We start from the raw sequence: 576,716 nt of genomic DNA, 5'->3' as shown, positions 1-576,716 counted from the left end.
AATGGGCTAATGGTGACGCACACTGTCGTAGCGATGCCGTAGCACCATGTCGAGCACGATCTCGTAGCACCCTGTCGTGGCGCTGCCGGTCGGACACAATGACTGTAATGAGAGGATGGTCCCTGCTTTGGCATCGCCTGTTTCGGGCACAATGACTGGAACGAGATCCCTGCTTTGGCATCGCCTGTTTCGGGCACAATGACTGGAATGCGAGGATGATCCCTAGGCGGTCGCATCGCCGCAGTCGCGCCTGGAAACACCTGGCGATGAGTGTTGCGGCGACGACGATCGGGCCAAAATGTCTGCCGCCCCGCCGCAGTCGCGCCGGCAAAACCACGTGTCGCAGGCGAAACGCAACAAGACGGAAATAATCAGAAGAATAAGAATGGGCTGGGGTGTGTTTGGCAGGCATTCTCAGATCATGAACAGCAGGTTGCCATTATCCCTCAAGAGAAAAGTATATAATAGCTGTCTCTTACCAGTACTCACCTACGGGGCAGAAACCTGGAGGCTTACGAAAAGGGTTCTACTCAAATTGAGGACGACGCAACGAGCTATGGAAAGAAGAATGGTAGGTGTAACGTTAAGGGATAAGAAAAGAGCAGATTGGGTGAGGGAACAAACGCGAGTTAATGACATCTTAGTTGAAATCAAGAAAAAGAAATGGGCATGGGCAGGACATGTAATGAGGAGGGAAGATAACCGATGGTCATTAAGGGTTACGGACTGGATCCCAAGGCAAGGGAAGCGTAGCAGGGGGCGGCAGAAAGTTAGGTGGGCGGATGAGATTAAGAAGTTTGCAGGCATGGCGTGGCCACAATTAATACATGACCGGGGTTGTTGGAGAAGTATGGGAGAGGCCTTTGCCCTGCAGTGGGTGTAACCATGATGATGATGATGATGATGATGATGATGATGATGACATTGCTAGAAGAGCATTCGCATAGACCTCTATTTCATGTCTACACTTCACTTATGTTATATAGATCACCGCTCCTCGATCGCGTTTCATCACTTGAATCAGGGGCAACACACACAAAAAACTAATAATAAAACACCTTCTCCACTTCCACCCTTCTCCACGTAATCGTTTCTGCGTTCCTTTCTCTCGTTTTTCCAGCGTCCCTTAAAGCGTACGCGCCAAGAATGACTTGGCTCTCACCGGCCGCAGTTGACTGCCGCCAGCTGCGTCAACGTTTGCTCTGCTGACACCTCTTTAATTTGGCTCCCGGCTGTGCTGCCCGGCCTCCCCGACGCCTCGCGCCCACCATCCTGGGGGCGCCGCGGGAACGAGGTGCAGAAGCGCGTTCCGTCCGAGCGAAACGCGGGGCCACGTACAGAGGCACACGCTCGAACGCGCACGCAGTGTACGCACGACGAAAGCACGACACGAACGCACAAAGACAGCAGTTCGCATGCGAAGGCCCTCGTACACGAGGGCGCAAGTGGGCACGCACGCGCCTTAGCCGAGTATCGGATAGGAAGAAAAGGAATAGACACGCACAGAGTGTGCACACGCTCATCATTCTCGTGTCCACACTGGGGAGCGATGGCATTGACCGCAGAGCCGGAGTCTCGTCAGAGCCAGCACCGGCGTTTGTCAACCTCCCTCGCAGCAGCGCCACCTCGGGCCGCCTTCCCGTGCTGGACCGTGGCCCAGCCATTCCTCCCCATCCCGGTCAGGTCTTGACGATGGGCGCAAAGAAAAGCCAACGGAGCGTGATCGGGAGGCGCATATCTCGCTGCGCTCCACCGCGCTCCTCCTCGTCGCAGGCTTTCGACGCCCTGCCGCAGGCTTCGTCTCGCAGCTCGCTCGCCGATTCGGAGGTGGCTCGCGCGACATCGTTCGCAGCTCGTCGGCCGTTTCGCGCGGGGCCTCCCTCCCCCGTGCAGCGCGTCCGCCTGTTAGCTCTGCGAACCCGGTGGGCGCGCGTGTCTTCGACAGCGAGGCGCCGACACGATGGCGTCTCGCGTCGGGTGGTGGGCCCCCTCCCCTCGTCGTACCGGGGAAAACAAGCAGACGAAAAGGGCAGCCTGCTCCTTCGACGTGCACTTCATCGCGACACTGTCGCTCATTGCTATGCGAAAAGTTACTTGCAGCCTCATACAAAAAAAAAATGAACGAAAAGAAAGGAAAATCTAGACGATTGCGTAGCTTTTTTCCATTGAATTAACGGTAAAAATAACTGCTAGAAACCAACAGAAAGCGTTCCGAAAGCAAGAAACTTTGTAAAAGGCGATTAGAGGATTGATGGCAGAAAAGTACGGAGACCGACAACAACGCGGGCGTGCAAACATAAAGTTCCAAATAATTGATTGTAAAGTGTCATGCTAGGAATTATTTGTCTGTCTAGAAGAAAAAAACAAGGTAAAACATGACGCAAAATAAGAAAAAAAAACTTGGTGGCGCAGCCCACCGCCCCGTTTCAAAGGGGATGCGCATAGCATCCATCCACTGCAATATCTGCGGCCATGAACTAATTTGATTTGATCTTGATTTGATTTGATATATTCATTTGATTCATTGATTTCCATTTTCACACACACATGTACAGAGGAGTGGTATGGTGGGCACCCGTATAAAAGAAGCGCCGCAGGAACTTCCCTTCTGTGGGCACGGCGGACCAGGAACTACCATGACATTGACAGGAGCCTTGTTCTTCATTGTGCAGGTTGGTTCCGATACAAGCTCCTTGCGTAACGATTATCGTGGTGTTATGATCCTGCCGGTGCGCACGGCGATGCCTTGCTATGGCTTATGAATGTCTCGTTGTGTGTAACTTGCTACTTTGCGGTGATGTTGAAGTAAATCCCGGCCCTACACAGACCGAGATGCTGAAACAGTTATCAGAGGGGCAGGATACTCTTCGTAACGATATACAAGAACTGCAAACGCATTTCTTGAAAACTGAGAAGCTGGTTTTGGAACTTTACAGCACGTTTAACAAAATGCAGACGCAAATCATTCAAACAATTGATACCCCAGTAACAAACGCCCATAGTTTACAGTCTATTGAGCACTTGATCAGCTTCCAGGCTAAAAAGCTAACAGACCTTGAGGATCGAAGCCGACCATCAAATCTGATCATTCATGGGATACCTGAAATTCCAAATGAGACATAAAATGCACTCAAAGATAAAGTTGTTAATGATGTACTTAAAGAAAAATTTAATGTACAGTGTGATTCTGTCGGTCGGATTCACAGATTAGGAAAGCAAGGTGACACGTGACCGGTAATTCTTTATCTTCAGAATTTTAATGAAAAGAAAGAAATAGTGCAAAATGCAAAAAACACTGAAGGGAACTGGTATTTTCATCCAGAACGACTACTCGCAATCTACCTTAAAGAAGCGCAAGCTTCTGTGGGAAAGTCCAAGAAACGATAAACTTCAAGGAAAGAAGGTGTCACTTATACACGGCAAGCTCAAAGTAGACAGGCGTGTTTTCTTTTGGAACGAATCGCAAACAAACGGGTACAGGTTGCAGATAGCCACTCTCGGCAAACGCAGTCGTGAAACAATCAACCTTCAAGGAATAAGCAACTACGATTATTAAATATTAATGCTAGAAGTATTGTAAATAAAGCAGATTCCTTAGAAATACTGTTGCTTCAACCCGACCCTCCCATTACTGTTATTACCGAAACTTGGCTTCGCGGAGATATTAACGACCAAGACATCCCTGCTATTCGCGCTTTCCAGATATGCTAGCGCCGCCGCGCGGATTTTTTCGGAAGCCGGGTGGCGGGTGATGGATTTTCCGCTCACGCGGTTTCTGCAGTTGTGTTGGCGTTTTGCTACTCTACGATATGGAAAAAAACAGCCAACGAGCGAAGAACAACCGCATGTGCAGTGTGCCACAATGCACAAATCGTGCGATATTGGCAACAGTAAGCCTTCACCACTTTCCAAAAGAATAAAAAAGAACGGAGGAAGCTGTGGGCGGTCAAACTGCGCATCGGGAAGAAAATGAGCGAATAAATCCTACGTAGGGAGCATTTGAACGAAGACGACTTCTTTTGGAGCCACCTTAGTGAGTGTAATTGACTGTTGCGCTGCTCTCAATGATTCCATTTGATTTTTGTTGCGAGCTGAATGTGAAACTTTGCCTTAAAGACGAGTTGAAGCACTTTCGAAAACGACTGAAGAGACCCGCCGTGCCTTCGCAAAAGATCACGCTGCGGTCCCAAAAAGCAACAGCAGCGGAGTTGGCCGAAGAAAGCCCTCCACATATTCCCATGTAAATTTAAGTACGGAAGTGTCACCGTCTATTAAATTTCCTGCCTGCACTCGCGCTGTTTCGGTAAATACTCTGCGACGGTGCCTGACGCTGCGTCGCGAGCATTGCAAACTAGGTAGCGTATTCCACAGCTGTTCTTAGTCGTTCTGCGTGGGAATGAGGCAGGCGGTCAATGCACAAAGCGTTCGCTTCTTTTCTTTTTTTTAGCCGTGGCGAAAGGTGTGTACCGATCGAAGGTCGTGCGCACGCGTTTGTGCTTTTTTATTTGTTCTGTTTGGTCTTAAAGCATCTCTTCTGTGACAATATTGCACGAAACAAGGGCCAGGACTGCGTGCCTGAAGCGGTCATTGATGAAGACTGCGCATGCGAGCTTCCCTACAGCACACGAAAGCGCTAATCGCGCTGGAAACGGGGCGCGCTGGCACACTCATTGTCTCGCTCATATATTGTATATCGACACTACTGAAATGTTTCCGTGTCATCTGGCATTTTTAACAAGCATTTCGCAACTAAGCTGGTGCACGGAGCCATGTATCTCGTCTTGAATGCACACATAGCGTTACATCCGTTTGTTTACATCAGAGCGCTACCGATTAAGTGCTTGGTGTCTATTCTCGTACATCGCGTATAGATAACAAAACGTAAGGAGAAATAGTGACCTTTGCGGTGCCGGTTACATCGCAGACTTTAACTTTTATACTATGCGGCGGGCCTCTTACGGCGAGCTTGTGTGCAGGCAGAGTCACTCGACCTGGACAGCCGCGCTTTTCGTATCTCGTATACCACGCCATATTATATGGCCAGCGTTAAACGTAGCCTCTCCTTCGACATCACATCTCTGCGTGTCCTCACCAAGGTCAAGGATCGCGCTTAGAAATACCAGAGGCCCTTAGGCCGCCTGCTTCTGCAGGTGCGCACGCTTTCGTATTGCCTCTATCACCTCTATCCCCGCCATATTGAAACGTTCTCCGCGCCACCTATAGGCGATGGAAAGTGCTAATAGTGTTTATCGCGTGGATAGGTCTTGTTACGTTTCGCCTACGACGCGCGGTTTAGCCGGCGCGACTGCAACAATGCGGCAGACATTTTGGCCCGTTCGGCGTCGCCGCTACGCTCCCCGCCAGGCGTTTCCAGGCGTTTCCAGGCGTTTCCAGGCGTTTCCAGGCATGTTCCGATGCCACGTGTCTTCATGTGCGTGTGTGAGTGTATGTGCCATTGTGCCCGACCGGCGGCGATGACGAGAGCCGAAGTCACCTTCTCCTTCCAGTCATTGTGCCCGACCAGAGGCGCTACGAGAGCAGAAGTTACCTTCTCCTCCCAGTCTTTGTGCCCGACCAGCGGCGCTACGACAGTATGCGTCACCTTAGCCCATTGTACAATCACGTGCTCGTCTATTGAGGGGTTCCTTCTTGCCCTCAACTGCGAGAGTATAAAAACAGCTGCCCCCGGACGCCAAAAGGAGGGCTCCGATTTCTTCTGTTGAGTAAAGTGCTCTCCCGTCTCTCTTCTTCGGTCAACCTGACCGCCAACTCTTTGCGATGTTAAAATAAACAAGTTGTTTTGTTGTTACCAGTCGACTCATGCTTTGCCGGGACCTTCGGATGCTTCCAGTTGTACCCCAGGCCGCCAGGCCAACGCTACCCTTGGGGCTTGCGACCCAGGTACAACCACGGGCGTCAGCGCCGAGTTCCCAACCGATCGCACCAGCGGTGCGACCACAACAACTCGCGCCATCGGTGCAATCCAAATAACTGTCTGCCAGCGGTGAGATCGCGACAACGGAGGCCAGCAGCGAAGAGATGCAGTTGACTGTATGCTGAGCAGCTCAACGACGATCCGGGAGCAGTGCAACGAGCCCTGTGTGATGACTGGTTGCCTGCAGCGGAACGACTGCGCTGAACTCTTGACTGCGAGGTTTGGTGAGTGCGGGACTTTCTTCTTCTGAGCTTTGCCAGGCTTTTGTTAGTGACAGAAACAGAGCTGGTAATTGTGGTTGTCGTTGCTGCCGGGTTAGTTTGCGGCAAGACAATAATAGGCAGTAGAGAAAGCAGCATTCAGAGCAGCCATGGATTTGAAGTCGTTGCGCAAACCGAAATTGTTGGAGCTTGCAAGAGAGTTGGGTCTGGATGTCTCGGACAAACTCAGAAAACCAGAACTGCTAAAGGCTATTCTTGAGTTAGAAGCTGAGGATGACGAGCTGTCGGAATGCCTTGAGACCATTGAGGAAAGGGAGACTGCAAAAAGACAGGAGCGCGAACTTAAAGAACAGAAAGAAAAAGAAGAGCGCGAACTTAAAGAACAAAAAGAAAAACAAGAGCGTGACCGTCAACACGCTTTGGAAATGAAGCGTCTTGAGGTAGAGATGGAACGCGCTCGTAATGGAAGTCAGGCACACGGTGCAGGAGAACGCGTATTGTTCAAAATGACTGACCTGATGCGGCCGTTTAAGCTTGGAGAGGACATTGGTTTGTTCCTGGTTAACTTTGAGCGAACGTGCGAGAAGCAGGGGTTCTCTCGGGAAACGTGGCCACAGCGCTTGCTCACTTTGTTACCCGGCGAGGCGGCCGACGTAGTCGCTCGCTTGGATAGAGAGGAGGCAGAGGATTTCGACACAGTGAAATCGAGTCTTCTAAAAAAGTACCGGCTGTCTGCGGAGGCGTTCCGTCGGAAGTTTCGGGAAAATGAGAAAGGCAAAAGTGAGTCATAAACAGAGTTTGCGTATAGGCTTATGTCAAACATGCAGGAGTGGCTCAAAGAAGAGAAAGCGTTTGGTGACCACGATAAAGTTCTGCAGTGCTTCGGGCTAGAACAGTTTTATAGTCGGTTACCGGAGAACGTGCGATACTGGGTCTTGGATAGGCCAGACGTTTGTACGGTGGCTAAAGCCGCTGAGCTAGCCGAGGAGTTTGTGACGCGTCGGGCTCGCGGAGCTAAGGACGGTCAAAAGGGTGAATTTGGCTCGAAGTTTGAGAGGCCGAAGTTCACACCCATGAGAGCAAAGGGGAACACACGTAGTGCGGATGCGAGTGAAAGCAGTCCGACCGAACCTAAGGAGACGGCGGCAGCCGAAGCCGAACGCAGAAAGCGGTTCGAGATGAGGCAAGCGCGCGTATGTTATACGTGCCAGAAGCCGGGTCACTTTTCGGCGCAGTGTCCGGACAGAAAGCGGTTCGAGATGAGGCAAGCGCGCGTTTGTTATACGTGCCAGAAGCCGGGTCACTTTTCGGCGCAGTGTCCGGAAACAACACCAAAAGTTGTGTTTTTTTCATTAGGCAGCACTGACGAGAACATGAAGCTTCTCGAGCCTTACATGCGAGACCTCCTCGTGAACGGGAAAGAGTGCCGAGTGCTTCGAGATTCCGCAGCTACGATGGATGTAGTTCACCCGTCTTATGTAGAACCCCATATGTTCACGGGCGAGTGCGCATGGATCAAGCAAGCCGTGGAAGCTCATAGCGTGTGTCTGCCAGTAGCAAAGGTGCTTATTGAAGGACCTTTCGGAGCGCTTGAGACGGAGGCGGCAGTGTCATCTATGCTGCCCCCCCAGTACCCGTACCTATTTTCAAACAGGTCCGATCACCTCCTGCGCGAGAAGGGGCTTTTGTTTGGTGAAGCTAGTGTTCAGGCCTTAACCAGGTCGAAGGTTCGGGAGCTCGCTGCAAAGGCGGTAGTTGCGGGGCCGACGTTATCAAACAACGAAAAAGGGTCAGAGGCGCAGCAAGCTGATATTCAGAGCACGCCCGAACTGAATAAAATTGAGTCTGTAGCGTTGAAGGCGCCAGATACTGGAGAGGAAATGCCCGATAAGGGAAAGTTAGAAGAGCTATCTACAGATTTGCTCATCGCGCCTACGTCAGACGGACTTGATAGGTTGCTAAAAGTCAGCCGGTCGGCTTTGATAGCCGAGCAAAAGAAGGATGGCAGCCTGGAAAACGTGCGCTGCAATGTCAAGGAAGGTATCGCCAGGAAAAATGCGCGTTTTGTTGAAAGAGGTGGAGTCCTGTACCGGAAGTATCTAGACCGCAGAGGAGTGGAGTTCGGTCAGCTGATCGTGCCTCAATGCTATCGTCAGGATCTGTTGCGCTTGACGCACGGGGGTTCGTGGTCCGGACACCTAGGAGTTAAGAAAACTAAGGACCGTCTCTTGCAAGAGTACTATTGGCCAGGGTGTTTTCGGGACGCAGACCATTTCGTGAGGTCATGTGACACCTGTCAGCGGGTGGGCAAACCAGGGGACAAATCGAGGGCGCCGTTGAAATTGGTACCTATCATTACGGAGCCTTTTAGACGGCTCGTTATTGATACTGTGGGACCTCTGCCGGTAACAGCCACGGGGTACAGACACATTTTGACTGTGATCTGCCCAGCGACAAAGTTCCCTGAAGCAGTGCCGCTTAAAGAACTCAGCTCAGTTGAGATAGTCAATGCACTACTGTCCATATTTGCGCGAGTTGGTTTTCCTGCGGAAATCCAATCAGATCAGGGCACAGTGTTTACTAGCGCTTTGACGACAACTTTTCTCGAAAGGTGTGGGGTAAAGCTGTTACACAGCTCAGTGTACCACCCACAGTCGAATTACGTTGAGAAGCTCCACTCCGTCATGAAGCGCGTGTTGAGAGCCTTGTGTTTTGAACATCAAACTGACTGGGAGCTGTGTCTGCCTGGGGTGATGTTTGCATTAAGGACCGCGCCGCATGCAGCTACGGGGTTTTCGCCAGCTGAGCTGGTGTACGGTCGCTCGCTTCGGTCTCCGCTTCGCATGCTTCGAGAATCATGGGAAGGCAGGGGCGACGACCCAGTCGTGGTGGAGTACGTGCTTAAGCTCCTCGAACGCTTAAGAAGGGCACAGGAGTTGTCAGGTGAAGCAATGGCAAAGGCCCAGCAGAGGGCCAAGGTTTATTATGAGAGGACCGCCAGGGCCCGTCGTTTTGAGGTGGGCGATGAGGTCATGATATTGCGCACATCGATAAACAACAAACTAGACGTGCAGTGGGAGGGCCCAGCACGAATTGTTCAGAAACTGTCGGACGTTAACTACGTGGTAAGTCTGCCAGGAAAGCGGAAAGCACAGCAAGTTTACCACTGTAATCTGCTCAAACCCTATAAACAACGCGAAGCAGTGGTGTGCATGATGGTAAACGTTCCTGAAGAGCTTCCGGTCGAGCTTCCGGGACTAGGCTCAGTGACGAACAGGGAAGACACCGGTCAAGTCATTAGTGACCTTATCAGTAAAGCACCGCTGTCGCCTGAGCAGAAAACCGAACTACACCAGCTCTTACAAGAGTTTCAAGGTCTGTTCTCTGAGAGGCCTGGTAGGACTTCTGTACTTACTCATGATATAGAACTTACCTCCCCAGAGCCAGTACGATCCAAGGCGTATCGGGTGTCACCCCGCCAGAGCGATATTATGGAGGCTGAGGTAAAGAAAATGCTACAGCTCGGTGTTATTGAGGCAGGTGAGAGTGATTATACCTCCCCTTTGATTTTAGTTGAGGTACCGGGCAAGGAACCTCGTCTTTGCGTCGACTACCGCAGGCTTAATTCCATCACTAAGGATCAAATTTATCCGATCCCTAACATCGAGGAGCGCCTTGAGAAAGTTAGTAGCGCTCAGTTTATTTCCACCCTAGATCTTGTCAGGGGTTATTGGCAGGTTCCACTCACAGAAGAGGCTAGTAGGTATGCGGCGTTCATTTCACCAATGGGAACATTCCGTCCTAAAGTGTTGAGTTTTGGTTTGAAGAACGCGCCATACTGTTTTTCAAGCCTCATGGATAAAGTGTTGCGGGGACAGCAAGAATTCGCTTTACCGTATCTAGACGACGTAGCGATATTCTCCGCATCCTGGTCTGAGCATATGGCACACTTGCGGGCAGTGCTAACCCGCCTGCGCGAAGCGGGCTTGACAGTAAAGGCTCCTAAGTGCCAGTTAGCACAGGCCGAGGTTGTCTACCTCGGTCACGTGATTGGTCAGGGTCGTCGCCGCCCCTCTGAAATAAAAGTGGCCGCTGTGCGAGACTTTCCGCAACCGCGCACAAAGACCGATATTCGGTCCTTCTTAGGTGTCGCCGGCTACTATCAGAGGTACATCCCCAGGTACTCTGATATCGCGGCTCCCCTGACGGATGCTCTAAGAAAGTCAGAGCCTCAAACAGTCGTCTGGGACGAGACAAAGGAAAGAGCTTTTAGCGCCCTAAAGAGTGCCCTAACAAGCCAGCCTGTGCTACGATCGCCAGACTATACAAAAGGGTTCGTTGTTCAGTGCGATGCTAGTGAGCGAGGCATGGGCGTTGTACTGTGCCAACGGGAAAATGGAGAAGTAGAACACCCCGTCCTGTATGCTAGTCGTAAGCTGACCAGTCGTGAGCAGGCGTATAGCGCCACCGAGAAAGAGTGTGCATGTCTCGTGTGGGCCGTTCAGAAATTGTCATGCTATCTAGCCGGCTCGAGGTTTATCATTGAGACGGATCACTGCCCTCTCCAATGGCTGCAGACCATCTCTCCCAAAAATGGCCGCCTCCTGCGCTGGAGCCTCGCTTTGCAACAATATTCTTTTGAGGTGCGTTACAAAAAGTGGAGTCTCAACGGTAACGCCGATGGCTTAAGTCGAAGCCCCTAACGTAGGAATCAGCCTCAAAATTGTTTGTTACTGATGTTTTTCTTCCTGAGGCAGGATTGTTTAACATATTGCTTTTGTTTAGTGTTTCAAAGTGATGATATGCTTTCTAGTGCAATTTTCCAATTTGTGGACGCGTTCTGAGTGATGCTAGACTACTGTAAGGAACTAGGCAGTGGTATAAAAAGGGGAAAGAGCCTGGCAGGGCTTAGTGAGGGTTGTGCCGTGCTTGCTGACTGAGCGGTTGAGTTTCAGCGTAGTTCTAACGCTTGCCGGGAACGAGAACAAGAATGTGAACTCTCCCGAAGTCACTTTGCAGTGTCCCGTGCGAACCTGAACGAGAGGACGAGGCCTTCTCTGTGCGCTGCGCTCAAGAAACGTCGAGGGACGCCCGACTTCGGTTATGAGCATCATCGAGCGACATCCCGCCGGACAGCGGATGCAGTCCCCTGTCCATCGGGATCTCCTTCCCCCGGCGGGGCGGTCTGTTACGTTTCGCCTACGACGCGCGGTTTAGCCGGCGCGACTGCAACAATGCGGCAGACATTTTGGCCCGTTCGGCGTCGCCGCTACGCTCCCCGCCAGGCGTTTCCAGGCGTTTCCAGGCGTTTCCAGGCGTTTCCAGGCATGTTCCGATGCCACGTGTCTTCATGTGCGTGTGTGAGTGTATGTGCCATTGTGCCCGACCGGCGGCGATGACGAGAGCCGAAGTCACCTTCTCCTTCCAGTCATTGTGCCCGACCAGAGGCGCTACGAGAGCAGAAGTTACCTTCTCCTCCCAGTCTTTGTGCCCGACCAGCGGCGCTACGACAGTATGCGTCACCTTAGCCCATTGTACAATCACGTGCTCGTCTATTGAGGGGTTCCTTCTTGCCCTCAACTGCGAGAGTATAAAAACAGCTGCCCCCGGACGCCAAAAGGAGGGCTCCGATTTCTTCTGTTGAGTAAAGTGCTCTCCCGTCTCTCTTCTTCGGTCAACCTGACCGCCAACTCTTTGCGATGTTAGAATAAACAAGTTGTTTTGTTGTTACCAGTCGACTCATGCTTTGCCGGAACCTTCGGATGCTTCCAGTTGTACCCCAGGCCGCCAGGCCAACGCTACCCTTGGGGCTTGCGACCCAGGTACAACCACGGGCGTCAGCGCCGAGTTCCCAACCGATCGCACCAGCGGTGCGACCACAACAACTCGCGCCATCGGTGCGATCCAAACAGTCTTCTAGGGGAGGAGGTGTGGCGGCCCTAATTAAATATCCGATAGAAGCTGTCGGTCTGGTCATAATACATACGTTGGAATGTTTATGCATTAAGGTATCTCTTTTAGAGTTATACCCTCGTTATATTCGCAATCTACAGACCTCCTGACTCCCCTCCTGAATTTTTGCACGAATTACGGTCTTGTATGAATAACTATTCACACAGTAAGGTTATCCTACTAGGTGGTCTTAATTTGCCCGGTGTAGACTGGATGCGCCTTCAGCCTGGGCCACATCACAGTCAGAATATCAATGTGCTCTTTGATATCATGTGAACACATGATCTCAGACAAGTTGTTCTTGAACCGACACGTGTGCAAGGTTCTTCATCTTCAGTTTTGGACCTTGTTTTCTTAGCTCGGAAATTCGCTGAATTCATGGTAGTGATCGAGCAGGGGCTATCCGACCACTGTCTTGTTTGTGTTTGCTTACAGCTTGTTTCCTATGCTAAAACTAAAAAATAATCTGTCCATTTTGTCAAAGATTATTCTCGCGCCAACGACGCATGCGCGATTGATTACTTGGAAAATTTTCTAACTGATTTTGACGAAAATAATGTTGACTTACTTTGGACCCGCTTTAAGGACATGTGTCATTTTTCCCTTGATAAATTCATACCAAATAAGAAAAAACAAGTTCACAAGCAAACACCATGGATCAATCGCAACATCATTCATATGAAACGTAAAATTAACAGAGTAAGAAAGGCCCATACGCAGCCAAACTTAATATCTGAACTACAAAACAAACTTGCACTTGCCGTGCGTAAATTTTGGAATTACACTGCCGAGAAGAAGAAACCAATATCCCAAATGACAATAAGTGGACAGATGGTTACGGAGAAGGTTGAACTTGCTCATCACTTTAATATGTTTTTTCACAATGTCTTCTCAAATCCCAGTAGTTATTCACGTAACTGCCCAGTGTACCAACCCTTTGATGTGAATTTTATATCATATGCTGGTGTACTGTCTGTGGTCTGAACCTAAAACCGATATGTTCAAGTGGGCCAGATAATATCCCTGATTTGTTTGCCCGTAGATATGCTGTAACCTTATCAAAGTTTCTTGTTATAATATTCCGTGCTTCATTATTGTCGTCTGAATTACCGAATGACTGGAGAACAGCCCGAATAGCACCAATTCATAAAAAGGGAGACCGTCTACTTGTAGATAATTACCGTCCTATTTCTTTAACGTCATCATGCTGCAAACTCATCGAACCTATCATAGCAAGAAGCATAACCACATATCTAGAAAAGCATTCAATTTTAAGTAACTTCCAGCACGGGTTCAGAAGAGGGTATTCGACTGTCACACAGCTGGTCACTGTAGTTCATTCCTTTGCATCAAGCCTTGACAAGAACGGACAAATAGACATAATTTTGCTGGACTTCCGTAAGGCATTAGATACGTTCCCTCATGATAAATTAATTCTAAAACTTGAAAATGCAGGAATCCATCAGATGCTTATCTCTTGGATTTCTGCTTATTTATCTAACCGGAAACAATTCGTTGAGATCAAATCAAATCAATCTTTATTTTCCAGTAAAAGAAACAGAAACTGAATGATCATTTTGGGCTAAAAGCTACGAGAGTAGCTTGACGGGGCCCAAAAGACATTACATGGCAACATCACCTTGGCACACGATCAAACACTGTAGAAGACATATACATATATGTGAGGCAATAAACATAATAGTAATGACTGCAATATAAAGAACTATGTCATAGTGCGCCATAGTAATGACAGCAAAATGAATATATGCAGCAGAAAAAAAGAGAAAAAGAAGACAATCCCTGAAACAACATATCATAACTGAACAAAATATTGTCTGAGTTGCTTCCTATTGTAACCTGCAATATCTACATATTTGTTGTGAATAAATTGTAAGTTGCAGGCTAGCGATTGGTGTTTGTAGCAGTATGTACGGAAATGTGGACTAATCCATTTGTCAGATTTCCTTGCGTTTATCTTAGGCTGACGGTGTTCTAAGCATGCTAGACGTTCACTGAAGTTCTTTACTACTCTCTCAGAAAATCGCATCACATATAATAAACGGTATGTGTAAAGGTGATCTACACAGGCAATATTAAACAATTTATATGCATCTCTAGTCGTAGACAAAGGTTATAGGTTTCCGATGTGACGCATAATTTTTTTCTGCAATATCAAAAGTCTGCTTATATTGGCTTTAGTTGTCGTGCACCAGACCAATGCACAGTAGTTTAGGAGTGAATTGAAAAGCGCATAATATATCTGTAGTTTGGCGGAGGCTGGCAGCATGCCGCGACAACGGCATAGTACTCCTGTCACAGAGAATAGTTTTTTACATAGATGACGTACATGTGTATCCCAAGTTAAAGTAGATGAAAAATGAACACCAAGAATTTTGTAACTGTCAACAATCCCTATTTCTCGATCCTCAAAGATAATGTTGTGGTTTAATGTTGCTTTTTTTGTTTTTCGTATGAAATATCATAATCTTCGTCTTTGTTGCATTAATCTTAAGTTGATTTTCCTTAGACCATATAGATAGCTTCTTTAGTAGATCGTTACATTGTGATAACTGGTTTATATCAGATCCTTTCATTAAAATGGCGCTGTCGTCTGCACATATAATAAATTTTGCCCTTCTGTCTAAATCTACGATATCATTAATATAGATGTTAAGCAAAAGTGATCCCAGCACACTCCCTTGCGGTACCCCAAATTTATTGTGTAAGAGGGTTGAGGTTTCGCCATTTATACATGTGCACTGTAGCCGTTTACTGAGATATGAATGTAATAAATTTAAAGAATTGCCACGTATACCATAAGACTGCAATTTTCCAAGTAGTGTAGAATGATCAAGGCAGTCAAACGCCTTGCTAAAATCCACAAATACAGTAAGCGTGTTCTTTTCTATGTTTTGTAGGATGTATTCCTTTAATGAAAGTAGAGCTGTCTCTGTTGACCTCCCCTTCCTGAAGCCGAACTGTGCATTTGTTAAAATACCATACTTGTCCAGAAATTTTGTCATGCGAGAGAATAACATTTTTTCAAGACCCTTAGAAAAAACAATACTGATATAGGCCTATAGTTACTCGGTACATTGTGATCACCACCTTTAAAGATTGCTGAAACCCTGGCACATTTCATACGTTCTGGGAAGCTTCCCGATTGCAACACTAGGTTGAATATACGTGCCAGTAAATTAGAAATGTAAGATAAACAGTATTTTATGTGCTTTACCTGTACATTTTCAATATCGACTGCTTTACTATTTTTTAAGCTAGCGAAGGTACTGTAAACTTCATATTCATCAATGGGCTGCATAAAAATGGTTTGCAGAACAGTGTTAAGTATACCTTTGGTGGTAGAGGGTGTATTTGTGGGATCGCCGCATGCGAGGGCGGTGTTTACAAAGTGCTCGTTGAAAAAATCCGCAAGTGATTTACCGCTGAGTACGGAACCATTGTGTATTATTGTATTCGGGACACTGGTTTTGTTCTTACGACCTAGTAAAGTATTGATTATTTTCCACGTTACATCCGGCTGCTGTCGACCGACATCCACAAAAATACTTTGATAATATGTATTTTTTGCTTGCTTGAGCTCAGCATTCAACCGATTGCTATAAATTTTAAATTCTTTTAATGCGATCTCAGAAACGTGTCCGTAAAAATTAATGGTATTTGCGATGCTTTTCTTAATTATCTTCAAATGTTGTTTAGTGATCCATGGTTTTCTAGCTTTTCTTGGAGACTTTATAACTTTATAAGGGAAATGCTTATGGTAAATTCTTGTAAAGCTATCGATGAAACCATTGTATGCGTCGTTCGCATCTTGGTTTTCTAACACAGATGACCAGTCGCAACTATCTATCTCCTTTTTAAAAGGCTCAAGCCTAGTTTGTGTGATAAGCTGTATCTTAAATGCAGTAGTCGAGTTTCTACACGTGTTGGATTCGTTAAAATACATCAGAAAATCTGGACAGTGATCACTAAAGTCCGATGCAATCGTACCAGCACTATAGATTGCAGTGTCTATATTTGTCACAATAAGGTCAAGGGAAGATAAGGAGGAACACGGGATACTTGTTGGCGTACCGATGTAATTTTCAAAACCCGATGATGATGGTACAGAAAAGAAGTCTTGCGAGCATTTATCATCTAAAACATTGATATTAAAGTCACCACCGATGTTTTGCCATAAATGGCGAAACATCGGGCTGCCCTCTGGTCACATCGGGTGTTCCCCAGGGCATTGTGCTCGGTCCTCTTCTTTTTGTTCTATATATTTATGATATTGTTAACACAGTTGAAGGTGGCGTACGGATTCGATTATTTGTCGATGATTGTGTGCTCTTTAAAGATATTGTTTCTCTCCATGATAAAACTAGTTTATGTTGTAGTTTAAATAATATTCTTGCGTGGTGCAGGTGCTGGGGAATGACACTAAACAATGATAAAAGCGTACTACTGCGAATGACACATAAGAAATCACCCCTGCTTTATACATATAAGTTAGGTCCATCACCTCTTCGTGAAGTCACTAGCTATAAATACCTAGGAGAGACCCTTAACAATACGCTATCATGGAATGATCACATAACTAACACTTGCGCTTCAGCCTTCAGAAAACTATGCCTGCTGAGACACAAACTTAAGAAAGCCCCATCTAACGTTAAAATGCTATGCTACATCTCCCTGATTAGACCTAAGCTGGAATATGCTTGCATAGTTTGGGATCCATACACAAAAGATAATATCAATAGTCTTGAGAGAATTCAGAGAAAAGCGGTCAGATTTATATTTAACAAATTTTCCGGATGGTGATTCCCCCACCGAACTTATGGAAATTAACAACCTCGAACCACTCGAACTTAGAAGAAAAAAACAGAGACTTGAATTCCTTAAACTACTTCACACCAACAATTATCCCTTGACCCATCTGAACATTCATCGCAGCTATCGACCAGAACTGCACGCCACCGCAGACATGATGCATTAACCCCTTACTTTGCAAGAACAAACACATATAAGTTTTATTTTTTTCCTCGAACTGTAACCGAATCGAATTGTATAAATTGAATCCCCTTCGTAATCTTGTTTTTCATTGTTCTGTTTGTTTTGTCAATCTGATTTCCTTTGTATGTACCATATGTCGCCCTCCCTGCTTGGACCACGTGTCCGCAGTATTCAATAAATAAATAAATAAATGAAATAAAATAAATGTATGTATGTATGTATGTATGTATGTATGTATGTATGTATGTATGTATGTATGTATGTACGTATGTACGTATGTACGTATGTACGTACGTACGTACGTACGTACGTACGTACGTACGTACGTACGTATGTTCGGCTCCCACCGGCGACAAGTTATCTTTTCGTTCACTTTCATTTCCATTTTCTTCATTATGTTCTACATTCGAATTTAAACCACAGTTAAGTTCCCCGATGTTTCACTTGGCTCCATTGTCTGTTGGCTTTATGTGGTCATGTTTAAGAAAATCGAGCCCTTCGATTCGCCTTCTTCTCTCTTCTATATATATATATATATATATATATATATATATATTATAACCAAGCTGTTAAGCGCTAATTCCCCAAGAATCGTGTCCGTGTGTAGATACGTGGGCCGATCCTGAAGACAGTTCAATGCCGGGCCGACCCACGGCGGACGTGAAGGAGGCGTTAAGAGGAAACTTTAGCTCGGGTGCTCCTATCTAAATACGCGTAAAAGGAGAATTCGTTTTTCTCGGCAACCACTGCACCAGATTTAATGAGGGTTGCTGAATTTAAAAGAAAAACTTAAAATCTAGTGACAGTTGGTAACAAAATTTTGATTTATTTCGTAAATTGTTTATTAAAAGCTAGCAAAAATCACAAATTTTAGAGAAAACGAAACCATCACGTTTCCGACTTTCTAACTCAGCAATGAAGAATGATATCACAATTATGTGAATTGCATCTAATATTACATCCAAAGTGGACAAAATTAATATGTTACACATGAATTTCCAAAAATCTTAGTAATACGGAAATATAGCTTTTGCAGAACCCTTGTGCACAACGTAACAAATTCACGTAAAATATAAATGAACATATCTAATTTGTCCCCTTTGAATTATCTAATGGGTGCCGTTTACAGAACCGCGATATCTTGATTTGGTGCAGAGATATTAATTTGTAAACTTCGTGCTTCTATTTTTTCGAACTTGCGACTTTTTGAAAATTATTTTTAACAATATTCAGGCAATAAAACGAAATTCCGCTTGCGAGAGTCACTAGAACTAAACTTTCTCTCTCAAATACGCCAAATTTCATTACAATAGGTCCAGGGGTTATCTTAGAAAAGCGTTTCTGCATTTTACATGCATTTCAATAGGCCGCGTCGGAGTTGGGTCCGAGCTAAAGCTTCCTCTTAAGCACTCCCCATACATGGGCCATAAGTACGTCTCCTTCCCACCGCCTGCGTTTTTGGGTATTTGTATATGGTACTAAAAGAGAAAGACCTGTTAGTGCTAGCCAGCGCCACATACGGCCCTGGCGTGAGTTAGCGTCACATTAACCACGATTCCTCTGACTGTGAGAGGGAAAGTACGCTCAATTTTGCAGCCCATATGGGAGCACGGCGCAGTGTACTGGGGATGGGGGCGGGGGATGGAAGATGAGGGGATATAGGGGGTAAGGGAGAGTAGATCTCAGGCAGCATACGTCAGCGTCATCCAGAGGTGATGGCCGGCGCGCGAGGCAGAGGCCATGGGAGGCCGAAGTCTATTGGCGATCTAGGAGCCCATTTCAGTACACATACTCAAGCAGGCTTGCCAGTGCTGGAAGGTGGTAGCGGGCCGGGAAGAGTAGGTGTGTTTCTGAGGTAGCCGGGAGTCCATACCGTCGGTAGGTGGCAGTGACTGGAGCGCGCTTCTGGGCTAATGCAGGACAGGTGCAGAGTAGGTGCTTTAGGGTCTCGGCGTCACCGCACCTTTCGCAGGCCGGCGAGGCGATGCGTCCCTTGGCATGAAGCCTAGCTGCGATCCACACGGAGCCCGTGCGCAGACGAAGGAGTGTGGAACGGTCCCGTCACGAGAGACCGTTCTCAGGAAGGAGTTTTGGGGCTCGGTTGGTAGCTACCCTGCTATCCGGATGGCTGGAAGTGAGCAGCTGTTTAAGTCGCTGCCTGGAGTAGTCCGATGCTGCGACTGCTCTGGTGAGCGGAACGGTTGGGTGGTGGGCGGCCTTAACAAGGACATCCGCCTCCTCGTTTCCAGCGATCTCTACGTGGGAAGGCAGCCAGTAGAAGGAGATGGCTATCCCCACTGCAGAGAGGGCCGAGATTTTTGCTCTCAGGAGGGTCTCAGTGACTCCGTGTCGATGGTGATCGGAGAGTGCATGGAGAGCCGGTCGCGAGTCACCTAGCACCGCCACTGGTTTTGTCGGGGGGTCCTCAGCCAGGAGGTCTGCAGCCAGGTGGAGTCCTGCCAGCTCAGCTGCTGTGGAGCTCGCGCGAAAAGGAAGTCGGCACTGCCTTCTCCTGCCCTCAGATGGGATGGTACAGGCCGCCGCTGCGGAGCCATTGCAGAGCACGGAGCCATCCGTATAGACGATCAGCCTGCCGTCCAGCTCTTCCAGGTGTTTGCCAGTAGCAGCCTGTTGTAGTGCTGTTGCTGGCGTCCGGCGCTTTGATGCTCCATTCAGGGATGGGTGCACCTCTGGAGGTTGCTCGTGTGGCGGAGATGTGACCATGGGCACTGGTCGCTGCACAATCAGCTCCTCGTAGAGCTGACAGAGGCCCCCCATGCGAGATAGCGGCTGGCTCCGCAGTCGGCAGACCAGAGCCCCACCATCTGGAGCACGGTGCAGACGGTCATTGTGCCCAAGGGCACGCTGGAGCATGTGCAGCGACAATGGCCATTCGCCAGCCTCAGCCAGTGTGGCAGCAATTCGGGAGTGCTTGGGGAGACCGAGGATGCTCCTTACTGCACTCCTGTGCAGTCTCTCGAGCTGTTGCTTCCTGGCTAGAGATAGTAGAACCAGCGGCAGGGCATATAGCAGGATGGATGTGGCCGCAGCTTGGTTCATCCGCAGCGCCCACTTGACGGTGCAGCCCCGACCACGCTGCTGCATCTCGCTCACTGCCCCCTGGACTCTTCGGTCTTTGGAGGTGACAGCCTTGGCAGCAGGAATCCAAGAGAGCCGATGATCAATCGTTAGGCCTAAATATGTGACCTCCCGCTTCCATGGAACGGTGGTGTTTGCAATGCGCAGCTGTTTCACGTAGTGGCGTGCGGAGGCCAGCGGGTGTACAAGTAGTGCATCTGTCTTTCTGTCTGTGCCGGGGACACAGAGAGGCCAATGCCACCGAGGAAGGAGATGACCGCTTCTAATGCCCTCTGTAGAGAGCCCTGGATGGCAGCGATGCTTCTCCTGGGTCCTCGTATCCACAGCGCCACGTCATCTGCGTAGATAGCGCAGCAGACTGGGTAGCGGCTGTCAGCCGGTAGTGCTGCTGCGAGTCCTGCCAGAGCCAGGTTGAAGAGGAAAGGGCTCAGCACTGATCCCTGCGGGACACCGGAGGTGATGCCTCTGGGATCGCTGAGCACCTTGTCTACCCGCACACGAAAACTCCGGCCCACCAGGAAGGCAGAGATTAAGCCCCGGAGACATCCCGTGACGCCTAAGCAGTCCAGTGCAGCCTCGATCACCTCGTGCGGCAGCCGGTCAAAGGCACTCTGGACGTCCAGGAGCAGCAGCATGGCGACGTCTCCACTGCCCCTGGCATCCTCCAGGGCGGCCACCACATCTACGATGGAGTCCGCCGTTGAGCGCTTTTGCCTGAAGTCAGATTGCTGTTCTACAAAGTACTTCACCTGGGCAGCTATCCATTCGAGCCGTGATAGGGGAGCCGTGATAGGGCCATCTTCTCCATCAGCTTGCATGCTGCAGAGGTAAGGGAGACTGGCCTGTAGGAGGAGAGCGAAGTCGCAGGCTTCCGTCGATTCAGCAAAGGCACCCCCACAGCCATCAGCCAGCTCTCAGGCAGGACCCCAGTGCTCCAGGAGGAGTTGAACTGCTCCAGGAGTCGTACCCGTTGTGGCTCTGCAAGGTTACGCAGCACCTGGCAGGTTATCCCGTCGGCTCCTGGAGCACTCCGTCGTCGTGTGAGAGCTAGCGCCGACTCGAGCTCGTGCATGCGGAGAGGCTCGCTGCACAGGGCGGAGATCTGTGCTGCCACCCACTCTGGATGGTGGCAGGGAGGGAGGCAGCGTCTTGTGGCGACCATCGAGAGCAGGAGCTGCGGTACTGGAGACCTCCCAGCAAACCGGTCGGCTAGGCGCTCGACGAGGGCCCGCTCGCTGATGCCCACAAGGACAGCCACGGTTAAGGACTGGCGTTGAACGCTTGGAGCATCCATCAGAGACCTCAGCAGGCGCCAAGCTCGAGCACCATCTGGATTGCGACTGATGGTGGAGCAGATGCTCTCCCAGCTTTGCCGTCTGCGTCGTCGGGCGTGGCGGCGGCAGACAGCATCCACGCGGCGGTAGGCTGTCCATTGCTCCGGAAGCATGGTGCGCAGGGCGCTGAGCTTCACACGGCGCCGAGCAGCTCGCAGTTCTAAATGGCGTATATCCGGAACTGGTTTGCCCTCTGGGACAGTACAGCGTATGGTAGCGGCATTGGTGCACTCCACGATCATCTGCAACAGATCTCCGTCATTGTCCGCCTGCCGGCAGAGCTCACGGAAGGCCTTCCAGTTGACTGTGAGGCACTCTCTGCTCCTGGGGGACTTGCCTCGAAAAGGAGAAAGGAGCAGAGGCAGATTGCCGGAACCCCAGGTGTTAGGAAGCGTCTCCCAGCTGTACCGGCAGTCCTCTGTGGTCAGGCTCAGGTCGATTGCCGTCTGTGTAGGACGAGCTCCACGCCGGATGAAAGTGGGGGCGCCAGTGTTTAGAATCTGCAGGCCGAGTTGGTCAGCAGCATCCCGTAGTGCCTTGCCACGAGGACAGCAGTACCGGCCACCCGAGGCTGTGTGGTAGGCATTGAAATCGCCACAGAGGACGAAGTACTTGCCCTGGTGGCTAGCCAAACGCAGCAGGCAGGAGGGGTCCCAAGGCTGGCAGGGTCGGACATACACACAGGCGATAGTAGTGTCCACGCCCCCGATGCGTACGCGCACTGCACAGCACTCAAACGGCCCGCCAGTCAGGTCAGCCACTTGTATCTACACCTGGCGTAGCTGTCGCCTCACGTACACTGCGCAGCGGGGAGCTCCTTGCTGATGTGCGTCATCGAGGCAGGGGGCTGCCTGGCATGACTTCTGTGAGCAGGAAGTGCGAGCACTGTAGCCCACGTAGCCGGGCAGTCGCAGCTTCTCTGCAGGAACGTATACCTCCTGCGGAGCAAGCACATCATATTCACTCTGCAGATGTAGCGAGATGTCCGCATGCCGCCGCCGCAGTGAGTTGACGTTCCACTGGAGAACACTTGGACGACGGCGGCCCTACCTTGTAGCAGAGGAATCAGCCATGTTGGGTGGTCTGGTTCTGGAGTGCCACTGCCTGCAGGCAGATGACGTGGAGAGGGTGGTGAGCAGGAAGCATGGTGCTGACTGCCTGCATAGTCACTAGCAAGTTTGCCACCAGCTGTTCCACGGTTGTCTGCACCAGGGGGGCGGTAGGGGGTGTGGTCAAAAGGACAGCAGTGGCCTGCGGCACCGGACGCTAGGAGCTGCGTGGGGCTGGTACGGGACGCCTTGAAGGATCAGCGATGCCCTTGACTGCGTTTGCATAGGAGCGCGGCGAGGGTGTGGTTGCCTGCGCCAACTGGCTCTCCTCACGGACCGCTGCCCGCACCGCACGCCTGGACAGTGCAGTGGTGGAGGACGCCATGATGGTGGCCACCTGTCGATCCTCCTGCCACTTGGGACAGGCCGGAGTGTCCACGGTGTGAGCGCCACCGCAGTTCACACAGCGGACTCTCTGGCAAGGGGAGCCTTCAGGGTGGCTCCTGCCACAGGAAATGCAGCCTGTCCGCCATTTGCACCTCTCCACCACGTGACCGAAACGGTCGCATTGCCGGCACTGTAGTGAACGAGGCCTTGCCGGCCTTACCCTGAACCAGAGCTTGAAGATGCTCACTTGTTCAGGGGGGACCGGCCCCGCAAACCGTATGGTCACCATGCTGCCGTCCTTTGTTGCTGTGAGGACTGGAACGGAAGACTCGATGGCCTCCAGCAGGTCCTTGTCAGTAGGCATCCCGTCCATCCCGTGTATGTAGCCGGTGCTCTTTCCACGCTCAGCCGGCAGGCAGGCCGTCACTGGTATGCCATGGAGCTCGGTGACTGCCAGCAGCTCCTCAAGGCATGCCCGAGTGGTCGTATCGGCGGCCACGATATTGCGCTTGTGGTTCGCACGAACTGCAGCAACACCTGGTTGCGCAGAGAGTGCCGCCGCGAGTGCGAGGCGCGGGGCACTCCGGAAGGCTCCACAAGGTGCAGATGGGCGGAAGAGCACCGTGCCGGTGACGGCAGGGTTGACTGGGAGTGCTGCATTCTCCAAATTCCTTGCACGGCGCCGATTTCCTTTGGACAGGACCAGCTGGAAGTCATCCGCAGGTGGCTCACGAGCTGAGAGGTCCTCACGCTCCACTGCCTTTGTAGTGGCTGCAGTCTCAGGAGCACGCTGCGAGGAGTTGGTCAACCGGGAAGTAGAAGCTTCTGAAGCGGTAGAAGTGTTTTTCTTCGCCTTCTTCTGCTGCTGCTTCTTCTCCTTCTTCTTCCGCAGGTTCTTCAGTGCGGGTATCTGGCGTGGCGGGCCCTTCAGGAACTTTGACGCGAGGGTCTTGTCCGGAAGCACCGACGATGCCAAAACCCTCGGATTCGGAGTGTGCGTTGCAGCAGTCGTGGTAGCAGGAAGCGTACCCCCAAAGCTAGCAGACGACGTGTCTGTGGCCGCAGTCGCGCCCTTGCTTCGAGGGAGTGCGAGGGAAGCGCGGCCGGCACCTTGTCGAGAGGCCGAGAGATGGCGTCCGTACTCTCCATCGGGAAGGGAGCCGCAGCAGACGACACTGTTTCGGTGGCCGGAGCGTCATCTTGTGCGTCAGGCAAGGGGGAGGTAGCGACCGTCTCTCCGGCGTGTCGGGAGATGTTGTCGCCGTTGTCCGCCCTTTCAGCTTCATCTTTGGGAGATTCGTCGTGAGAAACGCGCTTCTCCGAGTGGGGAGGAACGCACGGTGCCTGCTTGCGAGGGCCGGTCACCCCCTCGCCCTCGCTCTCGATTTCGCGGGCGCGTTTCCGCGAGCTTGATAGGTCCATCTCTTCTTCTTCGTCTAAAGAACTGCGCAGCGGGACTGCGACCCTTTCAGCAAGGGTACCGTCCTGCGTCAGAGACAGGGTGCTCGCCGGTGTCGGCTCCACAGCTACTGCAGGGGCCGCGGGGGTCCTGGTACTGTCGAGTGGGGCCCCAGGCTGGGCGGCAACCGCAGGATGAGAGGTAGCGGGTTGCCTTTTTAGCCACTTGTCAACAATGTCATCTGAGCGGCGCTGAAGCTCTTCTCTTGCTTTGAGCTCTTGCAGGGTTACAGGCACGAGAGTCACGAACTATGTGCCCGCGTGGCATCGGTGGCCCATGTGTGGCGGGCGCCCCCTCGGCACTCGGAAATCCATGTTGAAAACGAAAGAGAGAGAGAGAAGAATCCGAGAACAGCGCACAACACAGTCCAACACGTGGCGCGCGAGCCCACTGGTACGCACAACACGTGGAGCACAGGGTCACCGCACACTCCAACACGTGGCGCGCTAGCACACCAACGTGTGCAACGCGTGGCGCGCGTGGTCACCAATCGGCCACACTACACGGACGGTTGCCGCCGCTGGAAAGCTCGCACCCGCGTGCTGTTGCGATTGGGGTGTCCGAGCGGCCACTAAATTTCCGTGGCTGGTGATGTGCCAGGTGCCGGGCGATCGAGAAGTCCGGGGCGACGTCCAAAAGATGAGGAAAAATTGTTTATTTACAAAGTTACATGATGAGAGTTTACGTGTACGAGCACGAGCCCACGCACAAGCATGAACACACGTAGGAGCACTAGTACAAGTAGGAGCACACCTCCACAACACCTCAAGGTCCACTTTTTAAGCGCTTCTTTTTCCCCTTTCTCTCGTCGGGGAAACTCACTGTTCTTCTTCTCGGCCTACCACAATCGTTGAGCCGTTCTCAAAATCCCGCCCATGACGTCGCACCGTTCCGCCGGACTCCGCCTCCATTGTTGCGCGAACGCCTCCGATTGCGAGGCAACGACTTGGCAAACTGGGAACTTGATGTCGAAGTTGTTCCCTCGGAAATCCTCGACGTTGGCCCTTTTTATCAATAAGCGGGCCATCCGTGACGGTCCGCTTGTCAGGGTCGGGTTCCGGTAGAGTGGTATTCACAGTAGCAGCTGATTCCACGAAGGACGGCGGCTGTTGTCGCCTCGAGTTGAACTCCTTTCTTGTGCGTGTCACAGTCGATGTGGGGTCCAGTCTAGTCTATGGGCGGGCACTCGCCTCGCCCGTCAGCTTTGGTGACGCTGATTCAGTCACCAGTTACTTGGTCCTGAGAAGCTACGATGCAGCGTGAAGGGCCTTTCCCTGCTGCACGCTCGCCGGTGAAGCATTAGTTGTCGGGAAGGGACGTCGGGTACAACAATGCAGAAGGCCAATTGTAACAGCGCCTACGCAAGCGCAGAGGGCGCGGGACAGATCGCACGCGTCGAAGCGCGGCGCGAGCACATATATCTTCTCCAGACAAATATCGGTAATCGGGCTGCCTCACAAAATTACGAAACGATGTCTACCAAGGCAAAAACAGAGAGCCAAGTGGGCGCGCGTTGGCACGCGGCTTGTAGGTTCAAACCGTCATTCCTCGCAAGGCGCGGCGAGCGTACGTGTAGTTTGGCCTGAATAGTGTGCGCAGTGCCTTCCGTTTGTCTGAGGATGAGCGCATCGACATCTCAATGCACTGGAAGCACTGCCTTCGAGATTATGGAGCGATCTGCTGCATCGACAGCGTGCCGCCCCAATATCGGTCACGCCAAACTTGATTGTGTCAACCTTAGAGTTTAATATTACTATAACTAGGGGGAAATCTGGGGCTGCGATCGTTTAACTATCATGGAAATGATGGGAATTACAGGCTACGTGGATGGGTATTTTATTGATTGGCGAACTAGTCGACAGGTTTTTTTTCGGTTTTGGTTTCGCTCCAAGCGCAGCTTCTATATTTACAGAGGGGCAATACGGCACAAACCTCTCTGTCCGTGTTCTGTTGCTCGAAGTGGCGATAACGCGCTGGGCTAACGGCTGGGCCAATGTTTGTGTCGCGGTGTGGTGATAAAGCCCAGACGAGAGAGCCACAGCATGGTAAACGTTGAGAGAACGTGTTTTGACTGTTTTGATCTTGGTTTGTTAAGTGTATTAGGTTGGCGCCGTAGCGTTACCTGCTTTATCAAACTTCACAAGAGCAAGAAGAATGTATATACTAATACAAGTACGATGCTACGTACATATTCTATGCTTAGAACCTTTAACGCACACCCGCCGTGGTTGCTCAGTGGTTATGGTGTTGGGCTGCTGAGCACGAGGTCGCGGGATCGAATCCCGGCCACGGCGGCCGCATTTCGATGGGGGCGAAATGCGAAAACACCCGTGTGCTTAGATTTAGGTGCACGTTAAAGAACCCCAGGTGGTCAAAATTTCCGGAGTCCTCCACTACGGCGTGCCTCATAATCAGAAAGTGGTTTTGGCACGTAAAACCCCAAATATTATTATTATTAACCTTTAACGCACGTAGGAAACGTTGGGTGCCTACTGATAAGCTTAAGTGGGGCTTTGATTAAAACGCATCGCGATTCTGCATCTACTGATGCTTTCTGGTGGCATGATTGATCGGGCCGGCTTGCCGGTCCACCGGTCACGTGCCCTGCGCATTACATGGACTGCCCAGCTCGATTATTTTCTCTTAATGTCACATAGAATATCGGCTTTCCCGGTTTGCTCTATGATCCACGCATGCTCTGTTCCTGTCTCTTACCGTTGCACCTAACATCTTTCGTTCAGTCGCTCTTAGCGTGGTGAGTATAGGTAGAGGCAACTTACTGCTTTGCTACAGCTGTTTGGCTTCTTGCACGTGCTTATATTTGCTGTGCTAGCCTTCAGTCTGTGAAGTGTAGCTGCACACATGTGCTGGGTTTTTATTAACCTGCCAGTAACCTTGTTCTACTACTGATGCAGAGTGCAGTGGAAGGACGGCTGACTGCTTGCACAACGCATTTTGTTTACTACACATATAGACACTTGTACGTCTAGTGGCTTGACAATCAGATTGAGGGCTTCATTACGCATTGCTCGTGTGCGCATGCTCATTGAAATGTGTTTCAAGACATTTCAGAACAGAAACTTACTTGTCGTAGGAAAGGTTCGTGCTTTCTGGCTGTAGTCTGCTGTCTCAAAACGGGTAAGCGCGAAGCCACGCCATAACAGCTCCTGGCGCACGCTTATGAAGAAGCGGTACTTAACACAAATATAATGAAGCGCACTGGTAAGAGGCCACAAGCGTCCCAGCTAGCACTGCAGCAGATGTGCTTAAAAGTACTTGAAGACGTCCAGCAATTGTGACAGCCGACGCAGCCTTTCGAAAGAGGGAGGGAGTTCGCAAGCACGTGCCTGTCGTCTGCGAGAAAAGTGTCACGTTCGCAGCAAGCAGGAGTCGTAGGGGACGACACTTGTAGCGCTTCTCTCAGAAAGCGCAACATTTTCTCACAACACAAAATCTTTATTTCCATAAATATTTCATGAGTACTTTTGTATAAGCACATGCAGCGTTGTTATTACTGTTGTAAAATAAATAAATTATTATTCACTAACGCTAAATCGGGAACAAAATTGCAGACCGATGCATACCCTGGTGTGCCCTGGTGGTGAACCGTGCTTCGACCCCAAAGTCATACAAACTTTATGTAATGTATTGTGCATTATATGATATACTGCAGAAACAAAATTAGAGCTTACGCAAAGATATTTCAATATAGCTTCGTTTACTGCGCCGCAAGCAAACGGTGCTAGATTAAAGACCGAAGTCAATCCGAAGCCTGTATTTACCATCATTCCCATGTAGGTTGAGGCAACGCTCAGAGGAGCCCCCGTAGACACTAGCGCCACATGTCCCTCTAGGGTATTTATTTAGAAACTCTATGGCATCAACGCAGAGTTATTCCATCATTGATCACGTAACGTGAAAGTGCCTTTATACATAGGCAACATTTCATTTGACAATCGTGGACAGCCATTTTCACCCCTGCCATAACTCTCTATATAGATATCCGCGACTTGCCTACGGCACAGTTGGCTTAGATCTATTCGTTCTGCTTCTGTGTTGTCAGCTCCTCGTAATAGTATTACTTCGTGGAGAAAACAAACTAAATACGTATCTGCAGAATTTTCCGAGGCACTAAACAGCCTGTATGGCAGGTCGCCCAAGATAGCGACGACACGCTGATGAATATATTTTTCGTCCTTCATCGGCCCAATAAATAGCAGCCATATAAAAATACGCAAGAGCAAGGCCTAGCAGAATAGCAATCCGCTTGGCTACTCACGGTGGCGCAGCAAAATTTGGAGCCACTTTTCCGATAGTCTAACCTCAACGCAAAGTCTGCAATTTTTCGTCACACGTTTCCCTCGCCTATAGGCTGAGTAGTAGGAAGCATAGTAGAGAGAGAGAGAGGAAACAAACGAGTAGCCGTTAACGCTTATAACCCCGTTTAGATTGGCCGTCTCACCTTCTCCTCGCCATATTAGTGAGACCATATCACACCACCGAGGAGCGCGGAGGGACTCCTCATACTCCCACGCATTAGAAAGCAGTTAATCTTGCTCAGAGGTGGTCTCAGGCGTCCTGAGCCAACGAGAGAACCAAACAATATAGAAGGAAAAAAAGAACAGTCATAACAAGCTCCGCGAACTCGCAAGACAAACACAGGCATGCGCGCCGCTTGTAGATGATGCCCGAAAATGTCTGCACCGATAGCAGGTCCGAGCCGCCGAACTCCGGATCTCATTGGTTTGAGATAACGACTTCATAAATCCAGGCGGCCTTCTTTCATTACTCGAAGAGAGAACATAAAAAATAAAGGTGATGTGAACCGGAAAGAAGGGTGGCACTTTTTGTTATTTTTGGAGACGTAAACGATATGGCACGGCAGGTCGGCGGCAAGCACCAGCTGTATTCCGCACGCGAATTAACGGGCGGATATTAAACTCCTGCGGACACTCCGGGTCACGGTTCTGAGATTCCAGCCCCGTCCACCAAATACATTTCCACTCACCCCCCTTCCGTTTTAAGCCACACGGTGTGAAATTCTAGCTACCACCCGATACTCGGCCCTACCCCTCCCCACTATCTGCTCCCCTCGTTATTTCGTGCCTGCAAACTCCCACTCGCCATGCCCCCCTTTTTGGTGAAGAACTAGCTTCCTCCGCTCTCCCCAACCACTGGCCGGTGGCGCATTTTTAATTTCACGCAGCTTACCACTCCGCGCCCGGTACACTATAAATCTCTGCTCCACCTGCATAGCACCGCCCCCTGCCCTCGCTACATCTCCCTGGCGCTCGCTGTCTCTGCGTGCACTCTTTGATCCCCGCACGTCTCCCTCCAACTCCTTCGTCGTCTGTTTCCCAGGTGGTACTGCCCTGCGTTGGGTTCACTGCTTCCCGTTTTAATACCAGCATCCGAGCGCCGTTCTGGAAGCAACGACACGACTCTTCCCTACACCGCGTGTCTTCGCACTTTGAGCCTGTGATTTCAAACTCGTAATCAATGACGTGCGCACTCAGTATACGGCACCACGAGATCAAGCGGGTGCGCATTCTGCGCTTTGTGCGCGTGGGCAGAGCAGTGCGTTGACCTGTTCGCCGAGCCGATGGACAGTGACGCGCCTCTCCAATGGCCGTCTGCTTACGAACGTGGCGGGTGTTTGTCCTATGGTGAACAAGTCGTGGTCACAGAACTTTTCGCACATTCAGCGTACCTGTGGCATGGCCAGAAGGCTGCCTAATCAAAATTCGGCTGTGCCTTTGTTCAATGTCTTACAGAGAGAGAACTGCCCGTCTGCTCAGCACTCAGGAGTAGACGCAAGTAGCCAATTATTTAAATCAATCAACCAATCCACCCATATACCAAACAAACAAACAAATTTATTTTTCTTTTGCAGGAGGGGGGGAGGGACAGGGTTAAAGCCGTAAAGGTTTGGCTAAAGGTACCGACTCACCCTTTCATGGTGACACATAATGATGCAGGAAACCACCAGCCGAAACGTCAGTGAAATATACTGTGCAAGTTCAACGCACGTCGTACGCTCTTTTTCTTCATTGTACTATCGGGCCAGCGTGATTTCCTCGGCCACAACTATATATATATATATATATATATATATATATATATATATATATATATATATATATATATATATTGCGTGACTGCCTGCTTATCAACTAAGTGAAACGTTCGATGAGGCGCTTGGATATCTTGTTGAGGATAGCAGTCCCCCACCACGCCGGCACTCGCGCCTCTGAAAACATACATACACGACTAATAAGCTTATATATATATATATATATATATATATATATATATATATATATATATATATATATATATATATATATATATATATATATATATATATATATATATATATATATATACATATATATATATAGTTACCACCTTTGTAGAGATCTGATAGTTAGCGGCCCTTTCTTTTTCTTTTACGTAATTACGCAATGAAACAAGAAGCGCTAGCCAAACATTATCAACGAATTAAATAAACGCCTTCAAAGACGTCATTCCTTGAATAAAGCGAATAGTTTTTAGAAGCGTTCCACTATTCGCTTAAATTGACTATCCTCATCGATGGTATCTTAGCTTCATTTCAGGTTCTTTCATTATCCTCCAAGTTTCCGCCTCTTCTGCTTTTCTTTTGAAATGTATTAATAAAAAAAAATCAATCTTCAAGTACTCGAGAAGCACAGTAGCACCTTCGTCCCCTTCTGGTCAAACGATTGATCAGGCTGACACTTCAAAGAACCAGTTTCCGGTCCGCCCGTGGTCAAGAAGAGATGTCAGAACAGTCGCGAACGCCAGCGTCTTTAACAAACCTCAAAGTTGCGCAATGGCTGTCCGCTCAAGTACGCAAGGAGAATAAGCGCGCATCGAGAGCACATTCTCTATGGTGAAATAGTTCTACGATATTTGGAGGAGCCTGCCTCGCGAAACTAGCGCATGATCCGCAGAGACGTTCACAGCACATACGCCGCTCTGCTTCGGAACACTCCGAGCCCGGATTACGTACTCTTCTATAATGCGTGCACTGTCCCGAAGAAGGCGTTACTCTGCCATAGACCGTATCGTCCACATCTGAACAACAACCGGGGCAGCAGCTACACCAAAACTGCTTCTCGCTAACTTTGGCCACGCGGCTCAGCTCCCAGATTCCCAGCTGGAGACAACACAAGAGCCAAGATCAAGCGAAGAAAAAAAAACGCAACTTTGTGCGAACGCGAAAACAAACCACGCCCGCTTCTTTTCTGTAGTGACTCAAACTGAAATCAACTGGCAGTTCCCCCTTCCGTCTGCTTCCTTCTTTTTTTCTATCCTCGGATTCAATGTTCACGGTTCGAAGACCTTCACAGAGAGTTGAAGATAATAGTAGTAGCGAGAGGGAAACCCAGAACCCAAGAGACTTAACCCTTAACCAGGCTGCAGAGGAAAAAATAACAGAGAAGAAAAAAAGATTGATCGAGAACAATGCAGACACGCACACGAAACGTCCATCGCGACGCCGCCAACTCTCGTCGAAGAAGAAGAGTGGCAAAATGATCTGGTCCGCCGCGACGCCACTGACATCTGGGGAGCAGCTGTGCGTGATGGTTATTTAATGCCCTTACTCTCCTCACACGTTCTCTTCCTTTCCCCGCCGAAGCGGCCTCGAGCTCTCGTAAAGTCGGCCAGGGGCTATGTGCCGTCTACTCTGGTCGCCATCTCCCTCTTCGCTTCCCGTCAAATATACAGTTCTTCGCGTTTCCCTCGTTCTCTCTTTCTCTCCGATTTCCTCCGCCCTCTGTGGTTCCCTTCGTACTCTCTCCAGTTTCTTTTTTCTCTCGACCAATCAGGATTGGATTACGATGGGCTTCCTCGAGTTTGAAGCGACCTCAAATCCTCGACCCCAAGCCGAATCCAATACAGGGAAGAAACTTTGGGTGCTCTTCGCCGCTAGGTTGAACCGGCCCTTAGCGCGGGTAGGCGGAATTAAGCGGAACACCGTATATTTTCTGGGCCTTCCTTGTTCTCCTCGGCTGCATCCTTACTTCATCGACAGACAGAGAGAGATCAAGGGCCCCCTTCTCGATAGACTCGTTTAATTCGCTCGTAGGTTGTTCCAAGTCGCTTGAGGAGTGGAATACCACATATGGCGAATTCCTTCGCGGTATGTGGTATCTTGGAGCTCAAGCGTTACATTGTACAACAGCATGAGTCCATACAGTTAAAAATCAGACTAGCTGAACGGTAGGCTATAGATGTCCTCTTTGCAGCGATGGCACAAAGCACGGGCCCTTCAAAGTGCCACACAGCACATTTTAATTATACGCTGGAAGCGTGCCCTCTAAGGAGTGTTCTACTGCAATATTTTTTTCGAATTAGTTCCTTAATAACAGGTATAAAAATATTTGAAGTGCTGCGAACCCATGATCTCGGGAGGTGAGCGTCAGCGCCAACATATACACTCTCTCCACTTGCGCCCGTCTAGCCTCCGGAAGCGAAGTTACTTCGCTGTGTTCTCCCACACCGGAGCCGGGGGATCCCGAGACTGATATGTCACAGGACCCGCCTTCTTTTACTTCTTTTTTTTTCTCGCGTATTTACTGAGTGTCACACTTCTGGTCATGGTCCCGCGCGAGCTGTTGCGTTTGTCTCGTTTCGCGCAGCGCACGCTTTTGTGCGCTCTGCACGACAACACCCGACTAGCCGCATAAGTAAGTCCCCCACTCACGAGCACCCAGGCAGACGCAAGCAGATCAAAGAGCACGATCGCGCATTGGAGCCCAGTAGAAAATGGCCGACAGTTTCGTATTCCGCGCCTGCGACTGCACGACAAGGGAACAAGCCATGGAGTTAGTAGAAGAACTCTAGAGGAAAAGCTGGGCCGGAAAAGTGGGAACCTCTAGGGCGCCGCCCTCTTGCTACTGGTCAATGTGGCCAGCGCAATTACTACTGAAAGAGCTGAAAGCAAGTACAGGTCACCTTATGCTTTCTCATCTAAAAACGCATACCTGATGGCTTTATGAAGGTGGTACGTTTATATTAAGTTTACAGAAAGCGATCTCTAAGTCCGCGACTTATGTAAATCACGATGTACGCATTCTTGCAATAAAGGATGACGCGAATTTCGGTTTCGAATCTGTTTTTTGGATGCGTAGTAGTTTCGTACAGTTTAGGTTTGACATGCGATCGCGCGTCGACATCGGACGCTATGGCACACACACTCGTGCCTTGTGTGCCACCGAAGCTACGAAGTGCTCTGGCATATACTTTCACATGTAAGTAAACAAATGTATCTCCTTGTTGAGAATATCACGCGAGTAGGCAGCTCTTGTGGTGCATCACAATCGTTTGAGAAGCGTCACAGTAGAGCATTTTTCTGCATGCGGAGCGGTGTATTTATTTGCAGGTTTCCCTTCAGTAGGAAATTGCTGGACAGGCGGACCAGCCCACCGGAATTGTACTGGCGAAGCCGCAAGCAACTCAAAGAATCTGTTTAATTGTTGCGCTTTGAACAATCATGCTTCTACAAAGGCCACAGCACACAAACAGCCTGATGCCGAGTATTTCTGTGCCACGAAGTAATCAAGAGGCGAGTGCCTAATGCGGACGAAATCGAGTGCATCGAGACTTAGAACGGCAAAAAGCTCAGCTACTTGGTAAGGATTCATTATGCAAAACAGAGGTGAGGCGTGCAGACAGGACACAAGAGTAGAGAAGTGGGCGGCGCTCGTGTTGTTTGCTTGTAAATACTCTACTCTTGTGTCCTGTCTGCACGCCTCACCTCCGTTTTGCATAACGAGTGCATCAACCCACATATTAATAGCGTAGGCGTTTTATTAACTGTGCAATATTTTCAACACTTCCTCGCATGCCATTTCATGTGGAATATCTTTTCTGGTCACAAATTTGTGCAGCGAATCTATTTGCATGATTGACTCCAGGCCTGCGGGAACGTTCACTTGCACTTGATGCTGAGTCTTTTACATGTATCCATAAACTGAAGATATGCACATCAGATACCTGCGAGCATTTTCAAAATTCAATTATTTTAGACAACAGGCACATATGCAATACTGACATAATCCCGAGTACCACTAAGCAGCTGGGACACATTTTTGTTTATCATACTCGCAGGTAAAATAAGTAGATCATGTGGACAGCTCCAGCTCATTCTCCTTAAATCAGTGTGTACAAGGGGTATGCAAAGATAATTTTTTTCTCGCGCACCGATTATTTTGCTGTATAAGCAAGAGAACCCACCACGTTAGTGTAACGTATCTTGCACATCACACTAATATGTGCTTTAATTTACCAAGTGAGATGAGTTACTTTTATGGCTCATTCAGTCATATCACACTGCAAGCTGCATTCATCAATTTTCAATTGGATTTTGCAAATGTTTAATGAAACATGTTTCCCTTTTATGCAGATATGCAATGGCAAGCCCTTCCGTGTGTTCCAAAGGTAAAATTTAAGCTCTAAATTAAAAAAGACATTTTTAGTCAGAAACAAGCAAAAATGGTGAATGCAGAGTATCGAAGCCCAAGGTACAGAAATTATGAGAAGTGTCGAATGATTTTAAGGAAAGAGTCGTATTTGAAAATGCAAGACTCTTTAGTGGAGGTCAAGCAAGTCAATATAGGTAGAATACTCTGCAAAATTATGCGAGTGAGGGGATGTCAAACAATGGGTCAGGAAATGCGTTGTTTTTCTGCAAAACAAAAGTTGATTGTCATTACATAAGTCATTTTAGCATCATGAGACTGGTGCTTGATAAATTCAGAAATAAAGCAAAAAACAAGACAAGCAAAAATAAAAAAAAATTTAATGATGCTCTCTCCACACTGGGATAAATAAAAACAAACACATCACATCTAATGTGGACATATCAGACGCCTTGTGAAACACTAAAGGAAAAATTCAGTTTCGAGCTATGGAACTTGCCGCATAGATATGGGGGGCCTTGCACTAACAGTGATAGTTACCACTGCATTTAGAAATTGAAAGCATTCGTGCAGACAAGGATGATTCTTTATATCTTTGGCTACCACTTCAAATGCCTCCACCAAGTGTTACAATGCTGCACGCAGCCATACTAAGGATCTCGCAGCAACACCTGCAGGTAAAAAGCAGAAGCAGTCAAAGTCCTGGTGTGTACTGGACACTATGTTTGAAAATTTTTGGGCAAGAAGAGTGCAAGAAGCAGACATAACTGCATTGATTTCAATAATTTCCCATTTGAATGGCCTTTTCTTTTTGCTTAGACAATGCCTACGCCTAGTCACAGCAGCTCCCTCATACAGACTCCGCAAGCCAAGAGGCCGTGGAGGCAAATGCAGGTAAGAGGCAAGAAGCAATAGCACTGGTATCGACATTCATTTAATTTCTTTCTTTTTCTTTCGTTTAGGCAGCCAGCACACCTCGAACAGCCACCTTGACTGCGGGTGTGTCACCCTAGTCGCCAAGGAAACATTTGAGGGAAAGCGGCAGGCAATGTGAACAGCCACTTCTCCATGTAAACGATGCTCTTTCTCTCGGATGACTCCTACGCCTCGCCACGCCAGCACACTTGTGCACAAAGATGCCGCGGAGGCACGTGCAGGTCAGAGGCAAGAAGCAGTGGCACTGGTGTCGACATTCACCCAATTTCTTTTTCTTACACTGAGGCAGCCCGCACACCTCGAACAGCCACCTTGACTGCGGGTGTGTCAGTAGATTCCTGTTGTACATATGCTCATAATAAACTTTCAGTAAACTTGAACTTGATAATAAACTTGAGGGCAAATGGGACATTGATGCATTGTATTTTTGAACATTTATTGTACACATACAATATATGTTACACTTTGCAGTGCTACAGAGCGTATTTTGAAGCGTCCCCCTATATTTTGCACCTTTAATTACGTATTTGTTGTGTGGCCCTCAATGCAGTTCATGTTGTAGCAGCTGCTTTGTCTGTGTATCGCACATTGGCTTAAGCTCGTGATATCCACATACTTCTCTCACATATACAAAATAAAGTTCTATGTAGTCCTCAGTGTTACAACAAAAAATGAAAGTAAACAATCCGATCGTGGAATTGTGTTTAATACAGTGATTCCTATGACAGTTACTGACAGGTTGACAACTTGAACTGGTCAATTGGTCCATAGCCTCCTCTATTTTTCAAAAATAAAGGAGGCTATGGATCCGTCATGGCAAGGAATTGTATGTATACATAAAAAGAGGGGGTATGTGTGTGTGTGTTTGTAGTAGGGGTATAGAATTAGGGCGGTACGAAAAAATGTACCAACAGTGTCCTCTAGACCCATTGCGTTAAGGTACCGTAACAAAGCGTATTATGCATAAAGTTCACACAACCAACTCTGATATTACTGCACACGCCAGGCGACGCGAGCTACATTTGTCATGACGCATTCGGGACTGCACCGGATGCCCTCTATATTATTCTCTTTAATCGTGCACACTGCACCGAGGCAAAAGAAAGATCATGGGCGCAGGTGCCTTTAAGGTACCTCGACCTTGCGAGGCTCTGCTGCGCGTGCCAGGGGAGCTGTCCGTGCGAACACTCCCTGGCACACACCTGCCTCGGCGGCCCCAACCTACGTACCGTTCTGCTTCGAGCTTTGATCCCCCCACTGTCCCTTGGGTGCCCTGGAGTTCCTGCGCCGCCTGCTTTATTATAATCTCAGGTGCTCTCCTGAGACTTCCGTTTGTAGGTTACATGTGCCCTACCCCAACTGGATCAGTGCTTATAGTAATAAAAAAGCCCGATCTATCGTCGCGACGATAGATCGCGAAAGCGGCTTTTGCAACATACCGCGCCCGTGCGAAGAGATTACGGAACGCCAACGAGGAATCTGACTACAGCTTCAAGCTCGTAACCTCGTCGAGTGACACTCCTGCAACAGGCGTGACCGCTGAAAAACGCATACCACCGGAAACTTCAACAGGATCATCCCTCGGTTGCATAACTGCCACCTGTACGGCCAACATGGACCACACCCGCACCGTCCCGCAACATAGAATAAAGAACCAACTTATAAAGCCCAAACACACGGCTGCACGCACACATCACGACAGTACAAGCGAGACGCCATGCTGCTACGCTGCTACTGTTGCCGGATTAAAACTGACTACTGTCACCAAGTCTAGCAAGCGTCTCAGGAGCTGGCAACCTCGGCGCGTAGCAACATGGCGGCGCTCTTGCGGTTCCCGATTTCAATGCATGGCCCCTATGGGTAGATTGTCCTCTAGAGTCAGTATAGTAACTCTATGGAACAAGCTGATGAAACGGAAGTGCGTCTCTCTCGCTACTGCGCGGAGTAAAACGAAGACTCGCAGACATTCGGCTTGTAGGCTTTATTATTTCTCTAAACTTTAAATTGTCTATTGAAACAACAGGTTAAATAAACAACTGATGTTGCTTGGAATAACTTTTGAATTCACGTGTCACTGTAAGTGACGTCACAGCACTGCAATTTACGTAGGTGCACTTGTGCGATTGACGTCCATTCTGCGGCTGGAACCACGGTGTCCGCGATAAAGCGGTACGGCGTTTGGTTTGAACAAGAGTGTACTAAAATAAGCGGCGACTCAGCGGAAGAGCGCCGTCCAGACCACTCAACCTTATTATAGTACATTCTATTTCAAAATTTAGCTCAACAGGCCATGAAACCATTTCAGTGGTTTCATGGCCATTTCAATAGGCCATGAAACCACTGAAAGCATCACGGAAAGTAACTGCTGCGTTTAAATGAAGTGGAGAAGCAATAAGTGAACAAAAAGACAATTTGCCGCCGCTTGGAGCAACATTAACAACTTCCGCAATACGCGTGCAATGTGAATTAAGCTAACAGCTGCCGCCGTCCTCGCGTCCAATTTTTTGGGTATGTCCGTGTGTGTATACTAGATGCCACCCTGGGCTTAAGTGCGTCATAATTAATCGCAATTGTTGAGAGACATGAATCGCCCGTTGTCCACAAACGAGACAGTTCATCGCATCGTGACTCTGTCGCAGCGTATTCCTCTAAACGAAGGCAGTGCCCATCAAGAGACTGAGAGAGAAACAACATTTTTTATCCCATCTTAAAAAAAAATGCCAGTGGCTTAGCTCAGCTATGCCAGGATATACGTAGCGTAAAGGTACGGTTATGCTTGGTTAATCTCTTGCCTTGCTTGCTAACCTTAGCTTATCCGGCTATGGCCTTGTTTGGCCTTGTAATTCAAATGCCAGTCTTTCACACACGTCACAAATGTGTCCAAACGGATTGTTCACAAAGTCCGAGAGGAAGAGTGTAGACGCACTCGCACTCTCACGGCGTTTCACCGCATGTTCAGTGCACCGACGAGTCTTGGGATCGTCTGTTACACTCGATCCTGCCGCCGTTGTTGGGAGGCCATAGCGCGGCGTTGAGCTTCTGGGCGACGTCTTTTCGCCAGGCGTTCTTCGCGTTGCTCCGGTGTCTCGACCGCACGTTTTGCCTTGTCACGCTCGTTCTTTCGACGCTCGACGGCCAACTGACAAGCGACAACCTCGGGGTCTGAAGAATTCAGGTTTTCCAGTCTTTTGCGTCGACTGGCGGCGGCTCGACGCTCCTTAACCTCCGCGTCGAGCGCGCTGCATCAACCGTCTCTCCCGCGCACTTAGACGCACGGTACGCCCTCCTCGCTCATGCGCAGTGCCGCGCGGCGCCGCAATCGTAAATGCAGCAGCGGACGTACACGGCGCCGGCGCGTCTGCGGAGACTGCGACGTCACACCTCTGGAATGCGCCGCAGTCGGCGAGGGCGACGCATGCGCAGTATGGCAGGCGCACACGCACGCGAAGCTCGGCTCCAACCCGCGTAATGTAGGCTACAAAAGGCTGCGAGAGGAATGCGGGGGAGGTTATCTTACTCGGGGAAGGTCTCCTGTGCCGCCTCAGCCCCCAGCTCAGGATTGCCTTCTCAATTTCGGGTTTGCAGCAGCTGCGCATGGCAGCCTCCCACAGTTCCTGATTGTTTAAAACGCTACTAAGAGTAAGGGGAGGGGAATGGTTCTTACACGGCCACATGTTGTGGTTTAGGTCCGCACTGCTTGCAGTACAAAACTTGCAGGCTGAGGTAAGACAAATTGCCGGGTGAAATGTGTAACGTAAGGAAGGGGAGAGAAAAGCGCGGGTTTGTAGTTTACGCCATAGAACCTCGCGTCTGCGTGAGGACAGACGCATTCAAGGTGGGAGGGTTCGGCGACCTAAGCAGTAATGCGAGAGAGGGAGACTGTGGGCGTCTGAGCTAGCCCCTCGAGGACAGCTTCGTGTGCGTGACGGCGCTCATGTAGAGGCGGGCGAGCCGTGCATTCCACTGATAAAGTTAAATTACGGTGGTGGGCTCGCTGGTCAACGCGCTCGGGTCACACGTCTGCGCACGACGCCATCGCGCCAGCTGAAACGCCGATGCGGGAGGATTTCGGGCAGGATTTTCTCTTGGCGCCGGCCTCCTTATCGTCGGTAGACTCACTTTATCTGGGGCACGAGGCAGTAAGAATGAACGCCACAAATCCTATCACATTTAAACGTGACTCCTCTCTGCAAAATTCTATCTAGCTAGCTCTAACCGCGCAGTAATAACGTTCTACGACGACCCAGTCGAATATATAGCCTAAAGCAACTCCACAAAGTTATATTACAGCTTGGCCTTCACTTGGCTACTATACAGGCTTACGTTTTCTGCTCTCTTAGTTTAGTATTACGGTCGCCTATACCGTTCGGTAAACAAGTGCCAGGGATCTCAAACAAAGGAGATATTTGCCTGGTGACTTTCGCACAACAAAAACAGTTCTCATCGCCGGGTAAACATTACGGCAAGGGAAGAGACAGAATGCACGAGGTCCAAATGTGTTGCCAGGCGTATACTAACGCCGTTTGTCGCATCCACTGCGTAAGATAACGCTAGCCCGGTCAAAAACCTCAACATACACCCTAAGTGCGACTCGACACTCTTCGAATTTACGCCGCGTCCTTTTGGTTCAGCGTGCGCCGGCGATTGCAAGTATCACCGGTGCAGTACGCATGCTTATTTATTTCACCAAACCGCCTGCGGAGTCACGACGGTGCAAATACAGCGGCTTCTTTTGTTTCGGCTCTATCTTTTTCTGTTCCACTTGTGTCCTTTTCTTCGCGCCCTTTTTATTGGCATGGACTAGTGTTTATGGGACCTTTCACCTTGGCGACCCCTTGCCTGTCGTTTCCGATTTCGAAGCGTCTTCGTCGCCGGTGAATCTACGGCCTTGTAAAGACGCCGGCCCCGTCACGTCCTCGGGGGATTCTGCCTCTCTGTCTAACTGCCTGTCCGTGCGTGCGTGCGTGCGTGCGTGCGTGCGTGCGTGCGTGCGTGCGTGCGTGCGTGAGTGCGTGCGTGCGTGCGTGTGCGTGTGTGGGAAGCGAGAGGGGGGAGGGAAAAGCATGCGTGTCAGCAAGGCATAGGAGCCATACTTTTGCATGTGCACATATTCCTCCTGTTGTGAACTTGGTTAAATTGCCTTTTGAGCGATCAGGCACCACTCAAATGACATAGCAGAACAGATTGTTGTATATTGAAGTTTTCAGTCAGCTTCCATTAGGTGACGTCTACCACACGTATGAATGGGGAAGAAGGTGGACCAACTTTTACATGTTTCAGCTATTTCAGAAACTTATAATTATTAAGAAGCACTGCAACACAGCGAAATGCTAAATCCCGTTGCAGAATCGCGTATTGGCGGCGAGGAGTTACGGAGTCGCCATCTATCGGAAGCGCCTCGCTCGCGTAGTATGAGGGATCACGCGGCGCGCTCCTCATAGGTTTTGCTGTCAGCGCTCACTGAAAACACCACGCGCGAGCTCTCCCGGACATTTCTGTAAGTACTTTTGAAACGAGAGAAATTTTTACTGTCTAAATAATAATCCTTGGGCAAACTGAAAGCACAGAATCGTTTACAGACGCTATCTCTTTACCGAATACGTACAGTGAACGCCACTGCGCGCGGTCGCCGCGATGGAGTCTCCCGAACCGGCTTCTTGCGTGAAAGGTAGGTAAACGCTGAGAGCAAACTATGTGAAATATGTTCTTATAGTGTTTGCATAAATAAATGGTACCTAATAGAATGAAGCCTCGATGCAGCGATCGCACAGATTCGCAGCGACCGACTGTACGTCTGCATGCTTGTCCGCGCAGTTTCGCTTTCGCCGCGTGCGCGTTTTCGCACCGTGCCTAGAGCTTTAGGCCGCAGAATATGAGCATTTGACAGTATACAAGCAACCATTGTTGCGTGGGCGCTATCAGAGCTGTTCAAAAATAATTTCGTTGTAGAGACTTCGACGCCTGCGGGGACTGTGATGTGCCGTCGCGACAATTCAATCTTTCTTTTTTCATCTAAATTCTTGGACGTTTCCATATTATTTCTCGAGTTGCGTCGCACTGTATGTTTATCGGTGTTCTCAGCGTGCGATTGCCGCTGCTTCTTTTTTGTAATCCAGTGCATTAATTCATAACGCGTACAAACTTGACTATATGCCATGCCTTTTTTTTAATGTGCGTCTTACCGCTCCCTTTCCATTCCAGTGAACTTGCCAGTATCTATAGCATCGACAAGTTCATAGACCAAACCATCATGACATTAATCGGGCAGCGGACTCGGGCGAGCGTCTCGGTGCGCGTTTTCCGAACATCGCAGACCCGGCGCCGTAGCAGAAATCTTCCTCGCGTCTGTGCTTGCTGCATACCCGAGTTGTAGCCGATGACTGTTTGCCGGTTTTATGTTTCGCGAGTCAAGCTTCACGCAGCTTCTTGTCCTGCGGCTACGTGTGAATAAGGCTGACACCGGGCTCCGTTGCGTACGTCCGGCACTCCGGCACCGAGCAGTAGCCTACCATGTTGCGCGCCTTCAAAGGCAGCCACTACTTATTCTAGTGCTTTCAAAAGTTGTAAAGGAGATACTCGAAGCGGGAAAATCTCGCCACTAAATGAGGACCGCAGCGTACGAGGGAATTTAAACTCTCGTTTTCAGCTAGCTTCGGCGCTCCCGAGGCAGCCGACGCGGCCGCTATGTCCACGTGATCCCTAATAGCACGTCACGCCGACGGTGGCGCCAGCTTTTCCAGTGGTGGAGCTAGAGGCCAATACTGGCGCCGCCGGCTACCCCACTAACGGCTATGCACTCCTGTACAGTCTATAGCGCGATTTGAAGGTCTTCGCGCGAGCGCCGAGCAAGAACAGCGCCACGGCCCAGAATCCCTTTTCGAGCAGAGGGATGTATCGGGCCAGCTTCGCTCACTCTTTTTGCTGTTCCTTAGGCTGAGGTCACTCCCGTCTGAGAAAGACGGTTTCCTTTTCTTTTTTTTGCAGGGAACAGGCAGTGATGGTATTGCGCGCAACGTATTCTTCGATATTTTATATAGAGATAAACGGTGGCGAGTTCATCGCGGCAGCGACTGTTGCAGCATGGAACAGCCAACGAGGGAGAGAAGAATGCGAAATCTTCCTTTTCACTGCTCCGAAACGGGTCGCTAGGCCCCTGGGATGCTAGGCCGGTCGACGCTCGAGCGATAACCTTGAAATCGCGCTAGACTGTACCTTCCAAGCGAATGGCTTTTTTTACCGCACATGCCTCAGGGTGCATGCAACATGCTTTAAACGTCCTAATTTTCGTTGGTGCATGCGGTTCTGGCATACATAATTGGCATGTAGAATTGCAGAAGCAGCTCCTCGGGGTGTTGCACAAGCTTCAGAGTATTTGTCCAGTTGTATTTACGCGCACTTGATGTGCAATATGCGTGTGTCGCACTCACCAAGGTCGATTGAAATGGGTCGCGATGCTTCGGGCGAAAAGCTGTCCAGAACCAATCGTCACTGGCACCAGCAAGGGCGGTTATGGGAGCAGCGATTGAAGCGCGACTAGGTGAAGAGGGAACGAACATTGTTAAACAAAAAAAACTATTTTTATTAAAACTATACACAGCTCAATTTCATTCAACGAAAATAAAATTACGAATCAGTTTTCTATATATGTCGTGACTAAAAAAAATACAATTCTCTATCAAGTTATCATTAACAATAATTATCACTTTTTCAGTGCCCGCTTAAAAAGGGGGCATTCATGTCGTTCACACGGCTTCTTTTTTTTTTCAGCCTTTCCTTTTACGAGGCACTATTTTTGTTTAGTGCCATGCCATATTAAGTGTTTGTTATATTTAATATTTCTCAGCCTTCTTTTATTTTTCATCAATTGCATATTGTTGTCATGTTTCGTTTCTGAATCTTTAATTGCTTTTTCAATTGTAAACCCACTCCCGTCTTTAAAGCTTCGGCGATTTAGGGTAATTGTAATAAATAAATAAATTTAAATGCAATGTATTTTTTGCAGTGTGCAGGAAGGCACACTCGTAAAATTGAACTGCACCCATACGCCCCATAACGTGTTTCCTTGTTTGCTTGTCAACGTTTGTCTGAATTGTGTTGTTATTGTGCCTGCCACAGGAGTTTCGTCATCGGTCATAGCGTGCAGTCAAACGCAGCGCTGCCAGTTCGCGTTGCCGCCTTCGTTCGGCTGCGCTGGCCGGCTCACTTCGCGTCCAGCGATGGCACCCAAAGCCTTCTCACAGGTCGTGCGGGGAAACGATGTTCTGCGCGCGGGTGCAAGTGTGACGTCGACACGAATGACGTCTCGCTGCATCGCTTTCAGCGCTAGAAGCTCCGAGCCGCCATCGGGTCGAATTGCGGGGCATTTAAAGTCTGCTCTGAAATCAGGACACCAAAATAAATTTCGCGGCTCAGGCGCCAAAAATGGCGTCAGTTCTTCTTTTTTTTGATGGACATGACGTCACCATTTTTTGCTGCGCCGGAAGTGTTCCCTTGTCGCGCAGATGGCGCTAAGACCCGCGCACAACCCACGAACCGTCATGTTTTGAAGGTAGGGACTTCCGTGGAAGCTTCGCTGCCGCGTACATTTACCTTACGCGTGCTTTATCGTGCCCAGTGCAATCAAGTCCGCTTTTGACCGTCGTGTCTCGGTGCGTGTAACACGTGATCCGCCTATTTTCGCAATCTGCGCGCCGGTTCCGCCCATCGCGGTCTCGTCTGCGCGTATTCGGAAAATCAGTGTAGTTGGGCACTCAGCACAGCGGGGGGCGCAACGTGTCCCTGCCTTTGTTCTCTTTATGTCCAAGTGTTTGTAAGCCCGTACGCAGACTTTGTTTGCTGCATTTAGGCAACTCCGCTCTAGGCTTTCCGAACCCGGGGCTTTTCTTCTTATTGTACAATATTGTTCTTACCATTGTTGCTACGTCGAAGACAATATTCGCCACTACTATTTTCTCTTACTTTGATTTCAGTTAAGAAGAAGCACGGGAGTGACGAAACGAATCGACTTCACAAAGGGCCAGTGGCGCTGTGCTGTATAAACAGGCGTGCATTACGAGTAAAGTTTGGCAGCTACGTTTTCTTATGCCTACCCCTACAAAACGAAAGAAAACAAATACGAACCGAAAAGGAAACGCCAGACTAATTGTGTCTAATCTAATTCTTTACGGTCCATTGCCTCAAGTTTTGTTCTACTTTTTCTTCACCCCGGCTCTATACGCAAACAAAAACGAAAGCTAAAGTACACAACCTTACACAAAATTCGCACTGAGCCCATTTCAGCATGTACGGGAAAAAATAGTGCAAGAAAACCTAATACTTGACACAAAAATTCCCATACGTTGCTAGTGCTTGAGAAATTCCGGATTTCACGTGTTCGTCTCAGCGGGAAAATGAAAAAAGAAGCACGACATGCTCCCAGTCACTGTAGGATGTAATCTTAGAGAAAAATATTTAAAGAAATCATAATAGACCTAACATGCAAAATATGCAAACTATGAACCCAGATTTTCAAGACCTAGTAGAGAACGATATTTATTTCAATCCCTACGGATATGAATATCTTCATATTCCCCTTTATAACGGAGCTGCGCACTGATGGAAAGTGAGTATATTGCCTCTTGTATAAACAGCACACGCTGCTAGCGCCTGTACTGCTGAAACAAAAGTGAAAGAGTTAACGCAAGAAATTCTTTAAGAAACGCTGAGGTGATCTAGTTGACAGTATATAGATATTGTTTGGCCTCGTTTATGTGCGGTACTTTTATGTGCGCTATGAGTAGAGCCCAACAGTTTCTTTTTCCTCTTATCCTTTCTTTTTTCTTTCTTTATTACCTTTAGCTTCATTGACTCCCATTATCCGAACACATTGTAGCCAGCCTTTACATGCACCGGCTAACCTCCCTGTCCTTCCAGCTCTGTGATTTTGGTTCACCAAAAACGACGTGCCGGCAAGGTTGCACAGTAAAACCAGGTTGGAGAGCCTCGTCCTCTTTTTTCTCATAATGTCACGGCACGCAAATATACACCGAGAATCAGGGGCGTAGCCGGGGGGAGGGTAAATGGGCCTCCAGCCCCCCCCTCCTTCGAAATTTTTTCGTGCTGCCATACACCGCCGACCTAAACAACCACCGGCGCCGGAAATCATGCTGGATTTTGTCTAGAATGTCTTTTTCACGCTCGCAAAGACATGTCAGCGCGAACATTGCGAAATCTGGCTAGATTTCGCGGCAAAGCCCATGCACCGGGAGTCACGTAACGCAAGGAGCCCCATCCGAGCACAAAGTCTCAAGGGTGTTTCGATGGCGAGCGGGCTCGTCGCGGCATCTCGCGGAGCCGCGGAATCTACGGAGCGCATGGATTTCAGTTCCGTAACTTTATGGATACAAAGATTTCAAAAACTTTTGATGCGAAAGGTGCATTGACATTACTAAAGTCGCGCTCTAGATTTTCAATTCCGGAACTTTCTGAGTTTAATGTTGTCGTAAATATTTGGCGCCAAAGGTGCATAGATTTTTCTAAAGTCGTAATCGGACCATACAACGACACACTATCAACACAATCAACACACTATCAGACATGTTGACAGAGCGCGCAGCGAGGTCCGATAAGACGAAGTGTTGTGGTAGTTCATTGTGCCGTCATGTCACTTTTTTGTTTTTATTCGCGAGAACACATTAAGTCTCTTCGTGCGTGCGTGCGTGCGTGTGCGTGTGCGTGTGCGCGTGCGCGTGTGTGCGTGTGCGTGTGCGTGCGTGTGCGCGTGCGTGTGCGTGTGCGCGTGCGTGTGCGTGTGCGTGTGCGCGTGCGCGTGTGTGCGTGTGCGTGCGTGTGCGCGTGCGTGTGCGTGTGCGTGTGCGTGTGAGTGTGCGTGTGCGTGTGCGTGTGCGTGCGCGTGCGCGTGCGCGTGCGTGTGCGCGTGCGTGTGCGTGTGCGCGTGTGTGCGTGTGCGTGCGTGTGCCTGTGCGTGTGCATGCGTGTGCGTGTGCGTGCGTGTGCGCGTGCGCGCGTGTGCGTCTGCGCGTGCGCGTGCGCGTGTGTGCGTGTGCGTGTGCGTGTGTGTGTGTGTGTGTGTGTGTCGCGGGCAGCCGGAACCAGCTAGAGCACATGCGTTTGCCTCGTGTTGCCCCGACCACCCCACGGCCGAGTGGATTTTCGCCTAGCAAGGTTTTGGACGCTTTCTCGTTAGCAGACGAGAAAAGAAAACAATGCTCGCCGCCATCACTGCGGGGTCTCGACGGAAAGCAACGCGTTCGCTTGAGCGCAACCTCTCCGGAAAATTTTGTTTTGCCGGTGTATGATACCGAGCAGTATGCGTATATGGTTCTCTGTGGACCAAGCGTCTCACGTTTTCTTCGATACTCCGTTGATAGCCAGATTAGGAGCCCAAATTAGGCAATTCCAGACGCATTCCTGCCATCGCTGTCGCCCTCATGTTCCGTATAAAGTTCAAGGGCGATAACATCGTGACCCGTGCGCTGCATCCTGTACGTGCGAGTGAAAGCGTTGGGAGGGGGGAGGGGGAGGGGGGTGTATGGGTGAGCCGAGGATGGAGGCTCATTCTTGTGTGCGCAAGGGAGAAAAGCGGGGAGGAAGCGCGCCGCCTCCGGTCGCGTGCGATAAATCAGGGGGAGTGAATGGTGGGAGTGCTGTGATCTGTGAGTTTGTGCTTGCGCAACATGTTTATTTGCCTTGTTTGACGCATTATATACGGTGAATTTTTCTTAGATACGTAGTTCCTATTGAAGACTTTCACGTATATTTAAATATCTTGTTGCGAGGCTTTGTGTATACGTAAGGGAACTTTGTTTCCAGTGACAATATTGCCCTTTATCATGCTGTATGTTCGCATTTGTATATTCCATGATATCATCGCATTTCTAATGCACGAGGGCGAGTCAAATGAAAGCGAGCCAACCCACCCCGCACAATAATGGTCCTGTTCGTTATCTGCTAGGCATGCGCGTAGCACACAGGCATCTCTCGTTTACAAGAGTGACACGCTGGTGGGAGGATAAATGTTCTTTAATGCTCTCATGTACTGGGTTGAAAATGATTGCGTGACATAATGGACGCTCCGAAAGTTGAACAGCGTGGTGTTGTGAGGTTTTTTGACAGCTGAAGGTGTTTCCCAAAAAGAAATTAGTCATCGCATGGCTGCTGTATACATTTAACATTGCATTTCATTGGACACTGTGAAGCGTTGGAGCAAACGGTTCAAAGAAGGACGTGAAAGTTGCAAAGACGATCCAAGACCGGGCCAAAGCCACCGTACAATCAACCCCAACACAACTTCAAAGGTTAATGAGCTGATTAGACAAGAACGGATGATAAGCATCGATGAATTGGCAGGATGTATGAACATCAGTCACGGTTTAGGTCACACCATAATTGATAAATACCTCGGTTATCGGCTCTTGTGCGGGCAATGGCTGCCAAGATTTTGAACCACCGCAAGTAAACGGAGAGGTTCGGCGCTGCCTTGACTCATCTAATCCGGTATCACAATGAGGGTGACGGCTTCTTGTCTGCAATTGTGACCGAAGACGAATCATGGTGCCCCTACTACGAGCCTCAAACACGATGGCAAAGCTTACAGTGGAAACATTCGAATTCACCACCCCCAAAGAAAGCACAGGCTGTCATTTCTGCCGGAAAGGAGTTGTTGACTTCTTTTTCGACCATTAGGGGCCAATACTGATAGAATTCGCTAAACTTGGAGAGGCTATCAATCGCTTCCGATATTGTGAAATGCTGGATTGGCTGCGTTTCGCAATCAGAAACAAACGGCGTGGAAAATTCAGGAATGGGGTCATCTTGCCCCGTGACAATGCCCATCCACACGTAGCTGATGTGGTTAACACAAAACTGGCAAAGTTCAATTGGAGAACGCTGCAACATCCGCCATATAGCCCTCACTTGTCGCCTTGCGACTTCCACATTTTGGGGCAACTGGAGAAACAGCTCAAGAGAACCAGATTTGTGTAGGACGATGGCGTGAAAGAGTCAGCTATATAATTTTTGAAGCAGCAACCAAAGGAGTTTTATCAGACGGGAATCACGCAACATTTAGTCAGCGGGACAAATGTATAAATGCTCATGTAGACTAATTTGAAATAGAGTACCCCGTTTGTCATATATTCGCTTTGGCTCACTTTCATTTGACTCGCCCTCGTATATTTTGCAGAACTCCTGATTTTTATATGTGCTCTCTGTTGCGACTATAATTTCGGTGCAATTACTCACAATACACGACCGGTAACAGCTGCTCCTGCGCAATACATTGTAACAAAGGACAGCGTCATTGAGATTTTCCCTGGCCGTTGCATATGTACAAATATCTAAACAAAGTTGTTGAATGAGAAAGTTTCATTAAAATATTTGTCCTCAACTTCATCATTTCATGGCCTTTAAATTTTTCATGTCAGCGGCATGCACTGCTTTGCTGGTTTAAAACTGATATAGTTCTAAAGTTCGTGTGATATTTTCTTTACTTATTAAACAAACAGAAAACATGGAAGCATTGATATCAGTTACTTCGGGTACAATTTTTGAGACATACGAGTATATTCGCTTATTAAAAAAATACAATTTCACTTGTCTTGACAGTGCATAACGTTCAAGAAATCGTTTGCAGCATCTTTGGCAATGGCAATGAAGTTATGAAGTCGCGTGCGCGTCATTTCGATCTCTGGCCACTTCACTGCTGAAACGCTGCTACGCACCTGAAGAGTAGGCAACGTGTCCGAATAGCACAGAGCATAAACACGAAGGCTTTCAGCCGTTGTTTCCCGCCACCACGGGCAAGAAAGGTTTAACGACCGCGAGAGGCATCTTGAGCAAGTTTATAGGTGAACGGTGATTTGTCGTGGACGAAGGGGCTGCGACTTCATCCGCGGCATACCGTGTCGTGCCCTGCGTCAACAAATGCGTGCAACGTGCTCGCATCTGCTGCGGTTGTCATCAAGTAATCAGCGTCCACATTTCACGCTTCATGAATTCAATCAATTCGGCCGTACGTCTGCCAATCTCGAGTCCCTTACACACATCGCCAGACATGATGGCGTTTTATAACAATAGTTATTACTTTGACTTTTCGAGTTCAGTTCACGCTGTTGGTGTTCATTAGCACACGTTTGCCCAGAAACTCTCGGACGTCGTCATTCATTTAGACTACACCAAAGCCCACAGAAAGCCTATGGGCTCCTTGTGTTAACACATTTCTATTTCAATTGAAAGCATCTTTTTTTCTTTTACAAGAGGACGAAAATTCATACGCCGAGGGGCAATGTTGTGTCAACGCTGCAGATAATCCGCGTATACTTTTTTTTTTCTGAGTAAACGCTTTGGCAAAAATCGAAAACCCAATGTGCTTCGATATTTCAACCTGAGCGAGCGAGTGCGTGACCACCAATGCATTTGCAGCCTCCCCGTGTGTCTGTAGTGACAACCACCCCACTATTGGTGCGAGCGTACAGTGTGCCCTTCATCGTCGTCATCTGTGTGTGCTTATAACAATCATCATCCTTTTCTAGCCTGGTCCTACTTAGCGCGGCTCTGTATAGATGATGATGATGATGATGATCTGCCTACTAAGGGTAATCAGTTTGGGGAATCAGATGTCGACAGGGCCAGCTACCGAAGAATGCGTGGTTACACCAAGAGGAGAATTTCTTTCTTTCTTCCTTTCTTTCTTTCTTTCTTTCTTTCTTTCTTTCTTTCTTTCTTTCTTTCTTTCTTTGTTTCTTTCTTTCTTTATTTATTTATTTATTTATTTATTTATTTATTTATTTATTTATTTACACATACTGTAGCCCAATATAGGGTTATAATCGTAGTGGGGAGATTATACATAACTATGCATTACACATTAAAAACACACACATACACCAAAAGATGAATGATCAAAAAGAAGCGCTTTGCATGTTAGCCAAGTGCTTACCAGTGGTAGCTATAAAATCATTTAGTGATAGTAAACGAATGTTACCGGGTAAAGAAATCCAAAGCTCTATTGTGCGTGGAAAAAAACTGTATTTGAATGTGTTAGTACGAGCATAAGTAGGTGTTACTTTCAAGGCGCGGGAGCTACGGGTGCAACGTGCGTTAGTAAATGTGATACAGTTGCAATTAGAGAGACCAGAGGTGGAGTTAATAAGTGCATATAAGAGTTTTAAAATTTCAACGCGATAACGTGACAGTAATGGCTCAATGTTCAAAGATTGTTGAGTCTGTGTTGGTGAGAAAACGCGGCGGTGAGAAATTTTCGCAAATGAAACGGATAGATTTTCGTTGAACGTTACTGAACTAGTCTTATTTCACATTGTTTGTAGGGGAACCAAACGACAGATGCGTATTCTAGAACAGGGCGAATTAGCGTTTTATATAATAAAAGTTTAGTATCGCGGGGTGTCTTAGCTAAAGTGGGGCGCAAATAACCTAATCTTTTAGGGCTTTCCCGTTCACCTATTCCATGTGTTTAGACCAAGAAAGATGTTCCGTTAGAATGACTCCTAAGTATTTGTATTGAGACACTCTCTTAAGTTGGATGCCATCCAGAGAATTATCGAACGAGAGGGGGCTCTGTCTACTGGCAGATGACATCAAGACTGTTTAACTACAGTTGATGCCACGTTTTGCACCAAGAGCCGAAAGATATGGTGCATTGGGCAAGACTGTGGTTGTCGTCAATGGAGTTTATAGATTCGTATAAGACGCAGTCATCTGCATAAAGTCTGATTTTAGTTGACGGGCTACGAATAAAATCATTAATACATATTAGAAATAATAAAGGGCTTAATACGTATCCCTGACGAAAGCCTGATGTAACGTCGACAGGAGTTTATTCCACTGAGTTAAAAGAAGCAAATTGTGAGCGACAATGAACGAAACTGGCTATCCAAGAAACAAGACATTGAATATGACGTTTAATTTTAGCAGCAGTTTAGAATGAATCGTAGAGTCAAAAGCTTTAGAGAAGTCAATAAAGATGACATCCATTTGATTACCTGCTTCTAGGTTAGAAGCGATATCATGAACAAAATCGGCTAATTGCGTTACAGTGCTATGACGATGACGAAATCCACGCTGGTCAGGTGTCACTAGAGTTAAGGAATCCGATTATACGTGTGTGAATAGTGTGTTCTAACATCTTGCATGACTAGGGCGTGAGAGATATCGGCTTGTAGTTAGAGATAAGTTGTTTATCACCTGATTTATGCAAAGGCCGGACTTTGGATGTTTTCCATTTAGTTTGTCCTTCACCAGAGTGTATGGATTTCTGGAAGATTACAGTAAGGTACTGAGCTGGTCCCGATTTCGCAGCAGAGACAGAGGAAAAAGAGAAAGAGGAGGCAGGGATGTTAGCCAAAAACGCGTCCAGTTGGCTACCCTACGCTGCAAAGGCGTACGGGGCTAGCTAGGTGCTCCAAAATAATCACATCGCATCGGCCGACGTCTTATAATTGCTATAGGTGGCGAAGAGGTTTTTCGGAGCTGCGATCACTCTCTGAACATGAGAATGGCTTGTCCAATATTGTCCAAACACTTGTCAAAAGACTTGTCTAATGTTCGTTCTTGAGTCGTTACACGTTCGTGGCGTGTTATTTTGTCGCGTATACCGAGCGGTCGCCGTGGAGCGCCAGAGCAAGAGGACCAGCGCAGCAGGCTCCTATAGAACAGAACTGCGCATCGAGTACGCGCAGCCCGTCTTTGTCTCTTCTCATCTTTCGCCGCCGGCTGAGAGCAGCGACTCTGTAGCGTCCCCGTGTTGCGGCGTGGGTAGGCGGCACCATTTGCTGCGCTTTATTTCGTAAATTTCCAAGGCGACTCTATTTGCATAAACGTACGAAGACAACTACATATCTGTATACATAACCAACCATCGCAAATCGTTGCATACATAAAGCAATATTTTCCAGAGGATGACTAATCCGCCAAGTCTCAAAGTTGTTTGAAGTCAGAACTACGATGTTTCGACAAATCTACGTACAGTATGTACCATTAAATATAATTTAATAAGAAAAACAGTATGTACCAATTATTTCCATGCTGACGGAACATTCATGCTTACAGCGTCCGTATAGTGCCAGCTTTCCCTCTAGATGCTTCTTGAACCTGCATGATTCAATCACGCTTCTACAATGTTTTCTGAAGACATTGAAACATTTTGGCTTCAGTGCCACAGAGTGCATACACACTCCAGGTTTTTTCAACGATTCAAAGTGAATAAAAAATGATAAGTGTGTGGACTTTCGTAACCTCCTCGTATCACATAAGACCTTAAGCCTCGAAAACGCTACGATGTACGCCGCACAGACCAAGGCGAGGCTACAGACAGCAGACAAACTGGCGAAGAAAGCTTCCACATTTCCTTTACGTCATTCGGGTTTTCTTTTTTTTGTTTGTTTTGTTTTTTTTTTTTCTTCGATCAAGTGTAACCCTTACACGCACCACGTCTCACCGCTTACGTCCGCACACCCGGGGGCCATTCAGTCGAGAAGAGGGCAACGTGCGCTGTGCCATAAAGAAGTACCCGAGGGAACGGGCAAAAAAAATTTTATGAATCGAGAATGAAAATTGAACAAAGCAGACGCTGCATTTGGGACATAAATCTAAGCCCGCTTTTCACCGCTTCTCGCCGAATTTCAAGTTCTGGCGTGAAACGTCAGAAATGCGCGTCAAATGGCGGCAACCGTGCGCGTAGTGGCAGTGACCAACATATTTTTTAAAAAAAACGAACATGAATAGGGACTGCGGAGAAAAATAAAATGAAATGCTAAAGACAAGGTTTCAAAGAAGAAAGAAAAACTGAGGCAAGGAGAAATGTATACTGCGTAAACCTCTATAAGGCCACAAAAAGCGGAAACTCCAGCCATACGTGGGTCTGGAGAATTTTCATTTTTAACCAAGTTGTCACTCATGTGACACATTGAACATTTATACATGGACAAGCAGATATAAATTCGTACACAATGCGCATAGTGTAAACACCAAAGCATTTCGTCAAGACACTTACACCGGAGTAGAAAACAAAGAGAATGCCTGCGAGAGGAGCAAGCAAGATTTCCAGAAGAGATGGCAGATCCCAAAACTTTCCGTTTTTAACCAAGCTGTCACACGTGTGACATTCTGGATGTGCATGTTCGTATAAGCAAGATATAAGAAATAAATTGAAGACACCAGAAATATGCACAACGGCTCGACAGGAACAAACCGAGAATGGCTTCCCTTCTTTGCTGTAGGCGAGGGCTTAGAAAGCAAAAAAATATAAAAATATGATAATACTAATAAGAAAAAGAATGATCGCTTGGACGAAAAGAGAACAGAGCTTGGGTGGGCTTTCGGGCGGAAAGACAAATGCTCGTCGCCCCGCGCCCGGCGGTAGGAGGAGGGCGGCAAGGCTCCGGTAAGAACAAAGCGTGCGCGATGAAAAATGCTCGCACGTTTTCGGCGAGACCTTGCCGCCACCCCTCCGCATCCAGCACCCCGCGGCCATAAGGCCAGCCACGGGCCCGGACCCACCCGGGATGGCTCGCCTAAATGCCGGCACATAAAGGCAACGTGTTCCACGCAGCTTCGCGCGTAGCCCGCCGTCTGCACCGCGCACCGCAGCTGCGCGAGCGAGAAGGGCCGCATCTTCGAGCCGGGCCGTCGCGCCTCGCTGTATCTTCGTTCTTTATTCGGCCGAGGGGAAGGGGCGAAGTGGCAGTTGCTCTAAAGAAAAAGCTTTTGTGCGCGAAAAACTGCCGAGGAACGAGGCAGGGGGCGCAAAAGAAGCACGAACGGTCGTCTTGTGTACGCTGGAAAAGTTGTAAGCGCTGCCGTAATTCTCGAAAAGCAGCTCTCGCTGTAGTCGTAGGTCTAGCCATTGCGTAACATTGTGCCGTCTTGATTGCCCCTACTGACGACGAGCGTCGCAGTGGTAGCAGCGTTGCCGTGCGATAGCGTTGTCAAAAGGGAATACCGGACATTCATTAAAAGAAGTGGCCGTCGAGAGATGGCAACAAAAATAAATGAATAAAGTGACGAAACGAACCGGAGGGCGGGAGAGTAGAGTTATCTTTATTTTTTTCTTCTAATTTATCATTGCTAAACGAGGGAGAGCTGGAACTTGCGTGATCGAGGCAATGCGGCAGCAAGTTTCAGAGTGCTCTTACTATACATCCCAGCAGTGCAGCCTTTCAAAGGCACAGAGACGCTCTTCTTATCCAACCTATCCTAGACACGTGCCGAACAAATGCGTGGAATTACAGCGCACCATATCTCCTTGCAAGTGCTATACCCTTCTCGTGGGAAGTGCAATATCTCGAACGTAATAAAAACGAGCCAAGATATTTCTCAATAAGTATAAAGCTCACAACGACTATATTAGCTGCAATAATCAACAGCAAAGTGGGTAAAACTTTCTTCCCTCTAACAATGATTTAGTCAAGTGTATCGCTCGTGTTCATATACATTTTTTTTTTCGCAATGGGGCCCTGTCTCATAATTATCATTTGGTTTGAAAACTTAGATTACACTTACAGATAGGGAAAAGAAAAGTAAGAGCGGGAGCAGGCTGCCACTGGAAAGGCCTTGCTATATTTATACTCTTCAAGAAGGATGGACAGAAACACCGAAGTGGAAGACAGCAAGACTACATGGAAAGAAACAACCCACCTAGTATACCACAGCACAACCTGCCGTGGTTGCTTAGTGGCTGTGGTGTATGGCTGCTAAGCACCAGGTCGCGGGATCGAATGCAGGCCATGGCGGCCGCATTTCGATGAAGGCGAAATGCGAAAACACCCGTGTACTTAGATTTAGGTTCACGTTAAAGAACCCCAGGTGGTCCAAATTTCCGGACTCCCCCGTAACTGCGTGCCCCACAATCAGAGAGTGTTTTTGGCACGTCGAACCCCATCATTTGATTTAATTAACCACACTAAAAAGATAGAAAAAAAGCTACCATGTTCCTTTCACGATATTTCCAAGTGTCATGAAAGAAGTAATGTGTGCACCTCATACCAATGCTGGGACTCAACATAAAGGTAAAATGTTTATGCCAACTTCATCTAGCTGCGTCGTTTTCTTCTCGTCGTCACGGCCTATTACAGACTCGCTTCATCCGCTTCTCTTTAATATCTGTCGCACATGCCTATATTCACGACGCGCATCTGAGCGTATTGGCTCTAATAATTACATTCACGTCACGGTAAAGGCGCCAGCTTTGTTCACTGCTCGTTAGTGTGCCGTCGATACTTTTTGCGCATTATTATGCTCGGCGACTACTTCCAGTGACTCACTGCTTATTCGAACTTCTTTTCTCCGCCAGATTAGCCGACGAAAAAATGTGCAACTGCTCAAGGAAAGAAATGCCGCTTAAAACTATTTTTGTATGAGTCGGCTGTGGAAGCGGTCCGTGTCGACTATTCACTCTGAAAGCCGCAATCTCCCAACTGGGCCTTTCCACTCACGTGCAGTCATGATGACGAAATTGGCCCCGCAAGAACAGAGCAATGAAGACGAGGAGCTGCTCTTTGAGCACTTTGAACCAGCTAACCATTTTAATTACGCGACACGAAAATACATTTCATTTTGCACCAATTTCCGAGAGGGGCGCATGCTGTCATCGTGAAATGGTTGGCCTTTTAGTTTTCTCTCTTACATTATTACAGTCAAAGAAAGCTACATTCAAGTAAACGCCTCCAGGTTGTATTTTCTCTCTCGCAACAAAAAAAAAAGAAGAACCTTTGGCAAACTCCGGCGCTCTGCCAATACGTGAATCTTCCAACCAGGCACCAAGCTCATTCTCTCTCGTGCCTAATTCAATAGAAAACTAAAACATAACGCCAATGTGCTCCGAAATCGCACTACATCGCGCCTACCACCCTGTGTGTATACATCATCGACTCCCTTTGCAACGGGTTCACGGCACGCGCCGCCCCAAATCGAACTCCCAGTGCCGCTGAAGCACGAGAAAACAGCGTTAAGATAAAGAACTGTTGGGGGCGACCGGCCGTCTGTGGAGCCGTGCAAACGCGAAAATCATTCACGATACTACAGCTTCGATAATGCGGGAACTCGGCGGTGACTCACCACCACGCCAGGTGAACTACACAATCACTTCGTCGTAAGAACAAAGGAATGCGTTGCTTGGCCTATTCGTATTCTTAAGGTAACCTTGCTAACTTCCCTACATTTTTTTTTCAGTAGCGTTAACACCGTTTCGCTTGTGTTGCGTACTTTTCTGATATCCTCTTCGGGTGTCACGTGCACAATTACAAGCGCCAGGTTAACGTTTCAAGAACAGAATTGCCACAGCTGAATGTAACTTTAACGCGCGTCGCATTCATCTTGAAAAAAATTTGCGTGCGACTGTGCTACAAAACATAATAATATCCGCGAAGTGGGCTAGAGGAAAGGGTAGTAGCAAATGTCCAAATATTTGGCTCGCGGCGCCATTATGTGGTCATGGGTTTTATTCTTTCGATACTTTTGAAAGTCATCAAAGAACTACTCAAGTGTCTGGGCTCCAGAGGGTTTGTATATGCAATTCCCTTGCACCCTAGTGGGCAACTGTACATTGGACAAACCGAGCGTTGCGCGAATGACCGTTTAAGGGAACATGCGCAAAAATATAAAGGAGGGTAAGGGCGCACATATGGTAGCTTATGTTAGCGCGTGTGGGTATGACGCTCGATTTTCTGAGACTACCATTCTGGGCAGGGGCGGCAACGCCTCTTCTAGACTTGCACTTGAGGCCTTCTTTATCAAGAAGAATAGAGACAGGTGTATAAGTGGAGCCTTCTATCTCATTACTTGACGCTGAATTTGACTTCTTGCGCAACCGCATTTGACGCGCCTGTTCATTTTGCTTAGCATGCGCATGGAGTCAAAAGAGGATATATATGTACAATTCTATACTTCCATTAAACGGTTGTGGGTAGCGCATGTCTTTATCCACCTTTCTTGTCTCTGTGATTTTTATCGCGCTAAGTTACTAGTTCAATTATAGCACATAAAATAGTCATTTTTTTCGTGCACGAAGTATTTGTGAGAGCACAGGTGCGGAGCCCACACCAGTATACACGACAAATACCGCTGAAAAAATCCAAAGTCGTAATGCAGTTCAAAAGAACAGACTGGTGGGCTAGTTGGTACTGCACAACATGAGGTATAGCGCAAGAGAGAACATAGGACAACCGAAGGGAACGAAGACACAGCGCTACTAACAACTGAGTCTTTATTGCACATTGTGATCACATATATACCATAGTACGACAGGAAAAAAAAGGCCACGGGCTCAATTTCGGCAATATCATCCGCCACAGGGCGCTATCGCAATAGGAAAAAGAATTTTCTTTTTGACAGCCAAAACAGACGGGCAACTCACAGTGTTATTGTTTTTAATCATCGATAATCTCCCTAGTTACTTGATCTGGGTTTCTGTATATCACTTGTGATTTGTCAAGCAAGGGTTTACAGCCACAACGCAAAGCAGTGAGCGGCTAGATGACAAGTCAGTGTTCGGCAATTTTGCTGAAACGAAATCTATGTTGCGACGGTTGCCTTTTACAGCGATGCTGGCTATGGCTAGGATCCAGTATTTTATGGCATCCGCGTGGAAAAACTCTCCCCTAAAAAGTGAGAGTGACAGAACCAACAACAAAAGCAAGCACATGTCGTTGCTCGCGTGGAAGCTCGGTTTAACGGCCACCTTTGTCTAAAACGGCGACCTGTCGCAGCTGCGTCTCTGTGAGTGTATGAAGTAGTGCGTGACGTAGCGTTCGCCTGATAATGCGACCAAGGGGAATTTCCCGTATCATTTCGCTCCATCACTGCTGTGGGAAGGCTGATCCGTACGCCTGAAGAGCAGCGCATCTACGAGGAGCGACAGCAGCGGCGGGACAGAGACCGCCGACGTCGTGCCAGTTGTTAGGGTTGGCGTTACCACGGGCGATATGTCATCCCCCTACCCTCTACTTGGTCGGAGCCCACGGGCGACAGGTCATTCACCCTACCTACTACTAGGCCGGAGCCCACGGGCGACAGGTCGTTCCCCCTACCCTCTACTAGGCCGGAGCCCACGGGCGACAGGTCATTCAGCCGACCTTCTCTCGGATTCGTCGAAAAGAGGATCGACTTCTCCTGCCCGTGCTCGGTAATGCAGGAGGAGGGGCCCTCTCTCTGTGCCTGTCACGTGTCATCGACGGAAGCAAGATCCCGCCCACACTTGTAGAGAGCCTATTTAAGGGGCTCCGAAATGTACTTTTGATATGCTTCATACTTGATACTTGATACTTCATGCTTTTCTTATTTTCTTTCAACTACCTTTGAATAAACCGTGCAAGTTTCGCACTAGCAAATCGTCTCGCCCCTGCTTGGTCGCCATGATCTACCGGATGCCTGCAGCCCGCCGACAACGCCACGCTACCCAATAAGTAATGTCGGTCGAGCTTCGATAGGCAGGCGTCGCTACTTCTCGGCAGCAGTACGGTACGCTACCCTAGAGTACGCAACAAACTGGTTGCGAGCGATGGGATCGCCCCTGAAGTGCAACACAGTCCGGCGGCCCGAGAAGAAGAGCGTGTCCGCGATGTGGTACGTAGGCGACAAGCAACAGCCGACGACGCATACCGCGACGCCGAGAATGCCGTAAAGAGACGTCGACGCCACGAAGACATGCTGCCAGGTTTCGACGGTGCCTACGCCAGGTTCCAAAGAGAGTTTCTCGATCGCAACTTCGGCTCAAGATGCCAAGTATGTGCTCGCCTGTGGTTCGATAAGGACCTCTCGGAAATCAACGGCAGAAGGCGGTGGTTGTGTCGTCACGTTGCTCTCCCGGCAAGAACGTTGGGGAGTTTCGAGTGTGCGGCACCTGTTCAGTACAACGCGAGCACAGAGGCTCTGCTAAAGCGCGCGGTTCCACGTTTCTCGACAACGAACGGTTACGTGTACCCGCATGTTCCGGCGCATCTTCCGAAGCTCAACGCCGATCGGATGAGCTTCGCTTGTCATCTACATTCACAGAGTGGAATGGCTCGTGAAATTTTACCAAGACACTAAGTTGACAGCGCCTCTCGTCGTGCCAGCGTTGTGAGATGCCAGGTAGCTGCCAGTGACGGGGCCTTCTTTCTTGCGTTTTCCCGACCTCAGCGTGCATGTGTGAGTTGCGAGAGAGAAATCTCGAAACTTTTGCTTCTAGAAATCTGCCTTTATCGATTTCAGTAGAACCCTGCAGCCCTGTGAATGCTACAGGACATTTTAGTCAACAGGAAAGCCGAACGCCTTTCAAGATGTGTTCAACCGCGCCGCGCCGTCTGCTCAGCCAGCACCTGCATGGTTCGGCGTCCGCTGTGCCATCCTCCGCGATTGGTGGATTAACGCAACAAATGCTTTGGCGTTGTAGGCATAAACTGCGTTCACTTGAGTGTGGCAGCGGGGTGCGCTTCATCTGTACGCTTTCACAGCAGCTCCTTGCAACCTTCTTAGCCAGTAGTAATGGCGAGCGCCCTTACAGATGTTCACCCGCACCTCATCGTACGCTCGGCATCTATTTGGCGTTTGCTCATCACCGTCATCGCGAACTAGGCTAAAGCGGAATGGTAATTTAATGATGCAGTGCACAATTAGACCCTGATAGCGTTCCGCATCGCCAACGCATCACCAGGGCTAATGCTCTGGCGCCATCTGCTAACTGGAAATAAAAGCATTTTTATGGCTTGGCACCACCTTTGTAGTCCTAGCAGCTCCAAAACGAACATCATTAGGGTATCCTTCAAGAGTCCAGCTAGTGGACACCTACAGAATACCTCCCCTCATCTCTGTAACAACGACAATACGTGCCTGATGCCTTGCCCTCGGCGTGCGATGACACTGAGCGATTACTGACTTTACCATTTATTTCTTGCTATCATGGCAGAGGTGCAGTAACAAGCGCAAAGTCGGATCGAAGCGGATTCTCTGCGCTGTATTGGAGCCGCCATGTTGCGATGTCATCGTGGTTAAGGTGGCTATTGCGGTTGCCGGCGGTAAACGACACAGTTAACTCACCGTATAAGACTTGCATGCGCAAAAGGACTGGGCATGTTACGTATCGCTTGAATGTATCGTGTGTAGCAAACATAAAGCTATCTAACCTTACCAATAATCAGACTTATGCCGCAACTATGTTACGCTGTGCAGTGATATTGCCTGTGTGCACCTCGGGCTTTCGCCAGTGCTGTAAGTTACTTGTGAGATGGAGTATAGGTACTACGGAGGAAGACGCGCGTTGCACATCACTGCGAGAGCAACCGCTTGCACTTCCGTGCAGTCGAAATCACAGCGGCCAATACACGTATTGGACGCTGTGATTTGAAATGATTAAAAAAAATATACCCCTGCCACTTCTCCATTACGGACTCTGCAGAGTCCGTAATGGAGAAGTGGCAGGGTTTTTTTTTCTGTTCTTTTTTATCGTCAGTGGTTGGCCCGTGTAACTAGGTCGAACTTAATGTAAGACTTGCCGCTTCGCGGTGCTCCTTCGCCGCTCTCATTATTTTGCCAGCGTCGTCGACAACGGGTGCTAGCGCGTCCACCATCGACACCTAGGATTACGGCACCTTCCACCTAAATGGAGCAAATATAGGCGAAACTTTAATAGTCATCACTACTTCGCACAAAAGAAAAATGTATATTGAACCAAGGACCTCGCACTCACGAAGAGAATGTTTCTGCGCAGTTTCCCGAAACGAAGGCAAGTGTGTCTATTTAGAGAGCACAGATACGCTGTCGCGTACTCCGCATACTACTTCAGCTAGGGACAAACGGCGCAAAGGCTATCCTCCGTTGTACCTATGCAAAGACAAATTTCGGAAAGGTCCGCAGATGTTTATCTTGCAGCTCACGCATGTGCACAAGGGTCGGGCAAGCGCAAGAAAAAGATTCTCGTGCTGCCAGGGTGCCATTGGTGCCACCGTTTATAAAGCTTTTTTAGTCGGTCTTTTGTGGAGATGCACGTTTATTAGCGCAAAACAAATCTGACACAGGTTAAAGACGTTTTCTTTTTTTTCATCAATTGAAGCCATAGCGCCGGATTGACGCGGACAATAAAGGCGGCAGGACGTGCGCTACCTATCAGTTGAACTCCACGGAAACGCTAGAAGCGCCCGCTGGTTTCTAGAGACTTTATCTAAGCTCTACCTATGTTGAATGCGACGGCGTCGTCTATCTTCAGAAGGAAGGCGTTTGTATCGGGTCATGCTTGGCCCCTGCCTTGAGCGACCTGTTTTTCGTCCATCACGCCATACGCCTAAAATTACAAAATTGAGGCCTCCAGACAAATGAGCAACCACACACATTACAGAAAATTCGACTCTAACCCAACTTCAGACTACAGCAATACTGTGAAAAACACACTAGCGGTGCTCCTGTCCAGGGAACTAATCACGCAATCTGAATATCGCTTCATGGTGCCCAAGAACAATAAAGCAGGCCCCGCTTTTATCTTCTTCCTAAAATGCATAAAGTACCGGGCTAAAGTATTTGCAGCAGAAATCCCAGGTCGGCCTATTGTGTCTAATAACAGCACACCTACCGAGTCACTATCTAAATTCTTAAATCACCACCTGTCAAACATCCCCACCCCCCTCCCACCTTGTGTTCAAGACACGCCGCACTTCCTTCGAATTATCCACGGCATCAACGCCAACCAAATCCTTTCCGACCGCGCTATTCTAGTCACCTTGGATGTTTCTACCCTTTACACCAACATACCCATGAGTGAATGGATTGAAGCCATTTCTAAATCCCTCGCAATCAATCCCCAAGCGCACACTCCTGAAGTTTACCTGTCGCTCCTTAGGTTGGTTCTCACGCTCAACTATTTCGAATTCGATTCTATTCACTACCTGCAAACTTTCGGCACTAGCATGGGAATATCATTCGTTCCCACGTATGCGAACATTTTCATGGGACAGCTTGAAGCAGACCTGTTAAAATCCTACCCTTTAAAACCCCACACCTATCTTCGTTACATTGATGACATATTTATAATGTGGAAACACGGCACAAGCGCGTTAACCGGTGTAATTGGCCATTTCAATCGCTTTCACCCGAGTATTAAATTTACTGCTCACCACATCAAATCAACTTCCTCGACACCACGGTCTACATAGAAAACCAAAAAATGAGAACGACACTTTACCGGACGCCTATGGTAAGCCAGCAATATTTAGACTACAACAGTCATCCCTCGCGACACTGCAAGCAAGGAATTTTTGTCGGACAAAAGAAACGAATAACATAAATCTGCAGCGAAGACCACGATTATATCCACCACCTAAATGACCTTAAAACAAGGCTAGCAGAAAGAAACTATCCTCAAGTTGTCCTCGATAGAGCTTATGATGTGGCATCAAGATTGGAGAGACAGTCCGAATGAGCGAAGAAACAGCCTACACCAGAATCTGACAGACCGCCAGCCTTTATAACAAAATATTCTAATGCACTCCCAAACATAAACAACATCCTACGAAAATACCACCCAATATTATCAAGTAACGAGCGTCTGAGAAAAGCGCTCCCGGGTGTACCTAGCGTTACCTATCGCCGCAACAGGAACTTTAAAGACATGTTAGTGCACGCAAAAGTCAGCCAGCATCATTCTCCCGAAATAAGAGCATGTTGTCACCCGAAGCGCAAGACCTGCAGGCACCTTCAAAGTGACATTAAAATTCAAAGCGCCGCAAATAGTTATACACACGAAGTCAAATCTAGCTTCACTTGTACAAGTTAGGATGTTATTTATATGCTTGAATGCTCGTTCTGTAAGAAACAATATATCGGTGAAACGGGACAATCAATGAACGTCAGATTAAACGGACATCGCGCGGACACAGCTAAAAAACTTCCCAAAGCCGTCGCCGAACATTTCAAGCAACCAGGTCATAACTTTCATGAACTTAAACTCTCCATCTTACAGTCAAATTTCCGTTCACGAGAAAGAAAATACAGAGAACACCTTATCCATAAGTTCAAGGCATTGCAACCAATAGGCATAAACGTTTCAAAGGGAGCTTTAGAATCGATTCGCTATGCTAAATTTCGAGCTATAGGCAGCAACACTTAGTTTGGTTTCCTGCCGTTCTTTCTTCCTTCTTGTTTTTCTTGTTTTCTTTTCTTCTATTTATTTATTTATTTATATTTATTTATTTATTTATTCCATTTCAGTATTTTCTATTCTTTTATTAGTTTTTTTATTTTTCCCGAGCACCGTTTTCTGCCGCTCCTTCTATCATCTCAGCCCACGACCACCAGCGAAACACGTGCACGCCGTTGAGACGCCGGCTGACACACAGGCGTTGACAGGTGGTTGACAGGTGGCCGTGTCCCTGGCCTTGTGCACAGCACTCCTATATTCTGAATTCGACACCCTTGCCGCTAACGCACCTTCGCTCGTTTCCACACTCACACGCCTTGCACCCTCTTTCCTTTAGAAGAACCCCACCTATATATACTGTGGCGAGGAACGTTGGCTCCTGCTTTCACCTTGTTCTCGTTTCGCTCATCGTCTTGAATTTCCATCTCCCGTCTTCCCCGTGTTTTCCCTAAAGTGCACATAGGGCAGACAGGAAGGTGCATCAATGACAGGCTAAGGGAACGCAAGCAAACATTGAACTGTTATCCAGATGGACATGTCTCCGTGCATTGTGATGACTGCGGGTGTAAACCACTGTTTAAGGATTCTGTAGTCGTGTTTAGAAATACAGATAAAAATACGAAGGAGATTTTAGAAGCAAGCTTGATTGCAAAAGAAGGTGCAAACTGCGTAAGCGCTCTGTCGATTACTCCAAGCAGAAAGGAAGCTGCCTACCTGGAAAATATTGGGTTGCGCGTGCGTTTATTTGCGCTCGTTTGAGCGGGTATCACAAGTAGTACGCCTTTCTTAAATAAAATTCAGTTGATAGTTAGCGCATGACCTGTCTTCTTTCTTGTCCGTGTCAATCCAGCGCTATGACTTCAATTGATGCAACGGACCAACTAGCCCAAAAGTCTGCGCTCTGGATTTCTTTTTTTTTTTTAAGCCAGAAGGCTCTTTGCTGATTCAATATGCATCTTTTACAATCCCCCCCATACTAGGTGTGCACAATATTTAGGGCCAAACCCAACTAACCCAAACAGATGGCTTTCGATCATCAGCTGGGTGACGAACCCCAGCTCTCTCCAATGCCATCCTCGTCATGCCCTTTCCCCATTCTGCCACATTGCCTTCGCTGAGATGCTCTCGTCGTCGCCGGCAATGTCTGAGCGAGATTTCTTTAATAAACTCGTACGCAGGCAACAGAACAGTTGCATCTGCTGTTCTGCGCGTAACGCGAAGGAACAAACAAAAGGGGAAGAAAGCCGCCTTTCGGCACGTCGCGTGGCTTGCACCTGACGTGCCCCTTCCCGCCCTTCGTTTTCTCAACAGGTCGTCGACCCACTTCTCTGCCTGCGTCCCCGGGCGTTTTTCTCAGCATTGATTCTTTCTTTTCTTTTTCGTCGCCTAATGTGAAATTTCAGAGGCACATCGTAAACCTAACCATGGCGCATGGAGTACGATAACGGTGCGTCGAAAGCTGAAAGAAAAATAAAAGTGAAAGAGATTTCACGGCGCATTGCGAATGCTTGCGCGAAAGAAAAAAGCAAGCAAAGGAAACAAACTGGAGGTGCGCAAGAACGTTTCTTTTTATTTTTTTACGTAGAGCTGACGCTGAAGAACAGCCAGGATCGGCCTATTGTTTTCCTCTGGTTGTTTATTCTGAGTTTTTCGCCGGTTTGTTCGTGCTGCGGCATAAAAATATAAAAACAACGCGATGCCAGAACGGGATCGCCGAGCACGGCCTACACGAGCGCGAACTCTGCCGCGAGTGCCGAGGACTTGTTCATGAAACGGGGCCTGGGGAGCTGGCCCATCTTCTCGGCAACGCGAGGCAAAAATGCGTGGCGAATGAATTCAAAAGGGGTAAGAGTGGCCACGGAAAAGGAAAGCAAGGATAGCAAGAAGAATGTAAGAACCAACATAAAGGACGGGAGGGAAGAACGGGAAGTTGCAGCGTGATGACGGGTAAAGGCGCGAGCAGAGAAGAAAAACGACGCCCTCCTCTGCGCCACTGCGCCCAATCCGTTGCTCTCGCATCCTCTCCCTTAGAGATGTGCTTCACCTCTAACCCGCTGCTCCCAGAGCCGCTGCCGTTCCATATCTCTCCTATATTTTCCCTTTCCCGACTTGCCTCTGCAAGGAGTTCCCTTCGCTGCCAGACCCTCCAGCAGTCCAGTTTTATTTTGCCGCGTGTTCTATAGTTTCGCCGGGGTCCTAGTTCTTTTTAATATTTTGTCTGCAATTTTTCTTTGCCTCGTATGCTTCCACCATAGTCAATCTCTAAAGTTTAGCGTAATAAACATTCGCCCCAACCTATATGCAATATTTTTGTAAGTACTTTGTAAGATTTCTTGTAAGATTATGCTATTACTAAGATTTCTACATTCGTTCCACTGAAAATCAAGCTCCTGCGTTCTTCCCTTCCGAGTTCTTGTTGTCTTTCACTACGATGGTGGTAAATTATTATGTGATTTCTTACTTTTTATTTCATTGCCCATTTTTCAGGTAATTTATATATTTTGACGTATCGACATCTCCCTCGGCTTTCTATTCATTTCCCTTTTTTCATAGCTTTTTCTGCTATATCTCCTTTTTGGCTGTACCGTAGCGTTCCGGAGGCGTACCCGCATTACCCACGGCGCAGCTTTCGTTTTCGCGGCGTTCCTAATAAACGACGGAAACTGTTTTCAGTTTTACTTCCTCGGCTTTTGCGTTTCCCTCTGCTCTCCATCAATTCATCTGTTTCGAGACGGCCTCTATTCTTTACTCCGCAATTTATGCATCGCGTCATTTCTTCTTTCTATATCTATTTTACGCGTCTCTCGTTTTCTTTTCCTTCCCTTCTTTTTCTTTTCTTTCAACCTTTCTTTCTCACTCCAAATACCCCCACTCCTCACTTTCGGAACCATTTGCTGCCGTCTACTCTCTGGCTTACGCTGCTGTCTGCAGCTTCGGCGTTCTCTTCTCGATTTACTGTTTTTTTTTTTTTTTTTGTCCTGCTCCTTATTGGAACCTTCCTTTTCCCGATGCTCCCTTCTAAGCTTTCCCGAACAAAAAATACGGGCGGCTTTCCTTTCCAAAGCTGCTCCGAGCGTTCTCTAGTTTCGCAGCCCGTCGTTCTCTCCATCTTCTTTCGGTCCTCGAGACGGCGACCCCCTTTTTCGAGGCGCCCCGTTTCGCCACCGTCCGCTTGACCAGCGCGGCGCAGCGGCACCGCGGGCGGTCAGTCTGTTCCGCTTTCAGCTCGCACCGTAGACAGCGCGCGTCCGGTCTCGTCCGGCCCGTCTCTCTCTCTCCACTTCGTTGCCGCCCACTGCCCTTTTTCTTCGGGTCCCGTTTAATGGACGTCGTCCTTGATCACATACAGCTTCGCTCTGTCGTGCGTCGTTCGAGAAACCCTCATCATCGTGGTTCTCTTTTCACCGAGGCTTCCCGAAAAGAAGCGAGCCCGCCGCTGGCAACAGGCGCGCGCCGGCGAGGGAGAGGAGGGCGGACGACGGACACGACGCCGTCGGCTTCTTCTTCCCTCTCCCCCCCCCCTTTTTTTTTTTGTTCTCTAACTCCTTTCGATGAACCTGCCCTCGTGCTTCACCCCAATAATACACGTACGGACTCTGCTTGGATAAATCTGCGCAGTATTATGAAATCCCCGAGCTCGCGTGGACCAATCAAGATAGCACGGCTGTGTCATGGCATTGCGATTGCGCTATATCAGGGCATGCGCATACACATTGCAAAAAAAAAGAAAAGAAAGGTTTGTGTTTTCCATCTGCTCGTTGCAGACTGCATTTCAAATCAGGTCCCCATCGTTTCCTTCTCTGCGGCGCAAAGCAGACGCCGGCACGAGCGGGCATGTGGCCCTTTTCTTTGCAAAAACTGTCACATATCTTCCAGCAATCGCTGTCATTTGGAGTGGTGCCACGAGACTGGAAGTTTCGCAAAGTCATCCCAATACACAGGAAAGGTACGTTATTTTCACCTGCAAGCTACCGCCCAATATCACTAACATGCGTGTGTTGAAAACTAATGCAACACATAATATATTCTCAAACCGTCAATTTTCTTATTTCTGTACATATTTTCACCCCAGTCAGCAAGGATTTCATAAAGGCCTAGAACTGAGGTTAAACAGCGCGAAAAAGACAAGGACACAAGGAAACAAATAACGCAGACAAGCGCTCCAAAGTCCTTTCGTGTGACACACAACTACCGCTCTTTATTAACGACGTCAGCTCAAGTATTGATCACAATATTCCTGCAGACGCCCTTGTCCTAGATTTTGAAAAAGCCTTTGACTAAGTACCGCATAATCGTCTTTCTTTTTTTCAAACTTTCGCGCCGAAATCTTGACACTGCCGTTCTAAACTGGATAAAAATTTGTTGTATAACTGGGAACAGTTCGTTTATGCCAACCAGACTTCATCATCCCGACGTCCTGTCGTCTCAGGTGTACCTCAGGGTACGGTTCTCGGTCCCCTCCTATTTTTAATTTATATTAACGACCTGGCTAGTAATACATCGTCTAATATCCGTTTATTCGCTGATGACTGCGTAATTTATCGCCTTATTAATAACAGCCCTAATCACTCCCAGACCCTCCAAAATGGTGTAATAACTATTGAGACCTGGTGCATAAATTGGCTAATGACTCTGAACATTAGGAAACATCTATTGTTTCCTTCCATTGCAGAAAATACTGTCCTACTCCAACATATTTTATTTGCGGCTCCGAAATATCACCCGTGAATTCCTATAACTATTTAGGTATAACCAGAACACCCTTGGTCACCCTCACTTGGTCTCACTTGGTCGTCCCACATAACAAACATTTCTAACAAAGCAAATGAAGTTATTCGCTACCTCAGACGAAACATACGAATTGCTCCTCCTTTTGTGGAACTTTTAGCATATGTAACATTAGTTCACCGGAAACATGAATACGCTTGCGCCGTCTGGGACCAACACAAATCTAATCTGTCAAAAACGTTAGAATCTGTTGAGAATAGGGTAGCTAGGATTATATATTCCGATTACTCACGTCGTTCAAGAGTCACAAACCTAAAGAAGAAAGGCCATCTTGTAAACCTAGAATTGCGACGCAAAGTCGCTCGACTAATCCTCTTTCACAAATTCTTCCATTCTTTGACTGACGCATCTGTTATCATGCCCCCACATCGCACATCTACCCGTACTAACCACCAAAGCGCCGTTTATCCTGCGCATGCCCGCACAACTGCACGTCTTGCCTCATTTTTTGTTCAAACAGCCAAGGACTGCAATGACCTTCCGCCCCACGTCGTGCACCGCTCTAACCCCGCGTTGTTCAAAGCGCACATCGAACAAACCCTGTACGAATGCCCACCCCTCATGTAACACCCCTGCATTGGGGTATTTGAGGTATAGCAAATAAATAAAAACATGCATTTATCATACTGGCTGACTATCCCTGTCTTCACTTAGGCGTACCAGCCGAAGGCCTATAGTTTGTGCACCCTGAACGTTGGGAACTGCACGAGAGCGAACTGGTGCGACCGACGAGGCACCCGGGCGCTGCTTTCGAACAACTCGCTGTTCGGGGACAATGTTCTCAGACGTGTAGCGCACACGACCCCGAAGCATCCCACCGAGAGCATAGTATTGAACAAAGGGAAAGCCCAATCCGTTTAAAGCACGATTAACACAACAGTCATGCTCTGTAGACTCATTTTCAACTTCAATTCACCTCATTCCATTACCCTTAGGTTAGTGGAATTGTGAAACAAATATTCCCAAATTTCAGTACCCGAGATATTTTACGACAACGTTACAAGTAAAAACACATTAAAAAAGAGTAGTTAGGAACAGTTCTTGCCTGCTTTCTTGCACGCGCGCTGTCTTCTATTCCTGCTGCTCATAAATTCTAGTAGTTTGTCGGCCGGTTTTCTATTCACAATAGCGTGTTCATTATACGACGGGACAATAAGCTAATCGGTCGTTATTCAGGGCTCCTATTAATAATCTATTTTGCTTTCTCTACCGATCTTTCTAGTGTCTCACGTTTTCACGCTGAGTCAACCTGACTCAATAATTTATTACCATTATTACTTCATTTGAAAATATACTTAACACAGAGGGAAACAACGGAAGAAGCAGGCTGGACACTGGAAGAGTTAAAACGCTCGCCTACTCCTCAGGAAGCAGGAGACAAAAACAGAGAAACTGAAGAGGGAGGACAAGATGACAAATCTGAAAGACTAAAGTAAAAAAATAAAAGAATAGACAGTTGAACAGAGTGAGAGAACAAACATTTAATAATGCGAATCAGTGTGCAAGAGTTTTTTCTTCACCCAAGGCGGGTGGCCTCCTCAGCCCAGGCAGCAATTGGCCCTTGATGCTTCCCTGGCCTGGTTCGCCAGCTTTTGCTGGTGCTCCAAGGCCGGGGCCGCGAGCATGGCCGCCGGCGATTCTTGGTGGTCTGCTGTGTTTTGATGCGAAGCATATTACTAGAGCTCAACTCAGCTCCTCAGGCGCGGCGGTGTCGCCTTCAAGGCTGACCACGTGACACCGTGACGTCACGACAGAGGAGAAACGGGGCTCCAACTCGCACCGTCGCTCGCGGCGTCGCGGCGGTATATAAGCAGCTGCGCTTGTTTCTAGGTGGCTTTGGCTCAACTCTTGCAAGATGGACTGGGTGGGAATCGAACCAGGGTCTCCGGAGTGTGAGACGGAGACGCTACCACTGAGCCACGAGTACTTTTTTTTTCTTTATTTCCAGCTTGGCTACAAGCCTCAAAAGTGTTTGTGATCATAGATCACACTCGTTTTATATGTGTCAAAGTATCAAGCATTGACACCACAGCTTCATCACAGTCATTCATCTTGTACACGTCACGTACCTTCACAACCATTTCCACAAAATATTCATACACAGTTCGGCTTTTAACATCGCAATGTCTATATGCCAACAGACTACGCCATACTGCGTGCAGTCCAAGTAAAAAGATGACATCCATCTGTTCAAAATCGCGTTCAGGCAGTAAGAAACGAATGCCATGTGGATTGAGGGGTAGGTCTATCTTTAACGTTCTCTGTAATATATCCCAAAAGAATATAGCATTATTACAATCGATGAAAATATGTTCAATTGTTTCAGCTTTGTTGCACAGAAAGCATCTGCTTCCCCATGGCACATAAATCCCTCTTTCCTCTAGCCACGTTTTAACAGGCAAGGTTCCCGTGTGAAGCTTGAAAAAGAATGTTTTAACGTTCGCCGGTATACACATATTTTTTACCCTTTTAAGTACGTCTTGCCCAGGCCCTTGTTGAAAAATTAACCGATATAATGGAACAGGGAACACACTTTCACTGAGATCCTTCATAAGACGCTTTCTTTTTACATTGGAGAGGTACTCAAGGGAAAATCTCGCCCTAAGGAAACGATAGGACGTTACAACTTCACGCAAGAACCTTGAAATTGTGTAGTGAGGGCCAATGGCTGAAGAAACAAAAAAATCAGGCATAGAAACTGTTAACATGGTTTGAAAAAAACAACACAGAAACGGGTCTCTTTCGTCCATTATCAATATGAAACGTGATACAACTTGCTGAAGAAACAAGTGGCACACCGACACACCACCTTTCTTTACTCGACGAAACAAATTTGTCCTTGATGTTCGCTCCCACGTAGAACACCAGATAAACGTGGCAAATATTCGGTGAAATTTTTGAATATGCTTACGTGTACAATACAGTGCCTGCAGAAGATACATAATTTTCGCAACGAGAAAAACGTTACAAATAGTGGCACGTGCAAAAATCGATAACTCACGTCCACCCCATGCTTCGGCCATCGCACGCATTTCATCCGTTTTTTCGAGCCAAAGCGACTCGTTCTCACGATACCCATCCAAAGGTACCCCCAGGTAAGTGCTAGGTGTCGTGAGCCACCGAATATTTTCAAAAACACCGGGCGTGGCATTCCAATGGCCATGCCAGAGACCAATACTCTTTTGCTTATTGATTTCACTGCCGCTTTTCTCGCAAAACCTTTCAGTAATTCTTAATAATGAGCTAACACTCTCCCTATCTGCAGCAAATAGGGCAACGTCATCGGCATAAGCTAGAACACGTACTTCACAGGACTGTATCTTAAACCCCCTGATTTCTGTACTATTAACTATTTTTCTACAAAGCGGCTCCAAAAATAAAGCAAAAAGTAAAGGACTTAACGGACAACCCTGTCGAACGGAAGAGAGTAGTTGTATGCGTTGTGATAGTTCACCATTAACAATTAAATTGGTACATGAGCTTTGGTATGCCATTTTGATGCCTTTACACATGACGGAACCAAGCCCTACATAATTAATTAATAACAAGAGAACACTATGTGGTACCATATCAAAAGCCTTAGCTAGATCTATTTGCAGCATCGCTACCTTGAGGAGAGCGCTATCGCAATATTCTAAAATGCTTCTAGCTGTATGAATATTTGTAAATATTTTCCTACCTCTGATGCCGCATGTCTGATGCGGCCCAACTAACTTCTGTATAACTCCCTGCAGCCTTGCTGCAAGAACTTTCATGAAAACCTTGTAGTCAACATTAGTCAACGTAATTGGCCTGTATCCCGTTACTTTACGTAGCATATATTTTTCTTTGCCTTTTGGGATTAGTACTGTGTGCGCACGATTGAACGATGGTGGTAAAGTCCCCCGCTCGAGTGCCTCTAAAAATACTTCATGCAATGCTGTTGCCATGTCCGTCTTGAACGCCTTGTAAAATGCCGCGGTAATCCCATCCGGACCAGGAGATTTGCCCGAGCTCAGTTCCTCAATAGCCCTCTCAATCTCTTCCATACTAATATTCATTTCTAATAAATTCGTTTCCTCTTTGCCTAGCGTCGGCATTTCTGCCAGAAAGTCATCCTCGTAGCCCGGCGCCTTTGGCTCACGACAAGCAAACAAATCTCTATAGTAGCTTTCAAATGCCGTCATGATAATTTTCTGTTCTCTGAATATCCTACCATTATATTCTATTTCCAGTATTTCATTTCCTCGAGCGTACACCTTTTCATCTGACAAAGCTCGCTTTGTAGGTACTTCCCCCGCTAGATATTTTTCGGCTCGTGCTCGTATAATTGCACCTCTGTATTTATCCTCCTCTAAGCTTTCTAGTTTTCTTTTAATGACTTGCAGTTCTTGGGTCACCAAACCCGGATTAGCTGTTTCGATTCGCACCAAGTTTTCAAGCTCCTGCCGCAGCATCTGTTCATGTTTTTGAGCCTGATACTTCATATGCCCACCTCTTTCTATTGCGTTCAATTTTACCCTTTGTTTAAATAACTCCCATTTCTCTGCGGCACTGCGTAGTGTGTCATTAAAAAAATGATGTATTTCTTTTTTTGTTTCATCTATGAACACGTCATCCTTGATAAGCTTGGCATTCAATTTCCATCTTTCCCATTCAAGCTTCCTTTTTTGCTTTTGGCCGATCTCGAAGGTCACTAAACAATGATCACTGAAAGAAACAGCATCAACATCGTAGTTCTGACACAAAGGCGCAATCTCCGAACACACATACACTCGATCTAGTCGTGCATGGCTGGTGCCTTGAAAGTGTGTGAAATGCTGGCGACTTCCACCTCTTGCGAACTGTGCCACATCATTTAAAGAGAATTTGCTCACGCATTCTTTAAGATACGCAGCACTTTCTTCATTTACACAAGCAGTGGTTGAACGGTCTTCCTGATTAAGGACACAATTGTAGTCACCCAACACAATCAAACACCTCTCACTATCAAAATACATACTCAATTCGCGAAAGAACAAAAATCTTTCATGCGGCTTTGTAGGTGCATAGACACAAATAATTCTAAATTTCGTTTCCCCGTAAGAAAGATCGCACAAAACAAAGCGTCCTTGCAAGCAACTTGTAACCGTTTCAACGACAATGCCAATTGAATTTTTAACAAACAACATACAACCGGCTGATGTTCCCACCGCATGGCTCACGCATACATTGTACCTCAAAGAAAATTTTGCTACCAAGCCTTCGGTCGCCTCCTCTCTGCTAACCTTCGTCTCCTGGACCGCAAGCAAATCTAGGTCTCTTTCTTGCATTATGCGTTTAACTTGATATTGCTTGCGACTAGCCCCTAGACCCCGTACGTTGAGCGTACCGACGCGTAATGGTGCAGGTATACTAATCATGGTGATTGTAAGCGCGAACCACCAGTACAACGCTAACCGTGGCTCTACCCTGCAGTGGGAATACCAGGGTATTACTTATCGCGTCCCTGACCCCGAACCGGCGACGATGACGCCGACCGGACTTCAGGGACATATTTTTTACCCTTGGCGCCAGCAGCGCGGTGCCACTGACGCTCCAGGCGTTTAACCTTGCGTTCGGTGCTGTCCTCCGTCAACTTCGGAATGCCTGTTCTGGGACGCTTCCCGCGTCCCGCGGCCGCCCCTGTAGCGTCTGCTTCATATTCGGCCGTAGTGATCTCGGTGCTGTCGCTCAGTCTTCCTCTTCACTTGCTTGACTTAAGGGCAGTGACTCTTGCGTGCAGCCTATTTCGGCACGTTCCTCAGTTGCCTTCGTCAAGTCCCGACTGTCAGGTGTCGTCCTTCCAGTTTTCTCGGCGTCAGTCTCCCGGGCCTTGTCTTCGCATTCCTTGGTGTTGCTGTTCGGGGCAGACCTTTCGGCCTCCTCCGCGTCCATTATGTTCTCTTGTACTTCTTCTGTTGGGAGAACGGTTTTAGTTACTCTGGCGTAGCTCCTTGCACAGTCATTACTTTCGTGTCCAAACGCCCGGCACACACCCCAGCGTGGCGTCTGGCAGTCCCGTCGAATGTGTCCTTGCCTGCGGCACCTCAAACATAGCGGGGACCGGCCCGGGGTCACAAGAAGGACGGTGCCACTTCCAAACTTGAAAAGATGAGGCAGGTCATCAAGCTCAACACCTTCCTTAAGTCTCATTCGCACGACTCTCGTCGTGGATGTCGCATGTTCAAAACCGGCGACGGACCAGTTGTCGTTCGACACGTCAAGGACGTCACCAAAGCTGCTCAACGCTTGCCGAAAGCTCTCCCTTTGGACAGCAAAGTCGACCCAGCGCACTTTCACGGTGACGTCTTGATGGACGGGGTCAATGACAGCGCAGAAGCCGCCCTTGACCTGAAGTCCACCCGTTTTCACCAGAGCATCCTTGTCCGCCTTGCTGCGCAACTTGACTAGCCAGACGTGATTCATCTGGTAGGCTCCAATACCCGTGATGTTCTTGATGATACCAGCGTCCTCCAATGGCTCGCGAAAATCTTCCAGCCGATATGGTCTTCTTGCCAGGTCCCCGTGCAAAAAAACGCACTGCTGCATGCTCTCGCCTGACGGCAATGTTGGCAGCAACATCCTATAATCCGAGGGTGCAGAAGAAAACCTGTCACCGCGGCCAAAGGCGGCCGCCAAAGAACCTCGCACGGAGCGAGCCATCACGCGTCCTTCCTCCTCGAAAGCCGAACGCGGAGTGAGCCACGAGTACGATGCTTCAAAGCGGTACAAAAGCGCCTCTAGTGAATGCGGTGTTGCCTTAGAAACGAGCTGTTCCTAAGGCTCAGGCGTGCGTCGCTTGCTCAGGCGCACATTTCGTTGCCGCGCCGAACGCTGCGTTGCTCGACGCTCACCGCGTCCAATGCGGGGCGCGTAGTCGCTGCGCCGTAGCCCATTGTCTTACACCCCTTGGCGGGTCGACGGGAACGCTGTCGCGTTCCACTCTTGAAGGCGAAGCAGAGTAACGCAAGATTTGTTTCTTCGTCTAGCCGAACCAAATATAGCCAAGCAACAGCAGTTCACCAGGCTAAACAGTGGTTCAACAACTAAAATAAAGGCTAGTATGCTTCGCATCCTGGGCTTAACCTTAGCTAAGCCACAGCCATTTTTGTTTTCCGTTCTTGATTGAGCTTCTTGATCGTTGGGTTCAGCAAGATTAGGACACCCCATCACCATGTGAAAAAGGGTGAAAAAAGATAGGCAGACCTATGAGAATTGGGTCGGGTGCATTCTATGCATTATAATGCCGTGTACTACACAGAAGTTTGTTTGGAGACGCCGCAGAGCAACTGCCCCTTCTCTGGTTAGACTGGGGTGTGGTAAGGGGTACACCTGCCTTTAAAATTTGTAATGCTGTAGGATATCCGAATATATTTTGGTAATACCCTCGGACCTTGTCGCCTTTCGGAACGCCTCTGGCAGGAAAGCCCCGCTTGCATGATCTCGGGCTGCGGCATGTGTCGCTTCGTTACGCGCCAGTGAGTCGCCGCCAGGGGTCCAGACGACGTAGGTCTCGGGAACTTGCGTGCGTTTCGATATTTCTTGCCGGGTTATCAGAGCTTTGGTGGACATCATGCCTTTTCGGAAATTACGACAAGCGGATTGCGAGTCGCTCAGCATTACGGCGTTTTCGGTGCATGTGGAGATGGCCAGTGCTATTGCCACCTCTTTGGCTGCGTCCGAATTCCTTGAGAGCATCGTTGCAGCGACCTTCTATTCGCCTTTGGTATTAATTGCGGTTACTGCGAAAGAAGGTATCTTTGAATACTTAGCCGCATCCGTGAATCTTGTGTTATGGTCTGCAGATAATTCCTTGTGGAGTGTTCTTGCTCTTGCCCGTCTTCTTCGTGAAAGTTTGGATGCATAGTGCGGGTTAAAGGTGCCACTAAGATTGAGTCTCGTATGTGTGTTGTAAGTATTGATTTTTCGTCCGATTTCGCAGTTGCCTCCACATCGTAACGCAGACGAAGGACCACGCTTCTCGCGGTGGGAGCCAATTTGAGCCTTTCAATCTGGCTTCTTTCGTGCGCTTCTGCGAGTTGCTCCCACTTATTGTGCAGGCCGAGTTTCAGTAATCCTGCCGTAGACGCTTTTTCAAGAATTCCCAATACAGTCTTGGTAGCTTGTCTAACCACGATGTTTGGTTTTTCCACTTGTGCTTCCTCCGGGCCCAGATAGGGCGTGCCATACGCGATCCGGCTCGTGACGAGCGCCTGTACGATACGCAGCTTGTCTCGTTCTTCGAGGCCGTCTGTTTCGCTTGCAACTCTCCCGATGAGGTGCGACAATTGAGTGAGCGCTGTTCGAAGTTTGGGGAGAGTCGCCGCTCCCGACCCGTCTTTATGTATGACGAGGCCAAGTATCCGCAACGACTCCACCCGTGGTATTTTGATTCCGTTAAGCGTTATGCTTGGGTCGGGTTGCTCGTACGCTGGTGGTCTGCCTCGAGTTCACTATGTAATCCGCATCTGTTTAAGTTCCATGCAATTTACTGACTCCTGTAGTGCGTTATGCTGTTGGCCAGTGTACGGTACTTTGGTCCATAGTGTTATATTGTCTGCATAAAAGGCGTGCCTAAGCCCTTCTATTTCGTTTAGTTCTTTATAGGCAATTGCATCACTGTGATGTTGAATAGCAAAGGCGAGATTACCGACCCTCGAGGCGTTCCCTCGTTAGGCACCTCGGAGTTTTCGGTTCTTAGGTCGCCAGCCCCAATGGTGGCCGTCCTGTCTGACAGGAAGTTTTACACGTATCGAAACGGTCGCTCACCGCCCCCCCCCCCCTACCCTCGAGGTTGCGGAGTACCGCCTCGTGCTCCGCGCTGTCAAAGGCACCCTTGACGTCCATTGGCAGAGTGGAGTACTTGTGATGCTTTCCCAGGTAGCCCAGCAGGTCTTCTTTGAGTTGAAATAGCGCATCTTACGCCGAAGGATGTTGCCTGAAGCCGAACATTGTTTTGGGCAAGACGGCAGTTAGAACAGAAAACTAAATTACTGCAGCTCGCACTAACTTTTAAAAAAGATACTCATAAAATAAAAATAAAGAGAACGTTCGGTTTCGTCATTTGCAGACAGACACCCTACAAGCGCGAAGCAAAGTCCGTTTCTTCTTGGAAAGTAACTAATATTCTGTACAAAAGCAGGCAAGGCTGTAAAATACCAATATTTTGGCTGATTGAATTAAGTTTATTTTGCAACAGCAAGGTTGCGAGGATGATCAGGCAAAAAAGCTGCAAGTAGCAGCTTGAGGGGAACCTGGTCACCGCATACACAGGGCAGCTTCGTAGCGGTTAAACAAAAGAAGACATTATACGTGATACAAAAGAGAAATCAGCCACGATCAGAATTATAAACAAAGTTCTCGTGGAAACATTTGGCACACCTTTAAGGGAAAAAAGAAAAAGAACATGAACTTATCACGGCAGCAAACGCCATCACAAATATATAGCGTAGCTTTTTTAGAGACCGAATAGGTACATTGAGACCATTTTCTTTGTGCATTCGATTTAACAGTATCGACAAGCCCAGCTGTAGCATTTGGCTGCCGTAGTTATTTCTGCTCGTGTTAACATTGCAAGGTTCTAGCTGACGTAATTTATAAAAAGAATTATGCCGCTCTAAGGATGCCAGATTTGTTCATGCGTCGTCATTCTCAATTTTTCCAATTCTATATAAATGACAACGACTATATCTGTACAAGGGATTCAATTTTAACAGCTCTAAGCTTTGAAAACAAAGGAGCGATGTGGCAAAGATATCATGCCTGAGAAACAAAGCATATTGCTCTTCTTCTTCTTTTTTTTTTGCAATAGTGTCAGTTTATGCATGTTTTGAGTTCCGTACTGGACTAAATAAAAACACATTGCATTATATAAAAGCATAATAATGGATACGGGAAGATAATTATAATTGGCGACGAATAGTGCCTATTGCTGTAGACAATATACTAACTAAGGGACTTACTGGCCAATTCCACGACATTGTTTGGGAGAAATCTACGCCAAAAGATTTGAAAGATGGTACTAATTATATTTCGGTATTGTTTAAATTAATGGAGGGTAGTTGAAACTAAAGAAATGAAATTGATTTCATACTTTCTGCCGATCCCAGCATAGTGCAGGATGTAGAAGTGATAGGTAGGGTAAAGTGCAGTGATCATAGGTTAGTGAGGGCTAGAATTTACCTCAATATGAATAGAGAAAGAGTAAAATTGGCCAAGAAGAAACAGTTAAAGTTAGAGTCAGTAAGGGTAAAAGGAAACAAATTTAGCCTGGTACTTGCAAACAAATATGCAGCCTTAGTACAGAGAGACGATGATGACGACATAGAGGTAATGAATGAAACCGTAACGAGGCTGGCTTCAGCGGCAGCAGTTGAAGTGGGAGGCAAGGCACCAAGGCAACCAGTAGGCAAGCTATCCGAAGTAACAAAGTACCTAATAAAGAAACGACAAAGAATGAAAGTGTCCAACTCAATAGATAATATAGAATTCGCGGAACTGTCAAAACTGATCAACAAGGCGAAAATAACTGATATTCGAAATTATAACGTTAGAAAGACTGAACAAGCCGTAAAAAATGGACGCAGCCTGAAATCAATGAGAAGGAAACTTGCCATAGGACAAACCAAGATGCATGCACTGAAAGATAAGTAGGGTAATACCATTCGCAATTTCGAAGGTATAATAAATGTAGCGGAAGAATTCTATACTGACCTGTACAGAACCCAGAGAACTCAAGAGTACTCCATTCGAAAGAATACTGAGCAGGATACAGAAACTCCACCTATAACTAAAGATGAGGTCAGAAGGGCCTTGCAAGACATGAAACGGGGAAAAGCGGCAGCAGAAGATGGAATAACAGTCGATTTAATCAAAGATGGACGAGAAAAAATGCTAGAAAAACTGGCGGCACTCTATACGAAATGTCTGTCGACTGCAAGGGTTCGAGAAAACTGTAATAATGCAAGCATTATACTAACCCACGAAAAAGGAGACATTAAAGAACTGAAAAATTATAGGCCCATTAGCTTACTCCCAGTATTATATAAAATATTTACCAAAATAATCTCCTATAGAATAAGGGCAACACTGGACTTTAGTCAACCAAGGGAACAGGCTGGCTTCACAAAGGGATACTCTACAATGGATCACATCCACGTCATCAATCAGGTTATCGAGAAATCCGCAGAGTACAATAAACATCTCTATATGGCTTTCATAGATTACGAAAAAGCATTTGATTCAGTAGAGATACCAGCAGTCATAGAGGCATAGCGTAATCAAGGAGTATAGACCACTTACGTAAATACACTGGAAAATGTCTACAGAGACTCCACAGCCATTTTAATTCTACACAATAAAAGTAGGAAGACAGCTATAGAGAAAGGGGTCACACAAGGAGACACAATGTCTCCAATGCTATTCACTGCGGGCTTGGAAGAAGTAGTCAAGGTATTAAACTGAGAAGGTTTAGGGGTAAGGATCGACAGCGAATACTTCAGCTACCTTAGGTTTGCCGATGACATTGTTCAATTCAGCAATACTGCAGACGAGTTACAACAAATGATTGAGGACCTTAACAGAGAGAGTGTAAAAGTGGGGTTGAAGATTAATATGCAGAAGACAAAGATAATGACGAATAACCGGGCAAGAAAACAAGAGTTCAGGATCGCAAGTCAGCCTCTAGAGTCTGTGAAGGAGTACGTTTACCTTGGTCAACTAATCACAGGGAACCCTGACCATGAGAAGGAAATTCATAGAAGAATAAAGATGGGTTGGATGCATACGGCCGACATCGTGAGGTCCTGACTGGGAGCTTACCGGTATCATTGAAAAGGAAGGTATACAATCAGTGCATTTTACCGGTGCTGACATATGGAGCAAAGACTTGGAGACTGACAAAGAAGCTTGAGAACAAGTTAAGGATCGCGCAAAGAGCGATGGAACGAAGAATGCTAGGTATAACTTTAAGAGACAGAAAAAGAGCGGTTCGGATCAGAGAGTAAACGGATATACAGGATATTCTAATTGACATTAAGAGAAAGAAATGGCGCTGGGCAGGTCATGTGATGCGCAGATTAGATAACCGTTGAACCATAGGATGACAAGATGGGTACCAAGAGAAGGGAAACGCAGTAGAGGACGGCGGAAGACTAGGTGGTGCGACGAAATTGGGAAATTTGCGGGTGCCAGTTGGAATCGGTTGGCGCAGGACAGAGGTAATTGGAGATCGCAAGGAGAGGCCTTCGTCTTGCAGTGGACATAAAAGATGATGATGATGATGATGATGATGATGATGATGATGATGATGATGATGATGATGATGATGATGATGATGATGATGATGATGATGATGATGCGTTGAAACATTTATTTATTTTATTTATCAATACTGTAAGCCTTGAAAGGCTTATACAGGAGTGGACCTACAAACAGTACAGGCGTAGCGCTTTGTTATACAGGGGTTTGCAGCAAACTCAAACAAAAAGGCAATGGTTACAATCGACGCGCCATCTAAGCAAGAAGTGAATACAAGGAAAACAAAATAAACTATACAGTGCGTACGCCATTTAATGTGTTGAAGCAGTTAATACAGAAAAAAGTGCACATTGGGTGTGCCGTGTAATGTACGAACAGTATCAAGTCTAATCTATATTAACGTACTATCCAATGGGCAAACGTGCGCAAGAACCAATCGTAGAAAAGTACGAAAGAATGCACAGACACCGGCGAGTGTGGAAGAAGTTGGGGCGGGGCCACACGTCATCGATAAATGTTTGGGGAACGCTCAGCCAAAACGACCACAACGCAGTCATCATTGCGATAATGACTCGAGGTGCAATTCGAGTGCCGACACGAATGAATGCACAGATTGTGAGCAAACAATGTCACTTCGGAAGGAATTTCACAGATCTATTGTTGAAGGGAAAAAATGAGCATTTTAGCGTGCTGCAACGCGAAAAGAATGGTCCAATACATTTATCGTGGTTAGTTCGACTGCATTGACGTCCGGGGGCACCAAGTAGTCCAATTTCGTTAAGTTTATCAGGTCATGGTAAAGAAGGTAAAGGAACTTCAAACAGGCCAACTACGAGCCAAAACAGGCCGAACTGTTTGTTAAGTTGGTGAAACAACACTGCCTTTCTTTTTTATACGTTAACCACAAGAAAATTGTTTGTCGCCCACGTGTGTACATTTGCAAGCGTTTCATTGGCTAGATTTGACATATTAGAACCTGAGTCGCCATCAAAAAATCAGGCTGATGTCGTTTGCGTAAATTACACACTTTGCAGACGGATCAACATTGGCTATTTCATTTATATATAAAATGAAGAGAGATGGACCCAGTATGCTCCCCTACGGGATTCCCGTTTTTACAGGTTTGAACTCGGAATGGTCCCCGGCTATATCTACGAATGGAGACCTTTGTTGAAGGCAGGACGTAATAACAGAATAAGCTGTGCCTCAAATGCTGCAACGATCGAGTTTTTTAAGTAAAACGTAGTGATTTATAAGGCCGACGACTTTGGAAAAATGACGACTAATTCCAAGCACCATTTTCTTTTTCTCAAATCTTTGTAATGTATATATATATATATTCCTATTGGGTCAGCAGGGCTAATTCAGTAGACCTATTTTACAGAAACCAAACTGTGCAGGACTTATCATATTAACCTGATCAGTAAATGAAAAAGCCGGGTTAAGATCCCCTTGCCTAAGCCTCCTTGAAAAGAACATCCAGCACTGATAGGGGCCATAGTTTGAAATACCATTCTTACTGCCTTTTTATTTAGTATTACTTTGACCTTTGCCGTCTGCATCGTACGCGGGAATTAGCCTGAAGATAAACATGGACTAAAAATGCACTCTAAACAAGGTGGAATTGTGTCAATAACAAATTTTACCAACGCTATTAGAATGCGGAATACATCAGTAGCTCTGCAGTTACTTAAGAAAAAAAGGGGAAAAAAAGGACTTCCTGCTTTGTGAACGCAACACTGCTGTATCGGCTGTGGGTAGGAGTAGCATTTACCAATTCCTACAGCTATCATATTGGAATGGCGGATTCACCAATGTGCGCTACGTGCAAGTGTGAAGAGTTCATCAATCATCTTCTGTGCCACTGTTCTTGCTTCGATAATCAACGTGAGACTCTCCAGTGTGCCTTGAATAGACTGGATGACAGGCCATTTACGGAAGCGAAGATCTTGGGAGCCTGGCCTCACAGTTCATTAGCCCAGAAAGCAGTTCGAGCGCTTTTTCACTACCTGGAGGCAACAGACTTGAGTGCCCGACTATAGACATCCTACACCTAAGTTTTCTCTCTCTCTCTTTCACTCCCCATTCCCCTCCCCACGTGTAGGGTAGCAAACTGGACTCAGTCTGGTTAACCTCCCTGCCTTTCCTTCTTCCCTTCTCTCTCTTTCTAATAGGCGAGTTCATATGCGAGAGGTTGATATTAGTGAATACCCACCAAGGGACAGAAAGAATTCGTAAAAGCGTTAGCAAAATCAATCCATTTTAGTTGAATGCTGTCTTTTAGAAGTGCAGTCGTTTTTTTCTAGCGTGGCTCCAGTTACCGAAGCGAGTGTCCTCCAAATTTTATCGGAGTGTCCTGCCGATGAGTTGAAGAGATTAAAGTGATAATGTTTCTCAGAAACCCTTAATTGTTTTGTGAAGTAGTTTGTGTATCCCTTAAATGCTTTCAATGCTTCCGGCGATTTAGTTCGCATGAACGAACAGTACAACCAGTTTCTTTTATTTATGAGCTCAAGCAGGTGCTTATCTATCCGTGGCTTGCGAGATCTTTTGGTGGACTTGAACGTTTTCCCCGACAAATATGCATAGTATATTTTCATAAATGTTTGTATGAACTTGTCATAAGCCACATCTGCGTTTTTTTTTTCTTTAGACCCATCATCCCAAGAAATACAGGCAAGACAGTCAGTCTAGGAATACAGACAATGTGGTAGCATTTATGAGCCGTTAAGAAAGCGCTTGATGCGGTTGTTCTCGTTTTTCAACTGTATGGCAACGAATATGAACGCAGGTAAGTGATCACTAATTGTGCATACTAAAACACCAGGTTTTACAGAAGACATGTCAAAGTTAGTTGTGAACAAGTACAATGCAGTCTCACATGTTTCCGCAACTCGCGTAGGTGACGTAATAACGTTTTGACAGAGATGTATATTTAACAGAGATTCCAATTCTGATTTCATACTATTTTGAGCAATCACATACATATTTAAGTCACCTCCACGAACTACTTGATAATTGTTGACGTTAACGAATTCTAACAGTGAATCTAAATACGATAAGAGCAGCAAATAATTTCCTGATGGCGGCCGGTAGCAAACACAGAAAATCAGATTGCTGCATTTAACAACAACAGTTTCACAGTGCTCATTAGTGCCACATAATTCAGATAGAAGCTCAGAGTTAAATAAATTTGAAGGAAATATTGAGACACCTCCGCCACCTTGATCACGGTAGTTCTGTAAAAAGAAAATTGTAACCAGGACAATTATACACATCGTCTTCCAAAACAAACCCCGTTTCGGAAAACATGACAACACTAAACTAGCATTCATTTCGCAAAAAAAAAACTATGAAGTTTGTTACTCTTGTTTCTGCCAGATATAATGTTAAAATGTTTACAACTGCAGCAATTTGAACCATGGTTTCGGCCGATTGTATTTAAGTTCGATCAATTTACTCAGTCCATGAAAAACAACACAGATGAAGAGATAGGTTAGCTGCACACTTCAGCTGCTGCACAGTTTGTCGAGGTCAGTCGTGCAGTGGATGACGCCCCAACCACAGACTCGTACTCTATCTTTCGAAGACGAATTTTCCCGTTCGCATGCCACGCGAAGCGATTGTCACTTGCACTCGCCCATTCTCTCACGTGGCGCAGCAGCTGTCGGTTCTGTGCGGTCATGTTTTCACAGATTGAAATATTTAGCTCATGTTTCGTGAAACTTTGCGCTTTTCAATTCATCTGTCTCGCAGGGACACCCGTGAAAATCGCACGACGATTCCGAGTACTTTGCCTTGTCTCGAAGACAACCTATGTAATACCACGAGTCACTCGCGGTCAGCTCTGACACGCTCATCGATTTTGATGCTTCATTTACCTTTGTCAGGAGGTTTTCATTATCAGTTACCGGTATTCCATGCACCTCAACATTCAACTTCCTGCTGCGCCATTCAAGGTCATTTAACGAGGCTCTGAGTCGCTGAATGTCGCTTGGAATTGCATTGTCCTCGAGTTTAGAGACTTTGTTCTTCAAGCTGGTTATTTCCTTTTGCAGGGTAACTTGACGACTCAGTATTTCATTGTATTTGTGAGACATTAGCTGATATGAAGCTTTAACTTCTGCTACCTACTGCGGCAAGCTAGCAAGCATGTCGAGTTTGCGAGTTTGCCGAATGGATCCACCACCGGTCCATTTGCTGCGTTAGCCTTTGGCGCCCTCCACGCCAGAACATCGCCACCGCCTTACGCCCACTCTCGCCTTTGCTTTTTGCGCCTTGGTTCGCGGCAGCCGGAACGATCACCGGGACGGTAGCCGTACTCACATTCGTAGCCTTTTCATGAATCGCCCATCGGCGGGGAGCGAGTCGTTGCAGGAACGGCGCTGCCCCTTAATGGCCTGACTAGGTGTACCCAAGGTGCAAACAGTGCAACGTGCAATATCAAGACCATGTCATCGTGGAACATCGGCAAAATTACAGACAACCGCGCAGCATTGCTGCCAAAGCTGATAACCGCTTTCCTCCGCGCTATGATAGCCGTCCGATCACGGCCTCTAGATCTCCAAGTGCTGCGCAGTTCTGGTTTGGCAGCTCTGCTTACCTCATCTCGCAAAAGGGGGATGAAAAAAATATTTTGCATGTATTGTCCTTTCTTTTCATGCTGGACATGTGTCGAGAGACCGAACACGTACACAAACACAGAAACGAGCAACTAACCCTGCATAGCCATTCATCTTTATCTATCCAGCACACCCAACTTGTTTCAGAACTCCGAGTCCATTTTGTAATGTGAACCCGACGTACAGTCGCCAGCGATGTCTCCTTTGTGGAAATATCACCCGAAGCATTCTGTTCGATAACCTCGTGTGTGTCGTTCTCTCTTTAATTCTTTTGGTAAATAGAGCCACGAAAATGTTAAAGAAAGCTAGAGTTCAGAAGCTTTCCTATGTTGTGTACGTATGTCACTGTTGAAACAGACGTGTCGTGTCCTACGAGGCACGAATGAACGTGGACGACTTCTATTTCTTCTTCTCCGATCATAACGTCCTTCGACAGCGACAGACCGTATCCGTGACGGTGCGCGTAGTGCAGAGTCCTCATTGAATCTCGTTGAAAAGCGACAGGCATTGAAATGACGTTGATTTGCTACTGAACTTTGGCGATCCACTTGTCGAGACATGAAATCCGGCGTAACTAACGTCATTTAGAGTGGTCGCTACCAACATCTATATAATATAAAATGCGAAGAAATGTCTTAATCTATATTCAGTTTCCAGCTTAAATTTATAAAATGTTGAACATTCCAATGCTATTAGCACTAATACTGTCAATTACATCAGCCTCACCTGGCAAGTTACAAGAAAGAAAGAAAGAAAGAAAGAAAGAAAGAAAGTGTAAAAATAAAAATAAAGTGATTGTTAGGTGGTCACCACCGATAGCACAGCAGTTCGAATTCGTCTGTGGGACCATTGTACTTAAATCACTCCTGACCTCAACAAGCGAGAAACTTCTCGTTTCGCATTACAAATTCATTATAAACAGACAAAAATTGGTGTCCACCACATTCCGACAATACATATGTAATGATGATGAAAACGTTTTACTTAAAGAAAAAAAAGGGAGAGGGGAGTTAGGAGAAGGGTTGTCGGATTCCTATTCCGGAATTCCGTTGGTTAAGGCCGCCGCCCTAGCTCTTTCCACGAGGGCTCGCTGGTCCTTGAGGGTTGAGCTGGACAGGGCTGCCTCCCATCCTTCCCACGTTGGCTGTTTTATAGTTTCTAAGGCACTATTAGCCTGGCAGGCCCATACCATATGGTACAAATCTGCTTTCTGCCCGCAGAATTTACACTCGGCCGAAAAAGATTGTGGCTCAATAGCATGTAGCTTCACTGGGTTATTAAATGACAGGGTTTGAAACCTTCGTAAATGTCATTCTTCTGATTTGTCTAATCCCTTAACTGGGCCCGGGTATTTTCGTCGCGATAAGCGCAAGTGTTGTAATACGTCTGCATAAGTTATTAATGGCACTGGGAAGTCCGAGTCTTCGGGGAGGGAGGAGGAGGGACCCCGGGGAAGAAAAGCTCGGGCGGCAGCGTGTGCACGCTCGTTTCCCTCTACGCCCTCGTGACCTGGCACCCAAATCAGCTCTTTGCGCGAAGCGAAGACCCCAGATTGTTTGAGAATCCTGCAAGCTAGCGGTACAATTCGGCCCCGCGTGTAATTTCTATATGCAGTTTGCGAGTCTGTAATGATGTATTCTGAACTAGGATGCGAAGCCGCCATGGCGATCGCCGCCTCTTCCAATTCTGCAATTTCCCCGTGCCGAACAGAAAGTCCATTGACCGTCTGCCCTTGATGTACCACCGATATTGTGGAGACTCCTCCCACCGGACCTGCAGCATCCACGAAGAAGGCCCCCTCTAATTTAGAATAGATCTGGTCCATCTTCTTGGCAACTACTGAACGCAACTACTGAACGTGCACCTATGCGCGAAGAGGACTTTGTTCCGTTACGATCCCGCGGACAAAAAAAAACATCCTTGTCAACAGAGGCATCACAGAGCTCGGGTCACTGAATCGGTAGCAATCACAACGTGTGCTGAGCGCAAATAGCGTTCCTCCTTACGAGTCGACTAGACTGACGACGCCGGAGTCGTTGGTATGAGCACCAGCCCCACATTAATCTCTCCATAAAGCCCTTCATGCATACTGCAGGTATTTCGAACACAGAGAAATACGTTTAACGAGCATTCTAATCAGTCTACCGTCTTCTTTTCATTGACCAGTTTACTTTCTTATGCAGAGCAGGTCTTTCCATAAATGTTTCTCGCTCGGCATTCAGTGCGAGAAAAGGGCTTCAACTCGAACGGTCCACGTATCCGTGTGCAAAGTGCGTAGTAATGGAAAGACCTAGTTCTGAAATGGCACAACAATTTAAGCGTTTTAACGCAGCATTGCATTTTATTACTAGAGAGAGAGCAAATGATAAAGGAAAGGTAGGGAGGTTAACCAGGACTGAGCCCGGTTGGCTACCCTACACTGAGGAAAGGGAAAAGGGGACGGAAAGATTATAAGAGAAAGTCCACTGGCGATATCGTTCGGTCACTCAGTCCGGATCACAGACGGTGACACAATCAAGTAGCTTTCAAATATCGCAGCAGCGCTTTTGTGGCCTTTTGTAGCTGCGATATGCGAGGCCATAGTCCCAAGATCTTGTTCAAGGTGGAGGTTGTTCTATCTAGCTGATTGAGAACTGTGCGGAGGTCATGTCTTTCGTTTTCAAACGAAGGGCAGTAGCACAGTAGATGTTCTAGTTTCCTCGACACCGCAGGCATTGCAGTCGGTGCTATCGGCCATTCCAATCGAAAACGTATATGCATTGATGAATGCGACGCCCAAGCTTAAGCGGCAAAGCATTGTTTCCTCATTTCGAGGAAACCCTGGTAACAACCGCAGTTGCATAGAGGGGTCGAGGGAATGAAATCTATCTTGGGTGAATTCAGGTGTGTGCCACTTCTCTAATGTCATACGGTGTGCTAGCTTGCTTAAGTGTTGGGCTGCGTCGGTCCGCAATAAAGGTACATTTTATTACTAAATTTGAAAAACTCACGCAGAAATCACAGAAAAACCTCATGGCTGAAATCGTGTGAACGACAATTGTATCCATGTTACCACCGCTGAGGGAGACAGTTTCGTTGTTATCGCAATCTTCTCCGGCCAAACTTACGCCCCATTAAGGTCTTGCAGTTATCCCTAGCACATCGCTGCTGTCGACAGTGGTTAAAGGTTTGCCTCCAAGCCAGACTACGTTTGGTACCCGCGACACGAGACTGATCTTTGTGTGGGCGATGTCACGTACGAGGCTGCTTGACCCGTCGTCTCCCCTCTCGCAGTCATTTTATTTTGTGAACTATGAAAACGAACATCATTAGAAATGCACAGGTCTCTGCGGCATTTCATCACGTTCAAATTCATGGCCGTCCTCTTTCTGTCCACTCCCAATCCTTTTCGAAAATTCGGACCTATGTGCCAATGAATATTGTTTCTCAAAGTGTGGCACAACCTGCGCGAGCATTTCAGTTACTTTGGGGCTTCAGTGCATAAAATAGCGTTTAGTTAAGAAAGTCGCAGGAACAACAGTGAATTCTTAATGCGAGTTTGATGGCGCATATCTCCAAATTGGTGTCATTGTGGAAATTAATTGTAAATGAATACGCTTTGCAAGCTTACCGGCTACAATTCGTAAAGTGCAATATGTGCCGTAAGAAGCTAATTAGTGAACTTTTGTTAATTAGTAGAGTATGTGTTTCGCTTTCTCGTGCAAGTAATACCCGCCTGTCTGAACGAATCCAGCTCAAGGACTACGATTATGTTATCTGCAACAGGCAACCTTTTGAAAATTTCGCGAGACATAAAAATAATCGCCGTGTATATCACAAAGAACATTTAGCTTATCGATTCTCGCTTTTCACTGCACTCTTTCAAGCAAATTAAAGGAACAAGATAAAAATAACACGCCGATGAAATGTGACGCGTGCGCATGAGCACAGCAGCAGCGGCAGCCTTCGGCGGATTGGGAGCGCTGAAGGAACAGCTACTCTGAAGGAGTTCCACTGGCACATGAAGTGAGTAAATGGGTATCGTTGTAGGCCACTGATTATCAGAATGACGGTGACGACGAATAATTTTAAAACAAGACGCATACCACAAGAGCAATCCAACCAGATTCCTGAAAGGAAAAAGAGTGTAAGTGGGAGACTGAGCACGCGTAAGCATAGTCTCACCTTAAGCTCCTCCAGTTCATTTGAATAGAAGCCTCAGCACGCCCTAAACAACGAGTCGATCGTAAGTGTCCTTCGCCTCCGGTGTCTCGAAACTTGCGCAGAGACGGCCCAACGGCCGACATAGTTATGACTCTCAGAAGTGCACTTCTCAGAGCAGCGGATCGCCTGCTAGGCGCGACTCTAACGCTGACTAACTGCGACATAACTACATTAAAACGTGTTGCCACAGAACCCGCACGGCCGTTTTTCAGGCGAGCACAGCGGGTCATTGGTGATTCCGCGACGCTCTGGGTGTCTCCTTCGCGACCTCGTACATTACGCTCTTCTCCACTTTCTTTTCTTACGTGGCCGTCAGAGCGCGGCCTGGAGCGGGAAAGGGCGGAATGGAATCGGGAACCAGACGACGCCTCGCAGCCGGGACACCGCGCGAGTGCCTTCCCGTGTCGCGCTCCCCACAAAGGCTCTCGCAGTGTCCTCGGAGAACCATCCGAGCTTAACAGTCGCCCACCGGCGAAAACACAATATATAAACGAAAGAATAGAAATCGGGGAGCGTGTACGACGGTATTTCTCCTCCCGCTGTTTTGCTGCTGGCGCGCAGGTGTTTGTTCTTTCATTTCTTTTAAATCTTGGCGCGCATTTGAAGCAGAGTGTATGATGGTGATGACGATGATTTATTGCGTCCATCTTGAAATAGGGTGATGTCATCTAGCCTGCTTGAGTTAATCACGTCGCCATACATGCTTTCCATTGTGCAATTTTTGTGTACGTCGCCATATTCTTTTCTCCCTCTAAACTTCTCCGTCTGCCTTGTGTCGCTACCTATGCCGGCAATGGATCCAGTCGTGTCAAATTCTTTCCTGCTTTTTCTTCCACCAACATTCTAATCGTCTCTCGCTTACCTCGACTGCTGGCCGGTTGACGCATTCCGTCCGCTTTAAATCCAAAGCGCTTCTGGAAGGCGTACGTAATCTCCGGGTATCACTGGGTGAATCCCTTCGCATTGCATTGCGATGTGTGAGTGGTCTCTCCATGTTTGCTGCAGCATACGCATGCCTCATCGTGTTGCGCATATTTGCTCCATTTTATTTCATTTCATTTATTGATACTGTCAGTCCCAGAGGGACTATAACAGTAGTGGGAGAGGTCAAATTTTAACATAATACAATGTGCAAAAATGGACAGATATTGAACTGAAAATAAATGTACGTACGGACATTAGAAATTACGATATCTTGGTACAAAGCAAAACAACAGAACATCATGAAGGCTAAAAAACGGCAGTTCACACTGGCAATACAGTCGTACTCCTCGATCTCAGTAGCGAACACGATATTCTCAATATTATGAAGGTATTCGTTCAATGTGGAAGATAATAGCGGAGTCTGGGAGAGTGTCCCAATCTTCGCAAGTGCGGGGAAAATAACTGAACTTAAAGCAGTCTTTCTTAAAACCGGTAATGGAAAAAATGTACAGTAGCGATGTCTGGATGTATCGTTCGTTTTGATTTCGAAATACGTTGGTTTGTTTATCCTAATGTAGCTGTGGATAATAAGGTAAGGGAATTTCAATCTGTCATATCTGGTTCTTGCTTCAAGGGCTGGTAGCTGAGCTTGTTCGCACAGCTGGGTTGGGGAATAGATTAGGCGCACTTTCTAAGTTAGGCACTTTCATAGGAATACCGACTTCTTACACTACCATTGTTCGTACCATTGTCGCCAAAACTAGTATATTTTTTCGCAAAATAAGATAGAACCTAAAATATATAAAAAATATATGTTTCTTTTCATGCTTTTCCTTCTTCATTGGATTTCAAGAACAAGATACAAGATAGCGCTCAGCCATTTTAACCCATCCTGGCAAACTGGCTGGCTCATAGAATGGCAGGAAAAAGAAGGCTACTTGCAATAAAAATTACTGAACTTCATTTACCTGAGCTTCTGTGCTGTAGAGCAGCATGCGTGGGCAAATTTAGGACAACAAAATGTGCTTATTTTCATTAAACCACCTTCTCTCTACCTCATCATCTAAAGACAATTTTTTGCTGGAACATTTCGTATTAACATTTGTGACATCTGTCTTTTCCCCATGAAAAGCAAGAGTAAGCCCGCGAAAACTATTGACCATTTTAGCGGCGATCCCGTGGGCGCTGCCATGCTTGATCACATGGTGACGCGTCCATTGCTTGCCTCCACTGCCTCCGTTGCCTCTGTGTTTACAATGGGTGCGTATGACGCCGGTGAGGCTTAGCAAGCCTCTGCTTTGGGAGATATCGTAGACGGTGACTGGGTGGACGACACGAAGCTTTGGCCACAGCTTCAGAGAACATGCAAAAGCGCTTTCGGAGCTCATTAAGACATGTCCAAACGGTGCGAGCAACGCATACGGTGCTTGTTATAAAAGCGTGGCTAAATATGAATTCCAAGCTATCCGAACTTTCCGCTCATGAATTGAATCAGGATTAGTGTGCCCTGCTCTTCGTTCTTCAGTTCGCCCATATTTTGAAGCAGCGGCCTGTCCCGTTTCTGACTCAGTAAATTTCCTCGGTGCGGTCCCTATCTGACTGTTTCCGGCTTATCGCTCGCGGATGTGCTCAGTCGCGATAGATTTGTTCTTGCTTCGCGGAAGGCTTGAAACGTAGCCGTTATACACATCGTAATACCTTGCAGAAAAGGTGCATTATCGCTATAGTAACTCGCCTACCCTTGAGGACCGTCGCAAAACATTCAGAATCGACCATTCGCGCGCTATCGGTGTAGTCCGTCATTTATTGTGCGCATATAATGCACATATATCCAAGCGTGCGCCCATTCACTGATTTACACGTTGGCGATAGACCGGGCGTAAGTTTTGTGCCAGTTGGGGTAGATGTGCGTTGATACTGTGCGTGAAACTTACTATATATAAGTTAAGTTATCGGGTTTTACGTGCCAAAACCACTTTCTGATTATGAGGCACGCCGTAGTGGAGGGCTCCGGAAATTTCGACCACCTGGGGTTCTTTAACGTGCACCTAAATCTAAGCACACGGGTGTTTTCGCATTTCGCCCCCATCGAAATGCGGCCGCCGTGGCCGGGATTTGATCCCGCGACCTCGTGCTCAGCAGCCCAACACCATAGCCACTGAGCAACCACGGCGGGTGCTATATATAACAGGACGCGGCGCTACTTCCTTTGTCATTGTTTAACGAGTCGCACTCACTATTTCGGACGTTCCGGGGCTGAAGCACTTTCTTTGAAGGTTAGCAATACAACGCTGGCGGATCAGCAAACTTCTGTATCCTTGAGGAAAGCCGTACACCTCGAAGTGCCAGTAACACGTACGGACAGTTGCAGCAGCGGTCTGCGAACTTGGCCACACAGGTTCATTCCATTCCTTAGTATGCCAGTCACTATGTTTAGAACCAACTACTGCAGACGTCTTCAATCCACATGATTCAATCTGGCATGATCGGAGCATAGTGCATTAGCGAAAACGCGGTTGCATTTCCGACGGCTGATCACACAGAAGCAAGGTGCCGGAAGCGGTAGTGGTTTCGTATTCGTGCGCTGTCACTGATGCTACGTGCGGAGCACCACCGAAAGCGCCATCTCGTTTTTTCTAGAACACACTGCTCCGCGAAAAGGGTCAATAAATGAACAGTAATCAGACGTACTTTCGTGTAGTCAAAGCACATAAAATTTGTCGCGTGGTAGTGACGGTTGAGGATACAGAAACAAAACTGTGAATGGCGAAACTAACTTTATTGGGCGAACCTGTGCCCAGAAAGAACAGGCTGCACTCAATGCTCAACGAAAACGGCTAACACAGTCGGCGATCGTCGAAAGTCTGATCAGCGAGTCAAGCGCGTTAGCTTTTATACATCAGTCGTCGAATGTTCCAGAATAATCACTGGGACCCGCGTGTCTCCCACAAAGTGCTACACTATTCACGTCGCGCATACATGCAATCGGATTACACAAGGTTCGCTGACAGACATCGGATGGAACCATCGATAACATTCCAGAAACTTCCGATACATGCAGGCGCGTCCTGCGCTGTGCGATAACATTTGTTAGGCGGTAAAAGGTGGTCGCCCAATAAAGATAAACAAGTACACGTGTCAATATTCGCTTTCAGCGGTCACTGCGATGTTTGTCTTTCTCTCTTCAACAATTTCGCTCGCTTTAGGGCGAAGCGGCGCATAACAACTTCACCATTAAAAAATAAGAAAGTCATTGTGATCTGTCGAAACATGTAAAAATAGAGGATACAACAAAAAAGTTTTGCCCGCCCTTGCAAATTATAAAGCTGGGTTTGACAGCAATGAGCACTAACCAACTATTAGTAAGTACTATGGCACAGGCACACTCTCCTTATACCGTCGAATGCGTTTGATAAGTTTTCGAGTTTTGTGGGCACATTAAACATCTGCCATTCACAATCTGCCAGCAGGTTCCTCATAGATTTATAACCTTTCTCTTATTCGCAATTCACTGTGGATCACAAACAAGAAAAAATATGTGGCAAGACCATGAACAGCATTCGTAGAAAGCTTTCCTTTCGTGGCCACGGTTATTCTATTCTCTCTCTCTCTCTCTCTCTATCTCTCTCTCTCTCTATATATATATATATATATATATATATATATATATATATATATATATATATATATATATATATATATATACATATATATATATACATATGTCAGCCTCTTTGTTGCGAGCCCGACAAGCTGCATTGCGGAATCTGCAATCAGCTAGCTAGAGTTATTGTATAGGCTCTCGCCGCTATTCTCCAAACGTAATCACATGCACAAAAAGCGTCCTCCTTGCAGGAAAGCCAACTTCACGGCTGTGCCGCTAACGCTGAAGCTGGCCGCACCGCCAGTTCGAAGTCGAGAGGTATCGGTCGAGAGGTTCCAATTCTGGCAAGCATCGGGGACAGTCTACGTAGACAACCAAAGCGACAGCCAAGGAGACAGCTTCGAGGCCATCTAATGGAACGCCTTCGGAGCTGTTTGTAATACGTATGGAAGACGCTTCTGCGACGTGATGCCACCTCGCGGCGACAAGAAAAAGTTGAGAAAAGCATGCATTATTTCTATATTTTAGGCCTATGTGCCTGCGAACCTATGAAAAACACGATGTGGCTTAGATTAAGGGCGTAGGAAAGCATTTCTGCATTTTCTGGTGCGGAGACGACCTTCCTGTCGGCTTTCCAAGCGTCCTTCTCAGCCGCCATCTTGTTTGGACAGGAAAGTAGCCTGCATTGTTATTGACTTTGATGCTGACTTCCTGAAGCTGTCTGTTTTGACGTCTTCGTGAGAATTGGAACGAGACTTAAGACGGCCGCTGTGCACTTAGCCGTCTACTTTGCCGCCTACAGCAAGTATTGCAACACACCTAGAGTTTCTCACCATATTACCTAGAGCAAAATATTTCGTCACCGTCTATGGCAGATTCCTAGCGGTCGCTGTGCCTTCATGAGAATGACGGTATATGGGTGTGCGAAGCTTGTGTTGGCTGGTGCTGTGAAAGGCTTCTTTTAAAACGTGGATATAGCTGCACAAAATCCGTTCTTAAGATGAAATCTTCATAGAATGTTGTCATTCACCCACATTAAATCTTTCAATGAAGTTTACTCACCCGCATTGCAAACTCAAGCGAATAAAAGCAAGAACAGACGACACATTGTCGCAAAGCAAGCGCGAACCATGTCGTCTGTCCTTAACTTTGGCGCCCCACCTACACTTTTTACGTTTCATACATTTGTACATCCGATCACAAACCCTCATGATTGAATAACAGATGTTTTTTGTGTAATCAAAGAGTTAAAAGTCTTTTATTAGCTTTTTTACTAAGAAATGAAACATTGTGACAAAGGGAATGGTGCTAGCTATGGAGGAAGGAAGAAGATAGGAGGGAGCATACCGCAACGCGATTGCAGCCAAACCTCGAGGCCGAGCACGCGACCACACGTCAAAGTGCGCGGTTGGTTTTAGTGTTCCCGCTCCGCAGGCGGGAACACTAACAAGCGCGCGCCGAATAAAAACTACTGGCACAGCTACTGGGAACCAAATGTCTATTCCTGCTACGTGATCTCGACGCAAGAGGTCACGTGTTGGGCCACCACTGCCTCTTCACGTAGCTTTCGCTTGCCAATGCTGGCTGCGTGACGTAATGCTCCCTCCTGCATTTTTCCTTCCTCTGTGTTGCTAGCCACGCGCGTCTTCAAGTTGTCCTTGCTCTCCGAGAACGGTGGTAATGCGAAGTCACCATATGCCGGCATTCCCGTGCATACAACAGCGCTCCAGCGCCATATTTACCTCTAGGTAATAAAGCGAGAAACTCTATGGTATCGTGTGTCACGTGTGCCCGCGAGACTCTGAGACCATATTACCTTTAGGGAAATATGGCGCTGCTGCGCTCTTGTGTGCATGGGGATGCCGGTATATGGTGACTTCGCGTTACCATCGTTCTCGGAGAGCCAGGACAACTTGAAGACGCGCGTGGCTAGAAAAGTTCCGTCTGTTACAATGATTCATTTCCTACTAAAACTGGACGAAAAGAGATGTTTTAGCTTTATCATTACACAAAAACATGTTTTGTTTAATTATGAGTACTTGTGAGGGGGCTTACAATTATGTGAAACGCAAGAAGTATGAGCGGCCGGCCGCTTAAGTTGGAGGAGAGACAAGGTTCGAGCTCGCTTTAGAACAGTTTGTCGTCCGTTCTTGCTTTGCTTCGCTTGATTATGCATTGTAGGTGAGCAAGCTTCATTGAAAGATGTAAAATGGGTGAATGAAGACCTTTCGGGAAGATTTTATTTTTCGAACGCATTATCATTGTAGTCATATCCACGTTTTAGACGAAGCCTCGCACTCCCATATGTCACTATTCCCATGACTGCACTGTGTCGTCATTCCCATGACGGAACAGTTCGTTAGAAAACTCCCACAGACGGTGGGCGCCGAATTTCCTTCAAACTCTATGGCTGAGACTGGCGCAGTCTGGTCAGCAGGCAGTGAAGCGGCATCGTGCGTGCTTCCCTTCAACCTGCAGGGTCCTTTGGTACTGCTTCGCTGTTGAGACCTTCTTCAAGGCCGGTCGGTGCTTTACCAGCACCACAGAGTCGCGGATATGACTGGGTTTCATTGATTACCAGTGTTAGAGGACCGCTTTACAACGCGATCGTGACCGATCCGGATCGAAATTATCGACCACGATTGACTCCTTCCTCTAGCTTGCGCAAAGGCGCAAGTCCAGATCAAAAGTGCGCGTTGTGTGCGCCATGTAACTTCATGTGCCGAACTTGTGGCGCAACAACAAGTGCCAAAAACGCGGCGAGCATCGTCGGCGGCTGTCGAAATATGACCTACGGGTAGATTTCGTTGGCTTCGTACATTCCACTACGTTGAGAATGTGCACCACCACAGGCGTCGAGAACACAATTCGATTTGAATTGATTCGATGTAGAACCGTCAACAACATTCTGGACAGTTTCGACACATGTACGCACGCCTCGCGCCGAGCGATATCTTTGCAAGAGTCGGCCACCCGGCGGTGGCCGGCAGAGACAGATGCGCGTGTCAATACGCAAAGGCACTCCGAACAGGTCTAGCAGGGCAGCGTGGTACATTTTTAGTCAAAATGCGCAGTACAAAAGTTGGCAGCCTTTCCCGCATATATTGCACCCGATCTGCCTCGATCTAACCAAAATTAAATGATTTAATGAACTCTGCGGTTTCACAATTAAATGACAAAGGCATACTGGCTGATCAGCGCGGAGTCCGCGGAAAATATCCGCGGCCTCAACCACCACGTTTTCTTTATTTTTTATTTGAGAGAGAGAGAGAGAGAGAGAGATATCTTTATTTGAAAGCAAATACAGGCATTTGGGTGCACATTCAGAAGAAGGTCCCATAGCACATGGCTCAAAGGGGACCTAACCTTGAAGTTAAGAGGAGATAAATACAAGAATAGGCAATAAAATAGCCTTGTGTAATAAGTTGTAACAATGAAAACACAGCAAATATACAGGAGTAATATACACCATAAGAATATAAACATAGTGCATGCAAAAGCACACAGAAATTAAAAAGGAAGAAACGACAACACTATAGTAATGCACATTATTTACACAATGTTTAAGAGGGAAGAATAAACAAAACAAGCTCTTTCTTAAACGCTCATAATTTAGAGAACAATTACTCAGTACTTAATGGTGTGGTATTTCAAAACTGAACAGCCGAAAAAGTAGCAATATGTTCGCCATAGTTAGTGCGTACATATGGTATTCGGATTGTAAAACTTTATTTGTCCAACAGATGTAGAGAAGGCTTTAAGCCTTCCCACCTAGACGACGGCCAGGAGTCCTTGGACCCTAGCGGCGGTTTCGGCCAGTTGGACGGTCTTCAGTTGAATCTCCGGATCGGAGCTGAGTAATAAGGTCTCCCATTGTTCTAAAGACTTTATTCTTCCCTCAGAGGGAGCCTGTGGGCATTCCCACAGAATGTGATTAAGATTAGCCCTGGCTTTACATAGCTTACACTGGCTGGAGTACTGACCCGGGTAGTAGAGGCTGCACAACACCGGGCTTGGAAACAAGTTGGTTTGCAGGCGACGCCAAGTGGAGGCCTGGCTTTTGTTTAAGGATATATCAGCCGGAGGATATTTAACCCGCCCTAGTCTGTAGTGTTGTGTGATCTCTCTGTAACACACTAAGCGTTCCCGCCCCGTGAAGCCTTCGGCTAGCCCGCCAGCTCGGAATGTAAGTCCTCGAGTTAATTCGTGGGCCGCCTCGTTCCCAGCGAGGGAGGCGTGCGCAGGTGCCCAGATTATTTCAATTTTCCTGCTATCTCTGCAGGTCTGCAGGATTCTGTTCGCCTCGGGAGAAATTCTGCCTCTGGCAAAGTTCATCACCGCAACCTTAGAGTCGCTGACTATAATTTTTGCTGAAGTACTTGCAATTGCAAGTGCTATGGCAGATTCTTCTTAAATCTGAGAGCAATCTGTTCGAACTGTGCCACTGGCTATCAATCTAGTTTCAGCGCTCGCTACAGCTAGGGCCATGCGGCCGTTGCCATAGTCTGCAGCATCAACGTAGAGCACGTCCTTCGAGTTTTTGAAACGCTTCTCAAGAGCCTCGGCCCGTTTCTCTCTGCGTTCCTTGCGATGGATTGGGTGCATGTTTTGAGGTAGTGGTGGGATTATTAGTCGGTTCCGCACGCTTCGCGGCAGGTTGACTTTGATCCCTAGGTTGACTTTGCCCCTCATAGTTTATGCCTAGCCTAGCTAGGATTTTCCTGCCCGTAGGGCTTCCCACAAGTCTCTCATACTGCGAGATCCTCACTGCTTCAATAATCTCCTCAAGAGTGTTGTGGAGCCCTAGAGCTAAAAGCTTTTCATTTGCAGTGCGGATGGGAAGCCCCAGCGCCTGTTTTATACTTTTACGTACGATGCCCTCAATCTTCTTCTTCTCGAATGACCTAAAACTGAGGAAGGGAGCAACATAAGCTATTCTACCTATAACAAAGGCCTGGACTAGCCTAACTAGATTCGCTTCTCTCATCCCGGACCGCCTGTTGGCAATCTTGCGGATCAGCCGCATGGTCTGCAGTGCGCAGCCGTCTAGTTTCCTTACTGTTTCGCCATTAAAGCTGTTGGCCTGAATCAAAAGTCCCAGAACTCTGAATTTGTCCACTTTTGGAATGGGGATCCCCCCAGCTGTGAGGGAGATTTGCGGTTCCTCCTTACTGGCCCTGCCAGTAAGGAGGAGCAGTAAGCAGTTCCGATTTTTGCGGTGAACATTTAAGTCCCCTAGGTTCGACGAAACCTTCAACTGCCTGGATAGCCCTTTGGAGGGTTTCCTCTATTTGGGCATCGCTGCCCCTAGCTATTGACAACGTGATGTCATCAGCGTACATGCTGTGGCTTAGTCCTTCAATAGCCTCCAGTCTTTCAGGGAGTTTGATCATGGCCACATTGAAAAGAAAGAGCGAGAGCACAGAGCCCTGTGGGGTCCCTTTGCTGCCTAATTTAATGTCATCCGATTGGCATTCTCCAATCTGGATTTTTGCTTCTCGGTCTGACAAGAAATCCGTAATGTAATTGCAGGTTCGTACGCCTACTCCCAAGTCCTGAAGGTTCTCAAGAATGGCTTTATGTGTGACGCTATAAAAGGCCTTCGCTAGGTCAAGCCATAGGATTGCCTTTGCGTCCCCCGTTTCCGCATCGATGATTTGGTGTTTCAGTTGCAGCATCACGTCCTGGGTGGAGAGCCTGGGCCTAAAGCCCACCATAGAATGCGGATAGAGGTCATTATCCTCCATGTAGTTGTTGAGCCGCGTTTGAATAACGTGCTCCAAAACCTTGCCTGCACAAGAGGTTAGAGAGATAGGTCTTAAGTTCTCTATCTGGAGTTTCTTGCCTAGTTTTGGGATCATCACCACCTTAGCGGTGTTGTCTTCGCGCCGCTGGCACGAGTTGTTGGGAACTCGGCGCTGACGCCCGTTCTTGCACCTGGGTCGCAAGCCCCAAGGGTAGCGTTGGCCTGGCGGCCTGGGGTACAACTGGAAGCATCCGAAGGTCCCGGCAAAGCATGAGTCGACTGGTAACAACAAAACAACTTGTTTATTCTAACATCGCAAAGAGTTGGCGGTCAGGTTGACCGAAGTAGTGAGACGGGAGTGCACTTTACTCAACAGAAGAAATCGGAGCCCTTTTTTGGCGTCCGGGGGCAGCTGCTTTTATACCCTCGCAGTTGAGGGCAAGAAGGAACCCCTCTATAGACGAGCACGTGACTGTGCCGCTCGGACACAATGGGATAAGGTGACGCAGCCGTCGTGCCGGCGCCGTTCGGGCACAATGGGGAGGAGAAGGTGGCTCATACTGTCGTGTCGGCGCCGGTCGGGCACAATGGGGAGGAGAAGGTGGCTCACACTGTCGTGTCGGCGCCGGTCGGGCACAATGGGGAGGAGAAGGTGGCTCATACTGTCGTGTCGGCGCCTGTCAGACCCCCTCGCTTCACAGTTGTTGGGAGCTCCTCTCCCCGGCTGCCGCGCTTCGACAAGCGTGGGCACCAATATGCACATACACTCACACACGCACATGAAGACACGTGGCATCGGAACATGCCTGGACGCGCTTGGCGGGGAGGCGTAGCGGCGGCGCCGAACGGGCCAAAATGTCTGCCGCTTTGTTGCAGCCGCGCCGGCTAAACCGCGCGTCGTAGGCGAAACGTAACAGACCGCCCCGCCGGGGGAAGGAGATCCCGATGGTCAGGGGACTGCATCTGCTGTCCGGAGGGATGTCGCTCGATGATGCTCATAACCGAAGTCGGGCGTCCCTCGACGTTTCTTGAGCGCAGCGCACAGAGAAGGCCTCGTTCTCTCGTTCAGGTTCGCACAGGACACTGCAAAGTGACTTCGGGAGAGTTCACATTTTTGTTCTCGTTCCCCGCAAACGTTAGAACTACGCTGAAACTCAACCGCTCAGTCAGCAAGCACGGCACAACCCTCACTAAGCCCTGCCAGGCTCTTTCCCCTTCTATACCACTGCCTAGTTCCTTACAGTAGTCTAGCAGCACTTAGAACGCGTCCACAAATTGGAAAATTGCACTAGAAAGCATGTCATCACTTTGAAACACTAAACAAAAGCAATATGTTAAAAATCCTGCCTCAGGAAGAAAAACATCAGTAACAAACAATTTTGAGGCTGATTCCTACGTTAGGGGCTTCGACTTAAGCCATCGGCGTTACCGTTGAGACTCCCCTTTTTGTAACGCACCTCAAAGGAATATTGTTGCAAAGCGAGGCTCCAGCGCAGGAGGCGGCCATTTTTGGGAGAGATGGTCTGCAGCCATTGGAGAGGGCAGTGATCCGTCTCAATGATAAACCTCGAGCCGGCTAGATAGCATGACAATTTCTGAACGGCCCACACGAGACACGCACACTCTTTCTCGGTGGCGCTGTACGCCTGCTCACGACTGGTCAGCTTACGACTAGCATACAGGACGGGGTGTTCTACTTCTCCATTTTCCCGTTGGCACAGTACAACGCCCATGCCTCGCTCACTAGCATCGCACTGAACTACGAACCCTTTTGTGTAGTCTGGCGATCTTAGCACAGGCTGGCTTGTTAGGGCGCTCTTTAGGGCGCTAAAAGCTCTTTCCTTTGTCTCGTCCCAGACGACTGTTTGCGGCTCTGTCTTTCTTAGAGCATCCGTCAGGGGAGCCGCGATATCAGAGTACCTGGGGATGTACCTCTGATAGTAGCCGGCGACACCTAAGAACGACCGAATATCGGTCTTCGTGCGCGGTTGCGGGAAGTCTCGCACCGCGGCCACCTTTATTTCAGAGGGGCGGCGACGACCCTGACCAATCACGTGACCGAGGTAGACAACCTCGGCCTGTGCTAACTGGCACTTGGGAGCCTTGACTGTCAAGCCCGCTTCGCGCAGGCGGGTTAATACTGCCCGCAAGTGTGCCATATGCTCAGACCAGGATGCGGAGAATATAGCTACGTCGTCTAAATACGGTAAAGCGAATTCTTGCTGTCCCCGCAACACTTTATCCATGAGGCTTGAAAAACAGTATGGCGCGTTCTTCAAACCAAAACTCAACACTTTAGGACGGAATGTTCCCATTGGTGAAATGAACGCCGCATACCTACTAGCCTCTTCTGTAAGTGGAAACTGCCAATAACCCCTGACAAGATCTAGGGTGGAAATAAACTGAGCGCTACTAACTTTCTCAAGGCGCTCCTCGATGTTAGGGATCGGATAAATTTGATCCTTAGTGATGGAATTAAGCCTGCGATAGTCGACGCAATGACGAGGTTCCTTGCCCGGTACCTCAACTAAAATCAAAGGGGAGGTATAATCACTCTCACCTGCCTCAATAACACCGAGCTGTAGCATTTTCTTTACCTCAGCCTCCATAATATCGTTCTGGCGGGGTGACACCCGATACGCCTTGGATCGTACTGGCTCTGGGGAGGTAAGTTCTATATCATGAGTAAGTACAGAAGTCCTACCAGGCCTCTCAGAGAACAGACCTTGAAACTCTTGTAAGAGCTGGTGTAGTTCGGTTTTCTGCTCAGGCGACAGCGATGCTCCACTGACTAAGTCACTAATGACCTGATCGGTGTCTTTCCTGTTCGTCACTGAGTTTAGTCCCGGAAGCTCGACCGGAAGCTCTTCAGGAACGTTTACCATCATGCACACCACTGCTTCCCTTTGTCTATAAGGTTTGAGCAGATTACAGTGGTAAACTTGCTGTGCTTTCCTGGCAGACTCACCACGTAGTTAACGTCCGACAGTTTCTGAACAATTCGTGCTGGGCCCTCCCACTGCACGTCTAGTTTGTTGTTTAGCGATGTGCGCAATATCATGACCTCATCGCCCACCTCAAAACGACGGGCCCTGGCTGTCCGATCATAATAAACCTTGGCCCTCTGCTGGGCCTTTGCCATTGCTTCACCTGACAACTCCTGTGCCCTTCTTAAGCGTTCGAGGAGCTTAAGCACGTACTCCACCACGACTGGGTCGTCGCCCCTGCCTTCCCACGATTCTCGAAGCATGCGAAGCGGAGACCGAAGCGAGCGACCGTACACCAGCTCAGCTGGCGAAAACCCCGTAGCCGCATGCGGCGCGGTCCTTAATGCAAACATCACCCCAGGCAGACACAGCTCCCAGTCAGTTTGATGTTCAAAACACAATGCTCTCAACACGCGCTTCATGACGGAGTGGAGCTTCTCAACGGAATTCGACTGTGGCTGGTACACTGAGCTGTGTAACAGCTTTACCCCACACCTTTCGAGAAAAGTTGTCGTCAAAGCGCTAGTAAACACTGTGCCCTGATCTGATTGGATTTCCGCAGGAAAACCAACTCGCGCAAATATGGACAGTAGTGCAAATATGGACAGTAGTGCATTGACTATCTCAACTGAGCTGAGTTCTTTAAGCACCACTGCTTCAGGGAACTTTGTCGCTGGGCATATCACAGTCAAAATGTGTCTGTACCCCGTGGCTGTTACCGGCAGAGGTCGCACTGTATCAATAACGAGCCGTCTAAAAGGCTCCGTAATGATAGGTACCAATCTCAACGGCGCCCTCGATTTGTCCCCTGGTTTGCCCACCCGCTGACAGGTGTCACATGTCCTCACGAAATGGTCTGCGTCCCGAAAACACCCTGGCCAATAGTACTCTTGCAAGAGACGGTCCTTAGTTTTCTTAACTCCTAGGTGTCCGGACCACGAACCCCCGTGCGACAAGCGCAACAGATCCTGACGATAGCATTGAGGCACGATCAGCTGATCGAACTCCACTCCTCTGCGGTCTAGATACTTCCGGTACAGGACTCCACCTCTTTCCACAAAACGCGCATTTTTCTTGGCGATACCTTCCTTGACATTGCAGCGTATGTTTTCTAGGCTGCCATCCTTCTTTTGCTCGGCTATCAAAGCCGACCGGCTGACTTTTAGCAACCTATCAAGTCCGTCTGACGTAGGCGCGATGAGCAAATCTGTAGATAGCTCTTCTAACTTTCCCGTGTCGGGCATTTCCTCTCCAGTATCTGGCGCCTTCAACGCTACAGGCTCAATTTTATTCAGTTCGGGCGTGCTCTGAATATCAGCTTGCTGCGCCTCTGACCCTTTTTCATTGTTCGATAACGTCGGCCCCGCAACTACCGCCTTTGCAGCGAGCTCCCGAACCTTCGATCTGGTTAAGGCCTGAACGCTAGCCTCCCCAAACAAAAGCCCCTTCTCGCGCAGGAGGTGATCGGACCTGTTTGAAAATAGGTACGGATACTGGGGGGGCAGCATAGATGACACTGCCGCCTCCGTCTCAAGCGCTCCGAAAGGTCCTTCAATAAGCACTTTTTCTACGGGCAGACACACACTATGAGCTTCCACGGCTTGCTTGATCCATGCGCACTCGCCCGTGAACATATCGGGTTCTACGTAGGACGGGTGAACTACATCCATCGTAGCTGCGGAATCGCGAAGCACTCGGCACTCTTTCCCGTTCACGAGGAGGTCTCGCATGTAAGGCTCGAGAAGCTTCATGTTCTCGTCAGTGCTGCATATTGACAAAAACACAACTTTTGGTTTTGTTTCCGGACACTGCGCCGAAAAGTGACCCGGCTTCTGGCACGTATAACACAAGCGCGCTTGCCTCATCTCGAACCGTTTTCTGCGTTCGGCTTCGGCTGCCGCCGTCTCCCTACGTTCTGTCGGACTGCTTTCACTCGCATCCGCACTACGTGTGTCCCCTTTTGCTCTCATGGGCGTGAACCTTGGCCTCTCAAACTTCGAGCCAAATTCACCCTTTTGACCGTCCTTAGCTCCGCGAGCCCGACGCGTCACAAACTCCTCGGCTAGCTCAGCGGCTTTAGCCACCGTACAAACGTCTGGCCTATCCAAGACCCAGTACCGCACGTTCTCAGGTAACCGACTATAAAACTGTTCTAGCCCGAAACACTGCAGAACTTTCTTGTGGTCACCAAACGCTTTCTCTTCTTTGAGCCACTCCTGCATGTTTGACATAAGCCTGTACGCAAACTCTGTATATGACTCACTTTTGCCTTTCTCATTTTCCCGAAACTTCCGACGGAACGCCTCCGCTGACAGCCTGTACTTCTTTAGCAGACTCGATTTCACTTTGTCGAAATCCTCTGCCTCCTCTCTATCCAAGCGAGCGACTACGTCGGCCGCCTCGCCGGGTAACAAAGTGAGCAAGCGCTGTGGCCACGTTTCCCGAGAGAACCCCTGCTTCTCGCACAACTCAAGAATAGCCTTTAGCAGTTCTGGTTTTCTGAGTTTGTTCGAGACATCCAGACCCAACTCTCTTGCAAGCTCCAACAATTTCGGTTTGCGCAACGACTTCAAATCCATGGCTGCTCTGAATGCTGCTTTCTCTACTGCCTATTATTGTCTTGCCGCAAACTAACCCGGCAGCAACGACAACCACAATTACCAGCTCTGTTTCTGACACTAACAAAAGCCTGGCAAAGCTCAGAAGAAGAAAGTCCCGCACTCACCAAACCTCGCAGCCAAGAATTCAGCGCAGTCCTTCCGCTGCAGGCAACCAGTCATCACACAGGGCTCGTTGCACTGCTCCCGGATCGTCGATGAGCCGCTCAGCATACAGTCAACTGCATCTCTTCGCTGCTGGCCTCCGTTGTCGCGATCTCACCGCTGGCAGACAGTTGTTGTGGTCCCACCGATGGCACCGGTTGTTGGGAACTCGGCGCTGACGCCCGTTGTTGCACCTGGGTCGCAAGCCCCAAGGGTAGCGTTGGCCTGGCGGCCTGGGGTACAACTGGAAGCATCCGAAGGTCCCGGCAAAGCATGAGTCGACTGGTAACAACAAAACAACTTGTTTATTCTAACATCGCAAAGAGTTGGCGGTCAGGTTGACCGAAGTAGAGAGACGGGAGTGCACTTTACTCAACAGAAGAAATCGGAGCCCTTTTTTGGCTTCCGGGGGCAGCTGCTTTTATACCCTCGCAGTTGAGGGCAAGAAGGAACCCCTCTATAGACGAGCACGTGACTGTGCCGCTCGGGTACAATGGGATAAGGTGACGCAGCCGTCGTGCCGGCGCCGTTCGGGCACAATGGGGAGGAGAAGGTGGCTCACACTGTCGTGTCGGCGCCGGTCGGGCACAATGGGGAGGAGAAGGTGGCTCATACTGTCGTGTCGGCGCCTGTCAGACCCCTCGCTTCACAGTTGTTGGGAGCTCCTCTCCCCGGCTGCCGCGCTTCGACAAGCGTGGGCACCAATATGCACATACACTCACACACGCACATGAAGACACGTGGCATCGGAACATGCCTGGACGCGCTTGGCGGGGAGGCGTAGCGGCGGCGCCGAACGGGCCAAAATGTCTGCCGCTTTGTTGCAGCCGCGCCGGCTAAACCGCGCGTCGTAGGCGAAACGTAACAGCGGTTTTCCCCTGATTTGGTCGTTTACCCTCTTCCCAGCACTTCTACGTGAAGTTAGTTAATGCACTTATAGAGTTATCGTCTAGATTGCGAAGCATTTTATTGCTAACGCCATCCGGGCCTGAAGCTGATTTGGTTTTGAGCTTGGCAATCTCCGCCCGGACCTCCGCCTCGCTGATGGGTTCGTCTAGGCTGGAGTTGCCTACGCCTTCAGGTAGGGGTTCCTTGCTAGTGTCCCCTATGTATCTCTCCTGTATGTCCTTCATTAGATCTACCTCCGTACCTTCGTACAAGTGAAGAATTTTTTGAAGGTTCTGTCGCTGCGCTGTTTTGCAGCCCTGTGGATCCAGCAGGTAGCGGAGTAGATTCCATTTCCTAGCTAGGCCTATATTTCCGTCCATCCTATCGCAGGTGGGCTCCCAGTTCTGCCTGGTTAGTTTGAGCGCGTAATCTTCTATATTTTTATTGAGCCCAGCGATCCGTCTCCTGAGATTGCGGTTCCACCTTTGCCTCCTGAGCCGTTTTTCCATGCTGAGCTTAGCTTCCCAGATATGGAGGAGGTGGCTGTCCGCTATCTCCAGTGCAGAGTCCTCCGTTATCTCCTTGGTTGCGTTTTTAACGTGCTGGTCCAGTTTCTTAGCCCATTCATCAATATCCCTTATCTCACTCACTGCCGTCTCGCTTCTTATTTCGCGAAAGGCATCCCATTCAACAATTAGCTGGTTTCTGCCTTTTCTCCTGGCAGGGCCTGCGCTTGCCACTGTTTCGAGAATAAAGTGATCGCTACCTAGGTTTTCCTGCGTATTAACTCAGGTTGCATCTCCCAAGTTTCTGACGAATGTGAGGTCGGGTGAGGTGTCTACGCTGACACTGTTCCCCGTTCTAGTGGGGGTTTGGGGGTCAGTCATTAAGGTGAGCCCCTCTTGCTGTGCATCCAGCCAGAGTTCCCTTCCCTTAACTCCTTCTTTTCTGTACCCCCAGGCAGCGTGTTGGGCGTTAAAGTCTCCCACCACTACCAAAGCTTGCCTGTTCGCAATACGCAGAGTTTTTTGGAGAAGAGGTCCAAATCGGGCCTTCCTTTGTTTCGCGTTGCTATAGATATTGAGAACAAAGAGGCTGCCTTCTTTCTTTTTTGCTGGAATGAGTTCAACAAGGACGTGGTCTACGTTGATAACCTCCGTGTCGTGCTTAACGACTGCCAAGTTTCTCCTGACCAGGGTGGTTAACCCGGATCTTCCATTATCTGTACTAAATGATATGTAGCCCGATAATTTTTCCATCCCCGCAGTTTATTGTAAAGCGATTACGTCCGGATTGTCTTTGCCAAGAAGGAGCTGCTGTAGGACCGCCCTTTTGCGACGGTACCCACGGCAATTCCACGGCCAATATTGTGTGTTTATTGTGACTAGCCATGACTGAATTGTGGATTATCACCCAGTGGTATTAGAGTCGCAGCCGTCTGAGAACCACCATGTACCTTCTGCTCTGTTTCCCTCTGCCAGTTATTAATGCTCACCAACGCGGCCCTGTGTTTCTGGCTTTCTTCCGATAGCGCCTGGATGGCTTGGATGACTGATGCGAACTTCGCCTCCCAGCTCGCCTGGAAGTCGTCCATTTTCTTGCATAGATCTGCCATTATGGGCTCTTGCGGCGCGGTGGCGCCTGGTTTCCTTTTCAGAGGTGGGGAGCGGGTGTCATCTACCTGCATCGCCACAGTGCTTTCAACGGTTGGGTGGGTTCCAATCGTGTTAGCTGTTTTGACTGCGTTAGCTACTTTCTTCTCCCTTTTTAGCATAGAGTTTTCATTTTCGAGGCCATCTACTCTTTTAATGAGTTTCTCTACCGTGATTCTGATCTTGGTGAGTTCCTCGGACTCCGTATTTTTTGGGCAGACCTTATCTACCCAGCTCACCTCCTTTTGCTTGTTGGCTTCATTCCTCGGCCTTGACGACGATCTTGCCCTGTAGCCGGAGTGGACCCCGGAGCCGGAACGATCCCTGGAGCTGGAGCAGCCCCTGGAGCTCGAACGGCCCGGGTGATCGAGGCGAGGGAAGGAGTCGGAGCGGCTCCGGAAGCCCTCCCGGCTTCTTGAGCGGCTTTTCCGCTGAGACGGGGGTGTTTTCTTCGCCTCCTCTTCTTGGAGCTTCCGCTCCCACCGGTGTTTCCTGACGATGTACGGAGTTCGGTAGATCTCGCGACACTTCTTGTTGCCCAGTTCATGTCCCTTTCCACAAAGAGCACATTTGCGATCGCACACCTGTCTATCCGGTGGCTTCACCGTACCGCAGCCGCGGCACTTGACGTCGTCCGGGTCCGGACACACATCAGAGCGGTGCCCAAGATGTCCGCATGCGTTGCACACTTCAAACTTCTTTTTGTACAGGAAGCACTTGAGGAGTCCGCCTCCATAATAAATCTAAAACGGCACATTCTCATTGACGAAGAGTATAAGAACTGAGATCGATGTCTTACCCATTCTACTGACGCCTCTGATTTTGGGGTTCCTTGAACAATCCAGGTTGTCCAGAATCTGTAATTCCGTGTGTTCCACCGGGATCCCATGAATAACTCCTTTGCCGCTACCCTCGGGGGCTGACAAGTAGGCGTTTACTTCGTATTTTGCCTGATCAACCTGAAGTATTTTTATCTTCAGGTACCGATGCATTCTTTCTTCACTCATGGTGCCCACCAAAATGGTGTTTTGCTTGGTGTTAAGTTGAATAATGTCTTCCTTAGCCTCCTTCAAATTCACGCCCGCAGCGGCTCGAACAATCTCATATATCTTCACGTCTCCACCCAAAGATAGAGCTTTCAATCCTCCGCTTGGTCGGATTATCACCGTATGCAGGCCAGTAGGTAGTCGTGGTTGCTGTGACGCCACGGAGCAGAGCGCCAATTTCCTCCCCGCCATCTTGATTGATTTGGTGCCCACGTGGCCGTGGCCGCCATCTTGTCTCCTTCCTCGATCCGAGCCGACACCTTGGCTTCCTCCTTCGCGGCCGCAATCTTGGCTGCCGCGTTGCTGGTTTGTGTTGATCGTGAACCAACCAACCTTTTCGGAAAATTCTTCAGGAGAAATATCCTCCCCTTGCACAACCTCCATTTTCGCCGAAACTATCCAGCCGTGCTAAGCCCCAGGGGTCGGCGGCGAGGCGCACCGACGCTTGGCCGGCGGGCAGTGGTCGGAGTCGACGCTAGGTCGAACGCAACCGCCGGGACGACGCGTCAAAGTCGAAAAATAGCCGAAAATTGGGTCCACTTGCCGCAGTTTTGGTATCCAGGTGATCCTGGTGACTTCCGCTGATGATTCCAATCGAAGTTGCCTTGAGCACAAGCATAAATCCGCCAGGAACACCGAAAAACCCGGGAGCGCACGCAAGACACGTCCGCACGCCTCCTCATAAAAATTGTTGTTCGAGGCAAACCTAGTCGGGTTAGAGCTGAACAAACGTGATTTTTGCAACACATTAGCTCTTATGGTACCATTTAGAGACTTTAAAACAATAATCCCCAATTTATGTTTGAATAAATTGCACACTGATAATACGCTATAGAGCCGAAGTAACGAACATGCGCTGGCGAACGGTGGGCTGATATGAATGGATGGATACGAATGGCTTGGCTTTGAAGGCGTCGGAGTGGGAGTATGTGAGATGGATATGCATTTTCCCATGAAGCAATACGGCACGTAATATGACTGTGGATGAAGACGTAGTACATCTTAAATAAAGTAGTTAAATTAAAGAATGGTCATGCTTTAATTAATAATTTTATACCGTGAGCTACCCTCTATTTCATAAGTGAAATGTGATGGGATTACTTGAGATAGGCATCAAGAACAACTGCCAGAAATGTGCACTGAGGAGCATTAAGGAGGCGGTGGCCGTTGATACTAAACGACAAGGGTAGAAAAAAGACGTTTCTGACTCGAGTGGAAAGCAACGAACTGCGCTTTATTAGCGTTACTTACCAAACGATTAGCTTTGCACCAGTCGTAAATATTCCTGAGGTCAGTTGACAGCTTGCTAGTTAACGTATCGATGGACCTGTCACTTGCAACTATAGTTGTATCATCTGCATACAGAAAGGTAGACTGTATGTTAAGTTTGCAGTCAGGTCATTAATATAAATTCGGAATAAAAGGGGGTCGAGTATGAAACCTTGAAGGACCCCTTTGTCAGTGGATTTAAAGATGGAAAGAGTGTTGAAAACACAAAAGGCTTGCTGTCTGTTAGATAAATAGCTTCTAAAATTAGTTCATGCGCACTACCTACCAATCCGATTGAGTTAAGTTCTGCTAAGAGTATATTATGAACTACACAATCAAAGGCCTTGCAGAGGTGAATGAACAGGGCCCCGGCAAAACATCCTTAGACTATGACATGTTTAATATAGTCAGTAAAAGAGAGAAGTTCGAAATCGGTCGAAAAAGCTGTGCGAAAACCAAATTATTCAGTGGAAGAGACACCAAACTTAAATATTAAGTCGCATCTCGATTCATTTATCTATGATTTTGCTATACGGTCACATAATGACAATAGGCCGATAGTTATATATGGGAGCTCTATCCCTCTTTTCACATACTGAGATAACACTGGCCCTTTTAAGCTGGGAATGAAAGATGCTAATTTTAAACATAAAGTTAATTATACTATGAACGAGAGGAATCGAGATGAGGTGGGAGATGCACTTCAGGTGAACAGGCTGAGTGTTGTCAAGAACAGTACTCGTCCTTTTTAAGCCAGTAATAATTTCTGCTGTTTCATCTGAGCCTGCTGAAAAGAGCTAAAATGACTGAAGACTTTCTAGATGCGAGCTCGTAGTTATAAGACAAGAAAGGTGTTCTAGAAATCAAAAATTCACTTAAGGCACTTGCAACATCCTCTGGATTCTTATATACGTTGTCAGACTTTTGTAATTCAGTGATAGCAGGAGCAATCGTTCATCTTTTTAAAAATTAATTAATTATTTTCCAGAGTCCCTTGCTGCTATTTCCAGCGTTAAGCAACCTATCAGCATAATAATTAATTTTTGCTCCTTTGGGAGTTTATTAACAACATTGGGGTATTTTAGCGAGATTGAAGGGCGGGCATTGAGAGGAAGTTATTTTTTTTTACGTTCTTGTAGAAAGTATTTTTTTTAACAAGCTCTTCACTAAGCTAGCTGTAAGCCAAGGGTTATGTGGAGCTGAAAAGTGTTTGCGACATTTAACAATGGCAATAGAATCATATAACCACTTTTTTAAGACAGACGAATAAGTTAAAAGCAGCTTCTGGGTTACTGAGAAGTTTTACAAAAGACCAGTCTATGCCATCAACACGCTTGACAAAATTTGTTTTATCGAATGTAGCTTTCTGAAACTAGCTTTACACGCCGTGGTTGCTCAGTGGCTATGGTGTTAGGCTGCTGAGCACGAGGTCGCGGGATCGAATCCTGGCCACGGCGGCCGCATTTCGATGGGGGCGAAAACACCCGTGTACTTAGATTTAGGTGCACGTTAATGAACCCCAGGTGGTCAAAATTTCCGGAGTCCTCCACTACGGCGTGCCTCATAATCAGAAAGTCGTTTTGGCACGTAAAACCCCATATTTTTTTTTCGAGCTTAATTTATTTGGCATGGCACATTACAATCGGTAAAAAACAGCGTAGTGATCAGCGATGTTCGCTTCCAGTTGGAATAAAGTTGGGCAAAATGTGATTGACTAAAGAATATGAGGCACAAGGTTTACATCTAGTAGGAACTGATATTAAGGATTCGTAGCCAAATCCTAGAAAGCACTCTATGTAATCGGAGTAAGCCGAGCTATTGATATCGAGAATGTTGATGTTTAGGTCGCCAAGGATGATGGCATTCTTATTTTCAAATGACACTATGTTAAAGATGGAATTCAGAGAGGAACAGAACTCGGGAACTGAGAAACACTGTGAGCTACATATGCAGCCTATGATTGTCTTATTACCACTAACTGGCCAAGATGGATAAGCGATTCCAATTCATACGGACTTAGTATTTTCAACAGAAAGGTTAAGGTCATAGCTTCGTTGATGTGGAATCGTCGACATGGCTGCACCGCCATAACTGCCAGACGAACGGTGACGATACTCGAGAACGTATGTCGGAAAACAGAATATGTCGTCATCGTCAGGCGATAACCATGTTTAAGCGACGCAAATGAAAGAAAAGTTCGAGTCACATGTGATGTCAGAAAAGTGTGTATGCTGTCGTAATTGTTTCTAAGGCTACGTGTGTTGCAGTGAATGACAGGGAAATAAGTATCACAGCAAAGCTGTCGAACTTGGTCTGTGGTAAAGTACGTTGTGACCGTGAAAAACAAAATGAACGCTAGGCAAGTAATCTATAAGAAAGGTTCAACCGGTCTGCTGGAAAACACACAGGTCTTCCTCTGAAGAAATGAGAAAGACTCGGCTCTGGCTCGACTTCCTGGCTTTGATTTGACAATTGTCAGTCCAGAGATACTTACACTGCTTTTCTTTCTTGAGCGACAGAACCTTTGCAAAGAGCGGTTTGTTCCAGGGAATAAGATAATCATTGACAAACACAGCGTTATATTAAGAGCCAGAGAAGCCAAGGTCATGAGAACTAAACCGAGCCTTCCACGCATTGCTTACAAACTCTTGCTTTTCTGCATGTAAACAAAATATAGCGATAATATTTGATGTTGGCATCTGAGATCGGGCAGTCAGCTTTTATGGCAATCGTTTTGATAATGGCGGTGCAATCCTCGCCTTGAGAGCATGGAATGACCGGCAATTTTTGACCACATAACGTAATGGAATATTTAAGTTTCCCCCCCCCCCCCTGTCACGCGTCTGATAGTAGAAATCGAAACCTGACCAAGCAACCGAGCGAATCTATTCGTGTGACGTCACGAGTATGCCCAGCGGGGAAGCCGAGCAATGCATGCCGGTCTCGGCCGCCCGGTGAACGACACCAGCGAAGAACAGACGCTCGGCTGATCTGTGACCGCGCCGGCCCCTCGGGTGACGTCAGCTGCGCCAGCTCGTCGGGTCTGCCAAATATTGACAGTTGTGATTCTGACGAATTCAGTAGCCCCGAATCGCGGTTCGCACTCGACCCGCCACCACGAGAGTCAGCGCCCATGCGCTACATATCGTGCTGCAACATGAAGACCAAGGGTAGCCCTAACCACTGATTTTATACGTGCTGCTTGCAATTTTAGGCGTTTTACCCCTTCTCAGGGAAGCGCTTCGCACGCTCACAGCAAGATATGGAGCACGACTTCGACGTCGCTGACAGCACAAAGCACCGACCGGAACAGTTGTTTACACCGGCATGTACAGCGACCACTCGCCATTCGCTTGAGATATAATGCTAGCCGCTGATCGGTGACATCGAATCATGTCAGAATATATCAAAACAGGCCGATTTTGTGCATGTAAGCACTACTGAATCACTCTGAATCGCGCTGATATGAGCGACCACACACCTTCGAAAACAGCGAGCGGGAGACCGTAGTACGGGAGCGTTGTTATGCTGCCTACTTATCATTCTTCGTATTCTCGTCATACACATAATGTGCTCCGCAACGTAGACACAAATGAGGACTTTGCGCGTACGATTGTTCATTTAGAGAAAGCGTAGTTTTCTCGTGGAAACGCCGATGCCAGTATCGACACCGTTGGCAGCTAAACGAGGCGGTTGTTTACCTTTCTGTATCGAAGGGGCCTACGCTTGCTGCCCATTTAGGATACGAGGCAAGCAGTGCCCCTCGGAAGCTAAATAATGAGTCTGCATGACAACACGTAAACATACACCCATGTTCGTAGTTGCATTTAATGTAGGGAAGTGCCGGCGAGCACGGCTGGCAGTTTTCCATCGAAAATGGCAACGTACCGATGTCGATACTGCTCCGTGTCATCGCTTTAATCAAGAAGTGAACTGCAGAAGACTTTTTCTTCATCCTAATGGCCTAATTAGCTTCAGGTCAGTCGCTCAGGTCCGCCAGCACTAGACTCACGAACTCCGCGACTGTGACATATAGGCTTAACCTCGGTCGAACGCTATCGGCTGTTTGCGCGGATGGCGAGGACTGAACAGCCAACAACGCAACATCACTTGCACGTCTACAGGGAACGCAACTCCTCGCGACCGCAAGGTCTCACGCCATGCACTAACTCACGATCGTAGGTTCCTCGGCGCTCTCGTCGCTGTCTTCTGCATGATCCCGGCATGCTCTGCATGGAACACTCCTGACGTCATACGCAATGTGGCCTGTAACTGACGAGGAGGCAAGGTGGGCTGTTTGAGGCAATTAATCAAATTCATTTGTAAAAAAATCTGTGCAACTCTCAACCTTGCTTATTTGAGGACATGACGGAATTGTTCAGGGGAAAGTACCCAGTGAATTTCCTCGACATCTGTTGATATAAAAAAATCGCCAAAGTTGCCCTTTAATTTCTACATTGGTGGCCCTGGAATATTGTAGCATTTCCACAACCTTATTTGTCATGTTTTCATTTCACAGTTTCAGATCCTTGTTGGCAGTAACAAGGCTAGAATTTTCTGCTTCCACTGCCTGGATCACAGAATTCAGCAAGGTGACGCGAGAAATAAGGCTCTCAATCTCTGGTTTCAAAGCAATGACATCCGGTTCTGAAGCACGAAGCTTCAGTTGGAATTTTTCCAGTCGCCTTTCAGATACCTCATCTAACTTGCTCTCAGATAGAGTCTCAACGTTTCCTAGTCTTTTAGCCAACTCTGCACAAGTAGGCATCGTAAACAAGCAATGAAAGCACTGGCAGCAGCAGTTGCAAAAAAGCAAAAAGTGGTGAAGAAGCAGCCGATTGGCGCCAACTACAGACCGGGTATTACCCAGCTAAATTTGCTAAACGCCATGTATTCCACTCGCTATAGGGCCCTTGGTGCGGTGGTATACCCACCCTAATACATGTAACCTGGGAGTGCACTAAGCGCCCTCATAGGCCAAATAACAGTAACATAATGGAGCAATGGGAGGCACAGCTCGCCCGCTCTGACCTGGCAAGGCAAAGTCCTTCATTGGCCAGGTCAGGCAGGCGGCAGAGGCTAGTGGGGCCCTGTAGTAGGGGGCTCTGCCCATCCCTCCTTAATATCTTATCCAATCTAGTGAAGTTTCCATACAGAGCGTCCCAGCTAACTTCAGCTAGAGTTTAAAAATATCCCGATGCACTCTAAGACGACGCGACCAAATGCATGTTGCTGACTATGGTATGTAGTAAGTCACGCTATTTTTTGTATTCTTCTTAACTGCACAATTAGTCAAGCTTAATTAGACAACTTCTGAAGCGACGAAGTCAGCCAAAAAATTCCGATTAGAAAGCTGTAGAGCGGTTTGCAAAGCGTCTGATCAAAGTTTATAACTTTCTATATGTTATGTGTTAGTTTCTCTATTTTTTTTTTGCGCTTACTGAAGATACCCGCGAAATACAAAAGAAAATACCACGTGACATGCCCGCTTGCGCACAGTCATTGAAGTGCCCCCAAACGTTTTGCGTACAAACGAAAATAGCATTTAGACAATGGGCGCTGAAAAAAAGTGTTTATTGATAATGATAAAATAGAGCTGTCTTTTCTTTACTCGTCCCCCATATATAAAGTGTATTAGAAGTATTATTTTCGTTGAATGAACATAACTGAGGGGTGCCTCGCTTTAATTAAAAACACGCTTTTTTTTTCCCAAAGCTTGTTCCCTCCAAACTTATTCACGCTTCAATCACTGCTCCCATGACTGCTCCCATATCCACCCTTGCTGATGTCGGTGTGGCCATTTGTTCTGAACCGCTTTTTGCCCACAGCTTCGCGACCTATTTGGATCAACCTTGGTACGGATGCTTAAGCGCGCAAGATGGCGGACCTGCGCGCAACTCTGCTGCCTTTGGTAGCACGTGCAGCAACGTGCAGTCATTTTCAGCTACCGTACGCGCGTCGCCATCAAGCGGTAAGCGATGAAGTCAGTCTCGAACTCGCGCGCCCCTTCGACATATTACTGCACGCGCAAGCGCATGCGCAGCAGACGACGCTCTCAATTCTACTTCCGCTGACTTCCTCATCTAAGCATGAAAAACCTATGCTGCTCGCAAAAAGGACGGCTTCTCCCGTGCTTCCCCGCAGGGTAATGAAGTATCCATCCTTGCTGCGATCTTCACAGCATTGTCATGCTTTATATTTCAAACGCAAAGTCAGCTGGTTCCTTACTCTACGGCGAAGCCCCTTTCAAGGAACGTCCGTAGCCACAGAGCCAAGCCAACAGAACACTGGGCGGCAGAGTGTCGCCATCTGGTGACAAAGCTTACTTATAGACTCGATTTTTGCGCACATCTTGATGGAGCCGGTTGCAGAGATGGTCGAGCCGCCCACGGAATAAAAATAGCATCTTGCACCACGTTTTCTCCTCATTCATTTTTGTTAAACAGCCTCGCTAAACGCTAGCTGACACCCCATACAGTATGAAAACGACCCTCGTTCCAGGCAGTGAACCCGTATTTCTCTACTTTCTCTAATTTCTGCCGTCATTGTTTATCTAATTGTTCTCCTACTGTTTATCTCATTTATCTTATCGTCTATGTTATTGTTTGTCTAACTATTTTTTTATTTCTTAGCCCACTTCAAGATAGCACAATTACGTACATTATTAAACTAACCATATTATTTCACATCTCATTCACACCTCCTCCAAGCTTTTATTCCCGCGGAACCGCTACCGCTCCTGTGCGAGTTAGGTGTGCTACCTGTACTAGCGCTACCTATGGGAGCTGGCTCCGCGCCAGCTGTGCCGATGACGTCATACGCAGCGCCGCTCGCCTATTCTATCGGCCATTCATCATCCGCCGTGGCAGCTACGCCGCTGACCTTATTCTTGGCGCTGAGTCAACTTTTATCGCCGAGCTTCGTACATCTACATGGCGAATCTTCACAAAGGGGGCATATACGCTCACGCGTAACTATAGGGCTATGAGGCTCCACCATAGAGAAACATGCTCTCTACGTAAAGAGCGGCCACTGCACTCTTAGGCAAAGTTACACCCTTTGGCTTGCCCCTTCTGCCACACAACGATAATCGTTATCTGCCTTGATGCGTTTCCTTTCTTTAACGCTGCGAGCCCGGAACTTTCCAGCACCGAACGGCACGCGCGTTATCAGAAGGGGCACTCCAAAGGGTGTAAACTGTTCTATGCTGATAACGCGCGTGCAGTTCGTTACTGGAAAGTACCGGGCTCGGAGCGTTAAAGAAAGGAAACGCATCAAGGCAGATAACGATTATTGTTGTGTGGCAGAAGGGGCAAGCCAAAGGGTGTAACTTTGCCTAAGAGTGTGGAGTCGTTTCACGGTCGAAAAAGTAAAGGTCCGACCACCCGCCAGGTAGCGTAGTGACGGCGTAGTGATGTCCGCTCCCGCTTGACCTCAAAGGTAGACAGCTTATCATACCTCCACCGGGTTGCGTCCACGCGTCCCGTTTCCATAGAGACGTTGACGCTGCGCCAGTCATGTGCCGCTGGTTACGCCCACCCCACCGCGCTTTTTCACTCGTCGCCTCGCCTTTGCGCTACGTTGTTTCCTTTTGTCTGAAGAAATAATTTTGCTGCATCTTGCGTTAACAACATTCTTAGTAAGACGCTTGTTACGCTGGGCGAGCGTATTTTACAAATGTAGCACGGAACATGAGCCGTGGCGCCCGTTTACCGTGCCGCCACTGGTTCGTTCTTCCTTTCCGGAAGAGCATCTGCATCACTTACAACGCGTAATTTTCCAAAATTCACTCGCAACACCGTCGGTTTAAAGCACAGAATTTGTGTGGCTCAGCCGTATCATCAGAAAAACGTTTTCTTTGGCGCAGCTCGAGCAGTGTTGTGCGCATTTAGGATTGTTTCGAGAAGGCTGTTGTGCATGCATGGCGCATGCGCCTGGGCCGATTCGCAAGCGCCAGTTTTACTTGGCGCGTTGCTTGTCGTGGCTAAAACATTCTTGTTGTTGTCTGTGTGTTTGATCTCTCTGTGTGTGTCTTTATCAAGCGTATGATCCGGTATTTTCTCTGGGAAATTCCCAATACATGTAAACAATAAAAAATGTACTTTTTTATTTGGAACCGTTGCTTCCTATTGTGTGCAGATGAGAAAATCTGCTCAAGAACGGCAAATAAATAGCGATAGAAACAACTCTGATCACATTATTTTTCCTATCTCCATGAGTTAATTCAGCCTTGCTTAGCTTGCTGGAGAAGCTTGGCGGTTTTTCCAGTAAAAAGGTTGCGATCCTCGAGTTTATTTTTATTTATTTTATTCAATACTGTCCGCCGCCTTTTGGTAACCAAGGCAGGAGTGGGCACATGACGTTTACATGTTAATGGTCCATCAATAAAACAATAATAACAAGTACAACAAAGAACCACGTAGGCACATAGTAATGTTTCTGTGGAGTAAACCAGGAACAAATAAAATAAGGTACAAACGCGTTACATTCAAATCCGAAAATCAAAAGCATACCTGTGAAAACCCGAGCACACAAAACTTATTGGCTAGAACTGACTGCTGAAAAAAAAATGCATCGGGTGATAAGGTGGCCACATCGTAAGGTAACTTCTTGCAATCAGCTATCGTTCTTGGAAAGAAGGACAGCTTGTATGCATTGGTTCTGCACTGAGGCATTATAATTGTTTCATCTCGTTTGTGCCGAGCCTGTCGTGTTCTGTTGTACTGCAGATAAGTATGGAATTTAATTTAGTATGATTCTTAATTATTAGAACGATTCAAACGATGCATTTATTTTACGAGACTCGAAGAAGGGAAGACCGGAGCGGCTGAGAAGATCGAATATCGATAGCTGTCTTCCTTAGGCGTGGTGTACACCATACACCACACTTTTACAATACTTTTTACATCCGCTTTAATTATTGTGCGGATCAGAGACCAGGTCAGCATATTCCAGTAAGGGACGCACGGGTGAAGTATAAGCTACAAGTTTTGTTTTAGTGGTTGCGTGTTTTAACCAGTGTCGTATTAGCCGTAGTCTTTCGTATTCCACTGAAACTATGTTTTTAATGTATGAGCGTCAACTGAAGTTCACGCTGGTCGTTACACCAAGATGCTTAAATTGCTCTACTGGTTCGAGAGAAGCGCTATTAAGTTTGTAAGAATACTTCAGTGGATCTTTCCTTCGGGTCAAGGTCATTTGTTTGCATTTTGTGACGTCTAATGTCATCGTCCAGTTTTGGCACCAATTACTAACAGCACATAAGTAGTTATTTAGAATGAGCTGGCCACCTTCGGTAAGAATTGTGTGATAAATTACGCAGTCATCTGCAAAAAAAAGAAAACGGGCCCGCATAGGAGAGCCAAGCTTTAGGTCATTTAAATATATAAGAAAAAGAAGCGGCCCAAGACCTGAGCCCTGTGGCACTCCTGAAAATACTGGAGCGATGGGTGAGCTTGAACTGGATATCTGGACGTACTGTTGCCGGTGAGATAAGTATGAATCAAAGCATTGTAAAATTTGGTGATTCTGTAAGGTGGGGGGGGGGGAGGTGTCTAAAATTTAGTAAAAGTGTAATATGCAGTGCACCGTCCAAGGTTTTTTCAAAGTCCAGAAAAATGGCATCTATTTGTCCTGTTTTTGCAAGGCTTGTGCAGAAATCAGTGGTAGCGTGTATTAAGCGTCACATTAGATAACCCGCGACTAAATCCATGTTGAGCTTCAGAAAAGCAATATCTTCCAAGCATGAGGCGATGTGTTTAATAACAAAGTGTTCCATCACTTTACTTGCAGGAAACACCAAACTAATTGGCCTGTAATTAGCGACATGGAACTTATTGCCAGATTTGCGCAGAGGAATAACCTTAACCAGTTTCCAATCACTGGGGACGTCACCTTCATGTAGACTAGTAATTAAAATAATAAAGAGGAATTTCGCACACCATTCCGTGTTTCTGAAAAAAAAAACGTATTCGCAATATCATATGGTCCACACGATTTCTTTGTATTCAGGTGAAGAAGGGCGGAAAAAATGCCTTCTTCGGTTACACTAAAATCAGATACCGGAAAGCTGCTTGATCTGACATCAGTAGACCGAACATCACGCAGGAACACAGAACAAAAATAGACACTAAATGTTGCCGCAATTTGTTGACTATCACTAACGTCCACGTCATTTATTGTCAGTTTATGCATAGGATCCTTCACTCATTTGTGTTAGATGGGTCCAGAATTTTCGCGGGTAATTAATGAGGAAGTTGTGCAGTTTTACATTAATGAACTGGAATTTTGATTGTTTGCGTCAGTATGTACGACGCGCTTAAAGATGAAATATTAAAGTTATTGCGGTCCGCTATAAACGACGTAGTTGAAAATTTAAACAACCAAAGATAAACCAGAATCGAAAGCATCGCTATCGAAACGGAAACGAAAACAGAGCGATACCATGCGTCCCAAAAATTGGAGGACATTTAAGCTTCGCCTTCAAGAGTGGAAAGTGATAGCATTATCGCACCCCGTTCGCATCGCGCACTAATTCGCTCGGCATGCTCTTGAGTAACACAAAGACATAGTTTTCATATACAACACTTCTAAGTCCACAGCACAACTTGGAGCCCCCGCACGCACCGGTCCCCGCACGGCCCCAATGCGCTCAAACGAGACGAAGGGGAGAAGCGGGCGAGTGGCGCGCCACATGTCGGGGCAGCGCCGTACATTGCGATGGGGGGGGGGGTCTTCTGTGTTTGCCACAAGATGGCTCTGCGTGTGCGGCAAGCGCAGAAGAAATGTAGCGGAAACGTATTTCGCTACTCGTTTAACTGCGACTTCTGTAATTTATATCCTCATAATTACCGATATACACCGCAGTATAACTTTCTACGCCACGTTTCTAAGGCAACACCGCATTCACTAGAGGCGCTTTTGTCGCACTTTGAACCATCGAACTTATGGCTGAGTACAATAAAGAAAAAAACTCATGGCTGAGTGGTAGCGTCTCCGTCTCACACTCCGGAGACCTTGGTTCGACTCCCACCCAGCCCATCTTGCAAGTTGTTTTTATTTATGAATTGCCTTCCGTGATTTTTCGCTCACGGCCAACGCCGCCGACGTCAACGACTTTGGCTTTTCTGAGACACGAGCTCCCTAACGCTGTCGTGTTAAAATTGGGAGGACGCTTAAAGCGAAGTTTCTAGCTCGGGCCCAACTCCGACGCGGTTGATGCATACTCTGAACTGGGCCTAACAAGAATTTTATAAGCCGCCAGCTTAACTTGGAGCTGCGCGTTGTAAAGCTTGCGTCGGATGGCTCGTAGGGCTCGAAGTGCGGTACTATATATGTTATCTAGGTGTTCGTTCCAACTTAGCGTTCGCGTGATTGTTACTCTCAAGTACTTGGCTCCTGGTACTTCCCTCATTGGTGTGTTTTCTATGTAATAAGGGTGCGTCATGGAAGCAGTCTTGTTACAAATACGCAGTACACCGCATTTTATATTTAGAACCATCCCCCAGTCCTTACACCAATTAACAACACTAGTTAAATTGTCATTAAATCGAGTTTGGTCGGCAGGTGATCGAACCAATGTGTACAAGACGCAGTCATCTGCGAAGAGTTTGATTTTTATATGCTGGTCGACAACGTTCGCAATATCATTAACATAAATATGAACTAGGATAGGTGCCCAGAACGGAGCCCTGGGGCCCACCTGATGCGACTGGGAGAAGTTCTGTAATGCCGTTATCAACTTGGACATAATGAAAACGGTTGTCAAGATAAGCCTTCATAAATGGACAAGTTGGCTATTGATTCCAACGTTATTAAGTTTTTGATGAAATTTACTGTGCGGTACTTTATCGAACGCCTTGGCGAAATCCAGGAAGATAACGTCAACCTGGTCCCTATTGTGGACTGCAAGAAAAATAGCGTGGCAAGTCGTTATTAGCTCTGCGACTGCAGATAGCCTGGGCCGAAATCCATGCGGCGCATCTGATAAAAACTTGTTATCTTCTAAACACTGGCTGATATGTTTGCAGGTCAGGTGCGCTATAATGTAAAACTATTTCAAACTTTTCTATTCCAACTCTGCAATCAGCCCTCCCCGATTGGTCAAAAACTGTTTTGGACCACCCCAATTTCACCTGTCTGTCACGTGACATCACGAAAACCGCGATAGCTCCCCATCTGATATGACGTGTACACACTGATCATGCATTATTTGACCGAGCAAAAAAATTGTTATTTCTGATACGACGCCTTTTCGCCATTAGCCCTCGACTATTGGTCAAAAGTTTTCAGGCCTGCCTGTCACGCGACGTCACAAAACCGCAAAAACTCAGCGCGCTAAAGTGACGTGTACGCGTTAAAGATGCGTTAATATGCCGAACAAAACTGAATTTTCTTCTGAATAGCCACAGGCTGCCCCGTTCCAAAAGGAATAAAGGATGGCTGCCGCCGATCGCTCAGGCACTAGCTACTCGCACCTGCCAGAGAGCATGAGTTCATTTGCGTGTTATAAAACTTTTAGCGTGGCCGTGTAACGTTTTCGAGCACTTTCGGCCTGTTTACGACCTCACTCAGCCAACTTTTCTTTGCTGAGGATCCTTTTTAGCTTCATTCTGAAGCTTCCGTTGCATGCCGCCGTGATTTTCGACCAGCCACTGCAAGCTAAGTAAGGGAAAGCGGGCCAATCGCAGACGCCGGCACCACCCTCTGCATCCGGTTATCGATATTCAGTGCAGTGGCTCGGCCCCATCCAATCCCTTTCCAAATGAGTGTGTTCCTCGCCTGTTGTCAGCCAATTAGATAAGACAAACCGCTCAGTCTAGGCATTGTTGTTGGTTTATCAAGCAAACAAAAGTGACCACCAATGAACAAAGATAGCGTTTGATTGGTTTGTTCAGACAACCCCGTGGGTGACTGCCCGATGCTTGCGTCGGCGGTTACGCAAATTTGACGTCAGAAGACTGGAATAAAATCATATTGGAATAGTTTTACGTTATAGGGCCCTAGATGTTCTAGCAGTTTACATTTTGAAATGACGGGATATTGCACGGTAGTTTAGCGGATTTGAACGATCATATGACTTAAAAACAGGTCTAACGCGAGCGATTTTCCAGTCAGAAGGAAATGCACACTGGGATAGTGAGGCTTAAAAATCACACACAAGTACTGGGATACTCATTCCGCATAACGGTAAAGAAGCGCTGTGGGTATGTTATGAGGGCCGCTTTCTTTTTGGGGATCAAGGTCCAGTAATTAGTTTAATACTCCTTCCTGAGAAACATGAAGATTATTCATGACGTTGTCAGCCCTCTCTGGTTCATGGGCCAAATCGTAACCATTCTGCGCAACACCTGATTGAAAATACCTGTTACATTCATCGGCCACCTTTTCTACATGCGTAACATAGGAGCGATTAATAACCAGTGATATGCAATTAGACTGGCCTTGGAAATCTCCAATATTTACTAGGCGCTTTCTTTAAAAAATTCGTTATTGTAACAAAGAGAAAAAAGTCCTTGGCTTGCTTCATTTGTTTTTCAATTCGGAACGTAGGACAGGTACGCCCGAAACCGGTCGCTGGGGCATCCGCCTTAATCGCTTTAGTTTTCTTTTAACATGAGTGATGTCTCGAGTGATCCAAGAGTTATTCTTTTTCCTCTTAACCTTGTGCTTAACCTCGTGCTTAACCATCGCCACAGTCACCGAATGAGGCCAAGCAGACAAAAATATCCAGATCCAAGTCGGGATCGCGATCGAAGGAAAGACAACAGAGCGTCCCCCGGACAACGGCAACGGGCGTGGAACACGAAAACACCAAGCGCAAGGTAAGCTGGGCCAACGTCGTCAGAGGGCAGAATCACACGTCGAAGGAAAATAATGGCGTTCAAACCACAAGACACTCGAGGTACGAAGACACGATGATGATTCTCCAAAGACAGAACAATGAATTGAAGCGAGAGCTAGAACAGCAAAAGAAGAAGACACAAGAGAAGGAAGCCAGCACAGAAAAACGGTTCGAATACCTGATGCGAGATATAGAACAACTACGGAGAGAACAGACCCAGCAATCGCAAACACCCCTACCGTGGCCTTCATCCCCACCCCCACCACCATCATTAACACGACCAGAGCCATCAACACTGTCGAACCAAGCGGTGATAGCCCAGAACGACCTCAAGACACTTGAAGACCGCATCAACGCCAACGTGACCATCATGATGGAAACCACACTGTCCACAGTAACGCAGGTTATGCAAAACACGGTAACACAGATGATACAGACTGGCTTCCAATCTCTCAAGAACGAAATAGAGAACCAGATTCAGGCTCTACAGACCAAAATGATACAATCCGGAGAAAGTTTCAGTCAACGCATTCACATGCTAGAAGGAAGAGATAATGCTCGCAAGAAACCTAAGTACCCTGCGAGAGAAGCCAAGATAATGCAGACCCTAAGCGAACAAGATGGCGAGGCTAACTAAAGAGGAAGATGACTACAAGCAACACCCACGGCTCAAAATTTGGCAATGGAACTGTCATTCTATCCGAAGTAAGAGAAGCAACCTTGTACAATTCTGCAAGCAGTTTGAGCCAGATATTATAGCCTTGCAAGAAACCTAAGCAGAAGACTTCAAGGTCAGTGGTTACCTCATTAACGTCACTGACGGTAAAACGAAGACAGCAATCCTGACCAAGAAGGCCATCAACGCTCAACGACACGACATCCAACACCGCATCGAACACACCCTCGTCGAAATCGAACCCGAGAAAAAACAGCAGCAAAGCCTCTTTGTGTTAAACGTGTACAGCTCACCAAAGGACCACCTAAAGGATCTAGATAAGCTAATGAGAGAGGTGAAGAAGCTGAGCAAGGGTAACGGGCTGATAGTCGTTGGAGATTTTAATGCTCCCCATGTGGCCTGGGGTTATTGGCCTCAAAGAAAAAAGGAGAAGACGCGCACAACGTAGCCCAACAACACCTCCTCACGCTACTCAACGACCCGCAGACACCCACGCGCATCGGCAACAGTGTATCTAGAAACACCAGCCCCGACCTCACATTCGTACACGGACTCAAACAGTATGAGTGGAGCTGCATGGACGAGAATCTTGGTAGCGACCATTATATAGTGCAAACGATCATTCCGCACCACAAAGCAACGATGAAGATCGGAAAAGCCAAGATCACGGACTGGCAGGCCTTTCGCAAAGATGAGAGCGCCATTAATGCGACGATAGACGACATAAAAATATGGATCAGAGGAGTCGTGGAAAGAGCCGAGAAGCATACGAGGACAATCCAGCTGTCGCAAATCACCCCCGTGGTCGACCCGCACTTACTCCACCTGTGGGAGGCGCGGAGAGGTCTCGCCAAACGCTGGCAGCGTAACAAGTGCAACCGGAAACTCAAAATTCGAATCTCTAAGCTGATCAAGGAAACGCAAGAGTACTCTGACTAGACTTGACTTATGGTATAACCGGTCCTGCGCTAACATTCTTAAAAAATTATTTACTTGACCGGCGGAGGAAGTAGTGGGGCGCCGACTAGTGCGGACGCGACAACATCGGCTCCCGATATCTTCAATGATTTCACGAGGTTATTCACCCCAAATCGACGTGTATTGCGTACCAGCGAAAGCAGCAAATTACACGCATTCCGTGGATACCAGATTTATTTCGGTGGGTGGACTCTTTCACAACATTTTCTGCGTTCGAATTTTCAACCTCCGCGTGCAAAGGCGGGCAAGCCTAGGCCTCACACCGCAAGTCATTCATTACCGCCATGGAAGTCGTCACCGGTGAGACGATATCGCCGGAAGAAGCGAATGACCCGGGCTGGATCGCGGCATATAACCGCAAACCCCGCAAGGGCAAGGCCAGTCAACCTCAAGGACCAAGTTCGTCAAGTACACGTGGCAGACGAAGGGACGGCGATCGCACCGCCGGACCGAACAGCGCATACCAGCGCCTCGTCGCTACCTCGAGACTCCCTCAGCTACCGAGGGACACGTTCCGTATCATCGTGAGACCCCGAGACGGTCTCAACGTGGCCAAATCCACACCTGTGCAGGTTGAGCAAGCCCTCGCAATGGCGGCAGCCCTGGCTCCTCAAGACCTCACGGAAGACTGCATCTGCCCCAACGTAACTCAGAATATCTTCATCATCTGTACCCCCAGCGAACGTCGCTGGGGGTACAGATGGTACAACTGGCGGAGCGTCACCACGTTCCCGTCCCGACTTGGGCGTCGCCTACGGTTTCGGCCCGAGGAGCTCCCCGCATGGGATCTCTAACGGCTTAAAACTCCTCAGGACCTCACTGAAGTTCTTGACTGACTGACTGACTTGACCGGCCATACACAGTACATGCAGCAAATACTTTCTCAGTAACAAAATGTATTAACCAAGGTGTACCACAGGGATCAGTTCTGGGCCCTTTGCTTTTCCTTTTATATATTAATGATCTTTCGGATTCTCTTAACTCCACCAACTGCGTTCATTGCATTTTATACGCAGATGACACAACCATATCTTCATCTGACAAATCTGTTGCTACTCTTACTTCTAAGTTAAATATTGCATTAAGTAACATTATAAAATGGTGTAGCAACAATTACTTAGTTCTTAATCCTTTAAAAACTAAATTTATGTTATTCAAAAGTGCTCAAAGGGCCTTAACTTCTATTCCTGAAGTAAAGCTTGGAATTTATTCAATTCCCGTTAGCACCGATGTCACTTTTCTTGGCATACATCTTGACCCTAACTCTACATTTCGCTCTCACTTCCAACATCTCAAGCACAAGACTGCGTTTGGTATACGTGCATTAATTAAAGCTCGCCCTTTTTTTTCTCGTGAGGCTCTGCTAGCGTTGTATTATGCGTTCATTCATAGTCACATTAATTACGGCATTGTTTCATGGGGCAACACGTACGCTTGTCACTTATCATGAATTCAACATATCCAAAATCAGTCAATACGCATTATCACTTCTAGCTCCATGCAATCCAATGCCTCTTTGTTACTTCGCGCGTATAATATCTTGTCTATTAATAATTTGTTCCAGTTTAACATACTCGTCTTACTCCACAAGTTGCTTCATAATAACCTTACGTATCCGTTCATTGCAACTGACCTTTTGCAGAATAAAAATATGACCAGATTTGCGGCTAACAACAATTTCTTGTTACCCATGGTTCATACCAATTACGGCAAAAAAAACATCTTCCTTCGCTGCAATTTCTCTTTCGAATGAATTACCATCAACCATAAAATCCTGTACTTCTCTTGTAATTTTTAAAAATCACCTTAAGCATCATTCTGCGATAACTTAACTACGATCTGGCCGTGTACCTTTGACATTTATCTCACATGTCATTTCTTGTATTTCATCCATGCTTTTTTCCGAGTTTCTGTTATAACATGCTTTTTCGTGTTTGATTGTAAACGACATGTCTAATGATGTATTTGATCTGTAGATGTTGTTTATAATACGCTAATTTGCTGACTATTGATATCACCATCAATGTTCTTATTATTAACCGAGGGTCCCACTACAGTTCTTTCACTTTGGGTCCCTCGTCTGTATATTTGTCATGTAATTACTTCTTTTTTTTTTTTGAACGAATAAATCTGAATCTGAATCTGAAACTTGAAAGAAAGAACTGGCGTGAAACATGTAACAAGCTTCAAGGTACCTTAAGCAGCAAGCGCACTTGGGCGGTGCTCAAGACTCTCCTATCAAAGAAGGAGAACAAGAACGCCGCAAAACAGAAACTGCAGCGACTCATACACAAGCACCCGGGGAAAGAGGAAGACATTATCAAAGAAGTGAAGGAGAAGTTCCTCGGTACGGAGCGTAACATAACTGTAGATTTGCACTTCGACGAGTATCGAGGCAACCCAAATATAGAACTGGATCGGCCCTTCACAGAAGCAGAAATCGAGAGGGCCTTGAGCAAGCTCACCCGCAACACGGCGCCGGGGTACGACAGAATAAACACGACACTCCGAAACCTTGACGGACCCTCTGTAGACGCGCTCTTAAAATAAATCAACGAGTGCTGGCAACACGGTAAAGTACCACCGGAATGGAAACATGCCGAAGTAACCATGATACCTAAACCCAACAAGCCCATCAGCGTGCAAAATTTTCGACCTATATCCCTAACCTCGTGTGCTGGAAAACTCTACGAGCACATGGTGCACAACCGCATGATCGACTATCTCGAAGACAACGAACACGTCCCAAACACTATGTTCGGATTTAGAGCTCACCTGTCCGCGCAAGACGTGTTGCTGCAAATCAAGGAAAAAGCCATCGACAAGCTGGACACGCACAGCAAAAGAGTCATCCTCGCACTTGACGTGAAAGGGGCTTTCGACAACGTGTCACACGAAGCCATACTGCAGCACCTCAACGTATATAACTGGGGCGAAAAAGTATGCAATTACATCAAAGCTTTTCTGAAAGAACGGACAGCCACAGTGGGGATAGGCAACTTACGCTCTGAGAAATTCGACATACCGCGAAAGGGAACGCCACAAGGCTCCGTCATTTCGCCGATGCTATTCAATCTGGCGATGAGCTCACTACCCAAGCAACTGAAGCAAATAGAAGGGATTGGTCACGCAATATATGCTGACGACCTCACCATCTGGACTACGGGAGGGTCGACAAGTAAACAGCAAGACGCTCTGCAAGAAGCGGTTGACCCTACGGAAAAGTACCTGGAAGCATGTGGACTGACGTGCGCACCTGAAAAATCGGAGCTCTTGGTGCTAAGAAAGCGCACAAGAGGCCGACAACCGCAGCAGATACCACACCCGGTAGTAAAGGTGGGAGGCATCATGATTCCGCAGGTTACGACGCTCCGCATCCTCGGACTCCTGATTCAAAAGGACGGGGCCGGGGGAGCAGAGTTGGAAAAAATTCAGAGAACAGTGCAACAAATAACCCACCTTATCAAAAGAGTGACGAGCAAAAGCCACGGACTCAAGGTAGAAGACTGCACGAAAATGATACAAGCGCTGCTCACGAGCATCGTCACGTACGGGACCCCATACGTTGACATGAAGAACAGTCAACGAGACAAAGTAAACGCCCTCATCAGAAAATCATACAAAATTGCCTTGGGCCTGTCCCGCTCCACGTCCACAGCGAAATTACTCAAAATAGGAGTCCACAATACGTGGGAAGAGCTCGTGGAAGCGCACAACGTCAACCAACTGGAGAGACTAAAGCTGACAAATACGGGAAGAGCCCTGCTGCAAGATCTGGGCTACCAAGTCGAGCGTATCCCACACGAGATCAGAGACAAGCTACACATAAGTACCATTCCAAGAAACATGCATCCCGAGTACGACCAGGAAAGGAGACAGGCGAGAATACAGGCGCTCAAGCGCATACTCGAACGCACCAACAGCGAAGAAGAAAACGTTAGATATACGGATGCAGCTGCGTACAGTACCAACGACCGATTCGCAATCAGCGTGGTCGACGAGAAAGGCGAACAACTTACAGCCACATCCATACGTGCCAAGGACGCGAGCACAGCGGAAGAGGTGGGCATAGCCCTGGCCATCGCAACGTGCAAGAAGGCCATGGTTACCGTGGTGACGAACTCTCAAGAAGCATGCAGAAGGTATATGAACGGAAGGATTGGAAAGGCAGCACTTCAGGTCTTGAACAACACCAAGATAGAAGCAGCACAAATCCTCTGGACGCCGGGACACGAGTCTCTCACGGGGAACCAGGCGGCGCACGCCGCGGCTCGAGATCGTGCACGCCGAGCCATCTCCGACGCGCAGAGAACACGTACCAACGACTGTGACGAGGATGATGAACGGATATCCAAGAAGTGCTCGGATATCTTGGCGCACTACAGGAAGCAGAGGCGTCGCTACCCGCCCGCACATAAGACGATGAGTAGGGACCAAGCGGTAACCTGAAGAAGACTACAGGCTGGAACCTACCCACACGGAACACTGCTGCACGCCATGTACCCGGGCATCTACGGGCGAGAGTGCAAGTTCTGCCCGCCGGACACGCCCAACACCTTGCGCCATATGGTGCTTGGATGCAGGAATAATCGAGAAGCATCACCATCATCATCACCACCAGGCGATAACATGCAGAAAGAGGCGGATTCAGAAGAATAATTGGAAGACCAGTGGGAGGCTCTGCTGGTGACGCAAGACCCTGACAGCCAGCTGCGGTTGGTGAACAGGGCTCGGGCGGCGGCAGCGTGCCATGGCTACCTGGACTGAGGAGGCCACCCACCTTTGGGTTCAAGAAGCCTGGTCTCACAATAAAGTTTATTTCTCTCTCTCTCTCTTAACCTTGTGCGGCACAAAACGATCTAAACAGTGCAAACATGTAGACTTGAACGTGAACCACAATACATTTACATCATCATTAGCACCGAAATTGTCGAAATTAATTTCTAAATAGTCCAAGATACTCGTATCATCTGCTCGGTTGAAGTCTTTCACAGAAATAGGGTCCTTCTTTGCTTCCGCCATTTTTTTAATTGAATGGTCGCAAACACGAGTTCATGGTCAGAAATTCCGTTCAAAGAAGTGATGTCGGAGCACTCTATTTTAGAGTTTAAAAATAATAAGTCGAGAATGTGGCTTCGTGTGGCAGTAACTCTAGTAGTCGTATTAACAATTTATTAACTTATACAAACATTCTTAACGCCATCGCGTTAAAATCTCGGAAGACAAAATTAGCGGCCTGACCAGCCGCTCAGGACGCTGGCGGCACTGAACCAGGTCGGCCGCAGGGCTCTACGGGAGTGTCCGGCCTTTACCATTGGGGATGCGCAACTCTCACGCGTCCCCTGATGATGTTTTCCCCGCATGGCTCATGTAATCCGGCTTTGCCGCGTGGCTTTACGGCGGCGGTCGGTGTTGTTGCAGAGTAGTACGAAAGATGGCGCGAGTGTTGTGCTGCTAACGACACCTAAAGGCAGGCTTACTTGGGCGCAAAAGAGAGAACGCTGTTCCTCTTTGGCTCGGCAAGCGGCGCGGACGCTCCGCGAGCGCGCCGATCCATGCATCTGCGAGACCGTCTCGCGAGGCCTAGGAGCAGGACACCGGAATTGGACGAACACGATCGTTCGAACGCGCCACCGTTCGCATGCCCGCAAACGACCAAGCATTGGTGTCCAGCACGGAGCGAACATATCCGCTCGATATCCAGTCGCGGTGAGTTGGACTTCCTAGATTTGTCACGCCCCCATCGGCATGTTCTGTGGATAGCAGTTAGGCGAGCAAACACTGGTGTACGAAAGGTGCAATAAATGCCCTTGTAATTGTTTGCACTATTGTGATGTCGTTCTATTGCCCCAAGGGCGCGTGCGAGAGCCCCGCAACTTATATGTTTCTGTATGGCTCTACTGCTGAGCACAACGCAGTCTTGTTCTAGACACTAACAAAATGTACATCGCTTACGGATTGACACGTAAAAACGTGAATATATAGACGAGTATCCCAGTAAACGTTGAATTCAGGCCAGAGACAGACACAATAAAAAGTTTATTAGAAAAAGAAAAACAACCCCTGTGCTGCTTTCGGCGAGGATGCCTAAATCACGTTGATTATTTCGGTCCTGAACACGTGCAGCAGCAAGCAGTCGTATATGTCATTGTGATGAGCAGCAGCCCCAATCTAGAACAGTATTTTAGAAGAGTACAAGAACCTGGAAAGGCATTTTGTGACTTGTAAGATATAAGATTACGTTCGAGCCGAAGTTTAAAAAAAAGAATTCAGCAAAGATACATATACAACCACAAATCTTTAAGAGGAAACTTTAGCTTAGAAACCCAACTCTGATGCCGCCTATTCAAATATACATGTAAAACGCAGAAAGGCTTTTCTGAGATAACCAATGAACCGCGTTCAATGAAATTTCTTGCATTTAAGAGAGAAAGCTAATTTCTAGTGACTGTTGGCAGCGGAATATTGATTTAAGGCCTGAATGTTTGAAAGTGAACCTCGGCGAACCTCGCTGGGTTTCCTGACCGTGGCTGCTGCCTGGCTGTTCCTTTGCCTAATGGGCCGGCCCCTGACAGCGTAGTACGCGCGCCGCTGGATTCCTTGCAGCAACACCAGATGACGCTCGCCTCCACGCTTCCGCGGATGCGAGATAACCTAGAATAGGCGAGCGGCGGATGACGTCATGGGCACAGTGCCAACTCGCCCAGGTAGCGGTATAGGTACAACCAGGAGGCTTTATTTTTGCAAAGGGAAGTGCAGAATGGTTGCAGAAAGAAGGAGACCTCGACAGGATAGACGCTTTCTTCCGCAACGCTTCGGCGCTCCGCTTTGCAAAAATCATGTCAAACCACCTAGCCCAACAGTTCAATATTCTAAAGCAGGAGTCATCAGAAAGAAAGTGAGCAAAGCAGAGACAGCGAATTCAATGCAAAAAATAGAAACGACCATAGAGATTTACAAGAATGTGAAGAAAGAAATTAGAATGGAAACTCTGTACGATAACACAAAGAACAGTGCCTAGGCTATTTGAGGCTCTAGCTAGTTGCCTAAGGACAAAAACATACCAGAGCAAACATTCACAGCAAGATGAGGCATGTATATGCTGGAGCAAAACTCTGGAGACTACTCAGCAAATACTAATGTAACGCGCATGAATTAACCCAGCGAGACCCGGAGGTAACGTATACTTCCCAGGAGCGCTTGAATTTAAGGTGGACAGAAGCATTAGCCGGCAAGCAGTCAGATAAGCAAGAGACGCTTAGCATATTGGTAAAAAAAGCAGGAAAGAAATTGATACGACTGGCTACAATACACGCATAGGTAGCGATACAAGGCATATGGAGAAGATTAGGGGGAAAAAAGATTATAAAGACGTGTACAAAAAAGTCGCAATTTCGCCTGAAACGCGTAGCATCGATTACGATAGCAAATTAGTAGAAAGCTTTACGTAATACGAATATTAGTTTTATCGGCTGTATAAGCTTGTAAACAGGCATACTAACTACATTAACAAGCATGGTCTCACGCGCTCAAGCAAACATGAACCCATCTCACTCGATGACCGCGGAAACTCACTGTCAAAACGCTGGTGTGGGAAAGCGCGGCATCAGCAGCGAGCGAATTCACCTTTGCTGTGCCTGCCTCTAGCATCAACGCTAACTCAGCGACAACGGGTGAGCCGCGGTCGCCGGGTCACCCTCGCACGCCTCCACTCACATGTGCGGCATATGGCGCACGGCGACGATATTATCACCCTCGGACTTTATCGGGAGCCTCACGGCGAAGCCGACGGCAGAAATGAGCCTGGCTGTCCAAATAATTGCTATCGTAATAAAATGCTAGAATGAAGGACACGTATAGTATAGTTGATTGTGTCAAGCAGGCTAAGTAACTATTTGTCACAGCCCCGTTACAAAGGGGAGGCCAATAAATCATCATCCATGGCGGCGGCGGCGCCGACCGTGCGGAGAAAAGAAAATAGAAATAAAAATAGATAGAAAGCTCCGCTCATCGGCAGCTGCACGAGGAATAACGGATCTGAATTGCATTACGTACGTATGCGCATCTTGCCGCTGAAACTACGATGCGTTCAAGGCCTCCGTCGTACGCGCTAGCAGTCAGCAACTCCGCTTAGCAGAAAGTTCGGTATAATTTGTGTTTCTGCGTGCGTGCGTGCGTGCGTGCGTGCACTCGTGTTTGGACTCTTTATGCACTCACACAAAGTGCCACTGCATACAGATTCTAACTAGTTGGATATACGCTGCAGATATTAAAGGAGATTTTTCCAAAATGGGTAAGCTGGGAAAAAAACAGAAGCAAGAAGCTCACAAATTTGTAGCTCTGCACCAGGAACAGATATTGTAGTTCTGTAGACTGCATGCGTTAAAGCATCCAAAGCGCACATGTTTGATATGTTATTTTATATCTTACGTGAATTTCTTACATTGTTTACAAGAGTATTGCAAAAGTCCTACTCACATATTAGTGGTATACCTGAAAGCCACGTATAATACATCAATTTTGGCCGCTTTAGATGTAGTGTTAGACGAAATTCACAGAATTGCGATATCATTTTGCATTGCTGACTTGTAGAGTTGTAAGTTTAATAGCTTCGTTTCCTGAAATTTTGCGATTTTCAATAATTTTTACTAAGACATTGGTGACATAAACCGAGAATTCGCTATCAATCGTCACTAGATTTTAACTTTCTCTTTTAAGTGCAACAAATCTCGTTAGATTTGGTGCTGTGGCTGCCTCGAAAGACGATTTCTCCTTTCCCTTGTATTTATAGAGGGTGTCCCAACTATCATGCACCAAGATTTAAAATTATGCAAATACCACGTATCCGGGCAGAACCAAGGTAATGAATGTTGTTTGCCGTTTCTTGGAGATGCTCAGATTATTCTTGAATTTGCGTAATTAGTCTTAATTAATTTCTCAAATATTATGATTTGATGAAAAAGTGTCGATGCGGAAATTGTAGAGCGACATGAGAAACTCCCGATACAGCTTTCCGTTGCTCAGTACGTGCTACATAAACGTGTTTATGCGAGCGTGAAAGAAGCCCGCGAATAGACGCAAGGTGCCTGGAGCGGCCAGTCGTTCTCATAGCAATGTGAGCGTAAACGAGAATCTATAAGAAATGTAAGCTTGCTTACATTCGAGGACGTGCATATACGTTCTCGAGTGTAAGCGAGCACGAGCGATTGTTTTGGAACGTCTTGTAATAAATATCCCCGAGAAACGAAAGCATTAGTTTCATTAAAGAATTGTGATAGGGTTTCTTGTGCCGAGTTAGAGATGTACAATAGATGTTCGTTGATGTTGGTTTTTCTGCGAAACATAAGATAGGTCGCATATGCCCGTTAGTTGATAATTTGCTGAAGGATAAGCAAGTGAAGGGAAAATGCACTGTCAAACATGTGACCAGGTACATCACTTGTGCTAAGCAGGTTGTGTACGCCATTCCATTATTTTGTAGTAGAGAGTACGTGGGACAAACGAAGCGATGTGTGTACGTTCGACTTCGTGAGCATGAGCTATCTCTTCAAGGAGTTGCGCCCCTTCATCTCCCGGAGCATTGCAAGTCGTGCGGTTGTCGCCCCGATTTAAAAAAATTAGTGTCATTTTTAAACACGCAAGCCAATTGACAAGGGAAACCGCCCAGGCTCACAATATAAAGATTAGGGACAAAGCGTGTATCAGCGAACCGTCTATTACTCTTCATGAAAAGGAATTGCGTTACCCATGCCAATTTTGGTTGTGCGTCAGATTGTCACAGTTGCCTTGATGCATCTATGTGCCTCGTACATGTCATGGCTATAAACTGGCACCTATATATATGTTATACATATCTTCAATAAAATATCAGTTGAGAGTCAGCGCCGTGTCGTCGTTTTTAGATCTTTTTGTGTCCTTGTCTTGTATTGCGCTGTAACGAACCACTATGAATCCCAACCAACTGGCCCCACTTGCCGTTTTGATGCAGAGAGGTACACGCTTGATACTTCACGTTTTTTTTTTAGTTACCAATTTCCCACAATATTTTTAAACAAATTTATTGCGACCCCAATAAAATATCTGCTTTCAACATACCGCAGCATTTTCGTCTCTTCCATCCAGCGTGCTCCATCGAAACCGGTGCAGAGGATGCGGAGCTCGGCTGCTGCTCCGTTCCGATGCAGGGAGCTCCATGCCAAGGGGCTCCGATGTCTCGCGTATTTTGCATCGTAATGCACAGGCGTTGGTCGGAGCCCTAACATGATTTGCTGCACTGATTTTTGCCACACTACCGAGGGTAGAACCTAAACATACACTAGCGTATTCTTTCTTTATTAGGGAGGCGCAGAACCAGCGAGGACAGATTTCTTTTTTTCAGGAATCTAGCCTCGTTAAAAAATGTATTGTATAACGCACATTTCTCAGACATGTGTATGCGTACGGACCCTGTGTAATAATTATGAGTCGCAATCAATTAAGTCCACACATTGCTCAGTCTGCTCAACAAGTGCGAGGCATGATCAGTCCATCTTTCTCTGGTGTCTTTAAATAATCACTCATGTTTCGGTAACATAATTTTTAGCACGCGGTATACCTGGCGGTAATCGTGCGCGGCTTTATTGTTATTCTTTGATGTACCGCCAATAATTGCAGAGGGCGAAATCTTGCATGTTTGTGGTAGTTTACAGCTCGGGATATATAATCTACGGTACAGCGTTTCTTCGTATCTAATTACATCTTTTTTTTTATGTTGCGCCTGCTACAGCCGCTGTTTTACTTTCTAAATTTCCTCGTTCCCGCTCGCGCTGTCACTGCAGGGGTGGCTACCCCATCAAGCTGCTCGTGGAAGTGGCTTTTGTGGGCGGCTCTGTCCTCGTATTATTCCAAGGAAATAAATATTTATTTACTTATTTAATAAAGAAAGAAAAGTGTCTACAGATGCATACATTTCGAATGAGGCAGTTACGCAGCTAAAGAGTATTTTTGGTGAAGTCTACTTCTTCATTGATTCAGCTGTCTTCTAGCTGTGACGCAACTGCATAACATATTTCCACTAGGGCTGGCCGATCAATCGATTAACGTATGTAGTTGTAGCGCTCGGTGTGCGTCTCCGATCTTCGTTCCATCGTAAACCAACTACAGCCCAATGTTCCATTCTATCATTACGACGCCTCAATGGCAATGAACACGAGGGAAACGAGGCGAGCGTCGGCAGCCTCTTCCACAGCGAGGCAGGCAAGCTTGGCACGCCGACCAACACGGGCCTCGCACGGGCATCGCGGTACTTGTCACGCACGTCTCTCGGGAGCGCAGACAAAAAAGCCAGCGTTTCAAGCCAACGGGACAAGTTGTCAAGCCTCACTGGAGCTGGACTTATGATTTCATCGTAGTGAGTTCGACATCAAAAGGAACTGAAGTTTAGGCTAGTTGGTGCAGATTCATGGTGGATGACTTCAATATCGCTTCATACATGCGTCTGTACGGCACTCGTAAATTTGAAGGCGATCAAATGCGAAAATGCTCAAATAGATTACTTTGTTTCCAGTCTCACTTGTAATCTGCGTCTTAGTTGATCAGAACGTACATCTTGGACAATCTCCGTGCCGAGAAGTCGGCTACCGACTGTGTACACATCACACTTCCGCGTAATCAAGCGTATAAAGGCGTTCGTTGCTGTCTATGGGCACTGCACATCCATGCAGGGTGTCGTCAAAGCGATATTAAAGTCAACTGCCAGACCAAATAGTGGAACTCGTTTATGCCTCGGCGCTTATGTACAAAAATTAGCAGTAGTGATTTCTAGCTCGTGTACGCATAACCACAGATCCAATTGCACAATTAGTTATACGAATAAAAGGTTCCGATTAATCTAGGTAAAATTTTTAATCGATGCCCGGCCACAATTTCGACACGTATACGGAGCGAGATCTAGACCGAAAACGAGTTTGTGTAGAAAACTAAACACAACGGCACGATATTACACTCTCTCTTGTTGACTGCGGTCACAGCTCCGTGGAGGAATGCGAGACGCAAATCTGATTTTCGATGCTCGAGCTTCAAAGCGGCGTACGTGGGCGGACGCATAGGAAACGTAAAATTCGTGCACACCAAAGCACAAGAGGCCTCGGACGCGTTTCTAACGCCACCCACTGAGGCGTCGCATCAGCGTCGAGAATTGAATAGAAATACGGCGAGAAGGACAGTGAAGGGCAAGGCACGCACGAGTCTAGCGATTCACGTCGAACATTCTGAAAGAGGTATAGGGAAACGGTGGACAGCAGGGAAGCACTTGGGCCGTAAGCAGACACGAATGGCAAAATGGAAATCGAAATAAGACTAGCAGTAAACATAGGGCAAGCGTCAATAACGAAATGATGCACAACTATGCGTCAAATGCCACGGCGCGGAGAAAGCAAAAAGTCGCACTTCCGAATAAAAACATAGACGGGGAGAGTAATGCCGGGGCGCAATTGGCTGCTACTCGACCCATCTGGCGGCTTCGTCCGCACGAAAGGGCCACCCACTCGACGCCCCTCATAGCAGAGCCAGGAGAAGAGGCGGCTACTTTATTTCCTTATCCGCCTCTCCAAAAAGAAGAAAGAAAAGAGAGATGAATAATTACACGCAAAAGCGGTGTGCGCTTTTTACGTAACGGTCATGTACGCCCGAAGAATCTTGTTTGTCTGTTGTGCCTCATGCAAGGATGCGTCTGCTGTGGAACAATTCCGACGAGCGAGCTTTCAAAACAGAGACAAGAAATATTTTTACAAAATAGTCAACGCAAGGCTCATATAGGGACGAAAATGGTGCAGTAGAGAGTGTATGGGTAAGGGAAACGGCAGCACTTTGGATCCGGTCCACTCCACTATAGGAAGGACGAGGCGAAGGGGAATGCATTTGATGCCTTAGAGATACGCGCGGCAAACGCACCAGTTGTTGGAGGGCGAGATTACTACACCGTTGTCCACGCAAGCTAACAAGAAAGCAGCCCAAGGCAACAATGTGCAGTGAAGCTGTTTTACTGTTGAATGAACCGTATGATGCTTTCGAGAATGCTAGACAAGCGAAAAGAGGAAGGAACGCAACACTACTGTGATGGCAACGAATGTGAACCTTAAAGATGAAAGCAAAAGGCAAGAACCATCTTTTTAAGGTGACGTCCTGACTTAAAAACAGTAAAAAGAAAGGCGGGTGCACGACAGATCGGCGAGAGAGGAGTCTTTTGCTGATGGAAAGATACGCACACACGCGAAAACGAAAAACAAGAGGGATAAAGAAAGAGAAACAAGGAAGAAATTCAGCGGTCGTGGTCCTAGCAATGAAGATGACCCTCCGAAAGAAAAAAAGAAAAGAAAGCGCAGAACGCGTGGCCATACCGAAGCGACCGTCTCACCTTCAAAATAGACTAAGTGCCGTTGCAGACGGACGAAACAACGGCCGTCTGCTTCTGAGTGGCTGCCTAGGCGAGGGAACATAATAAAAACAAACAAAGTAGGAAACAAAGAATGGCGAACAGCGGTCGTGACGGCGCTGCCCCTTCAATACAAGGACAACAGGACTACGCCAATTTTCTAAAGCGACGGACTTCCTTCAAAATAAACAGTGGACGCTGTCCTGAGTGAACAAAGGGACGGGGGGAGGCCGTTTGTCAGGGCACGACTACCTACAGATCAGCATACAAAAAACGAAGCAAAGCGAAAAGAAAGACGGTAAAGCAGCGATCATGACGATGAAGATGACCCTTCAAAAAAAAGAAAATGCGTCACGTCATCGGAAAGAAACGCAGCCCTCCCTAAACCTCCAAGCGGCCAGTTTGTCGACCCGGTCGTCTGCTACATCCGCACCTGCAAACGGTGTCGTAAATTCGACGGGAAGCGTCAAAATAAACCAGCGAAAAAGGGAAAATGTAAATATACGCGGCACCAAACGGAGGAAAATGTAACGAAGCGACAAACCAGCCCGACGCGCGAAAGGCGAAATCCCATTTGCTCAAACTGCCGCCACTGCGCCCAGAGCGCTTCCCTTGTTCGCTCGCTTGCTCCAGCGGCTGTAAACTTGACGGCCGTCCGAACTGCGCGAACAAACGCGCTTCGGGGGCAGAGCGGAACTGCGTGAACAGCGGAGCCGTCAGTGGCGAGTAAATAAACCGTAAGGCTATTTTGACGGGTCCAAGACCTCACGCGCTCGGCCAACTCTCGTGTCGACGAAGATGACGGCAAACTGCTTGATTTTCACTGCAGCGCCCAATCTTTGGAAATTGTTGAAATGGAAGAGAAAAGGGTGAAATGCATGTCAGATATTCGAAGCAGTTTCTTTATTTTATTTTATTTTTGCGACCGAGTAACAATATGAAAAAGAAATAAAAAGGGATAAAGGAAACAAAGCGGTTAAGTTAACTGCCGACGAAGACGTCTGTGTGTAGGAAATGCGGACTATTCCTAAACGCGTGAATGTCCGCGATGGATCTATCTGTGGCTTTTGCTTCGGTCACCCATCCCACTGCTTTGAGGGATGGCTTGTGGGACGCTCCATACAGCAGTCGTGTGCCTAGCACGCTTTATTTCATCTTTCGTATTTCTGACGATGTGCCGCGGCGACACATTTCCGATGCGCGCGAGACAAAGACGATGTTTCGTGCGCGAATGCCCGCATGAAATAAGAGCGTGGCCGTACCCACCAACTACTCGGCCATATTGCAACATTACAGGCTCGAGCGTCGAGTGTACCCTCCACCGCACCCTAAACTCGACAGAGAAGAAAGCCTGATCCTCAGACGCCTGCAAAGTAATACGTACACGCACGGAATGATAATGCATCGCCTCTACCCGACGCTCTACGGATACCTCTGCCCACGCTGCAACGTACCCGACACTCTGGCACACTTGCTCCTGGAATGCCCGTGGCAGGAAGGCAGCGAAATGCAACTAGAGGCGCACGCAAAACGAGCAATAGAAGCAAATGACCTATTCGAAACGTGGGAGGCCAAGCTAACCCTCGGGGACCTGGAAGAGCAACGAGAACTCGTCGCCAGGGCCAAGAGGGCAGTCGAAGCCAGAGGGCTCCTGGACTAAGGAGCCTTCCCACCTTAGGGTGATCCCCGTCCTCGCTCGGGACACTGTTTCGTACAATAAACGTTTCTTTCTCTCTCTCTCTCTCTCCTTCAGGATTCTAGACGTGCGCGTAGAAAAGCGAAAGGAAATTTGCTGCCTTACAATCTCAGCTCTCCTGCGACATATCGCAAATTCTTGACAACGCGTCACTCTACTATCAGCAATGTTTAAAAAACTCGATCAATAATTAACTGAGACTGCAGCTTCTGACGCAACACAATATGGCTGCGGAATTCGAGAGACATTAGGTGACGTGAAGACAACTGGAGATTTAAAAACGAAATAGTGAAAAAAACAGGTACCGGAAAAACAAGGAGGTTAGTCAAAGATGGTTCCAGATGCGAGGAAGGAGGATAGATGGAAAGGGAGACAGATGCAGAAAGAACATAAGCAGCCCCATAGACTGCTGTTATTTGGGAATCACCTCTCAACATTCTTATCTCGCGCAGTGCTCCGCACTTTCGGAGATTTAATATAGACAGACGCAGATAATATGCGTGATGTTCTCATCACACGCGCAGTCGTTCGAGTCTAGGCCTGTTACGATTGACGTTTAACATCGTCTACCCGGCATCCCTTCTGGGCGATTAACGCTTCACCGGCAAGCGTGCAGCCATGAAAGGCCCTTCACGCTGTATCGTCGTTTTATCAGGGCCAGGGAGCTGGCTACTAAATCGGCGTAACCAAAACTGACGGGCGAGACGGGTGCCCGCCTGGATGAGACTGGACCCGACACGGACGGTGACACGCAAACAAACGTCGAGCCGACCACGGCCGCCGTCCTTCGTGGAATCAGCAGCTACCGCGAATACCGGAGCCTGACCCTGACTGGCGGACCGGCACGAATGGCCCACTAGTTTATCAAAGGGGCCGACGTCGAGGGCTTTCCGTGAGAACGACTTCCACATCAAACCTGCAGCTTGACAGGTCGTTGCCTCGTATGCGGGGGCGAACGTGCAACGCTGGAGGCGGAGCCTGGCGGGACGATGCGACGTCATGGGCGGGATTTCGCGAACGGTTCAACGATTGTACTTGGCCACGAAGAACAGTGAATTTCCCCAACGAGAGAAAGAAGAGAAAGAAGTGCATGAAAAGTAGATCTTGAGTGCTGTGGGGGTGCGCTCCGACTCGTACGTGTGACACTACTCAAACTCGTACTAGTACTCGAACTCGTGCTAGTGCATGTAAACTCTCATGTAAATTTGTAAATAAACCCTTTTTGACCTCTGGAACGTCGTCCCGGATGTCTCGATTGGCAAGGCACCTGGCATATAACCAGCCACGGAAACTTAAATCACCGCTCGGACAACCGAATCGCAGCAGGGCTGCGAGCCGTTCAAATAAAATGAAAAAAAGACAATTTTGTACAAGCGACATCGGCCCATAGACGGCAGCACTGAGTGTCTTCACGGCGCTATGTTCCAGACAGAAGACGGAACAGAAATCAATCAGCGCATATATGCTAGAGTCGGTGAAACAGTTGGAGCTACCACAAGGGCCAGCTCGCGTGTCTCCGAGCGAAGGTGTCGACCGCCGAGGCCGCTCTCGAGGACTGATGCAAAAATTTCCCTGTTCACGTGATTTTGCTTCTTCGTTCATTCGTTCCTTATTGTTTCTTAACAAAATTTCACACATATTTCGTATGTTGAGTTTTTCAATAACAACTACAAACACAGCAAGATTAGAGTATGAAAGCTGGCCTTTTTTGATATGAAGTGCTCTGCCTTAAGGATGAAAAACGTACTATATAAATGAATGTTATGGTGTTTTATACTTGGTTAGATGAATATTACATCTGTGTTTGGCTGGTCGCGAGCTCTGCGCCACCACGTGGCTGCACCGTGCAGGCCCCTCACGTTTACGCCTCCGCTCATCCGTCAAAACGCCAAGCTCGCCTGCGTTTACTGGAATACCGCACACGCTCGACGCTGCGGCAGAACGCTCGCAACGCCCGCTGCTTGGATAGCTCTCGCTGGGGATCGACGGCCAGGCGGCTAGCGGAGAGATTAGACAGGCTTCGGGCGAGGGCTCCGTGACACCGGAAGCGGACGACACGACTTCATATCATGACGTAGAGCCAGTGAAGGTGGAGCTTAGCCCCGATCTCTTGGCGAACAACTTGAGGAGAAAAAGCCGCACTTCCGCTTTCGCCCTAAAGGCGAAGCATCGATTGCGATAGCAAATTAGTAGGTAGCTGTATACGAAGCAGGAATATTAGTTTTATCGGCGGTATGAACTTGCAAACATTCGCTTACTAACTAAGTTGACAAGCACGGTGTCACGCGCACACAGGTAAGCATGAACACATCACGCTCGATGATTTCACGAGGGTTGCAATGTGGGCTTATTGGTAATGCATCTTCAAGGGGGGTACGGTAGCGCGATTCAAAGACGGGACAAAAGAAGACACATAGGGACACACACAGCGCTGTGTGTGTCCCTATGTGTCTTCTTTTGTCCCCTCCGGGACCGTACTCCCCTTGAAGACGCTCGATGACTGCGGAAACCCTCTGTGAAAACGCTAGAGTGAGGAATCGCGGTGGCAGCAACGAGAGATTTGACCTTCGTGCATCTGTCGCTTCGACTCGAACGAAACATTGAAAGTACAGCGCATACGAAGGTACCGGCACTACGCACACTCTGCAAAAATCGCAGATCGCTTTGAAGATGAGGCCCGTGCGGGCGCGCACTTTGGCCACATGGCAGATCGCTTTCAAGATAAGGCGTCCACGCGACCGCGCCGTAAGCCGCAGCCGCCGTAGAACAACCTCCCCCCCTCCTCCCTTGTCTCACCTCCGTGCCTCGCACGTGGCAGAAGATGGCGCGCTTCCGACCCGCCTTCCTCGCTCGCGCACCGAGATTGAGACGCGTTCGCTGGCTCACTCTAGCACGTTTTCACTCGCACATACAGCATACGGCGAGCGGCGACGACTTTATCGCCCATGGACTGTATACGGAACCTCACGGCAACACCGACGCCAATGGCACAAATGCCCCTGCAGTGTCTATATAATTGCTATCGCAATGAGAAGCATGGCTAAAGAGGATGATAGCTTGTAATCCTGCGTAGCACTGTTAGTATGAGACGATTCACTTAAATCGTGGCGCGAATGTACCCGTTTGTCAAAACCGATTCAGAATGCCCGGAGGAGCGTCTAGCCTCCGCGAAGAAAACGAGCAGCAAAGAAAGCGCAGGTGCGTAGCCGTTGTCATACCATCGCCGTTGCACTGTCGTCGTCGAGGTGTCGTTAAACACGTTGTCGTCACGCTGCCATGACTAAAACACGGTGACGATAATTTGTGCCGCCACCATCAAACACCGTTATGACGTCACCAGTATACTTCGGTAGTATTGCTAGAGTGACTACTCGATTTATGCGGTCCGCATAAGGCCATTCGCTCACTTTGACAATCTTCACTTGTTTCAGCAACAACGTTTCGGCTCCTGCGTTGTCTCGGTGCTCCAGAATTGCGCATCGTGTTCGACAGAGGAACACTGTGCCTGGGTGCACGTGCCACGCCAGTTATCCTTCGCCGCACGATGTGGGCTGGCAGGTGGCCACGGCGTGACCCCGACGCGGCTAGACTGCACAGTGTAAACAAAGTACGTCCTTACCAGTCCGACGTCCTCTGTAGGCTCCAGCAGGATTCGCGTGTGAAGGGCGTCGTCGACGAGTCCGTCGGCCCTGCCGTCTTCGGCTGCCGCGGCGCACAGGTTCAAGTAGAAGCGCACGAACCTTCACACAGAGACAGACGCGAAATTGAGCACATCAAGATTTCCGACGCACTTATCTCTGCCAGCTTTATCTCTTTCTTTCTGATTAAACAATACTCCACAAACACGTGTACACTGTGAATGGTCATGCAAGATTCAATACGCCTATATTTCAAGCGCAGAAGATAGCTACCGGCGTTAAAACTCGAAGCCTCCCAAACACCTCTCATCCAGTTGCCTTGTGAATTCAGTGTAGACGCTTAGAAGGGTTTTAATGTAAACTGACTAAGCGGAAAGAGCTCTCTTTAGTAAACCACTGTTCGGCTCTTTGGAACATTTATTTGATTGTTGCGCGAATGACGTGATGGATAAAAAAAAAGAACAGCAGATCCCACGCCCTATGGGAAACAATGTTATGAGAGGCAGTGTGCGAGGAGCCTACCGACAACGAGACGACCATGAGAGAACCAAGACGTAGGCGGTTGTTTCATGACCTACATGACACACATGTCATAGAGAGAGAGAGAGGAGAATTCAGGAAAGGCAGGGATGTTAACCAGTCAATAGTCTGGTTGGCTACCCTACACTGGGGGATGGGAGAAGGGGAAGAGAAAGAAGGGAGAGAGTCATAATATTGATGTCGTGACTTATCATGACATGACATATCTGACGTGAATTTCTTATATCGTGTACAAAGTTTTTGCGAAAGTCCTACTCCTACCTTAGTGGTCTAATTGAGAGCCATGTATATACATCAATTTTGTCCGCTGTAGATGCACTATTAGATGCAATTTACAGAATTATGATATCGTTTTTTATTGCTGACTTACAGTGTTGTAGACTTGACATTATCGTTTTCTAAAAATTTGGGATTTTCAATAACCTTTATTATAAAATTGACGGCCTAAATCAAGAATTCACTACCAACGGTCACTACATTTTAACCTTCTCTTTTAAATGCGACAATAACCAAATTTGGTGTTGTGGTTGCCGAGAAAAACGATTTCTCCTTTTCCATGTATTTAGGCAAGGGCCAGGAGCTAAAGCTTCCCCTTGTTCTCGATCTTCTTTGTTAACCTCCAAGTTTCTTCCCCAAATGTTAGCACCGGTAAAACGCAATGATTGTACGCTTCTTTTTCAACGACAATGGTAAGCTACCAGTCAAGCTTTGGTAATGTCGGCCGTATGTACTCCAACCTATTTTTATTCTTCTGTAAATTTCCTTCTCAGGATCAGGGTCCCCTGTGAGTAATTGACCTACATGGCCTGAGTTATGCACTCGTAGAAATGTATCACTCCGCGCTTTTCGTAGTGAACTGGGTTGCGATCTTCAACGTCTTTTACATACCAACTAACTTTTTTGATAGATTAGAGCTATAGCGCATGGAGTAAATGTTGCGTCAAATAAGGTATCGATTGTATGCCTTGACCTTCTGCTATGTGATGTTTTCTGTTTTGATCGCTAAAGCAGGTGATGTGCTGCGGAAGCTCTGCAATAAGTGTGTTCGCATGCAAACATGTCATTCGCGTTTTCGTGGTTAAGATGTCTTCTACGAGGCACTTGCTTCATATGCTATGACTGTGAAAAGAAAAATTGGCATCCACTCCTATGTAGCTACAAGGGAAACCCACACGGGTTTCTTTATTTTTTTTATTAGAAACAAAGCTTCGTAGCTGAACAAAAATTCGTCCTGGACCAGAAGGCTAGCAGATCGACTGTAATGAATGAAGTCAGCATTACACTGAAATACGTAGTTGCTGTTACGCGGCATGCACTATTATTTGTTCGTGAATGCGGGTAGTGTGAAAAGTTGCTCTAGCATCTGCATCAATTCTTGCTATGTATGAAACTGCACGGTAACGGCAGACTGCTAACTTTTCTAACGGTCACGTGCGTTGATTGTTCCCGTGTCACTCGTGTTCCTTAACGTGGACACATTGCGGTTGCAAGAAAGAAAGAAGCGCCAAACGACCGCGACAGCAGAAAAAGTACAGCACAAAGGACGACACTTTTTACGTCCAATTTGCTGAAGGACGACGGAACCAGTTTATACGGGCAGTATAGACGCGCTACGCACGCTCTTACGACCGCTGTGTAGATCGGGCTGATCACGGAAGCGAGAATGATCATCCAGCTTGGCAAGCGTAAGCGTGGTATTCATCATCTGAGAAACTGCGTTTCCTAGATGGGAATCGACAGTAGCGCATTAAATCAAGTACACACGCTTATAATAATATGTTCCGCCATCCTTCAGCAGATGAAGTTTAAGGGACTCATTGTGTGCACTGGGTAATGAACTCTGCGAAATTTCACAAGAGCAGGGCAAGTTTCATCAAACGAAATATTGTTATCCATCTGTCTGCAGCGTGAAGCTATAAAAAAAAGGCCAATACGGGTTTCTCAGGCAGAAAGCTTCGCAGCTGAAGCGAAATTTGTACCGGCGAGAGGATCGAGCCCGGAACTAACGGCTCCCCGGGGCCACGGTCCGGGGGAGATCGCTCCACCATCTGAACTAACCATGGAGGCTAGCTAGCACATTGCAGGACGATGCCGAATTTATCGACAAGTTGATGTTTAGGGACCCTGACGTTGCAAACCTACCCTGCGGAAATCCGCAATGTGAAGCAAGTTGTATCAAACAGAAGCACGAAACTTGCTAAACAGTAACACTGCACAAAAACAGACATCGCAATTCTGTAAACTGCGTCTGTGAGAGCTTCTGAAGCGGCGCAATATGATTGGAAAGCAGCGCTGCCGAAGTTTAGAGACACGCAGAAAGCGCGAGCACAGGCGATGGAGCTCTTCTGTCGACTGACTGAACAGAAAAGAACACGGGAGGAGTGAAATCGCGAGCCGGAACGCCAAGGCGCAAGCACTACGCGCAGAACATACTTGCATTGGCGTTTCGGCTCGCGATTTCACTCCTCCCCTGTTCTTTTCTGTTCAATCAGTCGACAGAAGAGCTCCATCGCCTGTGCTCGCGCTTTCTGCGTGTCTCTAAACTTCGGCAGCGCTGCTTTCTAATTATGTCATTCCAACTAGCCCCCTAAGTGATCCTTAATAAATGAAAAAGTACGATGCTATATGAGTTTACAGTTTACGTGGACGTGTTGAAATGTTTACGAAGGTGATGCACAACTCCCACTCACAAATTGTATGCCTCAGAGCTGTGCATACAGAGCATCAACTTTGTCCGCTTTAGATATTTCAATGGTTGCACTTCACGGAACTTATGTTCTTGAATTGCAGAGTTTCAAGCTTGAGGCGTCGCTTTCTTAATGCTTTTTATAGCAAGACTCCGCAATTTTTGTTTTAAAAAATCTTCACCTAACTAAAAGATCTACTGGCTTAAATCGATAATCTTCCTTTTTTTTCTTTTGGACGCAACAAACCTAATCGAATATACAGACATGGCTACCATGTGAAACAATGTATTCGCTCTCGTTCGTTTAAGTAGGAGCACCCGAGCTAAAGCTTCCTATTAAATGCTATAACTTTCATTCAGGTTGGTTCAGTCAATGAAAGCATTTATGCGTACCTCGCGTGTTTGAGCATAGGGAAATGGAAGCAGTATGACTTAAACGTACTTTCAGAGTTCATGACTGGTGTATATTTGCACGATTAAAGAGCGCAAAGAGCCACCACGACGTTAAAGAAAAGGCTCGGGGCAAAGCGCCCTCTCGTTTCTTGCGTGCCCTGCCTGTCCTTTATGCGCTCATGTCAAATGGAAACACGCAGCTTCCTCCTTGTGCAGTGGTGAACGGTGAGCTCCTTGCCTGGTGCGATGCAGCACCAGGTGGATGACGAAGCAGAGCATGACCACCGTGACAGACACGAGGAAAAAGAGCAGCGTGTTGAGCCTCTCGTCCCGGAGCAGAGCCTTGGTCAGGATGCGGTTGGCCGACACCAAGACGCCCGCGGCACCTGGCGAGAACGGCGAGAACGACGGCGGCAAGATCGTCTGCATCCAGCATGCTGTTTCCGGCCGTTGCCGAAATTGTCATACTGCACATCTGAGTTAGACTCGCGGGGCTTTTACGGCCTTTCTGGCACATTTAAATATTTAAATATATGTACAAACTAAACTATATTATTTACCGTTGAAGTAGGTTCACTTCATTCATACTATTCCTCCCTTCTAGCCTTCTCTTCCAGCCGTCTCCACAGCGAGCTTCATTTATGTTTCCCCTTCGGTCTTTAAGTCAAGTCGGCGGCTTCCACATTTACCTCTGGATGGATACCTCCCGATTGGCTCCAAAACGCCACCATGGTCGAATTCGCCAGTGTCCAACATTAGGCTAGTCGGCTGGTCTCTTCCATGAAAGTGAACGCGCAAGAAGACGTTTTGATAAGGGAGAAGGAAAGTTCGCACGACTCAAGTGAGAGATGCGATTTTTTTTTCAATTTTAAATTTATTTCACCAAGAACGGTCTGGATGGCTGCCTAGGCTAAAAGCTGCAATAAAACAGGCGGAAGAAGGCCTTGGCACGTGTTACATGGCATGGTTAGCATTGAATTTACGGTACGATACATGCAATAATGCATTCATAACATTTCAGGAGAGTAACACAACTATTTGAGTAGCAACGTAGGCCTACGTATTGGAATGACGAAACGTTTTAACAGAATGCAGAGACACAGGCAAAGAATTTTGTCGTTAGATAAAGAAAAATAAACACAATATCTAGAGTGAAAGACAAATTCATACGGCAAAGCCTATAACCGAAAACATGGATTTCATATTTCAAAACAACATCATAACCACAAAAGTTCATTTAACTCTTCTTTGAACTAAAAAAGAAAGAACAGAAGAAAACAACAAAACAGCGAAAGATCGAAATAGCAATTAAAAGCAAACAATAGGATCTACATCCGAACAGATATTTATCGCAATTGCGTTTAGTTTAGTTTTCCGGAAAGTGATATTTGTTTAAGATGAAAGGAAGGTTATACTGTAATGACCGTAGTTTATAAGAGGTGCGGAAACGTGGTGTGAGCCATGTACCAGTGTTTTGCATATTGATAGGATGGTAGTTCGGCCTGAAAGTTTAAATTTAAATACATAAAACACTGATACATAACTCACACCACGTTTTGGTACAGATAATAAACTACTATCGTTAGTGTAGTCTTTCATCCATATTAAACAAATATCACTTTCTGGAAAATCCATCAATACAAAAGCATGTCACCGATACTTCTGTATTGTTGCTGATCGTTGGTCTGCGATGTTTCTTATATTCTGCGGTGACATAGAGACTAACCCCAGCGCTACCGATCAAGAAATGTAAGAAACTCTCTTATCCTGAAATATATAAAGGCGGCTGATAAAAAGCGCGATAAGATGCTTTCTCAAATGAACGCCAAACTTTCGAAGCTCGATGAAGTGTAGACTGTCGAAAGCAAACGAAGAAAAAATAAAGGTTCTTGATGAATTCACCCAGCGCCTCGAGAAGCCATCGGATCAGAAGAAAAAAAGTTTCTAAATTACGAAGACAACGCACGTAGGAATAAATAGTATTTGGCATTCGAGACGCTCACAACGAAACTGTAGAAGTGTTGGAAGAAATGGTGGTGCTTAAAGTCTGCAAAGATAGACTTGGCATAAGCATTAATTCCGTTGAACGCGTTCACAGAATCAGCAGAAGCCGCGATAAGAAACCTATAGGCCGATTGCTCCTAGATTGTATAACTACAACGAAAAGCGTGTCATGTTTAAGAACTGTTTCAAACTAAAAGACACAGGCGTGTCTTTGTTTCGCGACTATTCTCACGCGACGCTGCGCATAAGAAAAAAAGCTTTGGCAGTCCGTAGGTTCCGATCAACGTTTTGGTATTCAGGAACTGCGCTACCGTGGATGCTATTGTAAAAGAAGACTGTTGGCGATTCGAACAAGCAAAATCCCGCCGTACCACCCAGCAATTCCCCAGGCTGCCCAATACTGCCGCATCACCATCATATGAAGAACCACCACCGTCTTTACAATGGCCTGCTTCGCACAATTTGACACGTATCGTTCGTCGTGAAATAGAAGCGATATCACCAGCCCCTCTTGTCCCCGATGTCTCGACTGACAACCAGCCTACGGTTTCCTCGATTCAAGCCGTGGTTCGACAGGAGGTCGCTAATTTGGGGCTCTGCGCCGCGCGCGTTCCAACCCTCACGTCAGCCACACCACCAGTCGCGCCGAGGAACCGGTCCTCTCACTCGCGATCCCGCGGGGGACGCCGCGCCCAACAGTCGGGCACATTGTGCGGCACTGCTGCAGCCGTCGCCGACTCGCTGGCGCGTCCCGACGCCCGTGCAGCGTCGTCGCGCTCCTTGACACACGCCCGATGGGGACACTCGCACCAGTGTGTGCGGCAGATCCCTGCGCAACCGCCGATCTCGCCCGCCGCAAGTCCGCCGTTTCCCGTGGCCTGCCAATCCTGGACGCTACGCATCGAAAACTAACGAGTGCAGCGCGCGGAGGAGACGCTGCATTCTTGACCCGGCTTTGAAATCCTCGTCTGACTGTCCCTAAGCGCTCTAATTTTCTACAAGTCCAAGTGGACGGTGTTACTGCTACGGCCCTTACTGACACCGATACACAAATCTCGGTGATGAGCGCTAGTCTTCGTGAGAAGATGAAGAAAGTCCTGACACCTTCTGTGCAACGTGCATTAAGAGTCGCCGATGGAACCACACCTACCGTTATTGGAACGTGTGCTGCCCGCGTCACTATATCTGGCCATAGGACAAGTTGTCTGTTTCTTGTGCTTGAGCAGTGCCCATACGACGTGATCTTGGTCACTGACCTTTTTGTTTACACATTCAGCCCACGTACACTGTGGCACCGGTGTCCTTCAACTTGAACTCCTTTCTGTTCCCGAGACTCTTGCTGCTAGGCCTACGCAACTGTGTACTTTGAGTGCGCACGACTGCCGTCCCAATCCACTAGTTTTGACGCTCTCTAATTCTATTGTTGACGGCGATTACCTTGCATTCCCTATTATTGACATTCTCTTGGCACACAATGTAATCCTACCACACACGGTTGCCGAAATTGTCCACAATGAAGCATATCTGCCTGTGCTTCACTTTGCCTTATCCACCCATGTTCTACCTTGCGGAATTTAGCTTGCAATGTTGTCCTCCCTAAACGCCTGTAAGGTCTCCACACTAACATCTGAAGCCCCTTTCAAGTCCCACGTGCGCAGCAGGATCCATCAAATTACCCACCACTGAATTAGACAAAATGATAGCCGCGGTCCTTTCACCTGTGCTGACCAGTGAGCTTTGCCGTGTGTTAGCTTCTTTACCGGGATATCTCCGACAAGCGCCCACTTGGCCAGACAACGATTGTCATGCGTCGAATCGACACCGGCGACGTAAGCCCTATTCATCGTCGTTCGTATCGCGTTTCAGCTGCTGAACGGGCGACTATACAAAAAGAAGTCGACGGCGGAAAAAGACAATATACAACCTTCGAGGAGCCCATGGACATCTCCAGTAGTGCTTGTCAAGAAAAAAGAGGACACCTGACGTTTCTGTGTCGATTACAGATACCAAAACAAGATCACCACGACGGACGTATATCCGTTGCGACGCATAGGTGATACCTTCGACTGCCTCCACGGAGCGAGTCATTTTTCGTCCATCGACCTGCAGTGTGGCTATTGGCAGGTTGCCTATGGACCGCGGAAAGACCGCATTTGTAACACCTAACTGGCTATACCGGTTTAAGGTTATGCCCTTCGGTCTATGAAGTGCGCCAGCCACATTTGAATGCATGATGGATTCGCTCCTTCGAGGCCTGAAATGGTCGGCCTGCTTATGTTACACAGATGCCGTTATTCCTTTTTCAACGACATTTGTCAGCCGCATTCAGCGCCTGTCGGCCATTCTCCAAGTGTTCCGCATCACCGGTCTACAGTTCAGCTCATCCGAGTGCCATTTTGGTCGTAGAGAAATGACAGTGCTTGGTTACCTTGTTAACGATGTAGGAATACGACCTGACCCAGCAAAAATTCGCGCCGTGAAGCATTTCCCTGTACCTTCCTCAACCAAAGACGTTCGCTTCTTGATTGGCTTATGTTCTTCCATCGCTTTGTCAAAAATTTCGCTGACATCACCCATCCACTAACAGAACTTCTCAAGAAAGATGCACCTTTCTTATGGGGCCGTAGAAAAGCTCATGTATTTTGCGCTTATCGGCCTCCTGACGACTTCTCCTCCGTTGGCGCACATCGACCCATCTGCTCCTACGGAAGTTCGAACGGACGCCAGTGGATACGGAATCGGAGCCGTCCTTGCCCAGCGCCAGCATGGTCATGAGTCGTGAGTGCGTCGTAGCGTGCGCCAGTCGCCTGCTCTCTGTACCAGAGCGCAATTACTCATTTGCCGAGCGTGAATGCCTTGTTGGAGCCATCTCCACAATTGGACCCCACCTCTTTGGCCGTCCATTCACGGTAGTGCGCTCTGCTGGCTTTCCTCGCTGAAAGATCCTTGGACAATGGGCTTTGCGCTTACAAGAGTACGCGTTTTCCGTCGTGCACAAGTCTGGCCAATTACATCAGGACGCGGACTACCTGCCCGATATCCCATTGATCCACCCGAGAGCACAAATCCTGACACCGATGCCGCTGTTCTTTTTATCTCAGAGCTTCTTCATTTCGGCGATGAACAGTGGCGTGATCCGGCGTTACGTTCTACCATCAACCGTCTCAGCTCCGAGGCATCTGACGAGTCACTCCGGACGTTTACCTTACGTGGTGGAACTTTGTGCCCGTGCATACCCCGAAGGCCCTGAGCAGTTGCTGGTGAATCCATCCCACATGCGCAACTCTGTCCTCCAGCAGCTTTACGACGAAGCCACAGCAGGCCACCTTGGTGTAACGCACACTTATGATATCGTGCGGCGTCATTTCTTTTGGCCTGGGCTTCATCGCTCCGTACAGAAGTACGTTGGCAGCGGCGAACTGTTTCAACGACGCAAGAGGCCACCGATGATTCCCGCCGGCCTTTTTCAGCCTATTGGTGTCCCAGTAGAGTCGTTCTTCTGCGTCGGCCTCGATCTGATCGGATCTTTCCCTACATCAGCATCAGGGAACAAATGGGTTGATGTCGCGACAGGCTATGCCACGCACTACGCTATTACACGCGCACTTCCAATCAGCTGTGCTGTCGATATTGCCGACTTCCTTCTCCACGATGTGATTCTGCATCACAAAGCTCCTCGTCAGCTGCTCACCGATCGCGGCCCTTACTTCTTGTCGCGGGTCATCAATGATCTCCTCCGCTTGTGTTACACAAAACACAAGGTCAATACCGCCGACCACCCTCAGGCAAACGGTCTCACCAAACGACTGAATCGCACCATAACCGACATGCTCTCCAGGTACGTTTCCGCCGACCACCTCAACTGGGATGCCACGTTACCCTTTGTTACACCCGCCTATAATACGTCACGCCACGATACTGTTCACTGTTTTATCTTCTTTTTGGCCGTCAACCGACGCTCCCCATGGGTGCTTTACAACCATCCGCCCCACAACAACCATCGGCGTACGCGCAAGATGCCATCACAAGGGCGAACCAAGGAGGCTAAAGATAAACTGCATGAGTGGAAGCCGCCTATAACGGCCTGCGGGCTCGGGTGAAGCCGGCGGCGGCCATCTTGCGGGGTGCAAGGAGCGACCTGCCTAGAGCTTGGCAGCGCTGTTCGCCGACTTTCCAAGCGGTTTTTAATTGCTTAACGGATTTTTAGGTTATAATGCAACAGTGTGGGCTATGAGGCGAGCCATATTGGAGGTCTTCGGATCGCAGATATCCGAGTACTGGGGTATTTTTCTATTTTATCGGCATCAATATGCAGCTGCCGCAAAGAAGAAAAGATTCGCGCAATAATTAGCGTTTATTTGCCTTCTTTAATTCAGTGCATAAACTGATCAATCACGAAAGCTATCAGAACATAAAAGCAATTAAGAACTGAAAATTTAACACGATAAACAGCAGCAGACGCAACACATATAAGTATTCATTATTATCTTCATTATCGTCAGGTGCTGCCGCTGCTTTAGCATCCTCAATGCATGTAGGTTCTCGGAAGTTTGGTGGCAGCCGTTTCCTTTTTATCCTAACATATAATATGTTCCTTTATGCTAGAGCAAGGCAATGTTTGTTTGCAACCTTATTTAAATGAGAAGGATAACGTGTCAGCTGCTTGTACGTCAAGTTCAGTAAAAACGCCCGAGCGCGCAACCACAGTTTGGGATCCGCACAACACTGCGTGCGGCAAGATACGACGACCCGAAACACATAAGGTGCGGCGGCTTGCGTGCTTTTGCCTACCGCAAGATTGCGCCGCGGCGGCTTCACTTGGCGGGTGGTCCCCCAACTTTAGCAGCGTTTCTTTAACCTACTCGGGGCGAACGCTGCGCGTCATATCGCATGTAGCTACCTTACCATGTTGCAGGCATCACAGAATTTGCGTTACGATTGCCGTCATAAGAATGTATATCACGCTGCAGGACCCTTAGTGCTCCTCTTGTCGCCAACTCGACGAGTTGGTCTATCAGCGAAGCTTCTACCACGCTACAACGGTCCTTATCGCGTTCTGCGCCAAGTTACCTACGTGACGTATGAGATTGCACCGGCAAAACCTTTAGATAGATACCTGAATCGGAACTTAATAATCGCTGGAGACTTCAATACTTCCAGTATTGATGGGTGTTAGTTGACCCACTGATCTGAAACAATCTGCTGGCAACGATGGTGGCGTACAAGCCCGTGTCAAACTGTGTATGTTTCCTACAAACGTGTAACCAGTGCTCCATCTTGAACTTTGTGCTTTGCTCGTCTGGCTTCAGCAACTGAGCAGGTGAAGTTCACGAGGTAATTTCTGACCCAGGCTTAGCTTATTTTACGAGTTTCCTTCGCCATAAGTCTCATTCAAAGAACGCCAAATTCACAAATATCAAAAACAATTACGCAGCAGATGGTTCAAATATTATATTTCATTTGGAACAATCACTTCTCTCATTTTTTGATGACAACGTTAATACATAGTGGACAAAGTTTAAAACGTGTTGTGAACTTTGAATCCGTAATTTTATTCCTGATAAAATTAAAGATAGGCCGAGATAACCTATAAATTACGGCAGAAATGTTAATTTACAACGCCGAATTAAACGCTATGGTACGGTGCAGCGGTAGCGTAGAGGTAGAATACCCGCATCGCGTGCAAGAGGTCCGTGGTTCGAATCCCGGTGCCGGCAATTTTTCCACCGGATTAAAAAAATTCGCATGCTGATAAAATTGCATAAACAGGCCTGGAGTGTGGCCTGATCCCGGTGACCAGAACCGGTAACGCACTCCCTCGCCAGAGCAGGAGGGCCGGACAGGTATTCAGGAGAGCCACACACAGAGCAGGAGAGCCACAGAACAGGTATTCGGCTTTAACTCAGGAACACCTTAGTGTTGAAGCAATGAACGACAATCTTGTGGGCATTATTAAGGAGTGTGCAATGGAAGTCGGTGGTAACTCCGTTAGGCAGGATACCAGCAAATTATCGCAGGAGACGAACGATCTGATCAAGAAACGCCAATGTATGAAAGCCTCTAACCCCACAGCTAGAATAGAACTTGCAGAACTTTCGAAGTTAATCCACAAGCGTAAGACAGCTGACCTAAGGAAGCATAATATGGATAGGATTGAACATACTCTCAGGAACGGAGGAAGCCTAAAAGCAGTGAAGAAGAAACCAGGAATTGGCAAGAATAAGATGTATGCGTTAAGAGACAAAGCCGGCTATGTCATTACTAATATGGATGAGATAGTTCAAGTGGCTGAGGGGTTCTATAGAGATTTATATAGTACCAGTGGCACCCACGACGATAATGGAAGAGAAAATAGTCTAGTGGAATTCGAAATCCCACAGGTAACGCCGGAAGAAGTAAAGAAAGCCTTGGGAGATATGCAAAGGGGGAAGGCAGCTGGGGAGGATCAGGTAACAGCACATTTGCTGAAGGATGGTGGGCAGATTGTTCTAGAGAAACTAGCCACCCTGTATACGCAATGCCTCATGACCTCGAGAGTACCGGAATCTTAGAAGAACGCTAACATAATCCTAATCCATAAGAATGGGGACGCCAAAGACTTGAAAAATTGTAGACCGATCACCTTACTGTCAGTTGCCTACAAACTATTTACTAAGGTAATCGCAAATAGAATCCGGAACACCTTAGACTTCTGTCAAGCAAAGGACCAGGCAGCATTCCGTAAAGGCTACTCAACAATAGACCATATTCACATCAATCAGGTGATAGAAAAATGTGCGGAATATAACCAACCCTTATATGTAGCTTTAATTGATTACGAGAAAGCGTTTGATTCTGTCGAAACCTCAGCAGTCATGGAGGCATTACAGAATCAGGGTGTAGACGAGCCGTATCTAAAAATACTGAAAGATATCTATAGTGGCTCCACAGCCACCGTAGTCCTCCATAAGGAAAGCAACAAAATCTCAATAAAGAAAGGCGTCAGGCAGGGAGATACGATCTCTCCCATGCTATTCACAGCGTGTTTACAGGAGGTATTCAGAGACCTGGATTGGGAAGCATTGGGGACATAAGTTAATGGAGAATACCTTAGTAACTTGCGATTCGCTGATGCTATTGCCTTGCTTAGCAACTCAGGGGACCAATTGCAGTGCATGCTCACTAACCTGGAGAGGCAAAGCAGAAGGGTGGGTCCAAAAATTAATCTGCAGAAAACTAATGTAATGTTTAACAGTCTCAGAAGAGATCAGCAGTTTACAATAGGTAGCGAGGTACTGGAAGTGGTAAGGGAATACATCTACTTAGGGCAGGTAGTGACGGTGGATCCGGATCATCAGATGGAAATAATCAGAAGAATAAGAATGGACTGGGGTGCGTTTGGCAGGCATTCTCAGATCATGAACAGCAGGTTGCCATTACCCCTCAAGAGAAAAGAGTATAATAGATGTGTCTTACCAGTACTCACCTACGGGGCAGAAACCTGGAGGCTTACGAAAAGGGTTCTACTCAAATTGAGGACGACGCAATGAGCTATGGAAAGAAGAATGATGGGTGTAACGTTAAGGGATAAGAAAAGAGCAGATTGGGTGAGGGAACAGACGCGAGTTAATGACATCTTAGTTGAAATCAAGAAAAAGAAATGGGCAGGGGCAGGACATGTAATGAGGAGGAAAGATAACCGATGGTCATTCAGAGTTACGGACTTGATTACAAGGGAAGGGAAGCGTAGCAGGGGGCAGCAGAAAGTTAGGTGGGCGGATGAGATTAAGAAGTTTGCAGGGACGACATGGCCACAATTAGTACATGACCGGGGTTGTTGGAGAAGTATGAGAGAGGCCTTTGCCCTGCAGTGGGCGTAACCAGACTGATGATGATGAAGGAAACACGTGATAAAACATTTATATCGAATTTAGCACTTGATTTAGAGACGACAAAGTTGCAAGAATCAAGGGAGCGCTATTTCTCTGTTAAGCTTCGCCGCTTCGTGAAAGAAAATTCCTCCACATCTTAGCAATTTCTGTCCCACAAGGATTCTAACAAAGTAAATCAAATTTCTTTACCAGGCTGCATGCTTACGGATAAAATATCAGCCCACAGAATCAATACCTTTCTTTTTCAAAGTGTTTTACGAGGTCAGCCTCACGTGTCGAAGTATCCAATGACACTGAAAATGTTAAGAGCATCAGCATTTCTGTTGAAGACGTTACCGAATTTCTATTGCGCTTACACATTAAAAAGTCACCTGGGCCGCATAACATTCCAAATACGTTCCTACAAAAATATTCTGACCAAATGGTTCGCCTATTAGTAATAGTTTTTCAGAAGTCCATCGATTCTGCCTCGCTGCCTGACGATGCGCGTATCGCAAGAGACGTCCCTGTTTTTATGAAGGGTTCTCCATTACAAGTCGATAATTATCGTCCCATATCCATAATTTCTAGTTCCTGTCAAATGCTAGAAGCAAAGACAGGATAACTCCAGAGATGATCGAAGCTGAAAGAACAAGCAGAGCAGGACGCACATAAATAGCTTCCGTTTCCGAGACGCTTATACTAGTTGTCTAAGTGTTATGTTTTCGGGCGCATAAAAGTGATGTATGTGAAAAATTATATTTGTTGGAATTTAGCGCTCGTACTGCTCGTGCGTGTTTGGTTTTGACTGTCTCGCCCTCTGCGCACTATTCGTCGGTATTTAAACCATGCACCAACAAGCGCAAAAAGCCACGCTGCTGACCCATATAGACAGCATATACTCCACTGCCCGAGAAAATGCCGACCTTTTAAAACACAAGTTGGGCGAATCCTCTCCTTCACTGAGGCTCGTAATCTATGAAACGTTTATCAGACCATCTTTGGAATAATGCAGTGCTGTGTGGGACCCTTTGAAGAAAACTAAAAAAATGCAAAGGTTAGCTGTGTTAATAAAAGGTTCAAACTACTTGACTCACCCATGCTCGCCAATCTAGAACTGCTTGCTCAACGAAGGAAAACTGCATGTCTTAACTTGTTAGCTTCTCTGTACTTTGGAAACCTGGGAATACAGCCACGCGATTACGTAGAGAAACACACCGGTCGAGCCTCGCGTCACCAGCGTAGTTACCGCGTCAAGCCTGCATTCGCGAGAACTAAGCTACATATATCTTCGCTCTTGTTCCTCAGTGAAATGACGCAAACCACTCTGGGGAATCGTCCATGAATCGAGCGGAGAGAAAACTGTAAATATTATTTTTTTTAGGAAAATAAACTGAACTAAGTGTTTTGTAAATGTGTATTAAATAATCAACTGTTACAGATATGAGTCATCGGATATCTAAGCATTACAGTAAACGTATGCAATCATATGAAGTAAAAGAACAACTTTACCATGCAGGGTTTGGGGACGGGCTAGTTGGTATTCCGTTGCAAACATCACTCACAGCGCCTACGTAAAGACAGACGGACCGAAAGAACGACGAAGACACAGCGCTTGTCTTCGTCGTTCTTTCGGTCCCTCTGCCTGTGTACGCGCTGTGAGTGACCCTTCATATGGTCCTTCAAGAAAAGTACCAAAGCAACCAGCACACCGCTTACGTCGATGCAGCAAAGCAAAATCACCAAACTTAGGTAGTGAGCGTCGTGACCGGAGAAGGAAGTATCTCCAACGCCGCGACCATAATAACAGCGTCCACCGTGGAAGTGGAAGAGACTGCCATTACTTTGGCCATCATGAATCCCTCCGTCCAAACTATCATAAGCGACTCCAAAAGGGGCAATCGTCAACTTTTCAAGAGGCAGCATAGGCGTTTGTGCAGCGCGAGTCCTAGGGACTTAACAAATGAAAATACTGTTGAACTCGTATGGGTCCCTGCCCATTCGGGTAATCAAGGGAATGAGGAGGCGCACTGGGTAGCCCGAGGTCTAATCAACCGGGAGGTGTGCCACTCAGACTCGGATCCCATGGATGAGGCACCAACGACGTACCACGAGATAACAAACTACTACAAGCAAAAAAGGAAAATTTACCCGCCTCCAAACGCAAGCCTCACGCGAGCGCAAGCCTCGATCCTGCGTCGAATCCAAACTAAGTCGTTCCCCAGCCCACATTGGCTGGCCATAATTACCAATGGGCAATGGAACCCAATATGTCGAAACTGCACAAATCAAACATTGGCTACCCAAAATCACATTCTTTCGGGGTGCGAGGGCTTACCCCCTCCCAGGTCGTTCCTGCCAGCTCCCTCCCAACAGACGTGGGAGGAGCTGCTCAGAAGGCCGGATCAAAAACTACAAAAAGCCCTCGTTGTCTGGGCCGAAAGGGTCGCTCCTCGTGAGGGGCCATCCTGGGACTCGGGCCTGCCAGATCATAACTGAGCAGAATCTCAATAAAGTTGTTACCACCACTACCTGTGAGTGACGTTTAGCGTGCAATTCTTGTCTCGCGAATAATTCTGCACAGGGCTTCACAAACGTTGCTCTGGCTATAACCCAGTGCGGTAGCCACCAAAGGAAAGAATTACCGGAAAACTCCAATTCAAACCAAGGTTTTGGTAGGAATCTTCTAAAAAATTTTTCCTTTGAATAATGAACCAGCGACACGTCGACAAGATGCGCAGCGCAGAGATTTTATCTAATTTCATTTTTTTACCCTCAAGCGTATGCGCATTACAGTGGTACATAACCTGTAGAGAAAAATTACCAATCAAGATTAATGAAACAAAAGGCAATACAGAAAGCCAACTAGAAGAGAAAGAGCCAAATACTTGTTAAAGTAAAATCAACTGATAAAGAGAATAAACGGTCATAAGCAACAATGCTACACAGTAGCTCAAAGAACAATCACAAGCGGGGTAACATATAGTTACGGTCCCACGTGGAAGCAGCAGCCTGACGGAGCGACAGCGTTCATTGCGGCTTCCGTCACTTGGCCAGGTTTTGGGTGATATTAGGCTTTACTAACCTTACTTGTTGAGCTCTCACTGATTCTAACGCCAGCTTCATCCTAGGCTGATGTCCATAAACTCCCCCGGTAAGGGTTTTTCCCCATGGGCAGCCTCTATTCCAACGGATGAATTACCTCTAGATTTGTTCCTTCGCAGTGGTGTGAGCAGCATCCCGGTGGCTCTGGTTCCTTCAAATGGAGGCTTTGTTCGTCTGACCAACCCCCAGGTGATCCAGAAATCTCTGCATGCTGCTACCTCTTCATACCAGACCATCACGGAAGTGAGGCAGTTCGGCCGCGGAGGCATCGTGTGTCGATCGCCAGACCAGTCCTGTGTCGCGGATTTGCTTAAGTGCTCATCATTCGCGTCATTACCGGTGAGTGCCTACATCCCTGTTCACCTCGCCTGCACTAAGGGAATAGTCAGAGGTCTCGATGCTGATCTTTCCCCCGCTGAAACGCTAGAGAGATTGTCTGGGACTGGAGTAATTGCTGTTTACCGATGCAATCGAGGGGTAGACAATAAGCGGGTCCCAATAGAATCAGTGACGTCAACTTTTGCTGGAACTTCCTGCCCATCAGAACTAAAGGTGTAGCCCCTTGTGTTCAGAGTTGAACCCCTGGCGTCGCGTCCGGTTCAATGCCGTAATTGCTGGTGATACGGCCATAGTATGGCAGGGTGTAAATCAAGACAACGTTGTTGCGCATGTGGGGAAGAACACGCTCAAAGTGATTGTAGTGCCCAAGAAGAGCGATGCTGTCTCTGTGATGGAAATCATCCAGCCAATTATTTAAACTGTTCTTTTAGGGCTCAAGAATTACAGGTGATTGAAATAATTGATCGACGACGCTACTCTAGGATGGAGGCCATAAGCATTGTGAAAGAAAGGGCATCTGGCTATGCGGGGATAATAGGCAGAAAAAATCTTCTCATGGACCGATCACTTACTGCAACTATAGAGGCCGCTGTGGAAAAGGCAGTTACAAAAGCTATGGAAAGGTTGGCAATGAGCCTTGGTGAATGTATCTCACAAGCCGTTTCTAGTCATTTATCTCATTTGATGCAAACTACCTGCCCAGCTCCTGTAAAAACGCAAACAGTTGATTCTGAGCACCAAACTAACCATAAAAGATCAGATGCCAATCCTTGCAATAATGATATTGAACTTTCAACTCCCTCTTCCGCGGGCCCTACAACTTGTAATATGATAAATGCAGATTTGGAGATGACAGAGGTGGAACAAAATGCTCGAGCATATAAAAGAACGATGTCTTCTATTAATGAAGACTCCTCCCCCGGTCCTCACTCAAAAGCTAAGCAAAGTCAGTCCAGTGTTGTGCTAAAGGAAAACATTCTACAGAAGGCAGTTTCGACTGCGGCACTTTCCATAATATAGGATCACTAAAAGTGATTTAGTGGAACTGCCGCTCTTTATATTCTGCTTCAGTAGATTTAACTTGTCTAACTTCTCAACTTAATCCTGATTTAATTATGTTACAAGTGTAATAAGATGATTTATTATGAGGCACTAGGCCCAGTCTAGTAGCACTGGCAGTAGATGAAAGCTGATCACGCGCACAGCCGACACAAGAGCGCCTTCTTCGTCTTCGTCTTCACCACAATGGCCCCCGGGAGAGAAGAGGAGCCATCCTGGCGACTTACGGCGTAGGTAGGATGAGGGGGTCATAGTACGGCTTCAGTCGGTTAACATGAACCGTGTCACGCCCGCGATGCCTATGGTCGGGTGAAGGTGTCACAGGTTCCACAACATAGGTGACAGCGGAGGTACGGTCTATGACGCGGTAGGGGCCATCATAGCGTGCAAGGAGTTTGGTCGAAAGGCCAGGGCTGTGAGGCGGGACCCACAACCAAACAAGGGAACCAGTCGGGAAAACTGGTGTAAGCGCGTCACTGTCACACCGCAGCTTTTGACGACCTTGAGCAGCGGTCGTAAGGGTTCGCGCGAGCTGCCTACAGTCCTCGGCGTATTTGGCGGCTTCAGACACAGTCGTGCATTCGGAAGCGTCGGGTCGGTATGGGAGCATTGTGTCCATAGTACACGAGGGCTCTCGTCCATACAGCAAAAAAAAGGGCGAAAAGCCAGTGGTAGCTTGTGTGGCCGTATTATAGGCATACGTGACGAAAGGCAAAACAGTGTCCCAGTTACTGTGATCCGAGGCGACGTACATAGTCAACATGTCACCGAGTGTGCGGTTGAACCTCTCTGTCAAGCCGTTCGTTTGCGGGTGGTAGGCTGTAGACTTGCGGTGAACGATGCTGCATGCAGCGAGAAGGGCTTGGACGACTTCGGACAAGAAGACACGTCCCCTGTCGCTGAGCAGTTCGCGTGGTGCGCCATGTCGAAGAACGAAGTTCCGCAAGATGAAGAACGCAACTTCGCGCGCAGAGGCTGCCGGGAGTGCGGCAGTCTCGGCGTAGCGCGTCAGGTGGTCGACACCTACAATTATCCATCGGTTACCCGAGGAACTGCAGGGAAGTGGCCCGTATAGGTCTATGCCGACGCGATCGAAGGGCCGAGCCGGGCAGGGCAGCGGCTGTAGCTCACCAGAAGGGCGCTGTGGGATTTTACGCCGTTGGCACGCCGTGCAAGCGCGTACGTACTGGCGCACGAAGTGATACATGCCGTGCCAGTAGAAACGCTGCCTTAGCCGAGTATACGTTTTCAGAACACCGGCGTGACCATTATGAGGAGCAGCATGAAAATAAGCGCATATGTCAGAACGCATGTGTCGTGGTATCACCAGGAGCCATTTGTGACCATCAGGCAAATAATTTCTGCGGTAAAGAACGTTGTCGCGGACAGTAAAGTGAGCGGCTTGGCGACGAAGTGTTCGAGAAGAGGGTGTGGCGGATGGGTCGTGGAGGAAATTCAGCATAGTTGAAAGCAGGGGATCCTTACGCTGCTCGTCCGGCATATCAGCGACGTTGAAGGCTGACATGGATGCGAATAGCGGAGACACTGAAGCCACATCACAAGGTAGCGGCGATCGGGAAAGCGCATCGGCGTCAGAGTGCTTTCTGCCCGATCGGTAGACAACGCGGATATCATATTCTTGTAAGCGGAGTGCCCATCGCCCTAGGCGACCTGACGGATCCTTCAACGAGGACAGCCAGCAAAGTGAATGGTGGTCGGTGACAATGTCAAAAGGGCGACCATATAGGTATGGACGAAATTTGACGAGCGCCCAAATAATGGCCAAGCACTCCTTTTCTGTTACTGAGTAGTTGGCTTCTGCCTTCTTTAAAGTGCGGCTCGCATATGCGACGACGTACTCGTCATAGCCGTCTTTCCGTTGTGCGAGGACTGCACCAAGTCCGATACCGCTGGCGTCCGTATGTACCTCTGTAGGCGCTGTGGGATCGTAGTGTCGAAGAATCGGTGGCGAAGTAAGTAGGCGACGTAGTTGCTGGAAGGCTTCGTCACAGGAAGTTGACCACGCGGAGATGCCGTTGGTAGCGGTAAGCAAATTGGTCAGTGGTGCGATGATAGTCGCGAAATTGCGCACAAAACGCCGAAAGTAAGAGCAGAGCCCTATAAAGCTGCGGAGCGCCTTAAGAGTAGTGGGCGTCGGAAACTCAGCGACCGCGCGAAGCTTGGCTGGGTCAGGAAGCACGCCGTCCTTCGATACAACGTGACCCAATATTGTTAACTTGCGAGCAGCAAAACGGCACTTTTTGATGTTGAGTTGGAGGCCAGCAGAGGTGAGGCAGGTCAGTATCTCATGCAAGCGAACGAGGTGCGTCGGGAAATCTGGCGAAAACACCACGATATCATCAAGGTAGCACAGACATGTTTTCCACTTGTAGTTGCGAAGGATGGTGTCCATCATACGCTCGAAAGTAGCGGGCGCGTTGCAGAGCCCGAATGGCATTACGGTAAATTCGTACAAGCCATCGGGCGTGATGAAAGCTGTCTTCTCACAGTCATCATCTGCCATCGGCACTTGCCAATAGCCGGAGCGAAGATCCAAAGATGAGAAGTACTCCGCGCCCTGCAAGGAGTCGAGGGCGTCATCTATCCGAGGCAGCGGATAGACATCTTTACGAGTGATCTTATTGAGTCGACGGTAATCCACACAGAAGCGTATTGACCCGTCCTTCTTGCGTACTAATACTACAGGAGACGCCCAAGGACTGTGGGAAGGGCGAATGATGCCACGGTGCAGCATGTCGTCGACCTGCTCGTTAATGATCGTTCGCTCGGCTGCCGACACGCGGTATGGTCGCTGGCGTAAAGGAGGATGGGAACCAGTGTGGACGCTGTGAGTGACGGTTGCCGTACGCCCCAGAGATAGTTGGTCACAGTCAAACGACGAGCGAAAATTCTGAAGAAGCGCGAAGACTTGTTGGCGATATGGAGGCGGCAGATCGGCGTCTACGACAGATTCAAGAACGTCTGACGAGGACGGCGACAATGATGATGATGATGTGCACGGCACAGGAGAAGTGAGGGCGTCGAGTTCATAACAGGCCGTGTCGTCGGAAACATCGAGAATGTGAAGCGGGTCAAGGGGCTGAACACGACCGAGTGATTCGCCGCGCAGTAACGTCACATGGTAGTGAGACGGGTTACATACAAGCATTGAGGATAATCCAGACACAGTGGTGAGTACGGCAAATGGGAGAGGTAGGGCCTTGCGACGTAGAAAAATCGGCGATGGTGTAAAAAGTACTGTAGCGTCTGGCGCGGTAGAGCAAGAGACGGGCACAAGCACACACATGTCGGGTGGTATGTCCGTATCGGACACAATAGTGAGCTTGGAGGCTGTTTGTTCAGAGGGGTCAGGCAGCGGGGCATCGGCAAGCGGGAAAAGCGCTACTTCGGCCCGGGCACAGTCGATGATGGCACGATGGTGAGACAAGAAGTCCCAGCCGAGAATAATGTCATGCGAACATGATGACAACACGAGAAATTCAACAACATAGACAATGCCGTCGATGACCACCCTTGCAGTACATTGAGCGAGCGGGGCTATATGCTGCGCAGTCGCGGTGCTTAGAAGCATACCAGACAACGGCATTGTGACCTTATGGAGGCTGCGACAAAGCTTTTCGTCGATAACAGAAACTGCAGCCCCAGTATCAATAAGCGCAATTGCGGCGGTTCCTTCGACCAAAACGTCCAATAAATTGCGTGGCGACTGTGCAGGCCTTGTAGAAGTCGCGAAGCTTGCAGTTCGTGCCTGCGGAACTGCAGCAACTAGTTTCCCTCGCTAGGTGACTGGCGGCGACGTAAGGGGGAAAGTGAGCGACGACGTGGTGATGGCGAACGATGGGTGCCGACAGGGCGGCGAGGAGGCGGCGAAAACTCGTGGTCGGGAAGCATCGCATGCCCGGTGGTATCGTGGGAATAGGCATATCCAGGTGGTGCGACAGCAGCGTTAGCAGGTGGCATGCGACGATGGCAGAAGCGCGCAACGTGGCCGGCGACACCGCAAGCGAAGCATATGGGTCGGTTGTCGCGTGTGCGCCAAGGGGTCTGAACTGGGCGTCGAGATGGAACGGCAGGCGACGCGGGAGGAGGTGCAGCTTGAAGTCGCATTGGCGCCGGAAACGAGAACGTCGGCGGCGCAGGTCGCGCGGCGACTTCGGCATAGGTCAGAGGTGCAGCCACGGGAGGGCAGGGTTGGGCGAAAGGTAAAGACCCAGCAAGTTCCTCGCGAATGGCCCGCCTAATGGGAGCAGCCAAAGATGTGTCAGGCTGGGGAGGTCCATCGTTGAGAGGCAGCATAGACAATTGGCGCGCCACCTCCTCACGAATGAAATCCTTAATCTCAACAGAGAGCGATGCTGCTGGCGTGGTGTGTGAGCGAAGCGTGAGGCCCGAGAGAGAGTCGCCAGGTGCGAGAGCGCTGCGCGCAAGGACCCTCTGTCGACGCAGCTCATCGAAGCTCTGGCAAAGAGTGACGACAGCTGCGACAGATGTAGGGTTCCGCGCCAGGAGCATTTGAAATGCGTCGTCCTCGATGCCCTTGAGGATGTGCTTCACCTTGTCCTCTTCAGTCATGGTGGAATCGACGCGGGCGCAAATATCAACGACATCCTCTATGTAACTAGTATAAGTCTCGCCGGGCTGTTGAGCGCGCTGGCGGAGGCGTTGTTCAGCACGGAGTTTTCGCAAGGCTGGGCGACCGAAGACTTCCGCGAATGCAGTTTTGAAAGCGGACCAAGTTTGGAGTTCCCGTTCGTGATTGTGGAACCAGAGGTTCGCAACGTCAGCAAGATAGAAGATGACGCTACGGAGCTTCATCGGGTCATCCCACTTGTTGTGTTCACTGACGCGCTCGTAGGGAGAGAGCCAATCTTCTACGTCAGTCTCACCTGATCCGCTATAAACAGGAGGGTCCCGCTGCCGTTGCACGGCGCCGCACATGACAGGAGCGGCAGATGCGCCAAGCGGATTGTTGGGAGCGTCGTTCATAGTAGCGGCTGGAGCAGATGTTAAAGTTCGGCTGCGAAGTTCCAGGGTGAGGTCGGGGAGTGCAGCACCTTCCACCAAATGTAATAAGATGATTTATTATGAGGCACTAGGCCCAGTCTAGTAGCACTGGCAGTAGATGAAAGCTGATCACGCGCACAGCCGACACAAGAGCGCCTTCTTCGTCTTCGTCTTCACCACACAAGAAACGTGGCTAAATCCTGAGAAATCTTTTCAAATGAAATTCTACAGATCATTTCGATTAGACCGTCCTACAGGAGGTGGCGGATTAATTACATTTATCTCATCTAAAATTTGCCATAAGGCTAAAATTTCACTTCAACTTTCTACTCCAGAGTGTGAAATTCTAGCGATAGAGCTGGTTCTCCCGGGATGTTGTCCCTTTACCGTAGTTAATGCATGCTTTCCATCTGGCGTACAGGACACTACTACACTGGATAGTGTTATTAACTCTTGTGGACGTGACATGTAATCACAGGTGATTTCAATTCTCACCATATCTCATGGGGTTTAAGGACAGATTTGTGCGGCACCCGATTGTGGAACTGGTCGTTGGACAATCGACTGCGCATTACAGTGGTGTAAATTCGGGATCTATTACGTGTGTGAGAGGCCGATCTTACTCTTCACTAGATCTTACATTTTGTGGCCAGAGTCTCTCCGTAACTTCTTGGACGACTATTGATTGTTCGACAAGCAGTGATCACCTTCCAATAGTAGTTGACGTTGCACGTCCTGTAACAATTATGAGTGACCAGGTTGGAACTTTCATAAATTACAACGTTTTTAAAAAATGCTTACGAAATGTTCCTTCATCTCTGTCTGATGTGCCTACAGAACAAAAAACCACGATTATCTGTTCCGCTTTGGAAAGTTCTCAAAAAAAGGCTCCCCCCAATTTGAGATTAGATTGAATAAAAGAACTTCTTACAGTCCTTGGTGGAATGAAGAATGCACTCGAGACTACAGAAAGAGAAAAGCTGCTTGGAAAAAATTATTGCATAACCAGAGTCCCAAAAATTGGAGTGACCATACATTTTTTCGAGCTGTCTTTATGCATATAGTTTCTAAAGCCAAAGATGAATTCGACTGTAAGCATTTTGATTTCTTGTCTAACAATAAAAATAAGCGTGCATTGTTCGGTTTTCTCCGCGGTAGAAAAGTTATTCTGCGTCAAATTAATATTGACTCTATAATCTTAAGTAGCGATGAAATGAAACAATCACTAGAAGAAATCGCGAAGGGATTAGAAATTAGATTTTCTTCTGTCTTGCAAGTTGTTCTCGCTTACGAAGGGCATCAGATGATTTTACAGAAATCTCCATGTTAGAATTGGCTGAAATCGTGGAGCGATTTCCAGATTCAGCTCCCGGCGTGGATGGGGTAACATCTACTATGATCAGAGTTTTTTTTTTAAGGAAGCTTCTGATGACCTTTTAGCTATTGTAAATTACTCAATTCGGTTCTCATAGATTCCGTCCGCGTGGAAAATTGCTGAAGTCATCCCTATTCTTAAAAATCATGGGGAAGGATATACAATAGATAACATTAGGCCAATTGCGCTAACTTCAAATTTGGTTAAATTAATGGAAATAATTCTATATGCCCGTATGATTAAATTTATCCAGAACAAAGACTTGCTTAGCCCCTGCCAAATTGGATTCCGACCATCATGTTCAATTTGGCATGCTCACGTGGACTTAGAAAGTAGAATAAAATTAGCACGGCGACAGAGGAAAATAGGTGCTCTTGTGACATTAGTCATTTGCGAAGCCTACGACAGTGTAGAACACTTAATTTTATTAGATATATTGTGAAATCTACAGATTCCAAATTATTTTTCAAACTGGATTGGGGAATTTTTAAATGGAAGAATATTTTACTGCTGTCTAAGAGGCGTTTATTCGAGTATATATAATCAATCACGAGGTGTATCCTCAACGAGCTGTCACTTCACCATTACTATTTAATATTCTGATGTGTTCCGTTCCTCTTCATCAAGATGTACAAACATGCGTATACGCGGATGAGATTGCTTTCTTCGCATCAGACAGTGATATTCACTCTCTATATTATCGACTACAGAACTATCTCAACGCCATAGAAACCTGGTTAAACAAAATTCGCCTTTCACTTAACGTTAGAAAATGCTCGATATTGGTTTTCCCTCTTAACAATCCCGTTACCATGTCGATATCCTATCGCCTCGAGACTATACCTCAAGTGGAGTCGGTGAAATACTTAGGTGTAGTATATGACGGTTCCCTCAGCTGGCTCGGCCATATTGACCATATAGTTGAAAAAGGAGTGCGAGCAGTTGGTACGCTACGTAAGCTGTGCAACAGTCGGCCCGGAGTGTGGAGAGATCCACTTTTAATGATATACAAAATGTATGTGCGGCCCATTTTTGAATTTGGATGTGTTTTATTTTCTGCTGCTCCAGCTTATAAATTACGCCCCCTTGTTCTACTTGAGCGGGAAGCCCTACGACTGTGCTGCGGATTACCGAAATGTGTTGCCAATAACATACTACACCAAGAAGTCAGGTTGCCCTCAATATTGTGTAGATTTCGTTTACTGACGGTGCAAACAGTCTTAAAATTGTATGAATCCCCTATTGCAAGATTGGAACGCATATTCATTTCCCAGCTTGCACTATTCTTCGGAGTACACTGGCATCGTTTTCATACACCACAGGTGGTCTTCGTACAAATATTGATCAATCCATTAAATGTACGTCTCTGGTAGGTACCGACTATTTGTGATGTGCGAGAGAACCTACAAGTTATATTTGATGACATCTACCCAAATAATGCAAAACTTCTCTCTTATAATATATTAAACGGGTTATTACAGGACCATTGAGTTTATCTATAAGTACGGTCATTGCGACAGACGCCTTGCAGTATGAAGAAAAATCTGGAACTGGCATTTTCTCTCCCGCTCTAGACTAGTCATTTGCAATCAGGATTCCGGACTTCTTTTCCATATTTTTGGCTGAATTTCTAGTTGTAGTTCTAGCCTTACGCAAACTAAATTCGTCAATATCGGCGGTAGTAATAATAACAGATTCTTTATCCTTATGTTCCTCGCTCACAGCAAATGGTGTCACTAACCTTTTACGTACATTTCAGTTTCTAGTGCCTGCCCACATAAACTTAATTAGATTGCTTTGGGTGCCTGGAACGAATTGCTTTGGTCATGAACGAAATGGCTGACAGTCTCGCGAGAGCGGCCCTCAGTGGCCCTATATTACCATTACTTCCTACAATAGCTTACCTAACGACTACTAGATTCAGGAGATATAGAATTATTCAAGACTTTTTGAGCCCAGCTGTAGCTAATTTTTCAGAATATCGACACTCCTATTCCCTTGGCCCAAAAATTCCTTTCACACCAGAAAAACTGAAGTCATCTTTACCCGATTACGTTGTCGAATACCAAAACTAAACTTCTATCGTCACAGGGCTGGTCTGGTGCCCTCCCCTCTGTGCCTAATCTGTTGAGAAGATGAAACAATAGATCATTTTTTTTTATTTTCTGCCGCCGTTATACTTATTTAAGAAAAAATATTCTAGAATCAAGATTTACACAGCTTGGTTTAAGCTTTTCAATTATAAATATCCTTTCTCTAGGAGCCTCCTCTCTTGGAAAGTGCCACAGGGATATTTGCTCAACCGTGGAGGAATTTATAATTGCTACAAAGAGATTGTCTTGATTTCTTAAACATTTTATTTTTGTTCGTTTCCTTCAGTTAGCTTTACCAATTTTAGTATTTAATAAAGATTGCCTAATTTCACCCAAACCTTGGCCAATCCCCCACAGTGGGTGTGCGCCATCGCATAAAGAATACCATACAATACTATACCAAGATCGGAGACGCTACCTGCTGCGTGTTCTTGGTGGTCAGCCATCTTAACTATTCTGACTCATCCTGTATCTATATTGTAAATATAGCTTTTCTACACTGGCAACATCCCCGTAACATATTGGTGAGAGATGCCAGGGTACCACGGCTGGAAACGGAGCTCCGCAATGAACGTCGCATCACCGTCCGCACCATGAATAACGGTGAGCACGCGGGATCAACGTCGTTGTCACCTCCAACGTCACCGTCGCCAGCTATGTCGCTGTCACCTTCGGTTGTCGTTGTGCAACTCAAGGATCCTGGAACTTTCTGCGGGGCCGATGGCGCCGACGTTGAAGTGTGGGTGGCCATGTACGAACACGTGAGTGCAATCAACAGATGGGACCCTACGCTTATGCTAGCTGACCTGTTGTTCTACCTAAGAGGCACGGCAAAGGTGTGGTACGAAAACCACAAAGAGGAGCTAACCAGCTGGGACCAATGCAAAGAGAAATTGAATGAGTTATTTGGCAAACCAGATGGCCGCAAAATTGCCGCAAAGCAGCAACTGCCCTCCCGTGCCCAGTCCCCCACGGAGTCCTACGTCTCGTACATCCAGGACGTGCTGGCACTTTGTCGTAAAGCCGATCGCGACATGACAGAAGCTGAGAAGGTCGGGCACGTGCTTAAGGGCATTGCTGACGACGCGTTTAATCTGCTCATGTGCAAAAGCTGCTCTACAGTTAATGCAATCATTAAAGAGTGCCGAAAATTCAAGCAAGCGAAAAGCCGACGCGTCCTGCAACCATTCGCCAGACTTCCCAATACTGCGCAACGTCGATGTGTGAAGATAAACCCGCACAGCAGCATGCGTCGCCATCAGAGGACGTGGTGCGAATCGGTTAGACGTGAACTGGATGCGATGGCGCCCGCAGCCTTCTGTTCGCGTAGCCCTGATGGCACCACATTTTCAGTTCCTCCCGTACAAGCCACCGTTCACCAGGAACTTGAAAACATTGGTTTACATTTTGTGTGTGCTGTCGCCCATACCAGAGCTATCGAACGCCCTTCTACTATTTTAGCTCTACACCGACACTTCCCTTCGCGTTATCGAAACCCGACTGAGTAGTGTTACGGTTGGCGTCTAGCACCTCGTGCAGAAAGGACTTTCACCTGCCATGCCTCGTCGAAACAAGGCGTGACTTCTGTTGAGGTTGGCGTCTAGCACCTCGTGCAGACAGGACTTTCACCCATCATGCCTCATCGAAACGAAGTGTGACTTCTCCTGTCACGGTTGGCGTCTAGCACCTCGTGCAGAAAAAATTTTCACCCACCATGCCTCGTCGAAACGAAGCGTGACTTCCCGATTCGCCATGGTCATCTCGAGTGTCTGCCGGTCTGGCGGAATCCCGGCATTGCTTACGGGCCTCTTTTTTGCGTGTGTGTGCGACTTTAGAGGGACCCTTTCCTCGAACTGTCAAACTCTACAGGAGAACTTCCACGAACCAGCAACGTACATAAGAGAAGGACAAGCGGTTACAATTCCCGGAGGCTCGGTATAACCAGAGGCTCGGTATAACCGGAGGAGTGGCCCTGTTTTCGCTAATCAGACTCTGTGCCTGTCACATGACGTCGACGGAAGCAAGATCCCTCCAACGATTGTAGAGAGCCTATTTAAGGGGCTCGGAAATGCACCTTCTTTAAGAATACTTCATTCTGTTCTCTTCAATTTTCACCAACCTTTGAATAAACCATGCAAGTTTTGCACTAGAAATCGTCTTGTCTTTGCCCAGTCGCCATAGTCTACCGGATGCCTACAGCCCGCCGACAACGTCCCGCTACCCAACAGTAACGTCGGTCGAGCTTCGATAGGCAAGGCGTCGCTACAACTCGGCAGCAGTACGCTACGCTACCCTGGAGTACGCAACAAACTGGTGGCAGCGGTGGGATGACGCCAAAAAAAAGGCTTATAGTATGCTGAAAAAAGCACTAACAAGTCAGCCAGTGTTGAACGCGCCCGACTACTCTAAGCCATTCATTCTTCAGTGTGATGCCAGCGACAGGGGTATGGGGGTGGTGCTTTGTCAAAAGATAAATGACGAGAACGAACACCCTGTACTGTACGCCAGTAGAAAGCTTTCAGTTCGTGAGGAAACATACAGTGCATCACAAAAAGAATGCACCTGCGTAGTATGGGCGGTGCAGAAACTAGTTTGCTATATCGCCGGTTCAAGGTTCACCATAGAGACTGACCACTGTCCCCTCACCTGGCTGCAGCCCATGTCTTCGAAAAACGGCAGTCTTTTGCGCTGGAGCTTGGCTCTTCCACAGTACACCTTCGATATTCGCTACAAGAAGGGTAAGCTTAACGGCAATGCCAACGGTTTGAGTCGTTGCCCCTAGAGTAACAAAAGCCTCATGCTCCCCGGGTTTCCGTGGCATTTTTACGTTCGTTCATACGTTTTCTTTTCCGAAGTGTAGTCGATTCTTAGCAGATTTTAATAACCAAGTCTTAACGCTTTCAATAAATGGCTCTTTTTAGTGTTCAGGGAAGGGGGGGGCGGACGCGCGTAAGGAATGGGAAAGGTGTAGCGGTTTTTCTCTTCTTTTTTAACAGCCTGGTGTGTATTGGAGGAAGGTGGCCTTGTGCTCTCTCCTTTGTGGTTGTGGGTCCGGTACTGTTCTGGGGTGATTGCTTGCCCACGCGGGAGACGAAAAGTTGCGAGACCTGCTTGCAAGACCAATTTCACCGGACCGGACCAGGGAGAAAAGTCACAAGAGCGCCACGAGGACTGATGACAACTCCTAGGAAACTACCAGCTACGAACTAAGGGTTCGTCACCTCTGAGGGGGATTTTGCTACTGAAACGCCAATCCCTCGCACAGCGGCTGCTGGCCCCTACGCGTCGGGATTTTCCTCCCCCGCCGGAGATGCTGTTACGGTTGGCGTCTAGCACCTCGTTCAGACAGGACTTTCACCCACCATGCCTCGTCGAAACGAAGCATGACTTCTCCTGTTACGGTTGGCGTCAAGCACTTCATGCACAAAGGACTTATATAGGTTTTACTATATATAGTAATTAACTTGTATATATAGTTTTTCTATACTCGCAACATTCCCATAACAATGTATACAATTACAACGCACCGAAAACCTGATAACTGTCTGCAAAAATCAGTAATGTCAAGGATCAGCATCAAGATATCGCACGAGAAATGAACAAAATGAGACGTGATCTGGTATTGATGTTACGTCGCGCGGGAGGCGATTCCACTCTGTCGTTGTACGAGGTAGAAAATAATGAAAAAGGGCATTGGTTTTAGAACTGATGACGTTTACTTTGAGAGGATGGTCGATGCGGGATGAGTGATAAAATAGTTGCGAAGTAAAAGCATGCTTCAATTCCTCACGATGATAAATTTTGTGAAAAAGGCTAAGGGCGAGATACTTTCCTAAGGAGCTCAAGAGACGGCAATGACAGCGTTAGTTTCATTGAAGTTATGCTGCTAGTACGGTTGTAATTGGAAAGAATGAAACGCGCCGAATTATTCTGGACCATCTAGAGTGAGGATGTTAGGTTCGTGAAACCGTGGCCCCAAATTGCAGAGGCATATTCTAATTTCGAATGTACAAAGATAGTTTAGCAGAAACAGGTGCTTTAGAAAAATTTCGGTGCAGCTAACCAAGCGTGCGATAGCTGTTGATCATGTTGATCATGATCGGTAGGGTCACCGATGGAAGGGTGGATTATCGCATGTATGGATACGATGTTTGACAAGTGACGTCTGGCCTAAGAGTCGGTTGTTCAAGTCGAATATATCCTTGTAGGAAAGCAATAGACTGCAGAGCTGTTCAGTCGCCGTAGGAGTGAAATTCGGGGCAATCATTTTCCTAATATCGTTGCCAGTACATTTGTCCGACCGGAAAGGCTCACAGGAACCGTCGACGGCAAAAGTATCAACACAACTAACTTCTAAAGCAGTGATTGTAGCCAGGGCGATATCTTTTAGGCGGAATCTGCCTAGCGATACCGAAATTCACCACAGGGAGATACGTGCCTCAGGATCTGTGATCCTCAGGATTGTAAGCGGGACAGCAACGTTGTGGATGAGAACGATGGCGGTTATGGGAGCGGAGATATAATCACCATCGGGCACTGGCGTAGAAGGCGACATTTCGATGTATGTCAACACCTGTGGTGGAACGTGAACAAAATCAGTCGGTCTTAAGCGAATTCCTTGTGGTGTCGGAGGAACGTCCTCTGGAGGCAGGTCAAGACGCACAGTGCTTGAGGAACAGTCGATGAGCGTTGAATGGGCGGAGAGGAAGTCTAGGCCTAGTATGAGGTCATGGGGGCATTGGTCAAGCACAGTGAAAAGGACGACAGCATGGCGGCCGGAAATGCTCACACGTGCAGTACACATTCCGACCACGGTCACCGTGCTACCGACGGCGATTCGTATGAACCGCGTAACGGCAGGCGTAACAATTTTCTTTAAATAGCGGTGTAGGCGACTGGTCATAATCGATATGTGTGCTCCTGTATCTATGAGTACTGTCACGGGTGTGCCATCAACTTGGACGTCAAGAAGGTCATGTCTTGTAAACAGCTTCAAAGGAAGATATTGCGGCGAATCCGGCATTGCAGCACCACCTAGAGGTGCCGCATTGCCTAGTTTTTCTGCTGGGACGGTCCTGGGTAAGTCGGCGAGGGCGAGCTGTGGAGCTGGGGCGGACGTGGCTGGCGACGTTGAGTTGAGAGCGAGCGATCATAGCGGCGAGTCGAGGTAGTGGCGTCGGAAGCATCGTAGAAGCGATGGGGTGAGCAACTTCGGGGCGAACTTGAATTCCGGAAGGTGTTTCGGGAGGGGACGGCCAACGGCTCCGGCAATGATGGGAAACGTGACCGATTCGGCCACAGCAGAAACAGATCGGCCTGTCGTCAGGTGTACGCCAGTCCGATGGATTCCTGGTAGTGTAGGGATAACGGACACCGTGAGGTGGACTGCGATAGGACCGAGTCATGGAGCAGGGCGGGTGTCAGGACGACTCAAGAAGCAGGCACTGGGAAGACCTATATTAGCGATTTCCTGGCGAACCACGGACTGGATCAGCGATATCGTCCCAACAGTGTTGTTCCAAGACGTCTGTTGAGGCGAGGCAGGAAACGCTGCTTCGAGTTCGCGGCGTACAATTCGGGTCACGTTTTCGCTTGAAGGTGGCGAGCTAGATTGGTCGGTGGGGTAGGTACAGGAAGAGGTCGTTGCAGCATTTGGAAGCCGTGTAAACTGATTGTATATACGGCGACTCTTCGCCTACTCGGAACGGCGGCATTCCTTCATGATGGCGTCGACACTCGATACGTTTCATAAGACCAGGAGGTTGAATGCGTCGTCCGCGATGCCTTTGATAATGTGTCCAACCTTCTCTGCCTCTGGCATGGACGTGTAGATTTTATGACAGAGGGCTAGGAAGTCCTGAATGTAGGAGACATACGACTCGGTAGCAGTTTGGGTACGCGTGACGAGTTGTTGCTTGGCGGCTCGTTGTCGACCGGTCGGTTTACCAATAACGTCGGACAGCTTTTCTTTGAACAATTCCCTCTTCCTCAGCTCTTCCTCGTGTGTGTAGAGCCACGTTCGCGGTGTTCCGTCGAGGTAGAACACGACATTGGCCAGCATTATGGTCGGATTCCACCTGCTCACCTTGCTGACGCGCTCATACATCTTCAAACATTTTTCCACGTCAACACCATCGACGCCGGTGAACATGCCGGGGTCTTGCGGCTGAGGTAGAGCAACGTACTGGCTATGCGTAGTCGGCGTTGCAGCTGCAGATGCGGTGCCTTCTACTGGTAGCATCGTGCCAGGCTGGGTGAGACGTGCACTGCTGAGCTCCGTGGCGAAGACGCGTACCCCGCACCTCAACCAAAATGTCACGAGTATAAAACTATTTACACGTTGTATTTACAAAGCGTATATACACAGCTGTTGTTGTTGTTGTTCTGAGTGGCCGTGGCACATACCCACAGTGGGGGATTAGCCAAGAATCGGGTGGTTCAATTAGGTGCTCAGCTGCCGAGAATCCCGAGAGGCTCTTGTCACTTCGTCCTCTTCACCGTCGACGACCTTGTCCTCTTTTTCCACCGTAACAATAGAATCGATATGATGCTTCCCACTAAAATCATTAGTTACATCAGCGCTTCCTCTATTTTTTTCAGTGAAAGACAGATGCAGCCGATCCGACGGTTCACCAACCTCTCCATTTGACCTTTGCGACTTTCCCCCGTCGGCTAGCGTTCGCGCCTATTCTACGGTAGCTGGGGAGAGTACCATCTGGGTGGCACCTCACGAAGGAAGTCGAAGGAACACTGAAAGACGCCTGATAACGTGACAGATGCAGGTACGGATCGTCTACCGCTTCTCCATCCGGACATTGAGGGGCCTTAATCGGAACGGCAGCGACACAGGCTCAGGCACACATATACACATGTGTCGCAAGCAGTTGTACCATCTGAGTGGCGCTTCACGACGGAAGTCGGAGGAATACTGAAAGAGGCGTGATAACGTGACATATGCAGGGACGGAGCGTCTACCACTTCTCCATCCTAACATTGAGGGGCCTTAATCGGAACGGCAGCGACACGGGCTCAGGCACACGTGTGGCGCCGGCAGTTGTACCATCTGAGTGGCGCCTCACGACGGAAGTCGGAAGAACACTGAAAGGCGCGTGATAACGTGACAGATGCAGGGACGGAGCGTCTACCACTTCTCCATCCGAACATTGAGGGGCCTTAATCGGAACGGCAGCGACAATGCGCTTAGGCACACGTGTGGCGCAAGCAGTTGTACCATCTGAGTGGCGCCTCGCGAAGGAAGTCGGAGGAACACGGAGAGACGCGTGATAACGTGGCAGATGCAGGGACGGAGCGTCTACCGCTTCTCCATCCGAACATTGAGGGGCCTTAATCGGAACGGCAGCGACAATGCGCTTAGGCACACGTGTGGCGCAAGCAGTTGTACCATCTGAGTGGCGCTTCACGACGGAAGTCGGAAGAACACTGAAAGACGCGTGATAACGTGACAGATGCAGGGACAGAGCGTCTACCACTTCTCCATCCGAACATTGAGAGGCCTTAATCGGAACGGCAGCAACAATGCGCTTAGGCACACGTGTGGCGCAAGCAGTCGTACCATCTGAGTGGCGCCCCACGACGGAAGTCGGAAGAACACTGAAAGGCGCGTGATAACGTGACAGATGCAGGGACGGAGTGTCTACCGCTTCTCCATCCGGACATTGAGGGGCCTTAATCGGAACGGCAGCGACAATGCGTTTAGGCACACGTGTGGCGCAAGCAGTCGTACCATCTGAGTGGTGCCTCACGACGGAAGTCGGAAGAACACTGAAAGACGCGTGATAACGTGACAGATGCAGGGACGGAGCGTCTACCGCTTCTCCATCCGGACATTGAGGGGCCTTAATCGGAACAGCAGCGACAATGCGCTCAGGCACACGTGTGGCGCAAGCAGTTGTACCATCTGAGTGGCGCTTCACGACGGAAGTCGGAGGAATACTGAAAGAGGCGTGATAACGTGACATATGGAGGGACGGAGCGTCTACCACTTCTCCATCCGAACATTGAGGGGCCTTAATCGGAACGGCAGCGACACGCGCTCAGGCACACGTGTGGCGCCGGCAGTTGTACCATCTAAGTGGCGCCTCACAAAGGAAGTCGGAGGAACACTGAGAGACGCGTGATAACGTGACAGATGCAGGTACGGCTCGTCTACCGCTTCTCCATCCGGACATTGAGGGGCCTTAATTGGGACGGCAGCGACACGCGCTCAGGCACACGTGTGGCGCCGGCAGTTGTACCATCTGAGTGGCGCCTCGCGAAGGAAGTCGGAGGAACACTGAGAGACGCGTGATAACGTGACAGATGCAGGGACGGAGCGTCTACCGCTTCTCCATCCGGACATTGAGGGGCTTTAATCAGAACGGCAGCGACACGCGCTCGGGCACACGTGTGGCGCAAGCAGTCGGATTGATGGATGGATGAATGGATGGATGGATGGATGGATGGATGGATGGATGGATGGATGGATGGATGGATGGATGGACGGACGGACGGACGGACGGACGGACGGACGGACGGACGGACGGACGGACGGACGGACGGATGTTTTGAGCGTCCCCTTCGGAACAGGGCGGTGGGTTGCGCCACCAAGCTCTTGCTATTATACTGCCTAATGTCCTACATAGGTTAAACAATAAAAAAATGAAAAATACACGTACGATCTGGGTAGCATCGCATCGCGGCCACTCACTGAACTAAGGCGCACCAACAGCTCCCATTGGGGCGCGAGCGATTGTGCTGACATTGAAAAAATAGAGGAGGCGAAGCTTATATGGACACCTAAGTATTCGTAACAGGTAGCGGGAGCTAAAGGAATACTATTTAATTCATAGTAAGCAGGAGTAGTGTGATTAGTATCTGATACATGCATAACTTTACATTTTTAACTTTTAAATCTATGGCCCATATATTAAACCACTTAACTGCCATTAGAAGCCAACAAACATTGACACCAATGACGACACAGGGGAAATTACTTGTACATACTAAATGAATTAAAGAAATAATAAATTAACGGAAATGAAACTGGATGAAAAAATTTGCTGCAAGGTGGGGAACGATCCCAGGTGTTCCCATTACGCGTGCGATGGTTTACTAATTGATCTACCGCGGCGCCGTTTTCACATCCACTTTCTTGGGTATTTATGTTTTCTACTAGAACCCTGAGAGCGTTAGCCAGCACCACAAGTCACAAACCGTGGCGGCGGATGTGGAACATCCTTTCTGCCGAGGGCGTAACGAGTACGTGAACTGTTTGGGTAATAGCTGCTGGTCAATAAACCTAAAGGCATCAATATTGCCGTATTCGAGACCCTCGTTATGTAATAAACAAGAAGAAAGGGGGTTAACCGAGGTGCCCGATTTTATTAAGCATATCATAAGAAGCCAAGAAACATTGACACCAAGGACAACATAGAGGAAATTATTTGTACTAAGTAAATGAGTTAAGGCAATGATAAATTAACTGAACTGAAAGTGGATGACAAAACAACTTGTCGCACGGAACAATCCCAACGAATGCGAAGACGTGGGATCGTGGAATCGCGGGATCGTGGAAGCTCAATATCTCCCGAGCGTACTAACAAAATACTTAACGTCACTATGCAATCACAATACATGTCACTCAGCACTTGTGGGCATGGAAGCAGCACTAAAAATCGATAAGACATTTTCCTGGCATGAAGGGAACACGATTGAACAACCTGGATAACATCAAGACGTCGATCGTTAGCCATGTGTCGCATCGTGGTGGTTCCATGCCCACTGACGTAGCGCGGCTGGGTGCTCGCTTTTAAGACAGGGTTGGTTGATGTTCCTGGTAATGCGGCTGTGCTGATGAACGCGGGTGCACTCCGATAAAGAAAGCGCCGTGCTTCAAAGAAAAGCCGCACTGCTGAAGATGGCATCGTCGCTGGTCGGTTGTCTCGTCCGAGTCTGTTACTCCTGTTGTAGTGACCAGGCATAATAGAAGGCAAAACAAACCCTGGATAACATGAAGACGTCGATCGTTAGCGATGTGTCGCATCGTGGTGGTTCCATGCCCACTGACGTAGCGCGCCTGGGTGCTCGCTTTTAAGACAGGGTTGGTTGATGTTCCTGGTAATGCGGCTGTGCTGATGAACGCGGGTGCACTCCGATAAAGAAAGCGCCGTGCTTCAAAGAAAAGCCGCACTGCTGAAGATGGCATCGTCGCTGGTCGGTTGTCTCGTCCGAGTCTGTTACTCCTGTTGTAGTGACCAGGCATAATAGAAGGCAAAACAAACCCTGGATAACGTGAAGACGTCGATCGTTAGCCATGTGTCGCATCGTAGTGGTTCCATGCCCACTGACGTAGCGCGGCTGGGTGCTCGCTTTTAAGACAGGGTTGGTTGATGTTCCTGGTAATACGGCTGTGCTGATGAACGCGGGTGCACTCCGATAAAGAAAGCGCCGTGCTTCAAAGAAAAGCCGCACTGCTGAAGATGGCATCGTCGCTGGTCGGTTGTCTCGTCCGAGTCTGTTACTCCTGTTGTAGTGACCAGGCATAATAGAAGGCAAAACAAACCCTGGATAAGATGAAGACGTCGATCGTTAGCCAAGTGTCGCATCGTGGTGGTTCCATGCCCACTGACGTAGCGCGGCTGGGTGCTCGCTTTTAAGACAGGGTTGGTTGATGTTCCTGGTAATGCGGCTGTGCTGATGAACGCGGGTGCACTCCGATAAAGAAAGCGCCGTGCTTCAAAGAAAAGCCGCACTGCTGAAGATGGCATCGTCGCTGGTCGGTTGTCTCGTCCGAGTCTGTTACTCCTGTTGTAGTGACCAGGCATAATAGAAGGCAAAACAAACCCTGGATAACATGAAGACGTCGATCGTTAGCCATGTGTCGCATCGTGGTGGTTCCATGCCCACTGACGTAGCGCGGCTGGGTGCTCGCTTTTAAGACAGGGTTGGTTGATGTTCCTGGTAATGCGGCTGTGCTGATGAACGCGGGTGCACTCCGATAAAGAAAGCGCCGTGCTTCAAAGAAAAGCCGCACTGCTGAAGATGGCATCGTCGCTGGTCGGTTGTCTCGTCCGAGTCTGTTACTCCTGTTGTAGTGATCAGGCATAATAGAAGGCAAAACAAACCCTGGATAACATGAAGACGTCGATCGTTAGCCATGTGTCGCATCGTAGTGGTTCCATGCCCACTGACGTAGCGCGGCTAGGTGCTCGCTTTTAAGACAGGGTTGGTTGATGTTCCTGGTAATGCGGCTGTGCTGATGAACGCGGGTGCACTCCGATAGAGAAAGCGCCGTGCTTCAAAGAAAAGCCGCACTGCTGAAGATGGCATCGTCGCTGGTCGGTTGTCTCGTCCGAGTCTGTTACTCCTGTTGTAGTGACCAGGCATCATAGAAGACAAGACAAACCCCTGGATAACATGAACACGTCGATCGTTAGCCATGTGTCCCATCGCGTTGCTTCCATGCCCACTTTCACTGCATAAACGACAAAACGATGATATAGCCAGACAAGATCTATGGGGGTAAATGTTCAGTGAGGGGACTTGGTAGTGTAGTCTCGTAATCGTAACTTCGATGTTTCTAGTGGAAGTCTATTTGTTGTTCCAAGAAAAATTGACATGCGGGAAATTACATGTTGACAACAATGACTTGGTAAAGTTATTTCTAGTAGAACATTTTCTGAATTGTGCCGCAGTGGTGAAAGCAGACGTAGGTAAAATGGGGATTACATGAGCATGGTGGGTTGCTACTGCGAGTGCATATGCGTATTCATTTAAGGCTAGGCCTTTACGGCCTAGCACGCACACTAAACGAAGGAGACGCAAATGCCTTGGGAGGGGAGAATGGACTGTTTCTAATGAAAATCACAATTTGGACATTGTTAAAGAGCAGTCCGACAATCAGTTAATATTACGGCTGATGACAGAGACGATAGTAATTTGCGTAAAGCTAAGAAAATTGCCAATAATTCCGTCTGACAAATTAGTGTGAATTCAGGTCCCCGAATGGAAAAAGACCAATTTATATATTACATTGCCCAACCCTGCCTTCTATTCACAGACGGAAGCATCAGTTGCCATAACGGTTTTTTGTATCCAGGTATGTAAGGTCGTCTTCCAATACACCATTCAGAGATTGATGAGGCAGATGTTTAGCATTGTTTAGAAAAATATCATTAAATTCAACTTTAGCAACGGGAACAGAGAAATTTGGTAAGACCACCTTGCTTAGGTGAAAATTTAATGGGTCGAATAGTTTTTGTACGAAAACAACTTGAGGGCACCGTGAGCGAAACCCCTGATGGTTAAGAAATGAGACCGATTCAATAATGAAAACATATTGTGACCTCATCTGTGGAGGTGCATATGTCTTTAGGAATGTTTCTACTGTTAGTATATGAAATCGCATGAAAAGAGAAGGCACGCGTGCTTCTTGATATAAAATATCATTCGCGACAAATTTAGAAAGCCCTAGACATAAACGTAGTCACTCTTGTTTTAATAGAACCAGAGGCGGAATATTGTATGTGAGTCCGCCAGAAAACAAAACGCAGCTGAACTTTATTATCGTGCGAACGTACATGTAATATATCATAATGAAGGCATGCCGGCGCAATCCTGATCGATTGCTGCTAAGCCTTTCCAGCATACCTACTGCGCATGCTCCCTTTGAAGTTATGTACTTTATATGCCGACTCCCATTAAGCTTGTCGGTGTATATGACACCCAAATATTTCAGTGAATTTCCCTCTTGGGTACTCTCTTATCGATAAACAATCGAAATTCGCACAGGAAAGCTTTAAGGGAAAATTAGTATAGCGCTTTTTTGTGATATTAAAAGTGAGATTAGTGCCATCAAGCCTCAATTCAAGGGTACCCACATATTACTGTAGCGTTTGATGCGTGTATATCTACCGATGCAGCAAGAAGAGCGATGTAATCGGCGTATAAGTACACCTGCACATCCTGTTGCAAATGTAGAGCACTCAGTAAAACATTAAATAGCAATGGCGATAGGACTGATCCTAAGGGTGGACCTCATGACTGCTTATACATTAATGAAGACTATCCGCGTTGAGAGCAGTAAAAGTCTCTGCTATTTAGGAATTCATAAACCCACGCAACAAAATAATTTGGCAGACCTGCGTTTTGAAATGCCTTCGTTGGGCTTAGATGCTCTAAGCTGTCCTACGCTTTGATGACATCCAAAGTGACCAGGGCAACATGTTTTTTTCGGACATCGAGCTAGTTGAATTCGACTTTCTAGGTCGACATGAGCAAACCAGATCAAGCGCCCACGTCTGAAGCCAATTTGGCATGTGCCCAAGTGTATGTTTTCTACAAGCCAATTGTCTATGCGGTCGTGTAAGATTCTTTCGATGAGTTTTACTAGGTTTGATGTAAGGAATACTGGGCTGATATCACCTAAGACGTAACCAGGACCTTGCTTTTCTAATAATGGGATTACTATTGCAAGTCTCCATTGCGGAGGAATCCGTGAATTTTTAATAGAATGTTTTCATTCTTCATTCATTCTTCCAGCCAACAATTATGGTGTGGAACACATTACCATCCACTTCGTCCTTTTTACGTACTAATGTGTGATTTGTTACCGTGTCTTTCTTTGCATTTCGTTGTACACCATCCTCTCCTGCTTGGACCCTTTGTCCGCAGTGTTGTATTAAATAAACGAAATAAAATAAATATTGATTAATTTCACTTCATTATTCAGCATTTTTGATAGACAAATATATTTGAATGCATTCACATCCCGTTCCAGTTTTATTTTCATTTTGTTTTGTATAATTCTAGCGCATAATTAGGATGTGAGAAAATTATATTGTACGTATACTGTTGCTGTATATGGCTCTATAAATTTGAAGATATTTGAATATAATAATAACCGACATGGTTACCATGATTTTTCACAGTAATTAACGCTGTTGTAATTTGCGAAAGTGTACATATAGGTGTAATATGCTGTCAAACCTGTCGGCGGGGGAAGGGGGAGGGGGGCTGAGACCTTTGACAGGCCTTTAGTATCAACCTACCCTCACGTGAACGAACGAGCAATAGAATTCAACTTGAAAGGGCGCAGTGGCTGGTAAGTAATCTTTAAAGCTAGATGTAAACAAATAAAACGGGTAATGACTGCACAATTCATATAGATTTTCAACATTTATGATGTTTTATGATTCGAGTGTCTGCTTACTGGGGGCCAAGTCGTTCAGATGTCTGATTCGGCGAACAGCTTTCCTTCGTAGAAGCAGAAGCTTCCGTTAGCAGGTCTGAGTTGTCAACTTGATAAGACTACAGTAATTTATTCGTGAAGCAAAAAGCTCATAATAAATTTTAAGCTTCATTTTTTCATGGCAAGGGCATGCGACAATGAAAAATTGCAATTGCAGCGAATGTAAAATCTTCACATAGGAGTTCTACATGTGAATCCTGTGTAAGTCCAGATGTGAACGTTGTACCCAAATATTGTGCGTTTCGACAACTTCAATTTCTTCTCCACAGCACCGTATGGACTATGACCTAAACCCACACACTGACTCCTATTAGATAAGATTTTATAAGGTTTAGAGGTTTGTCCTTATCATCGTATGCGAATAGTTTATCAGTTAATGTTTTCTGATCCAGCGAATGGACAATAATAATAATAAAGTCAATAAACAGGCCAAGAGTTACTGATTCTCCATCAATGTTATTTAATATCCCAGAACAGCGCCGCGGTTGACGAGGGAAGCTCAAAAGGGCTTCTGATTGAAGGAACAATAAAAAGCGACGCTGAAATAAAGTTTGGTAGCATGAAGTATTTTTGCGAGATGATTTATATCTATTTTTCGGAACATATTAGAGAGCTTTAGAATAGGGGCCCCAAACGTTTTGGGGCCCCAAAGAAATAGCGTCGTAGCCACTGCGCATGCGCAAGACGCAAACTCCGTTTGGGTTTTGCGTTGGGAACGCTATTTCACCGATTTAGCGGGAGCCCAAATAGCGGCCCCAAAAGCTTTGCGTCGGCAAACATGGCGGCACCCATCGAAGCGACGGCTCTAACCTAGCACAAAACTGGGTTCGATTCGCGGTAACGCGTGAAGTTCGCAAGCGTGTGTTATACTAGCGTGTGTTATAAAGATTGACTCATTAGACGCCGCTGATTTTGAATTCGATTGTGGATTTTATGGCTCGTAGGCCTAACACGGCTAAGCTTGGCTGGTGAAGGCTAGTAAAGTTGGTTTGCTCAAAACTAAGCGCAACTAATTGTTTGCTGCTTACAGAGAATAACCTCTAAATTGTACTTAAACGCGAATACACGCAAGTAAAAATTATTATTCCTATCATAAAATGGTATATTTTATGTAATTATTTCTAATAGTTTTTCTTTGACGCCGTAGTGGCGCTGTCAGCGCAAGACGCTATCCGCAAACGTCAAACCCTATTCTAAAACTCTTCACTCCTACGTGCCCCAACGCTAACACCCGCAAATATCTTTGGGGCCCCAAACTATTGGGGCCCCTATTCTAAAACTCCCTATTCTCAGTTATTACGTCACGGATTTAAAAGTTTGTTTCACCTGTTGAGTTGCTTTTGTGCTGAAAACATTCTTAAAGTTCGCCAGGTTGAGTTTCCTGCTACTTCAAAACGCAGCGTGATCCTTGTTAATTGGTCGGCTGCATCAATTCGCCGTTCGCGAGCGGAAGCTGTTCGAATCTAATGACGTCACGAGAAGCTAGCGCGTAAACTTGGAGCCAGTCTTCCGTGTTTGCTTCTTTCTATAGTCTTACCGAAACTCATCTCAAGGTAGGGTTCAGGTTACCGGCATTTCAGAAGTGTACTGTACTTACTAGTACAGCACAACTTAGTGTACCGTTACTTATTTGTCTAACAATAACACAGAATCATAAGACGATGGAGAATCGAAGCAATCGTCAGTGGTCGAACAAGGAATATGTAATACGTTCCTTTTTTTTACCACTATTTGTTCCCCCTTCGTGTCCTTACAACACACTCTGGTCTTTCATTTAGTTTGCACTTGCGCGGAGACGCTAAGAAATGTATGTCACGTCCCAAAAAGCCGCACGCGGGACGCATAACAAGCGATCTGCTTGGGCGGCTACAAGGTCATTTCTTGAGCCTCGACGGCTTCGAGACATGCACCTCCAAATCAGGCCTCTACCTACTGAGGCAAATCACTCACTCTCTCCAGTCATGACAGCTTGCGTGTACCGAGAAGGCAGCATGCTGGTGTAGCCGTAGAAACTCGACTGTTGCACTGCAAGATCAGAAAACACGCAACGCGAGCGTTAGAAGTTGCCGCGCGGAGGCCACCCATCAAGGGCCGTCGACTGACCCGTGCATCCCAGGGCGACGGTGGCGATGGCGATGAGGTTTGCCCTGTAGCCGGCGTCGTGCTCGAAGCTCTCCCAGTGCACCTCGAAGAGCGCCACGAAGAGCAGCGTGGCGAACGAGAGCAGGTAGCCGAACGTGATGCGCACCTGCAGCGGCAGCGTCTCCACCAGCAGGTTGTTCACCACCACCGCCAGGAAGGCCGTCAGGATGTACACCTGCGATCGCCGTGTGGCGACACCCGCGGCCATAGGCGGAGAGCTTTCATATATATATATATATATATATATATATATATATATATATATATATATATATATATATATATATATATATATATATATATATATATATATACGTGTGTGTGTGTGTGTGTGTGTGTGTGTGTGCGTGTGTGTGTGTGTTTCTACACGCAGAAACAAAGCAATTAAACAGCGTTCGCATTCGATCCCTTGGATGAAATGGAAAAAAGAATACACACACACACGCACACACACACACACACACACACACACACATATATATATATATATATATATATATATATATATATATATATATATATATATAGAGAGAGAGAGAGAGAGAGAGAGAGAGAGAGAGAGAGAGAGAGAGAGAGAAAATTATCAGTCATAGCACTCCTAGTACAGCCCTCTGGGCCGTTCACTTTTCGAAAGTAGTCTTATTAGGGTTATTATGATTACACAAAGGTATTTCGCTCTCGTGAGCAGCAGTCCTTGAGATAGTTACTCGGGCTAGCTTCCCACGCTATGCGTGCCGCACTCGCACGTGCGTAAGCTTTTCCTAGACTCTAGAGCCGCTCGAGTTCCCTCTCATCGACGGGCGGCCATTTTTGTTCCAAGAAAGTATGCCAAAAATCGCCCATCGCGGACAACATCAGTTTCTTTCCACGTGAGTATGAGGCTCTGGACAGGAAGTATGGCGCTTCAATGTAACCTGGGGCCTGAAGGACCAACCGACTGAGCTATCTCTCCGGGCAACTTCAAGGGTCACCAGTTTTCTTGCTTCTTTTCTTTTTCTTCCCCCCTTTTAATATTTCTTTTCTTTTAGTTTATCACTATACGGGGACCCTCTTAAATAAAAAGAAAAAAAATAAATCTTCTTTATTGTGTATGGCCCCACATGTGCAGGTCATAAATACTAGGTTTCTCCAGTTGAGTGCCATCTGTGCGGTTTAACCGAGCTCAGATTATATATAGATCCAACTTGACTGGTCCACCTTGACTGATCAAAAAAGGCACCCACTACAGCTTAAGTGAGGCGTACAACTCCTGCGGTGGCGGTAGAGTATCCACCTCGCGTGCAAAAGGACCGTGGTTCGAATCCCGGTGCCGCGCAATTTTCCACCGAAAAAAAAAGGTGTGTTGAGAAAATTGCATAAACAGGCCTGGAGTGCGGCCTGATCCCGGTGACCAGAGCAGGTAACGCACTCTCTCACCAGAGCAGGATTGGCTACCCTGGTGCAGTACTTGGCCACAACCTCCTATATGAATACAACAGTCAAACCCCGGCCCTCAGTCCCCAGCAGCCGCGAAGCAACTGACCACGGCGGCGGTCAGATCTGTGACGCAGCAGAGGGTGCTAAGAATCCCTGGCTCCGGACAGGCCGCCATTGGAATCTGAACCTGGCAACGTTTAAAGTTAGAACGTTATCTAGTGAGGCGAGTCTAGCAGTGTTATTGGAGGAATTAGAGGGTAGTAAATGGGATATAGTAGGGCTCAGTGAGGTTAGGAGGACGAAATAAGCATATACAGCGCTAAAGAGCGGGCACTTCCTGTGTTACCGGGGCTTAGCGGAGAGACGACAACTAGGAGTCGGATTCCTGATTAATAAGGATATAGCTGGTAACATAGATAAATTCTATAGCATTAGCGAGAGGGTGGCAGGTCTTGTTATGAAACTTAATAAGGGGTACAAAGTGAAGGTCGTACAGGCCTACGCGCCTACATCGAATCATGACGACCAGCACGTCGAATGCTTCTATGAAGACGTGGAATCGGCGATGGGTAAAGTCAAAACAAAACGCACTATACTGATGGGCGACTTCAATGCCAGGGTAGGCAAGAAGCAGGCTGGAGACAAGTCAGTGGGGGAAATGGCATAGGCTCTAGGAACAGCAGGGGAGAGTTATTAGTAGAGTTTGCAGAACGGAATAATTTGCGGGTTATGAATACCTTCTTTCGCAAGCGGGATAAACGAAAGTGGACGTGGAGGAGCCCGAATGGCAAAACTAGAAATGAAGTAGACTTCATACTCTGTGCTAACCCTGGAATCATACAAGATGTGGACGTGCTCGGCAAGGTGCGCTGCAGTGACCACAGGATGGTAAGAACTCGAATTAGCCTACACCTGAGAAGGAAACGGAAGAAACTGGTACATAAGAAGCCAATCAATGAGTTAGCGGTAACAGGGAAACTAGAGGAATTCCGTATCAAGCCACAGAACAGGTATTCGGCTTTAACTCAGGAAGAGGACCTTAGTGTTGAAGCAATGAACGACAATCTTATGTGCTTCATTAAGGAGTGTGCAATAGAAGTCGGTGATAACTCCGTTAGACAGGATACCTTTAAGCTATCGCAGGAGACGAAAGATCTGATCAAGAAACGCCAATGTATGAAAGCCTGTAACCCTACAGCTAGAATAGGACTGGCAGAACTTTCGAAGTTAATCAACAAGCGTAAGACAGTTGACATAAGGAAGTATAATATGGATAGAATTGAACATGCTCTCAGGAAGGGAGGAGGCCTAAAAGCAGTGAAGAAGAAACTAGGAATAGGCAAGAATCAGATGTATGCGTCAAGAGACAAAGCCGGCAATATCATTACTAATATGGATGAGATAGTTCAAGTGGCTGAAGAGTTCCATAGAGATTTATACAGTACCAGTGGCACCCACGACGATAATGCGAGAGAGAATAGCCTAGACGAATTTGAAATCCCACAAGTAACGCCGGAAGAAGTAAAGAACGCCTTGGGAGATATGCAAAGGGCGAAGGCAGCTGGGGAGGATCAGGTAACAGCACATTTGCTGAAGGATGGTGGGCAGATTGTTCTAGAGAAACTGGCCACCCTGTATACGCAATGCCTCATGACCTCGATCGTACCGAAATCTTGGAAGAACGCTAACATAATCCTAATCCATAAGAAAGGGGACGCCAAAGACTTGAAAAATTATAGACCGATCAGCTTACTGTCCGTTGCCTACAAAGTATTTACTAAGGTAATCGCAAATAGAATCAGGAACACCTTAGACTTCTATCAACCAAAGGACCAGGCAGGATTCCGTAAAAACTACTCAACAATAGACCATATTCACACTATCAATCAGGTGATAGAGAAATGTGCGGAATATAACCAACCCTTATATATTGCTTTCATTGATTACGAGAAAGCGTTTGATTCTGTCAAAACCTCAGCAGTCATGGAGGCATTACGGAATCAGGGTGTAGATGAGCCATATGTAAAAATACTGAAAGATATCTATAGCGGCTCCACCGCCACCGTAGTCCTCCATAAAGAAAGCAACAAAATCCAAATAAAGAAAGGCGTCATACAGGGAGATATGATCTCTCCAATGCTATTCATATCGTGTTTACAGGACGTATTCAGAGACCTGGAGTGGGAAGAATTGGGGATAAAAGTTGATAGAGAATACCTTAGCAACTTGCGATTCGCTGATGATATTGCCTTACTTAGTAACTCAGGCGACCAATTGCAATGCATGCTCACTGACCTGGAGAGGCAAAGCAGAAGGGTGGGTCTGAAAATTAATCTGCAGAAAACTAAAGTAATGTTTAACAGTCTCGGAAGAGAACAGCAATTCACGATAGGTAGCGAGGCATTGGAAGAGGTAAGGGAATACATCTACTTAGGGCAGGTAGTGACCACGAATCCGGATCATGAGACTGAAATAACCAGAAGAATAAGAATGGGCTGGGGTGCGTTTGGCAGGCATTCTCAAATCATGAACAGCAGGTTGCCACTATCCCTCAAGAGAAAAGTGTATAACAGCTGTGTCTTACCAGTACTCACGTATGGCGCAGAAACCTGGAGGCTTGCGAAAAGGGTTCTGCTTAAATTGAGGGCGACGCAACGAGCTATGGAAAGAAGAATGATGGGTGTAACGTTAAGGGATAAGAAAAGAGCAGATTGGGTGAGGGAACAAACGTGGGTTAATGACATCTTAGTTGAAATCAAGAAAAAGAAATGGGGGCATGGACAGGACATGTAATGAGCAGGGAAGATAACCGATAGTCATTAAGGGTTACGGACTTGATTCCACGGGAAGGGAAGCGTAGCAGAGGGCGGCAGAAAGTTACGTGGGCGGATGACCTTAAGAAATTTGCAGGGACAACATGGCCACAATTAGTACATGACCGGGGTAGTTGGAGAAGTATGGGAGAGGCCTTTGCCCTGCAGTGGGCATAACCAGGCTGATGATGATGATATATTGTGTCTAAGCAGTACTCACGTACGGGGCAGCAACCTGGAGGTTTACGAAAAGGGTTCTACTTAAATTGAGGACGGCGCAAAGAGCTATGGAAAGAATAATGATGGGGGTAACGTTAAGGGATAAGAAAAGGGCGGATTGGGTGAAGGAACAACCCGCCGTGGTTGCTCAGTGGCTGTGGTGTTAGGCTGCTGAGCACGAGGTCGCGGGATTGAATCCCGGCCACGGCGGCCGCATTTCGATGGGGGCGAAATGCGCAAACACCTGTGTACTTAGATTTAGGTGCACGTTAAAGAACCCCAGGTGGTCGAAATTTTGGAGTCCTCCACTACGGCGTGCCTCATAATCAGAAAGTGGTTTTGGCACGTAAAACCCCATAATTTAATTTTTGGGGGGTGAGGGAACAAACGCGAGTTAATGACCTCTTAGTTGAAATCAAGGAAAAGAAATGGGCATGGGCAGGACATTTAATGAGGAGGGAAGATAACCGATGGCCACTAATGGTTACGGGTTGGATTCCAAGGGAAGCGTAGCAGGGGGCGGCATAAAGTTAGGTAGGCGGATGAGAATAAGAAACATATATATATATATATATATATATATATATATATATATATATATATATATATATATATATATATATATATATATATATATATATATATATATATATATATATATATATATGTGTGTGTGTGTACGTGTGTGTGTGTGTGTGTGTGTGTGTGTGTGTGTGTGTGTGTGTGTGTGTGTGTGTGTGTGTGTGTGTGTGTGTGTGTGTGTGTGTGTGTGTGTTGCACTCGAAGAAGCTGCGTGTGACCTCGAAAATTTTCGGCTGAAGTGACGGCGCTATATCGGTATATACAAGACCTCATAGTAGGGGACAGTTCAATTTCATAGCCTGAGTCCTGTCGGTTGTGTAATCTTCCTTCCTGTAATTGTCTCATAGTTCGCATCACTTAAAAGGAAGAGGTCTGGACACCGACCAAAAATGGTTTAAAACCTCTTCCTTTTAAGTATGCATCATCCCGACCAGACGGGCTTCCGTCATACTCTCAACTTTATCAATTTGCGACAGGCGTACGGCCAGCAAGTGATCACTGAAATTCGCCGGTTCGTCTCACTGACTACGCGCATTCTGGCATTCAACGGGCATCTGACGTTCAACCTTGCCTGCAAGTCCCAGGGTTTGATCCCGCGCTCGCTACGTCTTCACAGACCCGTGTCGACGAGATTTGGACTAAGCATGGTTTCCAAGGCAGAACGGCATCTGTTGCAAGCGAGGATCATGGACTGCAGGGACCAAGTACGAAGACTTTCTCGGCGGCGTCGCGAGGATCACTGCCCAGAAGAGGTGGCACGCATACAACTGCATGCAAATTTTCAAGCCAATCTTCGCACTCGGAAAGATGAGCAATGCCACGACAGGAAATTCGAAAGGCTGAAGCAGTGCCGCACAGCACGTCCGCCAAGTGCCCTCAAAAACTCTGTGTACAACTTGTCCTCATACCAGCCTGACGGCTACGAAATGGCAGTTCTAAGTCTCGGTCTCAACTTCAACACGGGACCTGCAACGGACACGAAGAAAGTAATATGCGGCGCTGAGCGCGCTGTAAACTTGGTCGACCAATCCCGCCGTGACGAGGCTCGCACACGCGTTGTAAACGTATTGTCGAAGTTGCACGCCCGAACCACCGTGGACACCTTGTGCAAGCAAGAATGTGATGCCGTCAAGAGGCTGCAGGAGAATCGGGATATTGTCGTACTTCCCGCCGACAAGGGGAACGCTACCGTCCTTCTAGACAGGAGAAAATACATCGAAAAAATGTGCTTGCTATTGAGTGACGCTCACACGTACGCCAGCATCGCGAGAGACCCGACACCCAGGCTTCAGAGGGATCTGCAGAAACTGCTCGCCGACGTCTTCCGTATGGTGCCACCTCAGCACAAGCAGTTGTACTACAGACTGATTTGCCACAATGGATCTGCTCCAGCAATATCCGGCCTACCGAAAGTGCACAAGCCCGATGTTTCCCTGTGCCCCATTGTGGACTTCACACGTCCGCCGCTCCACAAGCTGTCAAATTTTCTTCACAGAATCATTTCGCCACTCGTTGGAAAACGTGCCACGCACATACGCAACACGTACGACTTCATTGAAAAGGTTAAAGGGACAAGCGTCCACCCCGACGAAGTCTTAGTTTCTTTTGACGTGATCTCACTGTTTACAAGCGTACCAATAGACATGGCCGTGGAAGTTTGCGTCGCCGCCCTTGACGAAGACCCGACGTTGCCTGACAGATCCTTCATCGATGTGCATGACCTAGGTAGGCTACTAAAATTTTGCCTATCAAATACGTATTTCACGTTCCAGAAGAAATTTCACCGGCAAGTATACGGAGCAGCAATGGGTGCGTCGATTTCGGTCACAGTAGCTAACCTAACAATGGAGGCTATCGAAGCTCAAGCGTTGTCCTCGTTTACACCGGCACCTAAAGTCTTCCTCAGATATGTCGACGACTGTTTCAGTATTTTGCAAAGGAAAAACCTTGACCCTTTCACGGCTCACCTAAACAATATACAAGCAGCAATCAAGTTCACCGTTGAAGTGGAATCTGAAGGGCAACTGCCGTTCCTGGACACCCTTGTGCAGCGAGATGGGCCAAACCTGTTATTCAAGGTGTTTAGGAAGCACACTCACACGGGCCGCTACCTAAACTACAAATCGGTGCACCCTGCTTCGCAAAAGGGGTCTGTTGTCGGCTCTCTTCTTCGTCGGGCAAAAAACATGTGCACAACAACGGAAGACCACATGGCGGACAATGCACTTTTGTGGAGGGAATTAATGGCTTGTGGATACCCTGAGTACGTCATTGACTCAGTAGGGCGCCAGCTGGCTCGCACAGTACCCACCCAGCCTGGACCCGCCAAAAGAAGGGCTTCGATTCCGTACGTCCCCGGCATAAGCGAGACTCTTGCACGAGTCCTGCGGTCATATGACGTGCAGGCTGCGCACGTGCCCTCCCGGAAACTTAGACACGAGCTCGTGCATGTGAAAGACCCTTTGGAAAAGGACAAGTTCCCAGGCATGGTGTATGACATTCCGTGTGCGGACTGTCGGTATGTCTACGTCGGTGAAACCGGCAACTTCAAAACAAGACTTAAGCAACACATGAATGACGTCCAGAAACGACACGTTGCATTGAATGCCTTGGCCGAACACTGCGCAGCCACTTCACATAAGATTAACTGGGAGAAATCTCGTGTGATTGCCAAGGAGCGAAATCATTCTTCGCGTCTTTATCTTGAGTCCCTAATCATCCAAACCACGGCGCACACTCTTAATCGCAACGAAGGCAATCTGCCGCCCATGTATTCCAGGTGCCTTAATCATGTTTTGAGACGCACATAAAAAGGGGCGCCAGCTCTGCCGCTTCTTTCATTGTGAACAAGGCTCCCGTGGGGAAGCCGAAACGTAAATAACTATTTTAAACCATTTTTGGTCGGTGTCCAGTCCTCTTCCTTTTAAGTATGCATCATCCCGACCGGACGGGCTTCCGTCATACTCTCAACTTCATCCTTCACTATCACTTCGCTTTCCGGCGACACTACAGCCTCTCTGTCTTTTGCTTTTTCTGTGAGTCCAAGTGGCAAGCGCTCCTGCACATGACTGCTATTGATTCTTGACATGAAAACTGTTTACAGCGCAAACACATGCAACCACAAAGTATAAGGGACAGGACACAAGCGCTGATGCAAGAAGAGGAAAGAACACAGAAGGAAGGGCCCACTGAACAAGAAAGGTACTTCATTAAAACTTCTTTCTGGGCGAGTTGGGCGAGTTGGTTTTCATGTCAAGTATGCACCTACTCGCCCAGAAAGAAGTTTTAATGCTATTGATTCTGATTTCCAGTGAATCCGGCTTGGTCTCATTTCGTTTACTGAGTGAATTATACACTGTTCCCCAACTATAATGCGCCAAGACTTATAATAATGCGCCAAGACTTATAAAGCGCCAAAAAGAGCTGTTGAGTCACTCGAAGAAAACTTAGTTTCCAGTACATTGGAGTAGCCGCCAGTAATTCTTTCGTTATTGAGATTTAATTCGGTAATTACAATTAATTATATAACTCGAGAAGTGCTGTCCTAATGTTCAAAGTGTCAATGAGCCATTTGTAGGCACCCCAAATAACATCTAACTGCGGTGTTTTAAGCGATGTACTAATTGCGCACAATATTTTCCGACTGGCAAAAAAAGGCCTCACGAAGTATGAAAAATACTACGTGATTGCGCTCCCAGCCGCATCATAAAGCAGCACCCTCAAATAAGCTGATTGAAAGCAACTACATTGCATGTCGCAAACCCGAAGAGAGAGCCCATCAACTTGATCAGGATATGGAAGGAGCTCCAACAGCAGGTTTCGTGGCTTCGCAGCTGTTTTTTTCCTCTAATTTCTACGTCACAATTATTATCCGTCTCTCATGGCCGACTGATCACATTGATAAGAAGAGCCTCTTCATAACGCGGCCGAAGCGCCGCTCTGACCACACGCGAAACGCGAAAAGCAATGTAATAGGCATAGAATGTTTCAAAATCCCGGCTTTGCTCGCACCGCGTCGAAAGAGTGCGCGCGAAGCTATAATTCGCGCCAGAAACTTGCTTCGGACCAAAGCCAAATGAAAGTGAGCGTGTTATTTTTCGTGAAAGTGTATACGTGCTGCAAAAGCAGGTTCGTGTCAAAACATAAAAGCGAAATAAACAGACCGGGAAGCGACCAACTTGTAGAGAAAAGGCAATACCTATGCGTTCAAGAAAGTAAATATACCACTTGTAGATGAGCCGAATTGGCAATCAGGATGTCTGCACAAAAAGAAAACCATCAGATTTCAGTGTACCCTTATTACCTATGATTTGTAAGCTCCGTTGAACACCAGCCTAGATGACGTGTTCGAATAGGTCTCCTTTTGCAACTACGCCAGTACTGTGTCCGTTTTATCACATCTTCAGTGGCTTTCTTGATGTCCGACACCAGAATTATACGAAAGACATCTGTTATCCTTGCCCTGAACTAATCTGACGTCCGTCTCGATCCCGTAAGCACGATCTTTCACATAACTCCAAAGAAAAATTGAGTGGGGAGAGGTCAGGTGACCTAGCTGCAGAATTTACAGGCCCGTGCATTCCAATCTATTGCGCATGAAAGTCGCATCCAGCCAGTTTCTTGCTCGGCTGCTGCTGTGTGCGGGTGCCATATCTTGCTGATACCAAAGAAGTGGAAGACGTGACAGCGGTACTTCGCTGAGAAACTCCTCCACCACTCTTTAAAGGATTTCGTTCACGTAACGCTGTCCAGTCAGTGTGTGATCGAAGAAGATGGGACCGATGATAGCACTGGCGTAAATTTCGGACCACACACTGAGCGACCGCTGGTACTGGTGCCAATTGCGCTAAACCCAGTTTAGATTGGAGTCCCTCCAATAGTGTGCATTATGTAAATTTACCTAGGCGTACTTGCGAAAATTGGCTTCATCTGTGCAGATGATGTTGCTCAAAAAGTCCGGTAACCCATTGCCCTTTGTGAGGATCCAATTCGAGAAATCTAGACGATTCTACAGGTTCCTATCTTCTAAGCATTGGCGCTGGTTAAGGTAGTACGGGTGAAAGGCCGCCATTTAAAACCTCCAAACTGATGACTTTCAAATTGGTATCTGCGCGGCCACGTCCCGGATGCTAGCATGAGGGTTTGAGGCCATACATGCTAGATCATCCATGCTTAGGCTAGGACTCAAAGATGGGGTCTTCCGCCGTTGTTTCTTGAAGCTGCCGGTTTGTCTCAGGCATAGAGTTTCATATTAGTATAACTAGATGGAAATCTGGCGCTGCGATCGTTCAACCATGATGGGAATGATGCGAAGTACAGGCTACGGAGTGGCATTCTGTTGACTGGCAATCTAGTCTACAAGTATTTTTGGCAGTTTTGGTTTCGCTCCAAGCGCAATTGCTATAATCTGCAGTGTGACAGTGCAACGCAAAGCTATCTGCCTTTGTTCTGTTGCTCTAAGTGGTGATAACGCACTGGGCCAGCGGCTAGGACAATTTTTGTGTCGCGGTGTGGTGTCGAAGCCCTGACCAGAAAGCGACGGCATCGTAAACGTTGAAATAACATGTTTTGACCGTTTGGACCTTGGTTTGTTAAGTCTGTTAGGTTGGCGCTGTAGCGCTACGTGCTTTATGAAACTTGAGATTAGGAAAAAGAAGGCACTACTGATACAAGACATAGACAGTTGTACTTCTAGTGGTTCGACAATCATATTTTTTTTAGTCTTCATTGCACATTGCTCGCTTATGTGCTCATTGAAATGCGTGCTTTAGGACTTTGAGAGCACAAACTTACTTGTGGTAGGAAAGGTTGCTGCTTCTTGGCTGTAGTCTAGTGTCGCGAAATGGGTAAGTGCAAAGCCACGCCGTAACGCTTCGGAAGCGGTACGTCAACATAAAATAAAATGAAGCATACTCGTAGGAGGCCTCAAGCATCCCTGCTAGCAGTCCAGCAGATGTGCTTGAAAGGACTTGAAGACGTTCAGCAATCGTGACATCCGGCGCAACCATTCGAAAGGGTGAGAGAGTTCGCCAGTGCCTGTCGTCTGAGAGAAAAGTCTCGCGTTCGCAGCCAGCAGGCATCGTAGCAGACGACACTTGTAGCATTCTTCTAAAGGGCGCAACCCTTTCTCACAATGGAATTTTTTTTTATTTCCATAAATACACGATGAGTATTTTATATAAGTACATGCACGGTCGTTATTGCTGTTGTAAAAATAAATAAATAATTATTCTCTGGCGTTAAATCGGGAACAAAATTGCACAAGAATGCATACCCTGGTGTGTCCTGGTGTAAGCCATAGCAAACCATGCTTCAATCTCAGTCATACAAAGTTTATGTAACGTGTTGTGCATTATATAAGACAATGCAAAAATAAAATTAGATTTTACGCGATAATATTTGAGTATAGCTTCGTTTACTGCACCGCAAGGAAACACCGCTTGTTTAAAGATTGAAGTCAATCCGAAGCCTGTACTTCCCATCATTCCCATGTAGGTTGAAGCAACGCTCAGGAGAACCCCCGTAGACACTAGCGCCACATTTCCCTCTAGGGTATTGATTTAGAAACTTTATGGTCTCAGGTTTTCGTAATTTCTGATAATAATCGATGCGTTTGGTCTACCGCCACACTTCCATGACTGACATGTACATTTGCGGCCTTCTTCTTGGTGCCATTTGCAGATTCCAAGGCAAGGATCATGTTTACCTTCTGCTCATTAGAGAAAGACATGGCGACTGGGACGAAACAAAACACACATTTAAACCTTTGCACTGACGTTGTCAATTCGCTTTTGTTGTGATAGGTTATGCGGCAAAAAAAAAAAGAAATCCATGCACTTTCTCTACTCTAAGACAACAGCTATCGCAGCTTGTTTCCAACTCACACAAAACGCGACGTGTTTCTTCGGCCGGGGTGCGGCAGATAACGCACTCGCTCGATCCCGATGTTTTTCTTTATTTCCTTTATTTTGTTCTGGATAACTCAGATGGAGCCTGTTCGGGGCCGCTGGTTTATGATCCGGGTGGGACCGCGGGTGGGTAAAGACGTGGTATTCTACATATTTCGCGGAGTTTATTTATCGGTCGGAAAAAAAATTGTACGCAATTAGTCATCGCTGAAAATACCGCAGTTAGATGTCCCTTGGCTGTGCCTTCAAATTCCTCATTGACGCTTTGATAATTAGGATAGTACGTCTCGAGTTAGATAGTTATATACAATTGCCTAATTAAATCTCAGTAACAAAAAATTGTTCGCAGCTACTCCACTGTACTGTAAACAATATGCTCTAGGTTTTCTCAGAGTAACGCATTGTTCTTTTTTTTAATCTTACTGCATGTTAATTAATTGGGACACCCTGCGTATATTTATGACCTTTGCATGCAACTGACGATGTTCCAATCCTCACAAAATTTTGTAAATCATTAGAAATGTTTTTTCCTGAGTCGTTAGCACTGCTTACTGGAAAGAGAAGTAATACTGAGACGCACAAAATTCACGTGCATTCCACACGCCATTGATAAAAGTCTCTGCCGAAGGGGTCAATGAAGTCTATAGGTTATTTTTTTCATGGTCAAAAAAGCACGCAAAGCAATTTGAAGCGTGATGAACATACCGCAATATATTCATTCTCTAGGCATAGGCTATCCATACATTATGCAAGAAAGGTGAGGCGTGCAGACAGGGCACTAGATAAGAGAAGTGGACCACACGAACGCCGACTATCAACTGAAGGGAGCACTGAGGCTACGTGAGAGATAGCTGTTAAGGCACTTATACCCGTGTCACACGGGCAACTCGGATCTCCTTCAAACTTCCTTCCCTTAAAGGAGCGCAAGGGAGTGTCACCTCAAAGGAGTTAGGTCCGTGTCACACGGCCTATAAGCGAGCTTTTGAAAGCTGCCGCTGGGGGTCCATTAGGCGCTGCTCACCTCGTACGCAATCATGAAAGAAACACGTTATATATGGCTAAAAAGTCTTGGGAAAGACGTGAATCACTCATTCCGCATGCGCAAGACGTGCGATCGCGTTGACCAAAACAACAAAAAATGGCGCAGTCAGGGCAAACGCACCAGCCATTCCGAGAACGCCCGGTTCGAGAGCCGAATGTAGCTGCTCAACTCATATATCTTTGTCAGTGCTCAAATACTATATTATATGCAATAAAAACAGTTATAATTGCTGGTAAAAGTGAAAGTAATAAAAATGAGAGTGATTTCTTGACTCGAAATTCAAGCACGCTGGGAACAAGAGTACAAGAGTACTTACTCCCTTCAGTCTGCAAGGGAGACCTTCCATCTCCTTTCGCTAGGAACTTCCTTCCTTTGCTAAAGGACTGCCGTGTGACACGGCGCGCATCTCCCTCGAGATAAAGACGGTTGAAGGGAGTTAAAAGGACTTTAGCCGCGTCCGTGTGACAGGGGTCTTAATCTCTTCCTTATGTAACCTAAGGTTGACTCACGCACGCACTTCCACCATTATAGATATGCCATGCCTCTACCATAAGACGCGTATCTTCATTCTTGTGCCTGTACAATATCGCGCGTTCATCTAACTCTGACGTGCAGTTAGGTGAGGCGTGCACATTTTTTGCATAATGAATCCTTACCAACTAGGTCAGCTTTCTGTCGTTCTAGGCTATCAATACCTTTGCAACCAATTATTGATTACTTACAGGGTGCCCCACGTCGCCGGAGCCAAACATTAAGAATATGCAAGTAACCTGGTCATAACCAAGGTAATGTTGTTTGCCATTGCTTGGAGACGCTCAGAATAATTTTTTTCATTTACCATAATTACGTAATCAACCACACTTAATTAATCAACTTCTCAAATATTATGATTCGATTAATAGTGTCAATGAGACAATCGTAGATCAACAGGAAAAACTCCCGATACAGCTTTCTGGTGCTCAATACCTGCTACATAAAAGTGTTTTCCCGAAAGTTAAAGAAGCCCACGAATACACGCGAAGTGCGTCGAGTGGCCAGTCACGTGGCAATTTTGCGTGTATTTGCGGGTTTCTTTCACGCTCGCAAAAACATTTTTATGTAACACGTATTGAGCAACAGAAAGCTGCATCCGGAGTTTTTCCTATTGCTCTTTAATTGTCTCCATGACACTATTCGTCTAATCGTAATATTTGAGAAGTGGATTAATTAATTAAGATGAATTATCTCATTAGGCGGCATGAAAAAATTAATCCGAGCATCTCCAAGCGACGCCAATCAACATTACCTTGGTTCTGTCCAGCTACGTGGCACTTGCATATCCTTAATGTTTGGCTCAAGTGACGTGGGACACCCTGTACAAAGAATAGTTTCGCACACTTGGCGCTAAGAAACATCGCACTATTTCCATTATCTATGCTATCTCTAAGTTCGAATGCAGCCACTGCAAAAAGTCTCACTAGCCTTCACAGCGTTGCACTTTATGTCTGAAAAAGAGTTTAGGTACATGTATGCTATACCTTTATACGTGCCGTGTATGCAGGGTAGAGGCTATGCTATACAACCGTCAAAATTACTCCTCAGAATGTTTGAGACTGGCGGCCCGTAAACAAATGTCATAAGAGAGGGCATTCACAGCACATGGCTTTTATCTTTAAGCTTCTCAGACTGATAAATATCAAAAGTGCAAAACAATATCAGTGCTCAAGCCAAAGAGTGACGTAATTTTGCTGACCCGGCTCTTTACGGGCAGCGTAGCGGCGCCGGTTCGACGTCAACACAGGCCCTACTCGGCCAGAAATTTCGGCGCAACCACGTATGTCCCGTCCGCGATAGTCGAACCCACGTGCCCTTAGAACACCGTCCCAGGAGTTCAAGCGCAACGCTATGCTTTGCTTTCGCTCTCAGCGTTTCTCCTTCTTTACGCGCGCTTCCAAGCGGGTTACTGGCAATGTACACGATACGGCCTAGTAGTGCCACAGTCGATACGGCTTTTTTTTAGCCTCTCAAGTTTCTTCTTAAAGCCTCTTGCTTAAGCTCGAGCAAGTCGGGCGAGTGTGGATGCGAATGTCTACAACGGGAAAGTCTTGCGTGACACTGAATAGTGTGACCTATACAATACGCAATTTTCTTTTTCTTAATCCGATTTCTGCGGGACCTTCCTTCTTATAGCGCAATGCCGTAATTTGAGTCACCTTACCACGGCAAGAACTTCGCCACTAAATTTTTGTCGGAATGCCGTATGAGAAGGGAAATTTCGTTTTCCTATCGCTACGATTATTACAGCGCATCCGTACAATTCAATGGTTAAATTGAATACAACATTGAGCGTCATTTGAGTATTTATAAAGCTACGAGATATATCGCGACGCAAAGTAATTACACTACAATCACTTTTTTAAGCTTTAAAGACAAGGCACTGTCATGTTTACGGCCATTATATGATTCGGGGTAACATAGCAGTGGAATTTAAAAAAAACATTCACTAGAAATGAACGACTTCACGATAGTATTAAAACACCCTTGTTCTGACTATAAGTCGCCTGCCAGACCAGAACAATGGTCTCAAAAGAGAAAGCCAAGCATCGATGCAATGCGCTTCTTTTTTTATGCGTTAGCATTAGGAGTGTCATAATGGGAAAAAGTCTATGTGTGTGAAGCCCGATAAGCTGGTCACGTGGTAGAGGTAAAGAGGGGATGTGAGAACTCAGAAGAGCGCGTGTGCGTGTGTGCGTCTCTCTGTGTGTGTGTTTTGTGTGTGCGTGGTTTATGTGTGTGCGTGTGAAGCGAAACTTACGGGAGCATGCTGCGCATCAACGTCAGTTGCACTTCGCTGCCCGAATAGACACGACGTGTGTCGAATGAGCTCCGGATCAACACTTCGCAATCATGGATTCAGGACCTCAAAGAGGTGCGACGTCAGTCTAACGCATTTCTGTCGCATTTGCCGCTAAATCGTCACTAATTTTCTTTTTTTTTTCGTACAATTCCTGACGCAGTTCGCAAACTGTTACCGACGAAGAAACGTCCCTGCTCATTTCTGCGAGCCATCATGCGTGCTCAAAGCCGGCACGATTTCGATGCCGTCACGAACGCACTTGTGAAAACGAAAAAGCTTGCTATCGCAAACTTAGCGTGACGACGAACTTTCTTCCAAGCAGCCGTTTACGAAAAAGCTTTATGTTCATAATGCCTTTTCGGCTCAACTTCTTCTCTCTCGCTCTCTTCTTCTCTCTTTTTTAGATGTCCCGAAAAAAACAATTTACGCCAGTTAAGCTCTCGCTGAGAAGAGAGGCCTTCTGAAGCATCGACACATCTAAGTAGGTGTTGCGGCAATGCTGTTAAGCCGACGATTACTGGTGCCAGCAACAACACAAGTACAGCGGACCCCCTTCAAGCTTTCAAACTAAATCGCATTTCGACTTCACTTTTTCCTTACCTCTTGACTGTGGCCCCTCTGCGTCTCTGTTGCAAAAATTGTTCTGCGCTTCGAAAGCGCAAGAAGCTGTGAGGCGATGAGGAGGATGAGCGCATTCCCCCGCCCTCCATTCATTCGCGGCCGAATCAATACGCAGGCGGCAAATCCTTATGCGGCTGATGCACACAAATCATGACGGTGAAGTACATACGAATTTAAGTTGACAAATGTCTTCTATGCGATACTGAATACGCAATGAAAATGCTTCAGAATTTTGCATCTACATTTATCTGCAAAGTGTTGCAAAAGATCTGCAAAGCCAGCCGAGACAGCAAACCCATCCCACACATCAGCTTCGTCTATACTCTCGCAAAAAGTAAGCAGACGACAAGATGCGACGCAATACTGATAGGAAGCTTTAACTCTCGGGTTTCCATCTAAATGCAGGACAGTCTGAGACGCAGAGCTTAGTTCTTTATTACAAAGCCATAGCATTGAAATGGAGTATTTCTTTCTGTCTTTTGAAAGTAAGACGCTCTTTCTCAGCCAACATATCGGGAAGGAAACAATGCAGAAAAATACTAATTTAAGCTGGACTCGTAGGTGAGACTTATAGAATTTCTCATAGTTTAGCATTGCGCTGCTCACATACATGAGACAAGAAGAACGTAAAAACAAAGCACGGATTATGCAACCAGCTTTCACATTTCGCATTAAATTTCTTCGCGAGTTTGACAACGTCTGTCCAGCGCTAGTTGATTGTTTATTTATTGAATATATAGTTAAATAGCGGTCTGAGTAAAAGGCTACTCCTACTGTCAATTTTTGATGATATTTTTTAAGCAATAAGAGTCTCATACATATACGCGGCAATAGCGTTATACATAAGACTGACGTCATAGGCTCCACATTTTAGAGCAAAGAAGTAAAGGTTCGACTTGCGGACCTTTAGTTTGCGCAAGGTGCCGCTGACGTAAGTACTCTCGATTGTCGCTGCTTCAAGCGCACGTCGTTGACAAACCTCCCGAAGCGGACACTATATATGTATGTATAGCGAAGGCGCTCACGAGGTTCATGTCGAACACGATGGTCGTGCGCGGGTACTTGTCCTGGAAGTAGTCGACGGCCGTGATGAAGCTGTTGTACGGCAGCAGGAACCCGACGCCGGCCAGCACCAGGGCCAGGTAGACGCAGCTGCAGCGGTCCTCCGGAGCCCGCTCGTGCGCCGCCGGCTGGACACGCAGGCCCTGCGGTTGGCGGCCCAGCTGGACGTAGCCGCGGCTCAGGTTCTCGTCCATGGCCGCCTCTACGCTTTGTCCAGCGGACAGCCCCTGTCGGCGCAGGAAAGCAGAAGGCAGTTTCAAAGCTGTATCTCCTGCCCCCACTTTGAGGGTGCTGGCATGCTTTCGTACCAAGCAGACAAAACTGGATACGTGACCGAATCGACAGCAATATGGGTCTCTGCGTAGAGTAGACAGACTACCGTTCATTCTTGGCTAGTCCCCCACAATGGGTATGTGACCCTTGAGTGTAATTAGGTACGTATCGTACTTCCCTGTTCGTGCAGCCCTGTTCAACAGTCGTCCGTCGACAAGCATCATATACATCGCCTTCGCCCTCGTGGCAGAGAGTTTACAGTTACAGATGTCGAATTTGTGCTCGTGTCATTCGTCCTTGCTGCTGCTTCGCAGACTGAAGCTAGTTTCGCGTCATTTATATACCAACATCGCATTGGATCTACGTTTTAATGTGTTGGAATTCTTGGGGTACTTGACACACTTCCCGGGGGCCAAATACTCATCTGCGTTTCTATGTTCCTATCTACTTTTGTATCTACGTATATTTGTATCCAACTGTTTTACCTCCTACCTAGGGTCACAACTTGGGTCACTGAGTATGTGACGATACGTGCCGCTCTTCAGCGAACCTCTTTCACGTCGGGCTACAGCAGAGGCGGGACCGGGCAAGTACCGCTGTTCGTAGAAACTCTCCGACGCCGACTTGGAGCACCGGGTGTGTGTCACTGTATGGGTCTGTGCTGCCCTCCGATTAACCTAGCTTTGATGCCAACTTGGGTCAGCGGGTATGTGCCATTAGGTGTGTGCCGCTCTTCAAATAATGTCACCAACTTTGAGTAACTTGGGCAATGAAGAAAACATTCCTTAAATTTCTCCGATGCTCAGCGGAATTCAACCCACGCCACAAGCTTGCTCAATGACAGACACCGGATACTTTAGCAGGCCGCGCGACAAATGAACTGGGTGTGTGACGCGTCTCAATCAATGCCTTTCCAGCCAACGCTTTAGCGAGCTACGCCATGAATGCACTGGGTATGTTCCGTTCTTAAATGAACCTTGCTCAAATTTGGGTCACTGAGTATGCGCCGCCGGGTGTGCGGCAAGCGAGAGAACAATTCTCAGCGTTCGCAGGCACCGCACTTCTAGTCTTGGAGGACAAGCGCGGACTTCTCGGCAGTGTCACTAGATGGCGCAGCGTGTCCAGAAAGAAGCGCGAGAGAGTAGCCCGGTTGCCGAATGGCACGTTTTTCAGCCCTCGACGACATGCACTTCAGTGGCCACGCGTAGGCTTTGCGGCGGCGGCACTAGATGGCGCCGAGTGTCCTTAGGGAAGAACGAAAGAGAACTTCCCGCTGCAGTACACACCTCATACATAAGATGTTTCGACGGTGGCAATACATTGTGTCGCTACATTGATTCAATGCTAACCGCATTACGTTCGACAGCCATATTGAGATCGGTTCTGCTGCAATTGTTAAAGATAAATTGCAAAACGGCGCGCATGCACGCCCGCCCGCACACACAAACACACACACACACTCACACACACACACACACACACACACACACGCACACACACACACACACAGAGAGACAGACAGACAGACAGACAGACAGACCCGCGTGTTTTCTTTTGTTTTTCTTCTCATTATGCCTTTCAGCAAATCCTTCGAATAAAAAGCATTAACACACACTCACAAATGCACTTGCGAACGCACAAACAAGTAACGTGAACACGCACGTTCGGCGGCACCCTGCAAAGAGCACGTCAATTCGCGAAGAGCGTACACACATTTCAACCATAGTCTGACTCCAGTCCTTATAGCGTAAAAAAAGGAGCTCTGCCACGTGTTTAATGCAAACTAAATACCACCTCTCGCTGCTCTGCAGTACCAGTTGACAATGAAAATATCGCGTTTTTCAAAACTACACAGATATTCCTTTTTCAACAGTGCAAAGGACGAGGACGAGATGAGTGCACATACAGAGCGCTGTGTATGTGCACTCTTCTCGTTCTTGCCTTCGCGCTGTTGAAAAAAAATGTCACACCAATTTGCCCAAGCTTCAGCAGTCTCTGCATTCATTTCTAGTACAATGGGCCCTTTTTCGTGTTTCAATGTCAACCTTTAATTGCCATTTAGTTTCGTTGATCGTAGTCGCGGTTTGCCGCGCCTGCAAGCTTTCCTTCCGTCTTAGAGTAAATGTTCTGCCACCGAAGATTTTGGCGTTGTTCGGAGGACTCCATCCATCGAAGAACCACGGCATAAGAGTTTGCAAGATCTTTCGATCGTAGTGGCGCAGGCAAGCCAGCCTCTACAGACAATGGCTCTTCCTGAGAGCTCACGGCAGCTGATCTTCAGCGCACGGTGCACATGAATGGCGGCAGTCGTCTCAGACCGCAGACAGGACAACGGAATTATTATGGCAGTGCACGCTGCTAGAGTTTCCAGCCAGCACCTCGAAGACGCAACAGGAAGGCTTCAGTCCGGTCCACACCTGTGGTGAAAAGTGTCCCTGCCGGAACAAGCACAAGACGTCCTTAGACGGGGACCAAAGTTAGCCATGGAACCCAGGCGATCGGCACCGGAACTTCTCACAATGGTGAGGCAAGTGTCTAACCTAGCAGCGGCCCCTGAAGTGGACCGATGCGTTTCAGACGGTGTGGAAATCTTGCAAAAGTGTGAACCTGCCAGTTGTAGACTTCCACTAAAAAAAAAAAAAAAATCGGCGCTGTGTATGTGCACTCGTCTCGTCCTTGCCCTTTGCGCTGTTGAAAAAGAATGTCACACCAACTTCCTCAAGCTTCAACAGTGTCAACACAGATCTTAAATCAGCCGAAGATTCGTAGACAACAAACATCTCTTAAACATATTATGAAGGAGAGTTATTGGGGTTCGTAGCGACCGCCGGTCCTGGGATGCACCGAGCAGTTCCCGAGCTCGAGCCTCTGCTGCGCGCTTGATGCTGCCGATGCTGCTGACTCTGTGCCCACGTTCGTCATCTTCCTTACAATGGCCCCGCGGAAATAAAGGAGCCATCCTGGCGACTTTGTTTTCTGGAAGGACGGTAGAATTGTGATACGCCTTGAGACGCTGAACGTGAACGGCTTCGCGGTTACGACGTCGCATGTCGGACGGCGGCGTTAGCGGCTCAACCAGGTAATTGACGGGTGATGTTCTCTCGAGAACGCGGTATGGCCCGTCATACTTCGGAAGGAGTTTTGAAGCGAGCCCAGGCGTGCGGTGTGGCACTAACAACCAAACGAGAGCGCCCGGGAGAAAAGTGGGAGTCGAGTTCTGGGCATCGTGAACGGCTTTTTGATGGTTCTGGTCGTCCGAGGTGAATCGGCGGGCCAGCTGGCGACATTCCTCGGCGTGTCTGGCGGCTTCCGAGATCGGCAGGCATTCAGATGGGTCAGGCCGGCAGGGTAGAATGGTGTCAATTGTGTGCGAAGGATGACGGCCGTAAAGAAGGTAAAAGGGTGAGAATCCGGTAGTGGCCTGAGTCGCGGTGTTGTAAGCGTAGGTGACAAACGGAAGAACTAGGTCCCAATTAGAGTGATCAGGTGAGACATACATGGCGAGCATGTCACCAAGAGTTCGATTAAAGCGTTCCGTGGTACCGTGAGTCTGTGGGTGATAAGCAGTGCATTTACGATGAACAATGGCGCATTCAGCAAGCAGTCGTTCGATGACTTCAGATAGGAAGGCGCGGCCTCTGTCGCTTCACGTGGACCTCCGTGACGAAGGAGAAAACGACGAAGTATGAAATTGGCGACCTCCTGCGCTGAATCATTTGGTAGAGCAGCAGTCCGCATAACGGGTTAAGTGGTCTACCGCAACGATTATCCGCCTTTTGCCGGTAGGAGTCAACAGAAGTGGCCCGTAGAGATCTATGCCCACGCGATCAAAGGGTCGGGATGGGCATTGTAAAGGCTGGAGTTCACCGGCGGAGTTGTGCGGTGGCGCTTTGCGGCGTTGGCACTCATGACAAGAGTGGACGAACTTTCGAACGAAATTGTACATTTCCCGCCAGTAATAGCAGTGTCGAAGTCTTTCGTGGGTCTTGAAGACTCCCGCATGGCCACACTGAGGGTCGACGTGGAACGAGGAGCAGAGCTCTGATCGCAAGATTCTCGGAATGACGAGTAACCAGGTGCGTCCCTCTCGGGCATAGTTGCGTCGATATAATAGCTGGTCGCGAATCGCAAAATGAGGCACTTGGCGCCGAAGCGTACGTGACGCCGGAACTTTTGACGTATCCGAGAGAAGGTCTAGCAGAGATACAGCCCAGGCATCATTACGCTGTGCAGCAGCGATAGTGTCATCGTCCAGAGAGGATAATGTACACTCGCAGGCGGAGTCGTCACTGGCCTTCGGGGGAAGCGACGATCGGGATAGCGCGTCAGCATCGGAGTGCTTTCGCCCGGAACGGTAAACCACGCGGATGTCATATTCTCGGATTCGCAATGCCCAGCGGGCAAGGCGGCCCGATGGATCTTTGAGCGTCGACAGCCAACATAGTGCGTGGTGGTCGGTCACTACGTCAAACGATCGGCCGTATAAATATGGGCGAAACTTGCCAAGCGCCCACACAATGGCCAAACACTACTTTTCTGTAACGCTGTAATTCGTCTCCGCCTTGGTTAACGTGCGACTCGCGTATGCGACGAGGTATTCTGTGTGGTCAGGTTGACGCTGTGCCAACACAGCGCCAAGGCCTACACCGCTTGCATCGGTATGGATTTCGGTTGGCGCTTGAGGGTCAAAATGGCGAAGAATGGGTGGCGTCGTGAGAAGGCGGCGCAAGGTTTTGAAGGCGTCGTCACACGCTGGAGACCATGATGAGAGATCTCTAGCGCCCCCAAGGAGCTGCGTGAGAGGCGATATAATTGACGCAAAATTTCGAACGAATCGCCGGAAGTAAGAGCAGAGGCCGATAAAACTGCGTAGCTCTTTCATAGTGGTAGGTTTTGGGAACGTAGTAACAGCACGTAGTTTCTCGGAATCCGGGCTAATGCCCTCCTTTGACACGACATGGCCTAAAATTGTGAGCTGACGAACAGCAAATCGACACTTCTTCAGGTTAAGTTGCAACCCGGCGTTGGTCAAGCAAGTGAGTACGTGCTGGAGGCGGAGCAGGTGCGTTGAGAAATCAGGGGCGAACACCACAATGTCGTCAAGATAGCAAAGACAGATTTTCCATTTGAGGGCACGCAGAACATTATCCATCATTCTTTCGAACGTAGCAGGTGCGTTGCAAAGTCCGAAAGGCATGACGGTGAATTCATACAAGCCGTCTGGTGTAACAAAGGCAGTTTTTGGGCGATCGGCCTCTGCCATCGGAACCTGCCAATAGCGTGATCGCAAATCCAGCGAAGAAAAGAACTCGGCTCCCTGCAAACAGTCCAGAGCATCATCGATGCGTGGTAAGGGGTAGACGTCCTTCAGCGTGATCTTGTTCAACCGTCGAAAATCAACACATATATATTTCACCCAGTGCCACTCCATCACACACTACAGCTATCGAGACAGCAAAGTAAACTTTCTCTTTCTGAGGGCAGAATTTTTGCAAACTCTTTGTTCCACAATTAAATCAGAAAGCAATAGGCACATCTGTTGTCAGCTAGGTCTCTTGTTGTTTGCGAAATTATTCTACACACTTAAAAGAGAGCCGACACATTAGTTTCCTGCGTGTATTTTTTTTTTCTGCGTTAAAGAAACGTTCAAGCTCTGTAAAGCTTAGAAAATATACTTGCAAGCACCATACTAAACAATGTAATTTACCATATAACTTTTTTCCACGAACCAGCTCCGATTTCGGTATTCAGAATGCAAATGCGTCATGACGCTGCTCATAATGGCGTTACTGCGATAGCTGCTACTGCTTCACGCGAGCTCCGCCAGACGCGCAGGCACCACTCCGATTAATTTTTTTAAGGGCAAAACCGTCTTACACGGGCTTTTAACTCCACGACGGCAGCGAATTTCACTCTGTGCCGTGACGTCCCATTAGTATCGATGACGCCAGGTCCGGCATTTCAAGACGACTTTGGAGTCAAATTAAAACAAGTGATTCCAAATTTTCGTACTTGCTGAATGTGAAAGGTGGGAGGAGCGTGTTGTAAAGTTTTTAAAACCTCAAAATTATGTGTCGCCAGTTCTCCTTTAACTCTCGCACTTGCTATAGAAGGTGTCTGTCGTTACAACGTTAATAGCGGCACACGTTCTTTTTTTTTTCCACATGGGGCAAGGCACTGCGATTACGCGTGGAGCGTTGAACAAACGTACCGCGATATACATTCGGATACTGGCAAAAATACTTACTACATCTAATTTAACTGCCATACTTCTGAATGGTCAAATTCTTCGCTTTCTTTGGACAAAAGCTTTGTTTTGTTATTGTTCTTTATTGAATCATATGCTGTTTTGTACGTTGTATGCGTGATTCCAAACAATGTTCGCTTGCCTTTGCTGAGTTCCTTAAGCCAGAAAACAAGAACAAATATTTTATTATGAACGAGACGTGTTTCTTTGCCTTTTGCAACAGAACTCGGAGAATTTCGCCAATATGGGAAATTCCCTTCAAACGTGCAGCCCATACAGGCACGGGCCAGCTATTTATTCACCATCGTAGTTGAGGCTCATAGCCACGCGGGCTCGAGCTCATGCTAACCAACACAGGATGGTTTCATTTCTTTTAGTGTGTAATGCAGTAATGTCCTAGAGAATCAAGTTTAGGCATGACGCTGTAGTGTAACGCATAAACTAAACGCTCTATATCGTTGTCAGAATACTGCGATAGAACGTGACATTTAGCTGGTAAACTCACAATGATATTTGCAAAATATCGTGCTCGTTGGGGAATCAGCATAGTTAGAGCTATTTTTAATGATTACACACTTCGTGCAAAATTATGAAGTGCATGATGTCGTTTGTAGGGTGGCTTTCGGAGCGTAAAAAATTGACTCGCCATCCATCGGTTGAAAACCACCGCGACAATTGCTGAGGGGAGTATGCAATGCTTTATAGCTTTAGAGTAATGGTAGTAATGGTCATTTAGAATAATGGTAGTAGTGAGAGTAACGATAATTTTGGCGAAGCGCCGCCGCCCATAGCGATGCTGCAGCAACATTTAAATCAGTTGCTAGGCCCGTTCTTCTATGCACGAAAGGCTAGTGACACCCCTCCTCACGTGCCACAGAAGCTTGCGCAACAGTAAACTTTACCGGGAAACGTATGCTGGGAGAGCTACATGCTTCGATTTGTTATCAGGAGCGTCTTATCATGAATTACGTGGTTCGGATGCTTCTCGGTTACAAACTGGGACAAATTCCGCGAGTCCAGAAGAATGCGAGCCAGTGAGGGATCCATCGCCACTATCTCATCCTGGACGAGCCGACTCCTGGCCGACGTGGAAGAGCATACGGAACATCTTGACCCGGAAGACGCCCCGGAAACCTCCAACGTCGACAGCAGGCTGCTCCACATGTGGCAGGCAAGATCGAGCATGCTCCGGCGTTGGCAACGGCAGGGGAAAGATAACCAAGCCCTAAAAGAAAGAATCACTAGACTCGACGCAGAGATCTCCGATCACGCGACCGAGGTCACCCGGCAGCAATGGTACCAAATATGTGATCGCATGAAGGGACGCCTCAGCGCAGCCCGGACGTGGCACCTCCTATGCCACCTCCTGGATCCGGACACCACCAGGGCCGAAGGCAGAAGAAACATGGCCAAGTTAATCCACACGCATGCTCAGGACCCGGGGGCGTTCCTGGCCGAGATGCGAGACAAGTACATCAGCCCGCAACTCAAGACACCGTTACCTGCGGCCTACCAGGGCCGGCCGAACGCGCACATAGACGAAGACATTACGTTCGCTGAGGTGTCGGCAGCCGCCTACAAGCTGCGGACGAACTCGGCGCCGGGTTCGGACCGCGTTACCAACAAGATCCTACGCAACCTGGACGAGGCCGCAATGGAGCAGCTCACCGAGTTCATGAACGAATGCTGGAAGACGGGCGCCATCCCGGAAGAGTGGAAGACGTCAACGATCGTCTTTATACCAAAACCAGGCAAACCACTCAATGCGGACAACCTCAGGCCGATTTCACTCACATCATGCGTCGGCAAACTGATGGAGCACGTGGTCCTAGACCGTCTCAATGAACACGTAGAAGATGGGGACGAGTTCCCCCACTCTATGTTTGGTTTCAGGCCACACCTGTCCTCACAAGATGTGCTCCTTCAGTTAAAAAGGCAGGTGATGCAACCCGAAAGTCCGGCGGACGCTCGCCGATTCCGGTGCCTCCTGGGCCTCGACCTGAAGAAGGCCTTCGACAATGTCGCCCACGCAGTGGTGCTCGAGGGCCTGACCCAACTGGGTGTTGGAAACCGAGCATACCAATACGTCCGAAACTTTCTCACCGACCGGAAGTGCCGGATCAAAGTCGGCGAACATGAAACTGAATTTATAGAGCTGGGGAGCCGAGGCACGCCGCAGGGATCAGTCATCTCCCCTTTTCTCTTTAACGCGGCGATGCGCGGGCTCCCGGAACTGCTGTGCTCTATCCCTGGGCTTCACCACAGCCTCTACGCTGATGACGTGACGTTATGGGCAGCGGCGGATGATCCACGAATTCTTCAAGAGATCATGCAACGCGGCATCAACGTCGTACAAGCTTATGCGGAGTCGAGGGGCCTGACGTGCTCACCGGAAAAATCCGAATACCTCCTGATCAAGCCCGGCAGAAGTAGCTGTCCCAGGGGATTACCACGGAGAAGGCGCTTCCTTGAACTTAAGGTCGGAGAACTTACCATCCCGGAGCGCCCCAGTATCAAAATATTGGGGCTAGACTTTCAGAACACGCTGCGCTGCGGGCTCATGTTAAAGAAACTCCAGAGGGCGACCAACTACACACTACAGCTCATTCGCCGGGTGGCTAATCGGCACCACGGCATGGGCGAGGGCGATCTGCTTCGACTTTTGCAGGCATACATAACCAGCAGAACCATGTACTCGACACCATATGTCAAATTCGCAGCCACGGACTTAGCCAAATTAAACACCATGATCCGACGAAGCACAAAGGCAGCCATGGGCCTTCCGGACCACGCGGCCACCGCAAGGCTAGAGGCCTTAGGCATGCATAACACGATCGAGGAGCTCTTAGACGCTCACCACGCAGCCCAAGTCCGTCGTCTCTCGCTAACCCCGGCTGGCCGCACAGTCCTCCGGAAGCTCAGTCTCGAGGCTATCCCCGAGGGGACAGAGTACATTACGATTCCGCGAAAGGTCAGGGGGCATATTTATGCCCCACCTCTACCCCGCAACATGGACCCCGAGTTCCATCAAGGCCGTCGGCAGGCCCGTAGTGAAGCCATTTGGCGATGCTACGGCTCGCAAGATGGAGTGGTCTACACAGACGCAGCCAGACACCCTCGGGGCGACCTCATGACCGCGGTGGTAGCGGATCACAACGGAGGACTGATAGAACATACAACAATCACGGCTGGCCGAGTGGTGGAAGCGGAGGAAACCGCGATTGCCATGGCCATGCATGCGGAAGCGAATACCGTCATCAGCGACAGCAAGCAGGCCATCGGCAATTTCTTCCGTGGTAGAATTTGCAAACAGGCGTACCATGTCCTCACACGACGCCCCCTAAGCGGCTTAAAAACCCTCGTGTGGACCCCCGCTCACGCGGCTGTGCCCGGCAACGCGCCGGCTCACAGTTTGGCTCGAGATCTCGCGCGCCGAGCCTCGTCCGCGGATGCGGACGGCGTGAATGAGGAGGAGAGACACGAGGAACCCTGCGAGACTTATTATGAAATAGCCCATCGGTATCGCTTGAGGCGTCGCGCGCTCCCACCACCGGCCGAGCAACTCGACCAAACGCAAGCGGTCGCGTTTCGGCGACTTCAGACAAATACATACCCACACCCAAAATACATTAACAAAATCACAGGGGGCAGGAAAAGCGACAAATGTAGGCTCTGTTCAGAAACAGGAACACTCACACACATAATGTGGGAATTCACCTCGCTCCGTTCTCTCATCCCCCCGTCAGCAGCGAGACTGACTGGACAGCCTGGCTCAGTTCCGGGGACGTCGACCGACAACTTGAACTGGTGGACTGGGCGGAAAAGGCCAAGCAGGCCCAGGGCCTTACTTGAGCCCTAACCCTCAGCCACGTCCCTCTTTACCCTGCCCCCTTTCAATAAAGTTTATCTCCTCCTCCTCCTCCTCCTGCTCCTCCAAACAATGTATGCATTGTTCGCTTGACTTTGCCGAGTGCTTGAAGCCTGTGCCTTACGGGGGTACGAGCCACTACTCCTGGCCTGCACTGCCACCGGGATCGGCCCACATTTTTGCTAACGGACGCGGACGCAAAAACTTGAAGTTGCTTGAGCTTCGCCTTTAAGAGTGGAACGCGATAGCATTGAAAAATCCCCGACTGCTTCTTACGCTTCCCGGGTAACTGCAGCTTATGTAACCGTAATGTTTACCGGGAAACGCTGGCCGCAAACGCTGTGCACGAAAGCGAGCTTTCTGGTAGAAAAGCGGCGTGGACTGATTCCGGATGTAGTTAGTGCACAGCCGGGCCAAAACAATTGCATCGTTTTCGGGTTTCTGGTATTGTTTCGTAATTTTAGTATTTCAGGCTGAGAAGATTTAACATTAAAGGTATGCGCTGTCACTGTTTTGTTTCATGACAGTTGTTTGTGGGCTGTCATTCTCAAAATTTCGAGGCATAACTCTGTCAAGATGTAACACAAGGTATGAGCAACTTCAGTGATAGAATGGTGAGGCACTATAACCCGCATATACCGCATGTCATATAGCAAGGCGTGGCATATACATATACCTAAATATATACGGCATTTTTCGCTCACGCACAACTCCGCCTACGCCGACGCCATTTTTCTGCAACACGGCGCCCTAAACATTGCCGCGTTAAAATGCCGACTACCGAGAGACTAACAGCTTCCCTGTAATATCATTTGGCTATGAAACTGTCACATGTCTGCTCCACTTGCTTGCTGTCCACGACACCTTCAAACCAAGCGGCGCTACTGTTATACTTCGGCTTACAGTTGATATTTATTTATTTATTTATCTATTTATTTATTTATTTATTTATTTGAACAACTTTGCACATACAAGTCATGCTTTGCGAACCGCTGGCTGTGATCCCCCCGTTCCTCCCGGACTTCTTCATTTTTGCACCTGTAAAGCGTGCATCTCCGTTAGCTTATAATATGTGTAAAAAAGCCCGTCTTAAAAGAGAGTAATCTTAGGGGGAAAGACAGATTCTCGAGGAACAAACTAAAACGACACACTTCAAAGCGAATTTGAAATCAAATTAGCAAAAATGCAAGAAAAGAAAGAAATAACAGTATTCAGCGAATAAACAAATTAAAAGTTCATATTGTATTATTTCACATGACAGTGCGCACCAGCCACTGTAAACCACGAACCACGTATTCAGAGCAACTTCCTAGCCTAGAAGTAACAATATCTCCACCGTTTTAATAAGTAAAACAATTGTAGACCCATTTGTGAAAAACTGAGAGGAACAGCAACAGTTCTCGCTATATCGCCCATGGTCCGCCCGTCCTAGTGACCTACATTCAGTTATTGCAACTTGTGAAATAGGCAAGCCAACTGAGTTTCGCGAATAGTTGTGCACGACAAAGCTTCGGTACCATCACGCATTCAAGTTCGCGGGGCGTCGCCTTAACGACTGTCACATGCAAGCCATCTGCGTCGCCCCATTCATTTCTACGCGACGCCATGTGAAGAAATCTAAATGTCAAAGAACAAGCAGACTCGGCACACTTCCATTTCTTGCGCACGACAGTTTACGCGCACGGAAAATAGCGTTCGCGTCGGCGAACGTAGGCGCGCAAGAGCTTCGGACAATTTGAAGAGAGCACACACCTGCTTCAAGCGAACCTAGTCGTCTGCAAATCGAGTCGAGCCGTGGGAGCGGCCATCTTGCAGAGGCGACAGAACCTGCGGAGCGCGCACCAGTGGTCGCTGCACGGCTAGCTTGCACGACAGCAAGTAGTTCTTAGCTAAGAACGTCGCAAAAGCTCAGATCCTTAGTTTCCCGTTATCTTTCATCTTGCGTTAGTTCGGTTTCGTGCTTTTCATGTTCTTGTTCACAATTTTTTTTTTTTTTTGTTAGCGTGAAAATGACGCTATGAACGGCGCAGTGATACACCAAGGCTGCGTCGCACAAATCGATGACTGCTTTGAATCGGGCTCCGAAAGGGTGGGCGGAGTGTTTTCGCTTGTCTTGTTGCATCAAGAAGCGGGGCGCAAATGAAGAATGCCTGGGCGAGACGAGCCAAGACGCTGCAGCAGCGATACTGTCCGGCTTGATCGCAGCCACATGCGGCCGAGAATGAACGCAATTTTCTTTCTCTGATGTCTGCTTCTGTGCCGTCTTCGAACCGGGCGCACCAGCTTGACATTTAATTTCCTTTTATTGAACTAACCGCCGAACATATATTCGAGATGAAGGCAGTTTTTCGCCGCATCGTATACAGTACTTAATTCACCAGTCATAATAAATGAAGGTAGAAATTTGAAGCATTATTTATGATATTGCGATAATGTACGATATTGTTCTAACTCATAAAAGACGCTTAAGTGCTTAAGCAAGACTGAAAAAGCTCAGTTACATTTTCCTAGAGAAATAGGAAATAAAGGCCGTAAGATCGCACATTTCGGTTCGCTACTCTACACAGGGGAAGCACGTTAATAAAGATTGCCTGAACTCGAGATCATTCTCGGTGACCAAAGGTCCTTGGACTTTGCCCACGTGCGTAACAAGCTCAGAAAGCTGTTTCAATAATGGTAAACAGGCTCTTTGCTTACTCCGTGACGCAGCTTGAACCACGTGTAAAAGGACCACTTCGGCGCAGTGCTGCCGCGCGTGAAACTGTACACCACTGAGACAGGCATTACCGCTTTTATGAACATTGGCTTTTCGAGCAGTGTGCCCCGCGGAATGTGTGCATATTAAATATAACAACGTTGCGAGGGCCTCCTCATGTAGAAACTGTAGTAGGCGAACTTGTCTATAATAAGCCTACGCCTATAGGAATTTGGCAGTTTCGCCCGAAACACTGGCAGCGACAGCAAGGTCTGCCGTTGTGCTCGATGGACGGTGTTCCAACTGTTCCGACTAACGCGGGCACGAAATACGCGGGCGCGCCAAAATTTCTGGCACCCTTCACAGGTCTGTAATGTCATTGCAGAAGCACCACAAAGCTGACCGTAGAAAGCCACGCCAGTAAAATTACATCACTTTCAGGTTTGGGCATTAACATTCTTTTGTACATTCATTATTTACTACTCTGGGAATATTTAAGATAAGAGTCATGCAGTGCGAATGTTATGTTTATTAACGTTTGTTTGCGGGTTGCCATTCTAATAAATTGTGAGGAATAATTAAGTCAAGAAAGTAACACCTAGTTTGCGCAACTTTGGCGGTTGAATAGTATAGCGTCTGCTTTGCGTATACGATATAAACATGTGCAAAATGATAGGAGGAGGCGAAAAGGACGTGCGCTGCCGTTGCACACATCAGGTGCAACGCCGTGGAAGCTACGCAAGAAGTTCGGTCACCGAAATTTATCCCTCCGCGCGTTACCGTCTATGCTTCGCTGCGCGCCAGCGGCGATTGCTCGGGCGAGCATGCACGTGAGGCTGCCGCGAGAGGCTTCAATTAAATAACAACGAAAATCAAGTTGATTTAAAATAACCTGTTAGCAGCAGCATGAGTGCAGGGTTTGTTTGTTTCTAAGAGTAAATTCTTTTCTTCATTGGGAACTGAGCTTATGTAAAGAATATTTTCACGAAAATCGGGTCAAGAAACACCGAACTATTTCTAAGCGTGAACGCATCCACTACGAAAAATTCGCATTTCCGCCGGAAACGCGAAGCACCGATTGCGATAGCGAATTGGTAGACAGCTGTACGAAGTATAGTAGCTTTATCGGCTGTATAAATTTGTAAACGTTCGCTTACTAAATAAATTAACAATGATAGAATATGTAAGCGTGACTCAACGAGGACGTAGAAATAAACAGACATAGGGAGACAACGCTGTCTTTGTGTGTCTGCTTCTGTCAACGTCATTGTTCGCATTCAAACCGACTAGCCCGTCAACGTGTTTTAACTAAATTAACCAACGTGGTGTCACGCGCGCAGAGGTAAACATGAACACACATCGCTCGATGACAACGGAAACTGTCTGTGAAAACGCCGGAGTTAGGAATCGCGGCAGCAACCGCGAGCCAATTGACCTCCGGGCACCTGTCGCTTCAACGCGTACGAAACGTAAACGGGCGCGCACTTTAGGCCAGTCGCAGCCCGTTTTAAAAACACACGAGCGCCTGCAACGCCTCCCTACGGCGTCCGCCCAAGGCGTCAACAACGGGAGCGGCCGTGACAACGGCGTCCACGATTCGCCTGGCCAACGCCGTTATAGACGCCGCGGTTGCCTCCACCAGCCTGCACTCTATTGGCGGCGAGGAGTTACGGAGTCGCCATCTGTCAGAAGCGCCTCACATGCGTAGTATGAGGGATCACGCGGTACGCTCCTCATAGGTTTCGCCTACGGTGCTCTATAAAAACGCCACGCGGCAGCCCTCCTGGACATTTATGCAGGTACTCTCAAATCGAGGGAAGTTTTTGACTGTCAATATCATAATCTTGGGCAAACTGAAAGCACAGAATCGTTTACAGACGCTATCTCTTTACCGAATACGTACAGTGCGTAAACGCCACTGTGCGCGGTCGCCGCGATGGAGTCTCCCGAACCGGCTTCTTGCGTGAAAGGTAGGTAAACGCTGAGAGTAAACTATGTGAAATGTGTTCTTATAGTGGGCTGTCTGTATAACCAAAGGGGCATAACAGAATGGAGCCTCAATACAGCGATAGCACGGGTTCGCAGCGACCGACGGCGCGTCTGCATGCATGTCCGCGCACAATGTTTTGCTTTCGCTGTGAGCGCGTTTTTGCACTATGCCGTGAACGTTAGGCCGCAGCATATGAGCATTTGACAGTACACTAGCAACCATTGTTGCGTGGACGCTATCAGAACTGTTCAAAAATAATTCCGTTATAGAGATTTCAATGCCTAGCTACGGCGACTGTGATGTCCCGTCACGACGATTTAATCTTTTTTTTTTTTTGTCTTCTAAATTCTTGGACATTTCAATATTATTCCTCAAGTTGCATCGCACTGTATGTTTATCGGTCTTCTCAGCGTGCGATTTCCCTCTGCTTGATTTTCGTAATCCAGTACATTAATTCATAACACAAACATGACCATATGCCATGCTTTGTTTTAATGTGCATCTTACCGCTCCCTTTCCGTTCCAGTGAACTTGCCACTATCTAGCATCAACAAGTTCGTAAACCAAACCGTCACAATATTAGCCGGGCAACGGGCGAGCGTCTCAGTACGCGTTTTCTGCTACTCACCGAACATCGCGCAGTCCCGGCGCCGTAGCAGAAATGTTCGTCGCGTCTGTGCTTGCTGCATACCAGAGCTGTAGCCGATGGCTGTCTGGCGGTTCTAAGTTTCGCCAGCCAAGCTTCACGCAGCTCCTTGCCGTGTGGCTACGTGTGAATAAGGCTGACACCGGGCTCCGTTGCGTGCGTCCGGCACTGCGGCACCGAGCAGTAGCCTACCATGCTGCACGCCTCCAAAGGCAGCCACTAGCTATTATAGTATTTATTTATTTATTTATTTATTTATTTATTTATTTATTTATTAGTACCTCAAGGGTCCAAAAATAGGACATTACATGAGGGGTGGACACGTAAAAGGCGGGATTGATGGTGTTTAAATTAGAAAAATGAGTCGGAACACTCAATGGCAGATCTAAAGCGCGCTGTATCGCGGATGAGTGCAGTTTGTCTGGGAAGGCCATTCCAGTCTCGGGCAGTTCGGACGAAGAATGACTGCAGGAACGTAGTGGTGCGGGCTTGTGGGGGGATTACCGAGTTCGGATGGCCTGTTTGACAAACACGATGAGCCAGCTGGACCAGCTGGCTGTCACGAGGTACGGGATAAAAAAACCTGTGATAGAGGCATAGGCGAGAGATGCGACGTCGAGAGGCAAGAGGCGATAGGTCTAGTTTAGATTTTAGGGATGAAACGCTAGTATGATATGAGTAATCTGAAAGAATAAATCTAGCAGCACGGTTTTGAATGCTTTCAAGGGCTTTAGTGAGATTAGTTTGGTAAGGGTCAAAGATAGCACATGCATATTTAAGTTTTTGTCACACAAGCGTTTTATAGGCAACTGATTTCACAGGTGGTTGTGCCACGAAGAGATTACGGCGAAGATAACCGAGAATTTTGTTAGCTGAATAAATTACGTGGTTTACATGATTTGTCCAAGACAAATCTTTGGATAGGTGAATTCCTAAGTACTTGAAGGAGTCGGTAGTAGATATAGTGCAGTTGTTAATCTTGTAGGCAGGGGGGGTGTAGTTAAGTCGACGATGGAATGAAATATGCACAATCTTACTAACGTTTAGGGACATGAGCCATCTAGCACACCAGTCTTGAATACGAAAGAGGTCCTCCTGAAGAGTAGAGACGTCTGCGACGGTATTGATAGGGCAGTATAGGACACAATCATCAGCGAAAAGACGCATTGCAGAGGTTACAGTGCAGAGGACGAAGTGTTTCTATCATAGAACGCTTGTACCTTTGTCTGGCTTTATTTCTTTCCAAACTCTGGGAGCCGCCGCTCCCGTGTTGCGGTAATGGACGAAGAAGCCCTCGAAGACCATCCTGGAGCCAAGCCATCACGTGGGGTCACGTCTAGGAAACGTGGAAATGCGTCGAGTGGCACGGACAGCGAGGCAACCGAGTTGTACTCAGACAGCGTCGACTCCTCGGACGACGATTTCACGCTTGTCAAGAGCCGAACGACAAAAAGAAGGCTGCTACGGAGCTCATCGTCGCCAAGTGTCTCCACCGTGAAGACAACACCACAGCGTTGGCAATACACTATGCTCTTCATGCCTGTGGACCCAGTGTCAAATCTGCGACTCCTAAACAGGCAAGTCCTTTCTGTGTTTCTTGAGGGAATCGCGCCAAACGAGATAAAGGACGTGAGAATAAACGCACGGAAGAATATCCTTACAGTAGATGTTCTACACCGTAGTGCACTGCAAAGCCTGCGGCACATAACGGAGATCGACAAAGTGCAAGTGCGATCTATAATACCTACTGGCGGCTACTGCACTATCGGCGTCATTTATGATGTCGATATTTCTATACCAACCGACGACTTACCGATATTAATAAAGCCAACTACAGAAGGCACTCTCATCACGCACATCACAAGACTTGGCAACACCCGTTGCCTGAAGCTGTGGTTTGATGGAGACAGCCTCCCCTCACACGTCAAAGTTGGCCACGTCCGCCATCCAGTCCGCCCATACGTACCGAAGCCCCTGCAATGCTACAAATGCTGCAAGATGGGACACGTAAAAGGTGTCTGTAGGAATAACCTCGTGTGCCCACGGTCCGCCGAATCTCATTCAGCAGATGCCTGCCGCACAACTGTGTTAAAGTGCCCTAACTGCCATGGTACTCATAAGGCCTCATCCAATGAGTGCCCGCGGGTGAGGAACGAGCGAGCAGTACTCAAACGTATGGTACGTGACCATTCAACACACAGAGAGGCTGCCGCTACTCTCAGGCGACGACGACATCGGCACCGAAGAGCAGCAGGAAGAGTTACGTCTACTGAAAGATATACGCCATCTTCCGGCAAAGCGGCTACCGTATCAACGCCAACTTCCACAAAGACCGACAGTGCGAAAACGAAGACTGGGGCAACACTCTCACCTACTGAAGAGTGGCCTACACTTCCACGAGCACAACCTGCCTCGGTGTCACATCAAATTGCGCCGCCCTCAGTGACCTCACGAACCGCGGATGGGACGACGACTGAGGATCGCCAAGTCATAGTGATGCTGAAGTCACTTATGGACGCCATGCGCATTCTACTGAGCAGCATGAAAACCCCGTCGGCACAGAGCGCACTGCAGGTGCTGGACACCTTTAGTCCGGTGCTTGCGGCTCTAGGGTAAAACCACGGCCCGAGAAATGCCGTCGTTTCAAGAGGAAGTCAAGAATGCATCTGTCTTTCTGTGGAACGCCAGAGGGCTTAAGTCACGCATGTCCGACTTTAGACAGTTTGTATTTGCGCACCAATTCCCCATTATCGTGATTTGCGAGCCCAACCTGTCAGCTAGCTCCCATCAGACTGTCCGGGTATGAGTGCTTCGTGTCCTCTACCCACGGAGAGTGCAGCAAGGTTGTTGTGTTTATACGCCGTGACTTGACTTATATACATCACCCAGTGCCTCCTGACGAAGCGAATGAATACGTTTGCTTAACAGTGAAGAAGAAAAAGCTCACGTTTACAATTCTTGGAGCCTATTTATCTCCAGCAAGCCGTCTAGATTGTGAGCGCCCACGGGGAATTTTAACATCGACTCCACAGCCGTGGGTGCTCACCGGTGACTTTAACGCCCACCATTACCTATGGGGAAGCTCCAAAGTGAACTCTAGAGGCAGAACGTTGGTGTCCTTTGCCTCTGAACGCGAATTTTGCTTGTCAAATGATGGAAGCCCTACTTATCTGCCTGGATCAGCGTATAGTAGCTGCTTGGACCTTACCTTCGTTTCACGTTCGCTTTCGAGAAGAGTGCACTGGTTTTCGCATTTAGAAACACGGGGTAGCGACCACATCCCAACCTATTTGAAGATCGAAGGTTTGACTAGCTCCAAGTCCTCCAGAACCGTCCAGTGCACCGATTGGCCTAAATATAATATAATAATGGAAGACTGTTGTCGTGCCGGCACCTCCTATAACCTACAGGGCGCGATAAAGGATGCCATACAAACAACCACGCATTTGCTTTCGAGGAGTTCTACCTGCACCGATTTCGACATCGAACTAGAAAAACTTCGAGCAATTCGCCGTCGTGCGGAGCGGAGATATAGACGCACGAAGTCCAATCATGATTTGAAATTGGCTAGACGAACACAAAAGAAAATACAGCGTCACATGAACAAGCTGGCTTCACGACAATGGGCATCCTTTTGCGAGTCCCTGGATCCACGAAAACCTTTCTCGCTTATGTGGAGGACTGTTCGTGGCCTTCGCACAACCTTTGGTCAGCACCACCCGTTTAAATCTCTGGCACTTTATCTACAATGTAGAGATATTGATGTCGCTGAATCTTTCTGCAGAAAGATTGCTGGCGAGGCAAATTCCGATGAAACGGGTACAGGAACGCTCGACCACCCACTGTTCTCACGCGATCCCCGCATGGAATACCCTTTTTCTATGGAAGAACTAGAAGCTGCGCTGGCTTTGTGCAGGCGTTCTTCAGCGCCAGGACCTGACGGCATTACATACCGTGCCCTGTGTAACCTAGGAGATCAAGCTCGGAAGGCACTCTTGCTTCTCTACAACGACTCCTGCAGACGGGTACGGTTCCGCAAGAGTGGAAGTCAACTCGCCTCACTCCACTTCTGAAAGCTAGCAAGTCACCTTTGGACATTTCCTCATACCGTCCGATCGCACTTGCCAGCTGTGTCGGAAAAACAATGGAAAGAATGATTTTAACACGTCTGGAATTGTACTTAGAGTACTATGAAATCTATCCACATGCTATGGCCGGATTCAGACGGGGCCGTTCGTCAACAGACAGCGTTGTTGACTTGATAACATTTGTGCAACACCAAAAGGCCTGTAAGCGAATACCTGCTGCTCTGTTTCTAGACGTTAAAGGAGCTTATAATAATGTCACGCATGAAGCCATCCTTAGCACGTTAGAAGCCGTCGGACTGGGTTGTAAGATGTATATGTGGGTGCGCAACTACTTACAGAGGAGACCATTCTACGTGCACACAGAAAATGGCCCGACGTCCGAGCATTACGGTAGCCGAGGAGTCCCTCAAGGAGGAGTGCTTAGCCCGACTCCTTTCAATCTCACCATCAGTGGATTAGTTTACAACCTGCCAAGCACCGTACGACTTTCCATCTATGCGGACAACATCTGCATTTGGGCATCAGGTGTGACACGACTTCAGCTTCGTGCTCGGCTTCAGAAGGCAACCTCAATGACATTTTGCTACCTTCGTGAACAAGGCCTTGAAATTTCATGCGGAAAGTGCGCAATGGTGGCATTCACGAGGAAGAAAATGTCTGGTTACGGCGTATCTATTAACGGACAACTTATACCATACAGCAGAAGTCACAGATTCTTGGGAGTCGTAATTGACAGAGACCTGTCTTGGACTCCGCACGTCAATAACGTGAAAAAGCGGCTGACTGCTATCTGTCATCTATTCAGGTTCCTTGCAGGAAAAAGCTGGGGAGTATCTATACACGCTATGTTACAGCTGTACTTGGCGTTGTTCGTTGGATTCCTGCGATACAGCCTGCCTGCAATATCCAACACCTGCAAGACTAACCTGCGTACGATTCAGAGTATTCAAGCTCAGGCCCTTAAGATATGTCTTGGCTTACCACGCAGTGCATCAACGGCTGAAACCATTGCCCTTGCGCAGGATTACCCAATCACGACGCACATTACCGTTGAGACAATGCGTATGCATCTTAGGCATTATGCTAGGACCCCTTCCCACCACTTGGCGAGCCTCACTGCTGCAAGGCCCTGCTCGACATTTAGCGGTATTGTCAGTGCACATCGTGCGTCGTTTACTTCAGGGTACGCACCTGCGGCCAAGCCAGCATTTCCTCCGTGGTGTTTGAGCCGTCCACAAGTACATATCATGATTCCGGGACTACAGAAGAAGACAGATCTACCGGCACCTGCTCTAAAACAGCTGAGCTTACTTCTTCTGCATGAAAAGTACAGCAACCACGTGCACATCTATACCGATGGATCGACTACGTCGTGCAGTTCTTCTAGTGCCGTGGTTATACCAACGCGACGAATGACACTGCGGTTCAAGACATCGCATGTCACGACCTCAACGGCGGCAGAACTAACGGCCCTGCGTCGAGCACTGGTATTCATTGATTCTGAAAGACCTAGAAAATGGGCTGTGTTCTGCGATTCAAAACCGGCATTACAGTGCACGCAGTCAGTTCTCCGACACGGATGTCATGACCAATTGACATACGAAGTCGTGAAACTTTACCATGATGTCCAACAAAAAGGTCACGAGGTCGTTTTTCAATGGGTACCTGGTCACTGTGGCATCAATGGCAATGATTCTGCCGATAACACTGCTCGCACAGCACATCAAGAAGAGCACAGCGTTCCAATTCCGCTTTCGAGGACTGACGCTGCAAGGCAGCTTAGACACCTGGCACGCAGTCTCACAGTGACCGAGTGGAACTCGACAAACTTACGATTTACGCGACTGCATCGACTAAACCCCTCCCTGCAACTCCGACCTCCACTCGGACTTCCTCGACGTGAAGCTGCGCTTCTCTGCCGCCTTTGGTTAGGAGTGGCCTTCACAAAGGCATACTCTACATTAATTGGAATGACTGACAGCGCAGCATGCGAGGTCTGTGGCACCGAAGAAAACATTGACCACCTGCTGTGTCACTGTCCAAGATATGCCCCAGAGAGACAAGAACTTGTCAAAGCTTTTCAAAAACTGGACAATCGGCCACTTTCTGTGCAAGTGCTGCTGGAACACCGCCCCGTCGCCCGTCGGCCCATAAAGCGGTGAAGGCGCTTTTGTGTTTCTTAAAGGGACACTAAAGGTTACTATTAAGTCAACGTAAACTTTTGAAATACCATCACGGAAACCTCGAAACGCTTGTTTCGTGCCAAGGAGAGACTTATTTTAAGAGAAAATGCGTTCTGAAGCGTCCGCGTACCTCTAGCGCAGTTCAAATCGCCCGCCCTCCGATCTAGGAGTACTGACATCATGGTCTCATAGTGACGTTGCGCCATCGGTGAGTAGAACGGCGTCCGCAGACGGCGCTAGGGATTTTCTGCGCAAGACGCGAACGCGCGGCCAGAAACAGAGCCAAGACAGAGCCGACAGCAGAGCGAAAGCGGGAGTATGGTGGCTAGCGGAAGGAGAAACGAATTACGTCCCACATTACGTCGCACGGCACACGGAGAGTCCGTTTTCGTAAACTATAGGCTGCGGCGAGCTCGCAGTGTGGTCGGCGTGGTCTGTGAGAAGCGACGAGCCTTTTCGCACTCGCAACAGGGCATAAAATGTGCGAATCGACGCAAAACTCGGCCTAGAAACGTGCTTCGCCACAGCCAGGGCTCAATACGACCCAAGCTGGCACGACCCAGATGTCGTTTCCCGCACCGCCACCAGGCGCCGCTACTATACCTCAAACTCCAGCGCAAGACGCCCATAAGCTGGTACTTTATTCTATGACGCTAACTTCGACGATCGTCGCAATGGACCCTGACACCTACAGATTGGCTCGCGATGGTGGGCTCAACTTCAGCGATTTGAGCACCGACGAGCGCGACCTGCTGCTGAGGGCTCGCACTGCCGGCGTCGTTGCGTACTACGACGGCGGCCTCGACACCGGCTCTCCGGAGCGGGAAAGCAACGAGCGCTTCCCGCGACATCACATGGACGTGGCATTTTCGCTGCTTGTTCCAAATGAAAGTTTCGCGAACTAGCAGAACCCTCACAGCACGACGCGATAACGAAACTACTGAAACTCCAAAGCGTGCGCGGCGCAGAGTCGAGCGCGCAGAGTCGAGCGAAAACGAAACCTTTCGAACACTCATATTACTGAAGGGTAACGTCAAAATGTTATTTTTTCTTAGAATCGAATAGATGTAGACAAGTAGCATTTTCTTCCGTCTTATAATCGAATGAAATGATATTTTTAATACGAGTAGTTGAGTATTAGTAACACAAATTATGAGGAGTCCTTTCGTCATCGGGCTAGTACCGGAATGTCGCTGGGGGGTCTCAAATCGTGTCATGCATTTACCTCAATTTCTCGGTTACTAAAGCTCTGTTCGCGATTATATTGACGCCTTAGACGTTCTAGAACATTGCTCTACCACTTTAACTTGAGTTTCTGGTAACCTTTAGTGTTCCTTTAAGGACGACGGGTTTGTGCGACCATCTGTGACTTTTAATGCAATTTCTGTAAGACCTCACGCGTCAGTGAACTCGCCGCAATTTCCTTCTTTCCTTCCCTCCTCTCTCTCCCTGTGATCTTTGTTTTCCCCTTTCCCATTCCCCCGGTGTAGGGTAGCCAACCGGACGTTATTCTGGTTAACCTCCCTGCCTTCTACTTTTCTCTTCCCTCCTCCTCCCTACAGTGAATGGCAGATCATTACTCTAGATTAAAAATAGGAGTGGCCCAAAAACAGTGCCCTGAGGTACACCAGATAGAACGGAGGAAGCGGAAGATGTAAGGTTGTTAGCATATACAAACTGTTTCTGGGTAGTTCAAAAGCACTGGATCCAGTTAAGAACAAGTGGGTGGATGTTTAGGCGTGATAATTTTAGTAAAAGGCGAGAATGCGGAACCTTATCGAAAGCCTTTTCGAAATCTAAAAACAGGGCGTCCGTTGGAATGTTAGAGTCGAGGTTTAAATGAATATCATGAATAAAGAAAGCTAACTGCGTTCCGCATGAGCGATCTTTCCTGAAGCCATCGGGATAGTTGGAATGTAAATACCTCTTAAACGCAGCATTTCTGTTTTGAAAAGTGCCCAGAAGGACTTTCAAATGTTGTCAAGCAGACACCCCAAGGCGGTAAAGCCTCACCACTTAACCAGAACCGCGGCGCAGGGGGGACTTAAAACTTTTGTTTCCAGCTCGCATCGGCGCTTCCGAAGCAGCCGACGCGGCCGCTGTGTCCACGTGATCCCTCATGCCACGTCACGCCGACGGTGGCGCTAGCTTTTCCAGTGGTCGAGCTCGCCGCCAATAGAGCGGCGGGCAAGGAGGACATGAGGAACCGTAGCAGCCGCCGGAGAACAACCCCCCTCGTCCCTCGCCTCAGCCCCCTGCCTCCCGCGCCACCGGAGAAGGCACGCATCCGGGCCGCGTTCCTCGCTCGTGAACGCGCGATTGAACCGTGTTTGCCGGCTCACCCTCACACGCTTTCACTCATACGAAACCTCATGGCATCGTCGACGGCAGAAATGCGGCTGGAGTGTCCATGTAATTGCTATCGCAATAAAAGTATATCTAGCCTCCACAGCGTTGCACCTAATGTATGAAACGGAGTATAGTGGTGCAAGGTTCCAGTCAACAGCGAAGCTTGTGATCACCTAGCTTTTACGTGGCTTCCCTGAGTTGTTTCTAGGTTTTGCGGGGTTATGCCAGGTTTTGCTAAGTCACCTCGGCGGGCTTGACGCTGGAAGTTTTCGAGCAGTCTCAGGCCGGGATCGCTTCCTCGGCGACGTCGAGCGTTCAGGCGCCGACTCTCGCGTTCCCTAGACTGAAACTCGGGATCCTCGACTGGGCGTCGCCTCTTCAGCTTCGGTGCGGTGTTCCGGATAGGCTCGGCGGCGACGCATCGCTTCTCGCTTGGCATTACGGAGCTCTTCCTGCTAAGCCGCTTCTTCTTCGGACGTCCGGACTTTCTTCGGTCTTCCCATGGCAGCAGCGCGTAACGGAGGAGAGGAGGCGAAAGGTGCGTCACAGTGCTGCGTGTTTCTATTTGCTCCCAAGCCCAACGCTCGATCGCTGCACCGCCATGCGCCGCCCGCACGTACTACATTTCTAGGTACTTTTTCGCCGAAGCGCCATGGCACGCGCCCTAGATGTATTCGGTTTTGCGACCCTGGCTGTGCCAGGGCGCGCGGTGTGTTTGGGTCCGCCCGCATTCGCTGAGTATAGGCGGTGTACGTAAACTTTAATTCTGAATGCTTAAGCAATTGTATGCTTACCCAAAGAGAAAACCGTCCCTTCGTCCGTCCCGTAATAAGACGACCGCTTTCGAGATAGAGCCCGCAGTAGCGAACGAATTTGCCTTTGCGCTGCCTTCCGCTTCAACGGCAACGAAGCGGCGAAAACACAGCGCTGGCGTTGCTCTCAGTTAACGCCTCATTCTGCAACTTTCGCAGATCGCTTTGAAGTTAAGCGGGCCTGCGTCTCTTCAAGACTATGTAAGCGGCAAGAACACAGCGCGCGAAGCTATGAGCTGTTGGCACTGTTTTGTGGGCATCGCAGATCGCTTTCAAGCTGCGATCCACGCGGCAATGCCATAAGATGCCGCCGCCTGAGTACGTTCATGGCTCAATAATAGATAATTTTAGGGCGTCCAGTATTCCGGCAAGCGCGTTCGGTTTGCCGGGTGAACGGGGGCGTAAACTTGAGTGGCCACATTGGTGGCGCAAAGCTCAACCACACAAACATTGCTATATTCTGCTTAGCTGCGGTTGTAAATTTTGGACAGCGGCGTAATCGTGTGGACCATTATGCCACTGCCAAAATTTGCACCAGCAGCGAAGCAGAATATAGTAGCTTACTGCAATTTTAGCTCTGTGTTTGACTGGTTGCGCTCTACGCCACCAAGGCGGCTGCACCGCTCCGGCCGCTCACGTTGCTCCCGCCCATCCGGCAATCCACCCAAACCACCCCCGTTTAGCAGAATACCGGACACACTAATAGTCTCCAATGGTTTCACGCGGATGAATAAGGCGCTGAAGAGCGATAACGGCTTATAAAATGATCGGAACGGTCATCAGCGCACCTCGGGCCTCCACCTGCAGTACTTTGCTTGCGTCATCAATGCTCCTTGCGCCGCTGTCGGCACCAGTCCGTCTCCACTGCGCTGTCGTTAGTAATGGCCTAATCAAGTTACGTAACATTGGTGATGACACCGGGCTGCGCGGAGATGAGCTAGTGGCACAATGCTTACGCTGCTTACGCATAGTGTAACTCCCAGAGGAGTTTCTGCGAGATTTTTTTTTTGTACCTGGACGTTTAATATGCGCCGTGTATGGCGCCAGCGCATTGCTATTGTTTCTGCTGGAAGAGGGATAGTGATGTCAATAAGGAAAGGAAGCTTGAGCGCAGCGATGATGTGGCTGGTGGTGAGATGATGTGGCTGGTGGTGCGAGAAACCCACCATGCCCCGCGAACATCCCAGCTTTTGTAGATCGAAGCGCCTCGCACACCACGACCAACTTTTATGACATCCCTTTATCCCCTTACCTAAACAGAAAAATTTCGTCCAGTGTTACGTCAGCTTCCGCACGCAACTCTTATTTCGAAGCAGCCTAGGCGGCTTGCTTTGAAAAACCTATTTTCTCTTAGCGACAGCTGGGTGAGCAGATTGTGCGCCCAGGCATAACATCTCCCTAGTCACCAAGTACCTACAATGATCTAGGGCGCTCGCCGTGGAGCTTTGGGGAAAAAGTACCTAGAAACGTGGTACACGCGAGCGGCGCATGGTGGCGCAGCGGTCGAGCGCTGGGCTTGGGCGTAAATAGAAACACGCCACCGCGTCGGCTGTTCCGAGCATAGAGTTTCCTACAAAATTACTAGAGGGAACTCTGGCGCTGCAGTCGTTGTCCTACCATGGGAATGATGGGAAGTACATGGATTTGTCTGATCTTCGTGCTTGTGGATTCAAACGTTCTTGTGGCTTTGTATATTACGCTATATAAATCTTATTGTCGTATATTTCAGCGCAATCTATATTCTTCGAAGTGTAGAAGACGCCGGGGAACGCGTACAATTGCTATTAATTGCAATGATTGAGCTTGTTTATGTGCCCAAATCGAAACGCACCAAGCGTCTCAAAGCACTGGCATGCCCGCGATAAATTCATAAGTGCGTTTCATTCGCTTGTCGATACATGCATCCGTGGCTTAATGGTTTCAATATCAGGCTTCTTTACTAGAGTCCCTGTGTTCGAATCCTGCAGTCGGGCAATTTTAATGATGTTTATTTAATTATTTATTACGCAATAAACTGTTGAAAATGACGAGTTTACTAAGTCACAAAGCCGTTTGAAGCCAAAAAGGACGAAGTTTAGGCAAATCCATGTACTTCCCATAATTCCCATGCTGGGACAACCGCTCCCATTGTAGCTCACGTAGACACTAGCGCCAGAGTTCCCTCTAGTAATTTTGTAGGAAACTCTATGGTTCCGAGCTCTTACTCGCCTGTGACGTCACGACTCCGCCCTACGCGCGTTGAGTGCGAGGAGGTTACGTGGCTCCGTGCTCTCGCAGGTGGTCGCTAGGCAACGCGAGGCGGCGCATAGCTGGGATAAGTTTTCTGGTAACGCTCCACGGCGGAACTAAAAGCTAAAACAGCTTCGCTGTTAAAAAACATTTCTACGTGGAGCTTAAGTTCGGTGTGCGATACTACACTGTTGGTCAGGAGATCTTGGGCCCTGGCGGCTGCCTCTGCCCACTCCGTAACCCAAACTTCCGTTTCCTGTTCGGAGCTGAGCAGCGGGGCATCCCAATAGTGAGGAGTAGTGATATGCGAACCCTGAATATTATTGCAGAGCTTTAGGTTAGGGGACGCAAGCGGCTTGCGTACGCAAGAACACAGACGTACCCAGACGTAAGGGTCTGCGCAAGCGCAGTACCGCGGCCTCTAGTTCTTGCGTGTATGCAAGCAGCTTGCGTCCCCTAATCTAAAACTCTCTATTAGGTTGCTGCGTTTGAGGGCAGCCCCAGAGGATGTGGTAGACATCTGCGTTCTCTCTTTGGCAGAGTTTACAACAGCTGGAGTATACTGAGGGATTAAGTGCGATATTATGAACGGCGTTGGAAGGTATTCGTTTTGAGTTGTCTCCAAACTATTTCCTGCCGCTTCGTAATAATTTTGTGCACTGGGGGATAGACTAATCTGGCTAGACGGTAATGTTGTGTTATCTCCCGACATGTAACCATGCGGCCGCGCGCCGACAGCCCCAGGCTCTCGGAAGGCAATAAGCATGAAGTGGCGACGGTGATTGGCCCGGACCTCAGGGAAATCACCAGCACGTCAATACGGAACTGCACGGCAGTTGAAGCCGAGGAAGCGGCCGTAGCTCTAGCGGCAGTGGAGGGCTATCGACTAGGCAAATCCCTAACGATTCTAACAGACTCGCAAACAGCATGCCGGAATTACATGAATGGCAGGATCAGCCGCAAAGCGCTGAACATTCTCCGCTCTAACGGCCGACCCACAGGCAAGCAAAGCAAACACGCGATAGTTTGTATACCGAGACACACGAGTGTCGAGGGAAATCTGGAGGCAGATAGGATAGCTCGAGGGTACGCAACAAACCGGGCGTCCAAGAACACTGCCGCCATAGAGGACCCAGAACCGGTAGGCCAAACATACGCTGACACGCTAAACTACTTCAGGGGCGCCAGAATGAGATACCCGGCACCAGACAAACAACTCAACAGAGAAGAAGCCGTAATCTGGCGGCAACTACAAACGGGCACATACCCGAACTTATACATTCTAAACAAAATTTACCCTACCCAATATGAGAACACATGCCCCTGGTGCGGGGACAAGCCCACGCTATATCATATCACGTGGGCCTGCCAAAAAGCAAAAGAAATAACCATAATAGAAAACCCGAGTGCGGAACAGTGGGAGAGGATGCTTTCCAGCGACATCCTGAAAGTCCAGCAAGGGCTAGTAAGGCGTGCTCGCACGGCAGCTACCCTCAGTGGGGCCCTGGACTAGGGGCACCAACCCTGCAAATCAAGATGGAAGAAGCCATCTGAAGAACCGCTAACTCCGTATGTAAATAGAGCAAATAAACGTTTTTCATCATCATCATCATCATCATCATCGGCTCCGGTACCCTCGTCTTCAGTCGGTGGATGGCCTTCGGCTCGGAGGATGAATGCTCGAGCCGAGTGGGCGGCCTCGTTACCGTGAAGCGACTCGCGGGCCAGATGATATGGATGGTACGGTGCTTACGATTTTGATCGAGTGTAGATTTGGCGGTAGGGGATATTCGACCCAGTGTGAAATTTCAGATTGCACATTTGGAGTCGCTTATTACTATGGCACTAGTGATGGTAGCAAAAAAAAAAAAAAAAGCCAATGCTATAACCCCTTCTTTCGCCACCTCTGAATTTGCCGTTTTTATCGATCCTCCCGATATGAGTCGTCTTTCGTGAGTCACTATACTGCCACTAAGAAGACCGGTAGGTTTGGTATTTCTGCCGCTTCCACGTACGTTACGGCATTATTTGCTTGAAACCTCGTGTGGAGGGTTTTGGCCCCATGCTCTTGTCTGTGCGATGGATGGGGCGCCTGTTGCGAGGTATGGGCATCATCTGAAGATGTCGCTATTCTAAAGGAATGTCTACTTTGGGGGTAATTGTCGGTGTGTATCCGATACTCATCTTCAAGGGGTGTATGGTAGCGCGATTAAAGGACCGGACAAAAGAAGACACATGGACACACACATCGCTAGCAAAAAATGCCCCCTTGAAGATGCATTACCAACAAGCCCACATTGCAACCCTCCGATCCTCATTTCTGTTAACGCGAAACGACCTGCTCTTTTCTGTGAGAGCATTTCGTATTAAGCCGTAAGGTGCACCTCTGTCATCTTGTCTAGGGTGTTGTATACACCTAGGTCGTATAGTTCGGCCCTTGATGTAAGCGTAGGGAGCCCTGTGACCACATTGTATATCTTTCGCAGTGAAGTTTCAACTCTAACCTTCTCTGCCGATGTTACGAAGGTATGGTCGGTTGTAGGTAACCCTGCTGAGCGCGAATGCCTGAACCAATCCGTGTAGGTCCACTTCCTTCATGCCTGCATGTTTGCTGCTGGTTCTCATAATCAGTCGCAATCTTTGTAGCACAGCACTCTCCAGTTTGCTGTTTCCAAGTTTCTGCCTGTGTTTTGCATAAGTAGGCCCAGTATCCTAAGCTTAGAAACTTCTGGGATGGGATGGCCAGTTGCCCTCACAAGAATATTGCTTTGTTGACTCTGTGCGTTGTTCTTACCTCGCAGACCGCATAGGACGAGCAGCTCCGAATTTGGTAAAGAGCATGCCAGCCGTCTTGTGCCGACATAGTCATCAACTGTTGTTACTGCTGTTTGTAAAATTTATTCTATTTGCGCGTCATTGCCCTTGTTAACCCAGAGACTAATGTCGTCCGCGTAAATACTGTGTTTGAGATCGCGTATTTGATTTAGCTTTGATGGCAAGCTTGCCACAACTGGGTTAAAGAGAAATGGTGAGAGTACCGATCCTTGGGGTGTACCTCGGCTGCCAAGCCGAACTGCGTCCGACTTTAGCCCCCCACAAGGTGCAGGTTAGCCGTTCTGTTGCTGAGGAAGTCTTTTACGTAGCTGCATGCTTTCGCCTCCACCCAGAGTTGGTGCAGAGCCTCGAGTAACGCGACTTTCGATATTTCGTCGAACATTTTAGTTAGTTCTAAATCCAGTATGGGTTTAGTGCCTGCCGGGGATATCTGCTCCAGTATGTCGTGCTTTATTCTGGGCATCGCGTCCGGAGTGGACAGCTTGGGCCGGAAGCCTATAATAGCGGGGGTAGTAAACTGTTGTCCCCAGCAAAGTTACGAAGCCTGTTCACTGTAAGTTACACTGCAAGTTTCCTGAAACAGGGCGCATGGGATATCGGGCAGAGGCTGTCTAATGATAATTAAGGTCTTCCTGGGTTTGCATATGAAAACTACTTTTGCATGCTTCCACAAGCTTGGGAGCTCGCCCTTGTCCACAGAGAAAGCATATTTAGGAGCTGAAACTCCTGTCAGTGCGGGCGCGTGCGTGCGACCAGATAGTCACAAAAATGGCATGCGCTGATGGGGGCGCATGGAAGCCACAGTAAAGAAAAGAGGCGGACACCTGGGGGGCAGCTTGCGCACACTCTCTTTGGCCGCACCCGTGTCTTCTGCTCAAAGCAGACGACACGGACGTTCGCATCAGCGGGCACGTCGTAACTTTGTGTTTGTGCGCCCTTAAGTCAAACAAGGGAAGGGAATTTCAAGGGAAGCGTAGCAGAGGGCGGCAGAAAATTAGGTGGATGGATGAGATTAAGAAGTTTGCAGGGACAACATGGCCACAATTAGTACATGACCAGGGTAGTTGGAGAAGTATGGGAGAGGCCTTTGCCCTGCAGTGGGCGTAACCCGGCTGATGAAGATGATGAAGTCAAACAGCAACAGTTCTTGTCGGTGTCTGTTTGAGGGCCGTAATACTAACAGCTACACGCTAATGTCCTTCGGAATTTGCTAGCCTAAGATGGGACGCAGGTGCTTCGCTGAAAACTGCAAAAGCGGGCACAAGTCTTGGAGGGAAAAGGTGAGCATCTTCAAGGCTCCGAATGATCCTGAACGACTGCAAGAATAGGCTGCGGCGATCCCTGGGGACGACCGTCAGCTCACATTGAATTGAATTGAATATATCTTTATTTCCAACAGATTGGGGGAGACAGGGAAGAAAAGCTGCAAGTGCAGCTTGAAAAAACACCCTGCCCCCTATGCCCACAAGTCATAGGCAGTGGCGAGCTGCCGCGTGTTTTTAACAATACAAAAATACACAGTTTTGCAAGAATGTATGAGAAGCGGGGACATCGAGAGATAACATCTGCGAGAAACACTTTACGAGCAATATGATGAAACGTGATTGATACTACGGCGAGCTTAGAGGCGAGGTAATCCTGGACTACCCGAAAAAATCCTGGACTGCGTCTGGAGGCTGTTCCTTGCATCATTCTTCCGTCTCCAGCTTCTTTGACATCCCCGAAAAACAAGCAGACTGTCCGGGAAGCGTCATCAGATATCAATCCTGCTACCGTTGAAAGGCCAATGAGTGTTATACAAGCCAGGGACATCAACGGCGGTGAACATCAGCAATGTTCACACAGCGTGCGAGGCCCTTGAGCTTGAGGACAATCAGCTTGGTGATGTACTCGAAGAAATTGAAGGCATGTTTGTCTTCGATATGCCAGCAGCACTTACACCCATCCAACTAAGTCATCGCATGGGTTTCAAACAACTGCGCCGTGTACAACTGGACGCTACCATATCTTACTACAGCAATCATCTAAAGGAATGCATTTTTTACTGTGCTCAAATGGTTGAAGCGTAGCACCAATCATCCAGTTAACCAGTGCTAAAGAAGCGCACTTGAGTGCCCTCAGAAGAACTTGTGCCAGGCGTGTGGCCGGACGCAAGCAACACACGCGACCGGTTGCCTTGGCAACCAAAACGGCAGTAATTTCTTTCTCAGCCGCCAGCATGATAGTTGCTCCGCAGCCTTTTGACCTTTTCTGGTCGCCGCAAACAGTGTAGTTTCCACTCCCACATGTTTCTTGCCCCGTGCATTTGTCCCAGCACTTTATTTATTTTACAATACTGCAGACTCCCTTGAGTCCAGGCAGGAGTGAGCACATACACAGACATTCACTACAGAGATGGAAAGAGCAAAACAACAAAAGAAAGATTATTAATTCAGAGATAGCTCGCAATTTTGAGAGGAACACAACATTGGGGCTGTCAACGTCCCTCCGTAACAGATCCCAGGCTGCTATGGTGCTTGGAAAAAATGAAGACTTGAATGTGTCAATATTTGTACGATACTCTTCGAGCTGCTTGCCATTATTGCAACGAGTGTTGGGGCGAGACACACGGGTTATGTAGGGAGACAAATCAATTAGTAAAAAATCGTGATACATGAGATACAAGAGCTTCAACCTTGATTCGGCCCACCTAGACTGCAGCGACTTGATGCCAAGAAAACTAATCATTTCTGCAACACTGTCAGTTCTCCTGTACCTACTACAAATAAATCTTGCAGCCATCCTCTGTATTTTCTCTAGCTTGGTAATTTTCGGTTTCGTATGCGGGTCCCACAAGGTTGATGCGTACTCTAAACTGGGCCTAACAAGAATTTTATAAGCCGTCAGCTTAACTTGCAGCGGCATGTTGCAAAGCTTGCGTCAGATGGCTCGTAGGGCTCGAAGTGTGGTACTATATGTGTTATCTATGTGGTCGTTCAAACTTAGCGTTCGCGTGAGTGTTACTCCTAAGTACATGATCGCCGGTACTTCCCTTATTGGTGTTTTCTATATAAGGGTGTATTATGGAAGTAGTCTTGTTACAAATACGCAGTACACCGCATTCATTAATACTTAAAACCATCCCCCAGTCCTTACACCAATTAACAACACTAGACTCCCCTTGTTCCCTTCCGTCCTTCCTTGTTTGCGCCAAAGTGATCATATTTATAGTCTACTCAGCAACACTAGTTAGATTGTCATTAGGGCAAGTTTGGTCAGCGGGTGATCGAACCAATGTGTACAAGACGCAGTCATCTGCGAAGAGTTTGATTTTTATATGCTGGTCGACAACGTTTTCAATATAATTAACATAAATAAGAAATAGGATAGGTCCCAGAACGAAGCCCAGGGGCACACCTGATGCGACTGGGAGAACTTCTGAAATGCCGTTATCAACTTGGACATAATGAAAACTGTTGTCAAGATAAGCCTTAATAAAATGAACAAGTTTGCTATTGATTCCAATGTTATTAAGTTTTTGAAGAAGTTTACTGTGGTGTACTTTATCCTTGGTGAAATCCAGGAAGATTGCATCAACCTGGTCCCTATTGTTGATTGCAAGAAAAAAATTGTGGCAAGTCGTTATTAGCTGTCCGACTGTAGGTAGTCTGCGCCGAAATCCATGCTGTGCATCTGCTAATAGCTTATCTTTTAAGAACTGGCTGATGTATTTGCAGAGCAGATGCTCTAAATGTTAACGACATGTTGAAATGAGGGATAATGGACGGTAGTTTGGCGGATTTGAACGATCATTTGACTTAAAAACAGGTTTAACGCGAGCGATTTTCCAGTCAGAAGGAAGTACACACTGGGACAGTGAGGCTTTAAAAATCGCACACAAGTACTGGGATGCCCATTTCGCATAACGGAAAAGAAGCGCTGTGGGTATGTTATGAGGGCTGCTTGCTTTTTTGGGATCAAGGTCCAGTAATTAGTTTAATACTCCTTCCTGAGAGACATGAAGATTATTCATGACGATGTCGACCCTCTCTGGTTCAGGGGCCAAATAGTAACCATTCTGTGCAAAAATAGATTGAAAATACGTATCAAATTGATCGGCCACCTCTTTTGCACCTGTAACAAATGAGCCGTTAACAACCGGTGATATGCAATTAGACTGGCCACCACTTGGGAATCTCCAGAATTTACTAGGCGCTTCCTTTAAATAATTCGTTATTGTGACAAAGAAAAGAATCTTTTGCTTGCTTCATTTTGTTTTTCAATTCGGCAAGTAGGACAGACATGCCCGAAACCAGGTGCTGGGGCATTCGCTTTAATCACTGTAGCTTTCTTTTAACATGAATGATATCTCGAGTGATCCAAGTTATTCTTTTTTCTCTTAACCTTGTGCAGCACAAACCGATCTAAACAGTGCAAACATATAGACTTGAACCTGGACCACAATACATTTACATTATCATCAGCACTGAAACTGTTGAAATTAACTGCTAAATAGTCCAAGATACTTGTAACATCTGCTCGGCTGAAGTCTTTCCCAAGAATAGGGTCCTTCTTTGCTTCCGCTACTTTTTTTTAAAATTTAATGGTCGCAAACACAAGTTTATGATCAGAGATTCCATCCATAACAGTAAGCTCAGAACACGCTACGTTAGTTTCCCATCATCCAGCCACTCCGCCGGTTGGGTGACGGGAGGTTTGAATTTCGAAAAAGGTATTTGGACCCTTTGATGCAATTTTCTCGTAAACTAAGTCTTGGTATGAAACTTGGCATGAAACAAGCATTACGAGGTTTCTGGAATGGTATTTAAACAGTATTTGCTTTTAGTGTCCTTTCAAGGGGCCCACATACACAGTTTCGATGGTCATCTTTCTTCAAAGAGTGGAAGGGCACAGAGTTCTTTTAGCAACCCCGAGGGGTGGTTCAGGACCCCTTTTGATACCTCTATATCTACCTTTGTACCGTTACCTATTTCTGTAACAAATCTGGTCAGATCGAAATCTCATTTTTTTTCCACCAATACTCTAAATGTCTTCTGTTCATCTTGACTGCCAACCGGCTACCTTTTCCATCTGCTTTAAAACCCAGCGCTTCAGAGAGGTGCATGTTCCTTGCAGGTCTCGCTGAGTGAATATGTTCACATTCCATTAGGATGCGCAGAGTTTTCCCCAGGTTTTTTCCCGTATCAGACACATGCCTCATTCCATTGCGAATATTTGCTCTGGTATGTTCGCCCTTGGGCAACCAGCTTGCCGTCAAATAGCAAGGCATTGCCCTCTGTGTCATTGTACAGAATTTCCTCTAGCATTCTTCTTGCCATACTTAGTAAATCTCAATGGTCTTTTTTGTATGCAAATATTGGATCCAATTTACTGTTCAGCACAATGTGTTGGCGGGCTAGTTGGTGCGTTTACAGTCTTTCCTTCTTTTTGACAACTCATCGGGTACTATTTTGAGCATTGTCAAATTTAGCAATTATATTTAAATATGAGCCAATCAAAGTGGCCATAGCAGCACTCTGGGGGCCTGATTGGCTCAAATACTGCTATTACAGAATTTGACAACATGGCAAAATTTTATGACACCTTCAATTCCCTTGTACCTATGCTGCAAGCTTTCTTGATCTCTTCCTCCTTTCCACATCCACATCTTTGAGGCACAGATATTTGTGCACTTCAGCCACGCACATATTTTCATCCATGTTCCCATCCTTCAAAACCAATTTGGCTCTGCTCTTTGAATGAGGCCCAATCCATGTCACCCTGTTCTGCCTCAGTAATGGTTTTACCCTGGGCTCCCAAAGCCAACCACTCTATTGATCCTTGGCCGATTTCCAAACCCGACAAGAGATCCAATTTCAAATGCAGCTTTGGTGCTTCGGTGGACAGAGCCCTTAGCGGCTCGCACTTGAGCTGCTTGAGGGGGAGGGGGACTGAGTGGGACGACCTGGGAATCACGGCAGATGCCACCCGATCTAGGAGACCATGCTGCTACTGCAGCCATTTGCCAGTTGCACGGTCAGGGGTGCGACAATACTGTGCTACAGCATACAGTCTTCAAAAGGTCCTGAGCCAATCTTGTGGAGTTGGGTTTAATTTATTGGAACATGTTTTCCCATCTACAATGCTGAGAACATTTTATTTTTCATCCAACAAGGGGCAGTACAAGAACTGTAACAGCCTCCGCAGCATAATACTCTGCATCACTATGGTACAACATATAAGCTATTATGCAAACAAACGAAATACATCAACAAAAAAAAATAATTTCGAAACTTCTGGGAACTGTAAATCACTTGCTGCATTGTATGTATAAAACAGGGTTAATCCTTTATGACAATGTACAATCTCTACATCTTTCACAACAGAAGTCAGAACACCTTCCCCAGCTTTTCCTTCTCTAAAGAAAGCACTGGCTAAAAGCTCTCCCTGGGGCCAATCGTTAGCCAAAAATTAAAGAAATGCAAATGAACTGCCAAGTGTGCCCTATGCAATCAACAAGCCACTTATTTATGTGAAATCCGCACATAGGACACCCAATACACGTCAGGTGCTATGTAAAACCACAGTGCACCAAATCTGCGTAGAATAGCGCCCCTGCAACCATGGTCAAAAGCCTCACTCGACTAAGTTTTTCCGCGCTCACATTGGGACAATGCTGTGTTCTTAAAAGGCAAACACAGCTCCCAACATACGAACGCACGGCATTTTATACAGCTTTCCTGTTCCTGCAGATTTAACGGGACATACAAAGGTTCCAACATTGCAAAGCACAAAGTGAAGCCTCAAGAGATTGGCAATCAGCCACAAATGTGAATCTTCAAATGTTTCACCATCACCACGACTATACATAAAGGTGTCTCGACTCCAAACTCCTAACTTCAGTTCAACTAGAGGTTGAAGGAACTCAAGCCTAAAGAATGAGTGTATGTGAACAAAACTAGTGCCACTAACTACGAGAGCTTGAAACTCTAGCGAGGTCTGCAATATGCAAGCGACAGACCTCTCCTCGAGCATAATGGCACTTTTCATCAGACCACAGAGAGATGCACTTGACTGGATGGCTGCACCAGAAGTATTAGTGCAAGTATTACGAAAGGAAATTGATGTGGGTGGATGGATCTGCAATGAAGAAGAGACGCATCTTGTGCAATGCCTTGTACTTGTAATCAATCATGAGCAGTACTGAGTCAATCTTTCATAAAAACATGCTCAGCTGTGCAGTCCACACGTCCAGACATTCCAACACAATGTGTGCAATGGGGCAGTTTTTCAGATCAAATGAAGCCACAAGGGCAATACAGCAATAGAAGTGATCTACAGGTGCTGAGGAAAACAGTATGCATGCACACATTCGAAGTGTCATTCACCCTACTTCCAGACAAACACAGTAGCCATTCGCACCATAATGGCCAAGCTTTGTTTTCCAGGAGGTCGCACATGAGATGAACAAAATAATGGTCGTGTCTACAGTCCGAAAATGGTCAACACTTGCTTCAAGAATCAACATACATACATAACAGACTACAACATTCACTCCACGCTCCTATGAATTAAGATGAATCGCTGGTTTCCACACTAGTTCCAGCGGCGAAGCCACCACGCTCAGGCTGTCACAGTTCGAATGAACATGACATTTCTTCACTAGAGTAGGATGCTGGATGGATCACTGAATGGGCCCAGCCTGTTGTGAACATCAACAGCACGCACCGCAAAGTGGTACTTGTGTCCTTCGATGAACTGAGTCAGTGTGCAAGCCATTGGCAGTGGCAATGCTCGCACATCGCCGACTTTCTTCCAGTGGGACGTGGCAGGGGGGCTGTTAGTTTCTTGGTAAGCATACAGTTGGTACGTCTGGATGTCCGCATAGAGCGTGTTGAAAGTCATGTTCCACGACAGCACCAGACCTGTTAGTAAAGACAAGGCGACAGAGGGGAGAAAGAAAGATATGGCTAAGTTGACAGCAGACTAAGCAACATCCAGCATAGCTCACTGAAAGCAGGCAGATATATATGGCAGTGCATAAAAACAAAGGCACGCACAAATGTGGGTTTTCTTCACTAGAACCATCAGTTGCAAAGAGCATATGCGCTTCCAACTTTGTACAAACATTAACAGTAGAACGACATTACGCAGAAGTTGCAATCGACACTAAAATGTCTTCGCTTCACTGAATATGCACACTAACACCCTAATATTGCCAAAGAGAAAGTAATGATCTGGTCCATGTGAACAAATCATGTGGTGCCACAGATTTGAACCCCAAGCGCCTCCCGTCTGCCTGCCATGCCACAATGCACTCTTGTGCATGTCAGATCATTCAAACATGCTGAACACTGTCACTGAATATTGCTCTTGCTGAAGATCTAACATTTCTGCTATCATGACAGAAATTCGGAGATGCGAGAAAAACGAATTTGTTTTTATGTGGCTGATATTGTAGCTATGTGCAGATCTGATAATTTGTTATATTCATCCTTGTTATATGAAGGTGTTACGAATGTGTGTATTTTTGTACACAACCACAGTTGAAAACTGGAAAGGCCAAGTAACGAAATTTAAGTAATGAAATTTCACAGTGGCTAAATCGGTAATAAAAGAGTAGTGTATATAAATTACTGCAGCAATCTTGACAAAACTGCAAGGCTGATGACTGCCTACCTTTCTTATTAGCAGCCCATGAATAGCACCTAAGCAAATGACACATGTATCTGGTGGTTAGTGGGTACGACGCAAGTCCCAGCACATTGCCTCCGAGATTTGTATAATTTATTACATAGGCATGTTTCAATGTTAGGTTCATAAACCGAATCTTTCTTTGCCCCTTCCTCGGGGTTACGCATCCCTAGTTTTTCTGCCAGATATATTTGTGGATATATATAGACCAGACTTTTTATAGCCCATTAGCACGAGTGTCAGCTGCATCACTACCCTCAACGCCAGCACCTGCCTTCTGGTGAGGGCCGCGGGAACTGCAGGAGATGGGAGAAAATGGCTGCACTTGTGGTGCATGTTGTGTTTGTAGATGTGGTCTTGCCGCATCTACCGAGCTGTTTGCTCAGACATGTTCTTAGCGCATCTTCCGAGCGGATGTACAAACATTATTTGTTTGTACATGGAAGCACTGTGCCATCGTTGGCTGCAACAAAACTAGCTAAAGAGGAAGCTGCTCGTGCAAGAGACCTGCAATGTTCGCGGAGACACAAGAAGCTTGTGTATGTGCGGAGTGTGTTCATTGCACAAGTTTCGTGTGGTGCCCAACAAACAACGCTATAGGATTGTGCTTTCAAATTGAAATGATTTTGTGCCCAGCAAGCTTGCTTGAGTGTGTATTCGTTTTGTTGTTGTAAACTACACAATAGCGTGCGTTTTGCCTTTCCGCGCTGCAGGCCTGCAGGCCTGCAATAACAGCATAATGGTGCTGTTCACGAACTTTTGGAGTCTTTATTTCGGGTCTGCTCGGTCCACTTTCCAGGCAGAAAGCCCACGAAGGTAAGCCCGTACCCAAAACTACATTAGGTCAAGCAGAAAGCGTTCCGGTGCACATACAGTGAGGCAGTGTGCTCTCGCTAAATTATCTGCACGGTATAGTTCGGTGATCTGAAATGTGATTGCATTAAGTAAGACACAATTACTGGCACTGAGAGACAGCAAGACAGCTGTAGCGCTTTCGGAACCAGCCATCGCAGACAACCGACAACCACAAATTCGGTGTGGCCCGTTGCTGCCCATGCTGTTGTCGTAGTCCCTTCACCATCACCATCATCATAACAAAAACATGGCGACTGCCTACAAGCACTGAAAATTCTGGTCTATAGACAACTCAGGTCACCAAGTAGATGCCCGCACAGACAATTTCAGCAGTGTATGAACCCATTCAGCCACTCCTTCTAGAATGAATGTGCCACTGTGACAAGCAGTATGGAGCATTGAATGTATTCATATACTAGGTGTTTCACGTAACTGGAACCAAAATTTGAAAATAAAAATGGCACATCTTAGCTCAAAGAGACAAACGTCATATTCACAGTTCTCTTCAAGCTAGACTGTATTTTCGAAGTGTGATTATTTATCCAATTTAGTTTACTTATGAAGAACTTTAAATAAGCTAACCTTGCTCTTTTGTGATTGAATGGGCAGGTTGATCGGTCGTGTTTGACATCACAAAGCAACAGAAGGACCACACTAGACACCACAGTGGAGGGGCTATGAATTTTGAGCAGGCAGTTCAATATGCAACCAGAACATGGTACACAAGCATTTTGGCATTCGGCCCCCTTTACAATGCAGCTGCCATGGCAGGGAGTCAAACCTGCAACTATACTTTCAGCAGCAGAACATCATAGCCACTGAGAAAGCTATCAGTGGTGGGTCCATCTTACAATTGACACAATGGCCACGAGCAACTCTTCATTTACGTGATCACTACCACAAAAACTCACTGCTATGTAATCCTTCTGCGTGTTTCAAAAATGCGGGGATCCCACGGATAAGGTGCAACAAAAGAGCAAGAAGGCAAGTAGAGTGAGGCAGCAGGCAGACGAGACACTCTTAAAAAAAAGTATTTTTTAACTTAAAGCACCCCATGCATGACAGCACAAAAAGCACAAGCAACGAAGTCGCAGCAAGATGCTACAGTGATCGCTGGCTCTCCCGTTCTGACACCTCACCAATCCGGAAAAGGCACACGAAAGCAGCAGAAAAACCGTGCTCATGGGACTCCAGTCTGGGAGTGGTGCGAAATGCAACCAACAAAGTACCATGTCTAGCTGTTCAGCGAATCCGTGATGACAAGGTGAACGGGGAGGAGGGGAGAGCGAGAACGGAACAAGAATTGCATTCTGTGCCGATGCCTCAGGCCACTGAGTCAACGGCCGATCACTGCAGCATGTCGCCACGACACGTTGCCTGCATTCTCAACAAGTGCTTTGTTTGTTCGGGTGGAGAGATAGAGAGAGAAGAAAAAAGAATGGCCTCGACTTCAAAAGCAAAACAGTTGCTCAGTGAAACAAAGCGCCAGGAAAATGCCTCTACCACAGCTGTCAATTTCGCATGAAGAGATGTTCACGTCTGTTGCGTGTGTATGTGTGCGTGGGGCAGTGAGCTTCAAGAATCACTTTTGTGATGCTGAAAACTATACCTGGCTCACTAATTTCAGGAGCCATTTTGCCATTACGAATTCCATGCCAGACAAAAGGGCATGCAACATTTTTTCAACTGCAGATGAGCAGTCCAAAATCTGCATCCCCACGATGACCAACAACCTTGCTTTTTACTAAAGAGCGACAAGTAACTCAACATCATGGCAGTCAAGGCTCTGCTAGCATTTTACTGAGTCATCCAAATGTTTAAAGCTAACCAAACATTGAAATCAAAGCTGTGTGGGTGGGGTGTGGAACCACAAAATGAAACATTTCAATTCAATTCTGGCTTCCCGTCAGCAAACCTCTATGCATCACAAAACGTTTTCAAAGCTGACTGTGGCAGTTTCATGGGGAGAACTCCCCGAGTGTCTGCACTTGGCAGCTGAGGGACAGTAGGGGGCGGGGCAAAATAAAACTGGCCACAACACTTCTTTCAGGCAGCACTCTATTTATTCCTGAATGGAGTGGTCGCATCTGGTACCGTACAAGAGGTTCAACAGTGAGGGAAAATATAAAATATTAAAACAAAGCACTACGACGGTCGGCCTCGCGACGGCAAGCAGTGACGTCGCAAACTCAGTGCTCTGAGGTATCATGGCACAACCGGCTTGTAGGAGACAGAGGGGGTGCGCCCAAGTTCTCGCCATGGGTGCGACCTTTCGCAACAGAGTGTTCCGCGAGAGGAAACAGTACCTTTCATAGAGAGCCGACGAGTCAAAGTCCATGAGCAAAAAAAAAACCTTTCAAGTTGCTCCTGCATCCTCTTCATCATCCCCGAAGACACCTTATGGTAGAGGGAAAGAAAAATGGTGAAGAGAATAACACCCAGCTGTTAAGTTGCCAAGCATAAATACTCACATACTGCAAGAAAAAAATTGTGGGAATGGAAACCAGGCACTGAAGGCAACACTACAAGGAACTAGGGGGTTGTCAACACAAATTTAAAACTGCCAAGTCAATTTTACCCTTTTCCTCATGGACAATACCTAAAGTTTCTGCACAGTAATGAGCAAATGCTAGTGAGATGTAATAAAATGAAATGTCATCTAAGGTAAGCATCATAAAGAAAAAGGAGACGAACTTGGCAAGATACACTCAGATGTGGCATAAGACATTTAGCAGAGCAGCTGGAAAATGCTTAGAGCAACTAATAGCCACACCTAGATGAACTGACAAACATAGGCAGTTTGATTGGCTGGACTGACAAAACAATACTATATTAAGGAAGTATGGCTGTGCACTTTCGAACAGGTCAAATAACATTTTTAATATACCTGGCCTGCGAAACGCCTGGCCTAGCAGTTTCCAGTTAATCCCAAGTTACGAAGCACTATGGCAGCTTTCGTCACTTCCTCCTTTCTCCACAGAATTCACAAAACACAAAAAGAAAAGGAAACAGAATCCAGACACCAGCCATTCTGTTTATGCCAATCTGCAGTCACTCAACGATATTGATTAAAATGTGCACATGCAGTCATATAATCAACCTGAAACACTGAAGTCTACATGCTTTGAAGTTGTATCTTTACATCAAGCAGCGGCTTTGGTTTACATGGCTGAGTCGCATTAGGTTAACCAAAGTGGCATTATTTTTACAGCTAGAAACTGTTGACAAGGGACTGCCATCGCCGTAGGAGCTAGTTGCAACAATAGCCAGTGTCAACAACACAACAGTATCTGTGCACTTATTTTTTCTCTTCCCATGCATGCTGAAGCAAGATTTTCTTTAAGGCTTATAAAGGCAGCCATTGTAGAAAACCGAGAAAGTGAATTTTCAGACACTGCTAAGCCTAAACACATTACAAACTCCCTCATATTTCGACCTAAGAGGGGAAAAAATGTGCACACAGAGGCCAAACTGAAAGCAACGCTTAAATCCAGCAGAACCAATGTTTCTGCAGGTTGGATTCAGTTCATGGTAGATCATTGTGGTCTGTCTGTTGTGCTGTTTAACCAAAACGTTTAATAAAGCTAGAATTACTTGTTGAACAGTGTGGCTTGTTTAATGATTAAAAATCATGAAGCTAACAGCACCAGGTGAAATTTACTGATACTGTGACGACTTGAGCAAAAACCACTGAAAGAAGAAAGACAAACTATGAACTGTATCTTACATGATCGAATTCACCTATTGGCTTTTGTGTAGTTTTCTGCTCGAACAGCTTAAATCGCATTCAGCACTTGTAAATAAGCAAGATGTCACGCAAAAAACTGGCAACTTGTGTTAATTCTTCTATCACATCATTTGTCCTAGCCTTGTGGACAAAAAGTAGTATTTTCATCAGCACAACTGACAGCAGTGAATTAACAGGTATGATACTAGTACTTCCATATAAGTTCTTGCTTTTGGATTCCTTAAGTGCATATGCTGAAACATGCAGCTGTAGTTGGCGACAGCTGGATCGACTAGGCTTAGTTAGTTTCAAGAAGACATCAGCGACATTGCAGATGACCATGCCGGCCACACATCAAAGCCAAAATATTGCTACAGCTGCTCTGCTTGATGGCCAAATTAACACACAGGCAGAGCTCAAATTATGGAATAGTGCGCTGTAAGATTTTAGTCTTCCATATTCGTTAGGTTTATGGGGCTAATGGTGACGCCATAAAGCTGCCCAATTATTGAGCATGTCCACACTATCGGTCGGCTACTGTAGTCTCAAATTGTCAACCCATGAATGCAAACAATATGAAAAACTGCCTCTTTGTTCACTACTGGTCAGCAAGTAAGGCAAAAGGTGAATCACCACATCTCGATACAGCTCGCATTACCTGAACTCACCGCAGTAGGGTCCTCACCCAACTCTTAATTATCACCACTTTTGGGATAGTTTCCCTTTCACGGGAAATAAAAAATGGCACACTGCCCTTCTGTAGAGACAGGCTTACACTGACAACACAAAGCTTCTGCTTTCCCAGCTTGGCAATGCAAACGACTACACAATGTAGAAGTGTACCTACCAGCAGTTTTTGCTTGTTTAGCACCCAATGCAGCCAGTCCCAAAACCTCACAATAGAAGTTCCATGACAAATGAAAATTTCTGCTCTGTTAAGGCATGGCACTTCGAATTTAATGCATCACTGTGTAGGTTGCAAAAGCTATTACAGATTAAATCTTTGAATTGAAGGCCATGTGCCTAGGCTTTGCATCAACTCAGCTTTTTTACAGGCCCCATGTACAGTGAGCATTTGTGGCAAACTGCATCCCTAATCTGCAAGCGATACTACAGTACAGTCGACTTCTGTTAATTCAACCCTGGCGGGACTAACAAAACTGATCTAATTATCCATCAGGTCGAATTAAACAATAGGCAGAATAAACGCTGAAATGCACTACGGATTCATTCAGCAGTATTCGCCCAATTCTAACATGCCCCTGAATAAAACACACATTAACTCTTTTATGAATTCAAAGTAGAAAACTAAAATGCACCTGATTTTTTAGTGCAAAACAAAATTGGGGAAAATTTGAAACCAACACAATTTAGTTTCGCGGAATGGAAATTTATTTACACTTAATGTCCGTCGTCATTCCTTCCTGACCGCACTTTGTTGCTGTCTATATGAACCACAACATTCACTCCATACAGTCTTTTGCACGTTCGATGTTCTGCATTTATCAAATGACTCCGCAAGAATCATACCAAACAGATTGGTGGCCCGCACCTATGTAGTCCGACAACTTCACTAGTTCATCCTGCAGTGCATGCAATTTTCCGCTATGCCAAAAAGCATGTGACGTGATCAGTTGCCACTAGCTTAGCATGTAAAATAAACTTATCTTTTTAATAGGCTTTCGTAACCGAAGACTGACAGCAGCACGTCATCCCTGTCATGATAGGTGAGAACTTCATCTGTTGCCATCGTGTGATGGCAAAGGCTAGGCTGGATCTGGCAGTAGACTGTTGTGAACGTCGTTTTGATTTCATATTTGATTGCATTGTGCAGGCACATTTCAGACCAATTTTATTATAAAGAAAAATAGGCATGTATTAGAATTGTGTAAATGCAATAATAAGTCATTGTTAGCTACTGTTTTTGTTTGAAAATCTTCCTGGCGCAGGCCCAAAACAGACGTTTCTGGCGGGAGACAGCGTGTGTTCGACGCATTCACTGTCCCCTAAACACCGCCGAGAGATGCTCCCACTATTGGGATTGTTATTGGGGGACAGGCGCATGTGTGCTGACCAATCAAGTTTGAATTATCTGGCGAAGGCCAATTTTATAATTGAAATAACAAATGTTTTGACCCATGCATATGTACGAGTTAATAAAGGGAAAATCAGACATCCACCCTTTCGTAGCAATCGCTACAAAGGAAACCCATATGGGTTCCTCGAAAGAAAAGCCTCACAGTTGAAGAAAAATTCATCCTGGTCTGGGACTCGAACCCGGGACCACCGCCTTTCCGGGACAGCCACTCTACCATCTGAGCTAACCAGGCAGCTAGCAGATGGCAGAGCGAAGTCGAATTTGTCAACAACTCGAAGCAAAGGCAAGAGATTGACGTAGTAGTTCTGCAGAAACCCACAAGGTGGAGAGAAGTAATTAAGGGAAAATCAGACATCCACCCGTTCTGATTTTCCCTTTATGTCGGATTTTCCCTTAATTACTTCTCTCCACCTTGCGGATTTCTGCAGAACTACTACGTCAATCTCTTGCCTTTGCTTCAAGTTGTTGACAAATTCGACTTCGCTCTGCCATCTACTAGCCGCCTGGTTAGCTCAGATGGTAGAGCGGCTGCCCCAGAACGGCGGTGGTCCCGGGTTTGAGTCCCGGACCAGGACGAATTTTTCTTCAACTGTGAGGCTTTTCTTTCGAGGAACCCGTATTGGTTTCCTTTGTAGCGATTGCTACGAACAGGTGGATGTCTGATTTTCCCTTTATTAGTTATTTCCCTCCACCTTGTGGGTTTCTGCAGAACTACTACATCTTATGTACACCTTTGCTTGGGACTAAATTAACAAAAAAAATTTCAACTGATTGGAGTCAAATTAATGGAAGTGTACTGTACACAGCTGACAATCGACAGGGCACGGCCCCACTTTCCACACCAATGGTCACAAAAATTGACAGTCACTTAAGTATCCCTACGTGTTTTGAATCGAAAGCATTATGACTTCTCCAAATAATTGATTACGTCCATGATATGTGATGTCATACATTTTCACGTCCTTCACAACTCTACCTTAATTCACCTTGCTCCAATTTGTACCAACGTTAACCGAGCTTAATCCACCTTGCTCTAATATGTACCAACCTTAATCCACTTTAGCTCACCTTCATTCACTTTACTTAACCTTAAATCACTTTTCCAGCTTAAGTCACCTTACTCTAACTTGTTCCAACCTTAGTTCACTTTACTTCACTCTAATTTACATTAATTCACATTTATTACATAAGATTAGCCCTAATTAACATTGTTGTACCATTTACTGTCTTCTGTTTACTATGGATGTCATACATGACATCACACTGATATTTTGGTAGCCCTCGTAGCGGCCTTTTCTGCCTAATGAGACATATAATACTTTCGCATGAATAAGAGGAGACAATGCTCGGCACTCACCTCGAGGTAGAGAGAGGACCAGGTTTTCGCTGTCCTCTTCCAATGTACATATGGGCTCAAACCCGCTAATGTCAAGGTAAGGCACGTCCTCATCCTCTGCTTCGTCATCTCCCTCCACTTCTGTTTCATCATCATCTTGACTAGCTTTGGTGCTCTGTTTATTGGTTTTGATGTTTGAATCCAACAAAGGTGGCTTCACGACTACCACTTTACTTCCTGCCTTCTTTGGGCCGTTTTCTGCCATCAATGTGACGTCACTTTTGCGCTTGACGCCGGCAACATCGTCTGCAGCCTCACTATCCTCACTCTCGGATACTCTGAGTATTTTGAGCCCTCTGCGAGGTTTGCAAGCTTGCTTCAGAACTGGCTTCTCGACAGATTCGTCAACCTCATCCTCATCGTCGACGTCCGTGTAAGTGCCTGGCATCAACTCCTCTCGCTCGATGTCAGATTCATCGCCAGTGGGGGTGTGTCCACGCTTGGCCCTCAGCCTCATCCACAGCACTTGCGTGAGGAAACAGTACATAGGAAAGCAAGTGTTATCATCAGCGGCAACCGAGCAACTGGCAGTCTGCTGGCAAAAGCACAGAGCCTGTGCCACCTTCAGTCGCACCCCACACCAGCTATTCAACCTGCAAATTTCTTCACACCAGCCTTCCATATTGTTACCGTGACTACAAATGCCTGAATTTTGACCACCTTAAGTTTATTATATTTTAAAAAAGCCCATGAAACAATTTTTGACTGTGATAAGAAAATGCTCCTAATCTGCAGAAAAGGCTACCACAAACATTTGATCAAAATATTATTCCGATGTTATTGTGACGTTTGCACAAGAGGAAGCCTACAATATTGTGTAATAAATAACACTGCAGTTCTCGAAACCCTCACTCTTTTTCTACCTTAGGCAACGTCAGCAATGACATTGAAAGAAACACAATTTCCAACCGACACCAGCCATTAGACCCGCACATGCACAGACTTCCAGACTTTTCTAGAAGATGGGGAAGTGACAGTTGTTAACATGCTGTCACCCGTCCTATCAACACTTTGTCGCCCTTGGGCAGCTTTGTCAGATGCCAGCCTTGAAAGGTTATGGTAAGTACAGCACTGTACAGAAGAAAAAAGAATCAGTGATAGGCAAGGTGTTGGCGCTCCTCCTGCCGAAGAGGAAACAGGAAAAATAAACCTTGCACTCGGTATACCTCAGCTAATATTCGAAAATTTCTTCAGTAATATATTTTTTGAAAAGCATTGTGCTCGTTCTAGCATGATGCTTAAGAAAGGCTGTCTCAAGAGTTTTAACCACTTCAGTGCTTTGGATGAGCTGGGTTAGACTGTGTGTTTTTGGTAAAAATGGTTATGAATAAGCTATGCTCATTGACGGTACTTGTCATTTTTTAGCAATGCCACGAACGAGCTCGTTTAGTCTGAATGCTCTGTTATGCTACCGGTAGACGGCAGCATACAATCCATGGGGCAGTACAAGCAGCAGCGAATTTATTCTGGCAAAGGAAGTAAAGCACATTGGCAAATAGGGTCTCTAAAAATGGCATTGCCGGCAGCTCGAGCTCTGTTAGCTTCTTCGCGAAAAAGAAGTGCTGACTTCAGCGATGAATTGAGTGCTTCCAAAGATGAAGACTAGTGCTCTTTGAGTGACGAAGACACCGAGATTCTCAAGACACTCAACTCATCTTCTGAGAGTGAGTATTGCACAGTACAGTCAACTCTCATTACAATGGACCCAGATAATCCAACAAAAATGTCCGTTTCATCTGAAGTCCATAGAATTCGATACACCTCGCTTCTGAAACTTTGTTTGCGATGTGTAACAGCGTTATTGCAAAGAGGGAGTGATGAATGTCCAAATAAAAAAAAAGTTATAGTTTCACCCAAGAGGCGAAGCATCGATTGGGATAGCAAATTAGTAGACAGCCATGTAAAGTAAGGATAGTAGTTTTATCGGCCGTATAACGTTGTAAACATTCACTTACTAACTAAATAAACAAGCACGGTGTCACACACGCACAGGTAAACATGAACACATGTTGCTCGATTATTGCGGAAAGTTGCTGTCAAAATGGAGTGGGGAAGCGCGGTAGCAGCAGTGAGCGAATTGACCTTCGTGCCGTCTCTCGCTTCAACGCGAACTAAACGTCAAAAGCACAGCCCATACGAAGCTACCGGCACTGGGCGCACTTTGTCCACAACGCAGATCGCTTTCAAGATATGGTGCCCATGCGGCCGCGCCTTAAAGGGACCCTTAAATGATTTGGCGATTTTCTACAAACGTACTGAGTCGTTAGAGTAGGTCCTTCTGATCATTAATTGACACATCTAAGTGTTCCACGTGAAGCGTGTAATTTATTATAAGGTTTTAAAAATGCACAGCACTGCTGATCTCGGCACACTGCTCAGCGGAATTTTAAGCCGCCCCTACCCATATGACCTAAATCACCTATATGACGTCAGTGGGGCAAGCTATCCAATTGGCTGACCAGGGCGCGTGATCGATAATTTTTCCAACTTTATGGTAAACAAATGATGTTTGTAATAGTTAGAATGTTAGGTAATTTGTTTTTATAAAGAGAAAGTAGCATAAAGGAAATGCACAAGAACAATTTTTCAGTACACTTAAGCACTTCCAGTACAGCAAGTAATCCTCTGCTTGTGTTACAACGTGCTCCGTCTTTGACGAGAGCTCCGCCGTCAGCGTCAGTCTGTCTTTTCACGAGCGCTATGATTCAACTTTGTTGCATTGTGGACTGCAAACGTAGCGACTGGCAATATGTCAAGCTGCGACATCGTGTCCCTCTGCAAGCCAGTACACGAGCGGACTGGCTGCAGCGCATTAAACTGCCGCTATCCGATCGGCACCAGGATTTTTGCGTTTGCGGCCGTCACTTTACACTGGAAGATTACTAATGCAATAGCGTTTTGCGAGTCCGGTATTAGGGTAAACGCAAGCACAAGGGGATAGGGCCTAGCCATGTCACCTTGCATGTCGTTTCATGGGATGAACAGAAGTGCAAATGTGAATGGTCTGTACGATGCAGCCACCTGGTGGCAGAGACCTCAACCAGACACAGTAGCAGTAACAAAATGTATTCTTTGATGCTGGTGTAAATTTTTCGCAGGAGTATAATCGTTAACACATTGTTTTTGTAAATGTTTAAAATGTTTTACGTTTGGTTAGAGCAATATTAGCTTTTTCTTTGGCTGGTTAAGCTCTGTGCCACTGGGTGGCTGGACAGTGGAGACCGATCAGGCAGCTCACGTACGTCTAGGCTAAAGTTCCTTCATCAGCTTGAGTTTATGCCTCCACCGTTCCATCGAAACGTTAAGCTAGTGTGTGGTTACCGGAACACCAGACACGTTCGGTGCTGCAGCACAATGCTCGCAATGCATGCTGCTTCGATAGCTCTCGCTTGGGGTCGACGGCCAAGCAGCTAGTGGAGAGGTTTCGCACGGGCTCCAAAACAACCGGAAGTGGATGATGTGACATCGCATCATGACGCAGAACCAGTGAAGGCGGAGCTTAGCCCCGATCACTCGGCGAACAAGTTGAGGAGGAAAAACATGGCTAGGGAGGAGGGCAACCTGTAATCGCTTGTAGCTCTATTAATACGTAATGCTTCACTTAAATTGTGGTGCGAATGTTCTACTTAAGCTGCACCCTACACGTCTACAAAATTTGTCCAAACCGTTTCACAGGTGCCCTTTAAGCAGCAGCCGCTGGTGCAGAACCCCGCCCTTTCCCTCGCATCCCCTCACCCCTTGCCGGAAGAAGATTGTGCGCTTCCATCCAGCCTTCCTCCCTCGCGCGCGCGCTATATTGAGACGTGATTGTCGGCTGACCCTCGCAAGTCAGCTGTCAGCCTGTGTTGACACGGCAAAATTCCGTTTTGTACGCCTAATTTTGACAAATGTTGCTGCTGATTTCACCCGCTGTAGACGATAAGTCTGTTGTAGCGCAGTCCGTTAAAAGTGAACATCGTTGCATTAATAAAATAGATAGAGCAAACTAAGGTTAAAATATGGTCCGTTATAACCGAAAGTCTGTTGTACATGGGTGCGTTGTAACAAGTGTAGACTGTATGTGGTATAGTGCAGTTCAACTTCAGTACCTCAGTTTTGCAGTAATGGTTGAAATTCTTGATGCATAATGACTTTACACTGCAGACAAAAGATTGTCTGCAGTCTATTTCATAAAAAAAAAAAAATTCTCCGATAAAAAAGTTTGGCCATTTTCGGTCAGAATTCGGTATAATAGTGTGGCACAGAAGGGGTTAACATGTGAACCCAAAGCGCCATGCCAGAACACTTTTGTATATGACATACATTGGAATGCAGCCACTGCTACCGAGAATCAAACTCGCACCCTAATACTCGGTAGTGAAATAGCATGGCCGCGCTCCCAGCCGGAGAGTCGATGTCATTCGCACAAGTGTGCCTATGTAATTCACAGTGCTATGACGTCACTTATAGTGACAAGTGACTTAAGATTTATTCAAGGTAACAGCAGTTACTTGTTTGGTTTGATGCTTCAAGACAAATTAAGGTTTAGATAATATTATAGAACCTACAAACCAAATGTCTGCGTGTCTTTTCTATTACTTTGTACATTAGCAAGAGAGATGCACTTCCATTTCGTCTGCCTGTTCCCACGTCGTGCAGCCTCACGCACAAGAGAACGAAACTAGGTCATTTTCTACTGTGTTCCAGGGCCTGAACATGCTCTTTAATCTGCTTGCAGCTACCTCAGTGTTCATGTGGAACTGATTTATCATACTGCTAGTCTGGTACCGTACCAGAAGTACGATGACACAGTGTATCGCTGTAAGGATGCATGAGCCGGGCCAGCCTCCCCTATTGTGCACGGACTGAGGGATCCATTTCGCAATAGCAGCCACACAACAAAGCATGTGTTTTGCAAGATTGTGCCCAGAGCGAAACAAAACAAGTGAAGCAGCTTGCGGACTTGCGTGCAAGACCGTCAGTGGAAGCGCTCCACACAGCTAGAACACTTAACCAAGGGGGAAAAAGGAAACTGAAGAACAAGAATGAAGAAGGTGATGTTCGTGACGTGTACGTGACGCAATCCTCCGGCTCCAGTATGGGAAAACACATGGAATTAACTCTGCTTGCAGAAGCTAGACGGGGGCAAGTGGCGGGGGTGTTTATGTTGGGCAGTGAAGCCCTGCATCCTGAAATCATTTCTATTTCTGCTAATAATAAACTAATTTGAAAAATTATTGAAGTAGGACATTCCCTAAAGGACACCTAAAAATTTCCAATATATAACCAAATTTGCCATGTGGCCTGGTGGGGGGCCTGTTAATGATACAGACTCCATCGCTCAAGCAGTGTAACAAAAGTTTTCTTTTTCTCATTATTACTGTGCCTCAACAGGCTCCTGGAACACACAGTGCATGCGTCACTGAGATCATATAACTACTCCAGCAATAATTAAATAATAAATGTAAAAGCCTACATGCTCCCCTTTCTTTCCAATATATCTCTCAGCTCCGTCATACTATCAACTTCTATATATATAAAAAAAAGCCAGAACGTGAAGTGGGGCACAAACTGTACAGGCCTTAGAAATGATAGCAAGAACTCGTTTGACTTCTGCTAACCATTTCAAGTTTCCAACTTTGCAGCCTTAAGTGACAACCAAATGGAATACGCTTGTGATGTATATACAGCTTGGTGTTGGCACACTTAACTTTGCACAGTACAATAGCCATGCTGTTAAAATGGCCAAAAATATGCTCTACTAGACATCTGCTTTGGCGAGTAGCCAAGTGATGGACATCCAGGCCAGGAATATCACAGTTACGCAATCCTAACACGCTGTCGATTGTAGTGAGTACCTGATTTTTCATGGCCAGAAATGGAAAATGCAGTGACCTCAATTATAATGAAGCCCCGATTTTCATGCTTCGAGAATACAATGACTGGAGTTTCATGGTAAACGAGAGAAATAGCAATTTCCTCTCACTTGTAAAAAAAGAAAAAGAAAGGTAAGAAATAAAAAAAGAATATAAACTCTGAGGTCACTTAAGGAGCCATCTGGACACCACCTCTATAGGTGGTGCCCAATGGCAACAAACTTATGACTCTCCCAGGAGCTTCGGAATCGGCAGTATGCCAGAACACGGCCTTCAAGATTGAGAAGCGCGATTCGAGAAGTTTTGTTTTTGTACTCAAATTCTAACGTGCACATGTATTATAGTTTGGCTAATTTTTCCAGGCAAGAAAGTGTGCATTACAATTGAGTAAACATGGTATGTCATGCAAGGAAATTATACAAACTAAACAAAAGGTCGCACTTTCTGCAAATTACACTGGAAATGTAATTAAATGGAAATGTGCCAAATGCATTAAACATTTTGCAACGAAATAGGTCACTTTCAACATGACCCCGAATAGAATGCCCTCAGTGGAATGCACCTGAACAGAAGTGAGTAGGACAGAGAGCTTAATTAAACACACCCCTAGGTTGTTGATGAGTCCCGAGGCCTACTTGCACAAGGAAGATCTGCCGCAGGGCAACATTAATGCACAGGCAGATTTGGAAACATCAACTGGTACCATATTTACTTGCATAATGATCAAACTTTCTTGTAAAAAAAAATTGACGCAAATTCAGGGATGCGATCATCATGCGGATTAAATTTCCTGCGAAAAGAAAAAAATTTTTTTTTCATCCCGCATTTGCTGCAGGATGACAACAGGTCAACAAATAGGCGGCTGTCACTGTAACAGTGCGGGACACCAAAACAAAAATGGCGACAGGCAAAATTTCTTTTTGTTCTCATGAGTACATTATGCGCATTGAAAGTTTCTTCCGTTTCAGTAACGAATAATATCATTACTATCGGCAAGTTTGCGGCAATAATGTAGCCATGACCACTTTGAGGGGACAGAAACAGAGATGGGCGCGCTTAGCTGCCAGGAAAATAGAAACCCATGGTGGGCAGGCTGCGGAAACTGTGGCATTTGTCTTCACTACTATCCTAATATGGCACGCTTCCGCTACACGTGGGCAAATATCCTAGCTGTGTTACAAGCGTTGGCGTATGAATAGGGTACACTTCTAATGTATCAGTGCAAACGTGGCTACCATCGTTGCCGCTCGCGATTTGTTACGTGCCCACAAGCGCAGCCGAGGAAAATCAAAAATCACCTTTTTGTTGTTGTTGACCACAACCATTATGAAGCCTACAAATAATAAAGCCAAGGCAAGTTCGGTTGTTGCTTTCTTTTCATGGAAGTGTGGAAAGTGATGAAAGGAATGAAATGGGGCATCTGCTTAAGAATGTTTGGTGCGTGCAGACTGCTTGGTACGTCTTGAAGAGTCGTTCGCACAGCATTCGACAGCATTCGACAGACGGTAAGCTATTCATCATTAGCTAGACTTGGCACACAACATATCGCTGTAGCAAGTTCGGGGTGCGATTATTACACCAGAAAGGAAAAATATAGGATTTTGACGACAAAATTCAGGGGTGCAATAATTATGAGAGTGCCATCATTATGCAAGTAAATACGGTATTTCAAAACTGATTACAGCCCTCTTTTGACAAGAAGGCACGAGAAATAATTTTTTTTACATTAAGCATAGGTCTACATAACAAATCTCGCATCAAGCAGTTGTTTTTTCTATGCAATCAATATGTTCGAAAACTACCGTATTTGCACGATTCTACTGTGCCACAAATTATAACACAGTTATATTATTGTCCGAATATTAAAAAATAATAATAATAATAATAAATATCTCGATGCCGATTCTAGCTCGCACCTCAACTATCAAAACCTGTGTCGACGCGTACCATGCTGACACAATATTATGGAACACAAAAGGCACACAGGCATGCACACAGCAGAATCTTAGCGGCTAGTGGCTATCAGAGTACGACAACACCTCCTTTTCACTGTCTACTGACCTCAGAAAGTCTGCAGTTCCAGTTAGAGAATTACAAATGCCCCACTTCTGGAGGCTTGTGTAACCATCATCTGCGGGAGGGAATTCCATGCACCACGGACCCACCTTGCGATGTCTCAGAGCATTGCTTTCTTCAGACTGATGGCAGTGTGGCTAGCTACCTTGCATTGAACTTTTTCTTTTCTTTTTTGACCTCGAGTAGAATTAGTCATGATTGTAACACGCATGCAAATTTGAACGCACCTAACAAAAAGTAGCGCCATTCTGTGCTTCCTCTAAAGTGGACTGCACTGCGCACACCCTAGGTTTTCGAAACACCACCCGAAGGGGTCAAGAGAGGGAGGAGAAAGCCACTCACACTGAACGTCACGGGTCCTCTTCTCGGTGATGCCGTGCACGGCCATGAAGGCTGCCTTGCAGACCTTGCGCCGTAGCTGTGCTGTGCCTGACGCAGGCAGCCAGTACACCCACTTGCATCTGCCTTTCCGGGCAGCGGCAGCGGAAGAGTCCTCCTTGCTGGCCCTCTTGTTCCGCTCCCGCTTAGCCTTGCCTTTCGTGTACATGCGCCCCAGCAGCTCACGCAGCTGCTGAGTCGACTCGAGGCGACCAAAGTCCGCGTGCAGTCGCTCCTTGTAGGTCGCCGCAAGCTTGTCGTAACGGCAGGTGCCCAGTCGGCAGAGACAGGCGTGGCGTAGGGGCCGCTGCGCGTGATAGGGCAGCCGTCGCCGAACCTGCTCCTTGCTGTCCTCCTTGTCGCCACCATTCCCGCCCTGATTGTCTAGGAACATCTGCCACTGCTCCAGAACCTTTTCCATGTCCTCCGCGGTTGGTGGCTTCGGCTCGGCTACTTCCTTCTTGACCACCACAGCTTTCTTGGCCGGCGGCACTTTGCGAATAGTTGCGGCGGCGTCTGCTGTGGGCACATTTGTGACAGGCTGTTCTTTATGAGCAGTCCAGGTACCTCCCCGCGTCGAGCCACAATTGTGAAGAGCTTGGCTGGCCATACCCAACGTAACAGCTGCTACGCTAAGCGTGGAGCTGCAACGACTTAAGAATAGAGCATTGCTGGTCTGGTCAAGACAGCCAATGCAGCTTCCTGGCGAGAAAGTGCCTGGACCCAATGTTCACAGACGAGATTCCAAGCAGCTGATTGAGGCAATCAGTTTTGGAAAAGCTGGTGAAGCATTGCACTAAAGGCAATGCAAACAAAAAAATAAAAGACAAGGGCAACAAGAAAACAGTGTCCCTGTTGCCTCTCCTTTCTGCAGTGTTCTAAGCTTATTGGTGCCGTCTTCGACGTCTTAACGAGCCTAAGAATGGTGCAACCACTCTCTCAAGCCTGCCAGACAGCAGGTATGCAAGCACTTAACCTAGTGTTAACAGCACACAAGGTAAGCTTGTCTGTCCATTCTCAATGCATGGCAGGCATCACCAGTGCCCTATTATAAGCGCCACCACGGTGGGTGGCAATTGCCAGAGTGCCAGTCTGCACACCCCACAAATTCAACTGAATGTAATGTGTTGATGCTTTGAACTCAATGCGAATTCCTGGCGCTTTGATCGGGTCAAGAGGAGGCAGCAATGAAGCCAAAAAGGGAAAAGAATACAACTCAAGCAGAAGAATATGAGAAAAGAATGATACTCGTTACTTCACAATTTCCCAGTCTGGCTCCTTCAGTCTTTCAACTAAACAAATGGCAATTGTGCAATCAGAAAAAGAATCTTTGGCACTGGGCAACAAAGGCAAACATTTTTTCTTGTTTTGAAAATTCTAATACCAACATACAACAATGTTTTCAACAATGTCCAGCCTCCTTTTAGGCAACAAAATAGTGGCCAGGTGTCACAGCTAAATTACAAAAAGGAACAAATCGAAGGGAACAGACCAGAACATAGGTCGGTGAATGCCCCTCACCCCTCCCAGAGAAAAGTAAAAACTTAACCGTGCCTTTCTCACCACTGGCAGCCTTCGTGATCTTCAGCGCAGGCTTGGGTGGTAGTCGTTTCTTTTTGGGATCATCAATGTACCGCGGTGTTGGCGGTAAAGAAGCTGGATGCTGAGTCTAGAAAGAGAAAGAGGGAACACTTGTAAAAAATTAAACAATAAATAAATGTTGTTTTATTCATGCTCTTAGTCAAGGGCAGCTTCAATGCTAGGCCAGTGAAGTCTGCAAGGAACCTTGGGCTGTGAAGAATTTTTGTCACAGTCAGCCAGTAAAAAAAAGGGCATGGGTGAGAGGGATGACCGTTTGTCATAAAAAACTTGAGCAATGCTACAAGGTAAACAGATCAAGTGTTTACTTTCGATAGCTTTGGCCGGTAGACCAATCTTCAGGGTTTGCAAGAAAATGGCAGTTTGGCACTAATAGTGAAGACAGCAGATCGGGTGCCCAGTCGTTCTCAGATATGTACATCAAACCAAACGGTCAGTTGTGACAGTGATCGACTCTTTCTCCCCGCTTTGGTAGATTTACAGATGCCTTATTGGCAATGATGCAGGGCTAAAGAAAGGTGGAGGCCAGTGGAAAAAGAAAAAAAGGAAACGAAAAGAAAAAAAGAGAAAGAGGAGGAGGGAGACATAAGTCAGAGATATGCAGGGGGGCGGAGAGTAGCGGTTGCTGGTTCCCTTGACATGAGGCAAGAAAGGAGAAAACAGTTGAAAACATTCCATCCTATGAAGTGGATTTACAGTGAAGCCGTGTCCGACGTTCAACAAGTACTACTGCCCCAACTGACGTTAGACGACGTTCCACAAGCACCAACACGACAAGCAACGTATGTCCTCCACGCACACATGTGTGCGGAAATGCAGGATCATCCTCATTTTTGAAGGCCCTCCACCTGGTGCAAGTGCATTATTTGACTAAATTAATTTTTCAAAGTAAAATGCGTCAGAAAATTAATAAAGTATGACTTTACACACAACATGAGGCTTATAACACGTGAAAAGACAGGGACGAAAAGAAGACCTGACACACACAAGTGCTAACTTGCAACTATCTTTATTTCGAGCAAGGGACCCATACATATATACAACTTTTCCACGTACATCATACATGCGCTGTTTGCAAAAATTCCTTACACACCATTGCGCAGGTAAGCTAACTCTTTACGGGAAAGGGCAATTGAAGGTTTTGACACACAGTTATCCCCAAGTCTATCAATCATTCCTGCTTCAATAATTCCGCGAGTTAATCTTCCTCGGGCTCTTCCCACAGCGGAGCAGGCTCTGTATGCTGGAGCACACGTCGAGTGGTCACCATCATCCTCCCCGGCAACAGCGCACTTGTACTGCCTGCAGTGAGCGTCAAGGAACCCACGCCGCTTTTCTGCTGCGTTATACCGGTGTTCCTTTAAACGCTCGTTGGGGCCACCTTACGCTTTGCCCCACATAATTTTTCCCACACTTTAAAGGAAGGTTGTAAACAATTGCTCTTGCGCATTCAACAAACGGTTCCTGGTGTTTCTTTTTGCATGTACGCTTGTCAGACAGGCCTGATCTGGTTAGTCTGCACAGACGCTGCAATTTTGTAGTAGCTGAAAACGCAACCCTAACTTTCACACACTGACCCAATTTCTTTAAACGGTGCAATAAAGCCGTGGATTTATGGGGTGACAGCAATGCTCCTCTTATTTACATATGGCAGGCTGGCGGAATTCGACGTCAAAGCTATCGAAAAATTCCGCCAGCCTGCCTTGTGTAGATAAGAGGAGCGTTGCTGTCATCCCAACAGTCGCCGACCGATTTTCCGGACTCCAAAAATTCGGACATGCCCGATTATTCGGTCAGCTTCGCGGTACCGCCATTCTCCCCATAGACCATAATGTATAACAACTGCCGAAAGTTCGGACAAGTCTGTCTGATTTTTCGGACACTCCTTGAGCCAACTCGATCGATAGCATCATGCACAGACTATGACCGGCGCATAGTTCAACTTGCTGAACGCCATTTTTGTTTTGAACAGAGCCTCCTTGCTGCCCCACGAAGTGGCACTACTGGAAATCCCCGCTCATCATCATCGTTTCTGCCTGGTTCGATAGAGTGGCTCTACAGCAGTTCCAGTTTCAGCTTACTAAGCCATGTCAAGACAATCCAGCAGCTGATTTGTTTCTTCGCGCATGACGCTGCGAGCAGGCCACGTTTTTCGTTTGTGCGACTGGTGTCGGCACAGTGGTGTTTGCTTTGTGTGGTGTGTCGAGGTTTCGGTGATCCAACGCGGCATACGGAAACATCGCGTCATGTGTCTAATGGCACCAACAGTGCCCGCGCACACTTCGCTGGGGAATGCCGGCAAGCGGGTGCCGGGAGGCCAAAGATTTGTCGCCTTCCTATGTGCTCCCTACTGACGCGGAAAATGTTCTGCCGAGACCTGCGCAGTGGTTGCATTGCGATTCCAGACACCGGCTCATTTGACAGTTTCACAGGTGCTGACACTGCTGTACTGACATGTGCAGAACTCGACGACGGCGAGATCATTCGTCAGGTTTCTGCTGCACCGCCGGATGATGACTCCGAGTCGGAAGATGATGCACCATGTGCTACGCTGCCGTCGCATGCGGAGCGTGCACAAACAGTGACTGTCCTTTCAGCCGCCTATAGTGATCGTACGACCCTCTCCGAGATTCAGGCTTATCTGATTGCGCGTAAACGGAACAGCGTGCAACGACGCATTCACGATTTCTTCAAGCCTACTGCCGAGCCCGAATAAAGTGCGTGGAAATAAATGATTTCATTTTTTTTTTTAATCTGCTTTTTCAGACACCTGTTTATTCGGACATTTCCGCAGTCCCCGTGAGGTCTGAATAAACGGTCGGCGACTGTATATCCACGGCCTATGTGCATGTCACATCGCATGTAAAATGGCATGGTATGATGTTAAAGATGATGATGATGATGATGATGATGATGATGATGATGATGATGATGATGATGATGACAAAATGGCATTCCCTTTGAAATGGGATGGTGAAAAACAGTCACCTAGCCTGCTTGACAAGCTAGAGTCTGTGAAGGAGTACGTTTACCTAGGTCAATTAATCACAGGGAACCCTGATCATGAGAAGGAAATTCATAGAAGAAAAAAAGTGCGTTAGATCACATACGGCAGACATTACCAGCTCCTGACTGGAAGCTTACCATTATCATTGAAAAGGAAGGTGTACAATCAGTGCATTTTACCAATGCTGACATATGGGGCAGAGACTTGGAGACTGACAACGAAGCTTGAGAACAAGTTAAAGGGAAGCTGAAACACTTTTCGAAAAAAATGAGTTCTCTGCGGCATTCTACAGTTTTGAGTCCCCTGAACAATAATATCTGGTTCAAGAAGGGCGGAAACAAACGCAAGCGGCTGTTTTTTCAAGAAAACGCGCACAAGTGCCTCAGGGCATCGCGAGAACGCCGCTGTTGCCCGTGGTTGGTCGGGGCAGCTGTGGCGTCAATCGCGGCAGTCGCCGGTCGGCGCCGCCATTTCAGAGCGTAAGCACGCTGTTCTGTTCTGGCTTCATAGCTGAGTTGTAAGCATTATGGAACGTTCTCGCCGTCTCGGACAGCTTGTATTTTCGCCGTACATGTTCGAACCGACAGCCGATACGGAAAACGATGGCGGCAACGACGATGTTGAGTGTGCCAAAAGCGAAAGCGATGTGTGCACCTTCTCGCGCGTTGGAAATCTTAGCTGGTACGTATGTTGTTGTTTTTTTCATGTAGCTGCACGTTCCAATGACGGGAGAAAAAATGCGCTAAAGTGTCACCGGGAACTTGCTGCTGGAAGAATGCCGAAGCACTAACTTCTCATTAGATTGTAAACACGGGTGCAATTCCGCGATGTCAAGCACCTTGCCGCTGCTTGTCTAAAGTCCCGTGGTTTTTTGAGTGTTGATACACGATCGCGAACATAAGTGCCGCGTTTCAAAGCGCGCACATGCAGTGCTGCGAGGTACAGTCATGGAAGTTGCTTATCATACACATCCAGAGATGGCCAGAGGTATTATATGTGCAATATTCATACTATGGTTCGACGACTTTGCGATTGTGGCTCAATCAAGAATCGGTATGCGTGCTCCATGCTAGTGTTGACATAAAGATATTAGGCAGTTTTAGCGCTCTGGGAAGCGATGGGGGCGTGTTTGGGGGGTGATTTGGAAAGTGATTTCCGCCCCTTATATTAACAAAACGAAGAAAAAAAATTCGGAACCATAAATGATTAGGTCTGTTCTTCCCAATCCCAGCAATTCATGGAAATTGAAAACCGTTTCAGCTTCCCTTTAACGACCGCTCAAACAGTGATGGAACGAAGATTGCGAGGCATAACGTTAAGAGACAGAAAGAGAGCGGTTTGGATGAGAGAGCAAACGGGCATAGTCGATATTCTAAATGACATCGAGAGAAAAAAATGGAGCTTGGCAGGTGATGTAATGTGCCGGTTAGATAACCGTCGGGCCGTTAGGGTTACAGAATGGGTACCAAGAGAAGGGAAATGCAGTCGAGGACAGCAGAAGACTAGGTGGAGCAATGAAATTAGGAAATTCGCAGGCGCTCGTTGGAATCAGTTGGCGCAGGACAGGGTAATGGAGATCGCAGGGAGTGACCTTTGTCCTGCAGTGGACATAAAACAGGCTAATGATGATGATGTTGATGAGCCTGCTTGAATTAATCAGGTATGCTATACATGTTTTTGGGAGAGAAGAAGATGACGCCGAGTAGGTCAGACGCGCTCCGATCGGCTCCTGCTTTTTCTCGATCTCTTGGCGGTTTATGAAGTGGTAGCCCGTGAACTTTGCGTGCATTATTTCAGTGAAGTTCTACCGAACACGTGGATAGCAGTTTTTTGGAGGTGGGTGGAGTTTCCGAACATTTATCGCCGATCTTGTGCCGACCACGCCGGACTGAGTGCTAGTCCTAACGCTAAACGCAACGGCGCCGGTCTCGACGAGACGCTGGGCTGCTGCCACTGGCCTGCGTTAGCCTGTAGGCGCTAGTTCACCGCTTTTGTGTGATGGAGAGTGAAGACGACGGGGACGATTTAGCCCCCGAAGGTTTTGGGAAAGATTCTGGCTGGATAACGGTCACCAAACGGCGCGTTTGCAAGAACGCTTGCGGGCGTCTTGGCGCAAACTCGTCCGCGGCCCACCCTGACGGCCAAGAAACGCTGCGGGACCGAAATAGATATAAAGAAGCTAAAAGCAAGATTATCCGGGGCAGCAAGATGCCACCACTACCAAAGGACGAAATGAAGATTGTGGTCAGACCCAGAGGTGGACTGAGTATTACCAAGGCAGGCCCAACAGTGGTCGCAGAAGCCATATGGGCTGCAACGGGTATCAGTACGATGGAAAGAGAATGGGACACTATGTGTCCCAATCCGATGCAAAATGTGATGGTGATCAGCACATCTAGTCACGAACACGCGGTTCGTTACGCCGCTGTGGAGAACATTACAGTCGCCGGGAAGCAGCATGAGGTGAGCGCGTATGTTGCTGCGCCGCACGCCACTTGCAAGGGGGTAATTCGGCGCATCGCACTCGAGGACGGACCTGAGGTAATTGAGAAGAAGATCGTCAACCGGAGAAATCCACTCGCGCTCGGTGCCAAAAGAATCAAGAATACTGGAACTGTGGTGGTGTTATTCGATGGATATAAGGTCAATCAATCAATCAATCAATCAATACATGTTTTTCATTACATAAATATTTATAGATCTCCATAATCTTCTTTTTCTTTCTCAAGACTTCCCTATCTACCTTGTACCGCTACATATGCAACTGCTACATGAGGTGCCTCCTGGTATAATTACATGCAACTGCAATGCAAAGGCATTTGTACAGACGCTACACGCCCCGCATCTTGCATCGCAAGGCAAGTAGCATGATATGATGATGATGATGATTTATTGGCATCCCTTTGAAACACAGTAGTGGCATAGTCACCTCACCAGCTTAATTTAATCATGTACATATTTTCAAGAAATCTTGTATCATCACCAGCTTGGTTACGCCCACTGCAGCGCAAAGGCCTCTCCCATACTTCTCCAACTACCCCGGTCATGTACTAATTGTGGCCATGTCGTCCCTGCAAATTTCTTTATCTCATCCACCCACCTAACTTTCTGCCGTCCTCTGCTACGCTTCCCTTCCCTTGGAATCCAGTCCGTAACCCTTAATGACCATCGGTTATCTTCCCTCCTCATTACACCTGCCCATGCCCCCCCCCCCCCATTTCTTTTTCTTGATTTCAACTAAGATGTCACTAACTCGCCTTTGTTCCCTCACCCAATCTGCTCTTTTCTTATCCCTTAAAGGGAAGCTGAAACACTTTTCGAAAAAAAATGAGTTCTCTACGGCATTCTACAGTTTTGAGTCCCCTGAACACGAATATCTGGTTCAAAAAGGGCGGAAACAAGCGCAAGCGGCTGTTTTTTCATGAAAACGCGCACCAGCGCCTCAGGGTATCGCGCGAACGCCGCTGTTGCCCGTGATTGCTCGGGGCCGCAATGACGTCACTCGCGGCAGTCGCCGGTCGGCGCCGCCATTTCAGAGCGTAAGCACGCTGTTCTGTTCTGGCTTCATAGCTGAGTTGTAAGCATTATGGAACGTTCTCGCCGTCTCGGACAGCTTGTATTTTCGCCGTACATGTTCGAACCGACAGCCGATACGGAAAACGATGGCGGCAACGACGATGTTGAGTGTGCCAAAAGCGAAAGCGATGTGTGCACCTTCTCGCGCGTTGGAAATCTTAGCTGGTACGTATGTTGTTGTTTTTTTCATGTAGCTGCACGTTCCAATGACGGGAGAAAAAATGCGCTAAAGTGTCACCGGGAACTTGCTGCTGGAAGAATGCCGAAGCACTAACTTCTCATTAGATTGTAAACACGGGTGCAATTCCGCGATGTCAAGCACCTTGCCGCTGCTTGTCTAAAGTCCCGTGGTTTTTTGAGTGTTGATACACGATCGCGAACATAAGTGCCGCGTTTCAAAGCGCGCACATGCAGTGCTGCGAGGTACAGTCATGGAAGTTGCTTATCATACACATCCAGAGATGGCCAGAGGTATTATATGTGCAATATTCATACTATGGTTCGACGACTTTGCGATTGTGGCTCAATCAAGAATCGGTATGCGTGCTCCATGCTAGTGTTGACATAAAGATATTAGGCAGTTTTAGCACCGCCGTGTGGTAAACACGATAACTGCAAGCGTACGTTTAATGTCACTAGGCAAGCCTATATTCCATTTCATACCTCAGGTGCAACGCTGTGGAAGCTGCGCACGAAGTCCGGTCACCAAAATTTATTACTGCGCACGTTTCCGTCTATGCTTCGCAGCGTGCCAGCGGCGTTTGCTCGCGCGAGCATGCACGTGAAGCTGCCGCGACGGGCTGCAATTAAAAAATGCCAAAAAGAAAACTGATTTAAAAGAACGTGTTAGCAGCCGTATTGTTTCTATGGGTAAATTCTTTTTTTTTTTCATTCAGAACTGAGCTTATATATGAAAAATTTTCTCAAAAATCGGTTCAAAAAACACCGAACTTTTTCTAAGTGCGAACTCAGCCACTGCAAGAAGTATCTCAAGCCTCCACAGCGTTGCACCTGATGTATGAAACGGAGTATAGCAACGCTAGCAACAACGCGTTTCCGCATTTGTCGTAAGGCTATCTGGCTATCGCGGAAATGGTCCGACACAGCACAGTTGATTTCATCGGCACGAACTTATCTCTCCTCACCGCACTGCGCTGCAAGCTTCTTGTCCTTCGGGAACCTGTGAAACACCACATCGTCTCGCCCGCCTGTGTTCGCGCAGCCGAATGCTGCACAGAACGAGGGCATGTTGGGCGCCCTTGGCTGTAGGCATTCACGCAGCACCGAAGGAAAGAACAGTTTACGAAAATCGCAAAAGAAAACAAACGTGAGCGGCGGCGGCGGCGGCAAATCTCTCGTAGCGTCGTTCAGTAAAGCGCAGGACGGAAAGAGGCATGCCAACACATGCCAGCACGCCGGTCCGGCAGCTTGGTCCCCGCGCGTGACGTCACTCTCGCCGGTTCTCTCCTCTGGCAACCACCTCACCCGGCGCTCCGGGAAGCGATGGGGGCGTGTCCGCGGGGGTGATTTAGAAAGCGATTTCCGCCTCTTATATTAACAAAACGAAGAAAAAAATTTCGGAACCGTAAATTATTAGGTCTGTTCTTCCCAATCCCAGCAATTCATGGAAATTGAAAACCGTTTCAGCTTCCCTTTAATGTTACACCTATCATTCTTCTTTCCATAGCTCATTGCGACGTCCTCAATTTAAGTAGAACTCTTTTCGTAAGCCTCCAGGTTTCTGCCCCGTATGTGAGTACTGGTAAGACACAGCTGTTATACACATTTACAGTCGAACCCGGCTATATCGAACTTGCATAAAAACGCCTATCAGTTCGATATAGAGCATAATTCGATATAAGCCTGCTAAATAATTGGATGTCATAAAAGCACATACCATTTATAAAATCACTTTATTGATTAAACTCGCTTAGTTTCGCACGAAATAGTCCTGCATTTTCTTCTGCTTTGGCGATTTCGCTGCCTGCGACGCACGCACTATTCCACATTAAGGAGTCGGAGCAGCTGAGGCCGCAACTTTCCGCATTCGCGCAGAAGCACCGGACTATTGCGAGCGCACCAATCATTTCGGAGGATGTGGGACCGTCGTTGCTTTCCTCATTGTGCCCACTTTCACTTGTGCTCGGTACGATGTTGGCAATGTAGTCTTCGTTTTCAGGCTATCCCGTGGTCGCGACACATCATTTGCGCTCACAAACTCATCCACCGTTGATTCGTCAACAGCTTCCGGAAATTCTGACAGTTCGCTCCAAACTTCGGCAACACTGGCAACGGCTTCGTCGCATTCATCAAAATTTACGGTCATCACCGAGCACGCGGAAGTCGGCACGGCTGAAGCAATTTCAGATTAACCATTCGTACGCGGCCGTGCGTACGGGTCGGGCGCCACAGACACCGGGTCGCGAGTTTGGACGCTTTAGCCATAATCTCCCCCTTATTCTTCAAGATCGTGCCGAGAGTGCTCCTCGGAATCTTGTGCTCTGCGGGGACATCCGACTTCTCACCGCGTTCGACACGATTTATGATTGCGAGCTTCACGACGAAAGGCAAATTCTGCCGCTTCATCACGGCAACACTGTGGGAGAAGGCCTACAAGGCGCACACAAAAACAGCGAGACAACTCGCACTTTCGCCATCTTGCACGACGAGGGCACAAGAGCATCTGATTGGCTGTCTGAGCAAGCGCTGTGGGCGGGCCAGGATCATTTTTTGCAGGGGGGGTGCCGACGGCTCGTCTGAGGCAGCGCGGTCGGGCACGGTCATGGTAGGGAGAGCAGTTGGATGGAGCCGCGCAGCTGGTTTTCTCCGGCACAGCGAGGGAAAGCCAACTTCCGGGGGCACTTTCCGCCGCTTGACGTTCGATATATCGGGTGTCGCTGCTATTTTTGTTCGATGTAAGCGTAATTTTTGCGATATATACTCATTGTAACTATATCGTGTCCTGAAATTGTTCGATATATAGAATAATTCAATGTAAACGGGTTCGATATGGTCGAGTTCGACTGTATCTTGAGGGATGATAGAAATCTTGTATACAAGTCATTACACTTCTTTTTCTTCTCTAAACCTGAGCATGTGCTACATGGCATTCTACCTGGTGTAATAATATGCAATTGCAATGCAAAATGTGGACACATCAATGCAATGTGCCACACATGTGACATTGTGTGTCTCCTCGCATGTTGGGACGCATTTATAGGGCATTTCTCTGCGGAATGCTAGAAAGCGCTGGTGTGGCTCAGTGGCAGAGTAGCTCCCATGCAACGGGCTTGGGTTCAATCCCTGCGGGAACTGTTTTTCTCTCTCTCTCTATTATTCCCGGCGATAGCTGCTATGGACACCACCGCCAACTGAAACGGCTATTGGAATGAGCCCACAACAGCTTACGCTGTAAAACAGCAATTAGCTCTCTGTAACAGAACTTAAGGGGGCCCTGGACCACCCCTCAGGCTTGGTGAAATAAACACAGTCCGTAGATAGCATATGCTGCTGTAAACATCTCAGCCAAATGTTGCAGTAATGCACGGCACTTGGATCTTGCAAGCTGAGCGCAAAGTCACCTTTCTCTCACATGCTCTCTTTCCAACAGAAGCCTGCTCCTAACTCTTTTCTGCACACTTAGCAGATTACCATACGCGGTTGCTACTGCCCAACAGCTAACATCAATTAAGGACGGCATTTGGATCAGTACGCTTCTTGCTAATGTTACTACTGTGTATATTTATTTACGCAATTTAATAAACAGACTGAAGTACGTGAAAATCTGCTTCTGAATTCCAATAATAATGACATACTTTCGGAAGAAGCCACCTATCGTCTGCCCATGCTCGGCTGCGGCCGGCTGCGTAGTAATTAAGTTTTGGCCACCCTGCTTATCAGTGTCGTGGATGTCAGGTCCTGCTAATTTCAACTGGTTTTGAACACTGAACTAGCCTCAAACCATGCGAAACTTTGAGACACTAAAGGCAAACATTAAGTCAAGCTGAAGTGATAGTTTAGTGCTCTAGAACATCTAGGCCACCAATATTACCATGAACAGTGCTTTAGTAACTGAGAAATTGAGGTAAATGCAGGACACGATTAGAGACTCACCTGGGACATTCAAGTACTAGCCCAATGACGAAGACACTCCTCATAATAATTCTATGACTAGTACTCAGCCACTCATAATAAAAAGATAATTGTATTGCCTTATAAGACGAAAGAAAACACTTTTGTGACCGCGCCTATTCCCATCGAAAGCATGTTATCGATGATTACAAATTCAAACTTTGATGCTCTCCGAACGCTTCTGGACAACTAGAGCTATCTAATTGTTTAAAGAAAAATTAAATGACAACTAGAGCCATCTAATTGTTTAGAGAAAAATTAAATTATGAGGTTTTACATGCCAAAACCACTTTCTGATTATGAGGCACGCCGTAGTGGGGGACTCCGGAAATTTCGACCTTCTGGGGTTCTTTAACATGCACCTAAATCTAAGTACCATGGGTGTTTTTGCATTTCGCCCCCATCGAAATGTGGCCGCCGTGGCCGGGATCCGATCCCGCAGCCTCGTGCTTAGCAGCCCAACACCAATTGTTTAAAGAGAAACTATTTTATCGTTTTCATTTTTATGTTTCTCTTTTCTACCATGCGGGGACATTTTAAAGCGCCATCGCAGCCGGGGTGACGCATGCTCGTAATTTCGAAGATGGTGTCGACATCACATGCCACTACTCCATGAAAACGTCGAATTTTGACAGATCACGATGCATCTGGGTTCGAATTTTTGGATAATGGTAGCAGCACAGGCTCAGAAGACGACTTTGATTCGTCAGACTTTCGTATGGATGACGAATTGTGTCAAACTGCCCCGGAAGGTCAACAGGCACCTGCTGATGATTTTTGCTTTCTTATCGGACCATTTCGTCACTGCCACGTATTGACCTAAGTACATACATTCACACACCGAATTTCATCTAATTAGTTCCATAAACAACAAAAATGGCCTCCCTTGCCACTTACCTGCCGCTCTCATTGAAACTGAGGGTACTCACTTTTATGAGGGAAACGTTGCCCTCCGGCTTGGCTGGCCGCACAGCGCCAGGTGCACTGCCCCCACTGGCGGGCACCTGGACCTGCAGCGGCGGTTGTGGCAGCCTAACAGGTGTGCTCGCTCCTGCGCCAGGCACCTGCACCTGCAGAGTTGGCTTCGGAGGAAGAGACAAGGTTGTGGGTGTGGCTGGTGCGGAGGCTGCCGGCACCGGGGGTCGCACCACGGACATCTGTTGGGGGGCCCCTGGCCGCATGTTCGATGCCATCGGGGCACGCACCAGCGTCGTTCCCGGAGGCAAGGTCAGGGTGGCACCGCCTCTCGGGAGCGTCATCGGTGGTGGGGCACGAACCATGCGGACCTTGAGGGAAAGAAGGGCTCGACATCAGGCTGGGTGTTTAGGGACACCCCACAACAGGCTTGTTACACTCTGCAGAGAATGGTGGTGCTTCACCGATCGATTGATTCACGCGTTCATGGGATTTAACGTCCCAACACAACACAAATTAATTTTGACCACTTGAGGTTCTTTAACATGCAAGTACACAAGCATGCAAGTAAACAAGCATTTTTTCCCTTTAAGATTGCAGCTGCCGTGTGATGGTGAAAAAAGAATGCGGGAAGCTTTCTTCCTTTTTTTATACGTCTTTATTTCTTCGTTTAATAAGCAAAGCGTTACGGCACAAAAGGGGTGCTCTATGGGGGAGGGGGACCAGTGCTCTCTTCTTCCTCGAGGTGGAGTGGTCCCGAGGTCGGCTCTGCAAAGAGCTTTCTTCGTGCCTTATGTGTTCCTTGTACAATTCCCTCACCAGCACATGGTAATAATGTGAGGGCTGCCATCTCTTCAAATACCGGAGCACAACCACAGCACTCGCACAGCTCTACACAGAGATGACGATGACAGAAAAATATGCATTAAGCAATTTCAAAAGAAAGCACAGAAAAGCAAAAACAGGTGGTGCACACAAATAACTACAATACTGGGAGAAGAGAAGAACAGGAGGAGGGTGGGGGGAGAAAGCCCACATCTGAAGATGTTGTTGCATCTCAAGATGGACACTCCCATTTCATGCAGAGCAGGCAACAGCATAAAGGGTACAGAGAGTGCTCTCATGCTTGCCGAAGCATTCACTTCAGCAACATTCCTTCTTTTACGGCTCATCACTTCGAGCCTCCTTCTTCCTGTAAACTTCTGTCTCGTTCGAAGAATAGTGCGCCATATATGAAAGAGAGGTGTAGGTATCGTAGCACGAGAAGCCAACAAACAAAGACACCAAGGACAACACAGGGGAAATTACTTGTACTTGCCAATTGAATTAAATGATAAATTAATGGCAATGAAAGTGGATGAAAAAACAACTTGCCGCACGTGGGGAATGATCCCACGTCTTCGCATTATGCGTGCGATAATTCGATGCAACATTAGGTCTCACACTTTTATGTAGCAAAATATGAAGCACAGTAGACTTTCGTTAATCTGACTCTGGTTAATTCAATCTGCAATTTAATTTAATGCTGACTGAAGGTCCTGTCCAGTGCCCATACATTTGTAGGGGCCCAAACTTTCATTATTCTGATCATCAAACTGTCCTTCGCTAGACAACTCGAACTAGACTGCTCAGAATGCACGTACCTGACCTCAATGGTCAGGATGGCAACTTCAATAGCAGCTGCATCTGTATTGGCAGTGCTTATGGTGCAGCGAATGCATCAAACACACGTCATTTCCTGTTGTAAAACACCTATTTTAAGCCAGCCCCAGGAAGATCTTAAAGCAAAAATGGTAACTCAGGATGAATAATTACAGCCATTTACCTGACCCTAACACGCACATTTTTTTCCTGGAAAATTTTCCAAAAAATTGTCTAAGCGGTGCAATCTAATACAAAACTAAAACTAGTGTACACAACAGGCTACCGTCGGAGCCAGCCTAGCCCGCATCATCCATGGACGAAAAGATGGTGACCATACATGGTGACAGAACAACTTCTCATACAGAATGATGACAATGCACCACTTTCAGGCTGATTAGGAAAGCACATTCAAACAATAAGTTATCTTACATGTTAAGCTAACAGCAGCAATACATCGCATCACATGTTTTTGGCACTCTGGAGAATTGCATACATTGCAGGACGAACTAGCAAAGAGGTTAGTCTAGGCATGGGCCACTATCTCATTTGTGATTATTGCGGAGTCATTTGATAAATGTAGAATATGAAATGCGCTAAAGCCTGTACGAAACTCGACATGTTGTGGTCTTTCATAGACAGTAATAAAGTACTGTCTGAGAGTGATGATGATGGACATTAACTCTTTCCTTACCGGGCTTATAGATATCTGTCAATTTGATTTACATTTTTTCGACCTTTTAAGCATTCCCACTGGAATTCTTCTACTAGCAACACCATGCTCCTCCATACCTGCCAACCTGGCGAGATGAAAAATCTGGAGACCTTGTTCGCGCCAACGGGGGTGTGTGTGTGGGGGGGGGGGGGGGGGGGTGCATTCACTGTTTTAACTTTAGGACCGGGAGGGGGCTTCAAACTTTCAGGAAGTGTTCAATGAGTCCTTTTGCAGGGACCTTGCAGTAGCAGACTTTGCTCACTTCAAAAATTTGTCCGAGTAGCTTTGCTCAAAACATGGTCCAGGCTGACAGCCCTTCACTAGCAGCGAGTTTTGGAGCGTTGCGTTGCACATTGATGAGCGGAATTCAGTCCTAGTTTTTCATGCCATGCTAAAATTCTCTCACACTCTGCCTTGCTATGCGGTATCACGAGTAAATCGAGCATCACCTTAGCAACTCGGTGAAAAATGTTTTTCATCAGTGTTCTTCATTTTTCCAACCCCAGACTACTGCACGCCTGTAGTGTGGCAAACTCAGCTTCGAGAGCATCTAAAGCGTCTTCAGCAGATTCATTGGAATCTCGGGGCAGTAGCTGAGGGAAACGAATAAAAGAACGAAGACTCGAGAGCGATGCCTGTGAAATAAATTTTAGGTTGGCCACCTCCGCATTCTTCCGAGTTGCGTTTCATGCGTCGACATCCATAACGCTTCGCTTTGTCGCATTTCGGAAACATTTTCCGTAGAAGAGGCCCAACGCGGTTCGCTGACACTAAGGGGTAGGTTGTGTTCGATGAGGAATCCCGTAAATAGGCACTCCACACGTATGACACTATCGTCGCAGTTGTTCCGGAGGAAGTTCACTATGTTGTCTTGCTGCTTAGCGGTGCGCCGTGGAAAAGTGCAGTTTTAAGTCACCTTTGCCACCGTGTGCTGACGTCGCATCCACACGTTGTACAAAATGCATAAGGTTCTCCTTTTCTTTATGTCAAAAAGCCCAGAAATTCAGAAGTATAAGATTGCAAAAGCTTCTGCAAATACCTTTTCTTGGGCTTTGATAGCGCCATGGCATCAAGCACACGAGGATTGTAACTTTACATGGTGCACCGCATACACACGGCCTAGCCGACACTAATCATACTGTCATATGTAAGAGGCATGGGGCACAAAAAAGAAGAGGACGATGTACGCTGTCCAGTCCGAACGGCACGAGCCCTCGAGGCGCGTGTTCGGAGGTGTGATCGGAGGAGAAGTGGCGCCAAGGTGGCATTATCGACGTGGCTCTGAACCAAGAAAATTGGAGCGCCAGCTTCATACTGGCGACGGGACCCATGGAGGTTCGGACAGGCCCATGACGCTGGCGACCCAGGGTGTGGCCGTCGACCTCGGCGACGTTCGAGCGAGGCTCCCTGGACCTGCTGCGGCCTCCCACGGCGCTGCCAGGCACTCCAGGAATTGGATCGCCCTTCTTCGGCAGACCAGCACGGACGATAGTCCCCGGGGCGTCCCACCGGCACTCCGAGAGGTAGAAGCGGAGCCCCGTGTTAGGCCTAGCCAGGCAGGCCTGAGTACGACGTCACCAACATAGTTCGAGATGCCGGCATCCGAGACAGAGGAGCTGGCCGGCCGATACCAAGGAAACAAAACTTGCGAAGTCAGAGGGAGCACTGACAGTGACCAAGAGCCGACGCACATCGGACTTGGAGTGACGTGCACCAATGAAACCGTGTAAGTGTGTTCCTTTTTGTAAGCGTGTGGCCATAGGCCAGGGTTGCCGGACTTTCGCGTGGAACGCGCTAAGGACGAACGTAGGGGAGAATAAGGACATATTTAGGCTACTCAAGTGTGGAGTTTATCTTTGTCAGTTGAGTTTTGGGTGTGTTTTATTTTGGGGTTTGTTATTAGTAAAATCTGTTTGCCGTGCTCGCCTGCGTCTCCAGACTCCATCTCTCCCAACATCTGCACGGCCCCGAGATCAGTGTGACACATACACACAAGCAGCAACGCCTTGCAAGCAGCAGCAACAAGATGCACCATGCAAGAAGGCCTGCATGAAATGCAAGAGCTACATTGGCTCTGGCTTTGGTCGGCTTACTAGGCACCGTAGTTGGCTACTTACTCTATGATACCGACGGTGCTAGTGCGGCCGCTGTTGGTGATGCTGATGATTACGATGTGGCTGTAGATTTTGCAGTGCCGGTTTCGCAAAAACCATTATTGCACAAACAGAGACAACTTTTCGGGAGATATAAGACAGTGATCGTACAATCGGAAAGTTCAGTAAAAAAATCGGGAGTCGCCCGGGCGAATCGGGAGGGTTGGCAGGTATGCACCTCTGAAATGACGACTGAACTTTAACTATTGGTAAGATCTGACAACTTTTGGAAGATGACAGTCCGGAAAAATAAAACTGCGACTGGAGGTATTGTCAGAACCAGCCTCCAGTGATCCTTGTGCTTCCTCAATGATACGAAGCAAAAATTGAGCTTTATGAGCTTTGGTCAACTTGGCAACTAAATTTTTAAGTAACAGCAGTGGTGAAGACAAGGTCTCAACAGTAGATGCTCACAAGTGCCTGTTATTTTGATAATTGTGCTTGACTAATGTGAAGTGCAACTTAAATTTTCCCACCATGGGTTGTGTGGCAACGCACTCTGCGCAGATTTCTGCGCACCCTCCGTCTTCTTATCATCTGGCCCAGCAAAACAGCTGATGTCCTCGCCGAGGCTCAGACTACGGACGCTGAACTGCAGGAGCTTCTTAAGGGCGGGTCCTCGCTACAGCTGCAGCAAGTCCCCATACCTGAATCGACAAAGACTATCTACTGCGACATATCAACAGCACGAAGCAGGCCTTACGTGCCCCTTTCCCATCGCCGTGGCCTCTTTAACCAGCTACATAATCTCAGCAATTCCGGCACACACGCCTCTGCACGCCTCGTGGCCGACCGCTATGTCTGGCCCTCCATGCAGCGGGATTGCCGCACCTGGGCGCGCTCCTGCATTCAATGCCAGCGCGCTAAAGTCACCAGGCATGTCACTTCACCACTCGGCGCATTCCCCCAGACCTCTGGTTGGTTTCAACACGCCCACCTTGATATCATAGGGCCCTTGTCTCCAGCTGGACGCTATCGCTACTGCCTCACCGCCATCGATCGGTACACTTGATGGCCTGAGGCATGGCCCCTCGAGGGAATCACTGCGGAAGACGTCACCTCGGCCTTCTTCGTCGGCTGGATTGCCCACTTCGGGCCCCCTCGCCGCGTCACCACTGACCAAGGACGACAGTTCAAATCGCACCTTTTCTGGCTGCTCGGGCTGACCATCGGGTTCGAACGCTCGCGGACCACCAGCTACCACCCATGCGCCAACGGGATGATCGAAGGTTTCCACCGACAGTTCAAAGCAGCCATCATGTGCTACCCGGACTCAACCTGGCCTGAAGCCATTCCAGCCGTCACCCTAGGTCTTCGCGCCACCTTCAAGCCCGACATTCAGGCTACACCCGCAGAGCTCGTCTACGGGGAACCCCTCCGTCTCCCAGGCGAATTTCTCGCTGCACCGCCATCCACCACCGCGACGTCAGATCCCACAGATTTCATCGCCCGGCTCCGACGCACCATCACTGCCCTCCGCCTGTCACCTGCAGCTCACCGCTGTGCGACCGCCCCCTTTGTCTTTAAGGATCTGGCAACATGCTCGCACACTTTTCTCCGCGACGACACCGTCCGCCGGCCTTTACAGCCACCTTACAGCGGACCCTACCCAGTTCTCCGTCGCGACGACAAAACCTTCACCCTGCGCATTAAAGGGAACGCCGTCCGCGTCTCTATCGACCGGCTGAAGCCAGCCTACACTGATTCCGCCAAACCAGGGAATACCAGTACACCCACAGACGTCCATGCACGATCGCCGACATGGCAGCCTGCTTCTGTCACTACACGCAGCGGACGTCGCGTACACTGCCCAGATTTTTTCTCGCCCTGAGGGCTCTCCACTCCGCGGGGGGGTGATGTGGTGACACACTCCGCCCACATTTCTGCGCACCCTCCGTCTTCTTATCATCTGGCCCAGCATAACACAGCTGCACGCTGGACTGCATCGTCGATAAAACATAGCGCCACTGCCACGTCACCCGAGGTATGCGTCACCGACGGTGGCTATAAAAACAGGCTGCCTGGCTGAGAAAGACCGCCTTCTACCTTCCGCTACTGGGACTAACGTAGCGTTGGTACGCCCGTCCGCTGCCATCGTTAGTCGAATAAAGAAGCGTTACGTTTTTATGTTGGGATTCGTCCTTCGGCAGACACGACATCCCACAGTTGCTTTTATCCGTCCGCATTTTCACAGCGTATGGGCAAATTATTGTGGGCAATCCTTCCTGCCGTGTGGGGTTTTCACTCACACAAGAGCACGCTGTCTATTACAGACCAACCTCCAACCAAAGCTTCACCAGGAGCGTCAGCTGTTACAGTTTGAACGCCGCTTGTACAAGCACCCTTATTTGTTACTGTACAATAGTGTGCAGTGCACACCAATGTACACCAATGCACACAAATTGAACAAATCACGTGAAGGCACCAGCTGAATGCACACTAAACAAGCTTGCTTGCATAGAATAGATGATCGAACGTAATAATCAAATATGAGGAGGCTTCTGCATGCTCCCTGGCATGACAACCATTGCTTTGTGAGCCTAAAGAATGCAGTAAAGAATGAACAAGGTGCTTGCTGCAATTAGTGAAAACAAGTGCTCCCACCACAACAGGAACTTATCTGTTTCACATCTGCGAAGCTACCGCATTCCCACATAACACGGGAACCACTATGGCTAGTATTAAAGCAAACAAATCTGCATAACAAATTTTTTTACGTGGTCCGACTTACAAAAGCCAGGAACTAGGAGTCAGGCACATATATTGTACACAGCGAAAGCTCATTGTACGAATGCCAATGTAACAAACTTTTCAGAAATCTCCTGCCGACTGCTTATAGTGTCAATGTAAAAATTTTCAGTGCTACAAACTTCTGAATGCCAAATTTTTCAGAATAATGTTTGTTATTCAGTTTCCGTGTCATGTTAACAATGCCTTGGTACTCAAAATTAATATTCCAAAATCCGTAGACTCTTAGATTTCCATGTATTCTTCATGGCAGCCAGAAAAGTAGTAGGCTAGCATACAACAATGAACATAAAGTGGACACTGCAGCACATGGCTTCCAAAAACCTCAGACAGTACAGGAGGGGAAAAACGTGGGAGGGGACTTTTTTTTTTCTATTGTAGAGGCAACGACGCGTCTGGTTTTGCGAGAACATGCTCTGCCCAGACAAGTGTCGCGTAGGAGCGTCTCTTCCTTATTTCACCCTTCTTTCAGTGGCCGTACTAGCTACGCATGCGATTTAACCTGCAAACTATAACCTCCGAGCATCTACTCTCGCATGCTGGTTGTGTGGCCATTTAAAGAAGGTGTCGGTTTCACCCAAACATCCCAACCAATTGTCATTTCTTCAATTTGCAGAAAAGAGCATGTGGTTTATAATACAAAACAAGTAATTTTCTTTCCCCTTGTTCCATATTGCAATTTCTTGCATATTTTAGTTCGACTTCACCTTTCACTTTTGCCATTTTTCTCATTTCTAGTTTTCTAGTTTAACTGTACTGTACAGGGATTCACTAGTGCCATGTATATCATTTAATTCTGCACCAAGTACCATTTTATAACATATTAATCTTTTCAAACGCCACTAGTGCCAACTATATTTAGTCTTTAACAAGTTCACGATTATACGTTATCAAATGTTTATGCACTTGTGTTTCAAACTTGTTTCCACCTCTCGTCCTTTAAAGTAGGGTCCTACAAAAGTAGATAACTGTGTTTCAACCTTTTTAGGAGTTTCTAACGAAAATTTCGTTTAATCAATTAATCGATGAAAAACATTGTTTCACAATGTTATTAATCAATTCAAAGCTAAAATGATCAATGATGAATCATCAATTGAATAAAAAAGTTAATTGACCATCCCTAATGCAGGTACACGTTGGATTGGGGGACGTGTTAGAATCAGACAAGTACTGTCAAACGAATCTTAGTTGTGTTACAACATTTTTCCGCCTCTTGTTTAATCTGACCTGCTGAATAATTAAACCAATTTCGTTGGTCCTGTCAGGTTAAAATTAAGAAAGTTGACTGTAATTATTCCTTGAAAGCGCCACATTATTACTCGAAGCAAATCTATTTACCGCTGAAATGAGCAGAGCGACATGGATCTGAAACCTGCAGTGACAGCACACCGCTTGCACTCACAACCAGAACATAGTACACTGCACGCTGGAAGCGCAGGTGTGCATGAATAATGCGTAATTTCACATAAGCATATGTCGTCAAGGTGCAGTTGTAATATGTGAAGTAGCTATCAAGGCGAGAGCCTTAGATGGCTCACGGGACGAAAAATTCGATGTCCGGCGTTATGGCACCAAAGTTTATGGTACCAAAATTCATAGGGAGTCGAACCCTCAACTTTTCGTGGAGTCAACCCACTACCTGTGCTGTTAATTAAGGCAAATCTAATTAAGACCCTCGACCTTTGGAGAACCCACAACTTTTAGTGTTACAGTGAAACCACATTACTGCAAACACCACATTAACAAATTTTTCAGAAATCCCCTGCTGACTTCTTACGGTTTCAATGCAAAAATATTTCAGTACTACGAACTTCAGAATAACGAACTTTTCAGAATAACGCTTATTATTCAGTTTGCGTGTCGTCTTAACGCCTAAGTACTACGAACTAATATTCAGAAATCTGGAGATTCTTAGATTTCCGTGAACCCTTTACAACAGCCAAAACAGTGGGCTAGCAGATGACAAGGCGCAGAAAGCAGACGCTGCAGTGCACCGTTTCAGAAAACCTCAAACAGCGCTCAATAAAAAACGTGGGAGAAAATTTTTGTTTTGTTTTGCGGAGGGGGCGATGCATCGGGTTTTGCGAGCGCATGCTCCACCCAGGCAAGTGTCGCTTAGCAACAGAGGCACACCTCTTCCTTTGGGCACAGCTCTTTCTTTCGTGCCTCTTTCTGCCACCGTACTAGCTATGCGCACAGAGAAATATAACCTCAGTATTCGCGGCAATGCCACACAGTCGCACTTTGTACTTTCCGAATGGTGGGTGTCATTTACATGCACTTGCGCTGTGGCATAGATCATGTGTCTGCCCCGAGTGAGACAGTTGTGTCTATGGCAAGGAATGTGAAAAACAAACTGAGAAACAGTGCGCTTTGTAGGTGACATGGAGCTTCCTTTTTGCCAGTAGTTTTCTTGGCGTTTGCTTCATTCTTATTATACAGTGCTTCGATGGTGCATGGCGGCAGAATCTATAGAAAATAGCAACAGCGCATGCTAAGAGTAAACAGCGACGTTTTCGTGGATAGCTGAAACAGTGGCAACTTATGAAGTGATGGGTGGAATGGTTAATTTTGGGGTGTTCACTACAACGACCTTACAGAATAACGAACGATCTTCAGCGGTCCCACGTGATTCTCATTATATCGAGATTTGACTATAGTTAGGGCAAAATTAGGTCATCAATTTCTTTATAAGAAAGCGTGAAGCCAAGGCGAAGAAAAAGAGTCAGCACGACCTGTGGTGTTAAGTAAGGTACAGTTAACTCAGATAAAGTTAATTAAGGCACTCAAACCCACAACCTTTGGTGGGAATCGATCCCACTTGGAGATATGGACGAACAGGCCATATCTCCAAGTTCATTTCCAATTGACATTATGAAGGTCGAGAGTCAAACCCACAACGTCTGGTGGGAGTCAAACCCTCAATCTTTGGTTGGGGTCATATCCACCACCTGTGGGGTTAATTAAGGCAAAGTGAACTAAAGTACAGTTAATTAAGAGAAAGTTAATTAAGCCACTTGAACCCATGACCTTTGGTGAGTTTCAAACCCAGCTGAAGATATGGACGAACTGGCGATATCTCCAAGTTGGATTCCAATGGACGTCGTCAAGGTCAAGAGTCGAACCCACGACCTTTGGTGCTTTAGGGAGAAGTTGATTAAGGCACTCGAACTCATGACCCAAATGGAGATATGGGTGAACCAGCCATATCTCCAATTTGGATTCTAATTAGCATCTCAAAGATGAGAGCTGAACCCACTTCCTTTATTGTTAATTAAGGCACATTTCATTAAGATATAGTTGGTTAAGACACTCAAATTGGCAACCTTTGGTGTTAATTAGGACAAAGGTAGTGAAGGCACACATAATTAAAGTATAGTTAATTAAGACACTTGAACCCACAACCTTTGGTGGGAGAAAACAAGAAATATGAACACATTAGCATGGAAATGCGATAATGTGATGATGTGTGGTGTTTTAAGGCGCAAGGGCCAGGTATGACCAAAGAGCGCCATGTCCGTGGTAATGAGTTTGCGGTGTAATTATGATTACTATGAAGTTGGTGTGACGTGGCTGTAAATGGGCCTTAAAATATACGCTCTAAAGTGCGTAAAATCTGTATAATAAAATTATGGCGATGACGTATGACTTGTACTATGAAAATTTAGATGCATTTAAAAAGGATGATACGATAGGTAAAATATATCTGATTATAGGAAATGCCAGAGCACTACTGCCTCCTTAGAGCCCTTGAAACACACAAGGGCCTGGAGGCATGTGCTATGCAGAACAATTATCGCAGTGACATCCTCTCTCAAGAGGAGGCGCTACGAATTCTTGGGACTAATAACATGTAAGACCACATCTCTAAGAGAACCTAGCACTGTGTCTGTATTAAAAAGCGGTTCTGGACCAAGAAGCATTGCAGGATGAAGAGGAATGTGCTGTCGGTATGCTAATGAAAAATGTCTCTTTCTCTCAGATTCGGCTTCCCGACACTCCAGGAGGACGTGGAGTACGGTCAGCCTCTCCCCGCATCTACCACAGGTTGGAGGCTCACTTCCAGTGAGTAGAAAATTATGGGTGCCAAACGTGTGTCCTATTCTGAGACGACAGAATAGGACATCTGTTCGGCGCGATTTTGTAGTAGAGGGCCAGAATCCTAACTGTGGTTTTATCAGGTGGAGCTTATTATCCGTTTCCGCATCCCACATGCGTTGCCAGTGGTCTCGCAATCTCCTTCGCAAGAAAGGCCTCAGATCTGTGACAGGCACAGCAGCAGTAGGGTTAACAGCTTTCAATGTGATTGACGCGGCCATCTCGTCCGCCAGAACATTACCTTCGATTCCCCAATGGCCAGGGACCCAGCATATTATGATATTCTGGTTAGATGAGTACGCTTTGCACAAGATCGAATATAGTTCATTAAACACGGGATTTTTATGTTTGCTGAGTGACATTAAGGCTTTCACGACGCTTAGAGAGTCAGTATAGATCGCTGCTTTTGGAAGTTTTGATTTTCTTATATGCTTCACGGCAGACAGTAATGCGTAGGCCTCGGCCGTAAATATACTTGTTTCCGGGTGTAGTATGTCGGATTCTGAGAAGGATGGGCCGACGGCAGCATACGACACCCCGGCCTTAGACTTCGAAGCGTCTGTGTAGAACTCTGCGCAGGAGTGCTTGTGCTGGAGTTCTAGGAAATGAGTTCGTATTTCGATCTCTGGTGTGTGTTTTGTTATTTCTAAAAACGATATGTCACATTCTATGACCTGCCACTCCCAAGGCGGTAACAACTTGGTTGGATGCATTAGGCGAAGCTCGAGGAGTGGGACATGTATCTCATCACTAAGCTCCCTCACTCGAAGCGAGAAAGGCTTTCTTACAGAGGGACGATTATGGAATAGTGTAGGGCAGGTCACATCGTTAACAGTGTTAAAACATGGATGTTGGTGATTGGAGTGTGTATTCAGGAAATATGTAAGGCTGATGTAAGTTCTCTGTAGATGGAGCGACCATTCATTTGATTCCGCGTATAAGCTTTCAATCGGGCTTGTTCTGAAAGCACCAGTGGCTAAGCGGATACCTAGATGGCGGATAGGATCTAGGATCTTTAGTGCACTCGGAGCGGCAGAGTTATACACGATGGCACCATAGTCCAATCGTGATCGAATTAGGCTCTTATAAAGATTCATCAGACACTTCCTGTCGCTACCCCATGTTGAGTGGGATAGAATTTTAAGTAAGTTCATTGTCCTTAGACATTTTTCTTTAAGATATTTAATTTGCTGTATAAAAGTAAGCTTGGAGTCTAGTATAATACCTAAAAATTTGTGTTCTTTGTTTATAGGTATTTGATGTCCACACAGTTGAACACAAGGATCTGGAACCAGGCCTCTCCTTCTAGTAAAAAGAACACAAGAGCTTTTGTGGGGATTGATCTTAAATCCGTTTTCGTCTGCCCAGTTGGAAACCTTGTTCAAGCCCTGCTGTATCTGTCTCTCGCATACTGTGAGGTTGCAGGATTTAAAGCCTATTTGTATATCGTCGACGTATACGGAATAAAAAATGGCCGGTGGCAGTGAAGCACGTAGTGTGTTCATCTTAACAATAAAGAGAGTGCAGCTGAGCACGCCTCCCTGGGGTACACCAGTTTCCTGCGTAAAAGGACGTGACAGTGCATTACCGACTTTCACTCGGAAGGTACGGTTGGACAAATAGCTCTCTATTAGGACGAGCATATTGCCACGGATGCCAATTCCCGACAAGTCTCTCAAGATTCCGTAGCGCCACGTGGTGTCGTACGTCTTCTCCATATCGAGGAATACGGATAGGAAATATTGTTTCGTCGCGAATGTTTCCCTCAATGCCCACAAGGTGATCGGTTGTGGACCGCCCTTGTCTAAAGCCACACTGGAAGGGATCGAGCATATTGTCGAGTTCAAGGAAATGTACAAGTCTGCGGTTAACCGTTTTTTCAAAAAGCTTACAAAGACAATTTGTAAGAGCTATCGGGCGGTAACTTGCCGCCAAGGAAGGGTCTTTACCCTGCTTAAGAACAGGGACCACAATTGCTTCTTTCCATGTGGATGGGAGGTATCCCGCAGCCCAAATAGTGTTGAAAAGTGTGAGAAGTGTAAGTTGTGTGTCAGTATGTAAGTTTCTGATCATGTTATACATGACTCGGTCAGGTCCCGGTGCAGTGCTTTTGCATGTGTTCAATGCAGCTCTCAACTCGGCAATACAGAAAGGCTGGTTATACGGTTCATTCTGTCTGGATTTTTGTAAGATTGGCTTACGTTCTTCTATTTCGTTAAGTTTAAGAAAGGATTGGGAATAGCTGATTGAGCTTGACACGCGTTCAAAGTGCTCCCCAAGTGAGTCTCCCTGAGCTTGCAGGGTATCGCCTTCTGTGTTTACCAAAGGGAGTGAATATGTTTGCCGCCCTCTTATTCTAATAACCCTGTTCCAGACTTTGGCCTCATCTGTATACGAGTTGATACCTGATAAAAAGTTCTGCCAACTCTCTCTTCTGGCCTGTCGGCGGGTTCGCATGCCTTGGGATTTTGCTTTTTTAAAATTGATAAGATTCTCCGCAGTGGGGGAGGCGCGTAGCAACCCCCACGCTTTGTTTTGTTTCTTACGAGCGATCCTACAATCGTCGTTCCACCACGGAACACGCCGTTTACATGCCAAGCCATTTACTTGTGATATGCATTTATATGCGGCATCTATTATGAAGGCTGTGAAAAACTCCACTGCAGCATCAATTCCTAACGAAGACATGTCAGCCCATGAGATACCAGTTAAGTTTCGGAATTTCTCCCAGTCTGCTGTGTCAATGTTCCACCTGGGAGCTTGTGGTGGATATTCGTTTTCTTTAAGTGTTCTTAATAGAATAAGGAAGTGGTCGCTTCCGTAAGGATTGTTCGTAACTTCCCATTCGAGTTCAGGCAGTATGGACGGGGAAACTATACTAAGATCTATTGAAGAAAAGGTTCTGTTTGCTAGAGAATAATATGTGGGTGCCTTCTTATTCAGCAGACACGCACCAGAAGAGAAAAGGAACTGTTCGACAAGACGACCTCGCGCGTCTACACGAGAGTCGCCCCACAGGCAGTTATGCGCATTGAAATCCCCAAGAACAACATAAGGTTCTGGCAATTCATCTATGAAGGACTGAAATTCATGTTTGCTTAGTTTGTAGTGTGGGGGTATATAAAGCGAGCAAATGGTGACGAGTTTATTTAGGAGAACAGCTCGAACCGCCACTGCCTCAAGGGCTGTTCGTAGCTGTAAACGTTGACAGGCTACATTTTTTTGAAGTATAATTGCAACACCGCCCGATGATGCGACAGCATCATCGCAATCTTTCCGAAAAGTAACATATTGTCGAAGAAAGTTTGTGTGTTTTGATTTTAAGTGTGTTTCCTGTAAACACAGCACTTTTGGATTGTGTGTATGGATGAGTTCTTGCACATCATCAAGATTCCTAAGAAGACCTCTGACATTCCATTGAATGATTTGTGTATCCATATTTAACGAAAAATTGGTGCTGTGTTTATGGAAACGGAAGGGATGCCTTAGATTACAGAGCCCTTTCGAGGCCCTGTAATAGGTGTTTTGTTCTTTCTCAAGCGTTCGAGCGAGCCTCGACGCTCCTTAGGCGTTTGGTACGCCTTGGGGACAGGTGTAGTGTCCATTGCCTCCTGTGAGATGCCGGACAAGCGCTCTTGCGAGCGAGAGGTTTTCCGAGAGAGTCTTGCCCCGGAAGGCAAGACCCCTGCACCCACCAGCCCGGAGGTCGATGGGGCTCCCTGAGGGATTTGGCTGCGCTGGCCGTTACCAGCGCTGGAAGGGGTCTCGGAGGTTGGGGCAGCTTCGGCTGCGCCCACCTTCGGGGTCGATGGCCTCGTCTGCTGGGTTGGCAGAGCAGCGCTAGCTGCAACCGCCGCGGGGGCATATGGCGTAGCTGCCGACTCACTGCTTGTGGGTCGGACAGCCGCCGGAGGCCGTTGTGACGCTGCCCCCTGGCGCGCCACATCGGCAAAGGCTTTCTTGGGCAGGTACGATACCCGCCTACTTGCCTCTTTGAATGAAATATTCTCTTTACTTTGATCGTTACGATTTCTTTTTCCTTCTTCCAGGAGGGGCACGACCGCGAGTATGCGGCGTGCTCCCCGTCACAGTTTACACAGTGGAGAGAGTTTTGACATGTTTCAGATAGGTGTTCGTAGGCACTGCACTTCGCACAGGTCTGGCGGCCTCGGCAGTTCTGTGAGCTGTGGCCGAATCGCTGGCACTTAAAGCATCATAGGTGATTTGGGATGTATGGTCTCACTCGGATTTTCACATACCCTGTCTCGATAGTGTCGGGTAGGTTGCTTGAGCCAAATGTAAGTATTAGGTGCATCGTATTGATTTCTTTTCCGTCACGTCTTAATTTAATTCTCTTAACATTGATCACGTTCTGATCATTCCAGCCCTCCAGAAGTTCAGCTTCAAACAATTCGAGCAGATCAGCATCCGATACAACGCCACGGGTAGTATTCATAGTACGGTGTGGGGTCACTGTGACTGGAACACCCCCAAAAGATACAAGCTTGGACAGTTTTTCATATTGTTTCTCATCGCGGAGCTCTAGGAGAAGATCACCGCTAGCCATTTTCGATGCTTTGTATCCGGGACCGAAAACTTCCGTCAGAGATTTCGAGACAACGAAAGGTGAGATCATTCTCACCGTCTTCTCAGGCTTATCAGAGTGGATGACATGAAAGCGGGGAAAGTTCTGTGTACGATTGTCAAAAAACTTAAAGACATCTTCGGTGCGCCCTCGTTCCTGAGGGCAATCAGGAAGTTTGGGGAAAGAGTTTTCCATGAAAAATATCAAAGTTCGGCAACACCGCCGACCGCCCACCACGGAGCCCAACGAGGGGACGCGGCAGAGCTTGCATGCAAGTCTGCACGACGCCAGTCGTACGCCGCTACTATAACCAAATATGGTGTACCCAAGGTTGGATAGCCACACAGGGTTAACCCTAGCCGCCAAGAAGAAGGAACTAAATAGAAGAGAGAAGGAGACAGGAAAGGTGGAAAGTAAGGGAAAGACGAAGGTTGTATGAAGAGAGAGACAGGAAAAGGCGACTGCCGATTTCCCCCGGGTGGGTCAGTCCGGGGGTGCCGTCTATGTGAAGCAGAGGCCAAAGGGGTGTGTTGCCTCCGCCGGGGGGCTTTAAAGGTCCAAACACCCAGCATCGGCTCAACCCCCAGGATCCCCTTTTCCCCAGACACGGCTAAGCCGCACACGGCTACACGCGAGAGGGTCCAACCCTCGTGTGCTCGGGTACGTGGTGTCGCAACACACCAAACGCCTGCTGACGCAGACGCCCCTGCGGGGATGTGACAATGTAATGAATGTCTCGTAAGCAGGCAGGCTGTCACCTTCACCCTCTTTAGCATATGTTGAAGTGACTGTCAACTTTTCTATATAGAGAGGGTCACACGTCAGAAAAAGCTCTAGTGCAAAATGTGTGGAGTGGGACTTGTACGACCGCACTACTTGTATAGTCTTCCACAGATTTGCCTCCTAGGTATGAAATGAAGTATACACACATCTGATACCAAGTGTTCAAGTTCGAATCATCATTAAGTGTAAATCAAGGTGAACTGAAGTCTCGCTACATGACCGAGAAGTGGTGGTCTCACCTTTCGACCTCTCTCACAAGTCTACTGCTGAGTCTGCTGCTGGCCGCTCCAATATTGTGTAAAATATCTTCTTTGCTCCTTTTGTTAAAACAACCTCCTCCCTATGCTTAGTTACCTATGGTTCCTGGCCTCAACATGTTCAGTCTCCTAGTACACCCTCCTTCTCAAAAACCAGGACATCCTTTCCTGTTGGCAACACTGGCTGTGTGTATGCTCTACAAGCCTACCGAACAACAACACATATAGAGCTTCTGCAATGTCTTTCTTGACCTTTTCCGGTGTTTTATCTGTCAACATTGTGCACTCATTCGTTGCCCACAGGCCCACATATACTGTAACAAGCCAGACTGCATTCTGGGTGTTTATCTGCACCTCATTACCATTCACTCATGCACCTGCCTCTCAGGATAACAAGGCAAGCAGCAGCGTCACGCACAAGCTTCCTCAACACAGCCCATAATCTCTTGTGACCTGTTTGAGATTGCACAAGTGTGATTGCATGTGTCTTTCCTCCTACGCAATAGGTAACCAGCCAACAATGAACACAATGTACACATCCCTCCTGTGAAGCTGAGGAGAAGCCATGTGTGCATGACCCAGTTATAGACTTGTGGTTGTAAGATGAGGAAATCTCTTTTGTTGCTGCTCTGTTTAAAGTATGACTGCTTCAAGCAATTTTTGGCTAAAGCAACAAATACTTGTGCTGAAAAGCAAGTATGGCTCAGTCAACAATGCGTCTAAGTTTATACTTTACCTCATTGTAAGGAGGCATGGTTACGACGACCTCCCGCCACTGGTAAAATGAATACCATCAGTTTATGCACAGCAGCCTGAAATTCGTTCAAAAACACTAGAATCTGAAAGGTTAAACATTGTCACTCTTTATTACTTCCTTCTGATATCACTTCTTCAGCAATTTCACATAAGAGGATAGTTTTTCGTTAGGAGCAAGCAAATACAGCAGATGCTGGATATATCAAATCCGGATATATAAAATTATCTATATCAAACAGTCTAAAAAATCCCCTTGAAAATTCCATGCAAAAGTATACCACTGTATTATGCGTGTATTCACCTCCTGTTCCTCATCACATTTGACATATAGAGTGTGCCTGGCCTCAACCCTGCAAGTGTGCTGCTCCCAACGCGGACACAACCACTTCTCACTCCACTGAACATAACTGTGCCGAAGCAATGGTGCTGTTTCAGCACATGCTCTCAAACACGGAGAAAAAACGAGCAAGGTGTGCATTGCTGAAAGCAGGTGTTCGGTATCAGCAAGAGCAGATCACCACACTGCTTCAATAACCGAAAGACTTGTCAGTCTGATAAGATTCTAGAAGAGTAGATGAAAATCTTTCACAGAGTAGCTCCGAGCACAAGATGTTGAAGTGGAGATGTCTGTGCCACGAGCTTTGCCTTCTTGAAAACCACAGATTCTCTGCATGAAGCATTTTAAGGTTCTGTGAGCAGCCAAAATGAATTCGACCCCAACCTTCACTTGGACGCACTTTTACATTACAGCTTGGATTTAACAAAACAACCACATGCCAGATTCCCACTTTGGCAGTCTTCACAGAATACCACCACAGAAGCAGCGTTCAAGACGCATCACTGTGTGATTTCGCACGTTCATGCACAACACATTTAATTCATGTTTGCAGTGTTACACATGACTGAGAATAGACTCGTACATTCTGTAAGCTGAAAGCTATTTTTGAATCTGACAGTGTGTTATGTGTAAGAGACATGCGGCACGAAACGACTACGACAACGATGACGAGAAGAAAGCGTTCAAAGCGGCAAGAGCGCACAAGGAGAAAGTTTCGGAGGCACGAGGCGTGTTACCCAAGCCATGATTGGGAGAAAAGCAGCAATACGCTGGCATTGTCTGCATGGCTCTGGCTGAAGAAGGTCGTCTCGCCAGCACCGTACTGGCAACGAGAGCTGCGGGCGTCTGGTTCCACAGGCCGTGATGCTGGCCTTCCGAAGCATGGCCGTCGACCTCGACAAGGTTTGAGTGAGGCTCCTAGGACTTACTGCAGTCTCCCACGGTAGTTCCGGGCACGCCAGCAGCAATCCCCCTTCGAAGGCAGACCAGCAACGCCACATAAAGCAATCCCCGGCACACCTCATCGTCACTTGAGCAAGGCACTGGACGGGAGCGGTGTTCAAAGGCTTAATTGGCTAGGACTCGTTGCCACGTCATCAATGACTGAGAAACATGCATCAGAGGCAGACGGACTGTCCGGCTGATACTCAGGTAACGACATCTGCAAGATCGCCAGGAGTACCGACCACGGACAAGTTGCCACGAAGCTCAGACTTTAAGGCAACACAAGCCGGTGACAAAAACTAAGCGTGTTCGACCCTATCAGCAACTGTGAGGCGGTAACAGATGTTGCCAGACCGTGGCCAGATTAGGATTCTTGGGGTTGTATTTGTTGGTTTGCGTTGGATTGCATTCCTAGGGTTTATTCGTATTCAGGGAGTGTTGCATATTTTTTATGTGTGATAAAAGCCTGTGTGCTGTGCCACTCGGCGTCCCTCATTTCCATTTCTGGAATGCATGCCCCCGAGATTGGTGACAACATTGGATAGCTTGCCAGGATTCCATTCCAGCCCAGTCACTGACACTCAGGAGTTGCAGAGATGGAGTGGGAATGTTAGGCGGCAGTAGCTATGGACCTAAAACTATCAAAGGAGGAGATGATGGCGTTTCTCGAGAGGGCTGAACAGGAGCAGGATAAACAGCCCGAACGAGCGCGCGAAGAACACAAGCATGCATGTGAGCAGCACAAACGGGAAAAGGAAAACCTTGAGCTGAAGTTGAGGCTAGCTGGGATTAATGCGTGTTGCCGCAATGCCATTAGTACACCAAGGTCGGCGTCATCCCACACACCCTCTCCTAGACCGAGGCAGATTTGTCCCAGGAAAATAATGGCACCCTTCGACCAACAAAGAGACAACCTGGAGGCATATTTGCATCAATTTGAGAGAATTGCCGATGGGCAAGGTTGGGAGAAGAAAGAGCGGGCCAGCACCCTGAGCCTGTGTTTAGTGAGTGAGGCATTGAGTGTGTTTCGTTGAATGCCAGCGGAGGAAACGCTAAACTATGAAAAGGTCAAGGAAACTTTATTACAGAGGTTCAGGCTGACCACTGAAGGGTTTCGTGAGAAGTTTAGATCGTGCAAGCCTGGGGATACCAAAATTAGAAAACACTTTGTGTGCCGCCTTGCTAATTATTTCTACAGGTGGACAGACCTGTCAGAAACAGAAAACATATGGAGGGGTTCGAAACAGAATTTTGGGTAAGTAATTCCTTGCCAGATGCAGCCATAGCCTGGCAATATTTATTAAAGGGAGAACGCTACACACGGAACAAATGACCGAACATGCGGACCACCAGTTTGCAGAGGCGCAGGGATTGAGAAATTTGGGAAAAAGTGATGGAGATGCACCCACAGCAGCAGTAGGAGGAGTGAGGAGCCAGGTTCAAATTAACTGTCAAAGAGTACCGCAAAGTTGTTTCCTATGCAACCGGTTGGATCATTTAGCGGTGAGGTGAACTGCCGAGTGAGAAATAGTCAACAAGAACCACAGGTGATTTGCCAGTTGTGCCATAAGAAGGGTCACAAGGCAGACGAATGCAGGACTAGACCCCTGAAAAAGAGTGCGTGTGCAATGAGGTCACAAGAAGATGGACAGAGAGGACAGAACATGCCCGTGGAGGAAGGTGAGGTACAGTCAACTGCAAAAGTTTACACGACGCAGGATCTGCCAAGAAGTTAAATTCTTGCGAAGCGTGGTCACACAGCCTCGAATTAAATGTTCCAGCATGTAATAGCTTTCGCCACCTACACAGTGATTCATTAACTACAAAGTGTCATGCCTTAACAGTGCAGGAATTCACATTTAAAGGGGAAACCGCATCCTGAAACTTTTGCTGTTGACTGTACAAGGGCACAAAGCTACAGTATTGACAGGCACGGGAGCCAATACTGTCCAAGTAAGGAAGAGTTTAGTGTCCCCAGAAAGTACGACCGGACACGTTAAAGCCGTCACCTTTGTAGATAAGTCCATTAAATATCTGCCAGAGGCCCGAGTACAGGTATCAACTACATTTTACACAGGACTGGTTATGGCAAGATGTGTGGAGGGTCCTCTTTACGATTTGGCGATAAGAAATGTACTGAGGGTGAGGAAGGCAGACGACCCAGGCCCAAGTTGGAAAGGGAAGGATCCAGAAAAGCAGGAACACACAGAAGCAGAGAAAGAAGGGGGCCTGAGGCAGACGTAGCAGCTGTAGTACAAAAATGAGCAGGAGCTAAGGACACCAAACCTGTGACAGCACTTTAGGTTACAGCCATTATTAGATTAATTATTACAGCAGCAGAATTTAAAGAATTACAGGATAAAGACAAGTCTACACAAATGTGTGAACAGAAGATAGCAGAAATAGTGAGAAGAAAAAAAGTCTGACAATAGTGGAATATGTAAAGAGTGTAAAGGCATTTATTAGTCACCAGCATTCGGGACCGACCATTAGAGCAGGGCACGGACTCCCAGTACAAGCGGCATTCCCCGAGCAAAAGCGCTGAAGGGATTGACCACAGCGACGCATGTTTGAAGATGGTTCAACAGGTTCAACAATGTAGTTGACGGGGGTACGCCTTCGGCGACACGGTAGGGCCCTTCATACTTGGGTAGTAGTTTTGAAGAGAGACCAGGTGCAGCGAAAGGAAACAGGAGCCACACAAGCGCTCCAGGAAGGAAGGTGACCACAAAAGTGGTGTCACCGATGCCCTTCTGGTGCTCTTGGCATTGGAGGTAAAAGCTCGAGTGAGATCGCGGCGCCCTTCAGCATTCTTGCCATGGCAGAAATGGGCGCACATTCAGGTGTATCCGGCCGGTATGGTAAAATTGTGTCGATGGTGTGTGACAGGTGCCGACCGTACAGTAAGAAAAAGGGTGAAAAGCCGGTGGTGCTTCGACTAGCGTAGGTCACGAAGGGCAGAATGACGTCCCAATATGTGTAGGCGGAGGCGACATACATGGCAAGCATGTCACCGACCGTACGGTTGAAGCGTTCCATAAGGCCACTGGTTTGGAGTGGTATGCCGTAGTTGTAGCATGAACAATGTTGCACTCTTTAAGAATGGCTTCAACTACTTCGAGACACATCCGTGATCACTGTGCAGTCCCTGAGGTAGCCCATGATGCAGGATGAATCAACAAAGCAAGAAGGAAACAACATCGTGTGCTGTAGCTGCCGGAAGGACGGCAGTTTTGGCGTATTACGTAAGGTAGTCGGCTTCCACAACGGCCCAGCTGCTTCCAGCCGATGTCAGGGGAAGGGGCCCACACAAATCGATGCTGACGCACGCAAACGTCAGGGTAGGGCAAGGCAAAGGTAAAAAAATGGCTGGCGAGAGGCGAGATGAAAATTTCTAGCGCTGACAATCGGGGCAAGAGTGAACAAATTTCTGAACATAGCTGTACATCCCTCGCCAGTACAGTCGAACCCCGCTACAACGAACGTCGCTTCAACGAAATTTTCGCTTCAACGAAATATTTCCAATTCCCCGTCAGCTCGCTATACAAAGTAATGGAACAAATTTCTCATCACAACGAACCATTTTTGGGGCGCGTTTCCGCTTCAACGAAATTTTTGCTATGCGAAGCTCGATTTAAAAATATATCTTACAATAAAACAAGCATATCGCCGCCCATCTATGTACTTCCATAGGCCCACGCTGCTTTGTTTCGCTAAACATTCGCTGGACCAAACTAATCCACTCACTGAAACGCACATGATCACCGCCATAGCTTGGTGTTGATGACTATCGGGCTGGCTGCCTTGCGACAAGGCGCGGGGGCAAGCTCCCGTTTTCTTCCAATCCAATTCAGAGCCGCAACCAATCCGTTGCCAAAGGACGCAGCAGCCTGGCAACAGCAGCGCGTTTGCCCTAGTTTTTTTCACTCGTGCTTGTGCTGCTAGTGCGCTGTAATGAATGCGAGCATGGCGACTTCATCTAGAAAGCGGAAGTTCCTCTCGCTTGAAGAGAAGGCACGGATTATCAGCGCGGCATCCAGTGGCAGGAAAAAGGGAGATGTTGCAGCGGACTTCGGCATCTCACAGAGCACGCTGTCAACGATCTTGAAGTCGAAAGACGCGATAGCGCAAGCTCTTTCTTCGGGGACATCCGCGAAGCGGAAAAAGCTGACGCAAGCGGCTCATGAGGACCTTGAGAAGGCTCTGTACACGTGGTTCCTCGACGTGCGCGCAAAGAAGATGCCGGTCAGCGGAAACATGTTGCAGCAAAAGGCACTTGGCTATGCCTGTATGCTGGGCATCAATGATTTCAAAGCCAGCTCAGGGTGGCTGACCCGTTTTAAGGCCAGGCATGAAATCGTCGCTAAAGTGCTGTGTGGGGAGTCGGCCTCATCAGACGCCGACGCTGCATCTGCTTGGGCATCAGCTACTGTGCCGGAATTAATGGAGAAATATGCCACATCAGACATATACAATGCCGATGAAACGGGACTTTTCTTCGAGCTCCTCCCCTCCAAGACGCTTCACATGAAGGGCCAGCCATGCAGCGGAGGGAAGCATAGCAAAAAGCGTGTGACTGTGCTCCTGTGCTGCAACATGGACGGGTCTGACAAGCGCTGCCCACTGGTGATAGGCAAAAGTGCGAAGCCGCGGTGCTTCAAAGGTGGCAAGAGCCTGCCCGTCAAATATGTTGCCAATAAGAAGTCTTGGATGACACGGGCCGTTTTCAAAGAGTGGCTAACCGCTTTCGACCGTGACATGACGGCAAAGAAACGTAAGGTTTGTTTGCTCATCGACAATTGCTCAGCGCATAACGTTGAAGACGTTCAGCTTCAAAGCGTGGAAGTAAGATTCTTCCCGCCGAATTGCACGGCTTTAATCCAGCCGCTGGATCAAGGTATCATCAATAGCGTTAAAAGCGCTTATCGACAGCGACTGATTCAGCGGCTGGTGTTAAACATCGACACCGGTCGGGCAATCGAAGTGGATTTGTACATGGCTGTACAGATGGTCTCAGCAGCGTGGACGGCAACCAGTCGCAGTATCATCTACAACTGTTTTGTGCACGCCGGCTTTCACTCCGATGCTCAACTGGCAGCGAACTCCACGTCGGACGAGGAAGGCTGCAGTACAATTGCTCCACCCTCCACAGAGGCCAATGCGGCATGGGCAGCCCTTCAGGACTCCGGAGATGTGCCGGCCGATGTTCACATCGGCGACTACATCGCTGTTGACAGTGAAGTGCTAGCTCACGAGGAGCTGAGTGACGAAGCTATAATTGAGGGCGTTCGCCACAACGACGCATCATCGGATGATGACAGCGACGCGGAGGACTTAGCGCCACCACCTGCAATAAAAGTGATGGATGCTTTTGATGTGATCCGCAGATTTTTCGGTGCTCACGATGACGACGTCGCGATGCAACTGTTCACCGAGTGCGAAAGCCGCGCCACTGCACTCGTGGCAAAAAAAAAAGAAGCAGAAGAAGCTGACCGACTTCTTTGGAAATAAATGATGTTTTGGGACCATGTGGTCCAACCTGACAGTGTTTTTGGCCTGTTTTCGCCTCAACGAAATTTCGCTTTAACGAAATTTTTCGCGCGCCCCGTCAGTTTCGTTGTAGCGAGGTTCAACTGTATTACCATTGTTGAAGGCGCTGGTATGTTTTGAAAACTCCAGAGTGTGCCCACTGTGGATCAGCATGGAAAGCTGTGAATATCTCAGAACGCAGACTGCGAGGTACTACTAACAACCACTGACGCCAGTCGGGTTTATAATTGCGTTGATGAAGAAGGTTGTCAAATGGTAAGATGGTGAGCTTGACAACGCAACATGCGAGTGGTTGGTTGTGCTGATGAACCAGAAATGGTTCATCAGAAATCCAATGGTCCTTGTGCTGCTCAGAAGCGATGGTGGTAAGGTCGAGCGAAGTAAGGGAAAACTGGGATAGTGAGCAGCAGGCACTCTCGTCAGGTAAGGGAAAGCACGATAGGGCGTCGGCGTCAGAATGCTGGCATCCACTGCGGTACAGCATGTGGATGTCATAGCCCTGCAGGTGAAGTACCCATTGGGCAAGACAGCCTGAGGGATCTTTCAAGGACAACAGCCAACATAGTTCATGGTTGGTGCATGACTACATCAAATAGCTGGCCATACAAATAAGGCCGAAACTTAGTAAGAGCCCAGATGATGGCCAGGCATTCTTTTTCTGTCAGTGTAATCGGTCTCAGCTTTTGTAGGCATACACCTTGCATAAGCCCCAACACACTCAGGAAACCCTTGTTTTTGTTGGGCAAGCACAGCACCGAGGCCAACACCACTGGCCTCTGTGTGCACCTCAATAAGGGCTGTCAGGTCGTAATGGCGCAAGATTCGCGGAGACGTTAGCAAACGATGGAGCTTTGTGAAGGCCTTGTTGCAATCGAACAACCACGAAGTGAGGGGTCCGTTGCTTCTAAGTAGCTTCGTCAGGGGCGATATGATGGCAATGAAATTGCAAATGAAGCGTCTGAAGTAAGAGCAGAGACCTATGAAACTGCACAATTGTCTGATGGACGTTGGCTTAGGGAATTCAACGGCGGCCAGAAGTATGGCTTGATTGAGCAGCATTCCATCCTTGGATACGACGTAACCCAGAATTGTCAGCCACCGAGCTGTGAATTGGCACGCCCCTAAGATCAGCAACACAGTGTTTGCCTGGATACACTCGCTGCTGACATAGGACGATAAGTCGTAAACAGCTCACTGTATCAGATATAACACACTGTAACGGAAATGCTGGGCAAATATGCGATATTGAATAACAAGTGTGCTTGTGGAGGCACAGCACATATCCAAACAGGATGGTCTGCTTCTATTTCTATCTTATCTTATCTATTTCTACCTTATCCTGAACAAAAATGTGCAATCAGCACTGGCGCTGCCAAGCGCTAAAGTGATCGTAACTCATATACCCAAAGGCAGTCAATCGTGATTACGACCCATTCGTGCAAATCTACGTCCAGTGCCGAATCCACATGCGGTGCCTGTCAGGTGGCACTGAAACCAGCGTTCTTGAAGCAAGCGATGTGTCTTCTCGGACGATCACTGAATCATGGCCCGATGCGTGCCACTCCATGCTGCGGCCACTATCTCAAGCGTCTTAAACAATTTCACGTCAGCGGGACGTGGATTTCTTTGTCTTTGCTCCATTTTGCTCACCGAGGTGCACATTACGCAATGCACTAGGTATGCAAAAACTGCTGTCACGTGCCGGTAGCAACATGCGTACCACTTCACAAAAGCGATAAACAAGATGGTGGCCATGACGTGTTTCCAGCACATGCGATAGCTCCTAGCACTTGGCTGTTTTTGTTAACAAAAATGGCGGTGCCCATTCAAGTGTAATGTGGTGGTATTTTAAGCAATTTTAGCTCAAAGCAATTGCATGTAAGAGCATTCTGATGCCTGCTAGCCTTGAGAAAGTAAATAATATGTGGGGTTACGTTCCAGCAAATTTCGTTGATGAAGGATTGTAGTACAGCGACATTTCATTGTCAAGAGGTATGAAATGCATTGAATCATATGGGCGTTTGCCGGGGGCTTTCATTGTCGTTTCGTTGTTGCGAGAATTTCGTTGTCGTGGGTTTCGTTATCACGGATTTCAAATGTATTGCTTTTGAGTGCAGTCCTGAACTAAAGCTGCTATCTGTTCCATCTTTCAACCCAAGAACGATTTGAGGCATGTTTACACAGAATGTGCAGAACTTGAACATTCACAACAAAGTTGACAAAAACAAGAAACACACCCTCAGTATTCTTTAATTTCTTTTCAGTCCCATGATTACCAGACAGCTACTGCAATGGTACCTGAGAGGTACACAATAGGAGGAGGGACTGCTTCACATGCTCAATCTCTCCCTGCAATCCCTGGCTTTTTGGCACTCATCTTAATGCCTTCTCACGCTGAGCAAGATTGTCCATCCATACTCAAACAGACACAACCTTATTGAGAGATCCTTCGGCTTGCCCAACACATCATACCCACTAAGCATTCCTCTGTTTGCGTTGCATAAGTACAATCAAACTTCGATATAACAAACCTTGATTTAACAAAATTTGTTATGTAACATATTATTTTCATTTTCCCATCTTAGTTACATGGAAACCCATGTGTATATTTTTGCAATTTAACTATTTGGAGCCTGTGTGGCTAGTAAATCTAGCAAAAAACTATAGATACGTCGGCCAAGGCAAAAGTTATTTCAAGCGTCCTATTCCATGGGAAGTTTGAGTGCCAAAAACATCAGCGCGTGCATGCCGGGACACGGTGGGAAGGAAGCAGCGCTGTGCTATTTATTGCATAGGCAAACAACTTGCGTAAACTGCGGGATGTGCAGCAGCTCGCAGCACTCAGATGAACACAAGAGCTGATGAGTCTTCCTATGCAAAGAGCTGGGGAGGCAGTGAACGCACAGTAATATGACCGTGCATGCGAGGGGACACTCTTCTCAAGGTGTCCACCAAGTTGACATTTCCAAATTCCCCGAGTTCTCCACGTTTTCCCTGAGTGCCTTTGCAAAATTCCCTAAGTGACCAAGAAATGTGTTATGTCAAGATGGGCTGACACCATGTCACCCGATGCTGCCTCTCTATAATAAGCACATGAAAAAACAAAATTGAAAAAAAAAAAACTTAATCCAGTTTGGATAGTAAGGAGTAGTGTCTAATTTATTCAAAAAGAAGAATAGAAGGGAGGGGTAAGTAAAATGCACAGCGAATAAAATGTCTTTAAAAAAATGGTAAAGAACACTGCAAATCAAGTCGAACATTCTCAAATACAAATAAAAAGGAGATCGATATAAAAGCAAACATTTTCGAATATGAGCTATTTCTGTCAACTGATAGCAAGCTCACTGGTATGAGGCCCGAACTCTGTCACAAGTGAGATTCTCTCTCAACGGCTGCTAAGTCAACTTCAACTGTGCTGACATACTCCCAGCCTGCGCACAACACATCAGTGTTGCGTTTCACTGCTTTAAAGAGTTTATTTTGGTTTGAAAGAGGGACAGCTGCATCTCAGCGTCAGCTAACGCTTTGCTTTTTGAGCTCAAGCTCCTTCATGTGGCGGCGGCACACTTCCTTTCCCATTCATTCCTCAATGCGTAGCTACTTTCTCTTCTTGTGTTCCTTCAGCCGTGCATTCGCCCCACGAACCATTTGAAGCATCCTCTTGGTCAGTTGTACAGTCAACGTCCTATTTTTCAGACTCCCTAGGGGCCGCAAAGACGTCCGAAAAATCGGCAAGTTGGAAAAAAATATATACTTGTCTTTTAGTGCCCTAAACTCTTTACCTACCATGGGAAAAATAGGCATATTTTCGTAGGTTACGCCAGATTATTTTGTGGAGGAACTACTGTAGTCAATATTTTATGCAATACACGAAGAAAAAGAAGAATGAAAGCCCTTTTCACGTATAAAAGCTTTAATAACAAGATGTATCTATAAAAAAATATAAATTGCCAGAACCAAGATTGTGGGATAAAACTGAACAAAATTCGTACACACACTCGCACCTACTAAGAAAGAAATGTAACAAAAATTATGAGCTATACAAAATGCATTGGCGTCTAATAAGCACTGTCTCCGAAAAAGTCAAAATTTTTCATTGAATAGGTATTCCACTCCAAAAATTTAAGTGCAAATACTACAGCGTGGCGTGCTGGGCTACAGCAGCCAATGTTCCGGGCTGGCTTGCATCGACATCGCTCTCAAATTTAAAGTCCACCGAAAAAGCAGCTTCCTCAGGCTCGCTGCTACCCAATCCATCGATATCAGTCACAAACTCAGCGGAATAGCGAGATCTGCTATCTTTGGATTCGCGCACGCCACTCCCGGAGGCAGGCATTTATGCTTTCTACTTTGATAATCGTGAAACTTTGTGGTGCGTTCAAAAATTCACATCTGGTGGAAAAAAGGTGAACTATGTAGAAAATAAAAATATAGCTCTCCTTCACAGGCTATGGCGCAGAATGTTCGTGACAATGTGGAAGGTGTCGAAAGCTGCGTTTCAAACCATCGTTAGCTTGCTAACGATGCCCAATGGGTGTGGTACGGAAAGAGCTAAGGGCTCAAATCGCCACAGGCACGCCCAAGAAAGCTCTGAAGGCCTGCCAGAGTACTTATTAGATAGACATATTGGTGCTCGTACTGTGACACAAGATGGCGGGTGCACGCGTGTATAATTAAGAAATACACACTGCATCCCGTGGCAATTGCCCCTTCTTATGCTTATGCTTCACTGCAATACTTTTGCATAAGCTTCACCACGTAACTGCTGTACAGAGGCGAAGTTGACTTTCGGGAACCAGCATTATGCATCGCGCTGTGCTTTGCAAGTTGTGAAGCCGATCGCGAGGACACAAAGGCACAGTCGGTGCCATTGCTGACAACAGCAAATTCTTTCAATAAAAAACACGGCACAGAATGGCAAGAAGCTTTATGGCGAACGTCGAAGTAGCTAGGCCTAGCGTTGCTGCAGTTGCTGTGAGCTCCGCAGTGTTGGCTACGGCTGCCAGCGGATCTGCATGCGAGCGCCGGTTCGAGGTGGCGAGGTAATCAAAATGGCAGCGATGGTGGCTTTGGTTAATGCTGTTTCGATTTGCAGTCACGGCAAAATGATCGGAAACTCAGACGGCGAAGGGTTCTTGCATCCCAAATTCCAGACGTTCTTATACATTGACTCTATGGGGTATGTGATGGTGCCGTGAAGCCATCCGAATTATCGGGCATCCGGAAAGTTGCTTGTTGACTGTACACTGGCAACTCCTTCGTGGGACACGGTGTCAAAGACAATCTGTTATGATTCCTCTCCGTTACTTGAGCCTGCATTACCGCGACTTTCATTCCCTTTCAATAAAATTAGAGCTAATTTTCCCTGACAGAAGCGCAAATGCCCTCACTTTTTCCAGAGTATTTCCAGACTATTCAATATCCTGAGAATTCCCTATTATCCCAGTTTTCCTGGTTCGTACACGTTGAACATCTACTAAATAAAAAAAAAGCATCCAATATTCCTGTTTCTATGGCAAGTTCATTTAATCGATCACAGACAAATATTGGCTCCAACAACATGGTACCTGAGATCCTGTTGCCGTCGCAACCATCATGGTGGTAGCTCCAGCTGGCGTCCCAGTTGGGCTGCCAGATGCGTTTGCCGGCATTAAGTTCGCTGGCACGGCAATGGTACCTCCAGGCACGGCTGCATGGCAGAGTCACGCACGTCAATGAGAAGCATGTACAGCTGACCCTTGATACTTTAACAAAGGTGTACTTTCCATAAGAAAACAATATGAGAACGGGAATTTCATTAAAACGAAGGTTTCTATATTTTAGGAGCCAAAACCACTCCATGAACTCCTAGAACACGTCTGGAGGCTAAAACCTTGTTATCAGGTGTGTAAAAATATTGTGCCGGAAAGTATTGTAGATAATTTTGTTCCAGCCCGAAAGGACGAAGACATAGACGAGATACGCAGGACATAGACAACATACACAGGTCAAGCAATTCAGATACTGAAGCCCTTCATAGACAAAGATGCCAAACAACTTACGAAATAATAGAAGCTTTTCATATTTTTCATACTTCATTTGCATCCGTAAGCCAGACATCAGTCTCGTTGTCAGACAAGGAATCTGCATATCTGCTAAGCATGTGCGCTCACCTTACATAATCTGTTAAGTCTTCTCTTGTGTTTCTTTTTCTTTGTGGTTTAGTTCATGCTGGCAATATTTTTCTCTTTAGTTTTGATTTCTTTGAAATTTTATGCTTTTTTTACCTTCGTATTTGTGTCTGACCCCATGTTCCTTGGTTTCTATGTGTGCTGCAATTGCTTATACAGTAAAACCTCGTTAAACCGTACCTGCTTAAACAGTAGTTTCGGTTTAAAAATAGTGAAGTCAATTCCCCGACTCAGCAGCCATTGAACATAATGTATTTTGTATCCGCATAAACCATACCAGCTTATTGCGTACGCATCGGTTAAAACGTAGCATTTCCACTTTTCGTCGCGCAAACACGGCGGTGCGTCGTCTCCACTAGGCGGCCCGGCAGAACAACAAACCTCGGATAAAAAAAACGCCGGGTGCTCAGCATAGAAGAAAAATTAGACTTCGTCCGTGCTATCGAACATGACACGAAGAAGTCGGCGCTGGCCCGCGACATGGATCTGCTGTTGACTACAGTGTGTGGCATTTGGAATGCGAAGTTGCTCGGCAGCGCTGCTGTGACCGCGAAGAGATGTCGGCTATGAGGTTCGACTTTTCGCCATTGTTGCCTCTGTTGTTGCCGAAGTGTCGACTAGCAACAGTGATGAGGAAGACACGGAAAGCGACAGCACGGGCGATTCAGGCCCGACAGTGGCAGAAGCTGCGCATTACGTCAGCCTCGTGAACGCAATCGTCGCAATGAGAACAGGGGCGCGGTAACGTAACCGTTCCAAACGAAAAGTTTTCCGAACTGCGGCACCCGGCAATGAAAAAGGCGCCCCGGGACTTATGGAGCTCTACTGCGCGCGTGCACAGAGAATACGTAACGCCAACGAGGAATCTGCCATGCGAGTGTTTGCTGAGAGGAGGGGGGCCTGGCTGAGAAGCTGGCACGCAGCTTCAGTAAGTTTGAGGCTGCTGTCATCGTGCTAGGCCACCGCGGCATCAAACGAAAATAACACTTATGTCACGCGAAGTGAATAAATACTGCATGTTTTTTCCCCTCTCATCGCACTCTCTCTGAGTTCCGTTTTCGACAGGTAAGTGGGCAATCTCATGCTATTTCGGTTAAACAGTACTACCGTTTAGTACGTACTTTTTCCGAGCTCCGGCCGACTACGGTTTAACGAGGTTTCACTGTATACAATGTTTTCCAATTAAATCTTCAGGTGAGAGACAGTGCTTGTCCTGTGTATCTAGTCTATGCCTTCATCCTTTCGTGCTGCTACAAAATTATGTTGCCATATCAACTTGCCCAACTTTCGTTCCTATTGTAACCTAGGTGATGGCTTTCTTATGTGACCCTGCTGTTTATCTCTATGCCAGCCTCACAGTAAGTTACACTCATGGCAAATGTTGCACATGCAATCTGACTAAAGAAGACACAGCATTGGGGGCGAACTCCATCAGCACTGGAACAGCTGGCAATGCCATCGGTGACATGCTGTGTGAGAGATCATTTACATACAGCTGCCGCACTGGCTGCATTGGCAACATCGTAAGCCGAGGAGCAGAACTCAGAATTAATGCTTTTAACTACAGCATGTGAGCCTTAAACGTGCTTGTGTTTCCAGTGCAGCTATTATAAATAATGATACATAGAAGGATTCCCAGAAATACTGTGTCGTTGAAAGGCCTATCACATGTCCCCATGCGCGACAAAATTGCTATAGCGGCATAATGAAAGTATTTTCGAGCAGCTGCCACAAGCTTTTGCTAAACAATGATTGCCTATGTCCTGTCAAGTGCTCATTGGCTGTCACCTATAGCAGGCAGCATGGTGTGAATACATATATAACCATGCAGTCACGATAAAAATATTGTGCAGACCTCACGCACTGTGGAAATCTACTTCATGCAAAAAAGTTTGCAGGTACAGCTTAGGCCACTTATAATTAGGGGTGTGCGAATATTTGAATTGTATTTTTAATATTCATATTCAATTAGAAAATTAGGTATTCAAAAACTTTTGAATATTTGATTGGATATGAATATTCAAAACCAATCAAATATATTGCTGGCTGTGCATGAGCAAATATGGTTTTTGGTGGTTATTTATATCTAAGAAAGTGTGCCCGATTTCGGGCTGAATTTCGCGATAATTTCATGTTGCTGGCAAAATTTCACCTGTAAAAGACGCTTAGCCAGTGGATGTCTAAGTTTTGCAGAAAAGCCAGCCTCTCAGCAGCAAGGAGCACGGGTTTGCGAACAGCAAGGGTGCACACTCTTGCAGGTGCCACCCCAGATCCTGAGCTTATTCCTTGAAAGCAAATGTGATGAGTGACGACTGGTACAGGGTCAAATGCCTCTGAGTGTGCGGAAAATTGATTCGGTTTAATAAGGCACAGATTGGTGAAAACAGACAACTAGCAGAAATTATTAAATTTTCAAAATCTAACATGAGCCAAATACACAATCTTCTAGTATAACAGCTTACTAGTTTAACTGTTTTACCAATGACAATGTAACTGCAATGTTCCAACATGTTAAAATAAACCAACTTGCTAATAAATGCATGGGCATATCATTATTCGATATTTGATTCAACATTTTATGCTAAGTATTCGTCTTCGATTGGTATTCAAAAATTTTGATATTTGCACACCCCTACATAATTTGCAAGAATTGTCTGAGGAATTATTACTGCTATACATACATTTAAAACACTAGTGATCAGGCTATAATTTTATGTACAGCAGTATACGTTGCGACTACAGTCAAATCTCAATAAACGAATCACGCAGGACTGCCAAAAATCGTTCGTTGTTTTGAAGTATCGTTGTCATGAAAAACTTGCGGTTATAAGCCAATGGACAAACCTAGGAATGAAAATGACGCACCCTGGCAGCAGACACATGTGCAGACAAGCATACTCTCAAAAATGTTTCACTCACTTCAAAGCTGCTTTATAAGAGATCAGTTATTTTCTTCTGGCATGTGCAGCACGCACAACCAATTAGGAATGCATCTACATCTTCCACTTTGCGCAATACCTCATCGGGTATGTCATTGCATCAAGCGATGAAAGTGCAGACTTTGTTCACGTGCACTAAAACATCAATGTTCGACACAGTCTCATCTGTGTTCGGTGACCCACAGTCGTCTTCCTTCAGGCCGTCATTGTAACTGAAGACGTCGCGAATGAAGTTAACATCTCTTAAGTTGTCAGGTCCACCGCCGTTAGTAATGCGCTGTTACGCTCCACGTAGTCATCGAAGGAAGAGACGGCGGGCAGCAGTCCCACAGCCTCAGTCCTCAGTCTCCTGGGTTGTTGTCGGTCGCCTCCAAGTCATCTTCAAGCAGCACAGTTGCTCTCACAAGCCCTGCTTTTCCCCAGCAGTTGTTAATGGTGGATACCTTCAAGTTCCACCAAGCTCCTGTTAGCATTTCCGCTGCCTGACGAATATCGATTGCAGTCAACTGCTTTAGGTGGAGGTTGATAATCAAACGCTGCACAAGGCGCTTACGAAATTCTGCTTTCACACTCTGTATAATGCCCTGGTCTAGGCAATGCAGCAAGGACGTGTTGCTTGGCAGCAGAAACTCCAAGCAAACATGTGTCAAGCAAACATTCACAATGTGAGCAGAGCAGTGGTCGACAACCAGGAGAATTCTTCAGTCATCCCTCCTCATTTGGTCGTCGAGTTTGATGAGCCACTCGGAAAAGACTTCTCTGGTCATCCAGGCTTTTTTGTTGGTGTGGTAGTAGTACGGTAACGACATGACATTTTTCATGCAGCGAGGCTTCACGTACTTGTTGATGACGAGCAGTTTAAATTTCTTCGTGCCTGTTGTATTGCAGCAGAACAGGACTGTCCCACGAAAATACGACTTCTTCCCTCCTTCGCGCTGCTGCCCTTTGAAGTGCATTGTCCGGTCTGGCAGGAGCTGATAAAAACATGCAGTCTTATCCACGTTGAAAATATTGTTTTCAGAGTACGATTCAGCCACCTCTAGAAAACGATGACTGTGCCAGGAATCCGTGCCTTCACTCTGTCAGCAGCGTTTTCCTCGCCCGAGACTACCTGCCAAGTTATTCCGTTCCTTTGGCGGAAACAAAAAAGCCAACCTGCACTGGCGTCGAACCTAGTTATTTCAAGTGCATCGGGAAATTCGCAGGCTCTTTCTTGGAGCATTGGGCCAAACACGGAAACGTTTTGCAGTCTAGCATCTTTGAACCATGTGAGAACAGCTTGGTCCACATGTTGAAGGTTTCCCAGTTGCAGCCATTTCCTCGTCGGAGCGAGTTGCGATTCCTAGTGAAGCTTGACAATCTTGTCTCGGTCTATCAAAATTGGTGCCATGGTCAATGGGGCAATGCCATGCTGTCAGCACAAGTCAATTTGCTTTTTCCCTGCGTCGATTTCCTGCAATATGTCCAATTTGTCCTGCAGCAAAAACTGCTTTCGCTTCTTCTTGGCGCCATCGACAGCTGTATACATCGTTGGATTTCGCACGAACATCGCCAAACCTTTGTCATTAAGTTCTTGGTGAAGTTTGTCGGAAGCAGATGGCACTTTACATGGTGATGATGATAGCTACTGCACTCGCATAATGAATCCTTACCAACTAGCTCAGCTTTCTGTCGTTCTAAACTGCACTCACGGTTTGTTGCACGCGAGAGTTGCGGCGCTGCGACTTTTAGCCAAATTCGTAATACTTATGTTCCTCGGTTATAAAGGGGAAAATAAACTATGTGCATTATTCTGAAATATGCGCTGTATTAGAATTAGTAGTTCTGAAATATTTTTACATTGAATATATAGGCAATCTGGCAGGGATATATTAAAATATTCATAAACTTTAGAAATTCGTTAATGTGGGGTTCGTAGTAACGAGATTTGACTGTACTATAAAATAAAATAGTAATAAAATGTTCCAAAATTAAAAGCACCGAAAATGAGCATAAGAGTCCGGGGGGAAAGAGAGGTCAAAGTGGACAGAAAGACACTTGCTGCAGCTGGAAGCCAAACCTACATCTGCTGCATTTTATGTCCAAAACTCATTATAGTGCAGAAATGGCTACAACACAGTCTTTCCAGACTTCTGTTTACCCTTCCCATAGAACTCTACGTATACGGACACCATTTATAGTGCAGCAGCTCGCGGTGAAATACAAGTTAACCGGAAGACCCGCAGACAAGCATGGTTGCGAACCCACTCCTCAACGAGGTGCGCTACCGAGGGGAGGGAAAAGCGACGAGGGCGATGCGGAGTGAACAAATAAACAAAGAAAAAGAAGGGGGGCGGGGAAGACGGCGGCAGCAGCATGGGGGTTGCCTAGATGATGGAGGAACCTTTGCTCGACCACTGCTTCGCTCAACCGCGCTGAACGCAGATATCACACTTGCAACCTTGATTGCTGTCAGTCTAAGCGGTGTCCCAAAAATCTAGTTTGGGGCTTTCAAGCTTCATGCCCACATGTGAACTTCCAGAATTTATACGAGTACACACATACAGGACCTTGGTAGGCGTTCGCAGTAGTTGCCCCGGCTGATCACCTCAGAAACCAAACTCTGCTTCACAAATGCTGTCAGTTTGGCCTGTGTGCGCGATTGCACGCTCAATCTCTATGTCGTCTACGGGTAAGAATATATCAAGGGAAAGCTCCTCACGATGGCACGCCGCCCGACACTTCTGCCAGCTAGGCTTAACCAGCACGCCTCGTCGGGAGTCGGCGATCAAAGCTTCGTGCCGAACCAACAGACCTGTCGCAATGGCTGTACAGCACTTGTAAAGCGGAGAAACCACCACCATAACGAAAGGGAGGGCACGGGTGGCATGGGCAACACTTGAATGGAGGCAACTCGGTTCACAGTCAACATCAGGCACACACGAATCAGTCCAGGAAATGGAACGAGACACTATACTGTGTCCAAAATTTCTATCATCATTCTACATTAGTTCTATGGAGTTGATGGCGGCGCCGGAGAAATTTCATATAATCGAGAAGTTCTGAAAATTAAGTCAGCGGCTGACTTTTCTCGACGTAGCACATTTTTGTGTTTTACTCTGCCTCATGCAAAGACTGCGGGTCCTCGGTCATTAACCTTTCAACATTAATAAATTTAGGTGGATGAAAACATCCTCGTCGAATGCTTTCTCAGATATGTGCGGATGCTTGGTTTACATGTTTTGCATGTGTGCAACCTTCGAACCTGAGGTGTTCACAGCAGCGTATGCTATCCCCCCTCAGGCTTGGTGAAAAAAAAAAACTTCGTCTGCAGGTAGCACACACTGCAGTGAATATCTCAGCCAAGTTTCACTACTATACAGGGCGTGTAGAGCTCGCAAGCACACCCCATAGTCACCTTTCTCTCAAAAAGCCTGCTCCTCTTTCGCTTCTGCACGCTTTATTTTGTAATAAAGCAGATTCCAATCCAAGGCTGCTATTGGCCGATGGCTGCCGTCAATCAAGAAGGGCGCTTGGATCAGTGTGCTTCTTCCTACTGTTACCATGTACAATAATACCTCCATTAACTTGAACTCTCATATCTCGAAAATTTGGCTAAGTCAAAATTTCCTGCGGTACCAAACAAATTCCCATATGTGCCAAGTATTTATTGCCCTCTATCTCGATGCAATTTTGAGCCAAATTGCAGATATCTCAAAATCTTCTCCGAGAAGGGAACAAAGTCTCCACCGCCGGACCATTTAACAAGCTTCGCGCAAAGCTACCGAGCCTACCCCAAAGTGGGCCCTTTCCCCGAATGTGAAGTCGAAACCTGGTGGCGTAACAGCTTTGTCAAGCAACCATGTGGCACGTCATGCGATGGGAGACGTGCACAGAAGCAGGCCCTGCAAAATAGCATGCTCGATGCAGTTCGTTTTGTTCACTTTACGCAATGCGCACAATTTACCATCGGAGGTGCGATTTCTGTTTTAATTTTATTATACGCAACGCATGCAGCATGGATTTTTTATTTTATGCAATGTAAAATAACAATGCATGTGCCGCGTGCCTTTTGGTACTACATCCTACACACATAGTATGTGCTCACGAATGCTCACATCGCTTTCTGTGGCACCGTTCCCGGTAAGTCCATGCCGCATGCGTTGCATAGCATTCGAACCTTCACAATTTTGTTCAAACAGCTTTGCTATTGACGTAATAGTTCTGCGGAAACCTGCAGGGTGGAGAGAAGTAATTAATAAAGGGAAACTCGGACATCCACCCGTTCGTAGAAAATGCTACAAAGGAAACCCATACGGGTTCCTCGAAAGATTTGCTATTGAAACGGCATATGCTGGCAGTGGTCTATGCAATGCTCGCGGCACTGACATACCAAGAAGAGTGCCACAGAAAGCAGCGTGAGCATTCACGAGTATGCGCTACGAGGGCAGGATGCATGTACCTAGTAGGCAATGCATGCGGCACGGACCTGCCGGGAACAGCGCCACAGAAAGTGACACGAGTGTTCACGAGTACACGCTATGGGAGCAGGATGCATGTACCGAATTTACTCAAATATAGCGCACACTTTTTTCCGATAAAATGGGTCCAAAAATTGTGTGCGCGTTAGAATCAAGTACAATCCTGAATCTGCATTACCATATCGCCAGTGGCATTTAAGAATGGCTGCTTTGTACACGCTTTGAGGCTAGCTGCCGTAGGTTCCTCCATGTGGTGCAGTACGTGTGCTTAGGCTAGTACACTGTCTGTCTTCCCGTTTTCTGCATTTGCTGTGTCAGCATGGAAGTGCCAACTGCAAAGACAAGCGATGCCGCAATTAAAAGAAAAGTGATCATGTGTGCAGAGATGGACGGAAATTGGGCCGCATCACGGAAGTTCGGAGTTCCCGAAACTTGCATGGAGGACTGGCACAAAAAGAAAACGCATTCTACTCTGGAAGCTGCTGCGTATGGCGCGGCCACGCAGCCCCTATCCTGAAATCGATCTGCGATGGAGACAGAGTCTACCCATCTAGGTGCACCGAGCTGCATTCTCGTCGTTCAGTTCACATTGAAGCGAGAGGATGCACAAAGGTCAGTTCACTCGCTCCTGCTACAGCACTTCCTCACTCCAGCATTTTGATAAGAGTTTCTGCGGTCAATGAGAGAGAAGTGTTCATGTTTGCTTGAGCACGTGTGACACCATGCTTGTTAATTTAGTTAGTAAGCGAGTGCTTAAGAGGGGACGCCGCCCTCGAAAACCAAAAAATTGTGAAAAGGTCTATTTTTTTAAAAACAATATTTTTGGGTTGTATGTCTCAAGCTACCTGTTCTGTAATTATCAGCACCCAGTTCAACCACAAAGTAAAAACTCTACTTTTAAGGCCACCACGGCCCACAAAACATGTGCAAATGCCGAAATGATGTCAAACTTAGCATACGCGCGCCATTCCCAGCCCATGCGGCCTGCCCGCACCATCTCAATGTCATTTTGACTATGAATACTTTTTCTCTGTTTTGTTGCCTTGCAAGATGGCATCGTCGGTGTGGTTGAGGCACCATTGGCGTTTTCCCGAGATGCGATGCGGAGCACTGATTGGAAGGAGCAGTGCATTCAAATTCCGCAGGCTAAAGTGCGCCTCACATTGGCTGCTGCGCTGCGGGCGGCGTCTGCTCCCTTTAATGCCGCACCGGCCACGCTCGCGTCGTTGTTGCCCCTTCCTCCGTCTGCCTCAACAGACGCCTGCTTGTGATCTGCTCATCGCCTTGCGCTATTTTTTAGATTATTTTCTCAGTTCTTTCTCTCTTTTTTTTTTCGTGTCCTATGCTGCACGCGATGCCGGCAACGAAGCCCAAGACAGTGCAGATGTTCGATGCGCGGAAGCGCGATATGTGACTTGTACGAGCATCGAACTTCCAATCTTCCGCAGCAAGGTGCCGACTGTGTATACGCTTTCAGTGGCAGAACTGTGCTGTCGGCTGTCGCCAGTCGAAAATCCAACACACTGAGTGCGCCTGGAGCCGCAAGAGCTAATTAGAAGCTCCACAGGAACTTTCTAATAAACAACACAGGTTTTCAACTTTAAGGCCCGTGTTATCGGAATGGATATTTTCGCTAGTGGTGGTGCTGGGGAAGGCGATATCTCAAGAACTGCTCTTCAGATTTGTGTGCTGTTTTTTTTTTTTTTCATTCTGTTCCTGAATGACTTTGCCAGGGGGTAACAAGCTTCTTTTTTTGAAAGCTGGCGCAGTTAATTTATAATAAGCAATTGATTTTTGACGAATGTGGTCATTACTGGCTACATCAACTTCAAAGTTGTGTTTAAATATTTTGGAGAGAAAATGAAAGAAAAGGGCTTTGTAGCCCCCTGGGATATCTATCAAGGGAACATCACAGTGAATTTCAGCTTCCTACAATGTCCTGGCATTTCTCCAGGCTCTTCCTCAGGCATATACATAAACCACCTAGTTAGGCCTCAATAACTCTGGAACTAATAAACACATCTTCATGAAACTTTACAGTTCCTCATAGTTCTGTGAATGTACCCTGAAAGTTTCATATCTTAAAAAATAAAGAAGTTCGGTCTCCAGGGTAGCCTCCCCCCTTAAAAGTTTATACGGCCAATAAAACTACCATCCTTACTTTTCATATAGCTGTCTACTACAGTCAAACCTGGTTATATTGAACTTGCAAAAAAATGCCTAGCAGTTTGATATAGAGCATAATTCGATATAAGCCTGCTAAATAATTGGATGTCATAAAAGCACATACCATTTATAAAATCACTTTATTAATGAAACTAGCTTAGTTTAACATAAGTTAGTGCTGTATTTTTTTTCTGCTTGGGAAATTTCACTGCTTGTGACGCACGCACTTCCCCACATTGTCAAAAGGAGTCTGAGCAGCTGAAGCCGCAACCTTCCGCACTCGTGCAGAAGAACTGGACTAGTGTGAGCGCACCAATCACTTTGGAGGATGTGGGCAAAGGACTGTCATTGCTTTCCTCATTGTGCCCACTTTCATTTGTGCTCGGTACGATGTCGGCGATGTAGTCTTCGTTTTCGGGCTCTCCCGTGGTCGCGACACCATCATCTGCACTCACTAACTCCTCCACCATTTATTCATCAACAGCTACCGGAAATTCTGACAGCTCGCTCCAAACTTCGGCAACACCGGCAACGGCTTCGTCGCATTCATCAGAATTTAGTCATCACCGAGCACGCAGAAACCGGCACGTATGAAGAACCACTTGTACACGGCCATGCGTAAGCGTCGGGTACCAAGGGCACCGGGTCGCGAGTTTGGCCACTTTAGCTCTAACCGTGCCGAGAATGCTCCTCAGAATATTGCACGCTGCGGAATCTTGCACATCCGATGGGGGAATTCGATGATGAAAAACCTCAAAAGGTGCCGACATCAGCCGAAACAAGAAACATGCTTCGCTTGCTGAGAAATAAAGTTGAGTGCAGTGGCGGGAACGATCAGCTCATGCAATGTGTGAAGCAGCTCAAGGAAGCCTTCTAGGTCCAAGTGCTACTGCGAAGGACACCAGCCTTACACAGTCTTTCATCCTTCGCTGAGCTTCTTCGCTCGGTTAAGCGGACATTCACCGCAAGAACGGGCGCCTAAGAGCTGCACTCTATAAAAGTGCACCCTCACTGTCCACAAACCCGTGCCCCTTGCGACTGAGACGCTGGCTTTCCCACAAAGTTTAGCCGTTTAGTGGCTAAATGTGCTTTACAGGCAAAGTTTCGCTAGCAGCACAAAATCGTAGCAATATTCAGCACAAAATTGCCCAATATTGTTAGATTATATAGAAAGAAATGCTAAGGACCGTGTTTGCTCCTGCACGGCCAGCAAAATATTCGATTTGATTCGAATATTCGCATCCGACTGATTATTCAAACATTTTCAAATATCTATTTTTCGTATCAAACAAGAATAAAAATGTAATATTTGATAATATTCAAACTTTTCCAATATGCGCACACCCCAAATTATTTTTCTTAAGGAGAGATGAGACAGCAGCCTACCTACTGCAAAGTGCCAAGAATGAGGTGAAGAATGTTTCACATTAAAAATAAACTGCAGCAAATACGGTGCAATAGTGGACAGAACTGTGCCAGTGTGGCACTTTCTTTTGCTTCTTTTGTGGCTAATTTTCCAGCATGAAGTTGTGCCAGCAATATCAAATTCAAACGCTTTTGAAACATGCTATGTTTTAGGTACCTTTTTCAGAAAGAATGCATTCATTTCTTTGAATCGTTTGTGAAAGCACAATTCAGCCTCTTCAGGTCCATTATCTGAAGATATGGACACTACTTTAATGATAAATGTTAATGTCCAGGTAGCTAATTAACTTCATAAATGTTTAATTTATGTTACTGAGTGAAATTTTATAAGAAGCCAGCATACACTGACGCCAGAACAACATAGGGGAAATTACCTGTGCTTAATAGATGAAATAAAGAAACGATAAATTAATGGAAATGAAAGTGTAGAAAAAAAAATAACTTGCCGCAGGTGGGGAACGATCCCACAACCTTTGCATTTTGCGTGTGATGCTCTACCAATTGAGCTACCGCGGCGCCGTTTCCCCATCCACTTTCTTGGGTATTTATGCGTCCTAGTAGAACACTGGGAGTGTTAGCCAGCGCCACCACTCACAAACCTTGGCAGCGGATGTGGAACATCATTTATGCCGCAGGTGTCACAGGAAGAGCAGACAAGCTGTGGCCGCGTCGCGCGCCAGCAGCCAATGGCACGGCCGGAATCGCACCATGTGAGTTAGAAATCCAGCGAAAGCACTTGGTTTTGGCGGAGAAATGAAGTTATTATTATTATTATTACTTCCCGGGGAGATTATGATGCGGGAAAGTTGGCCTCGGAGAGAAAAAAGCATAGACCTACTGACTTGCACAAGCCCAATGGCTTGCAACGATTTGACGCATCAAGCGCTGGAAAACGGGCCAGATTTACACCTTCTCTTGCCACCTCGAGTGCTTTCACTGAGTTTACTTATAATTTTTCGATCATTTACGGCTCTGATTTCTTTATATGTGAAAGAGTAGGGATCAATCTTGCTGAAACAGTCGAAAACATAAAACTGACTTTTTAAAATGAAAATCGCTGTTTTTACCCGCGTCTCCCCTTAAGCCATATATCGCTTCCAACAGTTAGCAGAATTCAGCATTCTGTTTCAAATGCAACAAATTTTATTCATATCAGTTCAGCAGCCATCTAATCAGAACATTTTTGTGTTTCACATGTAGTTGCATTGAAAAACCAGAAGTGCCCCAGGTAGAGCCTCCTCTCACATAATAATAGCGTTGCTATCCTCATAAAAAGTTGTTAGCTCTCGCACTCCTCGTCTGGGAGAGATGCCATTGAGGGTGGCACTCACTGGTGAAGCCACCCTGCGGTGATGCCATGCGCAGCAGGATGGTCTGCATGGGCTGTGCACCACTGCCGGCGGCCAGCCGTGGTCCAGCCTCGCGTGGGGTCACCACCATGCCAGGTGGCAAGCTTGGCACCAAGTACGTCACTCGCGCCGGGGGCCCGACAAGTGGCGACGAATTGAGCCGCAATGTGTTGCCACCGGCCTGGGTCACTGTGCCTCCCGTCATGTGGCTCAGCACCACCGAGGTGCCTGCAATGCTTACGCGCGTGGTTGAAGGGCTCGACGTGGAAGACACCTGTACAACGGGGAAGGTACAAAAAGAGCTCAGAGGCCTTTTCCTTAAAGTCATCACCTTTATCAATGACAACACCTTCGGCCTATTAAACTGCTTTAGTCAAGTGTCCCATACACTCCACTCAGATTTCATGCATGCGAGGAACGCGCCATCAGCTTAACTGTAAGACAAAAAACAAGCCATGTGGACACACCCCAATACTTCGCTCAATCGGCTCTGCATTGGAGTGAGGGCCACGTTCCACGTTCCACGTTCCGCTGAAGGAATGAGCATTGTTCGCATCCACACCAGTGTTACCAATGAACAGCTATGGGCAAATTACAGTAGACTTCTGTTAATTCAATTTTCCAATTAATTTGAGGCTGACCACAAGCCCCAGCCGGCGCCCATGCATTTCTACGGGCCCAAGCTTTCATTTCGATCCTAAAATTGGTGTTTGCCAGATAATTCGAACTTGGCCAGTCGGCATGCGCATGCCCGACTCCTATGGTAACACCCAATGGTGACCCTTTAGTGGCACTATGACTCAGCGGAGCTGAGAGGTCAGTGAACACAGGTTGTCACCTCTCGAAAACACCTACTTATGGCCTGCCTTTAGAAGATTATTTTTAAGCAACAACAGTAGTTCACACTAAACGAGAACAGCATAAAAGCAACATGGGGACGAAAACAAGATAGCACAAGTGCTGTTCACATTTAGTATGGGTTACCAACTAGCCCAACAAGCCCTCTTCCCAAAGTAGCTGACAATGTCCAACAACAGTATTTTATTTACCCGATTTTAACGGGTGTCTTTCTTTTCCATGAAAACTGGGCCGAAAACTGCCTGCGTGGTGCAACCGGATATGAAACCAAAACCGTGTTTGCCGGGTTCATATGCTTTACTGCAAAGCAAAGCTGTGTTGTGATGAAGCTGAGTTTTAAAAATTTGTGTGGCCAAGCCGACCACATTAGACCCTAGCCCCTTTTTCTTGCTAAAAAATCAGCTGCATGCTAGATTTCTACTTTTCACATGCAGAAATTGGGTGCACGTTTAATACGGGGCAGTTAGAATAGGGCAAATACTACCAGATGACCTAGGGTCTGTATCTGAGCTATTTTGTATGGCGACATTGGCAGGTAAAAGACACAAAACACGCACGGTGAAAATAATGAGGACATACAGAGCACCACTTCCAACTGAATTTATTGCGCAAGAAAGCCCGTATATAAGCATTCACCATTCATATCCACAGTGCATGCATCAGAAAACATTCCATAGGTAGACAGCTGACTTAACACCATTCACGAGGGTTGCAATGTGGGCTTGTTGGTAATGCATCTTCAAGGGGAGTACGGTAGCGCGACTAAAAGATGGGACAAAAGAAGACACATAGGGACACACACAGCGCTAACTTCCAACAATGTTTATTATCGAAAACCAGGTCGTACTTATACACTCAGCCAACATGAGTCACAGCCACGTGAACAGATTAACGATCAGAGCGATACATTTTGTGATATGTTAAGCCATGCGCAAAAATTGCAGTTCTTTTTCAGGGAGAGCCAACGATGGTTTGCTGATACATGAATACCCTAGGGCATCAATCTGCTCGGCTTCTATTATAAGTCTAGTGAGTTCGCACTTATTTCTACCGGTAATGATTGTTGATTCGAAGAGAGGCGAGCACTTATGCTGCTTACAATGAAGGGAGAGAAACCCATCTGATACAAGTTTGCCGACTATTTTTGTGTTCGTGCAGTCTATCATTATTGCATCTGCCCGACTGTCCAACGTAATATTTCCCACACGATAAGGGTATACGATATATAATTGATGTCTTGCATTCTCTAAACTTCCTGTGTTTAACTTGGCCGCTAGGGGCACTTCCTTTCTTTTCTGGTTTTGTTTTCTTGCACAGGCTGATTAGTTTGTTGGGTGCTGAAAAAAACGCATCAGCGTTACCATTGCTCATTGAAGTGACGCCCAAGACACACACTCCAATAAAAATCGGTGTACGAAATGAGCCAGCGGTGTCCTGACATTGTTTTCTGCATGTTATTTCATTCAACTCGCCAAATAATTTGATCAATTTCATAGGTGGCGTCAAGATCGAATTAACAGAAGTCAAGTGTACAGTCGAATCCATATATAACAAACTCGATAGTTCCGCGACAAAGTGACCATATCAGTAGTCCATTATATGTGAACTTGCCCTTCAAAATGCGAAAAAATGTAAGGGGGGCTGCGGCCCTCGAAAACTGAAAAATTGCGAAAAAGTCTGTTCTTGAAAAACAATATTTTAGGTTTGTATGTCTCCTAAATTACCTGTTCTGTAATTATCAGCACCTAATTCAACCGCAAAGTAAAAAAGAAATGCTACTTTTGAGGCCACAGCGGCCCACAAGACACGCGCAAATGCCAAAATGAAGACAAAGATCGAGCGCGCGCCATTCCCCGTCCACACAGCCTGCCCACGCCATCTTGGTGTCGTTTTGACCGCGAATCCGCACCATGATGGTGTCGTTTTGACCGTGAATTCTTTGTCTCTGTTTTGCCGCTTTGCAAACTGACATCGCCGGCGTGGTTGAGGCACTATTGGCATTTTCCCGCAATGCGATGCAGAGCGCTGATTGGCCGGAGCAAAGCGTTCAAATCCCGTGGGCTAAAGCGCACCTGCCATTGGCTGCTGCGCGGGCGGCGGTGACGGCGGCAGCTCCCTTCTATGCCACACCCACCGCGCTCGCGTCGTTTCCCCCTTGCTCCGTCCGCCTCAACAGACGTTTGCTTGTGAGCTGCGCTATCCTTTAGATTACTGCATTTACTTGCATAATGATCGCACTCGCGTAATGATTGCACCCCTGAATTCTGTGGTCAAAATTCGATTTTTTTTTTTCTTTCCCGTGTAATGATCGCACCCCGAACTTGTCGCAGCAATATGTCGTGTGCCAAGTCTAGCTAATGATGATCGCACTTACCATCTGTCGAATGCTACGAAGACGACTCTTGAAGACATACCAAGCGGTCTGCACGCACCCTACATTCTTAAGCAGATGCTCCATTTCATTCCTTTCATCACTTTCCGTACTTCCATGAAAAAGAAAAGCTACAACCAAACTTGCCTCGGCTTTATTACTGTATTTACACGATTGTAAGTCGACCACTCTTTATAAATTTGAAAATCTGAAGTGGGGGGATCGACATTTGGGCGAGTTGGTACTAGTTACTCACAACTAACTTTATTCGAAGGCATACACACACTTATGTACATAACCTATAGCCACGTGCTCTTCCATCTATGGCGTCATTATCAGTGCGCAGGCAAAAAACGCAAAACCATTTAATCTAATGCTACGCTATGAAGCGCTGTCCTGTGTGTTCTTGCCTTCTGTCATCGTCTTTTTGCACTGCCCCTTCAAGCTGAAGTGGGGGGTTGACGTACAATCGAAACCAAAACATGACACCGCCAGAAAAGCAAGACCAATGGGTGCTACAACGTAGTTACAATTTTATGTTTGCTCTATGGCCCTGCCCGTAGCTTTTCGCTATCCCGCGTGTTTGTTCGCTTTTTGGAAGTGTTTTTCAACATTTTTGAGAGTTTTACAGTGCACACAACACTCGTGAGGGGGTGTCGATAGTTGATGGAAGAGCCGCTGTTCCATTCGCGGCGGCACCCTAAGAACGGCGGCGCTTGCGGGGAGCATCGGTAGTTCATGCAAGAGCAGACACCACTCGAGGGTTTCTCTTTGCCTGTCGCGTTTAGCTTTCTCTATAGTTCGACGAAAGGCATTGGTCTGATGCGTTTCACTTGACTGCCGGCTACGTGCTGTTTCTGTGCTTCCTCAATTGTCATGAGTGCTCCAGGCCCACTAATCATTCGGCACTCGTTCACAGCAGCGTTCACGAGGACTGCCATCCTTTATGCCGAAGAAACAAATCCCTGCGCAGCGGGCCGCAAGTTCTATGTTTCTGCACGGGTGGTGCGAGAGTGGCGACTGCAGCGAAGCGAAATTTTCACCTGTGACGACAAGTGAGGAATTTCCCACGTGCCGAAGTCTGGACACCTTCCGGAGCTGTAGGCTAAACTTTGTGGGGATGCGCGACTCTCGCGCGTCCCCTGATGCTTTTTCTGCATGGCGCGTCTCCTGTAATCCGGCTTCGCCGCGTGGCCTGCGTGATGCCCACGGCGGTCGATGTGGTTGGGGCGCAGTGCGAGAGATGGCGCGAGTGTTGCGCTGCTAACGCCGCCTCACGGCAGGGTTACTTGGGGGCGCAAGGGAGAACAGGCTGTCTCTTTCCCAGCAGATCGGCGAATAGCGTGGACGTCCCGTGCACGCGCGCCGACCCATGCTTCTGCAAGACCGCCTCGCGTGGCCGCCTTGGAACGCGCCACCGTTCGCGTGACCGTACGCGCAAACGACCAGGCGTTGGGATCCAGCATGGGGCGAACATATTCGCTCGCTATCCGGTCGCGGTGAGTCAGACTTCCTAGATTTGCTGCGCGCCCATCGGCATGTTTTGTGGATAGCCACTCGGCTAGCAGGCATTGATCTATGAAAGGTGCAATAAATGCCCTTGTGATTGTTTGCACTACTGTGTTGTCGTTCCTTTGTCCCAAGAGTACGGGGGAGGAGAATTCACAACTTGCAGCGTATGTCGCTGAAATGCGTGATCGGTCCCTGCCAATGAAGTGCGACATGGTCATGAAACAAGCCCGGATTTTCGCCTTTAAGGACCTGCTCCCCCGTGAGTACGAGTGGCTGGCGGCAGAAGACCGCGAAATTACGCCAACCGGACCTGTCAAAAGAGCCTCCCTGAGGGGTGCGTGTGGTTGGGTGCATTCGGCGTGGGCTGCTGTTCCACAATATGTCGTGGTGCGGTCATTTGCCAAATGTGAAATTTTGTGGGACGACGATGCTCTGTGGGACCGTAGCAACAATGACGATGGCAGCACTAGTGAAGATGAGTAGTCCAGTGACCATGTCAGCAACTAATAAATTTTCGTTATCGAATGTGCCCTCGGGTATGCTCTTTTCTTTTTTTCCTGTCATGCGATATGGGGGGGTCGACTTACATTCGAGTCGACTTACAATCGTGTAAATACGGTATTTGTAGGCTTCATAATGGTTTTGGTCAACAACAACAACAACAAAAAGAGCACCTTTCGATTCTTCTTGTCTGCACTTATGGGCACGCAACAAATCGCGAGCGGCAACGATAGTGGCCACATTTACAGTGACACGTTAGAAGCGTACCCTATTCTTACGCCGACGCTGGTAACGCAGCTAAGATATTCGCCCACCCTTAGCGGAAACGTGCAGTATTAGGATAGCAGTGAAGACAAATGCCACAGTTTCCGCAGCATGCCCGCCATGCGTTTCTAATGTCACTGGCAGCTAAGCGCACCCATCTCTGTTTCTGTCACCTCACAGTGGACATGGCTACGTTATTGCTGCAAACTTGCCGATATTAATGATGATATTAATTACTGATATGGAAGAAACTGTTTCAATGCATGTAATGTACTCACGAGAAGAAAAATAATCGTGTTCGGCGCGTTTGGCTTGCTCTGCCAGCTGCCATTTTTGTTTTGGCATTCCGCACCGACAGCCGCAGCCTCCTGCTTGTTGACCCGTTGTCATCCCGCAGAAAATGCGGGATGAAAAAAGAAAATGTTTCTTTTCGTAGGAAATTTAACCCGCATAATGATCGCACCCCTGAATTTGCGTCAATTTTTTTTTTTACAAGACAGGTGCGACCATTATGCAAGTAAATACGGTATTTTCTCAGCTTCTTTTTTTTTTTCGCTGGGTTTTTGTTGGACGTGATGCCGGCAACGAAGCCCAAGACAGTGCAGATGTTCGATGCGCAGAAGCACAATATGCGACTTGTACTTGCATCCAACTTCCAATCTTCCACAGCAAGTGCCGACTGCGTAGACGCCTGCAGCGGCGGAACTAGGCTGTCTGCTGTCGCCAGTCGAGAATCCGACACATTGAGTGCACCTGGAGCCACAAGTGTAATTAGAAGCTCCACAGGAGCTTTCTAATAAAAACAGAGGTTTTCAACTTTAAGGCCTGTATTCTCAGAATGGATATTTTTGCTAGTAGTGGTGCTGGGGAAGGCGATATTTCAAGAACCACTCTTCAGATTTGCGTGTTGTTTTTTTTTTCTGTTCCTGAGTGACTTTGCCGGGGGGTAACAAGCTTCTTTTTTTGAAAGCTGGTGCAGTTAATTTATAATAAGCAATATTTTTATGAATGTGGTCATTACTGGCTACATCAAATTCAAAGTTGTGTTAAAATTTTTTGGAGGGGAAATTAAAGAAAAGGGCTTTGTAGCCCCCTGGGATATCTATCAAGGGATCATCACAGAGAATTTCAGCTTCCTGCGATGTCCTGGGATTTCTCCAGGCCCTTCCTCAGGCATATACATGAAGCACCTATTTAGGCCTCAATAACTCTGGAACAAATGAACACATCTCCACAAAACTTTACAGTTCCTCATAGTTTCGTGGTGTGAATGTACCCTGATAGTTTCATCCGGATATCTTAAAGAATAAAGAAGTTCAGTCTCCAGGGTGGCCTGCCCCCCTTAAAACAATGTAGCTGCTGTCACCAATGGCTATTCGACACCAGTCTGATCCAAAAATAGGATTTTCAGTACCTTCATATTCATTCCTGGCACTTTTTCACATCTAACTGCAAGTTGCCATCAAATACATCATCTAAAGAACGAAATGCGGTGTCGCAGCCCCTTCGACACACTGCCTGGTCGGTTCCAATCACCTGCTATTTCAAAATTACCAGCACGTCCGCCAGCACATCTGCTGCCATTTTTTCTTTGGGAGCTTGTGACATCTTTTACTATCAGCTGGACACGAATGGATTCTGCGTACGATAGTCAAGCATGCTTGTTCGCTGTAAGCGTAAACTACAGTCATGCCAGCTTTTTTGCACAGGTCTTGTCATTACGACTGCTGCATCGGTCACATGCATGCCGAGAGCTGTGCAGTTAAAGTATTTAATGCCACTTCGGCCGAAAAATTCGAAATCTGTAAGGTAGAACGCTATTGCAGACCGTTATCAGCAGCAAGGTAAACTGAGTGTCAATGAATCATAACTGCAGATTCTTTACAACTTTGCATGGCAGTGGCGCATGCTGCTGCATGAATATCGGTAACACTTGAGTGGCCGTTGGTTCAAATTGGTCCAAATCATCTAAATAGCTTACCTAACATTATTTCACATGGTGCCACATGGAGAACTGTGCAACAACAAGAGCACCTCTGCCGCAGCTTCTGAGACTGCAGTGGTGCCACCAAGGTGCTGCACGGAGAACTCCGCACTAGTGTGCTGCCGTCAGAGGCCACGGCCGCCGTATGCTGTGCTGCTTTGACCTGATGCACGCTGGAGACATGCCTTGAAAGCACCGTTAGCCTAGCATGGCTGACAGCGAGTGACTTTCTCCTCTGCAGTCTTGGCAGTGGAAGCATCGTTGCGGTCGAACTGGAGCGGAGGTGGGGGGGCAATGCGGCGTGCCCATTTCAGTCGCGCTTCACTGCTTCAGAATTTCGCATGTGCTCTCCTTCCTTGTACCGTGACTGAGATTAAGTAAAGGTCTTGAATAGTGCAAGTGTGTGAGAAGAATACGGGAAGAACAGAGCGCTCTGTCTTTTCCGTATTCTTCTCCCGCGCATGCACTATTCAAAACCTTTTCGATGGCATACCAAAAGGCCCAAATTGGCACGATAAAGATGAAGTGTTCATAGTAGCAGTACGGCGCTTCTGAAAATGTTCTTTATATATAGATGCAGTTTCAATAGGTGGAGTCGGAAAATCGTAAATGCTGTGAAATATGGTCGCTACAACGAATAGATTGTTATATCTGGGCATCGTGGATTCGACTGTACAGTTGAAACCCGCAATGACGAAATCGTGAGAGAACACAAAATTTCACTTTTGCAGGAACTCTGACTGCACGAGAATGAGGCAGAAAAGACAGTAAAACGGCTTGCAAAATGAAAATTCATTGCCATAAGTCTGTGAAGCTTATTTCATACCAGCTTACTGCATAAGCTTACTTTGCCAAGCCTCGCCTTGCAGCAACTTGAAAGCTCCGATTTCATACTACAAAAAGGGGTCCATTGCCATGTTCGTTGTCATTGTGCTCACCGAAAACTAACTGTGTTGAAGGCGTCTTCAACATAATTAGTTGCGGGATGTATTCCTCACCTACGGCAAGTTTTTTCATCCATTTTCATTTCCATTAACTTATCGTTTCTTTATTTCATTTATTTAGCACAAGTGATTTCCCCTATGTTGTCCTTGGTGTCAGTGTTTGTTGGCTTCTTATGATATGACTAATAAAAATTGGGCCCCTCGGTTAACTTCCCTTCATATCGTTCATTACAAAACGAGGGTCTCGAAACCGGTAACATTGATGCCTTTCAGGTAGCATGCGTGGTTTTATTGACTGGTTGCCTTCACCCAAGAAGATCACAATCTCGTGACGCCTGCTGCAGAAAGGATGTTCCACATCTGCCGCCAAGGTTTGTGAGTAATGGCGCTGGCTAACACTCCTAGGGTTCTAGTAGGAAACAACAACTTCCCCAAGAAAGTGGATGGGGAAATGGCGCCACGGTAGCTCAATTGGTAGAACATCACACGCATAATGCGAAGGTTGTGGGATCGTTACCTACCTGCGGCAAGTTGTTTTTTCATCTGCTTTCATTTCCATTAATTAATTGTTTCTTTATTTCATTTGTTAACTGTTTTCTGTGTGCTCCGATCACATGTAACAAGCCACGGCTGCGGCATTTTAAAGATAGGCACTGCTATTAAAACTGCAAAGAGTTGTCACGGGTGGGAAGTGATATGCAAGCACCGTGATCTCAAAAAGAGTCTTTTAAAAATTGCGTGAAGGCTACTGCGACAGCCTGTCAGCTTGAGAAATCAAGAAGAAACGCTAAGGTGAGATCGCCACAAGCATCTTGCCACGCACTTCTCACTGGCTCGCATGAGAAAACCCTATGTCCATCAGCCTTGCACACTTTACACGAAGCTTGCTGACATCCTTCTCCAAGGAATCCAGATACTCCACAAAGTGCAGCGGAAGGTACCTGGCAAAAACGAAGCCCCGGAGGGGCAGAATCATCTGCCAGGCCTCCTGTGAGGACAACGTTGAGGCAGTCTGCCCTACCGCGTCATCGCTGTTGTCGCTATCTGATGCAAGCACGTTCGAGACGATCACCTCATTGGTTAGAAGCACTCAGTTTACAAATCTATAGCCGTGCGCTTTCTTTTCACCAGCAACATCGTGCATTGCTGATGATCAGCGGGTAGATCAGCCATCGTCCGTTTCGGTGGCAAGAAACCGCGTGGCGAGGAACGATTTCGATGCAAACAACAAAACTGAACGCAAGCAATTAAGCTGTTTGCAGAACTGCACTGAATGAGGAGCCAGCGAGCAACATGCGAGCAACCTGCCAACAGTGCAGTTGGCACGGTCCGTTTATGTTTCGGAGTGTGGGGCGGCGTAGAGCTGTGGGCGCAGCCGAGCTCTATGCACAGCCCATTCGTGTTCAGAGGGGTGGAAGAGCGATGGGAGAGAGGCGCATGGAGATGGCTAGAAAATAAGCGCATGGCGGGTGTTGGAGTAGTGGCTCATCATGCAGCGGCTCGAATTTCTCACTTTCCTTTCTTCTTTTCAAGGGTTTCGCATTTCACTACCTTTCAGCTCGGACACCCAGCAGCCAAACTTCATCGTTATAACCGATAATGCGGCATCAGGGCATTGTAGTAAGGAGGTTATTTTACCATGGAAAACATACAAAAGTTTACAGTGCAGCAGCTTCTCACTGTTATAACCGATATATTATTAAAACTGGTATCATTCGACTGTATATCTTGTGGTTAAAGATTTTACAAATGATCAATTTATTTAGGCTATGCTTCCAACGTGCACCAATCTAAAATATTTACTGGAACTTTTAAACATATGTATTGAACATATTAATCAAAACATTGCAACTGCAGCGTTAAGTTCAGTTCGACAGGGTTACGTAGAGAATCTTAAAAATGGTCTCCAATCCATGCTGTGATTATTGTTGGACAGCTAAGCTATAAAGGACAATTAGAATGATTGCCCATTGCAACGTAGGTTGAAACCACTCACGTGGTGACATTCACATGCATTTTACCAAATTATTAGCCTAAGACGTTTCAACAGCCTGCGACTTGGCTTGCACCACTACTTCGTGCACCAACAAAGAGTGGACAATGTAACGACGAAATCACTTTTAAAATGGCAACACTGCCAAGCGAGGAGTGGATGGAGAGACTGTGCAAATGAGGAGAAGATGTTGCGGATGGGACGGTGCCTTTCATCATCCACCGCAGAGTGGACACCTCTCTACTTGCCACTATCCACCACCAAGCCATTGTCTACAAACTTCAGATGAATGCAGTAGACAAAACCAGTATTACAACAGAAAAAGAAATTGTGTGTTAATAAATAGTTTTTGACGTTTACCTGAACAAGAGAAGTTGGTGCCGCGCTCAGTACAGGAATGGACGATGACGAAACGATCTTGTGCAGTGCACTGCCCAGTGAGACGCCACCAGCTGCAAATACAGAGAAAGATGGCACACATTTTTATTCTGAGACAATAGCGAAAAAAAAAAAAAGGAGGACAGGCAAGTAAACAGGACGGGCGCTAATACTTAATTTTACTCGGAAACAAGAATGACAGCTTATTTTGTTTATGAGAAAACCAATTTAATGCCATTTAACTAAGACCTGTACACTAGCAAACTGACCTGTGTTTCTTAATGCAACAGCAACTACTGAACCTTGTAAAACGAAAGCCCAATACAACAAAATATCTTCGTACCACCTCCAAACAGCCATAGGAGTCAATTCACATCTCTCGACAACAGAGTCACTAAACTGCCGAAATGTTAGTCCCGCTACTGCCCGCCACATGGTGACCGAGCGGTTATGGCATCGCGGTGCTATACTCCATTTCAGACAACAGGCACAACGCTGTGAAGGTTTTTGCACTGGCTGCATCTGCACTTAGAACCAGTGCGATATTCTTGATTGCAATTGCATGAAACTCACACCTGCCAGGTTCGTAGAGACGACATTAGGGAGATCTGATTGGCGGGGAAGGGCTCGGAGTCACAATATTTCACACGCATTTTCCATGAGTACATTTATTTAGTTGCAACGGAGCAGGAATTGCGTAGTTTTTGTTTCGAAACCACCAACAACCAACACAACTGGTCACTATCGCTAAATCTTCCACGTGGCTGACGCCGCCCTCTTCAAGAAGTCCTTGGAGTACTGTCGTGCGTAACAATGTTTGTCGCTGCGACACTTCGCCAAAAGAATGTGTCCGAGGGTCGTGTCAGACATAGATGCTCGGAACTGGGTACGATTTTTTTTACAGTGCTGAACTGCCGCTCGCATTCAGCGTTGCTGTGCAGTATAAAGAGGATTCCGAGCATCACCGCTGAGATACGACCAAATTTCAAAAAACCCGTCTGCGCCTATGAGCTGGGAGATGGAGTTCCACTGGGCATCAGCCCGTTCCTCTTGCAGCACATCTGGAGGAATGACAAAAGCCTGCAACTTCACAAATTCCATTTCCAGAAAGTTGAGAGCTTCATCTTTAGATAAACTCTTGCGGCTCCAGTGGTAACAAGGCCGGAAACCTCTCCACAGAGAAGAGGACGTTATGAAATGACATGGTGTCAATTAATTTGACATTCACAACTCGTGCATTGATCACTGCACTGTGAGCCAAAAGAAATTTGAGCCGAATGTAATCGCAGGCAGTGACCATGTATTTCCGAACAACCTCAAAAAATTGTTCTTGTACACTTGGCTTGAGTTTTTCAACAATGTGTTTAGCTTCTTGTCCGAACACAATGTCTCGATCATCCTTCTGCGCATCTTGGCTCTGGTAGTCAGTTGTAAGCAGGTCCTTGTACTCCTTTAGCAGGCCTGGCCTCACGAACCTTGAAAGGAGGTCCTCAAGAAGCCTAACGATTGCAGCAAGTGTATTTGAGGAGCTTGCGCTTGCAGGCGGCAGTTCAATGTCTCAAAGGCAGGGATAATGGTCTTTAAAAAAAGACAGCAAGCTTTGTTGAGATCAGAGCTCAGGAATGCAAACAGCCATTCCTCACGTGTTATGCATGGTGCCCCCAGAGTCTCGTCTTCCACATCAGCGCCCTTAGCCTTTTTTCCTGCTACTGGTGAACCCTCTGCTGAGGTTTTTCTCTTCTGTTTGCACAGGATGGGCTCTGGTTGTGCAGTTACCGCTGACGCCACTGGTGTCTTCGGAATATGATAGTAAGACTGAAACTGCGGGCTTGTGGCTTCTTTCTTCACCTCATGAAGAAAAAAGCTGGTCCAGTAGCCTTTGCAGGTATTTCCCAAGCGACAGCTAGCGAGTTGGTGCGTGCTTCAGGATTTTTCAGAACTCAACATCGTGGATTTCGTGAAACTGTTTAAGGATAAATTTTCTTTTAGCACTCCTTTCCAATTAAAAAAAAAATATCCACGAGGACTTCGGCCACCTTCGACGGCTGACAAGACGCCACTTTTTCAGCCGCAATGTTGATCAAATGGCATGGACAACCAATTTTTATAACATTTTCATGGGCCTCCGTTAGTACTGCCGCTACGCCATTTTTCCCCCTCAACATCACATTGGTGTTGTAGGAACCAAAAGCTATGCAATTGGATGGCGGTATGTTCAAAGAAGTGAGGGTATCTATAATCAATCTGGCAATGTTGCACCCAGTTGAATGGCACTCCAGGGTGCTCAGCGCAAGCAGTTTGCTCTCGATTAAGCCCAATTCTTTTACGAAATAGGTGACCACAATCGGGTACAGCTGTGCTTGGCTATTGTTACTGCCATCTACGGCAACCACAAACATTCTTTTTCTCAGGGCGCTCACCTTGCTTTCCTGTGCGTGGCGAGCCATCTCACCAACAACTGCTGTAGTCTTAGTCCTAGAACATGCGTAGCACTTCGCAACATCTGACTTCGGGAACATTTTCCGCAGCATAGGTCCCACGTGTTCAGAGGCGCTCAGCGGGATGTTGTGCTCCAGCAAGAAATGCGTGAATGGGCATTCCGCACAGATGACGTCACTGTCGTCTTGTCTACCGAAAAATTGTTGGAGACTTTGCAGGTTCTCTTGGCACTGAAGGCCGCTGGCGTGCTTCTTCGATGAAACGTGCGTAGCCAAGTCGGTTCTACCGCCGTGTGAGATGCTGATGTCGCAATTGCAAACAGTGCAAAATGCTCACTTTTCCGCGGCGCCATAATACAGCCAAACTCTGCGGTATACTGCCTTAACCCTTTGAGGGTCCAATTATTTTGAAAAAAACTTTCCCAGGTGGTCAAATTACTTTATTGCGGATCTTGAATGTACAATATGTATAAAGTCGGGAACAAATAGTAAAAAATAATTAGGAACAGTATTTTGGTGTCAGCATCACTCAGAACTGCAAAATGTTCAATAGTATTTCCGAGCGTGGTACTCCTCGAAACACGGGCTTACGCACAGCGCCTTATCGCAGTCTGCACACCTAAAATGCATGTCTGTTCTCTTGGAGCAAGGAGTTGTGTTGGCGCACACAAGACATCTCTGCGTGCGGCTGCTTTGGGCACCCTCTCGCGTAAACGCGTTGCCGCAGAGAGTGAGAATACCTCGTGAGCGGTGGTGATAAACAAGCTAAGAGCAGTGCTAATCAAGATAGAAATCAACTTCCGCCGCCCCTGTAAGAGCGTGGCGACAAAGAGAAAAACCACGTTTCGCGGGCCTCCGTTGCGATCACAGGGCGGAACCGAAACCACGAAAGCGCGTTGCCACTGAGAGCGAGAATACCTCGCAAATGGCGCTGATAAGCAAGCTAGGAGCAGTGCCAATCAAGATAGAAATCAATTTCCATCGCCCTACAAGAGAGCGCCGACAAAGAAAAAAATGACGTTTCGCGCGCCTCCGTTGCGATCACGCAGCGAAACCGAAACCGCCAAAGGGGCGTTGCCGCAGTCTGAGCGACGCGCTGAAGCTAGCAATCAGCTCTGTTTATTTCCCCAAGAAGGTAGCACCAATTTCAAACGCATCTTGTAAGTGCTAAGAGGTGGCAGCACCTCCCGGTGAGCATGCATCGTAATTATGGCGCGAAATTTCAAACGGAGGGTCCGAACCGTACCCGTACTGCTAAGACCTTGCGGGACAGAAAACCGCCGCCACACATGTACGGCGAAAACCTTCAAAGGGTTAAAAAGACTTGAAGGTATTTCTTGCGATCTTTACTCAGCGCCATTGCCGACAACTATGTAAAGGACGCACCACACCATACATCGGAGCGCCGAAGCCAACAAAGAACGGAAGAAAACTTCCGATGAGCGTATGGAGACGGCCTAGTGCTGCCTACAGGAAAAACCGGCACAAGAAAATGGAGAGAAACTACAGGGAGAACCAGACCCTAGCGCCACGCTTGTCATACCCTGGGCAGCTGGGTAGACAATTTCCTTATGCATAGACGAAAACGACCACGGCGCTGCGTTCGCAGATACCAAAGCAGAAGTGATACTAGGAGCTTCGATTCTGCGCTTGACCGGCTACGCTTTTTAGACTCTTCACTGATCACTACGTCAATTGGTGTCACGTAGCTCCGGCGCTATGTGGCCAGACTAGGAGAAGGATTCGGCCGAACATGGGCCCATTTTCGGGAGATTTCTGTTTCGGTCGTACAATCGTACAAAACCATCAACATTTGGGAGTCTCCCGTACAATTCTGGAGACCTGGCAGTATTCTTTATTTAGGTACAGTATCAAATGAAAAAAAAAAAACTTTAATCCTTTGAAACCAACAACCTGTGGTACAGTAGCCGAGCGATTTTCCAGACGTGGAGGGGACGGAAAAATAGTCCGAATAAAGAACAGTCCAAAAAATTCGTGAGCCGCAAAACCAAACTTTATTTCAGCTAAACTGGACTGAGAAAGTTGCTGATGGTCCCTTGTTTTGAATTCCTTCTTTTTGTAACGACATCTGCTTGCATCTGTGCAAGTGTCATGTCCTCGTCATACAAACTAGACAATAATATTAGCGCGTTGATGCCTTGAATTGATGGCTGCGGGCGGCCAGAGGTGTCGTCCTCAGAGTCCGAGCCGCTTTGTGGCAGTGCGGTCACCTGCCCACAATCTTGTCGTCCGTAAGCTCCGAGCACATGTCTATGTTGTTGTTGATCGCAGCAAACTCATGAAAAGGAACAGCAGCGGGAAGGTCCATCCCGCTGCTGCGCAAGTCGGCAATAAGCCGCTTGCCGATGCCGATGTCTTCAGCAGTGCCATTTCCCTCTACGGTCATGGGCTCTTCAGAGTTGCAAAATCCAGCATGCCTAAAGCAATTTGCAATCGTCGAAGGCTAAACAGCCTTCCAGGCATCCACTAGCATGCCAAGTGCCAAGAACAGGTTAACGGAGTATGTCTTCCCGTTGTCAAAGCACATGAGTGTGCGGCCAAGTAAATGGGCCCGGTAGTGCAACTTGAGGTTTTTAATGACCCCTTAGTCCATCGACTGCAGCACACTCCTTGTATTCGGTGGCAAGAATTCTAGACGAATAGCTTGCAGGCTGTTTACGGCACCATGCACCTTTCAATTGTCTACGACTATTACCACTTGCCTCTTCTAGCGCTCAAACATCCGGTCCAGACGGCGGACGTAATCTTCGAACAAGCTTTATGTAATACAGGCCTTTGTATTGCTGCTGTACCACACAGGCAGGTTCTTCGCGCCCTTAAAGCAACGCAGGTTTTTCGTCTTCCCTATCACTAGCAGGGGCAGCTTCTCGGTGCCAACTGCGTTTGCCCTGATCATGACAGTTACCTTCTTACTATGCTTCCCACCAGCCCAGGCCTCATTAGTAAAGGAAAGCAAACGGTCCGGCAGCATATTGAAGGATAGGCCTGTCTCGTCACAATTAAAGATGTCTGCAGGAGCATACTCTTGTAGCGGAGCCATCAACTTACTCATTCGGTAATCCGTGACAGTAGATTGATCCACGACACCGCTCTCGCCGCAAACTTTCTTGAAAGAGACTCCGTGGTTTTTCTTAAACCCACGGATACACCCATCGGTGAACTTGAAGTCCTGAATGCCCATTTTTAAAGCGAGCATCTCGGCTTTCTGCTTGAGCATGTTGCTCGAAACGGGGAGGTTCTTTGCTGGGATTCCTTTCAACCACACCTGCAGGGCCTCTTTAAGCTTTGGATGTTGTCCTTTCCAGTCATTTTTTTTTTTAGTTTTGCCGTGCGACTGATTGACTGCAGACAAGATCTTTTCTTTGTTGTTCACGTAATCAGACAAGAGCTGTTTGGGGATATTAAACTCCGTCGCGACGTCAACCAGGGTCCGTCCTTGCTCGATAAGCCTGATGATGGCTGCCTTCTTGTCCAGCATCATGGTCGAATATTTTCCATGCTTCGACACATTCGGTGGAGGCGGGTGAAGAGCAGGGGCCATGGCATCAAAAACACGTCGGCGTTGCGCTGAATGAACGGCCGCAACACACTGAAATAGCGATGATATGTTGTACGGCGGCTAGTGATAGCAGACGATGATTTCAATTGCATTGTACTGGATAAAAGCCAGCAGATCACTGCGGGACAAAAACGTGCGTGACAGCACCTATGACACCAAGGCAAAACTGATGATGATGGTGGCTATCATGAGCATCACCTGGCATTCATAAGTGGTGTCCAAAACTGGCTGCGCATGACCAGTTTCCGGCTCTCAAGATCGCTTCTGCCGCAGGCTACAGGCAAAAGCATGGCCTTAAGATCTGCATTTCTTACAACAGGCGCCACCTTTGCCGTGTGGATTTGGACACCTCCTATACTTGCTAATCAAATTACTACACTGATCCAAGCCACTTCACGTCCGATCCGAAGCTAGTCAGGCGGCTCAAGATTCAAAATGGCGTCCTCCCTGACTCATAGCGATAGTCCGTCGTGGCTAATTTCGTCTGGAACATAGAACTTCTGGCTTTATGTTGTCCGAAAAATCGGTCACAAGAATGCATTAGCTCTATGAGAACCCTGATGGTACATTTATAAAGTCCAGAGTATCCATCAAGTGTGAATTTTTGTAGTCCAAAAATCGGCCGACTACTGTACAGTATACGGCTATATAATGTGTTGTTGTAGATCAATTTGTTTTTGTTGCATTTCCTTTCGAGTTTTTTTATGGGCAGCCTGTCGTGGCAGCCTCACATGCATGCTCGCGCGAGAAAATGTCACTGGCGCACAGCAAAGCATTCAGCGCAGTTCTGCAAACAGCTTAATCCCTTGTATAGTCCTTGTTCATTGCGTCGAAATAGCTCCTGGCCACGTGGTTTCTCAGCCTCGTTTCACCAACAGTTGGTTTGACTTGCCACCGAAAAGGAAAGTGGCTGATCCGCCCGCTGATCATCGGCAATGCACGACGTTGCCGGTGAAAAGAAAGCACACGGTTATAGATTTTGAAACTAAGTGTTTCTAACCGATGAGACAGTCACCGCAAACGTGCTTGCATCAGATAGCAACGTCGGTGACAGCAGCATGACACGGTAGGGCAGGCTGCCTCAACGCTGCCCTCACAGGAAGCCTGGCAGATGATTTAGTCCCTCACAGGCAGATGATTTAGTCCCTCAGGGGCCTAGTTTTCGCGAGGAACCTTTTGCTTCATTACGTGGAGCATCTGGATGCCTTGGAGAAAGATGTCGGCAAGCTTTGCGTAAAGCATGCAAGGCTGACAGACATAGGGTTTTCTCGTGCAAGCCAGTGAGAAGCACATGGCGAGATGCTTGTGGTGATCTCGCCTCAGCGTTTCTTCCAAATTTCTCAAGCTTGACAGGCTGCCACGGCAGCCTTCTCGCAATATTTAGAAGGCCCCTTTTGGGGCCACTAAAGTGTTGCCTCGGTGGAGCTCGCATATCGCTTGCCACCCGTGACCCCTCTATGCAGTTATAGCAGTGCCATTCTTTAATGCCGACAGCCGCGGCTTGTTACACGCGTTCGGAGCGCGCAGGAAGCAGTTAGACAGGTTAACGCTATCAGCACGCCGATGCAGGAAGGTGGTGGAGAGGGGAACTGGCCTCCCAGCTATTATAGTTTTCTCACATCAGCTCTACCATCCTCCTATTTTGATTTTTTCATGCAACCTGGTTATAACAATTATTGGTTATAACGATGGAATTTTCGTGGCACTTGAATATTGTTTTAAGTGGGTTCGACTGTATCTGGTTTTCTTTATCATAGCCCTAATGCATAAATGCATATTCTGAAGTCGACTCATCGTTATGACTGATATATCGTTATAAGTGGACTGCACTGTACTGTTTAAATGAAATAGCACGAGATTGCCCACTTACCAGTCAAAAACATAACAATAAGAGAGTGTGATAAAAGGGCAGAAAACATGCAGTATTTATTCCCTTCGCGCTACAAAAGTCTGCTACTTTCGTTTGATGCCGCGGCGGGCTAGCAGCGACGACGGCGGCCTCCAACTCGCATAAGGTACGAGCCAGCTTTTCCACCAGCCCCCTCTTCTCAGAAAACACCCACGTCAGGCTGACATAACGCACAGCACCTGCCTCTGTAGGGCCTGAATCGCCCGCACTTTCGCTCTCCATGTCGTCTTCATCAATATCATTAAGTGACACTTCGGCAATAACACAGGCAACGATGGCGAAAAGTTGAACCTCGAAAGGTCGACCCTCGTAGCCAACGTATTTTCACAGTCGCAGCAGAATCACCGAGCAACTTCTCCTTCGCATTATAAATGCCACACACCATAGTCAACGGCAGATCCTTCTCGCGTGCCAGCACCAACTTTTTCGTGCCACGTTTGACAGCGCGAACGATGACCAATTTTTCTTCTATGCTGAGCACCCGGTTCTTGTCCAAGCTTGCACGACGCCACAACACAGGCCACAACGCTCTCAGACTCCGGCACAGCGCCAAAATTATCTTGATGTGGCTTCACCCTTCCAAGTGGCCTCAGCATTCAGTTTTCCTGATCAGTGTTGCGTACCTACAACGAGCGGCTAATCGTATTTTTGGGCACCACAAACACAACCTCAGGCTCAAACCATGGCATTCGTGGTGCTTTCCAGTACAATACTCTCGCAATCTTCCGTGACCTGCACCCCCCCCCCCCCCCCCATAGAAGCGGCCACTGCCTTCACGTCCTCATTCGCTATCCAGTCTGCGAGCCATTTGGATGCCAGTCAATCCTCTCCCTCGCCTTCCTGTCAACTCCTCACCTCCTCGTTGCCAGTTTCGATGTCGCTGCTCCTCCAACGTTGTTCTCTTCTGGCCTGCCCTTTCTTACTTCTTGGTCTCCACAACTCCGATCACCTTTCTTCCGCGACACGGGAAGCCGATACCAAGCCCACCATTGCAACCGTCGCCATCACCAGTGCTCACTGAAGCGAGATTCCCCGACGACATTTTGAAGCTTCTGCCTTCCGCACCACCTGCCACATTCAGTCACTTTGGCGCTGACGGCACATGCGTTTGGATCCGTGCTGCAGGCCACAAGATTGTGTGTTATTCGGAGTGCTTCATTAGGCGTGCCTCACCTGTGCTTTTGTAGTCTACAGTGATAAATGGCTCCATCAGACTCCAGGCAAAAGTGTCCGACTTTGGAGCAGAAAGTTCTGCTGATCAAATAAGTGGAAAAAGGCGGCCGGCAGAAAACTGACATCGCGAAGGAATTTGGCATACAGCCATCTACTTTATCAACTGTATTGAAAAGCAAAGAAGCTGTGCTGGATGGCTTTGAAAAGAGCTTCTCAGCGAAGAGAAAGAGGAATCGTGATTCTAAATACCCTAAAGTAGAAGATGCACTTCTACAGTGGCTGAAGAACGCTGGGAGTGCAAATCTCCCTGTACATGGACCTGCACCTTACTGCAAAAGCCGGAGCGCTCACCCCCCCAAATGGGCCATAAAGATTTCAATTTCAGCAATGGCTGGCTTGAACGGTTCAAGAAACGACACGGCGTGACCTCGAAGTCAATAGTTGGCGAAAGCACAGCCGTGAACCGTGACACTGTAGATGTACAGCACCAACATCGGCTTCAAGCTCTACTTGAACAGTACGAAGACAAAGGCATCTACAGCCTAGATGAGGCTGCATTTTTTCACAAGATGCTACCGAATCACACATTCACTACCACTGGTGGAACCTCATAAAGAGGAAAACCGAGCAAGGAGTGTGCCACAGTGCTGTTTGGTGCCAATGCAACAGGCGAGGTCAAGCTTCCCTTGTTGACTGGGTAAAGCAGAGAAGCCGCGGTGCTTCCGAAATGCAGCTGTTCCCAAGGAGTGTATCTACAGAAGTAACAAACGAACATGGATGACTGCGGCTATTTTTGAATACTATGTGTGCCTTTGGATAGACGGTTCGACGTAAACAATTAGCAAGTGCTCTTCACAAATGACAATTCTCTAAGCCACGGGAAGATCGACAACCTTAAGGTGATCATTGTGGAAGCCTGCAAACACAACCGCAGTACTGCAACCGACGGATCAGGGAATCATTGAGACCACCCGGAAGCTGTACCGCGAGGCTCTTTTGCAGCGCATGCTCACAGCGTATGACGGCAGCAAGAGGCACAACATTGATTTGCTTGGTGCGGTCCACTTGCTGAACTTGTCATGGAACTCGTACCTTCGAAGGTCGCCAAGTGCTTTGCGCATGCCGGCTTTTCCCATGCAATCAGCGAGCCTGACAATGACCGGACTTGCAGCGATCTGTACGAGGCTGGCCAAGGTAGAAGGGGACTTGGAGACACTAGCGTTTGCCGACACTGCTGCTCACATGGTCGCCCCAGCGACAGATGCGGAAATACCAATTGACACTGCTGGTGGCCCCGACGAGGACGATGATACGGCAGACGAAGAGCCTTGTGAAGTGCCAACCATGGTGCAGACGTAGGAGTACCTACGTCTGCTACGAAATGAGGTTGAATGCATGGGCGGCGACCACGGCCTCGTGCAATGCTTGGTCAAATTAAAGCAGGGGTTCCTCGCACCCAGTAAGAACTTGGACCAGCCAATGCTCACTGCCTTTTTTGCATCTAAATAAAGTTTTGCTTCACTGAATACATTGTTTTTTGACCTCCTCGTAGTTGTGGCGCAATTAAAGCTCAACTGCTTTAGCTTCTCTCGACGGGTGGCTTATATCTAATTACCGCTTATGACGCATTTTTCCGCCATCCCACTGACTTCCTTATAACGAGGAATTACTGTATATGAAAGTCTGGAAAATATTTTTTTTATCAATAAAATTTCTGATGAATAGAATCAAGTGCTTCCTTCCTCTAAATCTAATGAATTAGTGACGTCCTGTTGCATTGAATCCCAGTGAGGTTATCAGTTTAATAGTGGACCTGTGTTGTGCAGCAATTTTTTTATTTATTGCGTAGAAAGTTTTGCTTTTCAGTTTTTCTCTAAAATACAGAAGAGTTATCTCAACATTATGGCAGGTGGGTTATCTTAAGGGCAATCTGTGCGATACAAAAGGACCACGCATCACGCAACTCAATCATTGCTCGGTGCGTAACCTTTGCTGACAGTAAATAGTATGCACCATCCGCCATTTTATTGTTTGGTGCAGAGTGAGTTGCCACCTGTCAAAGATTCAGAAATATGCAGCATCACAGTAAGTTCATGAGGCACTTAGGCAAACCTTAAGCAGCCTGGCCATGACAAAAATTCACCCCAAGCCACTGTGGAATGCTTGCTGCTAGCATAGGCCACTAGTATGTTTACACAGGTGGCTCATCACGTGATCGATCCCAAGGTAACGCGTGCGGATTAAATTGATGGCTGTTAAAGTGGCGTGAAGATCGCTGCCACGTATCCAACACGGTCTGCGCAACTGTCGGTGGCTGATCGGCCCGAGCTTCGCACATGCGTTTGCACTTCATGAAATACGTGCTGCTTATGTTGCCGTTCCATCTGTCCGCATCGCACTAGCATTCCTATCGAACCTGTCGACCTGGACAAACTTTGTACCAACAGAGGCGGCCCCGGCCAGCGCGGCGTTGTTCTGTGCATTGCGGCGTTCGGGCGCCGTGTACGCTCCCCACCTCGGGCCACTGTCAGAGAGCGCTTGCAATCCGCCACTGTGTCAGGCGGGACAGGGCTTCTTTTGCGCCGGAAACGAAGCGAAACGGTCGTATGGGGGGGCATCGAGCACGAGGGGCTCCGTGGTGCACGCGACACGGGACACTGCGCGAGTCTTTTATTTTATTAATTTATTTATTGAGTACCTGCATCGCCTTAGAAGGCATTACCTTGAATATATTGAAGATGGCAAAAATCAAATGCATAGCAGATAGCCAATTCGTGAATCGTATTATTCCAACGTTCACTATTCAATTCGATGTGGTGATATTCGACAGTTGCACACCCCTGTTTAATACCTTTCAAAGCTATCCAATACTTTCACAGGGCACTGACAAATACCACCTGTTTTCCTTTGAGCCTATGCAATCGGCCCATTAAATGCGTCGAAACAAGGTGAGCATGCAGGCTCGCAATGTAGTTTCAGCAGGACTATGGCTTGATGGGGTCGCTCGCTTCATGTTTGCAATAGTGAGGCGTAAACAGACTCTCATAGGTGGCTGTCTGCTAAAGACATGACAGTTGCACTTATTCACAGTTCAGTTTCGGTTTTCTAAGTAAAGTTAGAAAGCGCTGTCCTGTGCCTCTGTCACGTCCCTGTCTTCTTGAATTGCGCTAAAGGCTTTGCCATTACAGTCGCCGACCGATTTTCCGGACTCCAAAAATTCGGACATGCCCGATTATTCGGTCAGCTTCGCGGCACCGCCATTCTCCCCATAGACCATAATGTATAACAACTGCCGAAAGTTCGGACAGCTCGCAACCTCTCGTCTGATTTTTCGGACACTCCTTGAGCCAACTCGATCGAGGGCATCATGCACCGACTCTGATCGGCGCTTAGTTCGACTTGCTGAAAGCCATTTTTGTTTTGAACGGAGCCTCCTTGCTGCCCCACGAAGTGGCGCTACTGGAAATCCCCGCTCATCATCATCGTTTCTGCCTGGTTCGATAGAGTGGCAGTACAACAGTTCCGGTTTCAGCTTAGTAAGCCATGTCAAGACAATCCAGCAGCTGATTTGTTTTTCGCGCACGACGCTGCGAGCAGGCCACGTTTTTCGTTTGTGCGACTGGTGTCGGCACGGTGGTGTTTGTTTGTGTGCTGTGTCGAGGTTTCGGTGATCCAACGCGGCATACGGAAACATCGCGTCAAGTGTCTAATGGCGCCGACAGTGCCCGCGCAGACTGCACTGGGGACTGCCAGCAAGCGGGTGCCGGGAGGCCTAAGATTTGTCGCCTTCCGATGTGCTCCCTACTGACACGGAAAATGTTCTGCCGAGACCTGCGCAGTGGTTGCATTGCGATTCCAGACACCATCTCATTTGACAGTTTCACAGGTGCTGACACTGCTGTACTGACATGCGCAGAACTCAACGACGGCGAGATCATTCGTCAGGTTTCTGCTGCACCGCCGGACGATGACTCCGAGTCGGAAGATGACGCACCATGTGCTACGCTGCCGTCGCATGCGGAGCGTGCACAAGCAGTGACTGTGCTTTCAGCCGCCTATAGTGACCGCACGACCCTCTCCGAGATTCAGGCTTATCTGATTGCGCGTAAACGGAACAGCGTGCAACGGCGCACTCACGATTTCTTCAAGCCTACTGCCGAGCCCGAATAAGTGCGTGGAAATAAAGGATTTCATTGTTTTTTTTTTTCTTAATCTCCTTTTTCGGACACCTGTTTATTCGGACATTTCCGCAGTCCCCGTGAGGTCCGAACAAACGGTCGGCGACTGCATAAGTAAACTTGTCTGGAATTCCTTACACTGCAGAAATTAGCACCTTCTTTTAGGTAGTCACTTTTCTCTGGTATTTTAAGTCATGATTTCGAGATATCTGGAGTCCGGCAGTAAAGCTCTTCTGGATAAAGGGCTAAAAATAAGTGTTGACGTCGTACCAGTAGCAGCCTGACTGATTTCTCGAGACATCAGTGTTAATGAGGGTTTACTGTACGGTCACACCACTGCTTCGTTGCCGAGAGGATGGGACCCACCTGAGAGGGCCTTAGCATGAGCATTTGCTGCCTCTTCTTCCTGAGTGAGGTCAATGATTTTCACCCCAGATGCAGGTGATGTGCCGCTGGCAGCAGACGACATCACAGCCACTGTTCGCACAGATGTGCCAGCAGGAGATGCAGCGGAGCTTGTTGGGACACCGACTTTCATCTGAAACACAGCGTAAGCATCAACTGCTACATGTTTCAGCTGCACAGTATGTAAATATACTTGAGTAACATCAATTTAAGCTCAAATTAACACCCAATTTAACTGGTGATAAATAAAATAGAGTCATAAAACAAATTTTATATTATTACGGTACAAACTGTGCAGTTTGGACACGGCTTCCCAGCCGTGACAATGACACCTTTGCATTGTAAAGCAGCACCAAGCATCTCTTTAACAACCTGAGTCTACAACGTCTTCATGGTTCCTCTAATGCCTTCAACAACTCTTCCTTACCTACTGCTATTGAATTGTGTAGCGCTCTACCGAACAGTATGGTAAATGAAAGTGATCCAGATAAATTTAGGCACCTATTGTCATGTTTCTTAAACCCTCCCCCCCCCCCCCCCCAACCTACCACTGCTATGCTGTTACTCCAACACCTAACTTTTTTTACTGCTCTGTTATACTGCCGGTTATGTAGCCATTTCTACTGCCGGTTTGTACCTTACTTTGTTTTGTTTTTATTTTTTCTTGCCCATTGTCTATTAGCATGTATACTAAGTTTTGTTTACTGTTGTACAAATAAGTTAACCATTGTATAATAATGACCAGTGTTTATTGATGCATTTGACCCCCCCCCCCCCCCCCTTATGTACTGCCCTGAAAGGGGTCCTTAAGGGACAATAAATGATGGTGATGATGTGCAGGTCTATGCAATGATCCTGCTTCTTGAGTCGGGCACACCATCGACCATGAAAAACGGCAGGTGCTATGTTTTCCATCTGAAAATCGGCGCACTGAAGTGGCAGTATCCTAGATTAACTATCAACGCCACCCAATATGCCCCTTGCATGACATATCAGCACCTCGTGGACAACATCTTCTATACTCCTTCATCGGGCACGATGACGTCACGCTGACACCTTGTGACACCAAGCCTGCTGGGTATAAATCTGCAGCCAACATAGTTGAGCTTCAGTGGACATGGCAACTCCACCGTGATGACAATGCCTGATATACCTTTGTACGTGCAGGTAAGTGATAAAAGACATGGATTTTATAGTGACTACCTATGTATTGTTGCCGTGTCCACACATACTGCTGATGTATGTGTGGACACGGCAACTGCTTTTCAATGGCATGCCTGTTGCTTAAGCTTTCGGGAGATGCTGAGAAAAATCCAGGACTCCTTATTGAAAAAGTGCTAAACGAGATTCTTCAAACCTAGAAATATATCTTGGAAAAAATTACTCTAATACACGAAAAACAGACATCGTCTGAGGTGGGTAGGTTGCAAATGCAGACCAGGTTGGCAGCCATTGAAAAGAAGCTCGAGGTCTTAGATGAAACTCAAATAAGGCTTTCAAACGTTTAAACTTCTGCGAGTGACTACGAGACCTAAATTGTTACTCTGTCGAAACAACTTGATAATTTGGAAAATCGGTCCCGCCGTAACAATCTGATCGTACGAGGAACAGAGGAAGCAGTGAAAATGAAGAAAAGTAAACAATGATATTTTCGGGGCAGTGCTGGGACAGAAAATGACCACGACTGAAAGAACACAGAGCCCAGGTAAGAAGTCTCCCAATAAAGATTGCCCAGTTATCATTAAGATTGGAGACTTCAGGGAGGAAATGAGTATCTTAAAAAATTGCTTCAAATTGAAAGGACAGGAAATGAGTATTTCAGAGGATTATTCTAAAAGAGTGCTTCAAATACGAAAAACCTCTGGCATTCAACAGCAGACAAAAGACAAAAGGGAGAGAAGGTGAAGCATTCGATGTTAGTCTGTTTTATCACAACAAGAAAATCGTCAACATATCTAAAAATTTGAACAGAGTCATTGTTTAAGGCACTCTTAAGGGCGCGATCGACAAACGATAAAAAAATATTACAAAGAGCAGGCGCCACACATGAACCAATACACACACCATTTTTCTGGATAAAAAGGTTATTTTCGAACTGGATAAAAGTTGCACTTAAATAAAATTCAAGAAGGGACATGAAACTTTCCGAAGACAACCCGGTCGCATTGCGAAAATCTACCTCGCCACTTTCTTCGATGCACGTCATCACACTGCGAAATAGCTCATCATGCGGTATAATGCATAATGCTCCGTGACGGTAGCTGATATTTTAACTCTGCTCAATGACAATGGCAAAGGTCTAACTTTCACACATGAGCTATCTAGGGACGGTAAACTCCAGTTTTTAGATTTGCAGCTATCCTTACAAACAGGCCACGCCTGTTGGATGTACTCGCCACGTGCACGTAAAGAACTTTTACCTTACGCGTCTGCGCATTCAAAGACTGTGAAACGCGCCATTGCTTTGATGTGTTTAGAATCTTCCTTAAAGAAGTCTTGTCATCACTCTGCGAACATGAGTTTCCTTGCACAGTTAAATAGGCTGCAGGCTGCTGGTTACCCAAGTGTGGTGGTGACGTCAGTCTCGGAAGTATTGCTTCAAAAACTGAAAGGCAAGCGGCATAAAAGTAACTGCAGCACACAAAAGAAAAGGCCTGAAGTTGTGCCGTATTGCCACAGAGTGGCTCACAATCTGAAGAATGTCGCCACCAGATACAAAATTCTGGTAGTGTTTTCCGCTCCTCAGAAACTGTCGATGTTGTGCAGCCGTATTTCTCAAACAAGTAAAAAACCGGATTGTGAAAAGAACCACGTGAAGTTTGTAGATTGCAGCGTCGGTGTGGTTTATAAAATTCCCTTGTCATGTGGCAAAGTGTATGTAGGGCAGTCAGGCCGCTGTGTTAACGAGCGCCTGAGAGAACATGAGCGATCCATACCAACAGGCACAGGTTCGCATTTGGCTCAGCATTGTAAAACATGCAAATGCAAACCCATGTTTCGTGATACCACAATTTTGAAGAAGAGTCGTGACACCACCGCCCGAGAGTTATCAGAAGCATTTTTCATTCAGTCATTGGGGTCACTGTGCATTAGTGTGCCTTCCTTAACCTTGTACAGCGCTGAATTTGGTTTTTTGGATTCGGTCGCATGAGTGCGCTCTTGGGATCGGATGTTGGTGGCTCCACCGCATGGTGCTCACTGCGCATGTTCCTCTGGTTTGAGCGGTCTATAAAGGAGTGACGCAATAAAATGATGTCAGTTGAGAGTAGCGCCTTGTCCTGTCGTCTTTCTTGTGTCTGTCTTTTTGCGCTTAACAAAGTATTCATGAACTTATTTCAGGTTGCAACCGACTACACAAGGAGATGTCCTACGACATCATCCATTCTCGATTTGATCTTTGTATCCGAGTAACTAAAGTCATCCGCCTGCGACTGCAAAATACTCGAATCACATGATGGTTCTGTTATCGTTAGGCGCATCACCAGAGATAAATACTCATTCCCTCACAACTTTCCCTAATTTTAGAGCCACCGATGACAATAGATGCAGTAATAGACTGCCTTGAGTATTCGCTCTCTGACTTTATGCGGCTTTATAACTCTGGTGCCAGCATAAACCAATCATGGAACTTCTTTTTAGAACTGACAGCACGGTGCATTAACAAGTTTATTCAGAAAAAAAAACTAAACATACTAATAAAAGAAGTCCTTGGATCACTAGAGATATACTTCATGTTAAACGGACACTACAATGTAAAAGGAAGGTAGCTTTACAAAACCCTGACCCAGAAAAGAAACTTTGCGCTGCCCGTATCAGCATGAAATTGAAGCTCCTGCTAAAGGAATCCAAAGAAAGGTCTATTAACATAACACAAACGAAGTTTCTTCACGAGTCCCCTGGTAAATTTTGGCGTTACATTAATCCATCATCTGTTATGCACCTTGCTGGAGAAGAAGAAAATGGCCAAGAACATGCGGAAAATATTATTTTGCATCTGTGTTCACACATGACAATGGTGTGTGTATTACCGCCTTTTGTTGATGAAAATCTAAGACCGCCTATCCCCGATTTACAAATTGATGAACAAGGTGTTCTGAACCTCTTACTCCGTGTTGACCAAAAGAACCCTGGCCCAGACGGCATCCAAAACGAGTTTTTGTACAGGTACGCTGAATAAGTTTCTAAATATCTGAAAAAAAATAATATTTGAGTCATCTATTAGTAGCGGATGTTTTCCTGGTGCTTGGAAGCGAGCAAAAGTCATACCTGTTCACAAAAGCAAGAAAAAATCTGTTAACTATTACAGACATTTCCCTCACCAGTACAACTTCCAAGTTACTTGAACACATCATATCAAAACATTTCCTGCACTACCTGGATCTGCATAACCTTCTTTACAGTCGTCAACACAGATTTCGAAAGGGTCTTTCTACAGTTACCCAATTTATAGAAATAATTCACGATCTTGCTGAAACAATAGGTTCATATGGTCAAACAGACATTATATATCTGGATTTGGCAAAAGCGTTTGACAAGGTGTCGCAACCAAAAAAGTTTAATACTGTCTTCAAAAATCAAGATTTAACAAAATGGTTCTCTTCGTACATTTCTTTTCGTGAAAAACAGGTAGATTTTGGGGGTTACCAGTCTAGCACTATACCCATCGCCTCTGGGGTACCACAAGGTAGCATTCTATGTCCGCCTTTATTTTTTATCTTTATTGATGATATACAAAAAACCATTTATGTGCCATTAAGACTCTCCACTGATCATTGCGTGATCTACAGTCAAATAAATTCAATCCAAGATCAGAGTGAATTAAATTCAAACCTTAAAAAAATAATTAAATGATGTCAGGAATGACAAACGGAGTTAAACTTCAAAAAGACCATAACTAGGGTAGACAAACATTCTTAATTACAATTATCAAATTAATGGGCATACACATGAATGAGTGAATCAATATAAATATCTAGGAGTAACATTTACATCATACCTACGATGGATACGGCAGTCTCCAAAGCTTCCAAATCACTTTGGTGCCCGAGACGCACCGTGTAACGATTCTCATATACAAATCTCTTGTAAGGCCAGTAATGCAGGATGCAAAAATAGTATGGGCCCCTTACACAGCAATCAACTGCCTCAAGCTTGAAAAGATTCAACGCCTTGCCTCAAGATTTATATTTAATAAATACCGCCACATCTATTCCCCAACCCAGCTGTGCGAACAAACACAACTACCAGTTCTTGAAACAAGAACCAGGTATGAAAGATTGAAATTCCTTTACCTTATTATCCATAACTACATTAGGATAAACAAATCAGAGTATTTCAAAATCAAAACTAACAAAACATCCAGACATCGCTACAGTAAATTTATTCCATCCCCGGTTTTAATAAACGACTGCTCTAAGTTCAGTTATTTTCTCCACACTTGCGAAGATTGGAACACTCTTGCAGACTCCGCTGTCTCAGCTTCCACATTGACCGAATACTTTCATAGCATTGAGAATATTGCGTTTGCTACTGAGATCGAGCAGTAGGACTATATTGCCTGTGTGGACTGACGTTTTTTAGCCTTTATGATATTCTGTTGTTTCGTTTTGTGCCAAGAAATTGTGCTTTCCAACGTCCGTACGTACATTTATTTTCAGTTGAATATCTGTCCATTTTTGCACCTTGTATTATGTTCAAATTTCTCCTCTACCACTCCTCTTATGGTCCCTTTAGGTCTGACAGTATCAATAAATGAAAGGAAAAGAATGAAATGAAAAAGAAAACTTAACGCACTGCAGGTGATGGAGAACCAGTCATGTTGGCCGTGTTGGCAATTAGCTGCATTGGCACTGGCATCGAGGATGACACCGAAGTCGACGAGGACGGGGCACTCTGCAACTGCAAGGATCACCATCAGAGAGGCACACGCCACTCATTAGTCTGACCCGGCTAGTCTTCAAGATTTTCGTGAGTGTCGCCGAGGCTACGTCATCAGAAAGAAAAGCACTGGCCGCCCTTTACTATACATGTGTTGCAGTTTGTGATTCTCCATGACAAATGCACACAAGGTTAAATAATTTTCAACATTGCATTTTTCCTTTTCAATCTACGTTGTTTGGCATCATTTGGCTAGCGATTCTGGTCTTTAAATTGCGGACTGGCAGCAAGAACAGACATCTCTTTGAGAGTACTGACTGCACACTCACTGCACAAAAATGTTACCACAAAAGTTTTGCACCCGCAGGCAACAATTCATTAATGAAGAGGCCACTATGAGGACTGCAATAACTGGCATTAAATTCCATACGGTGGTTGCATCAAGATATACCAAAAATAGCCTACAGCACCCAATATATTGATAATTCCACCCCCCTTCAGAAATTGAAAAGAAACTAAACGAGAGAAAGTGACAAAAAGAGCATGCAAACAATGCATCAATCTAGAAAACTTAACTCTGACATACACATACACAAACTTAGGAAATCAGCAAACACAACTATGGATGATGCAAAGGCATGTGCAGAGGTGGCATAACATTACACTACTAAAGTCCAGCTGAAGATATTCGTGCCATGACAGTTCATAAAATTTTAATCAAAACGTGCAAACAGGGCATGACTGCCCAAGAGAACTGTTCTCCACCCCAGTCACACGTACTGCCTGAATCTGAATTAAATGGAACACATGCAATATCCAAGTTGACGGTCAATCACGTTCTATTCCACTTTGACAACTAGCAGGGCACAAGAGCTTTCTTGGGGACAATTATTAGCAACATTCATTCTTAAAGCCAAACATTTTTTTATTCGTGCCAGGACCCTCACACACATTTTCACATTCCTCAAGCCAACTGCAGGCTTGCTTTCCCATTCCGAGAATAGAATCTTTATTACAATCAGGGAAGTCTATGCAGTTTGATGGTAATATTTAAGTTGATTACTGCAAGAGCCGTGCACTAGCAAATTTTGCACCAATGCACAGTAACTAGTACAGTAAAACCCACTTATAACAATATTCAAGTGCTAAGAAAACCTTATTGTTTCAATCTATAATTGTTATAACTGGGCTGCATGAAAAAAGCTGAGGGAACAAACATTCAAACTATTTAGACAGAGAGAAGTACAGTTGAACTCACCATTACCAATTGTAGCAATGCTCAAATGTAACAATGAGCAGATGCCCCACCCTGCCGCATTATGGGCAATAACAATTAAATCTGGCTACTGGGTGTCTGCACCTAATATAAAAAGAATGTGAAATCCACGTAAAGAAAAAAAATTATGCCAGTACTCATCTAGCGGTGATTGTCGATGGTAAGGCAGTTAGCATTACTAACCTAACTATTAATATTACTAACCCAACCATACTGCTGAAGTCACGTTTATTTAAATAAACACCGGTAGTGGTCATTCTGAGACTGTTGCTTCAGCTATATGCCACATACAGCGGTATCGTCCCACATTTCTATGGAATTTGCTTGCCAAGGACACCCACAAGCATGGCAGCATGCCAACGACTGTACGAGACCGACGTAGTGACAAAGATGGAATGATAAAGAAGAAGCGACGTCGATGGAACAGAAAGGCAGTACGACAATGATGGCATGACAATACAACAATTATTAAATGATGATGATGGTATAACAAGGGCAGCACGATGACAGCACGATGAAGGCATGACAATGGCATGTATGATGATGACTGTGTGACTACGATGGCGCGACAATGACAGCACAACGAGAGTCGGATGTCGAAGTTAGGACGACGCAATAATGACTATGGAATGACAGCAGCATGAGGACAATCAGATGACGACAAGCGTATGACGACAATAGCATAACGACGACTGCATCATGAGGCCTGTATGACAACAATGGCATGACGAGAGTCGGATGACAAAGGTGGAGTGATAACAATGGCACGACCCCAATAGCATGTCCACGATGGTTTGACAATGGATGCATCATAGCCACTGCCTGACGATGCAGTGACGACAATAACATGCACTCTAAAAAAAGGTTTGCACCCTTCGGGGTGTATATCTGCCACACAACAATAATCGTCATCTGCCTTGCTTGCGTTTCCTTTCTTGAAAACGCCGCGCTCACTACTTTCCTGTCGGCAATGCTATGTCATGCTGACAATGCGCATGCTGTTTGTTACTGGGAAGTACCAGGCTTGCAGCATTAAAGAAAGGAAATGTGGACAATACAGATGACGGTTATTGTTATGTGGCAAGATACGACTCAAAGGGTGCAAACTTTTCTTAGAGAGTGACTACAGTGGCATAACCACAACAGAATCAAGACAGCATTATTATGATAATATGATACGATAATATGCTATGGTGACAATGGCACGACAACAATGGCATGACAACGACTGTGTGACAACAGTGACATGACAAGAGTAGGATGACAGAGTTAGAATAAGAACGATGGAACAACTGCGATGGCATAACTACGAGTAGGTAACATTTACTGTTCATACTCGGCTAAGGGCCGCCCTCTTGTAAGGGCCGCACCCCCACTTTGGAAGGCAAAATTTTGGAAAAAAATTTAAAGTGTCCTGTCAGAAAGCGAAGTTATGTTGCCGCTACATGATGCTAGCTGCTTTCCCGTCGACGCCACTCAGGCCACCACGCCATTATTTCTTGGTGTGATGCATCGTCTTGGCTTGTTGGCAGTGTTTGCAGTCGGATAGATGGCATTTCCCCTCTAGAGAAGGGAGCCCTGTTTCAGTCAGTGCTGGTCAGGAACAATGGGCCAGCATCTGAGGTCGTGTACTCCAGCATTATGCCATTTGCACCTCCCTTACACTCTGCTACAGCTGCGGAAGCAGTACGAACCTTTGGCAGGCTATCATAGGCCTGATTCGTGCAAGGGCCACACCCAGCCAAGATTTCCTTTAAAAAAATGTGGCCCTTACACGAGTAAATACGACAACTGTTATCACCAATAATGCGGCATGAGAGCATTGTAGTATGCAGTTTATTCAACATTCTATACATACAAAAGTTGACGGTGCATCGGCTACTTACGTCAAATATATTGTTTTAGAAGTGGTTTCCACTGCAGTATGCTGCAGAGAGCGGGGCAGTGCCCTTCACACTTTTGTGACAACCAAGTAGTACCCCAACCAAATTCCGCCAAAGAACCCAAGAAGCACGGCAGTACAAGGTCACACTACAAGGCTGTGTTCCATTTATTTCTAATCCCACCAGTGTGTGACCACCAATTCCGCTTACTTCTGATGCCACCAGAAGTAGGACTCAGCATCCAAGATGAGCAAAGCCAAAGAATGTCAAGCAAGAAAGACTACATGCAGGCTAAAAGACAAGGCAGGTCAGGCACGAGTCATTACAGAAGGCCAAGCAGACCAGAACCTTCACCACTGCTGATTAAATTAGGGACAATCAGCAACAAGCTAGCCAGGCAACTCAACGATGCGGTTACGAGACCTCTGAGCAAGAGGAATAGAAAGCACAAGCCCTGCCCCAAACAAAACTACGAGCCAGCAGCAGACAACAATGGCAGGCGGCCCTCAGGAGACTGCACAAGCGTGCGCTGGTTTTACCTGAGGGGGCATACGAGTGACCACAGCTGTGCTACCACCACTCGGTGTCGAAACGCTCACCAACTTCATGTGCTGGTTTGGTTTCAAGCCCAGCTGCTGCATGAGATAGGGTGGAAATAGAATGAGGAGGAGAGACAGCAGTTGCCTGGTGACATTCTGGAAGACACTTCCTATCTTTTCACTGGCTGCACAGACAGTTCTGCATGTGTGGCTATAGTTTGCTTATTTGATGGCATGGGTGTTCATGTATCAGTGTAGTGACATTCTGCATGTTTTAACAATGAAATGCCACTTAACTACATCAAACTTTGCCAGAACATTCGTCCCCATATTTACTTATGTAATGCTAACCGGATCCAAAAAGTGCTGAAATGCATTTTTTACCCATTTAACACAGAATACTGCCACAGCACACACACGTGAAAACTGTCATTTTTGTTTACAAAAGCAGTAAAGCACTGGAAATGATTGCAGGCACTGGAGAAACGTCGTAGCTGCTACCTTGTTTGTCAATTGCCTGTTTCGAATGGCACGGCTGCATTGCCATCGACCTCTAGTCACATGACGACAATTTGCACACCATGCCTAGTGCATGCATACTCTGTGGCTCAGTTGAAGTTGACCAATGGTGCGCAGACAAAACAAGGTGCAGCAAACACAAAAAACTGCCTCCCACCATTGTGGACTTGTTTATGGCACTTGAGATGGTGGCTGCTGCACAGGCCATAATATAAAATGGGGCCATAATTGTGCAACTGAAAGTGATCGCCCGAAATACAGCACCTGGCTAGACTAGCAGGCAGCACATGCAGATTTGGCATCATTGGACAAAGATCTCCCAGAGGATGCTTGCGTTCCCAGTCAATCACTTTTGCGCAATTTTGCATGATTCGGCACTGGGCACGTAGGCATCTATGGGAGACAAGTGTGCCACGCACACGCAGAACAATATTCTTGGATATCGTATTTTTGCACGTATAACCCACCACCACAAACAGTCGACTCTCGTTAATACGAAGTTCACGGGGACCGCAAAAAACTTCGAATTAAACGAACTTCCAATTAAGCACAAAACACAAAAACAGCACTTTATTTGTGGCGAAATCGAGTATTTTCTCTAAGAAAAATAGTCGGTCATCTTGCTTTGCTTCTTCTTGCCGAATCGCGCTGCTGAAAGCAAGTTCTGCAGGCTGTAGATGTGGCGGAACGCTTCTTCCGCGTTACCTTCAGCGGCAAAGAAACGCTCCGAAAGAGCAAGGCCTGCAGCTACATCGGCAGCCTTAGGTTGCGGCTCGCCTTCAGCGTCATCGTCGCTTTCCTGGGTCGCTTCCTGGGGCCGAATAATCTCTACAATTTCGCTATCCGTCAGCGCACCGCACGTTTCGACCGCCTTGTCTACGGCGACGTAATCTTCAAAATTGACGTCCCCGAGAGCATCACCAAAATCAGTGCCGTCAAGCTCGCTTGTTGACGCTTCCTCCGCTGAAATTTCAGAGGCATCCTCCGAAGAAGCTGCCACAAAACCGCAAGCCCTGAAGCAGTTTGCGATTGTTTCTTGCTTCACACGATCCCATGCTCGCGCCAACATGTGGATGGCACTAAGCAGGCTCACCTCGTACTTTGTGGAGCTATCAATACACAAAATCATGCGCTCGAGGAGGTGCCGCCTGTACAGGACTTTAACATTCTTGATGATGCCTTGGTCCATTGGCTGCAAAACAGCCGTTGTGTTTTCAGGCAAAAATGCAAGGCGTATTGCAATCAAGGCTGGCACATTCACGTGAGCACTGCAGTGATCGACAAGGAACAACACCTTGTGGTTCGAAGCAGCAAACTTGCGGTCCAATTTGCTTATCCAGCTCTTGAAGATTTCGGCCGTCATCCACGCTTTTTTGTTTGCCTCATAGTCCACAGGCAGCGTCTTCACGCCTTTAAAACATCTCGGCTTCGCGGCTTTCCCGATCACAAGTAACCAACATCGTTCCGTGCCAGTCATGTTTGCCGCGATCAGCACCGACACTCTCTCCTTGCTGCGTTTGCCCCCAGCACAGTCGTCGTCCTTGAATGGCAGGGTCTTCTCTGGTAGAAGCCGATAGAAGAGTGCAGTCTCATCTGCATTGAAGATGTATTTCGGTCTGTATTCGGCGAGATATTCACGCAGCTTTCCGTCCTTACAAGTGGCGCATGTTTCCTGGTTAACGGACGCCTTTTCACCACACACGCTCTTGAAAACCAGGTCATGGAGATCTTTAAAGCGCGTCAGCCATCCATCTGACGAAACGAAGTCATCGATCTCCAACATTGCTGCAAGCGTTCGGGCTTTCATCGCAACGATGTCTCCGCTGAGAGGAAGTTTGTTGCTCCTGGCCTCCCTAATCCAAACCAGCAGAGCCTTCTCCAACTCTGGGTAAGCGCCTGTGCGCATTCGCTTCCGAGAAGTCTTGAACTTGTCGTTCTCAAATGCATCCATTATTGTGCGCTTGTTCTTGATGATCCCGTACTTCCACGCTATGTCTTGTTTGGCGGCACCTCCCTTTTCAACTTCCTTCAAAACCTCGACTTTCGTTGCCAGGTCAAGCGTGCGATAAGAGCCACGGTTTGTCAGTCAATTCCGAATCACTCGTGGAACAACCTAGCCTACGAGCTTCCCGCACAAAGGCGCTCGACATACGCTGCGCACGCTGCAAGACTAATCTCGCACAATCTCGCCACTGCCAGTATGCAGCGCTGCGTGCACCTATGGCACCCGCGTGGCCTCCGGCGGGAGCCGCTTCGCCTCCCGCCGGAGTTGATCGCGGAGGCAACGGCAGCCGTAGCAATGAATAATCGCGCCGCTCCAAGAAGGATGGCGTTGCGGGCGGCTGCGGTGGGGATGACACCAACGCGGAGCATGGAACTGTTGCAACACTTGAAAAATTGCACATTCTACCAAAGAATGACGGTCACCTCGAGGATCCTGGCTGAAAATTAACTTCCAATTAAACAATATTACTGGTTGAGGACTTAGAATTATCGAGCGATTTCTTCTATAGTATTACATGCAAAACTGACGGGACCAGCACTTCACTTCTAATTAACCGAAAATTCCAATTAAGCGGCTTCGAATTATCGGGAGTCGACTATATAATCAGCGCCCCCAATTAAAACAGCTGGGGGAGGGGGAATACCTGCGCATATAATCAGCGGAAATCACTGCATACAGCTCAAATCGTTGCAAAAACAGCCTCCATTTACAGATGCACTTGTCCACGTCACGGACAAATCACTTGCTCTTGCTTCCGCGCACCATCGTTGAAAGCAGCTGGACCCTGCAACAACTACTGGCCGATTTCACGATTGCAAGATCATTCTTAGTAGGGATGTGCAAATACCAAATGGTTCATTTTGAATCTAATATCGTATCAATTCGAATCGAACACTGTATATCAGAATACTTTCCAAAAATTCATGCTTACAAATTTTGGGCGAGAAAGCATGGTGCTCCACATACTCAGGAGTCTCCTAGCATTACATAACAAGAATCTAGCAAGCTGTCAGTAACTTACGTACATAGAAATCAAAATATACAGTACAGTCAGCTCTTATTATAGCGTACTTCAAATTAGTAGGCCAGCACTGATTAGAGCTCAGTTCTAGTATATGAAGGTCTCAAAAATTTTTTTTTTTAGCAATAGAACATCTGCTTAATAGAATCGGTGCTTTTCTTTCCCTCTGAAGCTAACTAATGGCATTATGTTGTACCAAGTACCGATGAGGTTCTCAGCTTGCTGGACCTGTGTTTTACAAGTCTTCTATTGCATTAAAGTATTGCTTTCCACTTTTCCCCTAAAATACAGAAGGCCTTTCCGAACTTTACAGCAGGTGGGTTATTGGGAGGCCAATCTATGCGACAGACGAATGCACGGACGGCGCATCATGTCACTCGACCACCACTCCTTGTGTAGCTATTGTTAGCGCTGCGCCATTAAAGCACTGCGACTTGTTAGCGCTGCGACATTAAACAACAGCGAATGTGTTGTGTCCTTTCTTCTGTCCTCGTCTTTAGCGCTGTGCAGACATATCAATACTGAATCACGAACTTGCCCAAGCTTCCACTTTATCAAAGAGCAGGTGCAATTATATTGTCAGGTTCAACGTCATTAGCCACCTGTCAAACATTCTGAAATCGGGAGGGTCACGGCTCCCACCTAGGCAACACACACACACATGCATAATTTTATTGCAGCGCGAGAGGACAAAGGCATAGATGGGATACACAAGAGCAGCGCTCTGTATGCAGCGCTGTGTGGCTGTGATGGAAATTCACCCCTGGCCGATGTGGTAACAGGCCACAAGCCGTTGCAGAATGCTTGCTGCAAATAACCAAAATAACGCGTACAGGTTAGATTGATGGCTATTGAAGTTAACTTCAAGTGTTATGTTGATGAAGTGTTAACTTCATGATCTGCATGCCTCCTAGCAGCTAATCGGCCGAATCTTCGCACATGCCTTCACACTTCCCGAAATACGTGCAGATTTTGTTGTCGTTCCCAGTGTCCACATTACAGTATCGTTTACATCGGTCCAGTCAACCTGAACAAAAGCAGCCCGGGGCGACGCAGCTCCACTTGGCGAATTGCAGTGTTTAGGCACTGTGCACAATCCCCACATTGGACTGACGTCGGGAAGCCCGTGCAGCAGGGCAGAAGCACTCGCAGAGACTGAGTCCATGGCTTGCTCGGCACTCCTTTTTGTGCCGAGAACAATGAAGTGAGGTGCTCATTTGCACAGGATCGAGCAAGAGGGGCTATGAGGCGCATGTGAGATGGGGCACTGCGCACGTTTCTACGTCGAATATAACAAATATTCGAAAAATCGAATAGTAAATATTCGATTCACAAATAAAATCATTCATACGTTCACTATTCTATACGTAATATTCAAGTATTCGCACACCCCTAATTCTCAGTAACACATAATTGCTAATCTTTAATTAAGAGGAAGCTTTAGCTCGGGTGCTCCTATCCAAACACATGTAGAAAGAGAATTTGTTTTTCTCGACAACCACTGCACCGAATTTGATGAGGTTTCTTGCATTTAAAAGGAAAACTTAAGATCTAGTGACTGTTCATTTTGGAATTTCCATTTTAGGTCGTCAATTTTTCATAAGAAATTGGCAAAAATCGCAAATTTTCAGAAAACAAAACTATCAAGTTTGCATCTCCGTAACTCCACAATGAAAAATGATATGACAATTCTGTGAATTGCATCTAATAGCACGTCTAAAGCGGACAAAATTGATGTGTTACACGACTCTCAAAATATAGTGTAATGAAAATGCAGCTTTGCAAAACCCTCGTACACAACATTTAATTATTAAATTATGGGGTTTTACGTGCCAAAACCACTTTCTGATTATGAGGCACGCCACCTGGGGTTCCTTAATGTGCACCTAAATCTAAGTACCACGAGTGTTTTCGCATTTCGCCCCCATCGAAATGCGGCCGCTGTGGCCAGGATTTTTTACCCTCCCTTTGAGAAAAAAAATTTGTTGAAAAGTTAAAATTTTTTTCCCCTAGTTCCAGTAATTAATTGTACATACTTGTTTGGCTAGATATCGGCACTTTGCAATCTACAAAGAGCTAAACAAGCTACCGCGCAATGCTTTTTGTGAAGATTTAGCACAGAAAAAAAGTGCCCAGAACGATTACTATATTTTGCCCTTGTGCATCACAACTCAAAAACTATAACGGCTACACAAACATTAATTACATATTTGAAATCTGCATAGAAAACTCTATAATTGGCTGAATTTTGAAGCCTCTAGTACAAGTAATAAAAAAAAAAGTTGTTTCGAGGAGCGTCTCCCCTTAAATAAATGAAACACATACAGTAGAACATTATTGATTACAGCCCACTGCATACAATTTCCCACCACCAACGTTCTCGATCGAGAACACAATAAATGACCCGATCCTGTTACACTTCTTTACCGGTTCGTATATTTTTGGAAAGCACAATCTTTCGGCATCAACATTCAGTATCGCCGATCAGCAATCACACCAAGATTTTCAACCGCTAGATTCCATGTAAAGAGGAAAAGTTGTGAGGTTCGCACGATCGAGAATAATAACCACCCACTGCAGCAGCTTTCCCGCAATGTTCGTCCACCTGTCTCACGTGAAAACGCTGGCACGCACTCGGTTTTCGACTCCGATGTCAGCAAATCTCCCGAGTCGTCGCACGCCACCTTCACAGCTACTCCCACCAACCCTATTGTGATACCTACACCCATCTCCATTTCACAGCGCGTGGGGCGTGTTGCGACTGGAAGCACACTGCACGCTTCTAATATTGCGGTAAACAAAACGCACCACTGTTCCCCGCTGCAGGCGGCTCGAAATGAGCATCATGCTTCGTTCTGGCAGCACTGTAGGCGTCACATTCTGGTGTCGCCCGCCGGCTCGATTTTGTTTTGGTTTCCTGTCGTCGTCTTAAAACACCTCACAATAAGGACATAACAATGTGCGCCTCGAATTGCTCGACCCACACCCACTCAGCGTGCATCGGCGTGTCATGCTGCAACAGTTCCCGCAACACTTCGCTTCACTTAGATGTCAACTACAGATGAATCTGTCAAATTCTTTAGTGACTTCGAATTCTGTTTTCCCAATTACATGCTCGGGTTTTCCCGGGCACATTTATTTATTTTTTTTTTTTTCATTTTAATGCGAGGGAATTACTTGGCTCGTTGTGCGACCGCGCTGTGATCAGAAAGCCATGGCAGAAAAATGGCACTGGTGTTGGGCTGTTAAGCACAAGGTCGCAGGATCGAATCCCAACCGTGGCGGCCGCATTTTGGTGGGGGCGAAATGCAAAAACACGCGTATATTTAGATTCAGGTGCCTGTTTAAGAACCCCAGGTAGTCCAAATTATTTAAGAGTCCCACTACGGCGTGCCTCATAATCAGATCGTGGTTTTGGCACGTAAAACCCCATCTCTTAATTTAATTTTTAGAAAAACTGCACACAAATTCTGTGATCTTTATCTGACTAAAAAAGTGGCCACACTGAGGATTCGATCATCTGCCCCACTGCCACTGCTCTGTAGCGGAGTGCACTAACCACTGCACCACTGTTGCAACAGGTGACAGTAATGAATGTCATCGAAGTTGTGCTTGTGGTTGGGCTGGCGGGCGATTCACTAAATGGCATGTAATAGGAGTGGTGCCACTGTCGGTGCTATGGAGTCTTCATCGTACGAAGTTGAATGGCTTGCATGTACACCATCAGTCGGGACAGCAAAGCGTGGCCACAGACACCAGTTCACTGCTGATGAAGTATGAGACCACCGCAACAGAGCAAAATCTGCAAAATCGACTGCAACAGCAAAACAACGCTCGCCACCCAAGCCCCCAACAACGTGAAGGGCAGAGCGAGCAGCTGTGGAGCAAGCACGGTGAGCTACAGCGACTGCAGCAAGGCAACGTGCACCCCTCAAGTCCCCCGACAGCGACACACTCAGCAACAATGCTCTCGCATTTACACATCATAAGAATTGCTTGGGTGGCCCAATAGTGCTTTCTTAAAACATGTGAACAAGGTTATACTGTGTATATCTGTGACCTCAAGAAGACAGAAAAAGCATGTCGTCTTTACACTGCTGGTCTACCAATTCAACTGTTACACAAAGCTGCATGTGCCATACGTGATAGCAGCGGCGTGCTGTGAAGCATAGTCTACCACAGCCACCACAGGGTGCCGCGACAAGCACTTTCACCGACAAGGCAATCAACTTTTGGGCTGGGCTTTACCCCCTTAGCTTCTCCCTTATGTAGCTTCGAGCGTGCTAGTGGAGAGGAAAAGAGAGAGAAAGCCGTGTATCGGTGCAATAACTCCCCTTATACTTGAAGGATTCAAGAAGTTGTTGTTAAATGAGATTTGCAAGGTTTCCTTTAATAGTTGGGCCATTCTATGATTTAGTCAGAAAAGCATGTCAGGGCCCTTAAGTTTGAATTTTTCAGTGCATTCCCTGTCTTTTTTCGTTATTGCAGGGTTCACCAGTACTGTCATCCTCCCCATGATAGCTGAACGATCCAAGCACCAGAGTTCCCTCTAGAAATTTTTCTAGCATACACCGCGCACACAGCATCTGAAAAAAACATGCGATAGCTTCATGTTTGCGCAGAAGACTTCTTAATTGAACAAACACTTTGCACTGTTTATTGAGATTGGAAGAATAAGAGAAATTAAAACTTACCGCTGCCAGCATTGAGGCATTGGTACCAGTCACTCTGATCTGTTGTGCAGGAGTCGGCGGACGTGCGGGCGACGTGCTGCCCGAAGCCACAGTTGAGACGATCACATTCGGGGCACGTGTGGTAGTCACATTGGGAGCACGGGACGCAACAGAAGTCGGTGCCATCGCGGTAGTAGGCACCGTCTTGACACCAGGGGATGCCGCTGCCGGCGTCTGTGGCTTCAAGGGTGGCATCCGTACGCACACGCCAACAGATCTCTGCATGTCATGACAGTTTGTTTTCCATAAGCATGCATGCATAGAAGAAAACACAGAAAGATTGGAATGAGCCCTCATCCATGTATGCAATGACGTGAACAAAAAGCAGCAATTGTCAAAGACAATCAGAAAACTAATAAATTAATAAAAACACTTTTTTGTGCAGATACTGGGGGCAAGTGCCACGACTGGGAAGACGGGCTGCAGTGAGCAGGATGTTGCATGAGGAATGAGCTGGGAATTGCTGCCGCGTTGGCTGCATCACGAGTAGAAGAGCAGGCTGAGAACGAAAGTTTCAGTATCACGAGAAAATCGTTAGACACGCTGTGGTTTGAAGCTCATGTATGACAAATAATGAGACATTAAAAAATTTAGAAAAATAAAAATTATCATTGCAAAGGACTATCACATGTCCCCTCGAGTGTCGGCATTCCTTTTTATATGGTATGCTTCAATGTCCAGCCATGCAAGCCCAAGAAAGAAGAAGACAAAGCGCCTTTCAGGCAGGATGCCGAGTCTTCCACCACTACTCTTTTTGTGAATTTCTTGGGCTTTACCAGGGAGTTGCTGTTTCCGGCTTAGTTGCGATGGAAGTGAAGCCTCACACGCGTCCGCTGTACTCGGCAGTGCCGCAGGGGGCTGCCTCCAGGAAGTGCAACAGCACCAAGAGCCACACTGACAGTAACGACACCATGCACTACTACGTCAACAGTGAAGAATCTTGTGCTGGTGCACAAGTCGAGCCGTAAAGTGTGGAGCCGTAAAGCAAAGAGAAGGTTTTTCAGCACATCATTAAATTCGAGTGCATCCATCATGAGGTCTTCGTGGAATACCGAGGTACTCGCCATCCCTTTCAAACCAGTTCTCACCACCGACAACATGAGATGCTTCAACAGGCAAGTCGTGTCTGTACATCTAGAGGCGCTGGCTTCAAATGAAATCAAACATATCAGCGTGAACACCCATAAGAACGTCCTAGCAATTGACGTAGAACATCCGGATGCATTGTGTTCTTAGCGCAAAGTCACAGAACTTGACGGGATGGAAGTCCACCGTCATATTCTGCAGCGCAAGTAAGTCAGCACTGGCGTAATTTACGATGTTGATGAGGCTATTTCCAACACTAATCCGTCAATCTTAATCAAGCCAGCTACAGAAAACACCGTCATTGCAAGCGCGTTTCGTTTCGGCGCGTCACGGTGTGTAAAGATTATAGTTAAGGGCAAATCCCTCCTATCACAAGCAAAGGTGGGCCACTTCCGACATGCAGTTCGCCCCTTTATACCAAAACTGCTGCAGTGCTGGAAGTGCATGAAGTTAGGCCATAGGAGTAGTTCATGCAAAAACATTACCCCATGTTCTCGATGCACTGGGTCCAACACCACTGACACATGCTAGGCCAGTGTGCTGAGGCACACAAATTGCAGCGGCCCTCACGATGCATCCTCGAAGGACTAGCCTTTCTTCCGAGAGGAAATCACAATATCGTAGAAAATGGTTACAGATCATTCGTCTCACCAGGAAACATTTTTACAATTGCTAGTAGGCACAGTGGGCCGGGCCTTTCTCGTAGCACTCGACTTTTCTGCGCAGATGTGAGTAAGAGCGGCTGCGAGAGAGAAAATCTGGGGGCCTTTGCTCCTTGAATATGTGACTCTGCCTAGGCACTACGGAGGAGGTCTCTTAGAGCGTGTTTGTATGAGTTTGTCCTTACACCTACCGGCATAGTGGAGTGCGGTCGAATTTGTTTACGCTTCGCCGCTGGCTGCCCGCATGGTAAGGCAATGGGCACGGACTCCCCATTTGGTGATTGCTGTGTCTGAAGGGGCAAGGTTCTGACTGGTGTTGTATAAGTCGCAGGTCACTTTTTTCTTCACAATGATAGATTGCATTTTTTACAAGCACTGCTCCAGGAGGGCAGATGTAGCCAGCAAACGGAGGCCTCAGGAGGGCACCTGAGGTTATAATAAAGCAGGCAGCACAGGATCTCCAGGGCACCCAAGAGGTAATGGGGGGGGGGGGGGGGGGATCAAAGCTGGAAGCAGGGCGGCCCGTGGGTTGGGGCTGCGGCGAGCCCCAACCCGCGGACCAGTCTGGGTTCTAGCTTTGGTGTCCTGGAGGCGCCGCCAATAATGCGAAATAATGGCACGTTGTTTCAATTAGTAAAAAACATGATTCAATAAATATAATTACGTCCAGCCGCCAACTTGCAACACTAAGTCAGCACTACCACGCCTCGCGACTTCTGCCGGCACGCCTAGGGACAAACACTACAACACGCGCTAAGAAACTCCTCCGTAGTGCCTAGGCAGAGTCATATATTCAAGGAGCAAAAGTCTGCACATTTCCTCTTTCGCACCCACTCTTACTCGCACATCCGCGCACACTACCAGTGTCTCCCCAAGTGCCACGCCCCGCTGCGCCTACTAGCAATTGTAAATACGCCACCAAGAAGCGGCCAAACCTGATAAGCGACAATGATCACGTCGCGAACATTGCTCAAGAATCTCCAAAGCCTCTGTACCACGCAAGCCACGACCAACATCACCACCTCCTCAGTCGCCCAGGCCATACAAAGTCGGCTCTAAGGACAAAGGAGCTTCGAACAGCAAGGCAGCTGATGCATGGCCTGAACTCCTGAGGCTACACATACCTACTGAGCAAGATCAGACTTCTACGGCTGTGGACACTTTGTCTGTTCCTAATAAACTGACGGACCGAGATAAACAAATTGTTGTCATGCTGCGCTCTCTGGTGGTGAGTACTATTAGTGTTCTGAACAAGCTACTGACATCAACAGATCGAAGTGCATTGCAAGCGCTGGATGCCATCAATCCAGTTCTCGCAAGCCTTCAGAAGTCCAGTGCTTGAGAAACCGTGCAGCAGAACCATGGCTCGTCAACAAGAATAGTGATCATACAGGATGATGTAAAAAGCACCTCCATAGTCCCAATAGATTGCGAGAGGCCTGCAGTCATGTATTTCGGATTTCTGGCAGTTCATGTTTGAAAACCACTTTCCTATAGTGGTTACCTGTGAACCGAACTTATCAGCCACCATGAACCGAACTTATCAGCCACCATAAGAATATCAGGATATGAACCTTTCGTTTCAAGCACGTGTGCCTGAAATACAGTAGAACCCCGCTGTTATGTTCCTCACTGCTGCGTTTTCCCGGCTGCTACGTCGTTTTCATCCGGTCCCGGCATAGCTTCCATAGGATCCAATGTATAAGGAACCCCGCTGTTACGTAGTAGCTGTGAAAACGTTCCCGCATGATGCATCCTAACACGAACCCGCCTGGGCTAAAGTAGGCAACGCGCTCCAACCGCCATTTTGGTTTTTGACGAGTTTTGGCCGGGCTTGGCTATGGAACTGGCTGCAAGAAGCCGCACGCCAGTTTGAGAGGCCACCAATAGATGGCCATACGTGAAAAATGCTCTCACTATCACTGTGATGACTGGTGATTACGGTCACTGCATGGTTTGTTGGACGGGTCGACTCACGGAGGAAGGAAACTCAGGAGAGGCCCTGACGTCACTCTTTGTGAAGCGAAAGTGAAGCCGCAAGTTGGCGTTGCTCATGGCGTTGCTCCGCCTATCGGGCCAGCTCTCCTCTCTTGTTTACATTTCTCGCGAAACCACACCGCGCTGCGCGTAACCGGGCTGCTCGGACGCGCGCGCTCCGCAGCAATACTAAACAATCGTTAGCACGTTAGCACGATTACGCCAAAGAGGGCAAAATTTCTCGCGGATATTCCTTCGTCCGTTGCCATTGCCGTGGCGCGGTGACGACGAGGAGCATGACCGCATGATGCCGGGGAGTTGCCAAATCCTAGCTTTGGAGAAGCCGTCGCGGCTCTGGACCTCCTCCGCAGGTACATCGCACCTCACAGCGACGCTGACAGCAATGCGGCCTTCCAGGCTATTGAGAAACCTGTGGTGATTTCTAGCGAGCGAAAGAAACGGTAAGTAACCATTCTAGACTTTTTAAAGTTCTAAACGCACTCAGTGGAAATAAATTGTCTATAGTTGAAGCTGCACTTTTTTCATTCATTTTCGGAGCTTTCCTCACTGTTGCGTTTTCCCGGCTGTTACGTTTTTTTCCTCGGTCCAGTGAAAAACGTATGAACGGGGTTCCACTGTAGTAAGGTTCTGGTATATATTCGCAAGGACCTTACGTATTTCACCCAGCCTGTAACGCCACACGACGATAACCAACATGTGCGTGTTACTGTGAAAGGAAAAGAGGCTGTGTTTTATACTTATTGGTGTCTACCTTTCCCCAACAAGTCAATTTGATTGTAAAAGACTTAAAGATATTATGGCTGTGACTCCAGGTCTTTGGATAATAACAGGGGACTTCAACTCTCACCTCCAGACATGGGGAAGCTCCAGGATAAATTCGAGGGGCAGGTCACTCATATGCTTTGCATCAGGTCACAACCTGTCTTCTAAATGATAGAAGCCCGACATTTCTGCGAGGAACAACGCACAGCAGCTGTCTAGACTTCCCATGGTGTCGCATTGTTTGACTTCAAGCGTGCAGTCGTTCACCAATATCAATATATGTCAATATAGGTCTGAATATGAAAGTGATCATATTCAGACCTATATTCAGACCGGTTGCTTCTTGCCAAAATTACTGGTCAGTCTTTGAAGATCTGATAGAAGACATGCAAGAAACATATTGCACGCAGGTTAGAAGACAGATTTGCAGACGCAACGCAAAATAGATGCGTTGCTTCACACATTGATTGAAGTGTACAGATTATGACATTGAATTGGAAAAGCTTTATGCACTATGTCACTGAGCTGAAAGGAGGTACAGGTGCACGTAGTCATTTCTCGACCTCAGAGTAGCTCGGCGCATGCAAAAGAAGATACAGCACAGAACGGATAAGCTAGAGAATCAAAAATGGAAATGGTTTTGTGAGTCACTGGACCCAGCGACCCAATGTCCTGTGTGTGGTGTACCTTTCGCTCATGTCCCCAGCAGTGACACCTTTTTAATGCCCTTACTCTCCATCAAAACCACCGTGAATATACGCTGCAGAGGAATTTTGTGTGAAAATCGCCAGCAGGACAATTGTACTCCCTGACATTGTTTAATGTGACATTCGTGGTACAAGAGAAACAAGTCTGGATGTTCTATTTTTTATGCAAGAGCTGCAAGCTGCTATGGCGCTCTGTACACGTTCGTCTTCACCAGGGGCCGATAAAATAACATACCCTGCTTTGTGCCACCTAGGTCAAGAACAACAACTGCTCAACCTTTTTGAGAGGTCATGGCAAGATGGCATCACTGAACAGGAATGGAAACACAGCCGCATGGTACCACTGCTAAAAGCAAGAAAGTCACAGCAGGAACTGGCATCATACTGGCCTATAGCACTTGCCAGCTGCATTGGAAAGCTCATGGAATGTATGACACTCATGCACCTTGTGGGGACTGCGTAGCCCATTTCGTTGCAGCACCATAGCGCAGCACGTTTTGGGCATAGGAGCCGCAGCGCGGCGAGGTCGCTTTCGAACTTCGCGCCCGCGGCCCACCACTTTCCCTCTCTCTCGTTCCTCCGAGGGCGCCGAACGGCAGCGGGACCGTAAAACACTTGCTGCTGTCCACCCCCGAACGGTCCAGGGGTTCACCCGATTGCTCTGTTTGGGTGGGAACCCGCGTTCCCTCTCTCCTGGCGACTCAAGTCGACCGAGGAGCGGCAACGCGGGGAGAAGCTCTCGGACAGCAAAACGGTGCGTACTGACTTCCGATTCTTCCGGTCATCCCTTTGGTTGGCCGGTCTCGCCGAAGGTCCTCGATCCGAGGCGGTTGCGTACCTATTCGCTGCTCCTGTTCTGAAGGCTATGCCGAAGAGACGCGGCTCACTTGACGTACGCGGTCGTACTGTGCCAAGTTGCGCTCGGAGGCTACCCCGAGCTGAAAGAACATTGCCCTGGTAGCACGGTCATTGGGAGCCATCCTCCCGTATAGCGGTGTGCTACCGCGTTCTTGAGATACTGAGTGTCACCCCTTGACTTGCGGGAGCTTCGGCTCACGAGCCCCGCGCCGATACGGGTGTATACAGATATCCTGAACGCCAAGGTGGTCGTATATTAAACGCCTTCCTTGTACTCTGAGCCTTCTCCTTGCGGCGCTCTGTTTCGCTCCCAGAGGAGACCGAACGAGCGCCCGCTTCGGGCACACACTAAACACGCGGCTGAGCTGATCGTCCCCCTCTGAGGGGCTCGGATCCTCGGACCTGCACGGTGGTCTAGGTGACTCCCGGCGGAGCACCGCCATAGGCGGAGACCACAACCTCAAATGGTACCTTGAACAGCAAAAAATATTCCTTGGCTCAATGGTAAGATTTCAATGAAGCCATTCCATCGACTGATAATGTCATCAATCTTGTGTCATCTGCAGTGGAGCAAAAATCTGGGAAGTGATTATCAGTAGCACTCTTTCTTGACGCGAAAGGCATTGACGACGTTTCCCATCAAGCCATCCTAAACGCACTTTTGACAAGTGAACTAGGAGGGCGAGTATTTCGATGGACCTGAACCTACTTGACATTTTTGTTTGTACATGCGGAAGATGGCCAGACTACCGACCAGTACAGATGCCGTGGCGTCCCCCAGGCGGTGTTCTAAGCACTATTCTTTTCACTCTTGCGCTTCTTGGGCTGGCCTACTGGAAACAGTGAGTGTTTCAATCTAGCCGACGACATCTGCATCTGGGGACCGGCAGTGACTCGCCCGCAGGTTCACGCAAGGCTACAGGAAGCATCAAAACAGGCATCTATCTCTTTGCACACAAGGCCTAACCCTCTTGACAGAAAATGTGTTAGTCGCTTCTATGTGAAAAGCGATGACTGGTTATCCAGTATGCATCAATGGCCAGCTTATAAAGGTCAAAGTTCACAGCCTATCAAAGCTCACACTGGGGTCAATTGTCAATATTGACCTCAGTGTGAGCTTTTTCGTCACCATCGTCGTTGTCGTCATCATCATCATCATCATCTTATTTTATATACACTGCAGGACGAAGGCCTCTCCCTGCCATCTCCAATTACCCCTGTCCTGCGCCAACCGATTTCAACTAGCGCCCACGAATTTCCCAATTTCATTGCTCCACCTAGTCTTCTGCCGTCCTCGACTACGTTTCCCTTCTCTTGGTACCCATTCTGTAGCCCTAATGGTCCAACGGTTATCTAACCGGCACATACATGACCTGCCCAGCTCCATTTTTTTCTCTTGATGTCAATTAGAATATTGTCTATATTCATTTGCTCTCCGATCCAAACCGCTCTCTTTCTGTCTCTTAATGTTATGCCTAGCAATCTTCAATCCATCGCTCTTTGCGCAGTCCTTAACTTGTTCTCAAGCTTCTTTGTCAGTCTACAAGTCTCTGCCCCATATGTCAGCGCTGGTAAAATGCACTGATTGTACACCTTCCTTTTCAATGATAATCGTAAGCTTGCAGTCAGGAGCTGACAATGTCTGCCATATGCAATTCAACCCATTTTTATTCTTCTGTAAATTTCCTTCTCATGATCAGGGTTCCCTGTGATTAAATGACGTAGGTAAACATACTCCTTCACAGACTCTAGAGGCTGACTGGCGATCCTGAACTCTTGTTCTTTTGCCCGGCTATTCATCATTATTTTTGTCTCCTGCATATTAATCTTCAACCCCACTCTTACACTCTCTCTGTTAAGGTCCTGTCATTTCGGCAGCGGATGTTGAATCAGCCTCTCTTTGTAGCCACACTTGACGCTTTGAATGACGTCTTCGTCACGCGGCTGCAGCGTGAAAGTGCAGTTTTGTAGAAAGAAACACCAAGCCCATGTTTCCGAGCTCCATTTCATCAACTATTTCCGAGCGCGCCAAGAATGGAGGCCTTTCTTTTTCAAAATTGTAGACAGCGAGCTGCAAGCAATTCCAAATTCTTTGCCGATCTACATCTTCTTCGTGTCCTTTTGAACTAGGGCAATAATTGTAGCCTTATCTTTCAGAATAAAAAATTTCTGCTCTTTAGTTGGAGGCGGCATCTTGGCAGGCTGGCAAGCAGAATGTCTGATCGATACACACACAGCTGAGGCACCCTAGCACCAGCTGCACACACTGACCACATGATCATGCATGCGGCACATAAAGCACAAAGCCTGACAAAGCGTCATCGGCATCTTCTTATGTGGATGTGGATTTGGCTGATCAGCGATTATGGATGAGCATGCCATGCAGGCAGTTCCGCTCCGCATTAACCCATGCTGTGAGGGCACACAGGATATAAATGTGCCAGCCGCGAGGTCGCCTCCACTCTAATTTGTCTTCTTTTTCTTTTTAATTTATATTTCATTTCCGGCCAGGACACTGCGCTGTACACACTTGTTGCAAAGGATAAATCATCATCATCATCAGTTGCCAGATGCAACTGCTTCACTGCTGTTTCATTGCAAACAAAGATGGCGGCGGCCACGCAAGAACACTGTGAACAAGGTTCCTTCCTTTATGGCTGTGGCGGTATTTTATGCAATTTAAGGGCACAACCAATGCACTTGTGCAGTCTTTGGACACTGTTAGCATCACACAAGTAGATAATATGCAGACTGCAATTTCAGAAAATTTTGCTAATGCAGGATTGCTGTCCAAAAAAGTTTCGTTGTTGCGAGATATGAAATGCATTGATTCCTATGGGCATTCGCCAGGTATTCGAAAATATTTCGCTGCCTCGGGATATGATTATCGCGGTTTTCGACTGTACAGGACGAGGACCCCCTCTCCCCACCTTAAGCTGTTCTTTAACAGAAAAAAAAAAAACCTATATTCAGGCTTATACAGTAGAATATATGGGCAGTGCATCAACCGACATGCGCCGCATCTTACAGTGCATGTTGCGTGTAGTAGTGCTTGTAGCAACGGCATTGTCATAGCGCATAGCTGAACACAGCTAGCAAACCGTAGCTCCAGTCACAGCCGCTCTGGAGAGCACGTTGGTCATCGTGGTGAAGTGCGTCCCGTGTACCATAGAGTTTCATACAATAATTTCTAGACGGAACTCTGGCGCTAGTGTTTACGGGAGCTGCAATGAGAGCAGTTGTACCAGCATGGGAATTAGGGGAAGTATGTACATGGATTTGCCTAAACTTTGTCCTTTTGGCTTCAAACGGCTTTATGATTTTGTAAACTCGTCATTTTCAACAATGCACTGCATAGTAAATAATTAAATAAGCATAATTAAGATTGTTCAAGCAAGATTTGAACACAGGAACTCTAGCACAGAAGCCCGGTACTGAAACCATTAAGCCACGGACGTATGTATCGACAAGCGAATGAAATGCCCTTATGAACTTATCGCGGGCATGCCAGTGCCTTGAGACGCTTGGCGCGTTTCGATTTGGGCACCTGGACAAGCTCAATCATTGTAATTAATAGCAATTGTGCGTGTTCACGGCGTCTTCTGCACTTCGAAGAGTATAGATTGCACTGAAATTTACGACATTAAGATTTACTTACATACCATAATATACAAAACCACAAGAACGTCTGAATCCACAAGCACAAAATCAGACAAATCCATGTACTTCCCATAATTCTCATGGTGGTACAACGACTGCAGCGAAGTTCCCTCTAGTAATTATTGTATGAAACTTTATGCCGTGTACAGCCAACCTAGCGTATGTGTCTGGTCACACACCAGGTGCGCGATCCAGACCAGCTGTTCTCCAGCAGGTGGCACACTTTACCATGATACACCTTCAATATTCAGCAACTGCAACTGCATTCAGCTACTAGCGACACAGAACATGTCAGGCAGAGAGGTGCAGTCACACTAGTAAAAATATTTTTAGTACACTCTAGTCAGGACTCACTCGGCTCCGGCGGGCATTGGCGCACTTCTCTTGCTCGCACACAAACTCGTTAAGCTGCTTCTGCAACTGGAACGACCTTCGCCGCCACCGCTCCAGCGCTCGGTGCAACGTATCGCACTTCTTCTCCATCGGCTGCAGCAGCGCAGTGGCCTGCGCCACCAAACACTCGCGCACCCGCCGTGACACGTACTGTTCCAGCTGCTCGCGGCTCAGCACCACCAGATTCGGACCCACAGGCACACCCATGGACCCCCCGGACGCTGCTGCCACTGCTGCAGAAGCTGCAGGGGGATCCGTCGCCTGCTCCAAGTCCCTCCCTAAAGATAAAGAGACCGACAAACCATTGAAGTGCATGCAATCAACAGGGCACAACAGTGTAGCAAGGAATTGAGCTAGACGGTGTTCATTTATCAGCCAATGTGCAGAGTAGTACAGGCGAACCGCAGAAGGGCACACCAGATCAGATTTTAGACAAAATCTTTTAGGCTCCAAGCTCCGAGGCAGAAAAGAAACAAATGTGAGAGAGCACCTTTTATCTTGCCTACGGGGCTCGATTATGGTGACGTATGTGGTTTTGTGGCACAAGGACCAATGATGGCCAAAGAGCATCAAGGAATGGTATGATGTAGTGAATGGTGCAGTCAATTACAAGAGGTATTTGTGACATGGCTGTATAGTGGCCTTAAAGCACTTGCTGTAGATTGCATAAAATATACTGTATATGTGTTAAACCTATGACAACGGTACATGAGGTACGCTGCCAACATAAAAAGTAAACTACGAAGAGTAATACACTAAAAGAAGTCCATACTAGTGGTATTGCCTAACCACAACCCTTAAAGGGGCTCTAAACCACCTCTCGGGCTTGGCGAAATAACATAGGCCGCAGGTAGCACACGGTGCTGTGATTATCTCAGCCAAGTTTTGCTGTCATGCGCGGTGAATGGAGCTCAAAAACGGATCACGAAGTCACCGTCTCTTGAGCCCTCTCTTTTCAACGGAGCCTGCCTCCCTCCTCTCCTAAGAAGGCAGGCTTATGCTTTATATTGTAATAAAGCAGATTCCCATACATGACTGCTATTGGTAGCTGCAGTCGACTACATAACATAAATACCACGACTGCCGCTTAGTGGACTGGCTAAGTGCACTGAGGTTCGCCAAGGACAACCGCATTTATCTTATGTTCAGCGCATCCTAGACACCAAAAGCGAAAGTCGTAGCAGCTACATTAACATCCAAAATGAAATTTGAACTACGCACCACGGTGATGTTTAGAAGGCGGAGACTTGTGGGCATGCCCCACTGGGCTGGAGCCTTCACAGTGCAAGGTATTGAAGAAGAAACGGGAGCACAGCGGAGGCCGTGTTTGACTGCAAATAACTCCGCTTCTGCTGAACACACCGAAGTACTTTTTGTGGCAAAGTATTTCTGAAATATCCCATTTTCACTTCAAATGCCTTTCTCCACTTCAATAAAAAAAAAGTGGTCCAAAGTCCCTTTAAACGTCAGGGCCTGGTGGCACATGCTATACCAAGCGGTATTCTTGCAGCAGCAGCCTCTAGTGACGGGATGAGTTAAGACCTCCTGGGCTTATGACCTGTACTATGATCATGTAACCAACTTAATACTGATTTCGTGTCAAAAGACGGTATTCTACCAAGGAACATTTCTGGATGAAGAGAAATGCGATGCATGTAGGTTAAGAAAAAAAAAAGAAATCCTTTATTTCCATGCACTTATTCGGGCTCGGCAGTAGGCTTGAAGAAATCGTGAACGCGCCGTTGCACGCTGTTCCGTTTACGCGCAATCAGATAAGCCTGAATCTCGGCTCAATCATTATAGGCGGCTGAAAACACAGTCACTGCTTGTACATGCTCCGCCTGCGACGGCAGCGTAGCACATGGTGCGTCATCTTCCGACTCGGAGTCATCGTCCAGCGGTGCAACAGAAACCCAACGAATGAGCTCACCATCGTCGAGTACTGCGCATGTCAATACAGCAGTTGTGAAACTGTCAAATGAGACGGTGTCCGGAATCACAATGCAACCACTGCGCAGGTCTCGGCAGAACATTTTCGGCGTCAGTAGGGAGCACATCGGAAGGCAACAAATCCTAGGCCTACCGGCACCCGCTTGCCGGCATTCCCCAGTGCAGACTGTGCGGCCACTGCTGGTACCATTAGACACTTGATGCGATGTTTCCGTATGCCGTGTTGGATCCCCGTAGCCTCGACACAGCGCACAAAGCAAACATCGCCACGCCGTCACTAGTAGCACAAACGAAAAACGTGGCCTACTCGCAGTGTCGTGCACGAAGAAAGAAACAAATCAGCTGCTGGATTGTGTTGACATGGCTTACTAAGTTGAGACCAGAACTGCTGTAGCCACGAACCAGGCAGAAACGATGAGCGGGGATTTGCAGTCGCACCACTTCATGGGGCAGCAAGGAGGCTCCGTTCAAACAAAAATGGCGTTCAGCAAGTCGAATCATGCACTGGTCAGAGTCGGTGCATAGTGCTCTCGATCGAGTTGGCTCAAGGAGTGTCCAACGAATCAGACGAGAGGTAGCAAGGTGTCCGAACTTTCTGCAATTAATACACATTACAGTCTATGGGGAGAATGGCGGTGCCACGAAGCAGTCCGAATAATCGAGCATGTCCGAAAAATCAGTTGGCAACTGTATCCCACATCTTCTGAGAATTACCTTGAGCCTTAGGGACCAGTTGCGCATTGAATGCTTTTTTTTTTTTTCCTGTTACGAATTATCGCAACGACAGACTTGCGGGAGCTATGAAACTGTTGTAAATAATACATATTTTGTCTTTGCACTTTCCTTTTCTGATACAAGTGTCTTTTTCCTTAATGGTACTAATATAGCCTTTGTCATCCATGGACATGATGGCTGCTCATATCTCCGATGGTTGGTTATAGTGCATTCAGAAATGACGCTGGTGAGGGTTTTGACAAGTTTGTCGCATTTGGTATTGTTGTCTGCACTGAGTATATCAGAGAAATTCATTTTCTTGATTTTATTGCGAAGCAGCGAGTAACTTATTCTACCTTTGCATGGATGTAATTCATTCCTGGTTACGTTTCCATCTTTAGGTATAAGTGCGAAGACAGGAAAGTGATCTGTTATACTTTTATTGTATGCACCTGCGAGGATATTATTATGATTGCATAGGATATGGTCGATGATGGTGGCTGAGGTTGCTGTAATTTTCGTGTGTTCAGAGATTGTGTTCTTGTAATTGTACGATTGTGATGACAAAGAGTAATTGGCATTTAGGTCTCCATAAGTGTCTTATTTTGAAGTTGCTGGTAACAACTACGGTAACAATTTCTTGCCGTGGTATGATCAGCTTCCGATCACTTGGCGAGCAAAACACCTTTTCTGTTGTGCTTCTACAGCCGGAACGGCACCCCAGCACACAGTGCCTGTATTGCATTGTTGTGCAAACATGCCGCTTCAGTTGTACAGCACTAGAGCTGGGATGTTATCGCGGCACCAAAGTGGGTGTCAAAAGCTCCACGTGTGCCAGATGCCATTGCTCTTTCCTCGTTAAAGAATGACCTCTTGTGAACGGTGGCACCATGGTGCCTCAGCCTTGTGCAGCACATGAAGCCCTCCCATAGCATTATGGTGGAGTTTCATGACCAGAAAAGCTATTGAAGGACCCTGGTCCTTCCCCACCTCACTTTGTTGTGTCTGCAGGATTTTTACAATGTTGAAGTTCATGGGTTGGCAAGCATGCAGATATGAACAACAGGGAGAGTAGGCATGAGCTCATCTGATTTATATCTGTGGTCAACAATACACTTCGTCCAGTCGTTTTGTGTTCTTGCCAATATGTCATCTTGTAATGCACCGAGCACACTGCATACTACTGACAGCCGCAGAAACACACCCAGACAAGAATGGTGAAGAGCAAAGTGACAACTTTTTATTGTCAGTGAAAGGTTGTTCTTATATGGGGCTGGTGTTGAAAGGATATGCAGGTGCCTAGATTACGAAAACTCAGAAGAAGGGGGGAAAAGGAATGCAAATGAGGTCAATAACAAAGTAGCAAATATGACGCACAATTCGCCACTGCCATGTTGCTCAGGTCCCGTGGGTTGGACCCTGCAATGTGTAACCCCGTGTGGCTTAGCTGTGTCAAGGTAAAAGGAGATCCTGAAGGTTGAGCCAATGCTGGGTGATTGGACCTTAATGGCCCCTCAGTGGAGGCAACATACTAGAGCATTACCCGGGCCGGGCCAGCCTGGACTGGGAAAAGCGACTTTAGTGGGCTCGTGTCATATGCCCTTGGGCCTGGGCTGGGCTAGGGCTTGAAGCTGCGGGCCTGGATCGAGATCTGGCTTGATAAAACGTAGGGCAGTAACAGGAATTGCATAGACACGTGTGCTTGTTTATCTTTATTGGGTGACCACGTTTCACTGCCTAACAGATGTTATCGCACAGCGCAGGATGCACCTGCAAGTATCGAAAGTTTCTGGGATGTTATCGATGGTTCTATCCGCTGTCTGTCACCGAACCTTGTGTAATCTGATTGCATATATGCGCGACGTGAATGGTGTAGAACTTTGTGGAAGGCACGCGGGTCCCAGCGATTGCTCTGGAACATTCGACGACTGATGTATAAAAGTCGATGTGCTTGACCCGCTGATCAGATTTCCAATGATCGCTGACTGTGTTCGCTGCTATCGTTTTCCTTTAAGTGTAGCCCGTTCTTGAGGGCACAGGTTCGCCCAATAACACGCTCGTTTCGCCATTCACAGTTTTGCTGCTTTCTTCACGGTCACTACCACGTGACAATATTGAACTTGTACGAGAGCGTTGTCTAAACATGCTTGGATTATGAAGCGGTGGTCTATCACTCTGCTGCGCATTAAAGATGCTAGATCCCGTCCACTGTCTAGGCATCCGTCTGGCCACAAGTGCCTTAAAAACAATTCTATTCAAAGTCCGTACATGGAATCGAAGAGTAGTCCCTTAACCTGCAAAGAACATACACCAGTTTCACATAGCATATTTATTCGAATCTAGGCAGATAGTTTTTTTTCTTTTTTTTTCAAATTATCATATACCAAACTCGAGGGTAGGCTTAGATTTGAGGATGTTAGAAAAACATGCCAATTTGTAATTGAAAATGACAAATATGGTAAATAGCTAGTTCCTTCTAGAAAAGTCAGTATCGCAGTTGCTACTAGCCGTGCTAGTAGCCAACTGAAGTGTACGGTTGTCGTCGGCATTTTGACTTGTGTCGTATCGGCATGTGGTGCAGTGTTATCGTAATGGCACCAAGCAGGCGATGCCACTGCAGTGGCGCTTTCAATAGAAAAGTTGTGCCCGCCGCAGAGGCATTGTGAAAGGTTTAAGCTGGGCAGGACTTCAGCATGGATGAGAAAAACGTCCCGTCGTTGGAGGGGGCAATGGGAGATGCTTTTTGCGTGTGCCGCAACAAGGAGATGACAGCGATAAGGAAGATAAGTGTGTGATAGCAAAGAGGAGCTGTTCACCGAGGTTGCGCCGCCTATCAACGTGTACGACCCTTGCTGCACTGTCTGCACATGCGTGGGCATGCGGACACGAGCTTGCAAGCGTCTGCAAGTGTACGAGGCTAGCAGCGAGGATGATTTATGGTGAATTTGGCATTTTTATATTTAATAAATGCTGTTTTCATTTTGTGAACATTGTACTTTTCTCAGTTTTTTGTTCGGCCTACATTCGAGGTGTTTTTTTTATTTTTTGTGGCTTCCGACATTCGGGGGCCGACTTAGAATTGGGGCTGGCCTAGATTCGAGTAAATACGGTATTTGTTCAGGTACAGTCTAACCCTCAACATCCTTGTTACACATCCGTCAACGACATGGCATGTGCTGCACTATTCCATAATCGACCCTCAGTGAGGGAACCTTTTTCAATGTGGGTCAGAAAACTTAGTAAGAAATCGATGTCCCAATCCTCGAACATTGCCTAATGGCTCCAGCAAAGCTGTTACCACCATGGCAGTGGCAATGTGTAGAGTGTGACAAATCCTTTGTATAAGCCACAGGGCATACTTCTGCGTTACACATTAGCATGCACTTCCGGGAACTTCAGGTAAAGTACTCCTGTCTTGAATTTCATACCAATGCATCAGTCCACCCTTCTCAGAACCTGATGTTCTGCACCCGGAAACATGTTCATGACTGAGGCCTATGCTCTATTGATGGCTGCAAAACATATCAAGTAATTAAAAGAAGTTATATTCATAGATTAATTAAGCCTCGCTAAAACTTAAACGTCTCTACAGAATAACAAAAATCCTGTATTTACTGATGTCTATGAAATTTTGTGTATTATGTATTCATCTCGTCAATACATCATAATATAGGTGCCTGACCATAGAGGCAGCGAGGGTAATATGCTTGCTGACCACATCACCCCTACCCCCCATTTATACCAACAAAACCTAGCTATTCTTCTGTAGCTGCCCCCCCATAGATTTGAAGCCTTTCATATGCAGAGAACTGAGAGGCTACAGTAAAATTTCATTAAATCAGATTCCACAGTACCGAAAAAAAATGTCAGAATTAACCAAGTGTTGAATTATCAAGGGTATTAGGAACACAGCAAACAAATGTTTACAACGCCAACTTGCTTTTATTTACTGTTTGAATCGGCAAATCGTGATCTTATTTTGCACAAAAGCAGTGTGGAAACTTGAATTCTTGTCATCTTGCGACTGATTAGCACTCGCAGGAGTGAAGGCCTTGAGAATGTCTTCATAATGCGGCCACGGCTTCATCTGGGACACTACGGCTTACACTTTCCGATTATTTCTTCGCCTGTGAGCTGGTCACCAACAGATTGTTGTCTGTTGCGACGTAGCTGGAGCTTTTCATCCTCGAAAGCTTCTGCCATGTTTGTGACATTGCATGCACAGCCATGCACCTTGTCAAAACTAGATTGCTGTTTGCTGCAACTGCTGTGGACAAAACCATGGTTGCTACTGACGCAATCATGGATGGTGAACCTGCTGCGGTAGCTCAGCGGCTATGGTGTTACGCTGCAAAGCATGAGGTCCGGAGATCCGATCCCGGCCGTGGCAGCTGCACTTAGACGGGGGTGACATGCAAAATTGCTCATGTACTGTGCTTGGGGGCACATTGAAGATCCCCTGGTGGTCAAAATTCGGAGTCCCTTACTACGGCGTGCCTCATAATCAAATCGTGGTTTTAGCATGTAAAACCACAGAAAGCAATTCATGGATGGCAACTACGCCGTTATGAAGACACGTGGCAAGCATGGTGTTATGTGCAATGGTAAATGCAAGAATAAAGGCTATAAAGTCGCAAATAGGCATGAAGCATTCCGGCATTCCTGTTCACATATGGTTTCTGCTGATGACTATGGCAATGGGGATTTCACCACTTCGTTTGGTTGAATGCTAGCACTGTTTTTGTTCTTTTGAATCGCACACCTGCAGTGCTCTGTGCTTACTGAGCTTCGAGTGTTGACTGAAGTTACCGATGTGCAGCCAAATACATCCAAATTAATGAGAGTTTGATTCTATTAAGTAATGCATATGCTTGCTGGGACCAGAAGACTTGTCTTAATTATCCAATTTTCTGAATTAAAGGGGGTTGAATTAACAAAGTTTTATTTATTGGCAACCTATGTGGGAAAACGAAACTTCTAATAAACTCCCATTGTCCATAACAAAACACGACAAATTGAAGTTCTATTCTGTAGACTTAGAATAGGAAATACATGTGACACACACAGTTTTTTAGTTACTGGTGGTGATGCTTCAGTGTGTGGTAGTTGTGTTGAGAGGCTGACAGTCATTGCGGGCTTTGATATAATGTCAGCAAGCAGAACCTTTGTGTAAATATTGCAGCAGAAAGCAGCTCGCGATGACTGTAAGACGGTAATGTGTTAGCATTGAATCAATATAGCAACACAATGTATGGCCACCATATAAGTGAGTTATGTAGGAGGCGTGTTCTGCAGTGGTACTCCACTTTCGCGCTTAACAGCACTCAATGCCATCTAGCACCGCCACCACGAAGCCTGCCCATGGCCTCAGAAATGCATGGCACGCCGGTGCGTGCAAACGCTAACAAATGGCTCATGTGGCAACCGGACTCCTCTCTTGTACTTCTTTCTGGGCACACTGTGCCATCTAGTGGCACTGCCGAAAAGTCTGTGCGTGGCCTCCGAGACTGTGGCACGCAGGTGCCTGCGAACGCCGAGAATTGTCCCCTTGCTTGCCGCACACTCAGTGGCACAAACTTGGTGATCCAAGTTGGCAAGTGGCTCACTGAAGAGTGCCACACATCCAGCGAATTCATGGCGCAGCTCACTCAAGCATTGACCCACTGAAAAGCGGCAGGTATCCAGTGCGTTAGTGGCACAGCCTGCTAATGTGTCGGATTGCTGTAACCTAGTGACTAGCACACAATGCCGCTAAGCATGGAAGAAATTCAAGGGACATTTATCGTTGTCGCATTGCGGCGCACTCTCAGCGGCACACACCTAGCTACACAAATTGGCACCAAAGACATTCATCAAAGAGCAGCGCACACTTGCTGGCACGTGCTCAGCAACCCGAGTTGGCATCAAAGGGGTTCACTGTAGGCCAGCACAGACTGAGCGGCGCATGCCCAGTGCTCCAAGTCTGCATCAAAGATTTTCTTCGAACAGTGATACCTACCCAGTCCTGCATCTACTGTGACCCACGTTGGCATGAAAGAGATTCATTGAAGACTGGCACATACATACACACTGCCATATACTCAGTGAACCAAGTAGATCCAATTGTTGGTTTCAAGCCCTGCAACTACAGCACAGCAGCCAGATGTGCTAATTATTACTAACCAGTGACCGAGGTAGTCGGGAAGTTGGTTAGATACAAACATACATACCATATCTATTAGAATTTAGGCGGAAAGTGTTTTTCAAATAATCATATGCCAAACTCTAGTGTCGGCTTAGATTTGGGTATTTAAAAAATGTGTCAGTTTTTCATTGAAATTGATATGGTACATAGCTACCACCATCTAGAAAAGTCAGTATCGCAGCCGCTACTAGCTGCACCAGTAGACAACTGAAGTACGCAGGCGACGTTTCCATCTTGACCCGTGTCAAGTTGGCATGTGGCATGGCTACAGGGGCTAGATGGTGTGGCGTGGCATTGTTTTAATGGCACCGAACAGGCGATGCCACTGTAGTGCCACTTCCAAATGAAAAGTTCTAGCTGCGGAGGCATCGTCAAACGTTCAAGCCGGGTAAGACTTTGGCATCGATGAGAAAAACGTCCATCGTTGGAGGGGGCAACGGGAGATGCTTTGTGCGCATGCTGCAGCAAGGATGGCATTTGATGGCTAGCAGCAATGACAATGTAGAAAGAACTTGGCATGTTCATATTCAATAAATTTGTTTTCGTTTTGTGAATGCTGTCCTTGCTTTTTTGTTAGGTCTCATCCAAGGTAAGTTTTTTTCCTCCTGGCTTTGGGAAGATTTTCCTCAGGCAATGGACCCCTGGCAGCCTAACCCCTGGCACCGACAGCAATAACCGTTGGACAAATAAAGTTTATTCCTATCCTATCCCATCCCCTGGCTTTGGAATTTTGGGGGTCAACTTAGAATCGGTGCCAGCCTAGATTCAAGTAAATACAGTACATGCATACAAACATACATAGGTAGATAGATTGCCTTCGGAAAGCACGTCAAGTACCCTAAAAATGCTAAAGCCTTCAAACTTAGTTTGCTTTAATCTGCTTTTTCGGACACCTGTTTATTCGGATATTTCCGCAGTCCCCGTGAGGTCCGAATAAACGGTCAGCGACTGTATTATTAACAATGTCATTAGTGCACCTGTGAAAAGACACATTGCTCCTAGCCGTATTGATGCCGAAAAAGTTGACGAGTTTAATACATACTGCCGCTAGGTGTCACGAGCCAGCGCTGAAAAAGAAGTTGGGCGTTCTTCTCCTGGAGGGGGGGGGGGGGGGGGGGGCTCCTAGAAGCCCTCCAGTGGCAGCGCAGGGACGATCGCCAAGCCCTCGCCCGGAAAACTAAGAACAGCGACTTTCGGGGGTGAGGCCGCTGATAATCGCCCTTCCGAAGGCCTCCCATTGACGCGAGCACGGCCTATTCAGCGCGATTCAACGACGACAGCAGCCGAACTCAGCGACAGACTCTCGCTAGACATACCTGTTGTGCTCGACGGCCGCCACGTTAGTGCGTTATTGGACACGGGGGCCGACTACTCAATCTTCTGCGGAAAACTAGCGACAGAACTTAGAAAAGTCATCACGCCTTGGTCTGGAACGCAAATTCGTACTGCTGGCGGGCACATCGTAACACCATTGGGCATGTGCACGGTCAGAGTACAAATTCGTGGGTCCATGTTTCCAGCCAGCTGCCTTATACTTCGCGATTGTTCTCGGGACCTCATCTTGGGCATCGACTTTCTGCGAGAGTATGGTGCCATTATAGACCTCCGGGAGCGCACAGTGACTTTTTCGACAGAAAGAGCAGCGAACAACCGCGACAATTGCCGACATAACACGCTTCGAGTTTACGCCGACAGTGTAACTGTACCACCACGCGCAAGTGTCCTTGTAATGGTCGTATGCGACGATCTGCGTGACGGCGAAGCTGTTGCAGAGGGCAATTCCTCTCTTATGCTGACTCATGGTGTATGTGCAGCCCGCAGTCTCATTATGCTTTGAGGTGGACTTTTGGCGCTCCTCGTGACGAATTTCAGCCAGGAGCATCAGCACCTATTTCGTCGTACTACTATCGCTTTCGCTGAGCCCATAGCCGACGTTGCTGAATGCTTTGTGTCTATGACGAAGGAGAACCCAGCTCAGACACTCAGCAATATCGACATCAATTCAGACCTTTCGGAGGAAAAGCAGAAAGCGCTGCGCGAGTTGCTCCTTCAGTTCAAGGAGTGCTTCGCATCTTCTTCTAAGGTACGCCAGACGCCCATCACGAGACACCGAATAATCACGTACGACGATTCTCGTCCCATACGACAACTGCCTCATCGCGTATCGGCGAGAGCGCAACGTGATTAATGCACAAGTGAAAGACATGCTTGACGATGACGTCATACGACCACCCCAAAGCCCTTGGTCATCGCCGGTGGTCCTCGTCAAAAAGAAAGCCGAAACGCTTAGGTTCTGCGTTGACTATAGAAAGTTGAATAACGTCACAAAAAAAGACGTTTATCCGCTTCCGCGGATCGATGATTCGTTAGATCGACTGCGGCGAACCAGGCATTTTTCATCCATAGATCTGAAGAGCGGATATTGGCAAATCGAAGTTGACGAACGAGATCGCGAAAAAACTGCCTTTGTTACCCCGGATGGACTGTACGAATTTAAAGTACTTCCATTCGGCCTGTGTTCTGCACCGGCCACATTCCAGCGAATGATGGACACTGTTCTGACGGGTCTGAAGTGGCACAGCTGTTTAGTATACTTAGCTGACATCGTCGTGTTTGCGGCAACCTTCGAAGAACATCTGAAGCGTTTAGAGGTGGTACTTGAGGCGCTCCGCTCCGCTAATCTCACACTAAAGCCAGAAAAGTGTCACTTCGGTTATGAAGAGCGGAAGTTTCTCGGGCATGTCGTGAACGCCGATGGCGTCCAGCCTGACCCAGACAAAACATCTGCTGTTGCTGCTTTTCCAACTCCTCGTGACAAGAGAGCAGTACGCCGCTTTCTCGGTCTGTGTGTGTACTATCGTCGCTTCATCGCTAATTTCTCGCGCATCGCCGAACCACTCATACACCTCACGCGAGAAGACACACCCTTCATTTGCACGGATGAGCAGGACGCAGCTTTCACCGAGTTACGGCAACGCCTGCAGGAATCACCCGTCCTCGCTCACTTTGACGAGGACGCTGACACCGAGGTGCATACCGATGCAAGCAACATCGGTCTTGGCGCTGTACTCGTTCAACACCAGGAAGGCGTCGAGCGAGTCATCGCTTACGCCAGTCGCACCCTTTCACGCGTCGAAATCAACTACTCCATCTCCGAGAAAGAGTGTCTAGCGGTTGTGTGGGCCATCATGAAATTTCGGCCTTATCTCTACGGTCGCCCTTTCAAGGTGGTGACAGACCACCATTCCCTATGTTGGTTAGCCAACTTGCGAGACCCATCCGGGCGACTTGCTCGATGGAGTCTCCGTCTGCAGGAGTTCGATGTTACCATCGTCTACAAATCGGGCCGCAAACACGAAGATGCCGACGCGTTGTCGCGCGCTCCCGTCAAAACTTCTGATAAGGACATGGACGAAGACGGCGCATTCTTTGGGGCCCTCACCGCATCTGACTTGATCATACGGCAGCGCAAGGACGCCGAAATACGCCCTGTCATCGATCACCTAGAAGGCAAGAATGCTACAATCCCACGACACATTTCTCGCAGTCTTTCGACCTTCTGCCTGCGAAATGGTGTCCTCTACAAGAAAAACTCGAGTGCCAGCGACAAAGAGTATCTATTGGTCGTACCTGCCGCCCTTCGTGATGACATTCTTCTAGCCTGCCATGATGAGCCCATGTCTGGACACTTGGAATTTTCACGCACTATTGTAAGAGTACGCCAGACGTACTACCGGCCCAGACTTTCTACCACGGTGAAGCGTTACGTGCAAAGCTGCAGAGAGTGTCAACGCAGGAAGTTGCCGTTTTTGAAGCCCGGGGAGTTACTCTAACCCATCGCACCACCTAGCGCGCCGTTTGATCAAATCGGCATGGATCTTCTGGTACCCTTTCCCTTGTCAGCCAGCGGAAACAAGTGGATTATAGTCACCACGGACTATCTAACACACTACGCCGAGACGAAAGCTGTACAGCGTGCCACAGCCTATGAAGTTGCCCAGTTCTTTATCGATCACATAGTCCTCAGACATGGTGCCCCGTCACATGTCATCACCGACAGAGGCATTACCTTTACAGCCCAACTGATAGAGGACATATTCGAGCTGAGCTGTACACAGCATCGCAAGGCGACTGCCTATCACCCGCACACCAATGGACTGACGGAACGGCTAAACAAAACCATTGCTGACATGCTGTCTATGTATGCGGACATCCAACATAAAACATGGGATCAAGTCCTGCCGTACATTACATACATTACATTCGCGTACAACACCGCCATTCAGGAAACCATACGATTTACACCGTTCCATCTTGTCTACGGGAGCGAGGTCCAGACCACGCTAGACGCTATGCTCCCGCATGACACCGGCGCATCACTTACTGCCAACGCCGAGCAACTTACTCAACACGCAGAGGAAGCTCGTCAACTTGCGCGCATACACATCGCGAAGCAGCAGAGCACAGACACACGACGCTACAACCTTCGACATCGGCAAGTCGAGTACCAGCCAGGTGACTAAGTCTGGGTGTGGACTCCAGTCCGTCGCCAGGGGTTGTCTGAGAAGCTCCTTAGTAGATACTTTGGACCCTACAAAGTGATTCGCTGCGTTAGTGAACTATAAGGTCATTCCCGACGGTGCCGCGTCGTCTCGACGTCGACAGCACCACTCAGAGATAGTGCATGTCATTCACCTCAAACCGTATTTCCCGCGTTAAGGCGACGCCAATCCGATCTCATAAGACTTCCACACCTCCTCTTTCTAGTTTAGCAAGCATCGGGTCGATGCCTTTCTTTTGGCGGGGGGATAATGCCGCTAGGTGTCATGAGCCAGCGCTGAAAAAAAAGTTGGGACTGGAACGCGCGCTCAGCAAGAGACGGGTGCTGGCGTAGAAGAAGTAGAAGCTGAGGACGCCGGTTTGAATTTATTGCACGCCATCTTGTACAACTGTCTGCCTCGCCGACGCCAGGCACATCTTACATTGTCTTTTTCGTGACAAAACTTTACTAACGTTGGGCCAGTTCTAGCTGATTGTATACCTCATCAGTCATGTGATACAATCTACCCATTAGTAGGCAGCACATACTAAACCGATAGAAGATACTACAGTACAAAATGTATTAACCGATATGAATGCTAGCAAGGCAGCTGGTTACGATGGCATTATTATTAAAGCTTTATAAGATGTTGACCTTCTCTGTCTTGTTCTTACAACCATATTCAATCTCAACATAGAATGTGGTACAAACCCTGAAACTCTAAAGATTGCTAAAGTATCTCCTATACATAAATGCAGCGATAATAATGACCCTGTAAGCTATCGACCAATTTTGGTACTGAGCGTGATTAATACTGTGTTTAAGAAGGTCATTTCTATTCAATTAAAAGAGTACCTGAGCACCAACAATATTTTAAATGAATCTCAGCATGGTTTCAGAACTGGTCGCTCTACATCATCAGCAGTACTAGAGTTATAGCAACATATAAACGAATCACTCCATAATAATTCATTAGCCTTAGTAATATTTCTAGACCTCAAGAAGGCTTTCGACACAGTTACTCATTCCATACTGCTAAAGAAACTTGAATACTATGCTTTCAGTGCCGGTACTTTCAACTTATTTTCTAGTTATTTAACCAACTGACAGCAGTATGTTAAAATTAATAACTTTGTCTTTGTAATCTTCTGTTAAAACTGGTGTGCCTCAGGGACCTGCCCTAGGACCCATTTTGTTTTCTTTATATGTTAACGACTTTCCTTCAGTTCTCACATCTGCCAAAGCTGTCATGTATGTGGATGATACTGCACTAGTGTTTACAGGCCAATCACTTTATGAAGTAATGTACATTGCTAATACAGAACTAATCTGGGTTTCATCACAGTTTGGAAAAAGTAAACTAACACAAAACAAAGCAAAAACTCACTACATGATTTTTACATTCAAGGCACAGCCGTGTTAACAGTACATCTCTGCTGGTAATAGCGCTTTGGAGCAGGTGAACACAATTAAATATTCAGGCGTTCCACTAGACAGTAGTTTGAACTGGAAGCCACAAATTGATAATGTATGTTCGAAACTAGCATCAGCATGCTACGGGCTCTTAAAGGCAAGGGCATGTTTCGACATTCCGACATTGAAACTAATTTACTTTTCCATCTTTCATGGCCATATCACATACTGTTGCGAATCATGGTCTTGCACATTTAAAACATACTTGGATTGAATTGTACGTTTACAAAAGAGAGCGGTGCGGATAATGACGTTTTCCGATCCATTCGAATCCAGCAGTCCTTTATTTTGCAGGTTGAAAATACTTCCTTTTACCTTATCCTTCGAAATGAAAGTCGCTATTTTAGTGAATAACATAATATGCCACAATCACTCATTGTCGTTTAGTACGTTTATGATTCCTACACGAAATACTAGATATGCCACTAACAAATTTCAATTTACTAGTTACCCGAAACACATACGGTCAAAGACTAATTCAGTATCATGGAACAAAAATATGGAACGTCTTACCAATAGAAATGAGGAGTGCCAGTAACTTTGTGTTCTCTATAAAAAGATTATATCTTTCAAAACTCAGTTAGGAATGTTGCACTGTCTTTATGGTGATATTGTTTCTGCAATCATACTATCTTATTGCTGCACTGACGTATGTTTTTTTCTCTTGTCTGTCATCCTGGTTAATTATGTACAACCAATACGCGATTGTTCAACTCTATCTTGATCGTTGCTGCACACACGCATGTACCGTAAAAACCCGCGTATAATACGAACCCAAATATAGTACGAGGTGAAATTTCTCGGACGCGAAATAAAAAAAAACAAAAGTTTTATCCGTGTATAATACGAGTTAGGAAAACATTTATTTAAATTGCGCTCCGCACTACAATCGCTGTCTTCCTCAGCTGCGCTCTCTTCGGATAGTTCCTTGTCGGACATATCTTCCCAGAGTTACTCATCCTCTGTGCCATCGAGCAGGTTCGAGATGCCGCACTTTTTGAATGCGCGATGCACAAGGTCCTCTGGTATGCTGACCCACGCATCCACAATCCACTTGCATAGTGTAGATGGCGAAGCCCGCTTCAGCCACACGGTCGGCGTCACTGAGTGCATCCAATCTACGTAACACCACTTGACCGTGTCCTTGTATGGCTTGCTCACGCAAACATCTAAAGGCTGCTGCTGAGATGTCATCCTACCCCCGATAACGCCGAGTTCAGTGCCGGATTCGTGCAACAGCTTCTTCACTGAGTTGGCCAAATGGCAACTACATGCGTCCAGCATGAGGATGGACGGGAATGACAACAGTGCGCCGGGCCACCTACACCAGATGGACTTTATCCAGTCGAGCACAACATTCTCATTCATCCAGCCTTTCTCATGGCATCTCACGACCACATTTTTTGGCAGCTCCACGTCTTGTGCTTGAAGACGACATAGGGCGGGAGCTTATGTCCGTCTGCCATACACGACAACATGACTGTAACTCACATTGTCTTGTTGCCGATGGACCGGACATAAACTTGTTTAGAACCCTTTTCGTGCATGGTGAGGGGTGAAGGTATGTCCACATAAACCGGCGTTTGGTCAGCATTGCCGATTTGCCCTAGCTGGAAGTTCTTGGACTTGCACAGCAAAGTAATGTGGTGTTGCAAAGCCACAAGCAGCTCTTCGAACAATTCGGGCAGCTTTTGCGAAATCGAAGTTCGGCGGCGTAAGGAAAATCCAGCATGGCACATGTAGCGATAAATCCAGTGCTTGCTCGCTTTGAAGGCGGAGCTCAGTAGCCCTTTTTCTCTTGCAAGCTCCTTACCTTTTGCTTGCATAAGCTCCACGCTCACAGCTAGATGCGCGGCTCGCTGTTGGTGTACCAACTCCGTCAGGGCGTGTTCGATTTCCGGAAATGTCCCACTCCTCAGGCCGCGAAAGCTTCTTCGCATTCCACTGCACGTGAAAAGGGCTTCCTTCTGTTGACGCCAGCCACGAATGCTTGCCTCGTTGAAGCCAAACTGCCTCCCGGCCGCACTGTTGCCGAAGTCCTGTGCGGCTAAAATAACCTTTAGCAGTCAAGTACTGTTTTCGTGGTCCGGACATCTTGTTCCTTCAATGCGGAATAAAAATGTTGCACTTCGCGAAGCGTGGTTTGCACGTGTGCTGCCAAGGTGCGCATTCAACAATAAAGAAACGATGCTGTAATCACACAGCAATAACAAAACCAAGCCGTAGCTATGCAGCAAAAAGGAAGCCAAGCCATAGCCATGCAGCAATAACGAAGTCAAGCCATAGCCCCGCAGAAATAACGAAACCAAAACTTCTAGCCCAAATTTCTGACAAATTTTTGTTCGGATCCTCATATAGTACGAAGCAAAAATTTGGGACAATAATAATAGTATAAAAACCTCGTATTATACGTGGGTTTCTAAGATATACCATATGGGCTTACACTAGCCTCTGCTATGGGCCTAACACTCGTTTGCTTAAGTTCATGTACAATTTTATGATGAAATAAGTAATGTCTAATGTCTAATGACTGCTTCACATTCGGTACGAATTGTGTGTGTGTGCAAAGTATTTCGATGCAAGAGACATCATTGGTGCAGATAATTTTTAGACAAACGGCGACGTCGCATCGCTGCGAAGAGAAGCCGCTGATGTCCCAGCCAAGGTGCTTGCCTCTATCGCTGTTGACTATGGCATAAAAACCACCTTCAATTTGTTTCTGACATGAAATAACTAATTAAGTAACGTAAAAAGTGTGCCTGTTATGAAATACAGCACCAGTGCTAAATCACTGCGCTGTTGGGAAGCATAGTAAGGAGAAGGTACCGTATTTACTCGCATAGTAGGCGCACCGCCAGTTTGGTCGCGGAAAATCGGATTTTTTTATTTCCACGCATAATAGGCGCACCCCGAACTTGGAACTGTGATCAGTACCGCATTTACATGATTGCAAACCGATGCCCTCCTCCCCTTCCAGCTTGGGTGAAAAAAACATGCACGCACATTCCACAACCCAAGCTTATTGACGTATTTGCTGGACTACTAGTCCTCATTAGTGTTGCTGCCGTCGCAGCTGCTGAGGACCCACACCACATACAACATTCCGAAAACCAGTTCTTCCGTTAACCATCGTTAACTACCAATACCCCCCCCCCCCCCCCGAACCGCCCCGAAGCCAGCAAGCAAGACGACCTAACGCGGCCGTAGAAACCAAAGAAGAGGGAAAAATAGAATGCATCCACAAGCGAAAAATAGTTCTTCCATCAACAATAGATAACAACGCCCCCCCCCTCCAAACCGCCGCACGGATGTAAGCGTTTCGCTACCTTCGCTGAGGCAGCTCGGAAAGCTGGGCGACTCTCGGAGGCCTGGTGACTCGACACTGCCAGTGACAGTGCCATTGCCGTCAATGCTCCACACAGGCAAAGAAAAGAAAAAAACGCCACATCTTGCCATATTGCAAGCGGCATGCAGTTCGTGTGGTCGCATGTTCCGCAATGGGGAAGTACAGGAGCTACACAGCTGCATTCAAATTGAAAGCTGTGCAGTATACACTCGAGAAGGGGAACCGTGCTGCAAGCAGACATTTCAGTGTCGGAGAAACAAGCATTCACTACTGGCGAGGTCAGCAGGAAAAATTTCAGGCCACCAAGAAGTTGCTACGGGCCTTCCGCGGTGCACAGTCCGGAAAGTATCCGCAAGTGGAAGAGCAACTCGTTCAACACTTACAGGGCCTTCGACAGGACGGTTGTGCAGTGTCTCTCGACATAGTGCAGACTGAGGTGCGCAGAATTGCCCGAGCACAGGGCATCGAAGCGAAAGATTTCAAAGCAGGCTTCGGATGGACAACGCGCTTCATGCGACGCCATGGACTCACCCTGAGAAGGCGCATAACGTGCCAGCGCTTGCCCTCAGCATACAAGGACAAGGTACAGGAGTTTCACCGTTTTGTTATACGGCTCCAGCAGCAAAAGAACTTCATTTTGTCTCAGATTGGGAATGCAGATCAGACCCCCCTCTGTTTCAACATGCCGAGAAATACAAATGTAGAGGAGAAAGGTGCACGAAGCGTGCTTATTAGAACATCTGGTGCAGAAAAAGACACATATACTGGATGTTGGCAGTGACTGCGAATGGGCGCAGACTACTGCCTTATGTTATTTTTAGGAGGAAGACGCTCCCAAAGGGAAATTTCCCTTGAGGCATCTACGTCAGCGCCCAAGAGAAAGGTTGGATGTCCGCGGAGTTGATGGTGGACTGGGTGAAGACCGTCTGGGGCCAGCGGCCAGGCAGCCTGTTGTATCCGGCCATGCTCGTTTTGGACAGTTTTCACAGGCACCTTGTAGAACGTGTATGAGAGAAGTTGTTAAGAGCTGCGCACAGATATTGCCGTGATTCTGGAAGGCCTCACTTTGGTACTGCAACCTTTGGATGTGTCCTTAAATAAGCCTTTTAAGGACAACGTTCGAAGGCTGTACACTAACTGGATGGCTGGAGGACAGCGTCAACTAACTCCAGGTGGCAAAATTAAGAGGCCACCTACGGAAATGTAGTGCGGATGGATCATGGAAGCTTGGCGTGAGATCTCCGATGACGTCGTCAGGAAAAGCTTCAAGAAGACGGGGATCTCCAACACACTGGATGCGAGCGAAGACGACATGTTGTGGAGCTCGGACAAAGACAAGTCTCCACCCAGTGGTGATGAGTATATTCTCTCCGGCTCTGACTCTGAATAGGGGAAGGAGAGGAGCATGACATGTCTTAATAAATTTTACGTGTGTGTGCAGTCGACATCTCTCGCCTGTTCATTAAAAGGCAAGTAGGTAGCTTTTAGTTTTCCTTTTATACTGCACTTATTGGTAAATTATGTGAGAGTAGCCATATTCCTGACATATATTTAAATTTAAAGCGCAAGAATGCGAGTTGAAAAAATTTCATAAATTTTACCCTGCGTATTAGGCGCACCCCAAACATTGAGTCGGATTTTCTGAAAAACAAGTGCGCCTATTATGCAAGTAAATACGGTAACTGTCATGGTCGGGGCGAACGCAGTTGGCACCGAGAAGCTGCCCCTTCTAGTGGTAGGGAAGGCGAAAAACCTGCGTTACTTTAAGGGTGCGAAAAACCTGCCTGTGTGGTACAGCAGCAATACAAAGGCCTGGATTACACAAAGCTTGTTCGAAGATTACGTCCGCCGTCTGGACCGGATGTTCGAGCACCAGAAGAGGCAACTGGTAATAGTTGTAGCCAACTGTGGGGCAACTACCTGTTCTCGGCACTTGGCATGCTAGCAGATGCCTGGAAGGCTGTTCAGCCTTTGATGATTGCTAATTGCTTTACGCATGCTGGATTTTGCAACTCTGAAGAACCCGTGACCGTAGAGGCAAATGGCACCGCTGAAGACATCGGCACCGGCGAGCAGCTGATTGCAGACATGCACAGCAGTGGGATGGACCTTCCCTCTGCTGTTACTTTTTATGAGCTTGCCGCGATCGACAACAACATAGAGTTGTGCGCGGAGATTACGGACAACGAGATTGTGCACCAGGTGACCGCACCGCCGCAAAGCGACTCGGACTCCGACGACGACACCTCTGGCCGCCCGCAACCATCAACGCAAAGCGTTGTCAGAGCTCTAATATTGTTGTCTGGTGTGTACGATGAGAACATGACGCTTGCACAGATGCAAGCAGACGTTACAAAAAGAAGGAATTTAAAACAAGGGTACATCCGTGACTTTTTCAGTCCAGTTTAGCTGTCATAAAGTTCTGTTTTGCAGCTCACGAATTTTTCGGACTGTTCTTTCATTCGGACTATTTTTCGGTCTCCTCCAGGTCCGGAAAATCGGTCGACCACTGTAGCATCAAGAGAAAGCATTTGTGTTTTTTTAGCAGCAACATGATCCACAGATCGGATTCAGTTGTTGTGAAAAGCTTGATGCGTACAGATGTGTGTATTACACGTCAGATGCACATTCACATGTGTCTCCTGCTTGAAGCAGCCGTACGTCACAATTAATTTACTTTTTATCCGGGGCTTGTCATAAATGAGATGGCATGGTCAGGTATTAAGGTTACACTTCAGCGGCGGTGGCATACGGCACGACTCCTATTTTGAAAGTGATCTGCGATGAGTACAGAGTGTAGGTTTGCCGAGGGATGATGGCTTCATGTGCACTCTGTTTTCGCCGCTTAGTTCGCATTGAAATGAGAGGCAGTAAAAAAGTCAATTCGCTTTCTGCTGCTGCCACTCTTCCTCACGCCAGCATTTTGATAGATGGTGTCTGCGGTCATCGAGTACGATGCATTTATATTTGCCTGTGCATGCGTGACAGAATGCTTGTAAGCTTAGTTAAAGGGACCCTGAAACGCTTTTGACGATTTTCTACAAACGTACTGAGTCGTTAAGAGTAGGTCCTTCTGATCATTAACTGACACATCTAAGTGCCCCGCGTAAAGCGTGTAATATATCATAAGGTTTTAAAAATGCACATCGCTGCCAATCGCAGCACACTGCTCGGCGGAATTTGAAGCCGCCCCTACCCATATGACCGAAATCACCCATACGATGTCAGTGGGGCGAGCTATCCGATTGGTTGACCAGGGCGCGTGATCGACAATTTTTCCAACTTTATGGTAAACAAATGATCTTCATAATAGTTGAAATGTTAGTTAATTTGTTTTTATGAAAAGAAAGTAAGATAAAGAGAATGCACAAAAACAATTTTTCAGTACACTTAAGCACTTCCGGCACACAGCAAGTGTCGTCTGCTTGTGTTACAACGTACTCCATTTTGACGAGAGCTCCGCAGCCAGAGTCGGTCTTAGTCTTTTCGCGAGCACTACGATTCGACTTTGTTGCCTTGTGGACTGCAAACGTAGCGACTGGCAATATGTCAAGCTGCAACATCGTGTCCCTCTGCAAGGCAGCATATGAGCGAACTGGCTGCTGTGCATCGGACTGCCGCTATCCGATCAGCGCCAGGATTTGCGCGTTCGTGGCAGTCACTTTACACCGGAAGATTATTAACGCAATAGCGTTTCGCGAGTCCGGTATTAGGGCAAACGCAAGCTCAAGGGGACAGAGTCTGGCCGTTTGACTGTGCCGTAACGGGATGAGCCATGAGATGAGCAGAAGGGCAAATGTGAATGGTCTGCACGGTGCAGCCACCTCGTGGCACAGAGCTCAACCATACACAGTAGCAGCAACGAAGTGTATTCTTCTTCGCTGCTGGTGTGTATTTTTCGCAGGAGTGTAATCATCAACACGTTGTTTTTTATAAATGTTTAAAATGTTTTACACTTCATTAGAGCAATATTAGCGCTTTGTTTGGCTGGTTAAGCGCCGCGCCAAGTGTATGGACCATGCAGACCGATCAGGTCGCTCACGTACGTCTACGCTAAAGTTCCTTCATCAGCCTGAGTTTATGCCTCCAGTTCTTTTCCAAAATGACCAGCTTGCGTGTGGTTACCGGAATACAAGACACATTCGGCGCTACGATAGAATGCTCGCAACGCACGCTGCTTCGATAGCTCTCGCTTGGGGCCGACAGCCAAGCAGCTAGCAGAGAGGTCTCGCGCAGGCGGGGGCGAGCTCCAAAACAAACGGAAGTGGACGATGTGACGTCGCATCGTGACGCAAACCAGTGAAGGCGGAGCTTAGCCCCGCTCGCTCGGCGAACGAGTTGAGGAGGAAAAGCATGGCTAGGGAGGAGAGTAACTTCTAATCGCTTGTAGCTCCATTAATACGTAACGCTTCAGTTAAATTGTGGTGCGAATGTTCTACTTAAGCTGTACCCTACATGTCTACAAAATTTGTCCGAACCATTTCAGGGGCCCTTTAACAAGCAAATGTTTACGAGTTTATACGGCCAATAAAACTACTATCCTTACTGCATATAGCACTGTAATAATTTGCTATCGCAATCAATGCTTAACCTTCAGGAAAAACCTAGACTTCTTTTTATGCTTTTTTTTTTTCAGTATTGCACTACGTCACCTTCCAACACCTCATCCTTTGTAAAGCTTGGCGCAGCATTCATAAAATATTGAAACAAAGCCAAATTTTTTAATTTTATGAAAATGCAGCCGTGTTGACAAGTTTATATTTGCACTCAACGTGATCTTCGTTTAAGACTGTGACCAACTAACCCTATTTCAAATCTTTTTAAGACAAGCATATGTCAGGCCAACTGGTGACAGCATAAATAAAGGGAGCACTATTGTGTTGTCACCGAGGTCGTTTACAGCCACATGGGCATTCAGTGTCAAGACTGTAGATACGCAAGATCACAGCAAAATTCCATCTATCTTTTTATGGGATAACAGGCATTCAAAACATTGAAATGAAACAATGCTTGCATTAGCATGCCTTTTGCTGAGAATTAATCCCTCACTCTCAACGGGCAATCATGGCACAGCACTTAAGTGTCAGGCTGCTGTGCTTGAGGAACCTGTGTTACATGGGTTTGAAGCTGCCCAGCACTAAATAGATTTCAAATCTTTTTTTACTTTTTCTTTTTTTTTTTTCAATGAAGAGCGGAAAAATGAGGCTGGCTAGCTATTTGCTGTCTTATGTGTAGGTAGCTAGCTAGAGGCATGGCTTGTGTGCGAGGCTTCCATTTTGTCGTCTGCTTTGAAACATCCCGAAACCACTTGCACACTGTACGGTCCATGCCATCCGCTGTGCGAGTGGTTGAGCAAAAAACAACCTTGGAGAGAAGGCATGGGCTGGCCAAGTAACTGTATGGGTTTAAGTGTTCAGAGCATAACATTAAGGAGTCTAAAGCCTGCCAGCCCCCCCCTTTTCATCCTACATTCAGCTCCCAAGCTTTGCATTTCCCGGCCTCTTCGGATAGTTCAAAGACGTCATTAGACTTTCCTTGCTTGGCGTGTTCTGGCACCCGACAAGGCAGCAAGCACATCGTCTTTGCACTGCAACTGCAATTTGTTCACTCACACAATAAAAACAGCACAATCTATCCCAGGTTTATCGCTAAGACACACATGTGAAACCAAATCCCTATGTGTACTAGATTAAGCTCTCACTGCCACTTTTATTCAAGAAACAGCACTTAGAAGTATGGTTTATTACAGATGTCTGTACAGTAAAACCTCGTTAAACTGTACCCGCTTAAACAGTAGTTTTGTTTTAAATGTAGTAAAGTCAAATCCCCGACTCAGCGGCCATTGAGCATAATGTGTTTTGTATCCGCATAAACCGTACCAGCTTATTGCGTACGTATTGGTTAACATGTACTGTTTCCACTTTTCATCGCACAAAAACGGTAGTACATCGTCTCCATTGGGCGGCCCGGCAAAAAAACAAGCCTCAGAGATCAGAACGACCTCCAAGTGCCCTGTGCATTTGTGTGTGAATCCACATCAACATCAAAATCATTTCAGCACCGTGCCAGAGAGCATTGTGGCGTCGTGCAAGCAAGGACTTGCATTACTGCCAAAGCTCGGATAAAAAAAAATGCCGGGTGCTCAGCATAGAAGAAAAATTAGACACTGTTTGTGCTATCAACGTGACACGAAGAAGTCTACTGTTGACTACGGTGTGTGGCATTTGGAATGCGAAAAAGTTGCTTGGCAGCGCTGCTGCGACTGCGAAGAGATGTCGGCTACGAGGTTCGACTTTTCGCCATTGTTGCCTCTGATGTTGCCGAAGTGTCGCCTAGCGACAGTGATGAGGACGACACGGGAAGCAACAGCACGGGCGATTCAGGCCCTACTGTGGCAGAAGCTGTGCATTACGTCAGCCTCATGAATGCGATCGTTGTGACGAGAACAGCACGCCACAATAAAAAAGGCGCCCCGCGACTTCTGCAGCGCTACCGCGCCCGTGCACGGAGAATATGCAACGTTAACGAGGAATCTGCCATGAGTGTTAGCCGAGAAGAGGGGGCTGGCCGAAAAGCTGGCTCGCAGCTTCAGTAAGTTTGAGGCCACTGTCGTCGCTACTAGGGAGCCGCAGCATCAAACAAAAATAACACTTTTGTCGCGCAAAGTGAATAAACACTGCATGTCCTTTTCCCTTTCATCGCACTCTCTCCAAGTGCAGTTTTTGACAGGTAAGTGGGCGATTTCATGCCATTTCGGTTAAGAAGTACTACCATTTAATACATACTTTTTCTGAGCTCCAGCCAACTACGGTTTAACGAGATTTCACTGTGTGCACAATAACCAGATATGTAAGAAGATTACTTTACAACACAATATTGGTTTCTTAAAGGGCCCCTCACCAGACCCCATAGCAAATTTTGGTTATACGGTGAAAGTTGTTACGTGTCCTCTGCCACACAAATTTTTCGAATCGGCGCATTAATAGCAGAGATAGAAATATTTCAGTGTGGCGAACCCATGATTTCAGCAGGCAAGCTTCACCGCAAACATATGACGCTCTCTCCACTTGCCTCGTCTAGCCTCTGCAAGTGAAATTCCTTCCCTGCGTTCTGCCATACTCATGCCCATACTGGACCTCAAGGATCACGTGACGCTACGTCACGTGCCCCGCCTCCATTTCTTTTTCTCTTTTATTTTTTTTTTTTTTTATGCTGCGCACTTCCTCTGACAGCATTGTGCGCGAGCTGTTGCGATTGTCTCGTTTTGCGCAGCACACGATTTTGCGCGCTGTGCACAAGGAAACATGCTAGCGGTATAATTCATTGCTACACAAATACTCAAGCAGAACAAGCAAATCACAGAGCATGATCACGTGCTGGAACACGGTAGAAAATGGCATAGTTTCGGTACCCGCGCACATGATTGCACGACCGTGGGAACAAGCAGATGAAATGGAAGTACCTACATCTCTCTGGCTTCAGTGCGAAGTAAAACAAAAATCATACAGACATTCTGTTTGTGTGTTTTATTATTTCTCTAAACTTCAATTCGTCAATTCAAGCAACAGATCACACAAATAACAGATGTTGCCTTGAACAATTCTTGAAGTAATGTGTCACCACGAGCGACATCAGTGCGGACACGAGTACATAGGCGCAGGGACACCAGTATGTCACCATCCGGCTTGGAGCGCGGTCGCCGTGAGGGAAAGGGAAAACGGTGTTCGGGTTGCAATTTCAGACCTTTCTGCAGCGCGTAGTGATGTAATTATTTGCAAACACGATCGTTGGCGCGCACTGTATGCTCTGCTCTTGTCAGTTCAAAATGGCCAGACCTGGTGAGGGGCCCTTTAACCCTTTGAAGGTTTTCGCCGTACATGTACGGCGGCGGTTTTCTGTCCTGCAAGGTCTTTGCCGTACGGGTACGGTTCTGACCCTCCGTTTGAAATTTCGCGCCGTAATGACGATGCGGACTTACCGAGAGGTGCTGCCATCTCTTAGCACTTACAAGAAGCGTTTGAAGTTTGCGCTACCTTCTTGGGGAGATAAACAGATAGCTTCAGCACGTCGCTCAGACTGCGGCAACGCCCCTTTGGCGGTTTCGGTTTCGCCCCGTGATCGCAACGGAGGCGCACGAAACGTCATTTTCTTTGTCGGCACTCTCTTGCAGGGCGGTGGAAGTTGATTTCTATCTTGATTGGCGCTGCTCTTAGCTTGTTTATCAGCGATGTTCGCGATCGCGAGGTATTCTCGCTCTCAGTGGCAACGCGCTTTCGCGGTTTCGGTTCCGCCGCGTGATCGCAGCGGAGGCGCGAAACGTGGTTTTTCTCTTTGTCGGCACGCTCTCGCAGGGGCGGCGGAAGTTGCTTTCTATTTTGATTGGCACTGCTCTTAGCTTGTTTATCACCACCGCTCACGAGGTATTCTCGCTCTCCGCGGCAACGCGCTTACGCGAGAGGGTGCATCAGACCTCTGCCCAAGGCAGCCGCACGCAGAGATGTCATGTGTGCGCCAACACAACTCCTCGCTCCAAGAAAACAGACACGCATTTTAGGTGTGCAGACTGCGATAAGGCGCTGTGCGTAGACCCGTGTTTCAAGGAGTACCACGCTCGGAAGTACTACTGACCATTTTGCAGTTCTGAGTGATGCCGACACCAAAATACTGTTCCTAATTATTTTTTAGTACTTATTCCCGACTTTATACATTTTGTACATTCAAGATCCGTAATAAAGTAATTTGACCACCTGGGAAAGTTTTTTTCAAAATAATTCGACCCTCAAAGGGTTAAGGAGTTCCAACCTAGTGTTATCCCTAGAATAAATTTTTGAGGCAAACGCAACCACAGAATGAAGACAGGAAAACTAGAAGCCTAAAAGCACAGAACATGCAAAAATGATGCAGTTCACTTATTCAGCAGTAGGAAACATACCAAATTGCCATTGTAATGTACTACAAACGCTAGGCAACTGCCACCCTTGTGGCCTGCTATTTTTTTTTTATTACAATACCATGAAGTATCCAGATTCTAGAAAATGAAAAGCCCTTCTATAGAAAAAGCTAGAAAATAAACAATGCTGCCCTGCTTTTCAGATCTTTGGCATGGCGACTTGCAATCAGCAGTAAAATATTTCAATACTAGCATAAACCTTGATATGAGGCAGATTTAACTTGTTACAAGAACAAAGAAATATGTAGATACACAACCAACACGTTGAAATAAATTTTAAGATTTCTTGAAAGGTTTAATTCTACGCAATAAACAAACGATCCCATTGACAGTAATCAAAAATGGGCCAATCCTGCAGGGTGTGTAATCAAAGGTTGTGATCTGCTGGGCCGATCCTGATAGCAATAGCGCAGCAGGGAAATGGCGACGGGGTATAACATTTTGCATTTCACTGTCTCCGGGATTTGCCCAGTTCAATCAGTAGCAGGCAAGGAAAGCTTCACACTAAAAGAAGTCGCATTGTAACAAACCTGCCTCTTTTACATCTCCATGCTTGGGCCACCATCATGAGGTGAACGTTCCACTCTATAAAACGGCTACATATGGCCATTCTTTTCTGCGAAAAACGTGCCAGGACAGGAATCGCCTATCAGATCTATTTGCGTGCGTTTATAGTACCGATGAATTCTGTATGGCCCTTACTAAGGTTGCCTATTATAGCCGACATGTATGCACTCTGAAAGAGTTATGTTTCCTTCAGATTTTCCAATACTATGTCCTGTGCAGCATTTCTCTCAAGCCAATACCGGCCTAGAAAACTCGGCATGAAACCCAGGGGGAAGTAGGCAAAGAAAGGGAAAAGTGTGTGCTGCCACAGCACCTACCATCATCCACGTCGAGCTTGAAACGCTTTGGCTTCCCAGACTCCGCGTCGATCATGCTCAAGGCCCGCTTGAGATCAGCCAAAATGCCATGGTTGGATGCTGATCGCTTTGGTGGTTTCGAATCCACGTCATCAGCATTGCAGTCTACAGGATCAGGGTCATCCGGATCTTCATCCTTTAGGCCAGAGACTTGCACAGCAATGCCAATATTGGCTGCAGAAAGGTCAAAGTCTCAAGCTACATGCTTGGACTCACACTACAGGCAATGAGTCAATTCCTCCATCACAAATGAAAGCACAAACAAATCAAAATAGCTCAAAGCACATCTGTCCTAGCAGTACTGCAGCAGCTTAAGAGCATGGTACAGAATAATCTACAATCTGTTTATAGTTGTATTCTTTCAAAACTCTATTTTCATTTACTTGAGGGGAAAAGGCTGATCATAGCTGAAAAAAGTAAGGGACCAACTTAGGTGTGCCACCACTAATTTCAACGTACATGTATCTTCTAATATTAATATAGTGGAGTCCACTTGTAACAACAACAAAAAATACAAAATATCCAATCATTATAGCCAACTTTTATTTTATTTATTACAGAAACCACAGCGCCAGTGTGGCATAACAGTGAGGGGGGGGGGGTCAAATAGTATATAAAACAAACAGTACAAGTCATTTCATAATAAATGCAAAATAATTTACGGCACAACATATACATCCTGAGAAACACAACTTCAGTCATTAGCAGGATATGTTATATTAATGAAGAAAAAGAAAGATACATCATTAGACAGCATTGATCCCGAGAGCACAACTTCATTCATCAAAAGAACATGTTTAACAAGGAAGAAAAAAATGCATCATTAGACAGAATTGTTACAGAGTCCTGCGTTAACCTGTTCCAGTTCGAAATCGTCCTGGGGAAAAAGACATTCTTAGCATTTCGGTTTTGCATTTTATTTCTCTTACCTTATTCACATGATCTAGACGTAAAGATACATAGTCGGGCTTAAATATGTACTTATCGCGTTCAATACCAGTTCTAGAATGAAATATATTATGAAAGAACTTTAACCTGAGTGATTTTCTTCGTTCCTCTAATAGTTCCCAGCCAAGATTCTCTTTCGCATGTGATACGCTGAAATGCCTAGAGTAATTATGGAACACAGAACGAGCCGCTAAATTTTGCACTCTTTCTAACTTTTGTATATCAACCTTTACCCAAGGGTAAGCAGTGCAAGCATAATCGAGGACAGATCTAACATTTGTAATATACAGGAGTTGCTTAGTTTCCGAAGGAAAATGTCTTGCATTTCGTCACAAGAAACCTAGTACCCTACACACCTTGGCTGAAATGTATTCAATATGACGGTGCCACGACAGATTGGAGGTAAAAAGATATTTGAACTCAGATACAGATGACAGCTGTTGAGTACTTATTTTGTATTTAAATTGATGAGGAGTACGTTTTCTTGTAAAAGACAGGTGAAAAGTTTTCTGCAAATTTATACCCATGCCCCAGCTTTTGCTCCAATCCGTAACCTTGTTCAGGTCCTCTTGCAAGGGAAGACAATCATTTTCATTATGAATAACTCTATATAACACACAATCATCTACGAATAAACGTACAGGAGAAGAAATATCAACACATATGTCATTCATGTAGATTAAAAATAGGAGAGGGCCTAGGACGGATCCCTGTGGTACTCCTGATGTTACCTCAATGTCATCCAAGTGTTACCTGTTTAAAACTACTTTCTGGTGCCTTGAGCTTAAATATTCCTTAATCCAAGCAATAACTGATGTATTTAAATGATACCATGATAACTTCTCTACCAATAAATTGTGGGGAACAGCATCAAAAGCTTTCACAAAATCGAGAAAAACCAAATCAATAGAGCAGCTGTTATCTAATGCACTTGCTATATCATGTGTTAGTTCTGTTGGCTGGGTAACGCAGGAAAAACTATCCCTATATCTGGACTGCCACTAAAAAAAGAAAGCTTCCGAACATACCTCTGTAGCTCCGAACCCAAATTTGCCACTTGGGCTAAAGAATAGACATTGTAGAAAGTAGGCTGTTATAGAGAATATGTTTATTCAGACCTCTAAACAGTGCGTCAAGCGTTAGGCACACTGAAATGTGTGTCAAGCATTAGGCATGCCGAAATAGTCAGAAATCTGCACTTGCTTTCGTGGCAGTTTCAGGTTTACAGATGCAGTGTGCATTGCCTCCAGCTGCTGCGCAAGCACTGGCAGCAATCCTTGAGCACGCACGAAATCAAGGAGCGACTTAAGGGAAGCTTTAGCTTGGGCCCAACTCAGACGCGGCCTATTCAAATACATGTAAAACGCAAAAATGCTTTTCTGAGATAACCGCTGGACTAATATTAATGAAATTTGCTGCACTTGAGAGAAAAGGTTAAATTCTAGTGACTGTTGGAAGCGGAATTTTCTATTTAGGACCTGAATTTTATTGAAAGAATTTTCAAAAATTAAAAAAAAATTAGAAGCACGAAGTTAACAAATGACTAGCTCTCCATCAAAAACAGCTATCGCGGTTCTCTCAATGGCATCCATTAGATCATTCAAAGCGGACAAATTTGATATTTCAATTTATATATTACGTGAATTTGTTAAGTTGCATACAAGGGTTTTGCAAAAGCTGAATTTACACATTACAAAGTTTTTTTAGAATCATGTGGGACATATCAATTTTGCCCGCTTTAGATGTATTATGAGATGCAATTAACACAATTATGGTATCATTCTTCCTTGCTGAGTTACAGATTTGTAAACTTGATAGCTTCGTTTTCTGAAAATTTTCTATCTTTGCCAATTTTTAATAAAAAATTGACAACCTAAATAAAAAATTCGAAACCAACAGTCACTAGATTTTAAGCTTTTTTTTTTTTAAGTGCAACAAACCTCATCAAACTTGGTGCAGTGGTTGCCGAGAAGAACAAATTCCCTTTTTACATGTATTTATATAGGAGCACCAGAGCTAAAGCTTCCTCTTAAACAGACCCTGAAACGATTTTGCCGATTTTCAACAAACATACTGGGTCATTAAGTACATTTGAGCGTGTAATTTATAATAAGGTTTTAAAAATGCACATCACTGCTAATCACAACACACTGCTCGGCGGAATTTTAAGCTGCCTCTACCCATATGATGGAAATGACCCATATGACGTCAGTGGGTCAGTGGGCTGGCCAGGATGCTTGATCGATAATTTTTCCAACTTTATGGTAACCAAATGATGTTTGTAATAGTTGGAATGTTAGGTAATTTGTTTTTATAAAAAGAAAGTAACATGAAGAGAATGCACAAGAACAATTTTTCAGTACGCTTAAGCACTTCCGGCACACAGCAAGTGTCGTCTGCTTGTGTTACAACGTGCTCTGTCTTTGACGAGAGCTCTGCCATGGTCAAGTTTAGGCAAGTCAGAGCCTTATGCACATTCTTTTTACCCTGATGTCCCTTTTTCTTAGCACCTTGCTACATTCTGGTGAAGCTCTCATTTCTACCACCTATATTGTCATTACAAACAAAATAATGCAACATGTTCTTTAATATCATTTTTTTGAGTGCCTGTGAACAGCTGCTTACGAGATTTTGAGAAACATTTATGTAGAGTTTTTTATTTTTATTTTTAAATAGCGTTCATTTTCGTTAAAACTTCCCATTTGAGGCTAATTGTAAAAACGATAATTTGTGATACACCAACAATATTCAGCACAATTGTTGAATAGGTTGAGGTCGCACAGTCCACCAAATTTCAAAAGGCTATATAGATTGATTTAGATGACAAAAATCGTAAATATAGCAACTTTTGAAATTTGTAGCAAATTAAGCAGTTATTTTAAAACACTTGTTTTGCACGGAAGCTTCAAACAGTGTTAGCTGACCCTTCTTTACATCTACGTTTTACAGACAAAAATATATTCTTTGTAGCTGTAATATACTGTATTTCACATTGTTCTGAATTTGCGAGAATGCCTTGTGCATGAAATAGCCACCTCCACACTGGAGAACTTCACTATTTTTTTCCTCCTAATATATTAATTTGGCAAAAAAAGCCTGTGGGGATTCGTGACTCTCACGCCTCCCCTGAGATCTAGTTTTCCCGCATGGCTCGTCTCCTGCAGGGCGGCTTCGCCCGTCGCGTGGCCTGGCGCCCGCGGCGGTTGGAGTGGTACAAGCGCGGTGCGAGAGATGGCGCGAGCGTCGCGCCGCTGCGGGGCTACTCGGGCGCCGGGAGACAAGGCGCTCGGGCTCTTTGGGTTCGGGAAGCAAGCGGGACGGACGTGCCGTCCCGCGCGTGGAGCGACCCATGCTTCTGCGAGACCGCCTGCGAACGCGCCACCGTTGGCGTGACCGAACACGCGAACGACCAGGCGTTGGGATCCAGCATGGGGCGAACATATTCGCTCACTTCCGGTCGCGGTGAGTCGGACTTCTGGATTTGTCGCGCGCCCATCGGCATGTTTTGTGGATAGCAACTCGGCTAGCAGGCATTGATCTATGAAAGGTGCAATAAATGCGCTTGTGATTGTTTGCACTAGTGTGTACTGTCGTTCCTTTGTCCCAAGAGCACGGGTGTGAGGAGAGAACCCACATCTGGCTGCCCAACGTGGGGCCTCTTGGGACATCGGACGATAGATTTAACAGTTTGCTTCGTTCGAGACCTTTGTTTGAACCGAAGCGTAGGCCTAGCGTGAATTTTGATCGCTAGCGTCGGCGGCGTGCTTTCTTGAGCGAGGTGATGGTGGCTGTAGTGTGTTTGAACCACGACCTACTGTATACGGGGCGACCTGCGCGTGCGGCGCTGCGCCAGCGCCGCTGATTTGCTTTTGCTTGTGTGGCTTTCTTTAGTTTTCCAAACCGCCGCCGCGAACAGTGGCGCTAGTGCTCACCCCCATCTAGAGTTACTGTATATGCTACCACAGGTAGCAGAGTTGCGCGTAGGTCCGTCATCTTGCCTGGCAAGCAACCAAATCTATGCGGCAAAGCCGCACTCCGTTTTTGCAGGCGACTTGCCTACCGTATTGTCGATCGACCGTGGGCGCTTTTGCATCGCTTGTGGACTGCTTTTCCACCTAATCGCAAACAAAGTGCATCGAAACAGCTGACTGAATAAGATCGTCGAGAAAAGGCGCCGAGATCGGCCCCCACCGAAGCTTATGCCAAGCGTATCCGCCGAATCCATCTGCACGCTCTCGGCGCGTCTAGGCTCAGGAATCAAGAAGTCTAACAAGGATAAATCACCATATTTCAGCTTTCGCATCAGTGTCCTTAAATAAACACAAGTAGCATGAGCGCACAAACAGCACAAGTAGCGATGAGCGCCGATGTGACGCGTCATGAACACGGTGCTGTCGCCGAAGGATCACAGTCCTAGCCTGCGCTTCTCTGACGAAGATATATGAATAGACAGACGTGTCGACTGAAAGGCATCACTGAACTAAGAAAACGTTGCATATCCTTCGCGTGAAGAACAACAAACGGCTATCCAAATCGGTAGTAACAGCCCATACAGCGTCCCGGGTCAGTGGTTCATTTAGGTCTTTTTTCGAAGTTAAAATGCCAATCGCAAGTGAAAATCGGTGTTGTGGCACTTCTGAGCAAGCTACTGAATATGGACAGCTAAATTTTCTTTGTGGTACAGGCGTGAGCTTTAGTTGCTGGGCGATAGCGCATCTACCATGACTGAGCGAGACTTCTCTCTGTGAAACTAAAACTGCTTCTTGGTCCTTGACGTAGAAAATCATGTGCCGATGCTCGGCTTCTGGCGTGGCGTAGTGGTAAAGTACCGGGCTTGGGATTTGCAGGTCCGACGTTCGAATCCTGGTCGGAGCTATTTGGGTTTCTTTTATTGCGCCAAAATGCTCTCTCTTTCTGTTCTCAAAAATATATATATACGGTGTCCAGGCACCGCGTATTTAACGCGCTAGAGCTGTTTTTCGCACCAGTACCCAGTGCCTCCCAGTACGCCGCGCCTGCCCAGCACCCCAGCATCCAGCGCGCGGCACTGGGTCCATAATCCGGCGCCACACTGGATACTGGGTTTTGCAATAGGCATACCTGCTTATGTGCCAAAGCTCTCAACGTGTAGGCAGTCTTAAATATTACTGGTGAATAAATGACCAACCATTAGTATTTCGACTCTGGTACCCCATTAAATTTGCTGTGGAAACGTACCCACCTACTAGCAGGCACTGGATATCAGCCACACCTTCAAGTGCCACTTCATTATGTGCCTTTTCACTGCAGAGATTCGAAAAGTAACCTTCTGTGGGAGTGTAGTGAAAGTTTTTCTCTCACAGGATTGACATAGCTACAATATGGGTAATAATGCAAAACACAGTAAAGGCCCTTACCGTATGGTAAATAACGACATTAATTCCTCTTGCATCCTGCTTCACATAAGCAGTAGTAGATGAAATATCTTTACTTAGTTGTGTAACCTTTTTATGTTCAGAAACAGCAACCAAAGCAGTGCATTATCCTGAAAATGTGAGCTGGATTTTTTATGACAGTTCTGTGAAAGCAGTGTGGTGCATGGGTTTGAATGGGATCGAATAAAAAGCTTTTTCGCTTTCAGAGCGATTCGTGCAGACTCGCTTTCAGAGCGATTCGTGCAGACGGGAGCAGAGCACCCGGTCATTATATCATTCCGATGGGACTGCGCGGACACTGCGATGAACCAACTGTGAGATGCGCTGCGCACGTTGTGTTGTTTCTCCGCAGCTAGTGCGCACGCGAACAGCGAACGCCAAGATCGGCCGGATTCGCTTTGAATTTGACTGGCAATAACTTGTGTCAATCCAGTTCGCTGCAGCGGCGACGTCGGGAAATACAAAAATTGGCCCGGGCATCTGCTTCTCCGCAATGCACGGTTGCTTGACTACCACGTGATGACGCTCTGCCAATAGGGGCGCTAGCGGCGTGATAAGACAGACGCGCAACTCTGCTACCTGCGGTAGCATATACAGTAACTCTACCCCCATCTAAAGCCCCTCAACCCCCACCTACCCCAACCCCGTGGCCGGCCGCACGCACGGGCAGCAAAGCACAGAAGGACGCAAACGCACGCGCGCGCGCGCGAAACAATCGATTAGCTGAGTGCTTGGTGATCTATTGGTGTCGCTAGATATTGATTATCAGATTCTATTTCAGTGACACTGATTCTCAGCCCCGTGGGAGCCGGCTTTCGCGTTTGCGGCTTCTTCATGCACGATGGTTTACTTCTGCATACCGTTGTGAAAGTCAAGCGGCCGAGCATCAAGAGAAATTTCATTTGATGAGTTCCCTGTGACCGATATTAGAAACCAATGGTTGAAACCTGAACAAAAAAAAATGGCTGGGGCTTAGCTAAGGTTAAGCCTGGATATCTCGAAGCGAAAAGGTTCGGTGATGCTTATTTATGGCTTAGCTTATAGTTATGCTTTATGATTTAGCCTATGATTATTCTTAAGGTTTAGCTTAATGGTTATGCTTTATGATTTAGCCTATGGATATACTTACGGTTTAACTTATGGATATGCTTATGGTTTAAGTTATGAATATGGCTTACGGTTTAGCTTATGCTTTATGATTTAGCCTATGGTTATATATGCTTATGGTTTCACTTATGGATATGCTTTGGTAAGCTTATGGTTATGCTATACGTGTGCCTTGTGTAGTGATGCAAATTGGTTATGAATGATATATACCATAAGTTATGCAGGATTATTAATCTTCTTTATTCATCGTTCTTGGGCACATTGTCTTGCGATTGCTGTACAGCCATAAACACAGCTCTCGACGGTAGTGTCACTCTCTTCTCCTTCCATGTTGAATGCGCATGCCTGTTCTCTGGCAAGCGGTTATATAGTCGGCCTCCGCGATAAACACGCGCTTGCGGCGAACGTCAAACGACGACGCATAGCGCGCGGCAGTGGCCACCTGCGCAGACTCCGAACACGCTTACGGAGCTAATTCCAACATACGCCGGCTCGCGCGAAGCGTGGTGTCGACTGACGTAGCGGAGCTTTTCGTTTCAAAAGCCCAACTTCAGAAAAGTGCTTAAAGTGTAGTGACTATCTGTGTGATGGCACAATAAAGCGCCCTTGGAATTTTTCAAGCTAGACTTTCGTTATCATTTGGTAAAGTGGCGTAAATAAATACGTCAACAGCAGCACATTTTTACGATTGTGGCATGCACTGCAATTAAATCCACTCACGTTCTGCCGCGCTCTAAACGGCACGTCACTTCAGTGAACGTGCCGAATGCAGCAAAGGAACGCGTGGGCCCTGCAAAGCGGTACGTAGTGCGTTCATTGCGTCCGGCTCGGGACTAGCGATAACCTACGGGAGAATGAAGTGCGGGCGCGCTCAAACCTCGGCTAGCGCGGAATGTGCGCACCAGACCTTATTGGCACCACAGCACTAATCAACATTTTAGCAGACAATGAGGGGGGAAAAAAAGCTCTAAGGGATTACACTATTTCAATCCTAGCAGCCGCGCGGCCACGCCTTCAAAGTAGTTTAAAATTTCATTGCACAGCGAAGATACCAAATATCTGGGGCACGTATCGCATGTATCGACGTGGATTTTTCTAACCGCACCCTGTCAATAATGTGAAATGCCGAGTTTACTGCAGCTCCTCTTCGAATTTTTACCGTCATCGCCGTACTCCTTAAGGCAGGGCCGGAGCGTTTCGGGCGTTGCTGTGAGGGTGAGCACTGGCGGCCTCTACCGGCACGCTTGGTCCCTACTCAATGATCACGTGGTATTTCTTCGGCCGCGCGCTGCCGTAGGCGGCCACGGGATGCGCAGGTCGCCCTTTATACAGTAGGTCGTGGTTTGAACATGTCAACATGCTAAGCCTTTCCGCAAGTGTTTTTTTTAATGAAATTCGTCAGTACGAGAGCCACGTGGTCTGCATCCTGGGAGAGCGAGGCTGAGCGCCCGCGGAGCAGTGGCAAGCCTGAAGCGAGTGAGTACGGAAGCCTCGTGGGTGGTCCGAATTTCTTATGTAAATAGCTTCTCCTATCTCTTTGAATCTGATGAAGTCGCGGCTCTGGGAGCCGGGTGGCCGCGGGCCACCGGTGCCACTACGGGCTGACTGGTATTGCGGCCTGGCACCGGGCGCTCCGACACCGTCTGGGACGGTGGGCGCCGTCAACTCGGATGCTTTGTGCACCGAGCGGAGTAGGACCACCTCACAGAGCTGACGTCTCCTCGCGGCTGCCTGTTTTGCGCTCATTTTGGGTGTTGTTTTTGGATGCCGGTTGTTGTCAGGGTAGCGACGCTTTAGGCCTAAGGCTTACGAAGCTGCCTGTCGCACGTGAAGGGACACAACCTGGTGGACCGTGGCGTTGAGGTGTTGCAAGTTGCTTCCCTCATTCTAGTTAGCCTCGCACGAATTGAAATTACTCGTTCGACTCAAAGCGAGCTTCGTTCACGTGAACTTAGCATCTGAGTAGCTGCCCGATCTTTTGCTGGCCGAGTTGAACATCGTGCCACGTGGGCGATGCGCATGCATAATTCCTCTCCCTTGCACTACTTTAGTGTTTGCCGAGTGTGTTGAGTGTACGCAGCGTGATTGGAGTCACCCCTGGCTTGCTGTCACCTGCACATCGCCTGAGCTGCTGCCCCGGACCACGATCGAGCCACCCCGGGCGATGGTGATGCTGTGGCCAGTTCGGCGCAGCGACTTCGGCGGCCTCCTGTATCCAGCTCACAACCCTCGGCGGCGGACAAAAGAGCCGGCGGTCACCGACAGCTACTGCGGCTCTCGCCAGCAGGGCGCGTCGGCGCGAGCGACGCTTGCTCGTTCCGACTACTGCGTCGTCGTTTCCGGAGTCCTGGCCTGGAATCGTGTCGCCGTCTGCAAAGCTGCCGCTGTGACCGGCGGACGCCAGCGGTGCACCCAAGGACAATGTCGGCTCGCATGTTATGGACAGCGTGCGGACATTTCTTCGGCGCGACCACTGTTTAATGTTCTACCTTGTTTGCGAAGCACAGTTTGATGTTAGACCGTGTCACATGTCTCGCCGGAATATGCAGTGATTTAAGGTTGGGGGGATGTGGGGATGCGTGACTCTCACGCCTCCCCTGAGATCTAGTTTTCCCGCATGGCTCGTCTCCTGCAGGGCGGCTTCGCCCGCCGCGTGGCCTGGCGCCTGCGGCGGTTGGAGTGGTACAAGCGCGGTGCGAGAGATGGCGCGAGCGTCGCGCCGCTGCGGGGTTACTCGGGCGCCGGGAGACAAGGCGCTCTGTCTCTCTTGGGGGTCGAGACAGCAAGCAGCACGGACGTGCCGTGCCGGGCGTGGAGCGACCCTCTTCCCCGGCGGGTCGACGCGCGGCGTGGACGTCGCGCGCGCGCGCGCGGCGACCCATGCTTCTGTGAGACCGCCTCGCGTAGCCGCCTGCGAACGCGCCACCGTTGGCGTGACCGAACACGCGAACGACCAGGCGTTTGGATCCAGCATGGGGCGAACATATTCGCTCGCTTCCGGTCGCGGTGAGTCGGACTTCTGGATTTGTCGCGCGCCCATCGGCATGTTTTGTGAATAGCAACTCGGCTAGCAGGCATTGATCTATGAAAGGTGCAATAAATGCCCTTGTGATTGTTTGCACTACTGTGTTGTCGTTCCTTTGTCCCAAGAGTACGGAAGAGAGACCCCACAAGCCACATTCACTTTCGTGCTACTGAGTGATTTTGTGCATAAAATGTTCAATTAAATCTAAAATATGCATTTTTTTACCCATGTTGATCTCATGAAATCACCCAGTAGTGACGTGCTCCGAGAGCTCAGTAATGTCAGCGGCTTCCACCGTGTTGGCTTCACTATCAGTGCGGGTTTTGCCCTGGCGCACAAAGGCTGCCTTTTCCGTTGATCGCAATGCGCAGTGGTTCCAGCTGTCATGATCGCAGCACTCCCAGTTTTCAGAATTGTCAATATCGCCGACTGTATGATCTCATACTTCGAGTATTGCAATATTTGCGCTTTGCCGACACCATCTTCTAAAACTGGGCTGTCCGCTGATGGTCCACTGCTATGGGGCTGCATCTGCGGCGTATTTCCGTAGTCGCTGAGAGATTGATAAAGGGAAAATCAGACATCCACCCTTTCGTAGCAATTGCTACAAAGGAAACCCTAACGGGTTCCTCGAAAGAAAAGCCTCAGAGTTGAAGAAAAATTCGTCCTGGTCCGGGGCTCGAACTCGTAGCAATTGCTACAAAGGAAACCCATACGGGTTCCTCGAAAGAAAAGCCTTAGAGTTGAAGAAAAATTCGTCCTGGTCCGGGACTCGAGCTGAGAGATTGTAGAAAGGACAGGCTCCAACACACCACTTTTCACTTTCAGACTTTCTTTTTTTTTTCTCTCTCTTTTTCACTGAATGCGTATGGAGCATGCTCGTGGGCAACGTGGGTGTGAAATAGCTGGCAACATCTTGTAGTGCGCTGCACAAACTTGCGACGCTCTTCATGGCTTTCACATTGGCGCATGGGCAGGACATGCTGTGCAGTAATGGAAGCAGATACGGGCTCGCATAGCGAAACTTTTAGCCCATCTCAACATTGTTCATTTAAGAGGAAGCTTTAGCTCGGGCCCAACTCCGATGTGGCGTATTCAAATACATGTAAAACGCAAAAACACTTTTCTGAGATAACCCCTGGACCGATCTTGATGAAATTTGTTGCACTTGAGAGAGAAAGTGACCGCTGGAAGTGGAATTTCAATTTACAGCCTGAATTTTGTGAAAAGAATTTTCAAAAATTCTAAAGTTCGAAAGAGACACACGAAGTTTATAAATTAATAGCTCTGCATCAAAAACAGGTATCGCGGCTGTGAACGGCATCCATTAGACCATTCAAAGTGGACAAATTCAATACGTCATTTTATATCTTACGTGAATTTGTTACGTTGTGCACAAGGGTTCTGCAAAAGCTATATTTTCATATTACTAAATTTTTTGAGCTTCATGTGTAACATACTAATTTTGCCGCTTTAGATGTACAGTCAACGACTGAATTTTCGGATGCCCAAATTTTCGGACATGCCTGATATTTCGGACGTCTTCGCGGCACCGCCACGAGCCCCATAAAATCAATGTACTATAAAGACATCTGAAGTTTCGGACGCTCGAACCCCCCGCCGTCCAATTTTCCGACTTTTTGACGTGACGGAAGGTCCTTTGGCTCCTCGCGCAGCGGCCTTGCTATGGTGGCTAGAGGGGGAGGTGTCGGCATCGGAGCGCCGGAGAGGCAGCATTTTTTCAGGACGATGCGGCGGCGCTGCTGTCGGCTCCGAGATGCCTCCCGTACGCTGGCTAAGGTCCGCTGCGGTTATTTGGTTCCGCTGTGAAGTGCTTTCTCGCTCCGCGGCTTCTTGGGCGCAATACGCGCATAGGAAAATGATTTTAAAGGCTATGCGACTTTATCACTGTAGCTGGCCTAACGTACTATGTACTAAATTTTGGTAATTTTACCGCCGCACTTTAGCTTCGCGCGCAGTGCAATACTTGTGAAACTTATAATTGCACCAAACAGAAAGCTTCCGCAGTAGGCGGTTGTTTTCAGTTTGCCAAAACCGCTTTAACATTTTAAGGGACTATTATGGAGTGCCGTATGCAGTTCTGTCTGGCCTGACTTTATCAGTGTCTAGAGCTGCAGGCGCTTGTCCTAATCGTCTACTGGTTGGTGCGCGCCTCATTCAAGTGCGCGCCTCAGTTGTAATGGGCCGCTCGAGTGAACCATGATTATTTCAAGTTTATTTAATTTTGCAATGAAAGGCAGAACTGTAGGCACCAATGGTCAAAACTCAGCATAATGAGAGCGTTAAGGGAAATTTGGTTTCCAATATTAGAAACCTGCAAAGAACTAAGTTCGCGCATTTAGTACCGCTAAAATAATGCCAAAAATGCCTTAAAAAGAATATTTATTGTTAATAAAATAATACACACGACTCTATATACATGGTTGTTAGCTTTCAAACAAACAATATGACACGAAATGGAGCGCAAATCCAATATATAATGGAGGTATATACCCAGAAACGGTGAACAAGGTGCAGTGCAAACAATAATTTGTCGGGTGGGAAATTCTGTTCAGATATGCAGATATTTCTGGGCATACAATGGGATGTAAACAGTTCCTGTTTTACATATACAACCGCTTTATGTTGGTCTTGCTGATATAAACTTTGCAGTTATGCAGTTATGTTGTGCGCCTCAACTTGAGGTACTTCATTTTTTCTCGCTTCCCTTGCTTCGATGCGTTCTCTCCTGCGAAAAGGACGTGCAACCTCGTGAGGACAAAAAACCGTATCACTTGGTCATTTCTACGCTATGCTGCGCACAGCCAACCATATCCAGCTCATTTATTGACAGGCAGGAAATAAGGCCCATGATGCTGTCAGCCTTCAACTTGTTAAAGTTGAAACAATGCGTGAAGGCATCTTCCATCGCAGCAACCAAGTCTTTTAGTGCCTGAGATGGGTAAAGTAGGCCACCTCTATCCATGTTGTTGGTAAGGCACGACTATTCCGGAAGCAAGAGCGAGTCTTTTGCTTGGAGCAACAGCTAGAGAACACTCTTCGCACTTTGTTCTCATTAGCATTTTCCTGGTAACATACCCGCTAACGTAGTAGGTTATGCGAGAGCCGCTATTTGATCCCATCATTTCACGATGATCTGGCATCGCATCACAATGCTTTAGCATCTCGTGAACTTCATTTAGGTGGCCCACATCCAGGAGATGAACCAGCTTACTCTGCATACCGACCAAATTTTTCCAGTGGCGTGGGTCAAGAAGGGGCTACTCAGAACTCCTTATGACAAGCAAACAAAACCGGGAAAGGCGAAGCTAACTTCACCACAGACTTCACGACGCGCGCTTGGAGCCGGAGGGATTGCTCAAACACATCACGCTAGGCATCTCGGAGACGACGAGTGCGCCACCTGTCGCTGTCATGAAAAAATGCCGCACCGCCATACGCGGCGCAGCCCAGCCGATGCTGACACCTCCCCCTCTAGCCACCATAGCCTTGCGCAGGAAATCGACTTGCAGCCGAAGCATATCGCCGCTTTGAACCACAACTAGCCAAATCTAGCCGTCACACACCGATTTGGTCTGGCCATGCTGGCTCTGTTCATCGCCGCACTTCTGTTTCCGCCTCCGGCGGAGTTGCCGGAGCGGCGCCATTGCCTTTGTTTACATAGGCCACGTTTTGGCTAGCGTGGTCTGTGTATAGTGAACTAGAATACTTTCTAGTGGCGCGAACGGAAGGGAAATGGGCGCTCTTGACACGCCGGACGCCATTGACGGCCGCTGGTGGCGCTGCAGGTCTCTTTTCTAGGACCGCGCGCGCGTCGGTCGAAGTCTTTGCGGCTTTGCGTTCGGTACGTTGCGCACGTTTTTCTGCTTGTGGCCTTGAAATTCCACGTGTTTCGCGTAGCACCAACGAAGACGTCTTATATCTCTTCGAAAGCACCATGTGAAGTACGCAATGGCAAAGAGAAAGACGGACTCTCACTGTTTTGCTCCGGGATGCCGAAGCGGCTATCCGGGTGCTCCCAAAGCATCTTTGCTGCTCCGAGGGACGAGGAGCATCGAAAAAAGTGGGAGCGGAGTTTGCGAAGACAGGACAAGCCTCTCACAGAAACCGCTGCGGTATGTGAGCACCACTTTGAGCCGCATTTCATTTTGCGCGACTACGTTCATGTGATCAACGGCAGCCAAGTGCGGATTCCACGCGGTAAGCCATCGCTGGCACCTGACGCGGTACCTACGCTCTTGCCTGGTTGCCCGGCCTATCTTTCCGTGAAGCCCGTGAGAGCAAGGACTCAGCGGAAAAGACCAGTTCCAGCAAGCGTGTCAACAAATAAGAAGAAGCGCCAGGATTCTGTCAGTAGCGCAGCGAACGACGACAATGAAATTGTGGACTCATCGGGAACTGAAGCGTTCACGACTGGTGCACTTCGTAGTTTAGAAGTTTCCCCTGAGTACTGGTGCCGATTTATGTACGATGTGGGCAATATTGATGCTGCAGATACTTTAATGCTCAGTGCAGAGTCCGACCATACATCGTGTGCTGTGGCATCAAGCGACAGCAGACTTATATTTTATATGGCTGGCTATGTAGCCAGAAAATGTATCCTCAGGACTAAATGTGAGGAATGCCTCAATCTCCTATTGATTAGCAAAGAAAAGTCGGAGGTATTAAATTTAGCTCAATTCACTCTCCTTAAGGACAACGGGGGCCTTTTGTACCCTGCAAGTGTGCTGTATCAGTTTGTGGCTGACCTTGAGAATGCCTTTACAGCATGTTTCAGCTTAAACGAGCTGCATTCAGACAGCATTTTGGATGTGCTGAGTACATTAACAGCTAAGCGAAATTACAGCCTTGGGTGCGCGGACCACTGTCAAAATGTTGCAGCAGAAATGACTGCTTTCTACGTAACCACTCGCATGCACTTTTTCACAAAGAGTATTAATCAAAGCAATGACAAGAGGCGTCAGGCTTCAAAGCACCTGAAGTTGAGTAGATGCTCTTAGATCATGCGATCTTTAGTTTCACTCTAGAAAAAGAAATTGAAGCATTGTTAACTGATAACGTTGGGTCTTGCCTTGTTGTTCTTTCCTTTTGTGCGATGCTCATAAAATTTGCCGGCGTGAAACCTTGCCGTGTGCTTAAACACAACTTTATTGCCCTCCTCGTATTTTTTGCATGTTGTGCATGATCATCACAAATGAAAATAATGTTGGTGCGTAGCTTGTAGAAATGGTCTATAACAGATGTTCCTTGAAAAGAGAGCACTGATATGACACCACTAAAAATCCCCGGGTGGCTAGGTCCGAAAACGTACGTTTTGTTTGTGATCACTACCTGTCTAAAAACGTAACATCTCAAAGCTGCTCTCAAGAGCAGCTTTGCAATTGCGAAGCTGTCTAACAATATGCAGGTATCCTGCTTAATGAAGAATTCGCGGATGCTGGTCTGAAAATGCCGAATTTCATACTACAATAATAGGCTTTATTTCCAAAAAAGGAGAAAAAAATGGTACTTGAACCGACGCGCGCGGCTAACGAGAAAAGCGAAAACCCGCGCGCCTGTCAGCCGGCCACTCTAAGGAACCGCGCGCCGCCAGTTTCTCGCTGATACTTGAGTTTGCCCTCTAAGAAAGCGGGTCCTGCACGGCTGGACAGAATGCACTGCGTGTAGCACCTGCCGTGGCCAGGATGCTTTGTAGTGTGCGATCACTCGTCCGATATCAGCCGCAGCTAACGCCAGTAAATTACAAGGGGTGAGCACTTCCGCAGCTAGTGCAGGCAAGCTCAATTTCGAATTTAACGCGTTCTAACGTACGTGCAGCTCCAAATAAATCTCCATAAGGAAGGAATCGCCGTTTCGTACTAAATAAGCGCACAGAAACATCGGTATATGCCAGATAATAGCCGGAATGCATTGAAACCTTTGCTAGAAAAGGTTGCAGTGGCGCCACCTCGCGGCGTCAGTGCGAAACGGCGTGCCTGGGCGTCGCCGTTCGCGCCACTAGAATATATTCTAGTTCACTATAGTCTGTGGTTGTGCTGTTGTGTCAAGTGTGCTCTGCGACGCTAGGCCTAGGTGCTTCGACGCTCGTCTGCGAACTCCACTGTTCGCAACTTGAGGATTTCGCTTCTATGGCCGCCACTCCGTCTTCGTCGTCCTCGCCGATGGCATCGAAGCGCGGAAAGCGGTACCGTCGGTTATTGATGGAGAAGAAAGCCGCCATTATTAAGCAAGTCGTGAGCGACCCATCACAGGCTGACGTGAGCAAAGAGTTCGGCATGGAGCAAGGAGTCAGGTTGTGGGGGATTCAGAAGACTCCGATGTTGAAGATGAGGAGCCAATGCCTGCGCCGCCTACAAGCGCCAAGTTGACGCGAGCACTGTTGACTCTTTCGTCGGTGTACGGTGCTGACATGACCCTTGCTCAGATCGAGGTGAATATGATCGCATGCAACTGGAACGCCGTCCAAACAACAATCAACAAGTTCTTCAAGCCACTGCAGCAATAAAACCGGCTGCCCGACGATGCACATGTACATAATAAACCGGCAGTTGGCTGCATACAGAGTTTTTGGATACGTTTTTTTTTATAGCCCTTTCACTGATGCTTTGGCAGGGTTTCGGAACCCGGTACTTCGCCCTTTACCTCTAGATCCGAGAAAAAAAGAAAAAAAGTGAGTTTTTTGCATGCATTCATTTTTTCGGACTGCCTGAATTTTCGGACGTCTTTACGTTCCCTAGAGGGTCCGAAAAATCGGTCGTTGACTGTACTACTAAATGCAATTCACAGAATTGTGATATAATTTTTCATTGCCGAGTTACACAGTTGCGAGCAGGGTAGTTTCATTTTCTGAAAATGTTCAATTTTTGCCAATTTTTTATAAAATATTGATAACCTAAATTGAAAATTCGAGAACAACAGCCACTAGACTTTAGGGTTTTACTTTTAAATGCGACAAACCTTACCAAATTTGGTGCAGTGGTTGCCAAGAAAAATGAATTCTCCTTTTACATGTATTTAAATTGGAGCACCCGAGCTAAAGCTTCCTCTTAAGAGGAACTTAGCAACGCAAATGTGAAGCAGCTCAGCCCATATGGTAAACGCCGTCCAGAAGGCAAAATTTTGATTATTGTGTCATGCTCGCATGCTCCAGCCACATATGCATCCCGCAGAAGCAACAATGATGCTGGGAACACAGAAAAGCTACTGTTCCCTTACAACAGCAGAAAAGAATAAAAGTCAACTGCAACCCATGGGTTGCAGCTTTTATTGTGTTCTGACTAACTGCATGGTACTCAATGCATCCTCAAACCACGTGACACATCAGTTGTATTTGGCATGCAGTCATAACACATTGTTATACCGTATTTACTTGCATAATGATAGCACTTTTCTGTCCAAAAAAAAATTGACACAAATTCAGGGGTGCGATCATTACGCTAGTTTCCCGCAAAAAGGGAAAAAAAATTTTTGTCATCCTGCATTTGCTGCGGGATGACAACAGGTCAACAAATAGGCGGCGGCCGGCGGAGCAAGCTGAATGCGCCAAACGCTATTTTTTTTCGTCTTGCGAGTACATTACGTGCATTGAAACAGTTTCTTCTGTATCAGTAATGAATAATATCGTTAATATCGGCAAGTTTGCGGTAATAATGTAGCCATGTCCACTTTGAGGGGACAGAAACAGATGGGCGTGCTTAGCTGCCAGTGACATAGGAACACATGGCAGGCATGCTGCGAAAACTGCGGCATTTGTCTTCACTACTATCATAATACGGCATGTTTCCGCTAAGGGTGGACAAATATCTTAGCAGTGTTACAAGCGTCAGCATATGAATAATAATAATATTTGGGGTTTTACATGCCAAAACCACTTTCTAATTATGAGGCACGCTGTAGTGGAGGACTCCGGAAATTTTGACCACCTGGGGTTCTTTAACGTGCACCTAAATCTAAGCACACGGGTGTTTTCGCATTTCGCCCCCATCAAAATGCGGCCGCCGTGGCCGGGATTCGATCCCACGACCTCGTGCTCAGCAGCCCAACACCATAGCCACTGAGCAACCACAGCAGGTTGCATATGAATAGGGCACACTTCTAACGTATCAGTGTTAACATGGCTGCTCATGAGCGGTAACAAATAGTTGCCGCTCACGATTTGTTACCTGCCCACGAGTGCAGACGAGAAGAATAGAAAGGCGCGTTTTTTGTTGTTGTTGACCACAACTATTATAAAGCCTACACATAATAAAGGCAAGTTTGGTTGTAGCTTTTTTTTTGTCATGGAAGTGCGGAAAGTGATGAAAGAAATGAAATGGGGCATCTGCTTAAGGATGTTTGGTGCCTGCAGACCGCTTGGTTTGTCTTGGAAGAGTTGTTCGCGTAGCGTTCGACAGATGGTAAGCACAATCATTACACTGGAAATAAAAAAAAAAGCAAATTTTGACGACAAAATTCAGGCGTGCGATCATTACGCGAGTGCAATAATTATGCGAGTAAATACGGCATATATTTTTTTTTCATAGCCCTAATGCATAAGTTGGTACTCTTCATTATCATCCATGCCAGTATTTTCACTCCCCTTCCCTTTTCCCCAGTGCAGAGTAGCAGACTAGAGCGCACTAGCTAAGGGGGGGGTATTCTGTAAGAGTCCACTTAGTGGACCGTCCATGTCGGCCGCTGCTGTATGCAGCTGTACGAGCGAGGATGAGACGAGTGGCCCTAGCCAATCAGCAGCGGCCGAAATGGACAGTCCACTAATACCCCTGCAGGTCGACCTTTGTCTTTACTATCAATAAAATCTATCTGTCTTGATAATCTTAAGTCAACTCATCATTATAACTGGTAAATCCTTTATGTGGTATCATTATAAGTGGACTGCACTGTATTTTTTATGCTTTGAGGCAGAAACACTTGTCAGAACTTACTGTGTTGAGTATGGCTCTTTCAGAGTGCCATGGTTGTCTTTTTTTACTAATACTAAATACAATAAGCCAGACCTTAAGCAGGCACTCTCAAAATCTGTGATGTCAAGGCAAGCTGGCACTGAAACTTCATGATGGAGGTGCCACCCAGTTTTTATTTTTTTTATTTTGTCCCTTTAGAGGTATGCTGCGCCAAACCTCGACACAGACAGCTACTTCGCCATCTTCACGAGACAGCTTTCGTCTTAACCCTGATGTAGATAGCAAGGAAGGCAACTTTGCAGTCTTCCAAGCACACAAGTGATAGTACAATAAGAAGCTGTGGGTAGGAGTGGATGGAGTCAAGTGGGTGCTGTTAGGCCAGACCACAGGTGGAGTGTGTGTGCCCGCTTTCATTTCAGCCTGAGCGGGCGCTGCGAGTACAACAGACTTGTTTCTACACTGCCCTTGCGCAGGCATTTGTAAGACGCCATTGCAAGGTTGCCCTAGCCACCCTCTGAGACCAAATAAAGCAGCAAGTCAAAGTGCATGTGAATTTGTTCAGACATCCTGGCTCTTTTGATGCACCTAAGTAGACCAAGAAGTTTGTCATGCTTGCATGCAAAAAAAGAAAAGATGATGAAAATAAAATCTGCAAATGAAGTGCATCTACAATCACGTTTGGCTTACTACTGGACACTGGAGGCAAGCCAGAAAAACTGACAGTCACGTAAGTAACCTTACATTGTTTGAATGCGAAGGCATTAGGACTTATTTAAGTCATCACCTTAAATGAAAGCTCCACCTTAATTCACCTTGCTCTAATTTGTACCAGCCTTAATCCACCTTAATCTGATTTAATCTAGCTTGCTCTAATTTGAACCAACCTTAATCTGCCTTAATCCTATTTTGGGAGTGGACCACGGTATCTGTCCGACACTCTGGCTGTCAACTGTGGGATTTTGCAATGCGAGCTGCAGCAGGTCGAACACCGGGAACATAACATTACTTGGTCACGTGGGCTTTGGTACCATCGGATGATAACGGATGCCAGATTTGCCACTTCATGGTGCATATAATGCTTTTGAATTAAAACGGAGCACCACAAAGCACAAATGACACACTTGCTAACCAATTCATATGTTTTGTTCCCCCCAGGGGTAACCAGCACGTAAGAAATCTTATGTTCCTAATATTGCAGTAGAAAAAACATGTTGAGGGGCTAGTTGATTCATAGCTTTGCTGTCATTGCTGTCTCTGTTGGTGCTTCATCTTTTGATTCCTAATATTGCTCATTAAATCCATCATAATCAAATATCCGTACCGAAATATTTTGCTTAATTCATTTTTGCACCTGCTAGGAATAAATGATGCGGGAATGCTAACTGCAATGTTTTGCACTTCTGATACTAGTGATCTGAAGTCACAGAAAAGGGAAAGATGCATCGCATTGCTTCTATATAGGTGGGACTGTGCAAGACATGGCCATTAAATAACTTAAAGCATTAGAAATAGTGTTCGGAAACACATGCCAGGTGTTTAAACCAGTGTGCCGAGTGTCTTTTGAGCAAAGGTCAGAGGCTCCCAGCGGACAAAGGGGCCGAATAGCAAGTGCCCCAAAGGGGTTTGCAAACAACAGGCAGCAACAGCTCCCAAAGCACAGCTCATACAAAGCATAGTATACATGTGCTCTCGTCTTGCTATGGCCAGACCTACAACTGTGCTAAAGACCCACTGAAGGGACTGACTTATCAAACACAAGCGCCATTTGTGAGAGTCGCCAGTGTCAGGAGAAAACAGTAGGGGTGTGCGAATAGTCGAACTTTCGAATATTTTTCGTATAGTATTTGCTATTCCATTCAATCCACACCGCACTTTACTATTCAAACTATTCGATTGAATTATTTGAACATTCGGAAAATAAAAATGTCGGTTTCATATGCCAGGAGTCAAATCAGCGCGTTTTAAATGGAGCGCACTAGCCCAATTTTCGCCACGAACCTCGTTGGGCCTGATCTAGCGAAAAGGTCGAAGGCCGCCACCGAAAACCGACGCTGAGTTCGGCGCGGCAGCGCACTGTTCAGAGAAGTGCGGAACGCAGCATCTGTCTGTAGTTGCACGGTGGGTGCCGTGAAGCAAGATGCGACGCCATACATCGTTTCGATTCAGCACGGGAAGATCCAAAGTGTAGAAACTTATTTTTGATGCTTTTAGCCATATCCACGCTGACCGCCATCACTACGCATGTTTTCGCTGCACGCCAGCGAAAGGATGCACGCTCACTAATCAATAATTTAAACTTATTGCACAACTCTTGTTTTTCTTGTTCAGATACAAAATTTAGGTTTGCTTAATCCATAAATGACACGAATAAGTGCGCTATCGAAATAAATTCTGCACGAAGTCGCAGAGCAAACCTGCATATTTTTGCCAAGTCGCAGTTAAGCGCAGTTAGACACTTGACGCGATGTTTCTGTATGCTGCGTTGGATCACCGCAACCTCAACACAGCACACAAAGCAAACATCACCGCGCCGTCAAGCCGACACCAGTCGCACAAACGACAAATGACAAACGTCGCCTACTCACAGCGTCGTGCACGAAGAAACAAACAAATAAGCTGCTGGATTGTCTTGACATGGCTTACTAAGCTGAGACCGGAACTGCTGTAGCAATGGCTGTAGCCACGAGCAAGGCATAAACAATGATGATGAGCGGAAATTTGCAGTAGCGCCACTTTGTGGGGCAGCAAGGAGGCTCCGTTCCAAAAAAAAAATGGCATTCAGCAAGTCGAACCATGCACCAGTCAGGGTCGGTGCATGGTGCTCTCGATCGAGTTGGCTCAAGGAGTGTCAGAAAAATCAGACGAGAGGTTGCAAGGTGTCCAAACTTTCGGCAGTTGTTATACATTATGGTCTATGGCGAGAATGGCGGTGCTGCGAAGCAGATTGAATAATCGAGCATGTCCGAATTTTTGGAGTCCGAAAAATCAGTCGGTGACTGTATTGAAAAGTGATGCGCACAAGCCATTTATTACATGTTAAGCAGTACACCACCACAGTGTACTGCTTCAATCAGATAGGTGACTTTTTGTTGCTATGCATTTTTAAAAGAATCACTCGAAATAACCTTTCGATTTACATCCGCATCAAAAATTGGGACACAGCCACCATGGTGGCTCACATGGCTATGATGATCACAGTGCCAGCTGCATTCCAATCGAGTACAATGCTTTGAGGGCACATTTAGAGAACCCCAAGTGGTTTTAGCTATTCCCGAGCCCTCCACTACATTATGTCCCTCATCACCCACTGTGCAGTTTCGGCACATTAAATACAATTCCTTTTCTTTAACCAGGGGCTGAATAATGCTAAGAGGCATTTGTTTTCTAATATGCAAAACAAAAAAATATAAGGTATCTTCTTACACCAAAGTTGACATTTTAGTGAGCTGGTACAAATTCTTAGTGGTGGTGGTGAAAATGAAGTCATCCTCACCAACGAGGATGACCTCGAGGCCTATGAAGAGATGGCATGTCTCATGTCAAGGAGTTTTTAAATTGGCTTGCTGTACGATAGAGAGGAGCGTGAAATAGAATGGACTATTGAGCCATTTTTGCAGGCCATTTTCATCACAGATGGGAGAGACAAGTACCACAAAGGAAAAAAATACCACAAGTCAACTGATACCACGAGCACTTCTGGTGTCAATTGTTCTTTCGCCATTCTCTGTTATGAAGCCTTCACTTCACTAGGACTGCATCTTCACAGCTGGGCATGGCCTCCACGATCACAGTGGCACTGGTGCAATCTCGGAGGCCACAAGCCGAAGTTCGCTTGCCTCCTTAATCACACAGCGGAACGCTGTGTTGCGTGCCACATACTGCTTGACCGCGATGAGCCAAATGGAAAGCCGACGTGAACGACCATCACAATGGAACAGATGGCAGCTATGTAAAGGCTGTCATGTCAGGTGCCAGGAAGTCCTAAGAAGTTGCATGTGCCGAAGATTCTTTTATCCAAATTTCATCACATGCGTGGCCGTGTAGCAGTTCCGCAGGCCACAAAGCCGTCTTCTTAGCCATGTTTGCAATTGTGCAACCAACTGGCCATATATTGCAGTAAGTGGCAATAAGATATAATGAAGCAATGGATAACAGAACAAAGTAATTTCAGCTCTCCCTTCAGCTTTGTTGAAACGAGATTCAAGTGTACTGCTATGTTTACTGGAACTGGAATGCACGCCCAAATTGAGACACATTCCTGCTCCAATGTGGCTAAGAATTGTTCCAAGTGTTTCGTACTCACCTGCGCCATTGAGGACTGGCACCTTGTTTTCCTTAGCAGAATCAAGCTCTTCATCCTCGGCGTCTTTTTTCATCGACGCTGTGTGCGAGATTCAGCGAGGAGGCAAAGAAATGATAAATCAGTTGTGAAACTCAATTCATTATCATCATCATCATCATCATCAGCCGCAGCAGCAGCCTATTTTTATGCCCACTGCAGGACAAAAGCCTCTACCTGTGATCTCTAATTACTCCTGTCCTGCGCCAACCCATTCCAATTTGCACCTGTGAATTTCCTAATTTCATCACCCCACCTAGTTTTTTGCCGTCCTAGACTGCGCTTCCCTTCTCTTGGCACGGATTCTGTAACATTATGGCCGACCGGTTATCCATCCTACATATTACATGGCCTGCCCAGCTCCATCTTTTTCTCTTAATGTCAGTTAGAATAATGGCTACCTGTTTGCGCTCTGATCCACACCACTCTCTTCCAGTCTTTTAATGTTATGCCTAGCATTCTTCGTTTCATCGCTCTTTGCACGGTCCATAACTTGTTCTCAACCTTCTTTGTTAGTCAATTCTTTAACATCACCCTTCTTGTGGATTGGTATAATGTTGGCATTCTTCCAGTTCTCTGGAACACTTAAGTTGTGAGGCATTGCGTATATAGGACCGCAAAGCTTTTCAAGCATGATATCTACTCCATCTTTGATTAAATATACTGTTATTCCATGTTCTCCTGCCGCTTTTCCATGGGTCATGTCTTGCAAGGCACTTCTAACTTTATTGTTAGTTATAGGAGGAGCCTCTGTATCCTGTTCATCACTGCTTCGAATGAAGGTAGCGTGGCTGCTCTGGGTACTGTAACGGTCAATATAGAATTCTTCCACTGCATTTACTATATCTTCTAAATTGCCGATGATATTACCCTGCTTATCTTTCAGTGCATACATCTTGGCTTGTCTTATGCCAAGTTTTCTTCTCACTGATATCATGCTGTGTACATCTTTTACTGCTTCCTCAGTCTTTCACATGTTACAATTTCAAGTATCCCTTACTTTCTCCTTGTTAAACAGTTTTGACTGTTCCACTAACTCTATCTGATCACAGAATGAAATTCAATTCAGCATACCACAATCCACTTTTATTTGTTGCCGGCATCTACTTTATCTATCGCGGACATTACGAGTAATTTCTAGCAAGCTCTGCCTAAATAATTAAGACTGGACAATAGCACGCTTTGAGACAACTAGCTAGGTTAGACCATTGATGGAAGTTCTTTAACTTTTGCCATCTGTCTTTCATATTGGTTCTGCGAGATTTTACTGATGATGTCAATAGGAGGAAGGTTCAGGTAAGCGCCAACCCTTTCTCTATTCTAATATTACATGTGACAAATTGCCTCACTGGGCAATCAATGAATTGATTTGAATCATATTTGTTGCTTTGAAGAGAGAAAGCTAAATTCTATGAACTCTTGAAACCTAATTTCAATCTAGGAGTACACATTTTCTTTTAATCTCTGAAAATATATTAATAAAAGAATAACTGAAAGACAAAATTTGCAAATATATTACTTTGCACCAACTACACATCGCATTTCTGTAAGCTATCTCTTAGATTGCCTGAAGCAGTCAAATTTATAACATATTTGTTCACAACTTACGTGAAATCATTACACGGTTTATACAAGTTCCGCAAAAGTCTGACCCACAAATTCTTACTATGTTTAAGAGCAGTGTACAACACATCAATTTTGTTGGCTTTAGATATCTGAACAGGTGTAGTTAAAAAAACAAGAGTACAATTTATTTATTGCAAAATTACAGTTATAGACTTGATGCTTGATCTTCTAAAATTTAATCTTACTTTCTAAGAAAAAAAAAATGTAGCATAACTAAAAGAGCTTCTCACAAAAGTAGGTAGGAATTTCACTTTTTCTTTTAAATGCAATGAATCTCATAAAAGTGGTTCAGTAGATGTAAAGCAAATTAATTTCCTCACTCCTATGCATTTAAACAGGAACTGCCGAGGTAAGGCTTCCTCATTCAAGACCAACTGCAACCAAATTCCAGACCACGTAAAAAGCCTAGCTTCAGATGGTGCCGTATACAGAGCAGCCTTTGTGCAAAATTTTACGAGTGAACGCATCCCAAACAGCTTTCAAATGTACATGCTCTTGGATACCGAAGCTGAAAGAGAGCCACTACCACACTCGTCAAGGGCAGCGCCATGTGCAGTTCCTCAGCAGGAGCTCCGAGATGAAGCACTGCCAGTGGCTGTCCATGGGATTCTAGTGAGGGCAACATGCTAGGGTTGACATTCCATCCCCTAACCTTCAGGTGCATGCATGCTTTGTTTAGGCAATATTTCAAGGCTGCTAACAAGAAGATTAAACAATTACCAGGCCTGCAGCTTCACCTAGATTGCTTAAGTGTACATACCTATATAAAACCAATCTAGCCAAACTGAAGTTTTTCATGCAGCGGCCCTTAACATTGTATGGAATGGAGCGATGTAATCAGTCACCATGAGTATAAAAAATATATTCAGAACATCTATTGAACTGACAGAAAATTCAAGTCCATCGCCACTCATATATTGTGAAACATCATAGCAAAATATCGTGGTCAGACAAACTGGACCCACCGAGCTCACCCACTGTGACTTCAATCTTCATCGCTGCAGCCAATGCACCTAAAGCGCACACTACATAATGTTTTCATTACCGTTTCTTAAGCATGTAACAAATACCAAGTTAATATAGGTGGCGGCAACCCCTGCTTAATCCTCTTGCATTCTTGTTTGCACCCATAACATAGCTCAGGTGCTGATATGAATTTCGATTCAACTTCATTTTTGTCATCAACAGGCAGAAAACATTCGGAATTCACCATCTACCAGATGCCAGATTTTGCAAGTACAGACATTCAAAAAACAAAATAGGCTGATGAAAAACTAACCCGTGTCAGCTGGCTGTTCGACGGCAACAACTTGAACGTCGTCACTGCTATCAAGCGATTTCTCCGCCTCTGCCGATTCTTCTGCAACTGGTGCCGGAGACTCTATTACAGCACCTTCCAGCAGTTCTTCGACATCCTTCTTGGGATCTGGTTTCTCTTTGCATTTTTCAGGCTCATCTTCATCCTGAGTCATTGATGCAATGCCGTCACCTTTCTGCTTGACACCACACGCCTTTCCATCGTCTGCTTTCTTTCCTCGATCTTCACCACAACAGGATGCGGAAGCAGTGTCGTCGTCATCACCCCCTTCTGCACTAAGTTTCAGGCCTTTCTGGTGCTCCCCATCCCCTTTCGATGAGTCCTCAGCATCAAGTTTAGGCGTTGAACTTCGAACAGGTTCTCCGATTTCTGCACTTCTTGCCGCTGTTTCTTGCAGCCTGCACATTTAAAGGCCACACAGCAATTAGGCACAATCCAAATGGACTTCCGGTGAACAACTCGTGGAGCTTGCCTGTTACTCTAGAGGCATCAAAGAGAAACACTAAATCAATTTATGCCGATGAAGTAGCCTTTCATAACTATAATTTTTGTTAAATTCCCACTAACGGGTTCATTATCAAAAGGAATAGGAAGGTGAAAGTCCGATTTTCAAAATTTCAAGTGAAAACTCCAGCACCAATACATCAGCATGGCCTCATGATTTTCAAAGCAGTATGGCAATGATGACGATGATTTATAGGCATTCCCTTTGAAACGGGACAGTGAAAAACAGTCACCTAGCCTCTTGAATTAATCAGGTATGCCATAGATGTTTTTCATTACATCAATGTTCATACATATCTATAATCTTTTCCTTCCTCAAGACTTCTCTACCTAACTTGCATTTCTACCTATGCAGTTGCTACATGACATGCCACCTGGTGTAATAATATGCAACTGCAATGCAAAGCGAACACATACTATAGAAGCTGCACAGCATGGATCTCACACTGCAAAGCAAGTGGCGCGATATGATGCGAATGATGATGATGATTTACTGGCATCCCCTTTGAAGAGCAGCGGTGACAGTCACCTAGCCAGCTTGATTCAAATAGGTACACAGTGTATATATTTTCTAGCGTTCTTGTATAGATCTCCTTAAACTTTGTTTTCTTCCTCAAACCTTCTTTAACTGCCTTGTACCGCTATATGTGCACCTACTGCATGGCGTTCTACCTGGTGTATAATATGCAAGTGCAATGCAAAATGTGTCCATATCGACACTACGCAGCTCGCATGTCACATCGCAAGTCTCCTCGCAGGCTAGCACACCTTTATAGGGCATTTCTCCGCTGCATGCTAGCAAGCGGTGGCGTGGCTCAGTGGTGGAGTAGCTGACGCCCATGCAGAGAGCTCGCCGAGTTCAATCCCGGTGGTAACTGGGTCAGTTTCTTTTTCGTCTTTTTTTTTTCTCATTCCTGGTGACAGCCGCTACAGACACTGGGCAGCGGCAGACACTATCACCACCCGAAACTGCTGTTGGAATGAGCTCCACAACAGCCTACGCCGTAAATCAGCAAAATCACCTATGGTACATGGTTCACATCTTATCTCAATTTTTTATACCACACATCATATATAAAGGGCATTTCACGTGACTTGAACCAAGGATTTAAAGAAGTGGTTAACCGCAGCTGACTGAAACCAACGGCACATGATTTGCCATCATGTGGCGCTTCTTAGAGTATTTTTTATATTCCGCTTAATTAGGTAATCAACTGCGATTAATTATGCAAAATTTTTAGTATTCACTTTAGGGCCAAGTGCGTTTCGTTGCGTCGTAGAGGGGATTGAGAAATGACCGATCCAATTTTTTGCGGCAACATACATGCTGCATGGCGATTTTTCCTTTTTTTTTTTTTTTTTTTTTTTTTTGCCGTTTCAAGTAAGTCCGCGAAATATGAAATAAAACTATGTGACTGCACTCATGCACTATTGTATTGCTGCGCCCTCAACCGCACTGCGTGCAAAAAAACCATGCACGCGGATCGTAGCGAAGCGAGCGGCCATGGCTCTAGGCATCGACTTCACAGTGCATCAGCATCTTTGGCAGTGACACAGGGAAAGGAAGCGCCATCGTCCCTGGTTAGTGATAGGCTAGATGCACGGTTGAGAGCGCTGCAATACAATACCACACGAGTGCAGTCAAGTGGTTTTGCGTCCAGTGCCAAACATGAAAGTGATTATATCTTGTCTACCTGAAGGCAATCGGCCAAGATTATGGCCCCTTCGCGCCAGTCTACGTCCGGCGCGGAATCCACATGTGGTGCCTATTGAGTGGCACCAAAACCAGCGTTCTTGAAGCAAGGGATGGGCATTCCCGGACAATCGCTCAATCACAGTCCAACGTGTGGCACTCCAAGCTGCAACCACCATATCAAGTGAAATAGACAATTCCAGGTCAGCAGGACGTGGATATAGTTGGTTTTATTTTTCTCACCAAAGCCCACACTACGCACAGCACTAGGTGTTGTGCAAAAACTGCTGTCACATGCCGGTAGCAACCTGCATGCCACTTGAAACAGGCGATCATCAAACAAGATGGCGGCCATGACGTGTTTCCGGCACACGTGATCGCTCCTGGCACTTGGTTGTTTTTGTAAACAAAAATGGCAGTGCCCACGCAAGTGTAATATGGTGGTACAGTTGACCCATATCGAACTCGTTTACATCAAACAAAATAGCAGCAACTCCCGATATATTGAACGCCAAGCGGCGCAAAAGTGCCCCCAGAAGTTGGCTTTCCCTCGCGGCGGCACAGCTCCATCCAACCGCTCTCCCTACCGTGACTGCTGCATCAGGCGAGCTGTCGACACCCTCCTGCAAAAAATTATCCTGGCCCGTCCGCAGCACTTGCTCAGACAGCCAATCAGGCGTGCAAGATGGCGCAAGTGTGAGTTTTCTCACTGCTTTTCTTTTCTGGTTCATAGTGTTTTTGTCTTGTGGGCCTTCTCCTGCAGTGTTGCCGTGATGAAGCGGCAGAATGAGCTTTTCGCTGTGAAGCTTGAAATCATAAATCGGGTCGAATGCGATAAGAAGTCGGATGAGCCCACTGCGTGCAAGATTCCAAGGAGCACTCTCGGTACGATCTTGAAGGCGGAGATCAGGGCTAAAGCGGACAAACTTGCAACCCTGTGCCTGTGGCAGCCGACGTGCACGCACGGCCGTGTACAAGTGGTTCATCTGAAAGTGCTTCAGACGTGCTGGCTACTGCGTGCCCGGTGATGACTGTAAATTCTGATGAGCGTGATAAAGCCGTTGCTGGTGTTGCCGAAGTTTGGAGCTTGCTGTCAGGATTTCCGGAAGCTGTTGACAAGTCAACAGTCGAGTGCAGATGATAGTGTTGCGACCACGGGAGAGCCCGACAACGAAGACTACACTGCCGACATGGTACCGAGCACAAGTGAAAGTGGGCACAAAGAGGAAAGCAACGATGGTCCTTTGCCCACATCCTCCGAGGTGATTGGTGCACTCGCACTAGTCTGGTATTTCTGTGTGAATATGGAAGGTTGCGGCCTCAGCTGCTCCGACTCTTTAGACAATCTGGAGAAGCGCGTGCGTCACAGGTAGCGAAATTACCCAAGCAGAAGAAAATACAGGACTATTTCATGCAAAAGTAAGCTAGTTTCATCAATAAAGTGATCTTATAAATGGTATGTGTTTTCATGACGTCCAATTCTTTAGCAGGCTTATATCGAATTATGCCCTATATTGAACTGATAGGCTTTTTTTGCAAGTTGGATATAGCCGGGTTCGATTGTATTTTATGCACTTTTAGTGCAATGCAATCGCATTTGAGCACATTTTGGAGCCTGCTAGCCTTGCACGAGAAAGCAATGTGCGGCGTTACATTCCGGCAAATTTCGTTGATGTGGGATTATACTACAGCAACATTTTGTTGTCGAGGGGTATGAAATGCAGTGAATCCTATGGGCGTTCGCCGGGGATACAAAAATATTTCGTCGTCGCGGAATTTCGTTAACGCGGTTTTCGACTGTACCCTTGTCACGCAGGCACTTGTAAACTCCTTCCAACTACGTTGTCTTCATCTCAAGAGAGATACACTTGCCGTCACATGGTCGCCCTTCCACTAAGGGAGTTTAATGGAGCTTTTGGTCAAAGGAGATCGGCGGTCTCCCTCGGCAGCTTAAGGGGGCACTCTCGTGTCTGTACTTGTTGTTGTAAAGCTGATAATTTAATTGTTGTTTGCATTATAAGTAATGCTTCATGTGTTTCGAACATTTGTCTTGAATAAAAATTAAAGCACAATCCAGCAATAGTTATGCTTACCACTGCGCAATACTCTTGACCAAGGCCGCTTAGCGGCATGTGTTTCTCATCTTTCACGCTGTTGACACGAACCCTACAGAATTGGGTCGGGTCGGCTTGTCGAGCTGGAATATGCCTGTTGAGTTCACGTTAATGCTAGCCAGTCAAAGAACAAGTGCCGAGTCCGGCTGAGTCAGCCGGCCTTCGTGGGGCAGGTTGAGCTAGCCCAACCCGTTTGCAATGTGCACATAAACAAGGATGGGTCTGGCCCGCCAGCCCCGAGACTTGCATGGGAACGGTGGGATGTCGCAATTTATGTGCCGGCAATGGGAATAGTATCGGGACAAGACCAAAACAAAGCACTGTGCAGCGCAGCCTCATCGTAGTGATAAGACTCGTGAAATAGAGCTGTTACCGATGGCAGCGCTAACCACAAGGCCAGTTCGAATGCGTTGATGTCTCGATTTGACACTGTGTGCCATCATTGTCCAGACTCGTCAGAAGCGACTTCATATGAACGCGGTCACGTCGGGCTCTGTCAGCTTGACCCTTGACTCGACCTGCTCGCGTCGGGTACATGTAAACGTAGCCTTTGTCGTGCAAGTCATGTTGTGGTCGGTGTGGTCACTCCTGAATGACACCGGCACAGTAGACAATAGGAAAGCCCACAAGGTCATCGTGCACGAAATGGTGCGTTTTAGTATAGTTTGCAGCAGTTTGGGTAGCAGAATGCAGAACCCACTCGCCACGCTATGGTGGCTAGCCACGCCGCAAAGGAAACCCCCATGGAGTTTTTTTTCCCTTTCTCCATGAAAACGACACATAAGCACAGGGTGGCTAGCGCCGTTCTCAGCAATGCTATGTTTAGCAAGCTCACTTTGATTCTTAATGAGGTGTATGTCTTTCACATTAATTATAATAGCTATGAGTGTCATTAGAAGTTACATTCTTGTACTTGTATAAAAAACAAACACCACTGTACAAGCCTCTCGCGGCTACCTTTAAGAACTCTTTATTGGCCATGTGACATGACCACAACTTCCTTGAGGTCAAACTCCCTCAGGAAGTCTCGCGCTCCCCTATCCTAAAGCAGTTCGTGGGAGCCCGTGTGACACGGGCATAAACCATGGATTCGGGACCTCAAAGAGGTCCGATGTAATGCTCCCGCATTTCTCTCGCATTTACCGCAAAATCAACATTGAATTTTAATCCTACATTTCAATTGACAGTTAACGTCCCCTATGCTTTCCTTGCCTCCACTGTCTACTGGCTTCATGTGGCTGTAACTACTGCAGAAAGAGTCCCCCAATGCCTTCACATTTGGAGACCACTAATCACTCACTTGCTCCTGCCTTCTTGCTCCTCGTCAACCTTCACCTCATCCAGAATGAGGAAGTCCATTTCACCAGATGTGTTGAGGCCCTTCGCCTCCATCTCTTCCTCTTCCGCAGTCTGGTGCAGCAGTCGGTCAACAGAACCTGCTGGCGACGATAACGGTGCTCGGTCAACTCCAGGCACAGCCAACTCAACTTCTCCGCCACTTTTAGCACTGTCCATGCTGGGTGGCTAGGGCTTTGTCGCGCCCATGCTTAGACAGTGCTTCACACAGCCAGGCCACAGAAGAAAGCCAGGAACCATTGTCATCTGTTTGAGAAAAAGACAAAAGGCTGAAGCAGTGCAGCAGTTCCAACCCTGCAAGTTTGGCTTTTTTTTTTCTGGACCTTTGCTCTTACGTTTATTCCACGCTGAAAACTAAACTTATGCATACAAAATTAAGGTGATGCTGCCAGAGTGTCTGCTAATGAAGAAACGGGTACAGAGAATATTGGCAGCAGCCCTTTCTCACAAATAGGTAATGTATCCAAAGGATGGCACACATGACATGGTTATGGCTCCAGCCATAACTTCTGGGGACTTCAGTAAACAAAAGCATGGGCTTCGACATTGTCTTCTGTTATGCCAAAGGAGCCATCGTTGGGAGGTACAATTTGGACACCGCCTAGTATGTGCATTTACAAAAATTGCAAAGACATGATCCTCGCATCAGAGCATTTCAGATAGAGCTAGATCTTTGGAACACCAATTCCTATAAGAGACAGAAGTGCACTGCAAAAAAAATTTGTTGATTGACAGGCCCTTTTCATCTGTAGAGAAGGTATGCCCAACAGTGGAAGCCATTCCCGGAATTTATGTCGTGTTGAGAATGAATTCCTTAACTTAGGCTGACACATCAAGCCTGCTCGATAATGCCATACTTTAAGAATTTGCGACACATAATTTGCTGCACTACTAAATCCAGCATCACAATCTACATTACCGCCGATTGGGATTTGAGGCCCCAAAGCTGTACTATGCAAGGGTTAGCGGAAAGCTCTAGCTTAAATTTGTCTTTTGCATGTCTGTTGACATTCAACTAGGTTGCAGTATTAAACTGTTTCTTGCATTCTGCACACATCAGAATGTGGTCACTGCAGACAGGAAACAAACCTTGCATGTGGCCACAGAACACCATTGCTCCAAAATGGAGTGTTGCATTCTCGACAGAATTGGTGCACAGAAAATGAAAACAGTGCTGAATTAGAACAAGACGCGTGTCATCCTGTCATTTCCTTGCCATGAGGTAGCATACAAGCACTAATTGGCCAGTTGCATGCTCACAACTATGAGACACCGGCTGCTAAGGTTATGTCCCTCATTTGCCACCACTGCCATGAAGTGATTCTGGCTCCCAAAATTCACACCCCAAAAGCTAGATCTAGCAGACATACACAAATACTCAAGGGTGTGAATAATGGTACACCTGTCTCTGTAACTCAATTGAGAAAGCATTGCATGCATAAGGCAGAATGTGGGTATGGCCCCAACCTGCAACAAGTTTTTTTTTTCTTCCTTTCATTTCCCTTTTCCACTATCATTTCTAGATTTGACTTAGAACAACAGTTAATTCAACTTCAGTGTACTGCTCACTCTGCTAGGTAAACTGGTGCTATGGGTGCCAATTGGAAGGGGCCCTGAAGCACTCTTGTTTACAGCCTCAATAACGCCCAAGTACGGTGCCTACCAGGAATGTATAATCGAAATAATTTTTTTTAAAAGACCTAGTACAAGCGTAGGTACTACGAGTGCAATATTTACCTTCCTCATTCCCCTTCAACATCCTCTGTTCTGAAGAAATGGGGTGGCACCAGTCGTACCGTTTCGCCTATGGCATTACGTCGCCTGGCTTCAATGTTGTTTCTCCTTTCAGCAGAAATTCGCAGGAACTTTTGGCAACCCAGACTTCTTGTCGCTGTTACTATGATAATGTTGGTCTCATTTTTTCGCTGCGCTACAGTGTACTGGACAGCTGCACCCGACTGTGTTTTCTCATACTGAGTGGCATGAGCAGCACTTTTCCTTTCGCACTAATCTCTATGGCAATCAAACAATTTCCGTGGCTTGAACAAAGCGTCGCCTGCATGTTCACTCATGCAAGTACATCAGCAGCATGCACAACAGCTCAGAGATAGATTCCGCAGTCCAGATTCACGTTTTAAGGATTCCTAACCAGTGTTGCCAATTGGAAATTAAGAGCCTGCTAGTCGAGACCTGAATAAATTCTAAAATCCATAATGTGAGCACCCAAATCTGCTAAAAACCCACTAAATGCAGACAAATATCAGAATCACATTCAAAATATGTTTTATTGAATCAATGTAAACTACCGTTGAAAGAAAGTTATAGTAGACAAAAAGGTCTGCTTCTTTTTGCCCATAATGGAATAAACTATATAAAAGCAATATTAATAGGTGCCGTTTTGTGCGACTGTGAAGTGCGCAAACATATTGAAAAAGGAAAAAAAAAAAGAAGATATTTCCATGAGTTACAATCACTGGCAAGAAAACAAGCTAAATGACCAAGCAGTGATTAATATTACAGAAAGATGTTCTCCGTTTCATCTTGGTATGACCACACGTCCTCCGTGTTTATTTGCTCTCTAGCGTGGCCGGGTCTAGGGTCTATGCTATCGCTGACCCAGTACACCTCCATCGTGCCAATCTTGAAAAAATGTTTGGGCAGCGTGTAAGTGAAGCAGCATTTATCACTGCTTCGAAGACCACCCGACACAGTAAGGTTGGGGGAAAGGCAAAGTAGAAATGCGAAGCACACTGTTTGTGAGTGATGATAATTCCTTCTTACTTCCCCAAAGGGGCATGAATAAGCTGCATGTTTGGGACACATGAAGCACAAATTCTTGTAAAGAAAATGAAGTTTTTGTAATGCTAAAATGAAGCCACCATTACAACGAAACTGACAAAAGCCCGCCACCCGCAGAAGAGAACAAATTTTCCTGCTAGGCATGTCAATAAACCACTAAATTTAGTGGGAAGACCGTTAAATTGACAACACTGCTGCTAATGTAACGATCTTTGACCATGATGGCAACACACATTGAAGGTGTGAAACACTGTAAGCAAGCAACCTCTACCAGTCAGATGCGACTGCTCAGGCTCGTGTGCGTCGCCATGGGCTTGCAGCCATGTTATCTACACAGATCAATCTGAGCATGCAGTTGTCCGAGCGTCTCAATGGTGAGGGGGCTCGTCGCGGCACCCACAGCAGACGCATGTACATGCAACTATAGTGGCTAACTGTACTGTATATATGCAGTATAACACAATGTTTGCTATGTGCACAACAGGGCTAGAGTGCGTGCTGACGTGCTACAGTCTGGCCGTGCTACGTGGTGCGGGCCAGATTTCTCCTATGCCAGCTTGATCAATAGATAGCAACCACATCAAAATGGCACATTTTGAAGCGCCAACTATACAAAGCAATATATGCCAAGACATTGAGGCAAAAGCGGCCAGGAGTAAGTGCACACTACTAAGCATTACGTGTGGTCTGGGCCTAAGTTTCATGCAGTCAGAGGCAACTGTTCAAAACTAACCAGAAATAAGCGAGACCCCATGGCTACTACAGCAAAAAGCAGCATGGCCAAAGCTTTATTCCTACGTGAGTCGGCATGGCCATGTGTGAGCAGACGATAGCCGGTTTCTTCCTGAAGTATGTAACTCTTGAGCGGAATTCGAAACAAGTTTTCACTTCAGCCTGTTTAGTTCACAACACCAACCTTCATACAAAATAACTATGAAGAAAAGCACAGTGATCCAAACACGCCCCTTTATTGATGTCTGCTATCAGCCAACTGCAGCTATCTATGGGAATCTTGCAAATGACAACATATATGGCAGCATTGAAATGGGCAAGGAGAAGGCCTCCGTTTGAAGAAAAGGGTTTCTGAAGAAAAAGTTACTTCGCGCTCCACTTGTGAACCCCATGTGCAATGCACAACTGAATAAATTTGGCAGAGATGTTAACAACAGCGTATGCTATCTGCGAGATCTGTTTTTTTCATAAAGTCCGAGGGGCAGTTCAGGGCCCCTTTAAAGAGACACTAAAAAGAAACACAATCAGTTCAACCTGACAAAGTATTCTTTGAAAACTTCATCTTCGTTAATTTTGCAATAATATGTTGATTAGTAAGGAGAAAATGAAGGTCAATGTTATATATTCTTTAATTTTACGCCACTACCCCAGTATGTCAGTGTGACATCACGGATTTCAAATTATTTTTTGTACTTCGCCCATGCAGTAAAAGTTCCCGACACTTGCTATTTCAATCTTTCGCTCCTTTAGAAGGCAATGTGATTAATTTCTAGACATATACAATTAACCCAGGACCTAGCCTTAGAAGCGTACGTCTGTGCCGCCGTACATGCTGACCGTCGAAATCTGCATGTATTTCCATGGAGCTGGACATGGGGCGCCACATGCTTGCTACAGTGCCACCAAAATCTGCAACTTCCCAACTTCACAAAATGCATGCAGTGGCAAACAAACGTGGAAGTTGTGAATAAATACATCCAGCGGACAGTCAATGTCACAGATTAAGAAACCATGGCTCAAGAAACAGTTTGGCCAAATAATAAGAAAACGTAACAGCTACATCCTGTATGTTTTCCTTTCTTACTGAAATAATTAAAATAATTCTTAAATCTCAAAAGGTAACAAAAAACGAGGCTGGCCCAGGAAAGGTCTCCTTGAATGGCAAGGCCGATCTCAAAGTCACCAATGCTTTAAAACTGGTGAAAGACAGAGCAAAGTAGTGTAAGGAAAGTTATCAAAAGTAATAATTCTATTACAAATGAGGATCAGATCACATGTGCAATGTACACCTGTTTCCACAGCAAGCAAATATATGCAGCAATTTTACCAGAGCATACTTCAAGGCTCCAGAGCTCAAAATGAATTAATGTGGACTGCTACTTCATGCACAGAGCAAATGCATGAACTCGTAATAAAATGTACGAGTTAAAAAAGTGTCATGCAGAAGCTCCAAATTTTCATCTCAAACAAATTAAAATATGCATTGCTACACATTGAATTTATAAGACATCAAACAGGACTGTAACAGTAAAAACCAATAATTCACACACAGCCTACAGAGTAACCTTCTTAAATTTACTATCTTAAATAATCAGGCTATCTTCTGCCCCTATAATGGCAAAAAACAATAATTCAACACAGTCTGCATCACACAAATTTGACGTATTACATGTCACGCCTCCAAGTTTATATTAAAAACATGCACCCATCTGAGATGAAATCAGTGACCTAAAAGTCAGTCTTATTCACTTTTTTGAAGCAGCCTCTAAAAGGACGTCAGCAAAATTGTAATCTCTGCAAGTTGGTATGAGCCAACTACAAAGGCAGCATTTTTAAATCAGTTATTAGAGACCAACTGCGACAATATTTCCCTTTGGCTAAATTGGTTATAAATTAGTACATACAAATGAAACAATCTTGGCAAAGCAGCAGGGCTGGTAATTGTATAATTTTCTTATTACCAGCCTTTAATAAGCAACTAAGCAGGCAATGTGTGCGCCTGGTGTTCAGCAACTAGGACGCAAGATTTCTCACCAGGCAGCATGTGCCACCTAATCTCGAAGGTCATGCCGAGGAGCTGCGCGTTCAAGGTCACACGTCATTTTAGGCAAACAGTTATGGCAACGCATCTTTGTTCTTCTTCCCCAGTTTTAGCAATAAAATAGGGGCATTTTTTCTAGCGTTTCATGACAATTTCCCTTGTATTTCAGATGTAGAATTTTGCACGAAGGCTCAGCTTTACCTACAATATCTTAAACTGGGCTTTTTACTGCACGGCTTGAAATTTTGTTGCAGTTGACTTTTATATAGGCAATTTTCTGTGGCCTAAACAAGCTCGAGGTGATCAATAGTGGTCGAACAGGGAATGTCTGGAGCCAACACTTGAATGCATGTCTTCACCAAGACCGCCATCAAAATGCAGTGACATCTCTCGTTCGGACAATGTCGATAACTTTGAAGTCACTCTCTTCCTGTGTATGTCAGTTTTATTGAGCTGATAGATCCAAAGTATGGATACAAGATACAAAGCATCTCACTATTCACGGAAACTAGTAGCAGACACGCTAGATAATATCAAGTTGCAGAACCCTTACTAATGATGCACGACATTCAAACGCAAAAAAAAAATTGTGGGGTTCTACGTGCCAAAACCACTATCTGGTTAGTTATGAGGCATGCCGCACTGAGAGCTCCCAACCCCAGTGCAGCTGCCACCACAGCTAGGATTGAACCCTCGAGCTCAGCAGCGCAACACTGTTCTATCGCAGCCGGTTGACAGTCACAGCTGTAGGAATCCTGCAACTATGAATATTTCTTTCTTGTACTCATCTCGCACTATAATAGCATATGGAACAGAAGGCTCGCAAAAACTATACTGTGTGACGCATAACACTTAGAGGTACACAAGGTTCGTAGCAGCTTCTGCAGAAAAAATTCCAAAGATATTCAAGGACTTACAGGACCCGACAAAGCATTGTCAATTGTTAAGAACCATAATGCTCGACAGCTTGAAAACAAAACACTGCCTTAAACGAGAAACCTCTTTTATTGCAGATGGATGCTTGCTAAGCATTTTCCCAAGCCATTACCTGCCACCACAACGAGATTGCGACCACAAGCACATTAATTTGATTGGATTGACTCTTAGCTTCCAAAAACCACACGGTAGAATGCACAAGTAAAACTTACTAAGCTTAGCTGAAAGCAAACTTCAAGGATCTTAATAGTGTTCCGTGAAACTTGAGGGCTTGCAAAGCCTTGAATATGACCATTTTAAATTAAAGCGTTTCGAGGACCACTAGAAGCCTTGAAGAGGAAAATCATGTTGAGCTATGTACCACAGCTACCACGTTCGTTCACAATTATCTTGAAGCCGAAGGTCATTGAAATCTGCTTGCCTAATTGGTACTCCTGTGTGAGCTCAAAGGAGGAAGCCAGTGGGACTCAACAGCATTTTGTTTCGATGGTCCTTGAAAGTGTGCATGTGACTAGGTTTGGTAATTCGAAAACCTGCAATAGCAAAACAGCAACTCTCACCAAGCGAGGAGGCTTTATAAGCCAAGAAAGGCTAAAATAGAATAGAAAGTGTTAGCAATGCCATCCTCAATAGCTCACACCAGCTCATCGTGATGTCAAAGATTTTGACAGCATTTATAAAGTTCATTGTTTATTGAAAACAAAGGATTGTATTGCATTCTGAACTAATTATCCAATTTTGCAAGTTCAAGTATGTTTCCTCAACCAAAACAGCTGAATACGAGAAAAGAAAGTTTATGTGACAACACACCAATCCTGGTGTTAACAGCGCAAAACATAGACGGGACACGAGACGAGAAGACAACATCAAAAGCACTGACTTTCAATAATGTTTATTTGAAAAGAAACACGACTTATACCATTTCCCACACGTGTTGCAGTCACGTGATTGCACATCATGTGAAAGACGCACTTTTCCTTTTTTTTGCACTCAAGATAGTGGTTGTATGTGCAAAAGCTAAAGTTCTTTTTTTTGTTAGTAACAAGGACAGCGTGCTAACGCATTGATCCCGAAGTCTGGAAATCTCGGCTGCCTCAATTATCTCCCGAACCAGCTGGTCATTGTGTTTTTTCAGCACTTCGCAACGTCTGAATTCTGCGGTGAAAGCTTTAGAGGTTGAGTGCAAAAGAAAAAAGAAAAAGTGCACGTTTCACATGATGTACAATCCCGTGACTGCAACATGTGTGGGCAATGGTATAAGAAGACGTGTTTCTTTTCAAATAAACGTTTTTGAAAGTCAGCGCTTGTGGTGTTGTCTTCTGGTCTCGTGTCCTGCCTACGTTTTGCGCTGTTAACACCAGGATGGAAAACCAACAAGCCCAAGCTGCTATTCTAGCGAATCACACCTATGTACTGGCACTGGGGTTAAGGCATTAAAAAAAAAAATTGAGAAGCACCTTATCAATTTAGACTGGCCTTTTACTTTTCCCAGCAATGCTTTCACTCATTTGGCAGAAGGCTGTACATTACTGGAGAAAATGGATGGCAAATTTAAATTTGTTTATTTGGTCTGGAACACACTGAACACAACAAACTGAAAGCAAACAATGCCACTGTTCCACTTTCCTCAATCAAGGTACAGCAGCAACATTTGCGATAAAGATGAAAACTAGAAATATGCAGAAGCGCATATTTAGTTTGTGGGAACGTGGGTTTTCATACTTGGCCTTGGCCCTCAAGAAAGACACAGACCGCACTACCTAAATGTTTAATTTTTTTCCCGCGAAACCAGGCTAGCTCTTGACCGCTGGGCATTCTGAATATGTGCATGAGAGCTTGTACCGTGCCACATATCAAGGGCAGTCCTTCTACTAGCAGCCAGCGAAAGGTGCCCCATAAGTTTAATCTGAGAATCTGACATCGACAGAAGCTGTCCAACAGAGTAATGTTCATTGTACAATTGCAGCGCTGATAATAGTTACAGGCCAGCATAGCACTATCAGAAGTGATAAAGACAGCTGTCATTATCAACACTTAGCTTGTACTGTATGCACACACTGCAAATTATGTGTGTCGACCTAAAACGACACATAATACACATCTGCACATAGGTTCTAATCACTAAGGGTTTGTGCTTGATGCATAAGCAATACATAAACATACACCACTTAGCAACAGGAGTAATTCTCCATGCAGCACTATCTGTAGCAGCATGCACCTGCATACTTTGTGGAGCTGATATCACATGAGTAGCAATGTTACAAAAAAATTTAACATCACATAAATGGCTGTTCACTATAAAATGTCTGGCTGGCTTTCATCAGTTGTAGCAACAGTCTTTATGTTAACAAGTAACACAAGGTTAGTCCCCAGCTCCCATGATAAAAGAAGGAACCTTTTCAGATAACACCATTAAATGCTCCACAAGGATGACAATATTTCAGTTATACCTCTGCAATATTTAAAGGAATAACAAACTGTTAGAGAGCTTGAAAGTTTAATGCACTGCAATGCTTCCCTGTCACATCTTAGCTGGCATTCCCTGCTTTTGTTACAAATTGTATTATTTTAAGTACGAGTTGTTTGTAAAATTTTTGAACAGGTCTCACACCAGCTTACTCATATATAAATCTATAAATTTGTGTCTTCACACAAATGTTCCCTATCCAACTTGTGAAAATAAATGAGCTTATCAAACATTACTGTATGTTGCAGTTTCAGTCACACATTTCCAATCTAGAAAAAGAAAATAAAAAATTCTAAGCGATCATACTGTGTGGAATTTGCACAGCCTTCCAACACGTGTCACAAAAATTGCGGTGATGGCTAATAAGCCCAGCAAACTCGCACAAAATTATTCAGCACTTACATCACAGTACCATAGCTGCCATTTACACTTTACTTCAAATAGGCCAGTTTTATTGGACCAATGTCCTGGCATTAGACACATATTGAACCAGTTACACTTATGGTAAGATCAAAACACAACACGTCGAGCGTTTCCTGTGCCATCTGTACTAGAAGCTTTCCATAAACTCGCACATATTTAATAAGCACAAGAAACTGAAAGCAAACACTGTCATCGTTCCAGTTCCCTCAATCAAGGTACAGCAACAACATCCACGACAAAAATGAACACCAGAAATATGCAGAAGTGCACAAACTGACAACCAATCCGAGCAATCGAGCAAATATAACATCAATGCGATACAGCAAAATTTATTTGGACACAAATGTGGCAACATGTTTTTTTTTTTTTTTTCCTTCGTAACCAGTTGTCTGTCTCGTGATAAGATTTTGGTGCCTGCGATGTCGCGGCAGTTCGACGCAGGGGACGGACGCGCACGGAAGTTTTGCAATTTTTGGCTTACCGAGTCCTGCGCGGAAGAATGCATGCACGGTTTTCGAACGATGCAGCTGATCTTCCTTCCGTATATGGTTTTTAATCCACGTCTTTCTGGGAAAAAACTTGTCTCAACGCGTTCGCGCTCCGCTTTGAAAGTTTACGTATCTTTGCGTAACCTTTTTTTTTAAAAAAAGAAAGGAAAGAAAAACGAACATTCCGTAACCAATGGTGCGGCATTGCCGCTCGAAACGGCGATGAAAAATGTCTGCATCAAAGTCTAGAGTAAGTGGACCTCAATGAAGGAAATCAGAAATCAGCAACTGAACGCTAACAGACGTGGTCACAAGAAAGCGTCAATTCGCATGCGCATGAGGAGATGAACGCGTTCAAAATCGCACGAGCTCATTTGCAACACGACACCGTTTGCATAGAAGGCTTTCAGCGAGTTGTTCACGTGCCCGTCGGTCGCACCACTGAGCGACTGAAACATTGCGAGATCATTCAAAGTGGCAGCTTCAAAATATCGAATCGGCGATCCAAGCACCAACTCACATCGCCTCGGGTCGGGGTGAGTGCGACGATACACCAAGTCAGAACGCCGGCCGACGCAGCTGCTTGAAAGCGCGCGAAGGCGAAACAAGCGACATGCACTCGAGAGGTGCCGGGGCTCGCGGCATTTCCCTTAAAGCGCGCCTTTCACCAATAGCAGAAAACGTCACCGGCGCGGCCTCATAGAGAGCTTCCATTTCGCGCGGTGACGCTGAACGCGTTTCACCACTGGTAACGTCGTCTAGGTTTACGCTGCCGTGAAGACGAGCAACGACATCCAAAACTCGCGTCCACACCAGGAGAAATTGCGCAACGCGCACACGAACGCCAACGTGCCCCAACAACTTCGTGATCGCAAACCGCAACGCGAGGACCGAAAGCCTAGGACAAGTCGCCACTTCTAGGCTTAGCGCATCAACCTAGCGGCCAAGCAGGAAACTTAGGACCGCGCAAGGCGCCACCGCCACGCGCACGCTCAACAAAAACAAACGTCCATCTCAATCACCGTACTTAGTGAAGCCGCGTATTGAAAAAAAAAAACGTACCTCGGCAACACGCAGACCACACAGTGAACCGGACAGTCCGTTGAACACGCGATTAGCGTATATCACGTAACACCTGGATAAGGGCTTAAAATATTTCATACAAGAAGCTCTCCTAAAGCGCTTAGAGGGCTTAGATACAAAGGACGAAGCGACAACGACTATCCCACAATTCCTCGCGCCACGGTCTCCCGGATGAAGCGTGGCCAATCAGATGTGCCATCCGCGTGGAGTCAAGAAAATGCGCCTACCAATCGAATTTTGCCTGCGTCATCAGCAAGAGCCAATGACGCTACCGTCGAACAAGGGCCCGTATATCAATGTGTTCTGTATTTCCGGTTAATGTGTCCCTGTTCCGTTACACGTGTTATTTCTTTTGCGCGGCGCCGTTTCTCCACAAAAGATGAGCGCTTGCGGTTCAGTCAGCATAGAGTTACGATCTTGAAATGTTCTGCTAAACTAACTTAAAACATACTTTGTGACGGACCTCCCTAACCACCCTCTATCCCGCGAACGCTGCCGCCGGCCTGAACCTGATAAGGAACGCATATCAACTGATCCGTCTGCTTGATTCACCTGATAAGATACCGCACAAATGGTTTTGTTGCCACAACAGTTTTTAATACATTCGGTTCCTAGCTTTATAGCGAGAGCCTTCGCTTTAATTCAATAGCACAGCGTTTACGCTAAGGAAGTAACATATAGTGCCCTTGACTCCTAGCGCATTTTCGAACTACGAGGTCCGCAAGTTTTCCAAAATCACAATACGCGGTTTCCGCCTAAGCAAGACTTGACTGCTACCATAAAGAGCCAACTTTTGATACTACCACCAACAACCGGCGTGGCCCCCTTCACAACCGCGCCGACCGCGCTTGAGTCGCCGGAGTCGCTTGCACCGCTTGCGCCTCCTACTAAGTCACGTGACTGACGCCTACAAGCGAGAGCGCGCATGCGCGGCAGCAGACGCAGGCTGCTGGCACTCCATGCTCGTCTGCGTCTTTGCAGCTCTGGCAGCACGCACGCAAAAGGCAATAGAGTAATAACGAGATAACAAAAAAATAATCACAAGAAAATAGTAAATACGCAAAACATCCGCAGCCGCTCATACAGCACGCATGCCTGGCAGTGGCGTAGCCAGGTGGTGGTAACGAAAGTTTCCTGCATGAAACTCTATGGAGGTGATGTCAGGCAGGCCTGAGAAATAATTTTTTTAGAGGGGGGGGGGGGTCAGTTGACTGGAGACGGGAAGGGGAGGGGAGAAGGGATGTCAAGGCAAGTCCCAATATTTATGCAGAAATTTCAAGGTGGGTGGCGGGGGCACGTGCCCAGTTGACCCCCCCCCCCCCCATGGCTATACGTCACTGATGCCTGAAAAGCACGAAAGCATCATCATGAAATAAATTTATTTTTGAATATGCGCGAGGCAAAGAGCTCCACGACAGTGCATTCAAAGCCGAATAACATTTTGTTTTTAGCAGGCTGCTAGTGATAGTTCAAGAAATTATAAGAATTCTGCTTATTTTTATGTTCCTTCTTGTATTACTGTGTACGAAGTAGGAGAATCGACTCGAATTAATTGGCATAAAGCTAAATCCCTAATCGCGAATATTATTGACGCTGCTTCAGCGAACCACGATACGTGCGAAGCATTCAGCTGGTTTTTCAAATTAGTCTCGCCACACGGGAAAAAAAGGAAGTGATTTGAAATGATGAAAAAGAAAAGTCAGTGATTGAGCTGTCACTCAAAATAAGCAGAGTAATACGTCTAAATATCGCAACATCCGAAGAGGCTGCAAAACTTTTTCGTGTTGGATTGGATTGGATTGGATTGAATAACTTGAATGAAAGGTCCTGCGAGCTACGGGACGCAAGGTCCCATAGAGCGGTCTACTCCCACGTTGGGATCGACCGGGAGTTGTAACTCCCTGGCCGCATCGTGGACTCGCTGGACGGCCCAAAGCTGCTCCGCCAGGTCCGTGCTGTGCAATGCTTCTTGTAGCCTGGCGGAGTCTTGATCTTTGTTTGCGTGGGTCCGACCACACGGCCAGAGCAAGTGATGTACGTCTAGTGTGCTATGGCAATTTTCGCAATATGATGTTCAGAATGCTTCAAACAAACACGTACCCCACGCAGAACAGACTACATCACTACATGACTGACCTATACAAAACATCATATTGCGAAAATTGCCATAGCATACTAGACGTAAACTTTTTCGTGTGTGTGCTTTTAATTACCACGCAGCAAAATAAACAAGTAAATTCTAATATATCGCACTACCATAAATGTATAAAGTAGGGTGGGTAAGAGGGCACTACGCCTCCCCCCCCCCCCCCAAGCAAAAAAAAAAAATCATTTTTTGTGTTTCCGTTAAGCTTCAGCTTTTTAGCTAGACCAGTCGCAGTGCTCCCTTTCTAAACATTAGCAATTTTGGTCTTATATTGAAATCATTAAGCCACGGACGCACGCCTCGTCGAGCGATATGTTTGACGCCTTTATGAACTTATCACGGGCATGCCAGTGCCATGATCGAGACGCTCAATTGACGAGTTTCGATTCGGCCATCTCGACAAGCTCAATCGTTGCAATTAGTAGCGATTGTGTGTGTTCGCAGTGCCTTCTGCACTTCGAAGAGTACAGATTGCTCCGAAATTTACTACAATAAGATTTATATAGCGTAATATAAAAAGCCTCAAGAACGTCTAAATCTACAAGCACGAACATCAGACAAATCCACGTGCTTCCCTCCATGGCTTCCCATCTCTCGTATCATTCCTATGGTAGGAGAACGACTGCAGCGCCAGAGTTCCCTCTAGACATGGAGGAAGGAACCTCTATAGAGCTTCTATAGAAATTTCGTTTAGCATCTAAAGATTTTGTAAAGCTGCAGTTTTTTAGGAAGTGAAAAGTTTACAAAGAAAGGACCGAGAAACAATATGATGTGCTTTCTGTCGCCATCTTTGTTTAAATGAAGAAGCAAACAACTACAAACTGCCACGTTGCTACAAACAATTAACATACCGATTCATAACCAGTTTGTTCTTTATTCTATGCTCAAACACTGGACAAAGATGAAAAGCCGCCTATGTTTGGTCCCTAGAATATTATATTCCATATATACTAGGGACCATAGCCTATGTATGGTCACAGCAGGAGGTTGTGGTACGGTGTACTTATATACGTGTATTGTGCAGTGGCGAAAACTTGCCTCTTTACGCGATGACAGCCGGGGGCGCTGGAGCACGCCGCTCTACTGCAGCACTACCTTTCGCTGCAGCTTGGAGTCATGATGGCAAGAGGAAAAATTATAGTTTCTCAATATACACAGTGAGAAACTCTATGGGAAAAATAATGGTGCAACACAGGGCCTCCGGGATCAGTAGTTGTCGTGGACATAGAGTTTCTCACTGAGAAACTCTATGGTCGTGGAGGTCATGTATGTAGGTACTAGAGTGTGCTAGAATTAGCATAGAGTTCTCTATGAGAATTAGTACTTCAGAAAAAAGGGGAGGCCCCTCCCAGATGACCGAAGCGCGACAGCCGATTGCCTCCGCGACTAAAATAATGTCACTACAAAAATCGTGCTTCTGAAAGGCGCAATTCTCGGTATAAATAAAGATTTTTCTATTTTTATGACCGGTTTAGTCATGTCAGGTTGAGTCAGAGCTCTCATGTGCCACAGCACATGCCGGATCGCGACAGAAATATAACCCCGTGCCTCCCACAACGCTGCCCGTCGTCTGCTCTTTAGCTTCATTGCGCAACTGACAAAAGTAGAAAGAGCAGCTTTGCATGGCTCTTGCGCTTGTTTACATGTACGCGGCACATTCACTACTCCTTTTTCGAGCTTAAAATTAATCAGTTGCTATTGAACAAGTACTTACATAAAACAATGCATTTCAAACCTGGGGCCCTGGGGCGTGAATACTCGAGGCAGAAAAGGTACAAAAATGTTTCATTCATCGTTTTAAATAAATACTCTTGGTGTTAAATAGCATAAAATTTATATTTTTTGCTCTTGTGTTCTCACAAATTTGTTTCCTTCTCATTTTTTTTTTTTTTTTCAAGCCTGCAATCTCGCCAGTTCGCGCAAGACATTCCGTGCGAGTTTTGCGACATGGAGCCCAGCGATATGGTCACCATACCAGCGAGGTGACATTTGCCATAGCCTCTATGCATCGGTATGCGATCCTTTGTTGCCGAACAAGCCTTGTATCGCCTCGATGTTCGCGCCACCAAGGAAACTCAACAAGAACAAGAGTGGCCATATCCTGAACAGCGATTCACTCAACATGATTCTCCACTGCTGCACGGAGCCTGAACACAGCGTGGAGGCCACGACCAAGCTTGTCGCCGGGATGCCATAGAATAAAGAACCAACCAATGCTCAGTGTCAGCGAAAGCAGTGTTCAAGGTGAGGAGGGAGGTCAAAGCGTCGCATATTTCGGGTGGCAAACTGTCGACGCCCTCGCGAAAGCGCCCACGAAATGCGGAGAAAAGAAGACTCAGCACGAAGTATGACAGCTTCACGTTGTGCGCGCTGAGGTCATGTGTGCACGATTTCTTTCGCCGCAACGAGATACCGACGGTCGAGAAGATAACTAACGAGTTCTCGAAGCGTATGGATCTCCCATCACTGAAGCGGTGTGCTGTACGTCGCCTGCTTGTAGAGATCGGATTCAAGCACGAAAAGAGGAGCCGCAATTCGCTGCTTAATGACCGGTCGCTGAATGGCGGAATCGCTACCTTCGTGACGTGGGGCGCTACCGGGCGGAAGGCCGAAGGATATTTTTCCTGGTCGAGACATGGGTGACGGCGGAACACACTCGGTCGATCGTGTGGACTGACACCGTGGTGCAGAAGCGTGGAGCCTATCCGCTCGAGCAAATGGCCTGTCGACGGGTCTGAAAGAACCTTCTGGAAAAGGCCAGCGTCTGATTGTGACGTACATTGGCAGCGAGGATGGCTTCGTCGACGGCTGCCTAGATATATTCCGAGGCCAAAAAACAGGCGACTACCACGAAGAAATGGACGGCAATCGCTTGGAGGGATGGTTTAAAGACGTTCTGCGGGAGTTGCCTGCTGTTGCGTCATTGTTTTGGACAATGCACCTTACCATTCCAGGCGAGAGGAGAAATTGCCGACGACAGCTTAGAAGAAGGAAAAATACAGGAGTGGCTCAAAAGCAAAAACATCACCTACAGCGAGAGGATGGTTAAAAAGTAGCTGCTTGAGTTGGTAGCATCTGTAAAGACATGCTTTCTGAACTAAGTCGTACAATGCAGCTGAAAGGGCCGGTTGCATTGTACTCAGGCTCCCACTGTACCACTGCGAATTTAATCCTATCAAGCTCGTGTGGGCAAAGGTGAAAAATGGCATCGCTGCGGAGAACAGAGACGTCAAGCTGTCCACGGTCGAAGACGTCTTGAGGGAAAAAATCAAGCATGTAACGGCGGAAGACTGGAGGAAGAACATTCACTATGTGATGGACCTGGAGGCAAAGTTAAGGCTTGATACGTCTGGGAGTGACCACATACAACCCATCGTCATCCAAGTGGCTGAAGATGACACTGAGGAAAGTGACTCTGACTGCGAGCTGTCCGGCATTGAGCCACTCGACGAAGCATAACAGCTTTTATTAGGGCTACCAAAACTTTGCCTGTGAGTTCGCAGCAGCCAACCATCCTCCCATGACCTTTCTAATAAATAAGCAGTGCATTTGGTGACATATTCCTTTTAATGGAAGCTCATTCTGAAAAAGCAATGTCCTGCACAGATCGTGCTCAATATAAGTACTGGCATGGAAACCTGTTCAAATGCAAATTAACCCTGAATAACTATGTGAGGCCCAAAATTCTCATTCGGGCAACCACTGTCCAGCTTGACACGAAAGAGCAGTAGTCAACGCGAAATTGACAGCCACTGTTAGCAGCCTGCACGCCAAAGCACATTCACGTGGTTGCATTGTGTATTTTGGTTATCTGGCTTGCACAATTAATGTGAATAAGGGAACAGTTACAAAACGTCATCGGCTTAGTGAGGCCCGAAGTGCTCACTAGGGCAGCCATTCTCGAGTTGACGGGCCCTATGGTGAAATAGCAGCAGCCGAGGCGAAATTGATCGCCAATCTTGGCAACCTGTGTGTCGAAAGGAAAATAATAGCAGTCGTGTCGGAGCCGTCGTCAAGTTTACATGCCTCTAAAGGCCAATACATGCTAAGCAATAACAAAAATACACCATCGGCTCGGTTTACTTCACTGCACCGTCATTTAATTTCATCAAGCTACCTGAACAAACAAGAGCAATGCAGAGCAAAATGCCCTTGTTAGGCGGCCTGCTTCCAGGTAGTTGTGCTGCCCCTACTGTTTTTTCCAGCCTGTTGAGATGAATAATGCCAATGTCAGAAGGCCCAAAATACTGTATTGGGCAGCCACCTACGAGCATGATGTTTTCTTCAGTGAAACCTGGCGACTGCCTTTCTGCCTTATGCAACATGCAAGGAATCCCACGCACCCCACCATGCACAGTGTAGGTGCTCCTTCCGGGCTTCTTACCATCGTGCGTTTCGAAATACTAAAAACATATGTGTGCTTACCGAATGGAACAAGTAGACGAGTGTTTGTTTGTCATCCGTCATGAAATAACAGTCGTCGTGACACGCTTGAAAGGCACCTTTAGCATCTGCACTTCAAAGCGCACCCATGTCGTAGCCATTGTAGGTGAAACAGCAGTAGTCAACGCAAAAATGACACCCACTGTTGGCAGCTTGCATGCAAAAGCACATTCATGTGGTGGCATTGTTTATTTTGGTTATCTGGCCCAGCCAAGTACTTAGGATAGGAGAACAATTATCGAACATCATTAGCTTAGTGAGGCCCAAGATACTCATTCGGGTAGCTATTAATAGCAGTAGTCAAGGGTACGCTTGAAAGGCATAATTTGCAGTCCGCACATCAAATCACAGTCAAGCCGTCACCACTGTTGGTGAAACGGCAGCAATCAACGCGAAAATGACAGCCACTGTTGGCAGCTTGCATGCAAAAGCACATTCATGTGGTGGCATTTATTTTGGTTATCTGGCCCAGGCAAGTAATGCGAATAAGAGAACAATTATCAAACATCATTAGCTTAGTGAGACCCATAAAACTAATTTGGGTAGCCATTAATAGCAGTCGTCGAGGGCATGCTTGAAAGGCACCATTTGCAGTCTGCACATCAAATCACCATTGTTGTATTTTTTTATCTCACTGAGCAAGTTACACCAATGTAAGCACAATTTTTCACCCTGGATAGCTCTGCTAGCATTGTTTGTACTAAAATATGCTGAGTAAAGTTGAATGTGTTTTATTGAGGCAATTATGTAATTCACAAGCCACCGGCATAACAATCGACAGCGAGGTTCAGACAATGACATTGAAGTAATAAATGGTGAAAGTTGCAAAAGATCTCAGTGCACTGCTTTGCTGGGCTCCATTCACTGAAAAACGTCTTTGTAACGACGAAAGCGTCGGACAGGAAATGACACCCCACTGCACAATGTTGTTATTGTTTAACATTTTTACCATCATACATGTGATGGGCAGCGAAACATGCGTGAAAAATGCAACAGCATAGCGAGGTGTTTCACAATATGCAGCCTTTCATATGCACTTGTGGCGAGCTGCCACATGCACTGATGCAGAAACATGAACAGAGGTAAGAGGCAAATGTGCAACCCACATGATGCTTTTAAAAAAAATTGATCTGTAAACCGACGGCGTGGTCACCGGCCCTCCGGCTCGTGATGTCGGTCCAGAGTGCGCGCCCATTGGTGGATGCTCGTGTGCATCCGCCTCGGAGGAGTAAACGCTCCCTTTTTTCTAAAGTTGTATCCGACTACGTACTGAGCTCGCTGATTATAGAGTTTCTTACAATAATTTTTGTTGGAAACTATGTCGTTGATAGCTTGCTGTGGTTTTTCCTGCCGCGTTCGCACATTCTTTATGTGCACGGGAATCGCTGGATTTGTAAATGTGCGTGAGTGTGTGTGTGTGTGTTATCAGTGAAACCTGGCGACCGCCTTTCTGCCTGATGCAACATGAAAGGAATCCCACGCAACCCACCATGCACAGTGCAGGTGCTCCTTCCGGGCTTCTTTCCGTCGTGTGTTTCGAAATACTAAAAACATATGTGTGCTTACCGAATGGAACGAGTAGACGAGTGTTTGTTTGTCATCGGCAACCGAAACGCTGAACGGACGATCATGAACACTGCATGACCTGTGGTTGGAAACATGAAAGCTTAGATACCGTTATTGATATATCCTAACATTTTGTAGTGTTTACTTTTTGTGAATTATATTAATTTCAATAGAGCGTTTTGGTTCATAAATGCAGAAAGTTTTGCACATGTTTGAATTTTGCGCGCTAGGCACGCCGGTCGATCGCATCGCCCTACTGGTGGCGTCATTGCAGAAGTGTCCCCGGTTCTCCCATTGTTTTGCTGTACAGACGACACACTGTTAAATTCCAGTACACCATGTAAGAGAAGTGGATAGGTGTAATTTTCTCTTCCTTCTATGCATGGAGGTAAAAAAGTCATTTGTTCGTCCTTGGCCCTTTCCTTTAGCCTTTAAATCTCCCGTAGTGGGTAAGGGTTCTTTATCATACGAACCAACTAAGTGTAGGCGGTGTAAGCGCCAGAACAAGAAAGCAAATCCGGAATTGGCAAGCAAGCGTTGCGCGTCTCTGCGCTAGCAGCACCTCAAATGCTGCGGACCGTTGTCGTCGTCCTTGTAATTGCCGGGAAGAAGCCTTGCGCCGGAATTTAGCGCGCGTTGTTGTCAATACATTTTCTCCAATGCAAGAGGTGGCGGACAGCGTCAGCGACTGTAGCAGGTAGTACGCGCTTTATTTTTCCTTGTTCTCCGCAGTCTTCGGCAGACTAGCGTTTCACTTCTCCGCGCTGGTAAAGCTGCACGATCGGGAGATTTCACTAGCTGCTGTTCACCCTTTAAAATTTTTAATCGGGAAGGTACAGAGCAGACGTAAGTACGCCGGCTCCATACTCCTCGCCTGTTTTCATCGGCGCCGCGCTCGTACTAAAAGCGCGTGCTTGCGCTTTTTGCTGTCTAGAGCGTTTGCGATAAAAGCGTCGAAATCTCCGAGTTCCTATTCCGCACTGTATTTACTCACAATAGCTGTGGAAGCACCGAACGACTGCTCGTGAACGTTGCGTAATCGCTTTGACAGCTGTGCCCCTGCGAGTGTGTGCACGCTAGGCAAGGCAGTTTTCAAGCCTAGTTTTTCGTTTCCTTGACGCAATTTTTGTGATGGTGGCTGACTGCCTACGTTGGGTCGAAAAGTTTACTGCAAGAGAACACAGTAAACAGCTGATTAGTTATGGTTTACGCAGTTTTACATATGTTCATTAAACTTAATTTCATCGCTCTTTTAATTGTTAGCTGAATTCTCAGCTTTGAATGTGTCGCCGCGCCTTTTAGTAATCCCCTAATTCATAGTATTGTTACGGATGTAGAATGGACTTATTTAGAATGCGAATGGTGAAAAGGCTGGAGATGCCATGAGACGGTCCGAAAGAGCCGATCACCAACACCTCTTCCGCGCCCCTCCGGTGCGGCGTTGCAATATTAATAATTAATGCGTAGTTGTAGGCACTTTTTAGAATGTCTGGCCTTGGTAACCAGTGCTTTTGTGGCTATAGAAAAATAATGACTTCGCGACCGGAGGACGGTTCATACTCGGAACCTCCGTTTTCGTATGTAATACACGAGTGCATAAATGTTATGTTTACGATGACCTACCCTAACGGACGCTACTTCATGGTCTACTCTGGAAAGCCACAAGGAAACTGTGAGTCTGTCTACAAATCGTTTTCGAGGAATTTCAAATCGCAGAGGTCCTGCTTCCATACTGGAAACCTGGATGGCGCTATACAGTGAATGGCAATGAGCAACGCCTCCTTTGCATTGAGGCACACTATCAATTCATGCACATCGCGCGTAGTAAGAACTAGTTGCTTATTCTGTGACGTAAGTGCATGAGCCTCCAGCCACCTGCAACAATTTGTCATTTAGCATAACTTCCTTATTCTGTTGTGTAGCTGATGAACAGTTGTTACTTAATAATTGTACTTCTTTATATGCATGCCTTGAGTTTCTCGCACAGTCCAGATGCCACATAGTATTCCAACTCTGTGCCAGTTGCAGTATCTTAACAGTAGTGCAAAGTTCCACGTCGAGATTTGTGAACGTCGGTTATCTGGGAGGCCGTAAAAAAGTGCAGATACATTGTTCAATGTTTGCTAGAGAATACTGGAGAAAGCGTATGGCAGTGGTTTTTTTGCAACATTTTTTTTTTCGCGGGCTCAGTTTGTGGTGGAATGGCAATGTAGCAGTTTTAAGTGCTACAAATTACATTTGTATACTTTCACCTATATTGACGGTGCAGAACCTAGAGAGAGCGCAGCACGTCAGCACCACCAACAGTCAGTCTGACGTTACGTTGCATGCTACCACGTGCTGCCCACTCTCAGACGTCATGCATTTGCTGCCTTTGGAAGCCAGGTTTGGGTACAGGCTATTTGGTATTCCATGGTTCCATTCCACGAGAAGAAAGGGGGTTAACCGAGGGGCCTGATCTTTATTAGCCATATCATAAGAAGCCAACAAACACTGACACCAAGGACAACATAGGGGAAATTATTGTGCTTAACAAATGATACAAAGAAACGATAAATTAATATAAATTAAAGTGGATGAAAAAACAACTTGCCGCAGGTGGGAACCGAACCCACAACCTTCGCATTTCGCGTGCGATGCTCTACCAATTGAGCTGGGTATTTATGTGTCCTAGTAGAACCCTGGGAGTGTTAGGCAGCGCCACCCCTCACAAACCTTGGCGGCGGACGTGGAACGTTCTTTTTGCCGCAGGCGTCACGAGAACGTCATCTTTTTGAGTGAAGGCAACTGGTCAATAAACCCACATATGCTACCTGAAGGCATCAATGTTCAAGGCATCAACAGATTTGCCAGTCTGTTAAGATACTTATTGTACCAGGGGCTGTGCTGTTCAAGAAAACCTTTCTTAAAGGGATAAACCTGTCTGTTAGTTTGTGAATCTTGTTTTTAAATGAAAAACAATTGCTCTGAATGGTACGGGCGAGGTAATTGGGAAGAAATTATTTTAAAAATGAGGACAGCTCATTATTATAGATTGAAAGTCTTCTTTGTTGAAGTCCCTAATAGATTTACAGTTATTGCGTGAATGTGGCATTTGGAACAACAATAAAAATTGAATGATGCCGTGATCACTTAAACCTGGGATGGCCAAACCTGGGATAGGGACAAGCTCAGGTGATGACGTTAAAACACGATCAAGGAGTGATGATGATGTAGTGGTAACTCGAGTTCTGGGAAAGCCTGAAATGGCGCAAGAATTCACGAAGAAGTAAGATTTTAAAGATGCAAGTGCAGTGTAAGAACATGGTAGTGACTACAAAATATTATGGTAATTGAGATCTAGCAGTAAAATTGACACCTCGGAATTTTACAGTAACCTGCTGTAGAGTTCGTTGGGACGAACCTGTGTACAAGGGAAGCAAAGAGAAGCAAAGATTTAATTTTCAGCCAGTAAAAGCCTGGGCCCTTTATTATACTGCACATAGTAGTCAGTCCTAAAACCCATCAAAATCAATTTCATTGGTGCTGTTAGACGAAAAGAAGTTAACCGTGTCATATTCAGCGAAAGCCTCGTCAATGTCTTCATGGCCTTCCAAATGCCGCTGAGATCTGTCCACTTTTTTCTTCGACGTCAAATACTTTTGCCACTGCTTGATTTAACTTTAGCCTCTTGCACACGTTTGACGACACTGAGCTTGAGCAATGCCGTCAAGGCTCTACATCCTTTCGGTGCCATCACGACTGTCCTTTGGTTTTGTGCATCTGTGAAGTTGTGTATAATTGTACACAATAATAATTGTACACAATAATTGTAGTTGTGTATAAATGTACAAGATTTTGCGCATATTCTCACAAGTCAAGGCACTCAAAAATAGCCACTTTACGCATTGCGAGCAGCATTCACTTGCATATCAGGAGCTGCCATTATGGGCCCGAAATATTGCTTGTGCACAGTGACGATCATTGCACATTTGATTTCGCTGTTTTTATTGTGGGAAAGATTTGCAGGCACTATGTGAATGTGTTTTCTTCAAGTGTGCTGCGGGACCTTAAAAAAAAATATGATGTGTAGTTTGCACCATGAAAAATTTCAATTTTAAGCTTCAAGTACTTCAAATTGAGCTAACATCAACTAAGCCAACAAACAGTTCTGTTGAAACATATTTAAACTTGTAAAGTCTGTGGACTATATTCTGGAAAATACAGTCCTTTTGTTTACATTCAGGCATTTGAGCTACATGTCAAAATGAACCTCGGCATGTTGACTTTGTATGCCGCAGTAGAAGTAAAAGAAAACTCGTGAAAAGACAGGGACGAGAAAGGAGGACACAACACGAGTGCTATGTTGTCTTTCGTTCCAAAATAAAACACAGTGCCATCAGCCTTGCTCCGAGTCCTTATAGAGTCACCGAAGTATTCGAAATTAAGGTATTGTACTTATTAGGGTGCAGCTGCAGTATTTATCTGCATATTTGGTGCAACGGCTTTTAATAAATTTTTGCTTACAGCACCTGCAGTGCTCTTGCTTGCAGTCGTCTGCTACAGCTAGCATGAGAGTCACCTCCGCAGCATGCCACCAGGGCTGCACCACCACTTCATTTCATGCTCCCTATTTTGATGAAATGTCCTGTAAACTGCAGGAAATGAAGCACAGTAGTTATCCTTCCAGACAGAGTTGAATGAATGGGGACCTTTTCTTTTTTCACTGTCTTGTGTGTGGATGACTTGTGGAGATGAGGATAAGGCACTCTCCTATGCCTAAAGATGACTGCCAGTGCAGATGCTTTGCCAATGGATTCAACAGTATGCTCTGAATTCAGAAACAGTGAGGTGCCCCTAGTTTGTCCACTCTAAGCAGTCGTGAATGAAACTAACCTGTCCTGCACCCATTCCCACTAGCCCCACAGCAAAGGTTTGCTTGAAGTAGAAACCGCTGAGATACCAGCATAATTTTGGCTGCGTTTGTTTAGCAGTGAGTGGCCAAATAACAGCAATAATTTAGCACGACTTTTTGCTTCATGTATCCTAGGTAGCTATGCCCAAACTTGTGTAGCATGCCCTGTATGCTTGGTGATGGGCGAATACTCAAACATTTTTTGCATCATGTTACCGGATTGTAGTGAACTGAATGGCAAGAAGTGAAGTTTATATTTCAAGTCTTAAATATTTTTGGGCACTTCTACTCGAGAGATCTGTCAAAGTGGCCTCGGGTAAAGTTTGCAAAGCTCTGTGCAATCTTGAACTGTGGCAGTTGTGTGCCAGTGATAGTGGTTGTCAGATTGGGAAAAAAAAAAAAGAACGCCCATTGAGGGGCTAGTGCCAGATAAGCCATTGTTTCAGTCTAGCTTGCATCCTTTTATCAAGGCAGTAGATGGGTGGAGCTGTAAATTAGCTCTGACAGAGCAGTGTTTTATGTGCAAAGAGAAATTTTTCTTTGCTTGAATGACTAATATAGAGCCTATTTATTTTGGTAGTTTGCATCAATAGGCAATATCCATTTGCAGGTATGGGTACCTTGGTTAAGTCTGGTTTGCCTAGCACCAAATTATGTACTCCTTTTGATATTTTACATGCAAGGAGATTGTAGAAAGCCCTTTCAGTGTGATAAATTATTTCTTTAGTACTTAATAAATAAATAAATGTCTGGCGACTTGTGACGTCATTTACAATGGCTTACAACACAAACAACTGTTGTAAACCTTTTGGTATGCCAGAGAACCTTGAATATCTTGAAGCAAGAATAAATTTGATTGAAGAGATTTTAACTTTTTCTCACCATTTATTTTGTCACACAGTTCGCATTCAAACCTTGACGTTCATAACTTTCTCAATCTTTTTTTAGAGTAAGGAACATAATGGCCACGAACGTTCCATAAAACAATTGGCATGCTAACATGCTGTGCCTGATTAGGATCTCTCATTACCTGGAAATATGGGGTTAGTCACCTTCTCGTCTTTCATTGTGAAGACTGCCAAACTCTGCCTCCATGTGCCACAACAAATACCCTGAACTGAACACAAGTGCGCAGACTGATAGCTGTAGCCACGCAATGCCTTATCTTTTTCTGACCCTGACAGTGCACAGGCTTTCTGTCACTCCACCTTCAGTGAAGTTTTGTGAGAGCAAGGCTTTCAGGGCAGGTGACAGCTCCATTCAAGCTTTAGGTTTCACATGCAAATGGAAGGGGAAGCAGTCAAAAGAGTTTGAGTCTGTGGGAAGTTGTATTCATCAAGGTATGGCATTAATATTTGCATTTTTTTGTTTTGCAGGTAGTGTTGTTTCCTTTTTCTTAAAGAGGAAGCTCTAGCTCATGGCAAACTTCCGTTTTTGCATTCATATATATGTGGATTGCAAAAATGTCCTCATTAGACAACAACTGAACCAATTTGAAGGAAGTTAGTTGCATTTAAAAGAGAGAGCTGGATTCTACCAACTGGTAGAATCAGAATTTTAATCGTATGTCTCAATTTTTTACAAAATTGCAAAGTTTACAAGTTTACAAATCCATAACATTGCAACAAAGTGAGGTATTGTAGTTCTGCACACTGCATCTGTTCGAGCATCTAAAGCAGAAAAACATTATACGCAAATTTATGGCGTAAATGAAATGGTTAATATGCTTATACGAGTCTTCAAAATCCTACTCATGAGTTAGTGGTATATTTTAGAGATGTGTATATATACATAAATTTTGTCTGCTTTAGAGGTCTTCATAGGCGCGGTTTACAGTATTGTTATATTTTTTTTTTGTCATTGAAGTAGAACTTGATTCTTTAGCTTTTTTTTTATGTGGCTATATTCAAGGATGTCTGAAAAAAATTTATAAAGCAAAAAAAAAAACCCTTGGAGGCCTAAATTAAAATTCACTTCCTATAGTTGGCATATTTTAGCTTTTACTTTTACATGCAATAAACTGCATCAAAATTGGTGAAGTTGCTGAACAAAACTATTTCTTCTTCATTATGTATTTACTATAGATAGGAACTTCCCGCAATAAAGCTTGCTTTTAAGTTATAATTTACAGGTTTTGTAGTGGTTCTTGAAACCCTTAAATTTCCAACTGGCCTTTCCAGGCCTTAAAAGTCCTTAAATGCTTAAAAATTCTTGTACTTTGCTTTTGGCTAAGGTCAGTGGATTTTATTTGCGAATTTGACCATGAGGTTTATACAAGCCAAATGTCCAGCCATTCTGAGCCGATTAGTGTACTTGTGGAAGGCAGCCATCTGGTTTGTGTTGGCTGTGGATGGTTTATTCGAGAAAGGCTTAGGAACCTTTTTCGTTCCATATGCTTGCTGTTTACGACTGTTTTGTTTTCCAGCTGTCGGGCATCACGGTGTGTTAATGCTGAAAAGTGCTTTGTCAGGAGCTTAAAAGTCCTTGAATTTACACTGCAAAGGCTGCTACAGGCCCTGAACGTAAGGTCGTTCAGTCCCCCGATCAGGCAAATGACACCTTCATTCAAGCTATACTGCATTTGCAATGATAAGAGAACTGTTTTCTCCAAAAGTTTTTGTAAGCTGCAGGTTCATGCTTGTCGGTACATCATCATTGTGGGGTAGTGGCGTTAGTTGTTTATTTACCAGTAAGTGTACCTTTTAGTTATTGCTGAGGTTATGGTTCAAGCTGCACTGTTATTTCATAGTCCTTTTAACCTGCCCGCTATCGTTGCTGTTGTTAGGAAAGCTATTTTTTTAAGAGGGTGGGTGTTCAGATGAAGCACATTATTTGTCTAGTAGTGTTGTTCATGCTACATCTCCCTCAATGATTGCGTAACAATTTCAATATTGACCCTTTAAAAGTAAAAACGTGATTTACCCTGCTTTAACTTCGTTGACACTTTGTTGACACTTTGTTGACACTTTGTTGGCACTTTGTTCTTGAATGCTACAGTTTGCAGTTTTATCAGTTTGCTGTTAAATTCCCTTACTTTTAAATCGTGCTTGATCTCGCTAACAGCTACCTCCTTTTTATGTGTAGTGATATGCCACATGTTTTTCTTATGTGGAGCACCTTATCTAGGCACCTTTTGTTTTTTGCATATAGATAAATGCATATAGGTAATTTAGCTAATTACCTGAAATGTGCTAATGAACTTTTAATTATTAATTTCAGGCTACATGTTTCAATTCACAAGATTGAAGCAAAGCAGCTAAGTGAAGTCTGCTTAGAAGAAATTCTAAGACTAGCACCACTTTCAAGACATGCATCCTTAAAATGGGCTATAAAACACATTGGTATTCCAGTTAAGTTTCCCAAAAATGTGCCTGTAACAGTTTTGGAGGATCTTAACTGGAATGCCGAGCATATCACAAAAGTGGTGCTTGTCAGAGGAGTAGTGTTTACATTTTCCCGAAAGGGGGGTGGGGGTAGTGAGAAAGCGTTACTATAACTGTGCATTGAGGGAGGCAAGAAAAAATAAGTTCAAATTTGGAAGTTCATTTACGTATGGTTCATTGCTTTGTACAAATATAATCGTGTCACATTTGCTAACATCACGTAACCACCACAGAGCTAACAAATACATTCAGTCCTTGCTTCACCCTTCATTACGTGCCGCAGCCTGTTACTTACTTTGCAAAAGCACTTCATCCACAAGAACACTGGTTATTAAGGCTGCCTGAGGTTTGAAACGTGGAGGGGGGGTCTTCCCTAACCCCAGGCATGTTTGGGGGACGGGGGGTGGCAAGGGGCAAGAGCACTCCTGTCTCACTGTAATGGATGCTTATGGTGCTAGTGTTAGGATTTCTGCTTACATGACTTACCTATGCCTCAACTTCAATTATGCAATGGCAACATGGGCCTTAAAGTGAGCAATTATTTATTCATTTATTAATTCAAAAGCATTAAATGGCTCATGAGGTGAAAAATCCGGCATTGGCAGTGTGACCACACAATGGTACAAAAAGGCTACAAACCCGCAACCTTTGCCAGGAGTCAAGCCCAGAACCTTTGGTGCTAATTAAAGCAAAAGTAATTATTGCACAGCTGACTAAGATAGAGTGAAGGCACTCGAACCCACAACGTTTGGTGGGAGTTGAACCCTCAAGCTTTGGTGTTAATTAAGGCACAGGGAATTAAGGTAGAGTTAAGGTACTCAAACCCACCACCTTTGTTGGGAGTCGAACCCTCGACATTTCGTGGGAGGCGAACCCACAACATTTAGTGGGAGTCGAACCTATGACCTTGCGTTGTGGCATAATGTCTTAAGCATCACGCGGTGGTCGCAATGCTCTCGCATTCATCCACGTAGGGACAGCTAAGTCCCTTTGACTTTCTTTTATTCTATACTGCAAACGACAATGGGTCCAATCTGGAGAGGGCAAACATATACATATGAACAACTGCTGTTACAAAATGTCACTGAAGTTCGTAAGCACTAGAACAGTTCACACTTTCCTTTAAAGAAGTACCATGCATCAGGATCATCAAAAATAATAATATAAAAAAATGAACACGTGAACTACTCTGCTGAACCAAGCAACATTGAATTATGAGGCAGGGAATTTGTCATCTGTTGTTCTTATAGAGAAAGAACATCTAATAATTTGTGTGGGCAGAAATGGGTTTTAGGCTCTTGCTATGCTGACGACGAGAGGCTCTAGCCATATTTTTCTCTATACGCTCTTCTAGTCTTATATCTGGCTTTTCAAAGCAGAATGAATGGAAGAAGTATTTCTGATTTATGCCTATCCTTTGACAAGTCTATTTTAGCTGAGAAGAGAATCACAGATGGAGTTGATTAGCACATTTTTAGGTACTTAACAAAATTATGGTTGAACATTGTCTTGCTGCATATGTCCGCCTTGCCACATAGCCTATCTGCAGAAATGACGGGGGCCTAGATACGACAATTTGCTTTAAGTGTTGCGTGTACAGAAAAACACCTGGTATATGTATTGCATAATACCTTTGTTAGCTGGATACATGGGCTAGAATAGTTTTCTCCTGTAAACATAGCACTAGTGCAAGGAAGTTTCGACAAAGGCATGAATTGGGCTTGCATAGTAGGTTATGGTGCACTGTTTCTGTACTAAGGGGAGCACTGGTACCACATTTCAGAGGAAAGTGTCTAAATACTGGGTCATCTATTTTAATGAACATTAAATATCTCGTATGGTATATTGATATTGCAATTTGCTGGTAAGTGGTAACTGAAACATCAGTGCATTCATTACAGAATTTCAGGGCCTATTTCTCAAAGCTGGTGCCATGTATCAGAATTTCTGCTGAATGGATATAACTTACTGCTTGGCTTCAATTATGCAATTACAAGCATTTTCAAACTTCACTGGCGATGCCTTGCTGATTAGCTAGACTGACTGTAGGTTGTCTAGCAAATAGTGCCTACCTGATGGGACAAAACTGTGATATCTACTACAGGAAATCTTTAACAAGTCTGTTTCTATAAAACTAGATACCCCGGTATATGTCTGTATTTAATGTGCTGTTAACGACAACATTAAATTTTTTTGTACAGAAATTTTAAATCTTAAGCCACCTCATGAATGTTATTACTAATGCCTCTGGCTTAACTCAAAATAAACAAACTGAGAAAGTTGCCCTTGTTTGCAAATACAACCTCAAGTGGCCCCATGCATTGCCCCGTCCCTTGTAAATGACTTCTCTTTCCTCTGTTTGTGCACAGTATTTCGCGTGCCACCGACGCTGACTGGGAGGATCTGGCCATGGCCGACCGACCACAGAGCATGATGGGCAATGCGTCAGTGAGCTTCAACATGCTCGTACAGTGTGCCACCTCACAGATCGAGCACATTCGCAAGTCCGAGGTGTACCAGGTGTACCTGAAAGACAACCCCACGCTGTCGGCATGTGGAGCTGTTGTGCTGGGCATTCTCAGCCTGCCGGCACTGACCTTTCTCAGCTTCATCATTGTACTTTGCCTTCTCACATTTATGGGCTTCCTCTTTATCGAAGGTCAGTGGGATGTTTGCTTACTAACTTCATTTTAAGGAATGGCTGGGTCATTGCCTAATTTTTTTCGAGCAGATGTATTAAGAATTTCAGTTGCCTGTATTTAAAGCACACACTTTAAACGTTTGCTGGCATGTGGCTTACCTGCTCAAAACATTGTTTACATTGTGGAGATCTCCTCCCGTGCTCTTGAGACAAATGAACGACAACACAGTAGTGCAAACAGTCACAAGGGCATTTATTGCACCTTTCATAGATCAATGCCTGCTAGCCGAGTTGCTATCCACAAAACATGCCGATGGGCGCGCGACAAATCTAGAAGTCCGACTCACCGCGACCGGATAGCGAGCGAATATGTTCGCCCCATGCTGGATCGCAACGCCTGGTCATTCGCGTGTACGGTCACGCAAATGGTGGCGCTTTCGAAGGCGGCCACGTGAGACGGTCTCGCAGAAGCATGGGTTGGCGCACGCGCGACACGGCATGTCTGTACCGCTTGACGATCTCGAACCCAAAAAAGAGCGCCTTCCGCTCCCGCACCCAAGTAACCCCGCCGGTAGCAGCGCAACACTCGCGCCATCTCTCGCGCTACGCTTCAACCACATCGACCGCCGCGGGCGTCACGCAGGCCACGCGGCGAAGCGGGATTGCAGGAGATGGGGGAAAACAGGATATCTGGGGACGCGCGTGAGTCGCGCATCCCCACAACATACAATCCTTTTGAGCACTGTAGCAGCTCTGGTGGCGTTAGGGCAAGGAATCCACCAAGCCCGTCAACGAATATGTTCAGTAGTAGGAATGAAGGAAAAGGGTTTATTTGACATTACTTACCAAGGCTCCAGTTATGGAAGCCTACTCTTGCAGGAGCTTGTTAATCTCTTCAGTCTCCAGAAAGAAGTTTTCATAATTTGTTTCAAACTTGTTTATTTGGCACTTCTAGACCCAAATGAGCATAGGAGAAAAAGAAGCCTAAACAAACGAAAAGGAGTGCTGAAATTTGGTTGTACCCGATCGGGGACTGTGGGTCTCAATGGGTGTGGAAGTTAAAAAAGCAGTTCCGGTTTTGCAAGCAGAGAAATATGCCACCATTTCATGCATTTCACTCTCGATTAACCGCTGCAGCCTGGATTGCGGCATCTGTTGTGCGATCCCAGCTTTTGTTGCTCAAGAAAGTGTCCTGTCCGGTCATATCTGACGTCATCCGGAGGTAGCGGAATGATCTTTCCCCTCTGTGGTTGACTTGGTTGCGCCTCTTCATCGTCACTTTCGGCTTCGTGACCTCTTGACCTTTTCGATCGCCACGTTTCCGCTTGAATTAAGGCAACAGCAATGTTCATTTTGAATTCCAGCAGATCGAGCGTTTGCTGCTTTGTGGTCTGACTTTGCTCACAGCCTCTTTTGTACTCGATCCATCCGTTGCAGCAGGCCATATCCAGAAACTGTGCGAACACACGGACCGTCCACTTTTTCGTTCGCATAGAGCTACGATAGTACGAGATGAAACGGTCGAGCAGGTCCAGTCCGCCCATGTACTTATTGTATTTCGCTACCGCATCTGGCTGCTGCACTTTGACTTTTTTTTTTCTGATCCTTACACCATCTTTGGCAGCTTCCTTCTGGTACGATGCCAAACGCAGTGGATAACATCAGCACAGATTTACGGTCCTTCCACTTGACAATGCATAATTTTTCGTCACTCCCCACCTTGACCACTGAATCTCCGCGCTGCATATCTCGGTCCTGCGGCATTGCGGCCGCAACTCCGCCGGTCCAGTTTCCCATCACTGTTCCAGTTAGAAACACATTTCCTTTGACCAGGTGCTCAGCTATCTTGATGCTTGTGAAATACCTGTCCGTGAAGACAAAAGTATCTCAATCTCGATTTAACGTATGGACAAGTTTCTTGATAACACTTCCACCGAGACCAAATTCCCGCATGTCATCACCAGGAACTGTTCCCTTGCCAACATAGATGGCGAAGTCCAGCACCAAGCCGTCTGGGGATGCCATTACAAAATTTTTAAGCCCTACAGGATATGGCTTTGAGGGAACGCACTGCCGTACAGGGCACCTTCCAGAAAACGGTATCATTTGTTCGTCAATGGAAACCTCACGGGATCGCGATAGCTCAATGCAGGCGTTTCGGAAAGAGGTGATGATAGGCTTTACGAGAAACAGCCTGTTATTCTCCTGTTCTTCATCTGATATTGACAGCTTGTCAATGAAGTGCACGTGGCTCCTGAGTTCAAAAAAGCTGTTTCGGCTCATTGCCTGAGCAGTGAGCTCGATTCTGAACATTCTTGACCAGTACAGTCGAACCCTTAGAAGCTTGAGGATCCCCATTGCAATGTAGATGCCCACAAATATCTTCAGTTCTTTCGAATCTCTTTGCACAGACCTCCCTCTAGCCTGAACAGAGTACAGGCTGGAGTACACGAGACGAGAGGGCGACACCACAAGCAGCGCTTATGGTGTCGCCCTCTCGTCTCGTGTCTCGTCTACGTTTTGCGCTGTTAACACCAGGAAGAATTTCCATGCTTCATGCCGTCGAGGAAAGGTGAGAAGTTCGGATTCTGCACCACGTGTGCCTGTGATATGAACATCTCGCATGGTGGCAAGTCGGATATCAAGGTCCACATTGCTTCGAAAAAGCATCAGGGATACGTGCGAGCCGCGGACAGCCAGCCAAGCCTAGCAAGTTTTGTGCGCAGCGACAACGACCTCGGTGTGATCTGTGCAGAATGCCTCTTTACGGCATTTTTAGTTGAACACAACATCCCGCTGAGTGTCAGCGACCATGCCGGACCGCTTTTCTGGAAGATGTTCCCCAAGTGCGAAGAAGCGAAACGCTATGCCTGTGGACGAACAAAGACGATGTCAATTGTTCAGGAAATGCACTAACGTGGAGACTCCTTTGCTGGATGCCATAAAACAGCAAGTATTTTCGGTCACTGTGTATGGCAGCAATAACAGGAATATGCAGGTTTACCCTATTGTTGCAACAAATTTCATTAAAGAAAGGAGCAGAGTCAAAAGCCGCCTTCTTTGCCTTGGGACAATCCAAGGGGAAGCGACGGGTCACAAGATTGCAAATCTGGTTCTGGACGATTTGCCTGTTGGAAACCTGTTGGCTATGTGTTCGGACAACGCCAATGTCATGATCGGCAAGAAGAGCAGTGTTTCTACTGTATTGAGAGAGGCTCAACCAGGTTTGATAGGGGTTGGTCGCCTGTGCCATCTCATCAACTTGGCCGCCCAAAAAGGAGCTTCATGTCTTCCTGTAAAGGTTGATGAGGCTTTGGTTGACATCTTTTTTACTCCGAGAGAAGCTCGAAATGGAAAGATTGACTTCAAGAGTTCCAAAAAATGCATGACGCCGAGGTCAGAAAGATGTTGAAGAATTCGCCGACACTTGGCTGTCGTTGGGAAAGTGTTTGAAGAGGCTGCTCGTCCAGTGCAAACCACTACTCAGCTTTGTTTATCTGAAACAAAGCAGTGCAACAAGCAGAGCTTGTTCTTGGAGTCGCACCAAATTCCAAAGACTTCCTCACAAACCCCCAAGAACCCTGCACTGACCCCAAAGTCTGCTACACATCTTCACAAGACTGCTGCAGGCCTCGGGAAAAAAAGCATCCACGGTGATGAACTCTCTATAAAGAGGAAAGGAGCTTATTCTGGACCTCAAGCAAAAAACCAAAACTTCATACCAATGATTCTGGGGAAGCCAGCCACGTGACCTGTGAGGAGCGCCTGTTTTATTTTTTGTCATCGGAGCTAAACAGGGCATGCTGTCTTTTTCTCCAAAATGTTATACCGCTTTTTGAGAAGGCAAACTGCATTCTTCAGGCACAGGCTCCTCAGAATCATGTGCTGATGGGGCTTCTTTAACTGCCTTTTCGAGGATCTCCCGACTAGATTTGTGTGCCCAGTTGTTGTCAAGGCATGTCATTCATTGCTGGAAGTTGACTATGAAGCTGCAGAGAATCAGAAAGGTGATGAAGACATAGTCATTGGCAGCACAACCTACTGTGTGGTTGAGGCACTGAGCTGCATTGAGAGAGAGCAGTTCCTCTCTACTGTATGCCTGTACTTAACGGCAGCATGCGATTACATTCACCACGAATTCCTGCGAGAAGACGTCAATCTCAAGATGCCGGAGTTGCTCTGGAAGTACAAGCTCTGGAAACTTCTTCATTCAACAGTGTACGTCATTTTATTATGGCATTTCTTGCTATCCTACCCCAGAGCAGAGTGGTGAAACAAAAGAAGCAATCGATGCACTTGAAGTCGAGTTTGCCAACTTGCAAGCACATCAGGTTCCAGCCGACATATTGAATGAGCCAAGGTGCGACATGCAGTGGTCGCAATTAGAAAGCGTTCGAAGTGTCGACGGATTGCTCAGGTTCCACAGAATTTCTATGGTTATGCTGGGTATTCTCTCCTTTCCCCACAGCAGTGCTAAATGTGAGAGAATATTCAGCACTGTGAACAAAACTTGAACGGAGTTTCGCTCATCTCTGTGTGAGAAAACACTCGAAAGTCTGCTGATGGTCAAGGGGCACCAGAGTGGCTTTGAGCAAATCTACACGGGGAAGTTTCTGAAGCAGGCAAGGTCGGCAACAGAAAAATCATTGCAAAAATAAATTGTGCCCCAGTGGAGTTTTTGCTCTTTACTCTCCAAGACACGGATTTCACTTGCGGTTGTGAAAACGTGAGTAAGCTTGTCGCTAAAGGTAAATTTCTTAAAAAAATAGTGCTGCCATGCACCTCCCGCCCGCCACAATAGCTTTACAATTTTCCAAATCATCACGTTGGCAGGTATGGGCATGCAATATGGGGCACGATATCATTCTGGCAATCCAAGGACGGCGCCGTTCTTCGGTAGCATTTGACGTTGGCCCTTTCTATCATTAGTTCAGGCTGCCTGGTAGTGGCAGGGGGTGCCTTTTATGGACCTGTCAGCTGTTCGTGTCAACGCTGTGTTGTCTTCTTGGTAGGCACTGATGGATGGGTGGGGGTTGCCTAGTGGCAAATGTCTAATTAATGCCCTTAGCCGTGTTGAGACATAACAGACACCTCCGCTGCCAAAAGATTCAACCTGAGGTTGACCAGCTGACAGGTTGCCCGAAGCATCGATGTTTGGTCGTGGCCTTGGGGATTGTTCTAGGAGTGATGGTGATGTCACACTGCAGCTTGTGGGTCCAGCCCTCACTTCGTTGTATGCATCTCACTGGGAATACACATGCACACGCACACACTGGTCGGCGTGTGCCAGCTACGCGTTTACATGGATGCCATGATCCCCGCATCTCTCTACAAAGTTCTACCCCCTCTCTCTGTCTTTTTTTGTCATGGTCAGCTCTCGGCAAGACAGAACTAAGTTGCCTATCTCAATGACATTGCTAGCAATACATACGGGACATGTTTCTAAAAAAAATGCTCTGAGCTCGTTGCCTAAAATCCCCGGCTCAGCCAGTCTTCATGCTTATTCTGGCTCTCTTTCCTATGCTTGGCCTCGAAGTTATATTCCTGCCAAATGAGGCTATCTCAGCAGTCTCCCGTTTCTTTTTGACATTTTCTTCAGCCATACAAGAGGGCAATGGTCGCTTTCGACCTTGAATTTCGTGCCTTCAATACAGCATCCTAGCTTTTGCCTGGCCCATCCTATGCACAAACAGTCTTTCTCCGAGGTGCTAAACACCTCTTCTCGCGATTTCAGTTTTCTACTGAGGTACAGCGCGGAGTGCTCTTCACCGAATTCATTAAGTTGGGCAAGGACGACACCTAGACCACGGTTGCTGGCGTCACACCAGGGAATGCATTCTCTGCAAAAGTCGGGCAAGACAAGCACAGGTCATGAAGACAAGGCTTCCTTCTCAAACCAATCCACATACAGTCGAATCCGGATATATCGAATTCGACGGGGATCGGAAAATAGTTCGATATAGCGAAAATTCGATATACAGATATAGGCCAAAAAAGCACTCGCGATCATAAAAAAAATTGTGGCTTACCGATTGGAACAGCCACGCATACAATATGAAAGCGCTTTATTTCACGGAAAAAAAATCACTAATTTTGGGCTGCTTTTTCCTCTGAAAAATGAAGTTTAAAACACTAGTCTCAATCTTCTCGAGTCTGTCCAGGTGCGAGAGCCCAGTGCCTTCCATTTCGCCGCAACAGCGCCGAATCAGGCTAAACGCTGACGCCAGTTCAGTGGCTGTGCACGGACGCATTTTTTCGAAAACACAGTTGCCCTCGTCGTCGCTGGAATCGCCGTCTTGAACGCCAGCTATTCCGGCCACAATGTCCTCATCAGCGTTAATGAAGTCATCAACAGTAGCTTCGCACGGGACGGCGCCGGGAAAATTGGGCAAGTCGCGGAACGCGTCCTCCAAGCACTCATCGTCATCTAAACATTCCGGACATTCATCTCCGGCCACTTCAAGGTCTGCCTTGCCGAAACAGTTGGCTACTGTGGCCTGCTTCACGTCGCCCCAAGCGCCGGTAATCATCTGGATCGTGCCGCGCAGGTCAATCTTGATATCGGTTCCCATGCGGAGGTTTATGAGGAGCCGTTGAATAAGTCGCTTCCGATAGCCTACCTTGAATGCCTTTGTGATACCCTGGTCGAGGGGCTGCAGTCTCGCTGCGGTGCTCGGCGGGAGAAACTTCAATTCGACGTGCTGCAGCTTGCAAGTCGTTTGATGGGCCAAACAGTTGTCTACCAGAAGGCAAACTCGGCGGCCCGACTTGCCCAACTCAGCATCCCAAGCCTGCAGCCATTCAACAAAAAGTTGACGTGTCATCCAGGCCTTCCTATTACAGCCGTAGCAGACGGGAAGCTGTTTACAGTTCTTGAAGCAGCGCGGTGACTTGCTCTTCCCGATCACGAATGGCCGTAGCTTGCACGAGCCGTCCATGTTGGCTGCAAGCAGTACCGACACACGCACTTTGCTCATTTCACCGCCGTGACATGAGGTTCCACGAAAAGCGAGTGTCTTATTTGGCAACATTTGCCAAAAGAGACCAGTTTCGTATGCATTGAAGATTTCTGCAGGCGAAAACTTCTCAGTGATCTTCGGCCACTCCTCAGAAAGCCACTGCTGCATCTCCTGGCTGCTGACAGCCCCACTTTCGCCTGAAATGGCCTTTCCTACAATGCCGTGGCGGTTTTTAAACCGTTGCAGCCATCCAGTGCCACCGCAAGAGTTCTCTTCGCCAAGAGCCATAGCAAACCATTTGGCCTTTTCGATTAACATCGGGCCATCCACGGGAATATTTTTCGCTCGGATTTCAAGAAACCACGTATAGAGTGCCTTCTCCACTTTGTCAAAAGCAGCAGGGCGCACACGACACGCGCCCGAGCGACTTTCCTCACCTGTCCTGCTTGTTTTTTAACAACGTACTTGAAGTACTCCGCGGCATAGAGTTTCCTACAAAAATTTTATGCTCCGCGGAATGCCGAATGCGTCTGCCACGGAGGACTCAACACGCCGGATTACTTCAAGCTTTCTTGCAAAGTCCAGATTCTTCCTCATTTTTATGTCCGCGGATGCCATAGGTCACCAGATGACCGCATTCGCACACGCTACACACGGCACAGAGGTACGCACAACAAAACACGCGATGGAGCAGTCCTAGCGAAGCCTGTTCGAGCGGCAGTCAACGGGGCTGCGAAGGAACGACAAAGGGAAAAGAAAGAAGAGAGCGGGGAGAAAGATCGACGTAATATGCCGTCGAAGGCGCTGTGTTCGTTTTTTGAGGCCTCTCTGGCTCTCTCCTGGCCCACGAGCGACCGTGCCGACCCCTCACTCTCTCTCTCTCCCTTTTTCCAGGAAGCGTGGCTTGGAAACGTCGCCGCGTCTCCATGCCGCGCACTCTCTTCGCTGAGCTCCAATGCCCTTGGCCAATGCATACGCCGGCGGTAGAGGAGGAGCGAGAGAGCTCGCGCCGGTGGGGTGCAAGAACGGGGGAAAGGCTCTGCGTCTCCGTCGCTAGGCGGCGGCCGCGCATGCTCAGAGGAGGAGCCTGCTGACTGGCTCTGCGGAAATGTTTTCCCCTGAGGACCAGACACGAATGTCTTTGGGAAAAGCGCACCTTCCAGGGGCGCATTGCGGCGCGGTGTTCGATATATCGAATGTCCGACGAAAATGGAATTCGATATACTACGCAATTGTCCTGTACTTTTACATAGTATTTTCAAGGGGGTAATCTGTGTGTTCAATATAGCCAATAATTCGAAATATGCGGGTTCGATATATCCAGGTTCGACTGTGTTCCAAATAAGCTCCGCAATTCTTCCACGTTTGTATGACATGCACTAACATTTTTCTCTTGTCCACAAAGGACCCGCACTAAAGAAATAATTAAAAATTTTGCTGGGGTGAGAAGGTGAAGGTTTCCGTGTGGAAGCCGAAACGTTTAAAAATTTTTTGACAAACCCATTTTGGTCGGTGTTCTATATTTTATTCCTATTATGCCGTTACTTCTCGACCAGACGAGATTTCGTCAAACTCTTAATTTCATTCAACTACAACAGGCATATGGTCAACCAACTCTTAAGTCAGTGAACTAGGCTTTCGTGTGGAAGCCGAAACGCATGTTTTTTTGACAACCCCGTTTTGGTCGGTGTTCATTCCTGTTATGCTGTTACTTCTCGACCAGATGAGATTTCGTCAAACTCTTTAATTTCAAAAATTTTCTGCATAAATTATTTTCTTCAAACTGCATGAAGATGTGAGCTTATTTCTAAATGCTACTACGCACGCTCTAATCGATACTCAAAACGCTGTTGTCTTATGAATACATGTGCGAGACACACACTAACTCTTTGCTTCTCGTCTGAGTGAGACACACCTTAAAGGGACAAAATTGTGCAGTTAAACAATGTCTCCGCTAGATATGTGTCTTTCTTCCAAAGAAAAAATGAATCTTGCAACCACTCCTGGAAATTGAACTGATACTCAAGTGCACCACTACAGGTTCCTAATAAATAACCTAGAGTTGATGGTGCAAGCATATCTAAAAGAAATGAAGCCTATTTGCTTAAAGAGAATAACATATCGAAAAAACAGTTTCCAAAATTTATGTGCGCAAAAATAGTCTCCTTAAGCCGTACTTGAGGCGGGCACTGTCTGAAAACTCTTGTCAAACTTGTCAACCCGGGAATACAAAGGGCACGTATGTCATTCCCCTCGCTGCAGACCCCCGATACCTTTCGCACTGTCCCCCTGCCTTTTTGGCATTGCACTCAGAATGCACTGCCTGGTATGACCACTTCGCGTCGCCTGACTGCCGCGCTCTCCCGTGTCATACAGGTTACACCTCGAAGAGAACTGAACGAGGGGCAACATAATTGCCTCCTGGCTTTTGTCCTCCCCTGTGCCGAACGTCTCGCTTTTTCAACCTCATCTGACAACTCTTATGCACTCTGACTTGAAGCATTCCATATGACAAACGCGCCTTTTTAAATATCATTGTGCTCCCCACAGGATTTAGTGGCTTTCGATTTATTCAGATGTGTTGCCTTCCCTGCCGCATTTTTGAATTTGTGACATCCTTTTCTCTTAGCACTGTTTCTTGTGCTGATTTCTGAGTGTCTTTCTTTTTCCCTTTAGCAGCTCCTCAGCCTGACCAACTTCCTGAATTTCTGTCAGCGAAACCGGAAAGGTTTCCTCCTCCGGCTTAACTGCGTCTCCGGAGCTAGCTGTTTCATCCTCTTTCTTTGCACTGTGTTCAGCGTCGTAACACAGCACCTGACCCTCTTATTGAATTTCGGTCGTGGTAATCGAAAAGATTTCCTCCTCCGGCTTAACTGCATCTCCGGAGCTAGCTGTTTCATCTTTCTTTCCTCTCGAAATCTCCTTTGGAATTCCTCTGCGGAGAGTCTGTATTTTGCGAGGAAACTCAACTTCACTGAACTGTACACGCCTGCCTCGGCTGCGCTCAGTCGGGCTACTACTTGCGAGGCTTCTCCCGGCAGCCGCTTAAGCATCCGCTCCAGCCATGTGTCCTGGTGAAATGATTGCCTCTCACAAATCTGTTTGAAATCAATCAGGTAGAGACCGATGTCATCGCCTGTTTCATACGACTGAAGAAAACTCATCATTTCCGCGCTTTGCATTTGTGACGGCGCTGCATCGACCCTGCTCCCTAATCTCGCTAGTCCTACTTTCATGATGCCTTTGTGTTTCTTCCGCTCTTTCTTTCCTCTCACACTTCTCTTCCTCTCTCTCTTTCCTCTCGTGACATATCTTTTCCCAGGCATAAGTGAGCTTGTCCTCCTCGAAACCCACATCGTCAATCGAAGCATGAATTTCGGGTTACCTCAACTTATGGCCAATATCCATACTGAGCTCTGCTGCCAAGAGCAACAGCTCCTGTTTCTTTAACACTCTAATATTCATGCTTTTCCGAGAACTGACTACAACTTCCCCTGTATTGACCGCACGCCCGGTGGTGATCAACTACAGCTAACTGCCCGATATAACCCTGTCCTTATCGTGCGGCAAAACATAGTTGCTCATGCCTTCGCCCAACGTTGAGCTTGCGAAGGTCGTGTTTCCTTGAGCCACGTTCCCAGGTCCACCAATCCCAGATCGTGGAACTGCCTTCTGCTGCTCTTCTTTCAAGTTACCTCGAGTCGTCCAAGACTCCACGCCGTTACTGTGACGGTTGTGCCTCTCTGAGCCATGAAAAGGAGGTCTGCTCATTCTGGATCCGCAGAAGTCACTCTTCCATCCACAATTTTCCTTGTTCTTGCAAAGTTCGTGCCTCCCGGAGCCACATTCACAGGTCCACCGATCCCGGATCGTGTGGACTGCCTTCTAGATCCCATTGCTGTCAACCAGTTTGTTGCAGCTCGAGGTGGTATTAGGGCAAGGAATCCACAAGTCCATCGACGAATACGTTCAGTAGTAGAAATGAAGAAAAAAGGGTTTATTTGACATTAGTTACACGGCTCCAGTTATGGAAGCCCACTCCATACAGGAGCATGTTAAACGTCCGAGTTCACATCGGGACACGCCGACCACACTACCTGTAAAGTCTCTGCTTTTAACACCGTCGTCTTCCCTAGGCGACTCAACTAGAGAATATCATGACTGTATCGCGGCCAATCAGATTTGTCGAATCGGTTGCGATGCCACGCCCATACACTATTGCAACTTTCCGCAGCACCCCACCCCCGATGGTATGGAATATGTGGCAGGATATCACCCTAGTAATCCAAGGTTGGCGCCATTCTTTGGTAGCATTTGACGTTGTCCCTTTTCATCATTAGTTCAGGCTGCCTGGTAGTGGAGGGGGGGGGTACCTTTTGTGGATCCATCAGCAGTTTGTGTCAACACTGCGTTGACTTCCTGGTAGGCGCTGATAGATGGGTGGGGGTTACCTCATGTCAAACGTCTAATTATTGCCTTTGGCCGTGTTGAGACATAACTGCACTCACTTAATGAATTTTTAGCAAAGTCTGTAGTACTTCACCCACACACACATGTAACTTCTCAGGAACATCAGCCATAATGTTCTCACTACTTTCACTAAATTTGATCTCAGTGGCTGGTAAAGTTCTTCCAGGACAGCGAGTTGAATTCTAGACTGTTTGTAGAACGTATAATACAGTCGACTCCCGTTAATACGAAGTTCATGGGGACCGCAAAAAACTTCGAATTAAACGAACTTCCAATTAAGCACAAAACACAAAAAACAGCACTTTATTTGTGGCGAAATCGAGTATTTTCTCTAAGAAAAATAGTCGGTCATCTTGCTTTGCTTCTTCTTGCCGAATCGCGCTGCTGAAAGCAAGTTCTGCAGGCTGTAGATGTGGCGGAACGCTTCTTCCGCGTTACCTTCAGCGGCAAAGAAACGCTCCGCAAGAGCAAGGCCTGCAGCTACATCGGCAGCCTTAGGTTGCGGCTCGCCTTCAGCGTCATCGTCGCTTTCCTGGGTCGCTTCCTGGGGCCGAATAATCTCTACAATTTCGCTATCCGTCAGCGCACCGCACGTTTCGACCGCCTTGTCTACGGCGACGTAATCTTCAAAATTGACGTCCCCGAGAGCATCACCAAAATCAGTGCCGTCAAGCTCGCTTGTTGACGCTTCCTCCGCTGAAATTTCAGAGGCATCCTCCGAAGAAGCTGCCACAAAACCACAAGCCCTGAAGCAGTTTGCGATTGTTTCTTGCTTCACACGATCCCATGCTCGCGCCAACATGTGGATGGCACTAAGCAGGCTCACCTCGTACTTTGTGGAGCTATCCATACACAAAATCATGCGCTCGAGGAGGTGCCGCCTGTACAGGAGTTTAACATTCTTGATGATGCCTTGGTCCATTGGCTGCAAAACAGCCGTTGTGTTTTCAGGCAAAAATGCAAGGCGTATTGCACTCAAGGCTGGCACATTCACGTGAGCACTGCAGTGATCGACAAGGAACAACACCTTGCAGTTCGAAGCAGCAAACTTGCGGTCCAATTTGCTTATCCAGCTCTTGAAGATTTCGGCCGTCATCCACGCTTTTTTGTTCGCCTCATAGTCCACAGGCAGCGTCTTCACGCCTTTAAAACATCTCAGCTTCGCGGCTTTCCCGATCACAAGTAACCGACATCGTTCCGTGCCAGTCATGTTTGCCGCGATCAGCACCGACACTCTCTCCTTGCTGCATTTGCCCCCAGCACAGTCGTCGTCCTTGAATGTCAGGGTCTTCTCTGGTAGAAGCCAATAGAAGAGTGCAGTCTCATCTGCATTGAAGATGTCTTCCGGTCTGTATTCGGCGAGATATTCACGCAGCTTTCCGTCCTTCCACGTGGCGCATGTTTCCTGGTTAACGGACGCCTTTTCACCACACGCTCTTGAAAACCAGGTCATGGCGATCTTTAAAGCGCGTCAGCCATCCATCTGACGAAACGAAGTCATCGATCCCCAACATTGCTGCAAGCGTTCGGGCTTTCATTGCAACGATGTCTCCGCTGAGAGGAAGTTTGTTGCTCCTGGCCTCCCTAATCCAAACCAGCAGAGCCTTCTCCAACTCTGGGTAAGCGCCGGTGTGCATTCGCTTCCGAGAAGTCTTGAACTTGTCGTTCTCAAATGCATCCGTTATTGTGCACTTGTTCTTGATGTAGTTAGAGAGCGTGTTCGGCTTGATCCCGTACTTCCGCGCTATGTCTTGTTTGGCAGCACCTCCCTTCTCAACTTCCTTCAAAACCTCGACTTTCGTTGCCAGGTCGAGCGTGCGATAAGAGCCACTGTTTGCCATGGCTATAAACTGCGCGACTAGGTACAGTCAATTCCGAATCACTCGTGGAACAACCTAGCCTACGAGCTTCCCGCACAAAGGCGCTCGACCAACACACGCCTCGACCACTGCCTCGACATATGCTGCGCACGCTGCAAGACTAATTTCGCACAATCTCGCCACTGCCAGTATGCAGCGCTGCGTGCACCTATGGCACCCGCGTGGCCTCCGCGATCAGCTCCGGCCACGCGCGGCAGCCACGCGTGGCGTCCGGCGGGAGCCGATTCGCCTCCCGTTGGAGTTGATCGCGGAGGCCACGGCAGCTGTAGCAATGAATAATCGCGCCGCTCCAAGGAGGATGGCGTTGCGGGCGGCTGCGGTGGCGATGACACCAACGCGGAGCACGGAACCGTTGCAACACTTGAAAAATTGCACATTCTACCAAAGAATGACGGTCATCTCGAGGATCCCGGCTGAAAATTAACTTCCAATTAAACAATATTACTGGATGAGGACTTCGAATTATCGAGCGATTTCTTCTATAGGATTACATGCAAAACTGACGGGACCAGCACTTCACTTCTAATTAACCGAAAATTCCAATTAAGCGGCTTCGAATTATCGGGAGTCGACTGTACCCCTGGGTTCATGCGTAAACATACTCGCTAACTTCAGGATTTTCTGTATAAAGTTCCGCTTTCCAGTCTCTGAACCTTTCATTAGAAGTCTCCTGATGGTGAAAGGTCTCAAGAGGGGTACTTGCTTTGAGCAAGTTTTTGCAGGCAAGTTCCCGAAGCAGGCAATATGAGCAACAGCAGTGTCGGTGAAAAAGTCACTGTCGTCTGAAAACCATCGGTAGCTTGTCAATATTTGCTGTGCCGACTTTGTGACTGCTTGTTGCTTCGTCTGAATGTAAATAATTGTTAATAAGGTGTTAATGTATTCTGCAAAAGGCGCGTGCTCAGGACAAGCGTTAAAAAGAATGGCATGCTATTAATCGCCCCTACTAGTATTGTGTTCGCCGGATTTTATTATTATTAATTGAGCCCACTTAAACAATACTCAAGTGCCAAGAAAATTCCATAGCTATGACCGATAATTATTATAACCAAGCTGCACAAGAAAACAGAGGGGACTGACATCAAACATTTTGATTAGCAGAAAAAAGTGCGGTTAAACCAACTTACAGCATTACTGGTTTTAACAACACTCAGATGTAGCAATGAGCAGCTGCCCCACCATGAAATTTTGTGTGTGTTCTATGATAAAATAAACCACTGATGTACTACAACGTTCCCATGCCGCATTATTGGCCATAGCAATTTCGTCTGGCACTTGTGTGTCTGTGCCTATAAGAAAAGGAATGCCAAATCCAGGAAAATTGACCTATGGTTACGATGCTCCCTAATGTAAAATCTGAGCGCAGCTCTATATGTGTTTTCATTTCGCGATATATTGGTTAGCGCGGGCAATTTGTCTCGTCTCGTGCGGCACATTGTAGGTGGAGTGAAGTGTGGGAACACTGCTTCGCCAATCTGGAGATCACGAGAGGCAGTGCGTGGGTGGTGCACGGGTGCGATTCACAGCCGCCGCCGCAGGCGGACCTCTCAGACGATGCCTGCTACTCTGGTGCCATCTTGTAGCCATTGTTGCCGCACTGCGCTTTTCTTCTCACGCTTTTACTATATCCTCCTTGTCCGCTTTCTGTCTTAAGGTTTTGCAGCACCCTCCTCTTCTGCTTTCTTCCTCACGTATTTCATCCCCCCACTGCACTCCGCATTCGCTCTCATCCTTTGCTGTGCTTGTTCGCTCGGTTACGCCGACGCTCGCCACAGGAACGGGTGCCTACGAGCTACGCTCTGAAACAAAAGCGAACCGTCACACCTGCCTCAGAGCTCTGAGCACACATTGTACCCCATACTTTGAAACTGAAATTGCTGCCTCTAAGCCACTGGTCATCAACAGTGACTGCCATTTTGGGATGGCTTGCATGCCATCAAAAAGTGCGGGGCTACCGTAGTGTTGTCTGCTGCACAGCATTCTGAAACCATGCATGCTGTGCCTCGCTCTCCTTTCTCTGTACCCTGTGGCACCCCAGGGCTTTGTCATGGCATTATTCCTTCAATAATATGTCACTTGCTTGGTAAAACCAGCAGAAACCAGAATATGCCTGCAGGAACTATCTAGGCCTGATTGCCAAGACGCACATGTGATAATGAAGCTATGCATGTACTGTATACATTGTCAACATAGAAGGCACTTCTTTTCGTCACCCGCCAGTGGTGCCACACTGCTGTACAGTTCAACTGCAAAGTTGAAAAATTCAGATGCAAGCTTTCTACCACACCAGAGGTGCTCGAATTTTACCGGTTTTTGCTGCATGACACATACGGTTTAACATGCAATGCATAATTCAAGGCGAGAAATTTGATGTTGTGGCCCCTTTACTGTCTGCTCTTGGCTCTCAACAAACTTAAGCTTATGGAGAATTCAGTATATTTCCTGTTTTATCTTAGTGCTTGAAATAGCTTCAATAAGGTGCAAATGTGGGTTAGTCAGTGTAGCATAGCTCAGATTTCTGAAAATGAGGCAAAGAAGCAACACGCACAGAACGCAAACTAGGAGCTATTTGAGTTTGTTTTTTGTTTTGAAATTCAATATAGTTGGGTGTATTCAGATAAGGATAGCCAGATAAGTTCACATAAGGAGAAGTCAGCTGGCATGATGTTTGGGTAACTGGAGATAGCTGGCTGTGGCCTTTGTCCTGCAGTGGACATAAATTATGATGATGTCATGATAGTGAACACAAAAATACATGCATGGAGAACACAAGAAGAGACAGTGTCACATTAGTGGACATTAAATCAAGTGCAACAATACATGCTTCGTGCTATTCATTGTGTAGCACTACACGATTGCATGCTACTCAGTGTAGCACTACATGCTCGTTTATTTCACCATCATTGAATGGACCAGCTTGCCTTTTGCCACTAATCCTGACTTAGACGTTGTGTGCAACTACTTACATTTAATTACTTGTAATGCAACGGATTACATGTGATCAATTACATCTTTTGGTAGTATTGTAATTGATTGATTGTATTCTTTTACTTGGTAATACTCACTGATATTCAATTACCTTTTAATGCAAATAGCGTTCTTTGTCTACTTCAGCCGTATTGAGTCTGTCTGTCTCTCCGTGCGTCCCTCCGTCCCTCTAGTGGCAGCATCTGTCTTGGCGGAGCTTATGGGACAGTGAATGAATTGAACATATGTCATCTCCCGCTGAAAATCTCCCGCCTATTTTCGGCTTGCCCTGGGAAGATTTTCAAACAATAACCGTAGTTAACAATGACTGATTATGGCACTTACCAGGTTTTAGTGTGCACCTTCCTTTTTTTTTTTAAGCGAACCTTTCTTTGCCTATTCCTTAAACTTCCCCACTGTGGCTGCTGCTGTCAGGCGTCGGGGGTCACACGGCGTCAGAGGAAAGGCCATCCTGGAAACTCATTTTTGCCCCGCCACGTCAAATGTGCACAATGCGCTCTAGAGCTCCCTGGCTGGGCCACATCAGCCTCGCGACAGCTGTAGTCATCTGTGACTCCCCTCAGAAGCATTGCAGAAACTGCAGTGCTTCCCTCTCTATTAAGGTGTGAGTACAGAGGGAACATAGATAAAACTGTAGGGAGGACAGAGGAAAACAGGCAGTCCCCATACAAGGGAGGGGCATGGGGAGGTGACGGGAGAAGGCAAGCAAACCCTACTACTATACAAAGGTGGTTGCGTGGAAACTGGATAAGCTTAGGTTCAAGGTACGGTACAGCACGTTGCTGCTATTTCTGAAAAATAAACACCACGCAAATATGTCAAGTGGACAAACTATGCAGGGCGTGCAGAAGCAGAGCCGCATTAATTAAAGCGCACCACAGGGTCCAGGTGACACTACGTAAGCGGTCGACCGTCAAACCAGCACTTTTTGTGCCCGCCGCATTAGCTTTGCGGCTATGGTATTGTTAGAGGCCGTAGATTTGATCCCAACCACAGCAGCCGCATTTTGACGGGGGCGAAATAGAAAACACATATATGCTTCGATTCTGGGACATGTTAAAGAACATCACAGTGTAAAAATTAATTTGGAGTTTGCCACTACGGCGTGCCTCATAATCCGATTGTGTTTTTTGCACTTATAGCCCCATAATTCAATTCAAGTTTAATACTTCTGCCACAATGCGATGTGCCATGTGCCATGTGAGGCAATGACTTTCAAAGGTTATGAAATATGGCACACAACAACGCCTCAAGCAAATACCTCCCCCTGTGTGTTCTGTGTACTATGCAGACAAACAGCAGTGGTGCCCGCAAGGTAACGTTAAACATCAACTCACCACTCTCGTGTTAGATTAAATGTTGAAGAAATGAAGCTTTAGCCGTGAACATCACTGCTAATTATAGTCAAAGCATCCTGCACAGAATGCTTCACTTACATCGATTCCCATAGTGCGTGGTATCTACATACTTTATTTTTCCTAGGAAAATTGGGTTGGGAATTGCCTGCGCTGTGAAATCCAGATACGAAACCCAACCGCCTTTGAAGCATTTGCATGCTTTGTTGCATAACATTGACGTATTGCGGTGAAGCTGACTTCAGGAAACCGGCTGCTAATGCTCAACACACATTAGACCCTTGCCCATTTTTTCTGCTAAGAAATAGGGTGCACGTTACATTTATACTTTATTTAGGTGCTCTAATGTCATTTCTACGTTAGTTTCCTACTTTGGACCCAGAAAGTGGGCGTGCATTTCATTTAGGGGCATGTTAGAATCGGGCAAATACTGCCAAATAAGCCAGCAAGGTATTGGCCTTTTTTCTGCCTCTTGTTTAATTCCGCCCACCGGATAATTCAATCAATTTCCCCTATCCTGTTGGAGTCAAATAATGGAAGTTGACTGTAATTATACTTGGTTACCGTATTTATTTGATTGTAATGCGAGTTTTATTAATGATTTTCATTGCTTGAAGTCGACCCTCGCATTAAATTCAAATAACAGCAATATTGACCATTTTAAAAGAAATATCCTAAATCTCAGTTTTTATTGTTATGTTGGCAACCCATACGTTTAGGTATGATTTGTAAACAAGTCAATTGAATTCCGAACTTGTTTTTTTGTTGTGCTAACCGATGCCATTTCGCTGTGCTTGGGACTGGTGTTACGTTTACAGTGCTGCAGCACCCTGTAGCCTTTTGCGCTTTGACTCCGTTTATTCGTCACATTATGGAAACATAGCACATTCGGTATGATGCCCACTTCCAGAACTTCGAGAGACGAGCAATATTGATGGCCGAGAGCGTGGGGAACTCCGCCGTCACTCGGCAGCGTGACATCAGCGATTCAGCGATTCGCGGATGGCAAGACCAATATATATATATATATATATATATATATATATATATATATATATATATCATAGGGCACATGATAGACAATTTGCGGGGGGCCGAGAAAACTGTATTGACGGCATATCTATTGGCCATGTTCCGTAAACCCTGGGACAACCTATGTACATAGAGCACCACAGCAAGCCTTCTTTCCTTTTTCTGTTTTTCTTGTTTCTTAGCGGGGCTTTTTACCCATTTCGAAAGCTTTTCGCAGGTTAGGGATAACAAATGCACAGGATAACCAGCCTTCTCAAGCCTATCTATCTGTTGTGAACAACTTTGCTGCATATTGTGCGGACACGTAAGTACTTACGTAAGTACAGTACTTTCGTACGGGGCAGAAACCTGGAGGCTTACGAAAAGGGTTCTACTTAAATTGAGGACGATGCAATGAGCTATGGAAAGAAAAATGATGGGTGTAACGTTAAGGGATAAGAAAAGAGCAGATTGGGTGAGGGAACAAACACGAGTCAATGACATCTTAGTTGAAATCAAGAAAAAGAAATGGGGGGCATGGGCAGGACATGTAATGAGAAGGGAAGCTAACCGATGGTCATTAAGAGTTACGGACTGGATTCCAAGAGAAGGGAAGTGTAGCAGGGGGCGGCAGAAAGTTAGGTGGGTGGATGAGATTACGAAGTTTGCAGGGACAGCATGGCCGTAATTAGTACATGACCGGGGTAGTTGGAGAAGTATGGGAGAGGCCTTTGCCCTGCAGTGGGCGTAACCAGGCTGATGATGATGATGATGATGATGATGTGCAGACATGACTTAGCAATGGCAGACCTAAGAGCTGAGTATGCTATCCCCTGTTTAACAAGTTTGGAATGACAAGAAGAAAATTAAAGCAGTGGTTTCTTTGCCCTAGGCGAAGAGTGCCAACAGAAGTGCTCCTTCTGGAACGTCAAGCACAGATCTAAAATCTGTAATTGGTTGTTCTGGATAAGCTCAAGCGTGAAACCAAGACCCCCACCACATTCCTTTTCACGGCCCCCCGCAAATTGTCTATCATGTGCCCTATCATAAATAGGAAACTTGAACAGGGTGGCAAAAAAAGAAAGAATGATTGCAGTGTTAAACAGGTGTCCCCTTTAGTGCCTTGTAACACTGGTATAGTTTATCAGATTCCACTTAAGTGCGGGAAAACTTACATCGGACAGAGCGGCAAGTGTATTAATATCAGACTAAAAGAACACAAAGAATCACTTACCAACCCTAATGCTTCACATATAGCGTCGCATTGTTTCAATTGCGGTTGTAAACCTTTGTTTCAAGACACAAATGCCAAACCACACAGGAAATAATCGAGGCATTTCACATTAGAAGATTAGGAGAGACTTGCGCTAGCCACGCATCATTGTCTCTGTCAGAATGCGAATTTCAATATCTTCTTAGCATGTGTGTTAATCTCAAGTAGTGTCTTTTTGTTGTTTGCTTTTTGGCTTCTGTACCTCTTGATATGTTTAACTGATGTCTATAGACCTTGTCATGCTGATATGCTGCAGTATTTGCAATCACCTATATATATATATGTATGTTGATAGTTTCAATAAAGATTTAGTTGAGAGTTAGCGCTCATCCTGTCTGCTTCTAGTGTCTGTCTGTGTTACTTCGTGCTACGATTCAAGATCATGTTACCGTATCAACTCGCCCACCTTTCGGTCCTTTTGCATTTGCCAAGGCGTCTAACCGGGAGTGAGTGCACGCTGGAAAGCGTGCGTGTGGTCTGGCCCAAGTTTTGCATGATTCGAGGCTAGTTAAAAGTGTTCAAAAGTAATCGAAATTAGTGAGACTGGTCAGTTAAATCTCCAATAAGCAGTCTCGCCAAAGTTTAATTCCTACGCAGGTGGGCGCGGCTGAGCATGAGCAGATGGGTCGGCCTCTTCCAGAAGTATGTCATTCTTATCAAAATTCGAAATCAGATTTTCGCTGACTTCAGCCTGTTCATCAAACTGCATCAATAAATATGCACAGTAAGAGAGTGGCTTCTCTCCACCTTGCAGGTTTCCACAGAACTATTACGTCAGTAGGAAAAAGCACTCTGATGAAACACTTTTCTTGATTTATATCAGCTATTGGCCAATGGCAGCCTAGTATGGCAATCTGCTATATTATGAAATGAAGCGTCCAGGAAAGAGCGAGGAGCAGGCTTCTGTTGAAAAGAGAACGTTGGAGAAAAAAAGGTGACTTCACGCTCTGCTTGTGAGCTTCGCATGCTGTGCATGATGGCGAAATTTGGCTGATATGTTCACAGCAGCGTGTGCTATTTGTGTAGGGCGTTTTTTTCACCAAACTTGAGGGGTGGTTCATTACCCCTACAAAGGCTGTATGGAACCCACTCCATTCAGTCAAGGCTGCAACCACTAGGCTGATAGATCAGTTAGACTCTGTATGAAGTATCTCTAGACTGGGCTGTAATCACTTGGGGGTCAAACAGTGAGACTCAGTTTGTTGTGCGTAGTGGTAGTTGTCCTAAGCTCCAACTCATTAAAAGCGGAAGAGTACAGTGCTGCCTACTTGTTTCTTATTCATTCTTGTTGTTCTGCTAGCTCCATATTTGACTTAGTAAATATTTTTGCTTCAACATATCTCCAAGTTCCTCATCTCCAGCCTGCCTCTTGATTCATCATTGCCGATTAACACCTTGAAGAGACTTAGTCAGCTTCAAAGAACAAACTTTACTATGCTTCTGCATGAAAGGTACAGCCACTTTCTGTGTCCAAAGTAGAAAACTAATGTAATGACATTAAAGCACCTAAACAAATTAGAAATCTAGCATGCACCCAATTTTTTAGCAGGAAAAATGGGCAGGGTTTTAATACGCATTCCACAATATCAGTCAGTTTCCTAAATTCATCTTCGTGACACGTTTTTTTTGAAAAGTCAGCTTCGCTGCAGTATTATGCGGTAAAGATTACAAATGGCCGCAAAGGTGGTTTTGGTTTCGTATACAATCTGCCTTCTTTACAGCGCGACGGCGCATGCGCCCTGCCCTAGCGGATTGGTCGTGAAATGTTTTGGAATGGACGCCACCTATAATCGGGGGAAAGACCCCCCCCCCCCCCCAAGAAAAGAAAGATAAGCAAACGACGTGCACAGCAGCAAACACTCGCGCAGAGTACCGTGTTGGAATACTACTGGTACCCCTACATTGGTGTGGTGCTGCAAACGTGCGTATGTAAAACTGTAACTCCACTTTTAACAGAAAGCGGCCAGGGCTTTGTCCGGACTGCGCCATGAACCATGTAGTTGATGTTTTGCATTGATGCCTAGCAAATTTATCATAAAACCTTTATGTTACACTTGGGCGACACTTCAGACACATTATGTGGCTGACGAAGTCTTCTTGCAGTGCGGACTCTCTCTTGCTGGTGGTGGCAGTGCGTGCCTGAGTTCACGTACTCGTTTAAGGCATGGTAACACTGGGTCAATACGAGACAAACGAGACCGAAAATACGCTGACGCCAGTGAATGGCTAACTGTTCAGCACAGTGATTCGATGAGACCGTTTTATCGCAACAGGCCGACAACGATGCAACCGACAGGCGCGAGTTATTGTAGCATGACGGGCTTTCTTGTTGACAGCACCGACAAAATCAGCGTGCCGACCATGATCGCCCGACCGAACTTAACGCGATTGGCCGTCGAACCGATAATGCGATAGCCAGTGCCCTTTTCCTTGTATATATAGTTATTAGCACTCAAAAGGTCGAAACGTGGCTTCGAAGTTAAAATGCAGGAGCTTCAGTCCTCTGAAGCTCCTGAAGTTTGAACCAGTGTTGATCCTGTTTAGCGAAGGTTGGGTTGGGCCTGGCCCCGCCGAGTTCGTGCATCCGCTACCGGTAGACCTGAACTTAAACATAAGCAGTTATGATGAAGGAAAGTGCTTTTATAGTCCAGTTATGGCCGTGTAGCAATTTGATAACTACCTTTACTTCTCAAGGCGCGTACATGATAAGCGGGAAGCAGCGACCCAGCGCTGTACCAACATCTGTCTGTCATCATTCCTGAAGGCTGCCGGTTACATTCATTACGTAGGTGGGTGGGTCTGTACGTGTTGTCATGATGACACATTTCTTCATTCCAGAGACGCACTGTTTGCCTTTGTGTCAAATGGGAAATAAGAGACGTACCGGTACATTCAGTACAGCAGCATAAACAGTCTCCTTGCTAAAGTTACCAACAGTGTCAATGATGGCATCTGCATTATCGTTAAAGAACTACATAGACTATAAATGCTACATGGGTTATGCAGAGCACAGTTTTCTCTAATAATGCTTTATGGCATGTGCAAACTGTAAGTATCATGACGTTACAGAAAAACAAGAATCAGTAATTACACCACGTAATATGTGTCTGGAATGCAGTGGCTGTTGTCTAAATTGCTCGGCTGCTCATATTGACTCGTCTTAGGGTAGAACAACGCAGCTCTTATGTGCAGATATGAATGTTTTGCAACATTTTGACATTATTTCATATCAATGGGCCATTTTCGCAATATTCACAGCTAGCAATGCTCTGTAGCTGTAGGTGTCGATGTAAACAAATGCACCACTTCAGCAAATCCGACGTGAAAGGCTGCACTCAAATGTTTCTTGAATATGCAAAATATGTAAAGAATGTGTAAAAGGAATACAAAAGCAATTTGCAAGAGCAGACATCAGTGATAACAAATTCCAAGGCAGCTGCATTGGCCAATGAAACTCGGCGTTGTTAGGAATGGCTGTACGGGGTGGCAACGTGCCAACTTTCAGCCCACTGCACGTGTTCCAATCCCACCAGACGGGGCGCACTTCAGAGAACTGCGGATGACCGGCAGCCACGTGGCGCGCGGTCAGCTCAGGAATGTGGTACCCGGCCATGCCACCCGAAACAAAGCAGAGTTCTACGAAGCCCTCCGACGTCGGCTCCGGCCCTTTTCACCTGTGTGTATGTGCGGCACGTATATGTGAGTCATCCTCCTCCTCCAAAAGGGCTGGTCTACGGTGATGTCGAACGGTGACGTCGAACGATGACTGGATGAACGCTTCCGTTCGCTTGGAATGAAGGGGGGGGGATCAAGGGCTTATAAGCAGCGGTTGCCAGCTGCTAGAGTGTGCTCGTCGTCGGGAGCTGAGTGCTCGTTGTCGTGCTAGAAAGGTACTAGTGAGCTGTGTGCTCGTCAACTGTTTGCTGTATGTTAGTCTTGCGGGCTCCATATGGGAGTCGCGCTAGACTGCCAATGTATCTTGCTTAAAATGTAAATACTGCAAATAAACCCTGCTCTCCCAAGTTCATCTCTACAGCTACGACTGCTAAATCCTAATAACTGAATGGCAGCGGTGAGATCGGCTTACGGCTCCTAGATCGGCCTACGGCTCGTAAATTGGCCTACGACTCGGAGACAGCAACGGCAGCTGACGGACGTTGGCACATGGTGACCGACCGGTATCCTGATGAAGTTGGAGGCGACTTGGGATTGACCACCTCTTGCAACTGACTGGATACGGCGGGGAAGGACTGGTGATATGGTGCTGCTTCAGTGGGTAAGCGTTTGGTTTTGGCTGTAAGATTTACCAGGCTTCAATTTCTCTGAGTTTTGGAATTTGATTCGCTGGGGATCTTTTACTTGCATTTTGATTTGCGTGGGTATCGCAGCAAGTATTGTGCGACAGCAGAGCCATAGCTTAAAGTAGCGATCATGGTCTTAGTGTGTTTGACGGGAGCTGACCTGTTGTGGTTGTGTGAAGAGCTCGAGGTAGACGTAGAGAAGGACTTGAAGGAGTCAGAGACTCGTAAAACCATTCTGCAAAGTGGCAATGATTTGAAATTAATCGAACATCTAGGTAAATGAATTCTAAGCAAAAGACAGGAACGGGAATCAATTGGGCAAGAGCGCCAAGAGCACAAGCGAAAACGCCAAGAGCGTGAGCAAAAACGGCAAGATGTTGAAAAAGAAATTGCAGCAGTAAAGAAACAGATACAAGAGTTGCAGCAGCTAAATGCAGGAAGTCAACAGCAGCTTGAGAAATCTGTAGGCTGGACGCAGCGAAAGTGTGAGGAAGTAGATTGCAGATTTTCGTCGAAAGCCGAGAAAAGTAGTAGTACCTGTGAGAGTAGCAGCACGTTCACAGGTGAACTCGAAGTGCTAGCAGCCAACGATGCCTTAGTGGCAACAGAGGCCGTTAAAGGCCAGAGTGAGAGCGACGAGAGACAGCTAGGCCAGCTGCGAATAAATTGGCGCAGTTACCGCGGGTGTGCGTCGCATCTCATGGTAGCGAGGTTGTTAGCAAGGTACAGAATACTGCGGACTTGACAGACGCGAGCACCCATGTTGAGTCAGATCTGCGTGCCGAAGTGAGGTGCCAGCTGGACGATGCAGTTGAGAGTAGTTCTCGGGATGGCGAGCTCCGTAGCTCACGAGAGAACAACTGCATTGTTCAGGGATCGGTGCGGCTCTCCGCCAGTCTAGGTAGCCTAGAGATGGATGATTTAATTAGGAATCATTCGGACTGTGCGCGTGAGACAGCGATCGAGACCGATGGGCTGTGTGTCGATGCACAGTGTGAGCTGGGCAATGCACTAGAGGGCAGTTCGCAAGAGTGCGAGTTGCATAACTCGAGTAAAGCCTGCTGCATTGTGCCAGAGTCGGTTGAGCTGTCCGCCAGTCGAGGCAAAGATAGAGTTGATTTAAATGATAATCACTCAGACTGTGCGGGTAAGAGACCGATCCGGGCTGATGAGATGTGTAACGGCCAGCACAAGGCGCCAGAAGGCGACATGAATGGGAATGCAAAGAGAAAGCGCCGCAGAAAGAAGCGCGCTAAAGATAGGAATGCGGTGACTAATGTAGCGCTGCCTAAGACGGCGAGAGACCCAAAAGGGCAGGGTGCGAGGAAAAGAAAGGTGCGGTCGACACTGACGATGTTGACGCATCAAACACGTTCGAGCCACCAGTCAAAGGGGGACCGCGAAGCATGTTCTGCACGGACGCGGACAAAGGGCACGGGGCAGTTAAATTCCTCGTCGTTCTGTCATTCTCTTCGAAGCTCAGCGTGTAGTACAAAGAAGCGCAAGGTGGCAAGACGAGACCAGGTGGGGAGCAGCGACGCGGTCAATCGAGGTCATGATGAAAGCGGGGTGCCAGGACGCAAATTGGCAGGGGACTGTAACGTCTTGGGGGAGCTGATAGTGAGTCAGCCCTTTTGTTGTTCCTCGATAGCCAGGGTAGCTTTCGGACCGCGACCACCTCGGGTACGGCTCAAAGTATGAGTCAGACATAAGCATTTGAAACGGGAGGCGAAGGCAACTTCCATAGAAGTGAAACATGTTTTATTTTTGAACACTTTGGAAATTTTCGCAATTTGAGACTAAGAATTTCTTTCAATATGTAAGATATGAGCTTTGTTTGTGTTTTCGTTTGAGAAGCTCCGAGATTTGAAAGACGCGTTTTAAGTAAACATGTAGTTTCGCGAGGTGTTCATTAATAAGTAGATAGGCTTTCTTTTTGTGTGTGAGTAAACTGAGTGTCAAGGTTATCGTTGAGAGGCCTATTGTAACGCGTGTGTGTTTTAGTTAACCTTCCTTTTTTATAACTGTTTTTTTTATTTTCTATGGTTAAGCGCGTAGATTTTCAGTTAGTGCATCATTTGCCCTGAGAAGAGCTCTTAGGTCCATTAGTGCGTGTCCTGTGCGGACGGAAGGAAGCAGAAGGTTTATGACTGGGTTTCTCGTGTGTGTTGAGGGCAGCCGTATTCTGACTTCTCTAGTACGCGTGCGTAGAGCTAGTTATTAAATGACACATTTGTTCGAAGGTTCCTCTGTGTTGCGTAAGTTAAGCAAATTTGATTGATCGGTTAAGGAACGTGTCCTGTGTGGATTAAAGGAACAAATGTGAGTAAGCGTCGCAAGTACGTGTTTGGAATAGAGACCACAAAGCTAGCGCGATTGTATTTACGTACCTGTGGGGTTGGCCAGACGGTTCAGTGGCAGCAGTACATGAGATAAGTACGCCACTGTGATAGGATAAAAACAGGCTGTTCGCGAAGTTAGGCTGCTTAAGTTATGTTTGGGTATTGGTGTTTGAGAGCCTTTGGTTTAATTCTGCGTAAACCTTTACTCTTGTGCAGCACGACAGTCGGGTTTGGTCGAACTCAAGAGGAACATGAACGCTCGCTTTGGGGGGGGGGGGGGGGGCGGCACAAAATTTTGGGGCAAAATTTGGGATTCCCAGTTGAGTGACTTGCATTGAAATTTTGATAGGAGGCCTGGTGGGTTAACAGCTAATTCCGGGCGTTTGAACACTGAGCGGTATTGTGTTGCCGGGTCGACTCTTCTGTGCCAGTTGTTGTAAGATGGTTGAAGGCATTCCAAGTACGCAGGGGTTGCAGAGAGCAAAGCCATCGTCTTGCTCGCCAGCCATTCTCTTCCTGCCCAGTGGTTGCCAGCACTGGCCAGGCGAGATTTTCCGGGCCATGGAAGAGCTGTTAGGAATGGCCGTACGGGGTGGCAACGTGCCAGCTTTCAGCCCGCTGCACGTGTTCCAATCCCACCAGACGGGGCGCACTTCAGAGAACTGCGGATGACCGGCAGCCACGTGGCGCGCGGTCAGCTCAGGAATGTGGCACCCGGCCGTGCCTTCGGGACAAAGCAGTTCTACGAAGCCCTCTAATGTCGGCTCCGGCCCTTTTCACCTGTGTGTACGTGCGGCACGTGTATGTGAGTCATCATCCTCCTCCAAAAGGGCTGGTCTACGGTGACGTCGAACGATGACTGGACGAACGTTTCCGTTCGCTTGGAATGAAGGGGGGATCAAGGGTTTATAAGCAGCGGTTGCCGGCTGCTAGAGTGTGCTCGTTGTCAGGAGCTGAGTGCTCGTCGTCGGGAGCTGAGTGCTCGTTGTCATGCTAGAAAGGTACTAGTGAGCTGTGTGCTCGTAAACTGTTTGCTGTATGTTAGTCTTGCGGGCTCCATATGGGAGTCGCGCTAGACTGCCAATGTATCTTGCTTAACATGTAAATACTGCTAATAAACCCTGCTCGCCTAGCCCTGTCGTCCCAAGGTCCTTCCTACAACTACGACCGCTCCAAATCTTACACCTGAATGGCAGCGGTGAGATCGGCCTACAGCTCGTAGATCGTCCGACAACTCTAACAAATGGTGGCAGCGGCGAGGTCATCCGACGAATCTAATAGCGTGCATTTATGGGCAGCACTGTTAACATCACAGCGCACTCAGGCCTGCTCACCCAGTAGTTGGCGAGTGCTGCATGACTTCCAGGGACAACATGCTACACCGGATAAGCCATTAATAGTTGTGATCCGCAAAATGCACAACCGACGCGCACTCGGCATGGGCACAGGTACACAAATCAACCGGTAAAAGCCCCAGCGCCCTTCCACAACGTTTCCAGTGGCGTCCTGCAGATGACAGCACAGGAACATGAAAAAGGCAGATTGCACAGTGCAGGCAGTTACTGGCCCAATGTTCCTGGAAGAAAAAAGGAAAAGAAAGGGTGCATATTATAACCAGGTAAATACCGTAATCAGACATTATGAGCTACAGTTATTGGTTGAAGATGTTCCTAGGGTGGCTCGAAAATTGATGTTTTTATGGAAGATTACACATGTTCACTGAATTCAGTGGCCCAGACGCTGCCACTAAAGGGGTCATTAGAGTGTTTATATTTTGCATACGCACACGGGTTTAGGCACGCAAAGTAACCTTTGCATACTGCTCCAAAGCTTCTCCAGGATGAGCTGCGGTGTGCAATATCGGAGGCCGCTGCAAAGAGAAGTTGTGGGGAAGGTCAGGTGGCAGTCGCCACCACCCTATGCTAAGAGCACCGTCGCGTCTCCTGCCATTAATAAAAGCTAAATGAGCTAAAGGGTCACTCAGCTAATCCAATCCAGTGCACTTGTGCATGTTCATGGTCAGCCATTTAGAAACTGTGCACCATATTTGCAGGTTGTGTGCAGTTTAGGAGGCCAGGCATAGTGTTTGCTTGGCGCATTATGCTTGTTGGCATGAGAGGGAGTGATTGTAGAGAAGAAGAGGCCCACATTCCTGCTTTGTATCGGCAGCGTGTCCGTGGTGGGAGAATTGTCCCTCACCCGACAACGCGCACTTCGCGCATTCGGCATGGCGGCTGTGTCATGGTGCACTCAGCAGACAAACTTTTATCCCCTGGGATGTTATTAGCTGATTTGCTATGTTGCATTTATCTGTGTGTGCGCATAATGCAGTGCATTTGTAGCTCTGCTGTTCTACTAGCTAGATGTTGAAGGAAAAAACCAGTCACAAAACACAAAGGACAAGAGGAGAGGTTCACACCACAATGACTGGTGTGAACCTCTCCTCTTGTCCTTTGTGTTTTGTGACTGGTTTTTTCCTTCAACTATGTACCAATTGGCCCGGATTTCAACCCTTCTGCATAGCCAGATGTCTTTAGGCCTACAACAAAACTGCTCAAATGGTCATTGTGTATACCACGTGACTGTATTGCCATGAGTTTTGTGCGCCTTAGTGTGTCGTGTTTTACCGTTGGGTGTGCACAGTACTTTCTTCTTCAAGCGTGCTGGTTGACTTGCTTTAGCCGTGTGATGGTTGTAATTCGTTCATGAGGGGTCGCATGCACAGATTGTCTTTGTTGAAAATATTTGCAATGATGTACACAAGTACTCCGGAACCTTTTGAGGCATAGCGATAGTGTCCTGTAGATAGGCATTCAGAAAAGTCATTGTTGAGTGCTGCAAAATCTGCTTCAAATCATCATTTTTCCTGCTACAAAATGTACTACAAAATGCTCTTGGCCGTTGTGACCACTGGATATGTGAAGTCTGCATACACCCATGTGCAAATCGAGGGGGATGCCCAGATTTTCCGACTCCCACCTTAATATTTGTGCGCACAGCACCAGCGTACAACACATGACAAAAGCCACAAAGCGCTGTGTATGTCGCAGCGCTGTGTATGTCGTCTCTCGCAGTCCTTGTCCTTCGCGCTGTACGTTATTTTTTACCACAAAGTCCTTCCCAGCTGTTACTGTTCTTTTACTCTGGAGCGACAAGGTTTACCTGCCAGCATGCAAAAAAACTTGCCGGAAAAAAGGCTGGCATGGATATCGGACTCGGCTCTGCCCGCCAACCTATAAGGCAAAAAAAAATATAATATTGGAGGGACACTGTCTGCCTCGCTGCTTCATACGGGGTGTCCCCCGCTGCATGAGCACTGAAACGCTGGTATGTGCCCATCTGGCATGCCAATTGGGTCCGTGTAGAATGCATGTGAGCATGCGCTTGGTAGACCAAGGGCAAGGTTCTATTAATATTAATGTCACAAGTAAGGTGTATTTCTGTTAAAAGAAAATGCACTTAGTGTCGCAAGTTGGCCCTCATGAGCTGTATTTGTTTTAGATCCTGTTGGACGTCGACTATACTGGACCTTCACAATCGGAGCGCACACAGCTGCCCTGTAAAATTTAACTTAAAATATTTCTGTTTCTTTTATATCCAGCCACAACTGATATAGAGCTGCATTAGTTTGCAGTCTCTGTATGCCTCAGAGAATCAGCTGCACCAAGACCAGCACAGAAGTAACGCAGCATGCTTGAATGCCAATGCTTCTTGTTTATAAAAGAAATGTGTCATTAGAATGCTGACTGGGACACGAATAAATTTATTATAATTATTATTGATCATAAGTATCTGTGCAATCATCTCAAGGTCACACACCCCTTCCCCCTTCCTTGAAGAAATACTTGGATGCGCACCTGTACACCACGTGTCCACAAGGAACAGCCAAGTTTACAAACAGTGGAATTAACTTAATGGGTATGGATCGGCTGGTTCTTGATCCATGGTTTGGTGAAGCAGTGCACTTGGTAGAAGAACACGTTCACACAAACATAACTCATGAGGACATGGACATGCTGAACTGCAACTATTGGTTTATTGCTCAGACATGCTTTTTAGTAAGCACATTGATAAGCAAATGTGCTGCGACAGTTGCATGGTGAGGAAAACGAGAACAAAGATTAACAAATAGGCAAAAATCACCACTGCAGTGTGCACTCAAGATAGGATCAAAATGCCTGATGAGTGGTTGTTCAAATACTGTTAATCAAATGCTCAATGAATAAAGAGAAGCGGGGTTAAGCAGGAGTTTGAAATAATCACAATAACTCGTACTGATATGAAAACAACAGCAAAAGCAATGAAATGTAGAAGCTTGGCCTTCATATTTTTTTCTATTAATTGACCTCTTCATGTGAAATTAATGAAAATGTATTTCTGACTAGATACTTCGTCAGTTCAAGCTGATTTAATGTTTCTCATTTAGTGTCTCATTAATGGCAGTAAGTTTTTCTTTTCACTTTTCCTTTATACATTTATTTTGTGCGCTGTTAGACATGTAAAGGTGTTTAGTATTCAGTTTGAGATTTGAAGGCCCCATTCTTTCAACAGTATTTGTAATCAACTTGATTTTGAAATTTCATTATTTGAACTCCCCTATCAATAAGTAATACTTCTGTTTGGAAGTGCAATGTCATTTGGCTGCTTCTGTAGATGTTGAATTGTTTTTGTATGATGTATTTCAGGCACCCTGATCACATTCGGTGTGATTGTCACTGCTGGCATACTGTTCTTCATTGGCACCTTTGTGGCAAGCTTTGGCTGCTGCCTCTACGCCATCTTCTATGTACTTCGTACCTTGAAGATAGTTGGCAACTCAGCAGCCCTAGCCGACAGCACCAAGAAACCAGAATGAACCATCTTTGACTAACGGTTGTGCAATGTTCCTGGTGACACTTCCCGTCCCCCGCCTGTTGTGTGCATGTTTGTTCTTCTTCGGTAACATTCTGTGATAGGCATTTCTCACACACATAAAAAAAATTGAGGAAAGTGACCAAGTTCAATCTCCTTTCTTATTGTGAAGATTGTATTGTTATCATTGGGTTCAAGCATACGTTCTTTGTTTTAGGTCAAACAAAGAACAATGGGAACAAGCCGCTGGTCGGTAGCAATGTGTTCTTGTCTTTCTTTTCCTCTTCTACTTTTTTGTCACTTTGGAGAGATCACATGTTGGAAGCATTGTGGGTTGAATGCTGCATACCATGCAGACTGTAGCATAGTGTGTCGCATGCAGATTGGGTTCTGTAGCAGGACGATATAATGGGCCATGTTTTATTGTGCGAGACTGAGGGTCTGCTTTTCTTCATGAAATTAAAGCTGTTTCGACACACTTGCCTAAAATGTGCTATTTTCTTTAAATGTTGCTCATTTTCATTACCTGTACGTTTACTATTCTTTCCTTTACAGAGCACCAGATGGCTGCAGCACTGGTAACGGCATCTCATAATAATTTGTTCAATCACAATGGGTTAAGAACTTTTTATTCAATTTTACGGGGGACTCTCCAGCTGCAATGGCGGTGCATGGCATAAGAGAAGGCAGCACTGGCATTCTATGTACACTGCAGGAAGCGTTCCTCTATTGAACAAGGCTTGCTATGCTGGTGCACTGGCACATGAGTGTAGGGTCATAAAAGCACTTCGCAGCACAGGCAGTGGGCTTCACAAAATGCTAGCCATAGCAATATAGTGCCATATATGATGGTAGGCACGCACGCACACACATACACTCGCACACAGACATACAGACCAACAGACGACAGAGTAAACCCTCATTATAACAGAGTGAATGGGACAGCCCAAAAATTTGGTAAAGCGGTAATTTGATAAAAGCAACCTTGTCATAAAAGCTAAAAAAAATGTAGAGCTGAAGTAGCACAACTTCATGGAAGTCTAATACACATGTGATGTGGTACATTTTTAATCGCGATCTAGCCAGATCATGATTGAATTTCTTAGTTGCGATTATCTCCCTTGCGTAAGCTGTGGCAGAAAGGAGGCAATTGCAGTTCTTCGAAATGTATCTTGGTTCAGGCGACCTTGGGCACGCTCAGCAGCGTATAAGAAAATCAACTTTGGAGGCCGCAGCCCTGGGTGCGGCCATGCTGGCAGAAGCAGCTTACGTCGAGAACTAATGGGTGCGCAGCACGTGAGTTCGCTCTGAATGGAGCAGCTCACGCTGTTCTTAGAGTGATCCGATTTAAGATACATACGTTTGGGTCAGGACTGGAAAAAATTTTGAATAAAGCAGTAAGTTGAGTAAAGCGACTTTATTATAATGATAGATTATTGTGTCTCTGTGTGTGTGCAGGAAAGAGACTACAAACTTTTTGGAAGATATGTTTACTTGATGTTTTTGGCTGCTTGACCAGCCTTTGTCTGTACTCTGTACTCAATCTTTACTCTGACAAAGACTGGTCCACCAGCCGAAAACGTTAAGTAAACACGTCTTACTCCCGAAAAGCTTGTCATCTCTTTTCTGCACATTTTATGTCGGGTCTTGCATACTGAACTTGAAGAAACCGCGCCTGTGTCGTGTGGTTCTTTCTCTGTCTTGTCCCTTCTTGCGCAGTTTTTCTTTGTTCTCATATTGAAGAAACCCCTATATATATATATATATATATATATATATATATATATATATATATATATATATATAGTCATATTATAAGAAGCCAACAAACACTGACACCAAGGACAACATACGGGAAGTTACTTGTGCTTAATAAATGAAATAAGGCAACGATAAATTAATGGAAATTAAAATGGATGAAAAAAACTTGCCGCAGGTGGGAACCGAACCCACAACCTTCGCATTTCGCGTGCGATGCTCTACCAATTAAGCTACCGCGGCGTTGTTTCCCCATCCACTTTTTTGGGTATTTATGTGTCCTAGTAGAACCCTGGGAGTGTTAGCCAGTGCCACCACTCGCAAACCTTGGCGGCGGACGTGGAACGTCCTTTTTGCCGCAGGCGTCACGAGAACGTGATCTTTTTTTGGGTGAAGGCAACTGGTAAATAAAACCACATATGCTACCTGAAGGCATCAATGTTGTCGGATTCGAGACCCTTGTTATGTAATCAACGAAAAGAAAGGGGGTTAACCGAGGGGCCCGATTTTTATTAGTCATATTATAAGAAGCCAACAAACACTGACACCAAGGACAACATAGGGAAAGTTACTTGTGCTTAATACATGAAATAAAGAAACGATAAATTAATGGAAATTAAAGTGGATGAAAAAACAACTTGCCGCAGGTGGGAACCGTACCCACCTACACACACACACACACACACACACACACACACACACACACACACACACACACACGCACGCACGCGGGCCGCTATCTTGTACACGTTCAAAAAGCTGACATTCAATTTCGCCTCACGCAATTGGACTAGATTGGCCTAGGCCGCAATATCGGCGCAGCCTGGACAATCGCGCAAGGCTAAATCGAACGTCGGCTTTTCGAACGTGTACAAGATAGCGGCCATGCATACCTACATACATACACGCACACCGTATTTACCCGAATGTAACGCGACCCCAACTGTAATGCGAGGGTTGACTTTGCGAGGGCGAAATCGAGGAAAAAGAACATGATTGTAATGCGAGAGTCGACTTTGCGAACGCACAAGTTCAAAGACGCAAAAACGCAAGTTTAACGTGAGAAACCGAAACTATAGGAAAAGTTGAGAACAGCTTTATTGGAGTACCTGCAAACTATGCCTAATCTTCATCCTCGCCACTGATGTCGCCATCACATCTGGACTCTTCTTTGTCACTAGTTTCCCACAGCAGATCGTCCACTTCCGTCGAGGGCATTTGAAATAGAACATTTCTTAAATGCACGGTGGACTGTTTCATGAGACAGCCTGCACCAAGCAGCTGAAACCCACTGGGCAACAGTAGATGCACTTGGGCGTTTCAGTCTCCCTGCAGGTGTTGAGGTAGATTCACATTCAATTCAGTCCCAATACAGCTGCTGCAAGCGATCTTGAACGGCTTGTTCAAGCAGACATCCAAGGGCTGAAGAATGGACGTCATTCCACCCGGTATAACAACCAAATGCATTCCGTCACGCTGCAGCTTTTCTTTCACGCCGGGTGTGAGGTGACCTCGAAAAGAATCCAGCACCAATATTGATTCTGAATGCAGCAATGCACCTGGCCTTCGGTCCCAAACGCTGGAAATCCAATCTATGACGAGTTCCGAGTCCATCCAGCCTTTTTTGTGGCAGTGTATGACAACATTATTCGGAAATCTTTCTTTCGGGATAGTCCTCCGGCGAAAAATTATGAAAGGAGGGAGCTTGTGACCATCAGCCAAACATGCGAGCATAACTGTTATCCGATTCTTTTCGTTTCCAGTGCTTCTAATCCGAACTTCGTGTTCATCAGACTTGTGCACTGTCCTAACCGTTGGCATATCAAGGTACACGGGGGTTTGGTCCGCATTCCCGATGTGTCCAAGTGGCATGTTGGTAGAGCGGCGGAGATCAATGACATACCGCTGAAACGCGATAAGTTTCGACTCGAAGTCCTCGGGTAGCTTCTGACAAATCGAGGTAGTGCGTCGAAGGGAAAAACTGGCCCTTCGCATGAACTTCTGCATCCAGCTGTGCGATGCCTTGAATTGGTTTGGTGCCAAACCCGCGTTTCGTGCAAGTTCACGTGCTTTGCAGTGAAGCATTTCAGTGCTCACACCAAGAAGCCGGAAGCGTTGTTCACCAACGAAGTCCGCAAGACGACGCTCCAAATCCGGGAAGCGGCCTTTCTTGGGCCCACGGAAACCTTTTTATGACTGTTGTAATGGAACAACTCCTAGCAATGCTTCCTCCACCCCCTCATCGTCGATTCGTTGATGTCCAGGCTTCTTGCTGCCGCTGAGTTACCGACTTTTTCGGCGAGTAGAATAGCATTGGGTTTTAAGCCAGCGGTATATTGAGTGCGAGAGCACGCCATTTTGTATGTAGGCACATTAAGCAGGCAGGAACAGACCAATGTGTCGAAGCGCTGAACAGAAATGCGGCTATGCACTGCCTGAAGAGTCGGTGGCGTAGGTCACGTGGTACTATCGTGGAAACAAGTGCCCAGGACGCGCCGCCAGCGGCCCCCCCAAACGGATCACTACATCGCTAGAATCACCTAGTGATGAGAAAAAGGCGCGTCCATTTCGCGCGCCAGTCGTTCGACACTCACACATGCATTTGGTCCCTCCAAGGTGACTCGTCGCTGGCGTGCCCCCATTGGTGTCGTTTGCTCTGCCTTGTTCGCGTTTGCAGGCATTCGCGACTCGCCCTGGCCGTGGTTCTCCTATTGGTTGACCGCTGAATTTGGAGCGCGCGACTTGGAAGGAGCAGGTCAATCGACACGCATGTATATGCGGCACATTAAGCAAGCTTTATAATGAGTGTTTGGTGCCTTTCTTAGCATTTTTATACCTAGTATTCGTATGTAACGCGGGGGGTGACTTTTCACATCTATTTTTGGTAAAAAACTCTCGTTACATTCGGGTAAATACAGCATATTTATTTATTTATTTATTTATTTATTTATACTGTCAACCCTATGCTGACGGTTCTTACAGGGAGGGTTTAAATACAGGCAGATCATATATACAGGTGCATTAAGCGGCAGCGGGATCACAAAAATACATGTTTAACAATTTTTCAAATTCACAAACATCACTGGCACTTGCCACACAGCTTGGTATCGCGTTCCAGAGTTCAATCACGGCAGGGAAAAAAGAAAAGCGGAACTCATTACTGTGAGCAAAGTATGGGCGTAAAACATATTTATGATTAACACAACTGCTTCCTTTTCCTGGAAGCTGCACATACTCATCTTTGTTGATTTTTAAATGTCCATGTAGTATTCTAAAAAATACTTTCAGATGATTTTTTTGCCTTCGTACTTCTAGTGTTTCCAGTTCACAAGACTGCAACATCAGTGTGACGGAATCTGAACGGCGGTACTTTGAGCATATGAAGCGCGCGGCACGACGTTGAACTTTTTCTAACCTTGTAGTCATTTCTTTCTGATGAGGGCTCCAGATGACTGAGGCATATTCAAGTAAAGGTCTAACAAAAGTTTTATAAGCTACCAGCTTTACATCTCGCAAAGCTTGACCTAGTTTTTGCCTTAAGAAACCTAGTCTCTGATTTGCCTTCGAGCACACATTTTTTATGTGGGTATGTCATGTCAGATTATGCGTGACTGTAACACCTAAATATTTAAGCTGGTTAGCGCGAACTAACAAATTACCATCGATGTAATAGTTAAAAGGCAGAACGTTTACTTTCCTAGTCGTGTGTGCATGTTAATTTAATGTAGTTCATATTTATGCCCCATAATTTACACCATCGGCTGAAATTTTCTAAACAGCGACTAATTCTGAGTTGATCCTGAACATTGGTTATGGTAGAATAAATTAGGCAATCATCTGCAAAAAGCTTCATTTTTACCGGTTCTTAACAACAGAGGAGGTATCACTTATTATATAAGAAATAACAGTGGGCCCAAGACTGACCCCTGAGGAACACCTGAAAGCACTTGGATTGGACTCGACAGGCTGCCATCTAAACTTACGGTCTGTTTACGATTACTTAAATATTCTTTTATCCATAGCACTAATCTTTCATCGATATCTATTTCTCTCAGTTTAAACATCAGCTTATTATGCGGAACTTTATCAAAGGCTTTCGCAAAATCTATACAAATCACGTCGATCTGTTGCCTCTCATCTAAGGCTGCAGTGAGATCATGAACTACTTCAATTAATTGGGTAATGGTAGATAGTCCAGTACGGAAGCCATGCTGGGATGAGTAAACTTTCACTTCTAGAAATTGTAAAATATGTTTTGTGATGATGTGTTCTAGAAGTTTACAACTGATGCATGTGAGTGAAATCGGACGGTAATTATTTACAAGTGCGCGATCACCGGCTTTGTACACTGGTATAACTACGGCCCTGCGCCAGTCTGTGGGTAGAGAATGCGTATGTAATGATTTCTCGAAAATTATCATTAAGTATTAGGGCATCCTTTCAGCATAGCGTTTCAGAAATTCAAGACAAATTCTGTCGGGTCCACTAGATTTTTTTTCATCTAAATTCAGCAGCAATTGAACACCCCTTCTTGTTCGATATTCAGATTTTCCATTGGGTGACGTGTAATATGCGGTAAATGCTCGTCTGTATTCATGTTTGTATTATTAGTAAACACAGATTGAAAGAAGTAATTAAAATTTTCGCAATGTCTGCAGACTTTGTTAACTTTATGTTGTCTTTTACAATTTATTCAATTTTATCTCTCCTACTGCTGAGATATCTCCAGAATTTTGGTGGAGAACTTTTTAGGAGCCCTGTCAGTGTATGTTCAAAGAATTGTTTTTTGGATAGTGTCGGAGTACGCCTCAACTCTGCGCGAAGTCTCGGTATTTCGTCCGAACCCTTTTTCTTTTTACGCAGTCACTTTAGTTTTCATGTGAATGATGCCGCGGTTAATCCAAGGTCGGCGTTGTTTAGACTTTTTTAGAGTTGGCACAAATCGGTCCACACAATGGTTTACTATATCCTTAAATTCATTCCAAAGCTCATCTACAGTTTTTTTCTTTGCATGGTGCTCAAATTGGCCAAACGAGAATTCCAAAAAATCTAATATTGAATTGTCATCAGCACGTTTGTAGTCCTTTATTGTAATTACAGGGGAGCATTTCATATGGGACATACTGCTAGTAGTCACATTTACTACAATCATTCTGTAATCGGAAATACCGTCTTCAATTGTCAACAAATGATGTTCTATATTATTGGATAGGAACACTAGGTCCAACAATGACCGCAACCTAGAAGTTATTCTTGTGTCCTCTAAAATGATTTGATTTAGATTAAAAGAAAACATTATATCTAGTAGCTTATCAGTGCTGGATGCTTCAGCCCTGCTGCAGAGTAGGTCCTGCCAGTTAATGTGCGGTAAATCGAAGTCTCCGGCCATAATTAACCGTGTGTTCCTATGTACATTGTTGCACAGAATGTGTTCAATTGGTTTAGGAATTCCAGCAAAGTCGAAGGTGGCCGATATATTGCACCGACTAGATAAACGACACTTTGAAAGGAAATTCTGCACCAAACTGTTTCAGGGATGTCACTATCAATTAGAGCCGCGTGGACAGAATTGTTTATTATGATAGTACACACCCCTCCTCCACGTGAATCGCGGTCTTTCCTAAACATTTCGTATCCAGGGGGAATAATTACGTCATCTTGTATACCACAGCGCAGCCAAGTTTCCCTTATCAAAACCATATAAGGGCTCTGTGAAAGCAGCAGAAATTATAGGTCAGTTGTTTTGTTAACTATGCTGCGTGCATTTAAAACAAGAAAACGCAGCTATGACGTAGGTGACGAGCCAGGCGTCACCGTCGAACTTGTTGAATTGTCTGGATCAGGCGGGCAGCCTGCCACTTCAAACTTTTGCTTCTTTACCGAATCTACTTTCTTTATGTCCATATGGTATGCGCTTATCGTGGGTGAGATCCCAAGTGTATATTTTGTCTTTTATATTAAGTTTATCGTAGATAAGCTTGACTTTCGTGCCTTTTGACTGGTCTGATGCAGCACTTTCCCAAAGCTTTCTTCTTATGTCCACTGTTTCTTTAGCATAGTCTTGGCTGACCCGAACATTAAAAAATTATGGGGCTTTACGTGCTAAAACCAATTTCTGATTATGAGGCACGCCGTAGTGGAGGACTCTGGAAATTTCGACCACCTGGGGTTCTTTAACGTGCACCTAAATCTAAGCACACGGCTGTTTTCGCATTTCGCCCCCATTGAAATGCGGCCGTCATGGCCGGGATTCGATCCCGTGACCTCGTGCTCAGCAGCCTAACACCATAGCCACTGAGCAACCGCGGCGGGTGACCTGAACATTAGTGCCCTTCACTTCAAGACATTTCTTCAGAACGCTGTTACGTTTCGCCTCCGACGTGCGGTATAGCCGGTGCGGATGCAACGGACGCCGGGGCTTTGTTCACAGCGGCGGACATTTTGGCCAGTTAAGCGCTGCCCCAACGCCTCCTTCCAAGCGCGTCCAGGCATGTTTCAATGGCACGTGTCTTCGTGTGTGTGTGTGTGCATGTTGGTGCCCACGCTTGTCAAAGCGCGGCAGCCGGGGAGAGGAGCTCCCCAACTGTGAAGCGAGGAGGTCTGACTGGCGCCGGTCCGGCGGATACGTCACTTCTTGTCACAACGTGTCCGTGCGCCGCCGTCACGTACGCCTCTATCGAGGCGTTCCTTCTTGCCCTCGACTCCGAGAGTATAAAAGCAGCTGCCCCCGGACGCCAAGAGAGAGGCTTCGATTTACTCAGTCGAGTAACGTGGTCTCCCGTTTCTCCACTTCGGTCGACCTGACCGGCCGCTCTTTTGCGATGCTAGAATAAACAAGTTGTTCTGTTAGCAGTCGACTCATCCTTTGCCAGGACCTTCGAATGCTTCCAGATGTGCCCCAGGCCGCCAGGCCAACGCTACCCTTGGGGCTTGCGACCCATTTGCAACAACTGTTTGCCAGCGGTGAGATCGCGACAACGGAGGCCAGCAGCGAAGATATGCGGTCGACTGTATGCTGAGCAGCACAACGACCATCCGGGAGCAGTGCAACGAGCCCTGTGTGATGACTGGTTGCCTGCAGCGGAACGACTGCGCTGAATTCTTGACTGCGAGGTTTGGTGAGTGCGGGACTTTCTTCTTCTGAGTTTTGCCAGGCTTTTGTTAGTGTCAGAAACAGAGCTGGTAATTGTGGTTGTCGTTGCTGCCGGGTTAGTTTGCGGCAAGACAATAGTAGGCAGTAGAGAAAGCAGCATTCAGAGCAGCCATGGATTGGAAGTCGTTGCGCAAACCGAAATTGCTGGAGCTTGCAAGAGAGTTGGGTCTGGATGTCTCAGACAAACTCAGAAAACCAGAACTGCTAAGGGCTATTCTTGAGTTAGAAGCTGAGGATGACGAGCTGTCGGAATGCCTTGAGACCATCGAGGAGAGGGAGACGGCAAAAAGACAGGAGCGCGAACGTCAAGAGCAAAAAGATAAAAAGGAGCGCGACCGTCAACACGCTTTGGAAATGAAGCGTCTCGAGGTAGAGATGGAACGCGCTCGTAATGGAAGTCAGGCACACGGTGCAGGCGAACGAGTATCGTTCTAAATGACTGACCTGATGCGGCCGTTTAAGCTTGGAGAGGACATTGGTTTGTTCCTGGTTAACTTTGAGCGAACGTGCGAGAAGCAGGGGTTCTCTCGGGAAACGTGGCCACAGCGCTTGCTCACTTTGTTACCCGGCGAGGCGGCCGACGTAGTCGCTCGCTTGAAGAGAGAGGAGGCAGAGGATTTCGACCATGTAGTTCACCCCTCTTACGTAGAACCCGATATGTTCACGGGCGAGTGCGCTTGGATCAAGCAAGCCGTGGAAGCTCATAGCGTGTGTCTGCCCGTAGCAAAAGTGCTTATTGAAGGACCTTTCGGAGCACTTGAGACGGAGGCCGCAGTGTCATCTATGCTGCCCCCCCCTCCCCCAGTACCCGTACCTATTTTCGTACAGGTCCGATCACCTCCTGCGCGAGAAGGGGCTTTTGTTTGGTGAGGCTAGCTAGCGTTCAGGCCTTAACCAGATCGAGAGTTCGGGAGCTCGCTGCAAAGGTGGTAGTTGCGGGGCCGACGTTGTCGAACAATGAGAAAGGGTCGGAGGCGCAGCAAGCTGATATTCAGAGCACGTCCGAATTGAATAAAATTGAGCCTGTAGCGTTGAAGGCACCAGATACTGGACAGGAAATGCCCGACACGGGAAAGTTAGAAGAACTATCTGCAGATTTGCTCATCGCGCCTACGTCAGATGGACTTAATAGGTTGCTAAAAGTCAGCCGGTCGGCTTTGATAGCCGAGCAAAAAAGGATGGCAGCCTAGAAAACATGCGCTGCAATGTCAAGGAAGGTATCGCCAAGAAAAATGCTCGTTTTGTGGAAAGAAGTGGGGTCCTGTACCGGAAGTATCTAGACCGCAGGGGAGTGGAGTTCGATAAGCTGATTGTGCCTCAGTGCTACCGTCAGGATCTGTTGCGCTTGTCGCATGGGGGTTCGTGGTCCGGACACCTAGGAGTTAAGAAGACTAAGGACCGTCTCTCGCAAGAGTACTATTGGCCAGGGTGTTTTCGTGACGCAGAACACTTTGTGAGGACATGTGACACCTGTCAGCGGGTGGGCAAACCAGGGGACAAATCGAGGGCGCCGTTGAAGTTGGTACCTATCATTACGGAGCCTTTTAGACGGCTCGTTATTGATACAGTGGGACCTCTGCCGGTAACAGCCACGGGGTACAGCCACATCTTGACTGTGATCTGCCCAGCGACAAAGTTCCCTGAAGGAGTGCCGCTTAAAGAACTGAGCTCAGTTGAGATAGTCAATGCACTACTGTCCATATTTGCGCGAGTTGGTTTTCCTGCGGAAATCCAGTCAGATCAGGGCACAGTGTTTACTAGCGCTTTGACGACAGCCTTTCTCGAAAGGTGCGGGGTAAAGCTGTTACACAGCTCAGTGTAGCACCCACAGTCGAATTCCGTTGAGAAGCTCCACTCCGTCATGAAGCGCGTGTTGAGAGCATTGTGTTTTGAACAACAAACTGACTGGGAGCTGTGTCTGCCTGGGGTGATGTTTGCATTAAGGACCGCGCCGCATGCGGCTACGGGGTTTTCGCCAGCTGAGCTGGTGTACGGTCGCTCGCTGCGGTCTCCGCTTCGCATGCTTCGAGACTCGTGGGAAGGCAGGGGCGACGACCCAGTCGTGGTGGAGTACGTGCTTAGGCTCCTCGAACGCTTAAGAAGGGCACAGGAGTTGTCAGGTGAAGCAATGGCAAAGGCCCAGCAGAGGGCCAAGGTTTATTATGATCGGACAGCCAGGGCCCGTCGTTTTGAGGTGGGCGATGAGGTAATGATATTGCGCACATCGCTAAAAAACAAACTCGACGTGCAGTGGGAGGGCCCAGCACGGGTTGTTCAAGAACTGTCGGACGTTAACTACGTGGTGAGTCTGCCAGGAAAACGGAAAACACAGCAAGTTTACCACTGTAATCTCCTCAAACCCTATAGACAACGGGAAGCAGTGGTGTGTATGATGGTAAACGTTCCCGAAGAGCTTCCGGTCGAGCTTCCGGGACTAGGCTCAGTGACGAACACCGATCAAGTCATTAGTGACTTAATCAGTAAAGCACCGCTGTCGCCTGAGCAGAAAACCGAACTACACCAGCTCTTACAAGAGTTTCAAGGTCAGTTCTCTGAGAGGCCTGGTAGGACTTCTGTCCTTACTCATGAAATAGAACTTACCTCCCCAGAGCCAGTACGATCCAAGGCGTACCGGGTGTCACCCCGCCAGCGCGATATTATGGAGGCCGAGGTAAAGAAAATGCTACAGCTTGGTGTTATTGAGGCGGGTGAGAGTGATTATACCTCCCCTTTGATCTTAGTTGAGGTACCGGGCAAGGAACCTCGTCCTTGCGTCGACTACCGCAGGCTTAATTCCATCACTAAGGATCAAATTTATCCGATCCCTAACATCGAGGAGCCCCTTGAGAAAGTTAGTAGCGCTCAGTTTATTTCCACCCTCGATCTCGTCAGGGGTTATTGGCAGGTTCCACTTACAGAAGAGGCTAGTAGGTATGCGGCGTTCATTTCACAAATGGGAACATTCCGTCCTAAAGTTTTGAGTTTTGGTTTGAAGAACGCGCCATACTGCTTTTCAAGCCTCATGGACAAAGTTTTGCGGGGACAGGAAGAATTCGCTTTACCGTATTTAGACGACGTAGGGATATTCTCCGCATCCTGGTCTGAGCATATGGCACATTTGCGAGCAGTGCTAACCCGCCTGCGCGAAGCGGGCTTGACAGTCAAGGCTCCCAAGTGGCAGTTAGCACAGGCCGAGTTTGTCTACCTCGGTCACGTGATTGGACGGGGTCGTCGCCGCCCCTCTGAAATAAAGGTGGCCGCTGTGCGAGACTTCCCGCAACCGCGCACGAAGACCGATATTCGGTCGTTCTTAGGTGTCGCCGGCTACTATCAGAGGTACATCCCCAGGTACTCTGATATCTCGGCTCCCCTGACGGATGCTCTAAGAAAAACAGAGCCCCAAACAGTCGTCTGGGACGAGACAAGGGAAAGAGCTTTTAGCGCCCTAAAGAGCGCCCTAACAAGCCAGCCTGTGCTACGATCGCCAGACTACACAAAAGGGTTCGTTGTTCAGTGCGATGCTAGTGAGCGAGGCATGGGCGTTGTACTGTGCCAACGGGAAAATGGAGAAGTGGAACACCCCGTCCTGTATGCTAGTCGTAAGCTGACCAGTCGTGAGCAGGTGTACAGCGCGACCGAGAAAAAGTGTGCGTGTCTCGTGTGGGCCGTTCAGAAATTGTCATGCTACCTAGCCGGCTCGAGGTTTATCATTGAGACGAATCACTGCCCTCTCCAATGGCTGCAGACCATCTCTTCCAAAAATGGCCGCCTCCTGCGCTGGAGCCTCGCTTTGCAACAATATTCCTTTGAGGTGCGTTACAAAAAGGGGAGTCTCAACGGTAATGCCGATGGCTTAAGTCGAGGCCCCTAACGTAGGAATCAGCCTCAAAGTTGTTTGTTACTGATGTTTTTCTTCCTGAGGCAGGATTTTTAACATATTGCTTTTGTTTAGTGTTTCAAAGTCAGGACGTGCTTTCTAGTGCAATTTTCCAATTTGTGGACGCGTTCTGAGTGCTGCTAGACTACTGTAAGGAACTAGGCAGTAGTATAAAAGGGGAAAGAGCCTGGCATGGCTTAGTGAGGGTTGTGTCGTGCTTGCTGACTGAGCGGTTAAGTTTCGGCGTAGTTCTAACGCTTGCTGGGAACGAGAAAAAAAATGGCAACTCTCCCGAAGTCACTTTGCAGTGTCATGTGTGAACCTGAACGTGAGAACGAGGCCTTCTCGGTGCGCTGCGCTCAAGAAACGCCGAGGGACGACCGACTTCGGTTATGAGCATAATCGAGCGACATCCCTCCGGACAGCGGATGCAGTCCCCTGACCATCGGGATCTCCTTCTCCCGGCGGGGCGGTCTGTTACGTTTCGCCTCCGACGTGCGGTATAGCCGGCGCGGATGCAACGGACGCCGGGGCTTTGTTCACAGCGGCGGACATTTTGGCCATTTCAGCGCTGCCCCAACGCCTCCTTCCAAGCGCGTCGAGGCATGTTTCAATGCCACGTGTCTTCGTGTGTGTGCGTGTGTGTGTGTGCATGTTGGTGCCCACGCTTGTCAAAGCGCGGCAGCCGGGGAGAGGAGCTCCCCAACTGTGAAGCGAGGAGGTCTGAACGGCGCCGGCCCGGCGGATACGTCACTTCTTGTCACAACGTGTCCGTGCGCCGCCGTCACGTGCGCCTCTATCGAGGCGTTCCTTCTTGCCCTCGACTCCGAGAGTATAAAAGCAGCTGCCCCCGGACGCCAAGAGAGAGGCTTCGATTTACTCAGTCGAGTAACGTGGTCTCCCGTTTCTCCACTTCGGTCGACCTGACCGGCCGCTCTTTTGCGATGCTAGAATAAACAAGTTGTTCTGTTAGCAGTCGACTCATCCTTTGCCAGGACCTTCGAATGCTTCCAGCTGTGCCCCAGGCCGCCAGGCCAACGCTACCCTTGGGGCTTGCGACCCATTTGCAACAACACCGTCATTTTCCCTGGAATCAAGGAACTTCATAATAATTGGTCTTGGTCTGTCCGGTTTCACTTTTCCAATACGGTGAATTCTCTCTACTGTCCTGATGGGGACCCCCAAAGTATTGTCAAAAATACCGTCCAGTACCTGTTCTCTGAGTTTAGTTTCTGTTTCATCAGCACTTTCGTTGATTCCAAATACTAGGAGGTTGTTGAACCTACTTCTGTTTTCGTACTCAATTAACTTCAATGCTTGCTGTTGGCAACCGATTCCAATTTATCGATTCTGTTGCTAATTTCCTCAAACATTGTCAAAATTCCTTGTAACTTATCATTTTTAGCATTAACAGCAGCAATTTCCTCTTTTATGCGGTGCATCTTGCGGTCGCTTTCTTCCAGTCTATCTTTCTTCCAGTCTAAATGTTGCAGGTCTATAATGACCTGCAACATTTCTTTAGCCTTGGGCCCAGGGTTCTGTTCTATGTCACCTGACACAAGCAATAACATGAGCATCGACCAGCAATCAGACAAAATAGCAAAACACTTTTGAGGGTACGGCAGGACCAACAGAAACCTATCATCGCTACGATAAGCGGGCAAATTGTCCAGCTGACTGACCTGCACAAGCAGTAATGGCGCTTTAGGCATGTTGTCCGCCGGTAAGCTGCTGTGCGCTCTGAAGAAATCGATGACGGGCTGGGCCTTTTCTAAGTTCTAGGTTGTCCAGCGATGATGTGTTGCTATGCTGGGAAAACTCGATTCATTCATAACCATGGCAACTTTACAAGAAAATAGAGGCACCTATTCATATCGTTGCCAGGCACCATTGCAGATCCCTTTCTCACGTACGCAGGATTTTTTTTTTTTGGGGGGGGGGGCAAGCCAAGCTAACTTTTCTAATCAAATGAGGGGGAGGGTAGTTTTACTAGTACAAATGTGAATAATGCTCACCATTTGCCATGAAGACGCGTAAAGCCGCAAAAGAGAATTGAAATAGCGTGTATCTCACTGGTGCGCCTGTGAGGTACACCTCTTCCTTACTTGGCAAACAAAGAACCACACCAAATGGACTCGCGCATGAAAGATGCGCAGGAAGAACCTTGCCAAGAACAAGGTAACAAGCGAAAGTGCAAAATAAACATTTCTAGTAACGTTTTTTAAATTAGCTCTGGAAAAATTATAGAGAAATGTATATTTGCGGTACAATTACAGTTTAGATCCCCTCGTTTACTGCTCTACTAAGTAGCAAAACCGACTTGTGTTGTTATTTGGGAAGTTGCGTAACGATGCGTGGTCACCAGTCCCGTACAACCGCGTAGAGTGCAGGACGCTGAGGTTCTAGATGTACTGCGCCCAACGCGGAAGGTTAGAACCCCTCCCCCCATTTGTTCTTTTAGATCCCCTCGTTTACTGCTCTACCAAATAGCAAAACCGACTTGTGTTGTTATTCGGGAAGTTGCGTAACGATGCGTGGTCACCAGTCCCGTACAACCGCGTAAAGTGCAGGACGCTGAGGTTCTAGACGCACTGCGCCCAACGCGGAAGGTTAGAACCCCTCCCCCCATTTGTTCTTTTAGATCCCCTCGTTTACTGCTCTACCAAGTAGCAAAACCGACTTGTGTTGTTATTTGGGAAGTTGCGTAACGATGCGTGGTCACCAGTCCCATACAACCGCGTAGAGTGCAGGACGCTGAGGTTCTAGATTTACTGCGCCCAACGCGGAAGGTTAGAACCCCTCCCCCCATTTGTTCTTTTAGATCCCCTCGTTTACTGCTCTACCAAGTAGCAAAACCGACTTGTGTTGTTATTTGGGAAGTTGCGTAACGATGCGTGGTCACCAGTCCCATACAACCGCGTAGAGTGCAGGACGCTGAGGTTCTAGATTTACTGCGCCCAACGCGGAAGGTTAGAACCCCTCCCCCCATTTGTTCTTTTAGATCCCCTCGTTTACTGCTCTACCAAATAGCAAAACCGACTTGTGTTGTTATTCGGGAAGTTGCGTAACGATGCGTGGTCACCAGTCCCGTACAACCGCGTAGAGTGCAGGACGCTGAGGTTCTAGACGTACTGCGCCCAACGCGGAAGGTTAGAACCCCTCCCCCCATTTGTTCTTTTAGATCCCTCGTTTATTGCTCTACCAAATAGCAAAACCGACTTGTGTTGTTATTTGGGAAGTTGCGTAACGATGCGTGGTCACCAGTCCCGTACAACCGCGTAGAGTGTAGGACGCTGAGGTTCTAGACGTACTGCGCCCAACGCGGAAGGTTAGAACCCCCCTCCCCCCATTAGTACAGCAGGGAAGTGGCTACGTCAGGCGGCTCAATTGATAACTGTAGAAGCGTCATTCAAAACACACGGAATTATTCTCCACTTCCTGCGGCGTTTTCTTTACTTCCTTCTTAAATAAAAAGATGGTGATCCATAAATATTTTCACAAACAATTTCCTCCCTGTTTGGCTGTTGCCTTGGCTTTCTCCTTTAGTAGATCGCTTAATTTCTCATCTTGCAACTCTTGTTTCCAGTTGCCAATTTTGCACGAGAAATGCTGTACAATAAGGGAAAACCAGACGAGGTAACGGGTGACAATCATATCGCGGATATATGGTTCCGAGGATCTGCCAGCATCGCGGCGAGCTGTCACTCGAGGAAATAATGAAGCAAAAGTGAAAGTTAAACGCAACTGGCGTTTTCTCCGGTACAACACGTTCCAGGAGCGTACAGACCAGCCGACTATGAACCGAATCTGTTTCCTGGCCCCAGGACCAGCCTAAACAATGAAACTTGAACTAACAAAGCAACAGGGATGCGCGTTATCGTTAAATAGATGGTGACATAAAAATTCTGTTGGGCATTATAAATGAACTAGAATATTATAATTAAAACAATAAAGTACGCCCTGCCTGCTGCAATAGATGGTGACAACTGAATTCAACTTGAGTTAATCGCGCAGGCGCCGAATCGATGAGAAAACTGGCCTCCACACCCCAGGAGAGGCCGATAAGTACCGCCATCCAAAAGGAGTGAAAAAATTGACAACCATTCCACTCTGTGAAGATGGAATGGCAGCGAAAGCTGACGACAGTCATAGCCCTCAAACGAAAAGCAAAATGTTTCACCTCCGCTGCGGGTCGGCCAGAAGATAGTGCAATATCGGGTCGACCCGCGGCGGAGGTGAAGCAGGCCTTAAGCACCCCCCATACGTGGGCCGCTTCCGAAGATAGTGCAACACCGGCCGACCCTCGGCCGAGGTGAATCGGGCGTTAAGCACCCCGCATACGTGGGCCGATCCCGAAAATAGTGCAATATCGGGTCGACCCGCGGCGGAGGTGAAGCAGGCCTTAAGCACCCCCCATACGTGGGCCGCTTCCGAAGATAGTGCAACACCGGCCGACCCTCGGCCGAGGTGAATCGGGCGTTAAGCACCCCGCATACGTGGGCCGATCCCGAAAATAGTGCAATATCGGGCGGACCCGCGACGGAGGTGAAGCAGGCGTTAAGCACTCCCATACGTGGGCCGCTCCCGAAGATAGTGCAACACCGGCCGGCCCTCGGCGGAGGTGAATTCGACTACGACTACGCTACGCCTTTCGACTGCGCCGTGACTGTCTGCTGAGCCTAACCGTGTTAGGGTTCGCGAGGCGAGGCATCGCTCGCCCACCTATACTCGTCGGGGGCTTTTCTACGGACTTTGTGATGGAGTGTGAGGTGGAAGGGGAGTTTTTATCCCCTGAGGACTTCACTAAGGACTCCGGGTGGCAGCTTATTGCCGCCAGACGTTCTTCAATGAGAATGAGAAACGCGGCCAATGCCAGTGCGGCCGACGTTCAGCATAACGCGGGTTCCAACGCTCGGCGCCGCGCCGACCGCGCGCGCATTAAAAGCAAGATCATTCGAGGGGCCACGATCCCTTCGATGCCCAAGGAAGAGGCAAAGATCGTCGTGCGGTCCAGGGGAGGCCTGTGTATCAGCAAGTGCGGACCTACCGCAGTCGCCGACGCGATATGGCAGGCTGCCGGGCTCGATTAGGCGTCGCAGGACACCGACACGATGTGTCCCAACTTTCAACAAAACATAACGGTAATCAGCACACCAAACAGGGACAACGCTGCAAGCTACGTCGGCATCGAGGGCATCTCCGTCGCCGGTCAACGTTTCGAGGTGAGCGCTTACGAGGCCGCCCCCCACAACACGTGCAAGGGCGTCATCCGAGGCGTCTCCCTTACCGACGGGCCCGCGGCGATCGACAAAAAACTCGTCAACCCGAGAAATCCCACGGCGCTGGGCGCCAAAAGAATCAAGAACACCAGCACCGTGGTGGTCCTGTTCGAGGGGTACCGGGTGCCAAATTTTGTCTCGTACGGCGGCACTATAGTCAGGTACACTTTATTTCGCAAGCAAATGGACGTGTGTTACAGCTGCGGCAGACTCGGACACCGCTCCGACGTCTGCCCTTCGCCCAACGACTCCATCTGCAGATGATGCGGAGAAGAAAACCCCGACGCTCAGCGTAGGTGCGATCCCAAATGCAAGCTGTGCGGAGGCGACCACGTTACCGCCGCCGAGGAGCGCAAGCGACGATTTCAGACGCCGTATCTCGTCAGGCGCAGACGGGGGGAACGCTCCCGCGCCCTCAACGCCGAACATTTCCCGCTCATGGAGGGCGCGAATCAAGCCTGGCAAGCATCGCCTGAACGCCAATACGGTCGCAGCCGCTCCCGGTCCAGGGGGAGATGCAGGTCTCGTGGCCGCACCAGGGGTCGCACCAGGAGCCGCTCCGTCTCTAGGGCCAGGTCGATGTCAAGATCCCGAGTCCGATCCAAATCCAGATCCGGTTCCAGGGGCCGCCCGGGTTCCAGAACCCAGCCAGCATCTGGACCTCAGCCCGCCTCTACACGTTGCGCGAAGCAGCCGACCCTCATTTGGGCCGATCTGGCACGTCCCAAGCCCGGTGCCAATATAGAAGCTGCTCAGGCACCTCGTAACGACCAGCACCAAGAGCAAGCTACGGACGCGGAAGTCATTCGCTTACGCAAAGAGAACGACGACCTCAAGAGCACGATCAAGAAGCTAGTTAACGAAATTGCAGAGATTCGGAAACTCGTTTGGAATGCGTCGGATAACGGTGTGCCAGGCAGGGCCACAGAGACTCCAATCCCAGCCCCAGTAGACGGTACTGCGACGTCCGCAGAGCAGTAGTAAAACAAACAGGTGAATCGCGAGCGTTGTCCGCAGAAGTCAGCGAGATTAAGCAAACTCTCATTGGGCTGGCAGATGGCCTCAAACAGGTCACCGCTAGCGTCAGTTGTCTCACCGATAACGTTCGCCAAATTCAGGTTGCATTCGGAGACACCAACAGGGGCCTCAGAGCTCTCGCTGATCATCGACGCCATTGAGGCGCGAATGCCTTCATCCGCCTCCGTCGTACAACCGCTAACCGTTCCCTCCATACTAAAGGAAGCTAGACTTCAGTATTCCACCAGGGCGGCGACAGGAGGTCCCAGTCTGCGCAGCCCTAACTGCCCCGTTAGGTGGTAGTCCGTCCGGTCCGCCATAATGGATAGGTCCAAAGAGAGTTTTAGCATTTGGCAATGGAACTCGGGGGGGGGGGGTATTCTAACAAAAAAGCCCCTCTGCAGCAGTTTTTCAGGTTTTCGCTGTCAAACCTCAAGTCATTGCTCTCCAGGAAACATTAGACTCCGCCGCCTCGCTCCAGGGCTACAGGGCCGTGTCGGGCCGGCCCGGGGGGCGAGGGATTTGCACCTTGATTGATAAAAGGCTGACTCATCTCACCCACGACTTCAAGTTGGAGAGTGGTAGAATTGAATATGTCATGGTTGAGATCCTGCTCGGCGTACCGCAGCGGAATCAGCGCAGAAACAGCGTGTTCGTCCTCAATATCTACAGCAAGCCCAGGGACTCGCGCCACCAGTTCAGGACCATCCTCAAGAAAGCGACCGACTTGGCCGGCCCTCGACCCTTGGTCATCGCCGGTGACTTGAACGCACCGTACGGTATATCTAGGGTTACGTCTACGATACTACCAAGGGGCGCAACCTGTGGCAAGACGCCAACGAGATGGACCTCACTCTGGTCACTGACAAGGATTTTCCTATGCGCATCGGCAACTCCTTCACCCGGGACTCGACACCCGACCTCGTGTTCGTCAGGAACGTTGCGGACGTGGACTGGGAGAACACTGCCATGGAGTTCGGCAGCGACCACTACATTCTCGAGACCAACTTCAAGGTGTCTCGGACTAGGATCAAGGAATTCACGTTCATTGATTGGGACCACTTTAGCAAGATTCGCGAAGAATCCGGCAGAGCCAGGGCACCCGCCACTCTCGAAGAATGGTGCGAAGGCTTCCGGAACGACGCTTCCGCGCGCGCGGCTACCAAGAAAGTGGAAACCGATCTCGACGTCGAGCGGATGGACAGTAGACTTGCCCATCTGATCGAGGCCAAAAACGCTCTGCTCCGCCGAAGGAAGGGTCAAAGGCTCAATGGCAGACTCAAAAAAAAAAAGATCTCGGAGCTCAACAAGGTCATCGATTACTACTGCAAGGCGCTATGCCAGCAGCAGTGGGACGAGCTCTGCGAATCCATCGACGGACAGATGCGCAACGGCTAATCCTGGGGTATGCTGAGGCACCTTCTCGACGAAAGCGGCTCGAAGTCAAATCAGAGGCATACGTTGGCCCGGGCCCTTGACGAAGCCACCAGGTCTCACACAGTCGATGACCTCGTCTCAACACTCGTACAGAAGTACTTGCCCGTTTGTCGCGACGGAGATCCGGCGACCCAACTCCCGGACTACCGAGGCCCTCCACGCCCCGAGCTCGACGAAGACTTCTCCGTTGCCGAGGTCAGACAGGCCATTTTCGCGCTCAACCGCAAGTCTGCGCCGGGTTCGGACGGAGTCACCAAAAGAATGTTGATCGACGTGTCCTCGAGGTTTTTCGTCTTTCTGACCGACAAGATCAACGAGTCCTCCTGGAATAGCGGCGTTGTTTCTGCAGAATTGAAGATGGCCTGCACGGTGCTCATTCCCAAGCCCGGCAAGGCCCAGAACATCGAGAACCTCAGGCCGATTTTTCTAACCTCCTGCGTCGGCAAGGTCATGAAACGCGTCGTCCTAAACAGGGTCAACGGGAACCTCGAAAACAACGAGGTTTACACGTACAACAAGATCGGCTTCCGCGCCGGGCTCTCGACGCAGGATGCAATGAAGCTAGTAAAGCATGATATTGTGGATGGCCGTTCCGGAGACGTCAAGGCTTTGCTCGGTCTGGACCTCGAGAAAGCTTTCGACAACGTGCTCCACAGCTTCATCGTAGATACCTTTTCAGACCTGGGTCTCGGTTCTAGATTCCATAGCTACGTCCGCTCTTTTCTAACGGGCGGGAAGGCCAAGCTTCGCATTGGGGACTTCCGCTCCGACGATGTGCCCCTCGGAGGGCGGGGCACTCCTCAGGGCGCCGTCATCTCACCCACACTGTTTAACATCTGTATGATTGGTCTTTCCGAGAGGTTGGCCCGCGTCAAGGACACCATATACGCCGACGACATCACCTTATGGTGCTCCGGCGACCGCGAGGGTAGAGTCGAAGAATCCATGCAGGAGGCGATCGACGTGATCGAGGAGTATCTCCGCCCCACCGGACTTCGATGCTCCCCTGCTAAGTCGGAGCTTCTGCTTTACAGAAAAGAGAAGGGAGGCGGACCCAAAGATTGGAAGCCAGTCTCCGAAAGCAGCATCAGTCTTCGCACTTCTGACGGGGGGGAGTGATACCCAAGGTCAACGTTATCCGGGTCCTGGGCATGTTTGTCGATTTCAACGGCGGGAACGGAACGGCTCTCCGCAAGATCATCGCAAAGACGGACAACGCTTTCCGCCTCGTTCGCAGAATAGCAAACCGGCACCGTGGAATGACGGAAAACAATCTTCTGAGGCTTATCAATGCCTTCGTACTATGTCACTTTACGTACACAATTTCTATGCACAACTGGCTCAGAACGGAGCGAGACAAGCTCAACGCTCTCATCCGCAAAGTGGTCAAGAGGGCTCTCGGGCTACCCATCAGGACCCATACCGAGGATCTCCTCAAGCTGGGGGTGCATAACGCTGCCGAGGAGATTGCCGAAGCAAGAACGCGCAACTCACTCGCCTGAGCACCACAGCGGCAGGCAAACACATCCTCGAAGAGCTGGGTTACCACCCTGCGGGATTCCCGATGGTCAGTACCCCGATCCCTAGGTGCATTCGAAACAAGTTCGAAGTGGCCCCTGTGGCCCGAAACGTCCATCCCGTCCATAACGAGGGCAGACGCAAGGCCTGTGCAGCAGCCATCCTCAAACAGATTAAGCAACGAGACATTAGAGCAAGCTTTGTCGACATTGCGGAGTATAGCGATGGGAAGACCTTTGCCATCGTTGTGGTTGACTCCAGCGGCAAAAATTTCCAATAGCGCCTCCATTCGCACTTCAGACCCCGGAGTCGCCGACCAAGCCGCCCTCGCCCTGCTAGACGGTCGCGGGTCCGAGATATATCGCGATTCCAAAACGGCAGTTAGGGCTTTTCAGAAGGGTTGCATCACCAAGCAAGCTGCTCGTCGTCTTAGCAGCTCGAGTCAATATGCTCTCACGCATCATTCAATCCACTAGTTTCCCGCTCACATAGGGTCGGTCGAAGGTGCTCCCCCGAACCTCAATGAGTCTGCTCACGAGGCTGCGCGTGACTTCACCGACCGCGCTTCCTCTGCAAGAAGCACCGACTCCCCTCCTCCCTACGGCCACAGGGACGCTCCCGCTACTCAAAACGAGATTATTAAATTCTTCTACTTGTCTAGAAGGGGCTTTCCACCCCTCACCCCAAGTTGAATAGGGCGCAAGCCGTTTCGCTTAGACTTCTGCTGACCAGCACGTATCCGTGTCTGTCCGTTCTCCACGAGGGTTAGCCGGGCGTGTATCGCGACGACGCCTGTCCGTCCTGTGGGCAGACCTCCAATCTAGCGCACATGCTCTGGGAGTGCGGGTCGACACACCCCAAGTTCACCAAAAAGGAGTGGGACTCGCTTCTGCGTAGCCCCGCTCTAGAAAAGCAAATCCTGGCTGTCCGGCGTGCCCGCGACCGGGCCGGTGGGCTAGACCTGCCTGTCCCGACGTGGGATTAGCCGGGTGCGCGACGAGTTCGCGTCCTCGCCGGACCTGCAATAAAGTTTCTTCACTCACTCACTCACTCACGGCCCACATGATGATTTTTCCTGTTAACTGACGTCGAAAAAACTACGGAAGTTAGTCATACACTGTTTTCGCTGTAAAAGGCAGCAAAATGTTGACCGCCGAGTAGATTGATTTGTCGACGCTTTAGGAATGTGTGTGAGGAGTGGTGCCTTGGGGGCGGATGGGGGGTTATGCCACTTAATTTCGGGGGGGGGGGGTCCGGGCCCCCCGGACGCCCCCCCCCCCCCCCTGGGTACGTTCCTTTCACGTACTAATTATGGCTGTCAACGCCCTAAACATACACTACCTTCCCTACTTAACTATTTCAACCAACAAAATGCTGATGTGTTATCTCTAAACTAAACTAAAATATTGGATTTATTTTTATAGATGTGTATTGTTAACTGCTCTAACAGTTCCGCAGAACTTATCATGTATTCTCGTTGTGTCTATACGTTCACACTTGTAACTATTATTCCTAGAATCCAGATTTCCGATGCAGTGTTTGTGCTTGGACCACGTGGCAGTGTTTGCGGTGTAAACTGGATGCTGCAAAGGTAGTCTTCGCGTTTCTAAAATTCGAGGATGTGATGACGCCCTGGGCTACGTTGGCGGAGTGTCTATCGCGAAAGCAGCAGCCTATATGCACATTTTCTTTTTCCATTTTGTTTAACATAAATGCACATATATATTTGCAGGTATGTAAAATAATTTATAAAAAAAGAACGTTTCCTGGTGGCAACTTGTGTTTAGTGTACACTTCTATGAAATTTGTTATCTTTCTGTATGCTATGGTATGTATGTATGTATGTATGTATGTATGTATGTATGTATGTATGTATGTATGTATGTATGTATGTAAATATTTCTTTTGCATTCTTGTGATATGTGAGATTGAGTCTGTGTTAAATAATAATATAGAAGATAACAGATAAATTGTAATTGTATACTGCGAGTTATTTTACACAACTACTATAACTAGTTTCCATAACATGAAAGTATGTGCATATAGTATTTGTGTTTAAAATACTGTTATATCCACACTTTATGCGTGATTGTAATGCTACACCAGCCGCTACCGTGCCTATCTGGGAGACCGGAGCTTTGTCAAGCCGAAGAAATTTCGGCTTTTCTTCCGGCTCTCACCTTTTCACCTTGTATTCAGTGGTGAAAATAAAAATGATGACGACGATAATGATGATAACGTCACTCCTGTAGGGTGGGCGTTGACAAGTAGACGGCCCGCAGTGCCATTGCCACGTTGCGGCACATAGAAGAATCCTGGTTGAGTCCTGTTGTTTGCGGTAGACACCACGGCGAAAAACCACGGCAAAACCTGCACAATCAGTAATGGCGTTTTAGGCATGTTGTCCGCCTGTAAGCTGCCGTGCCCCTATATATATATATATATATATATATATATATATATATATATATATATATATATATATATATATATATATACGAGGGTCCCGAATCCGGCAACATTGATGCCTTCAGGTAGCATATGTGGGTTTATTGACCAGTTGCCTTTACCCAAAAAGATCACGTTCTCGTGACGCCTGCGGCATGAAGGACGTTCCACGTCCGCCGCCAAGGTCTGTGAGTGGCGGCGCTGGCTAACACTCCCAGGGTTCTACTAGGACACATGAATACCCAAGAAAGTGGATGGGAAAACAGCGCGGCGGTAGCTCAATTGGTAGAGCATCGCACGCGAAATGCGAAGGTTGTAGGTTCGGTTCCCACCTGCGGCAAGTTGTTTTTTCATCCACTTTAATTTCCATGAATTTATCGCTTCATTACTTCATTTATTAAGCACAAGTAATTTCCCTTATGTTGTCCTTGGTGTCTTTGTGTGTTGGCTTCTTATGATATGACTATATATATATATATATATATATATATATATATATATATATATATATATATATATATATATATATAGTCATATCATAAGAAGCCAACACACCCACAACCCATATAGCCAACACACACACACACATATATATATATATATATATATATATATATATATATATATATATATATATATATATATATATATATATATATATATATATATATATATATATATATATATATATTGTAGTGAAGAGGAATGCCCGGCGTGCAGGCACATCGCCATTCGTCCGGGAGGCGCGAGCTCGACATTGCCTGAGCTGCTCTGGTTAAGACACGCTGCCTGCTGCTCTCTTGTCCGACCCCAGCCCGACATCCCCACCGGTTACTCCAGCCATCGTATGTGCCGGTGCCCAGCGTCAGCGGGATCCTGATATCTTTGGCGGCACCGATGAGAAATACGTTGAAGATTGGCTGGAATCGTATCAATTACGGACATCTCCTACACCCTTGGCACAGAGATTTTTGCCGAACACGGAAAATGGAAGTGTCCATCACGAGGCTGCGCTGCCGTATACCTGCATTGAACTTCTACCTCCACAGGTCTGGTCTGGCCCCCTCACCATTATGCTCATTCTGTGGCGAAATTAAGCGGAGACAAGAGACCGTTTCTTGTTGTCTTGCAGACGTTTTTCTATTATAAGAAAACGACTACTCGAAATCCCGCTTCGCTCTATTGGTCTAATTTTATCAGTGCCTGGGATCCTATCTTTTGAACTCTCCATTATTGGGTTCAGTCACAGAAATGTTTGCTTGGCAATCCAAAATTACCTCATTGAAACCAATCGATTTCCATGTTAGACCGATCGTTCTCCCTCCCAACCATAGCTTTCTTTTATTATTATTATTATTATTATTATTATTATTATTATTATTATTATTATTATTATTATTATTATAATTATTATTTTATACCCGGTTTTCTTCTGATTATTCCCTTTTTTCTCCAAGCACAAAACGTTTACTTTTAAACTACAACGCTCAAATTGTTAACTCCCTTGTTATTATTTTTATGCATCTAATTGAACCACCCGATTCATGGCCAATCCCCCCACTGTGGGTATGTGCCACGGCCACTCAGGACAACAACTACAACAACAACACCAACAAATGGGACGATCCCCTCAAGCTCGGCAACGCGATCTTCTATTTATCGGGCGTCGCCAAGCTGTGGTTCAAAAACCACGAAGCCGATCTCCGCACGTGGGCTAGCTTCAAAACCGGCATCGCAGAAGTTTTCGGCGGCCCTGGCGTGCGCAAATTTTGCGCTGAACAACGCCTACGAAGCCGATCCCAGCAAACTGGTGAAACGTTCACCAGCTACATAGAGGACATCGTCGACTTCTGCCGGCGTGTCAACCCGACGATGGCGGAGGCGGACAAGGTACGTCACATCATGAAGGGCATTTCCGATGATGCCTTTCATATGCTGCTGTCCAAAAACCCAGGCACTGTGTCTCAGGTAATTGAGCTTTGCCAGTTTCGACGAGCTCTGCAGACAGCGTCTGCTCACGCGGCGCTCCCCTGCGTCTGACGAAACCCTCGCGAGCATGACCGCGGCTCCTGAGATGGACTCCCCGCTTTGTCAAATAAAAGAGTTCGTCCGTGTTGAGGTCGCTCGTCAGCTTTCGCTGCTGTCCTCAGCCACGCCACCACCTTCGCCAGTGCCGGCCAACCATCGCCAGGTCATCCACGAGCAAGTGTGCGCAGCTCTCCCTTCTGCCCGCGAGACTCCGCCGGTGCCGACTCCCGTTGCTTTTCCCTAGGTGACTGCACCCCTCAGCTACACAGAGGCTCTCGCGCGGCCACCACCTTTGACCTTTGCACTATCCCCATCAGTCGTGCCACTGCGTCCAGCTCCTCACTTCGTTCAGCCGTGGTACCCACACAGCAGTGGACAATGGCGCACTCCTGACAACCGGCCAATATGTTTTGCCTGTGGTCTACTTGGTCACGTTGCACGATATTGTCGTCGCCGCGCAGCGTCCTACCGCCGTAGCTTCGACGCCGCAACATACCCGTCATCCTCCGCGTCTCAGAACCCTGGCCAGATGCCTTCCTACTCGGACCACCGCCCTCTTGTTGACCACCGTTCGCCATCGCCTCGACGCCGCTCGCTGTCGCCGATGCATCGTCGTCCTTCTTCGCCGGAACGGGAAAACTAATCATCGCTGTTCCAGAGGCAAGAACTGCGTCACCCACGAACAGACCAAGGCCTCTCCCTTCTCCAACTAATGTTATTGACGTATATGTAGACGGCGTCGCTGCACTCGCCCTCGTTGACACTGGTGCCGCAGTTTCAGTTATTAGTGCCAAACTTTGCCGTTCGCTCAGAAAAGTTACGACGCCACTGTCCAACGTGTCACTTCGAACTGCCAGCGCAGACCGCATCACGCCTGCAGCTGCGTGTACTGCTCGCGTTGTGATCAACGGCCTCCTCTACACCGTCGAATTTTCGGTGCTGTGTTCTTGTTCCCACGATCTTATTTTGGGCTGGGACTTCCTTTCCGCTAATAAGGCCGCCATCGACTGTTCTCGTGCTGAAGTGGAATTTCAAACGCTGTGTTATGCCCCACTACTTGATGCTCGTGAACCTGAAGATAAAGTATTGGTTGCCGAAGATGTTACAATTCCACCACACTCATCTCCCCTTGCCACAGTGTCATGCAACATTGTTGCTAATGCCAGCGTACTTTTTACGCCATCTGCAATTTTCCCTCGTCGCAGATGTTCCCCGCTGCCTTTCGCTCTTTTGGACTTTCATGCCGGCGTCAGAAGACTGCTCGTCGCCAACCGATTGTCCTGTCCTCCCACTTCGCTTCGTGGGGAGTGCGTTGGCCGTTCCCAGTGTGTCGACCCTGCTGCCATCATTGACATGCCGACTGGTCCCATCGCCACTCATGAGGTCGCCGGAGTCACCTGTAACCCCGCGCAGGAGCCGACTTCGCCCGATGTTTTACATAGCTCCATCGCCGACACGTTGACTGTTTCTCAACGCGCCCAGCTTCTACGCCTTCTCGACAAGTTCCGTTCGTCTTTCGACTGCCAGCATGTTCCCTTGGGCCGCACGTCAACTGTTTGTCATCGCATCGACACGGATACCAATGCGCCACTGCGACAAAGACCATATCGTGTATCTGCGACAAGGCGCCGTGTTATCGACAAACAAGCAGCTGCCATGCTCAAGCGCGGCGTCACTCAGCCTTCGGACAGCCCCTGGGCATCTCCCGTTGTTCTTCTTAAGAAGAAGGATGGATCGATTCGATTCTGTGTCGATTACCGTCGTCTTAACAAAATAACTCGTAAAGATGTTTACCCTCTTCCGAGAATTGACGACGCCCTTGACTGTCTCCAAGGCGCGGAGGTCTTCTCTTCTATCGACTTACGCAGCGGCTATTGGCAAGTCCCCATGGCACCCGAAGACCAACCTAAAACGGCCTTTGTAACACCAGATGGCCTATATGAATTTCGTGTAATGCCTTTCGGGCTTTGCAACGCCCCCCAACATTTGAGCGTATGGTGGACAAGCTTTTGCGTGGTCTCAAGAGCAAAACGTGCCTGTGCTATTTAGATGATGTGGTTATCCTTTCACTCGATTTTTCCACCAATCTCTGTAGGCTGGAGGAAGCGTTACAGTGCCTAACTTCCGCCGGCCTTCAGCTCAACCTGAAGAAATGCCACTTTGGCGCAAGTCAGCTCATCATCCTTGGCCATGAAGTATCTAAACACGGTATTCTTCCCGACGCCGCCAAGCTCCGTGCACTTGCTGATTTTCCCAAACCCTCCTCCGTAAGAGAACTTCGCAGCTTCCTTGGCCTGTGTTCTTACTTTCGCCGCTTCATTCGGAATTTTGCATCCATCACCGCTCCCGCGGGTGTCTTCAAGACGTACACCCGGCTTTGCTCAAGGTTTTATTGGCGTGGCATGTACAACTTTGCGTGTAAGTACATTGTCATATCGAGCGACGTGCACGCGCAGCTTGAATGGTCCGTGTTCTGATTTAATTTTTACTTGTCAAGCGCTCTGTCAATATATCAGTGTACAAGTTTATATCTGTAGCACGGGTTTGTATGCAATGGACGTGCAAACTATCGGTCTTTCGCTGCTTTTCAGTGCGTGGTGCGAGCCTTGTGTAATGTGTTCTTGTCTTCTTAGTTTTGATAATTTCTTCATATGTACTGTCCACTCCTGCCCACGGCCTTCTCTGAAGGCTGGCAGTATTTATCAAATAAATAAATAAATAAAATTCGGTCGTGCCCTCAGTGCCAACGCCGCAAGGTTCCTGTTCCGCAAGTCCCTAGTCCGCTCCAGCCAATTCCGTGTCCTGCCAGGCCCTTCGATCGCATTGGCATTGACCTGTATGGACCCCTTCCGAGCACGGCTTCCGGAAACCGCTGGATAGTCGTCGCCATCGGCCATTTGACGCGATACGCAGAAACAGCCGCTCTGTCTGCTGCCACTGCCCGTGATATAGCATTATTCCTCCTGAAAAACTTTATTCTCCGTGACGGTGCACCTCGCGAACTTTTGAGTGATAGAGGACGTGTCTTGCTCTCCGAAGTCGTAAACGCGCTCCTTGCTGAATGTCGCATCGTTCATCGCACCACCACCGCCTACCATCCTCAAACTAATGGTCTCACGGAAAGGTTTAACCGCACCCTTGGCGACATGCTCTCCAAATACGTCGCCTCTGATCACACTGATTGGGACCTCACTTTGCCATTCATCACGTTCGCCTACAACACTATACCACAGGCGACTACAAACATCTCCTCATTCTTCCTCTTGTATGGCCGCGAACCTTCAACTACCCTCGACACCATTCTTCAGTACAGACCCGACTCATCCGAATGTACGCCCATCTCTGAAGCTGCCCGCCGCGCAGAGGAATGCCGGATGCTCGCCCGTTCCTTTACAGCCGTTGTTACGGTTGCCGTCTGGTGCCACGTGCAGAAAGGGATTTTACCCGACCTTCTCTCACCATGCCTCGTCGTAATGAGGTGTGACTGCTCCTGCTATGGTTGGCGTCCCGCACCACGTGCAGAAAGAAATTTCTCTCACCCGTCCTTCGCACACCTTGCCTCGTCGAAATGAAGCGTGACTTCCTAATTCGCCATGACCATTTCGAGTGTCTGCCGGTCTGGCGGAAGCCCCGCAGTGTTTACAGGCTTCTTTTGTGTGTGTGTGTGTGTGTGTGTGTGTGTTTGTGCGTGCGACTTTAGAGGGACCCTTTCCTCGGACGGCCAAAGTCCACAGGAGAACTTCCACGAACCAGCAACGAGCAAAAGAGACGGGCAAGCGTCTACAATTCCAGCAGGCGGGACGGCGTCCTCCTTGCAGCAGACGTTATGTGCCGGTCACGTGGCGTCGACGGAAGCAAGATCCCTCCCACGATTGTAGAGATCCTATTTAAGGGGCTCCGAAATGTACTTTTGATCACTTCATTCTATTCATTTTCACCAACCTTTGAATAAACCGTGCACCAGTTTCGCACTAGAAATCGTCTCGCCCTTGCTTGGTCGCCATGGTTTAACGGATGCCTGCAGCCCGCCGACAACGCCACGCTACCCAACAGTAACGTCGGTCAAGCTTCGAGGCAGGCGTCGCTACTACTCGGCAGCAGTACGATACGCTACCCTGGAGTACGCAACAAACTGACTGGCAGCGATTGGGACACGGAACCCTGGAGACCCCAACTTGGACAACAACTACGAGATCGTAGCCTCTTCGTCCTGGCGACAACGTTTGGAAGGAAGGTGTCAGGATTCATGACTGCATATGGTGAGTGCACGGCTTTTCTTCACTAAGATATCACTAGGCTTTACGTATCTTTTGGAAAGTACAGTGCAGGGATTTTTCTTTAACCGTTGACGGAAGTTTTGAGTACGTCAAGGTTGTTATAGAGTGAAGAGTTAGCAGCACTATAGGCAGCCGTGAACTTGAAGGCACTAAAGAAGCCGGAATTCTTGAGCTTGGCCAAAGAGTTGGGCCTCCAAATTGCTGAATCAAAGAGAAAGCCGGAGATCACCGAGGCGATCGAAGCGATCGGGGCCGACGACGATGAACTGACGGAATGCCTAGAGAGCATTGCAGAGGAAGAGCGTAAGCGCCTAGAGGAAAAGGAAGAGCGTGTTGCACGCGACGCACTCGAAATGAAGCGCCTATAGATTGAGCTCTTGAAAGCTCAAAATTCTGAAAGACCTAGCCCGCAGGCACGTGAAAGCGAGCGCAGAATGACAGACGTGATGGCACCCTACGACGTAGGAGGGGACATAGGTCTTTTTCTGGTACAGTTGAGCGCACGTGTGAGAAGGCAAAATTCGCGAGAAACACGTGGCCGCAACGCTTGCTTATGTTACTGCCACGTGAGGTAGCTGATATCATTGCCCGCATGGGGAAAGAAGAAGCAGAGGACTTCGAGGAAGTCAAAGCAAATCTGCTTAAAAAGTATAGATTATCAGCGGAAGCATTCAGGCGAAAATTCAGGGAAGTCGAGAAGACCAAAAGCGAGTCATACTCAGATTTCGCATACACCTTGGAGGTAAACCTGAAGGAATGGCTCAGAGGGTGCACTCGGTGACGCCGAAAAGACAATGCAGTGCGTTGCTTTAGAACAGTTCTACCACCGGCTGCCACTAAACATCAAGTATTGGGTTCAGGATAGGCCAGGCGTAGACACTATCGCGAGAGCGGCCGATCTCGCTGAGGAGTACGTAACTCGCCGTGCGGACGAAGGCAACGAGGTTCCTCAGAAGGAGATGAACAAATACAGACACGACAAGCCAAAGCGATGGTCAAAGTCGAGTCGGTATAAAACAAAGGAAAGATCAGATCCAGCGAAAAGTAGTGACGAGGACAGCGAAGGAAAGGAGGAGTCGCCCGAACAGAGGGCAGAAAGGCAAAAAAAGAGGCTTTCGAGGCAAAGAAACCAGTAGTTTGCTACAACTGCAAGCAAACGGGGCATATCTCCGTGGGGTACAGAAATCCCAAACTAGTGTTGATGTCAATAACTAGTAACGAGGAAAATCTGAAATTGTTAGAACCGTACATTCGAGACCTCGTGGTAAACGGCAAACCGTGTAGGGTGCTTTGCGACTCGGCGGCCACAATGGACGTAGTGCATCCGTCGTACGTAGAGGAAGGCCAGTTCACGGGAGAATGTGCTTGGATAAGGCAAGCCGTGGAAACCTCCAGTGTTTGTCTCCCTGTGGCCAAGATTCGTATCGAAGGCCCTTTTGGAGTACTGGACACTGAAGCCGCCGTCTCGGCACATCTCCCGCCGCAGTATCCGTATTTGTTTTCTAACAAATCAGAGGATTTGCTACGACGCAAGGGAATCGGGTTTAGTGAAGGGATAGAGCAAGCCTTAACTCGTTCCAAGGCAAGGTAGCTCGCCGCCAAGGCAGTGTACGAATGTACAGTGGTGGAGGAAACAGGTTTGACGGAGGATTCGTCAACCAGCACCAAACAGGACAGTCCTATAGGGGATAATGCGGAAAGTACACCAGCTAATGAAAAGGTCAGGAAAGCAGCGGAGCCTGAAATGTCTGGCGAGGCGGAATGCAGGAGAAAGTTATTGAACGTAAGCCCTGCCACGATAATTGCTGAGCAGGAAATGGGTAAGGCACAAAGCAATGCTGAGCATTACTATGACATGACGGCTCGCGCGCGACGCTCTGAAGTTGGGGAAAAGGTAATGATATTGAAACCTTCGTTGAAAAACAAACTAGAGGTTCAGTTTGAAGGACCGGTTGACATAATTCAGAAATTATCTGAAACAAACTACGTAATCACGGTACCGGGAAAACGAAAGGCGCCACAAGTGTACCATAGCAATCTACTTAAACCCTACCGGCAGAGGGAAGCCACTGGCAGGGAAGCCAGAGGAACCCAGCTTCCTCCAGCCTGGCTACCTGACGTGCGAAGTCATTCACCCATTGCATGCCCACATGTTTTACCAGGACGGCGCGAAGTATAGATGCAAATGGCATTTTTTACTACTTTAGCTTGACCTGAGGGAAAGTTCAACAGGGGTTTGGCGGAACGGGGGAAATATTCCCCACAGACATGATCGTCTAGAAAACGTAGTCGATAAGGTCAAGGTATTGTAGTTCATCCTCTTTTAGTTGCTCCGAGGTGAACCTCAAGCCCTGACCAAGCTCACTAAAAAGACCCATTGTTTCATCCACCTTGTTAGTAGAGTCGTCTCTGTCTGAAGAACGTTGCAGGTCCGTATGGGGTGCAGGTTGTCTTTTCGGCTCCAGGAAAATTGAGTGCTAGTTGTCCGGCGGTCGAAAGGCGAGAAAGGGGAGCAGAACGTAATTCTAACGTAAGGTGCAAAGTGAAACATGTTAACAAGTATGTAGGCTGCACTACCAATGTGGTATTGGCGGCGAGGAGTTACGGAAGCGCCTCCCATCTGTCGGAAGCGCCTCCCTTGCGTATGAGGGATCACGCGGCGCGCTCCTCATTGGTTTCACTTACGGCGCTCAATAAAAACACTACGCGGAGGCCCCCCTGAACATTTATGTAGGTGCTCTCAAAACGAGGGAAGTTTTTGGCTGTCGATATAATAATCTTGGGCAAACTGAAAGCACACAATCGTTTACAGACGTTATCTCTTTACCGAATACGTACAGTGAACGCCACTGCGCGTGGTCGCCGCGGTGGAGTCTCCCGAACCGGCTTCTTGCGTGAAAGGTAGCCAAACGCTGAGAGTAAACTATGTGAAATGTGTTCTTACAGTGGGCTGTCTGTGTAACCAAATGGGCATAACAGAATGGAGCCTCAATCCAGCGATAGCACGGGTTCGCAGCGACCGACTGCGCTTCTGCATGCATGTCCGCGCACAATGTTTTGCTTTCGCTGTGAGCGCGTTTTCGCACTATGCCGTGAACGTTAGGCCGCAGCATATGAGCATTTGACAGTACACTAGCAACCATTGTTGCGTGGACGCTATCAGAGCTGTTCAAAAATAATTCCGTTATAGAGATTTCTATGCCTAGCTACGGCGACTGTGATGTCCCGTCACGACGATCCAATCTTTTTTGTCTTCTAAATTCTTGGACATTTCAATATTATTTCTCAAGTTGCATCGCACTGTATGTTTATCGGTCTTCTCAGTGTGCGATTTCCCTCTGCTTGTTTTTCGTAATCCAGTGCATTAATTCATAACGCAAACATGTTCATATGCCGTGCCCTTTTTTAATGTGCGTCTTACCACTCCCTTTCCGTTCCTATGAACTTGCCAGTATCTAGCGTCAACAAGTTCGTAGACCAAACCGTCATGACATTAGCCGGGCAGCGGGCGCGGGCGAGTGTCTCAGTACGCGTTTACTCCTACTCACCGTAGCATATACTACGTGCTAGCATACTACGTGCTTGTGCTTGCTGCATACCCGAGTTGTAGCCGATGACTGTCTGCCGGTTCTAAGTTTCGCCAGCCAATCTTCATGCATCTCCTTGCCCTGCGGCTACGTGTGAATAAGGCTGACACCGAGCTCCGTTGCGTACGTCCGGCACTGCGGCACCGTGCAATAGCCTACCATGCTGCACGCCTCCAAAGGCAGCCACTTCCTATTATAGTACTTTCAAATGTTGTCAAGCAGACACCCAAGGCGGTAAAGTCCCACCACTTAATCAGAACCGCGGCGCAGGTGGGACTTTAAACTTTGGTTTTCAGCTTGCTTCGGCGCTGCCGAAGCAGCCGACGCGGCCGCTGTGTCCACGTGATCCCTCATGTCACGTCACGCCGACGGTGGCGCCAGCTTTTCCAGTGGTGGAGCTCGCCCCCAGTACTCTTTCCCGCTCAAGTGTGGGGGAGCGTACATAGGGCAAACCGGCCGGTGCATCAATGTAAGACTTAGAGAGCATGAATTGTCTTTGGACAAGAACGATTATGCGCATGTGTCTGGCCATTGTCGGCAATGTAAGTGTAAGCCTCTGCTCAAAGAGACAACATTTTTGTTTAAGCATACTGATGCATTCACAAGATTAGCCGTGGAAGCAGCCCACATTGAGCAAAATGGCACGTGGTGCATTAGCCAGCCTTCGATCGTGCTTTCTCAGCAGGAATTAACTTAGATAGCTCGACACGGTAACAGATGCCCTGTATACACGTGGCCCAGTTGTGCGTTCCTCGATTGACCATGTGATGGCCTGTGTCGCTGTGTGTGTTTCAGTAAACTTGGTTGTGGGTCAGCGCTTGTCCTGTGTCCTTTCACTCCGTTGTTACCATTATGAATGTATAGCAACTCGCCCAACTTTCCACCTTAATGCAATCAGCTGAGACTGAACAACATGAAGACAGAACAAATGTGCGCTAGCGTGCGCGAGAGAAATGCTAATTTGCGAATACTCGACGCGTGCTGCGGTGTACTCTAACTTTAGTTCTGTTGTACTATAAGTGCGAGAAAAGTTCGGCATGGAATGCGCCCAGTTCCAGCAGTCGCGTCTTGATCTTGGCGCAGACACGAGCTGCACGTTGGCTTATTAATACACAACAAAAAGTACAGTGCGTGCAAAGCTCCAGCACGGAGCGCTTATGAAGCTAGATTTAACACGTAGCAACCACTCTGCGCGTTTTTTTTTAGTGAGACGAGCTAAACAACTATATATATCTAAACCAATTTACAACAGCGGGAATCAGTTTACGCGTTTTTATGCAGTTGTCGCTTTATTGTGTGTTTTTACGAATACCGCTGCTGCTCTTTTTTTTTCTTTTTGCATTTACGTATTGGTTCGCTTCACAAAAATTCGCAAGAGCGGCACGAACCACGACGATCCACTTGAGCCGCCGGGTTGCTTACCACGGTTTTGAAGGGAAGCGGACAATTTGATGCCGACATCCCCTTCGCCGCTGTGAAAATCTTTAACGCAGCAGTATCTGCATGCGCTTGTTCTTTTTGTTCACACTCTTCACGGAAGTAAACGTGTTAACAACAAAAAAAATGAACGTTGTAATAACCTCACGGAAGAGCTACCGAGAGGCCGCGATGAATCCATTGGAAACGCAGGTTTCCAGGCGGGCCTGAACGCACCACCATAGAATAAAGAACAACTTTAGAGAAGGGAAACTATACCTTCCACAGTGGTTCTAAAATAAGAAGCGGCAGCGCATTGAACTTAGTTGGGGGCCCGACAGATGGCGCCACTTAAACAGGAAGCGGAAATGTCCTTTTTCTTTTTTAGTACAATATTCAATATGGCCGCTTTATACCGGTGGCGTACGCTGGGTACGCGCCGTGCTCGCCTCGCTGGCTTTGCGACATGCCTCAGCTGCCGCGTTTTAATGGCCAGGAGACTACAGAGCCCCTACTGACGCCCATACAAACAAGCCACAAGTGAGTGAACAGGACGTGCGACTTTATTGGCAGAAGAGAAGCAGTGCACCTTCTCATACAAGATCAGAAATAAAATTTGCATGTCGAGATGCGCTGAAACCATTAACGCGAGCTCGTAAACTGCTCACTTTCGTCGCCGCACATGGCGATCTGGTAACGAGCGACAATCAGTAGCGCAAGCAAATTGGGCAGTGCACCACCTGTTTGCATCGACAGTCGCCGTAACTTGCATTGCGAAGCAATCGGGTGACGCAAGGCATCTGCTGCCGCAACCAACACAGCGACATGGACTAAACGGCATTTTAGCGTTCCCGCCTTTCCAACCTGCACGTTTCTTTTTGTTCTTTCGGGGGCCGCTCATGTGTAACTCATAGTTGGTGCCCCACATTCTCAATGTGGGCATCACCATTTTTCAGCCACTTTTGAAGGCCTTTCCACCTATGTGGCTATCAACTTCGGACCATGTAATAACGTGTGCTGTCTGCGCTCACGCCACATCACGGCCGATGAAGGCCCACAAGCATAATTTGCCGGCGGCTGCAGCAAGAAATGTCGAATGGGGAGAGCACCAATTACGGCGCATGTAAATTAGTAGTCTTTGTCGCTGTGTGGACTGCAGGAGCAGATGTTTACCTCGGGAGACTGTTGCCCATGCAGCTAACCAGGTCGCCACATCGAAGAAACATAACACGGCGACCATTATCAAATTAGACTCTGCATTCAATCGCCGCATAAGGTTCAGACAATACACTGTATATTGGCTAAGATGCACATGACAACAGTGGGCATTCACGCACTACAAGTTGCATACAGCACATTCAGCTATCCGACTTCAGGCACAGTGCTTGCCTACGTCGCACATGGTGGTCAAGTAACGAGTGACAACCAGCAGCACAAGCAGATTGGACAGTGCCCCACCTGTTTGCACTGACAGTCACCGTAACTTGCACTGCAAATCAATCGGGTGACGCAGGCAGCTGCTGCCATAGCCAACACAGCGACATGAACTACCCGGCATCCTAGTGTTACCTCCTTTCCTACATGCGCGTTTCTTTTTGTTCTTTCGGTGGCCACTAATGTGTCGCTCACACTTGGTGCCCCACCTGCTCTCAATATGGATGTGGTCTGTTTTGTGGGAATCGCCATTTCGCAGCCACTTTTACAGGCCTTTCCACTCATGTGGATATCAACTTCATACACTTCAAACCATGTAATCATGTATGCTAGTCTCTGTTCACGCCAAATCATGGCCAAAGAAGGCCACAAACACACTTTAGCCACGGCTGCAGCAGGAAAGGACAAAAAGGGAGCACCAATCACAGTACATGTAAACAGGGAGTTTGTGTCACTGTGTGGACTGCGGGGGCAGGTGCTTACCTCGAGAGGCCATTGGCCAATACAACTGAACAGGCTGCCACATCCCAGAAATGTAACACGGCAACCATGACCAAGTGGGACAACATTGAAACAAGATTATGCAATCAAATCACTTCAGCATACTCAAACATAACGCTCAATCTATACATTGGCACTATGCATTGGCTACGATCTATATGACAACAGTGAGCATACACGCACATGGGTTGCTTGCGGCACATTCAACCGTCCGACTGTAGGCATAGTGCTTGCCTTCGTCGCACACTGCAGTCTGGTAACAAGCAACAACCAACAGCGCGAGCAGATTGGACCGTGTGTCCCATGTGTTTGCACCGACAGTCGGCGTTGAATATGAGCAACTTGCATTGCGAAGCAATCGGGTGACGCAAGCATCTGTTGCCACAGCCAACATCGACATATAGTGCCCGGCATTTTAGCGTTACCGCCTTTCCAACCTGCATGTTTCTTTTTGTTCTCTTGCATGTCACTAATGTGTAACTCACACTTGGTCCCCCACATTCTCTATATATGGGCATGGTCGCTTTTGTGGACATCACTATTTTGCAGGCACTTTTGCAGGCCTTTCCACACATGTGGATATCACCTTCATGCACTTAGAACCATGTAATCATATATGAGAGTCTCCGTTGACGCCAAATCATGGCCGAGGAAGGCCACAAGCAAAATTTGCACACGGCAGCAGCAGGAAAGGACGGAACGGGGAGCACCAACCACGGTGCGTGTAAATTCGCAGTCTATGTCACTGTGCGGACTGTAGGAGCAGGTGCTTGCCTCGAGAGACTGTTTCCCATTGCAACTGACCAGGCTCCCACATATCAGAAACGTAACACGGTGACAAGTACCAAGTCGGACAGCGCCGAACCCAGATTCTGCAATCAATCACTTCAATGTAGCTTGCACAAAAACACAGGCTGTCGAGCAAAAATAGCAATCCTGAATGAGACTAGGAATTCAATATGGGAATGAGAAAGCTTGCATTGAAGAAAGAAGCCACTCTACTTTGCAAGCATTGAAAGCCAAAAACATTAACAAAAGTTAAATGCTACATAGCACACAGTGTAAAGGTTAATGCAAGTCACACGCCAATGCCGCATCAGCTATTTCAGGAGAGGAATTGCACATGGCAACATACACTAGAAAGAACTGCTACACATATGTTATGCTACTAGAAAGTGACTGGCATTAAGTATGAGCAAAGAATCGGTTGACCTTTAATGTTTCCTATGAGGAATAGGAATGATCTCTAACAAAAGTGTGGAATGAAAAAGCTTGCATTCATTGAAACAAAATTATACTTGGCAAGAATTGGCAAGGCCAGGAAGCTCACTAAGGAAGGGCAAGCTGACAGAACACTCTTAGCCAGCATCGTCTGTGCTTGTTCAGAGGTTGCAGGTACATCTGAAGACAAATAATTTTTGTTGTTGAGGTACCTGGATGACTCGGCCAATATCCGTGCTGGTGGAATGATGGCGTAGGCTCTTTTCACTCTTGAAACAGTCGTCCGTAGACCTGATATCTCATCCAAATAATTCTGGAATGGCTTCTTTGTTCGTGGTCTTGCGAATTCAGCTCCAGCGCCTTCCTGTTGGTGTAGATGGGGGCTCCCGTGATGACCAAGATGTACTTGGCACAGACTCTGTTGGGGCAGAACAATGGCACATGAGATACAGCAGAGATTATCCAAACTCATGTAGTGTTTTCTTTTATGTTGGAACTAATTATGCTGAACTGTAAACATGAACAAATGTTCATATCATCTGCTACAAACAAATGACATGTATCTGAAGACTAGCAAGCCAATACAGCATATATCAAGCATATTTATTTCTGAACCAGGTGTTGCTTACCTTGTAGTAGCAGCCAAAGTCCACACAATGACCTTGTTGTAGCAGGCAGCAGCTTCTGTTTAGTGCATGGAGTGTGTTGCTTTATACTGGTGCTATCCTCATTACTGCATGTCTGGAACAGAAATTTTGTCTGCATCAGAAATTAAATAAGCACAATTTTGCAATATAAAATGCGAAAAGGTGCGACATATACATTGCAATGGTTTGTGACTACAGAACACATGCAAATGTACACTGTTTGTTCTAGAGCGCTTAAGCAGCATGGTAAATAAATATGGTTACTCTCCGTAAAATTGATGTCTGTATAACTACAATGCATGTCAACAGCTTAAGTATTATTAAGATCACAAATAAGAACATTTGTGCGCTCGTTTATACACTAGAAGAGATCCCACTGCTAATTTCACAAGCAAATAGATGAAAGACATGAAGCTATTAGAAATGATGCATTCTTTTTGTGCATGAACGTGATGCACCGCTTCACTACTGCAAAAAATAGATGTCCTGAGGTAAGCCAAACTGAACAGCAAGAACATTTGGAACCAACAGGTACGAAACATGGGTGAATTATCATGTGTGCAACTGTTTAATACATTAAATTCAGTACTTTAGCTTCAGTTTATCAAAAGGTTATTCGGTTCTGTGAACGAAAGAAGTTGCCGGCGGACTCGAAAAATTTTCAACAAATATGTTGATAAGGCAACTCAGTCACTTATGGCTACGGCTACAACGAGATGAAAAATTTGACGCGCGTTCCGATATCGTTTCTCTTTCGTGAATGTGTGTATAATGATGTCCTCGCAACTGAAAGTTTATTTCGGAAACAGCAACGGAGGGTCCTGACTGCCCTTATGTAATGCAGCATCTAGTTCGTTAACTTACCTCCGCCTGTAAGTTAACGAGACGAATAAATTACATAGCGATTGAAGCAGTGATGTTAAACGACTCACCGGTATTGCTGTATTCAGTCACAGCAGGACCCGGCTCCCATTTCGATGCAGACGTGTTCCACATGGCTCACGACTGAAACCTAGCTTATAGGCTTACCCCCAAGTTAAATAACGCTAGATATCGAAGCGCAATAAACTGGTGTTAGCACAAAATAACCAACCAATGTACGAACGAAGGAATCCGTACCTGCCGTTCACGCGAACATACCGGTAAAAATTTTAAATCTAGGCCAGAGGTCACGTGGGAAGTCGATGATGCTGAACGCTATTTTGCGTTTAAAATGACAAAAAATAACAAAGTTGGTAATGAGAAGTATAATGTAAAATTAGGAATTATTTTGTAGTCTTTATCATGCAATAAAAACGCTTCGTTTACTGTTGAAGAAAGTTTGTAGGTCAAAATTGTGCTTACTACGGCGCCTCTAGCGGGAGATAATGTGCTCAAGAAGGAACCTTTTTAATTGGTGTACTATGCCTGTTTCTTTAGCAGCGCCGCGCGGTCGATTTTTTCGCCCTCTGTGGCCATTTGTTGAACTTGAGAGTGTGCGGGGCCTGGCACCACGGACAATGGTGCAATGGCGGTGAGGGCCTACTCGCGGGTGCTCACCGCCGCTGGTAGGTGGCGCGACATGTACAGGCAAACTAGGCAAACTAAAGCCCAGCGACACTCTGCACCCCGCGGCGCTTTCCTCCTCGATTCTCCTCGCCCGCCGGTCGGGCGCATTGCGCTCGGCACGCTTTTAAAACCCCTTTAAGTTCGTAAAGTAGCGACATCTCCTCCTCCGCGTTCACTCCTCCTCGTTTCTCCTCTATTTCACGCTCCCTCCTCGTTCGTGGCGCTGCCTACGTTCCTAGAACGTCGTAGCAACGGCGCCAACATGAGCTCCTCGCCACTGTGTAGACGCTTCTCGATCAAAAATGGCGCTGATGCACGGCGCGAGGGCCCACGTGATGCTATTAGGCCAATAGCGACGCGGCGTCGGCCTAGGCCACTGCGCGCGAGGAGGAGGCGGCATTTTTCAAAGCCTGGCAGTACTTTGCGTAGTTTAAGGGGTTTTACATGCTTTTTCTCCTGGGCTTCCGTGGACGGGCCGCAGCATTCTATGGAGGCTCGTTATTTTGGGCCAGCAGGGCGCCCCAGTGGTGCTTAATGTTTTAAGAAATGCTGCTAACAGCATCGCTAATGCTGAAGGCAGCGTTTATGAGGAAGTTGATGTAAAAGGAGCTTTGAGGCGAGTTCTATACCCCAGACAATCTTTCTCCCACATGATGAGATGCTTTACTTCGTGCATCTGATCTAGTATTGCTTGTGGCACATCCGTCTGCGTGTAGCTTATTAAGCGAAGGCTTTAGATCTGTTTCAAGGTCGCGCTGTGAGGTATAGAAAATATCACGTGACCCAAGGAAGGCCGGAAGCTAACCAAAGAGAGAGAGAGAGAGTGTAATATAGGAAGGCAGGTATGTTAACCAGTCAATAGTCTGGTTGACAACCCTACGCTGGGGGAATGGAGAAGGGGAAGCGAGAGAAGGGAGAGAGAAGGTGTAGATACGTGTACGGACAGCATTGAGTTAAGGACGCTCGCGCAAACCAGAAGTTCTGAGAAAGCATAAAAGTGCCTTCACTGCCTTCTGAGCCGATGATCGATCGGGACGGTGCTCTAGTAACGTCTGTTCACTCAGAGGACGATCATCTAATTTCCTCAATGTGCTGGACAAAGATTGTCTTTGTGCTTGAAATTTAGGACAATGGCACAATAAGTGTTCAATGTTCCCCTCGCATCAGCAAACATCACATGCAGGACTATCAGCCATTCCAATTAGTGCTGAGTAGGCATTCGTGAAAGCAACTCCAAGCCATAGCCGATACAGAAGAGACGCTTCACGTCGGTGTAGACCGGCTGGAGGTCTGAGTTGAAGTGACGGGTTTAGCCTATGCAGTCTTGTGCACCTTGTAAGTGCGGTGTTCCACTCTGCTAAGGAGATCGTACGTGCTAAAATGCCAAGTTGCCTCACGGCGTCGGTCCTTGAGAAAGGAATGGGGACGCAGCGGTCTTCTTGGTTTGATGTCCGAGCTGCCTTATCGGCGTCATCATTTCCTATGATACCGCAATGAGCTGGTATCCACTGGAAAGAGATATCATGGCCTTTTTCTCTTAGGTGATGGACAAGTTCCACGATTTCGCACGTGAGCTGATCGTGAGCTGCATGTCGGAGAAATGACTGCACACATTGCAAGGCTGGCCTTGAATCGCAGAAGACTGCCCACTTTCTAGGACTTTCAGCCTTTATCACATGAAGCGCGCCGCGGAGAGCCGCGAGATCTGCAGCTGTAGACGTAGTGACATGGGAAGTCTTGAACCGCTGGGTTATTCTCATTGATGGTATAACTACAGCGCCACCGGAACTGGTTGATGTAGTTGATCTATCAGTGTAGACGTCTGTGCAGTCGCTGTATTTCTCGTACAAGATGAGCGCTGTTGATGGCAAATCCGACTTTTTCTGAAGTCCTTGGAGTGTAAGGTTTACTTGAGAACGGCGCATACACCATGGAGGAATGGAAGGCCTTGCCGCAGGTGTGTAACCTGACCTGAGAGAGCCACGGTGCGCGAAGATAGTCGCACTGAATGTCGTGTGGGGCCTATCTACTGGGAGACTTGCGAGGTGGTGGGTAGGGGTCCGGGCGAAGTGTCTTATGTGCACACGCATTGTTTCAATGCTAATGTGCGTTCTAATAGTGGAATCTTGAGTGACTGCAATAACTTCAGTCGTTGACGCACTCCGCGCTAGACCAAGGCACATCTTTAGGGCTTGGGCTTGGATGCTTTGGATTATATTCAGGTTAGTTCTGAAGGTGTTGGATATGACCGGTAAGTTGTACCGCAGGAATCCAGTAAAGAGGACCCTGTACATTTGCAGCATGGATTGTATTGGCACTCCCCAGGTCTTTCCTGCAAGGAACTTGAACGTATGGCAAATTCCTGTCAGACGTTTTCTCACATAATTCACATGAGGGGTCCAGGAGAGATTTTTGTCAATGACCACCCCCAAGAATCTGTGACTCGTGCTGTACGAGATCAGTTGTCTGTCGACGGATATCACTTATGGAGACATTAATTTCCTGGTAAATGCCACCACTGCACACTTTTCGTATGATATATGAAGTCCTTGTTCTCGAAGGTAGGATGATATTAAAGTGGCTGCCTTCTGAAGCCGCGCGCGAAGTTGCAGTCGCGTGACTCCCGACGTCCAAATGCAAATGTCGTCGGCATAGATGGAGAGCCTAACAGTGCATGGCAGGATGTCGGCAAGGCCAATGAGTGTTAGACTGAAGAGCGTTGGGCTCAGTACTCCGCCCTGAGGCACCCCACGGTTACTGTAATGCGGGGAGGTCGGGCTATCCTCGGTAAGTATGAAAAAGGATCTGTTATGTAGATAGCTACTTATCCAAAAATAGACTTTGCCGCTAAGTCCTACGGCCTCTAAGCCGTTGAAAATCGCTTCGTGCGTTACGTTGTCGTACGCTCCTTTAACATCCAGAAACAGGGCAGCAGATAATATTTTGCAGGACTTCTGGTGCTCGACGTACGTCACCAAGTCGATAACGTTGTCTGTGGAAGAACGGCCACGCCTGAAACCGGCCACTGCATCCGGATATACCTGGTAATGTTCGAGGTATCATTCTAGCCGTGCTAGAACCATCCTCTCCATTAGTTTTCCGATGCAGCTGGCAAGCGCAATTGGTCGGTACGACGCAATGTCTACAGGTGACTTGCCATGCTTCAGCAGTGGAATTAGGCGACTGGTCTTCCATTCCTGGGGAACCGTACCTGTCTGCCAGGAGTTGAACAAGAGCAGGAGCACTTTCCGAGCTTCTTCGCCAAGATTACATAGGGCACGGTAGGTTATACCATCGGGTCCTGGTGAAGATGAACGCTTGCACAAGGCCAGTGCAGCTTCGAGTTCCTCCATGGAGAAAGGACGGTCCACGCGGGAGTCGCGTGAAATCGGTGAGTGGTGGAGCGTCGATGTTCCAGCGGAGCTAGTTTCGCCAGCAATCCTCCTGCAGAAAGCTTCCGCGATGTCAATCTCGCTGCATTGTTGGTGAAAGGCCAAAGACTTAAAAGGGTGGCGCTGCTGAGGGGTTCCACGGAGACAACGAACGGTTCTCCATTTGTGAGACAAAGGTTTTCGTGGATCCAAAAACTCGCAGAATGACTTCCATCTTTGCGATGCGAGTTTGTCCATGCGACGCTGAATTTTCTTTTGGGTTCTTCTGGCCAACCTCAAGTCATGTACCGACTTCGTGCGCCTGTATCTCCGCTCTGCACGGCGACGAATTGCAGGAAGCTTCTCTAGCTCAATGTCGTAATCAGTGCGTGTATACGTTCTCGGAAGCGAATGATTGGCAGCCTCCAGGGCACTCTTTATGATGTCCTCTAGGCTGGAGGAGAAGTCATTGCGATAGCCGTCTTCGACAATTGATTTGAACATCGGCCAGTCGATACATTGTGTTGCGCCGGCAAACTTGGAGACCGTCAACCCTTCAATCCTAAGATAAGTGGGTAGGTGGTCACTTCCCCGCGTTTCAATATCCGGAAACCACCTGACCTTTTTAGTGAAGGAGCGTGAAACAAAGGTGAGGTCCAGGCAGCTACAGTAGGTAGTTCCACGCAAAAAGGTGGGGCTTCCATCATTTAACACGCACAGTTCTTGTTCAGAGGCAAATGATACTAATCTTCTGCCTCTCGAGTTATCTTAGACTTCCCCAGAGATGGTGGTGGGCATTAAAATCTCCAGTAATCACCAAAGGCTGTGGAGTTGCTGTCGTGATTGGCCGTAACCGCTCGCAGTCCAGCCGACTTGAGGGCGATATGTAGGCTCCAACTAATGTGAAAGTGAGCTTGCCTTTTTTCACTGTCACACATACGTACTTTTTTTCTTGGTCAGGTGACACCGGATGATGGACATACGTAAGGTCACTTCGTATGAATACGATGATCTTGCTGCATTCTCCGTGGGTGGCGGACTGGAAACATTCATATCCGGACAATCTGATGTTATCTGATAGGGGCTCGCAGATAACGATGACTGGGAACTCATTTGTGAACACAAACTGTCGAAAGTCCGTCATACGTGACTTACGTCCGCTGGCGTTCCACTGAAATATCGACGCGTTCCGGACTTCGTCAGGAAACGACGGCTTCTGGAGAGCCATGATTTTAACCAAGAGCTGCAAGTACTGGACTCAAGGTGTCCAGCACCAGTAGCGCGCTTTGTGCAGACGAAGGTCTCATGTTGGTAAGTATAACCCGATTGGCATTCATGAGCGACCTCAGAATGTTGATGACCTGGAGGTCATCAGCCCGCGTAGCTTCAAAAGTTGCCGAAGCCGTCGAAATCGGTGCGGTGTGAGGTAACTTAGCAGGGAGTTGTGCCCTCGGTAGCTCAGGCCATTCTTCAGGACGGGCGAGTCTCTCCGCTTTGTTTGATTTCCTTGTATCTGTCTTGGTGGCGCTTTGCGGTGATGCGGCAGTCCTTCTGACGGAAGATGGCGTGTTCCTATCTGCAGTTGCGGAATTTCGTGAACGTTTTCGGTGACGATGCCGACGTCGCCGAACAGCGGCAGCAGCCTCTCGGTGCGTTGAATTGTCCCGCGCCATTTGTTTTAGGATCACGAATTCCTTCCGCACCCGCGGGCAGTTACAAAATTTTTACAAAAGTTACAAAAGTCAGTTACAAAATTTTTGAAGCAGCAACCCAATGAGTTTTATGAGATGGGAATCACGCGACTCTTTAACCAATGGGACAAATGTCTAAATGCTCATGGAGACTACTTTTAAATAAGGTACCCCGTTTGTCATATGTTCACATTGGCTCACTTTCATATGACTCTCCCTCCTATATTTTGAACAAATCCAGCTTTCTGTATGTGCTGTCTATTGCGACTATAATTTCGGTGCAATTACTCACAATACGCGACCGGTGACAGCTGCTCCTGCGCAATACGTTGTAACAAAGGACAGCGCCATCGAAATTTTACTGGCCGTTGCATATTTACAAGAATGTAAACAAGGTTCTTGAATGACAGTTTCATTAACATATTTCTCCTCAACTTTTTCGTTTCATGGCCTTTACATTCTTCACATAAGCGGCATGCACTGCTTTGCTAGTTTGGAACTGATATAGTTCTAAAGTTTGTGTGATACTGTTCTTACTTATTAAATAGACAAATAGCATGAAAGAATTGATGTCAGTTATTTTGGGCACAATTTTTGGGATATGCGAGTACATTCTTTTATGAAGAATAGACATTTTACTTGTTTTGACAGTGCGTGGTGTTCAAGAATTCGTTTGCAGCATCTTTGGCAATGGCAATGCAGTTATTATTCATGTGTTTGATGCGCCGACAAGTTAAAGGAGGAGGCAGAACTGCAACGTGAGCACCCCTCCCCACCCCCCACCGAACGAAATTTCTGGCAACGCTACTGATATATATATATATATATATATATATATATATAAACGAGAAGAAAGGGGGTTAACCGAGGGTCCCGATTTTTTTTAGTCATATCATAAGAAGCCAACAAACACTGACACCAAGGATAGCATAGGGGAAATTACTTGGGCTTAATAAAGGAATTAAAGGAACGATAAATTAGTGGAAATGCAAGTGGATCAAAAAATAACTTGCTGCAGGTGGGGAACGCTCCCGCAACCTTCGCCACATTTGCGAAGGTTGTGGGATCGTTCCCCCACTGCGGCAAATTTTTTTCATCCACTTTCATTTACATTAATTTATCATTTCTTTATTTCATTTATTAAGCTGAAGTAATTTTTCCTATGTTGCCCTTGGTGTCAGTGTATATATTGCCACGACAAACTTGGTGACATTCAAGTTGCGCGCCCTTTGCATTGAGCACTGTGCACGCCTTACAGTGGTGTTGTTCAGCAACAACAGGAAGCGATCTTCGTGGCACGGGCAGCCAGTTGGACCCGGCTCGCATGCGCCACGCGCACGAGGTGTCACGCGAGGAGAAAGAGGAAGACGGTTCGAGCCCAGTTGGAGAACGCGACTGCCGCGGATTTCTGCACGACCGCAGTGACTTTTACTTGTGGGCACAAGTTCGCCTTTAATGAATATCCTTGTTTTACTAACATCGTTACATTTCTGGTGGAGGTGCGGGGTATGAGTCGAAGCCCCACGAACGAAAGTCAGCGTAGCCCCGACAACCCGCGAGTCCATCCCGTGGAACTGACACCTATACACCAGCGGACCAGCCGCCGTCTTCGAGGTGACTCGCCCGAATTCGGCCCTCTTCTCTTCTTGCCAAGAGAGACTCCCACAACGGACGCCGCCACAATGACTACCCAGGTAACACCGGCACAGCTAGTCGTAAGCCAACCTCGCAAGCCGCCAACATTCCATGGTGACTCGTTCGAAGACGTGGAAGATTGGTTGGAACTGTTCGAGAGAGTGGCGAGCTTTAATGAATGGAATGAGAGACAGAAGCTCCGTAACGTATATTTCGCGTTGGAAGACTTCGCAAAAACGTGGTATGAAAACCACGAACCTTCTTTGACCTCTTGGGAGGAATTTCGACGACAACTGCTAGCAACGTACGCCAGCACGGATCGTAAAGAAAAGGCGGAAATCGCACTTCAAGCCAGGAACCAGCTCACAAACGAGAACGTGGCGATGTACATCGAGGACATGTCCCGCCTGTTCAAGCGTGCTGATCCCACCATGAGTGAAGATAAGAAGCTGCGCCATCTCATGCGTGGAGTAAAGCAGGAACTCTTCGCAGTTCTCGTCCGCAACTCACCGCGCACGGTCGCCGAGTTCAGATGTGAAGCAACGACCATCGAAAAGACGCTGGAACAGCGGGCTCGGCAATAAAACCGTGAGGCAAGCTGCGCACCTGTCCATGTCTTCCCTGGAGGCCTGCCAAACGACCTGGAAGCCCTACGGGAGCTTGTCCGGTCAGTCATCAGGGAAGAGCTCAACAAGTTGCAGATACCTCAGGCTCCAGCTGCACTATCTATCGTGGACGTTGTCCGGGACGAACTCGGGAACGTCATACGGGATCCAGAGCGTGAGCCACAGCCGACGCGGCGCACCCCAACGTACGCCGACGTACTCAGGCAACCCGCGGTACACAGTAGTGGAGCAGTTGGGACGACCGTTCCCTACCCGTCGACAGTACGCAGTGCACCTCGTCTACTGGAACCACCGGCTGCCTATCCGCCTCCAGCACGTAGTGCACCTCGTTTTGTGGAACAAAGGCCTCGGAAAAGTGACGTCTGGCGTGACCACGAGCGCAGGCCTCTGTGTCTCCACTGCGGAGAAGCGGGTCACCTGTATAGGTTCTGCCCGTACTGTCAAGTTGGGTTAAGGGGTTTTCCCTTAAGCGCATCATGCCCTCGAAACGGTGAACGGCCAGCGGAGATCGAAGAATACTTGTCGACGCGCCAAATCCCCGTTACTCCTCGCCAACGTCAACCACGATCACCGTCGCCCATGCGCTACCGATCGTCTAGCCCACGCGCGTCTCCAAGATTGCCTAGGCGTCGTTCACCAAGCCCACACCAGGAAAACTGAAGCAAGCGACCTGTGGAGGTGAGGCCGCTGATAACCAGAGTTACGAAGATCCTCCAACGCGATTCCAGTGCGGTGACGAGATAATTCCAGTCTACAGGTGCAGGAACGAAACGATTACGTCAGATTTGCGGTTGATTATAGACGGATGCGAGCTGAATGCCTTAGTCGACACCGGCGCTGATTATTCGGTAGTAAGCTTCAAGATGGCGAAGCACCTTAAAAAAGTTGTGACGAAGTGGACTGGTCCGCAGATACGCCCGGCAGGCGGCCATCTTATTACGCCCCTTGGCCGATGCACCGCAAGACTTACGATAAAAGGCTTCACTTACGTTTCCGACTTTATTGCACTGCCAGAATGTTCACGGGAACTTATATTGGGAATGGATTTTCTGCAAGCTAACGGCGCCATAATTAACCTACGTAGGTCCAGTGTATCTTTCTCGACAAAACAAGCTATACCTGTGGAAGAATCGGAGGAGCGACGTCTCGCTGCACTGCGCGTCGTTGACGATGATGTAACTGTGCCGCCACGCTGCAGTATGATGGTTCTTGTGGAGAATGATTTTCCGACCGCGAAGGCATAGCGGATGGAAACATAGATGTCCTTTTCAACAAAGGTATTTGCCTGGCTCGGGGCCTTGTTCAGTTAAGCGATGGCCGTGCAAATGTCGCACTTACAAATTTCGGTAATGAATTCCAACACATCGCACAAGGAACAGCTATTGCCTATTTCCACGAGTTCTGTGAAGCGACCGAATTATGCAGCCTAACTACGTCAACTGCCCTGCCAGGAACCTGCAGTGTCGACAGATCAATTACCGTCAACCCGAGACTCCCTGAAGCCCAACAGAAACAGATATATGCCCTGATAAAGGATTTTTCTGACTGCTTCTCCACGTCCTCGAAGGTACGGCGCACGTCTGTTGCGAAGCACAGAATCATAACAGAGGACGCCACAAGACCGGTATGCCAGCACCCGTATCGAGTGTCACCAAAAGAAAGGGAGATCATCAAGAAGCAAGTAGAGGAGATGCTTTCAGATGACGTTATTCAGCCTTCCAGCAGTCCATGGGCGTCTCCGGTAGTGCTGGTTAAGAAAAAAGATAACACACTTCGATTCTGCGTCGACTACCGTAAACTGAACAGCGTAACCAAGCGGGATGTGTACCCCCTTCCGCGTATCGACGATACGTTAGATCGTCTCCGATGTGCAAAGTTTTTCTCCTCCCTGGATCTCAAGAGTGGATATTGGCAAATAGAGGTGGATGAACGGGACCGTGAAAAGACAGCATTCGTAACCCCTGATGGCCTCTACGAATTTAAAGCACTTCTATTCGGCCTCTGTTCCGCACCCGCAACGTTCCAGCGAATGATGGACTCTGTGCTTGCAGGATTGAAATGGCAGTCATGCTTAGTGTATTTGGATGATGTGGTCGTATTTTCCACTACATTTGACCAACATCTAGAGCGCCTGCGACTAGTATTAGAAGCTATTCGCGCAGCAGACTTGACAATTAAGCCGGAAAAATGTCAATTCGGCTTCGATGAACTTTGGTTTCTCGGACACGTCATCAGTGCTGAAGCCGTTCGGCCAGATCCCGAAAAGACAGCAGCTGTTGCGAGGTTCCCGACACCCACAGACAAAAAGTCAGTGCGACGTTTCTTGGGTTTATGCGCATACTACAGAAGATTTGTGGAAAGCTTTTCAAACATTGCTGAGCCCCTTACAATACTGACAAGAGAAGATCGTGCTTTCATGTGGAAAAGCGAACAACAAGACGTTCCCCGTACCCGTCATGGAGCTCCGCAGCGGTCGCAATGGCGACAGTGCAACGTCGTCTCCTGCTGGCGGCACTTCATCTATGCAAGCGTCTCCGCCTGCAGCCTCGACCTACGTCGCCGTTTCCCCCCCTCGGGATCCTGGTGTTCTTGGAGAATTGATTCATTTCATTGATTCATTCTCTGATTAAGCGCGAGAGCTAGCAATGGGTAGCCCAAATATAGATTTGAGAAAACCAAAACGAATTCAGCAGTAAGAAGCTAAAGGGTTGTTTTGGTGTAGACCAGTGGACAAGTCCGGATATGAAAGAGGAGGAAGAAAAGCCGAGTCTTTCCACTTCAACGTAAGAGCGTAAGAGTGAGAGCCCACAGGAACCCCTACTTCATCTCACGCATCTGGCCGATGCGGTAAGGAGGGGGATAATGCCACGACAAATTTGGTGACATTCAAGTTGCGCACCCTTTGCATTGGGCACTGTGCACGCCGTACAGTGGTGGTGTTCAGCAACAACAGGCAGCGATCTTCGTGGCACGGGCAGCCAGTTGGACCCGGCTCACATGCGCCACGCGCACGAGGTGTCACGCGAGGAGAAAGAGGAAGACGGTTCGAGCCCAGTTGGAGAACGCGACTGCCGCGGATTTCTGCACGACCGCAGTGACTTTTACTTGTGGGCACAAGTTCGCCTTTAATAAATATCCTTGTTTTGCTAACATCGTTACAATATGTACATATATATATATGCTTTGCTTAACTTCTTAGTAATGTTTTTCATTGCTCCGTTTTATGAGAACGCAGACACCTCCTAAATGGACGATATTGTGCGATGCCAAATCAGCGCTACAGGCGCTAAAATGTTTTTTAGAGAAAGGACCATACTACCTGCTCGCGCTGGAAATCGTCGAACTTCATCACAGTGCCGAGTTAAGTGGCCACGTGATCACCTTTCAATGGGTGCCTAGTCATTGTGGTGTTTTTGGCAATGAACTCGCTGACAGTGAGGCAAGATCGGCGTCCTCTTCCTCTGATGAAGTACGGATTGCCTATTCGCGACATGACACCAACTCCATGATTAAGGCACTCATGCAGGACCTTACAAAAGCTTACAGAGCCCACTATGACAACATTCACAGACGTCTACACATGATTGACCCAGACGGTAAATTCTGTTTGCCCCCGAAGCTCACACGGAGCAAAACATCATTGCTACACAGGATTCGGCTCGGCGTTGCTTTCACCCGTCGCTACGCACACCTCATCGGCCAATCGAACAGCTCTGATTATGATCACTGTCAGACGCCTGAAACACTGCAACACCTACTGTGCGACTGCCCAGCATATATGCTGGAGCGAAGGACGTTAGAAAGTTTATTAGCCAGCGTTGGCAGGCAACCACTGTCGGAGGAAGCTATCCTTGGCCCATGGCCTGACACTACAATTTCAATACGTGCAACAAAAGTATTGTTGAAGTTTCTGCAGGGCACCAAGCTCGACGAGCGGCTCTAGCAAGACAACTGTCTCATGTACATAAGCACTCACCACTTCTCTTATCATCATCGCCATCCATCCCAGTACGTTCACTCCCCTTCCCTCTTCCCCAGTGCAGAGTAGCAGACTAGAGCGCACTAGCTCAGGTCGACCTCTCTGTCTTTCCTGTCAATAAATCCAATTCAATTCAAAATTTTCATTGCTCCGGTGTGCAGCTACTTCGCATGACATTCCGCTATCGTCCTTATGCTATTTAAATAAAAAGAAAGAACATAACATTTGTTTACAACTTGATGCATTTATGTAAGGTGTGTTGATGAGCTAGTCGGTACGTCACTTGGAAAAACGAACAGAGCTGAAATCGGGACCGAACAGGAACAAGACAGCGCACTGTTTTGTGTCTTCTTGGTTACTGCCGTGTTTAGCGCAGCTTGTTTTTCCAAGCATGTATATAAACAAGAGCGTTTAGGAATCTATAGTGAGCAACGTAACAATGGGTTACGTTACGGCAACCATCAATTCCTGCGAAACCGGTGGCGAGAGGTGAATGACCCACGCACTGCAGTCGCTCCAGCTCGGGCACGTTTTCGCGACAACGCGCCGCCCGCAACACACTTCAACAGAGTAAAAAAAAGATACAAAAGCAAGCAAAGGCCCACATGATGCTGCGTCAATGCCACCCCGCAGTGTCAATAAAGCTATCCAAGGTAGCGCCGCATATCTGCGTTCTCGCGCGCGTGTGTTTGTTCCCACGTCGAACGAGCGACGACGCGAGCTGCACGCGCGCCGGCCTTATCGGCCGCGCGTACGCGGTGGCCCAGTGCCGTCAAGGCCGCGCGAGCGGCGGCTCTTTCACTCCGTGCCACGGAAGCGGCTCAGCGTCGCTACCTTCGTAACAGTGCCACTACGTGACACGAATCCAGCGGTTTCCAGCAAAACAAATGCAACAAATTTTAGCGCTGGCATGGCTACAACAGATACAGACAGATAAGCAGAAGCGATTTAAGGTAACAGTAGAATATAAAAAATAAACATAAAAGGAAAATCAAAGCAGGTGTCAATAAAAATTTGGAGGACGTTTAAGCTTCGCGTTTAAGAGTGGAACGCCGATAGCATTCGAAGATCACTGACTACTTCTCACGCTTCCCGGCAAACTGCAGCATATGTAACCGTAACGTTTACCGGAAAACGCTGGCGTCAAACGCTATGCACGAAGACGGGCATTCTGGTAGAAATGCGGCCTCTTGCGTGGGCAGCGGTGCGGCGGAGGCGAGCACCATCTCGCGGTGCTGCAAGGAACCGGGCGCGCCGCTTTATGGCCTTGAGGCCATGGACGCTCTAGGAGTGATTGAAACGGTGGAAAAGCTTTTTTTTTTGTTAGTTTCAGCCTAACAGAATTATGTTTTCTCGTATATTCCAATTACAATCCGACACCAACATATCTGCAGATTGTGTGTAAGTCGTACTTTACGACTTTTCTGACCTATTTTACTCTGATAAATTCAATTAGCTCAGTAACATCTTTGTGCTAGACGCATGGTCCGCATGGTTGGGTTTGTATGGTTCGGGTTTATTTTTCTCGCCGAAGGGGCGGCATGCCTAAGCAATGCCGCTTACGCGGGAAGTTTCTCGAAGTGTGGGCTCGCCGTGCCGTGATTTTTAACGAGTCAGATGGAAAGCTCTCCATTGAGTTACGATGCATGCGCCGAAGGCCTCCCTGCTTCACCGCATGCGCCAGTCGATCCACGTGTTTTCGTTCGTCTCAATAGAACCCGGAGCCAGAACCGCTCCTGACGCACCCTCGTGTGGTCGCGCTGCACCGTGGACGACGTTGGTGGTCTCCATGATTGTTCGCCTTGACCTCTTGTGTGTTCAGGCAATCCTACGGTCTGTCGGGCTCAAGTCCTGTGAGACCGGCATGGCTGTTTGTGTGGTGAGCGCTGTAGCTCAGTTCGTGCTGTTCCACAGCAGGCTTGTCCGGGAAAGACCGTTGGCCAGAACCAAAGCCCCCCACACAGTCAACCCGGGTATAGGGTCAATGTACCGAAGGATGCTGGGTTTATGAGTACATGTGAGCTCGGGAACGTGGTACTTACGGGTACCAAATCCTGTTTCCATCTGACAATGGCGCCGACGCTGGATGTTCAGCGACACGGGGCCCTTATCGCGTTAATAAAACCCAATGACAATGTTGCATAGTTTTCGTCTGTGAGGTTTTGTTCGGCCACAGTACAACAATTCTACTCATAACCGGTGACTGCACTCTAAATTTATTGTTTCAAAAATAAAAGCTGACACAGATGTTATGCAATAAGATACTAGAGGCTGGAAAAATCTTCCACCTTTCATCCCCCACCCCTGAAAAAAAAAGAAAAAAAAGAAGACCTCAGATTTTGCAGTGGTCACCATTTCGCGAAACAGGCACATAGTATACATCACGCGTTTTCATGCATACTAAATTTCGCGGCTTCTCTGGCTTGAGGTGTTGCACAGTACATACTCAATAGCTTTCGGGTGGTGTCAAGTTTATATTAAATTTAATTAAATATCAAATATAATTCAAATATAAAATTCTATATTCGTAAAAAAAAATAAAGTTACATCACAACTTCATTGCCCGAGCATGAGAGCGAGATAGTAACAGCCCTACGACAGGAACTAGCGGGCCACCATACAAGTGCTTACAGAGCAGCTTAATGACGCGAAACAGCAGATTCAAAACCTTAAAGCTCCCAAACAAGCACCACCCCAAGAGACAAACGTAAAAGTTAGCACAGCCAAACGCAAACCCCCTCCTCTCCCAGAGAGGGAAGAAGAGAGTCACGCACCGCAAGACACCCTAGGCGAAATTCTGCGCCTCACGCGAGAGAACCTAGAAAGTATTCGTACCCTAGCGAATCGTCTGGAGGTGGTCGAAAACAAAGTCGCCATTAAAATTAAAAACAAAGCTAGTCAGCCACAACAGATGGACACGACGACGCACCCTTCACCACCAATAAATCCCCCGCAAAACCATCATGGCTAACACGACACGGGATACCTTAGAAATTTGGCAGTGGAATTGCGCTAGGTACGCAAAACGCAAATCCTCGCTGCAACAGTACCTCAAAATTCAACCCAAGAATCCGCACGTAATACTATTACAAGAAACGCTATGCGAAACCCTCACGCTCGCAGGGTACAGCCCCGTCTCCCGAAGAGGAGGGGACGTCAGGAGAGGCATCGCCACGCTCGTTAATAGAAAATTCTCGCACATCGTTCATGACGTCCTACCGAAAAACAGCCGCATCGAGGCGATCCTAATCGAGCTTGTACCTAACCGATTCTTAGAACAAAGCGTTTTTCTACTAAACGTCTACAGCTCCCCCGCGCACTACAAACAATCCTTCCACGCGATCCTTACTAAAGTCACATCATTGGCAGGAAACTCACCGCTCATTATCGCAGGTGACTTCAACGCCCCCCACCCGTCGTGGGGTTACCCCACAATCAAACCTAGCGGCAACAACCTCTCGCGCGCAATAGACGACCTGTCCCTCATCCTGGTGACGGACCACAGGTTCCCAACCAGATTGGGTACGTCGACGCGACGCGATACTACGCCGGACCTCACGTTACTCCGAAATGTAGCAAACTACACATAGACAAACACGCAAGAGAACCTGGGCAGCGATCACTTCGTCATACGCACAGAAATACCAGACACGAGGCCCCCACCCCGATCTTTCACCCTCCCAGACTGGGATACCTTCCGTAAGTTACGGAAGGAAGACACGAACACGTACGATTCATTCGCGGAACTCCTCTCTGCGATAAAGGGCGACGTAACTAGAGCCACGAAAACCATGCAAACAGAACCTCGCACACTTACTCGAAGCCAAGGCCTCGATACTTGCGCGATGGAGAAAGCAGCGTCTAAACAGACGCCTGCGCAAACGCATCGCGATCCTCAACCAAGACATCGACCAATACTGCACGGAACTCACAAGACTCCAATGGCACGAACTCTGTTCGGCGGTCGACGGCCGCATGCGGACCGGAGGTAAGTGGAACCTCCTGTAACGCCTGTTAGCCGACAGCCAAACGAAGGATAATCAAAGCCACTTCTACACTCACATAAAGAGAAAGGGGGAACGGAGGAGTCTTTACTGGAAGAAATTGCCAAACGATACCTTGATCTCACGAAAGCATTCGACACCGTCTCGCACCGCTCCGTACTGGAGTCTGTGGCAGGCCTCGGCCTCGGCCAGAGATTTCAGGAGTACGTATGCTCCTTCCTAAAAGACAGAGAAGCCCGACTGTGAGTCTCAGAACTTAAGTCGGACCCTTACACACTGGGCTCCGTCGAAACACCGCAAGGTTCATTCATCTCTCCATTACTATTTAACATAGTGATGAAGGGACTCGCAGACAAACTACGAGACACCCCGAACGTAAACTGCGCTTTATACGCAGATGACATCACCATCTGGAGCCCGGGAGGCTCCCTGGCAGACATGGAGCAGGCATTACAGTCTACCCTAGATGCCACGGAAGACTACCTACTAGACACAGGAATGAAACGGCAACACATCCACTTTCGCGATAGCAGTCGTGGACGGCAACGGGAGCTTACGATCATCCGCATCGGTTAAAACGACCACCAGCGCTAAAGCAGAACAGATAGCCGTAGCCATCGCCATGGCAGACCCCACATTTATCAATGTCCTCACGGACTCGCGTGCCGCGATTCGGGCCTACGAAAGCGGTAACGTATGTAAAGAAGTAGCGCACATACTACTAGCTAGCTCAAAGGAGATCAAACGACGCCTCTCCTGGTTCCCCGCTCACATGGGGAAAAACATTCACCCGCGAAAACCAAACCTCAATGAAACGGCCCACGACCGTGCGCGAGAACTTGCCCGCCGCGACGGTCCCACGGCCTCCGAGGGGTTGGACATTCAGTTTAATGACCCGCTACTCACTTATCAGGAAATCACCTCACACTATCGAAAAGGCAGAATGAAATACCCGCTCCCGCACTCCAAACTCGAACGCGCGCAGACGGCCGCGTTTCACATGCTACTAACGGACTCGTATCTGTCACGAGGCCTACTGAGTCACTATAACTCCGACATCCCGGCAAATTGCCCAGACTGCCAAGAACTCTATTGCTCACTCTCGCACATGCTATGGCAATGTACCGCGTTACCAAAGGGCCCTCTCTCCAGTGAGCCCGAATGGGAAGAAGCCCTCAAAAGTCCGGACCTCAAACTGCAGCTCAAGGCCGTCCAGAGGGCCCAAGAACTGGCGGAGCGTCACCACGTTCCCGTCCCGACTTGGGCGTCGCCTACGGTTTCGGCCCGAGGAGCTCTCCGCGTGTGATCTCCAACGGCTTAAAACTCCTCAGGACCTCACTGAAGTTCTTGACTGACTGACTGACATCACAACTGTAGTATATGTGAACTTGAGGTGTGCATGCGGATAAACGGAAAGGCAGGGGGGAAAATGGCTTAGTCAAGAGTAGGATAACTCAGATAGGGTGGCATGTGTCTTGATAGACAGACCTGTATTTGTTTCGGTGGTCTTTCTATCCCTAATAGTGTTATTCTTATGATGTTAGTTATGTGACATGACGTAGTTTCACTGGTGGCAGCTACAATCGATAAGAAAAGCTGAACCTAGAGCCGTTTCGATGAGTTCCATTTACTGTGCATGGCAAACCAAACGCACATAATGTTGAAAAGTTAGGATGTACACATAACAGCACATTGCAGAGCACGGAAACAGTGGTCATAGAAGTAAATCAGCGAAATGACAGAATGGTATGGTGCAAAATGTTGTCGGATAACTGGGTTAAATAAAGCTACCTATTGCAGGGACCCTTTCTACAAGAATTATGGGATATCCTACCTCCATAACATGTCCAATGCATAACCCTCGTTTCTGCAGTAATATGTGAACCAGTAATTTGTGCAGCCCTTGAAGTTTGCGCAGCACGCGATAAGCGGGGCAGCAGAAAGAGGGAAGCGAAGCGTTCTCTTCCAAGTGGTTTTTTTTAAACAACCAGCAGAATGTAAACATACACTGACAGCAAAGAAAGAAATTCGAAGAAATTCACACAGTGACATATTTTTGTTCAATAGTTGACCGATGCTTTCGCCTAAGAAAATGTATCTCTTATGCGTGGGATTGATAGACGGATGGATTGAATATGCATGCAAATGGAGTTCTTCCGCACTAGTTCCCAATATAACTGGAATTCCATCTCGTGGCTCAGCTCACCTTGGAATTCGATCTCCAAGGTGAGCGAGGGAAGTTTACGGAGCGCCATACTTATGTAAAAGCGGGTTTACAACGGCAACATTGGCGTACGAACTATTTTTGAGTGCGGGGCGAGTCACTCTCTCTCTATATATATATTGGAAAGTGCTCTTCGCTGGACGTGCGATCGCTCTGCCGCCGCTACTCTGTCCGCCATGACGCCACACGCCAACAACGGCAGCTGCACTACCGTGCACGTAATTTGCCCTTTTACTTCTCTGCAGTACGTTCTTTTTATGCGAAGCATATTACTAGAGCTCAACCCAGCTCCTCAGGCGCGGCGGTGTCGCCTTCAAGGCTGACCACGTGACACCGTGACGTCACGACAGAGGAGAAACGGGACTCCAACTCGCGCCGTCGCTCGCGGCGTCGCGGCGGCATATAAGCAGCTGCGCTTGTTTCTAGGTGGCTTTGGCTCAACTCTTGCAAGATGGGCTGGGTGGGAATCGAACCAGGGTCTCCGGAGTGTGAGACGGAGACGCTACCACTGAGCCACGAGTACGATGCTTCAAAGCGGTAAAAAAGCGCCTCTAGTGAATGCGGTGTTGCCTTAGAAACTAGCTGTTTCTAAGGCTCAGGCGTGCGTCGCTTGCTCAGGCGCACATTTCGTTGCCGCGCAGAACGCTGCGTTGCTCGACGCTCACCGCGTCCAATGCGGGGCGCGTAGTCGCTGCGCCGTAGCCCATTGTCTTACATCCCTTGGCGGGTCGACGGGAACGCTGTCACGTTCCACTCTTGAAGGCGAAGCAGAGTAACGCATGAGTTGTTTCTTCGTCTAGCGGAACCAAATATAGCCAAGCAACAGCAGTTCACCAGGCTAAACAGTGGTTCAACAACTAAAATAAAGGCTAGTATGCTTCGCATCCTGGGCTTAACCTTAGCTAAGCCACAGCCATTTTTTTCGTATGCTTTACCGCAGGAGCCCGACACGGAGCGTTCCTTCCAAGGGGAGCGGAGGTTAGGTTAGCGGCATCTACCTAACCTCCCTCCCACCCGGTTTCTTCCGAGTGGGAAGGAGGTTAGGTAGTTGCGGCTTTAGTGGCCATAGACCCATAAACGATGACATGTTATTTTACCTAATGTGTTAATTACATGTTGATTTGTTGAAAAAATATTCATTGTAGTCTCTACGAAATTTCATGTTCACGACTGGGCGGAGAATACATACTGTTAAAGTTGGCGTCTGACACCACGTGGCGGAGAGGTCATCCACCCTAACACCTGAGCCGGAGCCCATGGGCGACCTCATTCCCTTCCCCTCTTGTCATTGTCGTGGCATCATGTGTGCTTACCTCATCCCCTTCACTTTCTCTTGGCCGGACCCCACGGCGCCGGAGAGGTCATTCACCCTACCGCCTGAGCCGGAGCCCACGAGCGACCTCTTCCCCTCCTCTCATGGTCGTGGCATCGTGTGTGCTTACCTCATCCCCTTCACCTTCTCTTGGCCGGACTCCACGGCGCCGGAGAGGTCATTCACCCGACCTTCTCCCCGGATTCGTCGAAAAGAGGATCGACTTCTCCTGCCCGTGCTCGGTATTGCAGGAGGAGGGGCCCTCTCTCCGTGCCTGTCACGTGTCATCGGCGGAAGCAAGATCCCGCCCACACTTGTAGAGAGCCTATTTAAGGGGCTCCGAAATGTACTTTGAGAGACTTCATACTTGATACTTCATACTTCATGCTTTTCTTATTTTCTTTCAACTACCTTTGAATAAACAGCGCAAGTTTCGCACTAGCAAATCGTCTCGCCCCTGCTTGGTCGCCATGATCTACCGGATGCCTGCAGCCCGCCGACAACGTCACGCTACCTAATAAGTAATGTCGGTTGAGCTTCGATAGGCAGGCGTCGCTACTTCTCGGCAGCAGTACGGTACGCTACCCTGGAGTACGGAACAATACTCGAAGCTGGCCCAGGTGGCACGTATACTGTAAAGTTCGCCTCCCTTGCGGATCGCCCGATTGCCATTCCAATAAAAAAAGCTGAAAATGCGTCAGTGAAATTTATCTTTGTCATCGACAGATCTAGTTTTCAATCTTACATTATGAATCATTAGAATCTAGTGTTGCCAACGTTTTAGGGAGCGTGTCGCTGAAGGGAGACAAAAAAAATCACTAAAACTCTCGCTATAACTGTCAAGTGGATTTTAAGAACTTAGGTATTTTGAAACACTCTGATATAAGCCAGCGTGAAGTAAATAATTTACCTAGACGTGTCATGTTGGTGTAAGGTCCGTGCAGCTGAAGGAAAACAGTGAATTTGCCAACAGAGTATAGAGGGCTTTAGCTTTAGTATTGTACTTACTATAGGATAGGCGAATACCGAAGTTTCGGATATGAATAGTTGGTGTGTAATATTTTATTCGTATTCGAAAAGGAACTATTCGGTGTTTTTGAATAACAAAACTAATCAAATATTTCGCAACAATCGACTGTTCAAATCGGGTTACTGTTCTTCACCTGCTGAACAATGTATCGCAAATTATAATTATCAGAGCTAAAACAGCGACAAGGTTTTTGACGCAATGCAAAAACCAGGTAGGTATACAAGCTTTTGTTTTTGGTTTTGCGGGCCCCGCTGTGATTGCTTAGTGGTTATGGTGTTGGGCTGCTAAGCACGAGGTAGCGGGATCGAATCCCGGCCACGGCGGCCGCATTTCGATGGGGGCGAAAACACCCGTGTACTTAGATATAGGTGCACGTTAAAGAACCCCAGGTGGTCTAACTTTCTGTAGTCCCCGGGCACTATGGCGTGCCTCGTAATTAGATCGTGGTTTTGGCACGTAAAGCCGCATAACTTCATTTTTTTTCGGTCTTGAGGTTGAAGTTTTGCGCGGGTTAACACTCCTTGGGCTAGATCTTGCATATGTACACCCAAGACTGCATGGACGTTGGAACCGCCGCCGTAGCAGAATTTGTAGCGCAACGCGCGCGTATTGCAGAGGTTGTGGATTCGGCTCTCACCGTCAGCCATGTTGAGTTCTCCTCCATTTCCCATTCTCATTTTTTCACTTCAATTAGAAACTACATATAATTTATGCTATGCTTTCTGTTTCATCATTACCTGCTGTTTTCGTATGGTTCTGACTAACAAATACGTGCGAGCGTTCTTACAATAAAACCGGGCCCCTCGGTTCCCCTTCTTTTCGTCCAATACTTGACAATCGGCTATATTGTGCTTATGGCCTACCAATTAGTCTATCTTGCAGCCTAGTCACGAAGGAGTTTTATCTCTTACGTTACAACCAGTGACGGTTTTTCTTCTAAAAAGCTTTGCATTCTTTCTGGGGTATTTCATGACTGTTTTGATCTTGTGTTTAAAACGATCTTAATTGTGCGTGATAGTTGACTGTCTGCTCAGGGCAAGCGTGTTCCAAATTATACTAAAACAAATATTCCTGCTGTAGATATGTGCGTCTGCGTTTGTCTATTCGATATTTGATATTTACTATTCGTATTCGATTCGTATTTGAAAAAGTCGATATTCGATCGTTTACCTCTAATATTTACATACTGGATTATGACAGTTTAACTTTTTCATTATCTTCAGATTGGCAGATTACAGATACAGCACGATTCAGAGGAACACAAGCAACGTAGTTTTCCTAGCATGAAAGTGCATTTAGTCTGCATATTATCCCTAAATTTTTTGTGCTTGTCGACATTCATGGTAGCGAAAGTAGATTTTGTGGAACGGGCTTGGCCGCATGTTGTTAACATGGCAATGGCAATTACCCGAGGTTTGTACATGTTAAGTACCATATTTTCGCCCTCGGTCTAGCTGAATACCACCGTGAAGTACTGATTTGTCCGGAAGGCGTGAGAGGCGGAAGCGTAAGTCGTTCCGATATTTGCGCTTTTACGCAGTCGATATGCCTGATTCATCTGCTCTGTTCTAAATCTGAACAGAAAATGTATTTCAGTTCGTTTTGGTAAATTAGTTCTCTGACAGGCTCGCCAAGCGTCTACCAATCGAATGGATATAGTGACACCGCTGAACCCGCAGCGTTCAAACGCTGCGGGTTCGCATAGGTTTTATAATATTCAATTATATGTATATTTAATTGGTTTTGTAAATAATAAATTAACTTCAATTTTGTGACCACGATGTCAAGGCTATGGTGACCACGGTGCTGTGAAGCACTATCACAATATGAAGGCCACCAATGTAGAGGAAACCGGTGGTTTATCATGGTCACGGAGCCTATGCATCGTACAGCGAGTTTCGGCCACTTGCATGTGGCTTTTGAATATCAAAGCAAGTTCTCGAAGGTCATCTTCCAAGCAATCTTTCTAACTTATAAGTCGTTAAGATCTACAACTGTTCATTCAAGTCACTAAAAAAGTCAGTGATGGCTAAATAGCAAACTGTGCCGTAAACAGACAAACAAATTGCAAGATATAGCGTCAAAACCACTAAAATGGAAACACTGACAAAATGCCAGTCAATTATAAAAGCAAAGTTTATCCTGTGTTTTCAAAGACGGCTAGGTTATACAGCTAGGTCAGACGGCCCCAACAAACACGGGATGATGCAAGTGATGGTAGACTAACCTTTTTTTTTTTTTTGCCAGCTTAGCGATAGCTTTCTCAGCAATGCAGGCTTGCAAGTCACGTCTCGCAGTCGTCTCACACCGCAAAGTACGGAGTAACGCGTCATCTGCTACAGCACGTGGAGGCGAGGCCCGAAACCAGGGAATACGTAATAAATAAATCACGCCTATGTGAGCCCAATGTTTAGAGGAAACTTGGCCTCAGCTGTTGTTTTGTTGTATTTGGGCAGTGTACAACCGACAGTGCCTATTTTCACACGTGTGTGTGCGTAAGGGAGCGGATAAATGGCGTACTTTTCCATTTCAGTTCTGACTGTGGGTAGATTCAGTTCTGTCTGTGACGGTAGATACGCCTATGACAAGCACATTGTTACGCACGTACAGGCAAATATAAACACATCTCACTCGATGACCACGAGCACTCGCTGTCACAACGCTGACGTGATGAAGACCGCCGGCAGCCAGAAGCGAACTGTTCGTTTCACCGCGAGAACACCTTTCACGACCAAATAAGTAAAAGCAGTCTTGAAACTTCTGGAAGCCTCAATTGCACTAATGAGGTTCACTTGCACTATTGACAGACCAAGTAGCCCGAATCAATGTCTAGATCAAGACTTGAAAGAATACTGCAGACTTGGAGATGTGGGGAAATTTACGAACTGTTACAGAGTAGACTCTGTGTGCTATATAAATACCAGTGAAGAGTGCGCTGAATAACCAATGTGGCCGAAACTCCACGTGCAGCTGGTGGAGAGGACATACCCCCATTATCAGGGATTCAAGCCTCTTTCGGTATACCCGAGTGACCTTGCTTGGCAATGTGGGCGCATATTTGTTTATTTTTTATTTATTTATTTATTTGAGTACCCTAAGGGCCCGGCATTACTAGGGGGGGGGGGACAAAAAAGTTCAAGCATGAGTGAAATGTGTACAATGCAAATATATGAAGGCATTAGGAACCATAAAAAAATGATCTAAACATCTAGCAGAAGCAAAAAAAAAGGGTAACGAAGTTTAAACAATGTTTAGTAGCGTGAAACACCCATAAGAACCTAAAATGCGATGCAAACAATTAGTACCCATCAGAACACGAGTTTAAGGATGCAATCGAATGATGATTTAGGTAAACAGCCTACACAGATACATATCAGATGAAACGGAATGAGTTTTATACAATGCCAAGCACATGAAAGAACTGTTTAAGTAAATATTCAAGGAAATGTGGGTTCGGACAGGTTGATGCACTCTGAAAAGGTTAGCAGTGCTGCATGAAATGATGACGATTCCGTAAGCGAGACAATGTTTGCAGGTAGCGAGTTCCATTCGGCAATAGATAAAACTAGAGGCGAATTTCGATAAGCGTTAGTCCTGGCAAATATAGGTTTTACTTTATGCACATGGTCTGTGCGCGTCGAGATGTGGGGAGCGGGAAGAATATGGGCTCGAGGAAATGCGATGTTGCTGTGGTAAAGGCTATGGAAGAAGGACAACCATGATAATTTCCTGCGCATGTCAAGTGAAGGGAGATTAAGTAATTTCTTTAAGGCGGACACACTTTGATATCGAGAATGATATCGAGAGTATGAAGTTAAGATGAACCGCGCAGCTTTATTTTGAACTGATTCGAGTAGGTTCGTGAGATTAGAGTGATGGGGGTGCCAAATTATGGACGCTTATTCTAAAGAAGGCCTGATAAGAGAACTGTATGCGCGAAGTCTGGTATCTGTGTTAGCAAGGTGTAAGTGCCGTTTCAGGTAACCAAGTTTTTTGCATGCTTTTGTGGTGATGTGTTCAATGTGAGCATTCCAGCTTAAATTGGAGGTGAACAGGACACCCAAGTACTTGATTGAAGAAACCGAGTCAACAGTAATACCGCGTATTGTATATTGGTCAGAGGTAGGTCGAGTTATCGAAGCAAATTTTACGTGTTTAGTTTTGGCTATGTTAATTTTCATCTGCCATGTGTGACACCAGTCAGTTAGTTTTTTTAAAATCAGACTGCAGCACAGAGATGTCGGCAGGGCAGCTTATTTCATTATACAAGACGCAATAATCTGCGAAGAGACGTATTTGTGAGGTAATATTAGTTGCGATGTCATTGATGTATATTAAATATAGCAGTGGCCCAAGGACGGATCCTTGAGGAACTCCCGAAGTGACGTGAGGGCGGTTAGAAAAGCAGTTGTTGAGACTGATTACTTGAAATCGGTTCATTAGAAACTCCTGAATCCATCGCGTCGTGTTGTAGTCAAGCTGTAAGTTTCTAACCTTCAGTTTTACTCGATCATGCGGTACCCGGTCGAAAGCTTTAGAAAAATCAATAAAAACGGCGTCTGTACTAATCAATCTGTGCAAAGAAATGTGAATATCTGTTACAAGTTCATAAAGTTGCGTCTGACATGAGCGATTTTGGCGAAAGCCATGTTTGTTATTGAGGACCAGGTTATTATCGTTAAGATAGGCTATAATGTGAGAGTATAGGATGTGTTCCAGTAATTTGCGGCAAATAGATGTCAGTGATATAGGTCTGTAATTATTAGGGTCTGCTGTATCACCAGATTTATATACCGGTATCACTAATGCTGATTTCCAATTTTCCGGTAGGCACCCTGTATCGAGTGATTGCTGAAATATTAGAGATAACAAAACTGAAGAGTAGTGCGAGGTTAATTTTAGAAGTTTAGCAAATATACCGTCATGACCTGGGCTGATTTTATGAGGAAGCCTGTCAATTGCACGAGAGACACCATGTTCCGTTATTATGATGGATGAAAAAGGGAATCGAATAGATGGTTGCTCAAGTATGTGAGTGTTATCAAGTGGCGGTTTGTTAGTAAAAACTGCAGAGAAGCATTTGTTAAATAGCTCAGTGCTATCTTTTGTTTTGAGCACTGCTCCGCTTTCGGAAATTAGTAAGGGAGCAGTGTGATTTGGTTTTGGGTTAACTACTTGCTAAAACTTTTTCGAATCAGTTCTTATCATATAGGGAAGGGTGCAATTAACAAAACTTGTCTTTAGCTTCGAGAATTGTAGTTTCTGTATGGCGCGCTATGGTTTTGTAATTTTGCCAGTCTTCTGAAGCATTTGTTCGGGCAGCTTTTCTGAACGCTCTTTTTTTCTTGTTTATACACTTCTTCACTTCGCGGTTAAACCACGGATCGTTTTGCCTTGAGCTGATGGTCATTTTGGTATACATGTAGTTTCAACTTCTTTGAGTTTATCGCGGAACAAGCTCCAGTTATCATCTACCGTTTTGTTTTGAAAATTGTTTGCAAAGTCTGGTGTAAATGAGGCTAACATATCAATCATTCTCCCAGTGTCGGCGCGTGCGTAGTTGAGAATGCATTTTTTCGCTGTAAATTTCTTGGTAGGTTTCAATGCAAAGGAACATTGCACCACCCTGTGATCACTTAATGGTTCTAGTAGATGTGTCGCAGCAAGGTCTGGATGATTTGTTAAAATAATATCTAGTATGTGTTCTCGGGTTTCAAAAGTAAGGGGGCAAATGAACTACGTTGCCCCCCTTGCTCCTCCGGTAGATACGCCTACGAACGGCAAGTTGTGAAAGTACAAGGGAACATGGCGCTGTTTAAGTGAATATATATATATATATATATATATATATATATATATATATATATATATATATATATATATATATATATATATATATATATATATATGTGTGTGTGTGTGTGGCCTGCGCAGCTATTGAATGACAGGACAGTACAATGCACAAAAGAACTCAACTAGGAAATGAATGACGCACGTAAGCACAAATCCCAAGGCAATGGTCACAGAAAAGCTAATGCTACATGTGCAGCCCCAGCGGCTAAATGGCGGGGGCGCTGCTGAGCTCATGGATAAGATCCGGGCCGCGGCTGGTGCTGCGCTTAAATAGGGGCGGAATGTGAATACGCTCGTGTACGGTGAATTAGGTGTGCGTTAAAGAAGCCCAGTTGGTCAAAATTAATCCGGAGTCCCTCACTACGGCGTGCCTCACAATGAGAGGGTGATTTTCGCACGTGATGGTCCAGAATTTAAATTTTTTAAAACATTCGGTGTACATCCACAATCGCGGCAGTCAATTCCCATAGGTTCCTTCCTGCATTGCTCTTTGCACATTGTTATAATGCTCTTTTTTGCCTTTCATTAAGGTTGCGACCAGCTTGGCCTATTTATCTCCTCCCGCAGGATAGTGGAATTGAATAAGCCACCCCAACGACACAAGACACAAGACAGAAAGTGGTGCGTGGGTGGAGCGAATTGATCGGTTTGCAGAGCCGGAGTAGCTTATCCGGCGCGGAAAACACTGCTTCCACCCTACCCTTGTGGCCAACCTTTTTTAACCTATGGGAGCCGCTATGCAAATATGGTATGACTACCGGCCTCTTTCGTTCTATTACTTATTTGCTGGGCCTCTGTGTTACAGAGGCCCAGAAAATCTTCTTTATCAACAAATCTTCCTTATCTGCTTTAGTAGCTTTTCAGCTACGTAGCAGACGGTAGTGTGTAGCCGTGTACGCGGAGCGCAAAAGCCGATAAACTTGAGCTGCAAACTTCGCTACATGGCATGATGACAGTATTTCCTGAGGGCATCGATGAGACATACATTAGTAATGCTTCGCTTAGCCAGCTTGGAATGGGTAGTAGTCAAAGGATAAAAAAGGGGTTTCCCATTTCTTGATTCATACAGCCAGCACACATGGTCATGTGAAAGGAGTAAATTCAAGTCTAGGATTCGTAAGCTGTTGTCTATTGGTGTCTCATGAGTCAACACAAGCAGATGAAAGCAGTCGTTAAAAGTTTCCACGATTTCGTCTTTTATGGGCTTGAGAGCGACGTCACCGGTAATATACAAGGACCAAAATGTCATCGACGGAACGGCATACTTGACGACACTTCATTTATTTAGCTTGCTTATTAGCAGCCGGTCGTGATGATCAAGGTACATTTAGGCATGACCCAATACACAGACCACTATTTTGAGTGTAGTTCCGGTCATTAAAAAGACACAAGCGCCGATTTTAGGTAAAACGACAAAAGCTCAATGAGGCTGCTGTTATGTACATCAGCGCGATTCTGGAAACCTGTTTTATCAAATCGTTCAGTGGCGTCATCAACACATTGGAACAACTTGTCGTGCGTCAAATAATGTAAATATTTGATGTGGACTGAAAGAACTTGTAAGCCCCCTCTGATTATCTTTGAGAACGTTCGTCGAGGGATCCGAGTTCCTTATTAGAATAGGGTCATGAACACTAAGGAATCAGATTTCATGGCAAAGGCTAGCAGCACAAGTGTTAGCACCCCGTCTTTGTGCCCATTTTCACGGAAATTGATAGCTTCAACCGTGCATGAAAGAATGGCACGTGTGGTGCAACCAATAATGGTGTGGTTCCCTCTCGGTGTGGCGTTTTGTCACGTGTTTTGACGATATTGTCTGATGCTTTCTCGTGGCCATATGTTTCGTGCAATCTGGTAATAAATCGAGTTGTAAGTCAGCGCTCTGTTCCTTCTTTTGGCCAGCTCGGCTGTATTTCTTTTCCTTTCCTTGTTTCGCTGTACCATGCAGTTTGAGAATGAAATACCCACTCGTCCACTCCTCGACGCTAATGGACTCCTCGTGGTCAGGTCGTAGTTTTGGCACGTGAAACCCTACAACTCATTTTTAACCTGATGAACAAGATTATAAACGCTTAGAAAAAGTAGTAATGTTAGAAAAGTGTGCGAATCAAGAAATCAAGAAGGTAGGAAGAGGATGTACCGCTGCACTAAAAACAAAGGGATGTATTTGGCAATGAGGCGGGGAGAGGTAGTGTCGCTGTATGTCCCACAGTTGTTGCGGTTGCGAGCAGTTTATTTCGCAATCGGCCCATTTTCAGCCGACAGTAGCTACATTGTCTGACAATGCTGAAAAAGTTTCATGACATCGACCTTGTTAAGATGATTTCACGCCAGAGAGAGAGAGAGAGAGAGAGAAAGAGAGAGCGGCTGCTTCGGAACCAAGGCCTGTATACTCCCCGGGATATCTGTCCTCCCAGGGTTGTACTCCACTGCTCTTCAGGGCAGTCGTTTCGTCACGAGCGTATCAGCACGAGCGCTTAACTTTCGCACGCGTGATTAGGGAGAGTTTACTTGATTATAGTTCGCGCAAAACTAGATAGTCTATCGCACGAGCTTTGTAGTGTAGAGCTTATGTGTATTGCCCAGGATTCAAACTACTCAGATGCGTCACTACGTCGTCAGGTAAGTACTGGCACTGCAAACTTGTCATCTGTAAAGGAGAGCGATTGATATCGACTACTGCCTCAGTGCTACTTCAGACTTAAAAGCTCATACGTTGGAACAAACTGAATGTGATATAACGTGCATTCGTCTGTCTTTCGAAAATTAAAAGTAATGTTAACTTTTTTTATTAAACACAGTCAAGCCGCTTGGTCTGACAGACACCTTTAAAACCAGCGTGGTGCCACAATTATGCACATGCTTATTTTTCGCATTGCCTTCTGGCCACCTCGCAGAAAAACAGTTAACACCAGCCTGTCACTTTGTGTTGGGCGTCTCAAGCCGCAGAAAAAGGCCTTTCTTCTCCGGTCTCCCTCTTCTGTAAGGTATCGTCACTGGCGAAAAGAAAACCTGATTTCATTGATTAGTTGATTGAATGATAGATCGATTTATTAACAGAAATGAAATTTTAGACTTACTGCAAGTAGAATAACGCACTTCGTGAGGAGATTCCTTATTGCCGAACACAAATAAAACAAATTACCAGACAGTTATATGTCAATTATTTTCATATTTTTTTTGTAACTAGAGCGGTGGAATTTGGTCTGTGCGATGCTGCTTGGTTTAGAGGGTAATGTCTGAGCTTGAAATCACTTGGCCACTCCCATATCCTGTGGCGCCGCCTGTAGACACGAACACTCGCCACCCCTTATCCTGCATCCACCCGGGTGCCTTCAGCCCAACTTGCTGCTTGTGCTGCCCCACTCCACCGCTACCCTAACACACACCCTGATGGAGTGCCCGGCTGATGCTCCACCACCGGGCGCGGTGTTCTCCACATGGGAGGCCACACTGCGAGCGACGGACCCGCACCCGACCACGCGGGCTGCACATGTGCTGCAGCGACGTTGACTGGCGGACCTTCACTGGCCCGGGCTTGCAGCCCACACCAGCGGACATAAAGTTTCGTCTCTCTCTCTCTCTCTCTGTCCCATGTTGTTCGCCAAAACGTTAACTTGAGAGCAAGAGCTTGGCGAGGTCACTAAGCTCTTCTCTTCAAACGACCTCTAAGTGCCCCTAACAGAGGTCACCGTCACCGTCTCCCACATCCGTCTGCAACCAATGCGAGATCGCATAGGCTAAAAACGGAAATTAGGGTTAGACGTTCCTGCATAATGGGTGAACCACATCACAAGAGACAAATGACGGCTGAAGAAACCAGACACACAAAGCGCTGACGCATACTCGTAGACAAATGTAACACAACCACAAGAAACAGAAATCACATGCACTACACCTTAAAGGCTTAACGCGTGCACATAAAAGTTTCTTTGTCGACTAACGCAATGCAATAGCAGGAGTGCTCGCAGATTGCTTTGCAGCTCGGTCTGTGAAATCTGCTTCATTTCTGTCGGAAGTGATTCTTTCAACTAATGCTACACTTGTCGTACAAGGAAACGCAAAGACATCTTGTGCAATGATAGGATAAGACTCCTTGCTTAAATACTTGCTGGCGTTACGCTCATGCACAGCTAATCTTGTGTCGACACACCACACCGTCTTTCCCATAATATAGCGGAAAACTACAAACAACCTTCGAGCAGGTTACAAGCTGCCTATTTAGTTTTTTTAGCATATCTTGCTGATTTCGCGTGATTCTGGTTACCTTCCCCCATTGTACGGTATCAAACCGGGCGCTCGTCTTATTGACTTCCCTGCCATTCTTGTCCTCGCTTTCTTTCTCTTTGGTTACCTATAGTTTGTACAGTTTGGGTAGGTTTTCTGGCGCTGAAAATACAACAGGAGCGTTTGATGTTTGCCTGATCTTATTCAAATTATGGGATAATGCAAGGAAGTATAAGGAATGACAACGGTTTCTTGCATTTTATTCGAAGGTTGACTGCATGATTTTTCTCCGCCTCTACCATTTCTTGAGCAGGCTCTCAAGAACTAATAAACTACAATGTGCCAATAGGATAGGCGGCTTCTGTTAGGCGCCGACCTTGCATATCTTGAGGCTTGAGGCTGAAGTTGAAATCTAACCATATATGTCGGTTATATGATCCGCGCGTCAACAAGTCATTACTGAAGTAGCAGTCGTCGCATTCGAGGCTACAACCAAAAGAAGTGTGGTAAATGTGTGCTCTGTAAGCGGCCCGAAAAAGCCTTGTCCCACAACATGACAGAACGCCTCGATAACCCGGTGATTATTTTAATGTCTTACTTTCTCCCTGATCGGTGTCACTAAACGCTGTTTCATACTTAGAACGACAGAAAGCTGAGCTAGTTGGCAAGGATTCATAATGCAAAAAAGTGGTGAGGCGTGCAGACAGGACACAAGAGTAGAGAAGTGGACAACACGAACGACGGCGTTCGTGTTGTCCACTTGTCTACTCTTGTGTCCTGTCTGCACGCCTCACCTGTTTTTTGCATTATGTTTCATACTTGGCGTTTAACGCGTGGAAGCTATCAGCGAAAAGTTTGGTAATCAAAATGCAGCACTCGATCCTCACGGGTCGAGTGGTTTATACACTTATTTTCAGGTCAAGGGGGCTTGGATTCAGAGCTATTCCGCAAGATAATTTTCATTTCATATTTTTGTGTCCAACTGGAAATTCCGTTGACGTGAACTTTGTGTGGAGTCTTTTTGAGCGCCACGACAAATTTGTGAGAGACCAGGTGACGCCGCGAAACCGGTGCAGCTATCGGCCGCGCTGCAAGCCGACGTCCGCTCGCGCGAGCTTGCGGGTGAGCCTGCCTGATCGCTGCCCCCCCCCCCCAAGTAAATATAAAAATAAACTCTTAGCAATATTATCTAAAACAAGAGCATAGCTGCATAACACAGTGTGCTCGCTTTTATGGATCAAAACATTGCTTCACATATGTTTCAGAAATAAAGGACATTTATTATATATTTTGGGGTGCGGGGGCAAGGTGCAAACGCAGCATCTGAAAGAAGCCCTCCTGGCCCCCACAGCGTTGTACAATGCCGATGAATTCGCCATGGATGGATTGATGGATGTATGTATGTTATGAGCGTCCCCTTTGGAACGAGGCGGTGGGTTGCACCACCAAGCTCTTGCTATTATACTGTCTAATGTCCTACCTGTGTTAAAAAAGAAAAAAAAGAAGAAAGACCCTACGAAATCCCACAACCAAATTTCTGATCCCCTGTTGCGAACATTGCTTTTGTACGTCTGCGTTTTTTGTCGTTTCCCTACTTCCACCAATCTTCCAATCGCCTCTTACTAATCTCTATTGCGGACATGTTTACTTTTCCACTGCTCTCGCTTAACCCAAGGGCTTCAAGGAGGCCAGTGGTGACTAAATCGACCGCTAGGCAGGCGTCTTCACATTCTAGTAAATCATGCTCCATAGTTTCCCTAGCTTTACTGCAGTAAGCACATGCTTCTTCTTCCTTCTTATATCTCGCTTTATAGGTGCGTGTTCTAAGGCATCCAGATCTCGCTTCGCAAAGTAATGAGCTTCCCTTTGAGTTATCATAAATTGTTTCTTTCCTGATTTCGTTTTTTCCTCTTAAGTAGTTACTCATGGCAGGTTTCCTTTCCATTGCCGCCACCAATGAGATTATTTCGGCCTCTCTGACTTTCCGCTTGACATTCTTTGTTGCTGCATTGCCCACCCTGCAGGCCTCATACTTGCTGGTAAGCTTCCTAGTCCTTTTCCTCCACTGTGAGGAGGAGGAGGAATAAACTTTATTTGCGCACAGCAGATTTGAGAACTAGGCCTCTACCTAAATGACGGCCTCGAGCCCTTGGGCCCTGGCGGCATCTTCGGCCTGCTGGATTGCCTTGAGTTGGTCTTCCGGTGCACAGCTGAGCAACGCGGTCTCCCACTGCTCTCTGGTCTTAATTATTTTATTCTGTATGGGTGTACGAGGACAAGCCCAAACCATATGTTGTAGGTCCGCCCTTTCTTCACAGAATCTACATCTATCCGTGTAAAGGTCCGGGTAGTAGCGGTGGTAGGCCACCGGGTTCGGATATGTGTCTGTTTGTAAGAGGCGCCATGCCGTCGCTTGCCGTCTATTGAACGAGGAGTGTGCCGGGGGGAAATGGGCCCTTCCCAATTTATAGTGTTTGGTGATCTCGTTAAAGCTGGTCATCCGGTCTCTCTCCGTTCCCAGTATTTGTTGCGTGTCACCTGCTCGGCCTGTCAGTTCTCGAGCCAGGTTGTGCGCTATTTCGTTCCCGGGAAGGGAGGAGTGTGCGGGTGCCCGTATAATGTGAATGTCGCGATCTTCACGAAAGTTGTGTAAAATTCTCAGTGCTTCCGGCGAGATTCTTCCTTTTGCATAGTTCTTGACGGCTGTCTTGCAGTCGCTTACTACGATGTTAGCTTCCGTGGAGGCTATTGCCAGTGCTAAGGCAGCTATGATCTGATGTTTTAGTTTGAGCATAATATCCTGCGTCGATAACATTGGTCGGAATCCAACCATGGTATGTGGGTAAAGTCCTCCATCATCCATGTATCTCGTGAGACGTGTGAGAACCACATGTTCCATGAGTTTACCGACGCAGGATGTCAGTGATATGGGCCTTAAGTTCGTCAGTTGTGGTTTCTTTCCAGGCTTTGGTATAAAAATGATTTGGGCTGATTTCCATTGACTTGGAATGCTGCCTTGCTCCGAGCAGTTATTCATGTAGTCCGTGAGAGCTCGGATGGATACATCGTCGAGGTTCCTGAGTGTTTTATTACTTATCCCATCAGGTCCTGGTGCAGATTTCGAGTTGAGTCTGGTAAGTTCATATCTGACTTCTGCCTCCGTAATAGGGGTATCAAGATCAGGATTGTCGTTACCTAGGTAATCCGGAAGTAGTTCTTTATCCGCATCTCCAACGTACATCTTTTGGAGCCCTTGAAAGAGCTCTTCTTCTGTACCGTTGTAGCTGTGTATAACCTTCTGTAGATTGTGTCATTGTATGGTTTTTGTACTTCCGGGGTCCAAGAGGCATCGGAGAATGTTCTAGGTCTTGGACATTCCTATCTGCCTTTCCATCAAGTCGCACGTGGCTTCCCACTTCTGTTGGGTTAACCTATTTGCATATATCTAGATTTCCTTGTTTAATTCCACAATTCTCTTCCTTAATTTCCGATTATGTTTTTGCTTTTTCCATCTTTTCAGCATGCTACCTTTCGCTTCCCACATGTGCAATAACCTGCTATCCACCTCCTCTATACCTGCCTCCTCTGGAACAGTTTTGGTAGCTCGTTTAATGTTTTCTTGCAGTTTATCTGCCCATTTCTCAATGTCCGTTATAGTGTCTTCCGCATCATCTTGTCGGATTTTGCGGAAAGAGTCCCGTTCTACTAGCTTCAGTTCTCTCCCTCTCTTTTTTCTTGGGCCTGCTTGTACCGTTGTGACGACGATGTAGTGGTCACTACCTAAGCTTTCCTGCATGTTTGTCCATTGAGAAACTGCTACATTCTTCGTAAATGTGAGATCTGGTGTCGTGTCGTTGGTTACGCTGTTTCCTATTCTGGTTGGTGCCTGAGGGTCAGTTATGAGCGTTAGTCCTTCGTGCTGAGCGTCTGCCCATAGGCTTCGGCCCTTAATGTTCTCTATGCTGTATCCCCAAGCCGCGTGTGGCGCGTTAAAATCGCCGACCACGACTAGTGCCTGCTTGTGCGCTACGCTCAACACTTTGCGGAAGAGTGGGCCGAATTTGGGCTTGTGCCGGGGTGGACTATATATGTTCAGAATAAACAGACTTCCCTCTTCTTTACGGGAGGGGATTATTTCAATCAGGACGTGGTCTATGCCGCGCACACCGGTATCGTGCTCGACAGCCGAGAAGTTTCTATGTATCAGCGTCGTGACGGTTGCCTTCTCGCCGGAAGCACTGTGCGATTTATACCCCGATAATTTCGCGATCCCCCCGGTTTCCTGCAGAGGGGATATTTTTCGTGTACAGATACCTCAACACTCTTCCAGCCGATTTACTTTTTTCCCTATTTCTCAGTCGTTCTTCATAATCAATTTTACTGCGAGCTTCCCTCACTTCAAAACTAGTCTAGCACATATCACCCTGCACAGCTTCATTTGTAGTCTTCCCGTGAGCGCTCAATGTGAGAAGTCCCAGTGACCTTTGGTTCCCATCGAGTGCTGATTGTACCCCTGATTTCAAGCAAACAACCGCATTTCCAAAAGGAAGCCCTCGAACCATTACACCATTCCACATACCCGGAGCACCTCGTACCTATTGTATCCCCATAGCGCTTTGTGCTTCATTATGGCTGCACTTCTCTTCCCCTTCAATGTTATTGTTTTTTTCTGTGTTTCCATATATCTATTGCCTTCGTTTATCCATATACCAAGGTATTTATATTCTGTTACCCGAGGTATTTCCTGGCCCTGTATCGCCACTGTCTGTTCACTGTTTTCATTGAATACCATAACACCTGAGTTTCTAACACTAATCTTCAAACCTAATTGTTGCCTTCCTGTCGACAGCCAGGCGTTGCAAATCACTTTGCTTGTTAGCTAGCAACACAATATCGTCCGCATAAAATAAACCTAGAAGCTGCTGCACTACTACTGTACCCGCCTGTTTGTATGAGAGATGAAAACTGATATTACTTCCTTCTAGCGCCCTTTCCATCCTCACCATGTACATCATAAACAGCAGTGGGGATAAAGGGCACCCCTGCCTGAGTCCCTTATTGATATGAACTTTCTCATCGCTCCTCATCCCTTTCCATTCAACGCAAACGGTATTTTCTAGGTAAATCTCTCTTAAAATCTGTAGACAATCGTCACCTAAGCCTTCCCCTTCCAGAATATCCCACAAAATGTTGCGGTCTACGTTGTCATAGGCTTCTGTAATGTATAAAAAGGCCAAATATAACGGTCTGCGTTCTACTTTTGATATTTCAATACACTGAGTAAGAACAAATAAGTTATCATCTAAACGCCTACCTATTCTGAAGCCACTCTGAAGTTCTCCCAAAATTACATTATTCTATGCCCATGCTTGAAGATTTAATTTGATTGCCTGCATTGCTAGCCTGTATATTACCGATGTAATGGTCAATGGTTTATACGAGTGAATTCTATCTTTTTCCCCCTTACCTTTATAAATTAAATTCATTCTACTTTGTCGCTAACTGTCTGGTATTCATCTACCTTTTTAACGTTTTTCCGACTGCTTTTATCAGAGCTTCCTTACGTCTTGGTCCTAGTTCATTAATCAGCCTAACGGGAACCTTGTCTAGCCCCGTGGCTGTGCGCTTAGGAATTTTCTCTTCCGCTTTCTTCCAGTTGATATTTGTCAACACCAGCTGCTTTTCCACTTGGCTCCCTTTCATGCTCTGTTTTTCTTCAAATACAACCTCGTCATTGCCTTGGAAAGATCCGGTTGTTACTTTTCAGATGTAATTTATTGCCGCTTCTCCTTCCAGTCTGTTTACATCTTCGTCTAGAATATGCTGTTGTATTGTTGTATACTTCCTGCCTAATAATCTTATGTGGTTCCAAAATATTCTAGGCGCGGCCTTCTTTTTCTCACGTATTTCTGACAGCCAACGTTCACTTTCACCTTTTAATTTGGCTTGCACCAGTATTGGAACCACAGACCTTTTCTCCCGGTATATTTCCCATTTACTGGCTTCTTCATCCTGCAGCAATTGCACCTTCATTGCCTGCCTGTGCTCTTGGGATGCTTTCTGTCGTTCGGCGATCGCTTCCCGTATCTCCCTGTTCCTCCAGCTTTTCGGTTTCTTTTTTCCTTTCCAACGAACATGTTGTTTCACTTTCCGTATTTGTGCCGTTATTACACTTAGAAGCTCACTATATTACCATTCTTTATTTGGCCATTTGCCAACTTCTTTCTCGACTCTAGTGACTATATTTGTTATTTGTTCAGCGTTCATATTTGGACTGACCATTTTGCCCTCCTTGCTCTCTTTCCCAACTACATATCCTATATTCAAAATGATGCGTTTATGGTCACTCCCTATGCTGCTATACCCTTCCTCATCAATGACCATTTCTCTCAACTTATGATTAATTCCTTCTGTCATCAGACAGTAATCAATGGTTGATTGCCGGTTTCCCACTTGCCACGTGATCTGTCCTTCACACTTAGGCCCTGTATTCACGATAACGAGGTTATGTTGCTCACAAAGGTCTGCCATTGACTTCCCATTGTTGTCAGTATAGCCATCTAAATCCTGTATGTGGGCATTCATGTCACCTAATAGGACAATTTCAGCACCATTCCCGAAACCCTCTAACTCTTTAATCTTCTCTGTGCAATTATTTTGCGGTCCACAAATACGTAACGCCCAGGCAAGCTTTTTCTTCCACTCATTGTACCTGATAACCAAAGATGCTCTTGACATTTTGAATTTACTCTTTTCCATTTGGCTCCCTGATGGATGAGCATTCCAACTCCCCCTCCCTGTCCTTCCTACTTAGTTCTGTTGCACCCTTCCCAAACATAATTCTCAATCACTGGCGGTTGTTCTGAGTCCTTAAGGTGCGTTTCCGTCACCGCATACACTCCTATTTGTTCGCTATTTAACTGCTCCTCAATCCCTGCCCACTTTTCCCTTCTTTTACCGCCCTGCATGTTTATGTAGCCTACTGCATGGCGAGCTCTCTCTTTCTTGCTTTCCTCCTTTTTCTGTTATCGACGGCGATGCTCTTCTGAGGTTCCTCTAGGGGACCTTCTTCATTACTAGCTACTCTGGCCCCCTGAGCGTCCGTGGGCCCCCTAAAAAAGCAACAGCGTGACCACCAAGTCGCCAGCCCACTTCTCGTGCCAGCCTTTCACTGAAGTGGATCCCGTCTCGTTTAAAACCTCCACACCTTCTCACTTCCCTGTCTGCTGCGACAACCTCGAAGGCTTTCTCTCGGCTCATTTTCCATATCGCCTCATTAGCAGCTACTGCGGCTCTTTGTACGTGACTATCATGCACAGGCACCTCCGGCACCGCGCACACCACGATCCCCACGGCTGTGGGGATAGCTCGCGCAAGTCGTCCACCCCCTTCGCCAAGCGCTGGGCTAGTCTTGTCCCTTTCCTGTTTAGGACGTCATTTAGCTCGCCTGCTACTACGACAAAGTTGCCCACGTGGGCATTTTCTGCGAGCTTTTCTTTTGCGCGCTCCATGACAGACCCCAATGTCCCTGCCACTCCTTTATCGCCTTTCACCCTCTCCACAATTGCTTCTGAGCACCCAGCGAGGTTTGAGTCGCCGGCGATAATCACCCTTTCACTCCTTCCTACCTCTCCCTGCTTCCCTTTGTCCTTTTCCGCGTGACTCGGACTCGACAAAGGGCATTGTCCCCTGTGCCCCTGCTTTTTCCGCGTGGTAGCCTCAAGGTAGGTGACGCTTTTTCCAGCTAACCCTTCACCAGGTTGCACGCATTCCACGCAATTTGCTAGCCCTTTCTCTCCTGTCACGTCGGGGCACTGCATTCCATTGTCACGCACATTCTCGTTCACAATGGCGGCCCTGTTCAGCTTTTCCTCGGCTGCTTCAAGTCTTTTTTCAACTACCTTCCGTGCATCACGCTACCTGTTTAGCTCATTTTTGAGCTGTTCCACCTGTTTGACAAGCTCTTCCGGGAAGGCCTCCATTTTCTGCAGCCTAGTATCGACATCACAGTGCGTACCGGTTGACTCGATTCCCTCTCCATTCTCATCCGTGCCCTCATCTGCCTTGAGGGGCCCCCTGCGCACTGCCTGCCTTCCCGGCTTTCTTGCAATGTATTGCACGGCTTTTTGTGATGCAAATACTATAATAATACAATAATGCAGAGCACGTGCCTTTTAGAAAAAAACCGATACGCACAGGATTCAAATCCTCAAAATGTCGCAAAGCAACCCTCACCACTGTTTCAAAAGCAATCAATGCTGCAGAGACCCACGGTATGACACGCTCTCGCACGAGCTCAACCACGCGGCCACGCTCTCACTTTCCTACCAATACACGCACAGTAAAACCACTAATAGCTATTAGTCTCAACTATTAGTCAACTATTAGTAGTCTCGACTATTACTAATAGATATTAGTCTCTCTAATAACTCAACGTCCCACCCGGCTGCACATGTTGAAGCACGTGGAGCGAAAGGGCGCTCTAACCATCCTGCAACACCAAATGTACACGGAACACACCCGCGCATACGAAATACGAGAGACAAAAAAAAAATGAGGAAAGAAAACCACCAATTACTACTTAAAGGCAAAAAAAACCGGCAAATCAAAAACAGAAGCAAGCTCAAAGCATGCACAAAAACTTACGATTTCGTCGCCGCCTCGGAGCCCCGTAAAGCACGTCCATTCGCCACAAAATCTCAAGCAACTCCGAGTAATCCATCGCCACCTAGCGGCCGCGCGTTGAACCATGTTCAGACTTGAAGCGAAAGAGGGTCTCCTATCCCGGCAGGCCCTGAATGCCTCGTAGTTCAAGTTGTCGAAATGCCGCGGCGCACAATCACGAAAAAAAAAAAGCGGATGTCAAAGGAATTTTGTTGCTTGTACCATTATGCGCCTCATCGCGGTGGAAAGACAGCAATACGTCATTTCTTCGTTTCCTGAAAAAAGCAGACCACGCGCATCGGATAGCAACGTGGATAAGAAACTTGCGCATTGGACAAAGATGATTAACACAATGCTTGTTTGACGTAACTGTTCTCCGGAAACCTGCAAGGCGGAGAGAAGTAATTAAGGGATAATCAGACGTCCACACTATCGTAGCAATTACTACGATTAGGTGGATGTCTCATTTTCGCTTAATTACCTATGCTTGTCTGTTCGAAACATTTCACTGGGGACGACTTCTTTTTTTTTTTTCCGGCAGTAGACCATTGCTTTCTTTTTATATATTGTGACACGCTGACGAAGAAGATGTTTTCATCTTGGTGGGAAGAAGACGACGCTCAGGACGTCGCGCGCTGTCTAACGTCTTGTCAGCTGCTGCAATTATTGTAAATATCCTGTAGATATACGTCTGACTGTTTTTAACCGCGTAACAATGCTTTAATTATCATGCGGCTGTTTAAAATAGCGGAGTTTCGTTTAGGCAGGCGCCTCTTAATAAATTATATTGATGTCCGCTTAAGCTTCATTTGGTTTTGTTAGTTTAGCTTTCTGTCACAGAATTAGCGTTACTAACGGCTTAAGTAGCAGAAATATTCTCACTAATCTATTTTTGTTCGCAGGTATGGTAGCAAGAACGATAACTAGCTCAGAAGATTTGAAGTTGGTCATGACAAATGTTAAATGCCACAAGGCGACATATCGTTTTGATAGCATGCTTTAGAGGTATAAACAAAAGATGCTGTTTTCTCATTTAATGCGGGGAATTGTCAGTCTATTTGCTGGCAAGAAATTTAGAAACAACTATTAAGAGGAAGCTTTAGCTCGGGCCCAACTCCGATGCCGCCAATTCAAATACATGTAAAACGGAGAAGCGCTTTTCTGAGATAACAGGCGGGCTGATTTTAATTAAATGTGTTGCATTTGAGACAGAAAGTTAAATTGTAGTGTGTTCTTGAAACGAAATTTCGATTTATGGCCTGAATTTTTTAATGGAATTTTCAAAAAAGGTAGGTTTCAAGAAATAGAAGGACAACGTTTACAAATTCTTAGCTCTGCACCTAGAAGAGATATCGCAGTTCTGCAAACGGAATCTATTAGAGCATCCAATGTGGACAGATGTGATATGTCAATTTATATTTTATGTGAATCTGTTACATTGTTTACAAGCGCTTTGCGAAAGTTCTACTCAAAACTTGGTGGTTTTTTTGAAAGCCATGTGTAATATGACAATTTTGTCCGTTCTAAATGTACTATCATTTGATATTTACGGAACTGCGATATCATTTTTCATTGCTGAGTTACAGAGTTATAAATGTCATAGTTTCGTTTTCTGAAGATGTTCGATTTTGATCAATATTAAAATATGTTCACGACCTAAATAAAAAACTCGCAACAACAGACACTAGATTTCAACTTAATCTTTTAAATGCAACAAACCTCATCTAATTTGGTGAAGTGGTTGCCGAGAAAAACGATTTCTCCTTTCCTATGTATTTAGACGGGAGGCCCGGAGCCAAAGCTTACTCTTGACTGCGCTCGTTCCAGCTTTCGAGCATTCGAACAGCGCCGCTAGTTCGCTTTCCGTTACTGTGCGCACAGCTGAATTCCATTACAAGTGGTTGAATTCATTTGTAAGTCATTCTTGCAGTTATACAAGTGACCTTGCTAAAAAAAACGTCGACAAATTTCGGAAAATTGGTGGAAGAAACGCAACTTGTTCCGATTGATTGCTATGCACTTCTCACGTTTCACACGGGTTTGCGGCTGTCTGCTGTGTGCCCACGCCCGGCCCCTACCTCGAACACTGCGTACTGCGAGCACAAACAAGTGCCAGTCATCGGACGCAACGACTCTATCACACGGACCAGCTAACTAAAGAGAAAAGTACACCTCGACTCACCAACAGAACGCCCATTTGTTTTTGTCCCAAGACTCACTGACCAGGACGCTTTACAGTTTTTACACTCGTTCGATCAGTGCACAATATGCTCTGATCTAGCTCCCGAACGCCCGACAGACGTTACGGCCAATATGTATTGGGGGTGTTTGTACTGCACAATGTGTGGCAGTGGGGAGTTGCTTGCACGATGAACGAAAGGTATCGCACTTGTAGCAGTGAAGCAGCACCGCGAACGATTGCTGGTATCTTTCGAAGAGGCCCGCTAAACACAAACACTTCCCTTCCTTAACCTGCTTCTCGATTGAAAGGCTCTTTGGTGAAAATGGAATCTGACGTGGCTCGCTATAGTCGTGCAGGTCAGACGCTTGCATGCACAGCGCAACTGTTTCCGTGTTCGCTGAAATGCTTCAAGATAATGTGGTCGGCAGCAAGAACCATTTCGGCTTCGACGCCACAAACGACCGAGAAACTTGGCCATAGCACCAAGCGACAGAGCAGCCGTGACCCTAGGTCATGTGCAGCCGTGTTTCTTTATTTACTCAGCCTTGCCAGCACAAGTGGCGGATTCTGGAGTTACCAAAAGTTTTACAGTCAAGTGCTGTTACTTTTTCAGGTTGCTGTAAGAAATGCCATGAAATAGGAAAGAAAATAGGGACCTAATGGTTAGAGCATCGGGCTGTTCTGTTTGGAGTTTGATTCCATTCTCGGGCAATGTGAGACGCTAACTTAGCTATCCTTACAAAAAAATGCTTCGCATTAAACGAAGAAAAAGAGAATGTGGCATAATGTTTATAGCTTCTGGCTGTTGGGCAGGGAAATCGAGGTTTGATCCTACGCCGCCCGCTTGAAAACTTCTTTAAGAGGCCCGAAATGACGCAAGACAGGAACATACCGCAAACTACCTGGAATGAACAAAGGAATGCTTCGCACTAGATATTGAACTGTTTCTCGCAGAGTGCGCAGTAACATGGGTCACGGTAAGTCATCGCAGATGATAATGACGATGACAGCGGCGATGGCCCAAATACGGAACAAATGTATTTGAAATCATTAACACCACACTGACACATCTGTGCTTACGTTGTCGCGTGAAATAAACATAAAAATGTAAAGTTTATTAAAAAAATAATCTGCAAGAGCCTTGTGTTGTCGTATGCATTTCTTGCATCTGCGTTTGCCCTGCGCTGCTCAATAAAAGCTTATGTGCCAACTAGAGCAAATTTCTACCAAATCCAGTTTCAATTTTAATTTATTGGCCATTCAACAGCAGTGATTATGTAGAGGTGTGCTGACGAGGCTAGCCAAGTCAACGAGTGCAACGGGACCCTCAGTTAAAAAAGGAACATAGAAAGGGAATAATAGTAATTGTACACAAGGGTTAATAGAGGAAAATTTAGAAAAGATATATACGAAAGCAAATAAATGAGTGAAATGCATTGTTAAGTGACAATAAACAAGGAAGTACATATATCAAAAATATTATTTACGTAGCAGAATACATATTATCGGGCATGAAACTCGGCAGCCTTTTTTTCCGTTTTGAAAGAATACTTTACATATACCAACCTAAAGTGGCTTATTTTTGCTCGTCACTATCCCTCTAATAGCTACAGTCGTCATCGCGAGTAGCCCTGATTGTGATTAAGTCGTGGGTATCAAACGCGATACCTTTTGCTGAGCAGCGGTCAGCGTCGCTCGCCTGTGTTGTAACACAACCCCTGCTGTCGATTTATTCACGCGCGCCTCTCCTCGCAAGCTGGCAGAGAGATATATCCCGACGTTACTGTCGCAGTTCCCGAATAAATAATACATGCGTCATTGTCCCTTTCTCCTGGTGAAGGGCATAGTTTTGAGACTGGGACGGCTGCCAAAACCCACGCTGTTTCGGTCGGCCAGAGTTCACCTGCCGCCTCTTTGGCGTAAGCAGCGCGACGAGCAGCGAAAGGCCACTTCACTGGAGGAGATGCGACATTGGATATTGAAGTGCTCTCGGGCCCATTCCCAGCCGTGGCGGCCGTATTCCGATAGAGACGAAGCTCCATGCTGATTGCAGAATTGGCGCGGTGTTCCGAGATTTGAGAGCATAGTTAGATAGCCTTTACGTGCTCCGAATTAAGCAGAAGACACACGGCACAATTTGCCGTACGATACGATTATCCGCATCCAACGAGCTCCCGAATGCTCTGTCACGTTGCAACAGGTCCCAAGAGCCAGACCAGCCAGCCCTCCGACGCGCCGCCTGATACCGTGGATATCCTGCGTTAGAAGACACTAAACTAGTTTAGACTGATTAAGTATTGTTTTGAAACTAAATTTTTGCTAATTTTGTGGTGAGGTGTTGGTTACTACAACTTTGACGCGTCTCCTAATATATGACGTGGCCACTAATGAAGTAAATAGACCGTCAAGAAATAGACTTAGTTAGCTGGGTGCGTCACGGAGAGTTTAGCAACCGTAGACTGCGTCTGCTTGAACAAATAATGCTGCTTGCGTAGTTTCTGTAGTTCTTAAACAACGTTACTTGAAAGATTAACTTCGAGTGCAATTCTTATCGACACCGAGGAAAGCAACAAGACCAAATGAACTCGCGAAGTGAAACCACTGTTCTGTCCGTCCGAAGAAGAGGGTGTCTCTGCGGTGCAGCTCGGCCATGCACATCTAGGCGTCCACCCGTTTTAGGCAGTCGCCAGGACAATCAAATTCTCTCAATTTAAAAGTGCCTCGCAATATTCTGCGTAGGAAACGAGTGGGCGTCTTGCATTCGTTCCATCTACTCCTTGTTACCTGTTCCCTGTTCGGCGCAGTTAATAGGTCTCACAGGTGGAGTGACCAATCAGACCTCGACATTGATCGTGATGCTCTCAAGCTGTACGACACTTGTGTACAAAGGGCGTTCGGACCCGATGATATAGCGGCTGAGTAGGGGACGCAAAACCCAGAAGTAGAGCAAAAAGTGACACTAAACAGCCAAGAAAGCAAGAATAATGCCTGATAGAGAAGTCAAACTAACTCAATCTAAACTATAGAGTGGATAGTAAGCAATGGAAAATAAATGGCCGCTGCTTTGAAGAATTCTCAGCCGCTGTGCCTCAGTGGCTATGCTATTGTGCGTGCTCAGTGCGAGGTCGCGGGTTCAGTCCCTTGCATTGTGAGCCACATTCCGAAGTAGCCGGAATGCAAGAACTCTGTCGTATCCACGTGCATGATCTTCGGGTGATAGGAATTTATCCGTAGCGCACAACTCCCTCATAGCACGTGTATTCCCTCAGGACGTCAGCACCCGCCGTGGTTGCTCAGTGGCTATGGTGTTGGGCTGCTGCGCAAGAGGTCGCGGGATCGAATCCCGGCCACGGCGGCCGCATTTCGATGGGGGCGAAATGCGAAAACACTCGTGTGCTTAGATTTAGGTGCACGTTAAAGAACCCCGGGTGGTCAAAATTTCCGGAGTCCTCCACTACGGCGTGCCTCATAATCAGAAAGTGGTTTTGGCACGGAAAACCCCAAATAT

The 576,716-nt window shown here is 47.1% G+C and overlaps 3 protein-coding genes across 18 annotated transcripts in view; 1 reads left to right on the top strand and 2 right to left on the bottom strand.

The window, feature by feature from the left end:
- The window catches only part of Ent3 (equilibrative nucleoside transporter 3), a 454,360-nt gene extending 236,841 nt beyond the window's left edge, over positions 1–217,519 (bottom strand). The window contains exons 1-6 of the mRNA XM_075700951.1: positions 217,440–217,519; positions 205,263–205,526; positions 187,762–187,975; positions 187,609–187,683; positions 148,799–148,946; positions 144,923–145,043 (exon numbers count right to left, since the gene is read on the bottom strand). Coding sequence (XP_075557066.1) covers positions 144,923–145,043; positions 148,799–148,946; positions 187,609–187,683; positions 187,762–187,975; positions 205,263–205,493 — 789 coding nt within the window. The 5' untranslated portion in view covers positions 205,494–205,526; positions 217,440–217,519. The remainder of the gene's footprint in view (positions 1–144,922; positions 145,044–148,798; positions 148,947–187,608; positions 187,684–187,761; positions 187,976–205,262; positions 205,527–217,439) is intronic.
- A 24,112-nt stretch (positions 217,520–241,631) lies between these two features.
- LOC142589528 (uncharacterized) lies at positions 241,632–441,231 on the bottom strand. 14 transcript variants are annotated; one of them, XM_075700936.1, is made up of 21 exons: positions 440,741–441,223; positions 436,722–436,833; positions 429,737–430,038; positions 424,087–424,523; positions 421,146–421,223; positions 397,386–397,598; positions 369,306–369,622; positions 359,180–359,437; positions 350,941–351,036; positions 347,159–347,263; positions 341,327–341,498; positions 327,665–327,756; positions 316,860–317,151; positions 303,936–304,057; positions 291,517–291,555; positions 273,815–274,171; positions 262,127–262,241; positions 260,537–261,091; positions 252,225–252,728; positions 247,349–247,439; positions 243,285–243,418 (listed from the first exon to the last, which is right to left on the bottom strand). In XM_075700936.1, the coding sequence occupies exons 3-20, from the start codon at positions 429,949–429,951 to the stop codon at positions 247,399–247,401; spliced, it is 4,008 nt and encodes a 1,335-aa protein (XP_075557051.1). In that variant the 5' UTR covers positions 429,952–430,038; positions 436,722–436,833; positions 440,741–441,223; the 3' UTR covers positions 243,285–243,418; positions 247,349–247,398. The 14 variants fall into 14 exon arrangements, with proteins under 14 accessions (XP_075557063.1, XP_075557062.1, XP_075557051.1 ...); XM_075700937.1 differs by lacking the exon at positions 440,741–441,223 and adding an exon at positions 440,199–440,613; XM_075700943.1 differs by lacking the exon at positions 436,722–436,833 and having other exon boundaries at positions 397,386–397,574; positions 440,741–441,227.
- A 7,951-nt stretch (positions 441,232–449,182) lies between these two features.
- On the top strand, positions 449,183–491,745 carry LOC142589526 (uncharacterized). Of its 3 annotated transcripts, none has more exons than XM_075700932.1 (3): positions 449,183–449,304; positions 459,563–459,852; positions 491,099–491,745. In XM_075700932.1, exons 2-3 carry the CDS (start codon positions 459,603–459,605, stop codon positions 491,266–491,268), a joined length of 420 nt encoding a protein of 139 aa, XP_075557047.1. In that variant the 5' UTR covers positions 449,183–449,304; positions 459,563–459,602; the 3' UTR covers positions 491,269–491,745. The 3 variants fall into 3 exon arrangements, with proteins under 3 accessions (XP_075557047.1, XP_075557046.1, XP_075557048.1); XM_075700931.1 differs by lacking the exon at positions 449,183–449,304 and adding an exon at positions 449,372–449,613; XM_075700933.1 differs by lacking the exon at positions 449,183–449,304 and adding an exon at positions 449,821–450,588.
- The last annotated feature ends 84,971 nt before the right edge of the window (positions 491,746–576,716 follow it).

This window comes from Dermacentor variabilis, chromosome 8, assembly GCF_050947875.1.
Source record: "Dermacentor variabilis isolate Ectoservices chromosome 8, ASM5094787v1, whole genome shotgun sequence".
NCBI lineage: Eukaryota > Metazoa > Arthropoda > Arachnida > Ixodida > Ixodidae > Dermacentor > Dermacentor variabilis.
This window is presented reverse-complemented; position numbering and strand designations above follow the sequence as displayed.

Bases quoted from the DNA above. Each gene is read 5' to 3' on its own strand.
- LOC142589528 (XM_075700936.1), bottom strand. From the start codon at position 429,951: ATGGACAGTGCTAAAAGTGGCGGAGAAGTTGAGTTGGCTGTGCCTGGA. The intron at 424,524-429,736 runs GTGAGTGATTAG...TTAAATGTGCAG, and splicing joins GAGCAAGAAGGCAGGAGCAA to GCTGCAAGAAACAGCGGCAA. The intron at 347,264-350,940 runs GTAAAACCAGCG...TGATCCTTGCAG, and splicing joins TCACTCGTATGCCCCCTCAG to TTGCAGAGTGCCCCGTCCTC.
- LOC142589526 (XM_075700931.1), top strand. From the start codon at position 449,576: ATGCAAGAGGTGGCGGACAGCGTCAGCGACTGTAGCAG. The intron at 449,614-459,562 runs GTAGTACGCGCT...GTTTGTGCACAG, and splicing joins AGCGTCAGCGACTGTAGCAG to TATTTCGCGTGCCACCGACG. The intron at 459,853-491,098 runs GTCAGTGGGATG...GATGTATTTCAG, and splicing joins GGGCTTCCTCTTTATCGAAG to GCACCCTGATCACATTCGGT.